The 484,105-nt window shown below is 36.5% G+C and overlaps 22 protein-coding genes and 3 long non-coding RNA genes across 40 annotated transcripts; 11 read left to right on the forward strand and 14 right to left on the reverse strand.

The window, feature by feature from the left end:
- The first annotated feature begins 3,357 nt into the window (after positions 1 to 3,357).
- On the forward strand, positions 3,358 to 19,465 carry LOC131428133 (enhancer of mRNA-decapping protein 4 homolog). Of its 3 annotated transcripts, none has more exons than XM_058591827.1 (10): positions 3,358 to 3,730; positions 3,789 to 3,948; positions 4,007 to 4,212; positions 4,315 to 4,957; positions 5,015 to 5,961; positions 16,399 to 16,638; positions 16,696 to 17,702; positions 17,776 to 17,941; positions 18,004 to 18,541; positions 18,626 to 19,465. In XM_058591827.1, the coding sequence occupies exons 2-10, from the start codon at positions 3,890 to 3,892 to the stop codon at positions 18,813 to 18,815; spliced, it is 3,996 nt and encodes a 1,331-aa protein (XP_058447810.1). In that variant the 5' UTR covers positions 3,358 to 3,730; positions 3,789 to 3,889; the 3' UTR covers positions 18,816 to 19,465. The 3 variants fall into 3 exon arrangements, with proteins under 3 accessions (XP_058447810.1, XP_058447811.1, XP_058447809.1); XM_058591828.1 differs by having other exon boundaries at positions 3,794 to 3,948; XM_058591826.1 differs by having other exon boundaries at positions 3,358 to 3,948.
- Positions 19,466 to 19,675: 210 nt separating this feature from the next.
- LOC131428134 (rRNA-processing protein UTP23 homolog) lies at positions 19,676 to 20,907 on the reverse strand. Its single transcript, XM_058591829.1, has 2 exons — positions 20,422 to 20,907; positions 19,676 to 20,362 (listed from the first exon to the last, which is right to left on the reverse strand). The coding sequence occupies exons 1-2, from the start codon at positions 20,539 to 20,541 to the stop codon at positions 19,727 to 19,729; spliced, it is 756 nt and encodes a 251-aa protein (XP_058447812.1). The 5' UTR covers positions 20,542 to 20,907; the 3' UTR covers positions 19,676 to 19,726.
- Positions 20,908 to 31,558: 10,651 nt separating this feature from the next.
- Positions 31,559 to 52,060, reverse strand: LOC131428135 (uncharacterized). The gene is made up of 3 exons (XM_058591830.1): positions 51,464 to 52,060; positions 33,110 to 33,912; positions 31,559 to 33,048 (listed from the first exon to the last, which is right to left on the reverse strand). The coding sequence occupies exons 1-3, from the start codon at positions 51,475 to 51,477 to the stop codon at positions 31,790 to 31,792; spliced, it is 2,076 nt and encodes a 691-aa protein (XP_058447813.1). The 5' UTR covers positions 51,478 to 52,060; the 3' UTR covers positions 31,559 to 31,789.
- An 18,861-nt stretch (positions 52,061 to 70,921) lies between these two features.
- On the reverse strand, positions 70,922 to 72,739 carry LOC131428137 (dnaJ homolog shv). Its single transcript, XM_058591836.1, has 4 exons — positions 72,389 to 72,739; positions 71,650 to 72,304; positions 71,384 to 71,594; positions 70,922 to 71,317 (listed from the first exon to the last, which is right to left on the reverse strand). The coding sequence occupies exons 1-4, from the start codon at positions 72,532 to 72,534 to the stop codon at positions 71,253 to 71,255; spliced, it is 1,077 nt and encodes a 358-aa protein (XP_058447819.1). The 5' UTR covers positions 72,535 to 72,739; the 3' UTR covers positions 70,922 to 71,252.
- Positions 72,740 to 74,905: 2,166 nt separating this feature from the next.
- On the forward strand, positions 74,906 to 105,044 carry LOC131428136 (uncharacterized). 5 transcript variants are annotated; one of them, XM_058591833.1, is made up of 6 exons: positions 74,906 to 75,185; positions 98,646 to 99,160; positions 99,220 to 99,377; positions 99,438 to 99,939; positions 100,127 to 100,543; positions 103,764 to 105,044. In XM_058591833.1, exons 1-6 carry the CDS (start codon positions 75,159 to 75,161, stop codon positions 103,795 to 103,797), a joined length of 1,653 nt encoding a protein of 550 aa, XP_058447816.1. In that variant the 5' UTR covers positions 74,906 to 75,158; the 3' UTR covers positions 103,798 to 105,044. The 5 variants fall into 5 exon arrangements, with proteins under 5 accessions (XP_058447816.1, XP_058447817.1, XP_058447818.1 ...); XM_058591834.1 differs by having other exon boundaries at positions 104,030 to 105,044; XM_058591835.1 differs by having other exon boundaries at positions 100,130 to 100,543; positions 104,030 to 105,044.
- A 7,752-nt stretch (positions 105,045 to 112,796) lies between these two features.
- On the reverse strand, positions 112,797 to 113,761 carry LOC131428139 (uncharacterized). Its single transcript, XR_009229343.1, has 3 exons — positions 113,502 to 113,761; positions 113,277 to 113,321; positions 112,797 to 113,095 (listed from the first exon to the last, which is right to left on the reverse strand). It is a non-coding gene; the product is annotated as an uncharacterized LOC131428139 (long non-coding RNA).
- Positions 113,762 to 137,508: 23,747 nt separating this feature from the next.
- LOC131428138 (small ribosomal subunit protein uS7) lies at positions 137,509 to 139,285 on the reverse strand. Of its 2 annotated transcripts, none has more exons than XM_058591837.1 (4): positions 139,193 to 139,285; positions 138,266 to 138,768; positions 137,880 to 137,978; positions 137,509 to 137,819 (listed from the first exon to the last, which is right to left on the reverse strand). In XM_058591837.1, the coding sequence occupies exons 2-4, from the start codon at positions 138,761 to 138,763 to the stop codon at positions 137,751 to 137,753; spliced, it is 666 nt and encodes a 221-aa protein (XP_058447820.1). In that variant the 5' UTR covers positions 138,764 to 138,768; positions 139,193 to 139,285; the 3' UTR covers positions 137,509 to 137,750. The 2 variants fall into 2 exon arrangements, with proteins under 2 accessions (XP_058447820.1, XP_058447821.1); XM_058591838.1 differs by having other exon boundaries at positions 139,201 to 139,273.
- Positions 139,286 to 145,046: 5,761 nt separating this feature from the next.
- LOC131429149 (uncharacterized) lies at positions 145,047 to 158,197 on the forward strand. Its single transcript, XM_058593196.1, has 7 exons — positions 145,047 to 145,448; positions 145,573 to 146,075; positions 146,137 to 147,844; positions 155,342 to 155,460; positions 155,543 to 155,798; positions 155,865 to 156,376; positions 156,436 to 158,197. The coding sequence occupies exons 1-7, from the start codon at positions 145,220 to 145,222 to the stop codon at positions 158,125 to 158,127; spliced, it is 5,019 nt and encodes a 1,672-aa protein (XP_058449179.1). The 5' UTR covers positions 145,047 to 145,219; the 3' UTR covers positions 158,128 to 158,197.
- On the forward strand, positions 151,545 to 152,140 carry LOC131428156 (uncharacterized). Its single transcript, XR_009229345.1, has 3 exons — positions 151,545 to 151,705; positions 151,831 to 151,936; positions 152,004 to 152,140. It is a non-coding gene; the product is annotated as an uncharacterized LOC131428156 (long non-coding RNA).
- Positions 158,198 to 161,612: 3,415 nt separating the features above from the next.
- On the reverse strand, positions 161,613 to 164,392 carry LOC131428141 (zinc finger protein ZFP2-like). 3 transcript variants are annotated; one of them, XM_058591842.1, is made up of 5 exons: positions 164,279 to 164,392; positions 163,971 to 164,199; positions 163,371 to 163,918; positions 162,489 to 163,314; positions 161,613 to 162,425 (listed from the first exon to the last, which is right to left on the reverse strand). In XM_058591842.1, exons 2-5 carry the CDS (start codon positions 164,197 to 164,199, stop codon positions 161,674 to 161,676), a joined length of 2,355 nt encoding a protein of 784 aa, XP_058447825.1. In that variant the 5' UTR covers positions 164,279 to 164,392; the 3' UTR covers positions 161,613 to 161,673. The 3 variants fall into 3 exon arrangements, with proteins under 3 accessions (XP_058447825.1, XP_058447826.1, XP_058447824.1); XM_058591843.1 differs by having other exon boundaries at positions 163,371 to 163,846; positions 163,971 to 164,334; XM_058591841.1 differs by having other exon boundaries at positions 163,971 to 164,334.
- A 2,763-nt stretch (positions 164,393 to 167,155) lies between these two features.
- Positions 167,156 to 169,629, forward strand: LOC131428146 (zinc finger protein 320-like). Of its 2 annotated transcripts, none has more exons than XM_058591850.1 (4): positions 167,156 to 167,297; positions 167,364 to 167,838; positions 167,895 to 168,617; positions 168,670 to 169,629. In XM_058591850.1, exons 2-4 carry the CDS (start codon positions 167,406 to 167,408, stop codon positions 169,443 to 169,445), a joined length of 1,932 nt encoding a protein of 643 aa, XP_058447833.1. In that variant the 5' UTR covers positions 167,156 to 167,297; positions 167,364 to 167,405; the 3' UTR covers positions 169,446 to 169,629. The 2 variants fall into 2 exon arrangements, with proteins under 2 accessions (XP_058447833.1, XP_058447832.1); XM_058591849.1 differs by having other exon boundaries at positions 167,364 to 167,828; positions 167,885 to 168,617.
- Positions 169,622 to 171,945, reverse strand: LOC131428148 (guanine nucleotide-binding protein-like 1). The gene is made up of 4 exons (XM_058591853.1): positions 171,739 to 171,945; positions 171,298 to 171,650; positions 171,089 to 171,235; positions 169,622 to 171,025 (listed from the first exon to the last, which is right to left on the reverse strand). Exons 1-4 carry the CDS (start codon positions 171,908 to 171,910, stop codon positions 169,832 to 169,834), a joined length of 1,866 nt encoding a protein of 621 aa, XP_058447836.1. The 5' UTR covers positions 171,911 to 171,945; the 3' UTR covers positions 169,622 to 169,831.
- Positions 171,946 to 176,049: 4,104 nt separating this feature from the next.
- Positions 176,050 to 178,181, forward strand: LOC131428147 (zinc finger protein 58-like). The gene is made up of 2 exons (XM_058591851.1): positions 176,050 to 176,266; positions 176,323 to 178,181. The coding sequence occupies exons 1-2, from the start codon at positions 176,147 to 176,149 to the stop codon at positions 178,120 to 178,122; spliced, it is 1,920 nt and encodes a 639-aa protein (XP_058447834.1). The 5' UTR covers positions 176,050 to 176,146; the 3' UTR covers positions 178,123 to 178,181.
- Positions 178,182 to 179,357: 1,176 nt separating this feature from the next.
- On the reverse strand, positions 179,358 to 183,265 carry LOC131428144 (gastrula zinc finger protein XlCGF26.1-like). 2 transcript variants are annotated; one of them, XM_058591848.1, is made up of 4 exons: positions 183,057 to 183,265; positions 182,756 to 182,986; positions 180,902 to 182,690; positions 179,358 to 180,106 (listed from the first exon to the last, which is right to left on the reverse strand). In XM_058591848.1, exons 2-4 carry the CDS (start codon positions 182,894 to 182,896, stop codon positions 180,087 to 180,089), a joined length of 1,950 nt encoding a protein of 649 aa, XP_058447831.1. In that variant the 5' UTR covers positions 182,897 to 182,986; positions 183,057 to 183,265; the 3' UTR covers positions 179,358 to 180,086. The 2 variants fall into 2 exon arrangements, with proteins under 2 accessions (XP_058447831.1, XP_058447830.1); XM_058591847.1 differs by lacking the exon at positions 179,358 to 180,106 and having other exon boundaries at positions 180,817 to 182,690.
- A 179-nt stretch (positions 183,266 to 183,444) lies between these two features.
- On the forward strand, positions 183,445 to 186,188 carry LOC131428149 (protein brambleberry-like). 2 transcript variants are annotated; one of them, XM_058591855.1, is made up of 4 exons: positions 183,445 to 183,716; positions 183,779 to 183,858; positions 183,924 to 184,889; positions 185,089 to 185,255. In XM_058591855.1, the coding sequence occupies exons 1-4, from the start codon at positions 183,679 to 183,681 to the stop codon at positions 185,106 to 185,108; spliced, it is 1,104 nt and encodes a 367-aa protein (XP_058447838.1). In that variant the 5' UTR covers positions 183,445 to 183,678; the 3' UTR covers positions 185,109 to 185,255. The 2 variants fall into 2 exon arrangements, with proteins under 2 accessions (XP_058447838.1, XP_058447837.1); XM_058591854.1 differs by having other exon boundaries at positions 183,924 to 186,188.
- Positions 186,189 to 197,384: 11,196 nt separating this feature from the next.
- Positions 197,385 to 448,736, forward strand: LOC131428140 (uncharacterized). Of its 2 annotated transcripts, XM_058591839.1 has the most exons (12): positions 197,385 to 198,353; positions 214,607 to 214,754; positions 223,203 to 223,943; positions 281,126 to 281,229; positions 315,050 to 315,558; positions 414,508 to 415,319; positions 427,222 to 427,379; positions 427,441 to 427,562; positions 427,734 to 427,797; positions 428,964 to 429,143; positions 446,869 to 446,973; positions 447,033 to 448,736. In XM_058591839.1, exons 1-12 carry the CDS (start codon positions 198,242 to 198,244, stop codon positions 447,164 to 447,166), a joined length of 3,189 nt encoding a protein of 1,062 aa, XP_058447822.1. In that variant the 5' UTR covers positions 197,385 to 198,241; the 3' UTR covers positions 447,167 to 448,736. The 2 variants fall into 2 exon arrangements, with proteins under 2 accessions (XP_058447822.1, XP_058447823.1); XM_058591840.1 differs by lacking the exon at positions 428,964 to 429,143.
- Positions 206,865 to 212,286, reverse strand: LOC131428157 (uncharacterized). Its single transcript, XR_009229346.1, has 2 exons — positions 207,806 to 212,286; positions 206,865 to 207,726 (listed from the first exon to the last, which is right to left on the reverse strand). It is a non-coding gene; the product is annotated as an uncharacterized LOC131428157 (long non-coding RNA).
- LOC131428153 (uncharacterized) lies at positions 344,565 to 346,099 on the reverse strand. The gene has a single exon (XM_058591859.1). It carries the CDS (start codon positions 345,557 to 345,559, stop codon positions 344,951 to 344,953), a length of 609 nt encoding a protein of 202 aa, XP_058447842.1. The 5' UTR covers positions 345,560 to 346,099; the 3' UTR covers positions 344,565 to 344,950.
- LOC131428142 (uncharacterized) lies at positions 368,808 to 372,396 on the reverse strand. Of its 2 annotated transcripts, XM_058591845.1 has the most exons (3): positions 369,621 to 372,396; positions 369,463 to 369,560; positions 368,808 to 369,405 (listed from the first exon to the last, which is right to left on the reverse strand). In XM_058591845.1, the coding sequence occupies exon 1, from the start codon at positions 372,050 to 372,052 to the stop codon at positions 369,773 to 369,775; it is 2,280 nt and encodes a 759-aa protein (XP_058447828.1). In that variant the 5' UTR covers positions 372,053 to 372,396; the 3' UTR covers positions 368,808 to 369,405; positions 369,463 to 369,560; positions 369,621 to 369,772. The 2 variants fall into 2 exon arrangements, with proteins under 2 accessions (XP_058447828.1, XP_058447827.1); XM_058591844.1 differs by having other exon boundaries at positions 369,463 to 372,396.
- LOC131428152 (uncharacterized) lies at positions 377,322 to 379,122 on the reverse strand. Its single transcript, XM_058591858.1, has 3 exons — positions 378,422 to 379,122; positions 378,264 to 378,361; positions 377,322 to 378,206 (listed from the first exon to the last, which is right to left on the reverse strand). The coding sequence occupies exon 3, from the start codon at positions 377,975 to 377,977 to the stop codon at positions 377,366 to 377,368; it is 612 nt and encodes a 203-aa protein (XP_058447841.1). The 5' UTR covers positions 377,978 to 378,206; positions 378,264 to 378,361; positions 378,422 to 379,122; the 3' UTR covers positions 377,322 to 377,365.
- LOC131428155 (uncharacterized) lies at positions 391,851 to 392,631 on the reverse strand. Its single transcript, XM_058591860.1, has 2 exons — positions 392,511 to 392,631; positions 391,851 to 392,456 (listed from the first exon to the last, which is right to left on the reverse strand). The coding sequence occupies exons 1-2, from the start codon at positions 392,553 to 392,555 to the stop codon at positions 391,953 to 391,955; spliced, it is 549 nt and encodes a 182-aa protein (XP_058447843.1). The 5' UTR covers positions 392,556 to 392,631; the 3' UTR covers positions 391,851 to 391,952.
- On the forward strand, positions 408,534 to 409,314 carry LOC131428151 (uncharacterized). The gene is made up of 2 exons (XM_058591857.1): positions 408,534 to 408,636; positions 408,694 to 409,314. The coding sequence occupies exons 1-2, from the start codon at positions 408,592 to 408,594 to the stop codon at positions 409,258 to 409,260; spliced, it is 612 nt and encodes a 203-aa protein (XP_058447840.1). The 5' UTR covers positions 408,534 to 408,591; the 3' UTR covers positions 409,261 to 409,314.
- LOC131428150 (protein CDV3 homolog) lies at positions 422,358 to 423,692 on the forward strand. The gene has a single exon (XM_058591856.1). The coding sequence runs from the start codon at positions 422,474 to 422,476 to the stop codon at positions 423,149 to 423,151; it is 678 nt and encodes a 225-aa protein (XP_058447839.1). The 5' UTR covers positions 422,358 to 422,473; the 3' UTR covers positions 423,152 to 423,692.
- Positions 448,737 to 458,942: 10,206 nt separating the features above from the next.
- On the reverse strand, positions 458,943 to 461,998 carry LOC131428143 (venom dipeptidyl peptidase 4). 2 transcript variants are annotated; one of them, XR_009229344.1, is made up of 9 exons: positions 461,639 to 461,998; positions 461,485 to 461,579; positions 461,292 to 461,422; positions 461,041 to 461,234; positions 460,594 to 460,985; positions 459,573 to 460,542; positions 459,299 to 459,510; positions 459,092 to 459,233; positions 458,943 to 459,034 (listed from the first exon to the last, which is right to left on the reverse strand). XR_009229344.1 is itself a non-coding variant. In XM_058591846.1 (8 exons), the coding sequence occupies exons 1-8, from the start codon at positions 461,790 to 461,792 to the stop codon at positions 459,144 to 459,146; spliced, it is 2,238 nt and encodes a 745-aa protein (XP_058447829.1). In that variant the 5' UTR covers positions 461,793 to 461,998; the 3' UTR covers positions 458,943 to 459,143. The 2 variants fall into 2 exon arrangements, 1 of the variants encoding a protein (XP_058447829.1); XM_058591846.1 differs by having other exon boundaries at positions 458,943 to 459,233.
- A 16,722-nt stretch (positions 461,999 to 478,720) lies between these two features.
- Positions 478,721 to 480,952, forward strand: LOC131428159 (prolactin regulatory element-binding protein). The gene is made up of 3 exons (XM_058591865.1): positions 478,721 to 479,418; positions 479,541 to 480,624; positions 480,683 to 480,952. The coding sequence occupies exons 1-3, from the start codon at positions 479,278 to 479,280 to the stop codon at positions 480,766 to 480,768; spliced, it is 1,311 nt and encodes a 436-aa protein (XP_058447848.1). The 5' UTR covers positions 478,721 to 479,277; the 3' UTR covers positions 480,769 to 480,952.
- The last annotated feature ends 3,153 nt before the right edge of the window (positions 480,953 to 484,105 follow it).

The following is a 484,105-nucleotide window of genomic DNA, read 5'->3' on the forward strand; positions in this document are numbered from 1 at the left end:
TATTATTATTATTATTATTATTATTATTATTATTATAACAATATTTGGCACAGTTAGATTAATACACTTCTTGCCTTTCTCATATAGAAAGGTTATGCAATCACTGTGAAAACCGACTCTTGAACCGAGGCCCGGAGGGCCGAGTGTCATATACCATTCGACTCAGTTCGTCGAGTACGCAAAATGTCTGTATGTGTGTGTATGTGCGTATGTATGTATGTAACGTTTTTTTGCACTAACTTTTCTCGGAGATGGCTGAATCGATTTTCACAAACTTAGAGTCTTGAGGTCCCATAAAAAAATCCTGAATATTATTTGGATCCGACTTCCGGTTCGGGAGAGTTTCACAAACTTAGGTTCAAATGAAAGGTCCTGTGGTCCCATGCGTAATTCCTGAATTTCATGCGGATCCAACTTCCGGATCCGGAAATATAGGGTAAAGTGGGTTAAAAATTGTATACCATCACTAAAAATAGGGAAAACCCTTAAAAAAATTTCTAAATCGACCTCAAATCTTTTCCAATTGATAGTTTTTATCAGTAGACGGTCAAACAAACCGATTTCGGTTATTCTTTTAAGATTCGAAGAAAATTATTTTGAAGAATACCACAGTATTATATATGATAGTATGATTGATATGAGAAAGGCATCATTACACCACTAGGTGGATTAAAACAGGTTTTATGTAATATTATAACGTCTAACGTCTCTTCTGGTAAATTATGTAAGTGAAATTTCATTCGTTATAAAGTAATAGCAATCATTATATTACTGAATCCTTCGGTGAGAATCATATCAGTCACATTGATCTATTTTCGGAAGTGGAAAGTGAAAAAAAACAGTCTGGCATCGAAAAACCTGAAAGTGAAACGCGATGTGAGGATGAAGTTCCTGTAATTTTCTGTTGGTAAAGTTTATAGTTTAGCTCTCTATCAAAATGGCTGAGGGGATGGGTACAATAGCGTGATAGGTAAGTCGATGCCTTTCACGCATCTCATCAGGGTTCGATTAACAACCCCGCACATAGGGTCAGAAAAATTTCCCGGCCCGAAGAGGTCTCTTAAATCTCGACAATTGAAACAAAAAAAATGTCTGGCGATAACATACTTCACGCTACCGTCAACAATGATATGAGTCGTAATTATAATATTAGTATAGATCATTATTGAATAGTAAGTACTTTATTCTTACACAATACAAGTAGGTTTACAATTTTCCCTATAAAAAAATCACAGAATTGCGAAAGCAAATGATGTTTTAATGATAATAAACAAATCATGTATATAATAGGGCTGAAACGTCGCTACTTGTGGCTGAATACCCAATTTAGATCTTAATAATTTAAAATAACTCATATTTCAATTAATATTTATTTTAAAAAAAGTACTTTATCTAATATTAATAAATACAAAAATATCATGATATTGATTTCACGCGTTTGAGTGTAATTTTCCGAAAACAATAATAATTCACGACGTTCATTTATTTACGGAATATTCATAAATTACACCGAACGTTGCACAAGTCAGCATAATTATCTTCACAAGCACAAGTCAGTACAATTATCTGCGAACCCGTAGATCTGACATCGCTGGTTATAACCTACACTGAAAATAATTTACACGCTAGCATCATGTGCAAAGCATTTCAACTAGCACTACTTGTAGAACACATAAAATTAATGAAAATATACTCTTAACTCATAAAATAAAAGTAAAACCTGGTGATATTTAGTGGACATCATGTTACATTTATCTGAAATGCATATCAAAATGATAAGATATATCGTTGTCTCTAGATTCTATATGAATTTCACATCACAATGTGTCAATTGAAACACGAATCAAGTGTTTTGCACATACATTTGTGCTGTATTTGTTTCCACTAAAAAATGAAGTGTTTAACACATATAAACGGATTCAATAGCAAAACATATCATATCCAAAGGAAAAACGCATCAAAGATGAGTGAAAAATAATCTAATCTTGCTTCTTAGTGTATTTGCACATGAAATTTTAAAACAAATCGCTTTGATTATGTATTGAAATGAAAATGCATATTAAATTAAAGTGCTGTTTACTTATGAATCGATCGTGCAAATTTTTATCAGTGTACGACAGGACCTGACAATTGTTTATCCACTTCGAGAACGTTTTTCGGACCAGCTCGTGATTGGTTAAAGACATAAGCAAGTACAAGTTGTTGAAATTAATATTACTGCAAGGTGGTAGAAAAAATGTTGTCAGTATCGTTGGTAACAATGAAGTTTGGTATTGCATATTTTGTTTTTCAGATCATCTTTTTAAATTTTTTAATTTCGATAGGATCTAAGTTCCATTTTATTTTTAAGTCCTGTCCATGTGTAAAGTATACGAGTACATTTATCAACTACTGGATGATACAAAGAGAAAGCCTGAAATCACGAAGTGTGGTATATGGTATTGATTATGTTAGTTGTACTTGAGAATAACACCAAATCTTTGAATAGTTCTATTTGTTAGTATTTCTCTCAAATTGAATATTTTTGATACTTTAGTAAATAAAGCTGCAAAAATTAATTACCCAAAAATGGGTTTCAGAAAATTTTTATTAAACTGTTTCAACTAAACGTTTTCTTGAAAACAAGCATCTGATCAAAATGATTTCAGAGCTATATTTTTGACTGATATAACATTTGTCTAAGTGTTTTCAAATGATAAAAAATCGCATATTATAAGGGGAGAAACTTTTCAGAATGAATTATTATCGCTACTGGCAACAGTGATCGCGAGGAATGTTTTATTTATAACAGAGAGCAACCGGAATAAGAAGCGACATATTTTTCTGGAAAAAGAAGCCAGTTGTCTGGTCCTGCCCAGGCTATAACCCGCATTGGCTTTGTTGCCAGACGGCTGGCTAATGACTGTCAGTATGCTAAATATGGCTGGCAGCCTTTCTGGTGTCCGACTGCCCTATCGCTGGCACACATACACCTCAAACGATACAACCGTATCCACCAGAATATCGCCACATCGGTTCCGAGAGATGCATGGCTCTCAGTCGTCTGCAATATTGCTAAACTGATTAGTACCGCGTGTGAAAATGTGCGTTCTTTCTCTTATTTATCGTAGAAATAATTTCTCAAAAAAAATGATTTACTATTCATCTGAACGCTTTGTTATCAAGCCATTCACCAGTTTTAGTTTAAAAAATGCTCCGTTACTTTCACCAACATGTGCAAGACATGACAGCCGTAATTGAATCGGTCCTGGCAGAAGTCTGCCCATGGCTGCAGGAATTTTTATAGGGTTACCTAAGAAATACGATGAAGGCTAAAAAGTCGATCATCATCTGTCAACTGAGCAAAGTGATGCTAAAAGCGCAAGAAGCCGAAGAAAAAAGTAGAAAAGATCCGCAAAAAGTGCAATTTTATGCTGAATCGCGTGTTTTTTTCGAAGAAATACATTAAAAGGGCATTTTTTTACCTCGCGATTAGTATTATCGATTAATCAAACTGCTAAATAATTAAACCAGGTGATTTTGCCTCGAAGTTTGCATTTTTCAGTCGATTTCACAACAGCGATTTTGCCGCACCATCGAAATTGTAGAACCGCGTACCGCTGCTGCGATAAAGGTGTAATCATCGGTTTGACTTGCATTTTAACACTTGATCTTATAAACAAAAACGGAGAAAATCGTACCGTCCTTAGTCATTGTAAATCGACCTCAAAGGGGTCTTCGAGGGTTTAACGTACGAAGCGATCCTTGACAGTGCTGTGATGCTATGCTAATTATTCTCATCGGAACAGTACAGGTTGGTCGTGTTTTCAAAAATCTGCTGCTAGGAAGATTCTTTTCGCCGGCTTTCATTGGATACCGAATCGTTCGTAAGTTTCGGATTTTACTTGGTATGGAAAAGATGGGTAAATCCACAACGACTACCACCGAATCAGCCACATCGTCGACTGTGTAAGATTTTGAGAATTTGCCATTTTATTTTTTTGCTTAACATTTCATTTGTTTTCAGTGTTTTCAACAAGGACGACAAACAGCATTGCTTTGATATTAATGGGCGCAGTGTGACCGTTATTGGAAATGTAGGAAAGCATGACCATGGTAGTTCGAAGGTGAAGTTGAAGAACATTGTCGACTACAAATGGGAGCAACGAAACTATCCTGGACGTCTAATCGCCTGTCATAACGAAGGCAAACTTATTGCTTATGCTATAACCGGTATATATCTAGTTGCTTGACTTCAACTTGAAATTAGCACATTATGTGACATCATCCCGTATCACACACAGTAAATAATAATATAACTATATTACTTTTCAGTAAACCATCGCGCCACTCCGGAAGGTATGGTTCGTATCGTACACCTTTTGCTTGGGCAACGTGCCCTTATCAAAGGTATGTCTGGAGAAGTTCTGGACTTGCAGTTCGCGCATTCCGCTTCCAAGATTTTGTTAGGCGTTATCGAACAAATTGCACTGCACGTAAGTCACGTTGAAATTGTCAACGATAAAATTATCTGTACAAAGTTGCTCAAAGTTAACGATCCGATCGATGGACACGTACCGCTGTGCGATAAAATATCCTGGTGCCCTTATTTACAAGACAATGACTACGAGGACCTGTACGCCAGTCAGCTGCTGGTATGGACTCGTGGCGACATCTTTCAGTGCTACAGTATTAGCACCGTTGTTCAGCACTACGGAAGTGGAGAAATTTCCGGAAAGGACATTTCGGAGGGTGGATTCAAATTTGGTGATACTTTGCCCATAATAACGGGAGCGATTTTTTCTGCGGATGGGACAACGTTGGCTATAAGTTGCGATGATGGTGTCATACGATTCTATCAAGTGTACCAGCACACGAACGACAGCAATCCACGGTGTCTGCACCAGTGGAAGCCGCATGGCGGTAAGACAATCAGTAGTTTCTTCTTTTTGGACAATTATACAGAACAGGCAGGAGAGTAAGTCTTTGCGATCTTAAATATTTTTGAATTTTAGAACGATCTCATCTATTACAGTCAATCGCTTTGGCAGCACGCTATCACGTGCTCGGATAACAATACCGAAATCAAAGTGTGGTCATGCGAGACCTGGGAGTGCACACAAATGATAAAATTCGCCCTACCGATTGAACAACCGCTTCATTTTAAGGCAGAAATAGATGCAACTTCGTCGTTTCTGGTCTTGTCGGATATGGCCACGCGTGAGCTGTATGTGTTGCAGGTGCGCAAAGAAACGTGCCCTGCCATAACCAATGGGAAATCATGTGAAGAAGGCTATTCAAGTTCTACACTGACAGATTCAAAGGCCAACGATCAAAACAACACAGCAGCATCAACCACAAGCTCTGTGACCACCAGCGCTGGTGCCATTACGAGGGCATTTATCTCATCGATCGCCGAGTTTCCACTTTCCTCACCGATTCTCAGTTTTGGCATTCTCGATGTAGCAGTTCGAATGTTCAAAACCAACGACGCATATTTAATCGACGAGTTGGATGACTATGACGAGGAAAATAGTGCTCTCTACTGCGTGGTAATCCGTATGTACCTTGTTCAACCCAAAAGTGTACAGGAGTGCCACCTCTTTTATCAACCGAATGTAACTTTCGGTACTGTAGTTCGCAGTACAATTTCGAGCATCAGCAGTGAATATCGCAACATTTCTCAATCATCCAATTCTACTAATAAAGACGAACGGGGTAATAGCGTGTCCTCGTTGATGGATATGATCAACAAAAATGCCAGCAACACGGCGATACTTGCCGAAGGGACTGACAGCTCGTTGAACACCAGCGATAAAGTGACGAATGCGCAATCGAAAGATACGGAAGAGATAAAAAAGATCATCTCACCCATCGCCAGTTCGACGGCTCTATCGACATCAACAGATAAAGTAATCCAACAGAAACAAGCCGTCAATCTTATGACCCCCGATTCCTTCAACTCGACGAGTGACAAAACAGGTAAGCTGATTATGTGGTTCGATGTTTTCTTTATGTCTAAAATAGTAGAAACCACAACTTTCATTTCGGTCACTAAAGTACGATATACTTTTGGGTCCCAAAGAGATAATGTCATAAGAACATGGAAATTCGTCCATGCTTCATAAATGAATTGACAAATGACCGATGCAGAATGATTCAGAACGTGTTCTTATCTACTACAAAGAATCACTTTAACCTTGACCAACATAGCCCAAGTCTCATGGTCTAAGAGAACAATCAGTCTAATGAACGTTTTGTAGGTGGTCGACTTCATGGGGTAGCATAGTTTATTCAAATCGGGTCCAACCACTTCGACATCGTGCCCGTCTGTTGATATTCGAGGTGGGATGCGTAGTACTTTTTTAGAGCCTCTATCTCTTATAAATTGTGTATTCGTTCGATCTATTTTCGACCTCGGTACGATATATGTTTTCATCATCATCGCAAAATTACTGTATCAACGTCATAAATCTATCCAGAAACAATTTCCTAGAGTAAATTCTACAGAAAACGCAACTACAGAATGCAACACCTCTCTGAAAATTACATTTACATGGTTTTAAGTTCTTCGGTTATCGTTTTTTCATTTAAAATAAACTCACTTCAATTTAGGATACATTTTCGTCTCAAGATTTACAGTTCGTCATGTTTCTGAATATCTACTAATCGATTCGTCTCAAAACATAATCACTATTTCGCAAAATTACACTACCATTGCATGCTGGATGGCTTCATAATTAGTAATGTTCACTTGCCACTTGTTTAATTAACGATTTAAAACTTCAAAAATTACCCGACAAACAATAAAAGTCTTTAAAAATATGAGATGAAAGTTTTTCACTTAGTTCACTTGATTGCGCTTTGTTTTCATCTCATTTGGTTTAATTATATTATTGATATTAATATTCAAATGAAACTGGTTTGGCTTCGAATATTACCAGAAAAAGCGTGTTAAATACTAATGAAATAACCATTGTGGCAAATCTAGTAGCACTGGTTTCATTCCGCTATACGTCAACATAACGCTGTGATGTGTATGTTTCATCGGCTGTGCACAGAGATGCCAGATATTTTCATAGAAAATATGTATTACGTTGCATAGAAAGTTTATATCTGCTCTATCTGTTTTCACTAATAAAATGATGTTAATCATAATCAATTATCTGCATAAAAGATTTCTACTCTAACAAGTGATTTGTCCGTTGATTAATAAACTTTTAAAGAATCACTGCAATCAAATACTAATAGATATTCAGAGAAAAAAGTCTAATTTTTTACTTCTCACTTTCTATGAATCTGTACAAATCTGTATTAAATTAAGGAAATCTGTATAAAATCTGTACTTTGATTTCAATCAGTATGCGAACGCAAAAATTTATACAATACAGATAAATCTGTATAAATGGCATCTCTGGCTCTACACTTTGTTTTAAGTAGGGCTAATGAATAAATAGTAACAATTACATTTTAGTTTTTATTTAAAGTTCACCAAATTAACTTTACAGTAAAATTTTAAATTTAAAGCGAAAAGTAACGGAAACGACCGAAAAATTTTTAAACGTTGAAATGATTTCAAACTGGTTCTAAAAATATCGTATGTTGTCTCATAGCTGGCATTAGGCCGTTTTTAAGAAGAATTCTGACATTTTGAACCTGAGAGTGTAATAGTGGAATATTTTGTTTTGATTGCTGTCACCATTGCTAATTTATAGGATGAATAAAGTATCAACGATAGGATGGATAAAAATCCATTGAGATGGAATAAGGAGCAGAGTAGTGAACACATCATAAGTGTTTTAGCTGTTTTATGAATATTTGTTAAATTTTCAAGAAATGTGAATCAATTCTCAATGTGGAACAAGGCGAATGAAGCAGTAATATGAAATAGTTATAGTGATTTTAGTGGCTAAATCGGGGTTTGAAGGCGTCCTTACAAATGAGATGAAATAGGGAGCCCTTACCCTACGACATTAATGATTTATGCTTTTAGCTTTCATGAAACATGTTTTGCAGGAAAAATGTTGAGCAATCTCAAAGTAAAAAACCTGTTTTAATCCACCTAGTGGTACAATGATGCCTTTCTCATGTAAATATTGTGGTATTCTATTCAAAAATTTTCTCTTCGATTTTTGAAAGAAACCAAGAGATTGTTTGTGCATAACATACAGAATAAAACAGTACTTTGATTGCGTAGGTCATCTTTAAGAAAACGAAGTGGGTTCACTATTATATGCACTTCCGGCACCGGAACCCGAGAACCGGTATAATCAAAGTCGGTTTGTACGAACACCAACTAACATGACATACAAACTCTACTAGTACGCACTCTAAATTACGATTTAAATGTTTGTTGCATCTGAAAATATGCAGTAAATTTTGGTAGGACCATGAGACCTTTCGGTTTTTGTTCCGCCAGTTTAAGTGATGGTGTACAATATTCAACACACTTTACCCTGTAACTCCGGAACCGGAAGTCGGATCCGGATGAAATTCAGGACTTCCGTATGGGACCGAGAGACCTTTAATTTGAATCTAAATTTGTGGAAATCGGTTAAAGCATCGCAGAGAAAAGTGAGAGATCCATTTTGGTACATATGACCACTATTTCCGGAACCGGATACCGGGAACCAGGATAACCGGAATCGGTTTGTTTGGTAGCCTACTGATAATGGCTATTGATTTGTGTAGTTTTTTGAGTTTAGAAATTTTTTCACGTTTTTTGTTTTGCCGGTTTAAGTGACGGTGTACAATATTGAACACACTTTACCCTATAACTTCGGAACCGAAAGTCAGATACGGATGAAATTCAGGAATTCCGTATGGGACCCCGATACCTTTCATTTGAATATAAGTTTGTCAAAATCGGTTCAGCCATCTCCGTGAAAATTAGTGAAATTATTTGTCACATACACACACAGACATTGCTCAGCTCGATGAACTGAGTCGAATGGTATGATACTTGGCCCTCCGGGCCAATTTTCACTAGTCGATTTTTCAAGCGATTGCATAACCTTTCTATATGAGAAAGGCAAAACTTCTTCCTAATCCACAGAATGACAAGTGACCGGGAAAAAGTCGGGAATTAGGTTTCACCGAAAAAAACGGGAAACAGCGTATGTCCCTATATCAGTTTGTTGTACCATGGCCGAAGCCCTGGAAATTACACTCAAAATAAACATCACTTAGTATTCAAATGCAAAAACATATGATTATTTTCCATAATACTTTGCACATAAAAGTTAATTTTCCCATATATGACAGTCATGTGTCCCACATAATGAAAATCAATGTTGGCAACACGTATGTTTTATGTGAATTTCACGTACCTATTATTAGTATATCACATGTGTCTTATATGAAATCCATATATTATTTATCGGTATTTCATTTAACTTCTATATATTTTTCCAATGGTAATCAAATGCTTTTCTATTGATTTATTGGCAGTATGACTGATGTTCATTGAATGAAAATGATTTTACGTTTCCTTCATATATTTAAAATGAATTTACTAATTTTTATAATAACGAATATGTAAGCTAAATTGATACTTATAATAACTGGCACATTGTAGCGTCCATATAAAAGTAGAATTCCGTTGCCTACATGAAACGAAAAAGTCGCTGTTGTCCGACAGTATTGTTCGCAGTTGAACTATATAGCATTCTAAAAAATGTTAAATTTAATTATTTTTAGAATTATTTTTTGATAGCTCGTATAAACTTACATAAAAGACCAAACAAACAATTTCGAATCCTAAATCTGCGAGCACTCTCTATTCGTTACTTACTGCCATTTTTATTTCAAACAATTTTCACAGCTTACAATCACGTAATTTATATTTGCTTTACACATGAAATCTACCTACGTGCTTCACACATAAGGTGTAAGTGCTGTACACTTAAAAGTTATCGAGATTTCAATTAAATATTATAAATTAACATATAAATGTTACACGATGCATATGAATATAATGTGGTGGGCTTTTTTCAATAAGTATGTGATTTTTCATGTAAATCCAATGGGAGATTTTGGCTCAGTGTACGATATTGTGTTAGGTTCGCTGTGCCATTATGCCGTTTATAAATTTACCGCCGTACTAAAATTTGCACTTGCGGAAGGAACGAAGAAAGTTCTGTATGCTTTGAAGTTTCTTATTGATGTATTTTCCTTGTTGGTTTATCATATTTAGTTATGATATGTACACCAAAAAATAATAAAAACAATCATATGCGCTCGGAAGGAATCGGTTATGTGTAACCAGAACCCCTAGATGAATAGAAAAAGGCTGTATGCTTTTCTCATATGTACTAGTAAAAATGAATATTACCTATTTAGGCATCGAGATATTCGCAAGTGTTGCAATCCTCAATTAGCGGGTCTATTATAATGTTCTTTATTGGACATGGGATATCTGTTTAAATCTTGAATTAATGGAATATTTGAAAAAAAAAACTAAAAAGAGACGATTTGATTCCAAAAACCGAGAATTTTTATCTCACAAACCGGGAAAAATCGTGAAATTGAAACCGGCCATTCACTTGCCACCCTGAATCCACCTTGTTAACCAAGTTAACATCATCACCAAGTTAGACACAAATTGAGATGGATTCATTCGGGTCCTTTCAGAATGATTCGAGTTATTAAAAAAACCGTACCTCAACCTATACTTTGTTTATTTATTGTAAAATCAGCTGTCACATTGTAGTCCTAATAATTATTTCCCATACTACTTAAAGTGAGTGAGATCCAATTTCAGGGTGGCAAGTGACCGGGAAAATCGGGAAAAAGTCGGGAATTTGGTTTTACCGGGAAAAAGTCGGGAATTTTAGTGCAAATCCGGGAAAAAATTTACTAGTCCTAATCACAGTAACGATTTTCCGCATCATGATTTTCCTGATACAATAAATGAAAAGATGAAGGCCATTTTGTATTTGAACTAGAAGTTCAGTACAAGTTTTGAAACTTCTTATTGTTCCTCACAGGTTCAATGGTGCACAATCCATTGAAAATGAAGCCAACACCTCAGCAATTTTAAATCAATAAGGGCTTTCTTGGTTGTCATCAATAACAGCATAATCAATGCTCATAATGAAAAATAAGGATAATTTGGATGCTTCTGTTGGATTTCTATTAAATCTCGACAAATATTAGAAAAGATTCCAAGTGCAAATCTCGGGTAATTTTTCAAAAGGGCGTATAAGCAAGTGACAGTTTCTCTTTAATCACTCTCTTTCGATTATTGTGCTGTGATTAAATAGATTTTCTTTGATATCACTATTCTGTTTGAAATTTGAAAGTTTCGGGTATCATTTCATGCAAAGAGTTGAGTGATTAACGTGGAAACCGCTTGGTAATTAATAGAAGAGAAAGTAAACAAAGAGAAACTGTCACTTGCGTATACGCCCTTTTGAAAAATTAACCGAGAAATGACAGTTTCTCTTTGTTTAGTTTCTCTTTAAATTATAATGTTTAACAGCAGATCGAAAGTGGATAGTTTAAGTCGTTATTCTATACAAAGTGTAAGATAGCAGGATTGCCTATAGGACCGTAATAATCGAAAGAAAGAGGAACAGTCATTTGCACTTAGGACCTTTCTAGTGTTTTTCTTCCAATTTCAGAATAATGTTATGCATAATGGTTAAAGTAACATCAGGTTACATGTTTGATAGTTTTTTTTTAAGAATTCTTAGGGGCCGTGTTTTTAGTTGCCAGCCAATGATTTCCCCTATTTCACGAAAATTTGTCTTAGTAATGTGAAATTGTGACAATACTTGTTTAGTAATCTTGGTATTGATTTCAATAGAATTCACAAAATCGACAAAGCTGTCATCTCAGTCACTAGAAGCATAGATTATTGTTGTTTTTCCAAAGTGACAAGCGCACATTTTAATAATTCTAGACGGATTTTGTTCTATCGCCAGAACCCAACTCTGAAAGAATATCGTATATGTGGTTATCAATGGCCTCTCGTTCTCATGTGCACCTCGTGCACTGCACAACTGGCCAATTAGGCTCTGTAAAAACTTGTATGCACACATTCAGGAGAGGCTTCAGTGGCTCATGCTTATGGCAGTTGAAAACAAATTGATGTCTCAGTTGCAACGTCGAAACGGTTCTGATATCATACCATATAAGCAGTGCATAACCCGTAAATTTTGTCACGAGACACCACTGGTTGTTAGACGTAATCGGGTTTGAGGGAGGAGTGTTGTGCTTTAGTTCATTCATTTTAAATTTTTAACCGTATACTATACCAGGCTAAAAAAGTATTGGAATATACTAGCGATGGACAGTCCGCGTACGGTTCAAAAGAACTAGTTTTCCTCGAAGATTGAGTGTACTGGAGTTCTTTATTGAAAAACGATAGCTCTCTATTCTTCTCAATAGAATAGTCTTTCGAAACGTTTGCTGGTTTGAGGAATCTGGTAGAAGTTTGCGAACTTTGAAAATGTTCGTTAGAGATTGATTATTGTTAGAACACTAGCAAAAATACTTTATTATTATTGAATCTGCTTACTACAAAATATAATTTATAGCTCTCATATTATTTTCGAAGAAACATACAAAGTTTCAGAAAAAACGAAAGAACGGTTCAATAGAACTAATTCTTTCGATGCAACTATCAAGTTTTCAACAGTTCTTTGAAATGAACGGTTTTGCCCATTTCTAGAATACACTCCTAGCTTGCCTAAGTTTTAAGAAGGACTGATTTTACAGATAGCCTTTAAAAGACTGATACAGTGGTAGTCTTGAAAAAAAATGAATAGTTCGAAAAATAATTATTTTATTTTAATTGTAAGACTTTAAATTTAATTTTCCATCAATAGGCTTTCAAATAACTGGTGATATTTCTAGAAAACTACAAAACACCACCAATAATCGTCGAATATGATGTGAAAGCTGCGCTTAAGAGCATTATTGGAAAAAGCAAGAAGTTTAAATAAATTGTGTTGATTTTTCAAGAAAATTGCAATAATTTTGATGCTTCATTCCTTCGTGAAATGCAAGACTGATCACTTTCATCACCGTTGGCCAGATATGTTTCTTGTTTTAATTCTATTGTTACATCGAAACTACTACCATTCGGCGATTTCGGTTGAAACGATAAAGTTTCCCGAACTGTTATTAATCGAGTTCATCTTATATAAATTAGAAATTAATCTTAAGCACTCAAAATTTACCTTGGAATAGCTTCAAATTTCTCCTGCAAAAACGACATAACTCGAAATTTCATCCAAACTCGCATGACACAAGATCAGAGCACATCAATTAGAGCTTCAAGTCGTTTTATAGCGTGTTTTGTCTTGCTGTCTAGCAACAACCTATCTCTGGCATGCTACACGTAGGACTGAAACGTTAGCTATAATTTCGCTTATATTTATAGATTCGCGTGCTTCCAACAGTTCCGCTTTTGCATCGATTGACCAATCAGAGCGATGCTTTACCATTGCTTTATCGCTTACTCCTTCAAAATCGTCGTCTACGTTAGGAAAATCCGGTATGCCGATGATTTTAAGCAGACAAAATAGGACACTGCTAGTTATTAATCAACATTTCAATGATCTATAAAAGAAAATACATGGCTATGAACATTCAAATCAATACGTAGAAATATTTTCAATCAATTGGTGAAGCTGTGTTCAAAAGCTGAGCACATGTCTACTTGTATTTACCCTTGAATTTCCAATTTGCACCCCTATATGGAAACCAAAGATGTGTTCCACATCAATATGATAACTGAAGGAAAAAAAACTCCTGCAATTGTCGCCTTTTACGACATGATAGCAGGAACCCAGTGGATCTATTCTTAGTTAGGTTTTTTTTGTCGTGAATACGACTTACTTTACTATGGGGTGCCTTTTCAAAATTAGCCATATGGAAGAATGGGCAGAACTTAATCGTGAATATCTCGACTTGTATTAACGGTAGCAACATAATTCTTTCACCATTTCATCAAAAATATGGTCAGGAATTTAAGATAATATTTTGAACAGTGTGAGATAACTACAAACAACTCAGAAATGAAGTTTTCTCAAACTTTGAATACAACGCGGAAAACTCTTTACTTTTACTTGGCTTTTTCACGCAAGGACGACGATTTTGAGGTAGTCAGGCACATATCTTCAATTGACTGCGTATAAAAGGGGAACCGTGGTCAAAATCGATCATTTCTTCTTGTGCGTTGGACGGAAGCAGACGTCGTGGGACCAGCAGCTTCGGAGAGTGCGCCTTCTGCGTGATTAAAAACCTCAAACGCTCAGGTTGCAATTCTCATTTGCACTTCAGTCGTCCGGTGGAGCAGTCGTCAATGAAAGCAGACCTTTTGCGTGGTATGAAGCCTCCAACGCTTAGGTCGTGCTCTCGATTGGTCTTCAATCGTCAGGTGGAGCAGTCGTCAATAATGAAAGCAGATCTTTTGCGTGGTATCAAACCTCAAACGCTCAGGTCGTGCTCTCATTTGGACTTCAGTCGTCAGGTGGAGCAGTCGGCGATGAAAGCAGACCTTTTGCGTGGTATAAAGCCTAAACGCTCAGGTCGTGATTTCATGTGGACTTCGATCGTCGAGAGCAGCAGTCACTAGTAATGAAAGCAGACCTTTAGCGTTGTACAAAACCTCAAACGCTCAGGTTGCAGTGCCAGTTTCCCTTCGAAGAAGATCGATTACATCATCCTGTTGGTGGTCGTTTGCATTGGAGCAAAATACAACGGGAAATGGACTACAATGTGGAACATTATGCAAAATCAGCCTTTCTAATGGCTCTAAATGTTACCTAAAGAACTATAAAGATTGCTTCTTCGTTAATCGAAAATTAAAATTAGCAGTGCAGTGCAAATCTAAGATAATATGAATAGTTTTTTTTGCAATTTTCACAGTTCTAAATTCGCAACAGTGTTCAAAATCATTTATATCAAATCAGTGTTTAATATCTTAGAAAATTATACAATTTGGCCCTTCACGCACGCCTTCATAGAAGGTTCTTTCCAAAACTACCAATATTTTATCAAAGAACTATACTGGTTGTTTTGTAATATTTGTGCGTCAGAAAGTTTGATGTAACTAATCTGTTCTGTAGTTTGGGTGTATCGTTTCAAATTCTAGTAGTGAAACATGGGAAAGCTTTCACAATTCACACAATCGATCAACTAATTGATATTCGGAAGTATAAAGAAAGAGTGTCAGTTTTATTCGTATTCACGACATCCAGTTATGTCTCTGACATTACACACCTGTACTTTTTTCGCCGGATTTCAAACGGCATCTATCTATCAATCTCCTAGTTGACCCCAGCCCCTGAAAGTATATTGATAGTATATTGTATTGAAAACACAAGCAAAAATCCATTCCACAATCGTTAGTTTTCATTTACAACGAACTGTTTCATTTGATTTCATACATTAGCAGTGCACACATGTCCGAAAAACTTGAAGACTACAATTTATATATTCAGCTATACTTTTACTTCGAATCTAACTAAAAATCAGCACGACAATGTGCAAAATCGGAGAAAAAGAAGAAAAAGAATTGACAATTCAGTTCGCCCTTTCTCACTCAATTCCGACAGTTTCCCAAACCAATCGGTTGGAAGCGAAATTCATTCGGAATCGCTTGTTGCATTGGAGTCCGCATTGAATCAGAATTCATACTGAATTCCAAATGGAATTTTGAATGGAAGTTTTTCGCTCGGATTTGATTCAGAATTCATTTCGAATTCTCGGGTAATTTTTCAAAAGGGCGTATAAGCAAGTGACAGTTTCTCTTTAATCACTCTCTCTTTCGATTATTGTGATGTGATTAAAATGATTTTCTTTGATATCACTATTCTGTTTGAAAGTCGAAAGTTTCGGGTATCATTTCATGCAAAGAGTTGAGTGATAAACGTGGAAACCGCTTTATTAATTAATAAAAGAGAAAGTAAACAAAGAGAAACTGTTACTTGCTTATACGCCCTTTTGAAAAATTAACCGAGTAATTCTAATGTTGAATACACGGGATCTGCACTGGACCAAAAATTGATAACTCTGAAACATATTTGATGGACTTTTTACAGGGAGCTTAACGAAACGGTTGTGTGGCAATGTTGCCAGTAGTTGAAGGAAAAATTAGTTAATTCGCAAGATTTAAGTTCAATTCTCGCGTAGTATATTTATAAATACCATTGTTATTTTGTTCGTAGAGCGAAAATATTCGTTTTTGCATTTCTGCGTCTGTACCCACAGAACTGCTACATTTTTAGACTACAGTTTTTCATTTTTGAAATGTTCTTCGTTCATCAGGTTAGCTTCCCAATTTTTGATCTGAATCCATAATAACTCTGGATGGGTAAAAATTGGACTACTCGTATCGAATTTCCGTTGCTCTCAAAATCCAATTTTATAATAATTAGATCCACTTTTCACTTATATTTGTTTCAGATACACACAAAACCGACGAAACCGTCAATCCGGACGTTTTGAATACCCTACTTATGTTGGCCAATGTCACGAAGCAGCAGCAGCAAATGAACAGCAGTAGCATAACGTCGCCCAACGAAAGCCTTAAGGAGAAACCATCTCCTTTGAATATGCTGAACATTGTCAACAGCACCATGATCGAAGAACAGGAGCAGGCCAAGGTTCGACAGTCAGTTGAACTACAGCAGAAAGTATTGCTGGGTATGTTGTACATCGGAACTAGGGTTTTACACGTTCTAACTTGCTTCTTTTCTCTAGAAACACCACCAGTCCCACCGATGCCTTCGACTGAAATGCTCGCCAGTGGAGGATCCAGTCCCAGTCGCGAAGTTCAGGAGATTCTCTCACTCAAAGACAATGACTGTCTGAACGAGTACTACGACTCGGACAACATTTTACTGGATGAAACGGATGGGATCGGGGCAGATGATGATGAATTGAATGATCTGGAAAATGAAATAATCGATGACGAAGAGGACGACGATGGGTACAACTTTAAAAACATAGACGACGACGATGATGATGACGAGTTACAGCGGAGAGTACAGCAAACCCAAGAGCCCGTACAAAAACGTTCAGAGGTAAAACCGATCAATCAAGATCAGCTGCCACATGGATTCGTCAAATCAGAACCGGTGCATGATAAAGTCAACAAAAATGAATCCTCAAGAAGCGGAGGGTGGCCCAAAGTCCCAGAGGTACCACATCCACCTCAAAATAACTCCACAACAACAGCACAGCAACCTCCACCGCAGCCACCGATGGTTGTGACCACACCACAAAACTCTAAGCAACTAGACGATTTAACCCAGAAAATGGATTTGCTCCTGGATATTGTGCAAACACAGTCCCGTCAAATTACTGATCTTCGCTCACAAGTACACGATTTGCATAAGACCCGTTCCGAAGAAGCACAACGGTTTTCGTCAGCAATCCACAAGTTAGAAATGTCAATTTTCAAGAAAATGGATGACTGTTTCGCCCGATATGACCGACAGCAATCAGGCAAAGTAGAAGCCTGTGTCGTCTACCAGAACCGACAACTGCGGGATGGTCTCATTCAAGCTCTACCCCAGATAATGAATACGCATATGATCGAGCGGTTCACCGCGACGATCATTGCGGAAATTCAACGGTTTGTGATACCACACATTAATGCAAAGGTGGACCAAATGACACACATCATAAAGATGGACATAACAACCAGGTTCAATAATTTCGATGCCCTGTTTCGAAGCAACCTGGAAAAGATGATCCGTAGCCAAGTAAGTAATTTGGAAGGGGCGAATATAAAAATATAAAATCCTTTTCATAACTATGTTTTTATGGGTTCAACAGCCATTCATCGATACATTATCGGCAACCATCCAAGCTGGAGTACGTAACGGATTGGAAAGAGTGTATCACGAGTCCGTTCGCAACGTCATTCTTCCGGGTTATGAGAAATCATCGCAAGAATTGTTTCGTCAACTGAATACTGCGTTTTCCGCAGGAACAAAAGAATGTATGGTTACTTTCTGAAAAAAATTCGATTTCATGTGCGTAACAACGTAATTTATTTTACAGATATTCAAAAAATGGACAAATACCTTGAACAAAACAAGCAGGTTACAGATCGAACAGCTGAACTTATTGAGCTCGTACGAAAGGTACCGGAACACGTCAACACCGACAGCGAACGGCAGTTCAAAACGAACACAGTTGTGCTGCGGGAAGATATTACTCGTGATTTTAAGCTACTGCAGACCAGTCTGCTTAAGGTTATTCGGGAAAACATCAGATACGAAATCGAAAAAGGACTGGAAGCGCAAGCCTCCTCGCTCGAAGATTCCGTACTCTCAGCTGTGCGATCTCAAGCTCAAACGCCTGCCCCTTCGAATGTAGACATTCAAGAGCAAATCCGGCAGTTACTTGCCAATGGACAGATAAACAAAGCCTTCCACAAAGCACTTCTTTCCAATGATTTGTCGCTGGTAGATTATACGTTGGAAAAAGCAGACTACAAACATGTATTCAGTCCTTGCCCGCTGGAGCAAACGGTGCTACTCTCGCTGATTCAGCAAATCTCCGCAGACATGGCCAATCACAACGAACTCAAGCACAGGTAATATAACCAATCCAAATTTCTTAAATTACGTGCTCATGTCAAACTCTTTTTCCGTTTGTTTTATGCTGATCTAACTAATAGGTATCTCTCGGATTCCATTGTGAGTTTGAACTTCATGGACCCGATCACAAAGGAACATGCACCAAAAGTGATGCGCGAGTTAAATCAAAACTGTCAAACCTATCTGACTGCAAATCCTGGCAATCCGCTAGCGACCAGCATGAAGATGCTGCTGATTGCTATTCAAGGATTGGGCTTCAAGCAATTCTGATGCCTGTGGAAATAGACTGCGGAATGCTGCTGAGAGTAAGACTTCCGACCGGTCAGATATCGAATCTGCATTTTTTTTAGTTCTATCGTTTTCGTTTCGGATCAATGAACTTTACAAATTGAAGTTTTTCGAAAAGAATCAAAATAATGATTTTGTTTTAGGATATTTTTTCTTGTTTTACCAATCGTTCTCACGCGATTGTTAAACAGGTTTTTATCCTATTTAATTCGTTTTTTGAACGGTTTAAAACTCGACCGCTATCATATATTTGACGCGTTTTGAAGCTTTCTCCAAAACTAAAAAAAACAATTTCACAAAGATATTAATCATATTCTTTTTCGACAACATTCAATCAAAAGCATCATTTCAATGAAATACACTACAAATGTAAAACCATGTTAAAATAAAATTTGTTGTATTGAGTAGTGAAATATCACGTGTTAAGCATAGTAAAGTCACTGCAGATTAGGGTCTATTTTCACGAGAATTCAACTAACAGACTCCATGAATTTTTTGACGTAAATACGTCTTCCTTTACTAGCTTTACGTAACAACATCAATCTTTTGTCATGTCATTGCAAATGTGAGCAGCATTTTATGACAAAATTTTCAATATATAACTCAAAAATGAGTCATTCAGCTGTTAGTCTAATTTAATGCTAAAGGCGTATAACCGAATTTGTTCGATATCCAACATTTTTCAATTGCTTCTTCTCATCACTGAAAAACGTGTAAACATCTATTTAAAAGGAAACTTTTTAAAAATACACCGAAGTGCATCGTCAACTAATGATAGTGATTATCGATTATGAAAAGTTCCCACCAAGCATTTTTTTCAAACATTCCACACTCGACCATACTTATAGTTTCATTTTATCATAACAATCTGTTTATTAGCTGAAAATTAATAACTAACACATTGTGGTGTTATTTTTCAATTGTTCCTTAACATGTTTCGGTAGCCTAACTCTTCTCCTTTTCGGCTTCTCGATTGCATGGTCCCGCACTGGATCTCGTTTGTCGGTTGGTTTCTTTTTCTTAGATTTCTTACAGGATAACGGATTAGGATTTTTGATTTTTCTTACTTTTTTCATCGGATGCTGCTCACTGGTATCCGAAATTCCTTGCTTCCTTTTCAAGACAGCTAACCTCTGCTCGTCAACCTCCCGAACTTGGACCTTGGCTTGGGTTTTGCTGGCAGCCGCCCTAACGCTTGCTTCAGACGGCTGTACCAATGTAGGAACCAAACTATTATGCAGATAAAATAATGGAATACCGGGCCGAGCACATATCCATTCCTGCAGATCTCTGTCCTGTGTAGCAACTATATATTTACATGTTTTGGTCATCGCCCGTATGCAAGCCGACCCGGAGATTGGTTGTTTCTCATGGCCGCATTTATGCACGAGATACTTTTTTAGTAACTGACATACGGCCACTAGTGGACCCCCAATGTTTTCCGTTTCCGTGATAATGCAAGCAGTGACAATCAGCTTCAAATCCGACAGAAAGTATTTTTTGAGTTGATCTTCAATTTGGATACGTGCCTACATGAGTTGTGGAGTCGATATTATTTCAGTTATTGTTTAAATTACTACACTATTACCTTGTAAGCTGCATGGCAAAACGTTCCGTCGATCAACACCAGTAGGGGTTCTCGAAAGCCGAAATTATTTATGTAAAAGCTAAGATATTTTCTTGCTTTCTTGTGCTTTGTCACTTTCATTGTTGTTTCTTAAATTGAATCATACAAAAATAAGATATTCGGTATACTGAAATTCTTACAAACAAAACTCAAATAGAAAATCAAACCGCGTTCGCAAAAACATTTGTCTGCATCCGTCATTCTAGAATGATTTCAGTAAACACCCCAGTGGATTTTGTCGAGAGGCATCGGTCCGATTATTGGATCGATTGAGTACGATATCGGCCTGATCGTTACGCTGCGATCGACCAGTCATCTGACAGTAACTGTTCTGCGTCATTTACATCAACCGTTTCAACATGAAAAAGCTTCAAAAAACCTTCACGTTTACATTATTGTCAATTACGCTTGATGCCACACCTAACCCAGTTTCCCCCGAACTGCTGCCAAACCGTTTGTTTGAAGCTACACTGAATATAATTTGCACGCTAGCATTATGTGCAAAGTATTAGAACCAAATACAAATTATAATACGGAATACTTCGACAAATTTTCAAGGACACATTTTGCATCGTGCGGTACACTGTCAGAGTGACAATGTACTTTAACGAGTTTTTTTATAAAACTAGCAACACTGAAGGGTAAGAACAAGTTCACCATAGTTACTGTTTATTATAGTGAAAAATAAATAAACAAACAGTTTTTATCTGATAATCAAGATCACAAGCCAAATTGAAGTTAAACAATAATCTAGAATGGTTAAGCCACCATGAATATACTACTAGCTGTATTGATATTTGTAGATTCGTGGGTGTTTGTGTTCATTTTTCATCTTTTGTGCTAGTGCCGGTGATATTTAGACTGATTATTGCAGTTTAATACAGTAACGATAAACATAAACAAACAAGTTTGTTTTGCACCGTAGCAACTAGCATAAAGCGTTGCCAGAAACGATCCCCTTCCACATTTTCAAACTATCGCAATGAAAGGGAGTAATTTGCTAGGCTTACTTGTTCAGGCTGTGAACCAAACATTAGCGGTTCGTTTGTATATGACTTAGGGGTATTATTATTTGTATTTGTTAGAACTATCACTACCCACATTATCAGATCCGAATGGATTCCGAATCAATTCCGAATCGGCGAGAAATTTTCATTCGGAATTTCATGTGGAAATCATAATGGATTCCGAATCAATTCCAACTCCAGTGCAACAACCGATGCCGAATGAACCGGTTCGCCGACAACCGGTTGATTCGGAAATCATTCGGAATTGAGTGAGAAGATGCGGACTGAATTGTCAATTTGTCTTCTTCTTCTTCTTTCCTGATTTTGCACGTTTTCGTGCTGATTTTTTAATTTTTAAACGAAAACATTATATAACTGTATATACATATTTAAATCTTCATGTTTTTCGGATATACAGAACTAGTAAATAACCAGTTCTTCTTAGAATCCCAACATAAACTATTGAAATTCGCTGGAAATTAACAAAACGGCCTACCTTAGTCAGCATCATCCATTCCTCTAGCTGGAGTGTAGTGAAATGGCTTAAGTCGCTTAAATGTCACACTAACACATTCATAAAATGAGCGAATATTCAATGACATTTTAAATGTCACTGTCAATCAGGTTGATCGAGCAGCCAACTCAGGCGAAAATTCTAGCACTGAACCGATCGAGCACTAAAAAATCATGCAGTCGAGTAAGAATTCATTGCTCATTCCGTCATTTCGATAATGTGGGTACTTGTAGAACACATGAAATTTATTAAAATATACTCTTAACTCATAAAATGAGTGTGAAACTGTTGATATTTAGCGGAAATCATGCTACATATATCTGAAATGCACTTCAAAACTATAAGATATATCGTTACCTCTAGATTCTATATGAATTTCAAACGAATGTCACATAGTTTTCCACATAGATTTCAAGTGAAACAGAGTTGACCGAACCAAGTGTTTTGCACATACATTTGTGATGTACTCATTTACACTAGAAAATGGAGTGTTTAACACATGTAATTCGATTCAATAGCAAAACACATCACATCCAAAGGAAAAACACATCGAAGCTAAGTGAAAAATAATCTAATCTAGCATCTTAGTGAATTTGCACATGAAATCTTAAAACAAATCGCTTTGGTAATGTATTGAAATGAAAAAGCATATTTAATTAAAGTGCTTTTTACATATGAATCGATCGTGCAAATTTTTGTCAGTGTAGTTTCGAACCTTGTTTCAACATTGTTGAACTGAAAATCGAATCAGTTTCGATCCTGGTTTTTATGTCAAGTTTGCTCAGATCCACGTTGCCAAATACGATACCAACACCGTTTCGTTAAAAGTGTTTGTTTGATGAAACTATCCTGGGTCAGTTTCAGTTTTCTCAAGTGAAAACGACATTATCACGCAGAGAAATTGAGCTTCTTTAAAATAACAAAACAGTCAGTAGATTTTAAAATATGATTTCAGTTGATTTCAAGCTAGAATATGATTATTTTGAACCAATTTCTTCCTTCTACATCAACAACTATATCTATTTGATTTGAAGACAAATTCTCATCCTGGCTAACGAAAAACTTGGTTTGTTTCGGCAGATTTTATCGTTGAAATAAATCAGCCATTTATTACATGTCAACAAAAGTTGAGTTGAAGTTATTGGCAACGTATTTGTTAATTCAATCGTGTTTTACATTTATATCAAGAAAAAAATTGGTTCATTTTATCTATGGTCTTATTTGTGTAATGACAAATAAGTTTATTGTTTGAATTAATCGTATCAGTTTTGTTTCTCATAAACCAGAGAATTTTTCTCCCGTGTATAATCGAAAAAGTTTGCACGTGTTTTAGAAGGAAAATTTCAGTGTTTCTTTCTTTTCTATTATTAAAAGACCTCAATTTTAATAGTTCAAGTGTATGTATGGATAATTGAAAAACTTCACTAAACTTGCATTACATTACATAACACGTTTTTTACAGATGCAGGAATTCTATCTTGACCAGACTAATGGAGCACCGAATCATTGATTGTGGCATTCGGTGGCATTTGAAAAACTTGATCGACAAAAGGGCCCAAATGCTGTTGGAAGAAATAGACAATTTCAAATGGATAAAAATCGAAAAAAAATTAGTTTAAAAAATTACCCTGAAAATTAGTTTGAAAGAAATCTCTATTCAAGAATAATGACAAACAAAAATGTATGATTTTAACAAACAAAAGCGTATGTTGAAATACTAATTATTTTAGGTTTGAATCTTATCATTCATTTCTACTGCCAAGTTTATAAATTCAAAGAACTAATAATATTATCTTTATCTAAAGCTAGTTCATTTTAAACTTATTTTGAAAGTTGAATTTACCATGGAATCGTTTGTCAAGAAATTGACAGGAACACGCAAGTAAAATATTTATTATTTTTAACAAAATATTTCTTGAAACAAACTAATGCACTGAGCAAAATCAAATATCTTGTTTTGTAGCTTCAAGCAACAATATTTGCAATTTCAAATCAGATTTTCTTTTGTCACTATTTCAACGAAATAAATCGTTGCGTGAAACCGAAATTTAGTTATTTTTACAATATTTTTCTCTGCGTGATAGAGCGATGCGCGATCTAACGTTGTGTTTCACAACTAGTGGCGTACGAGTGCGAGGATGATGATGATGATGTCAAATTGCAAAGGAAAACAAATTCCCACATGTGAAATCATTTATAAATTGTTTACATCATTTATTCATGCGCAAAATCAATTTTTGTATGATGAATATCATTTTCTAACTCTGTTATTTTTGCAACACTCAAGATTCTGTATCAAACATTGAAAATTTTCAATTCCAATTTCAACATGTGAAAAAATGTTATGTTAATCATATTCAAATGATTTTATCCGTCACGTACATTAAGAAATGTCACTTGAAGGATCGTATAGATGCACATACTTAACCGAATATGTGATGTTAAGATGAAAAATTGCTTTTTACCACCTATTGAATTTTTTTCTAGCGTTCAAAATAACCTCAACTAAACCGAAACAAACTCCGGATCTTGATATTGGTCAACATATCATCACAGAGAACAGATATCCAAATAGAGATTTCAATTTGTGTAAGAAATTTAACGGTTGGGTTAAAAAGCAATTTCCAAGTAGCAATTCCCCTGAAGAAGCGTTTCGAGCAGTCCCGTTTTCCCTTATGGGCTCTTCGGTTCGGGCTTTCATACAATGATAATTCACGCATGTGAAGTCGTGCGCAAGGGTTGTTTTGAACGGATTTTTACTTTTATGCTTTACACAGCTTTCTTGAAAAAGTTTGTACTAGCTTGGATGTCTGTTCTCTGTGACATCATCTCATAAAATCAAACATGATTACACGAAACAAAAGAAAATAAACATTTAGGGGTTTTTAGTTTGTACAAAAAGTACATATCAGCTTAAAAAATCTCAATCTTACGACATACTCCACGAAATATTCGTTCAGTTTGCTGGAACAGTTTGTTGATGTTTTTTCTCTTGCAAAAATAGTGTGAAAATTAGGTGTTACCTTCATATAGAAAGAAAATTTTTTGTTATTCTACGTGAAGTAGAAGTACTGTGCAGGCGACGACACGACCAGGCACTCCGAAGAAAAATCAGCATTAAAACTGTTCGCTAACGATTTACCACCAGTTACCACAAATCTAGCGACCCCTTGTAAATGATAAAAATAATCTTCTCGAGCAACACTGTTAAAGTTGCTATGGACTAGTTGCCAAGGAACCCCAAAACAAATAAACATGTTTTGAAAACGGTGGAATAGTTCTATTAGTGTTCGGTTGATTGCGCAGCAGGGGAAACAGTATTTCACCTTGTTGATTACTAGTGGAATTTCACAAAGAAATCATTTTACCGTACGTTATGTAGGTACCGCAGAGCACTAGCCTCGCTCAGCTCGTTGCCGGTCATTTCCATGTCTTCCTCGTTGGTTTGCGCTGAGCTGTTATCACACAACGGCAGCAGTCAGCAGTGAGTTATGCATCCCAATGTCCCTAAGACTTGAATTTTAAACTTGCCTTTATAAAAGACATAGCTCATACTCCTCAATTTTTACATTACGCTCGAGGCAGGTAAATCCATTTAAATGTTCCGTAATATAATAACCGATCTGAAATTCATTTTGTTTACATTCATCTTGCCTTCGATATGCAGTAACCAAGGTTATGGTGACTGTTATTCAAAATCAATAATATATGCACTTGTGCTGCCAGTTTAAAAAAATTCACTTGCGTTTTCGATTTGACATTTCCAGTTACTGAGGGGTAGTTAAATTTACGATACAGTTTTGATAGACGAGTGGCAGGTCGTGTCGTCGACCAGACACTCCGAAGAAAAATTAGCATTAAAATTGTCCGTTGACGATTTACCGCCAGTTACCATAAATTTAACGACCCCTTGATAATGTTAAAAATAATCTTATTGAGCAACACTGTTTAAGTTGCTACGAGCTAGTTACCAAGGGACCCTAGAATAAATAAACAAACAATTTGAAAAAGAGATCCCGGAATATCGAAAAGGGCTTGTATTAGGTACGTTAAGTCTGGTTGGACAGAGATTGTATAGAAAATTCAACTAATTTTTAATCGGTAGAATCCACGTAGCGGATCTGAAAGGTTCTTCATTTGCATATAGGCGAAAGATGTACATCAAACTACCACAAGCTCATGTTCACGAATGCTACATCAGTCGCACCAGCGCCTTGTACTTGGGACAGAATAGCTTTCAGGATATTAATACTACAGATCAGTACAACTAGTGCGATATTTTTTTCGTTACTACTGATTTTTAGCCGATGGAAGTGTAGTAATGCTGACCGGTCCAGAGTTCTGTTACTAAGCTGAAAGATCGATCACCCGCCTAAAATGAAATACTTAAAGATCACTACAGATACAAAGTAAAGTCTTCAGTACATTTCTCTATACAATTCAATTTTGTTTCTCAATCTGCACTCTGCACAACGACGATTAGTTTAATTAAAAAGATGTACCCAACTAATAGTTCTTTTTAAATTTTCGCTCAATAACAGCGAAGAAAATTGCTTTTGCGTTGTGCAAATTGTCCGTTTTCCTAAGATTGTGATTGCCCTTTACATGTAATAAAATGTATTCGTTTGTTTCAATATTTAACATGGAATAACTAGTTTTCTGTTGGTATCATTATACCAAAACAATTCAAAATTTTTGGAAAACCGCGAGTTTGGTGTAGCGTGTAGCTCTGAGCAATGGAATCGTTTATTGTAGTCAATGGTTACTGTTTATGTTTTCGTCAGTTTTGTTCGTTTATTCATCCCTCAGTGTAGCACAGCACCAGTGTAAATTAAAAACGAAAACGCCATTAGTTACAACATAAAGTTTATACCAATATTTACAGCCATGTTGAATAGTTTCATTTTTTACATGATCTTTGTTCCAATCAAGCACTGGGATATTTCTGCGTCAGTATCATATTCATATTCATATTTCATCATATCCGCTACCAGTTCCAGGAATGCCACCTTCGATGTGCATCCAAATTTAGTTTTGGCCTTGCAGGTGTCCCCAAATAGAAATCCAACTTCGGTCGGACGGAGTACTTCGGATTAATCCCTGTAACATTAACCACATCACTTCCACGTTTATTTACATTCTACATTTCTTTATAAATAGTAACCATGGTAGCTGTTATTGAAAAGTGATTTGATTTTGACATTACGAGTTACTGGGGGGTACTTAAATTTGCGATACAGTTTTGATATACGAGTGGCAGGTCGTGTCGTCGGTGCAGGTATGTAGTGTTGGTTTAAAAAAAATAAGTGGAATAAACTTCAGAAATTCTCCAGTAAAACTAGTCCAACGGGGCTTCAACTCCTCATATTAAAAAAGGTTCAACAATGGACCTCTGTCTGCCGGGGTTGTTGAACGAAAAAAATGGCATTCGGTTCAACGGTCTGTTTCAAGTCGGCAAACGAAAGTCGAAAGTGGACGTTAACTGGACCAATGATTTAACGTATTGGCACAACGAAGGACCACCGTTGAACGTTTTTTTTTTCCTAAGAGGGTAGTAATACAAAGAACTATAAAGAACGAAACTGTCATTCCATTTGTTTACGTTAATTTCGCCCTCCGTGTTTCATGCCGACAAACAGGGCGATACTTCAATTGGTAGTAAGAAAGGGCGAAACTATTTATTTTCTTTATTTTTTATTGGTTTACGAACCTTTTACTACTGGAAATAGTAAATGAGACGAAAGAAATAGTAAATGAGACGACTACTGGAAATAGAAAATGAGACGAAATTACCCGCAGCTTTATCTTAGTCGCAAAAACCAACCGATTTCACGAAAAATGCGCAAGGGAGTAACTACATAATTTATACAGGAAGCATAAAAGTTATTTTTTGTATGCCTTTTAAAGATAAACCAACAGTTTATCAATCAATCAAAAATTGATCTGAGAATATACGATAATTTCTAAATAGCATTTGAAACCAAAGTCGAAACTTTCATCGATGTTTTTCTCCATTTGCTGTCAATGTTAGTTTTGCCCTTCTTTGAAAAACAGCTGATATTTCGTTTCGATTTCTTCACGGAACCGCAAAACAACCTAATTTTAAGTTCATTCCACCAAATTTGGGGGTTCCGTTCAATAACCTATTTTTTGGTAAAGTGGCTCTAGATAGTTTCCGTAAAGCACGTGGAAAAAAATACTTAAAGATTAGTTATATCTACTCAATGGTAAGTTATATTTACTCTACAGTTGAATCGAATTGACTCAATTTCAAGTTGGTACGGTTTACTTAATTTTGGCTTATTGAACGAAACTCTCGCTGTTGGGTGGTTTTGCTCTTTGTATTTTGACAACAATGGAAGGAGCGAACGAAAGAAAAGATTCAAAAGTACTCAAAATTAAGTAAAAAGAACCAAAGACATCATATTAACAAGATATCCAGCTCTCATATTTCCCGAACAAATCATTGGCAACATCCTTTTTTGCGAACATGACGCCCTCAGGCGAGTCCGCATCGAATCTCGTACACAGAAGTAGGGGAGAGAAATGTCAAATTCGTGTGCGCCAAAATAGCAGCACTGCGCACCCATACAATTGACATGATATGTTGAATGTGACACCGTGCGATGGCGTTGCTGAACTGAAGATTGATTTCGCTCCAAGCTGACAGGGTCTGAAAGAACTCAAATAATAGATAGTTTTTATTTTCCGTGTTCGCATTTTATCTTCGGCTCATCAGGTCTTAAAATACCCTCTTAGAAAAAAACGTTCAACGGTGGTCCTTCATTGGTCCAATACGTTGAATCATTGGTCCAATGAACGTCCAATCAATCGTTCAACGGGAGGCCAACACGGGACCTTCGTTTGCCGATTTTGAAACAGACCGTTGAACCGAATGCCATTTTTTCATTCAACAATCCCGGCAGACAGAGGTCCACTGTTGAACCATTTTTAATATGAGGAGTTGAAGCCCCGTTGGACTAGTTTTACTTGAGAATTTCCAAAGATTTTTCCACTTATTTTTTTAAACTAATACTACATACCTGTACAATCTTCTTTCTATATGAAGGTAACACCTAGATTTCACACTATTTTTGCAAAAGAAAAAACAACAACAAACCGTTCCAGCAAACTGAACGAATATTTCGTGCAGTATGTCGTTCAACAAGCGCTCATCGACCAACAAAATAGAACCGCCTGCTGAGAGGGGAGTTCAATGTGAGAAAGAGAAGCGAGGTCAATTGTGAGAAAGAGAAGTGTCATATGTGAGAAAAAGAGGTGAGGTCAATTTTATCACATTTGATTACCATTGTCGGTACTTCCGGAACCGAAAGCAGAATATCGGTATAGTGATGGGACTATTTCTGTGACTATCAATGGTTCATTTGGTTACAGACTCTCATAGTTTGTCAAACTAGATAAAAAGTAGCTTATGAAAAAATGTTCTTGAAATTGACATTTTTACATCAAACACGCTACCTCCAGAGCCAGGGCGACGACACGACCAGGTACTCCGAAGAAAAATCGAAATAAAACCTGTCTGTTAGCGATTTACCACCAGTTACCACAAACATAGCGACCCATTGATAATGATAAAAATATTCTTCTCGCGCAACACTGTTTAAGTTGCTACGAACTAGTTACCTAGGATCCCCGAATAAATAAACAAACCCATTTGATAACGTTGAGGAACAGTTAAAATTATTTAACTTTTGGTCCCTCATTACCACTTTATAAGAGTAACTTAAGAAAGTAGAACGTGGAATGTTACAGCCATCATGAGTGCAAGCTGTAATAAAAGTGAGTGCATGAAATTTTATTTGTGAGCTTTCAATATAGGTATGTTGTGGTATATAAACATACCATGATTACGTTCCAAATATTATCTTGATATTACATCATTTTCATTCAGCTAACACAGTTTTTACTCTTTGCAGTCCACCGTATTCGGAAATGATCTTAGAGTTGGACATGTACAGCCTGCAAGAGCGATATACAATTCCCTATAGAAAAACATTTGCCAGATATTATTCGTCTGATAAAATTTTACCCAGAACAGATCTCCTACCAGAAAAACATCTGCCAGAATAAACCAATCCTCAGAAAATCATCTCTTAGAATGGACGTTTGATTCGTTTTCGAACGATAAATGGTGTTTTGTAACATTGTACATTTTAGAAAATTTCAAAAACTCACATATTTCAATACAATGAATAAATGAGAATTGAAGGAAACGCTTAGAAATCATTCACTAATTTTATTTCATACTATTACGTACATTAAACTATCTGAGGAAAATGACAAATACAGTGACGAATAAAAACTAAAGGATTTTCCCTAGTGAGTCCAAGCTTCTGCAGTACATTCGATCATTTCAATATCAGTGTAGTTTCTTGTATGTCCGTTTTCTTCGAGTAGATTTCATTTGAGGTATCAAGCTTTATCGTTAGTAGCATGGCGTAATTATTTTGAATGCCAAATCCGTGCCAAATGTGGCTAGAATTACTACACCAAGACCGACTAATTGATCCACTGCTCTAACAGCTATGAATGATACTGGAGAACTTGTAACTGCATAAAACGGATCTTCAACTTGAACCGTTGAATCCATTCTCATTTTTTCGTAATATTATACCCGTTTTGCAGCTTCATTTGTTTACATTTCTTAAGTCTTCAATATACAGTAACCAAGGTTATGGTAACTGTTATTCAAAATCAATAAAATATCAACTTGTGTTGCCAGTTTGAATATTTTTCTAAGCAATTTCGTTTTGACATTACGAGTTACTGAGGGGTAGTTAAATTTGCGATACAGTTTTAATACACGAGTGGCAGGTCGTGTCGTCGGCCAGGGGTTTGATCCGAATGGAAACTGGGATATTTTTATGGCTAAGATGGTTTTAATCTTAAGACCTTTCAGTTGAGCCAGACCCAGTCAGCTTGGAGCGAAATAAATCTTCACTTCAGCAACGCCATCGCACGATATCACATTCAACATATGTCAATTGCATAGGTGCACAGTGTAGCTATTTTGGCGCGCACGGATTTCACATTACTCTCTCTTACTTCTATGTACGAGATTCGATTCGGACTCGCCTGAGGGCGCCATGCTCGCAAATGTTGCCAATAATTTGTTCGGGACATGTGAGAGCTGGATATCTTGTTAATATGATGTTTTTGGTTGAGCCTAAGATGGTAAAAATCGGTTTAACCATCTCTGAGAAAAGTGAGTGATAATGACATTTTTATTGTATATCACCATGTAATTCCGGAACCAGAAGTCGGATCCAAATGAAAGTCGGGAACTTCGTAGGGGACCGACAATATTTCTTACGCACATACATACATTTGCTCAGTTTTGAATTTGATTTGAATCTAATATTGTCTTCGAAACTACTTTTTTCTGGTTTTCATGTTACATACAGTTTAACAGTTGAATTCCTAAACATACAGATTGAGCATTGTTGCACACTAAACATCATTGAAATACGAGTAACCTAAAGTAATTAACAGAACGAATCAAATTTTGTATATAATGTGATATTATTACATACCAAACTTGTTTACAAACCAAAAATTGAAATATTGCGATAAAACAAAACCGCTTATTTGTCGTTTATTTCAATCATGAATACCGCACTCCCTCTTAAATATTAGATAATTCTTAAAAATCGAGGTTATCTTCATCAGCTTACGTAAAATACAAATCATATCCCTTGTTTTCTAGTACCTAATCACAAAATAAATCACATTTATCAATTCTTCGATTTGAAGAACACGCAAACATATTCCAGTTACTGCTGTTAAACTATCTCGTACAAAAGCAATATAATTTCATACGATAATCATCCACACAGTAGCTCTGCTTCCCATACAGATTGGTCCGGCTTACACTACCAGTTAACGAACTTTGATTTCTTGAATCAATCCTAATCGTTGCCTCGAACTCAGCTCCGCCTGGCCTCGTCACGAAACGTACACTGATATCACTGAATTGATTGGTCGGTTTCTTGGATAATATTTCCTCCGATGAAACACCCAGACTGGCGTCCTCGATCGTATACAAATGGAGTACGCTGCACTGAGGATACTTCTTCAACATTTCATTCAAACTTTCGACAGTGAATCTTGTAGCAGTCACTACGCGATAGTCGTTGGTAGCGATCGGTTTGTGGTCATGGCATGTGCACCAGTGGGCAGCGATCCCTGCGTCTTCACAAGTTCGTGTGGGTGCGATGGGCATAAAAAGACTGATTCCACGAGGTACGGGTTTTGTTTCAAGCAATTCAGTGGAGCGCTTCTTTATTGCTGTATGTGTCAATGAAGATAAGTCAACCAAATCTTTTAACGTTTCGTATAAGTCGAAAGGCGACGTCAAACGTTGCCGGTTTTGGCGTAGATTACGGTAGGCGGTCGGATACTTTTGTTGAAACCATGAAGGGAGAATTAAGTACAGGAACGGTTGCCGTTCTTCCATCATTCCTTGATATGTGTTGCGATAATCCCCCCATCGTATTCCATGATCACTAATTAAAATAACGGCCGTCTTATCGAAAAAGTTTTTCGCGGCCATGTGCTCCAGTAGGTCACTGTAGTCTTTGTCCACCAAAGAGGGGTAATTCAGCAGATCGTGCGTCATTGTACAAGCCCATAGTAGTGAAAAGCTAAGTCGATTGGTCATAGTAGTAACAATTTTTTTAGCATACTCCACCAGTATCTGAGTGGGATTTCTTCCACCTAGACAGAGCTTGGCATTTGCTTTCTTATTATATCCGATAGAAGAATCCGCCTCGCTAAAAAAGCTTCTCAGATAATAGTCGGTCGGTTGGTCGTGGAAGCCCTTCTTGAGATAATTAAACGTCTCTAGCGTACTGCTGTCCTCCGAATAGATTGTACGGTAACCGGCCTCCGCAAACTTATGCCAAATAAAAGGACACAAATCGAATGTACTGTTAGAATTCGGAAGACATGCTGCTGCCAGCTCATCCACATCCAACCCGGTTAAAACTGGTACGAGATTCGGGTACGTATTGTCACCGACTTTGTTATATCCAAACATTTCGACAGCTACAATTGAAAAAAAAATGAATTAATTACAACTACTAGGAAACATTTTCCTTTCATTTACCCTTTAGTCGATCTATTACAAATTCGGCAGTTTTATGCATTTGCCTGTGAAAATTCAGTCTTGAAACACTATCAATGCCTAGAATCATCACTCCTAGTTTATCCCCGTCGACAACATGTTTTGTTTCTAAATCGTTCCGTGCTTTTTCACATCGATTCTCCACATCAAGCTTAAGTGGAACAAATGCAAAAAAGTCTCTGTAGAAAATAACATTATTTATGCTTGGATGAGAGCAGATAACGGCTATAAATTCGCTGTCGATCTCCATCCGTTCTCCGTAGTCGAAACAAATGTCCTGGCCGACCATTCGTACACCATTATTGGATCGCCGTTCAAATGATCTATAGCAACATTGGATCAAAGTAGCGTTCGTCAGTTCGTAGTACTTATCAATATCCTCCTCCGTTAACTGAAACCAGATCGTGTTGCTATCACTTTGGATCAATGCCGGAGTGCAGTTTAGCGGATCGACCTTTTGAACGTACTTCTGGATGTGTTCATCCATAATCGGTAAACTGGGCATTTTACAACCTACTGTGTTGACGAAGTAAGAGCTATTATAGTTGAAATGTTGCTCATCATCTTTGGTTATGAACGCCTCCTCCCAGTATGGATTGCCTGAACCCGGTCCATAAATCCACGAAGGTAGACTGATACTGTACAAGAAAACCAGCAGGATGCTCAGTAGTATTAAAGCCAACTTGAAGCGTGCCTTGCGTGAAGGAATTTTAAAGGTGTGCACTCTGTGGGAAGGGCTTCCACGTGCTATTAGCGTCCGATAGTCGATACCCCTTGGCATCGTTCTGGAACAAAGAAAAGAAAGTAATTTGAATATAAAGACTAATATTTATATCGTAATTAAACGAAAAACTTCATCATTCAGTAAAAACCTTTCAAGCGAAGAGGTTGTGTTTCGATTGTACTGGCTCGTGAGTTAACGGCTGCTACCGAGACAATTCTAAGCTTTAGGTAGTTAAACTGCTCCTAACAAAGGCAATATTCTGGGCGTTTCCCGACTGGAGCTAGCAACGAAGGCCATTCCGTTCATACGCACAGAGGTGCGAGAGCATAGAAGTGACGAGTCACAGAGGTGCCATCGCATAAAGGTGCGAAGACGAAGGGGTGCAAAGGCACAGAGGTGCTAAAGCAACCCAGTGTTGATCTACCAGGTACCAGAATTTCTACGCTGCGTAGGATCGAAAGAGACGACATATATCGCGAGGTGCTGCACTGCAAGCATCACATTTGATCGCCACCAAGAGCAAAAGCACTGTACCTGGGGTCAGGTACAGGCAGCACACCAAGTTCAGTGGTGTCCACAACGACGGCAGAGCAACCGAGATAGCAGAAAACGACAGAAGACTGCCAATTAGAAACAGCAGAAGACTGCCAATTGGAAATCGTTGGAAGAGCTTCACGTCGTTCTTTACGATAGAGGAACAGAGACATCAGCTACAAGGTAGATTTAATTTAATTTATTTTTTTATTTTTCTTATATCTGAAATTTACTAAACTTAAGTTTTCATTTTGGTATTATTAATTTACAAAAAAAAATTAATGTAATGGATGATCTCATGGAAGATCATCCGAATCCGATTCCGGATACTAGTGAGAGCATAAATACTCCGAGGGCTAAACATTATCCACAGCGTACCACTGGGCCATGGATAGTCTATCTTCGAAAAAAAGAAAAGATTTTAAATTTGATTGAAAAAAAACTACAAAGGATTTGACAATTTGCCGGATCTGGGCTGCCTAGCCATGTCTATATCGATAAATTTCGTCTTCCTGTTCGGCTTTTCGTACCGCATGTTATGAATTGCACGAACTGTAAAAAATTCGGGCATACAGCTACTTACTGTAGTAATAAGTCCAAATGCATAAAATGTCAAGGGCCTCATAAGGATAATCTTTGCGATAAAGATGTTGAAAAATGTGTTTATTGTGGGGAAAGTCCTCATGATGATCTTTCAGTATGCGCTGCATTTAAGTTGCGTAAAGACAAAATGAAGCTTTCTTTAAAAGCACGGTCTAAGCGCACATATGCAGAAATGCTTAAAACGGTCATACATGTCTCCCATTTGGAAACCGAAAACGGTTTTTCAAATCTTGCGGAGCCAGAGGAATCTGACTCTGACGGAAATAATGAAGATACCTCGTTTGTCACTCCTCAAGGGTCTGTTAAGAGGAGATTACCAAACCACAAAATACCAAAAAAGACTGTGCCTCCTGGTTTGTCAAATTCACAAAACAATCCAGGAACTAGCTCAAGAAAAGACAATAATCCAAAAGGCTCCGTTTCACATTCACCAACAGGATTACTGAAGTGTTCGGAAATTGTAGAATGGATTTTCGCAGCATTCAATATTTCTGAACCTCTAAAGACTATCATAACGACATTCCTTCCAATAGCTAGAACTTTTTTGAAACAGTTATCAGCTTAATGGCCAGCTCTCTCAGGTTTTGTATCATTTGATGGATAATTTATCATCCGCCGCAAATGATTCAATCACTGTTCTGCAATGGAATTGTCGAAGCATCATGCCAAAACTTGACTCATTTAAAGTTTTGTTGCATAGTCAAAAATGTGATGTATTTGCTTTGTGCGAAACATGGCTTACATCAAACATGGACTTAAATTTTAATGACTTTAACATTATACGTCTCGATAGAGACTCCCCGTATGGTTTTAGCATGACGGTACTAAATGTGAGTAGCATGACACGAATCCCAAGACCTCCTGCACGTCCAAGTTCATTAGATTTATCTCTTTGCTCGGCTTCAATTCGACTAAATTGCACCTGGAAAGTATTTCCTGATTTACACGGTAGTGATCATTTACCAATCATCATCTCAATTAGCAGTAACAAAGGCATTGCGAATTCAGTTAATATTCCTTATGATTTGACAAAAATTATTGACTGGATGAAATACCAAAGTAATATTTCAAGTGTCTTAAATTCAATCGAAGAGCTCCCCCCACTTGAAGAATATGACTTCCTCGTTTGTTCGATTCTGGAGGCCGCAGAACAAGCCCAAACCAAACGATTTCTTGGTCCATCGTCTAACAGAAGGCCTCCAAACCCTTGGTGGGACAAAGCGTGCTCAGATGCTAAACACGTAAAACAAAATGCTTTCAAGACGTTTTTGAAACGAGGAGGAGAAACTCTTCAGAATTTTGAAAAATTCTTGACTTTAGAAACCAAGTACAAGAGCATACTTCGGGCCAAGAAATGTAGCTATTGGAGACACTTTGTCGAAGGTTTGCAAAGAGAAACCTCAATGAGCACTCTTTGGAATACGGCCAGACGAATGAGGCATCGTAATGTAGGAAATGATAGTGAGGAGTACTCGAGCCGATGAATATTTGATTTTGCGAGGAAAGTTTGTCCAGATTCTGTTCCTACGCATAGCATTATTAGGGAATCTTTTCCAAATAATGGTTCCATTGATAGCCCCTTTTCAATGATGGAATTTTCCATAGCACTCATGTCTTGTAACAATAACGCTCCTAGGTTGGACATAATTAAATTCAACTTGGTGAAGAATCTGCCCGACCTCGCAAAAAGACGTTTGTTGGAATTATTCAACAAGTTTCTTGAGCAAAATATTGTTCCACCTGACTGGAGGCAAGTGAAAGTTATCGCCATTCAAAAGCCGGGGAAACCAGCTTCCAATCACAACTCATATAGACCCATTGCGATGTAGTCCTGCATCAGAAAATTGTTCGAAAAAATTATTCTACGACGTCTCGACACTTGGGTCGAGACGAACGGTTTGTTGTCAGATACTCAGTTTGGCTTCCGTAGAAATAAAGGGACGAATGATTGCCTTGCATTACTTTCGTCTGACATCCAAATTGCCTTTGCTCAAAAACAACAAATGGCCTCTGTTTTTTAGACATTAAAGGAGCATTTGATTCAGTTTCCATTGATGTTCTTTCAGACAAGCTCCACCAACATGGACTCCCAGCGGTTCATGACAGTATATTTTAACCATATGTCACAGGAAATCAACCCTTCAAGATATATTCCTATCCGTGTCAGCATCTTAAGTGCGTGGAATCCCGGATCATCTACGCTCGTTGGAAATCCCAAAAATATTTACAAGTGAGTTCAGGCATATTAACTCTGAGAAAATATTTTACACGGACGGTTCACGAATTGAAGAGGCTACTGGGTTTGGTATATTCAACAGTAATGTTTCGGCTTCATTTAGGCTTCAAGAACCTGCATCTGTTTATATAGCAGAGTTAGCAGGAGTTCATTATACTTTGAGTGTAATCGTCACATTATCTGCAAACCATTATTTTCTTTTCACAGATAGTCTGAGTGCAATTGAAGCAATTCGCTCAAACGCTGCTGGCAAAAATGAACCTTTTTTCTTGGGCAAAATAAAACAGTGCCTTGAATAATAATTATCAAATCACAATAGTTTGGGTCCCGGCTCATTGCTCCATTCCAGGCAATGAAAGAGCCGATATTCTAGCCAAACGTGGTGCTATTGAGGGTGAGATTTATGAGAGACCAATTGCTTTCAACGAATTCTATAGCGCGTCTCGCCAAAGAACACTTGTAGAGATTTCATTCCTGTGATGTCCAGACTCATGTCCAATCACTACACGTTAGATGCACATCTCCTTCGAATTGGACTTTCCGAGACTAATCATTGTGCTTGTGGCGAAGGTTACCGCGATATTGACCATGTCGTTTGGACATGCGTGGAGTATCGTGATGTCAGATCTCAACTAATAAATTCCTTGCGTACCCAAGGTAGACTATCCAATGTCCCAGTTCGCGACATTCTTGCTTGTCGTGACGTTCCTTACATGAAACTTCTTTATTATTTCATTAGGTCCATTGGAATTCCAATTTAAATTTCATTTTATGTTAGAAATAACTATTTTCTCTTCCATGAGTTCAACCAATAGCCAGCTATCTTATATTAAATAAAAGTGATGAACTGATACAAACAAACCTGAAATAGTTATAAGATCATGTGCAAAATAAATGTATTTTATTTAATGTAATTTATAATAGCAACTCGCTTGATAAAAACAGTATTTAGATTAACTAATGAATACCAAAATACTGATATGATATTCGAAATGTATTAGGTTTAAATTACTATGTATTATGGATCCCACGGCGAAGAAAAACTTATGTATATTGCCTATGAAATAAACGTATTTATGAAAAAAAACAAAAACTACTATTAACCAATTAATAATATTAATATAATAACTGCTAATATATAAATTATAATATATACTACATGATACTTATAATTGTTATAGGAATAAATTGAGCTGGTGGAGGTCATCAGTCTATGATGACATTTTGTCAATCGAATGGCGTCGTCTGGGTGCTATCGTCTTCTGCGTTAGTTGCAGAATGAGAGGATTCGAATTGGTTTTTTACGTAATCACTCATTTGAAACCCAAAAACCTGTTTCAATCCACCTAGTGGTGTAATGATGCCTTCTTTATGCGAATTGTATTCTCAGTAATATTATTGTGGCATTCTTGAATTTGTTCGGGTTTTAACTAGAATAGGTTAAAGATCGAAATAGTTTCGAGCCAATATTATAACTTTTTTGCAACATTGGTGTGAATAACGGTTTGAAATTTTAATCAGCGCTGTAGTTCCGGATTACCTATTGTTTGTGAAAATCGGTTTAGCCATCTCTGAGAAAAGTGAGTGAGCTCCATTTTGCAGGCCCAGCACTGACTAATATATTGGAACAGTTTTGGCCCAATTTAAAAGAATTTTTCCCTATTTTACATTGCCACTCTATACGACGACTAAGAATTTCAAACACTCATCACACTGTTATTCCGGAACCGGAAGGCAAATACGAACAAAATTCAGAAATGTTGTGAAAGACCGTAAGAGAAAAGTAAGTCAGTTCCGTTTTGGAGGTTTTTGACCCCAATTTCCGGTACTTCCGGAACCGTATCAACAAAAGTAGAGTTGATTTTATTGGCAATATCTATGTTGATTATATTCTGCTTTACCCTTATGTTAAGCAAAAATTGATTCATTTTATCTGTGGTCTTAATTGTGTAATGATACAACAAAGCTTATTGTTCAAATGAACCGTGTTTCTTATAAACATAATGAACAGAATAGTTTTTTGCTTTTTTCAAAAGTGAAATATTATCTGCATATTCTTTTTTCTTGGTTATACTTATACTTATATACCATAAAGAAAAATAGGTATTCTTATTTATATGTTTATGTGAAATGAAATCTTGAAACTTCAAATAGTACTCGAGACAAGTCTCCTAAACAAAATGATATAACATTTAAAAATAATAAATGATAATTCTGGCACGTAACCAGAAGGGGGAGCACATTATTCACTAGGCTACTTCCGGAACCTGAAACTAGGAATTGAAATGTGATTCACAAATTGGAGCCATCTCATTTTCATGCTATTCTATGAATGATCCTTGCAATGAATTCTAAGAATGTATCGCATCATCGCTAGCCTTGTGGATTTGGGTGGTTTACAAATATACATGTTTAAAATTATATATTATACATGTGAAACCGAAACGGCACCCAGATTGTTTTTGTTGCTGCAAAAGCTTACTCATTTTAAGTACACTCAGTAAAATAGATGAATATTTCTCGAGCGGCTCTTAGTTTTCGATCACTGACTGATAACAGTTAACATAAAGTATATAAATACGGTAATGCGCACAATAAACAAAAATTGAATAACCATTAATTATCCTGTCTTTTCCGGAACCAGAAGTCGGATTTAGCTGAAATTTATTAAACCATTCTTTCGAAAATCGTCCAAGTTCTCTCTGAGAAATCTTCTGTTTCGTAGTTTTTGATCGTTGCAAAGAAGATTGTTTGAAAAATCAATAAGAGGTATATATCGAAATTTTTGAACGCTCTTTTCCGTGCTTTCGGAATCGCTATATTCGAATCGAACCAGCAAAATTTTCAAACTAAGAAGTTCCTCTTTACATTTACACACTCAATACTCTGTAATTCCGTCAAAGTCAAATCCGTACTATGCACTCTCATTGAACATAACTCAAAATTGAGTGACACACCATTCAAATTCATAAAAAGTGCACGTACTCTAAACTTGAGTTACCACCTATCTTCTCTTTTTGGAGTTAATGGACGAAACTGTCAAATTTGAGTATTTTTTACTCAAAATAAAAAAAAATCTAAATTTAAGTGAGTTTAACTCAAAATTTGACTTCTTTACAATCAAAATAAAGAAATTCTTCTTCGTTTATGTTTATATACATGGATTCCCTAGATCTTTTTTCTTTTAAAAAAGAAGTGCAAACGAGTTACTTAAAACCGTTTAATTTGACCGGATTGGAGTCAAAATTGCACGATTTTGATATCCTCATGTTCTTACTTAGCATAATTGAAACCATAAAGTTACTATTGAACACATCTATGATTGATGATTCATGGTTTCAAAAACCGGATACGAAAATTCTTTTTGGTTGATTAATCACTTTTGAGTTTGTACTCACACTTTTAAAACACAAGAGGTAGTAAAGGCGCACCAAGAATTAGATACATGAACAAATTAGTTGTTTTATTGTTGATCTGGGTCCCTCCCGAAACGAAATCGCCTGACGACTGTAAACGAGACTATGACTTTTTAAAAACCAGCTCCGGGATTTGCTCAATGTTCGCATATTCGATTTCCGGTGTTGTAAAAAAGTCTTGCCTTCGAACTTAATTAACATACAAACATATAAATAAACGGAATTTTTCTAGTCTTGATCTGTTTTTGTTATTATCTATTTTAAGTCTCGCGTTTCAAAATGTGCTCCACTTAAAGTTTTTATTACTTCAATGCGTTTAAATGTCATTCGGGACTATAAAAATGTCAAATTGTCACCGTTGACTCAACTGACAAAATCAGCATTTTTTCTCTAAAAACCTAGAATTAGAACTTATTTTACAAAAATGACCCCACATAAATTATTAACTTCAAAACAACGTTATTCGATATAATAGTTTAAGGAGAACGATATATAGAAGAAAACAAAACTAACATTTCACTGATTCCACATACCGTTTGATGATTCGGTTATTCAATTTTTTGGTTATATGTGAGTAAATTGAAATAAGAGAGTGCTTAAGCTATATTAAATTAACTCAAACAATGTACTGAGTTCAATCAATAAATAAAATTTGGAGTGAAATGCAAATAACTTTGGTCCTTTGATAATGCTGCAGTCTGAATATGGTTTGAATTTGGGTGAATTCATGATTGCAAAGAATCCAGAAATTAATTTTGGGAGGGGCGAAGTTCTCCGGGACAGCTAGTAAATAATAAATTTCTGTGCTAGATGTAACCAATCCGCAATGCATTATCCACATCCTTAATTAGAAAATAATACAAACTTTTAATTTTATGCATTTTTTCTTCTACTCCAGATTTCCACAGTTTGTTTGGCACGACAAAGTGTGTTCTCGCCTATCCGTTTGTATGAAAGTATGAACTTCTAGTCTGGAAACCGATTTTCTGGTATGACTCCATACTGTCTGGCTGCATAAGTTTGCCAACTGCAGCGGCATTGTATCTGTGTCACAAGAGCTCATTATATTATCGTTCATACGTAAAACACAGCGGCTCTTGAGGAGAATGGAGGAGCATAAAAGATGTTTTCGTTTCTCTATACGAGACAGTTTCAAATTTTTTTTTTATATTTTAAATTTAAATCAACGAAAAGAGTATACGTAAAGTTCGCTGCTTGCGAAACACTTTTCTTAGCAGTTCAAATTGAACTGCTCTGCACTGACGAGTCTAAGACGAAACGTAAAGAAATGTTGAATATAATTTTGTTAATGTTTCAATCACTCCATTTTTATTGTCATCAAAATAGGTCGGTTCTTGTACACAACCAGGCCCTGTCAGCTTGGTGCGAAATCAATCTTCAGTTCAGCAACGCCATCGCACGGCATCACATTCAACATATCATGTCAATTGTATGGACGCGCAGTGCTGCTAGTTTCGCGCGCACTAATTTGACATTTTTCTCAACTACTTGTATATACTAGATTCGATGCGGACTCGCCTCAGGGTGCCCTACTCGCAAAAAAGAATGTTATCAATAATTTGTTCGGTAAATGTGAGTGCTGGATATCCTGATAATATGATGTCTTTGACACAACCCTGTAATAGTCTGAATAGTCTAATACGATTAAGATGATCACTTGCAGGATGTTGGCATCCATCAGAATCTCTCACATTAAAATTCGAAAAATGCAGCGTAGTTTCCAACTTTCGTCTAATATGTTAACAAAGATATTTCGTCAGGGTGCAATTATAGTGTTGCTTAAGTGAAATTAAATTTTACCTCTTTATTGGGCCCCAGGTTTCGTCAGTCCTAATTTTCTTTTTCATTTTCTAATATCTAATACACACATTTTTATTTGGCATCCCTGTCCAGGCTCCGTAAGATCGTTAATTCGAAACGACACCCATACTAGTATAAGGATGTGTTCCACATCAATACTTTCAATTTCGCATTGCGTGTGAACGTTACCCGACGTAATTGACTGTATTAGTGACGAATAAACTTTTTTCAACTTCCATCTTGACGCACTTACGCCTACGTAGTTGACTCGTTCAGTTTAGACCAAAATTAGGCCCAGAATCCAGTTCTGAAATTCAAGTTCAGAATTCAAGACCAGATTTTCTTTTTCATTTCCAGAACCCAGATCTAAATCTTAGTTTCTCGCCCAGAATCGAGTTCCAGAATTGTGGAACCGAATTTTAGAACTTGGATTTTTAAATCGAAATCTAAAACTGAGATCGGAACCTCGATTCAAGACTCGGACGCTCGGAATAAATTCCAGAAATGAATTGTGGACTTGCATTTGAATTTTGAAACTGAGTTCTGAAAGTTGAGGTTAAGACCAGAATTCAGTTTCAAAATTTCTGTTCGGAATTCAGAAGTCAACATCAGAATTCCGAAACTGAGTTCTGAGCCTAAAGTTCTGGAACTTCTGACCGAAATCCAGGTACATAATTCAGATCCCAAATTCAATTGTGTTTCCAGAATTCAGAACTAAATTGCTTTCCAGAATCCATGTACAGAATTCAGTTCAGCGCAGGACATGAATTTGGTTCAAAAACTCAGTTCTACAATTATAAAAATTCAGGAACTAGATTCTAAAATTTTTTAACTAAATTCCAGAGCTGGATTCTAAAAAACGCATTTCGGAGCTGAATTCTGGATTCGAATTTGAAAACTGAATCCTGAATCAGAATTCTGTAGCTGACACTCAGCGGAAGATTCCAGGTTCAGAGTTTTGTGCTAGGATTCAGGTTCAGAATACAATGCCGAGCCACAATCCTGGTCTCGAATTCAGTTCCATAGGACAGGTTCAGTAATCAGTTTCACAATCCAGAATTTAGTTCTAGAATTCAGTTCTCGAATTCAGGTTCAGAATTCAGTTCCCGAATCTAGCATCAACATTGAGAATTCAGATACCAAATTCAGTTCTGTGGGACTGAAAAGGGCCTTGAATTGCCATGACCTACAGGATCTGCATTTAGGCAGAACTTTCAGACGGAATCAGTAGGTGCATTTGAAACTCACAATGAATCCCGACTCAAAATCCGAACAACTTAACTTCTCATACATGAAGCTCTGACGACTTCCACTGCTACACACTGGAAACGCAAATCGCTGTTAGAAAGTGTTCTCCTCAGTCACGTACCCAGAAAGGGGGCCCGAGGTAAAGAAATGTAATACAATAACAGTTCCAGTGAAAAAGTTTAAAGTGTCTGTTTAAAACACCTGTAAAAGGCACACCGAGAATTAGGTACATACGCAATTTTCAGTAACAATATTTTTTATCTTTGGGCCCCTCCCGAAACGAAATCCTGGGTACGGGCCTGGTTCTCCCAATTAAGTTTCTTTACTCCATTTTGCTTTTTAGCAGGCCTTTGGTGTGGTTTTGTTGTGTGTTCGGCAGCGACAGTTTTTCGGTACAATTCTGTTGCTCGCTTTATTTCAAATGCGTGAGGTCTTCGGTGTTACTCTGCCGTTGCACAAAAAATAATGGGGAAAAGTTGAATGTTCATCTTTTATACCGATATCTTTTATACCGATACAGTTGTACGGCGATGACAACCCTCCCTCAACAAATCTACAGATGAATCACATAAAATCTACGGATTTCGCATTGTTTCTCTTGATAACAATTGAAAATGATTGAATGTTGTTACATCATCTCCATTTTTTTTTGTATATCCAATTAGAAAAAGTAATGCATCTATTCGCCACCGGTCACTGATTTTTGGAAGCCTGTCTGTTAGTGCTATGTAAATGTACGTGTATAAGTATACTTGAAACCAAATCTACGAATTTAGCCTCAGGAAAATGTAGCATCACGGTTTGTACAGCAGCAGATATTTTGTTCTCTTCATCAGAACGCGTTCCAATGGGCTGATGCTGACATGGGTCAAGTCAGACAGGTTTTTCAATAGTGAACTATACAATCACTTCAATGTTGTTAATATACATGTTTAAGTTGAAAATTTTAGAATTTATTGGTAATCAGATTATATAAATCCTTCAACAGATCACTGAGCTATGTGCATCAAAAATTATGGCTGAAAATCTAACACAATCATACGTCATAAGTTTTCCACTTTGATAATCGTTAATACTAAACATATTAGAAAACTTTAATTTTCAATTGTTTGTGATTATGTCATACAACTGAAAATGTTATTATACGATGTGTGATCATATTTCTGATGACATGAAGCAAAAATTATGTTGATACGTTAGATACGACAAGAGATATTCGCGATCAAAAACTTATCACATTCTCAGAGGTTGAATTTTGGGAAGGCGCACCATAGTAAAGTAAGTCACGACAAATAAGCATTTTATAAGATTCATAATAACTAATCGGGTTCGTCAACTCATGAAGTTGTAGTGTATTGTTATGAATAAAGACTGTCCCAGAAAGTATGGACGCAACCAAAAACCGCTGTCATTTCGCAATGGTTCAGAATCTGTCAATTTTTAAGGCTGCGTCCTGTTGTTCACACTTTTCTCTAACCACTTGTGCAGTTGTTTATTCGTTTTGATTAGTTTGTTTCGAAATGCGTGGACTTTCAGCAGAACAACGTCGAAAAATTGTGTACAAATGGTGTACAGAACGCGGACTATCACTGAGAAAGATAGCAAAAGTGGAAGGAGTAAGTGAAAAAGCCGTGCGAAATGCTCTTGCCGGGACCACAATATTATACGGTACGAGAAGAACAAGTGTTAAACCAGTCCGAGACATCGATTGAAGTCGAAAAATTTGGTAAGAAAGCTATGGTCTGTATAATTTGTAGCTGCGATAAGATTTTGAAACCCTTCATCACCACTGCTTCAATGAACAGCGAAATATACATCAAGGAATGTTTACAAAAACAACTTCTACCCATGACTCGAAGCCACAAGGATCCTGTTGTCTTCTGGCCAGATCTTGCTTCTTGCCACTACTCGAAATCAACGGTAGAATGGTATACTACCAAAAATGTCACTTTCGTTCCAAAAGACCTGAATCCACCACTTCGACCAATTGAGGAATTTCGGGCATTAACGAAGGCACATCGTAGGAAACATGTCTCGGTAGCCGAAATCATTCAACAGTTCGAAAAAGATTGGAAAAAGTGTCAAAACTTGTCGCCAAGAAGTCTGTACGGAATTTAATGAGGAACGTTTGCAAGAAGGTGCGCCAGCAGCTACAATGGCTAAGTAGCAAATGTTGAGAAAATTATTCTGTTGTTGTAGCCTAATATTATCAGTATATCGAATAAAATCTGAATATCTAACACTTGTGAATTATTTACAGCGAAATCAAAGTGCGTCCATACTTTCTAGACAGTCTATAACTAAATTTTTACTACTCGTATTGTCGACCACAACAAGTATCATACTCAGCATGCACACGTCTTGCTTATGAACCGAAGTACACAGCTCATGCCAAAGATTTTGATCTGTAACAAAAAATGAATAGTTTCACTATAAGCGAAAAAATCAATATTAAGAGCATTTTCGTTATGAAATGAATGTCTAAATTGATCGCCTTAAACCATATGCACAAATATGTCTCACTCGTATTAGTCAATAAAAACACTCATAGTTCATAACCATCCATTGTTAGTGTCTGTTTTACTAACAAAACGTATCGTACGGCAACAGCACTCAATCAGTGCAAATATTTCGTATATCCTATGTGTCGGTTTTACACGATACGTTTTGTGCGATGATTCGTTCAATTCATGCGGTTGAAATTTTTGCGCACCTTATTTTGGCACTGAATTTCACCTTAACGCTTGTTTATACTAAACATTTCATTAAACATTCAATTTTGAGTTATTTGCAGTTATTTCATACTACTGACAATTTTATCCTAAATTGCTGAAAACATTTCCGATGGTATGGAAAAGAAATTATGTTGCTGTCGTAAATACAACAATAGATATTCACGATTAAGTTCTACTCATTCTTGTGAAAAGGTGCCCCATAGTAAAGTAAGTTGTGTTCGACAAAAAATCAACGGTTGTAAATCGATTTTACATATTTACCTATGATATGACTTTAATCCAATGGCAACATACAAAGCTTCCAACCGTTTATTAAAAAAATAATTACAATATGAAGACGTATGTCTTTATAGTAATGAATACACTTGGCTGTACAAGTTCATCTACTGATCGAACCTGACGCTTTTAATTTTTTTATCAACAGCACTATTATGTTCGACTATTGCTGGTCTTATATTGCTACTTATCTTCACCATTGATCATCCAACTGTGAAGATATATCCATTGGCGCTAAATTGCTTTCCAAAACTATATATAGCAAAATGCTGTCACAAATATGGCGTTGACATAATTTCAAAGAACAACCAGCCGTCGCTTCTAGTCGCAGACATATAACTCGTGACTCTGCTGGCAGCAACACATCGAGTATGAGTTTGTTGGGAACTAAAACTGTTACTATTCGTTTTACTTGTCTTTCCGACACTATCATTCTAATTGATATTGAGTATTCGCATAAGATTATATCACGTCATGTCTGGACAAAATAGTACATTTGAAAAAATCTCCAACCTTTAGTTGAACAATTTGTCAATCACTGTAGACTATACAGCAATTACAATTACAATCTAACTGCTTGAAATGGAAAGTGAAGATGCTCGGCAGCCTACAGAATCATCGAAAATTATTACACGAGGAAAGCAACTCTTCTGCTATCATACCATCTACGGTTAATAAATTCCATCATTTAATATTAATCCGAGCCGATGATCCCATTCAGCCAGGCACACAGAAGCAAGCACGCTATTTCAATTTATGCTATACCTTGTAGCTACTGATATAAGTTTAGTGAAAAGCGAAAATCCTTCCTATTGATGATTTTCTCCCATATCCCGTATCCAACCCGTACTTTTCTCGCACATCCTTCCTTCGAGGATTGAAGAAGACGAGTACTTTTTTTGTGACCCCATCACACAGTTTCCGTTCCCCATCCGACTTCCTCTCATAATTACGTGGCAATGCGGTAGTGATATAGACATTGCCAAGTTTGCTTCGTCAACCATGTGGCATTTATAGGTGCCGAGAGACGAAGTTGTTGTAATCAGTGGAGTTGGCTGCTGTTTAGCTTCAATTACAATTAACCTATATCAATGCTGCTATTTGTTGCCATTCGTTTTCTCAAAACAATTATGAATATTCTTGAATTTTTACTGAGAGAAAATACGTAATTTACTTTTTGTGTGCATTTACTTCTGCAAAGGCAAGTCGAGTATTCTGCACGCCGAAAAATATATTGTTAAAATAAATAAATTTCGGGTAACTCTAACGAATCTGTTGCTGATATAGTGACAATAACAAATCTGGTTTGATTCAACAAACGCTTTTTGAAGCAATCAACATTTGTTTGGAATAACCATACTCTAGCGATATCTTGGTTAGAAACAACTATTGTTTTGGTTCGATGGGCAACTAATGGATTTGTTGTTTCAAACAACCGGAATTGTAATTGATGCGTAATTGCATTGGGTAGATTGAAGCTCACTAGAAAACATGCAGACTAAAGCTTATTAAAAAACATGCGGTTTCGATCAAAAGAAAAACAAACGTTTTGCTATTGCAATTATAACTAGAAATAAACAACATTTACATAATGTATTTTTCAAATTGTGCAAATATTTTATATTCATATTGTCACTTCAGCTGGTACGAGAGGGTAAAAATTCTACGTAAATAAAATGAGACCATCATCACTGACAAGAGAGTATGATAATTTTCCGTAATTTTTGTACTTAAAGTATTGGCGTTCTTCTATGAACAGACTTAGCCTAGTGTGCTTTAATTCTTCTTTCACTGAGAATCCTTCCGCGATACACGAAGGAACGTCAGGATAAACAATTGAAATATTGTCATTATTGTTTCTTGCCCTGGTCATATCAACTAAAATAATCTGTTGATTTTCTTATAATCTGCAACAATTTTTTTGTTTTCGAATCCTGTTAACTGGCAGAGAATAACGACTGCAGTATTTTACTAGTTGAATTAAATTCAATTTGCGAACAGCGCATTTTCGGCCAGTTCAAGACAATGTAAATAAAAATGCTAAAGGCGAAAATGGAATTGAAAATGCTCTTTCTGTGTACCATTTTGCAATTGAAGTAAAAGATGCCTGATAAGGAGTGTATCGAAAATAAGCTATCCACAAATTTTTCTTTCAAATTATGATAAAAACGATTTTTTATTCAAACTAAAAATCGATACTTTACTGTACGAGGTTAAACTTGAGCATAATGAAAACCGGATGAAATTTACGTTATTCCTTCACGAATTTTCGAACTTTTGATCGAACGCTCTTCATCAAATTCCGACCAAAACAGTGAAAATGTACTATTCTTCTTATATAAAGGCAGCAATCTCTTCTGGAGACACTCAGATCGATAGATTTCTGCATTTATAGTTCCGGTAATGTAAAAAATGGTTGACTTCAAACCACAGGAACATATTGCTAGACATGTTGAGTGCAAACCTGAACTCAGAAATTGTTTTAAATCACCTTTTTTTTGCAAAAATCGAGCGAAAAAGGTTTGAATGCAAAAACCGGATTTTTTCGAAACAAATGTTTTGTCCGATTCTTGCATTCAAAGTTTTTCTGGAGACTGTTGCGAAACAAAAATGTCAAAGTTCTGGCTGTAAGCGGGGGAAATCGGCAAAAAAAATATTGATATTGCAAGAACCATATAAAAACATGCATTTCGGAAGAAGCAGCTAAGTTTTGATCCGGTTTCTATAATCAATTTTTTTTATGTGGAACACATCTTGATTTTCTATATAGGGGTGCAAATCAGAAACTCAAGGAAAAATACACTTAGAAATGTGGTCAGGTTTTAAACACGTACAGCTCAGTCTATTTTGTATCAATTATTAATATTATTTCATAATTTGATTAGAAATATTTCTAAGTTTCGATTTGAATTAATGAAGTCACGTATTTTCAATTATATATGATTGAAATTTTGATTAGTAGCGAGCAGTGTCCAGTCTGCTAAAAATCTCCTGCATACCGGATTTCCCTGCCATAGACGACGGTTTTGAAGGAGTAAGCGATATATCAATGGGAAAGCATCGCTCTGATTGGTCAATCGATGAAAAAGCGAATCTGTTGAATGCACCCGGATCTATAAATATAAGCGAAATTATAGCTAACGTTTCAATCCTACGCGTAGCATGCTAGCGGTAGGTTGTTGCTAGACAGCGAGGCAAAAAGTGCAATAAAACGATTTGAAGCTTTAATTGGCATGCTCTGATCTGATGTCATGCAAGCTCAGATGAAATTCCATGTTATGTCGTGAGCAATTACCTCAGTGTAAATTTTGAGTGCTTAAGATTATTTCCTAATTTATATAAGATGAACTCGATTGATAATGAGAAAAAGTTTATCGCTTCAACCGAAATCGCAGAATGGCAGAGAAAATTAGGGCTATAAAAATAACTGCTTGCATGCAAAACTTGAAAACAAGCTTGGCGAAGAGAAGCTAAAATATCGAAATCCGTATCGCAAGTATGTACAAAGATATAATTGCATACATTTGGGATATTGGTGTAATTTTGTCGGATATTAAACAAATACAAATCAAGACAAACAATGTTCGATGTTGGTTACTAATAAAGATCAATCTAGACAGACTCTCTTGCAATGGCGGATTCAAAAGTGTGACGATTGATTGAACTTTTTGATTGTAGATCATTAGAAATTTTTTGTTGCCTTGTTCCACATTAATGGCTCGAACAATCCTGATCCTTGTAGTTTTTTGTCCGGTTCTTGCAAAAAAAATAAGTATTGTAAGTAAGAAATTTTTATCATTCAATACGAAGTTTGTAAAATTCATAACACACGTACATTTAAATTCGTTTAGTATTCATTAAAATCTAGATTGTACTTGATTATATATTATAATGATTAACAATTGGACAGGTTTCCCAGAAACAATTATACACATTATACACATTCTGGTTCGACGACTTTCAAATGATTGAAATGAAATTGAGAGATTACAAACTAAATCCTCTAGATAAAATTCTCAATGTTTGTTCTAAACAATAGTCGACTTAAGGGGATCCAAATGTGTGAGGGTGGGATTTCGACCGCTGATTTTTTGTTAAGAGAACTATTTCAAAGTTAAAAAAAATCTTTTCTCTGTTTTTCAGTAGCTACTGGTGTAGAATTTTGACGAAATTTTTAAAATTTAGGTAGAAGCAGTACGTTTTACAATAATTAATCTTTAGTTTTTTGATATATGCTAATAAACGAATCAGTAAAAATTTCAAATCAATCTCCCATAAGTAGATTTTTTTTAATTCCGTTCACAAATTTAAAAAACAAAACACTATTTCGGAAAAACTGCGTTCAAAGTTTGGAAAAACAACAGAACTTTCTATTGTATGCTCACATTTAATCTGCAATACATGAATTCATGGAAGTTATTGAATGACAAAAGGATGCCTGTACTTTTTTTCTATTCCAAAAACACGCATTTAAACTATAAAATGAATTATTTGTAAGTAACTTCAAAATACCGCCTATTACCGCTCGGTTGACTCACTCTAATACGCAATAGGATTGCATAAAAAGGATTTCCGTATTTTATTGAAGATTGTCAAATAATGATTTAGTATCAATAATATTTACACTAATTTTCTCTTGACTTAGTGAAAATAATTCGACTAACATGTATTCCTCACAATACCACTTCAAGTGTGCCTTTACACAGGTACGTGCCCTCAAGTGGATTATCATTTACCACTCACCTTGTTTTAATCATGTGTGTTTTGCTGCGAGAGTTTATCAGACGTATCCACCGAGGTGATGTCCTTGTTCCTTTTGAAGCTATGTTTCAATTGAACAACTCGAAAACTATACAAATGTTGACTCGAATCTAGTTCAATATTGTTTCATTTCGACAGGGAAACGATTGAGATATTGATATATACTTTTTTTTCCGGCCAAATATTTTCATACCGCCCTGAAGGCGTCTCATGAATTAGGTCTGATTATTTGTCGTCCTTCAGTGCGAAATGCTTTTTCCCGTTTGCACTACAGATCCGGCGAGAAATTTTCACATCCCTTCAGGACAGGGAGCTTCATTTGTTACTGCCCACGAGATAAATAGTTTGAAATCCCCAGAAATTAAACTTTAACTCAATCCACTCAATTGTATTTCACTGTATAGAGTTAGTATTTTTCGAACTTCGAAATGATTCTGCACTGGAAAGACTGCAGACAGTTTATTCAACATTTGTTCGAGATCCGACCATTCCCAACCAAAACGAGGAAAAGTCATTCATCTCAGCTTCGAAAAACACACCTTTTCGCGATGTTCTCCGGGCTCCAACTGAGCTGCAACATCGGTGCCTTGGTTGAAGTATTGAAAGGATGCACTTTATCACGCACGGAAAGTAAAAGTCGTCCTAGAACAGTATCCAACATCTCTTCATCTCTTTCGAGCCGGCCAACAGCTAAGTACGTATCTCGAATGAGACGATTTTCAGCATCTCCGGATGGATGGATTCTGCGCTCCATTTTGAGAAAAGCTCTCTGCATCTAACAGGTGAACGATGAGATTGCTATGGCAACCAGGCTCTCGTGCTCGTCTGCCGGAAAATATAATAAAACACAACCCCAGCCACCCCAATCATGGAGTCACAATGGCGTGGTGGACACTAAGGTGCTATTAGGCGTGTGATGTTTCCGTTGTCACCCCTTCCCAAGTAAGCGTTCTGTTGAGGACACGCTCGAGAAAAGTGCAGAGATTTGCTTTCATACAAATTAAGCTATTCTAGATTGTTATACACAAGTATCAAGTGCACGACATAGTTCCATTTATGATGCTTTTCTCTCGCAGCTTAGTGTTTACAATTTATCAGTACTGTTAACCGTACGAAAAGTAGGGCACGAAAAATGATTCAGATATACTCAAATGACACATTTTGATAAAAAAAAAACATTCGTTTGGATTCATTTCCGTTTATGTCCGACTTACAGTTTACTTATTTTACTATCAGTTTGACGAATTCCTGTCAGTTACTTCCCAAATCAGTAAAAGGTAATTCTAATTCTGGGTCCTAAGACATCGTTGAATGCAAGAAATAAACACAGGAAATGACATTTGTAACAATGTATACCTGTTCTTTTTAAGCCTCCAACCAGAAACTAATCACAAAGTAAAAAAAAAAACAGAAAAGTTTTCTCTTCCGTTCCATGCTAAAACTAGTTTGTCTGAAGTTTGTTTGTTTTCTACTCTTTTGTGAGATGCCCCTTGTAAGGTTTGTGTAATCTTCTTGTAACTACAATTCAGCTTGCTTAAGATACTTAATCAAAACAGACGTTTCGCTACGATTTGGTAATCGAAACCATGTACGATAATAAGTAGTGGATAACAAGACGATTGTGAGATGAGTGAACTTAAAGAATAAAACTTTTTAATGCACCTAGTGGTGTAATGATGCCTTTCTCATATTGTTTATATTTTCAAAAAACTTGAAAAGAATTAAAAACTTTCTTTGGGTATAAACTAACATAACCTTTTAAACTTGTGAACAGCTATGTCAAGTTAATAAGAATTTTTCTTTATTTTGCATCGTCGCACTAAATGACGGTTTGATATTTTAAACACACTTTCCCTTTCAGTTTCGGAACAAACATTCGGACCCGGACGAAATTCAACAGCAACCTTTGAGACTACACGGCCTTTTATTTGAGCCTAAGTTTGTGAAAATCGATCAAATCATCTCTGAGAAAATTGAGAGAGTTTCGTTTTAGAGTTTTTGACCACTATTTCCAGTACTTCCGGAACCGGGAACTGAGAAACGGTATAGAATTTAACTAAATTAAATCAGTTTTAAGCCAAATCTAGAAAAAAATTTACCCGTTTCTGTATCGTGGCTCTAAATGATAGTGTTTAATTTGACTCTATGGGACTATAAGGCTTTTTTTTTTTTTTTTTTTCAAATAAAATTTTTATTAGGCTCATTTGCTTTAGCTTAACGTGGCCGATTGTCTTGTTGTTAGGGGGAGAGAAAGGGATGCCGTATTACGGGGCGGCATACTCCCCAGTTAGTAAGGGGACATAGGGAGGGTGGGACCTACACAGTATTGAATTGAAATTTGAATACATCATTGGTTTGTGGCATACATCTTTTAGACACATTTTGCGTTCGATGAATCTTCATGTTTTTCAGCTTGTAGCAATGAAGAGATTATTCTGGATTGGGATGCTTCGTTGGTGTGTTCTGACGTTGATGTGACGTTTTTGGGTAGCTTCCAGCAACTCAGTCAGTTCAAGGCAGGTGCATGCTCCGAAGCATCGTTTACACAGGCCATACTTCCAGCAACGTAAAGAAGAGTGCGGTAGAGCTGTAGACGAGAAAGAGATAGGGAGAGCACTAAATTTGAGCATTGATAGTTTTCAAGAAGTTATAGATGAGAGTCATATAAGGAAGATTTCGAGTTGCCAAGACGTCGCGGACTGGTACGAAGGGTGGTATACCTCGGGCCCGAAGGGAACCTATGAGTTGGGACCTGGCATCACAATACTCGACACATGTCCAAACAACATGTTCGATGTCATGATAACCCTCACCGCAAACGCAGACACCACTCTCAGCGAGCCCCACACGACGGAGATGCGCGCTGAACATATAATGATTAGACATGAGCCTTGACATTACACGAATAAAGTCTCGGCTCACGTCTAACCCCCGGAACCAAGCTTTCGTCGATACCTGTGGGACTATTGAGTGTAACCATCGTCCCAGAGTTCCACTATTCCATGTATTCTGCCAGCTGGCTAGAGTTTTCTGACGACAGCAACTGAAAAATTCATTGAAGCAGATTGGTCTTTCATAGATATCACCTTCTAGTGCGCCCACCTTGGCTAACGAGTCCGCCCTCTCATTGCCCCGTATGGAACAATGTGAGGGGACCCAAACCAAGGTAATCTGGTATGATTTTGCAGATAAAGCACTCAATTGTTCCCGTATTTTCCCCAGGAAATACGGTGAGTGCTTTCCAGGCTTCACTGAACGGAGAGCCTCAATGGAACTGAGACTGTCCGATACAATGAAGTAGTGATCTGTGGGCAGAGTGTCAATGATCTCAAGGGTATACTGAATTGCAGCTAGTTCTGCGACGTAAACTGAAGCTGGATCACTGAGTTTATAGGAAGCGGTGAAATTTACATTGAATATACCGAAGCCAGTGGACCCGTCTAGATATGATCCGTCAGTGTAAAACATTTTATTACAGTCGACTTCTTTAAATTTATTATTAAAAATTTTTGGGATCTCTTGAGGGCGTACAGGATCCGGGATTCCACGAATTTCCTCTTTCATGGATGTGTCGAAAAACACAGTAGAATTAGAAGTATCCACAAAATGAACACGATTGGGAACAAACGAAGAAGGATTTATATTCTGAGCCATGTAGTCAAAATACAAGGACATAAAACGGGTTTGTGAATTAAGCTCGACGAGCTTTTCAAAGTTTTCTATCACCATCGGATTCAAAATGTCGCATCGGATTAGCAGTCGATATGAGAGATCCCAGAACCTGTTTTTCAACGGTAAGACGCCCGCCAGCACTTCAAGACTCATCGTATGGGTTGATTGCATGCAACCCAAGGCAATACGTAAACAACGATACTGAATTCTTTCCAGTTTAATGAAATGAATATTCGTAGCGGAGCGGAAACAGAAACATCCATATTCCATTACTGACAATATCGTCGTTTTGTACAACCTGATCAGGTCTCCTGGGTGAGAGCCCCACCAAGTTCCGGTTATTGTACGAAGGAAATTGATTCTCTGTAGGCATTTTCGTTTCAAATACCTAATGTGACATCCCCAGGTACCTTTGGAATCGAACCAGACCCCGAGATATTTAAATGTGAAAACCTGAGCTATGGTTTCACCCCCTAGTTGAAGCTGTAATTGCGCAGGTTCTCGCTTCCTTGAAAATACAACCAGCTCAGTTTTCTCCGTAGAGAACTCGATACCCATTTGAAAAGCCCATGTCGACAAGTTGTCGAGGGTATCTTGCAATGGTCCTTGGAGATCGGCAGCTTTGGGTCCTATAATAGACACAACACTGTCGTCGGCAAGTTGTCTTAGCGTGCAAGATGTGTTGATACATTCATCAATGTTATTTACGTAAAAGTTGTATAAAAGGGGGCTTAAGCATGAGCCCTGAGGAAGACCCATGTAACTGAATCGCTTTGTCGTCAAATCACCATGCTCAAAATGCATGTGTTTCTCGGACAATAGATTATATAAAAAGTTGTTCAAAACTGGTGAAAGACCATGCTGATGCAACTTCTCAGATAGAACGTTAATGGAAACTGAATCGAATGCCCCCTTGATGTCGAGGAAAACTGAAGCCATTTGTTCTTTACGAGCAAATGCCATTTGAATTTCTGTTGAGAGCAACGCTAGACAATCGTTCGTTCCTTTGCCCCTGCGGAACCCAAATTGTGTACCTGAAAGCAATCCATTTGTTTCGACCCAATTGTCTAGACGGAAGAGAATCATTTTCTCCAACAATTTCCGGATACAGGAAAGCATAGCAATCGGCCGATACGAATTGTGATCGGAGGCTGGTTTTCCAGGTTTTTGAATAGTAATAACTCTCACTTCTCTCCATTCGTGTGGGACAATATTACCCTCGAGGAACTTGTTGAATAAATTCAGCAAGCGCCTTTTGGCAGAGTCGGGCAGATTTTTCAACAAGTTGAATTTAATTCTGTCTAACCCCGGGGCTCTATTGTTACACGACAAGAGCGCAAGTGAGAACTCTACCATCGAAAACGGTGTTTCGTTTGTATTCAATGTCGCGACGCGGGATATCTTCTGTTCCGGAACAGAATCAGGACATACTTTCTTAGCGAAATCAAATATCCAGCGGTTAGAATATTCCTCGCTTTCGTTCGCGTGATTTCGATTGCGCATGCGACGGGCCGTATTCCAAAGAGTGCTCATTGCTGTTTCTCTCGTTAATCCGTCAACAAACCTTCGCCAGTAACCGCGTTTCTTAGCTTTAATAAGACTTTTCATTTGAAATTCTAACGCCGCGTATTTCCGATAATTATCTGGAGTTCCGTTCTTTCTAAACGAGATGAAGGCTGAAGCTTTTTTCGTTTTCAGCTCTGAGCACTCTTTGTCCCACCATGGGTTGGGAGAACGCATACTAGTTTGCGCGCTAGGTACTCGTTTCGTCTGAGCTTGAATTGCGGTGTCAAGAATCAAGCCAGCCAAAAATGTATACTCTTCCTCCGGAGGAAGCTCCTGTGATGTTTCTAGTTTCTCAGATATCGAGCTCGCGTAACGTTTCCAATCAATGTTTCGTGTGAAATCGTACGAAACATTGATTGTTTCCGATGGTCTTCCACGGTTGGTGATAGAAACTATGATCGGCAAGTGATCGCTACCGTGAGGATCACAGATTACCTTCCACTTGCAATCTAACTGTAGCGAAGTCGAGCAAAGGGATAAATCCAGCGCACTTGGTTGTGCTGGCGGTCTAGGGTTCCGTGTCATTTCTCCCGTGTTTAGAATTGTCAAATTGAAGTTGTCACACAGATCTTGGATTAACGAAGAACGATTATCATCATATAAGCAGCCCCATCCTGTACCATGCGAGTTAAAGTCCCCTAAAACCAGCCGCGGTGAAGGAAGAAGTTCTATGATGTCTGCAAGCCGACGATGCCCTATCGAGACTCTGGGAGGAATGTAGATAGAAGCTATACATAGATCTTTGCCTTTAATATTAATTTGGCAAGCAACAACTTCAATTCCCGGTGTCGAGGGGAGGTTAATACGATAAAATGAATAGCACTTTTTAATCCCTAAAAGTACCCCTCCATAAGAGTCTTCTCGGTCCAGGCGGATTATGTTAAAATTATGGAAGTCGAGGTTGATGTTAGAAGTAAGCCAAGTTTCACTCAAGGAGAATACATCGCAATTATGAGTATGTATTAAGTGTTTGAAGTTTTGAAGTTTCAAGTTTTGGGATGATACTTCTGCAATTCCACTGAAGCACAATGATCATATCTTCGATTCTCAGTGGTAAATTATCCATCAAAAGATACGATCGCTGCAAGGAGGGGCCATTGTTCAGTCAACTGTTTTAAAAATGTCCTTACTGTTGGCAGTAGAGCAGTTAGGAAGCTTTTCAGAGGATCAGTAATATTGAAGGCTGTTAATATCCAGTCCACGATATCAGAAAATTTCAATAATCCAGCGTTTGTTGGATTTTCTGGTTGTGCTTTGGGGTCATTCGGGTTTTTTGATGCCCCAGGAAGTGCTGGGTACTCCTTATCATCCCTAAGTTTTTTGAACCCAGGAGGTGTTTGCTTCGGTTTTGAGTCAGCACTTTTTGTTTCCGTTTGGTTCTTTTGTGACGAAGAGGACAGTCTGAGGCCTTTACGAGGAAGCTTGGGAGAAGCCAGATTTTGTCTTTTCCTGCTTCCTTCAACCTGTGTGTAGGAAGGTCCTTCGCCTGGGTCGTCAGAGGTATCCTCTTCAACTGGCAAGAATGCAAACGGGTTCTCAGGGGTCGATGGAGTGGTTCTTTTTAAGATTTCCGCATAAGAACGTTTGGAACGTTCTTTCACGGATCGCTTCAATTTCTCCGCACGCTGTATGTACGTAGGGCACACCGAAAGATCATGAGGATTCTCCCCGCAGTAGCAACACTTTTCCACTGCTCTTCTGCAGAGATCGTCCTCATGGGCCTCTCCGCATTTGCCGCATCGCAGTTTGTTGCAACAATAGGTTGCCGTATGACCTAACTGTTTGCAGCTTGTACAATGCATTACCCGCGGTACATACAGCCGAACAGGTAGACGAACTCCACTCACTACCAAGTAATTTGGAAGTGCAGATCCGGCAAAAGTCACGCGAAATGAGTCCGATTGGTAAAATTTACCATCTATCGATTTGGAGTGCAATTGCTTGCACTCCAAAATTTTCACTGGATGAAGGTCGGGGTTTTTGAAACGGCCTACCCCGTCCTTCATCAGATCTTCGATTGTCAGACTTTCGTCACGGACCACACCGTCGATCTCCACCACATGAGACGGGACGTACACGCGGTACTCCTTCGTGAACAACTCGCTGGTAGCAATCGCGTTTGCTTGCTTCAGGTCGGACACAACAACGCGTAACTTGTTTGGCGAAACCTTATCTATTGTTTTTATTGCCGAGTAATGTTTTTCCAGGTCCCGAGCAATATTTAAACTCTGAGAGACTTTAATTTGGGCCGGAAGTATACCACCCACGGACCCCCCGAGCCATCATCTTGGTAAACTTTTTGGCGGGCAGGCAATATCTTAGAGGGAGATGGAGGCATCGGAGAGGGAGATGGCATCGGAGAGGGAGATGGTATCGGACGGGGAGATGGTATAGGAGGGGTAGATGGCATCTCGGAAGCAAACTCAGCCTCTAAATGTTCTTCGTTCATTCGTTCAGCTTCGCCCTCCTCCGAAACACCCCCACTGTCATCAATATTCATATTTAAAGTGCGGGAGTAAAGAAGTCTCCCGCACTTGAAATGAGAAAGAAAGAAATAAAATGAAAAGAAAATATATGAATAGTAAAAGTTGAAAGAAAAAGTTTGAGAAAATACTTAACAGTATGTCACGGTAAGCTGTTAGGTGAGTTGCTCCTTCACTCCTTCGTTGTGCTTCAGCGTGACCTTGACTCAGGATTTGGCTGCTGCGATGCGGGTAGCAAACAATAGAAATAACTGCTGCCCGAGGATAGCACAATTTTTTTTTTTCCATAAATACGTTTATTTCTTAAGGCAGTTTACATAAGTTTTTCTTCGCCGTAGCATCACTTTTACATAATATTCTTATCCTAATTTAATTCTAACATAGTCACAACGTTTTGAATTTATTAAAACATATTCTCTTATAGCTTAAATATCAGCTTAGGTAACTCGTCATTAATTATGAAATCTACTCGGAAATATTATTTGAACCAAACGATTAACTTCTATAAATTATAAAATAAGCTGTTATTTTCAGACATTTTGTTGATAATTTCATAAACTGTTTCGAGTTTGTTTGTATCATTACATAATTTTTATTCTAATTTAGCTATTGGTTGAACTCATGGACGCAGCTGGGATCAGAACTAAGTCTTAAAAGGGGCCTTTATTAAATTGAAACTCCAATTTTCTTTATGAAATGATAAATAAGTTTCATGTATGAAAGGTCACGACAAGCAAGAATGTCTCGAACTGGGATATTGGATAGTCTACCTTGGGTACGCAAAGAATTTATTAGTTGAGATCTGACATCACGATACTCCACGCATGTCCAAACGACATGATCAATATCCCGATAACCTTCTCCGCAAGCACAATGATTAGTCTCGGAGAGCCCAATTCGAAGGAGATGTGCATCTAACGTGTAGTGATTGGACATGAGTCTGGACATCACACGAATGAAATCCCTACTCACATCCAGTCCCCTGAACCATGCCTTTGTCGATATTTTCGGAATAATTGAGTGCATCCACCGACCCAGATCATCTCTATCCCAAGATGCTTGCCAGCTGGCAAAGGTTCTTTGGCGAGACGAGCTATAGAATTCGTTGAAAGCAATCGGTCGCTCATAAATGTCACCCTCAATAGCACCACGTTTGGCTAAAATATCGGCTCTTTCATTGCCAGGAATGGAGCAATGAGCCGGGACCCAGACTATAGTGATTAGATAATTATTGTTCAATATGTCGTTCAGGCACTGTTTTATTTTGCCCAGGAAAAACGGTTCATTTTTGCCAGCAGCGTTTGAGCGAATGGCTTCAATTGCACTCAGACTATCTGTGAAGAGGAAATAATGGTTTGGAGATAATGTGACGATTACACTCAAACTATAATGAACTGCTGCTAGCTCTGCTATATAAACAGATGCAGGTTCTTGAAGCCTAAATGAGGCCGAAACATTATTGTTGAACATACCAAACCCTGTCGCTTCTTCAATTCGCGATCCGTCCGTATAAAACATTTTCTCAGAGTCAATATGCCTGAACTTACTTGAAAATATTTTTGGGATTTCCGTCGAGCGTAGATGATCCGGGATTCCACGCACTTCACGCTGCATGGATCTATCGAAAAATAAAGTTGAGTCAGGGGCACTTAGGATGCTGACACGGATAGGAATATATCTTGAAGGGTTGATTTCCTGTGACATATGGTTAAAATATACTGTCATAAATTTTGTTTGAGATCGAAGCTCGACTAGTCGTTCGAAATTATTAATTACCATGGGATTCAGCACCTCACATCTTATTAGCAGGCGTGATGAAAGCTCCCAAAATCGATCTTTTAATGGAAGAACTCCCGCCAGAACTTCAAGACTCATTGTATGTGTCGAATGCATGCAGCCTAAGGCAATTCGCAAACAACGGTACTGAATTCGCTCAAGTTTGATAATATGAGAGTTTGCAGCGGAACGAAAACAAACGCATCCATATTCCATCACTGAAAGTATCGTTGTTTGATACAATTTTATTAGATCTTGCGGATGAGAACCCCACCAAGATCCTGTTATTGTTCGAAGAAAATTTACTCTTTGTTGGCATTTCGTTATCAGATACCTAATGTGTCCTCCCCACGTGCATTTGGAATCGAACCACACCCCGAGGTATTTAAAAGTTAAAACCTGTTGGATCATTCTTCCCATCATATGGAGCTGAAGCTGCGCGGGATCATGCTTTCTTGAAAAGACGACTAACTCTGTTTTCTCTGCAGAGAATTCGATACCAAGATGAACAGCCCAAACGGACAAGTTATCTAAGGTATCTTGCAATGGTTTATGCAGATCAATAGCTTTGGGCCCAGTAACTGAAACCACGCCATCATCTGCCAATTGTCTTAGTGTACATGGGGTTACTAGACAGCTGTCAATGTCATTCACGTAAAAATTATAGAGGAGCGGACTGAGGCATGAGCCTTGCGGGAGACCCATGTAGCTAATTCTGAATGTTGCCAAATCGCCATGTGAAAAATACATGCACTTCTCTGACAAAAGGTTGTGCAAATAATTATTTATAACCGCTGGAAGTCCATGTTGGTGGAGCTTGTCTGAAAGAACATCAATGGAAACTGAATCAAATGCTCCTTTAATGTCTAAAAATACAGATGCCATTTGTTGCTTTTGAGCGAAGGCAATTTGGATGTCAGACGAAAGTAATGCAAGGCAATCATTCGTCCCTTTATTTCTACGGAAGCCAAACTGAGTATCTGACAACAAACCGAATAATTTTTAGAATAATTTTTTCGAACAATTTTCTGATGCAGGACAACATCGCAATGGGTCTATATGAGTTGTGATTGGAAGCTGGTTTCCCCGGCTTTTGAATGGCGATAACTTTCACTTGTCTCCAGTCAGGCGGAACAATATTTTGCTCAAGAAACTTGTTGAACAATTCCAACAAACGTCTTTTTGCGAGGTCGGGCAGATTCTTCACCAAGTTGAATTTAATTCTGTCCAACCCAGGGGCGTTATTGTTACAAGACAAGAGTGCTATAGAAAATTCCATCATTGAAAATGGGTTATTAATAAAACCATTATTTGGAGGAGATTCCCGTATAATGCTCTGCGTAGGAACAGAATCTGGGCAAACTTTCCTAGCAAAGTCAAATATCCATCGGTTCGAGTATTCATCACTCTCATTGCCCACGTTACGATTCCTCATTCGTCTGGCCGTATTCCAAAGAGTGCTCATTGAGGTTTCTCTTGACAAACCTTCGACAAAATGTCTCCAATAGCTACATTTTTTGGCTCGAAGTATGCTCTTGTACTTGGTTTCTAAAACCATAAGTTTTTCAAAATTCTGAGGAGTTCCTCCTCCCCGTTTTAGAAACGTCTTGCAAGCATTTTGTTTTGCGAGTTTAGCCTCTGAGCACTCTTTGTCCCACCAGGGGTTGGGAGGCCTTCTGTTAGTCGTTGGCCCAGGAAAGCGTTTAGTTTGGGATTGTTCTGCGGCCTCCAGAATCGAACAAACGAGGAAGTCATATTCTTCAAGTGGAGGGAGCTCTTCCATTGAATTCAAAATACTAGAGATTCTACTTTGGTATTTAATCCAGTCGATATTTTTTGTCAAATCATATGGAATACTAGCTGAATTAGCAATACATTTGTTACAGCTAATTGAGATGATGATTGGTAAATGATCGCTACCGTGTAAATCAGGCAATATTTTCCAGGTGCAATCTAGTCGAATTGATGTTGAGCAAAGAGATAGATCTAATGCACTTGGGCGTGCAGGAGGTCTTGGGATCCGTGTCATGCTACCCATATTTAATACCGTCATGCTAAAATTGTCACAAATGTTTTGTATTAAAGATGATCTGCTATCATTGTAAACGGAACCCCACATCATTCCGTGCGAATTTAAATCCCCCAGAATCAATCGTGGAGCAGGAAGGGCTTCAACCATTTCATTAAGCTGTCGCTGTCCAACTTGTGCTTTTGGAGGAATATAAACCGAAACTATGCAAATATCTTTGCCTTTAATGTTTATTTGGCAAGCAACAACTTCTATACTAGAAGTTGAAGGGATGTTTAATCTATAAAAGGAACAGCATTTCTTAATTCCCAAAAGCACTCCACCATACGGAGAGTCTCTATCGAGACGTATAATGTTAAAATCATTAAAATTTAAAGCTATGTTTGAAGTAAGCCATGTTTCGCATAAAGCAAATACATCACATTTTTGACTATGCAATAAAATTTTAAATGAATCAAGTTTTGGCATGATGCTTCGACAATTCCACTGCAGGACAGTGATTGTATCATTTGCGGCGGGTGATAAATTATCCATCAAAAGATACAAAACCTGAGACAATTGGCCATTGAGCTGATAACTGCTTCAAAAAATTTCTAGCTATTGGAAGGATTGCCATTATGAGGGTCTTTAAGGGTTCAGATATATTGAATGCTGAGAAAATCCATTCAACAATTTCCGAAAACTTCAGTAATCCTGTTGGTGGCTGTGAAATGGAGCCCACAGGATTATTACCTTTTTCTGTGCTAGATCCTGGATTGGTTTGTGAATTTGACAAACCAGGAGGCACAGTCTTTGGTTTTGACTTTTTTTGTTTAACACGGGGATCTTTTTTTGAAGATGAAACTTTAGGTGTCTTTTTTGGTAATTTGGAAGAAGACTTCTTTCTCTTAACTGACCCTTGGGTAGTGATAAACGAATTACCTTCACTATTTTCGTCAGAGTCAGAGTCCTCTGTTTCCTCTAGATTTGAAACCCCGTTTTCGGTTTCCAAAGGGGGGACATCAATGACCGTTTTAAGCATTTCTGCATATGTGCGCTTAGACCGTGCTTTTAAAGAAAGCTTAATTTTGTCTTTGTGCACTTTAAATGCAGTGCATACTGAAATATCCTCATGACGACTTTCCCCACAATAAATACATTTTTCAATTTCCTTGTTGCAATCATTATCTTTATGAGGTCCTTCACACTTAATACATTTTGGTTTATTGCTACAGTAAGTAGCTGTGTGTCCGAATTTTTTGCAGTTCGTACAATTCATTACATTTGGAACAAAAAGCCGAACAGGGAGGCGAATTTTATCGACATAGACATGGGACGGCAACGCAGATCCGGCAAATGTCACTCGAAACGAGTCTGATGGGCGATAAACTTTTTTTCCCTCTTCATAAACTACTGAGTACAGTTGTTTGCACTCCAGTATTTTCACACCCTCAAGCATAGAGTTCTTGAAACGACCAACACCATGCTTGAGTAAATCATCTACCGAAAGACTCGCTTCGGTAACAACACCGTCAATTTCGACATCTTTGGAGGGTATGTAAACTTTATACTCTTTATTGAAATGTTCCGAAGAGACAATATCATTCGCGTGTTTCAAATTATTTACCACAACACGAATTTTATCGTTATTTACTTTTATGATCTCTTTGATTGAAGAGAATCGTGATGTCAAACCTTTAGAAATTTGGTAAATGTTTAATGGCTTTGATATACGTCTAAAAAAGACTATCCAAGGCCCAGAAGAGCTCTCCTGATATTTTTTCGTTCGTGGGGGTATAGGGTTCATGCTAGGATTTACGTCCATGGATTCATCCATCACATTAAAATTTTTAATCAAACTTTAAAATAAAAAATGAAACCAACACTACACAGTACTCAATCAAAAGGAAAAGAAAAAACTTCTACCTTGAAATTGTTGTCTATCTCCGTTGCACTGCCGTGTAGATCCTCGTTGCTCTAGATGTTCTTGTTGGATGCTGATTGTTGGATGTGATGCTACTGCTACCTGACATCCAGCACCACTCGATTTCCGATTTACTTTTGTCTTCGCCAGCTGCAACCAGCGCAGGTCACCGGTGTATACCTGCGTGTTGTATGGCAGTGGAAAGACCGAGTTGTCTTGTCTCCTTCTTCCTTGTGCTCCGCACCGATATGCTTCTGCACCGAAGTGCCTTCGCACCGGTGTGCCTTTGCACTCTCCTGCTTCTGTGTGCCTTTGCACTCTTCTTCTTCAATGTGCCTTTGCACTCTCCTGCTCAGCACTTGTGGCTGTATATTGTGGCCTGGGTAGAGCTTGGGAAACGCCCTTTGTTGTTTCCTTCACCAGCTTGGCCCAGCACTAGGGCTCTCTTATGCAGCACGATTTTACGTTTTAACGGCTGCTGCCAACAGGTCTCTACCTGTAGTTCAACCGTTGTCGTATTTAACGCGTGTAAACTAACCAGCGTTATTAAACTGTACGCTTCTATACACAACCTTCTCGGTTGAACGGCTATTACTGAATGAGGATAGCACAATAGCGTCTACTGTTGATACCGATACAAAACCGGTGCACAGACAGAACTCACTTGCGGGGATGCTACTTTTTATCACTTTTATTTAATGCCTATACTACAGCCTCTGCTGTGATAGGCACCTTCGTCTTACCGATGTCGATTGTTAAAAAAACGCGTGTGCTCACTTCGAACATTCGGTTACGAATGTATAAGGCTTTTTATTTGTGCCCTAATATGTTAAATACACGATAGCCGAAATAACCATCTCTGAGAAAAATGAGTGTAATTATTTGACACATGCTCACACACGTATGCATACATACATTCCCACACAGACTTTGCTCAACTCGCTTAACTGTTTCGAATGATATAGGAATGGATGGTGGCCTTGTCTATAACGTAAGCTAGTGCAACGAAATCATTATAATAAACGCTACATCTAAACAAAAAGTAGCTGCCATTTTCGGATTCTTTTTCGTTTCATTGAGCTTTAATTTCTTATCATTATCATATACAAACTTTCAATACAGAATTTTGAGCCACCGATACAGATTTACAGATTTTTCTCCTGAATAAGTTAGATTTAACGAAATTGAATGAAACACGTTGTGTGCTTCGTTCAAAAGGTGGTGGTGTTTTTCCTCTTCCGTACCAGCACGTAGCGGTTTTGCATCGTCATTTTGTATGACAGTTTTGAAACTCATCGCCATATTATTTCGGAAAAGGAAGTCTGATCGGGATGAAATTGCACAGTATGATAGCTTTAATTTGAATCATGATTTGTGAAAATCGGCTTAACCGTTGCTGAGAAATCGAAGTGAGTACCGTTGTTGGAACTTTTTTCGGTACTTTTGGAACAGGATCCCGAGAACTAGTAGTCCCAAAGTAGGTTTATATATCCACTAACTAACAAGATCTGCCAAGAAAATAAATTTACCAGTATGTTTTATAACAATTTGCACCTCGTTTGGCCTCCATTTGTGAGAAAATACTCATGAAATTGAAAATTTTCCACTTATCGCGTGGTAATACCGGAACCGAAAGTCGGATCTAGATTGAGTTTTCGGGGACTTTTTAAAGTATCTCAAGACCTTTTACTTGCATCTTAGTTTACAAAAAAACGATTGAGAAATCGAGAAAATTAAGTGCGCATTTTATCAAAGATGTACATATTACCTTGTCGTTCCGGAACCGGAAGTTGGATAAAGATAAAATTCAATATCAAGCTATGGGACCATAAGACTTTTCATTTGAATCTAAGTTTGTGAAGATCGGTTCAGCCATGTTTGAGAAAAGTGAAGGATTTATCCCTGTCGTTCGGAATGGTATTTGATTCAGCTTAAAGACTGTCCCAGAAAGTATGGACGCACTTTGATTTCGCTGTGAATAATTCACAAGTGTTAGATATTCAGATTTTATTCGATATACTGATAATATTAGACTACAACAACAGAATATTATTCTCAACATTTGCTACTTAGCCATTGTAGACTAGCTGGCGCACCTTCTTGCGAACGTTCCTCATTAAATTCAGTACAGATTTCTTGGCGACCAGTTTTGACACTTTTTCCAATCTTTTTCGAACTGTTGAATGGTTTCGGCTGCCGAGACATGTTTCCTAACTTCATTAATGCCCAAAATTCCTCAATTGGTCGAAGTTGTGGGCTATTTGGTGGATTCATGTCTTTTGGGACGAAAGTGACATTTTTGGTAGTATACCATTCTACCGTTGATTTCTAGTAGTGGCAAGAAGCAAGATCTGGCCAGAAGACAACAGGATCCTTGTGGCTTCGAATCATGTGTAAATGTCGTTTTTGTAAACATTCCTTGGGGTATATTTCGCTGTTCATTTAAGCAGTGGTGATGAAGGGTTTCGAAATTTTACCGCAGCTAGAAATTGCTTGCCAGACCATAGCTTTCTTACCAAATTTTTCGACTTCAATCGATGACTCGAACTGGTTTAACACTTGCCCTTCTCGTACCGTGTAATATTCTGGTCCCGGCAAGGATTTGTAATCGAGTTTCACGTAGGTTTCGTCGTTCATGATTATGCAGCTCAAATTTTCAGCAAGAATCGTATTGTACAGCTTTCGAACCCTCGGCCTGATCGATGCTTCTTGTTTCGAACTACGTTTTGGTTGTTTCTGTTTCTTATAGGTTCGACGATTCAAATGTTCTTTAGCACGAAGAACATTTGACTTCGAAGTGCCCACTTTTTTGGCCACATCCCGAACTGAAAACTCCTTCTTTTACTAGAACGCCTTCAGTATACGTTTATCCAACTGAGGGTTAGCAGGACTTTTTTTTTCTACCCGTTTTCGGTTTATCCTCAAAGGTGTTATCATCACCGAACTTCCTGATTGCATTTCGCACGGCTTTTTCACTTACTCCTTCCATTTTTGCTATCTTTCTCAGTGACAATCCGAATTCTGTGCACCATTTGTACACAATTTTTGCGACGTTGTTCTGCTGAAAGTTCACTCATTTCGAAACAAACAAATGAAAACGAATAAACAACTGCACAAGTGGTAGTGGTTAGAAAAGAGTGTAAACAACAGGACGCAGCCTTAAAAATTGACAGATTCTGAACCATTGCGAAATGGCAGCGGTTTTTGGTTGCGTCCATACTTTCTGGAACAGTCTTTAATGCGAAAGTGAAAGAATCCAATTAAATTCTCTGGTCACATGCGAGGGTCAATGCAAGGACATTGAAAACATTTCTACACCAGCTCCAAGCAATCCGTGCACTTCTGAATTAAAGTTTGACAACAATAAAATACTAGAAACAAGATACATGTGCCACGACAAATTAAAACGATGCTTCCGACAATAACAAAAATAACGAAAGCAGTAACAGCGATGATGGAGTAATGAACGAAGACGTGATTAGCCAATAACCAATAGCCCCCAAGCTTCGTTGGATGGTAAAGAGACTGGCTCTTTCCCAAGGAAAAGGGCACAAAACAAACATTACAGTTTTTTTGTCGTGATGTCACAAATGAACAAGAATTCATCCTTGACAGTTCAGCGGTATTGTTTACAAACAAGCTTAAAAAAATCGAGGAGCACGTCTTAAACAATCATCTTTACACTTCACAACGAGCCACTTTTGTTTAAAAAATCTCTGAAACGAACCGTATCGAATCGTTAACAAATGTTCTGAAACTCTATTTTTGCGATATGCACCGTGAACGTTCTCATCCGTTTGTCAACAGACAAACAAAAAAAAGTAGTCTGCTTACTAACAGTACCGCTGAACTAGGTTTTGCACGAACGTAACATAACCTCACGAAAATTAACAAAATGAATCAATTTTGACAGCTATCAGTGGTTTGTTTATGTGTTCATTGCGTTCATTCTAATTTGAATTAGGTTTTGCACGAACGTGACATAACCTCACAAAAATGAACAGAATCAACTTTTTTTGACAGTCGAGGTGTACTTGTTTACAGTTTAAAAGTTCATCAGAAGTTCATCGTTGGAATGTAAAAATTGCAAGTCGCCTCACACTCAACAGATTCATACATAAATCGCTCCTTGATGCTGGAAACACATACAGCGCAATCTTTTTAGTTATTTTCACTGTGGAATACGATTTTAACAGGCACTTTTCCGTCATTTTTCAATTTTTAACTTGCAGTCGAAAAACAAAACAAATACACCTCAACTGTCAAAGATGAACTTGATTCATCGGCAGTTCATTTGTGTCGTCATCGTGCAAAACCTAATTAGGTTTTTTATCGTGACGACACAAATGAACAAGTATTCATCCTTGACAGTTCAGCGGTACTGTTTACAAACAAGCTTAAACAAAAATGGAAGAGCACATCTAAAACAATCATCTTTACACTTTGCAACTAGTCACTTTTATTTAATAAATATCAAAAACGAACCGTATTCAATCGTGAACAAATGTTTTAAAACTTTATTTAGGCGATACGGACCGTGAATGGTCTGATCCAATTTGTCAATAAACAAACAAAAGAAACTTCTGTTTACAAACAGTACTGCTGAACTGTCAAAATGTGTTCATCCGTTTGAGGTTAGCAGTGACGGTAAAAAACCTAATACATGTTAATTAGGTTTTGCACGAACATGACATAACCTCGCAAAAATGAACAGAATGAACTTTTTTTGACAGTCGACGTGTACTTGTTTACAGTTTAAAAGTTCATCAGAAGTTCATCGTTCGAACGTAAAAATTGTAAGTCGCCTCACACTTAACAGATTCATACATATATCGCTCCTTGATGCTGGAAACACATACAGGGCAATCTTTTTAGTTATTTTCACTATGGAATACGTTTTTAACAGGCACTTTTTCGTCATTTTTTCATTTTTTAACTTGCAGTCGCAAAACAAAACAAGTACACGGCAACTGTCAAAGATGAACTTGATTCAACGGCAGTTCATTTGTGTCGTCATCGTGCAAAACCTAATAGGTATGTAAACAAACCACTAATAGCTGTCAAAAGGTGAACTTGATTCATCGGCAGTTCATTGGTAGTTCATTCGAGTGGTCATCGTGCAAAACCTAACTGTCAAAATGTGTTCATCCTATTAAGGTTAGCAGTGACGGTAAAAAAACCTAATGAGATAAAGATTTCATTCTCGTTAGTACTGTACGAGAATGAAGAACTTTGCTTCACGGTGTGCTACAAGATGCGAAGCAAGGTCATACAGGCAATATTTAGTGTAGGTTTACAGAAATCATTTTTGAACATAGCGTTTGTACTTCAAAGCCCTATTTGATCACATTTCAAAAATATTTCAAACATTTCATTTCGTTTGCAATTTTGCATTTGAGCCTGTTTGAAAACGATCAATTTGTTTCTTGTAAGTATATACTGTGTATATATCCTAGAAACACAAAAAGCAATGTTTATTCAATTAATATTCATCTTATGAATCTAGTTTTCTGTTTTCTAGTTTTCTGATAGGCATCTTCAATATGAGAACCGTTCATCAAATGCTTATCTCATGAAGCATATTCATCAGCTGGTGCATATCTTCATGAACTAATGAACGAACGAAGCAGCTCTCCTTGTTTGGGTTGCGCTGTGAATTCTACCTAACATACGAATGTGTGTGAATAGCCCAGAGGGTGAAATTCTTTTGTTAATATTCGTTGGTTCAATTTGCAAGCCCTGGTCTCTACACAAACGTTGTCAGCAAAAACAAACTGCATGTGCGAAAAATTGTTACACGAGTTTTTTTATCTCTTCAATTTACATATTTTAAAACAATTGCTATGAAAAAATCCTAATTATTACAACGAAAATTAAAACAAACCTGATCGATCAGGTAGCCATTTCATGGGCGTCTGGGAAGCTCACACTTAATAGATCGGTAAAACACTACTAGTCCTGCTCAGAGTTCGCTACGTTGGTCGTGTCATTTCTATACAAAAATAATAGTATGCCGTTTTTCATATTCATGTATTTTCAACCCAATTGGTTTAGTCTACAATCACGTATTTACAATAAACTCATGCATCACAAATACACGTTTACTATAAGAAGTAATTCGAAACCCAAATGCTTTCTTGAATAAGTTATGTTGGAAATTACTATTTCTTAGCTAAGTTATTATTTGTGGCAGAAGCCTCAATCAGGAATTGCTGCTTACGTTCCCGTAAGCATTAGGCTATAGTAGGGAGCAATTTTTGCCAAAGATCATAATTCGAATTATTCTAGAGTACTAAACGGTGTTCTTAGTCTTATGAATTACCGACGGTCCAAATCACACATTTACGAGAATCGAAGTCCGTTGTACACACGATTGACCGAAGCTTGATTTAGGAGCTTTTTGATATCTATATAAAAAAATAGAAAATACGATTTGATTGATAATTGTTTAACCAATTAAAAGCAATTTTTACCTTCTTTCTCTGCATCGCCTAGTTGAGTTTTAGGGAATTCCACATCAAATGTTATGTAAAGAGTTCCTCGTAAATTATTATTTTCGTAGTTTGGCATGCCTTCGCCATTTTTACGAATTCTGGCACCAGGCCAAGTAATTTTTTCACGAGTAATAGTAACTTTGTGACCATCCAAGTGATCAATATCCACAGTAAAACCTACCAGAGCATCCTACAACGAAAAGGAAATCAGCATTGTTTATTACGTGAATTCGAAAAACACTCACCTGTAAACTGATTGTCACATTAGTGTACAGATCATCTCCTCGTCGTTCGAACCTTTGATGTGGGACCGTTCGTATTTTCAAAATTAAATCGCCCGGTTCGCCATCAATGTGCGGTTCTCCCTCGCCAGAGAATTTTGTCTCCTGGCCATCCTCCATTCCTTCTTCAATTTCAATTTCAATAGTGCGCTCCTCGTTCACCAGTTTTACGTTTGGACACTCATCGCAAACGGTTTGCTGCATCATCTGGAAGCGTCCGGGACCAAGATTACGCGTTACCATCTCCTGTCGGCAGTTACATTTTCGCGTTCCTTGCGCCGGTTTCATCACAGGCTTATTTCGTGTTATTTCAACAAAGTTCCCATTGTACAATTCTTCTAGTGTTACAAACAAATCCATAACAATGTTAGCCCCTCGGGGTGTTTCTCTCTGTTCCTGACCACCGAATCCAAAACCAAAATCACCGAAAAAGTGCGCAAACGGATCGCTATTATCCATCATACCTTCTTTTTTGACACACTCTTCGCCACACCGATCGTACAACTTCCGTTTTTCTTCATCTGACAGTACCTCATAAGCCGCACCTAAATCTTGAAATTTTTGCGATGCATCCGGATCATCTTGGTTCTTATCGGGATGCAGTTCTTTGGCAAGTTTCCTAGAAAAAAAATTTCATAATCTTTCTTCTTCAAGACTACAATACTACAGTTGAAACTATTTCAATAAAATTCCATTTACCTACCTATATGCCTTCTTAATTTCGTTCTTGTTCGCGGACTTCCGTAAGCCTAGTATTTTATAGAAATCTCTACCAGCTGAAACTTCCTGTATTAAGAGAAACAATGCTGCCTGGAGCAGAACGGAGCCCCACAATGCGAAAGATCTCATTCTTGTGCGTTCGTTCAATGACTAATTTTCACCTTACTACGAAAAAGTCGTAATATGACCCAGTCAACGCTAGCAATGCTTTGCAAGAATCATTTAAATTTAATAAATATTCTGGACGTGTTAAAATTTAAACACCCCGTTTTCGTAAAATTCTATAGCACAATGCTTCGTGTACCGTAATCACTTTCGTCTGTTGGGCAGTCAATCAATGACAAGGCAGTCGGCATTTGTTGGTGCGCTGTGATTGGTAGATAGCTGACATCACAAAATCGATCAATAGCCGGTGCTGTCGGTTCTTCATGCCACATACATGTGCAATCACAATGGGCTAGTTTTATCAATTAGGGCATATTCAGTAGTGTTCTAGTTTTAGATGCATATATTTCATGTCAGTTTTAAAATTCAAATCTGAATATTACAGCTGCTGAATTTGCTCTGAAACTTATAATTCCATAACACGATTAAAAGAATCTGAATTCAAGTGATAATGCTATATAACTTTACATGATATGCAAAGCTTCTTTTCTCAAAATTCCAGTATTTTCATTTCATTTACCTGGTCTCAAGTCTCGTTTTCATTTTTGGATGTACATGCAGGATTGACGAATATCAAATGAAATCGTACAGAAAAAAAAAGAAAGAAGAGCGATCTTGCAAGACGTGACTTGGCGAGAGAAAAACGCAATTTCGCCTGCAAAATTTTAACAGCTGCCGGAATCTTGCAGGCTTATGCCGGCTGCCAGAATTTCTCACGAGCGGGTAGGAGCTTGATTGTGGCATGTGAAAAATTCGATCGTCCCATGACGAAAAGGCCCGACTGCTGTTGAAAGCATTTAACAATTTGAAAATGAATAAAAATCGAAATAAAATGAATTTAAACGATGACATTTACAATTAGTTATTTTCTCAAACAAAAATGTATGATTTTAACAAATAAAAGCGTGTGTTGAAATATTAATCATTTTAGGTTTATTATTTCTTAAATCTTATTATTTATTTCAGCTGTCAAGTTTATAAATTCAAAGCAATATAAATATTACCTTTATGTAAAGTTAGTTAATTTTAAACTGATTTTGCAGGGTAAATTTACTATGAAAATGTTGGTCGAGAAATTGACAGGAACGCACAAATAAAATTCTTTTTATCAAAATATTTATTGAAACAAACCAATTCACTGAGAAAAATCAAATATTTAGTTTTCTAGTTTCAAGCAACAATATTTGCTATATTAAACCAAATTTTCTCTTGTCACTATTCTAACAAAATAAATCGTTGCGTGAAACCAAAATTTAATTACTTCTACAATACTTTCCTATACCTATGATAGAGATATCAAGATACAATCGGATTCTTGAAACGAAACGTTTTGTTCATTCTTCAACTAAAATCAACAAACTCTCTCTATGTAAGTGTGAATGAGTAAATGTATGTGTGGGTAGGTAGTTCTGGTGTGAGTGAGTGTGTGTGCGTATCTCGGAGACCAACAACCCAAACCAAACAAATTGTTACTTCAAACCGAGTTTATTTGTTTTTATAAAAAAAACTTTTTTGCTATTCAATTTCATTCATATTCGACGTCCGGTTTCGGATTTACATGATGATATATGTGAACTTATTTTTTTAAAGATGACTTCCTTGAATTATAGATACCAGGATTCTAATTACAGTTCTTATGGTATATCAGCTATTGGATTTTCTACGAATTCGATTTCACACTCGGTAATTCCGGTAATTGCAAAATGTTTGCAAAATGTTTACTTTCAATCTAGAAGACTTATTTTTAATAATAGAAAAACAAATCAAATTATTCAAAATAAAAATCATTTGTGCATGCAAGTTTTTTCTTATTGTTTTTATGAAAAATAAATTGTTTCAGATGAACTTTCTACGCTTTTTAAAGGTTCATGTACTTCTCTGCGTAACGTCCTACAAAATAACTATGGTTCAGTGGGTTTGTTTTTATGAATAGCTTGATACAAATAAATTGAAAGAATTATATCTCCCAAAACTTTCTCAGTTTGAACCAAAAATTACACGAACAATCAAAATAACAACCAATATTTGAAACAAAATGATGTATTAGTAAAGATGTAGGACCAAAGAGTCAAATCGCTGAAAATTAACAAAACAAATAATTAATAAAGAACATTTCATTCACATTAACGTATTAAATAACAAAAATATTTTAGCAAACTGTGAAATTCACAGCCGCAATCCCGCTGCATCTCAAACGGCGCATTCAAACTTCGTTTTTTCTTCAGTTATTAGGTTGGATGCCTTGGTCGACGTAAAAAGGATACCATTGCGCTTGTATGTGTATCAAATATACTTCCCTTCGCTTTAATAAGTCACTCTTACTTTGTATCTGTTAATTTCCATCATCAGTACTTTTCGTACCGATACAGTGTAAAACAAACTGGTTGCAAGCATCCAGGCGCAGTTCAGCATAGTGAATTCGTTTTTTCTTATTAGATTTTATATTTACTACAATTATCACACATTTTGTTTTTCTACATTAATACTGTAGTCGAAAAAGTCGCAGTGACAGTCGGAGGTGTATATAAAAGAAAGAAAAGTGGATTACAATACTTTCCTACTCCAGCATATATGAAAGAGGATTATGAATGTGGACTAAATCAATTAATATCGAGGTAAAATCTATCACTGATTGACACTGATATGACATTTAATATGGGACCAATGGGTACTATCGATTCTACAAGTGAAAGGAATAAAACAAGCATTTTCTTTTCACACTTGCGAAACATTGACAGCCATTCCGCTAATTCTCGACCCTCTTCGCTTTTCTAAACCATCAATTATTTACCGGATGACCTATTAAAATATTCTCTATAACTGTGCATTCAGTTCAAGTATTAATTTAACATCAATAGTTCACTCTTACAGGTAGTTTTGATGTAACAGATTACTATTGTTGATCTGTTGAATTTCGTTACTCAGCATATATACTTCGATGGAAAACTTTCCAATTTGTTGATTTATGCTGGGCCGTGCATGCACAGCGCTAACCCTGTAAAAATGGATTCGAGCCAAGAATAGCTTATTAGTGTCATGCAAAACCAAACGATAAAGCATGATTTATCTATCAAATTTAAAGTTTTAAATTATCACAATCGACCATTAGCCAAACTTTGAAAACTATGAACACTTGAAATTTATCGACCCAAATGTATACAGTTTTGCCGCAAAAAAAAATCCTACCGAATATCATGGAGTTGACCCCGTTGTTTTTTATTATTAAATTGAGCGTATGACTTTTGCGGCTGAACAAATTCATATCCCGGTCGCCTGTTATAACACGGAAAATAGTGAAGAGATGTAAAGTGCTTGTGTATGGAGGAAATCGATTTTACGTCATCATCCCGTTTCACTAACCCCACCATTCCATTTAAACTAGGGCTTTAACTATTAACGAAGGCTTTACATGCTCGTGTGCGGTTTGATAGTTTTTTGAAGTGGACCTAGGTAGGATACTTCAACTTCAGATTCAGGAATTTTGTTACCCAGCATCGATCGAGAGAAGCTTCAAATTACCAGATTATGGTAGCTAGAGACTAAAACATGTCCAGAAGAAGACGAACAAACGAAGTGCACATAAATTGTTTTCTGAAAAGAACCATTCTGATTTAGATTGAAGACTATAATCGGAAGCAATAGGCTAGAGTCAGAGAATAATATTTTGAATCTTCTTGATTATTTTCGATAGTGCAAGTTCAATACATGGCATGACATAGTGACCTAGTGAGATCATATTTGATAAAAGAATTATGTATGGCTGGTTAGCAATCTAGTATGTCCTACTGTTATGTAAATCGGCCATACCTTCATTTTATAACTGCAATGACCGCATGGTTTCATAATGAAAACCGTGCCCCTTAGTATTCGTTTTACAGATGCAATTATAGCTTGATCAAGTTTAAACTTGGCAGTTTACTTTTGTCTGGGTGGCTTATTTTTCCATTCATAAAAAAAGTTAACGTGAAATGATGAAAAGATTTCGTTAAAAAAAATATGATGTATTTGTGCGAAAATGTTCCTCTATATCAATATGCAGTTGTAAATCTAAATTATTTTATAGACACAATATAAAAATTCTAGAATTTTTTAAAACTTTTTGTCACAAATTAGATTTATTTGAACATTATTTTCTCTTAAAAAATACCTGATAAACTGAAATACATATCTGTGATATAACGTTAATTATACTTTTTCAATGTGTTGTTGTTTATAGTGACGTAAACATAGTAGAAATAAATGGTGTTAAAACATTATTTTAGTGAAATTATTCTACTAAACGCCCAAGTGACAGATTAGTCTTAAAAATAGTTTTGTTTAACAATAAAATTTGCTTTATTTACAAAGTACCTACAAGGTCCATGTAAATTATAATGACTACAAAAAAGAAAAAAATTATTACATTACTCGAGCCAATCAATCAAATCTGGTCGGATATATTGAAATTGTGTTAAATTTCTTGTGTTAAAAAAATTGTCGGTCTAACAATCAAACAAAGCTCCTCCAGCTGCTAATGTGTTAGACGCCCTATTATTATGCAAATACCACCCATTTACACGTCCCAGACGAACACGCAAATGCACACCGTTTGGTCACATTTCAACCGGAAATTGCGTGCAAGGCTGTTGAGCTATCAAAAAGCTAGCCGACACAAGAATTATTCAAATCGAGTTTCATTATGCTGAAATCCGACACTTCTCTGACACGTGATCCTATTTTTATCTAAAACTAGACCAAATTAAATTCCATTACTCAACAGTATCATCATCGGAAGGAATAAAGAATTAATTTACACTGTCTTCGACAAATCCACGCGGTAGAACCAAATGTTGCCACTAGTGTAATGGTGGTCGTTTATTTAAAGATACTAAAGGGTGTTACGATTGAAAATTGGTCAAACAAGGATATGTGTAAATCGGTCAAAGTTTTTTTTTACCTTTTTCATACAGAACTGTGAACATCGACTATTGAACGGAGGCCGAGAGACCGAGTGTCATACATCATTAGACTCAGTTCGACGAGATCTCGAAAGGTCTGTGTGCATATGTGAGTGTGACGATTTTCACTATCTCGAATCAAAGGTCCGCTATTTAGTTTTATCGGAATCTGATCATAAAACAGCATTGAATTTTATTCGTATCTGACATCTGGTCCCGGAATTCCTAGGTGATAAGTGAAAAACTTTCAGTTTCAAGATCGTGTTATTATACGTGCCATCGTAAAACAGAGCTTTATTGTTATGATTAATTCTTTTATTGTTATAGTCTTCAATGTTGCTCTTGCGGACCTTAATTTCCGCTTTCTGAAGTATCGGAAATAGTGATCTAAAGGCTTCAAAACCGAGTTTATTGCGGATCAACTTAAAAAATACTGTTAAATTTTCGTTGGATCTGACTTCTCAGTCTTGAATTAAAGGGTGATGAGTTATAAAAAATTGTAACCGCTATTCAACGTAACGATGGAATCTGTTTAATGTCTGTATTGACATAAGTCTCACCATCCTGTACCACGCAATGAATCAGGAATCAGAACAAATTGACTCAAATGGCGCGTTCCCCTTGATATTTGGAGATTTGTACCTTGCCCTACCGATATATAAGAAAGAAGGATTGAAAGGAAATGGTAAGGGTTGGACTAGGAGGATGGGGAAAATTGACGACACAAAAGCACATAAAAGCAGAAGCAAATTCTGCACCCCTAAGGGACGCTGAACAATCTGCTGGGGATCACATTTAGTGGAAGCAGAAGTAAATTCTGAACCTCTACGAGGTCCCGAATAGTCTGCTGTTAATAAAACCTCCAACCCCCGAGAGGATTTAGAGATCTTACAAAAGATCTTACGATTCGCAGTATGTACGAGCAGAAGTAAATTCGGTACCCCCTAAAGGATGCCAAACAATCTGCTAAACCCTATTTAAGGTGGATACAGAAAGGATTCATTCACTCCAGGAAGAACGATTAACCTTTCTGACTATAGTTCCTTACCACATTGGGTGAGAAACGAGAGAATATCCTTTAATTTTAGCTCCGCATACACAGACTCAACCATGTATGGAGAACCAAAAACCCAGATACGCAGTTGCGTCAATGCGGGACAGTTACATATCAGATGATATGAGTACCGTAATCGCATTCACACAAATCACACGAATAATACTTAGCACGTTGAAAAGTAGCCATGTGATAATTGAGTTTACAATGTCCAGTCAGAGCTCTGACAAGAATACTGCAATGATGCTTGGAGAAATACAGTAGACACTTTGACATTTTCAGATTTAAATTTGGTAGAAATGCTTTTGTCTGAGCGCATGTTTGCAAGCTGCGCCGATTGTACTCCACACAGAATCGCGTAGATTTCTGCTTGGAACACAGTGCAGTATCTACCAAGTGAATGAGACTGCTTCAGCCTCATTTCACGATAGTAGACACCAGCACCAGCACGACCATTCAACAGAGAACCGTCCGTATAACAAACTATGTGTTTATCAAGTTCCAGACAACCAGACAACCATTCCTCACGAAGAGGATAGCTCACATTGAATGTTTTGAAAGGAAAACTGCTTGTGAGAGTTAGGTCACTAGGAGCGAGTAAATACTCATCCCAGGTAACCATTTGAGACCACAAGCGAGTGTGGCTAGTAGCATAGTCTATAGGGTTACTGTTCCAAAGCCCTGTAACCTTAAGACGGTATGCATAAGATAATGCTTCTTGTTTTAGGAACACATGTAGTGGTTTAATGCACAGTAGCGCCTCTAGAGCAGCAGTAGGAATTGTCGTGAATGCTCCTGTCATCGCCATTAGGACCATCCTTTGGAGATGATTTAGCTTTGACTGAACTGTCCGACTTCTCCTTTCTGTCACCATACAAGACATCCATATGCTAAAATTGGTCTAACAATAGTTGTGTAGATCCAAAGAATGTATCTGGGTTTGAGTCCCCATAATTTTCCAAAAGCTCGTCTGCATTGGCCGAAAACCATGCAAGCTCTTTTAATCCTGAAGTCAATGTGAGCAGACCGATTCAGTTTTGAGTCAAGAATAACCCCGACGTATTTAACTTGATCGACCACAGTGACCTCTGAGCCGAAGAACTGTAACGGACGAGCTCCTGTGATTATCCTACGATGAGTGAAAAGCACCATTGATGTATTGCCCGGATTTACAGATAATCCAACCTGACAACACCATTGTTCAACAGATCGCAGGGCTTGCTGCATTAAATCAAAGAGACCGAGTTTATTGCGGATCAACTTAAGAAATGCAGTTAAATTTTCGTTGGATCTGACTTCTCAGTCTTGAATTAAAGGGTGATGAGTTATAAAAAATTGTAACCGCTATTCAACGTAACGATGGAATCTGTTTAATGTCTGTATTGACATAAGTCTCACCATCCTGTACCACGCAATGAAACTTCATCAGCTTCTTTACATACGGCTTTCGTGATTGTACTCTAACTGATTTACTCTGTCTATTGTTACGATTAGGCCAGCTACTTGGAAGTTAATCCGGTTTATAGTTGATCGCTAGATGTTCAGTGGTAGCTGACACTTCTAGCTTGCTTGCGATCACGGAATGTCAGGAACACTTACTTCTCGAACAGATAAGTAGGTGTTCCTGTTGAAACAGCTCGCCACTCGTTTCGACATTTTTTGTGGAATTCGTTGTCCCACCGGCTCAGTATTCCTGGCAGACAATAAATGTTCTACGAACACTTTGATTACATTAGTGATATAGTTGATGTAGCTAAATCCATCGTGCGAGTAGTTTGGATTTTCACGATACGTGAATAAAATTTTCACAACGCGTGAGTAAAATTGGCTTCGGTGACATTTTCACAACTGAAAAGTGAATATTAAAAGCCATATACAAGAATTTTTAAAATGGTGTGTAGGCTTTTTCGATGTACGATGAAAAAAATGTGCTTAGTTGAGGTTGATTAATTTTTAATCGAACACTCTTTACTAGGTGTGGTGAAAAGTTGTTTAAATCATTGTAATCCTCTTTTAGGTCGTTGCATTTATTAGAGCGATTTTTTTTTTCATTTTGATCAACCCAAAAAGTCTCGTCCCGCAAACTAAATTTTTAAAGATGAGCGATTTTTGAGGTTTGGGAACAGATAATAGTCTGAAGGATCACAATCGGATGAATAAGGTGGCTAAGAAATCAATTGGAGCCCTAAGTCATTAATTTTGCCTATAGTTGCGATGTTCCTTGGTGCCAACGCATTAACTGGAAAACAGCTTCTTTGCACTTAATGTGAGGCCGTTTCACAGGGATTCATTCAGTTCTTCGACATATAATATTGGAGTCAGATTTCATCAACAATTAGCAGTCGACGCCATTACTCTACCCGATTTAGCATCAAGCACGTCTCCGAAGTGCGCTCACGTTCATGTTTTGGTCCCAGAGCCTATATGCAGGGCACGTAGTGATAGTACAATTTTATCATCTTCCAAATCTTTCCAAAATATGGTGTATGTATGTATGCGTGTGTATGTGTTCAGTACTAATCATTCACCTTTCGGTTTGCCAAAACCATTGTTTGACATAGACTTGAGTAACAACATCGAAGAACCTGTCGCTGTGAATCTAGTAGGAAGAGAGTTTCAAATGTCTGTCTAAATATGAATGGTCTGGATGATTGCAAGTTTATCTGTCAAAATGCAAGTGCAAACAAATTTCCACTAGCAAAACCATTTATAAATTATTTGCAAAACATTTGCTTCTACGAAGAGTTTATTTTCGCGTGAGAGAAATTATTTTATTTTTGCAGCGCCCAAGATTCAAACAATGAAAATTTTCAGTTCCGATTTCAACATGTGAGAAAAAGTTACGTTGATCATTTTCAAATGATTTTATTCGTCGAGTACATTATGAAACGTCACTTGCAGGACCGTAGTAGAGAATTCAATATGTGTAAGAAATTTAACGGTTGTTTTGAAAAGCAATCACCAAGTAGAAATTATCCTGTAGAGGCGCTTCGAGCAGCCCAGTAATCCCTTATGGGCTCTTGAATTCGAGCTTTCATACAATGATAATACATGCGTGCAAAGTCGTGCGCAACGGTGATTCCTAACGGATTTTTGCTTGTATGTTTTATACAGTTTTTTTGAAAAGTGATGCGCAAATTTAATCAAATTATCTCAATTGAACCGAGCCAAATTCCGGACCTCGATATTGGTCAACAGATCATGTTATAAAATTGTTGAACTCAGTAACCTTTGATTATATATGAAGTAAATTAATTTCATTCCAATATATTATACCGTTCCAACCAGACGTATTTTCTATTCTATCAGGTTATGGGCCTGACGTGATGTCATAGAAACGGTTCAAACAGTTGAAGAAAAATTTTTTTTCCACCGAAGATTTTCAAATCATTGAAGATAAGTTTTCTCCAGGAGCTTTATGCCGATTGAGCGGTCTCCAGTGAGAAGAAGAGACGAAAGTATTTCAGAAGCGGTGCAAGGTTCGACTGTTTCCGGTATGGCGATTCCAAACGGAGAAGCGCAAGGAGCGACGAGTTCCCGGATGTCGTTGCCAGGCGGAAGTATGAATCTACCTTTGGCGGAGCGACTACGTGGTCAGGAAAACTATAGTTCCTGGGCTTTCGCGATCAAGATGATCATGATTCGGGAAGGTACGTGGACTGCTATTAAGGAAGAAAACCCGTCAGAAGAACTCTCGGAACGGGCGCTGGCTACCATATGTCTGAGCATTGATCCGATGAATTACAGTCTCGTCCAGAATGCGGCAACTGCCAGAGAAGCATGGGACAGTCTGAAGGCGGCATTTCAAGATAGTGGATACATCAGGGAGTTTGGTCTACTCAGACAGTTGACTGGAGTGAAACTAGTGGACTGTTCTTCAGTGGAGGAGTATGTGAACATGTTAATGTCTACGAGGCATAAACTGTCGCAAATTGGCTTTGAAGTGAACGATCGATGGATGTCAAGCATTTTGCTGATGGGACTACCAAAAATCTATGAGCCCATGATCATGGGTTTGGAAGCATCAGGAATCCAGTTGCGAGCCGATACCATCAGTGCAAAAATTCTTCAAGATGTCAAGTGGCCGGACGATTCAATGGGAAGCGATTCTAGTAGGGCATTTTATGGGCAGTCGAAAATAAAGAATAAATCGTCTAAGCCGGATAAGACACACATCAAGTGTTACAAGTGCAAACAAGCTGGTCATTACGCATCTGAATGTCAAAAACCGGGAATCCATGTTTCACAAGATCAGAAGCGAACAGATCATCGGCTTTCAAAGAAGCTCGATAGACACGCGGCGTTCATGGCACATCATAACAAGAGTTGTGCGGATGACTGGATTATTGATTCCGGAACGTCATCACATATGTGCAGAGAAGAACGGATCTTGAAAGATACACAGAAGGTGACTGACAGTGTCTTAGTTGCGAATAGCATGGAAACAGCGGTAGTTGCCAAAGGGAACGTAACAATCGAAGCAGCCGTTGGAAGTGTAACACAAATACTTGATGTTTCCGAAGTACTTTGCATTCCTGAGTTACCTATGAATCTCCTGTCGGTGCATAAAATTTGCAGTTTTGGTCATCGCGTAGTGTTCACCAAAAATAGATGTGAAGTTTTCAATCCACGTGGCGCCTTGGTAGCTGTTGGAAAGCAACAAGGTGGAATGTATCGACTTTGTCAGAAAAAGCAGAATATTACTTGTTTGACGAAACCAAAGGAAGATATCAAATTGTGGCATCGTCGGTTGGGGCATCTGAATGTGCAAAGTTTAAAGCAACTTAGGAGTATGGTAACCGGTATGCAATTCAGCGATGCAGAGATTCCGTCTTGTGTTTCTTGCTTGAAGGGCAAGCATCATCGTCAACCATTCAATAACAAAGGAACCAGAGCAACAGATGTGTTGGAGTTAGTACACAGTGATCTTTGCGGTCCAATGGAAACGAAATCTCTAGGCGGCAATACGTATTTTCTCACGTTCATCGATGATTATAGCAGAAAATGTTTCATCTACTTCATTCGGTCGAAGAGTGAGGTATTTGAGTGCTTCAAAGATTTTCAAGTCTTTTCTGAAACTCAGACTGGTAAGCGACTGAAGCGACTGAGGAGTGACAACGGTTTGGAGTATGTCAATGAATCCATGAAACGATACTTGCGACAGTGTGGAGTACGGCATGAAACAACCGTGCCACATAATCCAGAACAAAATGGTCTCGCGGAACGTATGAACCGGACCATAGTAGAACGTGCCCGATGCAGGATTGGAAAAATCGTTTTGGGCTGAGGCTGTTGGTACAACTTGCTACCTGATCAACCGATCACCAACGAAGGGCCATTGTATGACTCCAGAAGAGAGATTCAGCGGAATTAAACCAAACCTGTCCAACTTGCACGTGTTTGGAACTAGAGTAATGACCCATATTCCCAAAGTGAGAAGAAAGAAATGGGACATGAAATCCGAAGAAGGTATCTTTGTCGGCTATGTTCATTCGGAAGGATATCGTATTTATAATCCAACAACCAAAAGATTGTTTGTAAGTCGCGATGTCAAATTCCTGAATGAAGGCGATGACAAGGTGCAATCAGTTGCAGTGAAGTCTGAACCAGAAGTCTTACAGTTCGAGATGCAGACGAGTGAATATAATGAGGGGATATTCAAACCGAAACAATAGCAGTGATTGATCCACCTTCGCCAGCAGAAGTAGCGCTCCCACCGCAAATAGAATGCCCACCAAATGTGGTAAAGCGCAGCGGCCGGGAGCGCCAGATTCCAGGCAAGTACCACGATTTTAAGATGAGCTTTAGTACTGTCTCTCAGAGTATTTCCATGTCTCAGGGTAATCCTAACGAGGAACCGCTATCGTAAACGGAGGCGCTACAACGCGACGATAAAGGCCTGTGGCAACAGGCAATGGAGATAGAGATGAAGTCACTAGAGGATAACCATACGTGGGAAGTAACAGATTTACCACCGGGACGAACGGCGCTTAAATCAAAATGGGTCTATAAGATAAAGACCAATGCGGATGGCTCAGTTGAAAGATACAAAGCACGGCTCGTGATCAAAGGATTTTCGCAGATCAAAGGAATTGATTACGGCGAAACTTATTCACCCGTGGTCAGATATGCTACAGTTCGCTATCTTATGGCAGTAGCAGCAAAGCTTGGTTTGCAGATTCATCTACTTGACGCAGTCACAGCTTTTCTTCAAGGCGATTTGGATAATGAAGAAATTTACATGGAGCCACCAGAGGGGTTCAATACTGGTGTAGGCAAAGTGTGTCGTTTTAAGAAAGCTCTGTACGGACTGAAGCAAGCAAGTCGAGTTTGGAACACAAAACTTGATGCGGTGCTTAGAAATATTGGTCTACGTAGATCAAAGCTGGATACCTGCGTATATTTTCTAATTGAAGATAGCAAAATACTCATCGTAGCTGTATATGTGGATGATCTTCTAGTGTTTTCAAATGACTTTGAAATTGTACCAGCCCTGAAGCAGCAATTGATGGCCAAATTCCAGATGAAAGACTTAGGCTATGCGGAACAAATCCTTGGAATGCGTTTAACACAAACCAAAGGAATGGTTATGCTAGATCAAGAGCAATACATTGACAAGTTGCTGGAGCGGTTTAGAATGACTGACTGTAACCCTGTTTCCACACCGTTTGATGCTAGCCAGAAATTGTCAAAGGAAATGTGTCCGAAGTCTACCGATGAAATCGCAAAGATGGAAAAGGTACCATTTCGAGAACTTGTAGGTGGATTACAGTTCGTCTCACAATGTACCAGACCGGACATTGCGTTTGCGGTGAATGCAATCAGCAGTTTTTGCAGCAACCCGGCAGAAATACACTGGATCGCAGCTAAACGTGTACTCAGATATCTGAAAGGTACCAAAAAAAATAAACTTGTGTACAGCAACAGAGCTGGGACAGAGCAGTTTCTTGGGTATTCCGATGCAGACTGGGGAAATGACTCGGAGACACGACGATCTATCACCGGATACGTGTTCACGCATGCTGGTGGTGCTGTCGCCTGGTGTTCTAAAAGGCAACCAACAGTGGCTCTCTCAACAACAGAAGCAGAGTATATGGCTCTGGCAGCAGTGGGACAAGAAGCATTATGGTGGCGCGCATTTAGGGCAGAACTGAGCGGAGCTGAAACAACACTACCAATTTACTGTGACAACAGAGGCGCTATTTGTCTTTCGGAGAAGGAAATCGGTTATTCGGCACGAACAAAACACATAGATTTGCGGCATCATTTCATCAAAGAACAAGTGGAAAAGAAATCTGTGAAGATATGCTATGTTCCTTCGAATCAACAACTTGCCGATATCTTGACGAAACCAGTTCCTTTTTCAAAACTTCAGGACGCTAGAAAGTCGCTTGGAATACTCGAAAATCAAAGTTAAGGGGAGATGTTGAACTCAGTAACCTTTGATTATATATGAAGTAAATTAATTTCATTCCAATATATTATACCGTTCCAACCAGACGTATTTTCTATTCTATCAAAAATCAACCATGATTACACGAAACAAAAGAAAACAATATTTCTTGTATTTTCAAATGAACAGTTCTTGTAACAAATCCTAAAATTCTACAGAATAATTAAAATTATATGAGTACCCCATAGCAGCCTGATTCAATCGTCGTCCCAAGGAAGGTTCAAATAATTAAACTTAGATGGCTCAAAGACATCATATTAACATGATATCCAGCTCTCACATTTCCCGAACAAATCATTGGCAACATCCTTTTATGCGAGCACGGCACCGTAAGACGGGTCCGCATCGAATTTTGTATGTATACAAGTAGGTTAAAGAAATGCCAAATTCTTGCGAAAATAGCAGCGCATTTTGGTGGTCAGAAGGCTATTTTTCACCATTTCTAATATTATCGAAAAAATCGCAAAAAGTTATTAAATATCTTGGGATAGGTATTTTGCATTGGAGCAAAATGTACTTGATCAATTGTTAAAATCACAATCAGTCAATAGAAATGCCTCAAACTTAAGCTTGCTAAAACAGCGATTATTTCTATTTCTAAATAAAAAATAACCGGAAGTCATTAAACGGATAGCAAATTAGTTATTTCCTGAAGTAGTATAAAGAAATCAAATCTATCCGTAATTACGTTTCGTTCCTTTTGACCATGCTGACATGACATACCATGGTCCTCATTCACACTTAGTACTTAGAAGTTTAGCGTGCTTGAAACAATAAAATAATAACGGCTCTGAAGCTAATAGTGTGATCCCGTTCCAAGGAGTAATCTATTCAATAGGGTTCTACAAGACAAACCCCTGTTAAAATATAAGGAAATAGTTTTAGGATGGAAAATGATTGTTTCTTAGTTTATATCATTTCGTACACTAAGTATCAACTCACTAATTCTTTCATTTCATTATACATTATTAATTACCGTACAAGGACTCGTTGATGATGGTTAGCATTCATAGTTCAAATGAATTTTTACGTTTGTTTTTTTTTTTAATTGGATGTTTGGTGGATGCCCAATTGGAATAACGTAAAACTTATGTATCCTGGAAGAGGAGAAAAATAGTACACCACTAGCCAAGAGCTTAGATGTTGCAGAACTTTCATATACGCAGGACTTTCAAAGGCGACAGCTCTTCGCGTGCATGTGCTGACATTTTTTTGGTCTTCCTCATCACGCCTTCGATTGCCAAGAAAGTGTAAGAGAGAGAGAGAGAGAGAGAGAAGGAGTTCCTAGTACCACCTGAGCCGCCCCTTCAATGACCTGAAAGCATGGCACGGAATGTTGGGCGAACTTCGCGACATGCATGTTTACGATGCCTCTCTTGGTTTAGGAAATTTAGTGGTCTGGAATCAAACTTCGTGGACGGGTGCTAAATTAAATTGATTTAGTGTTGCAGCGACAACCATCAGGAAATCTATTCATCAAGTGGAATACTCACAAAAATATGCAAACGTTATGTGTTGCATTGTCATAAAATCACATTTCATCATTATTCTAACCAAGGTACTAACAACAGCTTGTGCGTTTGTTTCTTTAGCAAGTCAATTAATATTGCAATAACATCATAGTTAAACAACATACATGGTCAAATAGCAGTGAATCATGTGTTATCAATCCCTTTTGTTGAACGAACCTCTGAAGCAAAAAAAAATCGAGAAGTTATCTGTGTGAACTGCGAACCTACGCCAATCAGTTTATTACTGAAGTTCAGGTTGGTGAACCGCTTATTTCCATTGTGGAGAAAATATGGGAACATTTAAGCAGTTTATATACTTTGTACTTTATTGGGGTATAATGATGATTTATAGTGCATATTCCGTTGCAGTTTCACCTCCTAGGAAACCGCTGCCTGCATTGGAAATTGCTTGCAAGAAGTGTTTCAATGTACATTGCAAAGCATTTGAACAGTGTAATAAACCAACTAATCTAGAGATGAAAACATGAATGTTCTGTGTTTTATTCAGTTGCTGGTAGAAAGATAAGTAGGTTACTTGAGACGATTGTAACGCGGCAAATGCATTGTGCGTTTTTGAAAGTGATCCGGAAATTAATACTTTACTCAAAAAGTATTCACCTCAAAACATAATTATGTTTTCCTTTGGTACATTTTGTAGTTTAATATTAGTGAACAGCTATTTATGTTTTACTGTGGAAAGCGATCAAGATCGGACAAGCTAACAAGAATAATATACAGAAAGTACGAGATTGAATCAAGATAAATGCCGTGTGGAATCCAGCGGAAAAAATAACCAAGAACAGATCCACTGGATTCCTGCTTCCCTGTCGTAAAAGGCGACAATTGTAGGAGTGTATTTGTCCCTTCAGTTATCAGATTTTTCCAACGTTTCACATATGATAACACTATTTTGCTAAGTTATCTCTTCATTCAAATTCATTCAACTAATCAATTGCCGGCTAGCTTCTGAGAAAAGTCTTATCTGGTGTTTTTTCTTCCTACATGTTATTGTTTGTCTAACAAGATTATAAATTGAACAATAAAAATCAACTATTGCGAAGATCTCAATGTTAATAACAGAGGTAACATATATCGGTATATTGAATAAATAGTAGTAAAATACTTGTTTTTTGATAATCAATATTTCTGTGGTGATATAAAAAGATTTTTTTTTAATTTTAGAATATGTCACTACAATGAATCAACGGTTTTGTCTAATTCCTTTTCACTCGTTTATTTTTATTAGTTCAGTTTCAACGAATACGAACTGTGAATCAAGAATATCCTTCTCCCGTGACACTTGTGGAGTGCGCAGTAGTATACACGACCTCTAGTAACAACAAGTGTTAGACTAACATCCTTTCCATGCCTTAGACGATCTACGTTCGGGCCTGGCCGGCGTCGGTACTGATCAATGAATTCTGGGATTACCAGAAGATGTACATTGAAGGATGATTTACCAGTCTCAGGAACTAAAATCTAACAACTTCTAGCAAGTAATTATCAGCAATAAATTATCACGAAGGACAACATGACATTAAAACAGTTAGAGACAAGTTAAAATCAAAACACTCGTTGAAGAGCAGACACATAGATCTAAATGGATCGCAATCCAGAGTTACCCTACACCCTCATTAAACATAACTCAAAATTGAGTGACACATCACTCAAATTCATAAAAAGTGCGCGTACTCTTAACTTGAGTTACCACCTATCTACTCATTTTTGAGTTAAGGGACGAAATTGTCAAAACTTGAGTAATTTTTACTCAAATATAAAAAAAAATATTTTGTTCAAAATTTGAGTAAGTTCAACTCAAAATTTGAGTTCCTTGCTCTTAAAATGAAGAAACTTTTCTTCGATATTTTCATATACAAAGTTATTCTTCTTTCTTTTGAATGCGCAAAATAGTGATTCAAAACCGTTTCCTTTTGAACGGTTTGGAGTCAAAATTGAATTATTTTGATATTCTTATGTTGGGCTTTTGACTAAGCATAACTGAAACCACAAAACATCGATGATTGACGTTGATTCATGTTTTCAAAACCGGATCTAGAAACGGCAATGGAAAACGACGTTTTCTTGCATTCTTTATTTCGATAAGAATATTCCGAGAATGAAAACGCTCTGAACTGCAAGAAATATTTTTTTCACTCAAATGTTTAAAAACTCAGCGCTTACTCTAATGTATGAATAAATGCAAGAGAACTCATGGCAACGAGTTTATTTTACTCAAATCCATACTAAAATTTTGACATATTGTTCTAGTTTATAAATTTGAGTAATCGCAACTCAAACCATGAGTTATGTTGAAAGAGCGTGTAAGGTCTTTCATATGCTCAGTCCGAGCGAGAAGGCGTCCCGAGATTAGGTAATCAAAAACGATTGGGTTTTTCTTCCGGTGAAATGAAATAATACTGCACTTCTCGAGGCTCAAGTCCAAATGGTTGTTCGTGCACCAATTATGGAACAGATCCAGCATTTCTTGTAATTCAAAGCAATGCAAAAGGCTCTTAATAATTTTAATAACCGTTGTGTCGTCAGCGTAGAAAAACCGAAAATTTGGTGGCAGCAATACAGAAACGTCGTAAACCCTCCGTCTGACAGGTATTTTTATACCTTCGGTCTGACTGATGGGTCTGGCCAGACCCCTGTTCATTTACGTGTATTTTTTACGTATTTCGGTGTAAATTACAAGTGTATTCATGTATGTATTATAGCTATTTATTTATTTATGTATTATAAATATGTAAAATTGATGGTAAACAACGAAAAAGGTCTGGCTGGACCCATCGGTCAGACGGAGGGTTATTATAGTTTGAAAATAGTAACGGGTCAAGGGTGCTACCCTGTGGAACTCCAATTATAATTCATACTCAACGATTCGTTAAATATGATTAAACCCAGGCAACTACATCCGTTGAAACCACCCATCTGACACCGGTATGTGAGCACCAGCCATTTGAAAGTATACCGATTACGTTGAGCCCCTCGCGTTTCGAGCCCCAAACACTGCGATGTTTTGATACTCGTCGCGACTCGCAAATTGTGAAAATTATCTCCACTTGATGTCCCAAAACACTGTCTGCTGTATTTTAGGTAAACCGACAAGTTATTGTGAGAGAGTCGACCCAAAATTCACTATTTTTCGTGCACTAAACAAGGTAAACCCGTAAAACAAATGTATTACTGTTTGTTTGTTTACGTTGCAATCAGCTGATTTTGAAGTTCCGATTTTGATCTCATCAAGATGGCGTCGTGACAGGGGCCAGGTTGAAGCGCCTAGTAATTTCAATTTTGACAGGAGAATATCGTGCTCGACTCGGTCAAATGTAGCTTTAAGTAGTAAGCCGCATTAGTCTTTAATGTTGTTGGGTGTCGATATATTTTTTTAACATGAAAACAGTGATTTCGAATAGCTTGGAACAAGTGCATAACAATGCAATTCTTCGGTAGTTAGTGAAATTACGCGCAAAGTCAGAGTTGCGTCAATCAAATTTCTAGTAGATGAGATCAAACTTCACGATATTTAAAATTCGCACGGCATCACATTTACGCAAAAATAATTTATTCGATAACTATATTCTTAAAAGTATTTAGGACCATCCGCATTGCCGTCGAGAGAAAATTCGGGCGCAATCGGGGCAAAATTATGGTTATGGGAATACCATCGAATCAAGAGATTTTAAAACTCATTAGCCTACCAAAATAATTCGCATGTTTGATGAGTTTTTATTTTTAAAATTTTTTGTTATGATGAATAGAAAATTTTAAATCTTTGAATTTGCGGCCCCCCCTGAAAAAGTTCAGGCTTGGAGGAATTTCCCCTTTTCCCACCCCTCTCGAAGTCCCTGACCATCTAACCCATATAAGTTATCTGACCGATATATGTGCTGAGACCAGGCCCGTACCAAGGAGTGGCTCTCAGATAAAAAAAAACTAATGTTACTGAAGATTGCTTATGTATATGATTTTCGGTGCGCCTTTTACAGGCGGTTTAACAGACTCTAAACCACCTCTGGATACGTGCCCGTCTGAGACTATGGAAAACCCATATGAGATGTTCTAAAATCCAATAATTACATGGAATATCGTCCTTAGGGTAAACACTGCTCATCCAAAAGAACAACAAGAGTTTATTTAAATATTTAGTTTTGGAGCTCCATACTATTACTTGTCCATTTTTTTTTTATTTAAAAGATTTTTTTATTCAGGCCTATTTGCGTACAAGCTTTACGTGGCCGATTGAGCCGATTTTTTAAATAATTTTTTTTTCGAGTTGGATCTCGTTGTCACCCTTTTTCTAGGGGGAGAGGAGCTTCCATTTCCCTCCTGCGAGGATTGAGGGGCACTTCGTTCGTGGTTCGTCTCGTCATCCATTGCCGTATCGATGGTATTTTTGTCGATATCCGTCTTCTTTTCGTTGCTAGTTGCTGTAGATGCACCTTGTTGTACATTGTAGAGATGGGCAATTCGCTCCTGAGCTGTTCCAGCGAATCGAATCATTGAAGTGAGCTGACAGCTAACAGCTCTTTTCAAAAGAACCGCAGCTCACCAGCTCACTCAGTAGCTACCAGTTCACTGCATTATGACGAAGGGAACACGCTACGAGCTGATCGGATCTTCGGCTCTTTAAGAGATTCGATTTAGTCGACATCAATTAAAGATACATTAATTCGCATTGCATTCATTGCATCATTGCAAATCAATGATTCAATTTCGCATATGGAAGAAAACCGGTGCATAAGAAAAACGGCGCACGAAATGAATCTTAAGCTCAAACTAAAAGAGCTGATGAGCTGATACATCGAATCGATTCATTTTGGTGAGCTGATCGGTTCGGAGCTGTTCACCAAAATGAGCTGTTTTGCACGCCTCTAGTACATTGGTTGCAATTGTTGGTTGGTTGGAGGGTAAGTTGTTAACTGCAGCTGGTGTACTTTGTTCTATAGGGGATGATGATGGATTCGTTGAAGGGGATGCATCATTATTGTTGGTGGCTATCACAGGTGTACTGGGGTTGCTTGGGGTTGGTGTGAAGGAAGCACCGTTGTCCTTTGGTGTAGTTGTCTCCTTGTCCAGTTTATCACATGGCTTACCGTAGTGAACAGCTTTTTGACAATATTGACATGTGGCCATCTGATTGTCATAGGTAACAAGTGATTTGCACGGAATTCTTGTATCTTGACCGAAAATCACATAAGAAGGTATAGCCTTCTTCAAGTGTATGCGAAATAAACGTACGCCATTTAGAATACCGGGAAAAAATTCTTCCACTTTTCTTTTTCGATAGAGAGAATCTCACCGTATTGGGACATAGTTTTGCGAATATTTGAATCGGTGATGCTTGAGGGAAGATCATGAACACGCACTTCTATAGCACTATCTTCCATATATACTGGAATGTTGTACTGTTCTCGTGCTCCACATAGTGCACATTGTTATTGTCTTTGCGAATTGAATTGCATCCAACTCTTTATAAAACTGGATGTAAACAACATTATTTGTCTTATTGCATTGAGGTAAATGCACACGTTTAATGTCAAGATGCATTTGCTCCTTAAGCAAACCTTCAAGTTCTCGTATCGAAGGTCGAATTTTGCACTGCCTGAAGTCAACAAAAATTGTATTTTTTCGTGTCGGCGGTAGCTTTTGTTCGTTTAGTTCACACATTTCGAGGTCGTTCTATTGTTCACTACACAATACTGTACTTGGTTTCTTCTGTCCCGAACGTAAGCGGTTTTGTTTTATCGACTGACTCTAATGAGGTGTGAAAGCGAACTGTACTTGTCTATTTGATCTCCCCATTGTAAACGAACTTGCTTGAAAAGGCATAAAGACTAAAATAAAATGGCACACACAAAAAGATCAGTAATTCGTAGCGGAGGGTGGTCCTAAACTGCCATAGTATGGTTCATACCTCACAAAAAAAAAAAATGAGCAGTATTTTTTGGGATTTTTTGTGTTAAATCACGTTGGAAAACCCGTCTGAAAATGGTCGCTTTAGAAATCTTATAACAGTTTCGTATATGAATAACACATGTCATTCATTTGATCTTAAAATTACTGATTTTATCAAAGAAATGTCAGAAATGGAGAAAAAAATATGTGAAATAAAACGAAATTGTTTTTTTTTTTGGGTAAGACAAAAGTTTAAATGAATAAAAAAAATAACGTTTCACTCTTAATCTGATTCACTGTCTGACTTAGGGAAGCAATTCACGCATGTGAAAATGCTGTCGTTTAAGCACACAATCCGCGTGAGCACTGTGGTAGCATTCAATCAGACCCTGTCAGCTTGGAGCGAATTGAAATTTCAGTCCAGCAACGCCATCGCACGGAATCACATTCAACATTCAACATCACAAATTTTATTGCTGAATCTCGGCAAAAAATGCCGAGATTTGCACAGCCGAGAGATCGGTAATCATCTCGGCAAAATATTTATTACTGAGAATCTCGTCAATACCAAATTTGTTAACTGTCAATTATTGCCGAACTTGTCGGCAGCAATTTTGCTGTTAGCTCGGCAAAAGCGATTATGATCGAATAATGAATTGCCGAGTCATTATTTAAATAAATATCACAAAAGATAAAGTTGGGGGAAGGGGGTATTAATGTCCATTTTAATGTAGCGTACAAAAAAGCAAAACAAACCTCAAAAGTAAACATCACGGTTAAAGACAATTATTTCCAGTGCTCCTCAACGCATCTACCTGGAACTAAGAAGACTTTTGTAAGAACGGCAGAGTTATTTATTTCACTTATCTTTTCAAGAAATATAAAAATCTCTTACCTTCATTAAATATATATTATTTTCCCGCTCCACCAGCAAAGGCAACGTGGCGTTTTGCACATTCGACAAGAGACATTAAATGACATGTGTTTCACTGAGTTTCAGTAAAAGCTGACACACTGTTCGAAATCTCGGCAAACGGATTTGCTGATTTCGGTATACTTGTTGTTTACTTACAAGTTCGGCTTAATATTTTTCCAAACTTCGGCAAAAGAACACGCTTTACCCAGATATCAGAATATTACATTAACGAATTTCGGAAAATAGCATATGGATTACTGAACAATCAGAAAAGCGGTCGTGTTGCCGATCTAGTTTGGTATTTCATTATGCCGAGCTCAAGAATTTGTTTTAAGTGTGTAAGGAGGGTGGGAAATATAAATATATCATTCGTTTGTGGCAAATCTTTTAGATATACTTTGAGTTTCCTGGATCTTCACGTTCTTCAGATTAACGGCCCTTACACGAGTCATTAAAAATGTCATTACTAAAAAATATTATCATTTTAATGAACGTGTAATAATACACTAATGACGAAATTTCTAACAAATTTGAAATACATCATTACTTAGTCATCATTTAAAATGACATTTTTAATGCTCGTGTAAGGGCCGCTATTGTAACGAGAGAGATTATCGTTGGCTGGGATGCTTTGTTGGTGTGCTTTGACGTTGGTGTGGCATTTTTGGGTAGTTTCCAGCAACTCAATCAGTTTAAGGCAGGTGCATGCTCCGAAGCATCGTTTACACAGCCAAACTTCCAGAAATATAAAGAGCTGTAGACGAGAAAGAGATAGGGAGAGCACTAAATTTGAGAATTGATAGTTTTTAAGAAGTTGTAGATGAAAGTCATATAAGGAAGATTTCGAGTTGCCAAGACGTCGCGGACTGTTACGAAGGGTGATATACCTCGGTCCCGAAAGGAACCTATGAGTTGGGACCTGGCATCACAATACTCCCACTTGCCAATAATTTGTTCGGGAAATGTGAGAGCTGGATATGCTGTTAATATGATGTCTCTGATTCAATGCAAACTTCGTAGCGCTGATTATTGAGTGTTTTTCGATTTAGAGAAGTCATAGCACAAACAAATCATATTTTATCATAAAAGTCATTAGTATTATTCGATTCAGTGCATCTTAAATAGCTAAAAATATTCACCGAATATGATTTGTTCCTGCTAAAAAAAACCCTGGACCTAGAAAATTTTACTTTGACGACAACTGAAGCTCAACTGCGTAGTGACAAACGATTTTCGGTGCGACAAACAACGAAGCAGTACGTGCACAGTTTTTCATGCGATTAACGAGCGACCAAAGGTTTCCTAAGATATTTTTCGTTATGGCGAAAGAAGATAATTTTATTAATATCAAAGCACTAATCGGAGCAGTTTTAACGCAATGCGCAAGTATTGGAGATTTGAAAACATTAGAAATTACTGGCGTGTACAGTCAATAAAAGTGCATTAAATGAGTTTTGAGAATATTTCGAGTTATGTCGATGGAAAAAGTTCATACATTTTCCATAAATTTTTAGTTGAAAATGTTAAGAAGCTGGCTTCCAATCAGCACTACTTCTGGAAATAGAACTTCGAAAGTAGAAACTACTGCAGAAAAAAACATTGTCGCGTGAGAAAGATTTGCACTCTGCAAAAAAAGCTACAACTCTGGATAGAGCTGCAGGCGATTAACACTACAGAATGTAGATGGCTTAAATAAGAGTTGATTTCGATTCATTTTGATCAGATGATTTCGATTCATTTTGATCAGATTTTTCTTTTCAGTAAACAGGAATATAATTAAATTTCTAATGTTTTCAAATCTCCAATACTTGCGCATTCCGTTAAAAATGCTCCGATTAGTGCTTTGATATCAATAAAATTATCTTCTATTGTTTTATTACTACTATCACTTTGACACTCGCTATCATTGGAAAACTTTCGCGCTACGCATCGCGTCGCGTGTCGCGCCCACTCTGGCTTCACCCTAACACTTCGCTACGCAATTGACATTTCCTGTTTTTTCGTAGATCCACCGGTTCCTTTCCAGTAGGCATTCAATAAACAATTATTTTCGGCATCTTGGTTATCCTGGTAGATGTTAAGGTAGCGCTTCGCCGTGGTCACGGGAGTTCGCTGCCTATCCCGGGGTTTCATGCACTTTACCCAAAATTGTGAGAAAACGGGAAAGAAAACGGAAATTCCAAGAACATACGATTCTAGATAATTAATTTTTCTATCGATTCGTATATAAATTGTGCATGATAAACGTTTTTATCGAAAGATTTCGTGCGAGTTATAAAAATAAATGAGTTTTTCCTTATTCTTTCGCACGCACACAATGTCAACGCATGCATTGGGGTGTGCAAAATGCCACATGCGGTAGACGCTAACAACATTTCTTTTGTTTTCGTTTTCCGTTCTCTCTGCGTAAACGTTGAATATAGATGAGTAGAAAATGTAAGTAAGTGTTACTACTTTGTAAAATAATTACTATTCATGTTTCAATAGAACGAGAAATCAGTAATGATTTTCATCGTTACTAACTTTGACGCTTTGTTGAAAACGTAGCACATCCCTACATATGCGAGTTGTTTATAGCGAGAAAAGGAAAAAATAAAACAAAATGTTTAACAAAACTCGCACGAAATCTCGCGATAGAAAAGCTTTCTAACTGATATTTTTCGCCAAATGCATAGTAAAATAATTTACCTACAATTGTATGTTTTTGATTTTTCGTGAATCGGGTTAGTATTGGAGAAATTTGCAATTTAGGGTGAAATTTCGGCGACAAAGCAAGAGGAAGCAGTGAGTTGTCTCGCTTCGACCTGACCACGGCGAAGCGCTACCTTAAGGTGAAATGTAGCGTCATAAAATGCGCGCAAAATTTTATCCGATTCAGTTGAACGAACCGTCGCACAAAGCATACCAAGAAAAACGGATACATAGAAACAAGAACTTTTTTCAATGATTGAGCGCAGTGGGTTTACCTCTCGTTATATTGGCTTGTAAAAAAGACTGGACGTAATGGATTTTTGAATCCTTCACACTTTGAATATATGCTAATTCAATCGTTATTGTTAGTGATTACTCTTATCGTACCCATTATCGACTGCAACGCGCTTGATCCAATCCTCGAAACATTTTTTATATTCAGTATTCGGTATGGCCATCAGAGCCATCTGCAATTGTCATAATCTCATCTCGGGTGCTGAAACTCGTTCCACGCAACGTTTTCTAGAGTCGACCGAATAGGAAAAAGTCGCAGGGAGCCAAATTAGGTGAATTTCATTTTTAGTTAAATTTTCACGGATAACGATGGCATTGGGTGACGGTGCGTTATCGTGGTGCAAGATCCACGAGTTGTTTGCCACAAATCTGTTTTTTTTTCGGCAAATTGCTTCACGTAAACGTCTCATAACTCCTCTGCCATCTCTCTAATAGTCAATTTCCGGTCCACGGTCATCCATTTATTGGTTTCGTTGATGTTTTTGTCGATTTTAGATGTCGTTGGCCTACCGCTTCTCTTCATCATTCACAGACTCACGGCCACTACTGAAACGTTCATGCCACTGATAAACGACTGTTTTCTTCAGAGAATCATTGCCGAAACACTCTTCTAATATTTGCAATGTCCTCGCACAATTGAAGCAATTTTTAACGCAAAATTTAATGCAAGCTAGTTGTTGCATAATTCAATTCTATTTTGAAAATTGTACAAAATCGAGGACACGCACAATCGCAGATGTACTCAATACAGCGTAACTTTTACAAATGTCCAGGTATAAAGCTGAAAATTTGATAGATTATCAATGACAGATGTGGCAACCTAAAAAAATCTTATCGGGTGACTGAGAACGCCACATGATGGTGATTCCGGGAACTTTTAGATCAAGGTAGCATGTCATCGGTTACGTTGGTAGATATTAAGGCCTATATTCTAGGAAGTTTTTGGTTGAGCATGTTTCTATGAAACTAAATATTTCAGTAATATACTCATAATTTTTAAAATATTACATTTATGTTACACAGTTACTAAGTTAACTGGAGCATGTTGGAAACGCTTTCAAAGAAAATTAATTCCATTTAATTCTACTACATTAAAAACCATTGATACCTATTTTGCCTCAATGTCACGAAAAAATAACAGAAACAGATAATAGTATTTCCGTGTGCTAATTGCGACCTACATTACTGTATCAATAAAAAAAAGTAGCGTGAATTAAATTCGTGAAATGAAGGATATATTTATTGATTATATAGTAATATATTGATCTACATTTTATATGTGACAAACCTGTAACAAATTTCCTCTTCCAACTTTCAGGTGATAGTAATTTGCTTTCTATCGATCATACCATGGCCGGGTCCAAGTGTCTTCAAAATATCTTGCTCGCGAGACAGCTCCCGAGTGGTGCGCAAAATTGTCCAGTCCAAATGGCTGCCGATATTGGAAAAATACCAGGTCCAGCTTCCCTTGGAGTGTCCATTTCATCCCTTGCGCGATATCTTCAGCCCTCAGCAGACCGCCAAACAGCAAAACCGTCCAAGCCAGTGGACCTGTGGATTCTGTGGTAAAAGTTTCTTCGAAGAGAAACACCTGGACATGCACTTTGAGGCCCGTCACAAAAGCAAAATCAACGTGGCAGAGGATGCTATCTGTTTGGCGGATTACTGTGACATGATGCGCTGCGAAGTACTGATAGCGAAGGATGCTACGCTTTCGTTCGGTGTAGACCCTAATATGATGTCCACAGATGTAGAGGTTTGGAGTGAATCGACTGCCTATCGGACAGCATTAACCACATCGGGACCAAGAGATTTGGCCAAGGTGCCGGTGAAGTAAGTGTGCTGGCTACTTCTCCTTCCTACACAAATGCTGAAAACTCTTCTGATTTTAGGAAATCGTTTCTTCCAAAAATATTACAAACCATTAAAAATGATTTGTTGAGTAATCGGAAAACGCTGACATCTGCACTAAGTGCAAAGGAGCGCCTATCGAATTGTGACGTATCAGAACACCGAACACGTCGAGTGAGTAAGCATCCCAGCGGTGCAGGTAAGCCTGAATTAGCAAATGTAATTCATAAAACATTCCTCCATTTGCTTTTTCTTCAAGTTGAACACGAACGTAAAGCGTTGAATAAAGCTGAAGACGTTGACGAGGAAGATAACGAAGACGAGGATGACGACGATGATGAAGATGATGATGAAGATGATGATGAAGATAACGATAATGATAGCAACACCACGTCACAGTGTGAACAAAATCTCGTTGACTCCTCGTTACCACCAGTTGATCGAAAACAACAGAAATTATCCGAAATGCAACGAATGAAAGCTAACTGTAAATCAGAAGAGTTGGACCAGTTGAAGAATCGTTGCGAAATACTTGTGAGAGACTGTATTGTTGGATTGTTGGTGCAACTGTCCCTGGAGGATTTTAAAAACATGGAAGAGGAGATGAATCGAGCCGTCTGTTGGTACTTAACTTGTGAACGGTATTGGGAAGATGGGCCCTTGGATCAGCGACCTTTCCCATGGGGACTCGTATTTGTATTGGTGATGGTGCTGTCCTTAGGAGTGTGCCTATGTTACTACATCATCTGGATTCTATTTGAGTAAGTAGTAGGTTTGCAAACAGATTGTATAAACTTTTGCACTCTTTACCAAAACTATGATCTTTTGAATCGTTTCAACAGTATTTGAACGCTCTACCTCTCATACTTTTCCCCTTTCGTTCAATGCATTTCTTTACTTTGTGTTGTGAACTGTGTATGTCTCGATGTTAACTCGAACCGAATTCAGCAGTGAAGAACATAGTCCTATGGGTAGTAATCAAATTACGGCGCATCCTAGTCCAACCCACGGGCGACATTATCTACAGCCACAATCGTCAAGCATTTATCATCTCCAGGATGGTGGTCATTCGGCGACCAGCCTCAACAGCCTTGGGCAGGTATCGAATATGAATTTGGTAACGACGGGCGTTTCGAGCGGTACGGACCTACAGCACACACCTCAAATTCATGCCACACAAGTACCGTACGGTGATGAAGGCGGCTACGGATATAGCGCGGCGGGAGGATCGAATGCCGTGGTGAACGATGGATCGTCCATCGCTACCACCTCGATTGGTGCCGGTGAATTCAACGAATTGGGCCAGAGCGAACATTACATCTACGTAACCTACCCGCCAGAACTGAAACGAAGACTACTAGAAAGGTATGGAAGTGACATCTACATGCAACTTTTGCGGAAAGATGCGTACGAATACTATTAGCGGTTGCCTTCGGTGTCGTATTGTGTGCTGCCTCTTTTTCTCGTTTTCTATATTCTTGGTTTTAAACTTTTTTTTAACCAGTCGGTTTTATGTAAAATTTGTATTCACGAACAACCCAATTGTAGTACCTTTAGATAGGCTCTATAATTCATTGACCAGATGGTACTCAATACTTTTAGTATACGTTGGTATCTGGAATAGTTCTTTTTCAAAAGCGTATAGAAATTATTTTTAACATTTACCTTATGATCTAAAAAGAATCGGAATTTTCATTTTAAAATTCCCGCGCTTGTCCAATCGGTAAACTTTTATTCTCTCAATGTTGGCAACACTTTTATACACATTCTGTCAAATTTTGACGCATATCGTACGATTAGTTTTTGTTTGGCGTCTATACAAAGAAGTTGAAAAATTTTCGTGTGGCGATTTTTATAATGGTTGAAAATTTAAGAGATGCCCAACAACACAGCAATCTCTCCAATCGGTACAGAACGATTTTGCAATACGATTTGCTTCGCCGATTCAATGTTTTCCTCAGTAACAGATGTTGTTGGGCGGCCAGGGATCTCATCATGATCCAAGCTTGTACGACCACCTTTGAAGCGTTTATACCACTCGTATGCCTGTGTTTTTCCTAGACACGATTCACCAAAGGCCTTTTCTAACATTTTCAACGTTTCGGAACACTTAAATCCATTTTCAACACAAAATTTGATGCACGCACGTTGTTCTAAATTTTCATCCATTATAAAAATCGCCACACGAAAATTTTTCAACTTCTTTGTATAGACGCCAAACAAAAACTAATGGTACGATATGCGTCAAAATTTGACAGAATGTGTTGCCAACATTGAGAGAATAAAAGTTTACCGATTGGACAAGCGCGGGAATTTTAAAATGAAAATTCCGGTTCTTTTTTGATCATAAGGTACATGATTTTTAAGTTTATCATGACAAATACCGTAAACTTCGTGTTTTACACGTAGTTTGCAAAATTTAATTGAGAGCATAGGAATTGAAGCGAAGAAAATAAAAACTCGACTCTTCGTCATATCACCAATACATAAAACACATCATCGAACCAGCACAGATTTATTTAACCGTAAATTATTGCATCAGGAACCAGTCTATCAAAATCTTCTCGCTGTTAATGCACGTCCAAGAAGTGATATAAGTTCAACTTCAACCAGTCGTACAAAGTATCATGTGTTTGTTTAGCGATATTTCATTGAAATGCCTTCTGGATTGTGTTCAAAACATCCCAGAAAAGTTCAGTCGCTAGCAGCAATATTGAGAACATATTCATCCAAAACTGTCCATTTTTGCCTTTTAATTGCATTTATAATTTCCTTTTAATTTATTTCTCGTTGGAAAGAGATGAAAATAAAAAACTTAATTGATGACGATTTTTCCTCATAACATCAGATCCAAAAATAATTCGAAATTTTTGAGAAAATACTTAAAAATCAAAGTATCTTCTGATGAATCACTCACCCTTATTCAGTATTTCGATCGATTCGCAATATTTCGAAGGGAGTGTAAATTTTTATATTATATATTTCGATCGAATGATGGTTTTGTTTGGAAAACTTGAGCTTGATCGAGACACAGAATATAAAATTTCGCATGCGATCAAAATTCAGAATAAAAGTAGCTGGCTGTTTTTGCTTCGAAAACGCTGCGAAACACTCTAATTTCGTTTTCGCTTGATGCCAAACCTAAACCAGTTTCCACCCTAATTGCTGTCAAACCGTTTGTTTGAAGCTAGTTTCGAACGTAGCTTTAACGTTGTTGAACTGAAAATCGAGTCAGTTTCGAGCCTGGTTGTTATATGTTATTATATGGTGTTTGTTTGATGAAACTATCATGGGTCAGTTTCAGTTTTCTCAAGCGAAAACGACATAAACCTCAGAGTAGGCCCGATAACCATTTGCAGTACTAATTCAGTCTATTTGCGTTGTGGGGACATTTGGTTTAAAGCATGTAATTTTTCACTCAGTAACTTCATTATCTCAGGTGGATGACCTCTGGTTTGGTGATTTCAAACTGGTCTGAAAATTTTTATGAGCGAACTTTGGATTCAAAAAATAGAAATATAGGTTGTGGCACAGAATAACTCTAAACATGGTCGTGACAAGGTAGATAATGGGTCATAATATGAGGACAAACAGCACGATGTGAAAATTACGTGCGCTAATACGAGCATCCTAAAAAGTTAATAAAGTGCGATATTGCATAACTTGTACATTTTTGCGTTTGCCGAGAAAAAGAAAAAAAAACTAGATAGTGTTTGGTTTAGAAACCTACCAAGGGTTTTTAAATGATTTTTTTTAACCTTAGTTGTTGGTGGTGTGAACGAGCCCGACTGATCTGAATTTCAGTTCAATGGCTAGTTAATACTAGTTTCAAGTCTGACATCAAACTAACGTTTTGCCAGTAGTTAAAATAGAAACTGTGAGTTGGGTTTGGCATCAAGAGAAAACTGATTTGAAATCTCTTCAGACATGTAGAAACATATTATCGAAAATTTTAAAAACTACAGAAGCATAATTTCTAGTCAACTCAAAGGGACAGCTAGAAATAGCAGGACCAAACCCATTTAACACGACGCTGATGGAAGTCTAATAAAAGTTTGCTAAATTTCAGTTGATGAAATCAAAAATCATCAATTCGCTCAGTATTGTTAAATTTGTACATCGAGTTTTTCACCTAATTAACTGTCCAAGGATCGCAACAAACGTTATTCTGACAAATTGATTGTATATCAATCGTAAAAATCGATTCCAATGTTGCAATTGATTTAACCTCCATCGTCAGACTTTCAAGCAAGTGAAATAGCAACTATAGTTGCAGAATTAATGCAACCTCTTGTCTGACATTTTCATTGGAAAACAATGTGCAAAAATATAAAACTACCTGTTGACAAGTGATAAAATTTGTTAGTTATGTTAGAATTGCATGACCAGTAACATTTATAACTACCGTAGTGACATTTTCCTGATAAACTCATCTCAGACTGTTTTAGATAGTTATACCTTGCAATATCGGCTAACTCATCCCATAGTTGTATTTGTGTGGTAGTTACCTAGTTTGTACTTCTTGAACTACTTTTCATTATTTATTAACAACAGTGATTTCCCAATTTCCTCTGTCGATGTATAGGAACTCATCATCTTTTCTAAGAAACTCCAAATAGGTGGTATTTGAGGGATTTGAACGCCAATCCGCCGCATGCTACACCACTCTGCTATGCAACTATCTGTTCTCAAACTTTTGCATTCTGTCAAATTGTCCTGTACGTCACATGAGTGAAAAATCAGTGTCTTCTAGAATCCAACAAACCAGAAAAAAACAATTAATCTAGTTAGTAAATCAAACATTTCTTGTTCTTTTTTTCTTGTTTCATTGGCTTTCTTTTCATCCTTTAGCTGCTACAATAGAACGACCCGTCTATGAAATTAGATTGAGATTTACAGTAGGAATCAATCTGATTGATTAAGTAAATTTGAAATCACTTACATAGGATTACTACACAACCTGCTAGTAGTAGAACAGCTGTGAAATAAATACAAAAAAACACTTAATACTGACCCAGGACTGTAGGAATAGATGTAAAAACTTAAATACATACTCAACAAAACATAGCAGATTTGTAAAAAAAAACAAGACAGACAGTTTGACGGAATGTCACAAGACAGTGTAGAATGCTTTTAATGAAAGAAAGTTTCCATAACGCGAGGCTTTTGCGAATATCTTAAAGAAAACAAGAATCGAAGAACTGCAAAACGAGAGTGAATTAAACTGCACAAAAATAGTTTTCATAATTTTAGCACGTTTGAAATATTTTTATTTGTAGATGAATTAGAAATTCCTATGAATTCATAGTTTCTATTTTGTAATTTTCTAACGTTTGTTGAATGAAAGCTATAGTTCATTATGAAATAGAATTTTGTAGAACATAAACAATAAGACCAAGCTGAAAAGCCCACGTTGGTTTAGTTATTACGAACTGTCCAAAGTTCAGTTATTTTAAAACTATAAAGTACAAAGAAATTGCTAGTAATTCAGATAAGGACTCTCATTCTCGAAATTCGCTTCAAAATAGGAATAGCAAGTATCTTCGTATGACTTCATAAAGACAACAAAAAGAGTCATTGATCAGGCTAATTATATCGCCATGCCAGCCCAAAATAAAATGTACGATTCACGAGAAATGGATAATCACTCTATTCCCCTTTTTGTATAGGAAAACATGCAAACCAAGTGCATTTTTCTCATTAGAGGCTTTTCCTAACCCTTCACTTTGATGACATATTTGACGAAATAAAATGATGCGATAGTAAAATTATAGCGAAATTTAAATCTAACAAATTCTTGTACTACGAAAGTTACTAATCTATTGAGATACAAGTGGCAGAATTAATATAACAACAGAATAAACAGAATTTATAAAACAAACTCTTCAATGCGTTTCTCTTTGGATTTGTAGAATATCCGAAAACTCATAGAAAAAACCTGTAAATCCACCTAGTGCTGTGATGATGCCTTTCTCATATAATTCATACTGTTATAAATATCACTGTAGAATTTCTCTAGAAACTTCAAAGTTTCAAAAATTGATACGAACGGAAAAGCGATGATGGGTACAGTTACCTTCCGAACAACAAGTGCTACGATCCTGCAAACTAATCCGAGCATGCAACCAGCTTATCTCCATTAGCTGCCTATGCAGGCTTGAAGTAGCCTTTATTCAAATTAATTTATTCACCCTCTTTCTTGTTCACAACCCCATGCGGTACGTTAGAAAGTATGTCAGATGGGAATTAATTTTCTTCTCTGCATTTTTCGTCGTCACATAGGAGGGAGATATGAAAGGTAACATATGTAATCAATGGCGTATCTACGGCGTTGGGTGCGAAGGAGGCGGTCGTCCCGGGCGCAACGTGTTTGGGGGCGGCCAAACAACTTTCGGTGGGATGGTGAAATGAAGGAGCCATTTTTTTTGCTCGCTAAACCAATCTTACAATCATATTTTGCCCCGGGCGATAATTATCCATTATTTTATTAATTATCCATTAAATTAATAAAATTGGTATTCGAGAGGGCACCTAACGATAGCTAATTCCCTCTGATTAACATTTCCTATACATTATGTGGACTTGTATCCCCACTTATTGGACTGCTAAACGACAGTATACATTTACAACAGACGGAACTCGAATTCAAATGAAATTTTGATAGACACCTAGTGACTACATAGCCTTTCATTTGAGTCCTTACCTTACCTTACCTAACAGCTATAGGCCTGGGGTGTCCTTTGCTGTATCAAGCATACGTCTCCACATAACTCGGTCCATGGCTGCTCGTCGCCAGCCACTCAAGGCACGGATGCTTCTGAGATCACCCTCCACTTGATCGATCCACCTTGCTCGCTGCGCTCCTTTTCTTCTTGTACCAGTCGGATTAGATTCAAGAACCATTTTCACTGGGCTGTCGTCCGACATCCTTATGACATGCCCAGATGGTCCTCAGTACCTTTCTTTCGAAAACACTGAGGGCACGTTGGTCCTCTGCCAGCATAGTCCAGGTCTCGTGGCCATAGAGAACAACCGGTCTAATGAGCGTTTTGTAGATGGTCAATTTCGTGCGGTGGCGTACTTTTCTCGATCGGAGGGTTCTTCTGAGTCCAAAGTACGCACGATTCCCTGCCAAAATACGTCTCTGTATTTCTCTGCTGGTGTCATTATCGGCGGTCACCAGTGAGCCCAAATACACGAACTCGTCTACCACCTCGATATCGTCACCGTCTATCAATATTCGTGGTGGGAGGCATAGTGTTTCTTCTCTAGAGCCTCTTCCTCTTATGTATTTTGTTTTCGACGCATTTATGGCCAGTCCGATACGCCTAGCTTCAGCTTTCAGTCCGATGTAGGTTTCATCATCTTCTCAAGGTTACGTGTCACAATATCAATATCGTCAGCGAAGCCAAAAAGTTGTACGGACTTTCGGAAGATCCTGCCACTCGTGTCGATCCTCGCTCTTCGAATCACACCTTCCAGGGCAATATTGAACAAGATACAGGAAAGTCCATCACCTTGGCGTAGCCCTCTCCGAGATTCGACTCGAGAGCGTCCCAGATACTCGGACGTAGCACATCACTCTATCTATCGTTGCTTTGACCAATCGCGTTAGTTTATCCGGGAAACCGTATTCGTGCATTATCTGCCATAGCTGTTCTCGATCGATTGTGTCGTATGCCGCTTTGAAGTCAATGAATAGGTGATGCGTGGGTACGTTGTATTCACGACACTTCTGGAGTACTTGTCTTATCGCGAATATGTGATCCGTAGTGGCGCGAGCTCCAGTAAATCCCGCTTGGTACGGCCCTACGAATTCCTTAGCTATTGGCGATAGACGACGGCAAAGGATTTGGGAGAGTACCTTGTAGGCGGCGTTCAGCAATGTGATTGCGCGGTAATTGCAACAGTCGAGCTTATCGCCCTTTTTGTAGACGGGACAAACCACTCCATCCATCCATTCCTGCGGTAGAATCTCCTCCTCCCAAATCTTAGAAATCATCCAGTGCAACGCTCTAGCCAGTGCCTCACCTCCATTTTTGAGCAGCTCGCCTGGCAAACTGGTCATTGCCCGCGGCTTTGTTGTTCCTGAGGGGAAAAGTGGGACCCTAATGGTAATGGCCCAAAATTTTTCAATTTGGTGCGGTCAACTTCCTGCTATGGATGATGGTTTCTGAAACCTAGAGCGTTATGAAATCACTTTTTGAACTTAGGTATTGAAAAAATCAATTGAATCATCCGCAAAAAGCTTATTTCCCTTGCAATGAGAACATCTTCAATTTTCAGTAAGTTTTATGACAAAATTTTATATGAATAGGGTTTTTATACCAAAAGGCATCAAATTACTATTCGCAAAATTATTTGGAAAATTACTCGACCTTTAATAAGCGAATAAGGATAAATCGAACAGGGTTTGAAATCACTTTGGCTCTAAAGAAAATATTGTGGCAGAAAAAATAGATTGGGAATTTAAAGAAAAGTGTGTCATCTGCAATATTGACACTGTAAAACAAATTTTGAGAACGAAGTATGAATTGTCAAGTTATTTGCTTTAAGTACTTATTGTTCATGGAACTTTATGTTGAAAAATATCCCATGATGGAGGAGGGGGGGGGTTAACAACCCCAGTCATCCCCCCTCCCCCTGAAGAAAAATAAAATAATAAAATAGAGCCATAGTTCTCATAGAAGCGCAAGGATGTAAAAATAAAATGCGGAAAAGTGAGATGTGAAAAGGGTTAAAGGAAAAGGCGCAAATCTCCAAATAACTAGGGGAACGTGCTGTTTGTGCATGGTATGACGCATCCGGGAATATTTGGTTTATGGAATATTTTTTATTGTAAAGAATGAAAAACACTCAAATTTTGAAATTTCCGGGCCCCCCTGAAAAAGTTTGGGCCCGGGGAGAATCTGAACGCCTTTTTTCCAGAATATTATGTCACGATTTGAAACATACACAAATAAGTTGGAATGCCACACCGTCAATTAGAATACGTCGGTATTGCTTGTACATCGTTGCATATTACACAGCGGCGGCCTCTTGCAAGCAAACCTTTAATCCATCCGTTCGCTCGGTTTACCCCCGTATACCAAATGGTCGTAAGCAAAAAGACTTTTATGCTAAATGACCGTATGTCAAATAAACTTTATGGAAATGGTGTTAACTCGAAATGACATTTATGCCAATTGACCTTTTGCCTACTGACCGAGTCGTCAAATGGTGAGATAATTAAGTCCTCACAAGTTCCTATCTCATGCCTCCCCGAGCGTCTATGATGACAGACATTTGGTCAATAGAACGGCGTCGACTGGGTGCTATCGCCTTCTGCGTTAGTAGCAGAATGAGAGGGTGCAAAATGGCTTGGTAATACTGTTATAATCATTATTATTGTTACTATTTTAATTATTTTATCATTATTATTATTATTATTATTATTATTATTATTATTACTATTATTATAATTATTATTATTATTAAAAACGAAATATTATATTTCCTGCAGTACTGCGACGAAAAAAGAGAATAACTTACACTGCGACATCAACTGTTATACATTGTTTCATATCATATTCTTTCATATATTATACTATACCTTATGATCAAAAAAATCAAAAAACCGGAAAATTTCAATTTTTAATAAATTTCTTCATTATCGCCTTCAAAGTACTCTCCTCCTGCGGCAATACATGCATGCCAACGCTTGATCCAATTTTCCATACAAGTTTTATAGGCCGCCGAAGGTATGGCCTTTAGTTCACGCAGCGAATTCTCTTTTATGGTCTCTATGGTCTCAAAACACGTTCCCCGCAATGGCAATTTGAGTCTGGGGAAGAGGAAAAAGTCACACGGGGCCATATCTGGAGAGTACGGTGCTTGGTTGATGATATTGGTTGAGTTTTTGACCAAAAACTGCGACACAACCAACGCTGTGTGAGCCGGCGCATTATCGTGAAGTTCAGCTTTTTTGGCACCAGCCGAGAAGCGACGCGTTTCAAACCCAAAACATCAGTTAAAATGTGTTCGGCTGATCCATATGAGATGCCCAACAACACAGCAATCTCTTTAATCGGTACAGAACGATTTTACAACACGATTTGCTTCGCCGATTTAATGTTTTCTTCAGTAACAGAGGTTGTTGGGCGGCCATGGATCCCACTTAGAAAAAAACGTTCAACTGTGGTCCTTCATTGGTCCAATACGTTGGATCATTGGTCCAATGAAAGTCCAATCAATCGTTCAACGGGAGGCCAACACGGGACCTTCGTTTGCCGATTTTGAAACAGACCGTTAAACCGAATATTATTTTTTTCGTTCAACAAACCCGGCAGAGCGAGGTCCATTGTTGAGCCATTTATAACATGAGGAGTTGGAGCCCCGTTGGACTAGTTTTACTGCAGAATTTCTGAAGTTTTCTCCACCTATTTGTTTAAACTAACAATACATACCTGCACAATACTTCTACTTCACTTCTAATTTTCTTTCTATGTAAAGGTAACACTTAATTTTCACACTATTTTTGCAAGAGAAAAAACAACAACAAACCGTTCCAGCAAATTGAACGAATATTTCGTGCAATATGTCGTTCAACAAACCAACAAAATTGAACGGCCTTCTGAGAGGGATCTCATCATGATCCAAGCTTGTACGACCACCTTTGAAGCGTTTATACCACTCGTATGCCTGTGTTTTCCTACCCTCTCAGCAGGCCGTTCAATTTTGTTGATTTTTGAGCGCTTGTTGAACGATATATTGCACGAAAGATTCGTTCAATTTGCTGGAACGGTTTGTTGTTGTTTTTTCTCTTGCAAAAATAGTGTGAAAATTAAGTGTTACCTTAACATAGATAGGAAATTTGTTGTTATTCTACGTGAAGTAGAAGTATTGTGCAGGTATGTATTGTTTGTTTAAACAAATAAGTGAGAAAAACTTCAGAAATTCTGCAGTATAACTAGTCCAACGGGGCTCCAACTCCTCATTTTAAAAATGGCTCAACAATGGACCTCTGTCTGCCGGGTTTGTTGAACGAAAAAAATGGCATTCGGTTCAACGGTCTGTTTCAAAATCGGCAAACGAAGGTCCCGTGTTGGCCTCCCGTTGAACGATTGATTGGACTTTCATTGGACCAATGATTCAACGTATTGGACCAATGAAGGACCAGCGTTGAACGTTTTTTTCTAAGTGGGTAGACACGATTCACCAAAGGCCTTTTCTAACATTTTCAACGTTTCGGAACACTTAAATCCAGTTGCAACACAAAATTTGATGCACGCACGTTGTTCTAAATTTTCATCCATTATAAAAATCGCCACACGAAAATTTTTCAACTTCTTTGTATAGACGCCAAACAAAAACTAATCGTACGATATGCGTCAAAATTTGACAGAATGTGTATAAAAGATTTGCCAACATTGAGAGAATAAAAGTTTACCGATTGGACAAGCGCGGGAGTTTTAAAATGAAAATTCCGGTTCTTTTTGCCTTTCTCATATAGAAAGGTTATGCAATCACTTGAAAAACCGACTAGTGAAAATTAGCCCGGAGGGCCAAGTGTCATATACCATTCGACTCAGTTCATGGAGCTGAGCAATGTCTCTGTGTGTGTGTGTGTGTGTGTGTGTGTGTGTGTGTGTGTGTGTGTGTAGGTCTGTGTGTGTGTGTGTGTGTATGTATGTGTGTGTATGTGTCAAATAATCTCACTAGGTTTTCTCGGAGATGGCTGAACCGATTTTAACAAACTTGGATTCAAATGAAAGGTCTCGTGGTCCCATACGGAATTCCTGAAATTCATCCGGATCCCACTTCCGGTTCCGGAGTTATAGGGTAAAGTGTGCTCAATATTGTACACCGTCACTTAAACCGGCGAAACAAAAAACGTAAAAAAAATTCTAAACTGGTCTCAAAACCACACAAATCGAAAGTCATTATCAGTAGGCAACTAAACAAACCGATTCCGGCTATCCTGGTTCCCGGTATCCGGTTCCGGAAGTACCGGAAATAGTGGTCATATATACCAAAATAGATCTCACTCACTTTTCTCAGCGATGGTTTGATCGATTTCCACAAACTTAGATTCAAATGAAAGGTCTCGTGGTCCCATACGGAATTCCTGAATTTCATCCGGATCCGACTTCCGGTTCCGGAATTAGGGTAAAGTGTGTTCAATATTGTACACCGTCTCTTAAACCGGCGAAACAAAAAACGTAAAAAAAATTCTAAACTGGTCTCAAAACCACACAAATCGGAAGTCATTATCAGTAGGCAACTAAACAAACTGATTCCGGCTATCCTGGTTCCCGGTATCCGGTTTCGGAAGTACCGGAAATAGTGATCATATATACCAAAATAGATCTCACTCACTTTTCTCAGCGATGGTTTGACTGATTTCCACAAACTTAGATTCAAATGAAAGGTCTCGTAGTCCCATACGGAATTCCTGAATTTCATGCGGATCCGACTTCCGGTTCCGGAATTAGGGTAAAGTGTGTTCAATATTGTACACCGTCTCTTAAACCGGCGAAACAAAAAACGTAAAAAAAATTCTAAACTGGTCTCAAAACCACACAAATCGAAAGTCATTATCAGTAGGCAACTAAATGAACCGATTCCGGCTATCCTGGTTCCCGGTATCCGGTTCCGGAAGTACCGGAAATAGTGGTCATATATACCAAAATAGATCTCACTCACTTTTCTCAGCGATGGTTTGACCGATTTCCACAAACTTAGATTCAAATGAAAGGTCCCATACGGAATTCCTGAATTTCATCCGGATCCGACTTCCGGTTCCGGAATTATAGGGTAAAGTGTGTTCAATATTGTACACCGTCACTTAAACCGGCGAAACAAAAAACGTAAAAAATTTTCTAAACTGGTCTCAAAACTACACAAATAGATAGTCATTATCAGTAGGCAGCTAAACAAACCGATTCTGGCTATCCTGGTTCCCGGTATCCGGTACCGGAAGTACCGGAAATAGTGGTCATATATACCAAAATTGATCTCACTCACTTTTCTCAGCGATGGTTTGACCGATTTCCACAAACTTAGAGTTCGAATTTTGCATTCTTTATTCCGTTCGACTTGTATGATTCGATCGGGAATACTTGAAATTTCGAACACTAACTATCGAAGCTGTCAACACTACTTACACGTTTTATATTATTTATATTATTCATATCTTAGTAAACGAAACCGTCACACTTGTATAAACAAATTAGAACGGTTCTAAACCGAACAGAAGTAATACGTACGCAAGTCGATCGAGTAATGTTCGAAAATTTAACAACTCGAACGAATGATATTCGAGTTCATACCCTACTCGAACGGAATACAGAATGGAAATTGCATATTCGATCGGAATATTTCGAATCGATCGACGTACAGAATAGGGGTGAATGTTCATGATATGCTATGATAAAATTGCGTCGATCCTTTGAAGAAATGTATGATTGAAATGTATGCTACTTACCTTTACTTCCGACAAGCGTTCTTAGGCTTTCTTTCGAACAATAATAGAAAATTTTTAAAAGTAAACAACGCATTTTTCTTTATGAAATTATTAACAAAATGTCTGAAAATAACAGCTTATTTTATAATTTATAGAAGTTAATCGTTTGGTTCAAATAATATTTCCGAGTAGATTTCATAATTAATGACGAGTTACCTAAGATGATATTTAAGTAATAAGAGAATATGTTTTAATAAATGCAAAACGTTGTGACTATGTTAGAATTAAATTAGGATAAGAATATTATGCAAAAGTGATGCTACGGCGAAGAAAAACTTATGTAAACTGCCTTAAGAAATAAACGTATTTATGAAAAAAAAAAAACGCATTTTTCTTTTATTGTTGGTAATATTCAATTTATCACGACATAAGTTTTTGACACCATTTGAACGTCATATGGCATTGTAGATTGCCTGCGAAAAAAACAAAAAAATACCCGATTAATTCATCGAAAAACTACCTAATTCACATCGAATAATAATATGTAAATTCAGTAATTGGTTACTTTTCATTATACATCAACTAATGTAGGTAAGGTTTAAATATCTATCATCACAAATATTTTGAATTTACAGTAAAAAATGCACTACTCACCTACAATTTATTGAGGTAACAGCTCTATGGAGTTTTAACATGAAGCTGAAAAATATTGAACCATATTATACTCTCAGTAACCAAAACAAACATATTAAGTTGATAATTATTCAGTTGATTCGTCGTTTCATGAATTTTCAAGTAATGTAGGTAAGATTTTATGATCATCATAAGAGTTGTTGAACTTAAACATAAATTAAGATTATCGTAAGTGAAAATAAATACCGTTTAAAGTTGAATTTCCAGGACGTGACCAATTACTGTAAATAATATAAAATTTCAACGTCAATGAGTTGAATTATTTAGATGGGAGGTTGTGACAATTGCATCCAAGATGAAATAACCAGAAAGATAGTCAAGTTCATCCAACAGGAAAGTCAAAAGTCAGTGGTTTTCTTTAGTCCATCTTGAGACCACCCATTTTTGTAATTAAGCAGATGAGCGGCTCTAGTCAGGACATCTAATAAAACAAGAATAAAATAACAACTTACCAGACGTTCTCGATTGAAATCGGTGAAAATGGAATTATCCTCATCGACATCTGCAAATATAGAAACATCGTAAACCCAGTAGAAAAAAAATTCATGCGAAATGTGCTACAAAAATTGATGATGTGAACTAGGAACGCATGCACACCAGGATAGGCTTGTTAGCATGATAATGTTGTCCATAATGGAGATCACTAAACTCTAAGCAGAATAAATTTTTAGTGACAGACTAGAACAGGACCGTTAGGTAATACTAGGCTAATCGGCAACAAACGCGTAAGGCGTTTTACTTAAAATCAAAACCATGTAAGCCATTAATACACTATTGATCAACCATAATTGTCCCATGTTATAAGTGATCTACTACGCACATGAGACAACTATGCGAACAACTTGTTAATTGTCAATATATTTACCACTAACTAACCTATAATTAAATTCTCTTCATAGTAGTCTTACAGAGGGTACTGTCAAATATTCATCCTGAAATCAAATCGGAAGAAAAGTACAATTAGAAACATACCCGCAATCCTTTAAATTTAACTAAAAAGCTAAGATCCTCATTCAGTTCGAATTCACATCAGCATTGCGTCCTAAGACAGGGATAACTGAAAAATTCTAACTTCATCATTTCTAAACATATATTTAATGAAAGATTAAAAACAACAGAAACATCAAAGATTGTCAGATTCATAATATTAAAAGCCCGAATAGAAGAAAATACCGCAAAAAATATCGAAACATTGTTTGTTATAATGATGGTCAGACTTCTAAAACAATACACAACGAGAAAAAAACGCGTCCTACTAAAAAAATACTATGAAAATCCAAGCAAATATTTTCACGTCATGCCATGTTATGCCGATTTGCATCAATTTTTCATTTAACTGAGTTGTAAGATGAATTTTGATCTGCTTTCTTGAACACTCCAGTGATTTAGGTATCCATAGAAGGAATAGCCTTGGGATAATTTAATCCACTGCTTTATTTTAATTGGTAAATTTTAACTCAGCAGAATAAACTTGAATTTAATGTTCAATGTTGTTTAAGTTACAATAAATTTTTCTGCGTGTGGACATACGCTGTTCAAATTGTGGTAATTCGCTTGCAAACACATCTGTTCAATGATCGAAACCCTCAAAAAAGGATTTTCATGGTATGATTGTGATGGAAAACATAAATGCAATTATTGACAATGTCATGTCACACAAAAAATTTAAAATTCTCATCCAATAAAATCCAATTCAATATAATTAGATGTACATATTCCTAAAATTCAGCAAAACCATTCTGCTTCCAAACCTGGCTTTTCTAAAACACTTTTTTTCTGATGTATCTGTTAGTCAAGAAACCATAGGTACATCCGTCATGTCATGCGGCATGTTTACAATTTCAATGATTTGATAAGCAAATCAATCAAATGATAGTTGCAAAAACGCACAAGATTTTTTTTTTCTTGATAGGGTTCTAAATGCTAGAGTAATCAAAAAAATAATCTGAAAGCACGAGTTCTTCATAATGAACTTTTGCTGGTTTTTAGTCAGTTTTATTTCCAAACAACTCAACTAGTTTAGGTTAAATGAGAAATCCTTCTACAATCAATCTGAACCTAGCAGATCAATGTGACATTTGTTGTGAACTGATTTTGATTTAGATCATCTAACAATAGCATTCAGGATTTCAATGGATAAGCAATGGTTAATTCAATTAGTTATACATTATACCACGTTGGAACTTATCGGCTAGGGCACAGATCGTGTATCGAAAGTAATGTGAAGAGTCAAGAGCTCAGACTAAATTTAATTCTCCTGCCATCGACAATCTTCAACTGCTCCTTCGTCTACATCAAGATCAACAACATTCTTGTGAACCTACTATGGAATACAAGTCTTCAGAAAACGGTTTCAGCTCTCAAAGGACAAAAACAAATACTCCACTAAAATTACTGAGACAAAATATGATGAAATAAATGCAATAATTAGCAAACCTAAAAACATAAAGGCTCCTAAGAATTCCTAATAATTTTATTCAAAAAAATCCGATAAGATTTTGCTAACAATTTTGCATCTGTTCTGACTCCGAGTAAAACGAACACGTGATACGCGCGCCCTAAACAACTCGTACAAAAAAGAAAAAAATAAACAAGCTCGCATGGATGTCGAGAAAATATTCAGAGCGAAACTACGCTATTGGAGTCCGATCTAGAGCCAATGTGATATAAACAGGTAGGGCAGACCCTTGACTTACTTGCGTTAGAAATCAGAACTTTGTAAATAGTTCGGTATGACGACATACATGAAAAATAAACATGCTTTGATTCAATGCCAACTAGTCTGAACGGTGTGACGAAAGCAAGCACGTGGTTTTTAGTTTTACTTGGCTTGCTAAAGGAAACCTAGGCTGTGAAACATCTCGTGGTTAATTTTAACTTTTGGTTGAAATCTGACACTCGAGTAGTTGTTTTGATGTTGTCTAAAATAAAATGTCATGATTATCTTTGACAGATCGACGGTTATTTTCCGACACTGAAAAAAATCTTGCAAAGAAAATTCTAATATCAATTCTTTAGTCAAAATGATTTCCAGTGCAAAATAAACCCAAATAACTTTCCATCCGTCAAACTTTTAAATGGGCCACAGATTTAGTTAAATTTAACTACTCGACACAAAATAACCACTCAAGTGTCAGATAAACTAAAAGTTAAAATTACCCGCGAAAGTCCAGAGCGACCCCAGGTTGCTAAGACAAACATCTCAGAATTTGTTTAAGCGACTCTGGGTCAGCTTTCAGGTTGCTCTGATAAACGAAAACGGTATTATATTTCGGCTAAAATTTTTCCTGGTTTTGCACGAGAATTCCCGAATGTTTCCCGGTGGAACGAATTCCCGACTTTTTCCCGATCACTTGCCACCCAGTTAAAATGACCATCAATATTGAAACAAGATATTAAAAAAATATTAAGAAATTTTGCAACACTTACCCATCGGGACCAACTTCGAACTGTTCGATCAAATCGAAGCTAAGCGCTGTCGAGTAGAAAAGAAATGTGTCAGTTGCTGTATGATTGTTTCGAACATGTCCGCTCCAGTATTTCAAGTAAACTTTCAGCTTAGAACTAACAACATGTGAACATTCAGCCTGGAGCGGTACATCAATGTTCTAAATATACGTGTTTTCATCATAGGAAACAGTCTTGTGCTAATTGCAATGTTATTTATCAACAATGACTGTAACAAAGTTCATTGTCAGAAATATGAGTTAAGCGCGCAGAAAATAACATTGCAACTATTTCTCTGTGTTACTAGAAACTTGAAAAAATCGCTTACCTTCTTACTTTTTTAACACCTTCAAACATTCGTGGTCGTCATTGAGTTTATCTGAAAATTTAAGTGTCATAGCAAAACTTTTATTCTAAATGTTTCTCGTTATTTAAATTCTAGTATTTAATATTAGTGTACAGCCATTTCACCGACGGTATTTAGGTGTATGGTCATTTGGTATAATATACGGAATATGATGGTGGTGAGCTCACTTCGTCCGCGTCCCTAGTCGCAATTTTTTTTAATATTATATTATATTATATTATATTATATTATATTATATTATATTATATTATATTATATTATATTATATTATGTTATATTACATTATATCATATTACATTGTATTATAGGGAGCGGGTCATTTTGCCGAAAGTCGTTTGGCCGATGCCATTTCGCCGAACGAAGCCAAGTAACCACCGCGTTTGTTTGGTCTACTCGAAGCTAGGTTTCTTTACTTTAGTTAGGTCCGAACGAGAGGTAGCGGGGAGCACACGAATCAAATCGATGTGGCGAAGCTTAGCAAACAAAAATACCACATACATTTGCTTGGTAGATACACCTATGCAATTGCTTTGATGCTAAGTGGCTAATAGTCAACCAGCTTCCTTGGGAACTCCGTTCTAAGGTTTATGAATCAATCTTTATTCAAGAAGTACAAGTGTAGGTTAACAAAACGGGTGTTAACATTATTATCATTCATTTGTGTTTATTTTAAATCAATTCCAATCATAATATTAAGACAATTGCAGGAATCGGCGAAATGATCCTGTCGGTGAAATGGCTTTCGGCGAAATAACATGCGGCAAAGTGGCCCATTCGGCGATATGGCTTTCGGCGAAATGACCCTAATCCGTATTATATTACATTATATTGTGTTGTATTGTACCATACTGTGTTACATTGTATTATATTAATATAAAACATTTATCATGGGAGCATCCGGACATCGGACGAATTGATGACTGGACGAGGGATTGTGGATATCCAACCCAAGTCTTTTGAAAGGAACCTGTTTCCTTCTGGAGGTTTGAAATGAGACTAACGCGCCCTCCTCAAACAAACTATCAGGTAAATTGAAGCATGCGATATACTGAATCCATGCACTGGGTATTATGGTTGGAAGAGCATCTTTTATTCCCACGAAATACGAGTAAATAACTCTGCTTACATATCCGCCCAACCTTTTTTGTTAGCTTTTCGGCAACAACCATAGTAAGAAGGTGAAAGGATGAATCATATCAGGACCTTTCACGCACGCAACCCACTTGGGTTCGATTCCCATCCCCGCACATAGGGTCAGAAAATTTTTGTGACCCGAAGAGGCGAATGACCCTAGGGTTAAAACCTCTATAACCGAAACAAAAAAAATCATATAAAGACTGACAAGGCGGCTTCACTTCACATCACATCGCATTTGGCATAATATATGGAATATTATCCACAAAAATCGTATTTTAAATACCTATTGACCTGAATAACATGTTCCGAAAATCCATTTCAATTGACATAAACTGACTGTCGGTGAAACAGGATGTGACTTTCAATATTTATCTGAAACTCTGTACTCCGTGTTCCAACCAGTGGTATTACTACTAGCAGAGAGCATGCCAAACATTGCTCCAATTGGAACACTAAAGAACATGCTTTTCGTCCCATATATCGTCTTCAGTTGTAGTTATCAACAACAAAAGGGTAAAGCGAAGGACGGCATAGAGTAAATATCTTATCCAACATTAACTTACCTATACAATTTAATGCATCCTTTTAGAAGCAGAATAAACCCCAAATTTTATGGATAATTCTGAAAATGTAAACAAAAAAAATATATTGAATTATCGAAAGTCATATTAAAAAAATGTTGTATTTAAAAAAATATAAATTCATGTAGATGTACCGAGTAAAGAAATGCTCCTTGAAAAAATAGAACAGTTCTCTTTTTAGCACATCGTTTCTTTTGTCCACTTCGGAGATCATTTAACTAGACATTGTTATGTATACGTTAAATGACTGACTAGTTGAGGACTAACTAATGATAACTGAATGTTTGGTATGAGAACTAGAACCTACCTAAATCAGGCAACAGATGTGATTGTTGTAATTTTTTCCAACGAGGCGCACCTGTGAGAGAGAAAGCGATCCTTTATTTAACATGTTTTACAAACAAAAAATATCGACGGTTGTATGCAATATCAGTGAAGACAATGAAACAGAAATACTAGATCTCATACAGTGAAAGATATGGCAAAATGTTATTGTCTCTAGAAAGAACATATGTTTCATGTAGACATTATTCAAACATCTTTGAAACGTTGTTCGGTGAAGAGACTCTGTCACAGATTGACAAAAATTAACTTACTACGAAAATACAGAAATGCTTACATTAGTAATGTAGTGAATCTCCATATCTTTTTGCTAGAGTAGTTTCCAATGTAGTGGACCTGAAATAGCAAGACAAACAAATATAAGTACAATTGATTACACGGAAACTACAGTGATACTTGTTTTTTTTTATTTGTAACAGTACTTTCCACGATGAAAGGATTAGGTAAGCGATCCGATCACCAGAATAATAAAGTAATTTACTCTTGTCCAATAGCGAAGCAAAAACTGATAAATATTTGTCCGTATTTGCATTAGGATGGACGTTTGAAACGACAGCGAAATTAACAAAAAAAAATAGAAACTTACCGTGTGTATCCACCAGCGCATAAAGTTTACTAGATATCAACACCGAGTGCTGGAAGAATAAAACGAAACTTTAGTACAATGGCTTATCATTAGTGTTGAGAGAATTTTTAATCATTTCGATCAGATAGGGCAAGTCTGGGTAAACTGAAGTTTCAACAACATGAATTCTGACCCCGTTGCGTATATTGTGAAAAATCATCATTGGATTTTTGATTCGTACTAAGTTTGAACACGACACTTACCTTTGAATAAGGCATTGACAACATTTTTCTTCCTTCCGTTTAGCACAGACCAGTTTTCTGAAAGAAAAAAACAACAATGTTTGGATGAGTATAAGCTATTTGTGCGCTTGACCATACCACTTTGATGAACATCACATACTATTCAGTAAGACCAATCGAATATTTTGTTCAGCATTATTTTATAAGCAATATTCATAAATGTTCATCATAGAAGTATTATTTTTTAATTTCGTTTATAAAAATTCTGTTGATTAATAACTACCTTCGATCACTTTTCCAATGGTTGTTCGAGAAGAGGAAATGACCTAGAATAATAAGACATAATTCAAAAAATGTTTGGAATCAACGAATAATGAAGGAAAAACTATCATTTATATTTCACACAGAACAAAATGATCTTAAATATTGGTTAAAATTATAACTAAGGTTTGTTTATTTTATTAACAGACACAATTTCATCTTAATAATTTTAAAAAAATCGAACGCTTCCTGCAAACTAATAACAGAGAAACTGTTAAAGACAGTCTATCCTATCGTTGGAAACATTTACTATTATGGAAGCGCGCAACAATTCCCGTCGAATTTATAGTGTGGAGAGACTAACTAGTAACCCGAGACTTCTACATCTCGGTAGTTGATCATTACACGGAAGAAAACTATTCAACCGGTTCACTTGACGGCGGATTTTTCTTCCGTTTTTTTTTTATCAAATCAATCATGACATCACAATAGCAAAATCAGATCGACTCGGCTATGGTGCAAACATCATTCAATGGATGCAATCAAATCTCAACAATAAAAGCCTTGTTATGAAAATTTACGATTATTTTACCGAAGAATTTTCGGCAACAACCAGTCATCTTGGACAGCTTATTTGCTTAAATAAATTAACGATTATTACTTTCACAGAAAAGTACAATCCCAATTCGAATATAGTATTGGAGGGTTTATGATCGACATGCGTTTAGATCTTCGTTTCTTTCTCGACGAACAAGTTTTTGTATTTTTTGTATCCACATAGGGGGATATCAGCGACGATTGATGAGAGAGATTAGAGAGGAACTGAATGAAAGAAAAAAATGTCAGAGAAACGGTGCCGGCTGGGGGGCGAGTAACCATAGGAAAGATCGGGTAACCAACCCCGGTGGGACGTTGGTCGTATGCCGACAGGGAAGGGGTGGGGGGGGGGGGGGGGGCTTGCTTTCTCTTTACAGAGAGCAAGCCTACCCGGGCGTCTGTTCCCCATCTTGGGGCGGCTCGAAACAGCGTCTGTTCTCCATGTTAGGAGCGGCTGATTACCGTCCTTGTGTCCGTGTGGGACTCTAAACAGTGCTGACACGATGGCCCTCCGGCGAGACAGGAGGTTGGTGCAGGCCTAACAATCGCAACACTTGTTACGAATAATCAGGATATAAATACGACTCGGAATAATCGGCAAAGACCTACGCGACGAAATAAGGACTACGATTGGAAGCTTGTCACATGGAACTGCAAATCGCTTGGCTTCCCAGGATACGACCGAATGCTGCATGATGAGCTTCAAATCCGCGGCTTCGATGTCGTAGCACTGCAGAAACTATGTTGGACGGAACAGAAGGTGTGGAAAAGTGGGCATCGAGCGGCTATCTTCTACCAGAACTGTGGGACAACCAGCGTTCTAGGAACGGGATTTGTAGTGTTGGGCAAGATGCGCCAGCGCGTGATTGGGTGGCAGCCAATCAGTGATAGAATGTGCGTATTGAAGATCAAGGGCCGTTTCTTCAATTACAGCATCATCAACGTGCACTGCCCACATGAGACGAGACCCGATGACGAGAAGGAAGCATTTTACGCGCAGCTGGAACGAACCTACGACAGCTGTCCATGGCGGGATGTAAAACTTGTCATCGGCGACATGAATGCTCAGGTAGACCGGGAGGCAATGTACAGGCTTGTAATCGAGCTGGAATGCCTGCACGAGGTAACAAACGACAACGGCCAACGATGCGTGAACTTTGCAGCCTCCCGAGGAACGGTAGTACGAAGCACCTTCCTCCCCCGCAAAGATATCCACAAAGCCACCTGGAGATCATCTGATCAACATACGGAAAATCAAATCGACCACGTTCTCATCGACGGGCGATTCTTCTACGACGTCATCAATGTCCGCACCTACCGCAGTGCCAACATTGATTCTGACCACTACCTTGTTGCAGTTTGTATGCGCTCAAAACTATCGACGGTGCACAACACTCGTCGCACAGGAACACCGGGATTCAATCTCGAGCAGCTACGTAGCGTTCGTACTGCAGAGGAATACGCGCAACAACTGGAGCAAGTGCTACCAACGGAAGAGCAGCTAATATAAGGAATATAAGATCCGCCGTGAGTAGCACTGCTTCAACCGTACTAGGTACGAAGTTATCGAATCGAGGAAATGACTAGTTTGACGGCGAATGTCCGCAGTTGGTCGAAGAGAAGAATGCAGCAATGGCGAGGATGCTGCAACACCGCACTAGAGCGAACGAGGAACGATACAGACAGGCACGGAACAGACAGAACACGGTTTTCCGGAGGAAAAAGCGCCACCACCAAGATCGCGAAGCGATGGAACAGATGTACAGAGATAGGGTAACAGAGGTATTTTGGCCCACTTTAAGATTGATTTTATTTTGGCCCACTTTGTAAAAATATCCCCCAAATGTTATAATATCTTTGAAAACCCCTTCCGCAATAGGTAATTTAATGTGATTAGCTTCAAATTGATGCAACATGGGTTACTTAACATCGATAAAATCCGATGAAATTGATAAAGTTTGTTAGGTGGGCCAAAATATATGAAGTGGCCAAAATACCTCTGTTACCCTACCAGTGGTAAACTTCTCACGAACGAATGTGAGGTGATCGACAGATGGAAGCAGTACTATGACGAGCATCTGAATGGCGAAGCACAGGATACAGAGAACGACACAGGAATCAATCTGGGTGCACGCTCACGACGACAGATTCTCAGCACCTGATCTGACGGAGATAAGTGAGGAGATCGCGGGCAATGACCAGTTACCAGGCGAGCTGCTCAAACATGGAGGAGAGGCACTGGCTAGAGCACCGCACTGGACGATTTCTAAGATTTGGGAGGAGGAGATTCTACCGCATGAATGGATGGGGATGGGGTGGTATGACCCGTCTACAAAAAGGGCGATAAGTTAGATTGTTGCAATTACCGCGCAATCACATTGCTCAACGCCGCCTACAAGGTACTCTCCCAAATCCTTTGCCGTCGTCTATCACCAATAGCTAAGGAATTCGTAGGGCCGTACCAAGCGGGATTTACTGGAGCCCGCGCCACTACGGATCAGATAAGTTTTCCAGACATGTGTCGTGAATACAACGTACCCACGCATCACCTATTCATTAACTTCAAAGCGGCATACGACATAATCAATCGAGAACAGCTATGGCAAGATCATGCACGAATACGGTTTCCCGGATAAACTGACGCGATTGGTCAAAGCAACGATGAATAGAGTGATGTGCTACGTCCGAGTATCTGGGACACTCTCGAGTCCTTTCGAATCTCGGAGAGGGCTACGGCAAGGTGATGGACTCTATTGTATCTTGTTCAGTATTGCCTTGGAAGGTGTGATTCGAAGAGCGAGGATCGACACGAGCGGCACGATCTTCCGAAAGTCCGTACAACTTTTTGGCTTCGCTGACGATATTGATATTGTAACACGTAACCTTGAGAAGATGACGGAAACCTACATCGGACTGAAAGCTGAAACTAGGCGTATCGGACTGGCCATAAATACGTCGAAAACAAAATACATGAGAGGAAGAGGCTCTAGAGAAGAAACACTACGCCTCCCACCACGAATATTGATAGACGGTGACGATATCGAGGTGATTGACGAGTTTGTGTATTTGGGCTCACTGGTGACCGCCGAAAATGACACCAGCAGAGAAATACAGAGACGTATTTTGGCAGGGAATCGTGCGTACTTTGGACTCAGAAAAACCCTTCGATCGAGAAAAGTACGCCACCGCACGAAATTGACCATCTACAAAACGCTCATTAGACCGGTTGTTCTCTATGGCCACGAGACCTGGACTATGTTGGCAGAGGACCAACGCGCCCTCAGTGTTTTCGAAAGAAAGGTACTGAGGACCATCTATGGCGGAGTGCAGATGGTAGACGGAACGTGGAGACGGCGTATGAATCACGAATTGCAACAGCTGCTAGGAGAACCACCCATCGTACGGACAGCTAAAATCGATCGTCTACGATGGTCTGACCATGTCATAAGGATGTCGGACGACAGCCCAGTGAAAATGGTTCTTAAATCTAATCCGACTGGTACAAGAAGAAGAGGAGCGCAGCGAGCAAGGTGGATCGTTCAAGTGGAGGGTGATCTCAGAAGCGTCCGTGCCTTGAGTGGCTGGCGACGAGCAGCCAAGGACCGAGTTATGTGGAGACGTATTCTTGATACAGCAAAGGACACTCCAGGCCTATAGCTGTTAGGTAAGGTAAGTATACTGCCGTTCTACGCATAATTCTCCCATATTCTATGGGATTTCATATACATACGGGATAATTATGCGTAGAACGGCAGCATAGCACATATGTAGTGTTATGCCAAATAGCCTTTCTGCCAAATAACCTTTGCCAAATGATCGTGTACCAAATGACCGTCGACAAAACGGGGAGTAACCATATACGACGATAGTAAACATACAGAAGGGCTGAAAACATTCCTGATGGTAATAAATTTTGATCGTTAAATTTAGGAAGTACACATTTTCAATTACCTGTGTTTGAACAGAACAAAATAAGTGAAAGAAAAACGCAAATTCCTAACAATGCTATACTGCCGTTCTACGCAGAATTGTTCCATATTCTATGGAATTCTTTTTATATATGAGACAATTATACGTAAAACGGCAGTATAGTTGTACTTGTTACATTTTAGTTCTAATTTAAAGTCAATTCCCAAGTAGCCAAATGTCACTTGTTGAAATTTGTATGTTTCACAATTTTACATAATAGTTATATTTGTTAGGTAAGTTGCTTCACGCGTATTAGTAACGAACGTGAAACGAATTTGTTTAGAACTAGCTTTCCGCTTTTTTAATGAGTTCATATTACTGCTTGTGAAACATCCAAAAAATCTTGAATGAATGAGTTATGCTCCAAACCGGTTTGAGATTCGATTACACAATATGTTGATTCGAGTACGTAGTTTCACGTTTAGTTTTTACAGAACAAATATAGCTACTATGAAACAAGTCGAACTTTTAACAAACATCGAATGTTGCACAGTTGCTACTTGAAACATTTCCAGAAACAATTAGCTTGTTGCACATCATACAATCAAAGTGCGTTTTTTTTTCAATAACACGATAGTTATGAGAAGAGTATGAACGACAATACAATAACAAGTTGTGCTACTTGTGTAAAGGATAGATCGAGTGAATATTTCTTAAACAAGAAAAACGTATCTCACTTTGTTCTGTGTGTGATTATCAGATAGGGCAAGTCTGGGTAAACTGGAGTTTCAACAGAATAGTTCAGATCCCTTATGCGTATATGTAAAAAATCATCATTGTTATCTTTCCACGAAAGAAAGTTGAATTTTCGATTTTAATTCTAATTCGTTCTAACCTGAAGACTAATACTTACCTTTCAACATAACATGACAATATGAGAAATCGAACAGATCACAGTTCAATCTGGAAATATAACGAAAAAATCGAGTTAGAAAAATGCAACTGTTTTTATTATTTCTCTATATCATTAAACAACGTTCAGAATAAAAAGCATCAGCACTATTCCTAAGACAGGGATAACTGAAAATATGCTTCATCATCGAGGAAAATTACAACAGAAAGAAATCAACGAAACTTACCGTTTTAAAATTAGCAGAAATCTAATCCACTCTTCTTGCCGTAGTGTTCAGACGGACTTGGAAACCGTTGACCAGGGTTACGAGTCTTATTGATTCGAAGAATACTTCCAGTCCGGAGTTGAAACATACGTTGTAGACCAGAGCTTTAACTCCTGATGGAAATAGCTCCATCTCATTCTTCTGAAAAGAAAAAAAACAGTGAAATTTAATTACTGTTATCAAATTAGCCATTTCTCTCTTCTAAAGCGAATTTGTATTCAGATTAGAACTAACAACATATGCACATTCAGCCTGGAGCGGTACATCAATTGTTCTAATTAATATAAATTATCATCATTTAAAGTACAGAGAAAAGAAAAAAAATATTTTATACAAAAAAAAAACAAGTAAACCCGTTTTAATGATTGAGCAATTGTTAACTAGGAATTCTCAATGGTGTTATCAGATTCACTGTTACTGATTTGAGAAAAAAAACTTACCATTATATACATTTCCATCCAACACCGTTGTGATAAAGTCTGTAACAATATATTGTAATTTGTAATTGTAATTTATCAGCCCACAACCTGGCAGACCGTGTCCGCCCATCTGCTTGAGTGAGGTTCACTTCAAGCTGGCTGTGAGCCTACTAAAGCCTGACCGTTGATATGCACTAGACCGTATAGCACACCGGCTTCCTCCACCAGCAGGCGCTGCTCTGAGTCCCACTGGTTTCAGATACATTAGGTTAGGGATAGTGGAGATAAATAGGGAAATATAGCATTTAGAAGTTTACTAACTACTACTAACTACTGTCTTTGTGGCTGAAAATAAAACGTACGGAACAATAATAATAATTACAATAATAACAATAATAATAATAATGGTAATAATAATAAAGTGACATTAAAAACAATAGTGCACTTACCCCTCTCTCCCCACCTTACCTCAGCTTAACAAAGGTCAAGTTATCACTCAGTTACCATCTTTTCGTCGTTCTCTGGAGACGCCCCAGGGTTCTTCTTCCTAAAATTTCCTTGCTCTTAGGCCTTCGATGACAGTTCCTTATTTCAACATTCTCGTTTCATTGCGCCCCCACCATGAAATGAAATAAGATAAAATAAAGTCAGGTGTTAGTAAGTCTGTTGGATCATATGATGCAAGGTAAGGATGCGCATTCAACACCAGATTGTCCAGGGAAGCCACAGTATGTACACAATGGCACGATTGCTTAAAATGTCTTCACACCTGCCCTGATCAGTTTCGCCGTCAATGCAACCTGTATAACATCAGTACCGATATCGAACCGGATCGGAAGGTTTGAAACTTCCCCAACGGTTCATAAGATGTCAATCCGCTCCTATTCCTGATCAGAGATGCCAGAACCGCAGATATGTCTGTAAATCTGCAAATTTTACAGACTTTTGAAATTGTCGCGACCTTTTTTCTAAGTTCGTTTAGTAATACATCATAGAGAAATTTCTGCAATATTTGCTAACAGCAGATTTGTTTTCAGATATACAGACTTTTGCAACGCTGTCTGAAGATATTTGAAATTTTTTTCTGGCATCTCTGATAATAATAAGTCCACTTTTTGAATTTAATTCACCTGTTCCGGACGAATGTGATATATTAATCACCCCCATTCTGCATCCCGATCGAGTCGGACCCCGTCAAACGAATGTAAAAACCTGAACTCGATCGAGCTACAGAACGCAAAACTTCACACCCGATCGAAACAATCCGACTCGAACAGAACACAGAGCCGGGGTGAATAAGCATCCCAATTGCATCAGTAATGCCTGAAACAACCCAATGGCCCATTGTCAATTTCAAGCAGTATCAGTCATGTCAACTCTGTGATAAATACAGATGATATAATAAATTCGTTTTACCGTTTTAAGCGAACGATCGATCTCGGTATGATCCGACTTGGTCAACACGAAGTGTAAATTGACTCCCACCCTCATCCGCCAAGCAGGGTACGCGCCCTGTAGTTTATCATCCTAAGCTCAGGGCAATAGGATAGTTACTATTAATAATATAAAATTTATAATTTTGTTAATAAAAGTTTACATGTTGCACACTTCCCACGTTAAGAATATTAGCAACAGTCACAAAGTGGGTTGATAATCGAGACATCTATAGTAAGATGTTAGTTCCTTATCAACAGTTGCACTCTGTCCCACCGCTTGCTAATACTCCGCACCTCCTCATTCTGCTAAAAACAGGAGTCACCAGTCATCATTTGACACCGTGTAGGCATGAGGTCGGGGCTTGTGACGACCAGAGCTAAGTCAATCAAACTGCCGATACAAACAGTAAGATATGATATTTGTCGCTCCTTCCAGGATGTCGTGCACCTTTGACCCCCTATAAAGTCTGTAACAATATATAAATAAAAAATTACAACTTTTGCTTACTTAAATTGCACATACCAATTAACCAAGGGAATATCAGTGAATGGAAATCAACATATGTATATTCTGACTGGAGCGGTACAAATAATATCCAGTGGAATTCATCATTGATGTATTTCAGATGTTTTTCAAAGAAGAGCTCATCTTACAAAATTAATCGAGTTTATCTCGTTTTTTCATCTTCAAATTATCTTTTATTTTTGTTATTTTAGGTAGTTTTTGAACTTTTGAATATTGAAAATAATAAATAAAATTACCCGCGGTTTTGTCTTAAACACGAAAACTATTTCATTTCACCAAAAATCCGCGAGGGCGTAGCTTCATAACTCACACAGGGAGCATAGAAGTACACTGAGGTCTCTTTTTAAAACCGCGTGACGTCGGAAATTCGCATAAAAAAAAACTCAAAACTAAAGAAAAAAATTTGTTAATGCCAAATATTTTAGAAATTCATGAAACGTCCAGATATGGTGCAATCTCAAAATCTCTCTTTTTGTTAAAATCGACTTACATAATTTGAGACCGTCTAACTTCGGAAATCCGCATGAAAAAAAAAACGCAAAATGGACGGAAATGTTTTTTGATGCCAAATATCCTAGAAATGCATGAAACGTAAAGATTTGGTGTAATCTAAAAAAATGCGTTTGTAAAATTCGACTTTGGGACCCAGAAAAATTGAGCTGTCCTAAATCAAAAATTTTTTGTTTATGCCAAATGTCTTCGAAATGCATGAAACGTCGAGATCTGGTGTAGTCTGAACATTTGTTTTTTTTGGGTGTCACCAGATCCACTTGAAAACCCGCGTAAACTTCGGAAATCCGTATAAAAAAGCTGCGTGAAAAGAAACCGCATAAAAAAACGCGTAAAGAAATCGGAAAGGGGCTAAGCTTTTTTATGTTGATTTAATCAGCGGATATAATGAAAAATGAAAAAAAAATGGGGGAACGGGTATAGCGTGATGGATAAGTCGATGCCTTTCACGCAGCCCACTTGGGTTCGATTCCCAACCCCGCACATAGTGACCACATAGTTAAAACCTCTATAATGGAAACAAAAAAATGCATACCTTTTATAGATGAACCAACAGTTCATCGATTTATCAAAAAGTTATCTGAGAATATACGATAATTTCTAAATAGGAATGGAAATTAAAATCGAAACATTCATCAATGTTTTTTTTCCATTTGCTACCAATGTTAAATTCGCCCTTCTTTGAAAAACAGCTGACTTAAATGTTAAATTCAAACATACTCACTATATAAGAACTGACAATCCTCCAGGCACGTATTCAATTCTGCAATGAGAACAAAAAATACCAGTTCAGTGGAAAAATTCAATCCGAAACTACAGAATTAACCATCAAACAGCGATTGTTATTAGTGTTGTGATGGGCATTTCACATAGAAACGAAAAAGCCCTGCAAAGTAGCTAACTATTGCTTTAGCCCAGTGCACCGGTCAAGCCGAATCAGTGGAGATAGATGAGGCCGACAAATAATGTGGTAATCAACTGGACGTGTATTGTTTCAGATGTTTCAGATAACAAAACAGGTCTACTGTCGGTGAGGAAATCAGCCGTTTGTCTGATGGACAAATACAAACGATGAAGGATTACACCGATTTAACATCTACTCTAGTCCCAGGCGTCCTTTCAGGTCAGGTATAAGCGCGCTGCAGAACAGCATCCAACCCTGCCCCGAATGGTTTGCCCGGACGTAAGCGAGATTAAAGTAAATAATTCCAAGGGTTACCAACCTTTGTCGGCTTCCGACTCTTTTTGCTATATATCGCCAATCAATATGCTTCAGCAACCCTGTAAATAAGAGAAAGGAAAATGGCCTTAGAAAAACTGAAAGCAACCAAGTAAATAATTAAATTAATTTGTTGGTAATACTAATAAGAGTTCTAGTGTAAAGCTCTTTCGATTGAAAGAAAATGTAAGATGACTAGTTCACTAGAAGAATATACCACACTTTACTATTGTCCATTCGCGTCAGAATAGTCCAACAATAGAAGACTATTTCTGTGTCATGTCAGGACTGTTATTCCCTAATTTGTGCCATGATTAAACTTAAATCACAGAGAACAGACATTCAAGTAGAGATCGAAATGTTTGTGTAGAGGCGCCTATAGAGCCCAGCAATCGCTTATGGGCTCTTGCGTTCGAGCCTGCATACAACGGCAATTCATGCGTGCAAAATCGGACGCAACGGTGATTTTCAACGAATTAAAAAAAGTTGATATGAGCTTGAATGTCTGTTCTCTGCGCTTGGATGTAGTAGATCTTACCTTTTTCGTTCACAGCCAGACACATCATCCGAGAAGATGAAAACCAAATCCAACTCAAGCGCGTCTTAGTCAGTCAGGAATGCTGAAAACAAAACAAAGGATTAATGAATGTGTTATAATTGATAATGTGAACCAATTCTTCAATGAAGGATTTAGGCGGTGAATCATTTTGCGAATAATTTTTACTTTCAGATAAAATTTGACAACCCTTGACCCCGACGAAGATGACACGAACCGAAAAAACTGTTTTAATCCACCTAGTGGTGCACCTTTGTCATATTACTTATACCATCATAAATACTACGAATGTAATCTAGCAAAATCTACGAACAAAAACGTGCTTAATCCACCTAGCAGTGAGATGATACGTTTTTAATTTCCACTTTAGAGTTTAGGGTAATTTGAGGTACTTCCAGAGACGGTATTCAGGAACCAGCATATCCCAAACCGAATCGTATGGCCATATGACGAATAAATTGCAATATTTTTGAGTCCAACTTTAAAGCTTTTCGGAATTTTCATCTTCTATATCGCTTTGAATTTTAAAAATTCATCATCCTACAATTCCAGAATCGGAAGTCAGAATTGGATAAAATTGGATTTATTTTAATTGAACTTTTGTTTTTGAATCTCGATTTGGCTTTTTGCGAGAAAGCGGTTGAGCTTTGAGAAACGATTCGATACTGGAACCGGAATTCAAAATTCGGTGTAGCCGAAGTCAGACAAATTCACCTGAGTAGCTGTATAGTTTACATTTGTTTCAAAATGTTTGAAAATCAATGTAGACATCTTTGAGGAATCGTAGTGCGAATTAAATTTTTGGGTGCCTTCCGATACGAAAACTGAATACAACCAAGAATGAAATAAGTTTATTTGGTTATCGACTATCGAAATCTGCTAACCCGATAAATCTGATTAATTTATGTGAGATAGACATTTTTATACTAATCACCCTGTATCTCCGAAACCGGAAGTTGGATGATTCTTAGATTTCATTTGAATCTTAGATCGGTTTAGCCATCTACGAGAAAAATGAGTTTCACATTCATCCTGTATTTCACATATCATCCTGTATTTCCGCAACCAGAAGTCGGAACCAAACATAATTCAGGAACCTTGTTTGGGAGTATTCAACTTTTCATATGAATCTGAATTTGTAGAAAACGGTTGAGTCATCTCCAAAAAAATTGAGTGAAATTATTTGTCACACACGCATTTGCTGATCTCGACGAACTGATTCGAATGGTATATGGCTGTTATGTTCTTCCAGCATTTATTGATGTAAGTAGTTTAAATCAATATAATTATGGAATTACTTTCAACTCGAAAATTCTGCCATCATTTGGTTTACATATGTCATATTCGAACAATTATGTTGCCAAAAACGAACCGTGCTAAAATCGGTCCGAAGCAAAATGTCATGAAAAAATACTGTACACAGTCTTTTTGGTACCTAGAAACAATTGTATGTAACAGTATAAAAAATTGTGTTTTATGTTGCTCCCAAGCATTTCTTTGTCAGACAGCGCTCAAAACTTCTACTGCTCGAATAGGGGAAAAAATCCCTTACACAAAAAATTCGATATCTCCGTTAAAAATTGACGGATTTCAACAATCTATGGCATTGGATAGCATTGCCGTGCGAAATTTAAATCTGGAAACATATTATGTTTTTAAGGTCAAGTGTGACAGATAATGTCAAAAACTGAAAATTTTGACATAAAACATATTATAACTCAAAAAGTAAACACTCAAACCATTCAATAGCGTTCTGGGTGACGGGGAGACCTTTTATTTGCGACTAGTTTGATCAAAATCGGTCCAGCCATCTCTGAGATCTTGATCTCTTAGTTGACAACACACATACACACATACACATACACATTCACACACACGCACGCGGACATTTGCTCAGTTCGTCGAGCTGTACCGATTGGTATATGACATTCGGCCCTCCGGGTCTCGGAAAATTTTTCTAGTTTGAGCGAATTCTATACCTATTTTTTATATTTATAAAAAAAGGTAAAAAACCCTACAGTTCCGGAACTATAGGGATGCAATTCTAAAGCTTTGTATGGAATCATAAAACCTTTCATTTGAACCTAAGTTTGTGAAAATCGGTCGTGCTCTATCTGAGGAAAGTGAGTAAGTAATCAGCGTAGGTTTTGGTTTTCGTTTTTTTATAGCGTGTATGAAATTGAACAAAGTACGGTGTGTGCATTGTTTGTAAAGGCGAGTTGTGTTTTCTTATTCCGTGCCAGCTCGTACCAGTGCGTACTGGTTTTGTATCGACATTTTATATGGCGGTTTGAAAGCTTTTATACTCATCGCCCTGTAATTACGGAACCAAAAGTCAGTTCCTGATGAAATTTCACAGTAGCTTTTAAGACATGAGCTTCAATTTAAGTCAAGAAAATTGTGAAAATCGGTTTTAGCATCGCTGAGAAATCGAAATGAGATCTACTTTTGGAGTCTTTCTTCACTACCTTCGGTGGTACTTCCGGAACAGAAAATGGAAAGCTATTAGCGACGAATCAAGTTGATACTCACTTAAACTAATAATCAGGGTGTGAAGTGAAATGTCGATTTCAATTTCTCGGTTTGCGACATACAAATTCCCGCTTTTTGGAATAGGCTCAAATCGCCTCTGTTTAGTTTTTTTGTTAAATATTCCTTATATTCAAGCATTTAACAATTATCCCATATTCGAAAAAGAACATTATAATATAATAGGCCCGCTAATTCAGGATTGAGGACATTTTCGGGCATCTCGATGTATAAATAGGAAATATTCATTATTGCTAGTGCATATAGGAACAGCATAAAGCCTTTTTCTAGTTTTCTTGAGGATTTGGTTACACGTAACGTTTTTTTTTGGTTTTCATATGATTGGAAAAAAAATCAATAAGGAAAATAAATCAAGAACGAACAAAAATTTGTTCCTTTCGGAAGTGAAAGTGGGAATCTCAGTTCGGTGGGAAAATTATACCAATGAACGATACCCTCAGATGAATTGTCATGCTCTGATTGAGATGCCATAAAACTAATTATTACCAATGTCCTATCAGACATTTTTTTTAATTCTCATGTAATAAAACTGGATTCAAAATTATTAGATGTACATATACCTAAGATTTAGCACAACCGTTCGGCTGACACGATCTGCTCTCTTAAAACACAATTTTAGATACATTAAAGTCAATTAGCAATAGGTAAATCCGTCATGTGATCCCAGTTTTGAAATGCAGCATGTTTACGATTTCAATGCGTTGATGAGCAAATAAATCAAATGATAGCTGTAAAAACGCACAAGATATCGATTTATTTTTTCCTAATTAGATTCTAAATTCTGGGGATCTCTCAAAGAGTAATCAGAAAAATAATCAGAAAGTATGAGTTCTTCATGATGAACTATGGTTTTTAGCCATTTTTATTTCCCAGGGCACAACTAATTTATTTTCTATGGAAAATTCTTTTACAATTGATCTGATATTAGAAGAAAAATGTAACATTTGCAGTGAAGTGACTTTTATTCAGATCATCTACCAATAACATTCAGGGTTTCAAATTAAGCAGCAATACTCTTTACAAGCGTATGAGTAATGTCAACAATGTGTGCGTAAAAACAAATTTCGTTTTTAATCAATAAATCTTCCATATGGTTGAAAAAAACCAATCAATTTATTCTGCTTAAAATTGCATTTCAAGAAAAGCGAAAATCTTACTCTTCCGTTTTCCTTAAAACTGCTCGAAAAAAATTATTTCAGTTTCAGCTTACTTCTACTAACACATTTGATTAGCAGCAAACATTCCTATATGGATTTCCTCTTGCAGAAATTTTTGCGATATAAAGATTTACGTACCTTCCACGTAAGTAAACCCGCAAAATAGGAACCTATAATTTACAACCGCAAAAGGCAATGGATATGGAATGTTGTAAAACTATTTATTTTTCCGTAAAACTGCTTTTGTAACAGAAAATATCTAGTATTGTTTATTTTGTGTAGCGCAATGTAATACAAATGCATTGAAGCAGTGTAGCAAACCTTTTAGTACGGATTTAAAATCTACATTTATAAAAAAAAATGTAAGCAAAAATTGCTTACATCATCAAATGTTAGTGAAAAGTTGATCAAAACTGATATTTTATCCAGAAAGTCAGGCCTAACATTCATTTGAGAATAAATTATTGTAAAAAAAGATATATATGCACTGCATATATGAATACATAGATCTATGAAATACGTTCCAAATAAAATGTACGTAATAGACAAATTATTAACACAAGTTAACTTGGTTTACTCTTGATCTTTAAGCAATGATTAGTTGAGTTAGTTATATATTCTAAATCCAACAGAAGCATCCAAATTATCCTTATTTTTCAAAATGAGCTTTCATTGCGCTGTTATTGATAACTAAGGAAGCTCTGATGATTCCTGATTGATTTAAAACTGCTGTTAAACCCTTAAAAATCGTTGGACGAGTCATGGGGCGTTGGCCCCAATTTCCGGACAATAAGTTGTTTCAACAGTATTTTCCCGGTCACTTGGCATCCTGTAATAAGTTCTAAAAACTAGAAGGGATTATCAGTCTATTTTATGAGATTTGTATTTGTTTTTGTCATCGTTTATGAAAAAATACTCATAAATTTGAAAATTTTCCACTTATCGCACTTTAGCTCCGAAACCTGAAGTCGAATCCAAAAAAAATATTCTAGAGAATTTTAATCCCATCGACCAAGAACCATGCGCGTGGGTGGTTTTAGGAAATTTTCGATGGAAATTTGGAACAATTTGCCAAAACCAAAAACATACAGACCTTTAAAAAATTTTTATCTATCTGCAGGACAAAAATGGCTAAAAAATTCGGAGGATTTTCCGAGTCATCAAAAATAGATCCGAAAAATGAGTGTTTTGGAGATCTTTTACAATTATTCACACAATTCAGTTCATTGAAAAATTTATCTTACAAAAACTTTACAAAACTAACATTATTCCGTTTATAATTTAAATTAGCATCGTTGCAAAATAATTTGTATATCATTTAGTACTCCCAAATCGTCATAATACGACACCAATTATATGAAATTCATTGATTTTCCATGAAAAGCGTGAAAAGCTTTTCCAAAAATGTGTCGGAATGTAATCCTTGTAACCAGCGTGAGGTTTACTTGAAAAAAATCATGCCATCGCATTATTTTTTCCAAATAATTGTGAAAGATCACAAAAACACTCATTTTTCAGAGCTATTTTTGTTACCACTTGGAAAATCTTCTCAATTTTCCAGCCATTTTTACCCTTCTGTATGTTTTTGGTTTTGGCAAATTTTCCAAATTTTCCATCGAAAATTTCTTAACACTACCCGCGCGCCTGGTACTTGGACGATGGCCTTAAATAATGTCAAGACTTTTCGTTTAAATCTTAATTTGTGAAAATCGGTCGAGCCATTTCCGAGAAAATTGAGCGCATATTTTATACATATACTGTAACTCTAGAACCGGAAGTCGAATCCAAATAAAATTCAATAGTTGGCTATGGGACAATAAGACCTTTCATTTGAATCCAGGTGTGTGGAAATCGGTTCACAGTTCGTCGAGATATATTTAATATCAAATATCTGAACCATGTTGAAAACATTGAATTACCAAACTTTCATCTCGCCACTTCTACCAAATCTTGTAAGACAGCTTAGACGAATAAGTTAGATTTTATCTTGCCTACTTTCAATAAAATCTGTATAAATTTAAGGTAATCTATAAAAAAAAATCTGTATTCTGCATTGAATCTGTATGCGCGTGTAAAAATCTGTATAATACAAATAAATCGGTACAAATAAATACGCATTCAAACGTGTGAAAAAATATGTGCCCGTGCACGGAACTGTGCCGGCACTGAACCCGATTGGACAGGTGTTAATAGTCCATAAATTTTGAGTTCCGGTAAAATATGTTTCAAAACAATTTTTGCATTGAAAATCCATGAATGAAAATTTTTGTAGTTAGCTCGATTCTTACTACCAATAATGTTCGCTCTATCGAGAATCCAAACCGCATTTGTAATTCAGTTTCGCAGAAATGTTCGACAAGAGCATAAATTCTGTTTGTCTCACATTGGGTTTCTGATTCGATATAAGAATTAGAAACTTTCAGCAGAGACATCAATTTAAGGAAAATTTTCACACTGTCATAAAAGCTGCAATGATTAGAAAATCAAAAATGTTCTTACTCACCCCGTTCGGTTCACCAGTTTCCGAATTAATTCATTTCAATCCGCAATATCTACAAATAAAAAGAGTCAAGTTAGTCAAACTAGTAATTTAACGGAGGAACATTTTTCTGCAAATGGATTTTTAAATGTCGTTACACGTCGCGATGTAGAGTCACAAACGATCTCGAGACTCCAAGATACCAGTGAACGTTGATTTAGCCCAAATGCTTCATGCTTAGTCGAATTAAATGTGGAAAAAGCATTCTAGCAAACAATTTGGACCTACGAGTAATTAAACTTCATAGATTCTCACCTGATTCTGATTCCATTTTCAGCACCTAAGCAAGAACCCTGCAAAAAAAAGAACTAGCTGTAAATTTTATTTGCGACAAACAAAGCAAATTACTGCAAAATAAATGTCGTTGAGTTTGCGAGAAAGAAATCTGAATGTGGTCAAATATCTTTGCAGATCATCATCTTTGCTCTAGTCCAGTAGAAACAAACACTAATCGAAAGCATGTAAAGGTCAGTGTTTACAAGGGAACTGGACAGATAAAATAACCTTAGATGCTCACCTTCAGATATTCCGGAAAATATGAATCTATACTGGAAATCCTTAAAGTCAATACTGAAAGTGAGAAAAAAAAACGTTGGAATTAAAAGCATTGTATATAACTTTTACCTGTTTTCTGATAAGTAACAAAACTTCGATGTCAATTTTCCCGTTTTTTCACTTCTTTTATTCACATTCTAAAGCGCAACAGAATCATAGTGGTGAATATTATGTTTTTGATGGAATCGCAATTGCGCCCAAGATAACACACGTTGTGGAACGTGCCGAATTATGGGGGAGATAGAAACCAGTCCCAATACGAGCGATACTTTGACAAAATGCTGTCGTTGGATGGATGAAACGGTATCGCCCGGTTGTCTCCCACCACCATGACGAAACTGATTATCGATTCGATTTGGCAACACGCTCCAATTCATCCTTCTTCTTGATAGCATACGAATTAGAGGAACCCTAGATACAAAAAAGCATGATCAGAACCTTCAAAATTGTCTTTTTTATTTGTTCTCGTACCTTTGCAGCGTTGATCAATTCATCCGCCAAACATTCGGCGATGGTTTTGATGTTACGGAATGCAGCCTCCCGAGCACCTGTGCATAATAGCCAGATAGCCTAAAAAATGATATAAGGTTATTTCTTCGCAAGTTTATTTTTCATACGACTAATAGAACGTTTTAGAATGTAACTAAGCACCGGAACACTAAACTCATATTTTAGAATTCAGCAATTTCCGATGTTTAATTTAAAGGTTAGTTTTCGATTCTAATGGAATTGGAAGCGCCCACGTGGTGAAAGAAACACTCAATATGCCTGTATAGAATCGAGACTAGCAGCTTTTTCATACACCAGCTTGGTACGAATAAAAAACGGAATCGCATTTACTTGTCTGTAATCCTTACCTGATTAACGCGACGCAAAGGCGAAACATCAACGGCCTGCCGACGCACGGTACCGGCACGACCAATACGAGTAGAGTCCTCGCGTGGTCCCGAATTGATAATGGCCTGGACCACAATCTGTAGCGGGTTCTCCCCAGTTAGCAGATGCATAATTTCGAACGCATGGCGAACGATTCGAACAGCTTTCAATTTTTTTCCGTTATTACGTCCCTTCATCATCAGCGAATTGGTTAAACGCTCAACGATGGGACACTGGGCCTTGCGGAAACGTTTCGCTGCGTATCGACCGGCCGAATGGGGAAGATATTTAGCGTGCTTCTCCTTAACTGCAATATAATCCGAAACGGAAATGTCCGAAATATGGATGTCATCGCTACTCCAGCGACCGAACAGCTTTATGTCCGGAAGCTCTGCTGGCTGTACGATTGGAGCCTGATCGAAAACTTGAGGCTGGACATTGTCGCCCTCAAAACTTTCAAATGCTTCGACCTCCGACATGAGTGCTATACATTAGAAAGAAAAATAAAAACGAATAAAATTTAAATTTTACCAGCATCAGTAATAAATCGTACAGTTATCGTTTCAACCAAGTTCTTGCGATCGTCTTCACTTTATAACACTATTGAATTCTATTTTTTCAACAACTTTAGTCAGCACCATTCGAAGAGATCTCAATATACAACACGTGCTTGTGACGAGCGACAGGCAAATGAGCGAATTTACCACATAACCCATGGAATAAGCTGCCTTCGTGACACTGTCAGTAGTAGGTTTCGATAAATTTCACATTCAATTTGTGAGACCTGTAACAAAGGTGGATAGATACGAAACGCAGCCAAACTTGGTTGAAACAAATTGTACATTTTTAACCGTTTCTTAAAACATTTTATAAACTATTTCAATAGATATAAGTAAAATGATATTCACTTATTTACGTTTCACACAACCGTGTTTGACAATGGCGTTAGCCGGAAAGAGGAAATGTCATTTATTCAACACAGCATGTTCAAGTTGGCAGCATTGCACAAATCAGCTAGCATCTTCTCGCCGCAAGACAGAAGTTTTTACACTCAACGAATAGTAGTCAAACTTTGGTCAATTACGAAGCAACCTTCACATATTAAAAACTTGATTTTGATTTTGGCAAAAACTGAAGCCGTAAAAGCCCTAAAAATCGATATTATGCTATCTAACAGCTCATTTACAACTACGAATGCTAAGTTGACGGCACGACCTAGCACTCCGAAGAAAAAAACTAGCATACAAATTATCCTGTAACGATTTACCACTAATGACCACCTACATTCCCATCTCAGAATGAATTCCGAATCAATTTCGAGTGTGCGAAAAATGTTCTAAATTCCATGTTGAATTCAGTATTCATTAAGTCTTCGTCTATGATTTGCACGTTTGTATGGTGTTTTTAGTTTAATTGAAACTACAAATTTGAATATATAACTGGAAAATAAAAATTACATATTATATAATATATATAAATCCCAAAGTTTTTCGGATATATTGAACTAGTTGAAATTTCCAGCTTAAACAACAAAGAACTGACATCCAAGTAGTGGCATCCAGAATAAAAAACAATTTAGAAAAACAATACGATTTGTTGATACAAAACGTTCAACAATTTTGCTTTGATAATTGAAAAATATTTTAATGTATTGTTATATACTATTCAATTAATTATGAACATGCTTTTCACAACAGAATGTATAGGTTGCTAAGTATCGTAACAATTCAGATCGTAAAATTTTCTCATTCTATTTTTCTTGGAAAACAATCACATGTACAGTTTGCATAATGTTTGAAACACCACGTGTACAATAAATTCAATTGAGAATCGTAGAAACAATATATTAAATCGTTAGAAATGAAAAACATCTTGTCAAGATACAATAAAATGTATTGTAACCCATAGATCTGATTGTGAATCAACTGTTTATGCTGTAAAATCAATGGTTTTTGTTACGGGATTGTTCATTACTCTAGCTGTACTGCAGAAATTGCATGAGGCGCCGGACGTTCACATTAACGAATTTATAGAGAACGAAAACCTAATGACGTTCATAATGTCACTCAATGTTATCGAATGAAAGTTGAAAATAAAGTTCTAAAGCAGCACTGTTTAAGAAGCTACGAACTAGCTACCAAGAAGTCCCAGTATGAATAAACAATAAATTTGAAAAAAATTGTGAGACATTTCCATTAGTTTTGAATTAAGTTTCCTCTGCGCCGCTTCAGTGAATTAATGTGAATTAATGAGCTCATGAATGTGGATCAACTAAATGCTCCAGCCTTCATCAATACAAGCTGGGTAACGAATTCTTAATCGAATGTTCTTTTCTGAGTGCCTAATCAACCAGATTGACAGTGACATTATAAATGTCGTGGAATTTTCGCACATTTTGCGAATGTGTTAGTGTAAAATCTCAGACTACTTACACCATTTCATGACACTCCAGCTAGAGGAACGAACGATATATTGACAAACTAATACCTTTTTTATGCATCAACTATTTTTGACAGAGAAAACGTATCATGTAATGATATTTAGTCTTGAATAATATTATTATCAATATTCACGCTTGAATTGTTTGAATGTCACAAGAAACAGAAGTAATCAGTTAAAATTAAAGTTGAATGCGTTAAATAAACTTTTGATTACTCAGAGTGAAAATATGCGTTGGTTTAATATTTATACGGTTCATTTTGACATTTAACTCTGTTGTATCATTACACAAGAAAAATCATAGATAAAATTATTCTTGGTATGAAGATAAAGCGGAATTGAATCAATATAGATATAAATCTTCAAAATGATAATGTTTAAACAATGTTGTTTCCTAGAAGGATAAAAACACCATTTTTTTACTCGGAGAACATTTGTTTTTTGCGACTTCGAATGACAATTACACCAAAGATAAACTCAAGACTACAATGTCCCATACCATCCATATAGAACCAGCAATCGTGCACCAGCGAACTTAACAATACAAGTTTGGAAGGAAGTAAACATATGTTAATATATCGAACAAAATATTTAGTTACTTCTATGCACTTTAATGCCTCGTAAGATAAGAATATAACAAATTAAATAGACTCTTAGTGATAATTCTTATTGATTTTTGTTTTCCACTCGATATGCAGCAAAAAAACCGCGATTTTTTTCATATTGCAACTTAAAATTAATTCTTCATAAACAAACTTTGTCATAGTTACGACGATATAGCGATTCGACGCTTGTTGTTTTGTTTCAAATAATAATTGAATTACAATTGACGGTGAACCGAGATCATCGAGGAATCCTTTTTGAATGGTACATGAAAAATCATAGAGCATTCCATCTTGAGTTTATCTTTGGTAACATTACAGAGAACAAACATCCAAGCTAGTACAAACTTTTTCAAAAAAAAACTGTAAAGCATACAAAAATCCGTTAAAAATCACCGTTGAGCACGACTTCACCCGTATGAATTACCATTGTATGAACATAAAGGATTACTGGGGTGCTCGAAGCGCCTCTACAGGAGAATTGCTACTTGGTGATTGCGTTATTTAACAACCGTTAAATTTCTTACACAAATTTAAATCTCTACTTGGATGTCTGTTCTCTGTGGTTACACTTCAGATTAGGCAAAACTAGGTCGGATTATTTTAAAATTACTCAAACTTATCTAGACTAACTGAGATTACACGCTTAGAAAAAGTTACTCAGAATTTGAGTACTAGTTACTCATTTTCAAATGATAAATGGAAACGTCAAAAATTGGGTGGTTATAATCAATGATTTTGAGTAACTCCTACTCTAAATTTGAGTTTAATGCAAGAACTCGTTTTTTTGTTACTATTTGCAAGATCAGTCTAAAAGTTGTAATAACCATTTGTAGCAGCAGGTTGTATTTTTTGTTAGTGAGATCGCGTGTTTCGAGGGTGAGTCGCTCAACACAAACGGTGTTGTGTCTGCAAAAACCGGAATGATAAACTTCGTGTTGTGCTTTAGAATGGAAAGGAATATGCTCAAATGTCATTTATGAGGAATAAGTGTATGATTGGTGCCTGAGTATAACTGACAAGTATGTTAATTTGCGATTGACACACTACTCCAAGTGACCACCACTTGATATAGTATTGAGTTCAATTACTAAATACTTTAATACAATACTCTCAGAAAAGGAGCAATTTTTTTGCAAATTTGGTATATGCGAAATAAAATTTCACTCAAAATTTGAGTGATAGTTACTCTAAGTTTAGTACATGTACAAATAAAGTATTAAATAAATAATGAGTAGATTTTACCCAAATATCGTTTCCAGTGGAAGAACTCAAATTTGAGTAACTTCGGGGTACTCTAAATTAGAGTTGTTCCACTTTTTCTGTAGATGAGTGAGATCTTACTCATTTTTGAGTAACTATTTTTAATCGTGTAGGAACATTATCTCGGAATGAAATCAGCTGTTTTTCAAAGATGGGCGAATCTTACAAAAGTAAACAAATCGAGTTTCTCTCACCTACCAATAAATCGACGACACGACCAGGCACTCCGAAGAAAAATCAGCATTAAAACTGTTCGCTAACGATTTACCGCCAGTTACCACAAATCTAGCGACCCCTTGTAAATGATAAAAATAATCTGCCCGAGCAACACTGTTTAAGTTGCTATGGACAAGTTACCAAGGAACCCCAAAACAAATAAACATGTTTTGAAAGCGGTGGAATAGTTCTATTAGTGTTAAACTTTTTCCAAATTAAGCAGAAATGCATTTAAATGAACTCGATTTTCGGAATTTAATCGAAACTATGGATAAAACATCATAAATATGCATTTATTGATTAAACTATATGTATAAATACTCAGAATCCGAAGTCATCGGATAGGGAGATACAGAATTGCTGTCGTGATGTTAGGATTCATAACAAATGGTCACTAAATTGCCTGCACCCAATATCATCTGTAGATCTTCCGTAGTTTTATCATACTGTCACTTTCGAGAGCCGCGAAAGAAAGAGCCGAAAAAAAATCACTATTTGATCTTACCTTTCCTCCAGTAACGGAAAACTTGCTAAGATGACGTTTTTCTCGCTCTTGTGGCCGGTATATATATGTTTTGAAACAATTACCATTACAGTAGTATCGGTGTAATATGCCGGTATCAAAATTGTTTTGTGTCGGTTGATTGCGCAGCAGTGGAAACAGTATTTCACCTTGTTGGCCACTATTCAAGGATTACTAGTGGAATTCCACAAAGAAATCATTTTACCGTACGTTATGTAGGTACCGCAGAGCACTAGCCTCGCTCGGCTCGTTGTCGGTCATTTCCATGTCTTCTTCGTTGGTTTGCGCTGAGCTGTTATCACACAACGGTTTCAAGTCAGCAGTGAGTTATTCATCCCAATGTCCCTAAGACTGAACTTTGAGCTTGGCATTATAAAAGACATAACTCATACTCCTCAATTTTTACATTCCGCTCGAGGTAGGTAAATCCATTAAAATGTTCCGTAATATAATAACCGATCGGAAACTTATTTTGTTTACATTCATCTTGCCTTCGATATGCAGTAACCAAGGTTATGGTGACTGCTATTCAAAATCAATAATATATCAACTTGTACTGCCAGTTTAAAAAAATTCACTAGCGTTTTCGATTTGACATTTCCAGTTACTGAGGGGTAGTTAAATTTACGATACAGTTTTGATAGACGAGTGGCAGGTCGTGTCGTCGAATAAATGCTTCCAAATGTTACAATTTTCCCTAAAATTCGGATTCTACAAAAGTCTCAATATTTGTAATAAAAAGAACTATACAGGGCGAAACTGTCATTCCATTTGTTTACGTAAGTTTCGCCCTCCGTGTTCCATGTCAACAAACAGGGCGATATTTCAATCGCTAGTAAGGAAGGGCGAAACTATTTATTTTTTTTTTATTTCAGATGGTTTCCGAACACTTTACTACTGGAAATAGTAAAGAAGACGATAAAATTACTCGCAAATTTATCTTAGTCGCGAAAATCAACCAATTTAACGAAAAATACACAAGGGCGTAACTTCATAATTCACACAGGAAGCATAAAAGTAAACAAATCGAAAAAGGTCTTTTTATGTTGATTTATTCAGTAGATATATAAGGAAATTGGTAAAATTTGCATGCCTTTTAAAGATGAACCAACAGTTCATTGTCTAATCAAAAATTGATCTAAGAATATTCGAAAATTTCTAAATAGGATTTGAAACCAAAGTCGAAACATTCATCGACGTTTTTTTCCATTTTCTGTCAATGGTTTTTAGACACAAGAATATCGTATGCGAATCGTGAGTTTGCCTTATGAAGTCACGAAAATTAGAATTCCAATAAAAAGCTTTGTGGAATTCATATGAATTTTTTAAGAACATTGTGCGAAATTTCTAGGACAAACATAACTTCTCTCATATATTGTGGAATTATAAGTTGTTCATATGAAAACTATAATAGTGATAGATGAGATGTATATTGCAGAGGTATAATTTTCATATTAATCTTATGAAATGATGATACTCAATTTGCCTGAGTCTATAATACTGTCTAGGGTATAGAGTGATTTACCTCTTGGATATTATGTACAAATTATTTGTATTTGATGAAACTGTTCCAAAAAAGTCACTGTTGGTTGACTGTAAACGATAAGTAAACAAGCAGAAACTGTCGCTTGCCAGTGCGACCTTTTGAAATTTTTACCCAGAAATATAAACCTATCGCTAGAACCATTCGTATTGTTCGTCTAGAAATACTGTCAAAGTCGAGTTATTTACTTTACCATATTCCGTCAAAATATCTAAATTTTTCAATTATGCTTTCTATTCAGTGAAGAATTTTGAAACTTGCAACAAAACTTAATAAACAAAATCACAAACGGCACTGGACTTAATAGTTCGATTGATACAATCATAATTTCTTACTACAAAACTGGACAATGGATCTTATGTGTTGTATTCCCATCTGCCGGAACGCAAAAACAGATGCAGACCAAAGTGTAGGTTTCCACCCATTTCCACCTAATCCAGAGTTGCGAAAAACTTGGATAGAGTTCGTTGGAGTTGATAGCTCAAAATTTCGTTGGCGAGGAAAATATATTTGCTCAGAACACTTTTTGCACTCCGAAATAATTGAGGAAAATTGCGTGAAAAAGTTGTTAGAAGGAGGTAAGCTCAACAATGCATTCCTAAAACGAATTACCCGCAGTAAATGCGATTTACTACCAATGTTCTCTAATACAACCAAATAAACTAAAGTAAATTTTTATATGCTCTAAAATTTATATTTTAGCCGTTCCAATGGTATTCTGCCCGGAAGAAGATAATTATGAGGATGAATACTTTGTACGTGAGGATGTTATGACCTCTAATGATTCGACGAATTTCCATCACTCCCAAAGGGACACATGCTGTCTTGCCAAACCTGAGGAGGAACTAAGAAACTTATTTTGTCGTATATGCCTCAGAAAACAGTCGGAACTGTTGCCATTCAGTTCCAAACTGCATAATGCTACGATAACTGATATTATTTACGTTATCACTGGTCTGGATATCCAAACAGATATACTGGTTCCCACAAAAATCTGCAGCAGCTGTGTAGCAAAGTTGGATCTTGCATTCAGCGTGAGAATAGAGGTAATACATAACGACAAGAAGTTAAAAAATTTACTCAGAAGTCAACAATTAACAAATCACTATCAATTCTACGACAAAAAAATTCTCGAAAAGAAAAGTTCAAATGAGGAGTATCTGGATAATTTAGTAACTATTGTAAAAAATGAAATATCAGCTCCGGTATATATTTGATAAATATATTGCCCATTGTCATTTTCCTACAATTTTGTAACTTTTGCAGCCTTTAGACATTGAAATGATAGATTTCGTTGAAGCAGAGAGTGAAATTAAAATAGAAAGCGCAGTAGAGCAAGACAAACATACTATTCTTCCAAATCCATTGGATACGGAACATGGTTCATCCTTCGAACAGGAACGTTTTTATGATAGGCCTATTCTAATTAATAATGAATCTGACACAGTGTTAGTAACAGAAGCAGTTAGACAACCTATTCCTGCATTTCAGTTCAAAACAGAGCCTTCATCAGGAAACGAAGATTCAGCTAAACTTGTAAAGCCACATGTCGAAAAAGAGACTGAACGTGTATCTGAAAAGGAGCGTGATAATTTTGCCAATATTTCAAATCAGCTTGTTTCTGAGATTAAGGATAAGAAAGAACCAAGTAAAAAGCAGTTTGTGTTTTCGTGGAAAGAGTTGTATAAACCAAAAGCACCAACGAAGCCAAAACGTAATTTTGAACAAAAGCCAAAACCAGTACTTGTACCTCATACATGTTACATCTGCAAAACTTCCTTCAAAGATGCTGACGAACTAGAGTCTCACATGGAACAGCATGTTGGACTTCTACCATTCACATGCGAGGAATGTCACACGGTGAAATATCCACAGGTGTTCAAATCGCTGTTCGGTCTCAACAAACATCTTCGTACACATCTCTATCCATACAAGTGCGGTTATTGTCCTTCTCGGTTTGCACGCGGAGAGTCTTATACAAAACACGTTGACTCTCACGAAGGTAACCAAGGACTAGGATTCACGTGTGATGTTTGCGGAAGACAATTTGCACGGAAAAAGACTCTAGCGATGCATTTGTCCAAACATCGCGCCATGGAGGAAGGAACATTTACTTGCGAATATTGCGGCAAAATGTTCAACTGTAATTCACTGCTCAAACGTCACCTTCGTATTCATACGGGCGAGAAACCATTTGAATGTAAAAAATGTGGCAGAAGATTCAACCATGAAGCGAATTTCCAGAGCCATAAGCGCCGTCACATAGGGGAACGAGCTCATCATTGTACCGAGTGTGATAAAAGTTTTATTTGCGGAACAACCTTACGTTATCATATGGCTACCCATTTTCCGGGCGATCCACGATACCGTATTCCGACAAACTATAAACGATCTCAACTGACCGATCAGTCGAATAATGAAGTTAGCTTTATTAAAGAGTATGCATGTGACGTTCCGAAATGTGACTTCGTGAGTAACGTATATCGTGAATATTTCTATCATAAAAACGTTCATCGGAAGCGGTTCCAGTGCGAAACTTGTCAAAAACGGTTTCCATTCAAATCGAGTCTTACAAGGCATATTATGTTAGCACACGAGCATAAATCATTTCCGAAAACATTGTCGTGTTCATATTGCCCGAAAATGTTTAACTGTCGACAGAAACTCAAAGTGCATATCGACGGACACGAGGATAACCGGAGATACAAGTGCAGTTTTTGTGAGAAAAGCTTTGTGCAGAAGAATAACTGCACTACTCATGAGAAAATTCATACCGGTGAACGACCGCATGTTTGTCGATTCTGTCCCGCTGCGTTTATTTCGTCCTCGGGAAGAAAAAAACACGAAAAAACCCACCCGGAAGCTAATGTGAACGAAGACATTCAAAACGAGTCGAAAAAAGAAGTTTCAAAAAACCAGACTATGGACTTTAGCGCTGATGAAACAGGTGGTCTTGTAGACTTCACTCCCCTATAAATATGTTATTCGTGCTTACCCTAATGTAATATTTCCATCAAATGGATATAATCATAGCAGCAAAATGATCGATTTATAACGAAATTGACACACTCAATTTAATTAATATGGTTAGTTGAATAAATGTATAAAAATTATATTTATAATAAAATAAATCGTAAAAAAAATGAAATCAAATATTTTACTTTTTGATTTATGACTTCTGGTAAGTCAGTGAAGTATTAGTACTATGGCTCTATAATTATCATATTCTTTTTCTTTCTACAATCTAGTAATTTTGATATCGTTAAAAACCCACAAAAATAAAATCAAATGCATGGAAAAAGTGTGCACGATACACTACAAATATGAAACTTTTTCAAAAATGCACACGTTTCCAACACATGTCTTTAACTGTTACGATTGTAGATTGTTCAAGCAGTCAAGTCAAGTAGATGTATACATGATTTAGCTTTCCATTGACCAACAAAATGTATGTTTAATAATGCAATTTTTAATAATGTACAAAACAATTTTCAGTATTACATTATTTCAGTATTATCAGATATTTTATATAAATCTGGATCACTCGATTCACGAGGGATATTACACCTTAGCAAAGAACGTTCAACGGTGCGATTATCACCCCTATTCTGTACTTCGATCGATTCGAGATATTTCGATCGAATGTAAAAATTTGCATTCTGCAATTCGATCGAGTGATGCTTTTGTATGGAAAACTCGAAATCGATCGAGATACAGAATGCAAAGTTGTGTTCGATCGAAATAATCCGATTCGAACGAAATACAGAATCGGGGTGAATATTTTGTTGGTCGTTGAGCGTTTGTTGAACGGCATACTGCACGAAATAATCGTTGTTTGCAGGAACAGTTTGCTGTCATTTCATTCAGCAATAGTTAGAATCGAAAAGGAATCAGATTCAGTTCTAACTGATATATTATTTCATACTATGTACTCTACTATCTTATGGTAAAAATCAATAGTATATTTAAACCAGTTATAAATATTGAATACAACTGCGTGTAGAGTAAATTGAACCCTTAGTTATAACAGAGACGGCATAGTAGAATATACAACCATTGTACTTTGAAATTATGAAACTTACCATGTGCATATGTATGAATGGACATGGTAGAAGTAACAGGAATCATTCTCTATATAAACATGATATATTTTCTGCCGAAAATTCATTGGTGCACTCAATATGGTAGCGAATACCATGATCATTGTTTCAGTGTAATATTAATTTCAACAACTTGCATACTTATGCCTATTTCGACCAATCACGAGCTGGTCCGAAACTGGCCCTCGAAGTGGATTAACAATTCGACCGACCCACGACAAAAGGGCCTAACTGCATATGACAGTTTCTCTTTGTTTACTTTTTCTTTCACGATTTACCGAACTGATTTTATATTTGACGCTTTACTCTTCGCAAAACTTTCAAGGTAAACCCGACGACACGACCAGATACTCCGAACAAAAATCGGAATAATATGTGTTCGTGAGCGATTTACCACCAGTTACCACAGATATAGCGACCCCTTGTTATTTATTGACAATACTATTTCCAGCAACACTTTTCTGGTTAACAAACGTTACCAAGGAACCTGTTTTTCAACACGAATAAACAAAAACAAACTATTCTTCCATTAGAAACTTTTTCGCTTGCCATCGCTAGCAATTCGTGGTAATATTGTAAAATAAGTAAGTGATAAACTGTGTTGCATTATCTAGATCGACGGAATCATATATTTCGTTGCCTATAGGTAGTGATTAACATTATTTTCAAACATGTAGAAATAGTAAAATACATTTTTTCTCAGTATGTAGTGCTCTGTACTCATATCACAAATTTCCAAACAATTAAAAAACCAAAGAAAAAAGCCTTTCCTGTAGGATACGTTTATCTGAATGCACATACAACAAATAGTACAAAGTGCAGGCGGCGACCATGGCAAAACAAGCGTTAGAAATTAAAGATTCCAAACTTATTCTGCATTAGACACCATGGACTCAGGACGATTAAGAATGTTGGAATGTTGGAATTCATGCAGCAGCTCACAGGCTAGTTCAAGATCACGATCGACATCACATGTATATCGCTTCTGAACCAAACGATCTCCGTTCTTTAACTCGTTTACGACGGTTTGGATTGAATTCTCGGATATTTTTAGGTGACCCTGCTTCCTGACCTCAAGCACAGACGTTCCCATTCTCGTTCAGTAGAACGGCGCACTATTAGTAAATGCTCTGCTTCACCAAAGACGTGAGCGAATAATTCTTGATCGATACGATGGTTCACGATTCTAAACCTGTCAAACTTTCTACCTTACAATTCTTTGTGATGTTTTTTCATTAAATACCCTGATAACAAGTGTTTTTTATGTTTATTATCTTCTGCATTTTTTTGTTTCGATCATAGCGGTTTGAGTCTCAAGGTTATTCGCTTCTTTGGATCAGAACAACTTTCTGACCCTATTTGCAAGGTTGGGAATCGCACCCAGGTGGGCTGCATGGAAGGCATCGCCTAACTCATCACACTACCGCCCTTATTCTGAATAACGACGTATTGATTTTTCGATCGAATGTGGTTCGATCGAATAATAGCTACCTTTGATTTTGCTAGCGTTATGGGGAATACAAATGAAATACGAGGGAAAAAACGATACGACGTTATTCAGAATAAGGGCGTACATCCATCCCCCAGTCTTCTGTATTGATTACCAAGCCGTTTCCACGTTTACGCTTGATGATATCTTAATGATACATTTAACCGAAAAGTTTGATAAAAATCATATTTTTCCACACTAATCGGAAGTGAAAGTAAACAGCGGAACAGTCATTTGATGTTAAGATCTATTGAAAAATTGATTGCGAAGTACGTCCAAGTCCGGTAGTAACCAACCGGTTCGCAGGAATCACATTTTGTTGCCGTTTCGAAATTATTTATATGTTGCAATTAAACAACATACGTAGCCATGGATGACTGTTATTTAAAATCAACAGCTTTCGACCTGTGTTGCCAGTTTTAATATCTTTTCAAGCAATTTCGTTTTGACATTACCAGTTACTGAGGGGTAGTTATATTTGCGATACAGTTTTGATAGACGAGTGGCAGGTCGTGTCGTCGGTAAAACTACAAGCTTTCGATTTATAATGGAAACTTTAGAGAATTTGCAATAATGGCTCCGTAATAATCAAAAGAGAAAGTAAACAAAGAGAGGCTCTCATTTACGGTTAGGCCCTTTTGTCGTACACTGAGCAAAATACCATAGTAACCGTAGCCTGTTTTCCTTTGTCATTTCAACTATACGCTTAAATAGTAGCAACAATCATGATATATGACTATTCACCATCTGTATTGTATAAATTACTAGACAACAAAGACTACGACTTGACTAAACTATTTGTATTTATGACTTTTCTGGCATGGTCATCCTGACAATGGTAGTCATCTCAAATATAAGAACAAATAGTTAAAATCACAATTTCTAGTAAGGTGAAATTGCTCTCAAGCCTTGATATATATGAGGAGCTAAATAGTTATTGCTACCATGTAAATATGTCCACAGTATAATAATGTTACCATAAATAGATACATGGTTTAAAAGAAATTATGAAGTTTGAAAACACTATTCATGTAGTCCATATCAAAAGAATTTATGTAGTAAGCACATTATCGTATAGTGTTTTTTAACCGACTATGTTTTTCATTTCTGCTGACTATACAAATTGTCAATAAACGGGTGTACTTTGTTATTGTCACATAAAGTTACAATACAGCAGACAATTTCGTAACACATCAGTGATTGATTTGAAAAAAATGTATATTGTGCAATTTGGAAGGTCTTGCAGGTGAGTAAATTTTGTAGCTTTACTAGTTTCCGTCGTTGAAATTAAATTTTTCAACAATTTTGCCGGTAACGTTTCTGTTTTCTAGTGAAATCGACGTCCTGTATAATTTTTATTATTCGTTATAGGTCGTTGTAGAAACAACATCAAGCGATTGATGAAAACGACGAACGTCATCCGATTCCCGGATTCAAATCGCTCGAATCCGACGGAAAAAATAACAATATATGGCAGGTGGGTATTGAGGTTTGCATCTGGATTTGGCTATTAATTTCTTCCATGCTGCCCATTCCTGCTTCAGGAAAAATTTCACCGAACAGAGCCTGGGATCAACAGTTGCAACCAAGCAATGCTGCTCCGTGTCTATGTTGATAATGAATATTTCACCAGGCACATCATCATTTGATTTGATGCAAAAATAAAAAGAATTCAATGAAACGATTTTGTTGTTCTTGTTCTAGAATTCAAATTCATAAACCTTTTTAACATTAGCTCATGTTTTGCTGATCTTCAGCATTGTTGAATCAACCACTTCCTTTAGTTTCGAAATAACTAGAAGTGAAATGTCAAAAATACCATGGGTCTGGTTATAGCGAAAACTACAATGTAAATAAAGTTTCGGTCATGGTTAGCCTAACCAACGACACGACCAGGCACTCCGAAGGAAAATCAGCATTAATATTGTCCGTTAAAGATTTACCGCCAGTTACCAAAAATATGGAGACCCCTTGTTAATGATAAAAATAATCTTCTCGAGCAACACTGTTGCTACGAACTAGTTACCAAGGAGCCCCAACATAAATAAACAAACATTTTGAGGAAGCAGTGGAATCCTTGTTCCATTAGTGTTAAATTTTATGCAAACGACGGATTTTTTTGATAACGAAGCAGAACTGCATTGGATTGAACTCGATTGAAATGAAACAACCTTTGAACATCATAAATATGCATTTATTTCTAATATAACAAAAGTAATCAGATAGAGATATACATAATTGTTCGCGTGATGTTTAGATTCATGGCCAATGCTCACCCAACTTTCTGCGCCCAATATTATTTGCCACTCTTCCGTAGTTTTATCTATATCGAAGTAACCCTGCACACAAGACTTTTTCTGTAGATTCCTCTATCGAAGATAATTCACTAGGTCACTAACCAAAAACAAAAATTTCCTCCGATAACGGAAAACTGACTAAGATGCAGTATTTCTCGCTCTCGTTGATGTATTGAAACAATTACCATAAGAGTAGTCTCGCTGGCGGTATTCCGAATACAATTCAATTCATCGTAGCGGGAGGACTCATTCAGCGATCCGTTCCAATTGAAATGGATGATAGACACTTCCTATGGTCAATGAACCAGACCGGTCGTTTTATCGTTTCCCGACGAATTAACTACTTCCAGCTATTCATCAATACACTTGAACTGTTAGCCCAGTACAAGAAACCCCATCTTCTGGGTTGTTGATTTTTGGCGTGAGGTACCGGTGTTAGAATCGCCTCGTGTCGGCTGAGTGCGTAGTATTTCACCATGTCGATCACCACTCGAGGGTTACTGGAGAAATCTGGAGAAAAATGTGGGAACCGCAGCGCACTCCGCTGTCGCCTGGCCACGCTCAGCTCGTTGTAGGTCATATCCATGTCTTTCTCATCGGTTTGCGCCGAGCTGCCATAACACAACTGTTCCAACTCAGCAGTGGGTTATGCGTCATAATGTCCACTACGGTCGAAATGTTAGACCTGGCCGCAACGAATTTCAGTTATTGTAAAAGGAAAATTGAGATATGAAATACTAGAGTGCCTATAACCAGAGTGACGACATCTCATCCGTAATGCTGGCAACAATTAAAAACATTCCATTAGCTTTACATTGAATTGACAGGTCGTTTGCTCGTTTGGAACTGGTAGCTGTCATTCCAAACGAACAGCTGTCGCCACTCTGATTATAGTCACTCTATGAAATACTTACTTCTCTTTGGCAAACAGTAGAAACCGCTTTATAAAAGACTTCAATAACTGATATAGTAACAATCTAAAACAACTGATTTCGTTCGCATTTCAACTCCTGGCTGTATCCCTCTCAGTTTTTACTTATCGTGAGAAGAGGATCTTCTACTCGTTACAGTCGGTAAATCCATTAAAATTTTCCGTAATTAAATAACCGATCCGCAGTTTATTTTGTTTATCATCTAACCTTCATCATGCAGTAACCAAAGCCATGATAATTGTTATTCAAAATCAATAATATATTAACTTGTGCTGCCAGTTTAAATATTTTTACTAGCGTTTTCGATTTGACTTTACCAGTTACCGGGGGGTAGTTAAATTTGCGATACAGTTTTTATAGACGAGTGGCAGGTCGTGTCGTCGGCCTAACCATCTCAATCGTATTAGTTATTCATACAATATACTGTTCAATATTACTATTCTAGAGCCGATACCATTTATAGTAAACATGAACTTGACTATTGTTGAAATCATCTGATTTAATAGTCGGCTGAAAACCACTATACTCGCATGGTCAGGTTGGCCCTCTATATAGTAACTGTTACCATAATATTTTTCTGAGTGTAGGACTATCGAATTGTCAGGTTCTATCCTAGGTTTCGCCCTCCTTCGAAAAATAGCTGAAATAGTTCTTACATGGGTTAGTGAAATCTCCCATTGGAAAGCCATTATTGTCCATTGAGCAATTTGACGTCTCTGTTACTCACACCGATGCAGAGTGCGCAGATTTATTCATATACGAAATTACAATGTGTGCGAGCCGAAGTCAAAGTTTGTTGTGGGCAGTGCTGTCAACTGTTTTTTTTCCAAAAATCTGTATTTGGCGAAAAAAATTATCTGTACAATATCTTTCTCGAAAAATCAAACATCAATTTAGTACGAAAACTGATTTTGCGACCAAAAAAAAAAAAAAAAAGGTCGCTCGACCTGGTTTACCCCTATGGAATCCAACACAAAAACTGAAAATCGGTATTTATCTGTATGAAAATTGAAATATCGGTATTTTGAGAGAGCATATCTGTATTCCTGTATCGAGTCCAAAAATCGGTATAAATACCGAGAAATCGGTATAGTTGGCAGCGCTGGTTGTGGGTTCAATTTTACACTGAGGTAAAATATTTTTGACTCATAATCATACACTGCGAAAAATGCATATAGAATTTCGTAAGCTATGAACTAATGAACCAAGTCGAAGACAGTTGCATTACGTGATGTAGAGTTTCATGAACGATTTTATGTCGTTCTCAACTGTTCTCTTGGCATTGCAGTGTTTTTATTGCATATATGTCTTCAATAATTGGCATGATGCGGCTCGACAAAATTCATTGGGTTATTTCGACATACTCACACTAGCATTAACCTTTCAACTGCTGAGAATAGCCACACCAACACATTCGCACGTGGATTGGACTATAGATGCCAGCTTTGCAGGTTTGTATACAAATCTACAGATTTCTTATAAAGTGTTGCAGACATTTTTAAAGGCTTTTGAGAATAAAATTGTTCGTAAATTCTTTTTAAAATTTACAGTCTTTTAAAAATGGCCGCGCTGTGTTTTGCTCGCTTAACCAGTTTTATGTATTATACTGTATAGAGAATTCAAAGCACGTAGACTTTTTTTTCGGATTTACAGACTTTTACAACCTAGTCTGGAGATATTTGATTTTTTTACCTGGCATCTCTGTTAATGTCAAAATAGAAATGTCGCTTTCGTTCGGTTACAACGATCATTTATATTCTCGTTCGTTCCGGGTTTGTTTTCAATGTTTTTTAATGAATATTTAATTATTTTCGAAGCCAATTTGCCAAGTTAAACTTTGTCAAAATATTTCAGCCATCATTTCTCGAGGAACAGGACTCTATGGATCTTATGTGTTGCATTCCCATCTGCCATAACGCGAAAGCAGGTGCGGACCAAAACGTAGGTTTTCATCCGTTTCCACCGGATCCACAGCTGCGAAAAGTTTGGATGGAATTTGTTGGCGTTGATGCTTCCAAATTTCGCTGGCGAGGAAAATATATCTGCTCTGAACACTTTTTGCTTTCGGAATTGATCGAGGAGAAAAATGAGAAAAAATTGCTTGAAGGAGGTTGCCTATCAACAATTCATATAATACTATCTACTGAAAATAAACACGTTTGTGTTTTTTTTATAGCTGTTCCAATGATATTTGCTCAAGATGAAGATGACGAAGACGAGTATGTTGAACGTGAAGATGTTATGATTTCCAACAACTCGACAAGGCCATCCAATGCTGTTTCAAGCGACGCATACCCTAATTGCGATGCGATTGAATCGGAAATAGAGTTACGAACGCAGTTTTGTCGAATTTGTCTCAGGAAACGATTCGACTTGTTACCTTTCAGCTCTAAACTGCATAATGCTACGCTCACTGATATCATTTACACCATATCTGGTCTAAAGATCCAAATGGATGCAATATTTCCCACAAAAATTTGCAACAGTTGTGTTGCGAAGCTAGATCTCGCTTTCAATGTGAGAATAGAGCTGATACAAAATGACATAAAATTAAAAAATTTGCTCAGAGGGAAACAGTTAATACATCATTACACGTCTTACGATAAACATCGTTACGAAACAAAAAGCGTCAATGAAGACTATTTGGATAACTTGATAACGACAGTCAAAAATGAAATATCGGACCCGGTAAAAACTATGTCAATCAATTTGCTATATATCCTTTATAAAGAATTGTTTTACTGCAGTTAAATATTGATCTCGGAAATCATATGTCAGAAAATGGAAACCCAAAGGCTAATTGTATAGGCCAAATAAAAAAAGAAGCCGAAAGTCTGACAATAATGAGACCATCAGTTCCAGTGGTAAAGCTCATCGATGAAGAACATTTACATGTTGGAAATATTCCAGCTGAAAGTGTTTCTGCACCGAAGTCCGTAGTGACAAGAGACGTGTCTAATGAAAATCTTCCAGGAAAAATACCTGAATCACCTTCTGAGCTTGAAAGCTCGCCTCCCTACGCAAACGAACAATTTTCGGAGTCTGAAGATGAAAATGTTTCCAATAAGAAGCAGTTTGTGTACTCCTGGAAAGAATTGTATACACCGAAAACGACATCTAAGCCGAAACGTTTTATTGAATATAAGCCAAAACCAGTATTCGTTCCTCATACGTGTTATGCATGTAAAACTTCCTACAAGGACGCTGATGAGCTAGATTCCCATATGGAGGAACACGTTAATCTTCTGCCTTTCACATGCGAAGAATGTAATACAGAGGAATATCCCCAGGTGTTTAAATCACTATACAGCCTCAATAAACACCTTCAGTCACACCTTTATCCATACAAGTGCGACTACTGTCCGGCTAGTTTCGTAAATAGTTACTCTTTTTCGAAGCACATCGACATTCATGAAGGTACTGTTGGCGATGGCTTTACTTGCGACTCCTGTGGAAAGCATTTTACTCAGAAACGATCATTTGCAAGCCACTTAGCAAAGCATCGTGCTTTGGCAGAAGGAACGTTCACCTGCGAGTATTGCGGGAAAATATTCAACAGTAAACCGTTGTTAAAGAGGCATCTTCGCATTCATACTGGTGAAAGGCCATATGAATGTAAAAAGTGTGGTAAGAAGTTCAATCACGAGGCCAATTTCCAAAACCACAAACGTACACATACCGGAGAGCGAGCTCATCGTTGCACTGAGTGTGATAAAAGTTTTCTCTGTGGGTCATCACTTCGCTATCATATGGCTGTGCATTTCCCAGGCGATCCCCGCTTTAGGATGCAACCAACAGGCCAACGTCCACGTTACTCCGAAAGTACATCCAGGGACGTTAGTTCCAGAAATGTTACCGATCTCAAGGAATATACATGCGATGTCCCTGGTTGTGGATTCGTGAGCAATTTGTATCGGTCGTACTTCTACCACAAGAGTAAGCATCAAAAAAGGTTTCAATGTGAAATGTGTGACAAACGGTTCGCAATCAGATCATGTCTCGCTAAGCACATCCTTATAGCTCATGAAAACAAACAAATGCCGAAGACTAAACCATGTCCCTTATGTCCAAAAATGTTCAGTTCTCGACAGAAACTTAATATTCATATCGATGTGCATCAAAATAATCGGAAATACAAGTGCAGATTTTGCGAGAAAAGCTTTGTTCAGAAATCAAACTGCATTTCACATGAAAAAATTCATACCGGCGAACGACCTCATGCATGTCGATACTGCGCGGCAACGTTTATTTCATCTTCTGGTAAGAAAAAGCACGAAAAAACACATCCGGAGGCCAATATGAAGGAAGAAATTGTTAGTACCTCTCAAGACTATTCCCAAGAGGGTAACTGCGAGTTAGAAGATCAAATGGTTGATTTCTATGTGGATGTGCGTGAGGATGCGGAAGCGGAAGATCTGGTTGAGTATTCGCCGCTGTAAGAGAAAGTGTTCTAGTATTAATTTACAATAAAAATTGTGCTTTAATATAAGTCATTATTATAACTGAAAACCAGAGAAATTATGTCGGAGAATTTTAATATTTTATATATGCAGTTTGATCAGCTGCATGGGTGGTGGAGACATGACAATTTGTACTAGATTATCACATGATTTTTACTATCTTATTATGCGTGTCGACACGAGTGATGAGAGAAGTTCGTTCCCCAGTGGTAATAAGTTCCCCAGTGGTAATAGTGTTTGAATGATGCCTTTCTTATTAACGTCCATTTCGTAATTTTCTCGGTACTATTGCCGGTGCATAAATAGTAAACAGAACCAACTTGTCAGTGCAGAGCAGTGATTTTTTTCACAGAGGCATTTCACGATTTCACCAGAGTGATACACGCTGGTGTTAGATTCTTGTCTACACAGGGGATGCAATAAGCGAAACATCGCACAAAAAGGAAAGCGCACTTCTTCTCAGTGTCGAATAGACAGAATTTGAGTGTGTGTTTGTAATTAAAGCAGCTGGCGCGAGTGAAACACATTCTCTTCGCATGAATCGCTCTCACACGCTCTCGCCTAAATACACCCATAAATACTGGTACGTGCTAGTGAGCCAACACTTCTGTGATTTAATTTTTAAATTTATAGAAGGTAACGATGGCCTTGCTATGACAATCTTTTTCGCCGCAAGCAAAAACTAAACTCTAACGGTAAATTGCGCTTTTGCTGAATATGCGTGCCCCACGCTTCTCTTATGCGAACCGTTCACTAGAGTCCTCACCGGCGGGCACACTTCGGAGAAAATATCTACATCTACCCCAGAGAATTTCAGAGCTCTGCTCTAGCAATTTTGTGTGATCCAGTGGTTTTATTTCTGTTCCAATTATAGAGATTTTAATCTTAAGGTCATTCGTCTCTTCGGGCCAGAAAAACTTTCTGACCCTAAGGAGTGTATCGATAAGTAGTCAGCAACATTCAAACAGTTATTACTCTGAAATGGCTTAATATTTTGCAGCGTGTTTTGCGGTGACATGTTTGTTTACATGTCGTTTCAATGATGAGTCGAATTGATCCGGAAACGCGAAAGAAAATTCTGCACACTTGGTGCTCAGAAAGTGGTGTCACGTACAACGAAATTGCAAAACGGGTGAAAGTGCACCACACCAGTGTCAAAAATATTATCGAGAAGTTCGGTAAGACCCTTTCCATGAAAGATTTGCCCCGATCCGGTAGGAAAACGGGTCCCAGCCAGCCCGGCCGGGACTTAAAAGTGGTTGAGTACATCAGGAAAAACCCATCGGCGTCGACGCGGGATTTGGCTAAGCAGTTCAACACCAGCATTGGAATGATTCAACGGATCAAAGTTCGGAACTCCCTGAAAACGTACAAGAAACAGAAGGTGCCGAAAAAGTCCCTGCTACAGCAAGCTCAGGTCAAAACAAGAGCGCGAAAACTGTATAACCGGATTCTACAGAATAAAGACGGATGCATCCTGATCGACGACGAACCTACGCCAAGGAGACTCTCGAGCGCTGCCCGGATCGAAATATTATACGAAATCGGTGTACCAGGACCTGGATGACGCTGACACCACGGTGGCGATGGAAAAGTTTGGGCAGTAGGTGTTGGTCTGGCAAGCAATTTGTACCTGTGGTTTGCGATCGTCGATTTTCTTCACGAAGAGAAGAGAATGCTGCCACTGTACAGAAAGCATAAGGGTCCTCCTCTCTTCTGGCCGGTTTGGCTTCAGCCCACTACGCCAACTCCGTTCTACAGTGGTTGTCATAAAATAATGTACAATTCGTGGAAAAGGACATCAACCGACCGAACTGCCTGGATCTTCGGCCAATTGAAAGGTATTGGGCAATTGTCAAGCGGCACTTTCGGAAGGAAGGTACGGTGGCCCAAAACATGCAGGAGTTAAAAAAAAAACTGGACAGCTGCCACCAGGAAAGTCACAAAAGTAACTGTGCAGAATTGAATGAAGAATGTCAAATCCAAAGTGCGAGCGTTTTACAGAAACTAGAATTTTCTTCAATATAATCAGTGAAATGCATAAAAATGTAATTTTTCTACAATATATCGAAAACTGATGTCAAAATATTTATTTTTTTTTCGCCTTTTTATTCAATAATCAATGTTGCTAACTACTTCTCGATACACTCCTTATGTGCGGGGTTGGAAATCAAACCCAGGTGGGCTGCGTGAAAGGCATCGACTATCCCATCACGCTATACCCGCCCCAGATCCAGTGGTAGAGTTAAAATAGAACAAACACTCGCTCTCATGATGCGTGCACACTTTATATAACAGTGGTGTATATGTGTGAAAGAGAAGAGCTCTCGATGATGTTGTCAGTGCGAGGGGAGAAATTATACTTGATCTTCGTCACACAGAAGAGATTGACATCTCTGGTGCAGACCAGTTCTGCTTAGTGCAAATATGAACAGTTCAACATGAACTGTGAAGCAGACGTTATTTGCAAAACACTTCTGAATTAGTATGATGTTTTGAGATTTCGTACAATCTTCGCGTTGCCGTTCAGATGACGGTTTGAAATGGTTGACACTCATCACTATGTAATTCCGGCGCACAAGGTAAGATTCTAAAAAAAAATCAACCTATTGTCGACCACAAGACCCTTATTTTGAGTTTAACTTTTTAAAATTCGCGCCAGTAATCTTTAGGAAATCGATTTAAATTCCCGTTTCTGAGTGCAGGGTCTTCTCGATACCCTTTTTCTAAAGAGAGAAAATGTTTCTTTATTATATAAGTTATAAGTTTTTTTTGTGTCGTTTTCGTCTATAATAACTGTGCTACACAATTCTACTGACACTACGAATCCTTCTAGGTCGGGGCTCGAGCATACGACAATTGGTTTGTTGGACAAGTGCCCTATGCATTGAACTGCCAACCCGGGACTGAATATTTGCAGTTATGTCTATGTGCACTTAGGACAAATCCGGTACCAAACCCCTAAATAATTACTATCTGTTGGCGGCCAGAACGTTCTTTCGGCACGTCAGTAAAGACATAGCACTACGGTGTGATAAGTGTATATGTAAATAGCATTAACTTTACGTCTGCTCAGCGGTTTATGTTGAACCGTTAGGTGGCGTTAGCAGTTCAACATAAACTGCTGACGCACTGATGAGCTGAAAGTGAAACGTACAAAATGAAAAATTTATTTGTACGATGGTTAAAATATGATCATGCAAATGGTACAACGCAGAACATAGCGAAATCACGATCTTAATGTTATTAGTCGTTTCAAAAATAATAATTGTCATGCATATTTATGCTGAATTATGACAGTACTGTAGTCTGTAACATATCTGACGATGTTCGCATTACCGTCATGTCCAATAACCATGGAAGGGAACATTACTTGAAGCTATTACTTTTCCTTGAAAAAGCCGAGATTTGTATTAAATAATGTCTAAACTGAAGTACTAAAATCAAACAAGTAAACAAGTAAACACGGTGAGAAGGTTTAACATAACCCAAATAAAATTTATTTGCTATTTTACAGTTTGCTCTCTAGCTTTCAATGTCTATTTCACATCTAAAACTTCCACTGTCGCCAATCTGCTCAACGTTGCATGTGATTTCGCTTTCCTCGTTTTCATTCTTGAAGTGACAAAGCTTTTCGTGCTTATTCCTAGATGCGGAAGTCATGAATCTGTCTGGACATATCCGGCACATAGAACGCCTCTCACCAGTGTGTATTCTTTCGTGAACCATACAATTCACCTTTTGAATAAAGGTCTTTTCACAAAATCTACACTGGTGTCGGCGATTATTTTCGTGCGTGTCAATGTGCAACTGTAGATAATGTTTGTTACTAAAGTGTTTTGTACAGTAAGGACAAGGTAGTTTTTTCTCTAGCAGAGCACCTTCGTGCATCGCTGTAATATGCTTTGCAAGCACACTCTTGAAGGCAAAATTCTTTTGGCAAATCGTGCACTGGTGCTTACCCGAGTGTTTGTTGCGATGGTCATTGAAAGTGCTGTAAACGTTAGTGACAAAGTCGCATCCTTCAACATGACATACGTACTGCTTCGGTATATTGGACTTGCCTTCATTTGTGTTTTGCTGTTTGATCCTATATTGTGGATTGTTCGGAAAATGTTCAGACAAATGATATCGCAAAACTGTGGCATTAACAAATTTTTTACCACACTCATTGCAGATGTAGGCTTTTTCTCCTATGTGGAGACGTTTGTGGTTCTGAAAATTCGCCTCGTGATTGAATTTTCTTCCACATTTCTTGCACTCAAAAGGCTGTTCTCCTAAAATATATATAAAATCAATCGAAGTGTAAATTATTGCTAACTTGAAACATTTGTACTAACCGGTGTGAACTCTTACGTGCCGTCTAAGTAACCCGCCGTCCCGAAATACTTTTCCACAATGTTCACATTTGTATTTTGCACTTTCAACTACCCTGTGTGCTGCCATGTGTTTAAGAAACGGTCGCTTGAGCGCAAAGTATCGCCCACAAATACTGCAAGTGTTGCCTTCCCTTCCAGTTTCATGTTTTTCTTCTAAATGTACCGTATAGCTTGCTTTAGTACAAAATCGTAATGGGCAGTGTTCACATAAGAATGGGTAATGGTGAGATCTTAGATGCTTGTTTAGCGAGAGAAGCGTTTTGAACACTTGTGGGTTAGCATCTGTATTACACTGTTTGCAAGTATATGGTAACATACTAACGTGTTGCTCCAAATGCGATTCCAACATTTCTGCATCCTCATAGGAACTATTACATATGTAACAGGTGTTCGGTATTAGATTCGGTTTGGGTAATTCCGGAATAAATCGTTTCTTTTTAGGAACGGCCTTTGGCTTATATAACTCTTTCCAGGAAAAAACATATCGTTTCGGGACTAAGTTGTTCTCATTTTCTGAGTCGGAAAAGCCTTTATTGTTCGGACTATTTAACGACTCGCATTGCACTGTTGTTACAATGTGATCGTTAGTTTCATTGCATATTAGTTTTCGTGAATCAGCTACTACTATTTCTTCTTGTAGTATTTCCAAATGTTCCTCGTCCATAATACCATGGTAAACATCGAGCTGATCTGACCCGTTTCCTATTTCAACTGTTTGTGACTCTGTAAGAGCATCATCCTTGCTGATCAATTCAAATTGTGCTTGTAAAAATTTGTCTTCGTTCTCCTAACAAGAGATATTATCTATATGCACTTATAATATTTAATTTTCCAAATACTAACCTTATGAACTGCATGACCTTCAAACGTACTAATTGTGACTGGTACTGTTAATGGAATGTCAAACGTACTCAATAACTCATTCGTGTATACTTCATTTGGACCCTGTATATCAAATGGGCTCTGGCTATCATATTTGTCGTAATAGCTATCTAATTGACCATTGCTAACCAAGTTTCTTAAAATTGTGTCATAATGAATGACCTCAATCCTAACGTTGAAGGCCAAGTCTAATTTGTTCACACAACTTTTACATATTTTTATTGGCAAATTCGCACCATTATCTAGTTTCAAGCCGGTGACTGTGTAGACAATATCTATCAGAGTTTGATTGTGAAGTTGAGAGTTGAGTGATAGCATATCGGGCCTCTTTTTCAAACAGGTTCTGCAAAATAGTGTTTTCTGCTCAACTTTATTCAAATGCATCCAAGATAGATCTTCTAAAGTTGAATTAAAGTTTTCAGTTGGCCGACTGGAGTCTATTAAATAATCATAGTCAAGATATTCAATATCCTCATCACATGCATCATTAGAGTATATAGAAGGAATTGCTGAAGAAGTTTAACTTTTTATTTGTCTTCATAGTTAAATGACTTATCTCACCCCCGTCTCGAATAAATTTCTGTTCGTTGTTCTCAATCAATTCGGAAAGCCGGAAGTGCTCAGAACAGATATATTTCTGCCTCCAACGGAATTTCTTGCAATCCATTCCAAGGAACTTAATCCATTTCTCTCGTAGTTCACAATCCGTAGGAAATGGGTGAAATCCAACGCATTGATTAGCGCCAATTTTTGCATTCGGGCAAATTGGAATACAACATGATCGAGTCATCTCATTGAATAAATATGATAAAAATACCAAATATTAAAGAAATTCTGCAAACCTTTACGTCTTACAACTAAATATTTACAGATTTTTTTTTCAAAATGCCAGCAAGAGACAGTTCCTCTTCGTTTACTTTCTCGATTTGGCTCACGATGTTGAATGTACAGGTGCAGACCTTGTCAGCTTGGAGCGATATCAATCTTCAGTTCAGCAACGCCATCGCACGAAATGTCCGAGACTCTTTAGAACCATATAAGGGAGACGTCAGCTCGAAAATGTCTTGTTCTGTATCTCATCGCTCTTTTACTCTAGCGATACATAATACAAAGCTTAAAGCTTTTTCAGGTTGACATGATTGCTGCAAATGGTGCAGAATTATCCGATGACAGCCCAATTGAAGAGCTACGATCGGGCCGATATCGTGCTCAATCGTCGACAAAATCCACCGGGTGTATGGGTGCGCAGTGCCTCCCACATTATCAGATCCGAATGAATTCCGAATCGGCGAGAAATTTTCATTCGGAATTCCATGCGGAAATCATGTGGAATTCCGAATAAATTCAACTTCCAGTGCAATAACCGATTCCGAATGAATTTTGCCTACAACCGGTTGATTCGGAAATCTGTCGGAATCGAGCGAGAAGATGCGGATTGAATTTTCAATTTGTTTTCTTCTTATTCTTTTCCGTTTTTTTGTTTTCGCGCTGATTTTCAGTTTATTTCTGAATAAAATATTTGTATAACTGATACTTATAAAAAATTTATATAAATATATATTTAAATTTAGTGACAGTTAGTGATTGAAAGATCAATTACAAAACTTCTATAAATTACAATCATACCCATAATCCTCTTAGAAAAAAACGTTCAACGGTGGTCTTTCATTAGCGGCCCTTACACGAGTCATTAAAAATGTCATCACTAAAATATAATATCATTTCAAAGAACGTGTAATGGTGCAGTAATGACGAGATTTCTATCAAATTTGAAATACATCATTACTTAGTCATCATTAAAAATGACAAAAATAATGCTCGTGTTAGGGCCGCTATTGGTCCAATACGTTGGATCATTGGTCCAATGAACGTCCAATCAATCTTTCAACGAGAGGCCACACAGGACCTTCGTTTGCCGATTTCGGAACAAACCGTTGAACCGAATGCCATTTTTTTCGTTGAACAAACCCGGCAGACAGAGATCCATTGTTGAGCCATTTTTAATATGAGGAGTTGGAGTCTTGTTGGACTAGTTTTACTGTACAATTTCCGAAGTTTTTTCCATTTATTTTTTTAAATTAATTCTACTTCACGTGGAATAACAACAAATCTTCTTTCTATATGAAGATAACACCTAATATTAACAATATTTTTGCAAGAGAAAAAACAACAACAAATCGTTCCAGCAAACTGAACGAATATTTCGTGCAGTATGTCGTTCAACAAACGCTAACGACCAACAAAATAGAGCCGCCTTCTGAGAGGGAAGGCATTCGAATTGTTAGGGCATATTCAGGAGTGTTCTAGTTCTAGATACATAATTTATGTCAGTTTTAAAATTTAAATCCAGAAATTATAACAAAATAAACTGGCAGCCCCAGCATCGTTTTATCTGTGTTTCAAATATAGAAAAAATAGAACGACAATGTAAACCAGTTTGAAATTTGACAGTAGAACTGGTCGAATCCCTCTCAGCAGGCCGTTCAATTTTGTTGATTTTTGATCGCTTGTTGAACGATATATTGCACGAAATATTCGTTCAATTTGCTGGAACGGTTTGGTGTTGTTTTTTCTCTTGCAAAAGTAGTGTGAAAACTAAGTGTTACCTTTACATAGAAAGAAAATTTGTTGTTATTCTACGTGAAGTAGAAGTATTGTGCAGGTATGTATTGTTAGTTTAAACAAATGAGTGGAGAAAACTTCAGAAATTCTGCAGTAAAACTAGTCCAACGGGGCTCCAACTCCTCATGTTAAAAATGGCTCAACAATGGACCTCTGTCTGCCGGGTTTGTTGAACGAAAAAAATGGCATTCGGTTCAACGGTCTGTTTCAAAATCGGCAAACGAAGGACCCGTGTTGGCCTCCCGTTGAACGATTGATTGGACTTTCATTGGACCAATGATACAACGTATTGGACCAATGAAGGACCACCGTTGAACGTTTTTTTCTATGTGGGATAAATAAAACTAAAATGGATTGATGGGGATACGTTTGTTTCAGTTTCATTTACATTATAGACCACCCATATGAATCTTGCAGCTGCTGAATTTGCTCATACTCTTGGAAAACTCTCTTCCGAAAACGGCCGAATCTCTGGCAGAGTGTCGTAATAATATTCTGGCAGACATGGCTAGTGGCCTAGTGGGAAATCTAACCTCCGCATCCGAGCGGGTAATTGTAAATAATAAATCTCAGTTAATTTTTCATTAGGGCGTATAAGCAAGTGGCAGTTTCTCTTTAATCACTCTCTCTTTCGATTATTGTGATGTGATTAAAAAGATTTTCTTTGATATCAATATTCTGTTTGAAAGTCGAAAGTTTCGGGTATCATTTCATTCAAAGAGTTGAGTGATAAACGTGGAAACCGCTTGGTAATTAATAGAAGAGAAAATAAACAAAGAGAAACTGCCACTTGCTTATAGGCCCTAATGAAAAATGAACCGAGAAATCTTCGGCAGATGACAGTGTAGATCAGGGATGTCAGGTTCACAGATTAATCTGTGTATCACAGATTTTGAGTTTTGTGCACAGACCAAAAAGTACAGAGCGTGTTGGCAGTGAGACCTTTTTTTTTTTTTTGCTCACTAAATTGAATTCGTTCACCTGAAATGGTACGGAAAACGGGTGGTGAGACCTTTTTTTTTTTTTTGCTCACTATATTTCATTTTGAACTGCTATTGGAGTACGGAAAACGATCACAGATTTTCACAGACAGGTTTTAGGATCGATCACAGATTTTTGAAAAAATGACCTGGCATCTCTGGTGTAGATTTTTACCCTTTTCTGATTCCGAGTTTTTAGGAAAACTGGGTAGTATATTAAATTCTCTGATGCAGATCAATTATCAGAAAAAACAAATTCAGATCAACAGATTCAATTCAAATAACAGTGAGCCAAAAACAAAATTTGTTTATATGGAATTTTGGTTACCTCCGTTTTTAAATTTATTTTCAGCTGTTTTAATCATCGCATTTAAAAATTGATGATACCTGAACAATGTTTAAAACAGATCGTGCTGTGATCTATCCTAGACAAACTTCCGAGGTTGTGGAGATAATTGAATTACGAACACTTTTCTGTAGAATTTGTCTCCAAAAACGAACTGATCTTGTTACTTTCAGTTCTATGTTGCACAATACTACGTTGTTCGATATTGTTCACATTGTTGCTGGCTTGCATATTGATATTGATGGCATCGTCCCTACCAAAATATGCTCTAGTTGTGTGTCGCAGTTAGATGTGGCATTCAATGTACGTTTACATTTTCAGCGACAGGAAACATACCTCATGAAACTGATGCAAAATAAACAGCTAATGAATCATTATGAGGTGTATGATAATCGTAGATTGAGCAGAGGTGGGAGGGAAGACGATGATCATAGTTCTTTTAAACAAGAGAAATCTATTTCGCCCTCGATGGTAACCAGAGGTAATTCATTTTATTAAAAATTTCCTGAAGATTTTACTATTTTCAGACAATTGTAGAGGAAGTGAAATCGTCGGCAAGAGAACATGGACATGAAGTAATTTGTGATATTGGTGAAGGATCAGCTGCTGGTAGCGTAGAAAACATGTTAGAAGAACATTTGGACAATAACGAGGAAATAGAGTATGCGGATACGACAAAATTAAAAATTCTCAGAGAGTCGCCCTATTCCAATATCGAAGAATATTTTGTAGAGGATTATGAGCTGCAATTGAGTCAACCCGAATCTGAAGAAGTCAAGAGAATATCACCTCATAAGAACGAAGGAAATGATGTCGAAGCGTTAACACCAAACACTTGTTACATTTGTAACACACAGTGTGAGAATGCCAATACACTAGAATTACATATTGAATGTCACGTTGAAATTCTCCCTTACACATGTACAAAGTGTAATACAGAAGCATATCCTCAGGTTTTCAAAACTCTGGTATTACTCAATAAACACCTTCGGATGCATCATTATCCGATACAGTGCGCACATTGTCCGCAACGCTTTTTGACTGAAAAATCGTACGCAGGTCATAAGAACAATTTGCATAATACTAGTCAAGAATGTTACACCTGTAATTACTGCAGACGTGTGTTTCTTTTGAAAAGGCCATTCCAGAAGCATATAGCCGAGCATCGTGCAGTGGAAAAGGGTAAATACAAGTGCGAACACTGTAATAAACCTTTTCGAGACAATGGATTACTCAAGAGGCACGTAAGAATACATACAGGTGAGTTGGGAGTTTTCCCGTTGCGAAATAATAAGTTGATGTTTATTTTTAGGTGAAAAACCATTCGAATGTAGAAAGTGTGGGAAATGCTTTAATCACGAAACCAATTTTCAAAACCACAAACGCAAACACATTGGTGAAAACTGTCGATTGTTGAAAAGCAAACACGAATCTGTTCCAAAAGAGTATGTATGTAAATTCGAAGGATGTGAGTTCGTTACAGAAACCTACAGTAAATTCCATTGCCATCGAAACCGACACCTAAACAAATATCAATGTGAGGTGTGTGAGAAACGTTTTCCTTACAAGAGTTCTCTTACCAAACACATCGCAATGGTACACGAAGGCAAAATACCGGAGAGAAACTTACTTTGTCCGTACTGTCCGAAGCTGTTCAATAGCAAACAAAATCTACAACTACACGTTGACATCCACGAGGGAAACCTAAATTATAAATGTCGATACTGTGATAAGCAGTTCGTCCAGAAAGTGAATTGCTTGGTACACGAAAGAACGCACACTGGAGATCGACCGTACGTCTGTCATGTTTGTCCAGCGTCTTTTTCGACTTCAACTAGCAGAAAGAAACATGAGAAAAATCACTCGGAACTAGTGCTGGAGAGGAACAATGAATCATGCTCCATAAAAGTACTAATGGAAGTAAACATAGAAAGAGAGAGTGAAAGTGAATCGATTGATGAACCCAATGCAAATAGTAACGATGTGTCTCGGGAAGGTGTTGAAGGTTCGGACAATTGTTTGGATCTGGAAGTTGAGCCACAAGAAAATGGAAAATATGTGGCGGAGTATGAATCGGTTGACGAGTAGGAAAGTTTGGTTCTGAATAAAATACTTGTTTGTATAATTTAAGCAATTGGGTCGTTACATTCATTCGTCTTTGACTCATAAACTGTTAATTTCCCACAAACTAAACTGATTTAATTTCCCACAAAGACGTTATGTTGCTAACAAAAATGTCGAAATAGAGATGAATAGAATGCATATTTTAAGAGCTGTTGTTGTGTTTTATTGCAAAGACATATAAACCGTGACATAACAATAAATATATAACAAACATTTACCATCTGATCAATAGTCGGTATTCTACTCTCGCTAGTTCATCTCACATCAAAACGTTGATAAAGTTTGAAAATGTGCATAGTTAAAACATTAAATCCACTATATTCACATAACGAGTATCACTATCTTGGATATCACTCTGGACTACCAAGTAGTGCAAACGGATTCAACGCACTAGAACCGACCGGCGATATGGTTGAATTACCTTCCTCGTCTTCTTCGTTGTCCGCATCATTGCTGGCCGCTTCAGCCAAATCTTCTGTGTCCGTATCCGACAACAAATCGTCATCGTCCTCTTTCTCCCGGTCGTTTCTGTCAGCTAACGATTGAATTTCCTTAATCAAAACGAGCTCCGGATCTACTTGAAGACGATTTTGCATTTGATAAAACCCGACCGGTTTGAGGGACAAAGTTATCTTCCCATCCAAAGCCATTCGTAAAATGCTATTGGCGGCACGGTATGTGTCCGGTCGAGCTGTTTTTGCTGTTAGAAAACCTCGCTTGATTGCCCAAGCATCGCACACGTTTATGGCAGACCAACCATCGACGGCATCATTTTCCGGGTGTTTTAAACCGAGAAGCGTCGGTAAATCTAACCTTTCCGCAAGATACCTTACTGATGCGTACGGTTCACGCAATTGAGCGATCGGATAGCTACCTATGAGCACTTGCAGCTTTCTGGGAACTGCCGACGGAAACACAAGTCCAGGACAGTCGCAGAGGCGGACAGTGTTTGTGAGAAATATAGTTTGAAAATGCTTCGTGTGCCCTGGAGTTCTGCTCACAGACACAACTTTTTTACCCATTACTGCGTTGAGCAGAGAAGATTTTCCTACATTGGGAAATCCTACGCAACCAATGGTTAGCACACCATCCTTAAATTTGACGAGCTCCTCGAAAGAAAAATCTTTTTCTTCTTCGTGAGTCCTCTCAGATTCCACTTTTTCATCATCGTCATCTACGTCCATAGAAGAGGCACTTCGCTCTTCCAAAATTTTCTGCTGCCAAGAGTTCAGATCTACCTCATCTCCGACATACTCCCGACAAATGTTGAAAATCTGCTGCGCTCCTTCAGCGGCCATTCGCATGCGACCTTTACGACGACGTATTTTCAGTCCGTGTTTGTTCTCTTGTTTGCCACGAAGGTTATACGATGGGTAGGATGTAAAGAGCACAATTTTGATATCTTTGTACTTCTCTTCAAAATATCGTTTCCACGCCAAAACTACTTCGGATTCCACAAGATCTATCTTATTCATTACTAGAATCATCCCTTTTCCGATGTCTTCCGTAACATACTGATATAGTGCAGGAGGGAACATTAGTGTCTGTAACGAAACATCGATATTCGATCAATTTGATTGTTATAAAATTAGCCAAATTATTATTACCGGAAAACGGGCGTCAACAATAACCAATACTATGTCAGATAATTCCAATACTCTCCACAACTGTCGCCATGTTTCCAGATTTAGTTCACAGAAACTCAAAGATTTCATGTCATCATAATGAATCTTTTCCAAATAAGTGATGTATTTCTGCAATTGGTCAAATGATCAGTGTTACGGTATCTTTTGTTAGGTGATTAAAAATGGCTCACAAAAAAGTATCGATTCTCATTTGCATCCAGCTGCTCTTTCGACATTTCGAAATTCCATTCTGGTCGCTTAGGAAAGTCGTATCCAACATAATAGTTATCGCCCAACTCAACATCTTCCGGCTGACACGGTTTAAGTGCCTTGAGGGCTTCTTCTTTTAATTCACGTAACTCCTTTGCTGTTTCACGATGAAACTGTAACACGTACCGGTTTGCTTTGCTTTGAGGATCTCGCAGAGGCTGCAGATTGATCTTTTCGACAGCAGCGCCGAACGATTTGGGAAAATCACTGTCCTCACTAATGTCGCTTGACTCCTCATCCCGTAATTTACGAATTATATTGTGAGATGTACCCGCTGAAAACGCAATTAATTGGACAGGTATAATTTTATGCAGTAAGTTGCATCTTCGAAAAAAAAAAAAACAATAGAAAAGTTTGCTTACATTTTGCCTGCTTTTTAGCTACCAATTGAAGTTTCTTTTGTTTTCCGCTAAAGGGAACCTTTCTACGTCCTTGCGGCATGATATCGTATAGAATCAAACTTGAACCTGAATGTTTCCACTCCTCAGGGCATCTAACAAAATCGGAAAGATTTAAAAAAAATGAACTACGCATAACAACAATGCAAACAGCTGTCGAATTTACGCCGAGTTGCCTGCCGATTTTGCTAAAAATTGGTTCGCGCCTGTTTCAAAGAAGGGCGAAACTGCAAACATCCCGCATTTCCCGTTCGAAATATAATATGTAATCCAGTGTGGAGTTCTGCATGAATTTCGAATCAATGCAGACTCCCATATTATCAGATCCAAATCAATTCAGAATCGGCGAAAAATTTTTATTCGGAATTCCATGTGGAAATCATAATGAATTCCGAATAAATACCAACTCCTGTGCAACAACCGATTCCGAATGAATTTTGTCTCCAACCGGTTGGTTCGGAAATCTATCGAAATAAATTGAGAAGATCTGGAATGAATTGTCAATTCGTTTTCTTCTCATTCTTTCCCGATTTATTTTTAATGTCGCGTTGATTTTCAGTTTATTTCCAAATAAAAAAATATATAACTTAGAGTGACTATAATCAGAGTGGCGACAGCTGTTCGTTTGAAATGACAGCTACCAGTTCCAAACGAGCAAATGACCTGTCAATTGAATGTAAAGCTAATGGAATGTTTTGAATTGTTGCCAAAATTACAATTGACATTTATAATGTTACTGTCAATCGTGTTGATCGAGCACCCAACTCAGGCGAAAGTTCTAGCACTGAACTGATCGAGCACTGAATAATCGTGCAGTAGAATAAATTCATTGCTTATTCCATCATTTCAATAATGCGGGCTCCTGTGCAACAACTTATTCCGAATGAAATTCCAACCGATTTCCGGAACAATCTGTCGGAATCAAACCAGAAAAAAAGAAATTTCTTATATGATTTTTGTAGTTTGTGTTATTTTTTTTTCATTAAGAAAGATAAATTATTGTAAACTTTTCGAAAAATCTATTTTTTGATCATTTAGTGTTTTTTTTTTGTTTGTACAATAAGTACATATTTTGTTTCGATTTCTTCGCGTTTCGCCTTCGATTCATCAGTGCTTAAAACAGTTAAAATTGAACTGCCATTTCCGCCTAACAGTTTAATTTGAACCGCTATACAGTGGCTAAGTTCACATAATTTATGTGAAACTTTGAGAATATTTCACGATGTGTAATATCCTACCTGACGTCTCGGGCGGAAACGAGTGGCGACCGACTACTGTTTTTTTGGTTTGTACTATAAGCACAGACTAACAGACATGACAGTATGAGTAAATTCTAATAAAAATTATTTTTCGTGATGCACTAGTTCCACCTATATTGTACTGCGCGAACTATTTACTATCTGTACACCCCTTGTGTTATGTAAAAGTTTTTTTACTAGTTGGTTTCCCCTCGTTTGTCAACACCGATCAGCTGCTTGCAGGGATGCCTGATTTCATCAAAATATTTGAAAATGAATCGTCACAATGATTTATTGGATTATGTTGATAATATATTTAACTTTTTCTTGATGTTGGAGGGTAACTATTTATTCGACTCAAATTTGTTCATCTAGACTATTTTTTATTGTGTTGGTAGTTTTCACCCGAAATTAAGTGGCGGCAGACCAGAAGCAAGTAAATATTGTAACAAAACGGGTTCGATTTTTTATTGAGTTGGAGGATGAGAAGTAGGCGCAATTATGTATATAGTTTAGGCAATATCAAAGATAAACTCAAGATAGAGTAGTCTGCGATTTCTTAGGTATCATTTGAATAGGACCCCTCGATGAGCTCGGTTCACTGTCAATTTGAGTATTTTGAAGCAAAACAACAAGTGTCTGATCACTAGATGCGTCGTAACTATGACAATGATTGTTTATGTTTGGAAAAATATCAAGTTACAGTATGAACGATATTGAGAAATTTCGCTTTATATCAGTGATTCTTAGAATAAGAAAGTGAAAACTACTTAGAACCATCGTCTAGAATTTATTTAGTTTGTTATAGCCTCATCCCATGAAGCATCAGTTGTGGCAAGAAATCATTATATGCTGAATGTAAACATATGTGTGCTTCCTTTCTAACTTGTATTGTTTCCATGGCATTTTGTCGGAACTAGTCGACGCTTGTTAACGGAGGGTCAATGAAATTACATTATTACTGAACCAACTGGTTCACGATTACTGACCCAACATTTTTCAATGAAACGTATGGAACATTGTAATCTTCAGTTTATCTTTGGCAATATGTATTAAATCTGTATCCTGCATGAAATTCGCATGGACGTATACAAATCAATACATTACAGGTAATTCTGTATGAATGGCAACTCTGTTGGTAAATGAAAAAAATAAAGACAGTCTAGATGACAGACATCATGTTTTTGATAGGGTAACGTGGCGCCATCATGACACATGTGAGTACTGTCCCAAATAATGGAATATTCGAAATGACCGTTAAAATGATTGAAAAATCAAATTTGAGTGTCCTGTCTGTTAGTCTGTGCTATAAGCAAATACAAATAATAATACCCCTAAGTCCCATACAAACGAACCGCCAATGTTTGGTTCACAGCCTGAACAAGTAAGCCTAGCAAATTACTCCCTTTCATTACGACAGCTTGAAAATGTGGAAGGAGATCGTTTCTGGCAACGCTTTATGCTAGTTGCTATGGTGCAAAACAAACTTGTTTGTTTATGTTTATCGTTGCTGTATTAAACTGCAACAATCAGTCTAAATATCACCGGCACTAGCACAAAAGATGAAAAATGAACACAAACACCCACGAATCTACAAATATCAATACAGCTAGTAGTATATTCATGGTGGCTTAACCATTCTAGATTATTGTTTAACTTACATTTCGCTTGTGATCTTCATTATCAGATAAAAACTGTTTGTTTATTTATTTTGCACTATAATAAACAGTAACTATGGTGAACTTGTTCTTACCCTTCAGTGTTGCTAGTTTTATAGAAAACTCGTTAAAGTACATTGTCACTCTGACAGTGTATCATGACAGTGTACCGCACGATGCAAAATGTGTCCTTGAAAATTTGTCGAAGTATTCCGTATTATAATTTGTATTTGCTATAAGTACATATTTTGTTTCGATTTCTTTGCTTGTGAATTGCTTATTACGATTGAATAATGTGAAATAAACAGGCTATCGCCATGGATACAAACAACACATTATCATGGATACAATTTCGTGTTACTTCCAGGGCTATATGGTTCTTACTAATTCGCATCTAACGAATGCCCATATAGATTAAGGATAGTATTCACAACCTCACAGAACCCATCCTGTTTCGGACTTTACTTAACTTCAATTTAGACAACCGAATCCTCCTGGACTTCGCCTCATCGGTTTTTCTGTTACACAAAGTGATTACTTCGTGCAACAGGCATCAAAAAGGAAAGGCAGTGTTGAATACGAATCAGACGATTCATCAACCTCGGGCAACGTCAAGATTAATTTAATATTTTTCTAGTCGGCTATTACTTACGTACCGGACATCAAAATACTCCGTGATGTTGACGTTGTGTGTGTTCATAAGGATTGTTTACATTTACTGTTGTCATTTCGTCACCGTCCCATGCCCGTGATACCCGCCTGTCACGTGTGAATCGCTCTCACATATTGTTTTGTTTTCATCACGAAATATATCGGTCAACAATTTTTCACAGTGGTCGTTCACCGTGCATAGAAACCTCAATAACTAAATTTTCAATCCGAATTTAAAGAACATTCAGCACAAAATCTGCAAGTCATGGAAGAAGAAGAAGATCATTTTATTCGCTTGACATTACTCAATTCCGACAGATCGCTTGGCGGCGAAATATATTTGGAATAGTTTGTTGAATTGCAGTCCACCCCACATTATCGAAATGACGGAATGAGCAATGAATTTTTACTCGACTGCATGATTTTTCAGTGCTCGATCGGTTCAGTTAGAATTTTCGTCTGAGTTGGGTACTCGATCAACCCGATTGACAGTGACATCCCAAGTAACTGCGACACATTATAACTTTACATTAATTCAGCTATAAAAATTTGCGTAAAGAAATTGATTAAATTAACCCGTTGGCAGGTTTAGTCAGTCATCTAGCAGCCATGCTCATGCGGGGTATTGGTAATATTAATGGGGTGATTGTGTCGAGGCAGCTTGATGAAATTCACTGGGTATCCGGAGGTTTAACATCTGGCCCCACTGTTATTAACTGCATGAAGTCTGTCACTAATGAAGTAAACATTTTATTCTTGAATTCGAATATTTGTCTCAGAGTTTACATATATTCCTGCCGCTATTTTTTCAAATTTATCGGAACTATGACCAGTAGAATCTGTCGCCTGTGTCTACGACGGACAAAAGATGCTTTACCTCTTTTCAAAGCTCGCATTGGAGAAAAACTGTTGACCGAAATGGTTTGGTCCACGTTTCAAATTGAAGCAAGTTTCGAATATAATCTGCTAATAATATAAAATAAAACTTGATGTTTTTGCAGTTTGATAAAAACGGACTTTACCCGAGATATGTTTGCGGAAATTGTATAAAAAAGGTCGATTATCTCTATAGTTTTCAACAGGAATTGATTAAGTGTCAATCGGTGCTCCTAGAATGCAGAAGAAAAATATCAGCCAAGATCTTGAAAAAAGCCGATTTACCTTCGTATTACAGTGATGGAATTCTGAAAGAGACTGACTTTCTGGAAGAATATGTAGTTGAAGAGTATTCGATGGAAGTTGAACGGTTGGATCAGATCGATGAAAATGTAGCTGCCGAAGAGCATCCAGCTGTCACTGTGGAAGCTGCAGCGGAGGTTGATGAACAGTTGGTCGATATTAAAATCGAAACTCTTGAAACCGAGCATATCGAACAGATTATTCCAGATCCAGAAAAACATAAATATTATAGTGATCTTGAAGAGGATTTCAAAGGATTCGAAGATCCAATTCCTGTAAAATTAGAATCAGCTGAAACTTCAGTAAGTGAGCTGACACATAGAAAGTTTAGACAACCCGTTCCAAAGTTGACCATTGCTGAAACAATTCCTAATAAGTGTTACATTTGCAACACTGTTTACGAAAGCAAAGATCTTTTCGACATTCATCTGATCAGTCATAAAGTAATACTGCCATACAAATGTGTGAAATGTAGCACCATTGAAAATGTCATAGAAATCAAGACATTGGTATTACTAAACAAACACTTTGAATCGCATGGGTTTAGTTATGTATGTTCACATTGTCCTCTGCGGTTCCGTTCGTACCCACCGCTCTATGACCACACTCGGAACGCTCATGCAGAAAATAATCAAGGATTCACGTGTGATATCTGTGGACAGATGTTTAATGAAATTCGTAAATTTCAAAAACACAGGCGAGCACATAAAGCTCAACAAATGGAATTGTATAAATGTGAAACTTGTAACAAGGCCTTTCAAACGGGTACTCAGTTACGGCGTCATCAGCGTATACATTCCGACAAGCGTCCATTTGTGTGTCCATACTGCAATCGTGGCTTCAATCACGAATCTAACTATCAGCAGCATAAGATGCGACACATTCAACAGCAGTGCGAAGATGACACTGGACATCCTTGCACAGTGTGCAAAACGCACTATACTAATCCTACCGATTTACGCGTTCATATGCGAGAACATTTCCCTAATGATCCGTTGTATATCACAAAAACTGATATATTACCGAAAGAGCTAAGAGATTCGTCTAGTTATCCAAGACCATGCGAGGAAGGGAACTGCAAATATGTGGCTCCTTCATACCAACTAATGTGGTCACATTATCGAAATCACTATAAAATGTATCAATGCCAAGAGTGCGGTCATAAATTCGCCACAGCTACAATTCTCAAGAGGCACATTGAGGTGATACATCAGAAGATTCGTAAATACAAGTGTGAATATTGCGAAAAAGCTTTTGGTTATCAGCATAAATATAAGGAGCATATGCACATGCATCGCGGGATTAAGGCATATAAATGTCGCTATTGTAATAAAACTTTCACTCACTCTTCCAATGTGTTGGTACATGAACGCATTCACACCAATACCAAACCGTACAAATGTCCGATTTGTGGATCATGCTACGTTACGACATCGGCACTCAAAAAGCACCAGAAAACGCATCGATCGAATGTGTTGGTTGAGGAAATAAGTACAAAGAAAATTGATAATGCTGATCGGTATGAGGACTCTGAAATTTACTTCGAAATCGAATGTGAAGAACAGGATATCGCTGGCGAAGAGGAAGTAGTAGTATTTGATGTTTCAGAGTCGACGATATAGCATGTCTAATGATTTTTTTTTTGCATTTGAGAGAAGAATAAAACATTGATATGAAACGATTTTTAGTTTATTTTTCATTAAAAGCATATTTGAGTGGAAGGATTCGTAGTGTCAGTAAAATCGTAGCACCAGCCATGCAATGGTTCTGTACACTCTGAATCGGCTGCGAAGTCTGTTTGAAACTGAAGGTCAAATTCCACTACAGGAATGTAATACCAAGGCTTTGCTTTGCTTATACAGGGTGATTTTTTAAGAGCTTGAGAACTTTTTTAAACAATAAAACGCATAAAATTTGCAAAATCTCATCGGTTCTTTATTTTAAACGTTAGATTGGTACATGACATTTACTTTTTGAAGATAATTTCATTTAAATGTTGACCGTGGCTGCGTCTTAGGTGGTCCATTCGGAAAGTCCAATTTTGGGCAACTTTTTCGAGCATTTCGGCCGGAATAGCCCGAATTTCTTCGGAAATGTTGTCTTCCAAAGCTGGAATAGTTACTGGCTTATTTCTGTAGACTTTAGACTTGACGTAGCCCCACAAAAAATAGTCTAAAGGCGTCAAATCGCATGATCTTGGTGGCCAACTTACCGGTCCATTTCTTGAGATGAATTGTTCTCCGAAGTTTTCCAACTTTTCTAGGGCCCATTCACTGAAAATTCGACGTTGTGGCAGATCGTTCGGCTTCAGTTCTTGCAGGAGCTGTATTTTATACGGTTTTACACCAAGATCTTTGCGTAAAATCTTCCATGTGGTCGAATAACACAAGCCCAATTGCTGCGAACGGCGACGAATAGACATTTCACGGTCTTCAGCAACACTCTCAGAAACAGACGCAATATTCTCTTCTGTACGCACTGTACGCATTCGTGTGGTTGGTTTAATGTCCAATAAAGTAAACTGAGTGCGAAACTTGGTCACAATCGCATTAATTGTTTGCTCACTTGGTCGATTATGTAGACCATAAATCGGGCGTAAAGCGCGAAACACATTTCGAACCGAACACTGATTTTGGTAATAAAATTCAATGATTTGCAAGCGTTGCTCGTTAGTAAGTCTATTCATGATGAAATGTCAGAGCATACTGAGCAAATAATAATGCATGAAAATCATAACCTCAAAAAATCTGAGCAAATACTAATGCATGAAAATCCTAACCTCAAAAAAATCACCTTTTATTTGAGTGTTTATGTCGAGTTTTGGATTAAGACGAATCTAAATCTAAATCTCACCTATGAACGGTTCAATCATCTAGCTTTAACCTTTTTGTCCTTTCTGTAAAAAGGTAGTTGAATTGCTGGAAAAAAGACATCATTACTGACCTTACACGTTCATTAAAAAATGGCATTACTTTTTAATAATGACACTTAATAATCGTGTAAGAGAAACGAGAAAGTAAACATTCATTGATTAGTTGATATTTGCTATTGAAGCTCCTGGATCCTGGGAAATCTGGACGATTTGGTATCTGACCCACCAATCATCTTAGGTAAGATATTTATGAAACTTTTCGTAGCATATCGGACAGCCGAAGGTTATGCAATCACTGTGAAAACCGACTTTTGAACCGAGGCCCGGAGGGCCGAGTGTCATATACCATTCGGCTCAGTTCGTCGAGTACGCAAAATGTCTGTGTGTGTATGTGCGTATGTGTGTATGTAACGTTTTTTTGCACTAACTTTTCTCGGAGATAGCTGAACCGATTTTCACAAACTTAGATTCAAATGAAATGTCTTGTGGTCCCATACAAATAATCCTGAATATTATTTGGATCCGACTTCCGGTTCGGGAGTTATGGGGTAAAATGGGCAAAAAAATGAAAACATGTTTTCTAACCTTTCTCATAGATGGCGCGACCGATTTTCACAAACTTAGGTTCAAATGAAAGGTCCTGTGGTCCCATACGTAAGTCCTGAATTCCATGCGGATCCGACTTCCGGATCCGGAAATATAGGGTAAAGTGTGTTAAAAGTTGTATACCATCACTGAAAATGGGGAAAAACCTTAAAAAATTTTCTAAATCGACCTCAAATGTTTCCAATTGATAGTTTTTATCAGTAGACGGTCAAACAAACCGATTTCGGTTATTCTTTTAAGAATCGAAGAAAATTATTTTGAAGAATACCACAGTATTATATACGATAGTTTGATTAATATGAGAAAGGCTTCATTACACCACTAGGTGGATTAAATCAGGTTTTTTCTAAAAAATTTCTATTGTTGGCAATGGATTTTTGTTTACAATTTTCTGGATCGACTCATCATGACCATCAACATGATTTTATTTTGAAAAAAAAAATCGTTTGGGAATCGTTCGATTTCAGGAAAGAATTTAGCTCTTTGCTTCCAAAACTTTTACAACAGGTTGGTTCTTTGAACGCAAATTTTGATTTTTGATTAATTAGGAAGCAGCAAAATTAGTGTGAAAATGTATGCGCCAAATTTCATCTTATCCTTTGGGCCAATGCATCGAACTAACCCCGGCGAACTACTCAAAAATTATAAAGAGTGAAATTATAACAAATAAGATAGATCTTTCTTTATCTAATAGTTTTAATATATAAGATGAATGGTACAATGAAACGTGATACGTTGATTCTTCGATTTTTACTTATTCGGTCAATTACGAGATATAACCAAGGCATAACATGCGAAATTAGTCAAATAACAAAGAAAAAAGAACAATACGTTAGGGTTTACTTAGATTCGGTCTCGGGTTTCATATATTTGGGCTAAATAATACAATGAATGGTTTCATCAAATCAGTAAAAAGTCATTACCATCACTATCTCCGCGGAACTCGAGAGCTATATCCTCGATCAGGATTGCATCGACCTTCTCTAGATGCTGTTTTCGGATATGCACCTTTAGATAATCTTTACGGGGGTAGCGCTTTAAACAGTATTCGCATTGAAAGGGTTTTCCGCTCTCACCTGGATTGTGGGTTAACATGTGACGCTTCAAATCGGACGATTGAACGTATCTTTTTGAGCAAATGTTGCAAGCGAACGCTTTTTCTCGTGTATGTACTTTGATGTGAATTTTCAAGCACTGCGCTCGTTTGAACGTTGCCGAGCAGTACTGGCAAGCGTACTTTCGTTCCTCGCTATGACTGATGGCATGAGTTTTGAGAAGATCCTTCGTTCGGAAGCACTTACCACATTCGTGACAGGAAAAGTTACGAGAGTTACTAGTGGCATGAAGCTTGAAATGATTTTTGAGGTATAGTTTATTCTTGAACCTGCGAGAGCAAATGTGGCATGAAAACGGCATTTCATTGGAATGAGTTGTCTCGTGGGTTGCTTTATCGTGAGCACGATTGAACGATCGTCCACAAATGTCACAAGTGTAGCGTTTTTCTTGGCTAATCTTTTTCTGATGCTGCCGTAGCGTGAGCTTAGAAGGGAAACGTTTTGAGCAAATTTTGCATTCAAAGGGTTTCGAATCGTCGACCGGTATGGGTTCACCGATGCGATGGACAGCGATTGCGTGTTCGATCAATGCATTCTGATTCGGAAATTCCAAACGGCATCCGCAACAACGCTTTTTTTGATCGTCCTCAGATTCCACGGGATGACAAGATTTTTCGTGTAACGCTAGAAAAAGTTTTTTCATGAAAAACTCTCCGCAATGGGAACATTGATGTTGTTGAATCATCCGTTTGTGGCTAACGAGTGATTTACGGGTTGGATATCGTCGATAACAGATATTGCATTCGAACGGCTTGGTTGGATCAAATGTTTGTTCTGGTTTATGCACGTCATTGGAATGTAGGACAAGTTCCACATCATTGTTAAAATCCTTACGACAACCACAACATCGTCTAGTTTCTCGCGAGGACACGTGACTTTTAATATGATTCTCTAGATTTGTCTGTGTCATGAACCCTTTACCACACTGACGACAGAAGTACTTGCGAATTACGTTTCGCTGATGTTCTTTCAAAAGTTGCTGGTTGGAAAATGGTTTGTAGCATACTTGACATTTGAATGGTTTAGCAAGATCACTAGCATTGCTTGGATCACCAAGGTGAATTGTATCACAGTGATTTTTTAGATCAACTTCAGTTTCGAATAACTTTTTGCATCCACAACACTTTTTTGTGGCTGAAATTTCGTGTTGGTTTGGCTCAGGTGGTCTATTTTCCTCTGTCTCAGTGTAATCTGCGTGTTGTGTCTCAACTGGTGAGGAATTTTCCAAACTAGAAACTGCGTGCGCAATGTGTTCGCTGTTTAATATATTTGGATAACGTTCTTCACAAGGAAATTCATCTACCAGATCTCCATTTGTGTCTGCGGTAATCAAACCTTTGACTTCCTCAAGCATAATTTTATCATAGGTGTCTGAAAGAAGAAATGCATACTCCGCAGGGTTGATATCCGTCTCGTGAATATCAGTCGCTCCAAAAATTGACTCATCCTTTCTACTTCTCAGATCGATTTCATGTTTGAATATTGATCTCAAAGTTTGATCGGAATCTCGACACTTTTGTATAATGTGGTAAGCTATAATCATGTACTCCGCACAATTTCGGCACGCATTTCGTGGTAACGCATCATCTTTTCTTATCTGCAAAAAACAGATTAAAACATTTTTCAATTATAGAAACAATTACTCAAACACAACGTACATACCTCAACTCTAGCACATTCAGTTATTACGTCCATCAAGATGTTATCCTCAAATTCATCGTAGACGCAGACAAAATCTTCTTCGCAGCTTTCCATGCAAATTCGGCAAACTTTATAGCAATCTGGCTCAATTAGAATGTCCATTTTTGTCTATCTATGATACGGAAATATCAGGTATTCAATTCCAACCCGTGAACATAATAATTTTAATGCCTTGTTACGCTTTCTGGCGATCTAAATATGTAAACATTTCAATAAAGAGAACTTTTTTTATCAAAAATTAAATGGAACACAATGTATATACCTATAATTATGATTTATTAATGTACAGTTGGTTGTGCGCTTCAATATATAAAATAATTAAACATAGTATTATAATATGTTATGCTTAAAACTCGATTGTTTTGTTTTAGTTCGAATTTAGAATTGTATGGAGATAAGTGACGTTTATCAAACGCACACATCAATTTTTATGAAGTTTCGTTTTATATGATGCACTAGTGTGAGTCCGCCTTACTATTTGACAGTTCTCGCTCTCTCTCTGTTCGTTAGATTGCGGTACTCACCAACAGCTGATTCAATACAATTTCAAAATCAGAGAGATTTCTAGCATAAACAGAAATATTGCTCTTGACTAATGTATATATAGATAGATACAGAAGTAGACTGTCAATTAACTATTATCTCAGTTTTCCGCGCAAAAGTTACTTATATTTTGTTTTTATTTTGTATATTTTGTGTTTGGTTGAAAAATTGAATGTGTACATCTAAATTTTGTTTGAACTGTAATCTAAAGTTCCAAAAATAGTGATTTGGAAATCCTTACCATTTTTTTCCAATGTCGACGTCGCGACGGTGCTATTTTTAACCTCAAGTAATGTTGCACACTAAACCCGCTTGAAAACTTGATCCTGACACATTTTAAGATGGCAAAGGACACATGCGTTGTGGCTCCTATTCTTCGGTAGGCTGCAGAGTTTTAAGAAGAGACCGATACTAATTTCTTGTATCTACACAATTTTACAGGATTCTTCTTATCGTATTATTGTTTCTTACATCATTTGGAACATACGCTTCGTTTCTAGATTACATCTGGCCCCCACAAGGTAAAGTTGATACACGAATATGCTTAATATGAGACGTGACATTTTAGCATATCGTATTTTTTCAGATATCCACAATACTGCACTAGACGTTTTTCCGACCATCCCTTATGAGCTGTCCGAAGGTGACGAGGCCTTTGTACGTGAAGCTTCCAAATGGATTGGAGCAAATCTGTCGAAATTAGACATGTGTCATCATCGGGTGATTCTAAAACTGAAAAAGTCTTGCCAGCAGTTGGACGCAGAACAGCTGGGAAAGCTGGCAGTAATGTTGCTTAATTGTCAGTCTGATTCGGAGGGCCGGAGGATCTATCAATGTGACGAACGTATGTCGTTGAAAGAGTGCACTACTGCTATGGATCCGGATACCTGGAACGCTTATCATCTTATAACAAACCGAGCGAAAGCAGTATGTGCAAGCGTAAGGCACGATCAATTTCGTGGTTTAACGGAAATGACGGTCAACAAGCTAATGAATACCGCTCATGAACAGATACAAATGATGGGACAATTAGCCGAGAATCAGAATGAGTTAAGAAGCGTTACCCAAGAAGCAATTGATGAAATGTCTTCAAACAATGATAAGATAATTAGTCAGCAGGGCAATATTATGAAGTTATCCGAGGCTCATCGAGCGAAGGTAGAATCAAATTTCAGGGAACTTGTTCGCGAGAAAAGTTTAATTCGCGCCGGACAGCAGGAAGTTGCTGTATTACTTACTGATTTGCGAAATAGGATCGATGATAGCGTTAAACAACTCGAAGTACAGTCAAAGAGAAGTAAATTAAACCATGCCTCCTTATTATCGGATATGGAAAATTTGCAGAAAAATGCAATGGCAGTAGCATCTAAGATAGATGAAACTAATTCCCATTTCATTGTACATCATCGAGCTGCAGAACAGCAGTTTCAGTACACTCTGGATCAATTAGAGAAATTTAATAGCACTATAACTAACATGTTGACAGCAATTAGTTCACTTCAGAAGGATTTTGATCAGAAACTATCATGGATTACTGATAAAATCGGTGGTAGTGAGTATGTTCTTCAGAAAATCAATTCTATTGTGATTCATTTTTGCTACCTTCTTTTTGGAATGATTTGCTTGTCTTTCGTTGGAGCAGATAAGTTTGTACGATTTTTTTTCATTTTGATTGTACCAGGCAATCTACTTGGATTTCTTTTGGATTTGTTTGACTCTAATGTCCTACGACTAACGATTATTCTCTCTAGTTTCATTGTGGCTGATTTAATATGTCGTGTAGCACTCCGATTTTACCCGGGAGATGTGCTTCAAATGAGTGAAGGCCAGTCGAATCCGCAACGACGACAGCAAAGGGAAGCTTCATTAGCACCAGAAACTAATCCCACACGTCGCTCGAACATAGCAGCTTCCTCAGCCGAACAAAATAATCGGGAAGAGGACGGCGAGGAAACGGATACAAATGATACTGTGTCATACTTGAATTCTTTTCGGTCTAGATTTTCTAGAGAGCGTTCTGTTACTCCACTCGCTAATAGATTAAGTCGCAGTACAACTCCCTTCGACCATGTAACTAATGAAGATCGACCTCAATGCAACGCAAGAACGCTTCGCGGTGAACAGTGTAGAAGTGTGGCTCTAATGGGGAGAGACTTTTGTAGGATCCACGATCAAAGAGGATTGTGAAATCAATTTTCTTCGTAACTTAGGACTAAGTGCTGCTTTGGATAGATTTTTATATTATGATCGACAAAATATTCTTTTATTTATTAAAAGTAAATAACAAAATATAAATCGACAAATGCAACTAGTTATTATATGTAAAGATCGGTATTAAGTTAAACTAGGCAATGCCACAATTTAATAGGATTTATTTCAAATTGTTTGATATAAAAAATAGTTTGAAAAGGATTAATGAAATAACAAGTCTAGCTTATAACGTAATAATTCTAGTGTTTGAGAGCAATCAATTCTAGCTGACTTAATGCCGATCTCGTTATAGATTGATTTGAACTTACCAGTCTATTGCTTTTAAACAGTAATGTTTTCTTTTTAGGTTAAATAAGATTTCCAATGTACAATAACAGGGATAGTTGTAGTTGTTAATCCATTTACGTTTCGTTAAAAGTAATTTAGAATAATTTAGATCCAACATCATCTTGTATCCTCGCACATAGCTAAATAATGCAGAGCCAATACATAACATGTTTCGTTCGCTAATAGGGTAGGGTATGGTTTCTGTGTAGGCTTAGGTTTGATTTTTTTTCTACAGTAAATAAGTTGTTATACATTGTTTTGTTTCTAAAACATGTTAATTGGGAACTCAATAAATGCATATTGCAGAAGTTAATTATCTTGTACTTATTGAATCTATTTTCAAATCATATTCATTTGTTTTTTCAAAAAGGTTTTATGGTATTCTTTGACTATAACAATATTTCATAATAACATAATAGAAATTTTATTAAAATAGACTTGTATATACGCTTCCTATTGGTATTGTTAAGATACTTTCTATTATCATAACAATAGCAGTACATAAAAATTCGATAAAAGGTAATAATCGAACCGTGTAATTTAAATATCACAGTTTCACAATTTCTAGATTGGAATTTTGTTTTCTTGCATTTTTAGATAGATTGTTTTAGCTATAACTCCTATATGCTTATTTGGAGATTTGTACACACTTAAATTGGATTACCGATCTAAGCTGTTGAAGTCGCGGTAGGTGATTATTTCAGTAGAAATAACGTTTAATTACAGCGGTACCTTGAGGTACTGCTGTCCACAAATGTTTATTTTTGGTGACTGTCCCGGGTTGGCGGTTTAATGCATAGGACGCTGGTCTTACAAGCCAGTTGTCGTATGTTCGACCCCCGACATGAAAGGATTCTTAGTGTCAGTAGGATCCATAGTACTAGCCATGCAATAGTTCTGTACGCTAAGAATCAGCTGCGAAGTCTGTTGAAACACAAAAGCAAAATTCTACAAAAAGAATGTAATGCCAAGACTTTGCTTTGACAGCAGTACCGCTTTGACAGCGCTGAAACGTTTTTTTTGTAAAAAAAATCACCTACCAAAAATTTAACAGCTGAGATCGGTAAACCAATTTAAACACACTTACATAGGATTACCGATCTCAGCTGTTCAAGCCTCGATAGCAAAAATTTGCATAATTTTTGTAAATCAAAATTCATGTACCGAAAAATCGATTATTTGTATTGATTACAGAAAGTTTTTGTCAAAAAAGTTACCGAACAACGCAATCAAATCTTTATAATACTCAGCACGCTAAATAGTCGCCATGCGATAGTTATGTTTGAAATTTTCTGTCAGAGCTATGTATGTAACATGACCTTTTGACGCTCTCAGATTCAAATCTGGTAAAAATACTTCAAGACCAACTGTAGTAGTTGTCGTAGACCCTCCCGTTACCGCTATTAGGTTCATTGGAGATTTTCTAGCTTTGATTGAATTGTCACAGTGGCGGACTTTGGATTATGAGCGCTAGGGCGAAAAAATCTGTTTTATCTCCTGTTCGGATGAAAACGAACTCAATTTGAAGCAACCTTTTCGTGCAGCTCAAACTGCAAATGTAATTTATAATTACTTGATAATCAATTCAATACATATTTGTTTGCTTAACTTACAAGAAACAGTTATTCTTATCTTCTTGCACACTTTGCTAACTTTCACGTTGGATACGAATTCTCTCCGACTAGATTCTATAACGTAACATATTATCAATTCCAAACTTTGTTTTAATTACTTACGACCTACAATTTTCCAATATTTTATTTCACCGACACCTTTAGCAAATTAATCATTTAAAAATTCAGTGGTATAACCTTTTCACTCGCTTGCACAACTTTTTAATCCACGCTAACTTGTTTTGTTTTTATTCCTTCTTCTCCTAAATTTCATCAACGTTCCTTTCATTTCCTTTGTCAGTATTGGGGGGAATGAAACCGACATGTTTGGATTGCTCAGCGGTGATAACATCCCCCATTTCATGTTGTTTTGACTCTGTTCTGCTTCGTAGGACCTGCCGCTGCGTGCTTTATCGGTAGTGGAGTTTTGACCATCACGTAAAGCTTGCTTCAGATAGAATTGGAACAAAGACAATTGCCTGTATTTCAGATATTTATTATTGAATTCAAGATCTTTTTTATACAAATGTAGCGTTTTCTTCATACTTTTAAGAAAAAATACGGATAAAATTATTCGTCACGGTTTCGAAGGAATTCTCGAATTTTTCCTGTAACACGCCTCATTAGGCGGCGCACACCTTCTTCGTCCATCGTTTTAGCTATATTATTCCACCAGGTCGTCATCTGACTGATGTCTTTGACAACCTTTCCCGTTGCCTTGAGTCTCCTCTTCATGATTGCCCAGTATTTCTCAATACACACTTAAATTGGGTTACCGACCTCAGCTGTTCAAATCTCGGTAGGAGATCTTTTCGGTAAAAATAACGTTTCATCACAGCGGTACCTTAAGGTACTGCTGTCAACAAATGTTCATTTGTGCTGATATATCAGTAGAATGAGAATGTTCGGTAGTTCGGCTGTTCAAAACTCGTCAAAATGTGGAAGAATTACCGAACGAAATTAAGTGTGTACACACTTAAATTGGATTACCGACCTCAGCTGTTCAAATCTCGGTAGGTGATTTTTTCGGTAAAATGCACGTTTTATCACTGCGGTACCTTGAGGTACTGCTGTCAATAAATGTTCATTTGTGCTGATATATCAGTAGAATGGAAATATACGGTAGTTCGGCTGTTCAAAACTCGTCAAAAGAAGAATTACCGAACGAGATTAAGTGTGTAGGGCGGAACTGGGGGCAGTTAGGTGGGTTAAGGTTTTTCGGAACAAACTGGAACCCTTTCTCTGCATACCATTCTTGAACGACTTTGCCGTAATGACAGCTTGCCAAATCATTACGGGATGGTCGTGGGATCGTATGAACGGCAAAATTCGTTTTAGGAGACACTCTTTTTGATATAGTTCCGATGTCATTGTCTTATTTGTAACGAAAACTTTCGATTTTTGCCACAGCTGCAAAGGCCCTGCCAAATCATAAATTTTCTTGCAAATTTGTCGCCAAAAACAAATTTAAATTTGGCTGGAACATCCCCCAGAGCCGTTGCCAAGCAAAATTTTTGACCTGGGATTTGCCCGAAATCAGTCTTGACATAGGTTTCATCGTCAATCAGAAGACCCCGTCGAACTTGGTCAGCACCTGATCATAGAGTTTCCGAGCACGAATTTTGACCACACTATTTTGTTTTATGGCCCGATTTGGATGTTTGCTAGCTCGATACGACTTTATTCCTTCCCGGAGTCGTTTTCTCCTCACGGTACTATGGGCAGCACCGATTTTTCTGGCCAAATCACGATCTGACAGATTAGGATTCCTCTTAATCGTCTTCAAAATCTTACCACGCAGTTTCCGGTCGACAGTTCCACTCCGACGATTGGCTTGAGGCTTCCGAATCGTCGTCAATGTTTCCTTATACCGTTTGATAACGCGCCATATGGTATTTCTGGACAATATCAGTTGTTTAGGAAGCCTAGATGCAGACCACAATGGATTTTCCAAATAACTGTGCACAATTTTTTCCCTTTTTTCGGCTTCTATGTTCATTGTTTACAAAGTACAGTCGATTTGCGAAATATCAGAAATCATACGTGAAGCTGACAAAATTCCCGACACGTGGGCTACAAGAACTTCCAAATCCGTCCACCAGGAGCGCCACAATATGAGCAAAATTTGTTCCAATTCTAAATGAAGCAAGCATTACAAACTCTCAAAATTTCTATCTCGCGGTGTAACGTTTTGTGACACCTAAAACTCACAAAAAGAGTTACGCATGTAACGATTTGTTACGCTTATAACTTACAAAATAGTAACGCAATGTAACACTCCGTAACGCCTGTTATTCACAAAAGAATAACACACGTAACGCCTACAAATCACAAAAAAAGCTAACGCATGTCACGTTTCGTGACGCCAGTAACTTACAAAAAGTAACGCTTGAAAACGCTTTGTAATGTCATAACATGTAACACATGTAATCCTTCGTAAAATCTATAACTTTCAAAAAAGTAACGCTTCGTAACGCTCCGTAACGCCTATAACTTACCAAAAATACCGCAACGCCTATGATTCACAAAAAAGTAACGCATGTAACGATTCGTAACGCCAATAACTCACAAAAATGTAGCACGTAGACGCTTCATAAGGCCTATAACTTACAAAAATATTACGAATGTAACGCTTCGTAACGTCTTTAACTTTCAAGATCAGTAACGCATGCAACGCTTCGTAACGCCTATACATTACACAAAGGTAACGCTTCGTAACGCTTATAATTTACACAAAAGTAACACATGTAACGCCTATAACTTACAAAAATGTAGCGCATCGTAACGCCTATAGCTTACAAAAAAGTAACGATGTAACGCTTTATAACGCCTTCAACTTTAAAAATATCGTTTCGTAACACCTATGACTTACTAAAAAGTAACGCATGTAACGCTTCGTAACGCCTATGATTAACAAAAAAGTAACGCATGTAACGCTTCGTAACGTATATAACTTTCAAAACAGACTTGTGACGTATATAGCACTTTGTAACATCTATAACTTCCTTGAAAGTAACTCATCGTAACTCGTTTATCCCCTCTAACCCTTATAACGGTTTTTAACTTTCATAATTTCCACAAAATAACATCATATGATTTGTAATCCTCAATTCAAGAAAATTCACGTAACATTCAAAACCTCTATCTCACAGTGTAATCTACAGGATCAACAGCCCCATAATATATCTCAAACCTTTTTTCGTTTCTGTTTCTGATTATTTCGGGAGGATAGCCGAAATCATTTGTTTTTGAATATCAACTAACCAGGTTTGCTCGAAATCATACGGCTAGCTCGAAGGATTTTGTTCGTTTCTTTAGTGTCATGTAATTCCGAAACCGAATAAAATTCAATAGCTCTCAATGCTATTACCACAAGACCATTCATAAGAATCTAAGTTTGTGAAAATCGGTCCAGCCATTTCCGAGAAAATCAAGTGCATAGTTGTGCACAAACACACAGAGATATTTCGTAATCCCAACGAACTGATTTGTTATATACCACTCGGATCTCCGAGCCTCGGTTTGAGAAACGATTTTCACAGTGATTTCCTTTATATTTAAAAAAGACAAAACATAAAAAACGAATAGAGTGAATTTGGCGGTGGAGAGTTTTTATGCAGGACGACTTCCTGCAAGAAGTCAGTATTTCCGCATTCCATAGCCAAATCATTTCTAAAGGGAGTTCCGTACTCTCGGTTCTTTTTATTACTGTGGTTATATGATTGAATAAAAGTATTAAGATTATTCAAATCATAATATACTATCACAGAGAGCAGACATCCAAGCTAGTACAACTTATTTTGAAAAAGTTTTGTAAAGCATAAGATTCTGCACGCATGAATTACCGTATACAAAAATAAAGATGATAATGATGATGATACACTGAACTAAAAACATAAATTGACTAATTACAAACTTGCTCTAGTTTAAGCGCATAGATTGTTAGCGAATGATAAAATTGACAATTAGATTCTTTCTTGATAATGGATTATATTCAATTTTGATCCTTTTCCACAAATTTTGAAATTGTTAAGTTTTTGAATAACGTCCTTTAACTAGAAGTCAATTATGATGAATTCAAAGTTGCTTGAAAGCTCAATTTTAGATACAAACAACCTAAAGATTTAAGCCTGAACAAATGAAACTATTTTATTTTACGATAATAATTTTCGAGAAACGTACAAACTTATTAATTTTATAAACAGTTAATCGATCCAAGAGAATATTTTATTTATTTTAACGAAAAATGTAAGTAATAGTGTAATTTCATTAATCCTTCTTCAAAATCGACGATAGTCTTCGGAAGGTGTCGGTAAATAATATGGCAACAATACGAGGAAGAAAACATGTGAAACAGTCCGCATAAAATATTTAGTTACTTACATTGATTTTCGCTTTGGCATATTAGGAATATACGGTATGGATACGCAACAATATTCCGAAATTTTGTTCATATTGTAACTTGATGTTATTAACACCTGAATGAACATGGTCATAGTTACAACGCGTGTAGCCATCAGACGCTTATTGTTTTGAAGCAAATAATATTTAAACTGAAACTGGCGGGTTACCAAATTCTACGAGGGTTCCTATTTAAACGATACATGTAAAATCGCAGGTAAAGTTACCTTGAGTTTATCTTTGATACTATATGATATTGCATCTAATTGTACTGTATATGTGAGCCTGTGGAACTCATTTATACTACTAAACCGAGGAGGCCACTTTTAGATAAGTTTCAGAATTAATTTTTTGAATCTTTTGAAGCGTTTAATTCCTGGTGGGACAACAACTTGTTCAGTCACATTGTCACGTTTTGTTCGTATGGGAATGAAGATTTAAGTATGCAAACCGATCCGTTGACAAATTAAAACATTTTTAAGCCTACAATATTAAAGCTTTGGAATCATTTAAATTAGAAAAATCCATTAACAAATTATCGAGGAACAAGCGCTGCAAATTAGATCAGAAAAAATCTATCGCCGATAATTCTAAATTGGCCAGATAGTTACCAGAGAACCAAAATGAAATACTCAATTCAAACCAATTTTTCAATGGTTTGTAATTGAAATATTCAAATGACGTTATCTCATAAGTTTAAGTTAAATATTTCCGAATCGGTTGGTTGTTGAATTATATAAATCCATCAACAAATGACTGAGTTATAAGCGTTCAAAATTATGACAGAAAAATGTTACGCGATTAGTTTTGCATGTTTTAAATTGACACCCAGCCTCGGGAAGCGAAGTGTAAGGCAATTTTAATGGCAAAATCGACCAAAAATTTGCTAAATACAAGGAATATTTCAAAAGAATCAGTAACCACGCTAATTCCGTTCTTCAATAGCTAGATGATATACGAGGTCTGTTCAAAAAGTACCCGGAATTCTCATTTTTCTAAAAAAATATTTATTTATTCGTCTACATCTATATGGTCCCCTTCAAAGTAATCCCCCCTAGATATAATACACTTATGCCAGCGTTTTTTCCAGTCTTCGAAACACCCCTGATAGTCACTTTTTGTAATGCTCTGTAGCACTCTCAGCGATTCTGCCTTTATCTCTTCAATCGATGAAAAACGCTGTCCTTTCATGGGAACTACTTTGGGAACAGGAAAAAATCACACAGAGCGATATCTGGTGAATAAGGAGGTTGGGCATGATTAAAGTCTTGTTTTTAGCCAAAAAATCACGAATAAGCAACGATGAATGAGCAGGTGCGTTATCGTGGTGCAAAACCCATGAATTGTTTTTACATAAATCGGGGCGTTTTTTTCGATTTGCTTCACGCAAACGTCGCATTACTTCAAGGTAATACTCCTTATTGACGGTTTGACCTTTTGGCAAGAATTCCTTATGCACTATGCCATTATAATCGAAAAAAACAGTAAGCAAAACCTTGACATTTGATCGAACTTGACGTGCTTTTTTCACTCTTGGTGACGTTGGGTGCTTCCACGTGGACGATTGTGCTTTTGTTTCGACATCATAACCGTACACCCATGTTTCATCACCAGTTATGACACTTTCAAGTAAATTTAGATCGTCGTTGACGTCGTTTAACAGCTCCTGAGCGATGGTAATGCGTTTGTTTTTTTGATCAAAATTCAGCAGTTTTGGAACGAATTTTGTTGCCACTCGTTTCATGCCCAAAACATTTGAAAAAATATGATGGCATGAGCCAACTGATATGCCAACTTCATCAGCAACTTCTCTAATAGTGATTCGGCGATCATCCATAATCATTTTTTCCACTTTTCCCACATTTTCATCGATTATTGACGTGCTGGGTCGACCGGAGCGTTCGTCGTCTTCAACGTCTTCGCGGCCATCTTGGAAACGCTTATACCACTCGTAAACACTTGTTTTTTTTTCATACCAGACTCACCGTAGGCTCTCTGTAACATTTCGCACACTTGGTTACACTTTATTTCATTTTTCACGCAAAATTTAATACAAACTCTTCAATTCTTCCATTGTTTAAACTAACAAAAGTCATCAGCTCACTGGACGAGCTACTTGTTTCATTCACAGTCAAACATCAACTAGGCAAAGAAATATTGTGCAGCCTATATTTATAGATTTATCTTCATACTACGCATAACGATGCGGTGTTTTTCATGCATGACGCAAAGCCTCCTATGCCGAACAAGAAGTTGACGTCATTTTGTACAACTGGGATTGGTGGATGAAAACATAGGTCGATTCTAACCATTTTTCAATATTATGCTATTGAAATACGGAAACGACGTTGTCATATATGTTTAAGTTAAAAGTTTCCGAATCGATTGGTTGTTAAATTATGTTAATCCATCAACAAATGACTGAGTTATAAACGTTCAAAATTATGACACAAAAAGGTTACGCGGCTATTTTTGAAACTTTTAATTGACACCCGGCCCCGTATAGTGAAGAGTAAGGCATTTTTAATGCCAAAATGATCAGTTTTTTGACAGTCTACTGATAATGACTATCAAATGGAGTAGTTTTGAGGCCAGTTTGAAATTTCTTTTAAATATTTTGTTTTACCCTATAATTCCGAAACCGGAAGTCGGATCCTGATGAAATGCAAAAGTTTTATATAGAACCATAAGTTTTATATAAAACCATTAATTTAAATCTAAGCTTGTAAAAATCGATCGGTGTTTGAGAAAAGTGATTAAGTTATTTGAAATTGGAATTTTTACACTAATTTGGAGGAATTTGAAATGGAACCGCAAGACCTTACATTTGGATTTAAGTTTGAGAAAATCAATTCAGCCATCTCCGAAAAAAGTTGGTGCAAAAGAACGTTATATGCACACACAGAAATTTTACGTGCTCGACGAACTGAGTTGAATGGTATTGGTCTAACGGACCTCGGTTCAAAAGTCAGTTTTCACAGTGATTGCATAAGTTTTCTATATGAGAAAGGCAAAAATGATATTTATACGTTATTTACAACAAGAGATATTCACGTTCAAATACTTTACACTCTCTGAGAGAACAAATCTTGCCCCATGGTAATTCACGGTTGACCGGTCGCCGAGAAAATCGAGTGCACTTTTTTCAGCTTTTTGCACATTTTGCCTTGCTACTCCCGAGCAGAAAGTTCGATCTGTATAAAATTCAATAACAGGCTAATGGACAAAGATACTTTACATTCATTTTACATTTACACTTATTTAGTTCATTTTGCACATGAGTAATTCCAGAAATGCTTAGCAGATCATCAGACTCGACCTGCTCCGATTTGGATGAAACTTTGCACATGGCTTCAGTTTGCAAACCATAAGTTTTGAACCGATGGAGAGGTCAATCCGACTCACGACTGATTTTTAAAAAGGGCGTATGTATTTTTGAATTTCACAAAAGTTGCCTTTTTCGAATCGTTGTAACTCGGAAACCGTTAATTGTACAAAAATGGCGTTCAGGAAGAAGTTGTAGGGAATCGATGGAAACTTATGGTTTGTCATACTGAAGCCATGTGCAAAGTTTCATCCAAATCGGAGAAGGTCGGAATTCCTGGAATTGCTCAAATTTTACCCCGTAACTCCCGAACCGGAAGTCGGATACAGATGAAATTCAATAGCAACCTATGAGAACAAGAGATCTTTCATTTGAATTCAAATCGGTCCAGCCATCTCCGAGAAAATCGAGTGCACATTTTTGTTACCTACACACACAAATTGCAAATGGATTTAAGTGTTCCGAAACGTTGAAAATGTTAGAAAAGGCCTTTGGTGAATCGTGTCTAGGGAAACACAGGCATACGAGTGGTATAAACGCTTCAAAGGTGGTCGTACAAGCTTGGATCATGATGAGATCCATGGCCGCCCAACAACATCTGTTACTGAAGAAAACATTGAATCGGCGAAGCAAATCGTGTTGCAAAATCGTTCTGTACCGATTAGAGAGATTGCTGTGTTGTTGGGCATCTCTTATGGATCAACCGAACACATTTTAACTGATGTTTTGGGTTTGAAACGCGTCGCTTCTCGGCTGGTGCCAAAAAAGCTGAATTTCATTCAAAAGCAGTGTCGTGTTGATGTGGCCAAAGAGATGATTTCCAACGCAGATAGTGACGCAGTTTTTCAACTTCTTTGTATAGACGCCAAACAAAAACTAATCGTACGATATGCGTCAAAATTTGAAAGAATGTATATAAAAGTGTTGCCAACGTTGAGAGAATAAAAGTTTACCGATTGGACAAGCGCGGGAAATTTAAAATTAAAATTCCGGTTCTTTTTTGATCATAAGGTATGACATTCGGCCTCGGTTTCGAAGTACCTTAAGATTATTTTTTATTCGCAATCCGGTTCTATTGTATAAACACAGAAGTATTTTGTTGATTAAACCGTATAAAACCCATCAGAAGTTTGAAAATATGTATTAAAAAGCCTCTGCATATAGGGTACGTACACCTGTTACCAATAGGAGAAATTATAGGTATGGCGTGCCGGTATAAGGGATTCCTATTATATGCAATCTATGTAATAAATGTGCGATATTGAATATCTCTCTTTCACTTATGTTAGAACAACATAACAAAATTCTCCGCTCTTTGGTGTCCTGAAAAAGAGAGAACAACGTCTTCGTTATAATGCCCATAATGCGCGCAACATTATGTTGTAAATAAAAATGCTCTCTATCTCTCTTCGTGAGTACTTTTCTCTCTTTTGAGACATTTTAGCAGCATGATATGTATCGTAGTAAAAAATGCAGAATAGAGTAAAGTGGGTTTCAAATAATAAGCCACTGTTTTCGTTGTTCCTTTGTTTATGTTTTCACTTCCATGTATTATGCAATACCGGCGCATCATAAAAAGAAGCTGTTTAAAACGGAAAAAGTATCTCATCGCGAGAGAGCGCCCTTTTTTGATGAATGAGATCGGAAAAGTGTGAGAAAGAAAAATATAAATATGTCGTTTCATAAGGGGGAATTACCGAGTGTTGGTTCCGGATGTTATGAAAAAATACTGTGCTGCAGGTAGCAGTTAAGAATTTAACTATTCTGCCACCTACAATCCAGCTATATTAAATTATTGAAAGCCAGAATTTCAGACTGTTAGCTAATGCGAATGTCTTTTATCAGTTGCTGTTTGTATGAATCGTACGATTTTCTGGTGTTCGATATATTTTTCTATTTCGCAGCCTGATTGCTGCAATTTTGCTTTCATTTCAATCGCTATAATACTCTTCTCTCCGTTTTTTTTTTCAGTGTGTGGCTTCTAATGTTTTTCTTCGTTTTGATGTAGCTGTACAACAACATTACCGTAGCTAGCGGGAGCATAGAATGTTACGGGAGAACAGCGTACGGACAAAGAGAGCTTATTCGGTTCGCGTTTGCGTGAATTTTGGTGGTATGAATTCTGCTTTGTGTTACACTTGCTGCTTCTAGTTGGACACGTTCTGCTAGCGTCAGTCAGTTGTCCTCGAACAGTGAAATGTATTAGACCGCTGGTCGACAAGCAATCTGTGCTTTAGTGTGCGACCTGTCACGGAATTGGCTTTTCTTTTGGGGGGGAGGGCGAAGGGTTTCTGAGCAGTATTGGATTCTGTAAGGATAGCCGCATATTTTCTACACCGTACGCAAGCTATCGTTCAGTGCGGGGGTGGAAGCTGGTCCGTTCTACTGTCAAAAGGAAAATATTCCCGTGTCAGTCAAAAAATATAGATAAAGAGGAAAGCGCGCGCTCGAGGGTATCCTGCTGTGGGAGTAAAATCAACCAGAAGCTATCAGTGAAGCAATGAAAGGAAACACAATATTCCATTTAGAGATGAAAATGTAATAGATTACTGAAGTGATGCAGAGAAGAATAATATTGTGGTGTGAAAATTGTAATATTTAGAAGCAAAATGTTATGTGATGCTGTGGACTGCACCATAGTTTGATAACGCACGATGTTATTTAAATAAAAAAAAACCTAAAGAAAAGGGTCCTGTGAGAGTATAAAAGTTTGTAAGGAAAATAAACACCAAATTACTCGGTCAACTCGGTGAAACATGTGTTATTTCACTGTATCTACTATAGCCGATCCCGATTGGGTGCAACGAATATGTTGCGCAGAAATTCATTACAAAAGAGCAGTGGTGTGAATTTAGGTTAATTTGATAGCAGTGTCACCTGATAATCAAAAGGAGAAGATATCCACGGCTGATAACAAGAATCAGCCCAAGTTTCTGTTCTATCTACTTTAAGCAATTCGTTGGTGTTTTTTGTTGCAATTATTTATTTGCTTATTTATTTATTTATTCATATCGCAAATATTACACCATGGCTACTATGATACTAGCTGAAAAAATCACAGTATTGGTGTTACTTCTGGGATCTTATCTTCTGATGGTTGCTGACTGTGTGTCACTCGAAGGTCTAGTGGCTCCCATAGGTTCGTATATATAATACATAAGGTTCTTTCACTTGTTTAACAGTTCGGCTGAAAAGTTCGTATCGTTTAATAGAAACACACATTTTTTTGCCAAAATTCGTTTTTATTATTCAACATAATTGCCATCAGAGGCGATACAGCGATTATAGCGATCTTCCAACTTTTCGATACCATTTTTGTAGTACGATTTGTCCTTTGCCTCAAAATAGGCCTCGGTTTCAGCGATTACCTTTTCATTGCTTCTAAATTTTTTACCAGCGAGCATTCTCTTGAGGTCTGAGAACAGGAAAAAGTCACTGGGGGGCCAAATCTGGAGAATACGGTGGATGAGGGAGCAATTCGAAGCCCAATTCGTTTAATTTCAGCATGGTTTTTCATCGACTTGTGACACGGTGCATTGTCTTGATGAAACAAAACTTTTTTCTTCTTCAAATGAGGCCGTTTTTTTTTAAATTTCGTCCTTCAAACGCTCTAATAACGCTATATAATAGTCACTGTTGATGGTTTTTCCCTTTTCAAGGTAGTCGATGAAAATTATACCATGCGAATCCCAAAATACAAACGCCATAACGCTTTGGGTTCGGTTCATCGCGTGCAGTCCACTCAGCTGACTGTCGATTGGATTCCGGAGTGAATGATGGAGCCATGTTTCGTCCATTGTTATATATCGACGAAAAAAATCGGTTTTATTTCGAAATAACAGCTCCAAACACTGCTCAGAATCATCAATTCGTTGTTGTTTTTGATCGATTGTGAGCTCACGCGGCACCCATTTTGCACAAAGCTTTCTCATATCCAAATATTCTTGAATAATATGTCCAACACGTTCCTTTGATATCTTTAGGGTGTCAGCTATCTCGATCAACTTCACTTTATGGTCATTGAAAATCATTTTGTGGATTTTCTTCACGTTTTCATCGGTAACAGCCTCTTTTGGACGTCCACTGCGTTCATCGTCTTCGGTGCTCATATGACCAGTACGAAATTTTGCAAACCACTTGCGAATTGTTGCTTCGCCCGGTGCAGAGTCTGGATAACACTCATCAAGCCATTTTTTGGTATCGGCGGCACTTTTTTTCATCAAAAAGTAGTGTTTTATCAACACACGAAATTCCTTTTTTTCCATTTTTTTTTCACAATAACAAAAGTAGCTTCACTCAAAATGCAATATCTCACAAACTAATAATCAGACAGCTGTCAAATTTATACACGTATCTTTTGAAGGTTGGTACTAACTGAAAATGGTATGGATTTAATTCTAGTGGCGCCCTCTCATAGAAACGATACGAACTTTTCAGCCGATCTGTTAGCTGAGTATGATGAACAAATTCTGAATTTGAGCTAATATTTTCCGTAAAGATAAAATAAAACATAAAAAGAGTGATATAATTAAAATAATGAGGTTTTCGTAGCTACATTGTTGAACCAAGTTGTCTTCTATTTCACAACTCAATTTTTTTCTCTAAAAAGCTTCCCTCCAGGATGTCTAAACCATTGAAGGCTAGAGATTCCTTTTCCAAAATAAACTGTTTCCTCAGAGCCTCTTAGTCACTGTATTTAAAAGTTTCAATTAGGAACATATGTTAATTATTAGGAGACGATTTTTAGACCCCTGGGAAACTTATTCAGATCACTAGTTTTTACTTTACATCTTCTTCGTAACACAAAAAAATCAAAACATATACTGTAGGGTAATTGTTCCAATAATCGTCTCATTGGTCAAGCCATTCCTGATTGTGCTGATCTCTCGGTCAATATTGATAATGCTTTTTGAACCTTCGCTTCGAACTTAAAAGTAATATCACACAAAAATATTATGCGGGAAATTGTTCATTTTTTTCAAGTTTTCATGGTAACAATCGAATTAGTATCGACATTATGCGTAATTGACCATTTTTTAAAATTTGTTTTAACTGCAGCTAAAGAATGTGTAATAAGAAATTCTAGAACTGAGCAACAGAAAAAAATGGCAAAATGGTTCCGATTTGGATGCCCTATAGAAAATCGATCGGACACTTCCAAAATATGTACACTGAGAGAAGGTTGAAATTTTCGAAATTAAAGCATCTCTATTTTTCGAAAATAATTTTCTTTCAATTTTGTTATTGAAATCAACATTCAACGTTACTGCAATCAACGCCTTTTCTTGAAGAGGGAAATCGTTGTTGAAGTAAATTATATGCTATTTGCATAACTTCAAGCTCTTGACGATAAATAGTCATTGAAACACTGGAATATGATTCTACAAATCAAAAGTCACAAATTGGCTCATAACAAGCATTCTCCTAGAAGCAGTTGTTTAAAGATATTTAGACATGAAATTCGTTAAACTCAGGCTTTTTGCAAAATTGTGCAGCATGTGTAGAATCGTTTGATGGTTGACTTTTTGAAATGGCACATCTCAACAAAAACCAGATTTATTTTGAGTTTCATGTCTGAAATTTCGCTAGACTATTTCACAAGAACGAAACGAATCGTACATCAACAAGTGGTGTTAAACATTGTCATAATTGGAGAAATTGGGTTGTAATAATTTGTAATGTGATGACTAGATTGGTAAATTGCTAACGGGTTTAAATAGCTTCCGATTTTCAATCTCTAGACAACCGACTACCGAGAGAGGAACATACGGTTAATTTTAAATGACGATAATTCAAATTCAAACAACCGACCGTTATCCGTTTGTTCGTTTATGATTTTCGAATGAACCGATCGTTTCGATCAACTATATGTTTTCGGAATGGATTTCGGAAAAGATGAAATTTCTCGCATGTTTGCTTTTGAGCAAAATTATACTTACTATAACAACTCTCATCCTAACAGTTTCAAACTAAACTTCGCATTGCATTTGTATCTTGTTAACACAATATCGTCCGAAGATTATGTCTGAAACTAGTACAGTCTTACAAACAGGATTGGGCAGTCTGTTGAAATAGAAGGTCAAGTTTCAGGGGAATCAGAACAAATTGGTGGGATAAAATGAATATTTAAAGGACTTTTGTGGTGATTGAGATGGAAAGAAGCCACAACGCAAAATCAACACGAAACAAACCACTTCATATCCTCAAGTAAGAATAAAGAAGCTCTCTGACAATGGCTTCATACCACACTTGGAAACGATAGAATGTTCTGCAATTTTGGCTCTCTATATACCGATTTTACTATGTTTCGAGAATTGAAATCCCACATACGTAGTTGTGTCAATACAGGGCAACATGAATTGATATTTGCATGCTCTGATCAGAATACCATAGTTTTGCTTGAAAAAAAAATTCAGCATAGTTTTTACCTCTCCAGATTCGGATTCAAATGTTTTTATTTGAGCAGAAATTTGCAAGCTTCGCCAATTGAACAATCCAATCAGCGTGGTCACCACGAGATAGCGTTATGGTGATTGTTTTGACATATCCCATGTATTTAGAAAAATTTTTGATGATTTTTTCAATTTACTTGAGTTTGAAAGAATGCAGATTGCAAAACCTTACAAATATGGGTAAGAAAAACGATTATTCACGTGTTGTCATCAAACATATGATTTCAAAATGTCCTATACTCTTGACAATCTAGGATGAAATTTGAAATTTTCAGTTCACATACAGATTTGATTTAGATGATAAAACATGAGTAAATAGACTAGTCATAAAACTTTTGATCATAATTTATCAATTAATCTCAAAATCCAACCCAAAAAACAAAGAATATCCCAGATATGAAAACAGTACCCAACCTCACTTCTTCGAATTTGGTATTTCATGTTACGATTTCTCCATAAATATCAATCAAACATACCACGGAAAGTTACTGAATCATTAATGATCGATTTTTTTACCAAATTTTCACACGTTTTTGTATGTTTGTATTCGATTTATAAGAAAAAATAATAAAAACCCTGCATTTTGTTCGAATCTTCAAGCAAAATCTGAAAATTATCACCATCGCTTAGTTCAAAGCTCGCCACTCGGGCAGCGCTGCGATCGCAAAAGAGTTGGTTGGATTCTTCAATAGCTGGCATATTTAGACACAGCCCAAAATCCAATCTTGTACTTTATCTAATCAAATTTATCAGGCCCGGACTTTTAAAGGGGCCTGTAATTATTGTATTTTATTGTTGTTGCTCACTGTGGAACATACCTTAGGATCTTTTTCTTCTCGTTCAATCCTCCAAGATAGAGGTGTTTTCGAAGGGTCGAAGGGGGTCCGTTTTGAAATCATCCCGGGCCCGGTTTTTCTTCTTCTTCTTCTTCTTCCTTTCTGGTTGGCGTCACCTCACTTGAGATGACGCCGAATTGATGGCACAGCAACTAAGGCTATATTGCCAGTTAATTTTCGTTTATAGTCCAGTGGACTTTCTTTTCACTTGACTACAAGCGAAAATCTCGCTGTGTGGCTGCGTCGAATCGTCAAAGTACGGCTGAAAATCCTTTCTTTCTTGCGAAATACTCGAATTTTCCCCGGACTAACACGATGCAACGTGCTCACCCGTTGAGAGTTTCACCGGAAGTCGGCCCGGTTTTTCCTCTCGGCGGCCCTGAAGAAGATATTACCAATGTTATGATTTTTTAGACACTAGCGCCAAACATTTTGACAGGTACTTCTTGCGCACACACTAATATTAGTACAAATGCCATATCCCGTTCACATCAGGGATGCCAGGTTAAAATTTTATGCTGGTTTGAAAAAGTTTGTTCAATCAAACTGTTGCAGTGACAGTATTTAAAATATCGCTTTTTAGCGAGCAGAAATAAAAGTTTGTGCTCTAAAGATATAAATTTCAAAAATGTCCATTTAACATTTGATAATAAGTAAAATCCTTGAACATCTGTTGCGGCAATTAGAAATATTAAAATTCAGAAATGAATCTGCATATGTATCATCACTAGTTTTCATAAATAACAGATAAACATATGTACATCTATGCACATATTTGTAGTAAGAATTTGAATATAAAGTTACTCCTCAGGTCTTTACTTTTCAATATATTTTGAAAGCAAAACTAAGCGTAAATTCTAATATGTTGTATAGTTCATTGAAAAATCAAGGCATTCTAATTTACTTTTACATCGATGATGGTTTCAATCAAATTTTTGATTCAATTGATATCTATTTTAATTGTATGGTTTTTACGAAACAGTGGTTTTTACGGCCATTGAACTTCTGTGCCACCTCCGGTGGAACCCTCAACGAGTGAAAAATCACGCATTGAGATTTTCACTTGTAGTCCAGTGAAAAGAAACGAAAATTAACTGGAAATATAGCCCAACTTGCTGTGCCATCAATCGTTGTCATTTCAAGTGAGGTGACAGCATACAGAAGCGAAGAATAAGAAGAACTTCTATGCAGATTTTCTGAAATAAATGTTTATGTTTCCATGATTAGAATCCTAATGATTTATAAATAAAATTTTGAAAATCTCCAACCAATATTTAAAATAACAGTTTTCGGGTATCTGAATGTGATATGAGTACTACACTACATTTTATATATGAATCAAATAATTTTTACTGGATTGTGCATTAAACAGCTTTAAAATGGCAGTCCATTAAAACCTACGTGAAAAGTAGGGTCTGACCGCCCAAACAACGTTTGATATGTTTGTTTTAGCAACCTGCGGTCGCTTTAGATCGGACTCCAATCGCGTAGTTTTGCTCTGAAAAATTTTCTCGGGTCGCACCACGCATCCATGCAAGTTTCTTTATTTTTTCTTTTTTTCATGAGTTGTTTAGGGCGCGTACCACGTGTTCGTTTTACTAGGAGTCAGAGTCGCCCGCGTCTAGGTTCAAAAACGAAAACGGTATTAGAGCTAAGGCAGTGTGTCTTATTGAATATGTTATAAAAAGTAGGGTGGAAAATATTCACATAACTTTTCAAGTAACTATGATTGATCGTTTTTTTTAAATGAAGAAAAGAAATGTTTTTTTCTGGAAATATATGCCAGTTGTCAGGTCTGGTCCTAGGCGCGAATGTAACAACCCCTTGAATCAAATTGTTTATTTTTCGGAAGAACTGTTTTGCAATAAAAAATTCTCGTCAACGTGTTAACATATTTATGTGAAGACAAAAATTCAACACAACAATCAAGATTCAGTTGAACAAAAAATTTTTCATAATAAAACTAATTTCATATCTTTCAAAACTTTGAATTTTTCACAAATTTCAATTCTACCCCCACGTCGTCCTTATAAATTGTAAAAAACGGGGCGATATTAATCGTGGCCATATGCACTTCCACTTCACAACAAATGTTCCAATGATACGTGGTATGTTGCAACAGTCTAATAGAAACGCATCGAAGGGCTGCCATAGGGGGAGCTGGTCTCGACTGAATGCATTCGCAATTGACCCAAACGAGCATGTACCTACAAACTTTTTTTTCCACAACATGTTGCGAATCTGCATATCCTTCTGGTTTTTGGCACAATGTAAAGTAGGGAGAGATTCGGCCACTTCCAATGACCACACAAGTTTTGTCAACATCGATAGGAGAACAGAACGATTCCGAAAACATAGCGCCCAACGCTGAACCTTCAGAGGCAGAAAAAAAACTTGATCGTTCGCTTCGAGAACGGAAACGTAACGAAAGATTAATTGCGCTCCGCATCCTTCTAAAAAAACGAGGATTCGTTTTGGGTTCTCTTGTTGACCCGAATGTATAAGCGGAGATTTATCAGAAGCATGTTGGTCATTTATTCGAAACGCGAAGGAAACTCGGGATTAAAATTGTGTTCGCATGGCTTTGCTCGGGTCAACCGTCCCGGAAAGGAAATCATCCAAGCGATTCGTTCCACCGTGCCCTCGCCATAGTGAAGCGGTAACCGATTGTATCGAGGAATTTATGTTTCGGATTGTGGATAAAAGTCAATGCTGTTTAGGAACGGTAGCTGCTATTTGGTAGTTGTGATTCAAATCTGAGTATTAAGCTGAAGTATTGAGCATACAAACTCAAATCATGAATTCCATTTTCAATATATTTTTGCTGTCACAAAACGAATTTTTATTGCATGTTCTGATCCTTTCTTATCTAAAATCGGAAACGATTGAAATCCGATAACACATATTTTTTTCTATACAGGGATTAATATTAAATATTCTGAAATATTGAAAGGTACTCTTGAGATGTGACCACTCTCTTGACATCCGCGCTGGATAAAACTATGAATGTTCAACAATACATAATTAAATTTTACGGTAAATTTTACGCGTTAGCTGCTATAAGCTATAAGTCTAAATTCGCTTGCTATGAGGGGAATCCAGAGTAAACGAATGCGAATCTTGACTCTGCTCTGCTCTTTTGATTCCAGCAACAAATTAACATTTTTGTCTTACTCATATAGAAAGAATATGACATCACTGTGGAAACCTGTTTCAATCCACCTAGTGGTGTAATGATTCCTTTCTCATATTTCTCATGTTCGCATACATAAAATAATTTCGCGAAAAGTGACTCGGATCCATTTTTGAGTCTATTGTCACAATATCCGGTCGTTAATCGGAAACTGGGAATCAGAAAAGCCGACATCAATTTGTATGGCCGTCTAGTGACAATGACAATTGGTGAGGGTATCAAATTTTCAACACACTTTACCCTATAATTTCGGAGCCGGAAGTCGCATCCGGATGAAACTTTGGAGTTTGTATAGGACTAGTCATGCCATCTCTGAGCTAAGTGAGTGAAACAAATTTAAATTGTAATTTTCACACTAATCACCCTGTAATTCCGGAATTTGTACTTGAACTTTGTATAAGACAGTGCAAAAAATTTTTACATATATACATACACATACATACAACACACATTTACACACACATGCACACTCGCCCCCTCGGACCTTGGTTCAAAAGTCGGTTTTTACAGTAATTGAATAACCTTTCTATATGAGAAAGGCATAAACGGCTTTTTAACCGAAGTCCGCAAAACCGAGTTTCATATACCATTTAAATCAGTTTGTCGAGATCGCAAAATACACACAATGGAAACTGTTAATTTATGTGTATTATGTAATTGATAACTCAGCTACCTGGTTTGTCTTTCATTTATTATCTTGAACCAATTCGAACGGTTACATAAACCTCATTCAAAGGCCGCTCATTGAAAGAGATATTTTGTTGCTTCAAGAGATCAACTGACGGTGGTTAAACTGAGCTTTGATTAGAAGAGAACCGATTGAAGAACTGAATGCTACCGGTTCGGTACATCAGCGAACGTTGTGTGTGTCAGAGTGTGAAGTGTACTGCAGTAGAGAGATCGTTAGTGTGTTTCACATTAGGTTTCAAATGAATTGAATGAAGTTTTACCAAATACAAATAATAATACCCCTAAGTCCCATACAAACGAACCGCCAATGTTTGGTTCACAGCCTGAACAAGTAAGCCTAGCAAATTACTCCCTATCATTGCGATAGTTTGAAAATGTGGAAGAAGATCGTTTCTGGCAACGCTTTATGCTAGTTGCTATGGTGCAAAACAAACTTGTTTGTTTATGTTTATCGTTGCTGTAATAAACTGCAACAATCATTCGTTAATGAATAAAATTATGAAACCGACTGAATTATGGAATTACTGGAAGTAAACAATCGGAGACGTTTGTTAGGATTTAAATTAGTGATCCTGAAAATCTGAATTCAGATGATCATAAATGTGAGGACTGAAATCCAAGCAAATTAGTATATGCAGAATCGGTTAATATAAAAGAATTGGAAAATCAGAGTTTGCACAAATTTATCGTTTTTATTTGAGGTTTTGGTACTTAGCATTATGTGTATTATGTAAGTACCGAAAAGTTTCCGGTCCCAATTCTAGATGGGATGCTAAATGCACTTTTTCTGTGTGTCGAAATATATTCATAACATTTAATATAACTAAAGAGATGCTTATTTATTCCGCAATTGTTTTTGTCCAATATTTCTCAATCCTTGGGCCAACGATCTACAATCACGCTTAACAACATAGTTATCAGATACATTAAATATTCGGTGCGATTATTACAGTATTCCAATTTCAAAGAACCATTAGCCAGCACATTCCACTGGAATTTCTTCAGCTCATCCCACGGGGATTTGAACCTGAATCTAGACTTGATTGCTTGCTGTGGCTTTTCACAACGCCGACGAGATGGTCACATCCTATAGTCCATCGTAGAGATGATGTGTAATATTCGTTGATGACCGGTGCATCATAGTTGATAATACTGAATCCTTTCGGATGCAGTACGTTGCGATACGATTTTTCGTGCGAACTGAAAAAACAGATTTTCTTAAGAAACATTTAGCCAGTTTGAATCCAACCGTAATCAGAAATCCATGGACCAAATCTTTGGTTCAATAAGAAGTGTAAAATTGTTGCATGTAACATGAACTCCACTCCATTCAATTTGTCTCTGTAATGATGTGTTTTGATAAACCAATACACGAAAATTAAATTATTCTTTTAAGTAAAACTAACACAATACCACTTACCAGTCCAGACACTTTATAATATTGAAAATAGTATCAATATGCTGTCTAGGGTAAGGAACGTTACTTTTTTGCATTTTGCATAATAAACAGTAACTATGGTGAACTTGTTCATACCCTTCAGTGTTGCTAGTTTTATAGAAAACTCGTTAAAGTACATTGTCACTCTGACAGTGTATCATGACAGTGTACCGCACGATGCAAAATGTGTCCTTGAAAATTTGTCGAAGTATTCCGTATTATAATTTGTATTTGGTTTTACTGCATTGGTCATCGCACAGTAAGAAATCTAGGGTTACTTGATTTATAGTCTTAGTAAATGGGTAAAATCGAAAATCATACTGACAGCGTCATGCCTACAAATATTAAACTACAAAAATAACTTAACTCCTGTCTGAGTTTATTCGAAAATAGAAACATTTTATTTAGTTTTGCAATGACTGAGCGGAAACATATATTGGAGAAACCAAATGAATGAAAAACTGACAGAAAAGATTATTTTTTTGGAAAAAGATACGCTCAGAGACAGGACTTGAATTTTCGTTCTTCTTATGCATTCACAGAAAGAAATAATGAAATTTACACGAGATGTAAATCAATAGTAACATGGAATAGACATGGGTTGAATCGAAATTTTGATTGAAAACCTTCATCGATGCAAAACTAAATTGAATTGCATTGAATTTTCAATGAATATAACTGTATCTTTCAATTAACGCTTATTTTGCGAATAAATTGTATTGAAATGTACAGAATTGTAAAGTAATTTTATGTTTAATTACCTGCTCCAAATATGTGCATGAAAATAAATGTAATTTCACAAAATATTTTTATCTGTGTTCCGTGCATACGCGCTACCATTTCGCTACTCTGAACCTTGTTATAGACACTCTAAAACGCAGTCAGACATGATAGAACGTACATCGAACATGGTCTACATCCTGGCCGTCACCCGACCGATACCATATATCCAAACATCTTCTCTGTCCATCAAACACTAGTCTTCTCGTTCTATAATCTACCTATTTTTTTGGTCAAACACTGAGTAGGAGAGTGTATTTAGTTGCTGTCTATTCGCTGGCTGGACATCGCTCTCGACAGTCATCGGTCTAGAAGTAAATACTCAAAAACTGATATTGCATGCTTTTCTTCGAATATCCGTGTACTCTAAATTTAAAGAAACAGCTGACCGCATCGCTTGCTGCGCATTTTGTATCCTGCCAATTCTTTAACTCCACGGAAGAGTCCTACGAGTCGTCGTCCTTCCGTAAAGTGTGAGACACATCTATTCCGTATCATTTATCCTTTCCTGTGAACGAAGGAGATGGGGTGACTGGAATGGTGCTTATCATGATTTTAGGATAAATTCCATTTCCTGAAATACTCGTTTTTAGTTAGTCATCAACAAAATGATGTCAGTGTGCAGACCAACGAAATAATGTTACTTGTTCATCCCATCGCTATGTATCGCGAAATCAGTAGGGGAGAGTGTTCGGTTACCGGCACCCTTTTATTTTAAGCTTATAACTTCTGACTAAGTGGACATTATGCGGACATATATACATCAATGTAAAGCTAAAGTCCCTAGTCAACAACTGATTGAGAAACTAAGTTTTTTTTATTCAATAATGTAATATAATTTTAGACACACTGCTTAAGCTCTAAGATGCCAAGGGTATTTTCTAATCTTAATTAACGACTAACTTAAAAGTAGAATAGTATCATTAGACTATGTCATCTCGGGTTCTCGCAAGTCCAGCTTTCAGCTGGCGATCAGCAGTGGTCGATGGAGAAACTAAGTTGATTAATTTGATTGAAAAATTTTTATTGTCAATTTAGTAAAGGGATAAATTTTGGCCATTTCAAAAAAGGTGTTCGGTTACTGGCACCCCAAGAAAATTCGCTAAAAATGAAAAAATACAACTAAAGACTGCAATTATTCAAAGAAAAAATGGAATTCATTCTTTTCGGAGGCGTTTTGGGTAAAAGTCTTCATTGTCTGATGGTGACTTCGCATTGGCTCTCTTGGCCGATGATTTGGATGGTGGCACCTTTGGTGTTGATTTGGCCGGTCGTGGAAATGTTTTTTTTTTAGTCGGAGCATCTGCTTTATGAGCAGCTAGATGTTTGGTATTAAATCACAAAATAGATCGATTTCACGCTAATTATTCCTAATTTTCGTATGAAGTCACATTTTGAACGGTATTCATTAGAAAGAATGTACTCTATGATAATATAAACCTATCAGCTAATACTGTGCATATACTGCATTCATCAAATATACTATATATCAATATGGATCACTTTAACGAATCCAATACAAATCGAAAAAGACATCACAGTAACACCATCTCGTGACGAAAAAGGCTATTAGTTCCGTCATGCTTAAAAGTTTGCGTTTAGCGTGCACCCAGAAGTTAAATTTCAAAAATAGTTGAGCATGATGCCCATATCGAGGTGTTAACATTTTTATATTTAAGTGTGTTTTTTCAGACGAAAGTAAATATCGCTTATAAATAATGTTGAATTACGCTTTTTTAGACCTATCGTCTTCACTTGCAAGAGTTATAAAGTAGTATTCAACTTTGCTCATGAATGTTATGAATGAAAAGACGAAGCTTATAGCCTGTGAGGGCAATGTTTGGCAGATCACTTCTAATATACAGAATATATCAACAAAATTAAAATTAAATGAACGATGTATTACAAGTTACTTTGATTGAGATATTATTTTCATTGTGTACATGACATTGAATTTAAATTAACTGCACATTATCTTTTCTCTCAGGGAAAGGTAGAAAGTAATAGAAAATTGTCATTTTTATAGTCTATGAATTAAAAGTTCATATACTATCCCTTGCTGTGAACTGTTTTGTGAATAGTTTAAACTTTTAGTCAAAATTTGAAATTTCGAAATTTATTTTCTAAAAAGTAGTCGAAGGGGCTGGGGTCCACTAGGAAATTGATAACATAGTACCTATTAGCTCTCTCCGGATGAAAAAATGAACCAAGAATAGATCCACTGGGTTTCTGCTTCCATGTCGTAAAAGGCGACAATTGCAGGAGTTTCTTTTTCCTTTCAGTTATCAGATATTTTCAATGTTCCACTTCTGATTACTCAATTTTACTATTACCTACTATTACTTTACTTACTATTACCTCTTCATTCAACCTATCAATTTCCGTCTAACTTCGGAGAAAAGGTTTATTTGGAATGTTTTCTTCTTCCATGTTACTGATTGTCTTTCAGTATTATAAATTGAATGATAAAAATCAACTATTGCGCAAATCCGTTGATATTACAAAGTTAATGACAGAGATAACATATATCGGTATATTGAATACATAGTAAAAAACACTGGATATTAATATTTAAACAATAAATTAATATTTTTCTCGGTAGCCGGCTGCCCAGATCAACCAATTAATAATTTTAATAAATAATTAAAATAATAAAGCGGAAATAATAAAGAAACAAGACGCGCGCGAAACATGTTGACCTTTATTTGGTGATTTAAAATGATTTTATAATAACTGTTTAGAATTAACTATTCACTCGTTTATTTTGTATCACGTAATTTATAATTTAAAAAAATAGGAAAGTTTTTATTCTTTACGCGATAGTATTGCAAATTTTTCTTCAGTTTACTCCAATAAGAGCTGTGAATCGGGACTTCCCTGACTTTAATTTAGGTTATTGTGGAAACGTTCACTCGGGAAGTCAGTGAGTTTAGTGGTGCATCCGAGCATCTTGAAATTGGAACATACTGAGTCGCGTGCGAAACCAATACTGAAATTTCTACTAACAAATATCCTTCTCCCGTGACACTTGTGGAGTGCGCAGTAGTATATACGGCCTCTAGTAACAACAAGTGTTGGACTAACATTCCTTCCCATGCCTTACAAGATCTACGTTCGGGCCTGACCGGCGCCGGTACTGATCAATAAATTCTGGGGTTACAAGAAGATGTACATTGAAAGATGATTTACCAGTCCCAGGTTGGATCATCCACAAATTCCCTGTACAATTTCAGCTAATCCCGATCAGTAACGGATTAGCAACCAGGGGTGGTCGCTCAAGCTCAACCTCAATTTATTTTCTAAAAAGTAGTCGAATTTCACTCAACAGACGAACCGAATTATCATAGTAAACATGAATACATATGGATTAATTTTTCAAATAAAAAAATTGCAGTACAAAATTCGGAAATGTTGGTAAAATTCTGGAACTAGCAATAAGATTAATTTGTTTAGTTTTGCGTGCACATTTCACACACATTTATGTAAATAGGGATTTTTATAAAACAATGTGTTCTCTTCTGAGTAGCGGCCCTTACACGAGTCATTAAAAATGTCATTACTAAAAAATAATATCATTTTAATGAACGTGTAATGGTGCAGTAATGACGAGATTTCTATCAAATTTGAAATACATCATTACTTAGTCATCATTAAAAATGACAAAAATAATGCTCGTGTAAGGGCCGCTAGTTAGTATCAGATTGCGATTCTAAACTGAAATTACAGCTTATTTTTTCGTGCAGTGCACGGAAAGACCGAAATCAGCATTTTGGCGAAAAAATTAGTTGATTTTCTGATTTTAGTTAGTTATTTTTTGAGACAACTAAAAAAATCTTACTTTCGCTAATTTAGATTTTTTAATTCTAATTCCCTTAATAATAATAAAATATTTGTTGAAATGGCTATTTTTTTTAGTTGAATTCACCAATTAAACGGGCTGTCATTTCTCAGCTAAGGCACGCTTCATATCCATTCAACTAATTTTTTAGTTGAATTAGAGAAATAAAACGTTGTTTTCAACCAACATAAATGGTTGACTTGGTTTCTGCCATTTGCAGCTATATGGCGCTCTGTCACCGAAAAAACGTTAACATCGTTATGACTACTAGCCACTAGATGGCACACGACTACCGAAAAAAATTTCAGTCACGATTATCTTTTCTATATTGGCAGGTATACGATGTTGTATTGGAGAGAATGACATAAGCGAAACATAAACTTCTTTTTGAAAATTTTTCTTCTCAATTGCTGTTTTCTTCATTCGACTTCGCGAAATTGACTATGTCACTGAAAACTTTGAGCACTCGGTACAAGTAATACACCGCACAGCGTAGCTCAGAAGGTTGGAAGATACAGAAAACATCATTTGACATACACAATTAGAGTGCAATATTCGAAACTCACTTCACTGTTCCCCGTAAAAACATTATTACGCACAATCGCTTTAAATGCGCACAAATTCTGAATAAATACACTTTCCACTAACAGTTTACGTCATTTTTACATATCGGTTTAGAAATTTATATATGGATATATCGTAACACATGCGAAAAACATCTAAACAATTTGCAAGCAGTTTCAACAAGACTGTCCCTTTTAGGATTTTAATGGATTGTTTTGCTTCGACACTTCTCATGAGTTTTTAGCTAATAAACTTGTTAATAAAACCAATTTCATTTTTGTTTTCTTTGTCCTGTCCTTCAGTAATGATGGTGATAGATAAATAGAAACAAATTTTCTGATTTTAATAACAAAATTTGTTGTCAATGAGAATTTCGTACTGGATTGAAATATTGCTGGTTTGTGTCCAGAATATTCGCCAACTAAACACATTCTCTGAAAATAAGAATTTTTTTCAGCAAAGTAAATTCTCAATTTTAACTAATTTTATAGTTATTTTGGAAATTTTGTTGTTAAAATCAACTAATTCAAAAACAGTAACACGAATTAGGCGCAGAGCTAATTTCGGTCGTTCCGTGTGTATATCGAGAAATATTCCATATAACTTGAAGTTGTTTGGTTCAGTGTACTGATTGGAAAAGCTGTCATATGTGCATTAAAAAAATAGTAGTGTATAAGTAACCTTTTTTGCCACCGCACTTTACTGAGATGTCCCTCGTAAATTTCAAGAGTTATCCATATTGATATATAGTATATTTGTTTTCATTCACTTAGTCTTCATAGCTATTGAAGTATGAATATATTCTATGGACTTTTGTATCGGTTGTATCTAAGCAGTTCAGACTTGTTTTTGAAGACTTGAGCATGTATACTTTCTTTCAAACACTCGACATATAAAAAAAATTCTTTTAAACATTTTGTTATAAAATTTTCCAACCTCATTACATTATATTTCGATGTTAAAAGGTCTATATTATATGAATACTTTCAAAATAAATGTTGAATTGGAGATATCTTCTTGCACATTTGCTCAGTAGTTCTTCGTATGTATTTGCTTTTTAATTGTTAGTGCAAACATTTCTCAACATAAAGTTAAGAAGTGTATTAAATTATTGACATAATTAAGTGCAAATAGAATTCTTTTCTATAGCTAGTTTTGTTTCCCAAATGTATACCACATTCTTCAAAGTCTTAATTTCATCCATTTTGCTTCCGTCTTGCTCTGTTCGACGACATAAATTTACGTGCAAACTAGTTAACTGGGTCAAAAAAGCCGCCATTATAAAATTGCAGGAACAGGAAAACTTTCTATTTGCCATTTTCGGTGAGCTCCGCTTTCGCAGTAGAGTAGAATTGCTGGTAAGAACCGACACGAAAGAAGAACCAGAAGAATGCTGCTGTATCGATCGCTCACCGCAAAAGTTTAATCCTTTATCATATCTTATCACGTTTTACTTGCTGCTAAAGTTGATTCCTTCTTTTCTGACAACTTTTTTTTTATTTTCATGTGCTACCGTATGGCATCGTGGAAAAACGTTTTCCGGCGGTTCGCGCACGATTGACACCGTGGTGCTGGCTTGGGATGATGGATCCGGAGAGCAGAAGTCATCGAAGAATGGGGCTGCTTTGATTCCGAAATTCGGTTAACGTGTGGAAATCTCGATTCGACGATGGCGGTGCTAGAGGCCAAATTTACGCCCCACTGTAATGAGGAGCGAGCCGAGGACTGTGTGTACGTGGACGAAAACAGGTAAGTAGGTTATATAACTAGAAGAAACCGGAAGAACTTTGATTGTGTGATTGAATGTAGTTTTATTATATATTTCTGTTATAATATTACCAAACCAGCGAGCTTCAAGAATAACACATTTTTACAATTGATATTGCAGAAGTCTCACGCATTCTAATATAGTTTCAAGCGTTATCAAATCTACTTGGATATCCATGCATAATTAGCTGGACATATTTACCACTGATTTAAGTCTTGTAATGTCGTTTTCGCTTGATGCCAAACCTAACCCAGTTTCCTTCCTAACTGCTGTCAAACCGTTTGTTTGAAACTAGTTTCGAACCTAGTTTTAACGTTGTTGAACTGAAAAACTTCTTTCGAAAAACAGCCTTTGCTTGGGATACCAAGTTCATTATAAATGATCACACGAAGTCCTGCCAATCGTTATCAAATTATAGTATTGGATGAAAGGGTAAGCATGATAGCAAAGGATGACATTGAGCTTAATAATGTTTATTCAATTTTTCATTTATACGTCGCGTCCACCTTTCTTGTTTTCAGCAGCACTGGAGACTTGTTTTGGGAAAATTCGTTGACCATATTTCGAACATAATTTTTTGGCAGCAATTTCTAAAAATCTGAAAGAAATGCATGAGATGTTTCTAATGTGTATGTGAGATGGCTGAATGGATGAAACAAATTTCCTGTGTTTTATTCGGATTCAACTTCCGGTTGTGAAATTACAAATTGAAAAACTCTGCCCTCAATTTTCTGGCTGAATCGATTCTAACAAGCTTAGGCTCCAATGAAAGATCTTCGGATCTCGTAGACAGTTCCTGATCTTTATTCAGATCCGACTTACGATTTCGGAGTTATAGGGTAATAAATGTGAATACTTACTGTTTCCTTTCTCATGTAAAATGGTTATGCAGTCCCTTGAAAAATCAACTGGTAAGACCAATCGCCTCAGTTCGTTGAATTGAATTATGTCAGCGTGTGTATGTGTCAAATTATCTTACTCTTTTTTTTCTGGCTTCAACGACTTCACAAACTTAGATTCGAGTGAAAAGTTTCATGATCTCATACGGAATTCATGGCTTTATCCAGATCGGATTTCCGGTTTCGAAATTACGGGGTGAAGAGTGTTCAATACTACATGGAATGAAAAGTCCCGGATTTCTCACAAAAAATACGTCAATAGTTTCTAACCGTGTATATTTTTATTGAGAACCAGCCTCTAGTTAGACCAATACCAAATTTCATAACAATCTATCCACTAGTGTTTCAATAACGGCTGATCGTGTCAGACGAGTTCTAGTTTTCCTCAAGCTATGGAAAAATATGAGTTTTGCATTCATGCATAGAAGCAACGGTGAAATTGAATGATTTTCGGTACGGATTGGTCCATCATCCCCCGTATTCTTTAGACCTGGCCCCCAGCGACTATTATCTATTTCCAAATCTGAAAATGTTTCTCCAGGGAAAGAACTTTTCGTCGAATGCTGAAATCATTGCAGAAACGGAAGCATGTTTTGAACGCCTTGACAAATCTTTTTTTTTTAAAGGACATCAAAATGTTGGAGGACCGATGTGTCAAGTGTATCGCTCTAGACATAGATTATACTGAAGAATAAAAAAGTTACTCGGTAAAAAATCTACTTTTTCTTTGTTATGCACGGGACTTCTTATCCCATGTAGTATACTGTACAAACTGTAAAAAGTGACTACACAAAAACCGTAGAAATTTTCTGAAGCTGTTTCAATCTGTTGGTTGAATATGATAGTTGTTGACCATACGAACCAGCTTCTGTTCAACCAGTTTCCGGAAATAGCGGGCCAAAACTCTAAAATGATACTTTTCAACTTTTCTCCGAGATAGCGTGACCGATTTTTACAAACTTTGATTAGAATTAAAGGTCTTATGTGTTTACAATTTCGAACTGTCGCTTAGAGCAATTAATTCATTTTCCATATGTATTCTTCCGATGATAACTTTTATGAATAAATGTAAATAATTTGGAACGTATTTAAAAAAGAAATCATGCGTTGATGCCATCAATATCTTTGCGTTGCCATATTTATTACGCTTGGAAATTCATGTCATAAAAAGCGTTAATCGCCTTTCTTGAACAATGTACAAGTTTTTTGTTTTGGTGCTGTTTATCAACAAAACATGATAATAATATCTTTATGGGAACGGGTATAGTGTGATGGGTTAGTCGATGCCTTTTACGCAGCCGCCCTGGGTTCGATCCCTAACCCTGCATATAGGGTTAGAAAGCTTCTCTGGCCCGAAGAGGTGAATGACCTTGAGGTTAAAACCTCGTTAATTAAAATAATTAAGGTTTCCATTGAAAAAATAAATAAAAAAATTAGAAATGGAACAGGATGTCTGTAAGAAAACGATTTTGAGCGCTAATTTAATAAAAAGTTCGAAGGGTAACAAAAAAACATTCATTCAACAGTTCACGGGAGTATTTATTGTTGTTTTAAAAAAATAATGATTCAGTCTTCAATCTCTGTCGTTATTTACACGAAGACGTCGTTCACTAAGTTATGGCGTATGATATATTGTCAGTATCGTCATAAACATCATCGGGAATTTTGTAGATTTGGAGAACTAGCCTCTGGAGCAGTCGGATTGACTAGTCCCTCCAACTTTTCATCATATCGAGCAGTACAGTATTTTATCTAATTTGATCCATATTCATCCTTTTCTAATTGATCCATATTCTTCTCCGTGGATTCTTCCTCTTCGATTCTGTCTCTAACGCTGTTGTATAGATCTTTATCCAATACATATGTCTTCCCACTCTGTTAAGTTAAAAGTGACTATTAAGAACATTACCGTTTATTATACATCGTACCTTCGGAATTTATTTTAAATTTACTAACAGTGTTACCACTACTTTACTACTCGAACGTTCTAATCTGTACCAGCGTACTCCCGTTCTTTTGAAAATTCGGAATGCATTATACAGAAGGCACTTGTCATCTAATATGTTTTATCAAGAATGATTAGACTCTTTTCGTAACTTCACGCTGGTTTTAAAATTCCAGTTTTTATTGTGAAATAACAGTTACATTTTGACAAAAACAAAACAAACAAATAATCGAATCCACGGTTTTTAAAATTATTACGTCAATTTTTTTCCACACGTTTTTTTTGCACGGCTTTCGCAAATAACACTGTTTTATTTTTACACGGATTTTTATAACACCCCGTGTAAAAAGAAACCTAAGTGCAATGCACTATGGTCCAAAACGGAAAATTAGCGTGACAAAAATATTTTCACTATTAAATATTAGTTTTTTTGTCCATGAGTTTAACCAATAGCCAACTATAGGATATTGAATATAAGTGAACTGATACAAACAAACCTGAAATAGTTATAAGATCATGTACAAAATAAATGTATTTTATTTAATGTAATTTAAAATAGCAACTCGCTTGATAAAAACAGTGTTTAGATTAACTAATGAGTACCAACATACAAATATGATATTCGAAATGTATTAGGTTTAAACTACTATGTATTGTGGATGCCACGGCGAAGAAAAACTTATGTATATTGCCTATGAAATAAACGTATTTATGAAAAAAAAAATTAGTTTTTTTGTAGTTGGCGCTGTGACAAAAGTTGTTTGTAATCAAATGACGCTCCTTTTAATGAAAAAAAGTTACTAGGGTGGTCCTTATTTAGATTGAAATCTGAAATCTAACTTCCTTAATTGAACTGTAAAATGACTTCGTTGTACAATAAAGTTGTAGGAAATTTTATTTTGAGCAACTTTGCTGAAAAAAGCACCTCTCTAGCTTTTCATTTTTATTTTCCCGAGTAAAAGTAGGGTGGATCCTAAAAAATCACTTTTTTTATTCTAACTTTTTTGTGAAACGTTATATGGAAAAGTTGTCTTCAGAAGAGTTGTTGAATTAATTATTGCGCACAATTTTGCTGAACCAAGCTTTTTCATATGAGCTACCAGTAGAAAGTTATGATTGTTTTTTCATCAAAAAATAGTCAAGCTTTAAATATCAATATTCATTAACACATGGATCAATAAGTCCCGAGACTAAAGCAGAGATGGTGCTCGTAGTAAACCAGTAACCACGTCTTTCTACAGTACTAACATTTGCTTGAAACGGGTCAAAATTTTAAGTCGATCCGACCATAAACAGCTGAGTTATCGAGGTTGGAGTAAAGTCGTTTTTGGAAAAAAAAAAAAACGAGTTTCGTGTTTTGATAAAACATTGTTTTTTAATGGGTAAAAACACCGTGCAAGCGAAACAATGGATTGAAAAAGGTTATCCGGACTCTTGTCCATCAAAAGCAACGATTTGTCGATGGTTCGCCGAGTTTAAACGTGGTCGTACCGACACAAATGACGCGGAACGCTCGGGTAGACCTGTGGAAGCCGTTACACCGAAAAATGTGAGTGAAGTGACAAAAATTATAATGAAAGATCGTAAAGTGATTTCCGTGAGATTGCTGAGATGACACAGATATCATATGGAAGTATATTTACTATCCTTCATGAAAAATTGAGCATGAAAAAGGTTTTTTCGAAGTGGGTGCCACGATTGCTTTCGATGGAACAAATACAGCAACGAGTCGATGATACAGAAAGCAGTTTATCGCTATTTACTCGCAACAAAAAAGATTTCTTGCGTCGTTACGTGACCATGGACGAAACATGGATACATCACTACACTCCAGAGTCGAAGCGGCAGTCATCTGAGTGGCGCACAGCTGGCGAAAGCCGTCCGAAGCGTCCGAAAACGCAGCAGTCAGCTGGAAAAGTCATGGCGTCAGTTTTTTGGGATACGCATGGCATGATTTTCATTGACTACCTCGCAAAAGGTAAATCGATTAACAGTGATTATTATATTGACTTACTGGTGCGTTTGAAGGAGGAAATCGCAAAAAAACGACCGCACATGCAGAGAAAAAAAAATCCTTTTTCATCAAGACAATGCACCCTGCCACAAGTCGATGAAAACAATGGCGAAATTGAACGAATTGGGCTTTGATCTTCTTCCCCACACCCCATACTCGCCAGATTTAGCCCCCAGTGACTACTGGCTCTTTGCTGATCTTAAAAAAATGCTCCAGGGAAAAAGATTTGGCTCAAATGAGCAGGTCATCGCTGAAACCGAAGCTTATTTTGAAGCGAAAGATAATTTTTTTTATAAACATGGTATTGAAAAATTGGAAAAAACGTTGGAACCATTGTATCACCCTAAAAGGTGATAATGTTGATGAATAAAAAAAAAATTTTGCAAAAAAAATGTTGTTTCCATTGTTAGTCTCGGGACTTATTGATCCATGTGTTAGATGCCAGATCGATAAAAATATATCCTATGCGGTTTCTGAAAGGTCATAATATAAGTAAAAGTTGAGGAGAAAATTAGAAGGGTGTTATTTTTTTTATACTTATTTAAATTAGTCTTCTAATCTAAAAAAACCCTTCTTAGTCCACTTAGTGGACTTTTCATAGCTCTTGAAAAATCGCCATAGGAGAGAGTACATGAAATTTCCGAAATCGAAAAAAAAATTTGATGCCAGAAGTCTTAGAAGTGCATGAAACGTCGAGATTTAGTGTCATCTCGAAAAAAATTTTTTTTTTTAAATCAACCTTCTGGGACTTAATAAAAAAAAATTTTTCAGTCCCAGAAAGTCGATTTGTTAGAAAAAAATTTTTTTTTGAGATAACACTAAATCTCGACGTTTCATGCAATTTCAAGATTTTTGGTATCGAAAAAAAATTTTGATTTCGGAAATGGTGCTTTTTCAAGATCGAAAATTTTCAAACTTTAACCGCCGGGGAACACCCCTTACCCATGTCCTATTCAACTCAAATTTTGCATGATGACTTTTTTCAAAGAGCTTAAATTTGAAACAATAGCGTTTTACGAAATTAGAGGTGATCCCAAATTATTGGCACCTTTAAATACATTAGAGCGGTAAAAAACATGTTTTGTCGGTTACGTCACTTATACAATCATATCTCCGGAACCAAAAGTCACAGCCATTTGATCTTTGAACTTAATCAATGGCCCGACAGTAGCTTTCAAACGAGCATAGGTTTGTTAAAATCGGTTCAGCTCGTCTCTGAGAAAATTGAGCGCGTATAAATATCTCCGAAAAGTGCAAACACACCAGCAATTCTAATACCTTTCTATAGAGAAAGGCAAAAATATCTAATGCGGCTTCGCCTCATCGTTGTGGTTCGTATGCTGTCCGACCTCGCCACCGCTCGTTCGGAACCTAACTAAAGCAAAGAAACCTAGCTTTGAGTAGACCGGGCAAACGAGACGGTTACAAGTTTGTATGCAAGAGGCCGCCGCTTCCTACGGCGGGTGACATGGCATCTGGTGAACCGACTTTCGGCGAAATGGCTTTCGGCGAGATGACCCGCTCCCGGTTTCAAGAAAACGCACTTCAATGTTCAGGAGCTTCAAAGGAATGGCTAGGTGCGAGTAAATTCAAAGAACTATATCTCCAAAAATATTCGAGGTTTCATTTTAGAACTTTGCAATTATGCTCTCCAATAACATATCTATCAATTAAAATAATATTCGATTTTTCATAGAGTGCTCCCCTTAAAGAAATAGTCAGTACCTGCTTTTGACATAATCTTACAAAAAGGTGTAGATGGTGTTACGGTCAAAAATTGGTCTACTCCAACTTGAAGATTTCTTGTTGCATAAGAAAAACTGCAAAGCAAAGCCTTGGTATTACTTTTCTGTAGAAGAATTTATCAGGAATCAGAACAAATTGGCTCAAATGGCACGTTCCCCTTGATCCAATTTGTTCTGATTGTGAGAGATTAAGAGTGTATAGAACCATTGCATGACTGGTGCTACGATCCTACTGACACTACGAATCCTTCCAGGTCGAGGCTCGAACATACCGCAACTGGCTTGTAAAACCAGTGCCCTATGCATTGAACCGCCAACCCGGGAAACTGCACAATCCTCATTTTGAATATGTGCCTATTGTTTGATTTTGACTTTTGTTTTGCCTTCAGTTGGGAAAATGGCTTCGAAGCAAGAAGAACAGCGCGTCAAACAATTGCTTACGCTTCGCAATAATTTAAACTACAGGCACGCTTCAGCTGACGAAATCAACTGTGACGTAATGAAAGTGTTCGGAGAATGTTTTTCCGTTTTTTTGTGGGATTTGGCACCTTGCCATAACGGAAAAAGGCCATAGAGTGGTATGCCGCGGACAACGTCCAGGTGGCGCCAAACGATATGCATCCTCCCAATACGCCAGCGCTCCTCCTAACAGAAAAATATTGGGTCAGTCATCAGCGAGATACAGTTCAAGTGTTCTTTCACTAAAAAAAAACTTGAGTGGATATTTTTTATTCATTCGTTCAGTTTTGTTCGTTTTAGAGTATACCAAACTTTAACGGCCTCGACGCTTGTTATCTCACAGGTAAAAAGAACTCCGGATAAATCAGTAACACTCCCACTTGCATTGTATGAATTTGTTTTTTGTCTGAAAAAACAACGAGATACAATAAAATAGCGTGGATGTAAACGCGATAACAATTCCCAAAGCGTACAGTAAAAAATATGATTATATAGCTAAATATGCTCAAGACCGAAAAACGGAGCAATCATTTTTTGTCATCACTGGGAGCTGTCTCAGTACCATAAAATGAATTTCGCTAAGGATTTCTTTCCACTACGATGAGCGATACAGATTTAAAAATAATTCCTCCATTGGAATCCACAGACATTCTCGTCGGATATTTATTGCTCGGATGCCACCCACCACACGGTCATCAATTAAAGTGATGGTAATTGGGTGGCATTATTGCTCAAGCGGTGAACCGTTAATCGATAAAGCTCACATTTATGGTATTGCTTAAATGAGCCAGCATTAGATGTAACAATTGAAGGTGCCGCTACACCGCTGGATGGCGAGAATTTAAATTCGGCGTTTTATACGTGTTTAGGGATGGGTAGACTTCTGTTCAAACAAACTATTCAGTATGTGGAAGTGTAAATTTGATGTTCGATCAACGGAAGGTGTAATGGGAGAAACGGAATTCTAAAATCATGGCTTCCTTATATCCCAGCCCAAACACGGTTGACTTAGTAACTGATGTTTTCTATGATGGAAAAAAAATCTATATTTTATTCAAATCACGTGCGTGCGTGAGTGGAATATTTTGGCTTTGGATTCCCAGGAAACCAAACCATTTTCAACACTAGCACTTGGAATTCACCTTTACATAAGCTTCGCAGCTAGACACTATCTTTTACATTTCTACGATATTGACTTATGATATAAAACATTTTGTTAATATATTATGGTCTCATAATTTTCAAAATTGCTTTCTCTTTTAGATATATATGGTCATCGTCAATTACAGTTCGAAAATACAATTTGCTTCATGATTTTGTGATTGTGATATTTTCTAATTTTAATTCTTATTTTCAATTATTCACAGCATCGCCCGTTCGTTCTCCGCTCAGAAATTGGATAAATTTACATTGGAAGAAAAAGAAGCTGGTCAGCGATTTCTTCAGACATTGAGGCGAAATCATGAAAACAAACGACTACTCGAGGAAACTAGTCCGTCCGTCGGTGCCGTGCAGGTGGCCAATGGTGCTGTGAACGCTAGAACCACGAAGGACAAGCGAAGTTCTTTGAGGAATACGTTGGAACATCTGATTGTTCGATACTTGCGTCGAATAACGAGCAGTGGTGAAGATGAAGAGGGTGATGAGAGTGGTGGGTTTGAATCTTCTTCGGCTCGGTACCGTCGCCAGGTGGCAATGGTTGATGGCAATGAAACATCGAACGGAGCCAGAAACGAAGCGCTACACAGTTCCGTCGAAATCACATTGCTCACCAATGATACAGATGGTGAAAATGGTAGTGTTTTAAGCGATATAAGTGGATCAATCGGATCACCATCAACGGATGGTATCATAAAAGGTGTCGTGGAAAGTGTAAATGTGCCATCCAGCACGTTTGTGTCAAGTGTCGATGAAAGAAATTCTCAAATCGTCGAAGCCAGTGATGTTGGTGAAGAACAGTCCGGGAAAGAACGGAATCGCAAAACAAAATCGCGTGAATGTACAAGCATTCGCAAACGTGTTTCCCAGTTGGATAAAATCGAGTTTGAGAAATCGCTGCGAAATGATTCCTTCCGGGAGTACAACATCCGCAATGCTCTGAATTACCGGTAAGTCGTCAATCTGTCCGTTTTTAGTTATATATACGCCGTTTACCGTTTTTCACTTTGATTGGTTGGCGATGTTGCTATCATGAGCAGTCAGTTGAAAAACGAGTTCAGAACTAAGAATCTTATTTTTTGTTACAATCGTAATATTAGTATAAATGAGCATGATCAAATCAATTTAGGGGAATAAAATAAAGCAAAAATAAGAGCCTAATATCGAATTCAACTTGGTCAAACTAAACAGCTGTTTCTAATAATTTTAACCAAATTGGGATACAATCAAATGCAATTAACAATACATATAATATTTGCATTGGAATTGTGTATACTAAATACTTTTATTCATCAACATAATCACTTTCAAGTACAATACAATCGTTTCAGCACTTTTCGAACTTTTCGCTTATAGAATGATTTGTCTTTGGCCTCAAAATAGGCTTCGGTTGCAGCGATAACTTTTCCATTCGAGATAAATCTGCTTCCCGGCAGCATCTTTCTGAAATCAACAAAGAGCCAGTAGTCACTGAGGGCTAAATCTAAAGAATATAGTGAGTGAGGAAGCAGATCGAGCCTCAATTCGCTCAATTTGGCCATTGTTTTTCGTTTACTTATGGTACGGTGTACTGTATTGGTGAAAGATGATTTTTTTTCCTCATTTGAGTCATATTTTCCGGATTGATTACTTTATTTAACAGTTCGGCTGAAAAGTTCGTATCGTTTAATAGAAACACACATTTTTTTGCCAAAATTCGTTTTTATTATTCAACATAATTGCCATCAGAGGCGATACAGCGATTATAGCGATCTTCCAACTTTTCGATACCATTTTTGTAGTACGATTTGTCCTTTGCCTCAAAATAGGCCTCGGTTTCAGCGATTACCTTTTCATTGCTTCTAAATTTTTTACCAGCGAGCATTCTCTTGAGGTCTGAGAACAGGAAAAAGTCACTGGGGGGCCAAATCTGGAGAATACGGTGGATGAGGGAGCAATTCGAAGCCCAATTCGTTCAATTTCAGCATGGTTTTTCATCGACTTGTGACACGGTGCATTGTCTTGATGAAACAAAACTTTTTTCTTCTTCAAATGAGGCCGGTTTTTTTAAATTTCGTCCTTCAATCGCTCTAATAACGCTATATAATAGTCAATGTTGATGGTTTTTTCCCTTTTCAAGGTAGTCGATGAAAATTATACCATGCGAATCCCAAAATACAGACGCCATAACCTTACCGATCGATTGTTGAGTCTTTCCACGCTTTGGGTTCGGTTCATCGCGTGCAGTCCACTCAGCTGACTGTCGATTGGACTCCGGAGTGAATGATGGAGCCATGTTTCGTCCATTGTTATATATCGACGAAAAAAATCGGTTTTATTTCGAAATAACAGCTCCAAACACTGCTCAGAATCATCAATTCGTTGTTGTTTTTGATCGATTGTGAGCTCACGCGGCACCCATTTTGCACAAAGCTTTCTCATATCCAAATATTCGTGAATATTATGTCCAACACGTTGCTTTGATATCTTTAGGGTATCAGCTATCTCGATCAACTTCACTTTACGGTCATTGAAAATCATTTTGTGGATTTTTTTCACGTTTTCATCGGTAACAGCCTCTTTTGGACGTCCACTGCGTTCATCGTCTTCGGTGCTCATATGACCAGTACGAAATTTTGCAAACCACTTACGAATTGTTGCTTCGCCCGGTGTAGAGTCTGGATAACACTCATCAAGCCGTTTTTTGATATCGGCGGCACTTTTTTTCATCAAAAAGTAGTGTTTCGTCAACACACGAAATTCCTTTTTTTCACAATAACAAAAGTAGCTTCACTCAAAATGCAATATCTCACAAACTAATAATCAGACAGCTGTCAAATTTATACACATATCTTTTGAAGGTTGGTACTAACTGAAAATGGTATGGATTTAATTCTAGTGGCGCCCTCTCATAGAAACGATATGAACTTTTCAGCCGATCTGTTACCCTACCTGAGCGTTTCGCATCAGTTGTATCAGTACGATTACGTTTAAAATCAAAATAGTTTGAGTAACACTTTTCAAGTCATTGCCGGGCTTGCGCGGTTTTTTAGTCATAGGACTACCTTTTTGCTTTTCTATACTCACCTTGGTATATTCTCATAATTTTGCCCCTTGTATTATTTTTTTTTATTTAAAAGATATTTTTATTCAGGCCTATTTGCGTACAAGCTTTACGTGGCCGAATTAACCGATTTTTGAAGTGGATCTCGTTGTCACTCTTTTTCTAGGACGAGAAGAGCTTCCATTTCCCTCCTTTTGTATACGTACTACTTGCACGCCATTCCTGATGCCGGGGAAAAAATTCCGCCATACTTCTCTTTCGATGGAAAGAACTTCACCGTACTGCGACATGATTTCCCGAACGCACTGATCGCTGGTCTGCGGCGGAAGGTCATGCACGCGTACTTGTATGGCATTGTCCACCATGTACACAGGAATTTTGTATTTAATGTTGTCACACTCAACGCTGTGCACCTCGTTGTTAACCGAAGCTAATGCAATTGCATCGCTTTCACGTTTAAACATAATGTACACACAGTGTTGGTTATATGCCGAAAATTTGATAGAAGCTGTTATATTGCTATCTATATTGTATACAACATTTTCAATCCGGTAGAAGATGCTACAAGAACTTGCGTCTCTCAATTCATAAACCGTGAGAGAATTTTGCTACATTTCTTCGCTCTACTTCATACTGTGAGTATTTCACGCCCTTAAAAAAAATTTACAGTCTGATAATGATCGTTGCTGTGTGGAATTTCCCAAGAGAGAATCGCAAGTTGACAATTATCGCAGAAAATCGAGTCGATGATTCAACTTGATGATTCTCATACTAGGTTGCAATATTTCAAAACCCTTGTGTGGAACATTCACAGACATTTTCATAGACACAACTTATACAAAGGTTATATGTACATAGTTAGAATAAGCGGCAATAGTAAAATGATTCTATCGCAATTGTCAACTGCCTGTATAGAATCGGATCGCGAAACGAGAATAGGCGACCGTTTGTTGCTTCAGAGAAGATCCCCACAGCAGCGTGCTAACCTTTGATTTTCAGAAATGTCATCGAGAGAAATTCGCTCTCGCACTGGTGTCGATTCTATGTTAAATGAGCCATACCGGGTTTTTGTTGTTGCGATGATTTCCAATTTTCTTTGATGGCACTGATTCAATCGTTGAAGAGTTGCCAGTGAACGTTCTTTGATACGATAAAAGCCATCCTTGTGTACACACAGTTAGACGCCTTGTTGAATTGAATCTCAGTTACATTATTAGTGCCTAGATGCATTCGTTCTTTAAGTAAGATTTCAATATCATTTGCCGCTGGTCTAACTTTGCAACGCTTGAAATCTATACAAACTGAATTTGGTCTTGTTGGCCAAGTTTCAGGCTTTGTTAAATCGTATTTGACCATTCCGTACACTCTATTGTTCACTGCACTGTATTGTCTTTGTTTCTTTTGCTTCGACCGCAAACGATTTTCGACTGTGTTGGGTGAGATGCGAGCACGAACTAATTTTGCCCTTTTGATTAGAATTTTATCAATACACGGAACTCGTTTTTTTGTTCATTTTTTCACAAATGTAAAGCTAACATCATATATATGTCCGGTAGTTTTTATGGTTTGCGGTCCGATTAACTTGAAATTCGACACCTATCATCTGAAAGTTACTTTACAAAAGACTTTACAAACGTCATCTTTGGGTCAGTTTTGCGACTTTTTGAAGGATGTGTACTTGATTCGTCGTTACTGCTTATACCTACTTATAAGACTATTTTTTCGACACGGATGTTTAACACTTAATTCAATATGCACGAACGAATTTAATTTGTGTCTGAATTAGCTATTATGCCCAATTTCAAGGCATTCAAAGTTGTTCAAAACCAAAATCTTTTCGTTCCATTTCCAGAAAATAAACAAATGGCTGAATGCAAAAATCTTAGCTTGAAAAAACTCGTTCGAGTATGTTAGAATGCAAAAACCGGATAAAAACGTTGAGTTCAAAAACGAACACGAATTTTGCAATGGAAAATTCAATTTAAAACATCTTTCTTGCAAGAACCGGACAAAATAGCTTAAAAACGACAAAAATTTTAGAACGATTGATCAATCAGAGAAAGCATAATCAGAAGGAAAACTGAGGATAGGGACAACATTTTTGAGATGTAGGGCTAGCAAAAAGTGACACTAAAAATACGGAAAATAAACCGAAAATAAAGCACACGTTCGTGAGCCGTTTGTCATACACGAGAGTCAATAATTTCCATCGGTTTCATTCGTGCTATGTCGCGGCTCAATGCAAATCACCACACTTTCAACGCACATTTCCGGCGTGTTGGGCTTGCGGAGAGCGGTCTCTGTACCTGTGGCGACGGTTATCAGGACATCGAGCTTGTCGTGTGGTTGTGCGTAGAGTATCGCGACGCCAGGTCGAAGCTACTGGAATCCCTTAGGGCCCGAGGTAGACCGCCTGAGGATCGTTAGCAGCAGCGCGACTTGATCCGAAGAACATTTGATTGCAAGTACAACGGTTACTCGACTGAACCACAGAGTTCATTGAATAATTGATACATATAAATCCATACAGTGGCATTTGGTAGCCAAGTGCAAATTACACTCGGAGCGTGTAAAATTCTGTGCGAGTGGAATATTGCGTCATTTGAAAAATTAAGTAGTTTTGAGTTGTATCGTTTGTAGAACTCTGTCACCAGTAAAATTCATAATTTTTTTCTGTGTATATGCTTCTCATATACCCAGGCCCGTACCCAGGATTTCGCTTCGGGAGGGGCCCTAAGATAAAATAATAATGTTACTGAAGATTTCTTATGTACTTAATTAAATATTTATTCAACAGACACTTTAAACTTTTCACTGGAACTGTTATTGTATTACATTTCTTTACGTTTACTGTCTTGTTATTTCTACAACACATGTCAAGACCTTCTAAATAATTATGCACTGAAGTCTTTTTTATGCGAGTTTACGTACCGCATAAAAAAACCGCATAACTCTGAAACTTCGCATAAAAAAACGCATAAAGGCTGTACCAGAAAGTATGGACGCATTTTGATTTCGCTGTAAATAATTCACAAGTGTTAGATATTCAAATTTTATTCGTTATACTGATAATATTAGACTACAACAACAGAATATTATTCTCAACATTTGCTACTTAGCCATTGTAGACTAGCTGGCGACCCTTCTTGCGAACGTTCCTTATTAAATTCCGTCCAGACTTCTTGGCGACAAGTTTTGACACTTTTTTCCAATATTTTTCGAACTGTTGAATGGTTTCGGCTGCCGAGACATGTTTCCTAAGAAGTGCCTTCGTTAATACCCAAAATTCCTTAATGGGTCGAAGTTCTGGGCAATTTGGTGGATTCAGGTCTTTTGGGACGAAAGTATCATTTTTGGTGACATACCATTTTACCGTTGATTTCGAGTAATGGCAAGAAGCAGGATCTAGCCAGAACACAACAGGATCCTTGTGGCTTCGAATCATGGGTAGAAGTTGTTTTAGTAAACATTCCTTGATCTATATTTCACTGTTCATTGAAGCAGTGGCTTGCCAGACCGTAGCTTTCTTACCAAATTTTTCGACTTCAATCGATGTCTCGGACTGGTTTAACACTTGCCCTTCTCGCACCGTATAATATTGTGGTCACGTAGGTTTCGTCGTCCATAATTATGCAGTTCAAATTTCCAGCAAGAATCGTATTGTACAGCTTTCGAACCCTCGGCCTGATCGATGCTTCTTGTTTCGGACTACGTTTTGGTTGTTTCTGCTTCTTATAGGTTCGAAGATTCAAACGTTCTTTAGCACGAAGAACATTTGACTTCAAAGTGCCCACTTTTTTGGCCACATACCGAACTGAAACCTCCTTCTTTTGCTCGAACGCCATCAGTTTACGTTTATCCAACTGAGGGTTAGCAGGACCGTTTTCGGTTTATCCTCAAAGGTGTTATCCTCACCGAACTTCCTGATTGCATTTCGCACGGCTTTTTCACTTACTCTTTCCATTTTTGCTATCGTTCTCAGTGACAGTTCGCGTTCTGTGCACCATTTGTACACAATTTTACGAAGTTGTTCTGCTGAAAGTCCATGCATTTCGAAACAAACTAATAAAAACGAATAAACAACTGCACAAGTGGTTAGAGAAGAGTGTAAACAACAGGACGCAGTCATAAAAATTTACAGATTCGGACCCATTGCGAAATGGCAGCGGTTTTGGGTTGCGTCCATACTTTCTGGGACAGTCTTCAACTCTGAAAAATCGCATAAAAAAGTCGCATAAAAAACCGCATAAATAGACCTTAGTGTATATCTGGTTTTGATTTCGGGAGGGGCCCGGGCCCCTCAGGCCCCCCCTCTGGGTACGTGACTGCATATACCATTACCTCGAACACATTAATTAGTAATCTTTTATACCTCGCTCAGAAAGTATAATATCCACCTACATGTTCGACACTAACATCCGCCCGATTCTCTCGATCCGTCCCTGTCCACCATCTTCATCGGAACTAACAAGATCTTTTTTTGTCACTAACTGTTTCGTTCTCCTTTCCCCCGTCTCTTCACCATCTCGATGGCAACTAATTAGATCTCTGTCGTATTTAGACATTTTGTTTCCACACCCCTTTTTTACCCCGTTTTCCGCAATATTTACTTCTCTTTCATTCTCATCCGTAACATCACCATCACCGACAATCGAAGACCGCTCCAGTCGATCACTAGCATGCGAGTCACCCGCCGGGTCTTCGTAGCCTGGGGGTGTTTCCCGCGGACCCATACGAGCCGAAGGATGCGGCCAACATAGATATTTACCAACGCCATCTGGAAGAACCCAGCTGAAAGCTGTATTTTCTAGAATCCGCGACCCCGATACGACATTACCTAATGATACTATTCTAGTTTTAAGTTAGTCGTAAATTAAGATTAGATAATACCCTTGGCATCTTAGATCTTAAGCAGTGTGCCTTAAAATTATATTATATTATTGAATAAAAAAATAATTTCCATCAAAATGTTCTTCGCGCTCTACACCATGATTGTATTGAAATTCAATTAATTAATTTCATTTTTATTTAACGGCTATGTCCCTAATCTTCAAATTTAACTAATGAGGAAGGAGTGAGACAGTGAGGAAATATGAATGTTTTTTAAGATGTATCATTCGTATTTAATTTGCTTGTCATCTTTATTAAATAATAAAAGAAACAGTCCGTTTTAGTTCCATGTTTGCGTTGTAAAATCTTCGCTCTGCATGAGAGGCAATGATTTTCATAGAAATAATGTTTTTTTTTTTATTTTTTTTTTATTTTTTTTTTTTTTTAAATAACTATTTATTGGAATATGAGTTAAAATTAAATTGTTAAGATTTAAATTGGGTGTTCAGCCACAAGTGGTGACTTTTCAGCCCTATTATATATATGATTTGGTTATTACCATGAGGACATTATTTGCTTCCGCAATTCTGAGATTTTTGTGTAGGGAAAATTCTAAACCTACTTGTATTGTGTAATGGGGAAAAGGAACTTATATACTAACTTACTAACTAATACAGAGAGCGAATCGATTCAATTGAAGATTGCATCGATTTTTGTCGGAATTTGCTTATAATATTATGTGACATTACATCTAATGGTTCTATATTTGTGAGTCTGTGTAACTCATTTGTACTAAACCAGGGAGGACGCTTCAAAATCATTTTCAGAATTTTATTCTGAATCCTTTGAAGCGTTTTCTTCCTGGTGGAACAACAGCTTGACCAAATTGGTACCGCATAAAGCATGGCTGGTCTGAAAATTTGTTTATAAATTAACAATTTGTTTTTTAGACAGAGCTTAGAATTTCTGTTTATAAGAGGATATAAACATTTAATATATTTATTACACTTTGCCTGGATTCCTTCAATGTGATCCTTGAAAGTGAGTTTTTTGTCATACGTTAAACCTAAGTATTTAGCTTGATCAGACCATGTCAGTTCCAAGCCATTCAATTTTAGAATGTGATTATTGTTTGGTTTAAGAAAAGAAGCTCTTGGCTTATGAGGAAAGATAATTAATTGCGTTTTTGCTGCATTTGGTTTAATTTTCCATTTTGACAGATAATCACTGAAAATATTTAAACTTCTTTGTAGGCGACTGCAGATCACTCGTGGCTAACAGACTTGTGTCGTCACAGAATAGCGATTTCTGACAACCAACGGGTAGATTTGGAAGATCAGAAGTGAAAATATTATACAAGATTGGAGCTACACTCGAACCCTGCGGAACACCGGCTCGTACGGGTAGCAATTCAGATTTACAATTCTGATAGCTAACCTGAAGAGTACGATCAGTTAAATAATTTTGAATCATTTTGATCAAATAAATAGGAAACTGGAAATCAGACATTTTTGCTATTAAACCTTTGTGCCAAACACTGTCGAATGCTTTTTCTATGTCTAGAAGAGCAACTCCAGTGGATAACCCAGAAGATTTATTTGATTTTATCATGTTCGTTACTCTGACAAGTTGATGAGTAGTTGAATGTTCATGACGAAATCCAAACTGCTCTGGTAAAAAAATTGAATTCTCATTTATATGAGTCATCATTCTCAACAAGATAATTTTTTCAAAAAGTTTACTGATAGAAGAAAGTAAGCTAATTGGTCGATAACTTGATGTTTCTGCTGGGTTTTTATCAGGTTTGAGGATAGGAATTACTTTAGCGTTTTTCCATCTTTTTGGGAAGTAAGCTAATGAAAAACACTTGTTGAAAATTTTAACCAGGAGTCTCAAGGCAACATCGGGAAGATTTTTAATAAGAATATTAAAAATTCCATCATTACCAGGAGCCTTCATGTTTTTAAGTTTTCTAATAATTGATTTAATTTCATCAAAATTCGTCTCAATAATGTCATCGTGTGATAACACTTGGGTTGAAATATGATCATATTTCAGTGAGACTTCATTTTCAATAGGACTCACAACGTTCAAATTAAAATTGTGGACACTCTCGAACTGCTGAGCAAGTTTTTGAGCTTTTTCGCCATTTGTAAGAAGTATTTGATTTCCTTCCTTGAGAGCAGGAATTGGTTTCTGAGGTTTCTTAAGAACCTTAGAAAGTTTCCAGAAAGGTTTAGAATATGGTTTAATTTGTTCAACTTCTTTAGCGAAATTTTCATTTCGCCAAAGAGTAAATCTATGTTTAATTTCTTTTTGTAAATCCTTAACTATATTTTTCATAGCAGGATTACGAGAACGTTGATATTGTCGTCGACGAACATTTTTCAACCGAATGAGCAGTTGAAGATTGTCATCGATGATAGGAGAATTTAATTTAGTTTGAGCTTTGGGAACTGAAAGATTTCTAGCTTCGATAATATAATGATTCAAATTATCAATTGCTGTGTCGATGTCCGCAGAATTTTCTAAAATAGTTTCATGATCCACATGATTTTCAATGTGAGATCTGTAATCCAACCAATTAGCTCTATGATAGTTGAAAATAGAACTAATTGGATTAATTATAGCTTCGTTGGAAAGTCTGAATGTTACTGGAAGATGATCTGAGTCAAAGTCAGCATGTGTAATCGGTTCACTACAAATGTGACTTTGATCTGTTAGAACCAGATCAATTGTAGACGGGTTTTTCACTGAAGAGAAACAAGTCGGATTACTGGGATAAAGAACTGTGAAGTAACCAGCTGAGAGTTGATTATGAAGTATTTTACCATTACTGTTATTTTGCCTACAATTCCACTGGACATGCTTAGCATTTAAGTCCCCTATTACGAAAAATTTCGATCGATATCTTGTAAGTTTTTGCAAATCGCCTTTAAAGAAATTTAATTGTTCGCCGGTGCATTGGAATGGCAAATATGCTCCAGCGATGAAATAAATTCCATGAATGGTTTCAACTTCGATTCCCAAGCTTTCAATAACTTTAGTATTGAAAGAAGGTAAAATTCGATGTTTAATTTGCCGTTGGACAAAAATGGCAACTCCACCACCCATTCCAGTAAACCTGTCAAATCGATGAACCACATAATGTGGATTACTTTTCAATTTGACATTTGGTTTAAGAAAAGTTTCTGTCACAATGGCAATATGGATTTTGTGAACTTCGAGAAAATTATAAAATTCATCTTCACTCGATTTCAAAGATCGAGCATTCCAATTTAAAATATTCAAATATTTATTTAACATCACTATTAAATTTTAAATTCATTATAATATTATTTGCAAATTGCCATCCGATTTGAAATGCTTCAAAAAGAGATGAAGTCGAATTCATTTGGATGATCATTTGAAAAAGTTGATCTTGTAGGTAGATCATTTTATTTTCAGTTATATCGCCTAAATCAACTTCATTTAAAGAAGCGAATGGCATTGAAGGAATATTTGTAGGTAGACCGCCATTAGTAGAAGGTGATTTGGCCGGTCTACCTATTAATAAATTGTTTTCGTTAGAATTATTTACATTAGAAGAAATAGGAGGTAGTTTTCTACCTAATATACCAGCATAACTGACATTAGAAGAAGATGATGACGAGGTCGATCTACCTGTCAATAAATTGTTTTCGTTAGAAGACGAATTGGCAGGCGTACCTGTTTTTTGTTTCAAATTCGAAGAAATCAGTGCCTTAGAAGAATTAGGCGTGGCATTTGTAACGGTTTTTTGATTTTCAGGTATGTTCTGTAAATTTAAGGTAGTTGATTTGACTTGTTGTCTAAGCGAACGAGCGTTTAAAATTTTTTCCCTGACAGGACATTTCAAATAGTTGGATTTATGATTTCCATTGCAATTTGAACATGAAAATTTATCAGTGGTTTCATTCATTGGACAAACGTCTTTCGAATGTGATTTACCACAATTCAAACACCGTATATCCATATGACAATTTTTGGTTCCATGACCGAAGCCTTGGCAACGACGACATTGCGTTAAGTTTGCAATACGATTATGCCGTTTATAATGTTCCCAATGAATTTTAATGTGGGAAATGAAACGTACTTTTTCTAAAGTTTTCAAATTGTTTACATCACTTCGATTGAAGTGTATTAGGTAAAGTTCATGGGAAATTCCAGAGCGTGGTTTAGAAGTACCATTCGCTCTTTTTTTCATAAGTATTACTTGGGAAGGGGCAAAACCAAGCAATTCTTTTAGTTCATTTTTAATTTCATCAATACTTTGATCATTTGATAATCCTTTCAAGACAGCCTTGAAGGGTCTGTCTGATTTTATATCATATGAATAAAATTTATGAAGTTTCTCGGACAAATATCGGATAAGACGTTCGTAATCTTAATTAGTTCTTTGAATAGTTAGCCTTAAAAAAGGCTGATTAATTTCTTAGTCACTCTAATATCACTCTTTGTATCACTTAGTCACTCTAATATCACTCTTTGTATCACTTAGTTAGTGATTCAGGTAGTCTTGAAAAAGACTGAAGCCTTGAATCAATGAAACTCTAGGTAGCCAGAAAAAAATTCCAGGAGCCAAGAGCTATACGCGTGCGGTGCGAACGACTGTTCAACACCGACTGATAGAAATAATGTTGATTCTTTGCATACGAGGACATCTAATCGTATTAGCGATATAACCGATAAACCGCACTCTCTTCTATTCGCTCAATTTTTTTCTGAGATAACTTAACTGATTCAGAGAACTGAAGATTTGTTTGAAAGCTACCATTGGGTCGTCGATTAAGTTCAACGAACGAACAGAAGACTATTCGGATACCGAACATATAATCGTAGAAGTGACGTAACCGACAAATCTGACATTTTATTTACGCACAATGTCTGAACCGAATTGGACATACTTGGGCTCAGCATAATGTTACAATAAGGTCACATATCAAGTTCAAATGGTTTATGGCGAACTCATCTGGCTCTGAAGACATAATCATTTCAGCGACGTCGTCGAAAAACTGCTTTTTGTTTCAAGAGATAACTCAACCAGTTTTAACGAACTTGACCACGTTCAAATTGCTCGCTTCGGAGAAATAATCGTGTAATTGAATGAGTGTAAATCGATCATGATGTACACCTTCAGTCCAGCGATAGAATCGAATAATGACCACATCAGAAAACTCACACTCTTTTCTATCTGAAGCAGCGCCATTTTTACGTATTAAGGGACTAGGGGGCAAGATATATTTGGGTGCCCCTAACTAACTGAATGATCTTTTTTATTTGGTCGGTCGGTCTTCTCAAGGGCCCCCTAACACCGTGGGCCCAGGGCACGTGCTCCCATTCCCTCTGTAAAAGCGGCCCTAATCCGGAGACATTTTTTTGATGACAGCTCAAACGATTTCGACATGCTTAAACTCGATTGAAATCGCCAAAGGGGTTATTAATGATGTTCAATGTATTATGGCTGATACAATCGTTTTCGCAAATGTCAACGAATAAGAGGCTTGTAGTTAAACCATCGTTAAATAACTTGATTCAGATCTGAAAATTTTTTGATCTTTCTAAATTCGAATGCCACTAGAAAAGCAGTATCACAACACCGGGTAGGGAAAGTGGGGATAAGAAGCTATTCTAAAAGATCATAGTTGAAAGCGAATCCTCGAATTTGGCAAATCTCTCAGAAATTTCCCATAGAAATGCTTGCGGGGCAAAATCACCTTCAGCATTCAAACAGTGGGGCAAAACGCACTCCCAAAATGGCGCTCTTTGAAAAACAAGAAAGCTTCAATCGTTTCCGGAAAAAAAAACTCAGCAAGCAGCAAAAAGTTAATAACAGAAAGGTATTTTCATTGTTAATACTGATATAAGTTTTATGTCGTTAGTAGTTAAAATTTTTCTTATCACGTATCTATAAAAGAAACAGTTTAGCTAGAACTATATTATTATATGTTGGTCGGATATACACAAGTTTCGTAAGCGAATTTCGAAGCATTGTGACTCACATAATTTGAGTTATTTTGCCCCTAAAAACAAGAAACAGTAAATTCAAAGATATTCAATAGAGTTGCAAATAACTTATCTGTATTAAAACAGAATTATAAAAATCGGATGATTGGCACAGAAGTTTAGTGGTTACGTAAGGAAAATCGTTTTCAAAACTCGAAAAAAATACTATGGAACAAACACCGGAAATTACACACAACAACGATTCATATTCACCAAAGTTTATAATTATATCTCGTGCTTAAGAACTTTCAGTTTCATTGAAATGTCTGCCAAAAGTGAGTGGCTACTGAGAAAAGCATGAAATCCTCCCTTATGTCAAATTTGCAATGTACTGAGTAGAAGCAGAGCACCTGAACATCGTTCAACCTGCAATTGTTTTTGCTTCTATCACACAACCTGCATCCCAAAATTACGCTGAAGATGTTACTCACAGTGAAATATCAAATAACAAACTCGAGTGAAAAAATTGCCGTAACACGAAAGCGGCGGGATCCTCAATCCGGTAAAAGCTGATATCGCTTAGTTTGCCTGAGAGTACTTGAATTAATCTGTTGTTGGTGCAATTGCGGTTTGGATTTTGTTTCTAAGGATAGATGCTTGTTCATGTTTTGTTTTCGTTGTATATATTTTTTTTCGTTCCGAACGAACGCTCTAACAGAAATACTGTTCGTTTTTGAGCATGGAACCGTTTTGTTTGCAAAAAAGAGTATCATATCAAATGATGCTACCGCATGAAAATAAACAAACAAGAACAAAAGCGCAGATGATGACTGCAAAGAACATTATGTTTCGTTGTGGTTTAGTTTTTGATTTATGCTTCTAGATATCGAGATACATTTATCTGGGTGAACACTGCAGTAAATATCATTATGTGATTGTTTCTTTTTTGTGGTTTAGTGGTTGTTGTCTAGCGGTCTCGAAAATAGAAACTGCTTTTAGACTGCTCGACGCTTCGAATGCTAACTTTGTTTTGTTTTATGATTTTCGAACGTAAAGTGTTAAAGTTTTTTTTTAATAGTAATACAAACTAGTGACCAAACCGTCGGACATAAAACAACTGTTCTTATTTGAGTGAGCGCTACTTCGCATTATTAAAAAAATTTCTTTTTAATCCACCAAGTGGTGTGATAATTCCTTTCTATAGTCATTTAAGCAGTCTTATAAAAACATATTTTTTACGTTTGGATAAATTTCGACACGCATTTTGTCTGATTCGTAACTGAAAATCGTTAAGATTGTTTCGGTTAATTCAGAAAAACGTGACTCAATGCTTACGTCGTATATTTGACAACATTCTTGATCATTAGTTACTTTCTGAAAAAAATGCAGATAGAAAAAAACATGTATCTTCGGAACCAGAAGTGACAGCCATTTGATCTTCGAATTTGATCTATGTTATGGTCCAACAGTTGTTTGTAGTCTGAAATTGTTGAAATCGGTTAGGGTATCACCGAGAAAATTAATGTTATATCACTTATACCATTATATCTCCGAAACTAGAAGCTATAGTCATTTGATCTTCGAACTCGATGAATTACTGAATAGCAGCTTTCAACCATTTTCGATCCAGGCCTTTTTGCAAACTTTTGAAAATCCCATCCCGTGTTTTTCGCAAACATTAGTCAAAATTTGCAGATTTTCAAAATCGCCGTGGCATTTCCTTGTTTCGCTCGCTGAACTGATTCCGTGCATCAGACATTATAGAGAACTTGAAGTCCGCAAACTTTTTCTCGAGTAAACAGACTCTCTAAAGATATTTGAAATTTTTACTTTTCTCTGATCTTGAAACAAAATTTCATCCAAACTTAAATTGCCGTTTTTGTTTGCAAATCGTTTTTTTTTGTAAATTTTTGAAATCATTTTTTTTTCAGTGTTGAACTCAGTTTGGGTTTTGTTCCAATATTATTATTTGAAAAATTGACTAAATCTGCAATCGTCACTCGTCAAACATTTTTCGATAGGATTAGTCTTTCTCCAATGAAGTTCAAAATTCGATGCTTTTCAAAAGACAGTCTAGATCAATTAAAAATAAGTGTGTAAAGTGGTTTTCTGTGACAAAGTTTCATTGAAATCTGCGAAGGTTTTGCAAACCCCGAGTATGTTTTGGCATGAAATACGTCAATTGTATGACGATAATTTTTCGTTTAATGCTATAGGTATTTCGTGCACTTTGTTGTGTTCTTTCAAGATTTAACAAAGTTTAAATTGCATTCACTGTTGTATGAATATAACAACGTTAACGACCAAGACCATAAATAAAATAGATCTAGATTTCCCAGTGTAATATTAGGTGTACAACTTTGCTTCCGCCGTTTTTTTTCCAAAATTTAAAGCTTTATTGCGAAAAAGTGCTTACAGATGTATTATTCAAAGTATTGTCCGTCGCTAGCGACAACGTTCTCCCATCTTTCCGGAAATTTTTGGATCCTGGTTCGAAAAAAGGAGTCCTATTTTGACGCTATCCATGAAGCAATCCATTTTTCCAACTCTTCGAAGGATTGAAAATGTTGATCTGCCAGGCCGTGTGCCATCGAACGGAATAGGTGGAAGTCAGAAGGGGCGACATCTGGGGAATACGGCGGGTGGGGCATCTCCTGTGATGGTTTCACCCGGTTTTAAGAGCTCGTAGTAAATTATTATTCATCTTTGAAGGTTTTTTCTCTTCCACCATCATGTTTGTCTTCGACATCGAAAGCACCATATTTAAAACGTTGAAACCCCTCCCGATACATTCTTTTACTCAGAGCTGCATCACCGTAAGTTTCTGAAAGCATTCGATGCGCTTCAGTTGCATTTTTTTTCGAATTGTTACAGAAAAATAAAACTTCCCGCAAATGGCGAGAATTGGGCACATGAACAGACATTTTCGAGCGTGAATAATACGAAAACAAGGACAACTGTCACTGAAACGGCGATGACAATTTATTAGGCACTGTACACACTCACTTTAAAGGCATTATCATCTATGTATTTTAACCAGCCTCAGTCGGTACAGCCACCTATCGGAAAACGGCGGAAGCAAAGTTGTACACCTGATAGTAATGTAATTAAGCAACCTGTAACACCAAAAGCGCCGTTTGGTGAAAAATGAGTGCGCAATTGCTCCTAAAATGTATGTATAAAATTATTTTAACGCATTTAACGCAACCATAGCAGCTAATGGAAAAAAGTACAATTGTTTTTCACTAGAGGTGCTGGTAGTGTCTCCGTACAGTGAGAAATCTAGGCTTACTTGATGTATGCCAGGACCTAGATCACGGAAATTGTTATTCCTTATACTCTCTTATCGTTCACAAAACTATCTTATTATTCGTTATCGTCGATTTAACTGGAAGTGGTTTTTGACTGTATCGAACAAGATTCGAAAGCAAATTGAGTTCACTCTACTTTAGTAAAACTTCCGAGCACATGCACCGAAACGCAATCTCTTTTCTAATGAGTCATGACGAAAATGGAAATAAAATGTTTCAAAATCACATCAGTTTTAATAAATTTGATTTCTGAAGCCTCGTAAGCAGTGGTTCTAAAGAATAGTTGAATTAGAGCACACATCAATTTTTCAAAGATAGTTCAGCCGATTTTCACAAATTCATGTAAAATAAATGATTTAGAAAAAAAAATTGTGGTTCGAGAGCCTATCGGGTTTACTGAAATGAAAGAATTTTATGTATTGAAAAATATACATGTTTATGGGGAGAACGTTTTAACTTCAGTTACTGGATTGAAAAAGTTTTTTTTTTGTGTTGTTTTCCATTTATTTAAACACAAAGAACATCGCCCGATTTCAAAATTCTACTATCGAATAAACAATTTCCTTTCGATGCAATCAACCAGGTGCTGTACGTATGCACCAATGTGTTTTTGAAAAAGGCGTTTTTTCACATTTTCTCATTTCCTATTATTATTGAACCAGGGGTGTGGGTCCAGTATTGAAACTCAGTACGTAACGAATTATCGCCAGCTACCAAGCTATGCAGCTATAGTGGAATCCTCCCATCGTTGAAAAATTATCTACCACAATCTGGTTCCGAGATGAGTAGCGATGACTGACGCCCGGATAGAGTTAGATAACAAACAGCCATTGTCTCATCTTTGCATACAAGTTTTGCATTTTTTAATGAGCTAAATAAAGCAACATTCTACTACTTGAATATTTTCGGTTTATTTTTTCATGATTTGAAAAAAAGTCTACGTCAAGTTTGTCCCTGATTTAACAGATAACAGATCGGCTGAAAAGTTCGTATCGTTTCTATGAGAGGGCGCCACTAGAATTAAATCCATACCATTTTCAGTTAGTACCAACCTTCAAAAGATACGTGTATAAATTTGACAGCTTTCTGATTATTAGTTTGTGTTGATGAAACACTACTTTTTGATGAAAAATTAGAGGGTTGTATTCAAGACACGACCGAGCACAATAACATTAAAAATGAAACGTTTCTAGGGTCTTCATAATAAATACAAAAATAAAGATGATAATGATGATGATACACTAAACTTCACTACACTTCAAAGTTACTTGAAAGCTTAATTTTAGATACAAACAACCTAAAGATTAAAACCTGAACAAATGAAACTATTTTATTTTATGATGATAATTTTTGAGAAACGTACAAACTTATCAATTTGATTTGATTTACATCGTTTATTTACACCCAGTTTTAACCTAATAATGGTCGTTCACTGGGTGGACTTATTAATTTTATAAACAGTTAATCGATCCAAGAGAATGTTGTACCAGTAATCTCAGTAATGGTGTAATTTTATTAATCCTTCAAAATCGTCGATAATCTTCGGAAAGTGTCGGTAAATAATATGGCAACAATACGAGGAAGGAAACATGTGCAATAGTCCGCATAAAATATTTAGTTACTTACATTGATTTTCGCTTTGGCATATTAGGAATATACGAAATGGATACGCAACAAAATTCCGAAATTTTGTTCATATTGTAACTTGATGTTATTAACACATGTATGAACATTGTCATAGTTACAACGTGTGTAGCCATCAGCCAGCTTATTGTTTTGAAGCAAATAATAATTGAACTGAAACTGGCGGTTAACCAAATTCTACGAGGGTTCCTATTCATACGATACATGTAAAATCGCAGGTAAACTTACCTTGAGTTTATCTTTGATACTATATGATATTGCATTTAATTGTACTGTATATATGAGCCTGTGGAACTCATTTATACTACTAAACCGAGGAGGCCGCTTTTAGATAAGTTTCAGAATTTAATTTTGAATCTTTTGAAGCGTTTAATTCCTGGTGAGACAACAACTTGTTCAGTCACATTGTCAGGTTTTGTTCGAATGCGAATGGAGATTTAAGTATGCAAACCAATCCGTTGACAAATTAAAACATTTTTAAACTTACAATATTGAAGCTTTGGAATCATTTAAATTAGGAAAATCCATTAACAAATCATCGAGGAACAAGCGCTGCAACTTAGATCCGAAAAATCTATCGTCGATAATTCTAAATTGGCCTGATAATTACCAGAGAAGCAAAATAAAATACTCAATTCAAACCAATTTTTCAATGGTATGTAATTGAAATATTCAAATGACGTTATCTCATAAGTTTAGGTTAACAGTTTCCGAATCGATTGGTTGTTGAATTATATAAATCCATCAACAAATTACTGAGTTATAAGCGTTCAAAATTATGACAGAAAAATGTTACGCGATTAGTTTTGCATGTTTAAAATTTACACCCAGCCTCGGGAAGCGAAGTGTAAGGCATTTTTATTGGCAAAATCGACCAAAAATTTGAGATATTTCAAAAGAATCGGTAACCACGCTGATTCGGTTCTTCAATAGCTAGATGATATATAAGATACTCAAGCGAACACGGTGTTGCGCAGACAACAGGAAATTTCACCAACACATAATGCAAAAGCGACAATCCAGCAAGTGAACGCATATACAATCCCGTCATCAGCTCACTGGACAAGCTAGTACTTGTTTCATTCACAGTCAAATATCAACTAGGCAAAGAAATATTGTGCAGCCTATATTTATAGATTTCTCTTCATATTACGCATAACGATATAGTGTTTTTTATGCATGACCCAAAGCCTCCTATGCCGAACAAGAAGTTGACGTCATTTTGTACAACAGGGATTGGTGGATGAAAACATAGGTCGATTCCAACCATTTTTTCAATAGTATGCTATTGAAATACTGAAACGACGTCGTCATACAGGTTTAAGTTAAAAGTTTCCGAATCGATTGGTTGTTAAATTATAACAATCCATCAACAAATGACCGAGTTATTAACGTTCAAAATTATGACACAAAAAGGTTACGCGACAATTTTGAAACTTTTAATTGACACCCGGCCCCATATAGTGAAGAGTAAGGCATTTTTAATGCCAAAAAATCACTAAAATGCCAGAGTGCGGAATTTTTAAATACCTTTCGTTTACAGTTATAAAAAATGTCAAGTGAAAAATAGCCCAAGGCTGCCAACGCTCTCCTGTTCCCTCAGTTTTGCGTAATGAAATTTGGAGGATTCATCTGTTCATAATGAAGTTTTTGTTGAATCTTGTTATAGCGCTTACATCCCCGAGGTGGAAGAATAACCTCCGCATTCTCGGGCTGAATTGAAATGCTCGTTTCGACAAGTACGTAATGGCAACGAGCAACTCGTCGTAGAATGCGTTTCTTTCGAGGGGAAAATTAGATCGGCATGATAAATTAATTTGGTAGCGCTCTTTGTGGTTGATGTTAGAACTGCCGGATAAAGTCAGTCTAAAAGCTTATTAGCATTTGTAGCTACACGCTAGAAAAAGACAATGTTAGGTGAGGTATAGGTTCCGAGTGTAAAATGAAATGATTTTTTTTAGTTTGTATTTAAATTGTGGCATTGACCGTCCGTAGAGCTATCAAAAAGCCCATTTTAAATTTGTTACATGACATTAAAACAGAATAGTCATGTTCCACAGAAGAAATGTTATATCAGGACTTGAAATATATTTTAATTAACCTAGTGGAGTAATAATTCCTTTCTCATTGTCATGTACAATGAGAAATCTATGCATTTTTGTGTTTTATATCACTACTGCCAGTAAGATAATGTCCAGGGTTGGCGGTTCAATGCATAGGACTCTGGTCTTACAAGCCAGTTGTCGTATGATCGAGCCCCGACCTGGAAGGATTCTTAGTGCAAGTAGGATCCATAGTACTAGCCACGCAAAGATTCTGTACGGTAAGAATCGGCTGCGAATTCTGATGAAACAGAAAGGCCAAATTCCACACCCAAAGGAATGTAATGCCAAGACTTTGCTTTGCTTGCCAGTAATGCCCCGTTTACACTTCTGCTGGCTGCCAGCATGCTAGTGTCAGTGTACTGCCCTCTTAGGAAAAAAACGTTCAACTGTGGTCCAATGATCCAAAGTATTAGACCAACGAAGGACCACCGTTGAACGTTTTTTTCCTAAGAGGGCAGTACACTGACACCAGCATGCTGGCAGCCAGCAGAAGTGTAAACGGGGCATAAGAAATGACAGAAATTAACAACAGGAAAGGTAGTACAATTATGATCGACTTTCTCCGGTTTGAATGAAACTTAGTATACATGATTTATTAATTTTAGTTGTTTAACGTAAAGCCGCCATAACTAAGTTCAGTTTTGCAATGACTGAGCGGAAACATATATTGGAGAAGCCAAACGAATGAAAAACTAACAGAAAAGATGAATTTTTGGAAAAAGATACGCTCAGAGACAGGACTCGAACCTGCGTTCTTATGCATTCCGTGCATACGCGCTACCATTTCGCCACTCTGAATCTTGTTTTAGTCACTCTAAAACGCCAAACAGACACAATAGCGCGTACATCGAACATGGTCTACATCCTGGCCGTCACCCGACCGATATCTTATATCCAAACATCTTCTCTGTCCGAAGGTATGGCCTTTAGTTTACGCAGCGAATTCTCTTTTATGGTCTCTATGGTCTCTATGTTCTCAAAACGCGTTCCCCGCAATGGCAATTTTAGTCTGGGGAAGAGGAAAAAGTCACACGGGGCTATATCTGGAGAGTACGGTGCTTGGTTGATGATATTGGTTGAGTTTTTGGCCAAAAACTGCGACATAACCAACGACATAAAATGTGTTCGGCTGACCCATAAGAGATGGCCAACAACACAGCAATCTCTCTTACAAACGATTTTGCAACACGATTTGCTTCGCCAATTCAATGTTTTCTTCAGTAACAAATGTTGTTGGGCGGCCAGGGATCTCATCATGATCCAAGCTTGTACGACCACCTTTGAAGCGTTTATACCACTCACTCGTATGCCTGTGTTTTTCCTAGGCCCGATTCACCAAAGGCTTTTTCTAACATTTTCAACGTTTCGAAACACTTAAATCCATTTGCAACACAAAATTTGATGCACGCACGTTGTTCTAAATGTTCATCCATTATAAAAATCGCCACACGAAAATTTTTCAATTTCTTTGTATAGACGCCAAACAAAAACTAATCGTACGATATGCGTCAAAATTTGACAGAATGTGTATAAAAGTGTTGCCAACGTTGAGAGAATAAAAGTTTACCGATTGGACAAGCGCGGGAATTTTAAAATGAAAATTCCGGTTCGTTTTTGATCATAAGGTATGTTTGTCGATTTTGAAACAGACGCTCGAACCGCGCCACGAAGTTGGAGTCCCATTGGACTAGTTTTATTGGAAGTTTTTTTTTTAAGTTTTTTAACTACCTATTTTTTTAAAATAATCACCTGTAGAATACTTTTACTTCGCGTGCAATGACAACACATTTTCTTTAAAAATTAAAAAAACACCCGATTATCGCGCTATTTTTGTAAGAAAGAAAACAACATCAAACCGTTCCAGCAAACTTAACAAGTATTTTGTTCAGTATGTCGTTCAACAAACGCTAAACGCTCAACAAGATCTAACCACTTTCTCAATAGGTAAATACAAAAAAGGAGATCTAAACTAAACTCAAAAAGAGAAACAATAGTTCTATGCGCACAAATAAGATAACAGTTGCATAAGAATAAGGACAACTAATTTTGACGAAACTTTGTACGACCCTTCAGTATGCCATATCTTTAAGTTTTTAAGGAAAGAGAGACCGAGACAACTCAAGAACAATTATTACTAAAAAGGATGAATGCATTTTCTTTAAATCGTGGAAGCTATCAATATCATGAAAATGGTGTCCAAGAAGACATTATAGGAAATCAAGTGAACAGACTAAAAAATTAACACTGAAAATAAAAGTTGAAATATTTTTTCAAGAATTAGAAAATTAACCGAAAAATAAAATGCACGCTTCTTCAATATTTTTTTCAATATTTTTATGTTAAGTTTGTTACTAAAACCAACATTTCTCGTTAAATTAATTAGTGCCTTTTTAAAATTGAAATAGCTAAGGCTAAAACAATTTAAAGGCATTTGGGAAACTTTAGGTTTGTGATAAAAAATAATCATTCGATTTGTTTAAATTACTTTCTAGAACTTGAAGTTTTGTGAATGCATTTAATTGTTTTAACTGTACTTTCATCATTTTTATAGAAAAAATACACTGTTCAAATTAACGTCAAATGTTAATTTTTACAACAAATTTGATATTCAAATATTGCGGAGATGACTCAAGATGCGTGATCTTAAAATATAATCACAAACATAACGTATTTATAGCAAACATTTATGCGTATGAAATTTGCGTGTGTCAATTTTTGGAATTTTTACCCAAACTAGCCGCCTAACCATTTTTATCATAATTTTGAACACTTTTCAATTTAATTCTCTTGGTTAGTTTATAATTCTCTAAAATGAGTTCAACTTATTATTTTTACGTTTCGTCTTTGACTCATCAGTGCAGAGCAGTTCAAATTGAACTGCTTAGTGCTAAACTCGGCAGTTCAATTTGAACCGCTAAGCAGACGTAAAGTTTCTGCTACTTACAGAACTCTTTTTGTTTTGCAACGAAGTGCAATGTCTTTTCTGACGTGCCGAACGAAAACGTGTTTTCGACTATTTCTGGCCGATGCAGGTATGGTCATTTAGGGGTTAGCCAAATTTTGTGCTAGGGCACATAACCGTTTTCATTATTTTTACGTTCCGTCTTTGACTCATCAGTGCAGAGCAGTTCAAATTGAACTGCTTAGTGCTAAACTCGGCAGTTCAATTTGAACCGCTAAGCAGACGTAAAGTTACTGCACTGATGAGTCAAAGACGAAACGTAAAAATAATGAAAACGGTTATGTGCCCTAGCACAAAATTTGGCTAACCCCTAAAAGACCATACCTGCATCGGCCAGAAATAGTCGAAAACACGTTTTCGTTCGGCACGTCAGAAAAGACATTGCACTTCGTTGCAAAACAAAAATAGTTCTGTAAGTAGGAGAAACTTTACGTCTGCTTAGCGGTTCAAATTGAACTGCCGAGTTTAGCACTAAGCAGTTCAATTTGAACTGCTCTGCACTGATAAGTCAAAGACGAAACGTAAAAATAATGAAAACGGTTATGTGCCCTAGCACAAGATTTGGCTAACCCCAAAATGAGTTCAACTTAGTTTTCATTGTACATATTTTTTAAATTACTTAGTTAGTTTCCTGCGAGATCTTTTTGGACACCAGTTGGGTACAATTTACAGATTTTGATTTACAACGTTGCAGCAATACTTTTCTAAAGTCAGTCTTGAATCGAGTTGGTTTCTACATTCGTACAAACTGAATGGTTTATCATACTGAAAACGTGTACAAAGGTTCATCTAGATCACAGCACGTGAAGTTTGACGTCTTGCTACTCATTTTTGTCATTTCTCTATAGTTGCGTTGTCATTTCAGTCAGTGTAGTTGTGTACTTTCCCTTTTTATGTTCGATAGATTTTAAGAACTGCGTAGTCTTGAACCTTTAGATGACAAACCAGGATACCTCCCTGTGGATTAAAATATCGTAAAATCAAAACTAGTTTCTGTAGCACGAAATGCGGTTCTTAAGAGAGGACAATGATTTGAACTTAATTTCATCAGATCACAGCACAATTACCTTTAACAATTTTCATAGATGACGATCAATTCGGGATCTCATATTGAGTGATAAACAGTGTGACATCAGTTACATTCTTTCGAAGATCATTTTTAGTAATCTGAATCATTGCTGATTTTTGAGGTCAAAAGATTATAGATTTTGTGAGTGGAAATGAATAGGAATGCAGAAGATAATACAAAATTGAAACAATTGTTGTAATATGAACGTTGTTCGAGGTATTTATTCCAACATATCAGAGAAGAAAGCTTATCCAAGCAGACCTCCCAGTAGACCACCAACTAGACCAAAAACAGAATTGAGTAATGAACCAACGATTCCGGTCACCGAGGAAGCCAGATTATTTACAACAGCCGTTGCCGCACTCAATTGGTTCAACAGATCCTGTGGAGCAATGGCCCCAGCTGCAATTACTTGATTCGTGATGTTGCTCAGATTAGATACGGCTCCCAATAGCTGGGTAGTTCCACTGTTCAGAGTGTTGGTAGCAGCTGAGGAAGCAGTGTTCAAACCGCTGGTGGCCACTTTGTTCAAAACTGATTGGGCATTCTGAAGGGCACCTTGGGCTCCGGATAGTACGGATGACAATAACGAGTTGACGGTGCCACCAGCAGCCGAAGTCAAATTTGATAAAGTGGATGTGATTTGACCGATTATACCATTCAGTTGCGCGTTGATGGCGGATATCTGCGATGTCACAGTTCACAGGTTTTAGCTATTGAACAGTTCCTAGTAAATTCTGTACAATGTCAAGTTGCGGAGCTGCATGCCCAACCTGAGAAAGTAATGCAATTGTTCTAAGAGAGTTGGAATAACAATAGTTTCCTTCATACTTACAGCAAGCAAGCATAAACAAAAGCCAACAATAAAAAATGATTTCATTTTCACAGGTTTTAGCTATTGAACAACTTTCAATTCACGATTGGAACTGATGGTTGGATGAATCTGTGCTGGTATTTATATGAAAAATCCTTCCGAGTTTATCAATAGTTTCATTACTATCGATTGCATGCAACCAATTTCATGTTGACACAATTGGAACCGATATCCGAAAATGATATCTACTAAGTTTGCATTACTAAAATATTTGTTCATTACATAAATTGTACAGTGATGTGAATTAATAGTTACGCCAGATTTTACATTTTTCAAGGGCAAGCAATTCTGTTTTCGTTTAGGTTAGCAGAATCTGTTTTTGTTTGTGACCTTCATTTCCATACGGTTAGCTCCATATAGGAGGCTTGACATTATTGTTGTTATTGTTATTATTGACATTGCAATAGGGAAATTTCCACCTTGGAGATTTTACACCACATTTTACAGAATATTTGTTTGCAATATGAAGGAGAAGTCGTTTATGAAATCGATAGCAAAAGAATTTTTTACTAATGGCAGTTTAGAATTTTTTGTGTTTTGCCTTTCTCTATAGAAAGGTATTAGAATTGCAGGAAAAACCGACTTTCGAACGGGGCCTCGGAGACCCATAGTGTTATATACCATTCGACTCAGTTCGACGAGATCGGAAAATGTGTGTGTGTGTGTGTGTGTGTGTGTGTGTGTGTGTGTGTGTGTGTGTGTGTGTGTGTGTGTGTGTGTGTGTGTGTGTGTGTGTGTGTGTGTGTGTGTGTGTGTGTGTGTGTGTGTGTGTGTGTGTGTGTGTGTGTGTGTGTGTGTGTGTGTGTGTGTGTTTGTGTGTATGTGTGTGCACTTTTCGAAGATATTTGAACGCGCTCAATTTTCTCAGAGATGGCTGAACCGATTTTAACAAACTTGGGCTCGTTTGAAAGCTACTGTCGGACCATTGATCAAGTTCGAAGATCAAATGGCTGTGACTTTTGGTTCCGGAGATATGATTGTATAAGTGTCGTAACCGACAAAAAGCGTTGTATTTTTACGCGCTCAATTTTCTCAGAGATGGCTGAACCGATTTTAACAAACTTGGGCTCGTTTGAAAGCTACTGTCGGACCATTGATCAAGTTCGAAGATCAAATGGCTGTGACTTTTGGTTCCGGAGATATGATTGTATAAGTGTCGTAACCGACAAAAAGCGTTGTATTTTTACGCGCTCAATTTTCTCAGAGATGGCTGAACCGATTTTAACAAACTTGAGCCCGTTTGAAAGCTACTTTCAGGCCATTGATCAAGTTCGAAGATCAAATGGTTGTGACTTTTGGTTCCAGATATATGATGGTATATGTGACGTAACCGACAAAACACGTTGATATTTACCGCTCTTATATATACAAGGGTGCCAAAATTTTGGGATCACCTCTATTTTTGTTAAGTTCTAGTGCTCAAAAGTTTAAGCACCTCGAAAAAAAAGGGTTTTTTTTAGATTAGCATCACTGTTCTCATACAAATAAGCAACGCAAATGTCAAGCACTAGTTTGGAAAAATGATGCTGACTGTGTGACATAAAAACTGAAGCATCCTTTTGTGAACTACTCGAATCAATCGGAATCAATTGGTGTCAAAATTAGTATCCGAAATTATTCAATAAAAGTATGAAATATATTTTCATGAGACTGTTATGAAAGAAGAGAAAGGCATTATCACACCACTAGGTGGATTAAGAAGGGTTTTTTTCATTAAAACTGATTCAATGCCGGATGAAAGCATAAAATAGCGCGGGCTCATGAAATCATTCGTTGATTCCCATTCTCGGATCTTGTTTTTACAGTTTTATTGGGATTCCATCTATTTTTTCAAATCTAGAAAGTCCAATCAGTTTTATCGCTAACAAATCGTTTTCCGATTCTGTGTAGAATTACTCAGGTGGTAAAAAACAGTCGTTAATTTACCTGCTACAGGCATTTCGGGTAACATTCAATCTTCTAGTGTTGTAGGAAATCATCGTGATTGACAGCTAGACGAATTGATTGGTGTTGAGTCTAGTCTAGACGATGTTCACAAGTTTTAGCTTGTCTGAAAGTTGGGTTGGGCTTTTATCGTACCAATTTGGTGTTTTGAAAACTATGCGGAGTACTGCGGGTGTTTGGTAGAACTGTTTTGAATCAAGTTCATATGCATAACATACAATACTACACTCGCTTCTTTCTGTATCTATGGATGTACTGTCAATTCAAATAACTCAGATTGTTGCGCGAATTTCTAAATTCGTGTCAACTGCTTTCGTGAAATAATTAGAGGAAGTTCTTAATCATCACTTGATAGAAACGACAATAGTAATGAAACGATGTTTTAAAATCTGAGTCGGTTCTTTTCTGCACATTCGAAAAGTTTCATCGTCTGTATTTCAACCGGAGCGAGCGCTAAAATGGCGTTTGGTAAATTGACGCAAATTAATTGCATTTATCACAGCGTATCTACCACGCCATAACAAATGGCATTCGGTAAGTAATGTGCTTGACCGTGCGTATATTGTTTTAATGGAGTACATGCTTATCATGGCGATTGCTGACCACCGGCCGGGCCGTGTCTGGTGCAGTGTAGGGTAGAAAAATGTTCACAATTGTTTCTGGACTTGAGTTCCGGTAAAAACCCGTCCTGGATGACTGGAACAGGAAAATGTCGTTCCATATGGTGTTCTTCATGTATCGTATCGGTGTAGCGTTTTGTGCAAATTTGCTTTCCTGTTTGGGGTTTTTGCCCCTTTGCGTGATGTGGGAATATGAAATCGAAAGTGAGCGTGCGATACATAATTTTCAAGATCGTTCTTCCATTCGTTTAGAAATGGAGTCACACTATCAATTATTTGTTTGATGTTTGAATTCCAGTCGGTTGGTATTATGTCATGCGTTCCAAAATTTTCGGAACTTTATTTTTCCGTTTGACATCAACTATCGGAAACCGCTGGTCTAATGTTCGTATAAATGTATAGTGTCATTTACTGAAAAATCAACTTCGATGAACTGAGCCTTCCTTTTGTCTCTGCGTAGCGTCACATGTTTCAGCAGAAGCATGGTCAATTTCGGGTTTCCAAGTCGTTTCGCTCAGAATCAATTATGGGATGAACCAAAAACAAACATCCCACTGTGTCATAGTGAGAGTGATTGATGTGTCGTGTTTCATGAAAAAGTGGCGTGCGAATTTCAGTTGTTGGCTATCCCATGATGGAGCCCTGGATAAAAATGGCACTTTAAAAAAGTGAAAAAAAGAAAGGAATTGTTGGACAGTATCGACTCACTGCAAAGCGTCCATTTTTCCGCTTCCCATTGCTCTGAGAAGAGAATCTATCATTTCTGTTTTGAACCTGATAGTTGTACTCGTATGTCTCTTTGTTTTGATGTATGTGATCTGATTTACATGTTTCTGTATTTTTAGACTAGGAATTTCAATTTTACAGATAAGTACAGTTTTCAACTGCTCTTCCGGTTCAGGAACTTTTCCTGAAATATGGAAGAAATCCTATGTGCTTCCAGTTTATAAAAAAGAAAACAAGTGTAGAGTATCGAACTACCGCGGAATAGCAGCTTCGTGCGCCGTATCTAAGCTGTTTGAAATTATAGCTCTGGATTTTATTGCACATAATTGCTCCAACTATATATCTGAGACTCAAAATGATTTCATGTCCCACTGTTCGACGTCTATAAATTTAGTATCATATACTTCCTTCATCATACGTTCGTTACAATCACGACTACAAGTAGAATCTATCTACACCGATTTCTCCGCTACGTTCGACGAGATTAATCAACACATAACATTCTCAAAGTTAAATAGACTAGGATTTAACTAGGTCATTTCTGAATTGGCTTCACTCATATCTTACTAGTCGCGAAATGATAATGAAAATAGGAGACAGTGCAACCTTATTATTCGCTCAAGGAAGCCAACTTGAACCGTTTATATTTTCACTTTATCTCAACAATCTAAATGTTTCCATCAAGTGCATGATAGTATCAAATTTACAGCTGACGCAAAGTTCCTTCAAAATCCGTTTAATAATTTGACTTATTGGTGTAATATCAACACAATGGTTTCGAACGCATCCAGATGCTCTGTCATCTCTTTCAGTCGCAAACAGTCTGTAGTGAGTTTCGACTATAATATTTCACAAATTGCTCTGGAACGTACATCATCTGTGAAGGGCCTTGGTGTCCTCCTGGACTCTAAAATAAATTTTAAGGAGCACATTGAGTTTACTATCACCAAAATCTCTAAACTGCTAGGATTCATTTTCCGCGTTACTAAAGAATTCGATGATAAACATTGCTTGAAGGCATTATATTGTGCCTTAGTTCCATATGCCTCGAATATGCCTCGGTTGTCTGGTCACCGGACTACCAAAAAGATATACAACGCATTGAAGCAGTCCAACGAAAATTTCTTTGGAGATACCCTTAGTACCTTCCAAGTTACTATGATGCAGATGCAAACTGATTGATCTCGATTTGTTATTTGTGCGTCGCGATGTCAGCAGGGCTACTTTTGTGGCAGATCTCCTTCAATCAAGGATAGACTGACCCGAGCTCTTACAGCTTCTACAAATAGATATCCATCACCGTAATCTTCGATGATCTAATTGACTCAAAAGAAGAGGAGGTTTTATGCCTGTTGGAGAGCTTTTCCCTACTCGAAATAAACAAATAAACAAATCTAATACTGATCGTATTCAACTGAATCAACTTATAACATGCTGTGTAAGGCATGTACGACAAAATACGGACAAATTAGATTTGGAATACACTGGACCTTCAATTTATGCACAGTCGAAGGTGCGAAAATTAAATTTTGGTAAAATAAATAAAACATCCTGTTATTTCGTAAAAAATTTTTTTTTCAATTTCCATGTTATTTACATGGAAATTGAAAAAAAACTTTTTTTACGAAATCACACAGAAAATCTACGCAGAAACATCTAGGATCATCAGAGTATATCCTGAGACAACGGCAATCCGTAAGAGATATTCCAAGATTTAACAACTACTTGGAATATTGTCCTGTAGTCCCTGTGCCACAGCAAGAACTATATCTGCTAATATCTATTTTTTGTTTACTGTTAATATTTTTAGAGCAACACATTGCTTACTTGTCTATTTATAGCTGTTCCTGGTATGTTATCAGTAGTCCAAGAACTTCATGTGAAAACAGTTCTTATGATCTACAAGAGCAATCAGCAACTTATGTATAATTTTCCAAGGCTGTTCATAGTCGTGGAGCTTCATATTGCCTACTTGTTTATTTTGATCTGTTTAAGAAATATTTTCAGTCATCCAAGAACTTCAGTGAATCGCGAGTATGGAGCGGGAAGATTAAGTGTTAATATGCACTTCGTTATTCTGGTAGATCTTACGGTCTGAACTGCAGGTTGAGTTTGGATGGCGTAGTTAATTTACAATAGGATTATTAATTGAATGCCTAAAAGCTCATTACCGCAGTTTTTGGAGCTGGTGGATCTCAAAGCCTGAACTCCAGGTAGTTTTTGGATGACCTAGAATATTCACAATAAGGAAATTTTCATGTGGAATCACGAACATGAACCGTTTACAAGGATCTTGATAGTTCACTTGGTTACGCTGGTAGATCTTAAAGCCTATACTCCAAGTAGTTTTTGGATGAACAAGGACTACCTCATAACTCATCACGATGATCCAATTAATTGAATGTGATACCACGAGTGTGTACCACAAAAAAGAAACTCACTAATGTCATCGGTTTCGTTGGTAGACCTTAAGGCCTATGTTCCAAAGAGGTTTTGAATGGACTAGAACCTCCACAGACATTACCACAGTGTGTCAATTTTCTACGAGAACATACAGCACTCAAAAGTTATGAAAAAGTCACCAGTCACAAGTCTAAATACTGTTTTTTTTTGTTTCGATTAGAGGTTTTAACCTTAACGTCATTCGCCTCTTCGGGCCAGAAAAACTTTCCGACCCTATGTGCGGGGTTTGGAATCGAACCCATTGGCTGAACTTGATGTCATTATGAACATCAAGCCATCAACATTTCGTTGAAAAAAATGAGTTTTTTCCACTACAGTGATCACTTGACTATGCGTGATACTGGTAATAGGGAAAATCAAGTGAAGTGACATGTAAGTGAAATGAATGTGAAAGTGGAAGTGAGAACGGTAATAAGGGCCACTGATTTCTTTTTTCCAGAGCATTCTTAAATGCCCTCGACCTTAATTAGATTTTTTGAAACCAAACCATTCCTTAATGTAAATTTCATAAAATTCAATTCACTGAAGCATGCTCATTCGTCATGCAAAATAAAGAAATTTATGCGGTCAACGCGTAGTTTAGAATTAAATTCACCAAGTTCAGGACGAATATGATATATTGATATTCATCCCAACTGGATCAAAATAATTCAAATTGGTGACCAATTCCAGGCATAAGAATGCTCGAAACCACCTAATGACCTATTGTCAGTTTCAAGCATTATTAGTCCTGTCCACTCCGTGATCGATCCAGACAACATAATAATTTTCATCTTTTACATTTATAAGCGAACGATCGATCTCGGTATGGTCCGACTTTGTCAATACGAAGTGTAAATTGACTCCCACCCCCATCCGCAAAGGGGGATATGCGCCCTGTAGCTCATCATCCAAAGCCCAGGGTATTCAATTGTACAGTTTTAGTCATCCTAAAAATATTTAAGTTCATTAGTTAAGCTGCACGAAGAAACTACGAACTTTTCAGTTTACTCCAGCCATTAGGGTCATTTCTCTGCAATAGACTTAACTGCTTTTGTACAACATTTTCCGAAATTTCCTTATAAATGTAACTATATTGAGAAAATTCTCTCTTCAGGAGAGTCCTATACCGCTTGATAAGTAGCAACTCCGGATATTAAGTCGGATTAGCCTCTTTCGGTACAAAATCGACTTCATTCGCTTTATACCATTCCAAAAAAAAATCTTCGGCGTAGTGACAAGATGCCAATTCAGACAAGAATAGCGATGGAGCGACATAAATGCATAGGAATGGTAGCATTCGCTTATTCAGGCATTATTCTCTGTATATTTTCTAGTTTATCGGTCTGGTAGTGATGAAGCGTTGGTTTACTCGACCACAGCTGCATACTGCTTGCCTGTATATTTGTTGAGAAACTTGACCTTTTTCTTTGTCCCGAAATGCTTCTCTACGCCGTTTCGTATAAAAAGACATTCCGGGAAACTGCTTTAAGTCTTTCGGCACATATGTTGCATCGTCCATTATCACGCAGCAAAACTTCGTCGAATATTTGCGATTCAATTTGCTAGCTCGGGTTTTAGCCGTCACCGTTGGAGACATTTCTAGCCCCTAGTACGTACCGAAACATCTGTTCTCTTTTGCAATATTTGCTTTACCTCCACGTCCTTCTGGTGGTTCTTGAGATCCGTTTTTTTTTGTTCCGCTCCCAGCCTTCCTGGCTGTTTTCAAATGTGTATCGAATGATTTGAGAACGTCATGGACAGTGCTTATAAGAAAACCAAGCTTTTTTGAAAGTTTTTACTGACAGATCCGGACCGCACACGACTGCTTTACGCACTCGCTCTCTTTTCGACGCCATCTTCGATCTAAGAGCTTGTAGTATCACCAACAATTGAATTTACACTATGAACGAACATACGTTCATTAGTTTGCGAAATACTTCACGCGTTGATGAAGTACTTCCAAAGATTTTCAAACTCGTTTGTTCGATGTTGTAGCACTGCAGGAACGGTATTGGACGAGATAGAAGTTGTTGAAAAGTGAGTATCGAGCGGCTACCTTTTAGCAGAATTGTGTTATGTATATTCAGTATATCAGGAACTGTCTTTACAGTACTGGACAAGATTCGCCAGAGCATAATCGGGTGGCCATCCATCAGCGACAGCATGTGTGTATTGAAGATTGAAGGCCGTTTCTTTAATTACAGCATCATCACGGCGAGAGGTGAAACTTGTCATCAGCGATATGGACGCTTAGGTAGACTGGAAGGTAATGTACAGACCTGTGATCGAACTGGATTGCCTACACACGGATTCCAATGACAATGATGATGATAATGGCCAACGATGCTCCTCCCGAGAAATGGTAGTTCGTAGCATAGCTATTTACAAGGTCACCTGAAGATCTAACTGCAAATCAAATCGACGGGGAATTCTTTCCCGACGTTATTTATTTCCGCACCTACCGCAACGTAAACATTTGGAGTGTTACAATCTTTCGAATATATTCAACTGTTGGCTTCGCTTGTGTCGTTGATATTGTTACACGTTAATTTGACATCATGAAGGAAACATACATCTGACTGAAAACCGAAGCTAAGCGGATCGAACTGGCTATAAATGAACCGAAAACTAAATATATGCTAGCAAGAGGCTCTAGGGAAGAAATATAACTTGGAATATTGATAGTGACGATATCGAGGTGGTTGACGAGTTCGTGTATTTTGGCTCTCTTGCGACCGCCGACAATCATGAAATTTGTCTAAAGCGTATTTTAACAGGAACTGTTGACTCAGAATACTATCGTGAAAAGTATGCTGCCGCACAGAACTGACTATCAACGAAAAACTCATTAGGCTGGTTATCTCTATGACCAGGATTTCAGAAAAATGCAACAGGGTAGAAGTTCAATGCGCTCTTAGTGTTTTTTTTAAGGGGGCTGCGAATCATTTATGGCGGAATTCAGATGGAAAATGGAACGTGAAGACGCCGTAACAATCACGTATTGGAGGACTGCGATGTGCTGGACATGTCATCAGAATACCAAACGACAACCTAGTGACAAAAGTTCTTGAGTTTGATCCGTTAGCATCCGAACAACACAGTGAGCAAGGTGGATCGATTAAGACTGATTTAAACAGTATCTGTGGCTTGAGTGGGTAGCTAAGAGCGACCATGGACCGAGCTACATGAAAATGATTATTTAAAATGTGGGTTGAAATCTACGGTTTTCGTAATAACAGGTTTGTTATTCGTGACGCAAAATTAAAAAAAAAACGCTATGATGAGTTTTATGTGTTAGTCATACTCAGTTCTCTTTTGAATACATTTCACTTTAAATGCAATTAGTCGATTTTCGACGACTTTCATTTAGAAAAAGTCATAAAGGTTATGGAGAAGAGTATTGAAATTATTTTTTGTTCATTTAATTTTTTGTATACTAAAGGTTGAAATTGTATAACGTCTCAATTGTTGCAATTCAAATTATGGCATTACGAGGTAAAACTAAGATATCGAATGATTTTGCTTAATTTATTCCGAATCTCTCCTTCAGAAATTTATTCAGTGATATCCGATGAAATGGAAGTTGTTGAAAAGTGAGTATCGAGCGGCTACCTTTTAGCAGAATTGTGTTATGTATATTCAGTATATCAGGAACTGTCTTTACAGTACTGGACAAGATTCGCCAGAGCATAATCGGGTGGCCATCCATCAGCGACAGCATGTGTGTATTGAAGATTGAAGGCCGTTTCTTTAATTACAGCATCATCACGGCGAGAGGTGAAACTTGTCATCAGCGATATGGACGCTTAGGTAGACTGGAAGGTAATGTACAGACCTGTGATCGAACTGGATTGCCTACACACGGATTCCAATGACAATGATGATGATAATGGCCAACGATGCTCCTCCCGAGAAATGGTAGTTCGTAGCATAGCTATTTACAAGGTCACCTGAAGATCTAACTGCAAATCAAATCGACGGGGAATTCTTTGCCGACGTTATTTATTTCCGCACCTACCGCAACGTAAACATTTGGAGTGTTACAATCTTTCGAATATATTCAACTGTTGGCTTCGCTTGTGTCGTTGATATTGTTACACGTTAATTTGACATCATGAAGGAAACATACATCTGACTGAAAACCGAAGCTAAGCGGATCGAACTGGCTATAAATGAACCGAAAACTAAATATATGCTAGCAAGAGGCTCTAGGGAAGAAATATAACTTGGAATATTGATAGTGACGATATCGAGGTGGTTGACGAGTTCGTGTATTTTGGCTCTCTTGCGACCGCCGACAATCATGAAATTTGTCTAAAGCGTATTTTAACAGGAACTGTTGACTCAGAATACTATCGTGAAAAGTATGCTGCCGCACAGAACTGACTATCAACGAAAAACTCATTAGGCTGGTTATCTCTATGACCAGGATTTCAGAAAAATGCAACAGGGTCGAAGTTCAATGCGCTCTTAGTGTTTTTTTTTTAAGGGGGCTGCGAATCATTTATGGCGGAATTCAGATGGAAAATGGAACGTGAAGACGCCGTAACAATCACGTATTGGAGGACTGCGATGTGCTGGACATGTCATCAGAATACCAAACGACAACCTAGTGACAAAAGTTCTTGAGTTTGATCCGTTAGCATCCGAACAACACAGTGAGCAAGGTGGATCGATTAAGACTGATTTAAACAGTATCTGTGGCTTGAGTGGGTAGCTAAGAGCGACCATGGACCGAGCTACATGAAAATGATTATTTAAAATGTGGGTTGAAATCTACGGTTTTCGTAATAACAGGTTTGTTATTCGTGACGCAAAATTAAAAAAAAAACGCTATGATGAGTTTTATGTGTTAGTCATACTCAGTTCTCTTTTGAATACATTTCACTTTAAATGCAATTAGTCGATTTTCGACGACTTTCATTTAGAAAACGTCATAAAGGTTATGGAGAAGAGTATTGAAATTATTTTTTGTTCATTTAATTTTTTGTATACTAAAGGTTGAAATTGTATAACGTCTCAATTGTTGCAATTCAAATTATGGCATTACGAGGTAAAACTAAGATATCGAATGATTTTGCTTAATTTATTCCGAATCTCTCCTTCAGAAATTTATTCAGTGATATCCGATGAAATGGAAACGAAATTCGTTACCTGTTTGTTCGGCCCAAAACTGCTGTGTGGGTGGAATTTTCGTGCCGGCACTGGAAAAGGATCAAGTCGGACGTCCGGTTTCGCAACCTGTCTCGCCAGCTCACGCAACCCCCAACCTCAAATTATGTTGTTGTAATCGGGCAGAATACTAACTGTGAGTGTGAGTGTGAGTGTATATGCGGCAGCACGATGTTTGGCTGAAAAGTATTTCAGATTCAGTATTAGCACGACAGCATTATTTATACATGGTGTTGAGTTTTTCCCTTCCGTACCATTCAATTTTCCCCTCCTCGGTCGGTGAGGGATGAACATTCACCGTCGACATCGTTAGCCAAACGGTATAGAATACTTGATAAATAGGAGTGAAAGGAAAGCAGAAAACAGGGGAAATCTTAGGCATTGCGTAGAGCCAACACTTGAGAAGTGATTATCCTTCGCCGTTCTCGTTAGGAATAACCTCTGGAATAAGAGATGGTTTATTTTTGGAACAATACATTGTAGTCTAGTAGCTTTAATGTTAAGAAAATGAAGTTGCATGGTGACTGTTGTAAAAAAGTTAGTACTATAAAATAGCTTCGTACATCTTTTATCTTTAAAAATCAAAATCAGTAGATTCAGCAGAGTAGATACGCGAAGCATACTTAGCGTCCTCCGTTAACATTTTAATCGGTTACTAAATAATTAAGAAAGTCTAAAATTATTGCTGCGGAGCGGCTGCAGGGAATCAAGGTGCACAAAAGGGCGATGACTACAAAAGATGGGGCTAGACGCGCACAACTTATAAACAATAGATCTAAATCATAGTCAATCCTTCTCTCCGACTGTGAAGATCAATTACTTAGAATCATACGCGCTTTGTCGAGATATCGGAAAATTCGGAAAAGAGCATGTGGATTATTGAATAATCAGCAAAATGTCGTGATGCCGATCTAATTCGTCATTTCATTATGCCGAGCTCGAGAATCGGTTTTAAGTGTGCAGGAAAATTTTCAACCAGGTATTGATATAACCTCCGAAAACACTTCTAAATGGTGTCACTATAAAACATAAGAGTAAATTCAGCACACGGAACGACCGAAATTAGCTCTGCGCCTAATTCGTATTACTGTTTTTGAATTAGTTGATTTTAACAACAAAATTTCCAAAATAACTATAAAATTAGTTAAAATTTAGAATTTACTGTGCTGAAAAAAACTCATATTTTTAGAGAATTTTTAGTTGGCGAATATTCTGGACACAAACCAGCAATATTTTAATCCAACACGAAATTGTCATTGGCAACTAATTTAGTGATTAAAATCAGAAACTTTGATTCTATTTATCTATCACCGTCATTACTGAAGGACAGCAGTGTCAAAGCAAAACAATCCATTGAAAAGCTAAAAGGGACAGTCTTGTTGAAACTGCTCGCAAATTGTTTAGATGTTTTTCGCATGTGTCACGATGTATCCCTATATAAATTTCTAAACCGATATGATTGTGGGTAATAATGTTTTTACGCGAAACAGTGAAGTGAGTTTCGAATGTTGCACTCTAATTGTACACGTCAAATGATGTTTTTTTGTATCTTCTCATTCCGGGCTACGCCGTCCGGTGTACTACTTGTATTCGGTTTTTGTTTTCCGAGTGCTCAAAGTTTTCAGTGAGAGAGTCGATTTCGCGAAGTCGAATGAAGAAAGCAGCGATTTAGAAGTAAAATTTTCAAAAAGAAGTTTATGTTTCGCTTATGTCTTTTTCTCCAATACAACATCGTATTTATACCTGCAAATATAAAAGGATAACCGCGACTGAATTTTTTTTCGGTAGTAGTGTGCCATCTAGTGGCTAGTAGTCATTACGGTGTTAACGAGCGCCATATAGCTGCAAATTGCAGAAACCAATTCAACCATTTATGTTGGTTGAAAACAACGTTTTATTTCTCTAATTCAACTAAAAAATTAGTTGAATGGATATGAAGCGTGCCTTAGCTAAGAAATGACAGCACGTTTAATTGGTGAATTCAACTAAAAAAAATAGCCATTTCAACAAATATTTTATTATTATTAAGAGAATTAAAATTAAAAAATCTAAATTAGCAAAAGTAAGATTTTTTTAGTTGTCTCAAAAAATAACTAACTAAAATCAGAAAATCAACTAATTTTTTCGCCAAAATGCTAATTTCGGTCTTTCCGTGCAGCTGGAATTTCTATATGGGTGGATCTATAATAGAACTAAAATTGAAACAAACGTATCCCTAGCCAGCCGTTCTTGTTTAATTTATTCGAACAGTTCTACTGTCAAGTTTAAAACTGGTATACACTTCTATTTTTCGTATTTTTGAAACACTAGTAAAACGCTGCTGTGGCTGCTAGTTTTTCTTGTTATAATTTCCAGATTAAAATTTTAAAACTGGCATAAATTATGCCATAAAGCGAACGAAAAAGGGACAATTTGTGTTGGTAATTTTGACAAAACGACAATTTTACCAGGAGATTTTTCCATTCTTTTGAGAATTCAGAGATGGTTATTTAATACATTGACTCAAGTCATATAATGCTACCATTATTATTCCGCGGTCAAGTATTATGATAGAAAAAAAGTTTTTGTTATCGTTAAGGAGTTTCAAAATAATCGTGTATTATTTTAAAGATCTATCTGGAAATGTTGCCATAAATTCTCATATTTTCAAAATACACAAGCCTAAAATAGATATTAAATTTCTCAAACGTTATTACTGGACGATAGGAAACAAAATATGTTTTTTTGAAGTGTGATTCAAATGAATAAGCAAAGAGTCTGCATGTTCAAGTTTAGCCTCAATGATTTTTTTCTAGCAAATTTTTATTTTCGAAATTTCAATTACCTTTCCCGAATTCGTTTTGCGTTAAGTAAAGCTATGCTGATGATGGTTTTACGTCATAAAAAAAAATAATAATCTCACTGCATTGGCTCAATTAAATAAATAAAATTATTAGACTACGTGGACTTCGAATGTCCCGGGTTGGCGGTTCAATGCATATGGCTGGCCTTACAAACCAGTTGTCGTATGTTCGAGTTCCGACCTGGAAGGATTCGTAGTGTCAGTAGAATCGTAGCATTAGCCATGGAATGGTTCTGTACACTTTGAATCGGCTGTGAAGTCTGTTGAAACAGAAGGTCAAATTCCCCTACAGGAATGTAATACCAAGGCTTTGTTTTGGACTTCGAATAATTTCAAGAGTTTAAGAACAACCATTTAAATTGCATGTTTCAAGAGGGCAATGACCCCAACCACCGGAGATATCTGACGATGACATGGCTAGAGGAAAATAAGGTCACGGCAATAGACTGGCGCTCGCATTGTCAGATGCCAAGATTATGAAGGCCCAACTCATCTACAATTCAGTCCCCGATTTGAAGCAGCTGTCACACAGCGTTTTGGAGAAATCTATATTTCGAATAAACGAGAAAATTGTTTACAAGTGAGGTTATTATTAAGAATTGTGGCGCGGCATACTAAGATAAATTTATTTTTGGACCGTAGCCCTCTGCAGGTATCAGACAGAAATATCCCTAAAACTTAATGCCCCGTTTATACTTCTGCTGGCTGCCAGCATGCTGGTGTCAGTGTGCTGCCCTCTTAGGAAAAAACGTTCAACTGTGGTCCAATGATCCGAAGTATTAGACCAACGAAGGACCACCGTTGAATGTTTTTTTCCTAAGAGGGCAGTACTCTGACACCAGCATGCTGGCAGCCAGCAGAAGTGTAAACGGGGCATAAAGAATCAAGTACGTTTTCTAATGTCAAAGACTGTATTTGGTAAACAGTTTATAGTTTGACACAGTTATCAAGATATTTCGACTAATCCAATATCAACAATGCTGGATTTGTGAATAGGTGCATCACAATACCTTTTTGAATGTTATAATGAATTGACATTCATTCAAAATCGATAGGATAAGTAAAATGCATACATAATTGAGAAAGATTGTAAAATTAGAAAAGACTCTACCAATTGTTTTGGCAAGTATAACATTTGAGGGTTTGTTCTTCCTGTGGTAAGATTCCTTAACTTAATCGGTTTTATTAATTTTTTTCGTAATGACGTATCTACGCAACTCGTCAAATACATTCTTGTTTTTCCGAACAATTCCAACCAAATACACCTAAAGTTCATTTCCGCTACACATCGATTTAATAAATGGTTTAGTTTGACGGAATACAGCAATTAAAGAAGAAACTTGAAAATACCCAAGATATTACAGGAGGGTGACATTGGAATGGGCCACCAAAAATCACATGTTGACATAATTCATTCAACGATGCAGCAACAGATTTGGAAGTGACAAAATGACTACTTTAGCATGGGGAAAGGTTGTTCATGGCAGTGCATTAATGCAGAGCGGCAGAGCCGAGAGGATACAATGTTTTTCAAATCGTCAAATTAGAGATAGCTCAGTGCATCTACAAATAGGGATCTGTACAAATGTAACAGCGGCTAACGAATGGTTGATCGCTGCACGAAATATATGGTAATTACTCGAATCCCACCACTATGGGAATGAATGTGAAACATATGCAATGAGCTGTGTAATTTACAACTTTATACAGTGAATAATGATGCGTGGTTTTCAGAGGAATCGGCGTGCGTGAGGCAGCATAAAGTTGTTTTAAAATGTGTCCGTTTAGTTGAATGATGCTTCATTACACGGAACGACCGAAATTAGCTCTGCGCCTAATTCGTGTTACTGTTTTTGAATTAGTTGATTTTAACAACAAAATTTCCAAAATAACTATAAAATTAGTTAAAATTGAGAATTTACTTTGCTGAAAAAAATTCTTATTTTCAGAGAATGTGTTTAGTTGGCGAATATTCTGGACACAAACCAGCAATATTTCAATCCAGTACGAAATTCTCATTGACAACAAATTTTGTTATTAAAATCAGAAAATTTGTTTCTATTTATCTATCACCATCATTACTGAAGGACAGGACAAAGAAAACAAAAATGAAATTGGTTTTATTAACAAGTTTATTAGCTAAAAACTCATGAGAAGTGTCGAAGCAAAACAATCCATTAAAATCCTAAAAGGGACAGTCTTGTTGAAACTGCTTGCAAATTGTTTAGATGTTTTTCGCATGTGTTACGATATATCCATATATAAATTTCTAAACCGATATGTAAAAATGACGTAAACTGTTAGTGGAAAGTGTATTTATTCAGAATTTGTGCGCATTTAAAGCGATTGTGCGTAATAATGTTTTTACGGGGAACAGTGAAGTGAGTTTCGAATATTGCACTCTAATTGTGTATGTCAAATGATGTTTTCTGTATCTTCCAACCTTCTGAGCTACGCTGTGCGGTGTATTACTTGTACCGAGTGCTCAAAGTTTTCAGTGACATAGTCAATTTCGCGAAGTCGAATGAAGAAAACAGCAATTGAGAAGAAAAATTTTCAAAAAGAAGTTTATGTTTCGCTTATGTCATTCTCTCCAATACAACATCGTATACCTGCCAATATAGAAAAGATAATCGTGACTGAAATTTTTTTCGGTAGTCGTGTGCCATCTAGTGGCTAGTAGTCATAACGATGTTAACGTTTTTTCGGTGACAGAGCGCCATATAGCTGCAAATGGCAGAAACCAAGTCAACCATTTATGTTGGTTGAAAACAACGTTTTATTTCTCTAATTCAACTAAAAAATTAGTTGAATGGATATGAAGCGTGCCTTAGCTGAGAAATGACAGCCCGTTTAATTGGTGAATTCAACTAAAAAAAATAGCCATTTCAACAAATATTTTATTATTATTAAGGGAATTAGAATTAAAAAATCTAAATTAGCGAAAGTAAGATTTTTTTAGTTGTCTCAAAAAATAACTAACTAAAATCAGAAAATCAACTAATTTTTTCGCCAAAATGCTGATTTCGGTCTTTCCGTGTAGGAATTCTTGTTTTCATCACCGCTGTTGAATGATGGTTTCATTCGTAAATAGGCAATGTTTGAAAATATAAATGCTCGGCTTGATAATGAAATGAAATGATAAACGCAATCAATTATATTAATTAGAGCAAAATCATTTCAAAACGAGATTTTTAATTTGTTCCATTGCTGAATAAGAATTTAATTACATCGTAATTTGACCCCTTAAATCTTTTATTCGTAAAATTGTTTGCCACTTTTAGCTAACGGCTATTTTTTTTACACCAAAACTTCAAAACCCATGCAAAATGACGTCTTCATTACCGTTTATTTCAAAACTTGCTCCTGTAACAGCACAGACGGATGGTGATGTTCACTGTACAAAAACGTGCGGACGCGTTGCAATGCATTCCACCAGAAGGTGCCGATTTACAACCATAACTCATTTGTCAATTTGTGATTCCACGTTTGGAACGATGTACGCCGGAAAACATTCAGCTCGTTCACTCCGGACGGCAGTAACTTTCAGCACTTTCAAATGGTTTACCCTTTTCTAGATGGGCGGGAAACCTTTTCGTGTAGAGTTCCTGGTGTGCTGTAAAAATCGAAAACGTTGGTTGTTGTTAGAACTTTTGAGTGGCTAAATCCCAACCCGAAACTTTTTACTTTCCTTACCGACTTTTAGTCAAGCTGAATAATGTAAGAAAAGAGACTGTACGGCCTGAAGCCACCACAGTCGCACTTCACGTTCAAGGAAAATATATCTTCTTGGTGCAAGTGAATGATGTCGTACTGGAATAGAATGAGTTTTATATTTTCCCGGAGGGTTTCTACAGTCTTCACAGATGGAAATTGAACTTTTTCAGTTTTATGCGGTTTTCACCTCGTACAATAAGGCATTTTATTGAATCAACCGACATACTGTCCTGGTGTTCGATTCTTTTGAGGGCAAAAGCCATGACAGGTTAATCCTTCCCAGCCAACGCAATGCATAGACAGGAAAGAGTAGTCGGTCGGAAGTGTGACAGGAAACTTCCAGTTATGAAAATACTTTCAAAATAATTTTCATCGTTCGTTGCCGTAGAGATGAAAAACTGAGGGGATTTTCGTTTTTCATTACAGAGGATCGTTCGACTAGCCCATATCGACTAGGGGGCGTTAGTGCCAGAGTAGCTCGGATATTTTGAATCGATGCGCATTCACCACCATCCATTTAGAACGAATGAACGCACAAGTCAAGAACAAAAGCGAATTTTCATGAATTTATTGCTACATGGTCCCATAATCCGGTACCTTTTGTGTTTTTGTCATTTTCCGCCTTTTTGTGTAGAGTTAATAAATTGTACTCATCCCTACAAATGAACGGAAATAATATTCGAGTGAAAGGTAATTTACGGGATTCTATGAAGCTAATGAAATGAGATTTTAACCAAAAACGCGATGTGGTATGGTGCAAGTTGAATAGAATACATTCCTGTTTAAATTCCTATACTGTAGTTTCTGGATAATAAACCGTTAGTTACATCATTTGAGCAAATGAGATTTGCTTACTGATTTTGGAACGAAGAGTGTTAAATTTGCCTGTTCTTACGTGAAGACATCGATTGAATCTTTTTTTTTTTGAGTGCTATCAAGATGTTCAATTTTCAATTGAATTGAGTCTGTTTCCATTTGCAAACTCAAAACTTGTTTGTGGACTTTGTAACCAAATAAAAGTTATAAGGGTCTGGTGCAGAGCTGCAAGTTATCAGTCATATCAAATGACAGACTGACTAAAATCATCGTCAACTCTAATCGGTACGGTCAAAGTGTCTGTCAAATGAGATACTCGATAGTTCTATGACCAAGTAGAAGTATACTCAGTCAAAGACAGGCGACTTTTTTGTTTTCTCTCTCATAGGAGACTATTCCCTGTTGAAGTAAAAAAATTCCATGAGAGTACTAACATAAACATAAATTGATAAAGTTCATTGTTCTTTGCAAAAAGTCATCGGACTTCGGAGTTTATTGGTGTAAATGAATTTAATTAAATGTTTATGCTGCTTGATTAACATTTAGTCACATCGTAATCAAGCAGTGACACGAGAAATGAAGATCAATCGCGTCGACAATCAATGAGCGTCCTGGTCGGTGTAATATCAAGAGAATTTAAGTTATGACAGATCGGCTCTCAGACACTCAATATATGATGATTTCCAATCTTCGTCGTGCGAAGTTGCTAGTTGATAGTGACATTTAGCAGCTCTGGTCTGGTGTATTGAAATTTGAACCGTTAAGTTCACGTGATTTGTATGATTACTTAGTAGGTAATAAATGTGGGTCACCGGTCACTCAATTAAGAAAAAATAATCTTACACGTTTGCAGAATTTTTAAAATTCGTAAAAAAATAATAACATATAGTTATTATAGGATACAGAACAAATGTTTGTCTTAGAATTGAAACATGAATAGTTTTTCTGAATTTTAACAACAATGATGTTAAGTGCATTTATTTTAGTTGAGCCAATTGAACTTGATAAATACAAAAAAAATTGTAACCCTTTGTAACAGTTATTACATTATTTCATATAGTGAAATATTGGGAAACATCTAGTATCGCTAGGACAGCAAAACTTTTGCTTGGACTCGATCAAAGGAAAATAAATGAAAAAATTTGTTTCTTTTATAGCGAACCAAAAATTCGAACCCGAAAGCTAGCACATCACTCAATAATTCTTGTGACTAACAAAAAAAACATTTTGATCAATGTAATCTCCTTCAAGAGCAATACATTCATTTCAACACTTCGGATGCATTCGGTGAGCATCATACCAAAAAGAAAGTGCGCTTCTTCTCATTGTCAATTGGACAGACTTTGAGTGTGCGCTTGTGTTGAAAGAAGCTGGTGCGAGAGAACCACATTCTCTTCGCATGAATCGCTCTCACTTGCTATCGCCTAAATACACCCAAGTGATCACTGGCGCGTGATGGTGAGCGAACACTTCTGTGATTATTAGAGAGTATATTTAGCCTTGCTATGAAAATCTTGCATGGAAAAACGAAAATTGGATGATAAATTGTTTTTTTTTGTTGATATTACGTGCCCCACGCTTATTCCACGCAAACCATACACCAGAGTGTTTACCGGCGTGTACACCTCTGTGAACATATCTGCGTCCACCTCAGAGAATTTGAGAGCTCTGTTCTAGCACTTTGGTGCGATTCAGTGCTAGAGGTAAAGGACAATAAACACGCGCACTCATGATGCGTGCAGACTATATTCAACAGTGGTGTATTTATGTAAAAGAGAAGAGCTCTCGTTTCTTTTTAAGTTCAGTTAATAACCAGTAGTCACTTGGGGCTAGATCTGGATTATACGGTGGATCAGAATCAATTCGAAGTGTATTTTTCCTATTTAACCATTGTTGCCATGTTGTGCGTAAATCGGTGCATTGTCTTGGTGAAAAAGTGGGTTTTTCGATTTTCCTTAATTTTTGCATTCAAGCGATCTAATAACGCAATTTAGTCTTCACTGTGTAGTATTTTTCTTTTCACAAGATAATCGGTGACGATTATACCATGTGCATCCCAAAATACTGCAGTCATATTCTTCCCACTGTTGTGCTTTTGGACGTGGTTCAGATTCAGATGATCGTTTTGGCTTCGGAGTGAAGTGATGGATCCTTGATCCATCCATTGTTATTTGTTGATCCAAAGAAATCTGATTTATTGCTTTTAAACATAGCCAAACACTGTTCTGTTTCATCAACACATTATTGTTTTTGATTGACTGAGAATAAAAGTGGCACTCACTTTGAAAAGAGCACTCTCATAGTTAAATATTCATGCATAACTGTAAACACACTGTCTTCTGATATGACTATATGACTTCAGCTAACTCAAGCAATTTAAATTTAAGATTTAATATAAGCATTTTATGAACTTTTTGGTTGTTTGCTGTAGTAATTACATCAATTATACGGCCAGAACTTTCACTATCGTCGATTGGCAAAATTTTCCCAATAATAGAAATTCTCTGTATTTGTACCAAATTTCTTGAGATTCTTTGAAGGGATATATAATTTTGATCATCAATACATTGTGTCTGGTAATGATTCCAATATTTTGAATCAAAAAATGTACATGTCATCGCTTATTTTTTGAGTTATACACAAACATGTCAAAAAAAATTTTAATGTTTTCTTTTGATTGTGCAGGAATGGTAGTTGAGCGAAAATTGTAGCTGGTATCACTAGCAATCGAATGATGTGTAAAAATATATAGGTAATCGCTTTGTTTTTCGGATATTTATGATCATTATAACAAGTCTCACCTTTTCTTAGGTCATCTATCTACAGTTTTCATTATAACTTTGGGTAGACAACCCTATTTTTCGTTTCTTTTAGTGCATTTTATTTCTGGAAGTAGTACCTTTCCAATGGTTAACAATTTTTGAAGATCGGTTGACTAACAACAAAGTTATGACTCGGTAAAGTTGAAGTTCCCAATATCCTATTCGCTATGTAGGTGCCGCATTAATGCATGTAGGGCACATTTTAAGCTTAAAAAATTGGAACGGGAAAAATCAGATTTCGAGGGTGTAAAATTTATCGAAATTGGTCAAGTAACAACTGAGCTATGGTAGCTCAAAGTTACCGTTCCAACTTTTTTTGAGGCTTTGTGCTTCGCGTAACTTTTTTAGGCTTGGTATTAGGAGTGTTAAACACACATTAAACAAACAGCCACCTATGAGACTAAAGGAACTTTTATTTGAGCCTAAGTTTGTGGAAATCGATCAAATCATCTCTGAGAAAATTGAGTGAATCTCGTTTGAGAGTTTTCGACCACTATTTCCGGTACTTCTGGAACCGGAAACTTGTAACCAGTATAACCGAAGTCGGTTTGTTTAGCAAGTAACTAATATAGCCTACAAATTGAATCAAATCTAGGAATCTAGAAAAATTTTATCCTTTTTTGCATCGTTGCTATATGAAAAAGAAAATAAGTGTACTTATATAGAAAAGAATCATTATCATGATTTTGTAATAACATTAACAAGTAGGTATAAATTGAATAAAAGATTTGCAAATTTACATATTTTTCACCTGAAAAATATAGATTTAAATGTGGAAACCCTGGATGCTATACGAAATTGAACAAAGGACGCTGCGAACCGACGCGTATCAGTTTTGCATCGTCATTTTGAATGATGATTTCAATGTTTTGACACTCATCGCGCTATAGGAACCGAGAGTCGGATCTTGATGAAATTGCACCGTATCTTTTAAGACAATAAGAGCTTTAATTTGAATCATGTTTTGTGAAGATCGGTTTAACCGTTACTGAGACATCGAAGTGAGTTCTGTTTTTGGAGCTTTTTTCGGTATTATCGGTGCTTTCGGAAGCGGGGACTAGTAGTCCCAAAGTAGTTTTATATATTCACTAACTAACAAGATCTGCTAACTAGATTAATTTAGCAGTAAGTTTTCTAAAAATGTACACCTCGTTTCGCCATCGCTTGTGAAAAAATACTCATGAAATTGAAAATTTTCACTAATCTCACTGTAATTCCGGAACGGGAAGTACGATCTGGATCAACTTTTCGGGGACTTTTACAAGAATTTCAAGACCTTTCATTTGCTACTTAGTTTGTGAAAATCGGTTAAGAAATTTCCGAGAAAATTGCGTGCGATTTTTTTCATAAATTTGCACATAATTAATTCCGGAACCGGCAGTAGGATCCAAATTAAATTTAGGAAAATATCTATGAGGCCACGAGCCATATCTAAGAAACGTGTGTGACTTGTCACATACATATATACATACACACATAGACATTTTGTGATCACGTCGAACTAAGTCTGATGGTATATGACACTCGGCCCTCTGGGTATCGGTTGTTAAGTCGGTTTTGACAGCGATTGCATATTCTTTCCATATGAGAAAGGTAAAAAGACAACAAGAATCTCACAATATTAATGATTTCGAGAGCCAGATTAACAATAACAGTTTTAATCTCCAGGACACTATACAAAGCTTCAATACGCTTATTTAGTGCAAAAAAGAGTAGATTCGCTTAGATATGGTGGATACATATTCCCTTATAAAGTAAACATTCTGTAGTTCCTGATCTTCAATCCTTTGAATGTACTTATTATTTTAATAGAACATTTTTCATAATAACATTTCTGAGGTATCGTCAAGTTTAGAATGCCGATTAAAGACTCGAACAAATTGTGCTTGAAATCAGTTTTTAGGATATATAAACTATTGGCCATGCCTGGTAGATGATATAGTGTCTGAAATTCATTATTTGAATGAAAAAAGTTTTACACAAAATTATAACTGTATAGATGTTATTTTCACATAGTGCATTTGTTTATTTAGTTATCGAAGCAACACTTTGCCGTTGCCTCAATCAGTGCATAAATGGTCAATATTTGTCATTCTATGAAGCAAAAATACGACTCGAGCGCAGGGTTTATAAATCGTACCAATTGAGTCAATGCAACGAGCAGAGAGACTCGAATGATGAGTTTAATGAAATAGCACAAATAAATACAGACACAGTTATTTGTACGGTACCGAGCGTTAGAACATTTACTTGTCGTCTTCCGTATATAATTCCTAGAGTGATTGGGCAGATATTTCGACTAGCGGCTCAAACTTCCACTTGTTATTCAGAATGATTTCACAACTTCTGAAACGTGACATCCGATGGTATGTAACTCAATTTGGTTTCAAACGGTGATCCTGTCGCCAATACTAAACAGGTCCCGATTTCGAGCGCATTTGTGCGCATGTTCTGTGGCGCGAATTTTACGATCAGTTTTACCTTGAAACAGGGGACCTTTGCTATACGGAGTTTCGTACGGTACGGTAAAGCAATGACATATCTAGGAAAAATCGAAAGTGGAAGAAATAATGTTTTGGTATATCGATTGAGATGTGATTGAACTAGGCAGCGGATTACAGAGAGGAATGAACTTTGATTGGGGCAACGAAATTTCAAGATCTGAGCGGAAATTTTCGGAGGTAAAATGTTAAACAGACTTTTATAAATATATCAAAATAAGGATTTTTATGTATTTGTCGGATGAACCTTGCTTCACATTGACCGATACGTGTGTTACGATTTTGAAACTGGTATTCCACGGCAAGAGCCCAGGATTTATCTACTCATGTCATATATGCTCGTTTCGTGCCGTTACATATTTTGAATTTATTCATATCATCTACTCTTTCCATTTGGTCTACTAAGCCTTGGGACGCTTGCCAGCGGTTCGTTCGTTTGGTATGCTTACGAACATATATAGTTTCACAACTGCAATGCAAACTCTGACTGCTGGTACCACCTATCTGCTGTCCTAATCGAAAGTTTCAACTTTGTTGGTAGGGGAATTAAACTAAACAACGTTTTTGGCGAGATATAAATTATCCCTACAGAGATCTTTGATGGGCAATAAGTTAAACGTTGGAAGGTTTTGCTTTTGTTTCTTTGAGTAGGTACTGCATTACAGTGACATGAAGGGTGATGCTTGTTGAAACAAGCAAGTGTGTAAATCGGTCAAACTTTTTGTTAAAAAAATCAAATCATCTGTCTTTTTCAACTTCAATACATGTTTACTCACGCTTCTTTTCAAGCAAACGCGAGTTTTTGCACTTTTTGGTTGATACTTTTATCCAGTTTCGCACAGTTTGTTTCGTTAGTTTTATCACCGCAGAATGCCGTTTTCCCATGGGCTGTATCTTGCTGACAGCTTTCTTTCGCTTCTGAGCAATTCCTGAAATAGACTACAAGTCATCAGATTTCTCATACTTCCATTTGGATTAAGCTTTGCATACGTTCTCATCATATAAAAACACATTGGTTCTGCACAGATGGAGAGACTGATTCGACTGAAGACTAATTTTTAAAAAGGGCTTATATATTTTGTACTTTATTTTAAACTAACATTACTCAAAAGCTATCAATTTCATCAAAAAAGTGTCAAAGAAAAAGTTATAGGAAACCAAGTCGGCACTCGAAAATAGAAATATACACTGTAAAAAATAATAAAAATATACACTGTAAAAAGTTATTGATTTTTTAAAAATAACTATAATAATAAAAAAAATCGTTCCTCTACATATTTTATTTTAAACCTGATAATAAAACATACGTTTCACATTAATTTCATTAGTGCCATTTTCAAATTAAAGATGTTACAGATAAAATATTTTAAAACATTTTCTAAGCTTCAAATTCTTAATCTGATATATTCATTCAAACACTAGAATAACACAAGGACAATAAATTATCCTAGAACAATATTTTTCTAGAAGTAGCGGTTCTCGAGATATTTCGACATGAAATTCGAGTTACCATTCGAATGAAATGCAAAAAAAAAAACGTACTCGCATTGCATTTATGACACATATTTTTTTTAATACTGACGGCGTGAGCTGAGTTCCATCCAAATCGGAGAAAATCGATCATGATTTTCCACATTGCCTATCGTTTTCTGGAACTGCGCATCTACCGGATGCTGTGCTAGACGATGGAACAATATTTGTACTTATATTAGATGGAGCTCTGACGTGTTGAGTGTCCATCGGTATCACCCCGACGTTGTTCGCGGTAAACCACTCCATAGTCTGTTTTACGAAATGACAAAATGCCGAATCCTACCAAAACAGAACTAAACTATTGAGTTGCTTGAAAAAAAAACAATAGATGAAGCCAAATGCATTCCTGCATAAAAAGCTGCTTAAGGTGTATCTTGACGGGTCAGGGTCATTTCACCGAAAGGATCATTTCGCCGAAAGTGTCATTTTGCCGAATATCGTTTCGCCGAATGTCATTTCCCTATGTTTAATACAGAAAGTTGTAATTATATATTTTTTAGATTGGTTCATTGCCCTCAGAACGGAATTCCCAAGGAAACTCAGCTGACGGCTTTGTGCCACTGAACTATCTTGGCTTCGGTTGTGTGGATGCGCCACATCAAATATCCTGGAGATATAAAAACAAATAAATATTTTGGATGATAAGCTAGAATTTGTAGTATTCTAATTAGTAATTTGTTGTCTTCGAAATTACCCTTTCGGTGAAATGTGCCTTTCGATGAAATGACGCTTTCGGCGAAACGGCCTTCGGTGAAATGGCAAGTGAATGGTGAAACGACTTTCGGCGAAAAGTCCCGCTCACGTCTTGACTCATCACTTTGTACCACGCTATCAAATTTCGTCAGCATCTTGTTCTGATCGATTTGTTTTTATTATCATCTTGATTTGGAGTCACCACCTTCTCTTAAGTCGACATTCCGGCTCGTTTATTCGCTCAATGCACGGTTTGTAGACAACATTCTCTGCTTCCATTATTCAAAATATACTTTATTCCTCTAAGTTGCATCTTCTATTCACCATTCCGAACATTTTTATGTACGATTTTTATAAGTAATCTTTTATCTAGCGTCCGTGTAAGTGCAGAAATGGGTATCAAGCAGGACCGCTTTTACAGGGGGGCACGTGGCCCCGGGCTCACGGTCTTAAGGGGGTCTTGATGGAATCCACCGAGCAAAAAAAAGATCATTCAGTTAGTTAGAGGTGCGCAAATAAATATTACTCCCGGGGCCATTAATACGTAAAAGCTGGTATCAAGTCATCTGTTTTCACAAACTCTAATTTTAATGAAACTTTGCACATGAGTCAGACCGTTTGTTTTGCACATGAGTCAAACCGTTTTGTTTTTTTAAATGGCAGTATATCAAACCGTTTTGTTTTTTTAAATGGCAGTATGTATTTTTGCCCGAACTTTTTTTTAACCGTTATAACTTAGAAACTGTAAAATGTGTGCAAGAAAACTGATGGAAAATCGAACGGACTAAAGCTGCTCTAACACATGGGCCGAAAAGTCCCAGACCTAACACATAGATGGCGTTATAACGTTTTTGGAGGGTTTGAAGGCTGAAATTGCAAAAAAACGACCGCATATGACAAAGAAAAACCTGTTTTAATCCACCTAGTGGTGTAATGATGCCTTTCTCATGTACATACAATATTGTGGTATTCTATTCAAAAATTTTCTCTTCAATTTTTGAAAGAAACCAAGAGATTGTTTATGCATAACATACAGAATAAAACAGTGCTTTGATTGCGTAGGTCATCCTTAAGAAAACGAAGTGGGTTCACTATTATATGCAATGTTGCTCGAATATCAAAAATACAACGAATGTCAATGATCATCGCTCGCTTTCTTTCGCCTTTGTTCGATAATCGTTCTGATATTCGGACTTGTCCGTATATTCGGGCGCGAACGAAGCCGACGCTGCTTCGTTACTTGCACGAATATCTATTCCTTGCAGTTGTTATTCGCATTGGACATACCCCCGAATGACTTAAAGCGAATATCGAACGAATATTCATACAGCGACCATCGCCAAACCTAATTCGCGATGATCGTTCGTGCTGTCTTTGAAACATGCAAATTAAGATGTTTCCCCCCGCACTCTTACCATAGTCTTATGTGTATGTGATGAACCATATTCCAGCATTCTCCCATTGCTGCTACCCAACGAGATAAGATGAATTTATTAAATGAAGAATGCTTCGCGAAGAAAGAAAACCAACGATCTTCGCCGTGACGCTATTCGATCCTACTCGAAGAATAAAATAAATGAACGAATGACAAACGAATGTATAAAACGAACATGCACGATGTATACCAGCAGCGAAGAATGTATTAGTATATTCGGGTTCTCTACGATTATTGCTTATTCCTTTTGCACCCTTCTCTCTTTCGAGCAGTGAATAGTTCAACGTTGTTCGAGACTGGCATATTCGAAGGCAGTATAATCACAGCGAGGATGCGTGAATGAATTAGTTACACGAAGAATATTTGCAACATTGATTATATGCACTTCCGGCACCGGAACCCGCGAACCGGTATAATTAAAGTCGGTTCGTACGGCCACCAACTAACTTGACGTACAAACTCTACTAGTTTTTATTCAAATTTTGAAGATTTTATGCAATGTTGCCATCACACTCTAAATTACGATTTAAATGTTTGTTGCATACGAAAATATTTTATGTGACGGTGCACAATATTGAACACACTTTACCCTATAGTTCCGGAACCGGAAGTCCGATCCGGATGAAATTCAGGAATTCCGTATGGGACCACGAGACCTTTCATTTGAATCTAAGTTTGTGGAAATCGGTCAAACTATCGCTGAGAAAAGTGAGTGAGGTCTATTTTGGTATATATGAACACTATTTCCGTTACTTCCCGAACCGGATCCCGGGACCCAGGATAGCCGGAATCGGTTTGTTTAGTTCCCTACTGTAATGACTATCGATTTGTGTAGTTTTGAGACCGGTTTAGAATTTTATTTTACGTTTTTTGTTTCGCCGGTTTAAGTGACGGTGTACAATATTGAACACAATTTACCCTATAATTCCGGAACCGGAAGTCGGATCCATATGAAATTCAGGGATTCCGTATGGGACAGCGAGACCTTTCATTTGAATCTAAGTTTGTCAAAATCGGTTCAGCCATCTCCGAGAAAACCTAGTGAGATTATTAGACACATACACTCACACACACACACACACATACACACACACACACACACACACACACACACACACACACACACACACACACACACACACAGAGAGAGAGAGAGACATTGCTCAGCTCGATGAACTAAGTCGAATGGTATATGACACTTGGCCCTCCGGGTCAATTTTCACTAGTCGGTTTTTCAAGTGATTGCATAACCTTTCTATATGAGAAAGGCAAAAATATTGTTTTATCACCGTATCACAAGTCAGTCAAAACAATAGCAAAACTACATGAATCGAACTTCGAATTGCTTCCACATCCACCGTATTCGCCAGATTTGGCTCCCAGCGACTACTATTCGCTATTCGCAGACCTGAAAAAAATAAAGAAATTTCGCACGACTGGTTATCGCTGAAGCTAAGGCCTGTTTTGCGGCTAAAGATAAATCGTTCTACAAAAGTGGTATTGAAATGTTAGAGCGGCGTTTGAATGATTGCGTTGCTTTTGATTGAGGTCACGCTGATGAATAAAGTCAATTTTGAACCAAAAAATCGTGTTCTCTTTGTTAGGCCCGGAACTTTTCAGTCCATGTGTTACACACAAAAAAAAAATAGATCTGTAACTTATTGAGTCTTCATAACAGGCCGTCATTATAATTTCTCCTGTTTTACAATTACATTTCGATGAACACCAGGAACGGTTTCATGTTCGTTTATCGTGTCTGGCGTTGTGTTCCTTCAATGTATTACTCCTTCGAAACTGTCTGGGACGTGTCCAATATCGGTTACATGAGATGACAACTGGATTGAAGTCGGAACCGATTGCCCATCGGAAGGTCGATGAAAATAAAAAGATAATTGGTTTATACAATTCCCTCTTCCGCATTGCTCCCATGAGAGTATAATTTAAGAACCGAAATGGTTGCTAATTAAGTGTTAGCTGGAAATGGGTTTCTCGCTGGAGTGATAGTTTTGTAGCCGCGTGCCGCTTCACCGCATTTCACCGCGACGTGTCTAGTGTTTTAAATACGACTGGAACGACGAGCGTGACGCGATCCCTCCAGGGGCTTATTATTCCAGATCCGTTGTGCACACCAGTCCGCGAGGCATTCAATTCAACGGGATGCATTTGAACAGCCCTCACAGTGTTAGTGCATTTCCCAGTACCAAGGCATTATATGCGATGCGACCGACTTGAGCGAGTTGCGATACGATGATTACTGAAGGCAGTAACAGTGGAGAGGATATTGACATAAAATCGAAGGCAGATGAGATCGTACTGTTTGTCATTTTGTGGCACATATGACCGAATTGATTTCGTCGCACTCAATAGCAATACCTATAGTACACTGCGGCAGCCTAGGACAAAAGGGTAGATATAATCAGATAACAATATTTTATAGAAGCCTGTTCCGGGCCAGCGCCTGCATTTTGTGGTTTCGAACGGCTAGTGGGTCATCTTTTTCACATAACTTATGGCGGATAATTTCAGGTTGTCAATCTAATGGTTATCAATGGGTGTTATAAATATAAGCTGGAAGTAAACGTATATAAATGGTATGGTCAAAAATAGCAGTAGGTTTAATTTATAATTCTACTATTCCCGTCATACGAACCTTTCTATATCTTGTGGCATCAGCTGACTTTTACCATGTGTTCTATTGCTGTCCGTAATAAAAACACTCACGAATACGCGAAAAAGAAAATGAAGGCGTAGAAACGAAATGTTTTATTTCAACTGGGAAGTACCTACAGATTGAATGCTCATAGGTGTTTCGTTGTATATTGAACTTAAATTTAAATGGTAGGGCTATTTGCAAATTTTGCTTGAATAAGCTAAAGACAATTTGTTGATAGTATCACCGTAGTTGGTTTATAATAAAAATATTAAATATTTCAAGCCCCTCTTCCGAAGCGTGTTAATCTGAGAAAGCCCTATAAAAAATTAGAAAACATTTCGGTCTGAAAACTGTTCAAAATATTGATAACAATTCAGATATGAATCTATAATTAGTATTTTGAAGTCATCTACCCCAAATTCGTTTAAATAGCAGATGTGTAAACAAGTTTATTAAATTTGTGTTTTCCAGCAAACTAAAACTTTTGATTTGTCACGAGCCATTTTAAATCCAAAGAAGACGGATACAGGGTGATGGTTTAGTGAATGCCTTGCACGCAGCCCACCTGGGTTCGATTCTCAACCTCGCACATAGAGCCAGAAAGTTTTTCTGGTCCGAAAAGGTGAATGACCTTAAGGTCAAAACTTCCATAATCGAAAAAAAAAGTTTCAATGCAAAAGATCAGATTGAATGTGACGAATATAAATGTGTAACCAATTTTGTTTAAATCAATGGAGTAATTTATGGAAAAATGTTTGCCCTTCTATGCAATCACTGTGAAAATCGATATTTTAATCGACGCCCGAAGGGCCAAATGTCATATACTATTCGACTCAACTCGACGAACTGAGCAAATGTCTGTGTGTATGTATGTGTGTATGTGACAAAAAATGCTAAACGATTTTCTCAGAGACTGCTGAACCGATTCCCACAAACTCGGGTTTAAATGAAAGGTCTTATGGTCCCATAGGTCACTATGGAATTTTATCCCGATCCGACTTCCGGTTACAGAATTATAGGGTGAAATGCAACAAAAAATGTCACTCGCTTTTCTCAGAAATGGTGAGATTGTTTTTCACAAACTTAGAATCAAACAAAAGGTCTTATCGTCCCATATATCGCTATTGAATTTTATCTCGATCCGACTTCCCGTCGTTCCGGAATTACAAGGCAATATGTGTAAATCTATGAGAAAATGCGCATTAAATTTTCTCGAAAATTTCCTAACCGATTTTTACAAACTAAGATGCAAATGAAAGGTCTTGAAAACTTTGAAGTCTCCGAAAAGTTGATCCAGATCCGACTTCCGGTTCCGGTATTACAGTGCGATTAAAAAAAATTTCAATTTAGTGAGTATTTTTTCACAAGAGATGGCGATACAAGCTGCACATTTTTGAAAATTTACTGGTAAATTCATCTAGTTGGCAGATCTTGTTAGTTGGTGGATATATAAATCTACTTTGGGACTACTAGTGACCGGTTTCCGCATTCGAACGCACCGTTCATAGTAAAGAAAAGCTCCAAAAACGGACCTCACTTCGATTTCTCAGCAACGGTTAAAGGACTATTCACACATATCCGGTCCGGTTCAGTGCCGGCACGACACCGTGCACGGATACTGATATTATTTCATTCGTTTTCTATGCGCGCATTTACACCTATCCGGCACCGTGCCGTTTCAGCGCAGCTCGCCGTCAGTGTAGCGTCCGTCCGGCAAACTCAAATTCGTCGTCACCGATATTTTTTATTTTCACTGAAGTCGGTATGTCATTCCATTGGCTGTGCCGGAACGGAAACTGCACGGAAACGGAACGGAAGGGTTCCGATAAAAAAAGAACACTGACGGCGCACTGAAGGCACTTTCACTGAACCGTCACAGAACTGAAATGTCTGAATAGTCCTTAAACCGAATTTCACACATCATGATTCAAATTAAATCTCTCAGTATATTTAAAGACACTGCAATTTCATCTAGATCCGACTTCCGGTTCCGAAATTATAGGGCAATGAGTATCAAAACATTCAAAATGTCATACAAAATGATGCAAAATCAGTGCGCATCGGTACGTGCTGGTACGGAAGAAGAAGAAAACGCACCCACCGTGCAGGGTTGCCACATTTGAATCTATACTAACTTGACATAACGGTTTACAAATTGAAAATTGATGGTAGTTTACATAAAATATTTTTTTTAATTTTATTCAAGTATGAAAAAGAAAATCTTGACAGAATATTCTAGTGATGAAAACATAAGTAATATGAGAAAGGCATCATTACACCACTAGGTGGATATAAACATGTTTTTTCTTATAGTTGATAGGCTTTATAGATATTTTAGTTTTCATATTGTCTATGTGTTATGAACAGAATAAGTGTGTACAATTTAATATTCTATTTATTTTTCTTTTCAGATGTTCCGGACAGAATCATTGCAGCTTTGTATTTGCTCAGGATCACCCTTATGCCGTAGTTTGGCGCGAGGGTATTGTGCGTGTGAAATACATTTGCATGGACGGTAAGTTTAACGTGCAATTATTTTACAACACATTGGGTATTATGTGGTGAAGCGTTCCTCTGGATAGTGCACATCTTGCTTTTCGCTAAAATTAATAACAACTTTCGAAAAATACTTAGAAAATAATCAGAAATCCATTCCGTTGTAATTGAATGTTATTTTTGGTGCTCGTTGATTAAGAATTTTTTCGGGACATTGAAGAGATTTTTTGTATCTAACTAATGAAAATTTGTGCCATTCCTTCGTTTTGCCTCTATCTATGAAAGAGTTAAAGAATTGCTGGAAAAAACTTACTTTCGAACTAAGCCCTCAGAGAACCTAGTGTTGTATACCATTCGACTCAGCTCGACGAGATCGGAAAATGTTTGTGTGTCCACCCTCCATTGAAATTTTTTTTCGTGCTCGATTTTCTCAAAGATGGCTTAACAGATTTCAACAGGCTCGTTTGAAAGTTACTATCAGGCCATTTATCAAGTTCAAAGATCAAATGGCAGTCATTTTTGGCACCGGAGATGTAATGGTATAAATGTCGTAACCGACAAAACGCGTTGTTTTTTCCGCTCGATTTTATCTGAAGTAACTGCACCGATTTTAACCAACTTAAGCTCTTTCTGGAGCTATTATTGAGCCATTGATCAAGTTTGAAGATAAAATAGCTATAACTTCCGTTTCCGGAGATATAATGGTATAAGTGTCGTAACCAACAAAAAGCGTTTTTTTTTCTCTCCGCTCAATTTTCTCGTAGATGGCTGAACCGATATCAATACAGTTTGGTTTGTTTGAAAACATACACTTTCGGGTTCCGGTGATATAATGGTATAAGTGACAAAGTCGAGTCCTGGCATTACATTCCTTTTGTGGAATTTGGGCTTTCTTTTTCAACAGACTTTGCAGTCGATTCTTAGTGTACAGAATCATTGCATGGCTAGTACTATGGATCCTACTGACACTAAGAATCCTTCCAGGTCGGGGCTCAAACATACGACAACTGGCTTGTAAGACCAGCGCTCTATGCATTGAACCACCAACCCGGGCCAAATGGTATAAGTGGCCACATTGACCACGTTCAAACGTATTATTGATGATACGCTTGGTTTGAGAAAAGTTTCCGAATATGTGACATAAACGCCGATGAATGTCCGCAATTAGTTTGTTAAAATAATGTATTTAAAATTCTCTTGATTCGATGATATTCCCATGGTCGCAATATTTTTTAAATTTTCTGAATAAAATTTTGTTAAAAATGAGCTCAAATTAGTGTCAGAATTTATCTTAATAAAAAGGCAAAAATATTTTAATTTGACTGTGTCGATGAGAGAAAGGCATTATCACATCACCATTTGGATGGATTTAGAATAGGTTTTTTAAATTGATTTTATTATACAGGTGACTTATCTGCAATTAAACTGATTACTTCAAAGAACTGTTCTTATCACATGGGCAAAATGTTTCAAGAACTTTATCTAGATATTTACTTTTAAATTGCAATTGCAAGTTAGTTATTTAATTAAACTGAGTGCTTTGAAAATGTTGCAAGAAGTTTTTTTTGTAATGTTTAGCATACATTCTTAGCTAATTAGTTTGTAATTGTATATAACAATAAAGTTCAGAATAATTAGATGACAACGTTTAAAATTCCACAAAACTATTATTTCAGACGTTTTTTTTCGTTTTCAACATCAAAAAAACAAGTTTTTATCTATCATTTTCTATTATGACTTACTCTCAGCATGTACCGAGTCTTATGGAATTCCTCTTAAAAATGAATGTTGCTAGGTAGCTTATTGGTGTTATAACAATACCTTTTTAATCCACCTACTGGTGTAATGATGCCTTTCTCATATTACTTATATTTCTAAAAATATCACTAGAAGATTCTGTGAAGAATTTTTTTTTCAATTTTGACTAAAATGAGAAGCTTTTTTTGGGTATAAACTAACATAACCTTTTCAATTTGTAAACAGTTATGTCAAGTTAAAAATAATTTTTCTTCATTTTGCATCGTCGCACTAAATTATTAAACTTTACCCTATAGTCATGGAACCGGAAGTCTGACCCGGATGAAATTAAACAGCAACCTATGAGATTATAGAAATTTTTATATGAACCTGTTTGTGGAAATCGATCAAATCATCTCTGAGAAAAATGATCAAATCATCTCGTTTTAAACTTCTTGACCACTTTTTCGGTACTTCTGGAACCGGGAACTTGGAACCAGTATAGCCGAATTCGGTTTGTTTTGTAAGTAATTAGTATAGCCTATAAATTGAATCAGTTTTAAGCCAAATTTAGAAGAATTTTACACATTTTTGCATCTTCGCTCTAAATGACGGTGTAGAATTCAATAGAAACCTATGGGACTATGAGATTTCCTATTTTATGAGTGACATTATATGACACATACTCACACACATACACGCACAGACACATACATTGTTCAGCTCGATTAACTGTGCCGAATGATATAGAACACTTAGCTCTCTGGGCCAATTTTCACTAGTCAGTTTTTCAAGTGATTGCTTGAACTTTCTATATGAGGAAGGCAATAAGTGTACTTTTATAGAAAAGCATTGTTATCATAATTTTGTAATAACTCTAACAAGTAGGTACAAATTGAATAAAAGATTTGCAAATGTACATATTTTTCACCTGAAAAATATAGATTTAAATGTGGCAACCATGGATGCTATACGAAATTAAACAAAGCACGCTGCGAACGGAGCAAAACTGCATGTACCGTCGCGTATTAGTTTTGCATCGTCATTTGGAATGACGATTTGAATGTTTTTCCACTCATCACCCTATAATTTCGAAACCGAAAGTCGTATTAGGATGAAATTGCACAGTATATTTGAAGACAATGAGAGCTTTAATCAAATGAAAGGTCTCTAAAGTTTATAGCCCGCTAATGAATTGTGTTTAATTTTGGTTTCCGGGTTCTGAATTACAGGGTGAAATATCACAAAAATGTTCATTTACTGTTTTCAGATGTAGCTGGACCGATTTCCTCTAACCAAGAAACCGATAAAGAGTGCTATTTAATTTTGTCCAGATTCATCTTTCGGTTCTGGAATTACAGGGTGATTAGCATAAAATATGAAAATAATGTTCATTTAATTTGCTTAGCAACAACACAGAGACATGATCCGATGCTTAATTTAGGAATTAGAAAGCGATTAGAGTGGAACATTTCAATTTCTAGGGTGTGTTTTTAGACGTGACGTTTTAAAAAGGGCGAATTTCTCTTCGGATTCCCGTAGTTATGAGGGTTTTCATGCGGCATGTATCCGCCGCATTGAGAAGACTCCAGTATATAAACTTATATTCACAATTTTATGCACCAGACTTTTAGTTGAAACCGTGTTGTTTGTCAAGACATATCCGGAATTTCGTGGAGATATTGTGGTTCTCGCGATCTTTAGAAACAACAAGTATCGACTTAACATTCCTTCTCTTCATCAGTAGCACAGCTTTCCGACATAAGCGTCGTCGTTATTGAAAATGTTATAAAAAATATAAAGAGTGTGTGTATGCACAAGGGAAATGAGTTGCCTTTCCTCAGTATCATTTTGTTATTTCATTCTGCATTTTCACTCGTTCGGTCAACTACGGGCGGTCTACTTCAGCTCAGCTTAGCTCTAAAACTTGAATGTTTCAGAGCTGGAGGTTACCAATGAAAATCGTTTTTTGCTTTAAATCATGAAAAGACTAGTGTGTAAGGCAAATGACGTGAATAAACTTTGACTGCAAATATTGGAACTGTCCATTGATTGGTAATTGAGAACTAAAATAAACAATTCAAATCTGACACTACGAACGCAGTTTCAGTGCCTTTTCACAGATGATGCCAACAAATGAATAGAACGACGTCGGCTGATATCAAGATGAAAATTCGAAACCTTTTCTATGTGTTCATCTCTTTTCATAACAAAACATTTTCGCCTGCAAGGACGAATGCCACAGAGAGTTGTCATAATGGCTCAATAAAATCACAAACTTATTTTGCGTACAGCGGGTGTGTTGTTTGGAATTATCATTTCACTCTACAAACTTGGCGCTGAAAGCGAAACCCTGCATCAACCCTCGCATATCATTTTTCCTACGACACCGCATTAGAGGGTGCGGTTAGTCCTAGTCTCGTGCAAACTAAATTGCAAATTCTCTCGGAGGCACCGTAAGCAATAACTTTCACCAGGGAATGCACACAACTGCATAAGCTATGTGTGTCTTGTTGGAATTAGGGATTGAACTTGGTACCGAAGTATGGACATGGGAAACTACGTTTTCATTCGAAGTGTTTAACTGCTTATATTGAAAGTGAATTTTTAGTACTACGAACAGGGAGGCGCTTTCTAGTCATATGTTTTGGTTGTGCAATGGCCATTGCCTTCGTGATGAAGCAGGGAAACGACTAATCCGATTAGGAGCACAACCAGCGAAATGCATTCCAATATACTGGTAAGCGGAATTGTTTAGGGTAGTAGTTTGTGAAATAGTAATTTTTCTCTGCAGCACTTGTTTCGTTGAAAAAAACTTGTTTTAGCTCAGTGAATTGATTTTTATTTTTGTCTAAAGAAATAAAGCGCCCTTCACACGATTTTCTTTTGTAAAACTTTTTAATTTGAAGGTTTCGAACAACATTGTAACTATTGATTCGATATTTAATATTTTTATTTTGAGCATTTTTAGAACTGTTGATAGTTTTATGTCCAAAAGATAGACCAATTTTGATATGCTAAAATTTGAAACCATCCGTCTAGGAATGTAACTTATTTTTTTATTTAACAATATATTTAATAAGGCACACTGCTTTACCTTTAAGATGCCGAAGGCACTCTAAGACTATTCACTTGTTCCGGATTTCTTTGTAGATGGAATAAATATATATAGTATAGTTATTCAAACATGTAAATAGCCGCGATTGGTCAACTATACTAAAACAGAAGACCTTCTACACTCAAGTGAAAAGCAAATATATTCAATGTAAGCTTTTTGCACCACGCCATAAATTAACCAGGTTTATTGCATTGCGACGCCGTCGTTTCCGATTATTCTGTCGCTTTTCATTTCCAAGGCGAAACTCAAGGTCGTAGTTAGACAGGACATTGTGAACGACTGTCTCACGCACATTTTTTTCGGTTTCCGTGCGTCACGTGGTGCTGTGCGGTTGGATCCATTATTCTTTCTTCCCATGAGACGTTATTCTTTCTTCCCATGAGACTGAAATTAGACGATACCATTAATTGGCTTGAGCACGAAAAGCCTATCAGTCATGTCCTTATTTTTCCAAGCAGTAGGAAAACAGGTTCACATCACACCGCTTACGGACTATAGTTTTTCAATAAAAAGCTGCTTTGTTCACAGATGCGTTATGTTGAAAGCTAGAAGCTGGCAAAACTGCGATGGTAAATACTTGATTGTCATAGTTCTATTTAGTCTTTTAGCTGACTCACTGAATCAAAGCTCTTGAAATATGTCTGTCTCACACCATTTGCCTCAAATGTCTAGACGAAAAGCGATAACATACACAACATTTAGTGCTAGACAGCGAGACGTCACTCAAGACTATCACGAACTGTTAGTGGTTTGGGGTACAGCTTATAGGGAATTGTGTATTGGAGTATTATCTTTCTATTACACTTATTTGAAAGGGGTTTTTGTAGGGGAAGCCTTCTAAATTCTAAGCTTATTGATTCAGATTCAACTTCTCATTATCTCTTGTATTGCAGCACTAATTATATGGGCTTCAAACCATCAGAATGGAATATACACACCATAACACTCATCAGAAAATATTTGTAGACTCGAGTGAAAATGTTTTAATTAATCCTTATCTTTGCTGCGTTTTACTGCAGTGATTTGAAAACCAATAACAAACTTTATTATTAAAACCAAACATCTCAATGGCAGAAATTAACATGATTTAGTTTGAAATAAAAGGTAAAATATGAAAAATTCTTAACAAAGTCTGCATGAGAAAATAGTAACAAAATATCAAATTCTGTCATTGTAATATCGGAGCAAGAACAAAATATTTATAGAAAACGAATTTTTCGGATATTTGGTATTCTAGCAATCAGAATAGAATAATATCATAATTATTTATCATATCTGATTCTAATGCAGTTTATTCAATAGTATTTCTTTTGAAGATAGAACTACTGGATCAAATGAATGTAATAAAATTGGAATAACTCATCAATAACGAAAAAAGATATAATAACTACACGGAGAACCCGCATATCAAAAAAATACAATATTGCAATTGTTGTTTCACGCCCTGGATGTTTCAACTAAAATGTTGTATACTATATCTGTAGATTTTGTCATAACCATTCAAGAACTTGCTGTATTCAAATGCTGTCACTTGGCGGAGAACGAAGACAGCAAAACGCATAACAGAAACCCTCTTCATTTCACCAGAAACGTTACATATTGAAAATTTTCAATGGAAAATGAACGTCATTTATGTCAGTTATGTAGTGGCCGTTTCATGCAAGTGAAAGTATGCAGAATAATTAGAAGTTGATTGTAGAATAAGTTTTCCATGTATTAAATAGATATTCCTACAGTATAAATGTTTTAATTTCGTAATTTTATCTGCGAGTAATGTATTTTCGGACAGTTCATGTCAATGTAATTAAAAACGCCTAACGCTTAAAAATTTGCTGCTCAAGTGAAGTGGTACTATTTGTATTTTCTTGAAAGTGCATCTGTAGCATTAAGCTTATCAGCAACATTCTTGAAAACGGAATCAAAATGCCCTGTGAATATTTTGATGGTAAATTTCCTCTTTGGAATTCGATTTCGAAAATCGCGACTGAAATATTTCAGAAATTATTTTCAGACGAAAAATCATCGATCAGAAAAGTTCAGTAGTGAATCATGTGAAATCAGTTGCAGTGAGAATCGCGTTTGGAAAAAATCAGTTGCGAAAAGTGCACTAGCGAACATTCTGCTCGAGGATATTCAACAAAAAAAGTTCGCACATTGAAAAGATCTGATATGATTCTCGAACAGATGAATTATCATAGCCGTTGTATCGCAACCCTTTGCAAAGTATATGATGAATGAATTCCCCGATGAACACAAACTGAACCTTTCTGAAAATGTTCAGTGCGCATATGGTGGTTGATAAGTAGATCAGTATCGAAATTTATTCACAATACCGTGGTGGTAGAGTATCAGGAGCGAGGTCTTTCGCTACACCAATTCAAACGCCTCACTCAAACGCTGCGCCTGCTGTGTGTTATAGACATGTTGACAATGCTGCGCTCCTGTTACTTCTATAAATCAAATTCATGCTAAATAGCGTTTTATTGGATTTAATCTTAATATGTAGTGCAGTGTAATCAACCAGCTGAAATTAAAACATCCTTTCGTCGCTACCCAAGTAACAATTTTTGTTACGCTAGCTTGTTTGTGACTAGTTTGCAACCAGATATTTGAGTGATTGTTCTAACATCTAACCACTTGCATGACTCAAAAAGCGCAGTTTCTACTAGTTGTTAATTCAGCTAAAAATAAGTTGTCGTTACGTTGTAATGCCATACTAGAATAACTTATCTTTTCATAACTTGAAAATAACTTGTTTCCAAGTAAACTAGTTGAAACTTAGTCACCATCGACATTATAAACATTGAATGAATCCAGAATACTTTTCTATCTTCAATAAAAAAGCAGGAGAGTGCTTTAAATCACAAACTTGATACAAGGTACAAATTTCACAACGATTTTAAAACTGTCGAGCGGAATTCAATTTTACTTAACTGTTTTTCATGCGCCTTCAATCAGAATCTGTTTATAAAGATATGAAAAATAAACAACAAAATAACGCTATGTTCAGAATGCTCAAATTAGAGTGATTTCTTATCATTTTAAATTCATATATCATGAGAGTTATAATATTATCACAATCGATGCTCAATCCCTATATTATTTTCTTCGTATTTATGACAGTGCATAGAACAAAAATGATTATTCTGCCTTTCACTATTTTCGGCAAAAAGTAGTTTGGAAAAAAGTAATCTCCTGGTTTTATTTACGTTTCATACACTTCTTGAGACTCCATATTGTATTCGCCATATTCAAGCCAACAAAGGTTGTTTTGTTTGCATTTTCGTTATCATAACGTTGGGAAAACCTACCGATAACTATCTGAATCAATGAAGAATTTTATTTTATAATCTCATAATATCTAAGTTATTACTACATCAATTCACATAGTAACAATTTACATATACGCTTACGTATTTATAATGGTTTCGCAACCTTTTTTCAACTTGTAGCTAAAACTAAAACTGTGATTAAAGATATGTTAGAATCAAGTAACGATAACTTACTAATGATAGCTAGTTCAATGTTTATGTTATAAAGAAACACTGCCGTCACCTTGTTTTAACCATAACATAAAAAAACATGTTCGTGTTCTTGTTGCAACATAGTTGGGCTAAGTGGTATCAGAACTAGTTACGGGTTGCCAATATTGGAGTCTAATAAACTTATTTTCAACTAGTAGCTAGTAATAAAGTTGCGATTAAAGATATGTTTGGATTAAGTTACGATAGCTTATAATTTATTATTAATTCAATATGACAAAAAGATGTGGTGATTTGAAACCTAAATAACTATTTCGTAACTGGTTAGGTTATGAGGAAACATTGCTGTCACCTTGTTTTAGCCAGTATAACATAAAAAACATATTCGTGCTCTTGTTGCAACATAGTTTGGACTTAGTCGCATCAGAACTAGTTGCGGATTGCTACTTGGGTACAATTACTATCGCTTCGAAAATATCGCTGTCATTATTTCTCGGTTGCAATTCAGTTTTTTATTGGTGAAAATATAATAATTAAATCTTAAACGAATCACTTTATTGATGAAAATATAATAATTAAATCTTGCTCGAACTGAAACGTAGTGGAAATTTAGCATAGACATATCATCTGTGACTTCTTTTCCTTTAGATAATCTCTTTGGTGATATTTCTGTGGGTGAAAATTCGTCATAAAGTTTCGCTGACACAAAAAAAATCACTTGGTTCAGAGTTTTATGGATGCTTGTTTCATGAATGAAAATATCGGTGATTTATCTAGTTCTAATCTAATCTAATTCTTTTTTTTTATTCCACCAGTAGCAGTTTTGAACGCTGTATGATACAATTTTGAATACTGTTAAGTGCAAATATTTCTTTGCACCAAATAGACTGTGCAAAGCCATGTCCACAACGGCAACATAAACGTTCGAATATGTCACAATAAAAAGATGGCAGTATTTTCGAATTCGAAACAGTTTCGAAATTATATTAATTGAAACTGCTTACCGCAATATTTTCTGGAAGAACATAGCTTCTTGTACCCATATACCACTTGAAGCAGTTAGTCGAGATCAGCGAATATGTGTGACGAATGATTTCACTCCATTTTCTCGGAGATGGCCTAACTAATTTCTACAGACTTAGATTCATATGTAAGGTCCTATGCTCCCATACAAGGTTTCTGAATTTCATGTGGATCCGACTTCTGGTTCCAGAACTAAAGGATGATATGTGTAACGAAATTTAAAAAAAATGTTATTCACTTTTCACTTTTCACTTTTCACGGCTTAATCGATTTCTCCTATATAAGATTCGAATGAAAACTCTTAAGATCCCATTAAAACTTTTTGGTTTTCAATCAGATTCGACTTCCGGTTCAGGAGACATGGGGTGAGATTAGTGTGACAATGTAAATTTTACTTAATTTAATCGGGTTTTTCGGGTTTGCAGATTAAATTAATTAAAAAAATACAAGCCGAAATGATTACCAACTTGTCTCCTAGGTCGGTAAAGTGCGGCTCCAGAGCTGCACGTGGCTCTTTGGCTCCTTAAATGCGACTCTGCCACAAATATCTACGGAAGGCGTTATCATATTTTCATTAAATAAAACTTGGTAAGAAATGAATTATATCTTCATTTAGGGGTTAGCCAAATTTTGTGCTAGGGCACATAACCGTTTTTCTTTATTTTTACGTTTCGTCTTTGACTCATCAGTGCAGAGCAGTTCAAATTGAACTGCTTAGTGCTAAACTCGGCAGTTCAATTTGAATCGCTAAGCAGACGTAAAGTTCCTGCTACTTACAGAACACTTTTTGTTTTGCAACGAAGTGCAATGTCTTTTCTGACGTGCCGAACGAAAACGTGTTTTCGACTATTTCTGGCCGATGCAGGTATGGTCATTTAGGGGTTAGCCAAATTTTGTGCTAGGGCACATAACCGTTTTTCTTTATTTTTACGTTTCGTCTTTGACTCATCAGTGCAGAGCAGTTCAAATTGAACTGCTTAGTGCTAAACTCGGCAGTTCAATTTGAACCGCTAAGCAGACGTAAAGTTCCTGCTACTTACAGAACATGTAAAAATAAAGAAATTATATCTTACTTTGTTGAATAAAAATTCGCCTATAAATCTAGAGCATGTTTAATTTTTTAGTTAAAAGAATTGTAAAAATACGTAACGAGTAGCGAGTTTAATTTGATTTGTCCTCGTGAACGTGAACACGAACAATGTACAACTGACCTGCTGAAATCGTTCATACGTTTTCGGCGTACTCTGGTGTGATACAGAGGTACCACAAGTATGCGCGCATACTCCCAGCACTCTTATCTGAAAAGCGAATTGTGCTCGAAACCTTGACGTTCTCCAACAATGGCTGTTTTTTATTGTTTGGCATTTCTTTTGATTTTGCACTCAAACTTTTTACGTCGACTTTACTGCTATAATCAAGAATCCAGTAAAGTTTGAGATCAAATTGAATTAACCTTGTAGTTTCAATAAAAAATATTAAAAAATCAATAAAAAATAAAAACAAAGAAACACGGCGCTTGTCATTGCCAATAACCTCAAGAATCGGCTACTTCTCGGAACAATCTTCCAGCAGATTTAGCTCCCAAATTTTCGAAAGTTTTTCAACATTTGGCTCCCAATTTTTATTAATTATTTTAATGCTCATATTTGGCTCTTTGGTTAATAAGTAACGCATAATCGCAGTAGCCTGGATCGGCAATTCGAAGAATTAGGCGCTGATCTCGCAAACCATTTGTCGTATGTTGGAGTTTCGATTTGAAAGGGATCTTAGTAGAAGTAGGATCGTAGCACTAACCATACGATTGTCCTGCACACAGCAAAAAAATTTAAAATTTACTGGTGACGTAAATCCGCATATGACTCAAATTATAAGAACGTAATTTGCAAAATGACTGAATTTTACAAGAATAATATGTGTCAAACATACACTACTATTAAGGGGCATGTAGGGTCTAACACTTTTGAAAAATCATTTATTATTTTCCTTCTATTTTCTGATAATAAAACATTTCGAGAATATTCTGTAAAATTTTGAAGCCTATCGGAACAAAACTCAGCAAGTTATGGGCCTTTTTCTTTGACGATCTCATACTACGAAGAAATAAGAGCTGCGCACACAGGCCCAAGATTTCTGATTCGATTGACTTAAAAACTTGACAAAACATTCTCGAAATGTTTCATTATAACAAAATACAAAACAAAAAATATGGCTTTTTGAGAATGTTAGAGCCTACGTGCTTCCTTGAATAATAAATTGTTTCGTTCGATTTTATAGACAATAAACTTCAAACGCGTTTTTCTCGAAAGCAGGTTTTGAAAGTCGGTGTCCATCGTCATTTAAAAACTACTGCACCATTTTTTTCAAATTTTGCACACGCTTTTTACATATACAAAACCAGACCCCAACGTTTTCCTTTTCGTTGTTTGTTACTATGGGGAGGTTTTACAGCTACAAAATGGTCGATTTTTTCGTGAAAAATCGTACTTTTGGATTTATACAACCACCAAAAATAAAAAAATAAAAAAAAATCAAATAGAAACGTTGGGATCTAGAAAAATTTCTGCTCTAACTATGCTGCTTTGATTTGTTCACTTCTGATTAGTCTGCGCTGAGATACAGTGGACACCGCAAATCATGATTTTTAAGAAGCGTCCTCAAAAATACCTCTTCGCCGACTTATTTCTCAATATTTTTCCACGGAAAAATTACAAAATGTTGTTCGAATAATGCTTTTTATTATACAAAATATTTGAATTTATTTTGTTGAACGATAGTTCTGAAAAAAATTCGCAAAAACGATGAAAATTCGCAAAAACGATTAAAAATATGTCAGAATGCATGAAATATAAATACATAAAAGAAGCGCCGGATTTCGGTTAAATTTACAATTCAAAGCATGCTACGATAAGTCACATAATTAAATTACAGGTAATTTAGCTGAAGTTTACATTGCAAAAGACACAAAAATTATTTTTACATGTTAGTAGATATAACGTTGTGCCATCGCCGAAGAAATTGCGGCATGCTTGAGTTTACATCAAGCGTAAACTTCATTTTTTCTAAGAGTGTACGAGGTCTGTTCAAAAAGTTCCCGGAATTTTTTAATTGCGCGCGACTGGTCAAATTTTTTTTTATTGTGTTGGTACATTTGTCCCTAATGTATGGTGAAATTTTCAGCTGTATTCATTGTTTACATTCTGTCTTGTAGCGGCTGGTGTAGACGTGTTTTTTTGAGCTCGGCGATTTTTGTCTTGGTGACGTTGGGTGCTTCCACGTGGACGATTGTGCTTTTGTTTCGACATCATAACCGTACACCCATGTTTCATCACCAGTTATGACCCTTTCAAGTAAATTTGGATCGTCGTTGACGTCGTTTAACAGCTCCTGAGCGATGGTAATGCGTTTGTTTTTTTGATCAAAATTCAGCAGTTTTGGAACGAATTTTGCTGCCACTCGTTTCATGCCCAAAACATTTTAAAAAATATGATGGCATGAGCCAACTGATATGCCAACTTCATCAGCAACTTCTCTAATAGTGATTCGGCGATCATCCATAATCATTTTTTCCACTTTTCCGACATTTTCATGGATTATTGACGTGCTGGGTCGACCGGAGCGTTCGTCGTCTTCAACGTCTTCGCGGCCATATTGGAAACGCTTATACCACTCGTAAACACTTGTTTTTTTCATAGCAGACTCACCGCAGGCTCTCTGTAACATTTCGCACATTTGGTTACACTTTATTTCATTTTCACGCAAAATTTAATACAAATTCTTTGACTCTTCAATTCTTCCATTGTTTAAACTAACAAAAATCGCCGAGCTCAAAAAACACGTCTACACCAGCCGCTACAAGACAGAATGTAAACAATGAATACAGCTGAAAATTTCACCATACATTAGGGACATATGTACCAACACAATAAAAAAAATTTTGACCACCGGACTCTCCAGACGCGCGCAATTAAAAAATTCAGGGAACTTTTCGAACAGACCTCGTATACTTACACTTGTGTTAAACAGAAGGTCGAATTCCCCTTCGGAATTTAGTATCCTGACTTTACTTGAATCGCAGCTTATTTTTTTTAACAACTACCACCTTGGATTATGTATTATACCTTTGGGTAGTATAAGTAAATCAGGCATAATATTCAAATTGAATTTTCAATGTTGAAACGGTTAACCGATTGAAACTATCGAGTCGGACCTATTCCCCGAATAATTTGCAGTCATTATTCTGAATCCAATTGCACCCCATTGCGGCGTAGAGGTTCAACAGGGTTTTACTAGAAAATAGATTTGTCAGTGCTGAATTTCAAAGATTCAATTTCCTAAAATAAGTTAAATCATCAATCAATCCCAGAAAATAAACCGTGAACGCGCTGTTAGTACTTAATATACCAGCGTTCGAGAGCGTGTGTCTAAAATTACCTTGGCAAACGTGAAACTTGTGAAAGTTTGTTTATTTTATCATGTCAGTGAAGTTGACCACTGTGATGACCACTTAGTATATGTATATGCATAGTCGCTTCCGCTCCAGAGACGGGATTTGACAAACGAAAAACACCAACTGTTTACTGTGTTGTTTTATGTATTCATGTTTCTGTTAATAAGCGTTGCGTAGATGGATAGAAAAATATATTTATCCGCTCTACTCCTCCCATTAGACGGATAAAGGTCTAACGCTAGCAGCCATTTAGGCGATGGAACGCGAAGATAGCACCGGTTCTTTTCTTTCTTGTAGGTTTATTTTTCCAAATCTTGAAACATTTTCATATCCACTTTAAATGCTTTGATCTTGATCATTGAATGCATTCAATGCGGTATAATGATAACATCATTAAACTTGTCTTTATTGTTTATAGAATATGCGCTACATTGCGAATCGAATCAATATCAATATTACCATAATAACACAGTAGGATCCATATGTAGATTTCGATATGAGAGTAAATAGTTTATTTTATCGACTGTTGTTGCAATTAAAATTCTCAACACAGACACAGGATATTATAGCGTTCAGTCAGCACTGAGAATTTTCACCGGCTTACAAATACCAGAGATTGAAAGAAGCTTGAAAAAACCCAATATCACAACTAATTGGGAATTTTATGGCACAAATGCGCTCAGACAGCTGGAGAATAAAAGCTAACATGAAACATTTTGTTTCTAGCCATCGAAATTTGCAACACGTGAGTTGCGATTTTTAATAAGGTGAAATTGCAAATGAATGTTTGCATGCTAGAAAATTCATTAAATGTGAAGGGCAAATCCCTAATTAAGCGATTATCGTGAATAAACATTTTCTTTTCAGAATCCTCTCGCCTTCATTGTGTATATGTGGCGAACTAAATTCAAAATAAAAATGTTTCATTATAAAATCCAAAACAGTTAGTTGGCTTCATTCTTTTAGTTCTTCACACTTCCATTTTTATGTAAAAGCGTCATTGCAGATGTGGAGGACCATTAGATCTTTTTCCACTCCTTTATGCTTTTGGGTTGGATATTCAGCACGGTCGTTTGAATTTGACAGCAGGATTTTATCCTGCTGAGGCCTAAAGAGATGTTTTTTTGCTATCTTTGTGTTTTACGATTTGGCGTCATTGCATTACGGTGGACAACATTTGTGACAGATGAACCTGATGAATCATTGCGACTAGGTGATGATGAAGTGTTGAAGTTTTGTTAGGGTGTTGTCGCATTACACTGTGAAGTTTAAAAAAAAATGCTTGGATAAGATACATTACACGCTCTTTGAACATAGCTCATGGTTTGAGTTGCGATTACTCAAATTCATAAACTGGAGCAATATGTCAAAATTTGAGTATGGATTTAAGTAAAATAAACTCGTTGCAATGAGTTCTCTCGCATTTATTCATACATTAGAGTAAGCGTTGAGTTTTTAAACATTTGAGTGAAAAAAATACTTCTTGCAGTTCAGTGCGTTTTCATTCTCGGAATATTCTTATCGAAATAAAGAATGCAATAATACGTCGTTTCCCATTTCCGTTTCTAGATCCGGTTTCGAAAACATGAATCAACGTCATTGATGTTTTGTGGTTTCAATTATGCTTACATTGCATTGCTTAGTGAAAAGCGCAACATAAGGATATCGAAATAATTCAATTTTGCGCATTCAAAAGCAAGAAGAATAACTTTGTATATGAAAATTAACGAAGAAAAATTTCTTCATTTTGAGAGCAAGGAACTCAAATTTTGAGTTGAACTTACTCAAATTTTGAACAAAATATTTTTTCTTATTTTGAGTAAAAATTACTCAAGTTTTGACAATTTCGTCCTTTAAAGCAAAAAAGAGTAGATAGGTGGTAACTCAAGTTTAGAGTACGTGCACTTTTTATGATTTTGAGTGATGTGTCACTCAGTTTTGAGTTATGTTCAATGAGAGTGTATACAACTTTCCAGATCGCGATGATTGAATATTCATGGGTTTCGTACAAAAGGAGGCCGTGGAATCTTGAAATAATGACGGGGAAATACGACAACCAAATGAGTTTACTGTTGAATTTGTTATAGAAATATCTACTCAATTTATGGTAATGAAAAAACAGGTTTTACAAAATTTTAACTAAAGTGAACATAATTAGATTTTGACTCTTCATGCATCATGTCGATTCTTTGATCCAAAGCAGTTTTACTTGAGCCGATATTGGCAACTCAAATAAAACAATTTCTATCATAGCACATGGATCAATAAGTCCCGAGACTAACAATGGAAACAACATTTTTTTGCAAATTTTTTTTTATTCATCAACATAATCCCCTTTTAGGGTGATACAATGGTTCCAACGTTTTTCCAATTTTTCAATACCATGTTTATAAAAAAATTTATCTTTCGCTTCAAAATAAACTTCAGTTTCAGCGATGACCTCCTCATTTGAGCCAAATCTTTTTCCCTGGAGCATTTTTTTAAGATCAGCAAAGAGCCAGTAGTCACTGGGGGCTTAATCTGGCGAGTATGAGGGGTGGGGAAGCAGATCAAAGCCCAATTAGTTCAATTTCGCCATTGTTTTCATCGACTTGTGGCAGGGTGCATTTTGTTCCATCGAAAGCAATCGCGGCACCCACTTGGAAAAAACCTGTTTCATGCTCAATTTTTCATGAAGGATAGTAAATACACTTCCATATGATATCTGTGTCATCTCACCAATCTCACGGAGCTTCACTTTACTATCTTTCATTATAATTTTTGTCACTTCACTCACATTTTCCGGTGTAACGGCTTCCACAGGTCTACCCGAGCGTTCCGCGTCATTTGTGTCGGTACGACCACGTTTAAACTCGGCGAACCACCGACAAATCGTTGCTTTTGATGGACAAGAGTCCGGATTACATTTTACAATCTATTGTTTCGCTTGCACGGTGTTTTTACCCATTGAAAACAATGTTTTATCGGAACACGAAACTCGTTTTTTCCATTTTTTAAACAAACTACAAAACGACTTTACTCCAACCTCGATAACTCAGCTGTTTCTGGTTGGATCGACTTAAAATTTTGACCCGTTTCAATCAAAGGTTAGTACTCTAGAAAGACGTGGTTACTGGTTTACTACGAGCGCCATCTCTGCTTTAGTCTCGGGACTTATTGATCCATGTGTTAAAGTTTGACACTTTCAACGATTACCATCTGCAGCACATTCTGTCATTTGAGCGCTATTTGTTTTGTTTACAGTGAGTTGAAAATTTTACCATAGAAAAAAAATGGAATTGATTCGTGAATTTTCGTATAATGACTTATTACGATTTTCGTCGTGGATTATCAAGACAAGAGAGTGTAGCACCATCCTTTGCGACTGGAATAACAAGTTCAATCGTGGGCTTAGTTCGTTTGCCGATGAACTAGAAAAAGGTTCAGTTGTTTTACCAGAAAACATCGATGCTGTGTCCAAATCTGATAATGAAAAATCGCCATGTGACGTACCGTGAAATGGAGGCAGCCTTGGGCATTAGTGTGAGAAGCTTATATGTTATTTTGAATGAACATTTGATCGTAAAAAAACTTGTCTCTGTTGGTTCCCACATAATTTGACAATCTCTTAAAAAAGATACGTGTGGATTGCTGCAAAGGAATACTGAAAAAAGAAATCAATCTTGATGCTTCAAATTTGGTGTATAACATCTACACAGGTGACGAAATATGGATTTTCTCATATGGGCTCGAATCTAAACAGCAGTCGATTGTATGGGTGTTCCAAAAAGAACTAAATCCAACAAAAGTTGTTCGCGTTCGAAGCACTTCAAGGAAAATGGTATCTTGGTTTTTCGGTGTGAACGGACATATCGCTACCGTTGCTTTAGACAATTGTAAGATCGTCAATTCTGATTGGTATACAACCATTTGTTTGCCAGAAGTTTTTCATGAAATAAGGAAAACAAGAGCAAGACGCAAAATCATACTTAATCACGATAATGCAAGCACACATCGGCTTAAACAACCGAATATTTGAGCATCCAAATTCTCGAATTTATGGACCACCCGCCGTATAATCCTGACTTGGCACCTAACGACCTCTATTTGTTCCTTTCCGTTAAAAATGAATTGCATGGAGAGCCATTCAAACCATGTTTAAGGGGTACCTCAAGAAGAGTGTTATGAAAATTGGTTTAAGCGTATGCAAAAGTGTATAGATCATCTAGAAGAAAAAACATTAAAACCATTTCCGATCAAATATAATACTGTTTTTATTTTTAGGCGAAATACACAAGTAACAACCCTCATACAAATGAAAGTTGTTATAGGCCACAAAAATGATTTTACAAAAAGTACGAAATCGTCCGAAATATTCTTTAAACAATTCCAATTTAATTTCAATAAGAGAAGGCTGAAACTATTTCAAATCTTTCATTTGATTTAGGCCTCAAAATATCTAAATCGATTGATCCATCATCACGATAATTGGCTGGATGGAGAAATGCGCTACGGCGGTTACGTCACTTATACGATTAATTCTGCGGAATGGAAAGCGACAATCACGAAAGATTCGAACATGATCTGTGACCTGGCTTTCAAACGAGTGAAGGTATGTTGAAATCGTTTCAGCCATTTTCAACAAAATTGATCGGATGGAAGATTGGGCACTTCTACGATTATGTCTCCGGAACAAGAAGTATCTGCCGTTTGGCCGTTGCCCTTCAAATCGATTCAGCCATCTTCGGGGAAATTGGTGGATATAATAAACTTAGAAACACACACAGACTCACAGACATCTTCAGGGTCTGCGGGGTTCGTCGAATTCCTTTTTTTTCTGTAATTCTATGTCGTTTGTAGGGAGAAAGCCAAGAAGTGGCTCTTCGGTTACGTCACTTTTACGTTTGTGTCTCCGAAATCAGAACTTCAGTTGCTTTTTGAAGTAGATCAATAACCTAGTTGTAACTTATTTGATGAAATCTGTTCACCCATTTTCGAGAGAATTGTGCGCAATTCCGGATTTGAAAATGTTCACCATTTGCTCTTAAAATTTGATCCACGACGTAATAGTAGTCAACAAACTGGCTTAAGGTTCGAAAAATTGAGCAGATTTAAAAAAAGTCTAAATGAAAAAAAAAAAAAAAACGAGTCGAATAGTATTTAAAGCTGAGTCGAATGGTATTTAAATAACACTAGGGCTATCCGGGGCTCAAAAGTAAACAGTTGATTTTCACAGCAGTTGTATATCCTTTTATAGTGATAGGCCAAAAAGACATTGAACTTGTAGACATTCACATCTATATATTTCGTCGTCGACTCATCAGCGCATAAGTAGTTTATGTTTAACTTTTAGTGCAACCTTGTGGTTCAACATAAATCACCGAGCAGATGTGAGGTAATGAAACTTGCAAAATACTCATTTTTATCTTCCCTGACGTGCCAAACGAATGTAGTTATTGCTAGTTGATGGTCAAACAATTTGACTTCCATTTGTCAATCTTCAGTTTTCCGTTTTGAAAGCAGTAGTGGCCAAAATATCGGTAGAATAAAATGAAAATGACAGAAGTGACAAGTATACATAATATAATTTCATACCACACTATTGGTAAATCTACTCACAAAATGACAAATCCCATCACATTAACACGGATATATTATTAATCTGTCGCACTGAATCAAATGGTATATGATTTTTCCGAATTTGAATGAATTCTATTTCTTTTCTCTAGAATCAAACAGAGACCAAAATCCACCTTGTTGATACTCCCTCGTTTATTTGTCCGACAATTCTTTTCTGTCAAACACACGAATTCTATTTTTTACCTCGTGTTTCCCACCTTCTCCTGAAACTAGCAATCCGTTCTCGAAAGGAAAGCAGTTGAAACTTTCTGTTTTTTTGTAATTCATGTTATTTGAATGTATTCGGTTTCACTAACGTAGCAAGCTCTATGTTCTACTTCCTCCATTCATCTGACATCAGATTGACACTGACTAACAGTTGACATGCTTTTGCGATGAAAATATTTCAATGGTCCAAATGAAAATCCCAGTGGCGACAAGACCAGAACACATGTTTAAACTCAACGATGAATTTTCCAATTTTCCTTCCTTCTTGTTGGTGACAAAATCCATTGTCGTGAAGCTATATACAGGCAAACCGATACCTCAATTGTGATGTGCATCGTTTTAATGTTGATAGCAATCTATAATTTGGTTCCAATCCATCACCAACTTTACGACCTTTGCTCAATTTAACGCATGAGAGGGTTCTGCTTGGATGAAGTTTCGCTGTCTTTCCAAGATCACTAGACGTCCCATGTGTTCGTCGTTCGTTTTCAAATAGCGGACACGGACACAAAGCCGAAATCCACCCATGAGCATGACCTTGGGAAATGTCTGATTTCCCATGTTTATTGACACTGCATCAACCAATGTGCCTAGGGACATGTTTGTTTGGATTGTTCTGTCTTCTCGTGTTACTTTGGAATATGTATAGGCTTAGTTTGACATCGATCATCATTTGAAAGCAAACTTGTACATCTTCAAAGCAGATAGAGAATGCTTGAATGTCGACATGGATTGAGGTCTTGGATGATTTGTGGTCGACGTCCAGTCAGTAAGATTTGTAATATGTAATTGATTTAGGGTTAAATGCTAAATTCACTAATAGAATTACTTACTCCCCAGAATGAAGTTGAGACGAATAGTAAACGAAAGGCTCGTCCTTTGTCATTATACATTAAATGTCTTTTTTTAGTCATTCATTGTTGTTATTTTCATCGGACATTACAGTTCAAATATTCAAAATTTGAGACTCGAAGAAACCACTCTATTTTCTAATACACTAATAATTAATAGATAACTGTCATTGATCAAAATATAAAATACACAACAAAAATTTATGAAATATACAGTTGCCGCAAATCAACATATGACACAATCCTGAAGACCGTAATTCGCAAAATGACTGAATTTTACAAAAATAATTTAAATATGAGTCAAATATACGTCGCTTTGCAAGCAGGCATGTAAACTTACATGTTCCAGCACTTAAAAATATCTCAGAATGCCTTAAACATGTGTTAAATCAAGTGCAAAAATGTGTCATTTTTTATGCCTCCCTGAGCTCCAAAGCGCTATCTGCTTGGTAAAATTGTACGTATCAGTAACTGGCTCGTGATACAAAATGCTTGCCCGGCAGTGCTTCTCGTGGTTCGAACAACCAAACGGGATAGCAGTTCAGGTGAATACATCGACGACATTTCTATGATTCTAAACTGACAACGCAGCTGACAACAATATTGAATTGATGGTTTTCGAATTACAGAGTGTTATGTACCAAAAACATAGAAAAAAATTGTCACTCACTTTTCTCAGAGATGGCTGAATCGATTTTTACAAACTTATACCGTTTTCGTTTTTGAACCTACACGCGGGCGACTCGAACACGTGAAATGCGACCTAAACAACTCGTAAAAAAAGAAAAAAATAAACAAACTGGCATGGATGTCGTGGTTCGACCTGAGAAAATTTTCAGAGCGAAACTACGCGATTGGAGTCCGATCTAGAGCGATCTCGGGTTGCTAAAAACGAACGTCTCAAAGGTGGTTGGGCGACCCTGGACCATCTCACGGGCTGCTCTAATCAATAAACGAAAACGGTATTAGATTCAAATGAATGGTCTTGTGATCTCATAGCTTTCTATTGAATTTCATCTTTATCCAACTTCCGGTTCCGAAATTACAAGGTAATATATGCAAATTTATGAAATTTTTTCCTTGAAATTCCTTAACCGATTTTCACAAACTGAGAGGCAAATAAAAGATCTCCAAATTTTTTGAAAAGTCCTCGAAAAGTCAATCCGGATCCGACTTCCGGCGCTATTACAGATAAGTGAAGAGTTTTCAATTTCATGAGCATTTTTTCGCAAGTGATGACGAAACGAGGGGCAAATTTTTATAAAACTTACTGGAAAAAATATGTACGGGGTGTTCCACGGAAAATTAAAAATGCAATAATAATAAAAAAACAGTTTGATACATTTCAATGATTATACATTTATTTAAAAGGTTGATTCATGAAATTTATATGAAAAATAATTTCGTTCAAATGACCTCCACGGCTGGCAAGGCGATCCACCCACATTTTCAATTGTTTCTGGCTTTATGTCATTAATAGAAACATGAATTTCGTGCTAATTTTCGACCTCAATTTAATTGTTTCTGGATGGTTGGTGTAACATTTCTTTAACCACTCTCCGAAAAAAATAATCCAACTGCGTAAAAATCGCAGCTTTTCTGAGACCAATGCACATCACCATTTCCATCAATTTCTCGTTGTCTGAATGCCGTCCTGTTGAAACCAAACATTGTTCATAAATAAATTTCATGAATCAACCTTTCAAACCAATGTATAATCATTGAAACCTATCAAACCGTTTTCTATTATTGTATCGAAATTTCTCGTGGGATACCCTTTAGTTGGCAGATCTTATCAGTTAGTGGATATATAAATCTACTTTAGGACTACTAGTTTCCGGCTTCCGGTTCCGAAAGCAACGATAATAGTTAAGAAAAGCTCCAAGACGGAACTCACTTCGATTTCTCAGCAAAGGGTAAAACGATTTTCACAAATCTTGATTCAAATTAAAGCTTTCATTGTTCTAAAACATACTGTGCAGTTTCATCAAGATCAGACTTCTGCTTCCGAAATTATAGAGTGATGAGCGATCCGAAATTATAGGACCAAATTCAAACCGTCATACAAAATGACGATGCACGCATCGGTACGTGTACGGTACATGTTGATATGGAATAAGAAAGAAGCCTTTGCGAACGAAGCACACAGCATGCTGATTGGAAGCACATGAGCATGTGTTTCCAATCGTGTTGAAGAAAACAGAACGCCAAATGTCTATTACCGGTGTTTGATCACGGCTCTGCGTCATCGGTATTGCGGTTGAATAAAACATTATTATTAAGTTTTCGAATCAGGTTAAAGTTTGGTTTACCGCCGTATTACACAAGTGTATTTTATACCGCTTAAATGTTATTTATTATTTCATTTCAAAGTAATTCAACAGCTGAAGATAGTAAAGTATATTTCTTATGAGAAAGACTACTTGTTTAATTATAAATAATATCACTATTCATATTATTATTTTTTTAAATAGGTAGACGGTACTATGAATGATATTCCGATGAGTGATATGAACTGAGTTTCACAAACTTAGATTCAAATTAGAGGTCTAATGGTTCCAAACAATGTTCCGGAATTTCATATGTATCCAACTTGATAGGGTGACATGCACCAAAAATATGGAAATAGTGCATTAAAAATGTGAAAATAATGTCACTCACTTTTCACGGAGATGGCAGAACCGATTTTCACAAACTTATATTCATATAAAAGGTCTTATGGTTCCATACAAAGTTCCGGAATTTCATTTGGATCCAACTTCCGGTTCCAAAGTTATAGGGTGATATGCATAAAAATGTGAAAATAATGCACCAAAAATGTAAAAATAATGTCACTCACTTTTCTCGGAGATGGAAAGTCTTAAGATGCCAGCTTTCGGTTCCGGAAGTACCGGCAATAATAATCAAATATGATAAAACAGAGATCGCTTACCTTTCTCACATATGATTCAACAGATTTTCACTAACTTAAATTCAAATGTAGTGTATCAATGTAGTAGTATTATGCAACAGGAATCGTTTTTTTTTGTTTCGATTATAGAGGTTTCAACCTGGAAGTCATTCGCCTCTTCGGGCCAGAAAAATTTTCTAACCCTATTTGCGGGGTTGGGAGGCGAACCCAGGCGGGCTGCATGAAAGGCATCGACTTACCCATCACGCTATACCCGTTCACACAGAAATCTTCAAAACTATTTTTTGAACTTTTTTAAATTGTAGTATTTCGGGGAATTTCTGCTGTAATATACAAGAAAAAACTACAAGGATCAGCCACATGGGGTTTTTCGAGCCATTGATGTGGAACAAGGCAACCAAAATTTCTAATGATCTACAATCAAAAAGTTCAATCAATCCGAACCAACACCGAACATCATTTGTCTTGATTTTCATTTGTTTTATAGCCAACGAAATTACACTAATATCCCAAGTGTATGCAATTATCTTTGTACATACTTGCGATTTCGATAATTAAGCTTCTCTTCGCCAAGCTTGTGTTCAAGTTTTTTATGCAAGCAGTTTTTTTAGCGTTAAGATTTTCTACGATTCTGCGATTTCGGTTGAAGCGATAAACTATTTCTCATTATCAATCGAGATCATCTAATATAAATTGGAAATTAATCTTAAGCATTCAAAACTTATCCAGGGGTAGTTGTCAATTTCTCATGGGGAAGCGACATAACATGGAATTCCGAGATTGCATGACACAAGATCAGAGCATACCAATTAAGGGCTGAGGCCAGTGTGTTTTAGAGCGTTTCCAACAGCTTCGCTTATGCATCGATTGACCAATCAGAGCGATGCTCTCTCTTTGATTCATCGCTTACTCCTTCAAAACCGTCGTCTATGGCAGGGAAATCCGGTATGCCGGAAATTTTTAGCAGACAAAATGAACACTGCTCGCTACTAATCAAAATTTCAATCATATATAAATGAAAATACGTGGGTTGATACATTCAAATCGAAACGTAGAAATATTTCCTATCAAATGATGAAATAATATTAATAATCGATACAAAATAGACTGAGCTGTAAGTGTTCAAAACCTGACCACATTTCTACGTGTAGTTTTTCTTGAGTTTCTGATTTGCACCACTATATAGAAAATAAAGATGTGTTCCACATCAAAATGAAAATGAGAAAGGCATCTTTATACCACTAGGTGGATTAAAGCAGGTTTTTGCAGCATCGGCCTCAAGTGACGGTCTGAAATTTTTAACACACTTCTCCCTGTAGTTCTGGATTATCTTTTATTTGGGTCTTTTTTTGTGAAAATCGGTTGAGCCGCTGCAGAGAAAAGTGAGTGTGGGGAGAAAAGTGAGTGTGTTCTGTTTTGTAGTTGTTGGCCACAATTTCAAGGGACCATGTATTTCCTAAGCCGGTTTGTTTGACCAACAACTAATATGACCTGCAATTTGAATTATTAGGGCCCAAGTTAGAAGTTTGCACTATACGGCGGCTTGAAATTCCAAGCAATCACACTGTAATTCCGGAACCGGAAGTCAGATCCATATCAAATTTAGCAATTCTATAAAGGACACCACGCCCTTTCATTTCTAAGTTTGAAAAAATCGTTCGAGCGGTCACATAGAAAAGTGAGTTAGTTTCATTTTGAAAATTTTGACCGCTGTTTCTGGTACTTTCGCACCGGATTCCGGGAACCGGTATATCCGATGTGAGTTTGTGTGGTCTTCAACTTATAAGACCTGTAAAGTATTTAAAGTTAATTTAGTAGTTGTTTGTGAAAAATGAGATCATTTTTACATTTTTTATACGAAGGAAAACTTTTGAATTTGCGGTATATGTTCGTGAAAGTCGGTTCAGCCATCTCGGGGAAAAGTGAGTGAATATATTTCTCACACACACACACACATAAATACACACAGAGACAGCTACGTACTCGACGATCTGAGTTGAATGGTATATGACACTCGACCCACCGGGCCTCGGTTCGAAAGTCAGTTTCCACAATGATTGCATAGCATTTCTATAATAAAGGGTGATTTTTTAAGAGCTTGAGAACTTTTTTAAACAATAAAACGCATAAAATTTGCAAAATCTCATCGGTTCTTTATTTTAAACGTTAGATTGGTACATGACATTTACTTTTTGAAGATAATTTCATTTAAATGTTGACCGCGGCTGCGTCTTAGGTGGTCCATTCGGAAAGTCCAATTTTGGGCAACTTTTTCGAGCATTTCGGCCGGAATAGCCCGAATTTCTTCGGAAATGTTGTCTTCCAAAGCTGGAATAGTTACTGGCTTATTTCTGTAGACTTTAGACTTGACGTAGCCCCACAAAAAATAGTCTAAAGGCGTCAAATCGCATGATCTTGGTGGCCAACTTACCGGTCCATTTCTTGAGATGAATTGTTCTCCGAAGTTTTCCCTCAAAATGGCCATAGAATCGCGAGCTGTGTGGCATGTAGCGCCATCTTGTTGAAACCACATGTCAACCAAGTTCAGTTCTTCCATTTTTGGCAACAAAAAGTTTGTTAGCATCGAACGATAGCGATCGCCATTCACTGTAACGTTGCGTCCAACAGCATCTTTGAAAAAATACGGTCCAATGATTCCACCAGCGTACAAACCACACCAAACAGTGCATTTTTCGGGATGCATGGGCCGTTCTTGAACGGCTTCTGGTTGCTCTTCACTCCAAATGCGGCAATTTTGCTTATTTACGTAGCCATTCAACCAGAAATGAGCCGCATCGCTGAACAAAATTTGTCGATAAAAAAGCGGATTTTCCGAATGGACCACCTAAGACGCAGCCGCGGTCAACATTTAAATGAAATTATCTTCAAAAAGTAAATGTCATGTACCAATCTAACGTTTAAAATAAAGAACCGATGAGATTTTGCAAATTTTATGCGTTTTATTGTTTAAAAAAGTTCTCAAGCTCTTAAAAAATCACCCTGTAGTAATTATAATATCAAATACTACAAATGAAAATCATATTAGACGTGACTGACTCATAATTTGACCTCTTTGGCTTGTTCACAAGATCGATATATAAAAAATGATCATTCTGTCCATTGAGTTAGACCAAACAGGTGATGAGTATTTTGAGACGGTTCCGATCAACAAAGTAGAAAAAAAAACACCTTGTCTGATTCTGTGAAAATATCTGTTCACTTAGCATACATCCAGAATGGCTGCCTTATATTTCACCGAAAATTTCGTTCATATTTCGATTAATTTCCTGGTACGCCTTGGACCATCTGCTCTTACACTGGGCAATACGATTTACTATCGGCGAAATAGCAACAATGGGGTGACATTCGTTTGCACTTCCGTAGCAGAGCGTGTCGTGTCAATCGATTATTTCTCAATAAGGATAATTGAATAACTGACAGAATGGGGTGGTCGAAATTTAATAATTCGATATAAATTTTTTCAACACTTTTGTACTCGGCAGATCCTGCAGGAAATGTGAAACAGGAGTTATCTTTACTACCCGGGAACATAAAGTTCCGCTAAATCGACTAGAATTGAGTATTTTAGATAGCTAATTCGTAATGAGCTGTATTTCCATTACAAACAATTCATGTGGGTACACTTAGAGTAAGAGTTATTGAACTGATAATCAACTAATGGCACAGCCAATTATTCGCGGCATGATGCACATTTATGTGAGGGTGTTGTGGCGCATGCAAATCATACGCTCGTATTTTTTTTCCTTTCTCCTAAGTCCATTGGCCGCAACCCCTGTATGTTTTTTTTTCCACATTTTCCCTCGCACGCAGGACGATGCTACATCGACCGTGGCTTTCGCGCAATTAGAACGTACTGTAAAGACGAAGGATCTGCGTGCAGTGCGTCCGCAGCAACGCCCATGCATCGAAACTGGGTAGCCGTTGATTGTGTTGTGTTCGAATTGGAACCGATGCGATTAAACATATAGCGTCCTTGCTCCTGTTCCAATATTCAATCGATAGGTTTTATTTCGCACTGCTGTCGTTGGTTGACAGTTGGGTCGGCTTGACACAACAACAACAAGCAGAACTACGCGGTGCGATTCCGTTAGGCTACTGGAAACAAATGGTAGGCTTGTGTCAAGATTTCACTGTATGTTTTCGGTGACGCTTGAGTTATTTCTGCCTTTTAGTCAGGGGTCGAAGTGAAAATAAGATTTCGGGTTGATAACTCTTCGTTTCACTGCAAACAGCAAAACTGCTCCCATGTGTTTTCATTCTGAATCAGTATGGATCTTTGTGTATATAACCGACTCATTTCAATTTTGGGTATTAGTAAACAATTTTTAATTTCATTTACCACAAATGAAAAATTAAGTTCATAAAATGATCTAAAAATCTTTTAAACGCAAGTGATTTTATCAAGATCTATATACAAACAGTTTTTGTCAATCAAAAATATGAAGAATGAGCCGTCATTCATTTTTAAACATAATTTTACAGCCTACATCATCACATCTTAGAACAGATAATTGAATTGTACTAAATTTATTCCCAATTCAATGTGCAATCAAATTTCAGTCACAATTTTTTCTTAAGATTTCAGAAACAATTCACAATAAAAACTATCTGCGATCTACACATGAGTAAGCTAAGCTTCCTGTTTGTTAATCCTTCGACCAGAAGAAATGTATTTACGTTACGGCTCGTGAATGCTTTGTTTACATCGTCAATATTTTTTCAAACCAGTAGAGGGGTTTATTCAACAATTCATTTCGCATGGTAAGGCCGTTGTGTGTTTACAATGGAAGTGGTTCGAAATAAGCATTCATTTCGGGGTCCCCCTTTGTGTTTGAATTGAGATGGGTCAGTATCGTTAAAAAAGTTTGCTTCACGAGGAGCTGTAAATTGAAGTGTGTCTTAAAAATTATACAGTTTCTAGCACCATAAAAGGTGCCGTTATATTTTAAGATATTTGATTAGATAATTTTAAAGCGTGTTTTCGTGTAAGTTGAAAAGCCATGGCTTGCAACGCGATAGAATTTAGATCGTAGTTGGACTTCGTGATTGAATGAAAGTGTAAAAGTGCACAATGAACCAACATAACATGAAGCTAAAAAACAGCAAATCATTAACATTCATTTTCATAAAATGTTATAAATTCAATAATTTCATATTAGCTATATTATCACATCCAAAGGCTATTTATTCTACGTAGATAAAAATAATTTGTAATTTATATCATTTTTAAGCACATATTTGAAGCAGCAAAATTAATACAAAGATTCTTTATAGTTCATTATCTTCATCAATATAATTTCAATGCTGAATTATTCGTTAATTTAAGAATACAATCTTATTCATTTGAAAATCTAATTTGTTTAATAAACGGGGGAACGGGTACAGCGTGATGGGTAAGTCGATGCCTTTCACGCTGCCCACCTGGGTTCGATTCCCAACAGGGTCAGAAAACTTTTCTAGCCCGAAGAGATGAATGACCACAATGTTAATCTCTATAATCAAAACAAAAAAAAATTATTGAATATGAAATGCTCTGCTGTTTATTAGATTTTTAAAGATTGTTCGCAGGGCACCGATTGTTCCGTTGGCTGTGTGGCACGTAGTGCCGTCCTGTTGACACCAAGTATTTTTCATAAATATCATAAATTTCACGAATCATCCTTTCAAATAAATTTAATCATTGACATATATCAAACTGCTTTTTTTTATTATTGCATTTTTAAATTCGAAATTTTTCGTGAGACACCCTGTAGTTATATCAAGCAGTGAATTGTTCACATTGTGACAGTAGTAGTTTTGCAAATCGTTGCAAAGATGTAGTCGGAAGAACAGCAGCAGCGTAAAATAATTTTGCGTACGAACTTTGGAAATTTAGATCTCTCATTGTGCCATCGGCCGGAAGCTGGGAATTGTACAATTTAAGGTATCTCGTGTTTGAAATCTGTACGACGAACGTTTAACTGTTGATCAGAGGGAAAAGTGGCCAAACCGGGCGTTCTGTTCAAGCTTTCAAGCGGTATCAAAACAATTTCGTAAGAGATGTGACGAAAAATTGCATTTGAGTAAAATTTTCGTGCAAGGCGCGTAAAAAGTTCAAAAGACACCGAATTGCAATGAGCGGCAGAATACGGCGGGATGCATGGTTTCAGCACGGTCATAATGAAAATGAGTCCCACGAATAGTACTCAGGATATTCTTATTATAAAATAAATTGGATTAGGAATATAATTTCCTAAAAGTATTGTAATAGTTTGCTGCATTAAGTTGCATATTTCGCTTCGGTACAAGGTATCCTAGGTAAAAATAGATAAAATAATGTATAACTTTTTCAGAAAAGAATAACCCTATGCCTTACCTTCTACAAAATCATGGTATTTTATATTTTCTACAATTATTCCAAACAAAATATGTAAAAAAATAACTTGAAACAAGTTATGATTAGAAAACTAGTTTTAAGGTGATTGTCATAATTCAATAACTAAAACTAACTTTGGAATGGCAAAAAAAATGTTCCATCGAGTTCCACTTAGAATCTTTTTTATAGTATTGGGCATATCTTTACCTATAAATTTTGTAAAAATATATTTTTAGTAAACGACTCTAAAATATTTCAAAACCCTATACCAAGTGTTTTGGAAAGATAATAAATGTCTGAAAAAACTCGAAAATCCTGAAATTTGATATAAACGGTCCTTTCAAGGCCCATTTTTTCTTAAAGTAGCTGAAGACAGAAATTGATAGCAGTAAAGGTGATGAAATTATTTGTATACAAATAGTGCCAAACATGGAATGGCAGCATATCGATTCGCAACTTCGCAACTTAAATGTTAAAATTAAAATTCGCAACCAGCATGTACCGATGCGTACCGATTTTGCATGATTTTGTATGAAAGTTTGAAAGTTTTGATACTCATCGCCCTATAATTTCGGAAAGTCGAATCTGGATAAAATTGCACAGTATTTTTCAAAACACTGATAACTTTAATTTGAATTGATTCGTGAAAATTGGTTTAACCGTTACTGAGAAATCGAAGTGACTTCCGTTTTTAGAGCTTTTCTTCACTATTACCGATGCGTTCGGAAGCGGAAACCGGGGACTACTAGTTTTAAAGCAGATTTATATATCCATTAACTAACAAGGTTAGCTGTATTTATCAGTATATTTTATAAAAATTTGCACCTCGTCTCGCCATCACTTTTGAAAAAATTCTCATGAAATGGAAGATTTATCACTTATTGCGCTGTAAAAGCGGAACCGGAAGTAGGAACGGGAGAAATTGACAAATAAACGAAGAAAGAATTCGAAAACATGCCTACACATGATGTTTACGTATGCCAATGTTCCGATTTACTGCCGAAAGGCCGCTCGCTATAGCGTAGAGTTTTTTTTGCAAGTAAGCTTAAATAATTATCTTCCATGAGAAATTTATCAAAAGCAATTAGGCCGATACAAATATTTATTTTTTTAATTTTGTCCATCTGATGATTTCATGGTGAAGAGGGGGAACAAAAAAAAAGATAAATGCAAATTAAAAATTAGTTTCAATGGTATAACAAGTGTATTGAACATTCATGGTAACAGCATTTTATTGCTCATTCTTAGGTCGGCCCTTTTGAAGACGATCCACAGTTTTTTTTAATTTACGGTAGCAACAGTTGATTTGTTCAAACACTCGAGCACAATTCATGGAAATCAGGAAGCGAGGGGCCAGCGTGATAATAATGCAGCGAAACAGAGTCAAAGCAATTCAGTTTATAATTTTGAAAAACATCTGAAAATTCTTCCAGCTGTGCCCCACAAATGAATAACTTTTCCGCCAGATATCTGTTTAAGGCCGCAGCATCATCCTTACTCAACGCATATTTAACATGTTTGTTATGTCGTTTTCGCTTGAGAAAACTGAAACTGACCCAGGGTAGTTTCATCAAACAAACACTTTTCACGAAACTGTGTTGATTTCGCACTTAGCAACGAGGGTTTGAGCAAATCTGACATTAGAATACAAAAGGCGAGGAAAATTGTATTCAGTGCAGATAGCAATCATTCGTGCAATCAGCTGCATCCCGCTAGTGGAAATGAAGGTTTTGGTAAAGCTGACTCAATAAACGCAGATTTAAAATCCTTGAATTTGTCATCAGTTGGTTCTGGTTATAACATCCACAGTATTTTATCGAAACCGACCGTATCCATCCGCTTTTTCATGTGAAACTTGCATCAGTAATCAGTATACTTTTTGATTTGAAGAGCGTACGTTATCGATCTTACATGTGTAACTAAAATAAAATGTTTGTATACACCTTATTTGTGTTAGCTTTTTTATCACCATCCGAAAATGTTCCGTTTGTTGAATATTTTCAAGAGGAATTCGCGCATTTTAATGTGGCAAATTGTATAAATCGAACATGGCAAAAATTATAATAGATTAATTAATAGCTATTAATATCTTTGATTTGATTTCCTGAAAGTTTGGAGATGATCGATTTAGTGATTGGCCCTTTAACGTATATTTCGAAAGTATGCTTTTTATTGCTCTTTCTAAGCGATGGCACAGCTAAACTAGTGTAAGAAAAAACATTCATATTTTAATTAACAAATATGTTAACTCTACTAGTTTTTTTTCTAAACACCAAAGTTCTGCTAATTCATAGTAATTAATGAAACTAGATAAAATGTCCTGCCTGAAAATACACATTAAAGATTTAACAGAAAAGTGTGAGTTCTAAAAGTTTGGCCAACCCCTGTACGTTGTAAGATCATAGAGATGACATACAATGACATCTCTAATCAGCACAATCAAGCGACGTGATCATAAAATGTTTTCTTTGAGCGTTTTCTTTTTTTGCCATAGACGGCCGTTACAATAATCGCTGACGGCGGTGTAATGATTTAGGGGACATTTCAAATGTCTGCTATTGTATACTTTTATTATATGTTGATAAATTTCTCAATTTTTTCTATTAGGAAAACCAATAATATTGTTTCAAAATATTAAATTTATCAGAGAACGGTGTGTAAAACAATATAAAACTTAGGGCGTTACGGAACACTGCTTGCTCGAAGCAACAGCTCGGTACCGAAATTCTATGGTATCACAGTGCCAAGTTGCTGTTCCGGTCGAGGGAAACATTCATTTACCTGTTGGCCATATTTGGTAGATATTCATTATTCAGTTTTCGGTAGTTGTACAAATGAATATAAAAGTTTAAAATTAATCATATAATTAAATTACGCTTTCTTTCAAACCTGGTCTCGCCATCTATTTTGCTGGATTCAGAGTTCGGTTCGTGTCATTATCTCAACTGTAATCAAACCGCTGCTCGATGATTCTCTATTCTACCATTCGCAGGAAACACCCTTGCTAGACGCGGAAATCCGCTTTCATCTTGAACGTGACCTCGGACGCGTTGAAATGTGGGACAATAAAGCGAGAATAATAAATCAATATTATCCGGAGAATACAATAGAGTACACAAAGAACAGGCACGCTTTGTGTTTTTTTTTTTCGAGCATAGAATGTGGGACACAGAAAGGACCTTATCCCATAGCAACCAGTGATGGTCGTCTCGTGATAGTGATGACGATGTTAAATCTAGAAGGATATTTTCATACAGTCTACAGATTGATGTGTTGAATGGTGAATGGGGTAAATTGATTTTTAGGTTTGGAATATTTCCGAACTCTTTCCAGTGTTTTTTTTAGTTAACATTTTATGAATGTTGCAAATGCATTGCAATTAGTAGCATACCTTTCCTACAATACACAGTTCTTGATTTATTTTGCCCCAAACTACCCTAAACCGGCATCAAAATGTATTCCGTTATGAAGAGAAGCAAAAAGAGCAATACGTGCAGTATTTTATGACACACTTCCTCTAGCAGAGCTGCAGTGTGCAGTCAGGAGTTCCTTGGGAAACTTATCATATGGGTGTATTCGAAGATTGAAAAAGCAATGAATGTTTGTGTATGTAGTGCTTGGCATTGGCACTTGAATCAACTCTCTTGGTTTCGATCGCGGTCTTATGGCACATTGACGATACTTGACCTTTATCTCTACGCAATATTGTTTACCGCAATCCTATTCATGTACGTATTATAAGTGGAAAAATAGTATTTGTTGCCTCTGAAATTTTATTATTTTTCAATTGAATAAGCATTTATATTCAACACAGATCGAAGAAGAAATTATAACCAAGTATTCCTAATTAACCTTCTAATATTAAACTATTACGCATACACTTTGGTACACCTTCATAGAATATTGCAAAGTATTTTGTACAGAAACAAATCAACTATCAATTGGGATAATATCCCAATTTACCGAGATGGTTTTCGTTATCCCTAATTGATACCTATGGAGAATCGCGATCAGATTTTTCCTCTGACTTTACTGCCAAGTAAAACAATATTTTCTTTATTTTTCCAGACTTTCGCATCAGTAAGTATTGCGACGAGCACTTAATACTTGGCAACGAGAATCGGTGGGAACGACGACGGAAGAACCAACAGACCAACCGAGAACGCGACGTTTCCGGCTCAGTAACGATGGCAACGAGCACCATACGTGACGAAATCCCGCAGGACTATGCTGTCGACGGTAACAACGACCCGGTCGGGTTCGCCGAGGATAGAAAGCATTGGAGTTACGACGATAAGGACTACGGCATTGACGCCGGCGACGACGATGACGACGATAATGACGAACCCGAAGAGTACGGCTACGATGACAATGGCCCTCGGGGTGAACCTCGGGCCGAAGCGCTGCAACAGGGTCAACAACAAATCCAGCAGAGCCATTCATTCCATAATCTGAAAATTCTGAAAACATTACCTGGCGCGGAAGTGCTGGTTAATGAGACGGAAAATCAGCGGAAACTAGACGCGGATGCAGCTAACCGACAGCACCAACGGCAACGACAGAAAGTCTTTTCTCAGGTGGGTGGTAATATTGTGTCTCAGCGGGTAGAATGTAATTGAAGTTTGATTGACTGATTTGAATGTATGGTTCACGTAAGTGAGTGCCTTGGTGCTTGAAATATTACGTTGGTTGCTTTTAACTTCAATATGTATCCAGGAGAGCATGTATCATACTAAAATTTACCTTATGTGACGATGATTGGTTTTATATGATTTAATCTAAGATTTCAAATTATATTTTATTCTACCATTATTAAAACGTTCATAGCATAATTTCTAAGGCAAGATATAAACTGAACCAATTTTGGAAAGAACTACAATGTATAAACATTTCGTAAATTTGTTATTAAATTTCAATATAAACAATGATTTTTTACAGTTTACAGCATTTTATTTTCCTATAATAATTATTCGATAGTTGCTTCAAAACAATATTGAAATTATCCCATCTCTTCATAATTCGAAGAATATTACTTAATACAGCCATAACGTGTTTGTAATTACGTTTTAGTTAATTTCTTTCAATTTTAGTTGAAATTGTTGAAATTGTTTCTCCAGAAAACCAAAAACTGAAAATATATAAAAATGATTCCAAAAGTCTCATTTTTTATAGGCTTTTTCAAAAACCTAGTTTGTTATTGAGTTTATGTCAAAATCATCTAACGTTTTTTTGATAAAATACAGTACGGAAAATGCAATGGTTTTCAATTTTTCTCATTTTGTTCCAGTCAATTTTTACTATCAATTATAATAAACGTTAAATCCTTCATAATCAAAACAAATAAACTGTTCATAGCATCGCGCCTACAAGTAAGTTTTGAGGTTTTTTTTCGATATCATAATATCTCATCCTGCTTTCCGGCGATTACTTGGTGATTTTGAGTCAATGCACGGGATGAATTCGTATGAAGTGAAACCGTTGTACTGCAAGATCATGCGCGAGTTGTCGGAGCAGATAGAAATGTGAAAGGGCAATATCTGGGCTCTATCGCGTGTGATAGAGTCATTGCATTGAATTGGAATCGCGGATAGTGAGCTTTGATGTTAACTTGATCGGGATCACCCCATGATTTTCGGTATTTGAGATTTTTCACCCCTAGTTGATAAGTGCGCTTACTATTCTATCTAAACCACTCATTATTACTTTACCCATTGCCATGACTTAAGGGGAAAAGAAAAAAAATTGTTTAGTCACTCCTGATGCTTGCGTGAGCTTCAGTTGCAGGATATAGAGATCGACGGCGGGTTGGCAAATCAAGCAATTTGCATCTATCTAACTTTACAAAACATTTCTGGACGACCTCCAATCTATACTACAACGAGTATACTAATAATTAGAACGCAGTAAAGAGCCTTCAGCAGTAGAAATCCAATTCCACATTCTCCTATCTAAATAATACGATGTCTAGTGTACCAAACGTATATACATTTGCAGTGTAGCCAACTATTTATTTCTCACAAATGGAGATTTCGACTCAAGATTGATTTTTAACCCCGGTGGATGGTTTATCACTTGCACGTTCTTTGAATCATTGTAACTCAGAAACTGTAAACGGCACAAAATGGTGTCAAAGAAAAAGTTGTAGAGTTAGAAAATTACCCGAGAGAATAAAATTTTAAAAACGTGCTTAATCCACCTAGGAGTGAGATGCCACCTTTTTTATCAATCCGCATGTGTTTTTGCATGAATATTCTTCGCTGTTTTAGTTCTCATGACATTATTTTAATGGCCGTCGTTTTAAGCGGCAATTTGAGATTTTAATCACTCATTACTCTGTAATGTGTAAACCGCAAATTGGACCGAATTCGAATCTAAACGTGTGATAATCGTTTGAACATTCCATGATATGTCGAAGTAAGTTCCACTTTAGAGTTTATGGTAATTTAAGGTACTTCCAGAGCCGGTATTCAGAAACCCGCATAACCCAAAAAAAGCACTCGATTATCGCGCTATTTTTGTAAGAAAGAAAACAACATCAAACCGTTCCAGCAAACTGAACAAGTATTTTGTTCAGTATGTCGTTCAACAAACGCTCAACAAGATCTAATCACTTTCTCAATGGGTAAATACAAAAAAAGTAGATCTTCTCGCAAAAAACTTCACTAAACTAAACTAAAAAAAAACAATATTTCTATGCAAACAAATAAGATAACAGTCGCATAAGAATAAGGACAACTAATTTTGACGAAACTTTGTACGATCCTTCAGTATGCCATATCTTTAAGTTTTTAACTCAAGAACAATTATTACTAAAAAGGATGAATGCATTTTGTTTAAATCGTGGAAGCTATCAATATCATGAAAATGGTGTCCAAGAAGACATTATAGGAAATCAAGTGAACACACTAAAAAATCAACACTGAAAATCAAAGTTGAAATATTTTTTCAAGAATTAGAAAATTAACCGAAAAATAAAATGCACACTTCTTCAATATTTTTTTCAATATTTTTATGTTAAGTTTGTTATTGAAACCAACATTTGTCGTTAAATTAATTAGGGGCTGTCCATAAAAGACGTCACGCTTTTTTTGACAATTTTTGACTCCCCATCCCCCCTCTGTCACAAATTGTCACAGAAGCAAAGACCCCCCATCCCCTCTATGTCACATGTCACGAATTCAAAATAAATAAAACTCTTCTCAATACATTCTCAATATATATGACAAACCATACAAATATGAGGTATAAATCGATCTATTACATGTTGTCATTAGATTAAAAAATATCCCTTAAACTACAAAATCATCGGAATTATTTTATTAATATCAATTATATAAATTAACAAAAGTATTTGGTTGGAATTGATGAAACATTTGAATCATCTGTTTTATTCCTCCTAGGTTTACACAGATATATTATTGTTTTAGGAAAAGAATAATATTTCCTTAGTGTAGCATACAGGGCTGAAAAAATAAAGACCAAAATCTCATCAAAACGAGATCACTGCCGAAGAATTTTTTCAAGATCAGTTGATCAGTGAATTTTAAATCACATCGATCAATATCGGTACTGATCTTCCGTCACACATAATCGGTAGTGATTTTGAGCTAAAATGATTATTGATTTATGTAAGTTCAATCATTGGATGATTCGATAAGCTTTGATGTTGGTGGAGGAAAATCACATATGATCAAGATAAGACATGACATGATCTACGTCTGAAATCGTTGATCTCCCGCCCTTTTTCAAATGGAGTACAATTGATTAAACTGCATCAGAATCAGATAAGAGAAATTTTTATGATATACTATTATCAATGCTAGAAAATCAAATTACTGAAAAAATTGTTATTGCATAACTTAAGTTAAACCGTTTGAAGGTATCTTTTTCTTTTTTACTCATATTGGGGAAAATTTATTTATTTCGCTAATTTACTCGCTCCTCCGTGCACTTTTGCTGATCACAACAGAAATGGTTTCCTGCATCATTCATTTCAGAATTTACAAGAAGAAGCTTTTACATCAACATATACACGTTTTCCTATAGAATGTAAACGTTTACTGTGGAGATTTTTTCAGGAAATAGGGAAAATAATTAGGTATTTCAAAAATGCGCTCATTGAAAACATTGGACGTCACATTCCAAAAACCTCCCCCCCTTCCCCCTGTCACAAAAGGTCACGTTTTATTAAACACCCCCCTCCCCCATGCGGCGTGACGTCTTTTATGGACCGCCCCTTAGTGCCTTTTTAAAATTGAAATAGCTAAGGCTAAAACAATTTAAAGGCATTTGGGAAACTTTAGGTTTGTGATAAAAATTAACCATTTGATTTGTTTAAATTACTTTCTAGAACTTGAAGTTTTGTGAATGCATTTAATTGTTTTAACTGTACTTTCATCATTTTTATAGAAAAATACACTGTTCAAATGAACGTCAAATGTTAATTTTTATAACAAATTTGATATTCAAATATTGCGGAGATGCGTGATCTTAAAATATAATCACAAACATAACGTATTTATAGCAAATATTTAGGCGTATGAAATTTTCGTGTGTCAATTTTTGGAATTTTTACCCAAACTAGCCGCCTAACCATTTTTATCATAATTTTGAACACTTTTCAATTTAATTCTCTTGATTAGTTTATAATTTTCTAAAATGAGTTCAACTTAGTTTTCATTGTACATATTTTTTTAATGACTTTGTTGGTTTCCTGCGACATCTTTTTGGACACCAGTTGGGTACAATCAGACCCTGTCAGCTTGAAGCGAAATCAATCTTCAGTTCAGCAACGCCATCGCGCGGCATCACATTCAACCTATCATGTCAATTGTATGGATGCGCAGTGTTGCTATTTTGGCGCGCACGAATTTGACATTTCTCTCCCTTACTTATATGTACGAGATTCGATACGGACTCGCCTGAGGGTGACATGCTCGCAAAAAAGGATGTTGCCAATGATTTGTTCGGGAAATGTGAGAGCTGGATATCTTGTTAATATGATGTTTTTGGTACAATTTACAGATTTTGATTTACAACGTTGCAACAATACTTTTCTAAAGTCAGTCTTGAATCGAGTTGGTTTCTACATTCGTACAAACTGAATGGTTTATCATACTGAAAACGTGTACAAAGGTTCATCTAGATCCCAGCACGTGAAGTTTGACGTCTTGCTACTCGTTTTTTGTAATTTCTCTATAGTTGCGTAGTCATTTGAGTCAGTGTAGTTGTGTACTTTTCCTTTTTATGTTCGATAGATTTTAAGGACTGCGTAGTCTTGAACCTTTAGATGACAAACCAGGAATATACCTCCCTGTGGATTAAAATATCGTAAAATCAAAACTAGTTCCTGTAGCACGAAATCCGGTTCTCAAGAGAGGACAATGAATTGAACTTAATTTCATCAGATCACAGCATAGTTACCTTTAACAATTTTCATAGATGACAATCAATTCGAGAACTCATATTGAGTGATAAACAGTGTGACATCAGTTACATTCTTTCGACGATCATTTTTAGTAATCTGAATCATTGCTGATTTTTTGAGGTCAAAAGATTATAGATTTTGTGAGTGGAAATGAATAGGAATACAGAAGATAATACAAAATTAAAACAATTGTTGTAATATGAACGTTGTTCTAGGTATTTATTTCAACATATCATAAAAGAAAGCTTATCCAAGTAGACCACCCAGTAGACCACCAACTAGACCAACAACAGAATTGAGTAATGAACCAACGATTCCGGTCACCGAGGAAGCCAGATTATTTACAACAGCCGTTGCCGCACTCAATTGGTTCAACAGATCCTGTGGAGCATTGGCCCCAGCTGCAAGTACTTGATTCGTGATGTTGCTCAGATTTGAAACGGCTCCCAATAGTTGGGAAGTTCCACTGTTCAGAGTGTTGGTAGCAGCTGAGGAAGCAGTGTTCAAACCGCTGGTGGCCACTTTGTTCAAAACTGATTGGGCATTCTGAAGGGCACCTTGGGCTCCAGACAATACGGATGACAATAATGAGTTGACGGTGCCACCAGCAGCCGAAGTCAAATTTGATAAAGTGGATGTGATTTGACCGATTATACCATTCAGTTGCGCGTTGATGGCGGATATCTGCGATGTCACAGCTCCCAACACGTTTCCTACGGTTGAGGTGACAGTTCCTAGTAAATTTTGTACAATGTCAAGTTGCGGAGCTGCATGCCCAACCTGAGAAAGTAATACAATTGTACTAAGAGAATTGGAATGACAATAGTTAGCTTCATACTTACAGCAAGCAAGCATAAACAAAAGCCAACAATAAAAAATGAATTCATTTTCACAGGTTTTAGCTATTGAACAGCTTTCAATTCACGATTGGAACTGATGGTTGGATGAATCTGTGCTGGTATTTATATGAATAATCCTTCCGAGATTATCAATAGTTTCATTACTATCGATGGCATGCAACCAATTTCATGTTGACACAATTGGAACCGATATCCGAAAATGATATATATTAAGTTTGTATTACTAAAATATTTGTTCATTACATAAACTGTACAGTGATGTGAATTAATAGTTACGCCAGATTTCACATTTTTCAAGGGCAAGCAATTTTGTTTTCGTTTAGGTTAGCAGAATCTGTTTTTGTTTGTGACCTTCATTTCCAAACGGTTAGCTCCATATGGGAGGCTTGACATTATTGTTGTTATTATTATTATTGATATTGCAATAGGGAAATTTCCACATTGGAGATTATCGCCCTTATTCTGAATAACGGCGTATTGATTTTTCGATCGAATGTGGTTCGATCGAATCATAGCTACCTTTGATTTTGCTAGCGTTATGGGGAATACAAATGAAATACGAGCGAAAAAATGATACGACGTTATTCAGAATAAGGGCGTATACACCACATTTTACAGAATATTTGTTTGCAATATGAAGGAGAAGTCGTTTATGAATATTTCTTTAATTTATGGCGATATTCTTGTATTTAAGGTATTTTTACATCGTATATTATTTTATGCCTAACTTCGTATTGCAATAATTCTATCTTCAAATCACCTAGTGAGAAGCGTTTAAAATTACGGTAATTCTAAGCTTAAACTATAAGTGAAGCGTTTTCTGTCGGGCCGCACGAATATTTTTAAAACATTAGTTTGTCTAGTGACAATCCAAAAAATATTATGTAATTCTATTCGAATTTCTGTGTTATCATTATGAGGGGTGAGGGGTTGGGTGAGGGGGGGGGGTTGTTGGTTGCGATTTTATTCAGAACTATAGTTCAACAAAATAAATTCAAATGTTTCGTATGATAAAATGCATCATTCGAACAACATTTTGTAATTTTTTCGTGGAAAAATATTGCGAAATAAGTCGGTGAAAGGTATTTTTGAAGACGCTTCTTAAAAATCATGATTTGCGGTTTCCACTGTATTTCAGCGCAGGCTAATCAGAAGTGAACAAATCAAAGCAGCATAGTTAGAGTAGAAGTTTTTCTAAACTCCAGCGTTTCTGTTTGATTTTTTTTTTGTGGTTGTTCAAAGTGAAAACTACGATTTTTACGAAAAAAGCCGCCATTTTGTAGCTGTAAAACCTCCCCAAAGTAACAAACAACGAAAAGAAAAACGTTGGGGTTAGTTTTTTTATACGTAGAAATTGTGTGCAAAATTTGAAAAAAATGGTGCAGAAGTTTTTCAATGACGATGGACACGGACTTTCAATACCTGCTTTCGAGATAAACGCGTTTAAAGTTTTGTATCTATAAAATCAATGGAAACAATTTATTACTCAAGGGAGCCCGTAGGGTCAAACATTCTCAAAAAATCAATTTTTTCTTTCATAATTTGTTATAATGAAACATTTTAAGGATGTTTTGTCAAGTTTTAAGTCAATCGAAGCAGAAATCTTAGGCCTGAGTGCCAAGCTCTCGTTTCTTCGCAGTATAAGATAAGCAAAGATAAAGGCCCATAACTTGCTGATTTTTGTTCCGATAGGCTTGAAAATTTCACAGATTATTCTTGAAATATTTTACTATCATAAAATAGAAAGAAAATAATAAATGATTTTTCAAAAGTGTTAGACCCTACCCGCTCCTTAAGACGTTTCTAATCATCAACAGTTTCATTGGTGTTCAGTTTCAGTTTTCCTCAACTTATCCAAATAGTTTTTTGCTTGCCGGGCGAGAGAAGTTAACATGGTGATAACCCTAGCAACCCAATCGCTGACCGGTATATCAAACGCAGTAAACGACCACACAAACGAACACATATTTGGCATACAACGCCGCACTGTACACATCTTAAATGTGACAAATCTATCAACAAATTTCCGAGATACAAGCGCTTCAAATTAGGTTCAAAAAATTTATCGCCGAAAGTTTGGAATTGGCCTGCTAGTTCCCGTAGAATCAACAGATTCAATAAGCGAACACGGTGTGCAACAGATGGAAGAAAATTGTACGATGTACAGAAGGGAACGATACTTTTTCTAGCATGACGTAAATAGTTTTTATACCAAGCGAAGTACATCTGCTACTATGTGAAATTCTTAGTGCAGACCAACGATTGAAACCGTCGACCGTACACGAAAAATCAATAGGATGACATCATTTGCCCTGCTGTGATTGGTTAGTGAAAATATAGGTCGATTCTAACCAGTTTTTCAAATAATATGCCATTGAAATGCTGAAACGACATGTTCAAATTAAATGTTACCGAATCGATTGGTAGTTAGTTTATATAAATCCATCCACAGATCACTGAGTTATGAGCGTTCTTAATTATAACAAAAAATCTAACTTGGCTAGTTTTCTAATTTTCAATTAACACTCAGCCACGTATAGCGAAGAGTAAGGCATTTTTAATGCCAAAATACATCTCACTATGTACTCTGTATTCATGATTATCCCAATTGTCTTATCTATTCGCACAAAAGCTACAAAAACTTCTTCCACATCTCTACGATCATCACCAGTAATATCAATGGCGTCCGCAAAACCAAGAAGCATTTGAGATTTATTTATTATGGTTCTGTTTCTCTGAAATTCTGATGTACGTATCTCTCCTTTGACCGCTATAATAAACAACAAAATAGAGATTGCATCGGTGAGCTTTATTTCATCTAACATCACGAACACATCGGATGTTATATCAACTATTCTAACCAGTGGTGCACTTAAAAAATGGGCGCCTGAAGAAAAATAAGATTTGCCTCCCTATTGTTGGTTTAGTGAGCAAAGAAAAAAGCCTCAAATTCATTCTGGGAGGGATCGCTTAAGCAAGCAGCAAAAAACAAAACAGGTCCCAAGGATTGGATTAACTCCCCTTGAAAACGTTGCACCCGGGGCAGCTGTGCTCTTTTCCGCCTCTAGATACACCATAGTTTTTAGCGCTTGATTTTTATCCATCGAACATTGCAGTCTAATCAGCTTCTTTGGAAAGCCATATTCTAGCAAGATCATTCTAATAAGTTTCGTTGAACTGAATCATACGCTACTTTGAAATCTACGAGAAGATGATGAGTCCGCAAGTTCTAGTTAGTATTTGTAGTTAATTGTCCTTCTGAATAACCGCGATAAAAAGTGCGGGTGGGTAATATAAGAAGCATAACTGGATGACGTGAATACTATTAAAACTAACGTGCCTTTTCAACACTTCCGAATTGTAGAATTTTTGCTAACTTTCACTACTTCATTTGCAGATTTCTAACGGTGTAAGGCAGTGTAGGGGACAAGACCAATTAAAATGACGATAGAAATCAAATGTTCAAATTCAAACATAAATTCATTTAAATAAGAATAATCCACCACAAATCGTAGTAGCCATATAGGATTTCTAGATTTAAGTTCGGAATCGAAATGATAATAACTTACTTGTCGAACCGTCTGAAAAATGCGAAAATTTTATAGCGATTTGAAAAAATATATACAAACAAAAAGCCGCAATCTTGGATGTAAAGAATTCTAAAACTATAAATAATTGATATCCACTCGTCAACGTGAACAAACAGTATCTAAAATTCCATCAACAGCGTGAACAAACAGTATCTAAAATTCCATCAACAATCATGAGAAATGGTAAAACATAATTCACCTATAACCAAGGATTATATACTGATTTATCTGCAAGGTGGCATTAGAAATCCAATATAATCTGTTAATGCACTGATGAATAGAAGGCAAAACGCAAAACAAATAATGAATATATTCTTACGGATTCGTGCGAAGAACATCGCAAAGATTTTCTAGTATAACTGAAAAAACATCAAAAAGGATTTCGTATACAAACATTGAAAAATTTAATATGTTTTAGAGAATTTTATTTAAGATTTGAGTTGACATACAATTTATCCAAGTAAACCTCCCAGTAGACCACCCACTAGACCAACAACAGAATTGAGTAATGAACCAACGATTCCGGTCACCGAGGAAGCCAGATTATTTACAACAGCCGTTGCCACACTCAATTGGTTCAACAGATCCTGTGGAGCATTGGCCCCAGCTGCAAGTACTTGATTCGTGATGTTGCTCAGATTCGAAACGGCTCCCAATAGCTGGGTAGTTCCACTGTTCAGAGTGTTGGTAGCAGTTGAGGAAGCAGTGTTCAAACCGCTGGTAGCCACTTTGTTCAAAACTGATTGGGCATTCTGAAGGGCACCTTGGGCTCCAGACAGTACGGATGACAATAATGAGTTGACGGTACCACCAGCAGCCGAAGTCAAATTTGATAAAGTGGATGTGATTTGACCGATTATACCATTCAGTTGCGCATTGATGGCTGATATCTGCGATGTCACAGTTCCCAACACGTTGCCTACAGTTGAGGTGACAGTTCCTAGTAAATTCTGTACAATGTCAAGTTGCGGAGCTGCATGTGCAACCTAAGAACATAATAAAATTGTACTGGAAATGTTGAATTGAGAACAATTTTCATCATACTTACAGCAAGCAAGCATAAACCAAATCCAACAATCAAAAATGATTTCATTTTTAGTTACAAGTTTTTCAAGTTTTAGTTACTGAACAACTTTCAATTAACGATTGGAACTGATGACTGGATGTTACTGCGCTGATATTTATATTGGAAATCTTTCTGATTTCATCAATAGTTTCATTACTGTTATTAATTTGTCGATCTGTTTCATATTGACACAATTGTTGAAACGAACATCCGAAAATTATATGTGCTACGGTACTACTGACTTGTACTGAAAGTACATTTACATGAAATCACTATAAACCCATTTTTCCATTCTCCAAGGGCAATGAGGAGCCCTGTTTTTATTTGGATTAGCAAAGTCTGTTTACGCTTATGAACGGTATATTCCATAAACCGGATTTATGGAGCTTTAGTAATGAAAATTGCCACATTGAAAAGTGTATGCCTTTTTAAAAAAAAAATGTTTCTATGTAGAAAGAGCTGTAATCATGACATTGCCCAAGTAACACATGAAATTTCAAGATATTATACAATTGTTTTCACATCATCATGTTAAAAGGCAGTAACTATAACAATTGTGCAACTTGGTGTCGGTCTATTCACAAAGAGTTTCGATTCTCTATACGCTCATATAACTTTAAACGTGACTTGACTTTTGTTATTATTATAGAATGTTTCACAATTTATATTATGATACAAGTTCATAAGATCGTTCGTAAAACATATACATGTGAACGTAACTCGTGTAGTTTCTATCTATAACATATCACTGCTTGTCGAACATACAAGATTTGTCATAATATAAGACGACTTACTCAGTTGTTATTCGAAACAGAATAGTAAAATAACCTAACTTGATAAGTTTTACGATCAGTATAAATATACAGTACAGCAACTTCACATTATTTTTACCTTAAGTGAGATGTATGATAGCCTGAAGATTGCATTCGAAAAACAAGAGCTGGTCGCTTAAATTTCTGTTTCGATTATCTACAAATTTTCCGGTAATGTAGTGTAATATTGTAGTTATGATTCGAGACATTTCATAGAACCAAGAAACCAAAAATTCGGCTACAAGGGAATTATTTGGCTTAAGTAGCTTACAAAGTTCTGGAAACCCAATTTTTAAAGTGGCTTCGAGACGCAACTGAGCGAATCCTGGAACACATTGTTAACACACAAAAGTTCGCACAGAGATTGTCTAAAGTTTTTCGTGTGCTTGAAGAATTGAGGGAATTTCGGTCTTTTTTCATTGCTGAACTGTAAATTTTCAATCGATTTGAATGTTGCTAGGTTTATTTTGTAAATACAGGGTGATTTTTTAAGAGCTTGAGAACTTTTTTAAACAATAAAACGCATAAAATTTGCAAAATCTCATCGGTTCTTTATTTTAAACGTTAGATTGGTACATGACATTTACTTTTTGAAGATAATTTCATTTAAATGTTGACCGCGGCTGCGTCTTAGGTGGTCCATTCGGAAAATCCGCTTTTTTATCGACAAATTTTGTTCAGCGATGAGGCTCATTTCTGGTTGAATGGCTACGTAAATAAGCAAAATTGCCGCATTTGGAGTGAAGAGCAACCAGAAGCCGTTCAAGAACTGCCCATGCATCCCGAAAAATGCACTGTTTGGTGTGGTTTGTACGCTGGTGGAATCATTGGACCGTATTTTTTCAAAGATGCTGTTGGACGCAACGTTACAGTGAATGGCGATCGCTATCGTTCGATGCTAACAAACTTTTTGTTGCCAAAAATGGAAGAACTGAACTTGGTTGACATGTGGTTTCAACAAGATGGCGCTACATGCCACACAGCTCGCGATTCTATGGCCATTTTGAGGGAAAACTTCGGAGAACAATTCATCTCAAGAAATGGACCGGTAAGTTGGCCACCAAGATCATGCGATTTGACGCCTTTAGACTATTTTTTGTGGGGCTACGTCAAGTCTAAAGTCTACAGAAATAAGCCAGTAACTATTCCAGCTTTGGAAGACAACATTTCCGAAGAAATTCGGGCTATTCCGGCCGAAATGCTCGAAAAAGTTGCCCAAAATTGGACTTTCCGAATGGACCACCTAAGACGCAGCCGCGGTCAACATTTAAATGAAATTATCTTCAAAAAGTAAATGTCATGTACCAATCTAACGTTTAAAATAAAGAACCGATGAGATTTTGCAAATTTTATGCGTTTTATTGTTTAAAAAAGTTCTCAAGCTCTTAAAAAATCACCCTATATGTTTCATGTACTTATGTTACTTAGTCACATTTCTCATGTATTTACTTAGTCACATTTCTCACATTTATCTATACTAAAAGAATTCCATTGTAACTTAAATTCTAAAAGTCGAAATATTCTAGAATACTGCATACACGCATTAATTCGAACATGACTTACAAATACGAGTTCGATCAGCTTTAGGAGTTACAAACACACTCAATCACTATTTCAATAGATGAGCATAGTGGAAACTATAAACAATACCGATACCACAAAGGAAGAGAATAGGTAGAATGTTAAGAGAGCTTATTTTATTCTGTATTTAACAAATGAAGCAAAAACTCTTGTGATTCTAAAGGAAAATAGTTTAGATATATTTGAAAGGATTCTATAATACTAATTGGAATTGAAAGGATTCTGTAATACAAATATAATACTAAATAATGAATTTTCTTCGGTTCGGTTTTCTAGGTATTGTTTTAAACAATACAATTTATGATGTATCATTTGATTGATTTGATCTTTTTACGAACTTGTTAAATACCCAAAAACAATTCGCACATAAGATAGTACTCATATTCTATGAATTTTTTATCTTTTTCTTTTTTCCCGCTATTCTAATATATTTTATCCCGGCGCACATATTTATCACGATTTTTCAAATCGAATGTTTTTCATATGAATACGTCGCATATAACTTTCTACTTGAGAAAGAAGTGTTAAACACATGCAGCACATGTTTTACATACAGTCAATTGGAAAACAAGTTAAAACCAATAGAAAAATGTACCTTAGTTTAGTGTAGAAGCAATGAAACTAGTATTCAAGTGAATTTACACATGAGCTTCAAATTGAAATTGCTAGGAATATGTTTATATGAAAAAGAACATCAAAATGAAGTCTTTATCTTTGGTGATCGCATGGTTTCAACAATATTAAATACTCTTCTTTCATAAGAAGTAGGTGTTTTAGGGGTTCAAACCTCCTCCGAAACTCAATAAATTATTATATTATAAAAACTCTTCTCTTTTAATATTAGTCAATTATACAATAAGTAATGCTCGGACTTTATGACAATCTGCTTACTTACGCAGGCGCATACCTTATGATCAAAAAAGAACCGGAATTTTCATTTAAAAATTCCCGCGCTTGTCTAATCGGTAAACTTTTATTCTCTCAACATTGGCAACACTTTTATACACATTCTGTCAAATTTTGACGCATATCGTACGATTAGTTTTTGTTTGGCGTCTATACAAAGAAGTTGAAAAATTTTCGTGTGGCGATTTTTATAATGGATGAAAACTTTGAACAACGTGCTGTACCGATTAGAGAGATTGCTGTGTTGTTGGGCATCTCTTATGGATCAGCCGAACACATTTTAACTGATGTTTTGGGTTCGAAACGCGTCGCTTCTCGGCTGGTGCCAAAAAAGCTGAATTTCATTCAAAAACAGCGTCGTTTTGATGTGGCCAAAGAGATGATTTCCAACGCAGATAATGACCAATATCATCAATCAAGCACCGTACTCTCCAGATATGGCCCCGTGTGACTTTTTCCTCTTCCCCAGACTCAAATTGCCATTGCGGGGAATGCGTTTTGAGACCATAGATACCATAAAAGAGAATTCGCTGCGTGAACTAAAGGCCACACCTTCGGCGGCCTATAAAACTTGTATTAAAAATTGGATCAAGCGTTGGCATGCATGCATTGCCGCAGGAGGAGAGTACTTTGAAGGCGATAATAAAGAAATTTATTTAATTGAAATTTTGCCGTTTTTTAATAAAATTCCGGTTCTTTTTTGATCATAAGGTATTACAAGTCGACGGGCTGACGGTATCCTTCCAAATTCAAATTTGATTTTTGAGGTTAAATTTGTGAACGAAAAAATATTTATGATCTGGTAGGGAACTTGTAGCTGTGGTTCAAATATAAAAGCTCTCGTTATTGACACAACGACGAGCTAGGAACAAAGCCAAAAGCGAATTTTGCTGTTGGTCAAGTCACATAACGGTCCACTGACATTTTGGTCAGATCTTACTAGTTTTTTTTTTTCATAAATACATTTATTTCTTAAGGCAGTTTACATAAGTTTTTCTTCGCCGTAGCATCACTTTTACATAATATTCTTATCCTAATTTAATTCTAACATAGTCACAACGTTTTGCATTTATTAAAACATATTCTCTTATTACTTAAATATCATCTTAGGTAACTCGTCATTAATTATGAAATCTACTCGGAAATATTATTTGAACCAAACGATTAACTTCTATAAATTATAAAATAAGCTGTTATTTTCAGACATTTCGTTAATAATTTCATAAACTGTTTCGAGTTTGTTTGTATCATTACATTATTTTTATTCTAATTTAGCTATTGGTTGAACTCATGGACGCAGCTGGGATCAGAACTAAGTCTTGAAAGGGGCCTTTATTAAATTGAAACTCCAGTTTTCTTTATGAAATGATAAATAAGTTTCATGTATGAAAGGTCACGACAAGCAAGAATGTCTCGAACTGGGATATTGGATAGTCTACCTTGGGTACGCAAAGAATTTATTAGTTGAGATCTGACATCACGATACTCCACGCATGTCCAAACGACATGATCAATATCTCGATAACCTTCGCCACAAGCACAATGATTAGTCTCGGAGAGCCCAATTCGAAGGAGATGTGCATCTAACGTGTAGTGATTGGACATGAGTCTGGACATCACACGAATGAAATCTCTACTCACATCCAGTCCCTTGAACCATGCCTTTGTCGATATTTTCGGAATAATTGAGTGCATCCATCGACCCAGATCATCTTTATCCCAAGAAGCTTGCCAGCTGGCAAGTGTTCTTTGGCGAGACGAGCTATAGAATTCGTTGAAAGCAATTGGTCTCTCATAAATTTCACCCTCAATAGCACCACGTTTGGCTAAAATATCGGCTCTTTCATTGCCAGGAATGGAGCAATGAGCCGGGACCCAGACTATAGTGATTAGATAATTATTGTTCAATATGTCGTTCAGGCACTGTTTTATTTTGCCCAGGAAAAACGGTTCAGTCTTGCCAGTCATGTTTGAGCGAATGGCTTCAATTGCACTCAGACTATCTGTGAAGAGGAAATAATGGTTTGGAATTAATGTGACGATTACACTCAAACTATAATGAACTGCTGCTAGCTCTGCTATATAAACAGATGCAGGTTCTTGAAGCCTAAATGAGGCCGAAACATTATTGTTGAACATACCAAACCCTGTCGCTTCTTCAATTCGCGATCCGTCCGTGTAAAACATTTTCTCAGAGTCAATATGCCTGAACTTACTTGAAAATATTTTTGGGATTTCCGTCGAACGTAGATGATCCGGGATTCCACGCACTTCGCGCTGCATGGATGTATCGAAAAATAAAGTTGAGTCAAGGACATTTAGGAGGCTGACACGGATAGGAATATATCTTGAAGGGTTGATTTCCTGTGACATATGGTTAAAATATACTGTCATGAATTTTGTTTGAGATCGAAGCTCGACTAGTCGTTCGAAATTATTAATTACCATGGGATTCAGCACCTCACATCTTATTAGCAGGCGTGATGAAAGCTCCCAAAATCGATCTTTTAATGGAAGAACTCCCGCCAGAACTTCAAGACTCATTGTATGTGTCGAATGCATGCACCCTAAAGCAATTCGCAAACAACGATACTGAATTCGCTCCAGTTTGATAATATGAGAGTTTGCAGCGGAACGAAAGCAAACGCATCCATATTCCATCACTGAAAGTATCGTTGTCTGATACAATTTTATTAGATCTTCCGGATGAGCACCCCACCAAGATCCTGTTATTGTTCGAAGAAAATTTACTCTTTGTTGGCATTTTGTTATCAGAAACCTAATGTGTCCTCCCCACGTGCATTTGGAATCGAACCACACCCCGAGGTATTTAAAAGTTAAAACCTGTTGGATCATTCTTCCCATCATATGGAGCTGAAGCTGCGCGGGATCATGCTTTCTTGAAAAGACGACTAACTCTGTTTTCTCCGCAGAGAATTCGATACCAAGATGAACAGCCCAATCGGACAAGTTATCTAAGGTATCTTGCAATAGTTTATGCAGATCAATAGCTTTGGGTCCAGTAACTGAAACCACGCCATCATCTGCCAATTGTCTTAGTGTACATGGGGTTACTAGACAGCTGTCAATGTCATTCACGTAAAAATTATAGAGGAGCGGACTGAGGCATGAGCCTTGCGGGAGACCCATGTAACTATTTCTGAGTGTTGCCAAATCGCCATGTGAAAAATGCATGCGTTTCTCTGACAAAAGGTTGTGCAAATAATTATTTATAACCGCTGGGAGTCCATTTTGGTGAAGCTTGTCTGAAAGAACATCAATGGAAACTGAATCAAATGCTCCTTTAATGTCTAAAAATACAGATGCCATTTGTTGCTTTTGAGCGAAGGCAATTTGGATGTCAGACGAAAGTAATGCAAGGCAATCATTCATCCCTTTATTTCTACGGAAGCCAAACTGAGTATCTGACAACAAACCGTTCGTCTCGACCCAAGTGTCGAGACGTCGTAGAATAATTTTTTCGAACAATTTTCTGATGCAGGACAACATCGCAATGGGTCTATATGAGTTGTGATTGGAAGCTGGTTTCCCCGGTTTTTGAATGGCGATAACTTTCACTTGTCTCCAGTCAGGTGGAACAATATTTTGCTCAAGTTGAATTTAATTCTGTCCAACCCTGGAGCGTTATTGTTACAAGACAAGAGTGCTATAGAAAATTCCATCATTGAAAATGGGTTATTAATAAAACCATTGTTTGGAGGAGATTCCCGTATAATGCTCTGCGTAGGAACAGAATCTGGGCAAACTTTCCTAGCAAAGTCAAATATCCATCGGTTCGAGTATTCATCACTCTCATTGCCCACGTTACGATTCCTCATTCGTCTGGCCGTGTTCCAAAGAGTGCTCATTGAGGTATCTCTTGACAAACCTTCGACAAAATGTCTCCAATAGCTACATTTTTTGGCTCGAAGTATGCTCTTGTACTTGGTTTCTAAAATCATAAGTTTTTCAAAATTCTGAGGAGTTCCTCCTCCCCGTTTTAGAAACGTCTTGCAAGCATTTTGTTTTGCGAGTTTAGCCTCTGAGCACTCTTTGTCCCACCAGGGGTTGGGAGGCCTTCTGTTAGTCGTTGGCCCAGGAAATCGTTTAGTTTGGGATTGTTCTGCTGCCTCCAGAATCGAACAAATGAGGAAGTCATATTCTTCAAGTGGAGGGAGCTCTTCCATTGAATTCAAAATACTAGAGATCCTACTTTGGTATTTAATCCAGTCGATATTTTTTGTCAAATCATATGGAATACTAGCTGAAGTAGCAATGCAATTGCTACTGCTAATTGAGATGATGATTGGTAAATGATCGCTACCGTGTAAATCAGGCAGTATTTTCCAGGTGCAATCTAGTCGAATTGATGTTGAGCAAAGAGATAGATCTAATGCACTTGGGCGTGCCGGAGGTCTTGGGATCCGTGTCATGCTACCCATATTTAATACCGTCATGCTAAAATTGTCACAAATGTTTTGTATTAAAGATGATCTGCTATCATTGTAAACGGAACCCCACATAATACCGTGCGAATTTAAATCCCCCAGAATCAATCGTGGTGCAGGAAGGGCTTCAACCATTTCATTAAGCTGTTGCTGTCCAACTTGTGCTTTTGGAGGAATATAAACCGAAGCTATGCAAATATCTTTGCCTTTAATGTTTATTTGGCAAGCAACAACTTCTATACTAGAAGTTGAAGGGATGTTTAATCTATAAAAGGAATAGCATTTCTTAATTACCGAAAGCACTCCACCATACGGAGAGTCTCTATCGAGACGTATAATGTTAAAATCATTAAAATTTAAAGCTATGTTTGAAGTAAGCCATGTTTCGCATAAAGCAAATACATCACATTTTTGACTATGCAATAATATTTTAAATGAATCAAGTTTTGGCATGATGCTTCGACAATTCCACTGCAGGACAGTGATTGTATCATTTGCGACGGGTGATAAATTATCCATCAAAAGATACAAAACCTGAGACAATTGTCCATTGAGCAGATAACTGCTTCAAAAAGGTTCTAGCTATTGGAAGGAATGCCATTATGAGGGTCTTTAAGGGTTCAGATATATTGAATGCTGAGAAAATCCATTCAACAATTTCCGAAAACTTCAGTAATCCTGTTGGTGGCTGTGAAATGGAGCCCACTGGATTATTATCTTTTTCTGTACTAGATCCTGGATTGGTTTGTGAATTTGACAAACCAGGAGGCACAGTCTTTGGTTTTGACTTTTTTTGTTTAACACGGGGATCTTTTTTTGAAGATGAAATTTTAGGTGTCTTTTTTGGTAATTTGGAGGAAGACTTCTTTCTCTTAACTGACCCTTGGGTAGTGATAAACGAATTACCTTCACTATTTTCGTCAGAGTCAGAGTCCTCTGGTTCTTCTAGATTTGAAAACCCGTTTTCGGTTTCCAAAGGGGGGACATCAATGACCGTTTTAAGCATTTCTGCATATGTGCGCTTAGACCGTGCTTTTAAAGAAAGCTTAATTTTGTCTTTGTGCACTTTAAATGCAGTGCATACTGAAATATCATCATGAGGACTATTCCCACAATAAATACATTTTTCAATTTCCTTGTTGCAATCATTATCTTTATGAGGCCCTTCACACTTAATACATTTTGGTTTATTACTACAGTAAGTAGCTGTGTGGCCGAATTTTTTGCAGTTCGTACAATTCATTACATTTGGAACAAAAAGCCGAACAGGGAGGCGAATTTTATCGACATAGACATGGGACGGCAACGCAGACCCGGCAAATGTCACTCGAAACGAGTCTGATGGGCGATAAACTTTTTTTTCCTCTTCATGAACTACTGAGTACAGTTGTTTGCACTCCAGTATTTTCACACCCTCAAGCATAGAGTTCTTGAAACGACCAACACCATGCTTGAGTAAATCATCTACCGAAAGACTCGCTTCGGTGACAACACCGTCAATTTCGACATCTTTGGAGGGTATGTAAACTTTATACTCTTTATTGAAATGTTCCGAAGAGACAATATCATTCGCGTGTTTCAAATTATTTACCACAACACGAATTTTATCGTTATTTACTTTTATGATCTCTTTGATTGAAGAGTATCGTGATGTCAAACCTTTATTAATTTGTACAATGTTTAATGGCTTTGATATACGTCTAAAAAAGACTATCCAATGCCCAGAAGAGCTCTCCTGATATTTTTTCGTTCGTGGGGGTATCGGATTCATGCTAGGATTTACGTCCATGGATTCATCCATTACATTAAAATTTTTAACCAAACTTTAAAATAAAATTTGAAACCAACACTACACAGTACTCAATCAAAAGGAAAAGAAAAAACTTCTACCTTGAAATTGTTGTCTATCTCCGTTGCACTGCCGTGTAGATCTTCGTTGCTCTAGATGTTCTTGTTGGCTGCTGATTGTTGGATGTGATGCTACTGCTACCTGACATCCAGCACCACTCGAATTCCGATTTACTTTCGTCTTCGCCAGCTGTAACCAGCGCAGGTCACCGGTGTATACCTGCGTGTTGTATGGCAGTGGAAAGACCGAGTTGTCTTGTCTCCTTCTTCCTAGTGCTCCGCACCGATATGCTTCTGCACCGAAGTGCCTTCGCACCGGTGTGCCTTTGCACTCTCCTGCTTCTATGTGCCTTTGCACTCTTCCTCTTCGATGTGCCTTTGCACTCTCCTGCTCAGCACTTGTGGCTGTATATTGTGGCCTGGGTAGAGCTTGGGAAACGCCTTTATTCCTTCACCAGCTTGGCCCAGCACTAGGGCTCTCTTATGCAGCACGACTATACGTTTTAACGGCTGCTGCCAACAGGTCTCTACCTGTAGTTCAACCGTTGTTGTATTTAACGCGTGTAAACCAACCAGCGTTATTAAACTGTACGCTTCTATACACAACCTTCTCGGTTGAACGGCTATTACTGATTGAGATCTTACTAGTTGGCGACAATGACAAAGAAGATTAATTTGGTCCGAGAACCCTTAATCTGTTCATTCTCCTCTGTTTAGGTCCAAAGAAAATTAGCTGAGTGTCGGCGAGACCGTTATGCGTCGATTGAGGGAAAAACTCGAGTATTTCTTAGATACTCAGGCAAACAATTCAAATCTGTTAATTCATTTTCATTACTAAGGAAGTCATGCTCGAAAGCTTAATACTCTCAGAGAAATCAATGTAAGATACATCAAAGCAAAGCAAAGTCCTGGCATTACATTCCTTTAGGGGAATTTGGCCTTTCTGTTTAATTGCATGGTTAGTACTACGATTCTACTGACACTAATCATTCTTCCAGGTCGGGACTCAAACATACGAAAACTTGCTACCTCGCTACAAGACAGGTAGCATATTGGATACCGGTGGGATAGATTTATTATGTTGTATTTTTATAATTGTCTCAAAAAAATAGAAAGTTTGTCTCTGTACATGGCATTTGCTCCTAAATTCTCAAAATAATTCACTCTCTTTCGTGAAAATGTTATTATGTGTTATTAACTTGATTATAGTTACAAACTTGCATAGAGCGAATTAACCTATTCCGCGAACTTACTTCCTTTCTCTTTATCCTTCCCTCTGAACGATGGAGATGAGAGCGGCCTATAATTTAGTAGTGAAAACTTCCTCGTTAAAATGTGCTCATCATGCCAAATAACTAAGGGAACGTGCCACTTCAGCCAATTAGTTCTGATTCTTCCAAAATGAATCCATATCTTAATCAGAATTCTCTCCTGTTTTAAATTCTCATGATTAACATGATTCACTGTATTTTTCTGTTTAAAATTAATTTAATTGCTTTTTCCTGCGTTCTATCGGATAAACTGGGAATGAAAAAGGGTTTCTAATAATACAAACAATGTAATTTTTTAAGATGTTCCGGAGAATTTTATTTGAGGTTTTCGTACACTGTTGACTTACAATTTATCCAAGCAGACCACCCAGTAGACCACCAACTAGACCAACAACAGAATTAAGTAATGAACCAACGATTCCGGTCACCGAGGAAGCCAGATTATTTACAACAGTCGTTGCCGCACTCAACTGGTTCAACAGATCCTGTGGAGCATTGGCCCCAGCTGCAAGTACTTGATTCGTAATGTTGCTCAGATTAGATACGGCTCCCAATAGTTGGGAAGTTCCACTGTTCAGAGTGTTGGTAGCTGCTGAGGAAGCAGTGTTCAAACCGCTGATAGCCACTTTGTTCAAAACTGATTGGGCATTCTGAAGGGCACCTTGGGCTCCGGATAGTACCGATGACAATAACGAGTTGACGGTACCACCAGCAGCCGAAGTCAAATTTGATAAAGTAGATGTGATTTGACCGATTATACCATTCAGTTGCGCGTTGATGGCTGATATCTGCGATGTTACAGCTCCCAACACGTTTCCTACGGTTGAGGTGACAGTTCCTAGTAAATTCTGTACAATGTCAAGTTGCGGAGCTGCATGTGCAACCTGAGAACATAATAAAGTTGTACTGAAAATGTTGAAGTGATAACAATTTGTTTCACACTTACAGCAAGCAAGCATAAGCCAAATCCAATAATCAAATATGATTTCATTTTTACAGGTTTTAGTTACTGAGCAACTCTCGATTAAAACTGATAGTTAGATAAAACTGTACTGATATTTATATGATGATTCTCAATCAATTCCATGTTGACACAATTGCTGGAGCTGATATCCGAAAATAAAATCCACTGAGTTTGCTTTACTCAAACATTTGTTCATTGCGTAGAATGTTTGGCGTTTTGAAATAACTGTTACACTCGATTTTACATTTACCAAGGTTAAGCAGTGCTGTTGATGTTGTGATGAGGGAGGTCTGTTTTCGTTAATAAACTCTTTTTTCATGCGGTTTATTGGCATGATGTTTTTATAAACAGATGTGAGCGGTTATTATTGATAGTATACTGGTGGGAACTGCCTCAATGGAAACGTACACATCATGTAACAATTTTTTTCTGTTCTGTTCTATTCTATTGTCTGGAAGTTTGATATGAAATATATAATTATTTCAAAATGAATCCTTATTTTAATCAGAATTCTCTCTTATTTCAAACTTTGATAATTGAATTATTCTGTTTAAATAAATGTATTTTCTGTTCCCTACACATTGATGCATCGTGAAATGCTCTGACCACCTCTGAGAGATATCGAAATCTGATGAAATTGGACAGAGAAAGAGATTTAAAGGTGGGACTAGTTTCGAATGGCGATGGAAGTGAAAAGTCAAACCAATTTTGTTTAATGGATCCGATTTACTTATGCAATGTTTGTAATTTTTTCTAAGAAATCTCGATAAACATTAGAAAAGGTCCTAAGTGCAAATGAAAATTTCTCTTTGTTCACTTTCTCTTTCAAATATTACGGCATACTCAAACAAATTCTTCAGTGCAGATCGAAAGTTGATGGTTTTAGTCATTGTTCTATGTAAAGTGTTAGAGAGAGAAAGTAAACAAAGAAAAAGTGTCATTTGCATTTGGGACTTTTTATACGGATCGTTTTCAAATATTTAAAACTGGTCTACGATGCCGTTCTATTTTTTGTATATTTGAAACACGAGTGAAACACTGATGGGGCTGCCAGTTTTTCTTGTTATAAAATCCAGATTTTAATTTTGTAACTGGCATAAATTATGCATCTAGAACTAGAACACTGCTGAATATGCCCTTAGGCTATATCCAATAGTGCATAATTTATGTCAGTTTTAAAATTTAAATCTAGAAATTATAACAATATAAACTGGCAGCCCCAGCAGCGTTTTATCTGCGTTTCAAATATAGAAAAAATAGAACGGCAGCGTATACCAGTTTCAAATTAGACAGTAGAACTGTTCGAATAAATAAAACTAAAACGGCTTGCTGGAGATACGTTTGTTTCAGTTTCAGTTATATTTTAGACCACCCATATGAATCTTGCAGCTGCTCTTAGAGCAAATTCAGCAGCTGCACGATCCATAGCAAGCCGCCTTTTTAGTTATTTATTCGAACAGTTCTACTGTCAAATAAACTGGTATACGCTGCCATTATATAACGCTGCTGTGACAGCTAGTTTATTTTGTTTTAATTTCTAGACTTAAATTTTAAAACTGACATAAATCCTGCATCTAGAACTAGAACGCTCCTGAACATGCCTTTAGGAAACTCATATAATATTGGGTTTGTTTAGTATAAATTATTATAACTACTAACTGTAAGCTACTGGTTGGTCAAATTGATGCTCCTGATATTTTTGCGTAAACCCAAATATGCTTTCACGGAAGCTATAATCGTGGAGCTTCCTGCGAGTGAATTTTCAACATTCCGAGTATGGTCAAAACGAACCGTTAAGGGTGATCTGCAATGTGTTTGATAGCGTGTATGATCATTTTGACTTCTCCATCTCTAGAGATACATTTAAAAGTGGGCTTGAGAGACTGACTTAGTTTATAAGTATTTTAAAGTGTGAATGAATTGTTTTCATATATGTGAATTTGTAAAGGTTTTAAAAGGTGTGAAAGTTTCACGTGCGCTTGGAACTTATTTTCAACCTGGATTTTCCTCACCTTCCTACCATTTTTATGCCAACAAAGATAATTTGATGGCATTTTCATAAAAATTTTGCCCACAACACTCATCAAAACGTTTCTCAGGAATCGGACTTCAAATTAAGGCAAAAATTTATGTCTAAGATGAAAGATGAGGTGATTTTTAAAAACAATGAAATTATTCGTGAATACAAATACGGTTTTAACTAGTTCCGATGAATGGAATTTGATTATCAGTACACACCCATAAAATAGAAATACTTGGTCTATAGGAGAGATAGAAAAGGTATATAATTCCTTAGGTATTTGAGATGAATGGTGGAGCTGAGTTAAATAGGGTTACCCCAATTGTTTATTTTATTTAGAATATCTGTTGTGTGTTGACCAATTAAACAGGCGCAATTTTAACGAAAACCTCGAATTGAATGTTTATATATCTCGAAAACGATTACTTCTAGAAAGGTCACTCAGAACAAACGTATTGCGCTTGAGCTGTAAATTCATATTCGGATACTAAATTAACTTGACTTTTTATTAAAAAAAAATTGATGTTTTGCAATTACCTTTAAAATATTTTAGGTGAACTTCTTCACTTTTTAAAATACACTAATCGAATTTATATAAAACATAGGTTTTCGTAACTAGTTTTAAACAAACCCTTTTCATCCACCTAGTGGTGTGATGATGCCTTTCTCGTGTGACTTGTATTCTCAGCAATATTACTGTGGTATTCTTGCAAAACTCTTCTCATTAAATAGAAAAAGGGAGGTTTGTTCGGGATGGTATAGTCTAAAAATCAAGATAGTTTCGAGCCTAAATTGGAAGACTATCTTTTCAGGTTTTTCGCCGCATCGGTCTAAATAACGGTTTGGAAATTTAAACACACTTCTCTCTGTAGTTCCGGAATACCTCCGATTTTGACCTTTCGTTTGTAAAATTCGGTTTTTATCACTATTTCCGGTTCGTAATGTCAGCAACTTACCTGACTTATACATTGGAACAGATTTGAGTCAATTTAGAAGAATTGTTGCCTATTTCACATTGTCGCTCTATACGACAAAACCGGGATCCAAATTCAGGATCTTTGTAAAGTACCGTAAGACCTTTCATTTGAATTTTTTTTAGTGAATTGATTCAGCAAAGTGAGTGAGATCCGTTTTAGAGGTTTCATAATATCACTATATCTATACATTGGAATAGTTTGGAGTGCAATTTAGAAGAATTTTTCCCCTTGTTTACATCGTCACTCTATACGATGACTTGACATTTTAAACAATTATAAAATTGTAATTCCGGAATCGTTGATCAGATCCAAACAAAATCCAGAAATTTTGTAAAGAACCGTAAGATCTTTCATTTGAATTTAAGTAAAAAAAATCACCTCAGCAATCTCGGAGAAAAGTGAGAGTGTCCCGTTTTTAAAGTCTTTGATCACTATTTTCGGTACTTCTAGAACCGGATTCCGGGGACCGTTATATCCGATGTGATCTTGTGTGGTTGTCAATTTGTCAGACCTGTGAAATAGATGAATTTATTATTTTTGAGAAATCATCTCATCGTAACACATTCTTGTTTAAAAGTAACCTATTGAATATACAGTGTTTTTCACTCGTCACCCTGTAATTCCAGTAATTATTTCTGTCTTCGAGAGTGACAGTTGCTAGAGTGGCTTTTATTTGATCCTAAGTTGATGAAAATCGATTCAGATATCTAGGAGAAAAGTGAGTGCATATTTTTGTCCCATACACACAGTTTGTCGTGCTGAAACGAAAGGTATATGATACTCGAGCCTCTGGGTCTCAGTTAAAAAAATCGGGTTTCACGGTGCCTTTCTTCATGACAAAGGCGAAAAAGGCAAAAATTGAAGGTGCGGTTTTTTAAATTTTAATTTTTCGAATGATTGTCTAATTTTTGTAAAAACCTTAATTTTTCTTCGGTGTATTACTTTTTAGAGTGCTTAATTGTTTTTATACAACTTCCTTTTACACCCTGTCTTTGTTCTAGTAAAAAATTTCGAGCTACAACGATTTGAAGAAAGTGTATCTGCCCTTTAGAGAATCGAAGGCGAAGTATCATCACTTTGCTATCTATTTCAGGAATTGTTGAAAACAACAAAAAATATCGTAGTGCCGGCTGAATTCATTTATTTTTATTATATCCAAGTTATCCATTCCGTGTTTCCAAACCATCGTTGTTCGCTAAAATCATGTATCAAGAGCACGTTTTTTCAGCAAATACTAGGTAAATTTATTATTGACTTAATCACTGCGCCAAACAAATAGGGCTTTTTTACCAACAGTCATTAGTATAGTCGCTGTGTTATTTTGATGACTTTCAATCACCAAATTGTGATAAAATCGAATACAGTATGTTAGCCTCGACTCTAAGAAGAGATGTCGCAGAGAAAATAGTTGGAAAATTTTGCAATACTGCTGTTATAGTGACGCGAAAACTCAAAGCGATCGCAACTATTTTCATCTTATCCTTAAAATCAATCTATTAAAAAGAGACAGCATATCTCACTCTAACTAACGGGTTTCGTATATGAGATGTATACTTTTTTATTCGTGAACTTTTTTTTATTCATTAAAATTTTTTGTCGTGAATACGACTTACTTTACTATGGGGCGCCTTTTCAAAATTAGCCATATGGAAGAATGGGCAGAACTTAATCGCGAATATCTCGACTTGTATTAATGGTAGCAACATAATTCTTTCACCATTTCATCAAAAATATGATCAGGAATTCAGGATAATATTTTGAACAGTGTGCGATAACCACAAACAACTCAAAAATTAAGTTTTCTTAAAATTTGAAAACAACGCGGAAAACTTTTTACTTTCGCTTGGGTTTTTCGCGCAAGGACGACGATTTTGAGATAGTCAGGCACATATCTTCAACTGAATGCGTATAAAAGGGGAACCGTGGTCGAAAATCGATCATTTCTTTTCGTGCGTTCGATGGAAGCAGACGTCGTGGGAGTGGAATCATCAACCAGCAGCGACAGAGAATGCACCTTCTGCGTGGTTAATAAAAACCTCAAACGCTCAGGTCGCATCTCTCATTCGCTTGCTGGCCATCGAGGCGCGAGGACCAGCCAGCAGCAGCAGCGGGAGTTCAACTTTCCACCAGCAGCGAGAAGCACCCTCAAGCATAGAGTTCTTGAAACGACCAACACCATGCTTGAGTAAATCATCTACCGAAAGACTCGCTTCGGTGACAACACCGTCAATTTCGACATCTTTGGAGGGTATGTAAACTTTATACTCTTTATTGAAATGTTCCGAAGAGACAATATCATTCGCGTGTTTCAAATTATTTACCACAACACGAATTTTATCGTTATTTACTTTTATGATCTCTTTGATTGAAGAGTATCGTGATGTCAAACCTTTATTAATTTGTACAATGTTTAATGGCTTTGATATACGTCTAAAAAAGACTATCCAATGCCCAGAAGAGCTCTCCTGATATTTTTTCGTTCGTGGGGGTATCGGATTCATGCTAGGATTTACGTCCATGGATTCATCCATTACATTAAAATTTTTAACCAAACTTTAAAATAAAATTTGAAACCAACACTACACAGTACTCAATCAAAAGGAAAAGAAAAAACTTCTACCTTGAAATTGTTGTCTATCTCCGTTGCACTGCCGTGTAGATCTTCGTTGCTCTAGATGTTCTTGTTGGCTGCTGATTGTTGGATGTGATGCTACTGCTACCTGACATCCAGCACCACTCGAATTCCGATTTACTTTCGTCTTCGCCAGCTGTAACCAGCGCAGGTCACCGGTGTATACCTGCGTGTTGTATGGCAGTGGAAAGACCGAGTTGTCTTGTCTCCTTCTTCCTAGTGCTCCGCACCGATATGCTTCTGCACCGAAGTGCCTTCGCACCGGTGTGCCTTTGCACTCTCCTGCTTCTATGTGCCTTTGCACTCTTCCTCTTCGATGTGCCTTTGCACTCTCCTGCTCAGCACTTGTGGCTGTATATTGTGGCCTGGGTAGAGCTTGGGAAACGCCTTTATTCCTTCACCAGCTTGGCCCAGCACTAGGGCTCTCTTATGCAGCACGACTATACGTTTTAACGGCTGCTGCCAACAGGTCTCTACCTGTAGTTCAACCGTTGTTGTATTTAACGCGTGTAAACCAACCAGCGTTATTAAACTGTACGCTTCTATACACAACCTTCTCGGTTGAACGGCTATTACTGATTGAGATCTTACTAGTTGGCGACAATGACAAAGAAGATTAATTTGGTCCGAGAACCCTTAATCTGTTCATTCTCCTCTGTTTAGGTCCAAAGAAAATTAGCTGAGTGTCGGCGAGACCGTTATGCGTCGATTGAGGGAAAAACTCGAGTATTTCTTAGATACTCAGGCAAACAATTCAAATCTGTTAATTCATTTTCATTACTAAGGAAGTCATGCTCGAAAGCTTAATACTCTCAGAGAAATCAATGTAAGATACATCAAAGCAAAGCAAAGTCCTGGCATTACATTCCTTTAGGGGAATTTGGCCTTTCTGTTTAATTGCATGGTTAGTACTACGATTCTACTGACACTAATCATTCTTCCAGGTCGGGACTCAAACATACGAAAACTTGCTACCTCGCTACAAGACAGGTAGCATATTGGATACCGGTGGGATAGATTTATTATGTTGTATTTTTATAATTGTCTCAAAAAAATAGAAAGTTTGTCTCTGTACATGGCATTTGCTCCTAAATTCTCAAAATAATTCACTCTCTTTCGTGAAAATGTTATTATGTGTTATTAACTTGATTATAGTTACAAACTTGCATAGAGCGAATTAACCTATTCCGCGAACTTACTTCCTTTCTCTTTATCCTTCCCTCTGAACGATGGAGATGAGAGCGGCCTATAATTTAGTAGTGAAAACTTCCTCGTTAAAATGTGCTCATCATGCCAAATAACTAAGGGAACGTGCCACTTCAGCCAATTAGTTCTGATTCTTCCAAAATGAATCCATATCTTAATCAGAATTCTCTCCTGTTTTAAATTCTCATGATTAACATGATTCACTGTATTTTTCTGTTTAAAATTAATTTAATTGCTTTTTCCTGCGTTCTATCGGATAAACTGGGAATGAAAAAGGGTTTCTAATAATACAAACAATGTAATTTTTTAAGATGTTCCGGAGAATTTTATTTGAGGTTTTCGTACACTGTTGACTTACAATTTATCCAAGCAGACCACCCAGTAGACCACCAACTAGACCAACAACAGAATTAAGTAATGAACCAACGATTCCGGTCACCGAGGAAGCCAGATTATTTACAACAGTCGTTGCCGCACTCAACTGGTTCAACAGATCCTGTGGAGCATTGGCCCCAGCTGCAAGTACTTGATTCGTAATGTTGCTCAGATTAGATACGGCTCCCAATAGTTGGGAAGTTCCACTGTTCAGAGTGTTGGTAGCTGCTGAGGAAGCAGTGTTCAAACCGCTGATAGCCACTTTGTTCAAAACTGATTGGGCATTCTGAAGGGCACCTTGGGCTCCGGATAGTACCGATGACAATAACGAGTTGACGGTACCACCAGCAGCCGAAGTCAAATTTGATAAAGTAGATGTGATTTGACCGATTATACCATTCAGTTGCGCGTTGATGGCTGATATCTGCGATGTTACAGCTCCCAACACGTTTCCTACGGTTGAGGTGACAGTTCCTAGTAAATTCTGTACAATGTCAAGTTGCGGAGCTGCATGTGCAACCTGAGAACATAATAAAGTTGTACTGAAAATGTTGAAGTGATAACAATTTGTTTCACACTTACAGCAAGCAAGCATAAGCCAAATCCAATAATCAAATATGATTTCATTTTTACAGGTTTTAGTTACTGAGCAACTCTCGATTAAAACTGATAGTTAGATAAAACTGTACTGATATTTATATGATGATTCTCAATCAATTCCATGTTGACACAATTGCTGGAGCTGATATCCGAAAATAAAATCCACTGAGTTTGCTTTACTCAAACATTTGTTCATTGCGTAGAATGTTTGGCGTTTTGAAATAACTGTTACACTCGATTTTACATTTACCAAGGTTAAGCAGTGCTGTTGATGTTGTGATGAGGGAGGTCTGTTTTCGTTAATAAACTCTTTTTTCATGCGGTTTATTGGCATGATGTTTTTATAAACAGATGTGAGCGGTTATTATTGATAGTATACTGGTGGGAACTGCCTCAATGGAAACGTACACATCATGTAACAATTTTTTTCTGTTCTGTTCTATTCTATTGTCTGGAAGTTTGATATGAAATATATAATTATTTCAAAATGAATCCTTATTTTAATCAGAATTCTCTCTTATTTCAAACTTTGATAATTGAATTATTCTGTTTAAATAAATGTATTTTCTGTTCCCTACACATTGATGCATCGTGAAATGCTCTGACCACCTCTGAGAGATATCGAAATCTGATGAAATTGGACAGAGAAAGAGATTTAAAGGTGGGACTAGTTTCGAATGGCGATGGAAGTGAAAAGTCAAACCAATTTTGTTTAATGGATCCGATTTACTTATGCAATGTTTGTAATTTTTTCTAAGAAATCTCGATAAACATTAGAAAAGGTCCTAAGTGCAAATGAAAATTTCTCTTTGTTCACTTTCTCTTTCAAATATTACGGCATACTCAAACAAATTCTTCAGTGCAGATCGAAAGTTGATGGTTTTAGTCATTGTTCTATGTAAAGTGTTAGAGAGAGAAAGTAAACAAAGAAAAAGTGTCATTTGCATTTGGGACTTTTTATACGGATCGTTTTCAAATATTTAAAACTGGTCTACGATGCCGTTCTATTTTTTGTATATTTGAAACACGAGTGAAACACTGATGGGGCTGCCAGTTTTTCTTGTTATAAAATCCAGATTTTAATTTTGTAACTGGCATAAATTATGCATCTAGAACTAGAACACTGCTGAATATGCCCTTAGGCTATATCCAATAGTGCATAATTTATGTCAGTTTTAAAATTTAAATCTAGAAATTATAACAATATAAACTGGCAGCCCCAGCAGCGTTTTATCTGCGTTTCAAATATAGAAAAAATAGAACGGCAGCGTATACCAGTTTCAAATTAGACAGTAGAACTGTTCGAATAAATAAAACTAAAACGGCTTGCTGGAGATACGTTTGTTTCAGTTTCAGTTATATTTTAGACCACCCATATGAATCTTGCAGCTGCTCTTAGAGCAAATTCAGCAGCTGCACGATCCATAGCAAGCCGCCTTTTTAGTTATTTATTCGAACAGTTCTACTGTCAAATAAACTGGTATACGCTGCCATTATATAACGCTGCTGTGACAGCTAGTTTATTTTGTTTTAATTTCTAGACTTAAATTTTAAAACTGACATAAATCCTGCATCTAGAACTAGAACGCTCCTGAACATGCCTTTAGGAAACTCATATAATATTGGGTTTGTTTAGTATAAATTATTATAACTACTAACTGTAAGCTACTGGTTGGTCAAATTGATGCTCCTGATATTTTTGCGTAAACCCAAATATGCTTTCACGGAAGCTATAATCGTGGAGCTTCCTGCGAGTGAATTTTCAACATTCCGAGTATGGTCAAAACGAACCGTTAAGGGTGATCTGCAATGTGTTTGATAGCGTGTATGATCATTTTGACTTCTCCATCTCTAGAGATACATTTAAAAGTGGGCTTGAGAGACTGACTTAGTTTATAAGTATTTTAAAGTGTGAATGAATTGTTTTCATATATGTGAATTTGTAAAGGTTTTAAAAGGTGTGAAAGTTTCACGTGCGCTTGGAACTTATTTTCAACCTGGATTTTCCTCACCTTCCTACCATTTTTATGCCAACAAAGATAATTTGATGGCATTTTCATAAAAATTTTGCCCACAACACTCATCAAAACGTTTCTCAGGAATCGGACTTCAAATTAAGGCAAAAATTTATGTCTAAGATGAAAGATGAGGTGATTTTTAAAAACAATGAAATTATTCGTGAATACAAATACGGTTTTAACTAGTTCCGATGAATGGAATTTGATTATCAGTACACACCCATAAAATAGAAATACTTGGTCTATAGGAGAGATAGAAAAGGTATATAATTCCTTAGGTATTTGAGATGAATGGTGGAGCTGAGTTAAATAGGGTTACCCCAATTGTTTATTTTATTTAGAATATCTGTTGTGTGTTGACCAATTAAACAGGCGCAATTTTAACGAAAACCTCGAATTGAATGTTTATATATCTCGAAAACGATTACTTCTAGAAAGGTCACTCAGAACAAACGTATTGCGCTTGAGCTGTAAATTCATATTCGGATACTAAATTAACTTGACTTTTTATTAAAAAAAAATTGATGTTTTGCAATTACCTTTAAAATATTTTAGGTGAACTTCTTCACTTTTTAAAATACACTAATCGAATTTATATAAAACATAGGTTTTCGTAACTAGTTTTAAACAAACCCTTTTCATCCACCTAGTGGTGTGATGATGCCTTTCTCGTGTGACTTGTATTCTCAGCAATATTACTGTGGTATTCTTGCAAAACTCTTCTCATTAAATAGAAAAAGGGAGGTTTGTTCGGGATGGTATAGTCTAAAAATCAAGATAGTTTCGAGCCTAAATTGGAAGACTATCTTTTCAGGTTTTTCGCCGCATCGGTCTAAATAACGGTTTGGAAATTTAAACACACTTCTCTCTGTAGTTCCGGAATGCCTTCTATTTTGATTTTTCGTTTGTGAAATTCGGTTTTTATCACTATTTCCTGTTCGTAATGTCAGCAACTTACCTGACTTATACATTGGAACAGATTTGAGTCAATTTAGAAGAATTGTTGCCTATTTCACATTGTCGCTCTATACGACAAAACCGGGATCCAAATTCAGGATCTTTGTAAAGTACCGTAAGACCTTTCATTTGAATTTTTTTAGTGAATTGATTCAGCAAAGTGAGTGAGATCCGTTTTAGAGGTTTCATAATATCACTATATGTATACATTGGAATAGTTTGGAGTGCAATTTAGAAGAATTTTTCCCCTTGTTTACATCGTCACTCTATACGATGACTTGACATTTCAAACAATTATAAAATTGTAATTCCGGAATCGTTGATCAGATCCAAACAAAATCCAGAAATTTTGTAAAGAACCGTAAGATCTTTCATTTGAATTTAAGTAAAAAAAATCACCTCAGCAATCTCGGAGAAAAGTGAGAGTGTCCCGTTTTTAAAGTCTTTGATCACTATTTTCGGTACTTCTAGAACCGGATTCCGGGGACCGTTATATCCGATGTGATCTTGTGTGGTTGTCAATTTGTCAGACCTGTGAAATAGATGAATTTATTATTTTTGAGAAATCATCTCATCGTAACACATTCTTGTTTAAAAGTAACCTATTAAATATACAGTGTTTTTCATTCGTTACCCTGTAATTCCAGTAATTATTTCTGTCTTCTAGAGTGACAGTTGCTAGAGTGGCTTTTATTTGATCCTAAGTTGATGAAAATCGATTCAGATATCAGATAAAAATCCGGTTTCACGGTGCCTTTCTTCATGACAAAGGCGAAAAAGGCAAAAATTGAAGGTGCGGTTTTTTAAATTTTAATTTTTCGAAAGATTGTCTAATTTTTGTAAAAACCTTAATTTTTCTTCGGTGTATTACTTTTTAGAGTGCTCAATTGTTTTTATACAACTTCCTTTTACACCCTGTCTTTGTTATAGTAAAAAATTTCGAGCTACAACGATTTGAAGAAAGTGTATTTGCCCTTTAGAGAATCGAAGACGAAGTATCATCACTTTGCTATCTATTTCAGGAATTGTTGAAAACAACAAAAAATATCGTAGTGCCGGCTGAATTCATTTATTTTTATTATATCCAAGTTATCCATTCCGTGTTTCCAAACCATCGTTGTTCGCTAAAATCATGTATCAAGAGCACGTTTACAGCAAATACTAGGTAAATATATTATTAACTTAATCACTGCGCCAAACAAATAGGGCTTTTTTAACAACAGTCATTAGTATAGCCGCCGTGTTATTTTGATGACTTTCAATCACCAAATTGTGATAAAATCGAACACAGTATGTTAGCCTCGACTCTAAGAAAAGATGTCGCAGAGAAAATAGTTGGAAAATTTTGAAATACTGCTGCTATAGCGACGCGAAAACTCAAAGCGAACGCAACTATTTTCATCTTATCCTTAAAATCAATCTATTAAAAAGAGACAGCATATCTCACTCTAACTAACGGGTTTCGTATATGAGATGTATACTTTTTTATTCGTGAACTTTTTTTTATTCATTAAAATTTTTTTAAAGGCACACTGCTTAAGTTCTAAGATGCATTTTTTAATTTGAATTAACGACTAACATAAAACTAGAATAGTATCATAAGGAAATGTCGTATTCCGGTCGCAATGGTCGATTCTGGAAGATTCAGTCTGCAGCTGGCGATTGGTAGTGGCCGGTAGATTTAATATAACACGAGAGTCCACAAGACAACGTTGATACATATCTATGGGTCCACGGAAAATGGAGGTACCATAATTCTTTCACATGCTGCTAAATTTTATTAATTTAACGGATTCTTCGAATTATAAACAAATATGTAGCAAAATGAAATGTATATGTTTCATTGGGGCAATTTCCATTACTCCAAAACTGCTTATTTACGGAATAAACCGCCGAAAAATATGATTCATAGATGCAAACAGATCTAGTTAATCAAAACAACAACAAAGCTGCTTGCCCTTGGCGAATGTAAACTCTGGAGTAACAGTTATTTCACATCTTAGTACATTCGGCACAACGGGCTAACATTAAGTGACTAACAAACATATAGTGCATATTATGATTGGATATCGATTTCAACGATTGTGTCAATATAAAACAGATCCCCGAGTCATAGATAGTCACAAAACAATTAAAAAAATCGACAGGATTTCTCATATAAATATCAGAACAGTTGTATCCAACCATCAGTTTCAATCGTGAATTGAGAGTTGCTCAGTAACTAAAACTTGTAAAAATGAAATCTTTTTTGATTGTTGGATTTGCTTTATGCTTGCTTGCTGTAAGTACGAAGGAAACTATTGTTATTCCAAGTCTCTTAGAACAATTGTATTACTTTCTCAGGTTGGGCATGCAGCTCCACAACTTGACATTGTACAGAATTTACTAGGAACTGTCACCTCAACTGTAGGAAACGTGTTGGGAGCTGTGACATCGCAGATATCCGCCATCAACGCGCAACTGAATGGTATAATCGGTCAAATCACATCCACTCTATCAAATTTGACTTCGGCTGCTGGTGGTACCGTCAACTCATTATTGTCATCGGTACTGTCTGGAGCCCAAGGTGCCCTTCAGAATGCCCAATCAGTTTTGAACAAAGTGGCCACCAGCGGTTTGAACACTGCTTCCTCAGCAGCTACCAACACTCTGAACAGTGGAACTACCCAGCTATTGGGAGCCGTATCTAATCTGAGCAACATCACGAATCAAGTACTTGCAGCTGGGGCCAATGCTCCACAGGATCTGTTGAACCAATTGAGTGCGGCAACGGCTGTTGTAAATAATCTGGCTTCCTCGGTGACCGGAATCGTTGGTTCATTACTTAATTCTGTTCTTGGTCTAGTTGGTGGTCTACTGGGAGGTCTTCTTGGATAAATTGTATGTTCGAATGTATACGAAATAAAACAAAATGCTCTGGATCATTAACTCCTCCAGTTTTTTTTTCAATATTCTAACAACTCAAAACCCTTCGAAACAATTCTGAGAGCTCATTACTAATTAGTACAACGGCGTTCCAATTGAAGTCAACTGTTCGAAACAATTAACAATTAATCTTGAAACGGATAAAACACATAGAACTATCAGTTTGCTCTCGTGTTGCGTTCAATACAGTTGATACGGCTGAAAACGAAAACGCTATTAGTGAATGAATAGCAGCTGCATTGTAGTTTCGCACTCGAGATGAACTAAGAAAAATATGAATTTTGCAGGCGTCCCAATTCTACATATGATGCAATAAATAAATAGCCTAACTTGTCGAATTACGGAATATTCAATTCGTAATGATTTTATGTGATCTTTGAATGAATTTTACAGGTTCAGGAGGTTTTTCACTCGGTTAGCAAGTGCAACTGTATGAACTTTCATGAACCAAATTATTTGTGAAGCGTTTCTGTGACTCAGTCGATTAACGGACGTCTTTGTGAACTAATTTTTCTCGTTTCAAATCGCGGCGAGATCCGATTTACGTTTTTTATTTCACTTTATTTCAAGTCGTATAATGTGCAAATCACTAAATTTGGCGTGTTCTTGAATGAACATTTACGAGAAATGCATCGCTCCTTTTATGTGCGTCTCAAAAGATGTTGTTATGTGAAGATGGAAATTCACCTCGATCTTCGGAAGGCGGCTGCAGCGGCATCGAAAATGCTAAGAAGTTAATTGCGATTATGTTCAAAAGAGAAGTAAATTTGTATGAAACCTAATATGCTAATAAAACCTTTTAATAAGGTAATAACTTATAACAAAACGCTCATTATTTTTCTAATATGGCTCGTATATTCAAATCCTCTCTGAGCGTGAAACACTGGATAATAATGCGAGTTTCTTACATCGAAGAAAATGGTTAAGAAGTTAATTAGTTCTATTGGAATTAACTGTATAAAGATATGGCCCGGGTTGGTGGTTCAATGCATAGGGCACTGGTCTCACAAGCTAGTTGTCGTATTTTCGAGCCACGACCTGGAAGGATTCGTAGTGCCAGTAGAATCGTAGTACTAGCGATGCAATGATTCTGTACACTATGAATCGGCTGCGAAGTCTGTTGGAACAGAAAGACCAAATTCCACAAAAGGAATGTAATGCCAAGACTTTGCTTTGTATAAAGATAAGTCGGTTTCGGTTTACTTTTTTCAAAATTGAACTTGTAGAATGAACGAATTTATGAAAGGAATTGTAGTGTTCAAATATCAGCTTATATTCATTAAGAGTTCACCATACATTAAGAACGAACTAGGATTTAATACAATGTTATCATGAAACTTTATCATGCTTATACTTATGTTGCCGTCCATAAAATAGAAATACTTTGTCTATATGAGAGATAGAACAAAATATTTTTATTTGATGGACGGCAACAAAGTATAAGCATGATAAAGTTTCATGATAACAATGTATTAAATCCTAATGATAAAAAATAATTTGGTTCATGAAAGTTCATACAGTTGCACTTGCTAACCGAGTGCAAATTATAGTTGGAGCCTGTAAAATTCATTCAAAGATCACATAAAATCATTACGAATTGAATTTTCCGTAATTCGACATATTAGGCTATTTATGTATTGCATCATATGTAGAATTAGAACGCCTTCAAAATTTATATTTTTCTTAGTTCATCTCGTATGCGAAACTACAATGTAGCTGCTATTCATTCATTAATAGGGTTTTCGTTTTCAGCTGTATCAACCGTATTGAACGCAACACGAGAGCAAACTGATAGTTCTATGTGTTTTATCCGTTTCAAAATTAATTGTTACTTGTTTCGAACAGTTGACTTCAATTGAAACGCCGTTGTACTAATCAGTGAGGAGCGCTCTGAATTGTTTCGAAGGGTTTTGAGTTGTTAGAAAATTGAAAAGAAAAACCTGGAGGAGTTAATGATCCAGAGCATTTTGTTTTATTTCGTATACAATTTATCCAAGCAGACCTCCCAGTAGACCACCAACTAGACCAAGAACAGAATTAAGTAATGAACCAACGATTCCGGTCACCGAGGAAGCCAGATTATTTACAACAGCCGTTGCCGCACTCAATTGGTTCAACAGATCCTGTGGAGCATTGGCCCCAGCTGCAAGTACTTGATTCGTGATGTTGCTCAGATTCGAAACGGCTCCCAATAGTTGGGAAGTTCCACTGTTCAGAGTGTTGGTAGCTGCTGAGGAAGCAGTGTTCAAACCGCTGGTAGCCACTTTGTTCAAAACTGATTGGGCATTCTGAAGGGCACCTTGGGCCCCAGACAGTACGGATGACAATAATGAGTTGACGGTACCACCAGCAGCCGAAGTCAAATTTGATAGAGTGGATGTGATTTGACCGATTATACCATTCAGTTGCGCGTTGATGGCGGATATCTGCGATGTTACAGCTCCCAACACGTTTCCTACAGTTGAGGTGACAGTTCCTAGTAAATTCTGTACAATTTCAAGTTGCGGAGCTGCATGCCCAACCTGAGAAAGTAATACAATTGTTCTAAGAGAATTGGAATGACAATAGTTAGCTTCATACTTACAGCAAGCAAGCATAAAGCAAATCCAACAATCAAAAATGATTTCATTTTTCCAAGTTTTAGTTACTGAGCAACTCTCAATTCACGATTGAAACTGATGGTTGGATACAACTGTTCTGATATTTATATGAGAAATCCTGCCGATTTTTTCAATTATTATATGACTATCTATGACTCGGGGATCTGTTTTATATTGACACAATCGTTGAAATCGATATCCAATCATAATATGCACTATATGTTTGTTAGTCACTTAATGTTAGCCCGTTGTGCCGAATGTACTAAGATGTGAAATAACTGTTACTCCAGAGTTTACATTCGCCAAGGGCAAGCAGCTTTGTTGTTGTTTTGATTAACTAGATCTGTTTGCATCTATGAATCTTATTTTTCGGCGGTTTATTCCGTAAATAAGAAGTTTTGGAGTAATGGAAATTACCCCAAAGAAACATATACATTTCATTTTGCTACATATTTGTTTTTAATTCGAAGAAGCCGTTAAATTAATTAAATTAATTTTAATATTTTGAAATCAGAAATCAAATTTAGCAGCATATGGAAGAGTTATGGTACCTTCATGTACCTCAACATCAGTATTCATATGCGGGCCACCCGGCGGGTCTTCGTAGCCTGGGGGTGTTTCCCACGGACCCATAGATATGTATCAACGTTGCCTGGAGGACTCTCATGTTATATTAAATCCACCGGCCACTACCAATCGCTAGCTGCAGACTGAATCTTCCAGAATCGACCATCGCGACCAGAATACGACATTTCCTAATGATACTATCCTAGTTTTAAGTTAGTCGTTAATTAAAATTAAAAAATGCTCTTCGCATCTTAGAGCTTAAGCAGTGTGCCTTTAAAAATTTTTTGATGAATAAAAAAAAATTCACGAATAAAAAAAAGTATTCATCTCATATACGAAAACCGTTAGTTAGAGTGAGATATGCTATATGGATAAGATGAACGTAGTTGCGTTCGCTTCGATTTTTCGCATCACTATAACAGTAGTATTGCAACATTTTCTAACTATTTTTTTTGCGATATTTCTTCTTAGAGTCGAAGCTAACATACTGTATTCGATTTTATCACAATTTGGTGATTAAAAGTCGTCAAAATATCATATAATATATAAATACTAATGACTGTTGGTAAAAAAGCCCTATTTGTTTGGTGCAGTGATCTATAGATTATATATATACATATATATATATATATATATATATATATATATATATATATATATATATATATATATATATATATATATATATATATATATATATATATATATATATATATCTTATATATCTATCTATATATAAAATAATAGCGAAAACAGTGTGTGTTGCTAATGTTCTCTGGTATACGTGGGCCGATCTTCAAATGATTTTTTTTGTTAGAAAGGTGACGTTTATGCGGAGGTTTTAGGCTATAGTACACAAGAAAAATTCTTCGGGAAATTAGGGAAAAACTAGAAAATTGGTTCTTTTAGAATTGGAAATTTTCCATTCAATGCATGCTAGATCTCCAATGACTGTTTGGCGCGTATCGAGTTATGCAATGCTGCTGCCCGCTGGAGAGCAAAATATGAATACTAGATTATTAATATCTTCTTGATAGATATAATTATTGTTTTCACAATGCACTGAGACAACAGGATTAGCACACCTCAGCTGCCACTTCAAATTAATACCGTTAACTCAAACACCAAAACTGTTCGGCTCTCTACTTTTTGGAACGATTCCATTCGAACTGTTTGTTTCGGCTTCAATTTTTCATAAACATTTCCCGTGCTATACCTTTGAAGGATTTTTTGGACGGGATTTCGTGTAAATTTTTTCTCGAAACGACCTCCAAATTTCGTCAATTGCTCCGAATTTCAAGTTCGGTTATTTATTCGAGTCCAAACGTCTTCAATTGGCCCAAACGCGATTCGAAATATATCTACCCAGAGTATTGCGAAATTTCGAATTATTTGTATTTGAGTAGCTATGAACAGTTTCGTCCAATGTACTCAAACCATCCCGTTAGCTCCTGTTTTCAAATTACATCGATTTAACCGAGACTTGGGAACTCATTGACATGTTTTACCTATTCGAATGATTCGCTCTCTTGCTCATAAACCGTCAAACTGATTTTGGTTGTATTTTTCTTTAATTTTTTGGGACTTTTAAGAGCAGGAAAAAACTGCTTTAAAGTGCGAAGTGTACGTGTGTACCTGAATTGGGGAAAAATGTTGAGATCGAATCAAAAACAATTGTCAGATGATTCATTTTTACAGAACACTCTACCATTCTACTTCACCAATCTCGAGCAATCATGAGGGTCGTTCGAGTATTCTAATTCAAGAGTATTCGAAATAATTTCCATCCTACGAAAATTTTTGAGCTGTGAGAAATTCACAGGGACAGCTACAGGTACAGAAATAAAAGGAACAAGTACAGAAGCTAAATTCAGGAAAAAATAAAGAAGGTACAGGAACAAGTGCACGAAATACAAAACCAAGTACAGAAATGAAGGAAACAAGTATAGGAAATACTGGTACAATTGAGCGCAGAAAAAGGTACAGAATGTGCAGATGGTACAGATACAAGTACAGAAGTTACAGGACCAAATACAGAAAATACAGGAGCAGGTACAGAAAGTACAGGAACAAATTTTGAAATAAGCACAGAAAGTACAGGAACAATCACACAAATTACAGAAACAAGCACACAAAGTACAAAATAAAGTGCAGTTAAAAGTTCAAAAGATAATCGCAAATGTTGTCGAGACAACAATTTTGAATGGCAAATTAGAAGAAGAAAAAGTTTTCATTTCACGCATTCCAATGATGTCCACTGCTATGCCATTTCAATTTGAACATCATTTTCTCATCCGTTTAACTTTTCTATTACCGTCAATAATCGTTATGAGTCTGTAGAGTGAATTTAGAGTTTTTTTCGGATGGTAAATTGTACGCTGTCTGTTTGCGTTTCGGTAGACCATCGGTTTTATATATTTTGTCCTGTTATCCGCGATATAAAAAGGTTGGGGCCACTATCATTATAATGCATTATAATGATATTTTTCTTCAATAATCATTAAAATTGATAAGAAGTTTTGATTTTCTACATCTTGCGCTACGAAGTGTGCAGGGGTCCGCTAGTTAAGTTAATAATATATTTACCTAGTATTTGTTGTAAACGTGCTCTTGATACATGATTTTAGCGAACAACGATGGTTTGCAAACACGAAACGGATAACTTGGATAGAATAAACATAAATGAATTCAACCGGCACTACGATATTTTTTGTTGTTTTCAACAATTCCTGAAATAGATAGCAAAGTGATGATACTTCGCCTTCGATTCTCGAAAGGGCAGATACACTTTCTTCAAATCGTTGTAGCTCTAAAACTTTGACAGGGACAAATATAGGCTGTAAAAAAGAAGTTGTACAAAAACAATTGGGCACTCTAAAATGTTGTACACCGAAAAAAATTAAAGGTTTTCTCAAGAATTAGACAATAGTTCAAAATATTAAAATTTATAAAACCACATCTTCAATTTTTGACTTTTTCGCAATGATTTTGTCTTCCTCGTGAAGAAAGGCACTGTGGAAACCGATTCGATTCAGCACGACGAACTGTGTGTATGTGACAAAAATATGCCCTCACTTTTCTCCCAGATGTCTGAATCGATTTTAATCAACTTAGAATCAAATAAAAGCCTTGCAGAACCAAAAAGACAGAATTAATTACAGGAATTATAGGGTGACGAATGAAAACACTGCAAATTCAATAGTTTACTTTGATAGAAGAATGTGTTACGATGAGATGATTTCTCAAAAATAATAAATTCATCTATTTCACAGTTCTGGAAAGTTGACAATTACACAAGATCACATCGGATATAACGGTTCCCGGAATCCGGTTCTGGAAGTACCGAAAATAGTGATCAGAAACTTAAAAAACGGGACTCACGCACTTTTCTCCGAGATGGCTTAACCGATTTTTTAAACCTTGATTCAAATGAAAGATCTTACCGTTCTTTACAAAATTCCTGAATTTTGTCTGGATCTGATCAACGATTCCGTAATTACAGTGTTATAAGTGTTTGAAATGATATGTCGTCGTAAAGAGTGACGATGTAAACAAGGAAAAAAAATCTTCTAAATTGGACTCAAAACTATTCCAATGCATAGATATAGTAATTAAATGAAACCTCCAAAACGGATCTCACTCACTTTGCTGAATCAATTTACTAAAAAATATTCGAATGAAAGGTCTTACGGTCCTTTACAATGATCCTGAATTTGGATCTCGGTATTGTCGTATAGAGCGACAATGTGAAATAGACAACAATTATTTTAAATTGACTCAAATCTGTTCTAATGTATAAGTCATGTAAGTTGCTGACCATACGATCCGGAAGTACCGGAAATAGCGATAAAAATCTCCAAAACGAAACTCACTCACTTTTCTTTGAGATGCCTCAACCGATTTTCACAAACAAAAGGTCAAAATAGAAGGTATTCCGGAACTACAGAGAGAAGTGTCTTTAAAATTTCAAACCGTCATTTAGTCCGATGCGACGAAAACCTGAATAGAAAATCTTCTAATTTAAGATCGAAACTATCTCGATTTTAAGACTATGCCATCCCGAACAAACCTTCCTGTTTCTATTTGATGAGCACACACGAGAAAGGCATCATCACACCACCAGGTGGATTAAAATAGGTGTATGTAAAATTTGTTACGAAAACCTATATTTTCATAAATTCGATTCAGTGTCATTTGAAAAATGAAGCAGTTAAACCTAAAATTTAATTTAATTTTACCAGTTTCATTTTCTCTATTTATTTATTTATTATCATTCATCATTTTCAATTGAATTTGGTTGAAATTTGATTATATAACGATTGTTTGCAATGCTCAAATGATTCCAACTGATGTTCCTAGTAACTTTTTAACTAACTAAAAATCTTTCAACAAAGTAGGAAAACAATTACAATCATTTGAACGGCTGTTTTTATACATCGAATAAATGCAACCTAGTTTTCGAAATCTGTTTTAATATTTGTAAATACAAAATCGGATTTTGATGCTGCACTCAACGTTTTTATCCAGTTTTTGGATTCAAAAATACTTGAGCAGATTTTGCACTTATCCGATTTTTGCATTTAGTCGTTCATTCGTCAATGTCCTTTTTGTGCATTAAAAATATCGACTAGGTAGTTCCTAAAATAAAATTGGTTGAATAGCACTCATTTGAATCCATCGATACATTTCAGAATTAAAAATTATGAAAATTTAAATTTGGAGAAACTAAAACAGTACATTTTCAGATTTTTTCAGAAGCGTTTATTTTAACCATTGGAACATTTAGTAAATTTATCCAAGCAAACCACCAACCAATCCACCAACCAGGCCAAGTACAGAATTGAGCAAGGAACCGACGATTCCGGTTACCGATGAAGCCAGATTGTTAACAACGGCCGTTGCTGCATTCAGTTGGTTCAGCAAATCCTGGGGAACGTTGGATCCAGCTGCAATAACCTGGCTCGTAATGTTGCTCAGGTTAGAAACGGCACCCAAGAGTTGAGAGGTTCCTGAGTTCAAGGTGTTGGTGGCGGCCGAAGAAGCGGTGCTCAGACCGCTACTGGCAACCTTGTTCAAAACTGACTGAGCATTTTGCAAGGCAGTCTGAGCATTAGACAGGACTGATGCCAGGAGCGAGTTGACGGCTCCACCAGCAGTTGCAGTCAAATTAGAGACAACGGATGTGATTTGGCTGATTATTCCATTCAATTGGGCGTTGATGCCAGATATTTGAGAAGTCACAGCTCCAACCACACTACCTACAGTGGAGGTTACAGTTCCAAGCAAATTTTGTACAATATCTAGCTGCGGCGCGGCAAACGTGGTCTGAAAACATAACAATCTCGGATTAATCTCTGGTTCTTAGTGCCATAGTGTAATGAATTCAAATTTGCATTATCGTAAATCCTTATTTGTATTGCCTTCGATAAAGAGAAAGGTTATAGAATTGCTGAAAAAACGAATTTTGATCGGAGCGCCGGAGACCCCTAGCGTTTTTGTACTTATACTATTCGAAAATGGTCTTGACGATCTTTCTCTTATTTGTATTTTTTAGTATCGTTTCCATAAAACATTATGTGATACTCACTGCCATGAGGCACAGGCCAAATCCAATGATAAATACTGCTTTCATTTTAACAATTCGCTGCTGCTGCTATCGAATCGCGATTGAAACTGATTGTCGAGTAAAATGTTTCGGAGATTTATAGGAAAACTATTTTCTCAACTCAATCTATGGAATCATACTAGTTGTTGCTTATTTACACAACTGATTCAGTTGCCGAAATTATTATTTCCTCAGCGTGTAGTACCAATAAACGCCCAATGTCATCAGAAGGGACTTGTTTATTGCCTTGTGTGTAGTATTTCAACGGAATGCACATTCCGTTTTGTGACCTTGTATGTACTAGGGTATTGAACAAATATAAAAAGAAAATATTTATTGTATTGCTGTAACGATCATGTTAATAATATTTTTACAATACGTGATGGCCTTTGATAGATAAAACCCGCATCTCCGAAATCGAAGTGTTGGGTAATTCTGACGATTTTTTTTTGTTCATATATGGTAAATAACAATTTTGTTTTGAATCAACTAATGTTTTTTTAAACAACCAACATTTGTATAGAAGAACCATATTCTAGTTAAAATTAAGCATATGTTGTTTGAATCTGCGATATCTCGATTTGAAACAACTATTTTTTTAGTTTGATGAGCTACTTAGGATTCGTCAAGAAGTTCTCACCAGTATCTAATGAGATAGAATGAATTTTCAAAGTCTCCAATTTTTGTATAATTTTATTCGTATTAATAATTACAATCATTGTATGGTTAAACATTAAATATAAAAGTAATCAACTATCAAGTAAGACTCACTAGGTTATTCAAAATTTTCATCTGCACAAAGGTCGTCAGTCTTTTGTTATTCCGTTATTGATTAAGGATGGTAGACCAATATGTTTTGAAGTAATATGCCGGGTCACGTTATGCAATCTGTTTTGTGCAGACTAATACCACTGACAGACATGTGATTCCCGTACAATGATTTCTGTACAACGTTGTACGCGTACAACGATGAGGTGACAGACATGTTTTGCGCACAGAATGAATGTACTGTGAAACGAAAAAACTCCAAATTTAGCTTAATTTCCCAGCTCAGATGATCGATAATATAGAAACCAAACATTTTTGTGGTTTGAAGATTATTACTAGCAACTAATTAATGACATATATAATCTTGTCTCTCTGTCTTAGCTATTAAACTATTTGTGTGTGAGTATTCACATATCACTCATATCATTGTTTAAATGTAATTAGCATTAGAGAAAATTAGATGTTCATAGTTTTGATGTTCTACCGTAACATTCACTGATAAAAATAAATAAAAATAAAAAATAAATATAAATATAGAATGGAGGAAATATGAAAGGTTTTTAGAACTAATTTTCGGAACACGAGCACTATTTTTTCGCAGCGACGCTGATTTCTACCAAAATGGTGATGAATCACTAAATTCTGTTTGTAAATCTTACCGACTTTTGCCAAATCCGCATAAATTTCAAGATGTTCAGTCATAATTCCTTTTTCACCCGCATATTCACGATAAAAATAAGAGCGCATAAACTATTAAGATTGAGTCTCAAAATAGTAAATAAATCTAAGATATTATTAGTATGTAACCATCAGTAACGGCATGGCACACACATATTTCAGAAAAAATCTGTCAACGTAACAGTTTATTCATCACTAAATTTTCATAAAAAGGATTATGTTCTTCATAAAACTGAATTTAAAACCTTCTTGAATTTTAAATCATTCCGAAATAGATTTGACATAGGTTTGATGCTATTGTATAATAGCAAAGTGCTTCAGAAATCTTATGAAAAACGGTCTACTACACTGGAATATAATCTGATAATGGTTTTATTAGGATTTTGAGAAGTTTAAAGTTGTTATGCTATATTTATGAAGTAACACTGAAAACTATTACAAGTATTACAAATTGAATATGTAACTTGGTACGTGTTCTGCTTCAATTTACTCACACTGAAAGACATGATTCGCTGTTCTCTCTGTTCATACCCAAAATAAGACTCTTTCTAAATAATTTAAAAACAAGTTTTCTTTCCATCGAACGGCATTCAACCCGATGACATAAGACGAAGTAATAAGAAGATTAAGAGTTTCCAGAAGTGAATATAGGGGACCAATGTTATAAATGGAATTTCGATAGGTCATCAATAAACAGGATGATTACACAATTGGTTTATTCATGTATTGGATATTTATCGCTTATTATTACCACACATGCATTCAAAATATGAATCATTATGTTTTAAATCCATTTCAACAATAATCTTACTTGTTATTGAATAGAAAACAATTACTCAATAGTGCTGATTTTTTGTACAAATATGAATAAATTGTTTTTCTTATTTGTATTTCAAATTTCACCAAATAATGAATATTTCTTGGTTTGACTGCTTTTTGAAAATATGTATATAAGTTTTATGCTGCTTGTTAGCATTTTACCGAGATATTTTTCAAAATATGACGATGGTTGTTTATTATTTGATGCTCAGAAGAAGGAAATATTGTTTCATGAGTTCACCATCGCTCGCCAATGGCGCTGGTAGCAGTAAACAGTGATGTGATTTTGCGCAGTACAACGATGAACGACCGTAGTACGGAAATCACCGTTGTATCATGATGCTCGCGTGATACCACCGTGATTCAGGGTGACAGACATGTGATTTCATGGTGTACAGTGATACCGATATCACATGTCTGTCATAAGCATAATCAACACTGCGGTAAACATATTCGTATTCAGGTCTTGGGGATAGAGCAGAAATGGTAATGAAATCTATTCTTGCTTGAAAAGCAGTACCATTTCCACATGCATTACGGATGAAGAAAATGTTCCAATTAAGTATGTCGCATGTTATTTGATCCAAGTAGCCTTTTTCCGAAAATTTTGAATTTTAAAGGACGTGTAAATCGATGATGCTGTGATTATAGATTTAATGAATCCACGGATTTTGATTACAAGTACTGTAATAAAAGTATTACTCATTCTGTTTCTAATAAACCACAATGCAAAAACTATCAGGTGATAACATTCGAAATTCGTTAGCGGTATTAGCGAAATTTCAGAAGATATATTGTTGTAACCGTTATTGGACGAGTATTGGCAACATAGCAATAACGGTTCTTTTGAAATTTCAGAGAAATAATCAATGGTTCAGCTAAATTCAAAATTATTGAAAGTTGGTAATTTTTTCTATATGAGAATAAGAGAGATATGAGAAAGGCATCATTACACAACTAGGTGGATAAAAACAAGTTTACTTAATTTCGTGTGATTTTTTGTGCTAAATTAAGAATTCTACTTTTTCTGAATTGTTTACTAATAAAAAATTCAAGATTTTCGAATTCTATACATTAAGAAAAAATTTTAAGTTTGTGATATTTAAATTTTAATATTCTATCGATGTTATTCTTGTTGTTGTTGTTATTTAGGATAGCGGAAAATTTAAGATATATGTTTTTGTTCTTAATTGCTTGTAACATAAAAATCAAGCAATATTTTTTTTCAAATTGTAGTTGGTTTCTTTTGCCATGGGTTAGTATATGAAATTCATATAATTTTACGTTCTATTTCTTATTGTACAAAGCCATTGAAATAATTTAAAAATTTCGTGCAAAAATTGGATTTGCAGAAACGTTGGAACGCAATATATATAAGAAATTTTGAAATTACCGATCTTCTACCGATTTTTTGAGATTTTACGGAAAACCTAAAACAAAAAAACCTAATTTTAGTAGTTATTAATTCCGTTTGTGTTGTGCACAAAAATTGTTTAGATCTTTTGTCCAATACGAAAACATAATTATTTTTTTTATTTTTTAAGATTTTCAGTGAAATCCAAGTTTTATTTTTTTTGTAAATTTTATTTGTAATAAATTTCCAACTAAAATAATAAAAAATATATGTCATAAAATTTCAAAGTTTTGATTTGTTTTTTTTTGCAAAATTTTTCCAATAATAGAAATTCTCTGTATTTGGCGGTTCAATGCATAAGACGCTGGTCTTACCAGCCAGTTGTCGTATGTTCGAGCCCCGACCTGGAAGGGTTCTTAGTGTCAGTAGAATCCATAGTACTAGCCATGTAATGCAATGATTCTGTACGCTAAGAATCGGCAGCGAAGTCTGTTGAAACAGAAAGGCCAAATTCCACAAAAGGAATGTAATGCCAAGACTAAGACTGTATTTGTACCAAATATCTTGAGATTCTTTTAACGGATATATAATTTTGATCATCAATACATTGTTTCTGGTAATGATTCCAATATTTTGAATAAAAAAAATGTACATGTCATCGCTTTAATTTTTGAGTTATATACAAACATGTGAAAAAAAATGAAAAATTCATATATATTTATAAATTCATCGATTGTTAAATGTTTTGATTATAGCTTTCTTGAATTCACGTATTTTTATTACAAGGACTATGATAAAAGTATTACTCATTCTGTTTCTAATACACCACAATTAAAAAACTATCAGGTGATAACATTCGAGATTCGTTAGCGGTATTAGCGAAATTTCAGAAGATATATTGTTGTAACCGTTATTGTACGAGTATTGGCAACATAGCAACAACGGTTCTTTTGAAATTTCAGAGAAATAATCAATGGTTCAGCTAAATTCAAAATTATTGAAAGTTGGTAATTTCACCGAATGGAATTTCGCCGAATTTCGCTTCCTCATTTTAAGTTTGTTACCCGTCAATCCATCGTAAATCTACTGTGTGAAGTTGAGGTCTTTTGCATACAAACCTATGACAACATTGTTTGGCTCTAAGCAAGGTTTCTAAATTTTTGTTAACGCGAAATGACATGACATACATATTGTATTTTAATAATGAGTTCCATTATTCGACGAAATTTTAACTTAAGTGCATCGGCCGAAACACAACGTGTACAAAACGTAGGTGAAATGTTTTTTAGATTTGAAGTGGTTGAAAAGTTACACGCGAAATGATACTTGCAGGTATATGGAGAAATGTTTAGCCTGCTCAACGTTTGAACGCGTTTTTCTCAAAAATGATTTTCTTAAACTGCTCCCATGATGTCTCGAAAACTGTTTGATTTTTTTATGCTCAATCTCTATAGAATCTTCAGCACATTTGAAACTTGAAGCTACACTAAAAGAATTAATTGTTTTGGGACTCCCAAAAATGGGAGCGGGTCATTTCACCGAAAGCCATTTTGCCGGAAGCCATTTCACCGAAAGTCGTTTCTTCGAAAGCGTCATTTCACCGAAAAGGGCGTTCCGCCGAAAAGGTAATTTCGAATAACCACATAAATAATTACAAATAATCGAATAATTGATGTAGCGCAGCCACATAACCGAAGCCAAAGGCACAGAGCCGCCAAGGCGACGCCAGGTGAGTTGCCCGCCGACTCGCCATCGGAAGTGGCGGCCTCTCGCATACAAATCTGTAATCTCCTCGTTTGTCCGCTCTACTCAAAGTTAGGTTTCTTTGCTTTTGTTAGGTCGGACATCACATGAACAAAACGAAGTGGCAAAGCCACATTAGATATTTTTCATTTGCACTCAGCTAACGGAAAATACCGAAAGCAGGCAAAATCCTGGCATTATATTGCTTCTGTGGAATTTGGCCTCTCTGTTTCAATAGACTTCACAGCCGATTCTTAGTGTACAGAATCATTGCATGCCTAGTACTGCGAGCCTACTGACACTAAGAATACTTCCAGGTCGAAACTCGAACAAACGACAACTGGTTTGTAAGACCAGCACCCTATGCATTGATCCGTCAATTCGGTGCTTTGGTGTAGCTGATAAAGTCAAGTAGATTAGTAGCTGATAAAGTCAACAAGTTTTGTTGGGAATTCCGATCTAAGGATCATGAATCAATCAAAAAACCTGTTTTAGTCCACCTAGTGGTGTAATGATGCCTTTCTCATGTATATAATACTGTGTTATTCTTTTCAAAATTTTTCTCTTCGATTTTTGAAAGAAACCAAGCGATCGTTTGTGCATTAACTAACCTACAGAAAGTACGAAATGGGCCCACTATTATATGTAATAACAGCACCGGAACCCGAGAACCGGTATAATCTAAGTCGATTCGTAGCCACCAACGTCATGTTAGTTGGTACAAACTCTACTAGTTTTTATTCAAATTTTGAATTTTTTATACGATTTTGCCATTGCACTCTAAATGACGATTTAAACTTTTGTTGTATCCGAAAATATGCAGTAATTTTTGGTAGGACCGTAAGACCTACCATTTGAACCTAAGATAGGAAATAACGGTTTTGAGTGAAGTTGAGATTTTTTTATTCGTGTTTTTTTTCGCCGGTTTAAGTGGCGGTGTACAATATTCAACACACTTTACCGTATAACTCCGGAACCGCAAGTCGGATCCGGATGATATTCACGAATTCCTTCATTTGAATCTAAGTTTGTCAAAGTCGGTTCCGTCATCTCCGAGAAAACCTAATAAGATTATTTGACACATACACAGAGAGAGAGAGAGAGAGAGAGAGAGAGAGAGACTGAAAGTTTATTAACAAGTTAAAAACATATTTCGGAATCACTCCATCAGATAGAATTAGTGTGTTTGCTATGGTACAACTTTCAATGTGAAAATTATGCTCTAGTTCGAAAACTACAAGATTTAGAGGAACTTTGTCTTCTACAAAAATGTTCGGAATGTAGCGGTCTATTATTTAGTTATCCAGCCAGTGGCGCTAGTGGGATCACAATTTCGTCAAAGAAAATTGATTCTATTATATCTTTAAAATTTTATCGTGTTTTCGGAAAGAATGTTCCGGAATTCAAAACAGATCAAATAATGTAAACAGTAGTTAAAATTTCTCTCGTTGGGAACCCTAGTGTGCAATTAAGGGTTGGTAACTACTGCAGCTCAAGATCATGTTGACTTATTAAAATGATTTCTTCGAGAGGGTGTTTAGGGTTTCGTTAACCATTAAATGAATGAGTTTTTATTATATCTATAAGTTGGTCTCCTGTAACTAAAAACCAGAGCTGTTTACGAAAGTGATGTTATCAAGCAGCTTTTCAATAAGTTGGTGAAGGATAGACGAATTGAAAACTGTTTTACTATAAGGCGCTAGTAAGCTACTGGAGTATTAAGGTGAATATCGGCATCTAAAATCTGAGGTTTTGACAATTTACATAGTTAGATATAATGTTAAGTACATAAATCGTGACATGTATTGCTTATTTAATTTAAATTTTTATTTTTTATTGAACTGGGAAAAGCCCAGTGAAGCGAAAATTTCATGATCTCGCTCATCATCAGGCACCAATGGATGGAATGGATGAAATTGAATATAACGAGAGTGAACGTCTACATTCAGTTTTTTTTAACAAGTCAGGATAATAAGCTCAAGATTGTAACAAAATTGGTTATGCAAACGGCCTAAGGGACATTTGGACGAATGGGTAAAAATTGCAAATCGATAAGTTTATAACGCTTCTGATGGCTGGAAAAATTGTAGGGATCCCTCCAAAGGAGACTACAAAGAGTGAACCGGAGCATTCAGTTCTTCAATCGATTCTTTTCTAATCAAAGCTCAGTTTAACCACCGTCAGTTGATTTCTTGAAGAAACAGAACATCAATAGTGTGAGAGCGGCCTCCAAATGAGGTTCATGTGAACATTCGAATTGGTGCAAGATAATAGATGAAAGACAAACCAGGTAGCTGAAATATCAATTTCAGAATACACATAAATTAATAGTTTCCTCCTTCAGTTTTCATTTTTAATACTTTACTCAATTTATAATTCTATTCATTCGAACTTGCTCACTACCAACAGCGAAGACAATGAAGCAGCTAGACTACTTGGCACTTGAAACTGAGCAAGCAAAACTTCAAACGACTAGGCACGATTATTTAACTTACGATGAATTCTGGGAGCTTTACTTAGAAATGGTAGCAAAAGTCATATCAATTTGTATCGATATGCTGACGGTCAGTGGCCATAAATTTTTATTTTCAACTAATATTATTCGAAAAATGAAAATGAAAATTGACCGCACTGATTCTGATAGATACTGTAAACATTACGGTACACAAGCTCCACCTAGTAGAGTGATTACTTTTAAATACATTAATGTTTTGCGCATAATTTATGTTTTGCACAGAAACTAGTTCGGGACCATCACTTTTCCAAATAATCGTAATCCAACTTTATGGTATTAAATGCAATAGAATTTTTTTTGCGGTTATGGTGAGACAGTTCTCAACTAATTTTAATTAAAATATCACTTTTAGTCTCCACAAACACAACAAACTCTCCGAAGACAGTACGGTTCTATACTGTAATCAATTCAAGAAATTTTGATGAATTAACGGTCGCTATAAATAAAAATAAAAAAAAACCTACATAGCAGGTTTTATGTACTTATCATTATATCTAGCAATACAAATAATCAAAACTTCAATATAAAGTTCGAGTTTCACTCTCAAGTTCCTCAGATTTCCGATTTCGATAGCTTATTCATGTTAATACTCTAGTAACTTACTAGCGCCTTCTAGGAAAACAGTTTTCGATTTGTCTATCCTTTACCAATTTATTGAAAGACTGATTGATAACATAACTCTTGTAAACATTTTTAGTTACTGAAGACTACCTATATAGATACAATACGAACTGTTTAGTCAATCATTTAATAGGTATTGACACTCTAGAACAACTTATCGAAGAAACCATCTGAATGAATCAACATAAATTTTCAACTTTGAATTGCACATTAGCACCATCAATTGGAGAATTTTCAGATACTGTTTACACTATTTGATCTGTTTTTAACTCCGGGACATTTTTTTCCGAAAACACCAACATTCTATATCATCAGGGTTTAGAGATATCACATTATAAATTTTCTATCGTCAAATTGTCAACTAGCACCATTCATTGGACAAGTTCTCAATCAACATGGTTTTCATAATGTATACTCTGACATTCCTAACAGCTTTCCAAAAAAAAACGGCTCTATATCTTTAAATTTTTTGATAAGAGCTTGTTCGGAGTGGAATGAAAACACTCTTCGTATCAGCTTTCTATATAGCAGATCAAAGCTAAAAATTGGTTTATTATGAATTTTCATTGATTGCATTCAGTTCACAAAGGAATAAAATTACTCACAATTATTGGTGTTCTACATTTCTTCCAACTTTCCTCCTGCAGATTCACCCGCAAATTATACTGAACCTGATGACGTTTTGTAATTAATCATAAGCTTTCTAGAGTTCATTTGATTTCACTTACTGTATGTTACTTCTCAGTAGTTGTTAATTTCGCACGTTTTATTCTAAGTTAACCACATGTGATAACTGTCTGTGATAATAGGTTAAGGTTTCTGTAATCTGTGATAATAGGTTAAGGTTTAGGTATCATTTTTTATAACAAAATTTCTATTTTTATACCCTTTCACGTATCCAAACTATCACTCTTTTCTCCTTCTAGAATTTCTATCCTCACCACAACTTGTACTACTAAATTAACTTTTATTCGATAAATTTCACCTTGCTTCTATCTTCAGAGTTTTAACACATTGATTATTCAACCTTACGTTTCCTTACTTCTCTTTCTTTCCGCTTTCTTCCTGTTGACGTTTACCATCCTTCTTCGGCGTCGTGTTGCACAAAGCATCATTCGGTCTCCGTGGTGTTGCCCTCAACATTTCCCCAGCCCGTAATTCTGACACGATAGCGTTATCCGGATCAGTGTTACCATTTCCAATCTCTAATACTGCAAGGTTGGCTGTCGCCCTTTTGAATACTCCGCTGTTAGTTCTAATCCAAGCTTGGCGAACACGTCCATCACTAGATATTATGGGAGCTTCGACCATTCCTCGCACCCAGAGTTTACGTTTAGCTCCTTCTACTACGTAGACTAAATCGCCGGTTTTCAAACCCTTCGTTTCACTGAACCACTTGGCACGACCGTTTAAAGTGGGGACATATTCTTTAATCCACCGGTTCCACATTTCCGAGGCTAGTTGCTGTGATCTTTTATAGGCATCTCTGAGAGCCTCTGCTGAGTACGGTGGAGGAGGTGTTGACTGAGCTTCATTGGGCGATACTCCACGAAGAAAGTGATTCGGACTTAGTGTTTCGATCTCATCTGCTGACTGCGGCACGTAGGTCAAAGGACGTGAGTTAATCATATCCTCAGCTTCAGCTATTGCTGTCAGTAAAATCTCATCCGTAAGACGCCTTCCATCATCAATAACTTCCAGCGCATCTTTCACTGACCGAACTAGCCTTTCCCAAACACCTCCCATATGCGGGGTGGCTGGCGGATTAAAGTTCCATTTCATTCGAGCGTTGGTTAACTCATTTGCGCAGTCTTCATCAATATGGTGAATCACCTTTATTAGTTCCTTACTGGCTCCTTTAAGGTTAGTACCGTTGTCTGAGAAAATCTCGAGGGGAGGCCCTCGTTTGCAGATAAATCTCCGAATAGCCATCAAACAAGATTGCGAGTTCAGGCTGTGAGCAACCTCTAAGTGAATGGCCCTCACGACTAAGCACGTGAATAATACTATCCATCGTTTCTCTATACGACGGCCAACTGACACACCGAACGGGCCTAAATAATCAACTCCCACGTAGCTAAAAGGACGTTGGAATGGTATTAAACGCTGAACGGGCAATGAGGCCATTCTGGGAGTTTGTGGACGACTTCGGTGGATTCGACACCAGACACAGTTCCTCATAACTCTGTGTACTACTCTATCTAGAGTTGGAATGTAATATCGCTGTTTTAGTTCGTTTTTTACCGTTTCCCTGTAACCGTGACCAAACTTCTCATGGTAATGTTGTACTAATTTATCAGTTAGAAGATGGTCTTTTGGTAAGATAATCGGAAATCGCATGTCGAAAGGAAGAAAATCTGCATTCTTCGTCCTCCCTTCCATGCGTATTAGTCCATATTGATCTATCAATGGAGTGAGCTTATATAATGGACTTGATGTTTCAACATTCAGCCACTGGGATGCAGGTCTATTTCGGTTATGAAGAAGTATCTTCGTTTCGCTTCGATATTCTTCCGCTTGAACTGCTTTGTATAAGTACTGTTCTGCTAACATGAATTCTTCCTGCTTTAACGGAACTCGTTCTACTAATCGACAATTTGCTCTCAGTAATCTTGTTTGCCGTTTTGTGGCTTTCAGAGTTTCCAAGGAGCGACCTTCCAGTAGTCTTTTACAATTGGAGATAAATCTATAAACACAAGTAATCGTACGAACCAAGACCGTCCATTTCGAAATTCGATTTATGTCAACCAAGAACTTTGTTAAAAATACGTCGTGAACTAAGAGATGTGCTTTAATTTCTTCGTTTGTATTTGCAGAAATCGATGGTTGCTTGGGCCATTCTGATGTATCTCGACTTAAAAACAACTGGCCTTTGAACCACGAACTATCTGAATTGAAACTTGTATCGCCTTTCCATTTAGTTACACGATCGGCTTCGTTGTACTTCGTCGGTACCCAGTACCAATCTGTAACGTTAGTAAGAGTCAGAATTTCTCCTATGCGAAATCCAACATATTGTCGGTATCGCCGATGGTCTGATTTAATCCAGGAAAGAACATTTCGAGAATCTGTCCACAAAAAAATTTGATGTATATTAAAACTGTGATTTCGTTGAACGGATTCAACCAGTCTCGCGCCTAGTACGGCCGCCTGTAGCTCTAAACGAGGTATCGTCAACGGTTTCAACGGTGCGACCTTACTTTTGCTCATCACCAACGCACAATAAATTTTACCATCAATCTCGGCTCGAAAATATGCCACGCAACCATAGGCATTCTCGCTCGCATCGGTAAATACATGCAACTGAATGTTTTTCATTTGGCTTGAATATGCTTTTCCAAAGTAACTAGGTCGTCAAATGGTGAGATAACTAAGTCCTCACAAGTCCCTATCTCATGCCTCCCCGAGCGTCTATGATGACATTTGATCAATAGAACGGCGTCGACTGGGTGCTATCGCCTTCTGCGTTAGTAGCAGAATGAGAGGGTGCGAAATGGCTTGTAGGTTGAAGCCCATCCTAAAGTGCAGTGTTTATCATAGTATATTACAACATATAATTCTGTTGTTTATTACATCATGTATTATTATTATTATTATTATTATTATTGTTATTATTATTATTATTATTATTATTATTATTATTATTAGAAGAGCGTAACTTACACTGCGACATTAACTGTTATATTGTATCATAGCATATAATTTCACATATTATCGGCTTACACTATTTTATGTTATTATATACTATGTTGTATGGTATTATACTGCATTGCATTATATCATATTATATGGTATTATATTATAATATATTATATTATATTGTATTCTATTATATTATGTTATATTGTATTGCATTATGTTGTATTATATTATATTATATTATATTATATTATATTATATTATAGGGTTTATTATGAGTAGTACTACGTACCTCTGCGCAAAATATAAATTTGTTTTCCTTATAAGTTATCATTTTTAAAGTAAATTTTAACTAAAGATCAAGGTCATCACAAGGTGAGCTTGGTCCTCACTGGTTCCTGTTGTGTTTTATTCATTCTATTATTTATTATATAATTCATTGTACTATATTATGTTGTTTTTTTTTATTATTTTCATTATTATATTTATTGTTAGTATTATTAATTTGTCATCAATAATAATAACATATATTATTTTTATAGATGTGGATATTATTATTCTTATTAGAAGAGAAATATTCTACTTCCTGCAGTACTGCGAAGATAGAAGAGCATAACTGACACTCTACAGTAACTGTTATTTTATATATTGATTTATAATATATTATATTGTATGACATTGTATTATATTATATTAAATTAAAATATATTTTACTATATTATGTTATATTATATTATTTTGTAGTATATAAGTATTATTATTATTATTATTATTATTATTATTATTATTATTATTATTATTATTATTATTATTATTATTATTATTATTACTATTATTATTATTATTATTATTATTATTATTATTATTACTATTATTATTATTATTACTATTGTTACCATTATTATAATCTTTATCATTATCAGCTACATTTTCATTTCCATACTAAACATTTCACTTTACACATATATTATTAAATTGTATCATATTATATTACGTCATATTTTGTGGTATTATATTATATTACATTGTACTATATTATACTATATTATGGTACAATGTTTGGTATTGTTTTATATAGTATTGTAATGCATTTTTTAATACACAATTATAAGTGTATTATATTGCATTGTGATGTATTACATTTTTATATTTTATGCATAATAATATTTTATTATATTCAGTGTCGTATAGTGACCAAACTATATTATAATATATTATGGTATATTTTACTATATTATGTCACATAACATTATGATACTATTATATTCATCATAAAATATTATAGTAGACTATAATACACTGTACCATACGATTTTGCACCGTTTTATACTATATTGTGTTTTATTGTATTATACTGCCGGAAATTATATTAAAGTGTATTATGTTACATTATATAATACTATGCTCAAGTACATTGTAAGGGAAGAGGGATGGGAGTGCATCAGGGTATCTTACAAGTGAATGACTGGATGAAGGAGTGAAATGTCAACCCGATTCACAGGGGAAAGCTGTGTGTTTTCCCCAGAAGGTCTGAAATGAGTAAGACGCACCCTTCTAACAAACAAACCATCAGGCAGGTTTAAGCTGGTACAGCGAATTCTTTTATTATATGGCCGGATGTTATTGCTGGAAGGCGCCGGGTCCTCAAAGTCCATTTTGGCCTTCTTAACAGCAGTAATATGAAAGTTATCTGATAATCAAATTCGGATCTACTGTAAGTCTACCTGCATCCACTGGTAATGCCTTGAACTGATGGTGGCTTCACACATACATACATACATACATACAATATGCTTTTCCAAAGTAACTTCGAGGTACTCGGATTTTTCCAATCTCCGGCAAAAGTTTCGTCCATTTACTCCATTTTTCAAAGGATTCGTCATCGATGAGATCATCCCACTCGCATCCTGTTCGCCACAAGTTTTGTACCAGTATCCTGCCAAGTATCGTGAAGGGTGATAAGAGCCCTAACGGATCGAACATTGACATCACGCAGCTGAGTACTGTTCTTTTCGAAGGGCGTTCTGTACCAGAAAGAACGGCCTGGAAACCTATTCGCGTGTTAGTGCAAAAAGAAAATTCATCATCATCATCAGGATTCCAAACAATCCCGAGCACACGTTCATTCTCAGAGTGTTTATCTTGATTGAAATGTACAGAATGAGAGGCAGATTGTTCTCCTAACGCTTGCATAAACTCTTTGGAGTTGGACACCCAATTTCTTATTTGAAAGCCTCCTCGCGCATGAATCAATCGTACTTCTTTTGCTAACTTTACTGCATGCTCTACCGTATCCACACTGTCAAAATAATCGTCAACGTAATGTTTGCTAACGATCGCATCCGCCGCTTCTGGATAGTTTTCAGCGTGCTCCTCAGCATTTATATTTTTAATGAATTGAGCTGAACAAGGTGAACATGTTGAACCGAATGTAGCAACATTCATAACATAAATCTGAGGTGGTTTCGATGAATCAAAGCGATACAGAAATCGCTGAGACTGTCTATCTGCCTGTCTTATCAGGATCTGATGGAACATCTCCTTTATATCACCTCCGAATCCGATGCTTTTCTCTCGGAAACGTTGAATAACTGCAGGAAGGCTAGTTAGCATATCCGGCCCTTTCAGCAACTCTGAATTTAAGGAAATTCCGTTTACAGCGGCAGCAGCGTCCCACACGAGACGAACCTTTCCGGGTTTTCGGGGATTGATGACTACGTTCAATGGAAGATACCACACGGCTGATGGGTTCGATACAACGAGCTCTTCTGTAGTTATTTGATGTGCATAACCCTTTTGAACATACTCCTCTATTAGTTTATGAACGTTTTCGTGGAGGACTGGGTCCCGTGCTAGCTTCCTTTCTAACGCCTGCAGTCTTCTCATAGCCATCGGGTAGCTATCTGGAAACCGACGTATTTCATCGCGCCATAGAAGTCCCGTTTCAAAGCGATCACCTACACGAACTGTAGTTGTTTTCAAAATATTCCGAGCTCTCATATCTTCTCTGGATTCTGGTATGTATCCTGTAATTCCTGTTTCTTCTAACGAGAACTGGTGACGAAGCATATCATGTAGATCTTGATTTGTGATTGGGGATACTGTATGTAAATTGACGTATGTTTGGTGAATAATCCTTTGCTGATGCGGTCCGTATACCGACCATCCTAATTTTGAACGCACTGCAATTGGCTCGCCTTGACGACCAATGCGTGATTCTATAGGCGCGAAGACATGCAAATTGTCTAAACCGATCATAATCTTCGGCTCATCTTCCGTTTGATTAACCAACGGCAAGTTCATCAAATGATGGTAACGTTTCGTAATTTCTTCTATTCTTACACATTGCTTCGGTAACATTAGTCCTTTGACCGAACGTACATTTAGCAACGGATACTTTTCGCAAGCTCCCCTAGCCGATAGCATCAAATCGACTTTACGTGAATGATCCTCGTATCTTTTCATGTTTCCCGTCCAAGTCACTATTAATGGTTCTATTTTTCCGCTAACAGGAAGCTTTTTTAAGACATCCTCATCCACAAGGGTTACCGAGGAACCCTCATCCAAAAAGGCTAAAATATTCAAATAACAACTACCCGCATAAATTGTTATGGGAACAATCCGAAATATCACGGAACGAAATGGATTATCATGGGTATTAGACTCAGTTTGCAATACTTGAACGGTTTCGACAGTGCGATGCAATAGAGGGTGATGACTTCCTTGGCATCTTCCTACATTACAGCGGATCTTGAAGTTACAAGGGCTTTTTCCGTGATTATTTAGACAAACAATACAAAGTTTAAATCTGTCAACTATTTTCAACCTGTCCGAAACACACATTCTTTTGAATTGATCGCAAAGTCTGATTTTATGATCAGCCCTTTTGCATAACCAGCACGGTTTGTTAGTGTCGCCTTCTATTTTGTTCAGTGTATTTGAATGCATATGTACAAATTCCCTTCTCTTAGGTGTTCCTTTGCTACAGCGTGGTACGTCGTTTGGCTCAAAGTAGCTAAGCTCGCTAACTTCCGATACATCCGATACAATATTGTTGATGAAGTCCGTAAATACTCTAAGAGGTGTACCTTCGTTACTACGCTTAAACCGTACCCAGTCTAGTTTGTAGCTATGTGGAAGCTTATCCACTAGCTCTTGAACCAACATTGGGTTACTGAGATGATCGGTTAGTTTGGCCGCTTCTAAATGGTCACATAGTTGCTTCACTGTTATACCGAAGTGAATGAATGTCTCCAATCGGTCCACTCTAGGAGGTCTAGCTTTGCGGACCTTTGCTAGCAGACTGCTTAGAAGCTTTTCTGGTTTCCCAAATAGGTCTCGCAGGTCTTTGATCACGTCTGGTACCGACTCCGGTAGTACAAGTCGGCTCCTTACAGCCTCGAGAGCTTCTCCTCGCAAACTGTCCTGCAAGCGCTTCAAATTGTCTAGATTTGAAAATCCGCACGCTTGGGTGGTATATTCAAAACTACTAATAAATATCGGCCAAATCTCTGGTTCTCCTTTAAACAGTGGCAAATGTTTTGATACTGCTTGTCGAGCAGCTAACTGGTCCTTTGAGGGCCCAACTGGCTTCTGCCCCAGCCCGTTTCGCTCACGGGTTTTCAACAGTCTAGCGACAAGCTTTAATTGGTCGCTGTTGAGGCTGTCTACACTTTCATCATCTTCGCACTTCTCATCTTCGTACATTTCCGTTAACTTTTCTAGTATCGAATCAATTTCCTTATTTGCTGCTTGCGATTTATTTTCAGTTTTGGGTACTGCTCCTTTTAAATCGTCAGCCGTTGTAGAGGTTTGTTTTTTATCTTGAACCTTATTTGAATGCAGCCATTGTGGAACCTTTTCACTCCAAGATTCCATCTCATCTTCCTTTCCTTCATTTACCTCCTTTCTAGTATCATCAACATATTAATATTAGATTCCTTTACGATATTCAGCTTCTCCACGAATTTTTGTTGTAAAGCTTGTCTCCTTTCAACATATTTCGCTTCTTCTGCTAATCGCATTAATATTAGATTCCTTTACGATATTCAGCTTCTCCACGAATTTTTGTTGTAAAGCTTGTCTCCTTTCAACATATTTCGCTTCTTCTGCTAATCGCATTTGTAGATGCTTTCGCTCTTGGGTTAGCCGATATTCCCTTATTTCCCGTTCCTGCTGCAATTCTCGTTCGCGTAGTTCCTTTTCTTGTATCAATTTCTTTTCCTCTATTGCTCGTTTCATTTCTAACCTCCTCTCATGTAAAATGCGTTGATTTTCTAGTTCCTGTTCTTTCTCTTGCTGTTCTTCTTCTAGCAGCTTCAAGGCAGTGTCTAGTGCCGATATGTTACTGTGTATCGAACTGCAGTCGCTCTTGCTTGCGGTTCCTTTTTTCTCTCCAGCTTTCTTAGATCCTTTTTTTACAGATTTGGGCAAACGCAATTGGTTGCAACACTTAACGCAACTCCAAGGTTGATCTTCTATTTCAGCTGTGACCCCAGCGCATCGGTAGTGAGCCCACATACTGCAAGCATCACATTGCACCATGTCGTCTGCACTATCCGGCTCTTGACAAAGCATACAGTTTTTTTCCGTCGAGGTGTCCATAATCCTTTGAGGTTATCCGAACAATAATTCTTTGATTTGTGTTCGGAGTGGAATGAAAACACTCTTCGTATCAGCTTTCTATATAGCAGATCAAAGCTAAAAATTGGTTTATTATGAATTTTCATTGATTGCATTCAGTTCACAAAGGAATAAAATTACTCACAATTATTGGTGTTCTACATTTCTTCCAACTTTCCTCCTGCAGATTCACCCGCAAATTATACTGAACCTGATGACGTTTTGTAATTAATCATAAGCTTTCTAGAGTTCATTTGATTTCACTTACTGTATGTTACTTCTCAGTAGTTGTTAATTTCGCACGTTTTATTCTAAGTTAACCACATGTGATAACTGTCTGTGATAATAGGTTAAGGTTTCTGTAATCTGTGATAATAGGTTAAGGTTTAGGTATCATTTTTTATAACAAAATTTCTATTTTTATACCCTTTCACGTATCCAAACTATCACTCTTTTCTCCTTCTAGAATTTCTATCCTCACCACAACTTGTACTACTAAATTAACTTTTATTCGATAAATTTCACCTTGCTTCTATCTTCAGAGTTTTAACACATTGATTATTCAACCTTACGTTTCCTTACTTCTCTTTCTTTCCGCTTTCTTCCTGTTGACGTTTACCATCCTTCTTCGGCGTCGTGTTGCACAAAGCATCATTCGGTCTCCGTGGTGTTGCCCTCAACAGAGCTTAATTCTGATAATTAAAATGTGAATTCAAGCACACTAACTACATCTGATGGAGAGATTCCGAGATAAAATATTTACTCCCGCATTCTTCAAAATGCTATAATTTGCGAAATTTGCGTCTGAGTTAAGCGAATGATTTATATCATGCATTTCTCAAAGCGCCCCTGGCGAAACAGTTCTCAACTAATTGTCTGTCAAACTACACTAAACTGTTGGTCTAAGCAAGAAGTTTTCCGAAGATTGTGTGGCTCTATCTGTCGACCGAAGCGAGATAACCGTTCACAGCCCAATCAGTCGAAATCTCATATGCTCTGTGTCTCGTTTATTGCGGTTTTCCAGCAAGAACGAATCCGGCAACAACGTATATCGGCAAAACCAAATCCGCGTTGTGCGATCCCCACTGTAATTGAAACTAAAAAAAACTTGTTTTAATTAATATCAATCATACTATCATATATAATACTGTGGTATTCTTCAAAATAATTTTCATCGATTCTTAAAAGAATAACCGAAATCGGTTTGTTTGACCGTCTACTGATAAAAACTATCAATTGGAAAAGATTTGAGGTCGATTTAAATTTTTTTTAAAGATTTTTCCCCATTTTAAGTGATGGTATACAACTTTTAACCCACTTTACCCTATATTTCCGGATCCGGAAGTCGGATCCGCATAAAATTCAGGAATTACGCATGAAACCACAGGACCTTTCATTTGAACCTAAGTTTGTGAAAATCTGTCGCGCCATCTATGAGAAAAATTAGAACACATATTTTCTTTTTTTTACACATTTTACCCCATAACTCCCGAACCGAAAGTCGGATCCAAGTAATATTCAGGAATTTTGTATGGGACCACAAGACCTTTCATTTGAATCTAAGTTTGTTAAAATCGGTTCAGCCATCTCCGAGAAAAGTTAGTGCAAAAAACGTTACATACACACATACGCACATACACACACATACACACACAGACATTTTGTGTACTCGACGAACTGAGTCGAATGGTATATGCCTCGGTTCAAAAGTCGGTTTTTACAGTGATTGCATAACCTTTCTATATGCGAAAGGCAAAACCAGTTTTAATCCACCAAGTGGTGTAATGACGCCTTTCTCATATCAATCATACCATCATATATAATACTGTGGTATTCTTCAAAACAATTTTCTTCGATTCCTAAAAAGAATAACAGAAATCGGTTTGTTTGACCGTCTAGTGATAAAAACTATTAATTGGAGAAGATTTGAGGTCGATTTACAAAACTTTTTACGGTTTTTCGCCCTTTTCAGTGATGGTATACAATTTTTAACAAATTTAGGAATTACGTATGGGACCACAGGACCTTTCATTTGAACCTGAGTTTATGAAAATCGGTCGCGCCATCTATGAGAAAAGCTAGAAAACATATTTTCATTTTTTGCACATTTTACCCCATAACTCCGGAACCGGAAGTCGGATCCAAACAATATTCAGGAATTTTGTATGGGATGACAAGACCTTTCATTTGAATCTAAGTTTGTGAAAATCGGTTCAGCCATCTCTGAGAAAAATTAGTGCAAAAAAAACGTTACATGCACACATACGCACATACACACACACAGACATTTTGCGTACTCGACGAACTGAGTCGAATGGTATATGACATTCGGCCCTCCGGGCCTCGGTTCAAAAGTCGGTTTTCACAGTGATTGCATAACCTTTCTATATGAGAAATGTAAAACAGGGAGCAACCAGAATCAGAAGAGAATTTTTTTTCAGGAACAAGAAGCCAGTTGTCAGGTCCTGTCGTAGGGTTTTACCAGGTCTTGACTAACGGTTATGTATACCAGCACAAGTCTTCGATCTCAGGCAGACGAAATTAGACACAGCTTGCTGCTAAAATTTCCTGTAATTAAAAATCCTTAGTTTTATCTATTCAAAGTTATGCGCAGAAAGATTACCAGTAGGACCAACATTGTTACTAATCGATATCAAATTGACAGAGCTGTTGGATTCTATACCTGACCACTTTTCTAAACGATTTATTTTTTAAATTTTTATTTTGTACTTTCCAATAGAAAACGAAGAAGTGTTTCACATTAAAACGTGGATCCGTAAATGTTGAAATAAATCCCAATATATTCAGAAGAACTGCAAATGCGTTTATTTCAATCGTTTACCATATAATTGAAAGTTATCCAACCAAACCATGATTATTCCATTCAACTGGTTATTGATGCCAGATATTTGCGAAGTCACAGCTTTAATCACATTACCTACGGTTGAGGTGACAGTTCCAAGCAAATTTTGCAGAATATCTAGCTGCGGCGCGGCGAACGTAACCTGAAATTTGAAATTTTTCAATGGATTGTTAGAAACATTTGAACAGGTCAGATGGATCTCATTTAAAAAAATGCAAAAAAAACAAAAATGTTAATAAATAATAATTTCGTGAAGTTATATTTCCCAGAAAAGTCAATAATCAAAGCAAAAGGCTATTGGTTGTTACTTACAGCCAGAAAACACAGGCCGAATCCAATAACTAACAATGATTTCATTTTTACAATCTGTTGTTACTTTTTGAAGCCCTTCAAAATCACGGTTGAAACTGATATCCGAATGAAATGTTTTGAATATTTATAGTCCCACTGTTCGCCATTTCTATAGTAGTAAATGTTAACATCAATCCATTTGTTCAGTTATCATCCCAAGTAGCACGTTAAGTTGTTGTCCTGTATATTTCTACTGACTGTGCAATTTATCAAGTTAGTTTATATCACTATTCTAGTAACTGTTGTGTTATGGAAAAAGCGCAATTTTTCTGTGTTGTGCAACAGTTCATCCGTTATTACGAAAAATTATTCACAACGATTGTGCAACTGATACAAAAACTCATGCGTTGATCCCATCGAAAAGGTAGAAATAAAATCGGTGAAGAAACAATTGTGAAACTCGTGCAATCTACTACGTAATGTAAACAAGAAATGGAATGTTGTTTACAAAAACATAACAAACATAATTTCTTATAAATAAGTTTCACATTTGATTTTCAATACAATTGCTTTCAACACAAACGTGGGTCTTGTAAAATAATCTGCACATGAAAAATGATAATGCACTATTGTAGAATTAATCTTTTGTGTTTTTGTAAATGAAAAATCGACAACGAACTGCATTTTTGTGGTGAAACATGTATTCGTACGCCCGAAATTTTCAAGCGCCTTCAAATTAACGTGTTTTGATGATTGTACACAAATTTCTGTGAAAATAACAGTCTATTATTTTTAATGAGATTCATCGGAATGGTGTTTAAAATACGTGTATTCAAGCATTCTTTAAAATTCTCAGAAGATTTTGAACAAACTAATGTGTAATTAAACCTGAAAAATCTCGAAATGATTTTTCTTGAATTTTTTCTAATATGGCATCGATTGTAACAGTGAGTTGAATAGAAAATGGTTCACCCAACGTAATGACATATATTATCTAAATATTAACATGTTAATATTTCGGAAAGAAATTCTCTACGCTTTGGTTTTTTTATTAGTTTAAATCTTCTAGTTGAATTAAACAACAATACAGTATAGTCATTTATCTTAGAGGGCCCGACTTTTGTGATACGCACTGTAGGTATTATTTTGGCAAGTCTGTGTGCTGGAGTTGCAAAAACAAGTTGCACAAGCGGTAATATATAACTATGGGAGTAACTATGATGAAATTATCTTTTCGTTCAATATCTTTTAAAAGTGATGTCAGTTCAGCTTATTTTTTTTAGCGAGATGAAAACCGAATACAAATTATCTTATTGATTTTTGTTTTCATTGCGTATATAACGCTGTATTCCAGCAACTTTTATGATAATAATCTCATGTCTGCAAGTTTTACGTTCAATTCAAACATCTTACACAACTTTTTTTGCAAGTTTTGAATTTTATATCAATGTTTTTCTAAAACTGAAGAAAACTGCGCACACTGATCTAAAAATTCATGAGGCAGCCAAAACAATGCGGACTCTGCGGAAATATATTTTTTACAGCACGGTTATCAATTCGGCTCAGCTTTTTTTGCCTTGCGGAAAGCATCAATCTCTTCACTAATTTTTTGTTCCACATGAGATTTATAGCAATTTCGAAGTTATTACAATTATGACAGCCGTTTGGAAAGTTTTTGATAAGTTGCACAATTGTTATAGTTACTCCCGTTTTACATGACGATGTGAAATTTTTTGTAGAGCTTCTAGTGAAACTTTAGCAAGTTGATGATTTACTGCACAATTGTTTTAGATGTACTTAAAGTTATTCTACAGTGATTTTTTCGGTAGTATTGTAAAACTTAGCAGTGATTAGTTGCACAACCGATTTTAATATATTTAAAAATCTTCCTGAACTTATATAACATAAAAAACAATTCTAAAACAATCGTAGAACCTCTTGAAATTTCAATAAGTTACATTTGCTACTTGGGATATATTGACACAACTGCTTATATTCCCGAACATAATATTTGATGTTTTTTTTGTTTTTTTTTAACGCTGATACGACACGCGTAGCTCAATAAATTCAAAACGAACCAGAGCTTTACCTACACTGAAAATAATTTGCACGCTGGCATCATGTGCAAAGCATTTGAACTATCACTACTCGTAAAACACATGAAATTCATGAAAACATACACTTAACTCATAAAATGAGTGTAAAAACTGTTGATACTAAGTGGAAATCATGTTATATTTATCTGAAATGCACATCAAAACGATGAGGTGTATCGTTACCTCTAGATTCTATATGAATTCCATTCGAATGTCACATTGTTTTCCACATAGATTTCAATTGAAACACAGTTGACCGACATACATTTGTGCTGTACTCATTTCCACTATAAAATGAAACACATCAAAGCTAAGTGAAAAATAATCTAATCTTGCATCTTAGTGAATTTGCACATGAATTTGCACATGAATTTGCACAACAAATCGCTTTCGTTATGTATTGAAATGAAAAAGCATATTAAATTGAAGTGCTATTTACATATGAATCGATCGCACAAATTGTTGTTGTTGTTGTCGTCGTTTATTAGCGGCTTTAACCACGATTGGGTCGTTCACCGCACTCTCGCACAAATTTTTATCAGTGTAGTTTCCGCCCTATACGCTGTCAAAACATTCCAGTGTCATTCCATGACAACAGATTTGTTTATTATGATACTTTGTCGTGGAAGATTAAGAAAGATTTTGGGAGCTAAATAGTACTAAACAGAGATTACTATGTATTATGAATAACAGACTGTGATCAACATCAAAATCTCTGGATAAATCAAAATTGTAATGTTTCATGAATAATTATAGAACGTTGACATTTTCGTAGGGAAAATTTCTCATCACGCATCTCTTTTATTTGAAAAGAAGTAGGATTCTATATTAAAATCAGTAGTAATTAATTTCAATAATGATATGAACCTAAGACGACATGACTGATTGAAATGTTGTATATAGTAATATTTCACTGCCAAAGAAGAAAACAACACGGTACAACTTTCATATCGCAAGGAGCTCATCCTTCGACGGAAAGGGCGCGCGTTAGAATGCATCATCTTCTGATAATACCATATGCGCCAGACCATAATGCGGATTATTTTCAAAATACGTCTCGGCAAACAGGGATTAGTTCAACATCGAAACTATTGCGTCATATTTTTTTACTGTAACATCACGTCCCCAGGTGGGCAAATGGGTTCCTCATGAGCTGAATGATAGCAGGAAAAGCGAAATACGGTGAGCAAAATTTTTCTTGACATGACAAAATGGTTTTCTACACCGGATTGTGAAAGGAGATGAGAAAAGGATTTTTTTTGAGAATTTTATGCACAAAAAATCGATTTTATGCATTTGGTGGGATCGAGAAGGTGTCTATTACTACGAGCTTCTTAAACCAAGGTAACTATAAACACTAGTCGCTACCGACCAGAATGCGCCATAAGTCATGAGAATGTCATTTTATAGCACGACAACGCCCCACACACTCAGTCAATGCGACCAAAACATTATTTCAGAACTCATATGGATACTCTTCTTAAACCGCCTTATTCCCCAGGCTAGGCCCCTTCCGACTATCATTTGTTGTCTCTCGCACTTGCTGAGTAACGCTGTACTGTTTCTGAGGATGTGGAAAGCTAAAGATTCACAGTTTTTTCGAAGTGGTACTCGCGGGTTGGTGGAAAAAAATGCATTGCTTTCGAAGGCAAATATCTTTAGTATCTTACCTATTACTTATTATCCATATGTTTTTCCATTATTAACGCATTATAAACTGGCCGGGCCGGTGAAACATGTTAAGCCCAGGTGGGTAATTTTTCGTACCGGGGTGAACGACCGACCATTTACAAGTCTACCTTAATTCTAATGGAAATGTTATTCATCCCTTAAAAAAGCAAGATCGATTTTTTTAATATTTTATTCGATATAATATTGCATGAAACGCGTAAAGTTTGAAACGTTTTGGATTTTTTGTTTCAAAACAAAAATGCCTATTTAAGCGTTAAATACAACATAAAACTACTATGGGGTAGTTCGAATTGTTGACGTAGGACTACTCAACTAGTATCAAAACTACTGCCAACATTTGTGTTGAATATTGAGACAGCAGTCTATTTTGTGTTCCGTGTAAACTTAATTATGTCTGTGAATTTTCGCAATTAACTTTTTGATAATTTTGGTTACCTTGACCGTTTAGTTTGTTGGGGTTGATGATGTAAGGTGCTGAACTCGTTTATCTAGTAGTCCATGATTGAGGTCATCCTACAATAATATCCTCGAATTTCGATCAAAATGTGTCTCGTGCGAATCGAACGGTGCACAAAATGAATACACAAAAGGTCAAGCCTCTGATGTGCACACCACTTTAGTCAAAAGGTCCCGGGATTGATCCAAAGATGACGTTTGAACCTCATTTTTCGAAAGTCCCAAACTTAAGATGACAGGTGTCAAGCTTTCACGTCAACCGGACTACAAACACTAATCCTACTGACATATAAAAGACGTTACTTATTCACTGAAATGAAATGAAATTTCGTTTATAGATAAAACATTGCTTTTTAAAGGGATAACACCGCGCAAGCCTAACAAGTTTGAGATGTGTTATCTGTACTAGGATTAAAAACAAAGATTTGTGGTATTCTGATTTTAAACGTGGTCAAAAAAATGAGCAAGTTTTGACAGCCGTGATGGATGAACGCAAGATCATAGTTCGTGATATAAGATTGCTGAGATGGTTAGCATGTCAACTGGAAGTGCTGTTACGATCTTAGGTAAAAATCTGGGCATGAAAAACGGTCTTTTCCAAATGGGTGCCTCGTTCGCTCACAATCGAACAAAAGCAACAACGCATCAACGATCCAAAGAGCGGCACTGTTTAGTCGCAATAAAATGGATTTCTTGCGTTGGTATGAAACAGTGGACGAAACATGGATCTACCTTTTTTCTCCGGAGTCATATCAATGATATATATCAATCGAATGAGAATGAAAAAAAAAATCTTCAACCAAGACAATGCACCGTGCCACAAATCAATGAAAACAATTGCCAAATTTACCGAATTGGGCTCCGATCTGTTTCCTTACCCACCATATATTCTCAAGAACCTAGCCCCCAGCGCACCTATGCTGATATCAAAAAGATACCCCAGGGGACTTTTTGAACGATTGTGTTAGCAATCTTCTCTACGGCAGTATCGAACCGCACAGAATGCAAGTCGATTCGATACTGTATCTTGATTTATATGTGCGATTTTCTTAAATGCGAACGCGCTTATTCAAGAGCATAAATATTTTAGAAACCGCGAACGTATGTATACGAAACTGTCGTATCTGTTAGAGGAAATTATGATAATGGTTCGAGAAACTGGGAAAATTAGAAATAGTTCGTTACTAATTAATGATTCGATCATCAATTATCTAAAATATGTGATATGATATCGAATATCAGTTAAAGATGTAGACGTTCAAAGCCTGACCGCTGTCTTATTTTCTGTATTTTGAATTTGACCCCCAGTATAAAAAACAAAAATGCAATTCTACGACAAACATTTTTTTTATTTAGGTGAAGATATCGAACGGAAAGGTGAGATGTGCAGGTTCTTTTGAGCAAACAGAAATCTTCAAGTAACATAGCTTTTACTTTCTTTCAGGAGAATAGAAAGTGCCAACTTCTGGTAACTTTACCGGTTCGAATAGTAAATGGTAAAATACCTTTATCGATACTTTCCGGCATACCAGAGACTCGAGTAATTTGTATTGATGAGTTGCTTAAGTTCGACACCTATGGCGGAAGGTAAAAGTTAGGTTACTAAAAGATTTCTGCTTGCTCGAGTGACCCTTATCACGTCTCACCTCTCTGTTGTATACCTTCACATTCTTCCTTTATTATTCTGAGTTACGAATATTGTAATTATGAATTCACTAATATTAACATTGTTTATCGATCGAAATTTCAGGTGGGTAATTACCCACCTTTGGAATATTCGGGTGGGTAGTACTACCCACCGTAACCACCTCTTTCACCGGCCCTGTAAACTGGAACACCTGGTACTAGGAACACAGTAAATCACGAGGGTCGCTTATGGCCTTGAACTAATCTAGGGTAGTTTAATTAAATAATGCCGACTTATTGGGCCAAATTGAAGAAAATATCTGGGAATAAACAAATGCTGTTTTACCCCGATAAAGCGAAAAACTAAACTGTCGCCGTGGTCAAATTAGCGAATGCGCTATGATTTTTTGAACCGCCCACCATTTTCATCAGATTTACCAGTCAGAGTATTTCTCTGTTTCCAACGCTGAAAACAACACTCATCGAAAAAAGGCTTGGTTTGAGGAAAAAGACCATCTACGCTGAGGAGACTTATTTTGCAGACCTAGAGCTAAAAAATAATTATGTGAAATAAAAACCGCCACTTTACCAAAACTGTCATTCAAGTTTTGACATTTGAGCCCCAAATACGTGCTTATTATGCGGTAAATATATTTATAGAGTTTACTTTTTTGAGCAGTTAGCAATAAATTCCATTTCATTTAGCCATTTAAAAAAATCTTTAAAATTTCGCCACTAATGTCACGAAATAGTAACAGACAGAGATACTAGTATTTCGGTGCACTATTTGTAACCATTATCAAACTGATAAACTTAAGAAAGTTGCATTATTGTTATATCTTCATTTAATCCCGGTTTTGACATTGCAATGGTCGTTCACCGGGGAATTAAGGTTACAAATAGCACACGGCAATACTGGTATCTGTTTCTATTTCGTGATATTAGTGGCGGAATTGTAGAGAATTCTCAAAACTAATCAAATAAGAGTGTTTTGCGTAATTTAAAGTTCTATGAACGATACGCAATAAAATCTATGAATTGATCTCACCCGGTGTAACCTTCTTACATATTATTGTTCCATCGGTTTTCAAAACAAACAATTTTTTACTGGGAAGCAAATCCTGGAGGACTCTTTTTATGTAAGCCTCAAAATACGAGAATTTACTGCTTTCATCAGAATTTAGAATAGTCCATTCGAAAAAAAACGAAGCTAATTTTACTGTTCGATGTAATATTTTTAAACCGAAATCGAAACAAGGGAAAAACGACTCAAAAATAGAATTTTGGAAACGATTTGAATAATCTATTGCCCATTTCTGTAATGGTTTAGCAATGATCAAATTGTTGCGAGGTTTTACAGATTTGGTTATCTATAGTACTGTATAGTAGAAAATGTCAGCATGATACGCAGATGTCGATAAAATGTATATCAAATCGAATTTCAATGCCAACAAACAAATCTGTTGTCATTGAGCGCTTGTTTGAGACTTAGCACATAATATTTTCTGATATTCCATCAGTTGTGTCAATATATGACTATTCGAAAAATAGTTTCCATTGATCGAATGTCGAACTGAACCGCTATAAATATCCGGTCCATTTCATTGGAAAAATCAGTTTCAATCGCGATTTCGAAGATATTCTAATTTTCAAGCTATTACAGTAATCAGAGAAAATGAAGTCATCATTGATTATTGGATTTGGATTATGTTTCCTTGCTGTGAGTATGAACCAAAACATTTTATTTATCGAAAGACTAACCAAAATCAGATTTGGCTTTACTTGAAATTTTAAAAGATTAAGTTCAGCTTGATGATTTGAGAACAATGTTGATTCATTTTCAGGTCACATTAGCTACGCCACAGCTAGATATTGTACAAAATTTGCTTGGAACTGTAACCTCCACTGTAGGTAGTGTGGTTGGAGCTGTGACTTCTCAAATATCTGGCATAAATGCCCAATTGAATGGAATAATCAGCCAAATCACATCCGTTGTCTCTAATTTGACTGCAACTGCTGGTGGAGCCGTCAACTCGCTATTGGCATCGGTCCTGTCTAATGCTCAAGCAGCCCTGCAAAATGCTCAGTCAGTTTTGAACAAGGTTGCCAGTAGCGGACTGAGTACTGCTTCTTCGGCCGCCACCAACACCCTGAACTCTGGAACCTCTCAACTTTTGGGTGCCGTTTCGAACCTGAGCAACATTACGAGCCAAGTTATTGCAGCTGGATCCAACGTTCCACAGGATCTACTGAACCAACTGAACGCAGCAACGGCTGTTGTTAACAATCTGGCTTCATCGGTAACCGGAATCGTCGGCTCCTTGCTCAACTCCGTACTTGGTCTAGTTGGTGGTCTGCTTGGATAAATTTTAATTTTTGTTTCTAACAATTCACCGATTAAAATAAACGCTTCTACATTCCTCTAATTATTCAATGTTTTAGTTTTTTCTCAATATTCATTGCCCTAGTTTAAAATTGTTAATCGAAAATGTATGTGAATGTGCCAAACGAATGTCACATATACTGACTACTGTTTCCGCAGTGGAAATTTTACAAACCGAAGAATTGGACCTTCATGTTCCTAGCGATTGAGACATATGGTAAGGGCTCCAGTAGTCGTCTCATATACGAAAATCATTAGAATGAAACCTGCTATCTTTGTTTAGATTGATCTTAACGGTGAGATGAAAATAGGTGCCTTTGCTATGAGTTTTCGCGACGTTTTAACAGCAGTACTGAACAATTTTCGATCTACCAGACATTGTATCCAATTTAATCACAATTCGTTGATGGAAAGTCGAGTAATCAGCTAAATAACCTTATATATCAAAGATTTTTTGCAATAATATGTCGTATAACACATACACTACGGTTGAAATGATGCGTAAGATTTCACTTTTTCAACTTCAAATGAAAATGACGAACTGTTGTATGACATAATATTTAAAAACACAGGATTCATTCACATATCTATTGTGGTACGAAAAATGACATCGAAACTTGCACTTAATTTTCTCGAAAATTTCACAACCGAATTTTTGCAGTTTTTCATATGAAAGGCAATACTTTTGTGTATAACGCCTTCAAATTTTATCCGGATACGACTTCCGGTTCCAGAGTTACAGAGTGATACAGATGTGCCTAAATAAGCAAAAAAAATAAGCACTCCATGTTCTTCTAGATGGCTGAACCTACTTTTACTAGCTCGGACTCAAATGAAAGGCCTCACACACTTTTACTTGGATAATACTTCCGGTTCTGAGTTTACATGGTGATGAGTAGAAAAATATTCATTTCAAGAGCGTGTTTCTATACATAGCAAGATAAATACGAAAAAATCCTCTGAACTAACCATATGAAACTTATGTTGTGTACGTCTTGTTAGTTATTGGTAATAAAATTGATTGAATTAGGAGATATCAATTATTAGCTGCCTGTTCCGGAAGTACCGGATATAGTAGTCAAAAATCTCCATCATTCAGAGCGACGAAGTATAGAGGAGAAAATTTCTTCTGAATTCGTCTCAAAACTGTTGCCGCCCAAACAACCCCAGTTTTGAAGCACCAGTTCAAAAACTTCAAAATGGAGCTCATTTCATCTTTACAATGATGACCAAAAGGAATTTCAAAGTTTTCGACTATATATTACGCTGTTGAATTTCATCCGGATCCTACTTCCGGTTCCGGAACAACAGGGTGAAGTGTGTTTGCAATTTCAAACCATCATTTTGAGCGATGGGGAGACATTCTTCTAAATTTGGTTATTCACAACTGTTTTGAGCCCAAACTCGAACTGGAAGTCATATCCAAATAATATTCAGAAAGTACTGTAAGACCTTTTATTTGAATTTATGGTTGTGAAAATCGACTCAACCTCTCTGATAAATAGAAGTAAGTTCCATTGTAACAGGATCTTCAAACTAGAGAAATGTATGAACAATTTTCAACAACATGGCTACTCTTCACATGTACATCTATGAAAAGCCACCCTTGAAAACGAAATGTTTAACACTAATCACTATGTAATTCCTGGACCGGAAATCGGATCGAAATAGAATTCAGAAATCTTGAATGAAATATTGAAACCTTTCTTTTAAAGTTTGTGTTAGTGAACTGAACATTTGATCATTTCTTTTATTGCAGAACCGTAAGTCATATTCAAGTAAAATTCAAGAGTTTTGTGCATTCCTGTGGAATTCTTCAAAACACTTTCCTTCTACAAATTAAAACAGTTTAGAAAGTTTTAAACACTCAATCGGAAGTCGGATTTAGATAAAAATCAAAAGTCACCTCATATTTGTATATAGGTACTCGAGAACATCGTTTATGACATCTCTTAGAAAACGAAATGAGTTGTATCTTGGAGATTTTGTTCACTATTTCCGGTTTTTCCGGAACCGATATAGCCAAAGTCGGTTCGTATTCGGATTTAGAAGATATTTTACGTTTTTCTACTATTACTATAAATTGCGGTAGAAATATTCAACATTCATTACTCCGGAGCCAGATGTCGGATCCGTATACAATTCAATAGCAAGCGTTGGGATCATAAGAACCTAAGTTTACGAATATCGATTTAGTTATCTCTGAGAAAGTGTGACACATCATTCGACAAATACACTGAGTTGAAATTGCTCAACTCGACGCTCAATCGAATGACATTTTCGGATCGGACATTTTCACTAACTAAATTTTCAAATGATTGTATAACCTTTCTACACGAGAAAGCCAGAATCGATTACACTGTACAAGCAGCGCGATATAGATGGATTGGATTGCATTCCATTGGTAGTGATTGTATTGAGGAACCAAAAATTAACTAAACCGATGAATGAAGTATGCTTATCAAAATTTATTGGTCTTTGTAATACACCTGTACCCGGACTCCCAGAACGTGTTTTGAGATTGCATGTATTTTAGTGATTTTCAAATCCTTATCCAAGAATTCCAGTAATTTGGCTCAGCAATTTTCCGAGTAAAGAATTAACATTGGACGCCACAGAGGCCGTTGCCGCGTTAAGATTAGCAGTTGCGTTTCCAAGCTTGTAGATCAGATCTAAAGAAGCGGTATTTCCTGCAACAAGAATTTCAGTAATATTTCCGTTCACATAGGATAAAGCAGTCAACAGCTTTGTGGTCTGAGTGTTGAGCGTCGTAGTTAGTCCGGAAGAAGCTTGAGTCAGACCATTGGTTACGATGCTGCTCAGAGCCGCCAAAGCGTTTTGCAGAGCGGTACGAGCATTGGTCAACGCTGTTGTTAATGCGCTGTTGGTGTTTGATGTTCCGTTTGTTAAAGCAGTGGCAATTTGTTTGACCAAACTATTAATCGTGCTGCTCAGATTAGTTAGTTCCCCTTGTAGCGTGCTCAGGACATTACTGACACCGGTGGTGACATCCGAGATTATGGTCTGTAGTAAGGAAGGAGCTGCAAACGCAACCTAGAAAATAAACACTTTAGTATTATTGTGAACCAATGCACATGCGAAACTAACGCTCATTAGACATAGACCAAGTCCTAGAATCAACAACGACTTCATTTTTTCTGAACTGTACTACTGTCTTCGATGCAACAATAAATGTACATCATGCTCCGCGGAACTGTGCTTTTATATTAAACACATTTCATAATTTTTAATGGTGCGCGTTTTTGTCATTTGCATGGCAATTTCCATCGAGACAGTATTTGCACAGATGATGCTTCAACAACGATGTCATTGAAAATTGCAAAAGAGTTGTACAACAATTGATTATTTTAGAAACAACACTCGAAGATGAATTACGCAATTCTCAAAGTGCTATTGGCGTCAATTTTGAATCGCGTTGTTCCAAACTAGTTAATCATTACGTAAAACAGCTCAGCTCCTACGGTTTTTTAAACATTTGGAAACAATATTGAATAGCCATTATATGGAAATAAATTAAATGAAAGATTGCAGACGCCACGAACGTCTATGAAATGCAAATTCAAGTAAATGAATAAAAAAATAACAATGAATCTGATCCGGTGGCAAGAAAGACTAATCTTAAATATTTGGACCTGGTTGTAACTGTTGAACTGGCACAAATCTCCAAATATCAAGGGGAACGTGCCATTTGAGCCAATTTGTTCTGATTCTGAACTGTTGAACTGTTCTGAAGCATTGAGAGGCACTATTGAAATATGAAAAACGTTACCCATCGTGCACAGTTCACCTTTTCTTCGGCTTACTTGTGAGCTGTAGGTTTTCAACTTCTCCAAGGCAGCTCATGTGTAGAGCAGTGCAGATTCGTTACGTTCCTCCGGTGAATACTTTTCACATGTTCCACTATCGTTATTTCATTCATTTAACGTTTTTCAACTGTTTGTCGCTATTGTTACCAAAGTGAAACTGCTTGAAAACCCCTATTTCAATCCACCTAGTGGTATAAATATGCCTTTCTCAAATAATTCATGTTTTCATCTATATTACTAAGAGAATCCTCAAAACATTTTTCTGTAAAATTGTTAAATAAGCACAAAAAAGTTAATTTGGACATAAACTAATATAGACTTTTCAATTGATAAACAGTTTTGAGCCAAGTTTAGAGGAGTTCTTTTGATAACTATTTCCTGAAGTTCCGGAACCAGTATAGCTGAAAATCGGTTCCTGTGGTCAGCAACTTACACAACCAACAAAATTAAAACAGTTTAAAGCGCAATTTAAAAAAAATGTTTCCTTGCATTATCGCTCCAAATGATTTGCAATTTCATACTCACTTCATCCTGTATTTCCCGAACCGGAAGCCGGATCCGGACAAAATTCTACACCTACTTATTGGGAAACAATCCTTTTCGTTGGAATATAAGTTTGTGAAAATCAGTCGGATTGGAGTACACAATCACTTTTTCCAACACTTTCGGAACCATGAACGATAATCCGATGTACCCGAAATCAATGTATTTGATGCATGTTCGTTTATTCTAGTCAATTAAGCTGTCCCTTCCAGGCCCGTACCCAGGATTTCGTTTCGAGAGGGCCCTCAGAAAAAAAAGGTTACTGATAATTTCTTATGTACATAATTTTTGGTGCGCCTTTTACCGTATTTAAATAAAATTTGTGACTCTGACCGAGAGGAGGTTATTGCATTACATTTTTTTACGTTTAACTTAACGATTCTGTCACACATGTCTAAGACCTTCTAAACGTTCCATCTAAACGTTTTAAAGGTTTATGGCTTCAAAAGGCCATTTTTGAGAAATAAATATTTTTGTGCAGCAAATAACCAAAAAAGTCATTTTTTAATTCAAAAACAAAATTGTTGTAGCAGTCTGGGTTGCCAGGTCATTTTTCCAAAAATCTGTATTCGCTCAAAAATCTATTTGTACCATATCGGTATCAGAATCTCTTCTACATACGTAGTAGAGGTGAGCAAAACAAAAATGGTCCCATGACAACCTTTTCTCATGTCTATTCAAGCTAAAAACCAAAATCGCTTACTTATCTGTATGATCCGTGAATTATCGGTATTTTGGGAGTACATCTGTATTGCGGTATAGAGGTCAAAAATCTGTATAAATACCGATAAATCGGTATAGCTGGCAACGTTGGTACCAGTTTCCAGTTTTGTTTTATTATGATTACATGACTACTTTGATGGAAAACTGCTGTGGTTGAACAGCTTGTCAATTGACATAGTCGTAAAGTGACGGAAAATGCTAGCAGAGTTGTGCTTTACTGACAATTATATCATGTTATTTCGGGAAAACATGTTTTAACATATTGTGACGTTTCTTAATATGATATAACGCAAAATTAAAACATGTTATTTCGCTTAAAACATGAAACCAGAGTTAAAACTTGTTTTAACTCATAGTTTGAACATAGTATTAATGTGACGTTTCTGAATATGAAATAACGCAAATATAAAACATGTTATTTCGCTTAAAACGTAAAATCAGAGTTAGAACTTGTTTTAACTCATAGTGTGAACATAGTATAATACTGGTAGTCCAAAAATATACTATGGCAATCGCAGAAAACTGGCATCATGATTCAGCCAAACATGTACTCGAAGTGCGCTTGAGTTTGTCTTTCTAGTTCTAAATAAGTATGTGCGGGATCCAGTGGCATCATATCTTTCTCATCTGCAGAATCTTGGGCAACTTGCTATAGGCAAAACTTTAACTTTTATGCTCAAGTCTTCAAAATGTCTATTCACAGTTGGATCATAGAATGTTCGTTGAAAACTTTACTCCAAAATAATTACATAACCAAATTCAAAATATTACATGATGCTAGCTCATCGTGTTTTTATTGACACAATTGCACTTGTATTACGCTTCGATCATTTGAAAAGTACGATTCTATTTGTTCTTGTTTCGAACTAGACAAGAATAGTTTCTATTGTCAGAATTCATCAGATATTCGGTTTAATGAAATACTGCTATTCTAAAGACGGAATAATTCGACACGAATGCACCAATTTTCATCTCATCCTTTGAGCCAAAACATTGAACAGAGATAGCAGATCTCACTCCAACTAATGGTTTTAGTATAACAGATTAATTATGGAGCTGGGATGAATGAAAGTACCGTTACCTTATTTTTTTATTTTCAGTGAAGTTTGGCATTGACAGACGGTTTCGTGATTTTCGTTGAGCTTCTATCGTATCCTATCCAGAGTAATCTAGAAAATGGTACACCGTTTGTACAACTTGATTTCAGGTGTCATTCATGAGCTTTTCATACAATAGATTTCATTGTGATTCTATTTGAAATTTTCTTATTACAAAGAATGCCGATCATGTTTAGCAGTATGACGAAGTTCAGAGACCTTTCGATTGACGCGAAATCGAAACTGATAAAAAAAAACATTTGTATCAATAGATGTGTTTATGTATGTAATTCAAAACGTCATTAGGAATGACGATGCAAAAAGCAGAAAATTTTCCTTCAGTTGTCTCAAAACTGTTTCAATTCCTGGCCCTTGTTAGGTGATGGCCTTACAAACTCTTCTTGGCTATACTGGTTACCGGTTTTTGGTTTTCCAAAACCCGCAAGTAGCGGTGAACTCATACGGAACTCGTCTAGATTTTTTAGAGAAGTTAAGACCGGTTCCGATTTAATTTCATTCGAATTCGGTTCCGGCAAAACTGATTGATTTATTTTTGAAATTTCAAACCGTCATTATAAGTGTCGAAACAAAAAACGAAATAAATTTCTAAACTCGGCTCCAAACTATTACAACTTTTAGGTTTTATTGCTTAATGGACATACAAACTTATTCTGCCTATACCAGATCCTGGTTTCAGGTTCTAGAGGTAGCGGTCGTACACTCTTAAACGAAATTCTCATCGATTTCGCATTCTAAAATTCGAATAAAAAGCCTTATGGTGCCATACTATGTGCAATGAAAAAATACCTCCTGGGAATGAATTATTGTTTTTCTTCAAATAATTTTTTGTTCCCTTTTGTCTTTATAGAAAGGTAATAGAATTGTTGGAGAAACCGACTTCTGATCGAAGCTCCGGAGACCCATAGTTATATACCATTCAACGCAGCTCGACGAAATCGAAAGAATGTCCGTGTGTGTTGGAAACAATATTGAATAGCCATTATATGGAAATAAATTAAATGAAAGATTGCAGACGCCACGAACGTCTATGAAATGCAAATTCAAGTAAATGAATAAAAAAATAACAATGAATCTGATCCGGTGGCAAGAAAGACTAATCTTAAATATTTGGACCTGGTTGTAACTGTTGAACTGGCACAAATCTCCAAATATCAAGGGGAACGTGCCATTTGAGCCAATTTGTTCTGATTCTGAACTGTTGAACTGTTCTGAAGCATTGAGAGGCACTATTGAAATATGAAAAACGTTACCCATCGTGCACAGTTCACCTTTTCTTCGGCTTACTTGTGAGCTGTAGGTTTTCAACTTCTCCAAGGCAGCTCATGTGTAGAGCAGTGCAGATTCGTTACGTTCCTCCGGTGAAATCGAACTTTTCACATGTTCCACTATCGTTATTTCATTCATTTAACGTTTTTCAACTGTTTGTCGCTATTGTTACCAAAGTGAAACTGCTTGAAAACCCCTATTTCAATCCACCTAGTGGTATAAATATGCCTTTCTCAAATAATTCATGTTTTCATCTATATTACTAAGAGAATCCTCAAAACATTTTTCTGTAAAATTGTTAAATAAGCACAAAAAAGTTATTTTGGACATAAACTAATATAGACTTTTCAATTGATAAACAGTTTTGAGCCAAGTTTAGAGGAGTTCTTTTGATAACTATTTCCTGAAGTTCCAAGTTTAAAGCCAAATTTAAAAAAAATGTTTCCTTGCATTATCGCTCCAAATGATTTGCAATTTCATACTCACTTCATCCTGTATTTCCCGAACCGGAAGCCGGATCCGGACAAAATTCTACACCTACTTATTGGGAAACAATCCTTTTCGTTGGAATATAAGTTTGTGAAAATCAGTCCTACCGTTTTTGAAGAATTTGGGTAATTTTCGGATTGGAGTACACAATCACTTTTTCCAACACTTTCGGAACCATGAACGATAATCCGATGTACCCGAAATCAATGTATTTGATGCATGTTCGTTTATTCTAGTCAATTAAGCTGTCCCTTCCAGGCCCGTACCCAGGATTTCGTTTCGAGAGGGCCCTCAGAAAAAAAAGGTTACTGATAATTTCTTATGTACATAATTTTTGGTGCGCCTTTTACCGTATTTAAATAAAATTTGTGACTCTGACCGAGAGGAGGTTATTGCATTACATTTTTTTACGTTTAACTTAACGATTCTGTCACACATGTCTAAGACCTTCTAAACGTTCCATCTAAACGTTTTAAAGGTTTATGGCTTCAAAAGGCCATTTTTGAGAAATAAATATTTTTGTGCAGCAAATAACCAAAAAAGTCATTTTTTAATTCAAAAACAAAATTGTTGTAGCAGTCTGGGTTGCCAGGTCATTTTTCCAAAAATCTGTATTCGCTCAAAAATCTATTTGTACCATATCGGTATCAGAATCTCTTCTACATACGTAGTAGAGGTGAGCAAAACAAAAATGGTCCCATGACAACCTTTTCTCATGTCTATTCAAGCTAAAAACCAAAATCGCTTACTTATCTGTATGATCCGTGAATTATCGGTATTTTGGGAGTACATCTGTATTGCGGTATAGAGGTCAAAAATCTGTATAAATACCGATAAATCGGTATAGCTGGCAACGTTGGTACCAGTTTCCAGTTTTGTTTTATTATGATTACATGACTACTTTGATGGAAAACTGCTGTGGTTGAACAGCTTGTCAATTGACATAGTCGTAAAGTGACGGAAAATGCTAGCAGAGTTGTGCTTTACTGACAATTATATCATGTTATTTCGGGAAAACATGTTTTAACATATTGTGACGTTTCTTAATATGATATAACGCAAAATTAAAACATGTTATTTCGCTTAAAACATGAAACCAGAGTTAAAACTTGTTTTAACTCATAGTTTGAACATAGTATTAATGTGACGTTTCTGAATATGAAATAACGCAAATATAAAACATGTTATTTCGCTTAAAACGTAAAATCAGAGTTAGAACTTGTTTTAACTCATAGTGTGAACATAGTATAATACTGGTAGTCCAAAAATATACTATGGCAATCGCAGAAAACTGGCATCATGATTCAGCCAAACATGTACTCGAAGTGCGCTTGAGTTTGTCTTTCTAGTTCTAAATAAGTATGTGCGGGATCCAGCGGCAGCATATCTTTCTCATCTGCAGAATCTTGGGCAACTTGCTATAGGCAAAACTTTAACTTTTATGCTCAAGTCTTCAAAATGTCTATTCACAGTTGGATCATAGAATGTTCGTTGAAAACTTTACTCCAAAATAATTACATAACCAAATTCAAAATATTACATGATGCTAGCTCATCGTGTTTTTATTGACACAATTGCACTTGTATTACGCTTCGATCATTTGAAAAGTACGATTCTATTTGTTCTTGTTTCGAACTAGACAAGAATAGTTTCTATTGTCAGAATTCATCAGATATTCGGTTTAATGAAATACTGCTATTCTAAAGACGGAATAATTCGACACGAATGCACCAATTTTCATCTCATCCTTTGAGCCAAAACATTGAACAGAGATAGCAGATCTCACTCCAACTAATGGTTTTAGTATAACAGATTAATTATGGAGCTGGGATGAATGAAAGTACCGTTACCTTATTTTTTTATTTTCAGTGAAGTTTGGCATTGACAGACGGTTTCGTGATTTTCGTTGAGCTTCTATCGTATCCTATCCAGAGTAATCTAGAAAATGGTACACCGTTTGTACAACTTGATTTCAGGTGTCATTCATGAGCTTTTCATACAATAGATTTCATTGTGATTCTATTTGAAATTTTCTTATTACAAAGAATGCCGATCATGTTTAGCAGTATGACGAAGTTCAGAGACCTTTCGATTGACGCGAAATCGAAACTGATAAAAAAAACATTTGTATCAATAGATGTGTTTATGTATGTAATTCAAAACGTCATTAGGAATGACGATGCAAAAAGCAGAAAATTTTCCTTCAGTTGTCTCAAAACTGTTTCAATTCCTGGCCCTTGTTAGGTGATGGCCTTACAAACTCTTCTTGGCTATACTGGTTACCGGTTTTTGGTTTTCCAAAACCCGCAAGTAGCGGTGAACTCATACGGAACTCGTCTAGATTTTTTAGAGAAGTTAAGACCGGTTCCGATTTAATTTCATTCGAATTCGGTTCCGGTAAAACTGATTGATTTATTTTTGAAATTTCAAACCGTCATTATAAGTGTCGAAACAAAAAACGAAATAAATTTCTAAACTCGGCTCCAAACTATTACAACTTTTAGGTTTTATTGCTTAATGGACATACAAACTTATTCTGCCTATACCAGATCCTGGTTTCAGGTTCTAGAGGTAGCGGTCGTACACTCTTAAACGAAATTCTCATCGATTTCGCATTCTAAAATTCGAATAAAAAGCCTTATGGTGCCATACTATGTGCAATGAAAAAATACCTCCTGGGAATGAATTATTGTTTTTCTTCAAATAATTTTTTGTTCCCTTTTGTCTTTATAGAAAGGTAATAGAATTGTTGGAGAAACCGACTTCTGATCGAAGCTCCGGAGACCCATAGTTATATACCATTCAACGCAGCTCGACGAAATCGAAAGAATGTCCGTGTGTGTATGTGTCTGCGTGTGCGTATGAGCACCTTTTCGCGTTTTTCTGTACGCTCACTTTTCCCGGGATGGCCGAATCAATTTCAACAAGACTAACACGTCGGGCTCTGGAAGTACCGTAGAAGTGGAGTAACCGACAAACCACAATTTTTTCTACACGCTCACTCAGGGCCAGTGAAATAGGTGGGTACGATGGGTAGTACTACCTATCCGAAACAAACCTAGGGTGGTAAATAAACCCACCTGAAATTTTGATCCAAAAATAGTGGCAATATTAGTTTTATTTATAAAAATAAGAATATTTGCATTGTAACTCGAAATAAGAAATAAAATCAAAATTTTAGAATGCTATTACTCAAGGTAAAGCAAGGATGTGAATATATACAACAGAGAGGTGAGACGTGACAATGTTCATTTGAGCAAATAAAAATCTTTTAGTAACTTAACTTTTACCTTCTATCGAAGGAGTCGAGCTTAAGCAACTCATCAATGGAAATCACTCGAGTCTCTGGTCGATGTTTATTATACCTAGAGCATATAGAAACTTAAACCATGATTTTTCCAGCTACCTGTTGCATTTTCGGATCTCAAAGCTTATATGACTCCGGATAAAAAATAGTAGATCCATGTTTCGTCCACTGTTTCATACCACCGCACAGTGGTTCAAAAGCGCAATTCCACGCTCTTAATTGATAACTCATAGGAACGTGGTTTTTGAGGTACAGTATCTTCAGCAAAGTTGCTCAGAATGATAAACGCCATCTTTTAGAAAGTTATTTCAAACAAATTTGCTTAAGGTTTTATTCCCGTAACTTAAGTGTAATTCATGATATAATCTATTTTCTGAAAAGGGTGTTCTAAAACCAGTTTTTGTAAGAAAACACATATATTTTCAATTTATATGAGTTTTTTATGTTATACAAATTTTTTCATCATTAAAAACTACACAACTTTCTCAAACATACTATGCTGCTATCATTTGAGTTTAATGAAATAGAGCCATTTTTCATGTTTTTTTTACAAAATTCCAACTTGTCTATCATCAAAAGGCGCAGAAAGGTGCAGATGAGACTACTTATATATTAAACTACTTCAAAAGAGCTTTTACACCGTGGTTGAATTACTCGTATGCGATCGTCTGCAGGCGAGATATGTTCTTTTCAAATATCCTTGTCCTTGACATTTGGAATGATTAGGTTCACTTCATGTCAGATCAGATTTTAGTATATATTCATTACTATGGTACTTGCCACAAAATATGATTTTTTTTGCACATTGAAGTCTAATAATTGAATAGTTTAGTAACTGTTTTGTCACGACTTTCAAAAAAAGCAATCATCAAATCGAATTAAGTTATGTCATCTTCTGGTAGAGAAAAGTATGATTAAAACTCATTTTTTAGTTATTTGTATTTATTTTATGATAGCTGACAATGTTCTTAACCAGCTAAAAGACTCCGACATATTCTTCTTGGACTGTTTTGGCCATTCACGAATATTTGTAATCAAAGGATCCGATAAAACTAATAACCAATTCATGGGATCCCGATTTATATTTATCCGCAGAGCTTTTCTATATAAAAAAAATACCAAAAAATGACATAACGTAATTCGACATGATGATTGCCCTTTTTCAAAGTCGTGGCTTCTTATCTCACTTTCAAAAAACGTCTGTAATGATTACGAAACTTTACTATTTGTAGACTTCGATGTCCATAAAAGTCTTTTAGTGTGAGAGTTACCATGGTAACGAATATATACTGAAGTCTGATCTGATATACAATGAACCTTATCATTGCAAATGTCAAGGACAAGGATATTTGAAAAGAACATATCTCGCCTTCAGACAATCGCAGACGACTAATTCAACCACGGTACGAAAGCTCTTTTGAAGTAGTTTAATATGTAAGTAGTCTCATCTGCACGTTTCTGCGCCTTTTGATGATAGACAAGTTGAAATTTTGTAATAAAAAACATGAAAAATGGCTCTATTTCATTAAACTGAAATGATAGCAGCATAGTATGTTTGAGAAAGTTGTGTAGTTTTTAATGATGAAAAACTTTGTATAACATGAAAAACTCATATAAATTGAAAATATATGTGTTTTCTTATAAAAACTGGTTTTGGGACACCCTTTTCAGAAAATACATATTTTTATCTCACTTTACGGGGGATTAATCACATAAAAAAATTGACAAAAGATGGCGACTATCATTCTGAGTAACTTTGCTATAGGTACTGTACCTCAAAAACCACATTCCTATGAGTTATCAATTAAGAGCGTGGAATTGCGCTTTTGAACCACTGTGCAACGCAAGAAAACCTTTTTGGAGCGACAAATCAGTGCCAAACAGCTATCTGGATCGTTGATCCATTGTTGGTTTTGTTCGATTCGAACGCGGCATCCATTTGGAAATGATCTTTTTCATACCCAGATGTTTGCGTATGATCGTAAAGACTGTCCCAGAAAGTATGGACGCACTTTGATTTCGCTGTAAATAATTCACAAGTGTTAGATATTCAAATTTTATTCGATATACTGATAATATTAGACTACAACAACAGAATATTATTCTTACATTTGCTACTTAGCCATTGTAGACTATCTGACGCACCATCTTGCGAACGTTCCTCATTAAATTCCGTACAGACTTCTTGGCGACAAGTTTTGACACTTTTTTCAAATCTTTTTCGAACTGTTGAATGGTTTCGGCTGCCGAGACATGTTTCCTAAGATGTGCCTTCGCTAATGCCCAAAATTCCTCAATTGGTCGAAGTTGTGGGCAATTTGGTGGATTCATGTCTTTTGGGACGAAAGTGACATTTTTGGTAGTATATCATTCTACCGTTGATGTCGAGTAGTGTCAAGAAGCAAGATCTGGCCAGAAGATAACAGGATCCTTGTAGCTTCGAATCATGGGTAGAAGTCGTTTTTGTAAACATTCCTTGATGTATATTTCGCTGTTCATTGAAGCAGTGGTGATGAAGGGTTTCGAAATTTTACCGCAGCTACAAATTGCTTGCCAGACCATAGCTTTCTTACCAAATTTTTCGGCTTCAATCGATGTCTCGGACTGGTTTAACACTTGCCCTTCTCGCACCGTATAATATGGTGGTCCCGGCAAGGATTTGTAATCGAGTTTCACGTAGATTTCGTCGTCCATGATTATGCAGTTCAAATTTCCAGCAAGAATCGTATTGTACAGCTTTCGAACCCTCGGCCTGATCGATGCTTCTTGTTTCGGATTACGTTTTGGTTGTTTCTGCTTCTTATAGGTTCGACGATTCAAACGTTTTTTAGCACGAAGAACATTTGACTTCGAAGTGTCCACTTTTTTGGCCACATCCCGAGCTGAAACCTCCTTCTTTTGCTCGAGCGCCTTCAGTATACGTTTATCCAACTGAGGGTTAGCAGGACCTTTTTTTCGACCCGTTTTTGGTTTATCCTCACCGAACTTCCTGATTGCATTTCGCACGGCTTTTTCACTTACTCTTTCCATTTTTGCTATCTTTCTCAGTGACAATCCGCGTTCTGTGCACCATCTGTACACAATTTTTCGACGTTGTTCTGCTGAAAGTCCACGCATTTCGAAACAAACTAATGAAAACGAATAAACAACTGCACCAGTGGTTAGAGAAGAGTGTAAACTACAGGACGTAGCCATAAAAATTGACAGATTCTGAACCATTGCGAAATTGCAGCGGCTTTTTGTTGCGTCCATACTTTCTGGGACAGTCTTTAGAAGCACTTCCAGTTGATTTGCTAACCATGCTAATATCTAATCTCACACTTTTGAGTTTGCGTTCACGATTATCAAAACTGACTTATTTTTTTCTCGATGGCTGCTTCATTTAAACTCGCTTTAAATCAGAATACCATTAATTTTTGTTTTTAATGGATCGTTTATTTATTTGTTTTGTGCGCCGCTCGATGCACGAGACACATTGCTATTGAAAATCGGCTGTATCTTTCTATTCGAGAAAGTGTGGGATGATCTCGATCATCGAGTACTGAATGAACGGATTCAGCACCTTCCATCATCAACCCCAGCAAACTAAACAAAAGCAAAAGCGACAAAAACAAAATCTTCAATCATTGTCTGGCGGCAAAGCAGAGAATGTAGATAGTTTTGCGAAACGACTATAATTGAATGCCGTGGCGCCCGAGCACAGCGAAATATGCTCGGTTCTTCTAGTCATTTGGGCTGTTTCTTCATGTGGTTTCACATGCAGGCTAGTTTAGTTGGTAAAATAATATCCCCGGATAGGAGCTAGCTACGGGTTCGAATCCCGTCTCTTCGGTAGCTTTTTTGCGGTTTTTATTACATGTATTCATATTTGCTTGTAATTTTTCCAATCTGTTTCCCTCGTATGATACTTATCAAATTTAAAACTATCTCAAGTAAAACCAACATCTTAACAAGACTAAAACAGATCATTGACGAACTCATTGAGACTAAAACAAATCATTTACGAATCATCAAGACTAAACCGAAATATTTCAAACTTCGAATTTAAGAGTTTCATGCAAAGTTATTTCGAAACAACGTGTTATAAAAATCGACCTTGCGAAAACAATGTTTTTTCTATCCATACTTTTTTTTCAAAAAATAATCAATGATCAAGTTCAAATGTATTATTGCTGATATTTTTGGTTTCGAGGATGTTATCGAATATGCGACATAAGCGTTAAGTCATGTTTTTCCGACTAACTAAATGAGTTTTTGTTAAAAATAAACCAAAATTCAAGTCAGAAATTATCGTAACGAAAAAAAATGTATTTCAATGAAACTGTTTAAACTGTTTGCACGGAGAACCCTTCGATCATAAAATTGCGATATCGCAGTTTTTGATTTTTGCAATAGTTGATTTAACTAATTTCTTTTTGATTCAACCAATATGGTTTTTGATTTGCATATATTCAAGTAGTTGAAAAATATGTTGTTTTGATGCTGTCAAATGCCGGAGACAGTTGAAAGCAAAACAATAATCGCAATGCAAAATCAACAACCTTTTTAGTTGAAATCTGTTCGCGTCGCTTCAAAATGTCAATGAAAATAACATCGATGGTTAAAGCGTTTGGTGAAATTGTGTTCATTCGATTTAAGAAATTTATGATAACAAGTGTTTATCTAACAGCGGTGTTGTGGTAAAGTTAACCTTGTTTAGGATGAAAAAGATTTGGTGACCAATTAGAAAGTGTTAATGAATGATCATATCGTAATCTTTCAGGTATGCGCAAAAATTTTATGCTTCAAATTCGATCATTGATTTACTTCCAGCAGACTGTTTTACTTCCAGCTGTTTGATACCGATGATGATGTTCATGCATTAGCAATAAAACGCTTTTTGACATGAATTTAATTTTTAAAAGTAACAGGAGCGAAGGGTTTCAAACACACAGAACGCGCTGCGATTGAATGGCGCATTTGAATTGCCGTCGCAAAATTCCAATTCCCAGCGGTTGATGCACCCAAGCTCATATAAATGGACTAAAATTATCAGTGCATAACTTTAGTTCAACCGTTTGAAGGCATCATCTTTCAATACTCATTTTAGGTAAATTTAATAATTTCGCTAATTTACTCGCCCCTCCTGGCACTTTTGCTGATTAAAAACGTTTTTCTACATCAATTATTTCCGATCGAATCAGAAGTATTTTTTTTTAAATTTAGATCTTTACTGTTCTCGATTTGACATGATCATGATCATAAAAATATCAAAATCACTTAGAGATCAGATCAGTTCTGATTTCGTAATAATAATTTATTCCTTGGTTAAGATCACTTGAAATCAGCAGTGATCGGTGGTTTTCCCAGCCCTAATGATATTACATGTCAATATAAAATACTGTTTATATTTTAACAACGATATTTATGTATCAGTAAGTATATTTTGAATATTTTCGCCAATCAATAACATTGTTCGAGTTGACTCAATTATTTGCAATGTCTAAAACAAATAAAACCGATTTATTTTCAACTGACAGAATTTTGTTTCAATAACAACACCAGTTATTTCAACTAAAATATTTGTTGAAATTGAAAGGTATGTGTCCTCACTAATTGACATTGATTTTTTTTTCAAACAGTTGAATTAACCATCATTTCTGCTAATCGAAAATTAAAAATGACAGTTTAGTTAAAACAACAATCGATTAGTTGTACCAAATTTTAACCAATCGAATTCAGAAAATCAACTAATATTCTGGTTGAAATGGGATCGCGGGTGGTTCCGTGTGAAAGACAAAAGAAAAGCATTATCACACCACTGGATGGATAAAGAAAAGGTCTTTCAATGTAGTCTACTTTTAGGTCGAATAGGGTGGATGGGGAAGTAATTGAAGTCGGATGGTGAATAGAAAAGTGACTGAAGTAATTAGTTGTGATGATCTTGTGTACTTCAAAACACCGGCCCTTATTACCGTTCTCACTTCCACTTCCACTTTCACTTCACTCACATATCACTTCACTTGATTTTACATAATACCAGTGATCACTGTAGTGGAAAAAAACTCATTTTTTCAACAAAATGTTGGTGGCGTGATGTTCATAATGACATCAAGTTTATTACTTTTGTCTCTGAAGCGACTTCCGTAATAAGGACCTAAATTCACTTCACTCGATTTTCACCGTGAAGTGACACCCATAATAAGGGTCACAGTCACTTCACTTGGTTTTCACCGTGTAGTGACACCGGTAATAAGGGCCACCATCTCATGTATTTCCTGACACTGTGCTGTGAAATCGCATTGAAAGATGCCTCAATGCCTCATGGGCAGTGGAGTTTCGGCACTAATGTTGCGTTTATACTATTGCTGGTTGCCAGCATGCTGGTGCCAGTGTACTGCCCTCTTAGGACAAAAACATTCAACGGTGGTCCTTTGTTAGTCTAATACTTTGGATCATTGGACCACAGTTGAACGTTTTTTCCTAAGAGGCCAGTACAGTGGCATCAACACGCTGGCAGCCAGCAGAAGTGTAAACGGGGCATAACTCCCTAATGCTTATGTCGTTTTCGTTTTTAAATTGCACTACACCGGTGTAGCAAAAGCTGCACTAAAACCGTTCGTTTTTACCAATTGCACTACACCAGTGCTACACTTTTTCTGCACCGATACCACTGGTGTAGCCAGTGCTGTCAACTGTTTTTTCCAAAAATCTGTATTTGGCGAAAAAAACTATCTGTACAATATCTTTCTCGAAAAATCAAACATCAATTTAGTGCGAAAACTGATTTTGCGACCAAAAAAAAAAAAAAAGGTCGCTCGACCTGGTTTACCCCTATGGAATCCAACACAAAAACTGAAAATCGGTATTTATCTGTATGAAAATTGAAATATCGGTATTTTGAGAGAGCATATCTGTATTCCTGTATCGAGTCCAAAAATCGGTATAAATACCGAGAAATCGGTATAGTTGGCAGCGCTGGGTGTAGCACTCATCAAACGTTTGGCGTAGCTCTGTGCAATGGAATTGTTTATGGTAGTCAATGGTTACTGTTTATGTTTTCGTCATTTTTGTTCGTTTATTCATGCCTCCGTGTAGCACTGCACCGGTGTAGTGCAAATTAAAAACGAAAACGCCATTAGATAGCTTTTCTTTGGTTTCCTATGCCGACTTCGACTGAAAAAATAAAACAAATGGCTGCATTGCGCTGAAATTTGACGTATCTGCCTGAATAAGAATGAACTATAACAGCTATTCTCATCAATTGTCATTGACGTTGGAGTTGGCTGCTTAGAATTGGGAGTTTTAATCAACAGAAGAAAGACTTTTTACTGATTCAATAATATTTCAACATGGTAATGTAAAACTAGAAATACAGCCTCAATTTTAAACTTTGTAAAAATCGTGTAATAAACGTTTAAATATTTTGCGTAGCGGCGTGAAAACACATTTCGAGCAATGGAAACGCATGGTACTTTACTCAAAACTTTACATTATAGTTATGCAGCAAGCTGTCACAAAGCGTAATGTTTTCTCAATTCAATAGAAGTTGATTTTTTATTAGAGTAACATGATTTACTATTTCATTACTCTGCTTAAATGATACAGCTTACGAGTACTAATTGCGCTGTGGCAATGACAAAGTATTTCCTGACAGCTCATTTGAAAATTTCAATGGTACCTTTGACTGTTTCCAGCTTGGAAAAAAATGCAATAACAAGTAAGTTCATTGTTTAAAACATTGGCGAACAAATGGCAATATGTGTTCATATTTTGAATTTTGTCTCACCTGATCAAACATGTAGGCTTACAGTACGTGTTGGCCCTGTTCAGACATGAAAAAATAGTAATGAACTTTCGGTATAATAAGTACTTGATCGATTCCTTGCGCTTCAGAATCAGTTTGATCGGATACCGAGTAGGAAACATTATTCGTAATGAAGGTGACACTGTTCTTTGTACTGTTCTGCGGATTGCTAGCGGTAAGTCAAGCTTCAAGATCTATAGTTTTGTGACTCCATATGTTGTGATTTTTTTAGGTGTCCGTAGCTGCACCTCAGCCACAAATTCTGTCTGGAATAATTTCTGCTTTCGGCAATTTACTTGGAACATTCATTTCGACTTTTAACACCATCCTCAGTGGCGTGCAGACGCAAGTTAACAACACTTTAACAACTCTCACCGGTCTTATTGTAAACGTAACTACAAAGGCCGAAACTACTCTCCTGACTGCTCTGAAGAATGCCAACACCACGCTGACCAACGCTCAAACAACATTAACCAATGTGGCCAATACTGCATTGACAAATATTTCAACGGCATTACAAACTCAGATCCAAACAGCGGTTACAAACTTGCAAACGCTAGTACAGAAGCTCAATGCCACGCTATCGGCTGCTGCCAACAATGCGTCCGCGGCAAACAGCACCTTCGTGGCTAATGTGAATAACCTGACCACAGCCGTCAATACTGCTATTCAGAACGTTACGACTACTTTGGCTACGATCGTCGGAACTACGGTGGCGACTACTGGTAGCACGGTAGGCACCATCATCTCGGGAGTTGGCAGTTTCTTCGGAAATTTGTTCAGTTCCATATTCGGATAGAATGGCGTTAATGAAACCAAATGCAGAATTGACAATAAATAGATGAGAATAGAATCGTGCTTTTTTGCTTGAACTCTAAACTAACCCAAGAATACTCGTAATAATCTATATATTCTACTATTAACTTATCTGGTTGCTTGATGAGGACGTAGCATAACAGTTGGGATTAAAGAGTGTGTTTTGATTGAACGAGTTTAATTGAAGGGATTTTAATGAAGTTCAAGAGTAGCATTCTCATATTGTTTTTGCTTGAAACCCCTGAAACTAATCCAGGTTAGTACTTAAACAAACAATTTAGCCAAACTCTCAATACACACTCAGTACAGTCCGTGGACCATCTCGCGAACTTTTTTAACTTTTAATTAAAATTTGATAGTAGAACGCTTGTTTTTTATCGAGTAATTATATTTAACTAAAATTAAGTGATATCAAGAGGTACTACAAGAAACCACCCACGATTCCATTTCAACCAGAATATTATTTGATTTTCTAAATTCGATTGGTTAAATTTTGGTACAACTAATCGATTGTTGTTTTAACTAAACTGTCATTTTTGTTTTTCTATTAGCAGAAATGGTGATTGAAACAACTAATTTAATTAGTTGAAAGAAAAATGCTGTCAATTAGTGAGAACACATACCTTTCAGTTTCAAAAAATATTTTAGTTGAAATAACTGGGGTTGTTATTGAAACAAAATTATGTTAGATGAAAACAATTAGGTTTTAGTTGTTTTATACATTGCAATTAGTTGAATCAACTCGATCAATGTTATTGATTTGCGATAATAATTCAAATATACTTACTGATATACGTCAAGATCTATTTGAAAAAAGGTCACAAAGTATTGACATGTAATATCATTAATTATTAACAGGGCTGAAAAAACCACCACTGCTGATCTTAACATCACTGATCCCGTACATAAAAAATTACTTCTGCGATTTCATCACAAAGGATCGTAGCCAAAGAATAAATCATCGTCACGAAATCAGAACTGATCTGATCTCTAAGTGATTTTGATTTTTGTATGATCATGATCATGTCAAGTCGAGATCAGTAAAGATCTAAATTCTAAAAAAAAAACATTACTGAATCGATCGGAAATGATTTATGTAGAAAAACGTTTTAAATCAGCAAAAGTGCACGGAAAGGCGAGTAAATTAGCGAATATTGAATTTGTCTAATGAGTATAGATGATGCCTTCAAATGGATGAACTAAAGTTATACACTAATAATTTTAGTCAATTTATATGAGCTTAGGTGTATTAAGCTCTGGGAATTGCAATTTTCTAATTTTGGGAAATCAAATGATAGGTGGTAAGCAGAGATGGATTATAATTCACACCGGTACGTAAATTTGTTGATAAAGATAAGGTATTCGATTTCGTACACGCGGTAATGAAAACGATAACCTACATCGAAGCTTGATTTCGAAAACACGAGTTTTCAACCGTATTGAAAAAAAAAGATACAAAATTGACATTTTTCCATGATTTTGAAAGATGCAAAATTGAGATTATCCGTGATTTTGAATGTCTCATTGACACGCGTTACCCTTAGTTATTAATTCCTGTATTTTCACACATCTCAGCAGGGGATCAACGATTTTAGACGTATGTCAATCGGCACTCATGTCTGAACTTGATCATATGTGATACTCTTCCACAAAGATCAAGCTGATCAAATCATCCAATGATTGATCTTTCATGAATCAATATAAAATGATCATTGAAATCACTACCGATTTTGTGTGACGAAAGAACTTACCTTACCTAACAGCTATAGTCCTGGGGTGTCCTTTGATGTATCAAGCATACGTCTCCACATAACTTGGTCCATGGCTGCTCGTCGCCAGCCACTCAAGGCTTCTGAGATCACCCTCTACTTGATCGATACACCTTGCTCGCTGCGCTCCTATTCTTCTTGTACCAGTCGGATTAGATTCAAGAACCATTTTCAATGGGCTGTCGTCCGACATCCTTATGAAATGCCCAGCCCATCGTAGACGTGTGACGGAAGATCAGTACCGATTTTGATCGATGTGATTTGAAAATCACTGATCAACTGATCTTAAAAAGATCAGATCAGTAGTGATATTTATTGGGAGAAATCACCAGTGATCTTCTTTGGCAGTGATCTCGATTAGACGATTTTTTAATCTTGCTTTTCCAGCCCAGGTTATTAATGAATGTATTCTTAATTGTTATCAACTATATGTTAATGTGCGCTTATGTCTAATTCTGCGCGTAGAGCTTCTACGCATTGGAATCTTTGTTTTCATTTTTTGGGCCAATGCAAATGTTTTTTTTTATAGATCATGAAAGAAGAAAAACATTTTTCTTTTAACATTGAACCAATCGCTTGAAACATAAAATTTTTGCGCATACCTATAAGATTAAGAGTTGATCATTCATTAACATGTATTTAACGAAAACGATTAAGTATAGACGAACGCATATACATTTGATTGAGGACCTTTCAATATTAGCAATCTTTTTAATTTCAATATCTCTGTACAAATACAAATGTGTGTGAATTGTTTGATTTTTGTAACACCAAATGAGTAAGCGTTTTCTAATTTGTCGCCAAATCTTTTAATTTTAAACAAGGTTAACTTTATCACAACACCGCTGTTCGATAAACACTTGTTAAGGAATCATAAATTTCTTCAAATCGAATGAACACAATTTTCCCAAACGCTTCAACCGTCAATGTTGTATTCTTTGACATTTCGAAGCGACACGGACAGATGTCAACTTAAAAATTGTTGATTTTTCATTGCTAATATGGTTTTGTTTTCAGCTCTCTCCGGCATTTGACAGCATTCAAAACAATACATTTTTCAACTACTTGAATATATGCAAATCAAAAACCATATTGGATAAATCAAAAAGAAACTAGATGAATTAACTATCGCAAAAATCAAAAACTGCGATATCGCAATTTTATGATCGGAGGGTTCTCCGTATATAACTGCAATATAGAGAACGTAAGAAGAACTTCGAGGAAAACTTACTGCGTTTGACAATGTATTGAAACTTTTTCTTGGGGTATTTGCTATGACTGAGCGTTAAAACAAAATATACAAAAGTTAATTTGACTATATATATTTTGGTAAATTTGACAATTAATGAAAATTACTTGTCATACGACGAGAATTTTTAAAATCCAATCATATTTCATAATAGTCGTTTGGCATATCAGATCAACAATAAGAATTCGTTCTAATTCACTGTGATTTTGAAAGGTCTAATGCGGCCTCATCGTTTTTAATGATCTGCTGTCCGACCTCGCTGCGGCTCGTTTGGATTTAACTGAGGGATAGCCCCTAGCTTTGGGTAATCCGAGCAAACGCCTGCAGAGGTGATTTCTGACACCCACTTCGCAGTGGCCAACACTTCCGACGGCGGGTCGCCGCTGCACTCGCGGTCTTCGACCTGAACCATCTATGACGAACAGAATATTGTACTAGCACTAAGTTAGTTGCTCCTGAGAGCGCCATGCTCACAAAAAGTAAGTTGCTTATGATTTGTTCATAAAATGTGAGAGCTGAATATCTTAATAATATGATGTCTTTGGCGATTCTTCACTATTATTCGACGATTTTTCTATAAAACTGCAAATACATCGTCTGTATTAGAACTGATTTTAGAAACCCGAATGATTGGCAAAGAAGTTCACTGGTTACATAATTAAAATCGTCTTCCTCACCCTAGAAAAATACTATGGAATGAACATCAAAAATTACTTATAACAGAGACATAATTGTTTTTTTATAATTTTTTCAGATATGATTGAACCATCACTACCAAAGTTTTATAGTAATTTGTTGTTTTGGCGGTTTCATTAAAATTTCAGTGAAAAAAATTGGTAACTTCTGAGAAAACAAAAAGTGCATTTTGCCTCAGGGGGTGCGTTTTACCCAATCTTCCCCCAAATCGAATGAAATGTTCTTATTGAGCATTCTATACCCTTATGGCTACTCATTGACACTAAGAGAGCCTAAAACTAAAAAACCGTTTGAATATTCCGTGATGAAAACAAACATTAAATGTATTTCAGGTAAAGTACGATCCACACGTTACATCAGGTGAATGTTACCGGCAAGGAATGGAAATGTTTGTAACACTCCTAACCACACTATGTCAACTTTATGGAACGGTTTTACTTCCGAAACGTATGTACGTTTCGATAATGAAAGTCTTAATTTAATCTAAACTTCCGGCGAAGTCTCGGTTAACGTTGACGGAAGCTAACTGATAGCATAAATCAAATAAACATAGATTTCCCAGTGTAATAGTAATGTAGTTGAGCAACCCGTGACAGCAAAAGCATCGTCTGGTGGAGAATGGGTGCGTAAATGCTTCTAAAATGCATGCATAAAGTGGCCTGCGCATTTAAATCAACCACAGTAGCTAATGGAAAAAAGTACACCCGTTTCTCACTAGAGGTGCTGTTAGTGTCACCGTACAGTGAGAAATCTATGTTTATTTGATTTATGCTGATAGCATAAATCAAATAAACATAGATTTCCCAATGTACGGTGACACTAACAGCACCTCTAGTGAGAAACGGGTGTACTTTTTTTTCCATTAGCTACTGTGGTTGTGTTAAATGCGCAGGCAACATAAGGCATGCATTTTAAAAGCATTTACGCACCCATTCTCCACCAGACGGCGCTTTTAGTGTCACGGGTTGCTCACTTACATTACTATTACACTGGGGAATCTATGTTTATTTGATTTATGCTGATAGTTTGAATCATACTTAAAACTGTTTGATGGTAGGTGTTTCAAGTATGTAGGTGATGAAAACAAAATAAAACTCCAAAATGGCAAATGTGCATTTGTGGCTGAGAATGATCTGTCAGAAAAGTTCATACTAGAAAGCTATACCGTATAGTATAGCAAAAAATCTCTTGTACACTGTGCTATCATTACCAAGAACTTTGTAATTTTAAACGCTGTCTGTTCGATTTCGCTTATGTTGTTCAAGAAATGCTTTAATTTCACTGCTCTAGTTCCCTTTGAAGCTCTCCAACAATTATGTATTTTGATATTCTGTTTAAGTGAACATGTTTATGGGTATCTTTACCATGATTTATAAAACGCAATTATACATTTTCTTCTTACCTACCAACAGATTTGGCGTAAGGATTTACCTGTAGCCATATCAAAAGATTATTTTGTAAGATCCTCATTCATCAGATTTAAAACTTTTCTTTTTCCTCTCTTTCCATTCGCCAGGACTTTCGAGTGTTGAAAATTCTCCCTAGTGACCTGGACGAAGTGGAAGACATCAAACAGGTCGGAAACGAGTACTATTTCAAAAAAGACGTAGAAGTGATTGATGACTCCGAGAATGAAATTGTGCCGGTTGCGGAAATCGCACCCAGAAATGACTCCACCACACAGTTTACGGAAACACTTGACATTGTGGTTCTTCCGCCGCCCACCAGAGATGTCGATGTTTATGATAGTAGCTTAGACAAGATAGTGGGAGTAAATGATAGTGTCGAAAGCGATGAAAAAACTACCATTACCTTGGTAGATTTGATAGTCCCAACGATGGGCTCCAGTTTAGAAAACAGTACTAGTCAAAAGCAATTTTTGGATGGAAGCGTTTCAACATACGAGAGCAGCTTCTCTACACAAGGGACATTCTCCACGAAAGGAACGTTTGTCAATACTCCACAAAGTGGCTATCCAGTGTTGGTGACGACCTCAGCGTCATCCGAACCGCCGACTAAGGCTAGTGATGAATTGGATGATCAGAAAAATTTAGAAAAAGCTCCTGATGTAGAGTCAAATGAAATCGAAGAAAATGCTAAAACGTCGACGAACCTTAACAACGAAACCGATGATGATTTCAGTTTCAACAATAGGACTTTCAGGAAAATGCAGGAAACTGTATTAGAGGAAATGAGTGGTAAAAAATTCGATGACAGAGAGGGGTATCCAGTTTCTTATGATTACAGTGACGAGGATGATTTTGAGCAGGATGATAACAATGATGACTATGAAGAAACAGAGAAAAGAAGCCACAAGAAATATATCAGGTAAGTACGTGTTCAAGGAACGTGAGAATGCTCGACCATCCAGTGCATCTTTTTGTTTATTCCATAGAAGTTTAAAAAGTGTCGGGACAAAAACAATACTGAAATCTTGATAAATGTTCATGGACAGTAATTGTGCTGAATTTCGCTCTTCACTATTTAACCCAAAAATGAAAGAATTAAAATAATAAATTATATACGTATGATTTTGGTTCGATAAAAATCAACGCCTCAATGAACCAAGCATCGTGAGAGCTTCATTGCAAACTTGGGATGTATAATGACAATTTATAGCATTTCGAAATTCAGTCTAGTCATAGAAAATCTATTTATGCTCTAAAATGTTTAGAGATTTAGAATTTCTACCGACGATCATTGGGGCTATCAAACGAATTCATGTTTTAAACATTGGTTTCAAACATTTAGACATTAATCTATTACTTTTTTGTAGAGTAACCAGCAGTTTTATTAAGGTCTATATTTCCACCTTCCCGATCAATACCGACACGCAGAGGTACAAATTTCCAATATCTCCAGACCGGCTTTCAAAAGTCAGTGAATCCGAAAAAAATTCTCTAAATAGTATGATACGCTAAACTGACCTAACGAACGAAAAAAAACGTCACGGTAATTTCAAAGGTCTGCAAATTTTGACGAAAGTATGCGAAAAACTCGATTTTCAAAAGTCTACAAAAACGAACGTAGGAAATATTTTGTAATTCATATAAAATAGAGTAAACAAAAAGAAACAGTCACTCGTTGATGTTTGTTTTAATCACCGGGAATTTATATGAACATGCTTTTTTAATTCAATAATAACATATTTAAAAGCACACTGCTCAAGCTCTAAGATGCCAAGGGTATATGAATACGCTTAAAAATAGTTACTCAAAAATGAGTAAGATCTCACTCATCTACAGAAAAAGTGGAACAACTCTAATTTAGAGTAACTCCGAAGTTACTCAAATTTGAGTTCTTCCACTGGAAACGATATTTGGGTAAAATCTACTCATTTACTGAGTAATACTTAATTTGTACATGTACCAAAAATAGAGTAACTATCACTTACTATCACTATCAATTTTGAGTGAAATTTTATTTCACATATACCAAATTTGAAGAAAAATTGCTCCTTTTCTGAGTTTATTGTATTAAAATATTAAGTAATTGAACTCAATACTATATCAAGTGGTGGTCGCTTGGAGTAATGTGTCAATCGCAAATTAACATACATGTCAGTTATGCTCAGGCACCAATCATACACTTATTCCTCATAAATGACATTTGAGCATATTCGTTTCCATTCTGAAGAACAACACGGAGTTTATCATTCCGGTTTTTGCAGACACAACACCGTTTGTGTTAAGCGACTCACTCTCGAAATACGCAATCTCACTAACAAAAAATACAACCTGTTGCTACAAATGGTTATTACAACTTTTAGACTGATCTTGCGAATAGTAACAAAAAAACGAGTTCTTGCGTTAAACTCAAATTTAGAGTAGGAGTTACTCAATATCATCGATGATAACTACTCAATTTTTGACGTTTCCATGTATCATTTGAAAATGAGTAACTAGTACTCAAACTCTGAGTAACTTTTTCTAAGCGTGAACATGCTTGCTTGTGTCAAATACGTGGTTCAACATTGGCAACTCTGAGTATGAAATGAATAACCATGTTAAAAAAAACGTTGAGAGGTCAATTCGGAATTTACGGTTTTCCGTTTTTGAAACAGACAGTCCCATTTTTTTCATTAAACGAATTCAGCAGAGAAAGGCCCATTATGGAACAATTTCCAATATGAGTCATCATACCACTGTTAGACTTTTTTGTGGGAGGATTTAGGAAGTTTCTCATTACTTATTACTCTGAATATAGACTACTTCACTGAAGAATGCTTGTTTTTGTACTTAATGGAACAGTTTATTATTGTTTTAAGCACACAAATTTAAAGTGTGAGTTTTTTCAACAAATTAAAAGAAAATTTGTTGTTATTCTACCTGAAGTACGAGTATGTAGTATACACATTTAAAACTTAAATCTCGATGGAAAAAGATCCCAACCGACAATTCGGTGATTCATCAAAGTTGCCATTTTTTTAGTGCAAAACTAAGCGATGTGAATAAGTGCCTCTCCTCATATTAGAGATGGTCGGGTATAGAAATTCTTATACCCGAACCCGACCCGTACCCGAGTGATCAGCAAAAAAATTACCCGTACCCGATCAATAATAAAAAAAATTACCCATACCAGACCCGTACCAGATAAAAAATAAAAAATTTTACCCGTACCCGACCCGTACCCGATTAAAAATTACCTGTACCCGTACCCGACAGGATGAGTAGTAAAAATTTTACCAAAATTCAGGATGGAAAACATAAAGTGTTTTAGATAGCGAGCCGTATCAGGCTCTAGTTGGTAAGTAAAATACATTAAAATGCTTGTTTACATTTAAACATATAAATACACTGTGAAGCAGGAATAGATTTCAAATGTCTTTGGTACTTTATACTCATTTACAAATGTCAACGAAAGGGAGTAATATCTACTCAAATTTTTCGAGAAGCATATTTACCCAAAATGTCGTAATACCCGTTGTATTCAATTTTGGGTAGGTATGGTTTTTACGAAACAGTGCTACTTTTGATTCTATTCTTTAGAACTACAAGTAAACGTGCTCATTATCTTGACACACAAATAAAAATTCACATTCGAATCACTTGAAAAATTACGTAAAATGGTTCCAAATGTCAAATTGAATATTATACGTGACGAAAATGAATGTTATGCGAACATCCCCTAAAATGAATAGAATATCATCAGTTTGTTTACGTGAATTGACCAAACATCAAATAATGTACGTGTATTCCCGGTGTGAAAAATTCAACTTTGAAAATGGTGAACAGTGAGTCCTTCAAGTGTAAGTAGTTTGAATATGCGAGGGATTTTATTTTATTTACAAAGCAAAATGGATTATGAATTTGATTCAAATTAATCTGTCAAATATGCCTGTTTTGTAAGCCTCACAAACCCACACCCACGATGTTAACGGTAGCTGGTTGTTTTTACAGCTATTGAACTTCTGTGCCACCTCCGGTGGAACCCTCAACGAGTGAACACGGTGAAAATTTGAGTATTTCGTGAGAAAAGATTTTCTCCCGTACTTTTGCGACTCCACGTTATCACACATCGAGATTTTCACTTGTAGTCCAGTGAAAAGAATCGAAAATTAACTGGCAATTTCAAATTGTTTATTTTTCGGAAGAACTGTTTTGCAACAAAAAATTCTCGTCAACTTGTAAACATATTCATGTGAAGTACAAATGGTCGGGTATTCGATCAGAAAAAAAATTACCCGTACCCGAGTGAGCAGTAAATTTTTTTACAAGTACCCGACCCGTACCCGATTGAAAATAAAAATTTTTACCCGTACCCGACCAAAAACCCGTCGGGTACGGGTACGGGTCGGGTTTCGGTTAAAATACCCGAGACCCGACCATCTCTACCTCATATACGAGGTCTGTTCAAAAAATTCCCGGAATTTTTTAATTGCGCGCGTCTGGAGAGTCCGGTGGTCAAATTTTTTTTTATTGTTTTGGTACATATGTCCCTAATGTATGGTGAAATTTTCAGCTGTATTCATTGTTTACATTCTGTCTTGTAGCGGCTGGTGTAGACGTGTTTTTTTGAGCTCGGCGATTTTTGTTAGTTTAAACAATGGAAGAATTGAAGAGTCAAAGAATTTGTATTAAATTTTGCGTGAAAAATGAAATAAAGTGTAACCAAGTGTGCGAAATGTTACAGAGAGCCTACGGTGAGTCTGCTATGAAAAAAACAAGTATTTACGAGTGGTATAAGCGTTTCCAAGATGGCCGCGAAGACGTTGAAGACGACGAACGCTCCGGTCGACCCAGCACGTCAATAATCCATGAAAATGTCGGAAAAGTGGAAAAAATGATTATGGATGATCGCCGAATCACTATTAGAGAAGTTGCTGATGAAGTTGGCATATCAGTTGGCATGAAACGAGTGGCAGCAAAATTCGTTCCAAAACTGCTTTTTTTCGTGATTTTTTGGCTAAAAACAAGACTTTAATCATTTGGCTAAAAACAAGACTTTTTCATCGTCTTAAAAAGTCGAAAAAATCTGGCTTGCGAATTTTTTTGTTAAATTGATGCATTTAAAAATCTCCTCATTCGATGATATTCTAATGCTCATAATGATTTTTAATTCTCATATTTAGGGGCCCACAATATTGCAGTCCCTTCGGGCCCGAACTTTCTCTCGGCGGCCCTGAATCCAAATATAGCGATATGCTTCGTAATAAATATAGCGATATGCTTCGTAATAGAACAAATTCGATTATTCGTGACAAGAGATCCCTCAGAGAATCCTTAAATACACGGGAGAAACGCTTGTCTACTACATGAAATTGATTGGATTCCGGTATGATTTATTTTTTTAAATATTCAATGTTTTATTGAGCCATTACTTTCGTTATTGCCGAAATCTGATTTTCTGCGGAAAATCGAATTGTGTTCCCTACTGTGAATGACATGGAAGTGCATCCATTCAACGGTGTATGTGTTTAACAGTTATTCATGTGACATATTGTTTCTTATTTTTGATTTCCGACCCTATTAGTTTAACAGACAACATAAGGTTAATCAATAAATCTATGAAAACGAATTTTTACTGGAATGTTTATTTTATATTTAAAAATGTCATTTTAATTAATTGCCTAAAATCTCGGCATTAACTCACATGTATGAACACCGATAATTTTGGTAATTTGTTTCAAAAAGCGACGAAGATCTCGGTAATGTATAGTCTTCTCGAAACCAAAAATCTCGGTAAATACAAATTATCTGTCAACTGAAAAATACTGAGAATTTTAATTGTTTTATTGTTTGCCGAGAACTCGCTGTTCAAATCTCGGCAAAGTTTTTCTGAGATTCGGGAAAAAATCAAAGTGTTCATAAAAAAAGAAATGAGAAACTTAAAAAAATCTGGTCTCACACACAAAATTTCGCTTTTGATGTTCAGTAATTATTATTTTTTTACGGGTCGGCAAAGCTGTATAACGTGCAACTTGAGACCCCACTATGCGGTCATTCACTTATTATAAAGAACTCCTATACCTTCCTCCCCGCGGCGCCAGCTGGGGTGCGAGCAACCTTAGTGAAGATCGGGTAACCAACCCCGGTATGGCCATATGCTGACTAGGAAGGGGAAATCGAGCGTCTGTTTCCCCATGTTAGGGGCGGCTCAAACAGCGTCTGACCCGGAGCGGACGGCTGAAGATGAAACGCGATGGCTCGTCAGCTATAACTAAGGTGGCAGCCCCATCACGAGACTAGGTATCACAGCCCTGGTAAGGTGGCACACCAAAATAAAACAAACACCAAGAAAAACGAAAACGAATTATTTTTACGGTTATGAATTGTAAAATATTTTCACCAAAAGATCAGTGAAATTTTAACTGTCAATCACCTAAAATCACCAAAATATAATATCACGGAACATTTGCTTTTATTTTACTGACAGGGTCTGTGAACATTGAAACGTCATAACTTTTTCCCAGTTGAGTAAAAATTTTGCAAGTTTTCAGTAAATCAGTTGGTGATAATGAAGAACTTCAGTGAACATTACGGACTTCTCTGGTAAGAATCATATCTATGAAATTCATTTATTTTCAAAGGTACTGTATGTGAAACGTTCCATTCGTTCTAATTACTGTAATTTTCTGTTGGTAAGCATTAATCGGGCCTAGAGTTTATGTTTCAGCTCTCCAACAAAATGGATGTTGATTACTGATTTTACTAGACCCGGATCGCCGATTGTACTCGTGTTGTACACATTGAGAAAAGATTGTGAGAAACACCAAATTTGGATAAAACTCGATGATTTTTTATGTTGATATAATGGCGAAGGAAATTCAGGTGTGATATAACATTAACAAACATTTCGATTAAAACGAACGGCTAGTAATTTATGGGCCATCAATTTTATTGTACACTCAATTTGATGGATCTATTTATTTAAAAAAAATCCGGATAAAGTCAATATGTTAGTTCTTTGTATTTAAAAATCTTTGGTAGAATTTTCAATAAATATTTTTTTTTAGTTATTCCTGCTTTTATTTGCGTTGGTCAAAATCATTAATCTTTAAAAATAATAATTTTTCTTACTCGAAATAAATTTTAATTTTTTTAATTAGTTTGCTTGCCTTTCATCAAATTTCAAAATAAAAATAACCATAATGGTTTTTAATTATGTGGTAGAATTGTAACGCTAGTAACACAAGCCAGTTGTCGTATGTTCGAGTCCCGACCTGAAAGGATTCTTAGTGTCAATAGGATCGTAGTACTAGCCTTGCAATGATTCTGTGCGCTAAGAATAGGGTGCGAAGTCTGTTGAAATAGAAAGGCCAAATTCCACAAGAGGAATGTAATGTCAGGACTTTGCTTTGAATACACAATAAATAGTCGCATATAACTAAGTCATTACAAAATGTTACAATTTCATCTTGCTTTCAGTATCAAAATAAATAGTTTTTTGTTTCTCTGTAAATAGATAATATCACATACATTTCATGAAATATCATGTGTATTTGCTTGCAATGTTATATGGTTCCTTTGAATCGTATGACGTTACAACATATTGAATCTGTTACAATCACTATAACGCCTTGAAACTCTTAAGGCTGCCCTTTTTATCCATCATTGTACAATCGAGTTCTGATTGCACCATGAAACGCAAACTCTATTTTTTCCCTTTCTTTCTCTCGGTGGGATTAAATTCATACGTACTTTCGCTATTTATTTTCATGAATTTCGTTATTCATTGTGCTGTTCATTTTTTTCATTTGACAATTTAGTACAAGTTGATAAATTTTCATGTTTATTATATTTCGGAAAAATCTCAAACGCTTTTCACTTATTCTAATAGAAAAAACTGGCATCGCTGAACGTAACGCTTCTGTAACAGAAATTTACTCTAATTTTGTGCTGTCGCCGGGCGAGTGTTTTATGCTAGTGTCAGTGCTGATAGCAATCGAAAAGAAGAAAACGTGAAATGTCAAAATTGTGCATATAAATTTTGTTCTGCAGAATTTCCATTGAGACTTGTAATTCACCACGTTGTTCGCTACAATGGCCGATTTGGATGATTTTTTCGCGAAAAAAGATCGTAAAAAATCAAAAACAAAAAAGTTTGCAACAGCAGAAGAGCTAGCTAAAAGTATTGAGGATACATCGAAGAAAACTACTGAGGCAAAGCCACGGAAGGTGACCCCGATCGTCGAAGGAAGTGAACCGAAAGCTCCCGAGCCAGTCGAGGAAGAATGGAAAGAGTTCGAGGAAGAAAGAAAAGATTACAGTGGTCTCAAGTTGGCTCAACTGAACATCTCGGAAGAGGATCACATCCAGACAAACTATACAGGCGACGAAAATGTATCTACGCCGGGAGAAAATGAGGGTGAAAAAAGTGCAGAAACTGCTGATCGAAAAGCCTCTGGAGCATGGAAGTTGGTGGATTCATCGGATACCAATGAAAAACAGCAGCAGCCGCCGCAACCGCAACCTCCACAACAATACATAGCACCAGCATTAAAAAGTCGTTTGAAAAGTAAGAAAGGAGCACCCGATTTGAAAAACGAAGAATTCTTTCCAACGCTTGGTTCCGAAGTGCCGGATCCAGCTCGAAGCAAAAAAGATTCCACATTCGAAGAAGTGAAACATGGTGGTCGCGTCAGGCCGTCGGATATGCCATCAGCGGCTCCCTTGTCCGTAGGAAATAGATTTACTTCACTAAGTAATGATGCAAGCTAGAGCTCCGGTTCGAAGATTGCCACTTGTTCTTCTCCCGCTAAGGAACCAGAGCCTCTATCATGTCTGGGTTCGATCATTTTCCTCTGGCACCGGTCAGTTAGTATGTTAGGTTTTGAGTCCATTTTTTATCTTTCCAATGCAAAGTGGCGAAATATCCCTAGAATGTGCTGTTTAGACTGCTGCTTAATACAAATTAGAGAAAGAGTATATTGAACAGCGTTCGTTCTTATTGGGTGTTTCATTTTATTCAGTGCTGGAACACAAGAATTTTGAATTCGGTGTATGCGTTCAGAACAAAATTTGCTGTAGTTTCAACAAATCGAACTATCCATGCATTAATAAAGGCTAAAATAGTGATGTTATTGATTCTCTATTGTTTAACATGCTTCCCTATTGAACAACACTCTGTTATTCAAAATTATAAGCCCAATGATTCATGCGACCTGTTGCAACTTACTCATACTCTACAAGAAAACTTATTTTCGCAAATTGCTATCGCTGCATTGGTTTTGTATTCAATAAAAATATGAAAACAAGAAAACACGTTTTATTCATGTAACATATCACACATCATATCGAATTACTTTGCGAACTTGAAAGAAGGAGTGTGCTTGTTTAGGTAACAATGTAGTTAAATCATATAGTACGGTATCTGAACCCTTAATCATCTTAGGTTCCACCATTCGTCTCATTTAATGTCTCGTTTAAGTTGATGTTTATATATATATATATATATATATATATATATATATATATATATATATATATATATATATATATATATATATATATATATATATATATATATATATATATATATATATATATATATATATATATATATTAACACGTAATCAAATTAGAATGAACCCATAATCAAACCACCGATTATTGTCGAAATTAGTTCATTTTTGTGAGGTTATATCATGTTCGTGCAATACTTATTAGGATTTACACGAACATGACGTAACCTCACAAAATTCACTGAATGAACATCATTTGACAGCTAACGGTAGTTTGTCTATAAGTTCATTCTAATTTGAAGTAGTTATTTTGGCCTCATTCATAAATGTCGATAAAGTTGCGAGCGACTAGTATGAATTTTCACGGTGCACAAGCAAAATTTTGCGAGGACTGGCAATTTTTTCTAACAAACATAGAGCCAAATACTAACAACCGTGGATCCAAATAAATATTAACTGCTCTCAAATAAATTGTTTGATCTCAAATGTTTTTGTTTCTGTCTCTCACACAAGAAATAAAACCAAAACCAGAACTGATTCAAAAAGTTGTTTTTGGGCGAGCATCTGAGAAAAATTCACAGTGTAGTCCACATACATCACAAGGAAGCACACCTAATGCAGAACTTTTCTCCATTACCCAACGAAAAGACAGACTGATAAAATGAAAATAACTCAATATAAAAACTGGCGACACAAGTTCTCAGAGATAGATATAAAGCCGCAACCTTCTCCAATCCGGGGAAATCACTTTGTCAACTGAACTACTAAGGATGTGATGAAACACAACTTAGAAGACTTCTCGAAAGATAAGAACTTGGTATTTGATCTGACTGTGCACGGCAGATGTAGTTAAAATTTTCGATCCAATGCCGCATGCAAAAACTTATCGACCCTTTCCCGACCAATCCAATCTCTCTCTAATTCTCCACTGGAAAATGATAGGTGAGATTTTGTTGTGTCTATTGACTTCAGTTTTGCTTCCCCAAGTTTTGTTCGATAGGATTTTGAATTAACATTAAATTTCTACAGTATAGGATTAAGAAGAAAATTTTTGTATCATTCCTATCAATTTTATACTTATTATCTCAAGTTAACTGCGAAAATGATAAAACGATTTTCAGGGCATTTTTCTACTTGGCGGGTAGTGGAATAAATAATACATCCAAAATAGACATTCGACCAAAAACTTTAGGAACTACTACTCTACATTCACTCTAGATTTTTCCATACTTAGAAACTTGCCGAGATTTGAACAGCCGAGTACTCGGCAAAAATTTGCATTTACCGTGATTTTCGGTTTCGAGAAGACTATACTTTACTGAGATCTTCGTCGATTTTGGAAACAAATTACCGAAATCATCGGTGTTCATGCATGTGAGTTAATGCCGAGATTTTAAGCAATTAATTGAAATAAAATTTTAAGTATAAAATAAACATTCCAGTTAAAATTCGTTATTAAAGATTTCTCACGGTTGTGTAAGGATTTTCTGGGGAATCGCCAAACATTGAACAAATTTGTTCTTAATATCACGAAACATATCGCTATATTTAGATTCAATTTTTAGTTGAGACTGACTTCATATAAGAGCACATGCACATTCACATAGCTTAGTTTTGCACTGAAGAAAAATGACTTCTTTGATGAATCACCAAATTTCGGTAGTCTAAAAGCTGTTTGCTGATTTCGGCTAAACGACAATTGCTGGTAAAAACGGTAATTTACAAAACCAATATCAATATGACATTTTGAATTGCCGAGAAATCGGAATGTTTGCCCTATCAGTTTCAATGATCGCTTTTGAATGTTCTGATTCTAAATATTAATCAATGCAAGAATTATTTCGGCTTTGCCGAAAATGTTTAGTGTTACGAAAAGGTTCTTTGAAGGAAATTTTGTTTTCTGTGAATAATTTATTCTGACAAATGCTGATGCTTAGCGTGCATAAATCTTCATCTACTATGAGTTGTATGTAGAGAAATATGTGTCTTTATTTTAGGAAAATTGACCAAGTATAAGAGCAATATAGTAATTGAAGAATCCAGCCAACTCTCCTGCGATTGCTACTCTGTTCAACTGGCTAGCTTTGACCTGAGCTCTTTTATATTTTTTTCATGAATCGAATGCTAACATACAACTAACATACGTAAAAATTTGTTATCAAACTCAAAGAAGTGAGGTTGGGTGCTGTTTTCAAATCACATCCCATTTCTTAGTTTTCATGGTTAGATTTAGAGGTTAAATGATAAACTATGATCGAAATAATTTTATTCGTCTATTCGCTAAAATCTGTATGTGAACTGATAATTTCAAATTTCATACGAGACTTTCAAGTATGTATATAAAACAGTTTTAAGTCATACGTATGATGATGACAAAAATTCGCTAAATACATGGGTTATATCCAGTCCAGTAAAATTTCATTCAATTCAATTGAAACTGAATGTGAAACACATTGACGATCTCTCCACTGCAGTAAACTTCAATCTCTGACACACACAATGTTTGCTGACGGCCCGAACGAGCAGCATTCAGTTCATCACTCGTTTCTCTTCAATCGAGGCTCAGTTTAACCACCGTCAGTTGATCTCTTGAAGTAACAAAATATTTCTTTCAATAGTGTGAAAGCGGCCTTCAAATGAGGTTCATGTAAACATTCGAATTGGTTCAAGATAATGAATGAAAGACTAATCAGATAGATGAATATCAATCACAGAATACACATAAATTAATTGTTTCCTCCTTCAGTTTTCATTTTTAATACTTTACTCCATTTATAATTCTATTCGTTCGAATCTGCTTACTACCAAGAGCGAAGACAATGAAGCAGCTATACTACTTGGCACTTGAAACTGAGCAAGCAAAACTTCAAATGACTAGGTACGACTATTCAACTGACGATGAATTCTGGGAGCTTTGCTTGAAAATAACAGCAAAAGTCAAATGAATTAGTAGGGATGTGCTGACGGTCAGCGGTCATAAACTTCATTTTCATCTTATATTATTCGATTGAAAATGAAATTTTACCGCACTGGTTATGTCAAAAGAATTACCATCACGCTAGCTCGTGATGACCACGCTGATTGGATTCTCCAATAGAGATTAGCTCGTTTGGAACTGGAAGCTATCATTCCAAACGAACAGTTGTCGTCACACTGGTTATAGGCACTCTAGCTGGATAAGCTATATTTAAACTTGAATATCAGCTTGGTTCACACCGGCTTGCGATACACTGGTAATACTGTTCACTATTCCTGCTGACATTTTTGTTATTTATTGAAATAATGAATCCGATGTTAACTCATTACTTTCTCTTTTCAAACTTTCAGTATTCAACGAACGCTTTTAAAGCACCCATTGCGCCAAGGTTTTCTTATGACCCCTGGTTATCCCAAGTACTACATCGGGGACAGCGTCTGCCGGTGGACACTGTACACACAGCGACTGCAGAAAATTAAGTTAACTATTTTAGATTTAGCTTTGCGGTGTAAGTTTTCTTTCGATCTGATTTTCGATAAATTCTAAGTATTCTTTTTTGCATTACGCAGTTGATGAACCGTGTAGAGATTACGTTGAGATTAGGGATCTAGCGACTAATCAAACCCTATTCAGCAGCTGCACCGAAAGCACACGTCCGATCGAAGTGATCAGTTTACAAGAACGTATCGAGGTAGGATTTTTTTTCGGAAATATCATAATCACAATTTTTTACTAAGCCGAATCTGTATTTGGTATGAATGTTTGTACCATACCGTATCGCGGTAATTATCGCAATTGATTCTTATGTAACTCGATCTTTTTTTGTTTTGCTTTTATCGTCATGTGACATACCTACACTAAGGTGAACGTTCGGACGACGACAAAAGTCGCCTATCCCAAACGGGGCGTACTAATACATTACTCAGGTAAGCATTTTTCTGTTTTTTGCAATGCACTTATTGCGAGTGATAAGTGGTACATGTGACATGAAATATTTCCTATAAGCTATTTTGAATCTGATCGTCTTCTACAAATTGAAGCGTTTCATTGAAATGTTTCTTCGAGCTTTCAAGCTTACCGTCGGTGATTGGTCTCAATAGGACTAATTCAACTTAGAATTGGGTATATCGCATTATTCGGAATGAGAATGAAATTTTTTGAACATGGAAAAGAATCCACATTTCTATTTTATTTCAGGGTAGGAAAATTTAGGCAACTGACAAATTCATTTTTAAGAAGCGACTTTGGACGCTCTTATCACCAACTCAAGATTTCTTCTAGACCAGTTTCGAAATCTAAGATTGATTCGTAAAAATTGGCATAGTACCGAACAAAATCTAAATTAGGCTTTTAACAAACATCTAAAAATATACCAATGTGTGTCAAGAACACCAGGCTTTTTAACATGCACATCGACAACATGCATTTGTTGATGCATCATTCTAGAGAGTTAAACGCATTTATTTGGTAAATGCTCAAATAACAATCAAAAACTTTACTAAAATATCCAGAATGTTCCACTTTCTGCAATATGTAAAGTTTTACATGTGCAATCGCGTTCTATTTGGCACCAACCATACTCAAATCGAATCATTTAAACAGGAAAATTTCGAACCTCAGAACCTAAGTTAGACATGGATTTGTCTCCAAAATCTTTTTTGACCATAAATAACAAGTTATTACCGTGAATTAACAAGATTACCCAACTTTTATACTGATTCGGGAATTAGGAGTACACTGACACCAAAGCTCCTTCCTATCATCAAAAATGTGATGGCTGACATTTAAGACAGTAACATCACCCGAATAATGATCATATTGGTAACCAAGCACATGGTTGGATTTTGTTTTCATTGTGACGTAGAGATTCATTATCGGTACAATTGCAAGAAGGAGACAGCACTGTTCCTTTTCGAATTTCACGTTTACTGCTCGCACATGATTGATTTGTCCCATTCTTGCACAAGCGCATACCAATCCCCGGCACCGTTGATAGCACAGAAATCCATGTCACACCCGAAGCGTACCGTTTTTAGCTTGCTTACATGCTTGTTTTTCTCTTTCTTTATTTCCCACAACTTTCCTACTCTAGCACTCGGCTGCGAAGTGCCGTCGCCAACACCGCCGCATATGACGCTGGTTCGTCGAAGCGAGCGCCGCGTAAAGTACATCTGTGATCCTTTGTACGTTTTTCCCGACACTGCTGAACCCAGTCGCGAGTTGGTCTGCACTAGCAAGCACACGTGGAATCGACCGTTGCCAGACTGCGTAGGTGAGTAACCGTTGGTTCGTTATCTGCTAAGATGTCTCCTAGTGTGTGATGCCACATTTATTGCACACGCGAGTAAACGTAGTGTTTTTATCAGGATGTATTCAGGATCATCCTGATTTCGTGAGTCGTTTGGTCACGCTTGATGGTGCTAAAAAGTGTCATAAACTGATTGTAGTGAATATTTTGTTGTTATTTTGCTTTTACACGAGTTTACATCGTATATCCTTTTCCAAGTAATATTTGTGTGTGTGCGAGATTACGGAAACGATCCATTAAATTTATATCGGATCGCATGCAGTAGTGACGTTAAAACAGAGGATGAAATTCTGTATGCAATCTGGTTTCCATTTCATCGGTGAAGTGACGACGATGTATTTGTGCAATGTTTGCGCCTAAAAGCATATCAATAAATAATGCAAAAACGTACAGCTCGTTGAGGGTAACGTTTGCAGTTATGTTGTGAACGACAGAGAGGCGACAAAAAAATTAGCTTGAGTGTGTTTATGTTTGGTGAGGTCGGTGGAGTCATGAATCAGTGAAGTACATTACCCATTAGTCAACAGACATAGAAGCATGTTTCTTTTCTTATATTATTAACGAATTAGATAAAAATAGAACTTCGACGGTAACTTTTGAGGGGTTTGAGTTGAAAACGTCAATAAAAAAGTTTTATATTCAATTTAAAAATGGCGTTTCGAAAATTTGAAATTTGCCTTTTTATTTACAATCAAAACCGCTTGAATAAGTGGTTCAGATTACAAATGGTAGGCTTCCCGTTGTTGAAAGCATGATCAGATACGATTAATTAGAGTCAAAACTCAATTCTACAACTTTTGTTTCTACAACTAACTCAAATACTACTACTTTTGAATCTAGTTTTTGATGATTATTTAAATTTTGAATGGAAAAAGTCTATTCAAGGTTAGCCGCTCCTTTTTCTATCTGCACAATTTTCTCGGAGATGACAGCTGATTTTAACAATCGTTTTAAATCTACTATTAAATCATTAATTGACAGTTTAATTGACGAGTGGCATATTCTGACAAACACTTTCTGCTCCGGAGATATAATCTTTCTAAATCATAATCACTTTCCTAAAGACCCCAAAACACATTTTGTTTTACAGACAGTTTTTCGTCAATCAGAATCGAAAAGGAATTGTTCCCAATTGAATCGTACGAAATTTGAAGGAAACGAACTGAATTTCGTCTCAAATTTCGGACAATTTAAGTGGCTTCAATACCATATCGACTCAGATTAACGAAAAATTGTCCTTAAAACTGAATGTGAATGAGGGACTTAAGATACCGATTTTGACATTCTTGGGCTCATTTGAAAACATGCTTGAGCTGATTTGCAGGGGTTAACGTTTGTCTTCCAAATAAACTATGAAGTAAATTCTAATTTTTTCCCTTAATTACATAGAATGGTTATGCAGTCACTGTAAAAACCGACTTTTGATGCGATGGCCGGATATCCGAGTGTCATAAAACTTCAGTTCATCGGAAAATGACTGTGTGACAAAATGTGACAAAAATATGCACTCACTTTTCGCCGAAATGGCTCGTTCACAGCTATGGAACTATGTTTTGCATTTCAAGAGTGTTTTTTTAGATAAATAAAAATGGAAAGAACATTTCCTAAAATTAGTCAGAAAATTTTTTAGTTCACAGGTCTCTTTAGTTAATGACCACACAAACTTATTATGTTTACGTTTCGTCTTTGACTCATCAGTGCAGAGCAGTTCAAATTGAACTGCTTAGTGCTAAACTCGGCAGTTCAATTTGAACCGCTAAGCAGACGTAAAGTTTCTGCTACTTACAGAACACTTTTTGTTTTGCAACGGAGTGCAATGTCTTTTCTGACGTGCCGAACGAAAACGTGTTTTCGACTATTTCTGGCCGATGCAGGTATGGTCATTTAGGGGTTATTCAAATTTTGTACTAGGGCACATAACCGTTTTTATTATTTTTACGTTTCATCTTTGACTCATCAGTGCAGAGCAGTTCAAATTGAACTGCTTAGTGCTAAACTCGGCAGTTCAATTTGAACCGCTAAGCAGACGTAAATTTTCTGCTACTTACAGAACACTTTTTGTTTTGCAACGGAGTGCAATGTCTTTTCTGACGTGCCGAACGAAAACGTGTTTTCGACTATTTCTGGCCGATGCAGGTATGGTCATTAAGGGGTTAGCCAAATTTTGTGCTAGGGCACATAACCGTTTTTATTATTTTTACGTTTCGTCTTTGACTCATCAGTGCAGAGCAGTTTAAATTGAACTGCTTAGTGCTAAACTCGGCAGTTCAATTTGAACCGCTAAGCAGACGTGAAGTTTCTGCTACTTACAGAACACTTTTTGTTTTGCAACGGAGTGCAATGTCTTTTCTGACGTGCCGAACGAAAACGTGTTTTCGACTATTTCTGGCCGATGCAGGTATGGTCATTAAGGGGTTAGCCAAATTTTGTGCTAGAGCACATAACCGTTTTTATTATATTTACGTTTCGTCCCTAAATGACCATACCTGCATCGGCCAGAAATAGTCGAAAACACGTTTTCGTTCGGCACGTCAGAAAAGACATTGCACTCCGTTGCAAAACAAAAAGTGTTCTGTAAGTAGCAGAAACTTTACGTCTGCTTAGCGGTTCAAATTGAACTGCCGAGTTTAGCACTAAGCAGTTCAATTTGAACTGCTCTGCACTGATGAGTCAAAGACGAAACGTAAAAATAATAAAAACGGTTATGTGCCCTAGCACAAAATTTGGCTAACCCCTAAATGACACAACAAACTTATTTTAGCATTAAAGAACCCCCAGTGCCTCGACTCGAAAGTAGTGGAAGTAGAGATCGAAAAGTCTAAAACGGTATTCACATCTATTTCTTAGAGAAGGTTGAGCCGATTTTCAAAAACTTTGATTCAAATGAAAGGTCTTACATTCATATAACTTCGTAATGAATTTTATCTGGGTTCAACTTCCGGTTCTGGAAATATGGGGAGATGAGTGTTGTAATTTTCAAATCGTCATATTAAGTAATGACGCAAAAACATACAAAGGTTTCAAAACTGGTCCCTAATCTATTCCAATGTATAGGTCTTGTTAGACTATGGCCATTCAAATTCACTTCGGTTATACCGGCTCCAAAAGAACCGGGAGTAGAGATCAAAAACTTCAAGATGTAACCCACGGCGATTCTGAAGAGATGGCAGAATCGATTTTTATAAATCTTAACAAAGAAAATATACCAACGGAAGGTCTTATGATTTCATGAGTTTCGAGTGAAATTAGACAAGGTCCGACTAGCGGTTCCGGTAATACAGCGTAAGGTGTATTGTTTTTTTTTCATATAAAGTAACGACGTATAAAACGTACGAAAGTTTTAAAACTATTTCAGGAAGTGTGTAGGAAAAATAATTTGAAGAGTGCAAGCAGTATATAAGCTTACGACAAAATTTCACCATTATAAGCGATTTTCATTAAATTCATTACACGATTTGTATTACTATGTGTATATGTGTCATATACAAGACGAAAAACGACATTTGTAGTCATTTCTAAATCCAGATGCGACCGATCTAGTGATATTCATCAAAACGGGTATTTTGGAACAGAGATTCCGGTGAAGTCATTCAAAAATTTAAGCTGGGACTTATAATGCATCTCAAGGAAAAATGCACGTAGAAATGTGGTCAGGTTTCAAACACTCTGATCTTGTGTCATGCAAGCTCGGATGAAATTCCATGCAATGTCATTTCGCCTGAGAAATTGACAACTACCCGAGTAAATTTCGAATGCTTAAGATTAATTTCTAATTTATATAAGATAAATTCGATTGATAATCAGATAAAGTTTATCGCTTTAAATCGCAGAATGGTAGAGAAACAATATCAGTATTATGGGAATGAATTTGACAAGTAAGCTATGGAAAACGGTGTTTGAAGTTGGCAACTTTCGAATTATCATTTTTTTAACTTCTTGCTACTTCGGAAGGTTTTTAAATAACAAGGAAGCTCTACGAAACGGTAGAAAAATTATCATTTTCGTTATTTGTTCAATAAACAAACAAAAAAAACGCGGGAACATTGGTAGAATAGCTGAAAGTTAGAAAATAAAAATAAAAATGTCTTATCTAAAAAAATAAAAACGTCGAACCTATTGAGCTTCTCTCGAGGCTTCCACGTGTCATTTTTAAATATGCTATACGTTGGAAACAAGGAGCTCACTACCGCCACCTACTCAACAATTTAACTTTATTTCCTTGTCCTTTAACTCACGCGAGAATTCTTTCGGAATAAAACGAAAATAAACTTGTGATTTTATACGCAAAAGTAAAACAAAAATTTAGCGTAAAGTGAAGGTAGCGATCAGAATAATTTCGATTGCGGTGACATCTGTATATCTTTTTTCTGTGTGTGTATAAAATATATCTAGAAGACTAGTTTCAATTGCGTGTGCTTAAAATACTATATAAATTTCCAAAATTGAGCAACATATATTCAAAGAAGTCTATTTTTTGTAATCATTTAAAATTAAACAGCTGATCTCTTTTTTTGATTATTCCTACAAAATAAGAAAAGATTCGCTTAGATTGGTTCTGCAGTTTTTCATCGTGTGAACAGGATCCAAAGAACGCGCCTCAAAGTTCAGACGCTTTAGGAAATGACTCATCGGGAGCAAAATCAAATAACTATAACTCTGAAAGAATTTGAAGTACAATTTCGTTACTTTGCAATTTAAGATAATATATGTATCGACTAATACAGAAGAATAATTTTCGTTGAGTGCTCTTTTTAACTGATACTGTATGCATATATGTATCACACATTATTTTGCGATAGCTACATATCAGATCAACTGTAAAATATTCGAATACCTTAGATGAAACTAAAAACTAGGATTTTCAAACGGTACCAGACATCGTTTTCCAGCCAATACTCTTCGAATCAATGAACCGGAAGCCACCATCTTGGATTTCGGAACGTTTTCAAAAAAAGGTTTCTGGCATCATAAAAGCCATTCGGGACTATCCGGGACGTTTTTTTCCTCATCGGCGATGACTGAGATGCCGCCCGTCCCGGTCGTCCCGGAATAGTGCGAATAGCGTTTAAACCATTTTCCACGAAGCTCATTCCGAATAACGTAAACTTTCATTTACGAGCCCGCTATACCGATATTTTTCATCAAACTCAACACTAGTTTCCAGGGTTCCAAGCAGAACAAATCCAAACAAGCGTGCTGATAATGAAAAAAACACCGACTAATGTTTGGTTTTGTAGTCAACGGTATATGCGAAACAAAATAATGTGAGACTAGTGTTTACTTTTATTGTTGACGTGTCCAATCGTTTGTTTTCATTTAGCAAGTGATAATATGTCTTGCGATTTCCAGAACGAAATTGTATATCCATTTTATTGTGTTATATTCAATTTCACAGCGCGTTTATATGAAAAGTTAACCAATTGAATAACTCGAGATATTCAAACGGCTATCATTTTACACAATTTCTGCTCTCATACTGGACACATGTTTTATATGAGTAAACATTAGAGGAAAACTGCTGATCAAAAAAGTCTTAATCCGTTGGTTGAACCATCGAGACCCGAACGTATGACTGCTAGATATAGATCTAGAGCAAACTTCAGAAATTAACAGCGGAATGACAAAATCAGTAACGGATTGTTTCTCTTTGAATCGAACTTTCTACACGTCTTCTGTATGGGAATCTAGTTGTTTCGAATGGATGGAGAAACCAGTTCCACTCAAGACTTATTTATTTATTTATTGATTTATAATCAATTAAAGGTACTTTATCACACATTCAAGACTGATATTAAAAACCGATATTTAAAATTAGAAAATTAACAGCAAAAGAAAAGTTAAAATAGAAAAGATTCTCATTTTTTTTAATTTTTTGAACATCAACTTATAACCAACACTTGGCATTAATGTTATTAGTGTCTATTTAAAATTGAACAAGTTACGCTTAGAACATTTTAGGGTATTCAGGGGTTTGGTTGAAAGCCGTTTTTGTGCTAAGAGCACATAACCGTTTTCACTATTCTTTACGTTTCGTCTTCGACTCGTCAGTGCAGAGAAACTCAAGCATACCTTAGCGGTTCAAATTGAATTGTTCCAGTTTGCACTATGCAATTCAGTTTGAACTGCTCTACACTGAAAAAAGACGAAACGTAAAGAATTATGGAAACAGTTATGTGTCTTTAACAAAAAACGGCTTTTAGTCAAATACTAAATAACAAAAATCTGTAGTCGCTTATGCTGCCTATTCGTTTCTTTCGGGATGTCAGGAAAGCCAGTGCGCTTTACGTCTCCTTAGCGGTTCAAATTGAACTAAGCAGTTCAATTTGATCAGTGCAGAGCAGTGAGACTCGAAGACTAAAAGTAAAGAATAGTGCATTTTTAGACTTTTATTAAAAACTGAGCTCCTGGTGCAAACTAGTTATTTAAACACTACAATATAATTGTACAGATGAAAAGCATTAATTTTACTTATAGTAATCTTATTCTTTCTTTCTTGAGATATTTAGATCTGAAATTCACGAAACTCAAACTTTGCAGTTTTCCTTCAGCTCGGAAATTAAAAATTATGCAAAAATAATAAAAAACGTAATAAAACTGTAAAATGCGTCCCTTCAATGTTTTTTTTCTCAGTGATGTTGTTTGAAATTTAAAATCTACACTTGATGTTATTAGTATTTTAAAAATGAAGAAGTTACACCTAAAACAAATTACAGGCATTTACACAATTTACGTTTATAATGAAAGGATAACATTCTAATACTAGAATATATCTAAATCTATCAATTTCAAGAGTCACAAATTTGGTGGTCTTTCTCGTATCGTTCTTTGTCTGGTTTCGCGGTTCAATGCCTAGTGTTGTATGTTCGAACCCCGACCTAGAAGGACTCCTAGTGTCAGTAGGATCGTATCACCAAGCTGTAAATCAATCGGCGGCGAAGTTTGTTGAAACAGAAGGTCAAATTCCACAAAATGAATGTTATACCCCAAGGCTTTGCTTTTGATCTTTCTCGTAGAGAATTTTTTCATTTGCGTACACGGAGAAAAATCCATTGTCGTTACCACGATTAAGAAATCATGGAAATCATGAAACATTAGACATGATCTCATGAGATCATATCTATTACTCATGATTTTAATAGCAAAATGTTTCTTACTCATCTGCCATAAAAATTTCATGATATAAATAATTTTACTTATAAAATCAATAATAATAGGCATGGTCTCACTAGAAGACATGTTTCATGATTTTCATGATTTCTCTTAATCATGGTATGTACGTTGCTGTTTTATCCGTGTAGAAATTCACCGCTTTTCGTATTTAAATGTATACCCGAGAATGAAAATAAAAGTGCATCTTTCAATAATAGATATCCAAGCACTACACAACTTTCACTCAAAGGGGATATTCCATACTTCCCGAATTATATAAACAAATGAAAGTAAAAGTGTTTTCGAGCTCGATTTGAAAATGTTCTATCAGATCAAATTTTATTAAAAATAACAATTGATGTGTTATTTTCTTCTCTAAACTTTCACTTTCGACTGAATAGTTTCGTATCGGTTTATTTTGAACTACCCGCAAACGTGAAAATCAACTGCACTAGAACAACGCAATTTCATAATTGCGTCATAGCCATGTTTTTTTTTTCAATGTCCCGGACGATAACAAGAGGCGGCTTACTAGCCATCTACAGATTGGTTAAAAATAATCATTTCAACTAAGTGCTCATACTAATTTTTCTTTCCTTTGCGTTTTATCTTCGACTGATCAGTGCGTAACAGTTCAACATAAACCGTTAGCAGACAGAATTGACCAATATTTAATTTTACAAACCCACTTTAAAAGTAGTGGTTGATTTTGAGCATCGCAATGGTACTGAAGTATTCGACAGTTCCAGTAAACACTTACTACCGAAACTCTGACGACAACAAATAAAGTACACTCATCGGTTGCAGAAACTTTATTTTTATACGTAACGACATCAAAACAAAAACTACGCAAAATGTATGCCACCTAGCCAAAAAGATGTACATGAAAAACGAATGTTGAATTGCGATAACATTGCCTTTTATTTACTAACAAACGATTTGTTCATTTGTGGATACCGCTCCGATCGTAGAATTTCTGTTCTGTTGCAAGTTTTGTAGATACATGCCTCAAATTACATGTTCAACCATCGACGAATATAGAATCCTATTCGTACGAGTAGTGCATACCTCTACCGCTCGAGGTGGAGTCTTTCGAACATGGTAACGCTTGCAAGTTAAACAGATGAGTTGCATGTCGTCTTCGCGTAAACAAGAACCTTATTTTATTTTAAGCCACCAGTGTAGCATCGTGAAGACAAGTCAACAGAGAAAAGGTATAAAATACTTGATTCGCCTTTCTACTGAATGACAGTTAGTTTATACAAGGAGAGACCGAAATCACCTTTTTGGCGAGATAATTATTTGATTTTATGAATTCAGTTAGTTAGTTATTATTAAGAACAACAAATTTTCACAGTTGTTGATTTAGACTTGTTATTCGCAATCCTCTAAAGAATGCAAACTTTTAAACAATATGTCATTTTTTACCAGAGACTCAATCAATTTGTTTCTTTCCGTGCATAGTTGTTTTCTTCAATATGTATAGAAATTTCAATGTTTTATTAGTGCGTTGTTGTATTTGTAGCTTCCTGTTGAATTTGTGTAGCTTTTTATGAATATTACTTATCGTTTCACGATACAAACAATAGTTAACCCGTTTCCGAGTACTGCGTTAAATTTTATAAAAGTTGTATGAATGCAAAACATTCATATTTGCAGAATATTGACTTCAAAATACGACCCAAGAGTCCCTGGAAAACGGCGATTATCATTAGAGTCATGACAGAAAAAATTCTATTCTAGATTATTGCGTTTAGGTACTAATACCCTAGGACAGGACCTGACAACTGTTAATCCACTTTCCGAGCCAGTTTCGGTCCAGTTCCAGAAAAATTTTCTGACCCTATGTGCGGGGTTGAGAATCGAACCCAGGTGGGCTGCGTGAAATGCATCGACTTACTTACTACGCTCCCCTCTTTATTAGTATATTTTCAATTTGTATGAGTTGGATACTTAGGTGAAAGAGGGGTAAAAATTAATTGTCCAAAAATAAACTATATAGTGAGTAAAGTTAGATTTATTCACTTTCGAGTAAAGACGGTATTTGTCAAATTCTGAGTAACATTTACTCAGTACTAGAAAAGGAAAAATTTGCTTCAATGATCAACTTATTTACTTATCAACATACACAATATGGTCCTAATGATAATTCATAATAGTTTTTAGAACCGACTTTTGAACCGACGATTGGAGGGCCGAATGTCATATACCATTCGACTCAGCTCGACGAACTGAGCAAATGTCTTTGTGTGCGTATGTGTGTATGTGACAAATAATGTCACTCGATTTTCTCAGAGATGACTGAGCCGATTTTCACAAACTCAGATTCAAATGAAAGGTTTTATGGTCCCATAATACGCTATTGAATTTTATTCCGATCCGACTTCCGGTTCGGGAATTACAAGGTGATATTCACTAAAAATGAAAAAAAATTGTCATTCACTTTTCTCAGAGATGGCGTGACCGACTTTCACCAACTTAGATTTAAACGAAAGTTCCCATAGATTGCTATTGAATTATCTTTATCCGACTTCCGGAATTACAAGGCAATATGTCCAAATCTATGAGAAAATGCGCTTTACTCAATTTCCTCGGAAATTTCTTAACCGATTTTCACGAACGTCCCAAACAAAAGTTTTTAAAATTCTTTAAAAAGTCCCCGAAAAGTTGTTCCAGATCCGACTTTTGGTTCCGGTATTACAGCGCAATAAGTAAAAAAAAAATCGATTTGAAGACGATTTTTTCAAAAGTGATGTCGAAATAAGGTAAAAATTCTTATAAAATTTACTGGTACATTCATATAAATCTACTTTAGGACAACTAGTCCCCGCTTCCGAATGCGCCGGTAATAGTGAAGAAAAACTCTAAAACCGAAACTCACTTCGATTTCTCAGCAACGGTTAAACCGATATTCACAAATCATAATTTAAATTAAAGCTCTCAGTGTTTTAAATGATACCGTGCAATCTGACTTCCGGCTCCGAAATTATAGGACGATGAGTATTAAAACTTTTAAACTGTCATACAAAATGATGCAAAACCCAACATTTTTGAAATAATTAATAAAAATCGATATAAGCAACGATTTTGATGTAATAATATCACACAAATTTTGTTATCAATAATTTTAAAAATGTCAATAGTCATAAATATCTCGGTAACGATAACACGACATTAAGGTCAATTATTTTAAGTAAATTCATTGCTCGGTGATAATTGATCCAATAATTATGTTCTGTTTAGAGTATCTAACTCAATCATCCTGGTACGTTTAATGGTTTCTACTTGATCTAAACAGCCGCATAAGGCAATTAAATAATTGGAACCAATGCGATCAATCATACCGCATCAATCTGCTGGTATCCCGCTGATACTGAATCGTCGTCTGTGTACTAGCTTGCTACAAGTCGCTTACAGAATATAATTTTCCACTGTTAATTGCTGTGTACATTGCTAAATGCAATAGGCAACCTTGCCGTAAGGAATGTGATAATCGGCTCTAATACTTCATCAAGTGATGGGATGTTTGTGATACCTCTAGCGAATAGGGGAGCGCTGATTCGGTCACCGATTACAAGCATGTATTTTTTATATTTTCGATAAATTTCCAAAAAAATCGTTCTTCAATTCATATATTTTTAATAGTCAGAATTTGATTTTTCCAAATATCGCTTTTATAGGAACAATTGTTTTGGCCCGAAATTCCGATCAATAGATTTGATCTTTATCAAAACAAATTATTTAATGTTTGTCGTCTGAAAATCATCAGCTCTTCTTACTCAAGAGACATGACAGTTTAAAAGTTTGAATATTACAGTGCATTCGCGGTCGTTTTATCATATTTTGAAATTAAGTGGCATTTGTGCTCTGGACAACGTTTTCAGTTGAAAAATCGTTTCGGTAAAACAACTTTTTCGGCGAAACTACTATCGGTGAAATATTGACTTTCTGCGCTCTCTAAGATACAGTCTATGTTTCCATACATGCTATAGTGCTAATAACTAGATCAGAGTCATCACTATCACGGTAATTTGGTGAAAGTACTATACCATTATCTCTTCAAAGAATTCCCTGTATTCCGATAACCTTCTTCACAATAAAGTGAGATGTTTTTTTTTAAAGTTCGGTGATGTAATGTTTTGCCTTGTGTTTGAATGAGATAAATAGTTTTCTCCATGAAAAAAGGCATCGATCATCCTGAATTAGAGAACGACAAAAACTTTATCCTCTTGTGAATTTTAACAGGGTTCGGTACTTTTTTACTGAATTCTCAATACCTTACCGTTCGACCTTCTCTTCGGTAGTTTATCACAAAGCATTCGGTAATCAAATGTTTGTCGATTTGTCGAAAAGTACCTTACCGTGCCTAACGAAAGTTTTCGTCAAATTACCGAACAGCGAAATTGAATCGAAGTGTGCACTGCAAAACTGCCAGGAAAGGGAAACTCAACCGACGACACGACCTGCCACTCGCCTGTAATAATTGTATCGCAAATTTAATTACCCCTCAGTAACTGATAATGTCAAAACGAAATTGCCTGTATATCTATTGAAACTGGCAACAAAGGCCGAAATCTGTTGATTTTGAATAACAGTTACCATAACCTTGGTTAATTATAAAACTATAAATAAATCAAACGTGATTAGTGCGAACCAGAAGAACGATGGTCAGTTGGTCTATACAAATGTCGAAAGGACCGTTGTTTCATGGACCAGAAGACTCTTGAAATCGCCCAGTAAACCCTGAAATTGCATAAAGAATGCACATAAAAAAATGGCAGTTGCGCTTTGAATCATAGTATTGCTGAGACACTACTTCTATCTTCCCTTCCATTGTAGATACTTCGATATGAACCGATGATTAAGGTCGTAAAATCTATTCCGTATATTTCGGAAACAGTTTTAAGAAAGCATTTAGTTTTAGTTGTTTGTAATCGATTCTTCGGAAATATTTTATTTAAAGAAATATATTCCTGTCGTTAGATATTCATTCAACAGCGATGTTACGCTCAATGAATACAATTTATCACTAGCGTAAAACTAAAAAAAAAACACTTTAATCTCTTAATTCACCCTAAAAACATATTTTCACGATACTGAGAATCCAGTCGACTGATGCGTCGATTTCTTTCGTAGCTTTGGACATGCATGTACCATTCGTAGTGCTCATTCCGTGACAGATAACAATCGTACACGCTTAAAAATAGTTACTCAAAAATGAGTAAGATCTCACTCATCTACAGAAAAAGTGGAACAACTCTAATTTAGAGTAACTCCGAAGTTACTCAAATTTGAGTTCTTCCACTGGAAACGATTTGGGTATTTGGGTAAAATCTACTCATTTACTAAGTAATACTTAATTTGTACATGTACCAAAAATAGAGTAACTATCACTCAAATTTTGAGTGAAATTTTATTTCACATATACCAAATTTGCAGAAAAATTGCTCCTTTTCTGAGTGTATTGTATTAAAATATTAAGTAATTGAACTCAATACTATATCAAGTGGTGGTCGCTTGGAGTAGTGTGTCAATCGCAAATTAACATACATGTCAGTTATGCTCAGGCACCAATCATTCACTTATTCCTCATAAATGACATTTGAGCATATTGGTTTCCATTCTAAAGAACAACACGGAGTTTATCATTCCGGTTTTTGCAGACACAACACCATTTGTGTTGAGCGACTCACCCTCGAAATACGCGATCTCACTAACAAAAAATACAACCTGTTGCTACAAATGGTCATTACAACTTTTAGACTGATCTTGCGAATAGTAACAAAAAAATGAGTTCTTGCGATAAACTCAAATTCAGAATAGGAGTTACTCAATATCATTGATGATAACTACTCAATTTTTGACGTTTCCATGTATCATTTGAAAATGAGTAACTAGTACTCAAATTCTGAGTAACTTTTTCTAAGCGTGTATACAATAAGATGAAGGGGCCCACTTAGAAAAAAACGTTCAACTGTGGTCCTTCATTGGTCCAATACGTTGGATCATTGGTCCAATGAAAGTCCAATCAATCGTTCAACGGAAGGCCAACACGGAACCTTCGTTTGCCGATTTTGAAACAGACCGTTAAACCGAATATTATTTTTTTCGTTCAACAAACCCGGCAGAGCGAGGTCCATTGTTGAGCCATTTATAACATGAGGAGTTGGAGCCCCGTTGGACTAGTTTTACTGCAGAATTTCTGAAGTTTTCTCCACTTATTTGTTTAAACTAACAATACATACCTGCACAATACTCCTACTTCACTTCTAATTTTCTTTCTATGTAAAGGTAACACTTAATTTTCACACTATTTTTGCAAGAGAAAAAACAACAACAAACCGTTCCAGCAAATTGAACGAATATTTCGTGCAATATGTCGTTCAACAAACCAACAAAATTGAACGGCCTTCTGAGAGGGGGAGCGTCTAGCGCAGAGATGCCAGGTCTGCAGATTTGTCTGTAAATCTGCAGATTTGGGGTATAGTGCTGCAGACATTTTTTGTTGTGCAGACTTTTGAAATTCTCGCAGACTTTTGCAGACTTCTGAAATTCTCGCAGACTTTCGTCTATATTTACAGACTTTTGAAATTTCTGCGACCTTTTTTTTTTTGCTCGCCAAGTCAGTTTTGCGTGTCATACTTTATAGAGAAATTGCTGTCAGCAAGATATACTTGCTGACTGCAGATTTTTTTTTTCAGATTTACAGACCCTTTCTGCAGATATTTGAAATTTTTACCTGGCATCTCTGGTCTAGCGTTCTACCAAACGAGTACAGGATCACTACATCATGTAGGAACGGGAATGCCTACGTTTGCCAGTTTCAGCCTGCACTATGTGTGACTTGTTGTATGACAGGTGATCGAATTCTATGTAATAAGTGAGCCAAAAAACCAAAACAATTTAGAATTCTTGATTATTCAACGAAGGTTTTTATTAACCTAATTTTCGATATTGGCACGAAATGCGAAGCGGTTTGTTTTTGTTTATTTATGTTAGAATAAAGGTTCCTTGGTAATGAGTTTGTAGCAACCAGTAAAGTGTTGCTGGAAATATTTTTTCTGTAATTAACAAGGGGTTTTTCAACATTGTGGTAACTGAAGGGGAATCACTTTTCATTGAGTTATTTGTCCGGAGTGTCTGGTCGACGACACGTCCTGCCACTCGTCTACCAAAACTGTATCGTAAATTTAACTATCCCTCAGTAACTGGTAATGTCAAAACCAAACAGCTTGGAAATTTGTTGAAACTGGCATCAAATACCGAAAATTATTTATTCCGAATAACAGTTACCTTAGTTACCAATGTTGTCAAATTGAAAAATATAAATAATTAAAAAGGAATCAAAATGTGAATTGTGTGAATCGGAAAAAATGCTAGTATTCTCTTTGTAAAATCAGAATGTTCCAACGAAAGAATTCGAAGGGTTATAAATTGAAGATTTATCCAGATAGCAGAATTTTCACAAGAAGAAAATATACCCGGCTTGTTTCGGGAAACATTACCATCTAACATCACACTGCATGAATCACACGTGGGTTGCACAAAAATTAACACCAGCTTCTACAAAATTTTCGACCGTCTCTGATTAAGTTTTTGTGCACAATTTCTAAATAAAAATGTGAAAGGAACAAATAATTAAACCAAATTTCATTTTTATTTCCTTTTTTTTCATTTTGTGCCTTATAATCACCAAAATCTTAATTTTAAGTATATATTTTTCTGTATTTGGTAGTTCTAACCTTTTCGAGTCTTATAACTTTGCTATTTCCCAGTGAAACATAAAATGAATATGTCGTGAAATATGAGGGTATGATCATGCTGACTGAATTATTTTCGCGCATTCAACAGTTTGCACACAATTCCTGAAACACCGTGCTTTTGTCCAGTGCCCAATAAAAACCTTCGTTAGAATACCATCCAAACCAACTGGACGGAATAAAGTTGTAGCCATACTACTCCCTTACAAAATCTTCGTGCTTGTCACGGAACTGGAACTGGAGAAGTTGATATTTTAATCCATGATTCTCGATATATTAATAATTTTTAACAACCTAATTCAAGTCGTTTGGACAAACGGTTCCTGTTTTCGGAAAAAAGCACTTACGCTTTTTGCGCTCCCGCTGCTCGGTAATGTTTTGTTTGTTCATATTATAGAGGTTCCTTGGTAACCTGTACATAGAAACCAGAACAGTGTTGCTCGAAAAGATTATTTTTGTCATGAGCAAGGGGTCTTTCGATATTCGATAACTGATGGTAATTCATTAACAGACAGTTTTAATACCGATTTTTCTTCGGAGTGTCTGGTCGTGTCGTCGACCCAACTTTGATAGAAGAATTAGTGTGCTTCGAAGATTCGAATTGATTGTACTCAGATCCAGAGCTCTAAAATACTCCATTTTCGATTTCTTGGGCAATGTATTGACATTAATTTTGACACGATAGTAAAACTTATAAGCTGAGGTACAATTTTAGACAAAATCGAAGACTAGTTTGCAAACAGATTTTAACAACTCAAAGCCAACAAAAAGACTTTAGCATTTGAAGTAAACCCTGTCAATAAAAAAAGTAACGGCATCGCAGTGGAGCCATTTGGAGTTGGTTAGTTTTTCTTTACAAAAACTTTATTTATTATTGGTAAAGATTATACTTGAAAAAAATGCAACAATTTGTTTTGTATATATACTTGTATATATTCTAGTACTCATTTTTTCATGCGGTTTTTTACACGGATTTCCGAAGTTACACGAATTTCCGAAGATGCGCGGTTTTCATGTATCCGAGGTTTTAACCTTAACGTCATTCACCTCTTCGGGCCAGCAAAGCTTTCTGTCCCTATAAGCGGGGTTAGGTATCGAGCCCAGGTGAGCTGCGTAAAAGGCATTGACTAACCTATACCGATACCTATCGATTTTCGATCGATTTCGAGATTAAACCAGATCTTAACGTTTCATACATTTCTAAGACATTTGGATATAAACATTTCAAAAGGGCCCAAAAGTAATTGCGTTATTATTCGTTACATATCTGGTAACGTTAAAAGCATGGAAACATGGTCTTTCATTCTACAGGAATATTTTGTAATTAAACGTTAAAATCAACAGTTATTAACAGAAGAGAATGTAAGCAAAGAGAAAATCTCATTGGTTTATATGACCCTCTGAGATGTTCACGTCGATTTTGCATCAAAAAACAATTTTTGATTCCGGAGGATCTGAAAGTCCCAAAGTCGATGTTTTTCAAACAAATTTTTGTCGAGATAACACCAGATCTCGATGTTTCATGAATTTTTGAAGACATTCGGAAACAACGAAATTTGTCTATAGTTTTGGGTTTTTTTTATTCGGATTTCCGAAGTTACGCGTTTTTTACACAGATTTCCGAAGTAACACAACTTTTTACGCGTTTTTTGTATGGTACGTATACCCCGCGAAATAAAAAACTTCGATGAACCTTCTTAATGGATGAGTAAAAAGTGATACAATTTTGGGGAAACCTAGTTTAGAGTTCATATTTTCATGCGGAAAATTTCGTTACAATCTGATACCTTTTAAGCAAAAAGTGATTCAACCAAAAAAAGTTGTTCGCGCATGTGAAAAATCCAGACCAGTCTTAATTCAATTTCGTGTTCAATTCGTCCGTCTGGTTTATCCAACAGGTAATGAAGCGGACCCGAATTCGCATCTTCAAGATATCGTACCAATAAACATACGATTACCAAAATCCGCGCCAGGAAGCTGTACCGCGAGTGGTTGGTGAAATCGAAATGCATCTTAATGTACGACGAGACGTATATTGAAGCGTACACCGACCGTTCCCGGCCTGGAGTTTTTCATCGGCAATTCCCGCCTGGACGTTCGAATAATTTACCAATAAGTACTTGGTTTGACAGGCGATCTGTGCTTGGAGTAAATTCAGCTAGCCGTTCATAACAACCGATACATTTTCAACGCTTAAATATATAAAGAAGAATGCTTCCAGAAGCGTCTGTTGCTCTTCCTCTGGTTCCACGAAGATGACACTCGGTATTATCGGATCTGGCATTATGCCGTTACGCAAAACCGATGATATAGTAGTACAATGTGTTTATTTAGTTTCTGAGTGTTTATTTTCTACTTAAAATCAATTTTTAGTAATCATTTTTATCTATCGCATTTTTTCGAGTATAGTCCTTAAGAAAATGTTTTGTTCCTTTGAAAATTTCTAAAATGAAATTTTTAACTCTCCCGGCTCAAAAGGTTGTCTTTCCCGAGCTAGATTCATGTTCCTGACTTTGTTCATCATTGAAAAAACTCTGTATATACTGCGTTTGTTCAATTTAAGCGATAAGTTGAAGTACCGTTTTCAATCTGCGTTCAACAGCCCCGCATGCTACAGATAGGGGTTTTGAATCTCATTGTATGCCAATCTTCAAGAATGAATACATTTATTATCATTTACTGGTGTTGATGAAACATTGCATTTTGTATCTGATTCCTGGTGCGCTTGCTTTCAAAAACGCTAAAATACTTATTTTTTATATATTTTTTGCCATTCACAGAAAAGCGCTCCACCGAAGGCAGTGGTTTAGTATCTCACTACGAACAGAAGCGAAAGTTTAGTGATTCCGAAAACATGTCTGATAAGCAGGCAGATACAGTTTATGGTGAGTAGACTGCGAATAGTCAGTTGCTTGGAATCTCACGGTAATTTGTCCCTTTTCAGACATTCTGATTCCGTCGTTAGTAATCGCTGCCCTATTTATTGTTAACGGCATCGTATTCGCAGTCATTATGCGCTACAGGAACAAAAGAAAACAACGCCTTGAACTAGACAGTAAGGAATTAGCTGAACTGTAAAATCCCATTCTCCTGGAACCGAAATACAAAGAGTAAAAAGAAAAGTAAATGCATGACGAAATACTCAACAATGGTAATGCATGTACAAGAACAATGAAGTCATTAGCAAACAAGAAAAGATATCATCATCGTTGCTCATTAGACAGCTTGACCTTGACAATGAAACATATTTCCGTTGTCCTTAGCAGTGCAGTATTGTGCCTGGAAATGTTTATGATGCAGTAGTTTATGGGCATGCTTATCTCTTTATTTTTATGTACATTTCCTGTGCATCCATATAGATACTGCTACTGCCAGCCAAACGTAACCAAAAAGACATGCCTATTTTCAAGGACTTCATGCCCTTTTTCGTGGATGGATTCGCACACAAGCAAATTACCATATCATCAACTTATCACCACTGTCATCGCCGTCAAATAGATCCATAAAGAAACCCAAACATTATCAACGCTTAGGTAAGTCTTTAAACAGTTCAATTATTGCATCTAGATGAATAAAAAAAATGTGCTCAGTTCAACTGTGCAAGCCTGATATTTTGTCGCTCTAAAAAAATGTAATTGAATAGCTTAGATCCAAGAATAAAGATTAGTATCTCTATTCACACGCATACCAAATTGATAACTATTTTGCACGCTAGAAAATTACTATATATGTACAAATCACACGACATGCAAACCAAACAAAAAAAATGAAATTATATTTATATCAGTGAAACCGCTAATCAATTTTGATAATCTGTATTTTCTTTGAGTCTTAATAATGCACATGCTTTTCGTACTGAATCCAAAAATTGAAGTGGAAAACGTTTAGGTCAAAGATAAATATTTTCTAAATTTTTACAAACCAGTAATATGAGCATTTATGAGATTTCAAGACAACAAGCCAACGGCCAACAAATCACTTTCATTTACACCAATGTAGCTGATTTAATGTTGTAGTGTTAACATGTTTTCGAATATATTTTGTACTGAAAGCGGTCCAGAGTTGAAATGATAAACAGATAAACAGAGCAAATGCGCCGAAATAGTACATATGAAATCCAATAACAAGCAAGCCAAAGATTAGATGTTATCGTATATATGCCTACCGACAGCTTTGGGATGATACGCAATTTGCCATTGGAAAATATTAAAAATTAAATTCAACATGTGCTTTATTCAATACTAAAGTGACACTTTTGAACTGAGAACACCGAAAACTGATTAAATTGAAGAAGGGATTGATAACAGGATAGGACGTGGTCATACGATATGTGATTTGTCTAAAATATACTATGAATGAGTGTGATGAGTTGACGAAGCTTAGTAGACCGATGCGTGCCAGGGCAAATACACAAATTACAATTATATAGGAAACCCTGAGAGTTGAAACATTCGCGTCTAATTTCACTTGGAACCACAGGCTAGGAACCTAGCTCCTCTAGGAACCACAGGATAACTATTGATTTCAGTCTGTCGTATAAGTTCGAATTAAATCTAAAGCCCGAAAAAATATCACAAGAAAGGTTGTTTTCTTAATTTGTATAAAAATAATATTGTACTTCCAAGCCGAAATAAAAGCGATAAAAATATGTTCTCTATTTGTGAATGGGATAAAGAAAACCATCCGAAGTCCCGTGAATTTTTCTATAATAAATACGTTTTTTTTTTCATAGGCAATATACAGTTTTTCTTCTCCGTGGGATCCACAACACTTAGTACTTTAAACTTAATACATTTCGAATATCATATTAGTATGTTGGTATTCATTAGTTAATCTAAACACTGTTTTTATTAAGCGATTTGCTATTATAAATTACATTAAATAAAATACATTTTTTTGTACATAACTATTTCAGGTTTGTTTGTATCAGTTCATCACTTTTATTCAGTATAATCACAGATAACAGATATACAGGCTCACATATGAACTGTGTGTAAAATTTGCTCAATCAGCATGGCGAACACTTGCAGATGTCACCACGATCGACACGAGGTGCCACCACTATTTGGGTGCCGCTTTCACATGAGACACAACTTTGGGTGCAACATTCACTTCTCGCTAGATTTTTGTTTTGCTGTTGGTTAAAATGACAAGTTTATTTTTGTTTTATTCCGATCGAATTATCGTGTGATTTATGCGACATGGAAATAAAATTGTCTTCAACACTTAGGGAAATCGTGTGATAAGTGTTAAAATTGTTGTAGTTGGAATAATTCTACAACAGACACAGAAAGAAAAGATGAAACTTACACGACATGTAAACCGATAGTACCATGAAATAGACATCAGTTGAAACGAAAATCTGATTTAAAACCATGATTGATGTAAAATTACATTAAAATTAATTTAGTTTTTGATTGAACAAGAATGTATATTTACAAACTGCTTCGTTGAGTAATGTAAATTTCCATTTAATTGCCTGCTCCAAATATGTGCATGAAAATAAATGTAAAATCACAAAATATTTTTATCTGTGGACAGGAGGATTTTGTTATCGTTCCGGAACGTAGTGGAACGTTTTGAAAGATCGCGGCGAACAGTCGAGTAGGTGGCAATAGTGTTTCCAACGTATAGCAAATTTGAAATTTACACAGGATTTTGAAAAATGTTGTTCGAGCCTGTATATCTGTTATCTGTGGTATAATACAGCTGGCTATTGGTTGAACTCATGGAAAAGGAAGTATTCTAACATAAATAAAAAAACCAAATTGGAACTCCAATGGTCTTAATGAAATGATAAAGAAGTTTCATGTAAGGAAAGTCACGGCAAACAAGAATGTCGCGAACTGGGGCATTGGAGTGTCTACCTTGAGTACGCAAGTGAAGTCCCGCGATGTTGTCTTATAAAGGTTGACTAAAATTGGTTGGTCTCTAGTATTGGGAATCGAAAATTTAAATTTGAATCCGGAATCGACAGTAGTTTGATTACATTTGTTTAGGCAGCAACTGGTGCAAGTTTCATCAAAGTAGTCGATCGCGTTCAGAAATAACGTCAAATTGAACTCGAAAAAGTAAAATTATTGTACACAACCACCCTAAAAACCACACCGGCACATGAAACAGAATTCCGTTGTCAAAACCCGCATAGCGTTTTGGCTACCTGGGCAGCCATGGCCAGCCACCAGACGGCTACCAAAATTGATTCAGTGACGGTTGTCAAATCCAATTTGACAAAACAAAGTCGCCTGTATCTAAGTTAGCCGAGCGTTTTCATCTTCTCACCTTCGCTGAAAATGTCAAAGATTTCAATGTGGAAAAATCCTGGTGGATACGGTTGTATCGACGACACAACCAGGCACTCTGAAGGAAATTAGGCTTGAAACATGTTCGTTAATGATTTACCGACGACACGACCAGGCACTCCGAAGAAAAACTGACAAGGAAATTGTCCGTTAACGATTCACCGCCAGTTACCGCAAATATAGCGACCCCTTGATAATGATGAAAATAACCTTTTCGAGCAACACTGTTTAAGTTTTCCAGGATCTAGTTACCAAGGATCCCCAGAGTAAATAAACAAACAATTTTAAACGCAAAAGATACGAGAAAGCATTTTTCACAGATTTTGTTAAAATATAGTATAAAATATCTGCGTGCATTTCAAGAATAGAATCAGTGACTTCTGCATGAAAATTTAATGAAGGGTGGTAACTTTCCATTGTATGCAATTCAAATGCTAACCAGTCAACATGTTCTAGTTTCAGGCGTCTCAAAGACGGGAGTTGCAAATGGGTTTGTAAGAAACACAATTCATTGTCAAGCAATAAAAATAATGCATTTATCGTGAGTTTTTCAATGTTCTGACGATTACGATGTAGGATACGGCTACAAAAACCAAACAAGAGAATGAAAAAGTAGGTACTAGCTCAATTTGTTTGAAGTTGTCAAACAATCTACATTATAATTCTTGTTGATTTTTTCATTAAATGACCTTAACAATAAGTAAAAATTTCTTTTGTTTGCTGTCTTTTATTTCAATTACTTAACCATTTCCATGTTTTGTATCATCGTACGTAGGATGCCCGATCATTTAGACTACTAAGTACTTGCCGTACTTAAGAGTTTTCTTCACGAGCAAAGCCTCAGCTAATGTTCCCAGTTTGACTACGTTAACGCACAAAATTTGCTTCTTTTGCCCGTTCTACTCGATAATCAGCTGGCATGACTCGTGATCGATCACGGCATTTCGAGTGAGGCATTTCCGCATAGTTTTTTTTGCTTTTCTCGGCAAACGAGATTCATACCGAAGAATTTGATCTACAATGAAGTGTAAAATTGAGTTGAGTAAAATGTTCATTCAAAGCTAGTACTTGCGAACATGCCATTTTCTACCGCCCGTTCTTGCACTATGTACATCTTGTCGAACAGCTGCTCTATGCTCTATATACAGTGTCTGCTTTTCAGGGGGTGCTAAACGAAACCAAGTGCCAAGCAGATCCTAGGGATAATGTAACCAACCGTCCGTATTTCTTTCGGCTCGCAGAAAACTCAAAATTCGTTTTTGTTTTGAGATTATTTATATAGCATGTTTCAAATAAACAACATATGTAACCATGGTTCTGGTAATTGTTATTTAAAATCAACAGTTTTCGTTTTTTGTTGCCAGTTTCAATATTTTTTCAATCAATTTCGTTTTGACATTACCAGTTACTGAGGGGTAGTTGAATTTACGATACAGTTTAGATAGACGAGTGGCAGGTTGTGTCGTCGGATTTACCATCAGTTACCATAAATTGAGCGGTCCCTCACTATTGACAAAAACAATCTTATCGAGCAACACTGTTTAGTTGCTACGAACAAGTTTCCAAGGAGTCCCAATATAAATAAACAAAAAGTTTGTCTCCAGATTTTTGCTACGGGTGAAACAAACTAGAGGGTCCAGTTCAGGTTTTCCGTATCTAGTGCAGTGAACAATCTCCAAAAATTCAAATTGACTCTGTCGGTTAAGGGACGATACGGTTAGATTTCATTTTGTTTGAACCACCCATCCATTCTGGTTCCGGGAACAAAAATCGATCACTTATGAGGCACGTTGCGCTGCTGATATCGAGGGAACCAGAACGTGAACAATTATTACGAGCAATTGTTACAATTACCACAGATAACAGATATACAGGCTCACATATGAACTGTGTGTAAAATTTGCTAAATCAGCATGGCGAACACTTGCAGATGTCATCACGATCGACACGAGGTGCCACCACTATTTGGGTGCCGCTTTCACATGAGACACAACTTTGGGTGCAATATTCACTTCTCGCTAGATTTTTGTTTTGCTGTTGGTTAAAATGACAAGTTTATTTTTGTTTTATTCCGATCGAATTCTCGTGTGATTTATGCGACATAGAAATAAAATTGTCTTTAACACTTAGGGAAATCGTGTGATAAGTGTTAAAATTGTTATAGTTGGAATAATTCTACAACAGACAGGAGGATTTTGTTATCGTTCCGGAACGTAGTGGAACGTTTTGAAAGATCGTGGCGAACAGTCGAGTAGGTGGCAATAGTGTTTCCAACGTATAGCAAATTTGAAATTTACACAGGATTTTGAAAAATGTTGTTCGAGCCTGTATATCTGTTATCTGTGAATAGACTGTCGTTGTCCGACTTGAGCTCGTATGTGCGATTCAGACGATCCGTCTCCTTCCGTCACCGTCACCGGAACGTCAGCTTCCCTCAAAATTAGTTGAATACTTTCTTCACACGCTCCGTCCGTCAAGACGTTCTGTGACTGTGATGTTACGTGCGAATGTCTCCATAAGAATGCATGTAATTAATGTTGACGGTGACAGAGGTTGACTGTGACGGAAGGAGACGGACCGTCTGAATCGTACATTAGTGGAATATATACCGGAGCTAACGTCTATGACTTTAATGCTTTATTAACAAGAAGCAACTTCAATGCAAGAAGTTGAAAGAATGTCTTACTAAACTATGAGGGGCATTTTCAAAAATAAGCTATACGATTTTTATCGTGAATATCTCTTGTTGTATCTAACGTATCAACATAATTTTTGCTACATATCATCGGGAATATGATTAGTAATTTACGATAAAATCTTCTGTTGTATAACATAACCACAGGTAATTCAAAATTAAAGCTTCCTGAAATACAGGGTCCGGCACTCGAAGTGTAACCAATTAAAAAGGCCATAAATTCAGTTTGGAAAATTACTTTTACTTAATTCAAAGTACAAAATGTGTAAAAATAATACAAAATTCAGAATCAATTCACTTTTGCTCGATATGACCACCTTTTGCCTTGACTTGATGACTTGAGAGAGCGAAGGAGTTGCTTCGTTTGGCCGAATGTGACTTGCAGGTATTTTGGCCCACTCGCGGACAATAACTTTTTTCAGCACCTCGAGACTGGTGTTCTTTTAGTTCGGACTTTGCTCTCCAAAATGGCCCAAAGAGAATAATTCATTGGATTCGCATCTGGTGAATTCGAGAGCCATTGTGTGGACGTGATGAAGTTCGGAACGTTGTTTTTCAGCCATTCTTTGTTCACTCGAGCTTTGTGAGACGGTGCCGAGTCCTGCTAAAACGTCCATGGTCTGCCACCGAAATGTTTGTCTGCCCACGGCTTCAAAGCAACCTCCAGAATACTTTCCCGATAATATGTCGCATTTACCTTGACGCCAGGCTCGATGAAAACGATTGGAGAGCACCCATCTGTGGTTACAGCGGCCCAAACCATTATCTGTTGCTTGTGCTGCCTCCTGGTGGCCAATCGATGACTCAAATTCTCGTATGAACGGTCGGTCAAGTAAACCCTATTGTTTTGAGAGTTTACGAATTGCTCAATTGGAAAAATTTTCTCGTCAGAAAATACAATGTTCGGAAATTGACCACTTTCGGCCAAACGAAGCAACTCCTTCGCTCTCTCAAGTCATCAAGTCAAGGCAAAAGGTGGTCATATCGAGCAAAAGTGAATTGATTCTGAATTTTGTATTATTTTTACACATTTTGTACTTTGAATTAAGTAAAAGTAATTTTCCAAAATGAATTTATGGCCTTTTTAATTGGTTACACTTCGAGTGCCGGACCCTGTATATGGTGTCAACCAGTATAAAAGAGGAAAACTAAAGACGGACGTTTGCCTTTCTCGTAACCGCGACGTCGGTTTTGAGGTAGTAAGCGACATTTAACGCAGAAATGAAATGTCGTTTCAGTTTCCAATGGAAGAGGAACATTGTACCACAGACTAACAGACATGACAGTATGAGTAAATTCTTATAAAAATAATTTTTCGTGATGCACTAGTTCCACCTATATTGTACTGCGCGAAATATTTACTATCTGTACGCCCCTTGTGTTATGTTAAAGTTTTTTTACTAGTTGGTTTCCCCTCGTTTTTCAACACCGATCAGCTGCTTGCAGGGATGCCTGATTTCATCAAAATATTTGAAAATGAATCGTCACAATAAATTATTGGATTACGTTGATAATATATTTAACTTTTTCGCGATGTTGGAAGGTAACCATTTATTTGACTCAACGTTGTTCATCTAGACTATTTTTTATTGTGTTGGTAGTTTTCACCCGAAATTAAGTGGCGGCAGACCAGAAGCAAGTAAATATTGTAACAAAACGGGTTCGATTTTGTATTGCCTTGGAGGATGAGAAGTAGGCATAATTCTGTATATAGTTTTGGCAATATGTATTAAATCTGTATCCTGCATGATATTCGCATGGACGTATACAAATCAATACATTACAGGTAATTCTGCATGAATGGCAACTCTGATGGTAAATGAAAAAAACAAACACAGTATAGATGACAGACAGGATGTTTTTGATAGGGTAACGTGGCGCCATCATGACACATGTGAGTACTGTCCCAAATAAAGGAATATTCGAAATGACCGTTAAAATGATTGAAGAATCTAATTTGAGTGTCCTGTCTGTTAGTCTGTGATTGTACTGTTCACCCCGGTGGTGCGATTGTCATCTGCATACAATTGGCTTGAAGCCGAAATTTTTAGTTCTTTTGGTTCTAGTTCGCTGTCAAATGCTGTGTTTAAGCAGTGTTCACATCTTTCTTCATGTGGTTGCACCAACATATGGAATGATTTCGATGGAATATAATCAAATTATAACAAACCACTTTTTTGCTAATTCAAAAAGAGGTCAAATTACTTGTTTTGCAGAGAATACTAGACAATAGTTATATTTATATTAAGTTTGAAGAAATTAACTTTTGACACCATTGTGGTTTGATTGTATGGTATGAACGTAGCTTAACATATTGTTGACAACAACGCCACCAAAACAAAATGCGTCGGTTTCAGGAACCAGCTTCCATAGCAGGGGGATGGTACTGTTCCTGCCTCGTGCATTTGAGGAACATCAGCATTCAGCTGCTGGTCGTTTGTATTGGAGCAAAAGACTCCGAAAAGTAAGCACCAACGAAGGAAATTCCTCATATCAGCTATAACTAAGGGCTATAAAAGTATACAAAAGAGGTATAATAGTTTTCCAACTGTTGAAATATGCAAATCGGCAATGAAAGTAAGCAGTTTAGTGAACCGTTCGTGGTGTGAAATTTGCATCAAACGACGGCAAATAAACCCAACATTCAGCTTCGTGTTTACGTCAATGCGGTTATGTCTCTGACATTACCCACCCGTTTTTTTATTTCTAATAGCACTCCATCATAAGATGAGTCTCGATCAAGGCGTAAAAACGTAGAGTTATGTTGGATGTAAAAATGATTGCATTTTTTGCGGCTGATAATAAATTACCAATAAAATGACTCAAATCCTGTTAAACTGTTAACTGATTCAAAAAATGATCTATAGCTATTGGAAGAAATATTGTCTGCAAGGGTTCAGGAATATTGTAAAAATACTATAAATACTGCAAAACTCTATTCAACAATTTCGGAAAACTACAACAATTCTGTTTTAAATGAGAAATGGAACCCGTTGGATTCTGTACTTGCAAAACCGGAAGACGCTGTCTTTGATTAATAAGCCTTCACGTTTTTTTTAAAATACTCAGAGTCTAATGTCTTTCTCGTTTTTAAAATGCACTACACCGGTGTAGGTAAGGTTGCACCTAAACCGTTCGTTTTTGCCAATTGCACTACACCAGTGCTACACTTTTTTTGGGCCGATACCACTGGTGTAGCACTCATCTTTGGTGTAGCTCTGTGCAATGGAATCGTTTATGGTAGTCAATGGTTACTGTTTATGTTTTCGTAATGTTTGTTCGTTTATTCATGCCTCCGTGTAGCACTGCACCGGTGTAGTGCAAACTAAAAACGAAAACGCCATAAAATACAATAATAAACTGCAATGACATATTTAAGCATTTCAACAAATGTGCTCTTAGGCCGTTCTTTCAAAAAACGCTTTATGTTGTCATTATAAAGAAATTTCGAATGATTTTACTTACATTTCTAAGCTTGAAATATGTTCATAAATATAGATGCAAGTTACAAAATATTTATTGCTGTGTAGGTAAATTCCAAAAATAATTAAAGGAATGATGAAAGTATTATTTAATATAAAAAAAAACTCCGGTAATTTTCCTTCCTAAAACTGACGGAAATCTAGACAATTTATAATAGGCAAAAAATCAAAGCACCTATAGCTGTCAGATTTAAAATACCAAAAAGTTTTCAAAAACTTGCGGTATTCGTTACCGAATACCTGTTCTAATCTTGACAAAGCTATGGCAAGATCTATTGTCATTTTCGACAATCTCGAATTTAGCTACGCAGGTGTGAACAAATCGGGCTTAAAACTGACTCGAATTTTACTGTGGGTTGACAGCAGTTAGAGTGGAAACTGGGTTAGGTTTGACATCAAGCGAAAACAATATATGCGTTTTTGAATAATAAACTTACCAAGAAGCAATTCGAATACCTTCAGAATTTAATTAAAATTTATAAGAGTTTTGTTATTCATTTAGCAGTTATTACATGTTTTATGATAACAGCTGTAAATGCCTCTTTGGACAAGTAATAAAATAGTTTTTAAATTGTTCATAACGCTTTTATAAACCGTTAGCTTAGTAAGATTTTTATCTTATCATTGCTTTTCATTGCATTGCCACTCACCAGAAATAAAACAACTAGTTCTGGAATAAAACAATGCATATACTCTCAAATCTTTCATAAATCCAGTTTTGTGTATGTGTTCATTGGATGACAGTTTCACTCATAGACAATTTTATGGTTGAAATTGACTTCAAACCTTATAAACCATATGAAGCACATTATACACGCAGAGAAATTGAGCATGTTTAAAATAACAAAACAGTTAGTAGTTTTTAAAATTTGATTTATATTAATTTCAAGCTAGAATATGATTGTTACAAATCAATTTCTCCCTTCAACAAAAACAATGATCTCTGTTTGATTTGAATCAAAATTTTGGTCCAACCAAACCAAAACTATATTTGTTCTCGCTGAGTTTATTGTTGAAATAAACTAACAATTTTTTACATGTCAACCAAAGTTGAGTTAATGTTATCGGCAATGTCCTCGTTGACTCAATCCAGCTATACCTTCATATCAAGAAAAAACTTGGTTCAATTTATCTATGATATAATTTGTGTAATAATACAACTAAGTTTACTGTTTAAATGAACCGCGTTAGTTTTATATCATATAAACCAGAACATGTTTTTTCTCGCGCGTATAAACTACTGCGTTTATGTCTCCCGCGTAAGAAGTTGCAACAGTTTCAAGTGTATGTATTGATGATTAAGTATATTTTAAAAATTTGCATCATATTACATGACATATTTTCTTTACAAAAATATTTGATGCAGGTTCTCGTTTTGGCCGGACTGATGGAGCACCAAATCGTTTGGATGCTATAAAAATAAAAAAAAAAACAGGCCTTCACTGCGGCAACGGAATGACGAAACGATCAAATGTCTTATTTGAAAATTTATTATTTTATTCTATATTAAAAATAATTGTTTTCTAGAAATTATTGAACCAAGATATATCGAAATAAAAGTAGTATAAAATATAACCCTGTAAATTGGTTTGAAAGAAATCATTTTATTTTTAAAAACAAACAAAAATGTTTAATTTCAACAAAGAAAAGCGTTAGTTGAAATAGCTAAATTTAAGGTAATTTATTTCAACTAAAAATTTTGTGAATTCAAAGCGCAACAATTCCTAACTTTATCTAAAGTTCGTTCATTCATAACAAATTTTTCAAATTGAATTCACTGTGAAATTGTTTGTCAAGGAATTGACAGGAACGCACAAGTGAAATATTCGTTGCTTTTATCAAAATGTTGTTTGAAACAAGCTAACACATTGAGTAAAATTGATTATCATGTTTTGTAGTTTCAAGCAGCAATATTTTCTATATCAAACCAGATTTTCTTTTGTCACTATTTTAACAAAATAAATCGTTGCGTGAAACCTAAATTTGGTTATATTTAAAAAAAAATTTCTCTGCGTGTAGTGATTCTCAGTAGTCTATTGTGGAGTTTAAAGTTTTAATGCTAGATTCGTGTTATAACACTAAACATGGCCACATCGACCGCAACTAGGTTAAAGCCGGGTATAAATAAACGGTATAAATCAAATCAGAAGACGGCCACAAGTATTTATTAAAATTATAAATGTTACTTGGGTTAGAGGGCTATGAACCATATCGCGAATGGATCAACCAAATGGAAATGATTTGCTTCAATGTTTGGCTAAAATTTTGTATTTCAAACACGTAATTATATAGAACTAAAAGTACGACCTATTTCAAAACAGGCAGGCGAAATATTACTTAGGTTAGTGATTTGTTCGGTACAGAAAATAAAATGATTGACTTTATGATAAACTTTATAGCAAACATTATCAGTTTTATTATAATGTAAACAAAGTTATCATTTTCCGACCTTTAATAACCTGGTTCCCTGGAAGGTTAATTATCTCAGTCTTTTATATTGTCTGGTGATTGGACAAGGTTTTACCGATGTTTTATTGTAGAATACTGGGCTAAGTTAATTAACTTATTTGATCGTATTAGGCAAAACATTGATTCCAGAAATTGTCCATGGTATGGTAAAGATGATGCTGAACGCCGCTTAGTCCATGAGCCTCGTCAGGATAGCTCTTAAAACACATAAATTCAATAAGTAAGAACGCCAATTCAAATCTCAGAATCTTCGAATACATACCATTTGGTCGAATTCTATATTTTCTTTCACCAGAGCACGCACAAACACCATAGCGTTTTGGTAGTGCACATTATCATCGGCATTTCCATGGATCAACAAGAATAGGTGGTTCTTCATTCCATTCACATACTGACTGACGTCACTTTTGTTGTATCCAACTAGATTGTCGTCCACTCGTGGAAGCCCCATGTATCGCTCCGTATAAATAGAATCTAGAATGATAGAATAGCAGTACGGTAAGCAAGTTCAAAACGTATATTACTACTATTCGTACCATAAAACATCCACGATGTAACAGGAGCAACGGATATTCCACATTTAAATGTCTGCTCTGTATCTTTTTCCAGTGTCATTGAAGTCACATATCCTCCGTAACTCCAACCCCATATACCAGTCCGATTTCGATCAATGAAATTGTAGTTGGCTTGAAGATATTGCGTCACATGAATTTGATCTTCGACCTCATACGACCCCAACTGGTTATTGATCGTGAACAGAAAGTTATAACCTTGATTGCCAGTTCCGCGTCCATCAATTTGACAGTAAATAGTATTTTTCGTTGTAGTCAAATAGCTACCGAATCCAATGCTGAAACTGTCGGAAACTCGAACAGAGTTGGGTCCACCGTATACCTGAACAATCATCGGATACTGCTCTTTATTATTCTGAAGATTCTCAAAATCTATTTGTGGAGGAAGATAGAGTCGGACGGATGCGTAATAACCATCGTTTCCCACTGGGACTTTAAGATACCGAATCTTCGTTTTTTTGTAACTACTTAATTTCTCGCGAAGTTCCTCATTTAACTGCCAATCCTTGATTAGTTGTAAACCTTTCGTTTGGAAAATCTGTGTGTATGAAGGGGTCGGACCAGAGCATGTCGCAGCGAAATATGAGAATCCGGGACTTAGCAAAATGCTGGCATAGTTGCAGGCAGCATCATTCTCAAGTTTGTCCTTGAGTAATGAACACGTGATACATTCTCCATTTCGATAAACATGTTGATGATGTGGTGTATCGGATGCAACAGCTGTGTAGTATAAATCATCATTTGTCTCGTCGAATCCATTGATACCGATAACAGTGAATTTATCGGGTGATGCATAACTCTGCAACCCACCAGCAAGCTTCCAAACTTTTCGCCAACCATTATTATTTCCCAGAAAAAAACATAGATCACCAGACGAAGTACATTTGGGAGTAGCAAGATCATACCATCCCGTTGGTTCATTTATACCAGCAAGCTATGGGAAAAATGTTAAACAGTGAACGACTATTGATACTTCAGTTCATACTTCGGAACATTTCAAGGGCTGTATACTACATCGCTGATAGGTTGCCACATTTTGTCTACGGTTAGTCCATATCACTCCCAAATCTCGATTTATCCAGTTGACTGTTCCTAAGATATGGTCATCTCCAACAATTTCAGTTGGTGCTGGTATATCAATCCAGATACGTTGATTTGCCTTTAAATCCATGACCTTGAGATGGACTCTTGGATTAGTATTGTTGGCCTTGGGGTACCTAATGGTGTACTCTTCGGGATATTGACGCTCCGAATCCTCGGGATCGCCGTATACATGATATGTAAACTCTTCAACCTCAGTATCATCAAAACTAGCCATTGCAATATGGGTGCCATCATTCGAAAACCACAGAGTTGCATCCGTTCCAAAAACTTCCTCTAATAATTGAAAAATCGGAATGCAAACCATTTCTGTTTATTTTCAATAACCTACCTTCATATACCCAATCAGGAACACCATTGTAGATAACTCCGGACACACCATCCTGTGTAAGTGCAATTTCGTCAGTGCTTAGTAGGTCCGACCGGTAGTAAACATTGTTATTTTTCACATAGATCAAAGATTGTCCATTCGGATCCAACACGCAGATAGACACCTCATCTGCGTTAGCGACATCGTATGAAGTTCTGAAAAGAAATTTGAACAATAAATCCATTGTTTTGCAAAAGAAGTTATTTGCGTACCCAGTCTTAGTATCCAGCACTGTATATCGAGACAGAGTCGAATGACGGAAAACTGTTCTAACTGCATAGCGAATCAATACCTTTTCAAAATCCGGTTTTATAAATTGAACTGATGCCCCTGGCCATTTGGACTAAAATTAAGAATACACACTCAATTTATCATTCAATACCATCAAATGTGATCAGATATTACCAAGTCTTGGGATTCTAGAAGAACACTTTCTGTTTCGCTTTCCACGTCATGTTTGATATAGTTTCCATCAGAATTACGGTACATTAACTCATTATCTGTGAAAACGAACGCATGTAATCATTGTTCTTTGCAATGGCAAGATTTGATGATGAACCTGTTATCCAACTGGCCCCAAACCATTTCTGAGTAAACTGATACGCAAGAATTTCCTTAAGAGAGAAGTCTTTCAATGAACCTTGCTTAGAATCTGTTGGAGCAGCTCCTACAGAAGTCAGTACTATTCCGATTATGAATACAGAGATCTTCATTTTTTTGCAAAAACATAAAAATACAGACACGTGATTTGCTATTATTCTACCAAACTACTAACTCTGCCAGAATACAGCAAACTGACGATACGACGACGTTGATCTTTAGCTTACCATATAATGTGCTTGTTATCTAAGAGCAGATACGAATAAGACATATTGTTTCTAAGGTTTCCACAGATAATGCCAATCGAAAACAACAATAGATAAAGGCAATTGGAAACGATTAAAAACTAAATGAGTTTAGTTACTAGAACATTATGGGGTATGCGAACCCATGTTTGTCCCAGTACCTTTAATCGTTATATCTATTGAAACCATTCGTGAACAACTGCTGAAGGGCGAATTGTATTTTCTGTTGAATACGTTAGTCGAAGAGATAGGATGAAAATAAATGCTTTTTGATCCGAAGTCCTAATAGCTAAATACATGTGAACCGTAATCAGTAAAATAAAGAACGATTAATTTAATATCTGGACGTATGAAATCAATTCTATCTTGGAATTTGTTTTAGGAAAATAAACGTTGTGCTGGCAAATTAACACAATTTTCAGAATAGGGGGAGCAGGTGTACGGATTGTTAGTGTCTGTAGAATCATAAAACAAGACTTTTACACATATGAATCGGCAGGGAAGTATGTTCAAACAGAAGATAAAGCTTTGCATAGAAATACTGTAACCTGAATTCGTTTTGCTTGTAAAGTGGAGCATTGTTGAGTGAGTTTAGATCCTTTTTGATCAATGGAGTCAATGGAATTTAATGTGTGTACGACATTTAACGGTTATGTACGATTCAGACGATCCGTCTCCTTCCGTCACAGTCAACCTCCGTCACTGTCACCATCAACATTAATTACATACATTCTTATGGAGACATTCATACGTAACTGTCGTGATTGTAAATATTTAATTTGATAATTTATAAGAATGAATTTATTTTCAGTGTACAAATTTACACTTTCCTAAATCTTGACGAAGGTCAAGATTACTCAGTGTGCAAATGTACACTTTCCTTAATCTTGACGAAGGTCAAGATTACTTCGCTTTAACTAATACAGATAAGAGAAGTGTCAGACGAATGAAAATACACTAAAGTACGAGAAGGGTTTATTCTTACTTGTACCTTTGAACTTTAAACAAGTGCTTCTGCTTACTGGAAAGAAATCCCTTTTGCTGAATATCAGATTGTTTCTAGGTGAGTTGGGAAATATATATACACTGACGGAAATCTTCTTCAGTTTCCCGGACTATAAGGAAGATTTGAAATACGACGGTAAAGTAAATATATCACAACTGGCGACGAGGAAAACTAACTTTTCTCACTAATTGTGGGGTAATTTATTTCTAAAATAATCACGTGGAATCATTCGGAAGTGTTTGGAGATGGCTTCGTGGACGCCATTGTGAATTTTAATTATTCAATAAGGGATAAAGCCATCCGATTTTTTCAACAATACCATTTTGTTTGGTGGCATTGATTGTTTGAAACAAAAGATACCTTTGTTTGACACATGTAATAAGAGTGTTTTTTTTCTTTTAACATAGGTGTAAATTTTGGTGGGACAACGATCGCCAAAGGGTGATAGCTGCGTGAGTTTATTGACTTAATACGAATATAAGATTGATTTCAAGGAAAGCAATAAAAGGATTCTAATAGTAGGCAGCTAATTGGCTAGAGACGTTTTTTTGCGGGTTTTGTTGGCAAGCAAGGTAAGCCATTTTAATATTTTTATTAAATAGTTTTTTTTGGCATGGCTCAAATGAGCATTACAATTGAACCCTATAGAGAGGGTAGTTCGTTTACCGATTGGTCGGAGAGACTGGATTACTTTTTTGTAGTCAATCATGTTCCGGAGGACTCCAGAAAAGCCCATTTTATTGCTTTGTCTGGACCTGCCGTGTACACGGAGTTAAAATTACTTTTTCCGAATGGAAAATTAACGACCGCAACATATGCGGAGATAATAGAAAAACTGAAGGCAAGGTTTGATAAAGCCGAGTCTGATTTGATTCAGCGATTGAAATTTAACAACAGAGTGCAATTGCCAAACGAGACAATTGAAGATTTTGTTTTGGCTCTAAAATTACAGGCAGAATTCTGCTCATTCGGAAATTTTAAAGATTCGGCAATTATAGATAGAATTATCTCTGGTGTGCGCGATCCTGTGTTAAGAAAACATTTGATAAATGAAGGAAATATTACTTTAGAGGCAACTGAAAAATTTCTAACTACATGGGAAATGGCCGATACGAACGCTAAAAGTTTTGGTAGTAATACGAAAAATGAATCGCTCCATGTACAGTTTGGTCAAGCCCATGATCAAGTAGCATCCGTGCTGTCTTCCACAAAAAGGGGTGGTTATCAAATGAATAAATTGGTCAAAGCATATGAATTGGCACAAAAAAACAATTCACCCATTCAAAAAGGCAGTGTAAAAGATAGACTTGGTTACGAGTTTAAAAATAAATTTCCCTATTTTTCGGATAGCCGGGGTGATTCTGGTGATTGGCGTAGGAATCGGTTTCGCAGGCGCCCGGATTATTCTTCTCTCATATGTGACTTCTGCGGTGTCAAAGGACACATCAAGAAAAAATGTTTCAAATTGCGAAACATGCAACGTGGTTCCGTTAAATTCGTAGATGACGAACAGCAACTTGGACCAAGCAGTGTTCACGAATTATATAACGCATTTAGTCAGATGCAGACCGAGGATTGCGGCAGCGACGAGGAGGAAGATCGTGATAAAGGTAATTTACATTGCATGCAAATTTCTTCAATTAATAATATTAGTGACCCGTGTTTGATAAATGTAAATTTGGAGAATGTTCCTTTACAAATGGAAATAGATAGTGGCTCATCGGTATCAATTATGTGTAAATCTCAATATTTTTCTGTTTTTTCAAACCCCCTTTCAAGGTGTCAAAAAAAATTGTTTGTTGTTAATGGGGCCAATTTAAAAATTGAAGGTGAAGCAAGTATTTCAGTACGAATTAATGATAAGGAGACAAAGTTAAAATTACTAATACTAGATTACGATAATAATTTTATTCCTTTATTAGGACGAGACTGGTTGGACGTTTTTTACCCCGACTGGAGGAAAAATTTTACAAATATGGGACGAATAAATAACGTGAATGTTTTGAATAAAAATGAAATTATTAGTGATATAAAAAAAATTTAATAATGTGTTTATAAAGGATTTTTCTTCGCCCATTGTGGGATTTGAGGCGGATTTAGTTATGAGAGAAGAGTGGCCAATTTTCAGAAAAGCTTATGACGTGCCATATCGTTTGCGAGAAAAAGTTTTAGAATATTTGAATAAGTTAGAATCTGAAAAAGTCATTACTCCTATCAAGACCAGCGAATGGGCATCTCCTGTTGTCGTGGTCATGAAAAGGAATAATGACATCAGGCTAGTTATCGATTGTAAGGTTTCTATAAACAAATCACTTATTGCGAATACTTACCCTTTACCAGTAGCCCAGGATTTATTCGCCGGATTGGCAGGCTGCAAAATTTTCTGTGCCCTTGATCTAGAAGGAGCCTATACACAATTGTCTTTGTCAAAGAGGTCTAGAAGATTTATGGTTATAAATACGATAAAAGGTTTATATACCTATAACCGGCTCCTGTGCATTTTATAACTATTAATCGGAAACGGAATCACCCAGAGCGGTACACTTCTTACCTGTAAGGTTGTTCGTGGTGAAATGTGCAAAGCAATTCTGTTACAGCTCGCTTGACCTGGTGCAATGATGTCTACCGCAATTTGTCATGGCATACTATACATTAGTTATTATAAACTCGTTTGCACCCACACATCCACCCTCTTCTCAAAAAAAAAATGAAATACTAGTTCTCTTAGCTTTACTTCTAATAAATCAAAATAAAAACAAATAAAATAATCTTATAGGTCGATATACGAGAACTTATGTCAGAGAAGGAATAACGTTTCTGTGTAATCATACAGTTTCACTCAAGTTTTCAGATTTTTCGCAATGCACAGATTTTTTTTTAACCTTTGGCATCCCTGGGTGTATCGAGTGGTATATCGCTCGGATCCACGATGTAGAATTAACACTGCACACTTCGGAAAAATCCTGTGATTTTATATCTTATCAAATGCACATAAATGGAGCAATTTTACGTGCAAGAACATTCAATATTATACCTAAAATTCCATGACATGAAATTCATTGAAATAAAAAGAAGGTTATGATTGCGACCGCTGTGACTTGAACTGAGAATAATCGGATTACAAAGTACGTCCATTGATCGACTGAGCAACAGAAGAACACATCTGTATTCATACAGTCTAACCCGCTAGCCGAATGCACACTACAATCAAACTAGTAAAATTCATGCACTACAATCAAACTAGTAAAATATTAAGCCATTATTTGGAGGCCGCAGAACAAGCCCAAACCAAACGATTTCTTGGTCCATCGTCTAACAGAAGGCCTCCAAGCCCTTGGTGGGACAAAGAGTGCTCAGGTGCTAAACACGCGAAAAAAAAATGCTTTCAAAACGTTTTTAAAACGAGGATGAGGAACTCTTCAGAACTTTGAAAAATTCTTGTTTTAGAAACCAAGTACAAGAACATACTTCGAGCCAAGAAATGCAGCTATTGGAGACATTTTGTCGAAGGTTTGTCAATACGACCAGTCGAATGAGGAATCGTTACGTAGGACATGAGAGTGAGGAATACTCGAACAGATGGATATTTGATTTTGCTTCTGTCCGCTCCTCTATAATTGTTACGTAAATGACATTGACAGCTAACCCCATGTACACTAAGACAACTGCAAAAACCATTGCAAGATACCTTAGATCACTTGTCCGTTTGGGCTGTTCATCTGGGTATCGAATTCTCTGCGGAAAAAAAAGGAGCTGGTCGTATTTTCAAGAAAGCATGATCCCGCGCAGCTTCAGCTTCATATGATGGGAAGAATTATCCAACAGGTTTTGACTTTCAAATACCTCGGAGTGTGGTTTGATTCCAAATGCACGTGGGGAGGACACATTAAGTATCTGATAACAAAATGCCAACAAAAAGTAAATTTTCTTCGAAAAAAAAACAGGATTTTGGTGGGGTGCTCATCCGCAAGATCTAATAAAATTGTATGAAACATCGATACTTTCAGTGATGGAATATGGATGCGTTTGTTTTCGTTCCCCTGCAAACTCTCATATTATCAAACTTGAGCGAATTCAGTACCGTTGTTTGCGAATTGCCTTAGGCTGGATGCATTCGACACATACAATGAGTCTTGAAGTTCTGGCGGGAGTTCGTCCATTGAAAGATCGTTTTTAGGAGCTTTCATCGCGACTGCTAATAGCATGTGAGGTACTGAATCCCTTAGTTATTAATAACTTCGAAAGGCTAGTTGAGTTTCAATCTCAAACAAGATTCATGACAGTATATTTTATCCATATGTTACAGGAAATCGACACTTCAAGATATATTCCTATCCGTCACAGCCTCCTAAATGTCCCTGACTCAACTTAATTTTTCGACACATCCATGCAGCGTGGAATTCCGGAACACATACGCTCGATGGAAATCCCAAAAATATTTTCAAGTAAGTTCAGTCCTATTGACTCTGAGAAAATGTTTTACACGGACGGATCGCGAATTGAAAAAGCGACAGGGTTTGGTATGTTCAACAATAATGTTTCGGCCTCATTTAGGCTTCAAGAACCTGCATCTGTTTATATAGCAGAGTTAGCAGCAGTTCATTATAGTTTGAGTGTAATCGTCACATTATCTCCAAACCATTATTTTCTTTTCACAGATAGTCTGAGTGCAATTGAAGCCATTCGCTCAAACGCTGCTGGCAAAAATGAATCATTTTTCTTGGGCAAAATAAAACAGTGTCTGAACGACATATTGAATAATAATTATCAAATCACTTTAGTTTTGGCTCCCGGTTCATTGTTCCATTCTAGGCAATGAAAGAGTTTGTCCAAACGTGGTGCTTTTGAGGGTGAAACTCATGAGAGACCAATTGCTTTCAACGAATTATATAGCGCGTCCCGCCAAAGAACACTTGCCAGCAAGCTTCTTGGGATATAGATTATCTGGGTCGGTGGATGCACTCAATTATTCCTAAAATATCGACATGGTTCAGGGGACTGAACTTGAGTAGGGACTTCATTCGTGTGATATCCAGACTCATGTCCAATCACTACACATCTCCTTCGAATTGGACTTTCCTAGACTAATCATTGTGCTTATGGCGAAGGTTATCGCGATATTGATCATGTCGTTTGGACGTGCGTGGAGTATCGTGATGTCAGATCTCAACTAATAAATTTCTTGCGTACCCAAGGTAGACTATCCAATGTCCCAGTAATAGTAAATCGCTTGATAAAAACATACTAATATGATATTCGAAATGTATTACGTTTAAAGTACTATGTATTGTGGATGCCACGGCGAAGAAAAACTTAAGCATATTGCCTATTAAATAAACGTACTTATGGAAAAAAAATTAAGCCATTACAAATGAAATTTCCCAGGTCTTTATGAGTACACCTGTAAAATACAATTTTTTTTTTGTGTGTGGTGTATCATGATGGCGAAGCGAAACTCCTACATTAATTGTTTGTACATTTTCTAAATCATTGTCAACATGTTTTCGAGTTCGATTTCACTACCTGAAGCATAACATGCTCAAATTGCACGGCGTTACTGAAATCGTTGACTCCTCGTCAGTCTGATCAACAGATGCGTCAAATGTCGTCTGATTCTCTGCATTGCTCGTACCGCTGACCCATCGGACATATTTTCCGTTATTCTCCATATATCTTGCTTTTAACACTTTTTTTTGTGGTCTGGAATTGCACGCAAAAATATGCGCGTAAGATTACTTACGAAGCAAATGTGCGCGATCTCAAAATCCGCTTTGCAATGCACGATTATTCAAATCCGCTTTTTTTTTTATTTGCACGGCCACGTTGCCTGCTTCCTTTTGTGCGCGACGTTTCCGGTCCGCTTATTTAAATTTAAATATTTGCGCGACCTTCCTGGTCCGCTCTGTGATGCGCGATTTCGAGAATCCGCCATTTTTATTAAAATTGCGCGACCTTCCTGGTCCGCTTATAATGCGCGACCATAGTGATCCGCTTTTTCATTCATTTCATTTTCTCTTCGGCCATTTTCGTTTCACAATTGAACGAGAAAATCTGCGTACCAGATAGTACGATTGTAGCCGAATATTGGTATATATTTTGAGTTGCCCAATCGGACATATTTTCCGTCGTTTGCCATATTACTTTAGTTTAACGCCTTTTTGTGGTCTGGAATTATACACAAAAATATATGCGTGAGATAACTTATAACTGAAATGTACGCGATCTAACGATCCGCTTTACGATGCGCGATTATTGAAAATCCGCTCATTAATTTTCTTATTTTTTTTCATTTGCACGGCCACGTTGCCTGCTCCCTTTATGCGCGACGTTTTCGGTTCGCTCTTTATATTTAAATATTTGCGCGACCTTCCAGATCCGCTATTTGATGCGCGATTTTATGAATCCGCCTTTTTCAATTAAAAAAAATCGTCAACATTTTTTTTAATGTATTTTAATGCGCGACCTTCTTGGTCCGCTTTGATGCGCGACCTTCCTGGTCCGCTTTGATGCGCGACCTTCCTGGTCCGCTTATAATGCGCGACCTTCTTGGTCCGCTTATGATGCGCGACCTTCCTGGTCCGCTTATGATGCGCGACCATAATGATCCGCTTGTTCCAGTTATTTTCAACGTTACGTAATCTCCACCGACGCTTCTTTTTTTTTCATTTGAAAATGAAAATCTTTGTGCCAAATATTTGAATAATTTTCTGTTGCTTTAGGTGATTCCGTTTCCGTTTTGAATAACTATGCTATTTGAATTGCAACTCCTGGCAGGATCGCCATTGTGCATTTTATAACTATTAATCGGAAACGGAATCACCCAGAGCGGTACACTTCTTACCTGTAAGGTTGTTCGTGGTGAAATGTGCAAAGCAATTCTGTTACAGCTCGCTTGACCTGGTGCAATGATGTCTACCGCAATTTGTCATGGCATACTATACATTAGTTATTATAAACTCGTTTGCACCCACACAGCTCCCTCAAGGAGCATCTTCTAGTGCCTCAATTTTTCAGCAGGTTATGGATCAGATCCTAAAAGGTATTGATAATGTGTTTTGTTATTTGGATGACGTTTTAGTGGCTGGAAAAGATATGGATGATTGTTTGAATAAATTGGAGTTGGTATTGACAAGATTGTCAGCCAGCAATATTAAAGTAAATTGGGAAAAATGCAAGTTTTTTGTATCAGAGTTGCCATATTTAGGCCATTTGATTAGTGACAAAGGTTTATTGCCGTGTCAAGACAAGATTGCAACTATAAAAGAGGCCAAGGCGCCAAGGAATGTGACTGAATTGAAATCGTTTTTAGGGTTGATTAATTATTACAATAAATTTATACCGCATTTGTCATCTAAACTATTTTATTTATACAACCTTCTGAAAAATGGTGCTAGTTATATTTGGGATAAAAATTGTGAAAAGGCTTTTGTGGAGAGCAAGAATTCTCTAACTCAAACTACATTTTTGGAATATTACGATATAAATAAACCGATAGTAGTTGTTTCGGATGCGTCGGGCACTGGCCTTGGAGGAGTAATTGCTCATATAATAGAAGGAGTGGAAAAACCAATATGGTTTACTTCCTTTTCTTTGAATTCCGCACAAAAAAAATACCCCATCCTGCATTTAGAAGCTTTGGCATTGGTTGCCACCATAAAAAAATTTCACAAATTCCTTTATGGGAATAAGTTTGTAGTTTTCACAGATCACAAGCCTTTAGTAGGCATTTTTGGGAAAGAGGGTAAACATTCTATATACGTCACAAGGCTACAACGATATATTTTAGAACTCGCCATCTATGATTTCGATATCCATTACAGACCGTCATCAAAAATGGGAAATGCGGACTTTTGTTCTAGATTTCCTTTGGAACATGTGGTCCCAAAAGATTGGGATAAAAGTTGGGTAAATAGTATAAACTTTGGTAAAGAAATCCCTATAGATTCAATGGAAATTGCAAAATGCACAAAAGAGGATGAATTTCTACAGAGAATAATTTATTTTATGACGAATGGTTGGCCGAAAAATCTTGACAGACGTTTTGTCAACGTTTTCTCTAACCAACAAGAGTTAGATTTAGTGGATGGCTGTTTATTATATCAAGATAGGGTGGTGATACCACAGAAATTGCAGGGTGGCACCCTAAAACTTTTACATGCAAACCATTCTGGTATTGTTAGGATGAAACAGCTGGCTAGACGTTTATTGTATTGGTTCGGGATAAATTCAGATATTGAAAAATATGTGGCAGGTTGCGATATTTGTAACAGTATGGCCATAGTACATAAGCCTCAAATAACATCAGGTTGGACACCAACAACGAAACCGTTTAGCAGGATACATATAGACTTCTTTCATTTTGCACATCACACCTTTTTGCTAATAGTTGATAGTTACTCTAAGTGGGTAGAAGTGGAGATGATGAGAAAAGGTACTGACTGTGCTAAAGTATTGAAGAAACTTGTAGCATTCTTTGCTCGTTTCGGTCTTCCAGATATTTTGGTATCGGACGGGGGCCCTCCGTTTAATTCCTTTTCATTTGTTGATTTTCTGCAAGGGCAAGGCATAAAAGTTCTCAAAAGCCCACCTTATCACCCTCCTAGTAATGGGCAGGCAGAAAGGTTGGTAAGGACAGTGAAAGAGGTGTTAAAAAAGTTCTTAATGGAACCTGACTTTGCAAATATGGACTTGGAAGACCTTATAAGTTTATTTCTAATAAATTATAGGAACAACTGTTTAGCGAAAGATGGCAAGTTTCCATCGGAAAAGATTTTTTCATTTTCGCCAAAGACTTTAATGGATCTTATGCATCCGAAGCGACATTATAAGTATAGTTTGATGACGTCAACAAATCCTGCCAATGATGTTAAATCCCAAGGGATTCAAAATAAAATTGAAAATGATCCTTTAGATAGTCTGACGGCAGGTGATATACTTTGGTATAAGAATCATAACCCTCAAAATCAGTTTAGATGGATGAAAGCTATTTTTTTAAAAAAGTTCTCTCAAAATACTTTTCAGGTTGCTATTGGAAACGTAACAACCATGGCACATCGGACGCAACTGCGCCGGGATCATGTAATTGAATCGGCACGACCAAATGTTGCAGTGTCGCTGCCGATATCAGGCGGGACTACCCGCGGTAGTGAAGATGAAGAACCATTTGAAGGATATCCGGACACCGAACTGAGAAAACGGATACGAAGAAAACGCAAACACGTCGGGGACGAGTCGATCAATGTCGAGACAAGACGTTCAAAAAGAGTTCGTTTGGCCAAAGCCAAGGAGGATTTTATATATTGGTGAAGCTTATTGAGCTATCGAATATATAGTGAATAATGTATGAATTAAAAGAGGTATGAATAATTTTGATTATATATATATATAGAAAAAAAACAAGCTTTTGTAAAAGGGAAGAGCTGTCGTGATTGTAAATATTTAATTTGATAATTTATAAGAATGAATTTATTTTCAGTGTACAAATTTACACTTTCCTAAATCTTGACGAAGGTCAAGATTACTCAGTGTGCAAATGTACACTTTCCTTAATCTTGGCGAAGGTCAAGATTACTTCGCTTTAACTAATACAGATAAGAGAAGTATCAGACGAATGAAAATACACTAAAGTACGAGAAGGGTTTATTCGTACTTGTACCTTTGAACTTTAAACAAGTGCTTCTGCTTACTGGAAAGAAATCCCTTTTGCTGAATATCAGATTGTTTCTAGGTGAGTTGGGAAATATATATACACTGACGGAAATCTTCTTCAGTTTCCCGGACTATAAGGAAGATTGGAAATACGACGGTAAAGTAAATATATCACAGTAACGTCATCGTCACGGAACGTCTTGACGGACGGAGCGTGTGAACGTTCCGGTAAAGAAAGTGTTAAACTTATTTTGATGGAAGATGACGTTCCGGTGACGGAAGGAGACGGATCGTCTGAATCGTACATTATTCAGCAGTAATCACTAAGTAGCAACTCGCCTTCAGAGGCGCTTCGAGGAGCCCAGCATTTATGAGTTCTTGTATTCCAGCTTGCAAAAAATGGTAATTCATGCATGCGAAATCGTACGCAACAGCTGATTTTTAACGAACTTTCATTCGTATGCTTTGCACGTTTTTTTTTTTTTTAATTTTTTATAAGCTTAAACGTCTGTTCTCTGTGGTGATAGTCCCTGGCTGGCGGCTCAATGCAAACGACTCTGTTCATACAAGCCAGTTCTATTGAAACAAAATGGTCGAATTCCGCAATAGGAATGTACGTACCCACTGAGAAACCGAAAAGATTTTGTTGTGCGTTTGTTGAGCGGCATACTGAACGGAACACTTATTCAATTTATTGAAACGGTTTGTCGTTTTTCTTTATACAAAAATAAAGTGAAAATTGTGTGTCTTCACCATTTAAAAAGAAAATGTGTTGTTATTCTTTCCATAGTAGAAATATTCTACAGGTATGGAGTGATTCTGCCGAATCCGATGAACGGAAAAAATGGTGCGCGATTCAATGGATTCAATTTCAAAATCGGCAAACGAAAGTCTCGAAACGGCCTTCCGTTGGTCGATTCATTGGACATTGGTAAAAACAATTAAATTTCAATAAAACTGATTATGATGAAATGTGTATTCAAAATCGTATTTCATTGAAGCAATATGACATCGATATTATGCATAAATTCTTTAAAAGATTATTTTCGTTAGATTGGTTAAAACAAAACACTTAACTATCAATAAATGGTTTAATTTTTTAAGAAGAGCTGTAAATACGAGATGTTTAGAAATAAAAACAAGTTTTTATTTAATCGTTTGAAATGTCAGTTTAGACGTTGCATTCTGATGCAATGGTGCGAAGTGTTTTGCAAATAGCATTAACTTGACGTCTGCAAAGCGGTTTATGTTGAACAGGTGGGTGACATTTGCAGCTCAACATAAACTGCTATTGTACTTATAAGTCGAAGACGAAACATAAATAAAAGTAATTAAGTTTGTTAAATTTGAGTAAACTTTCTCGCTGAACAGCAAAAGCTTATGCCTACAGCCACTTACACTTTCTTTAGAAACATTCAAATCTGTTTCCCGTAAAAACGCAATAATTTTGCTATGATTGAATTTATTAATGTATAATACTTATTAATCCTGCTCCACGATTGATTCTGGGGGATTTAAATTCGCACGGAATGATGTGGGGTTCCGTTTACAATGATAGCAGATCATCTTTAATACAAAACATTTGTGACAATTTTAGCATGACGGTATTAAATATGGGTAGCATGACACGGACCCCAAGACCTCCTGCACGCCCAAGTGCATTAGATCTATCTCTTTGCTCAACATCAATTCGACTAGATTGCACCTGGAAAATATTGCCTGATTTACACGGTAGCGATCATTTACCAATCATCATCTCAATTAGCTGTAACAAATGTATTGCTAATTCAGCTAGTATTCCATATGATTTGACAAAAAATATCGACTGGATTAAATACCAAAGTAGAATCTCTAGTATTTTGAATTCAATTGAAGAGCTCCCTCCACTTGAAGAATATGACTTCCTCATTTGTTCGATTCTGGAGGCAGCAGAACAATCCCAAACTAAACGCTTTCCTGGGCCAACGACTAACAGAAGGCCTCCCAACCCCTGGTGGGACAAAGAGTGCTCAGAGGCTAAACTCGCAAAACAAAATGCTTGCAAGACGTTTCTAAAACGGGGAGGAGGAACTCCTCAGAATTTTGAAAAACTTATGGTTTTAGAAACCAAGTACAAGAGCATACTTCGAGCCAAAAAATGTAGCTATTGGAGACATTTTGTCGAAGGTTTGTCAAGAGAAACCTCAATGAGCACTCTTTGGAATACGGCCAGACGAATGAGGAATCGTAACGTGGGCAATGAGAGTGATGAATACTCGAACCGATGGATATTTGACTTTGCTAGGAAAGTTTGCCCAGATTCTGTTCCTACACAAAGCATTATACGGGAATCTCCTCCAAATAATGGTTTTATTAATAACCCATTTTCAATGATGGAATTTTCTATAGCACTCTTGTCTTGTAACAATAACGCCCCTGGGTTGGACAGAATTAAATTCAACTTGGTGAAGAATCTGCCCGACCTCGCAAAAAGACGTTTGTTGGAATTGTTCAACAAGTTTCTTGAGCAAAATATTGTTCCGCCTGACTGGAGACAAGTGAAAGTTATCGCCATTCAAAAGCCGGGGAAACCAGCTTCCAATCACAACTCATATAGACCCATTGCGATGTTGTCCTGCATCAGAAAATTGTTCGAAAAAATTATTCTACGACGTCTCGACACTTGGGTCGAGACGAACGGTTTGTTGTCAGATACTCAGTTTGGCTTCCGTAGAAATAAAGGGACGAATGATTGCCTTGCATTACTTTCGTCTGACATCCAAATTGCCTTCGCTCAAAAGCAACAAATGGCATCTGTATTTTTAGACATTAAAGGAGCATTTGATTCAGTTTCCATTGATGTTCTTTCAGATAAGCTCCACCAACATGGACTTCCAGCGGTTATAAATAATTATTTGCACAACCTTTTGTCAGAGAAGTGCATGTATTTTTCACATGGCGATTTGGCAATATTCAGAATTAGCTACATGGGTCTCCCGCAAGGCTCATGCCTCAGTCCGCTCCTCTATAATTTTTACGTGAATGACATTGACAGCTGTCTAGTAACCCCATGTACACTAAGGCAATTGGCAGATGATGGCGTGGTTTCAGTTACTGGGCCCAAAGCTATTGATCTGCATAAACCATTGCAAGATACCTTAGATAACTTGTCCGTTTGGGCTGTTCATCTTGGTATCGAATTCTCTGCGGAGAAAACAGAGTTAGTCGTCTTTTCAAGAAAGCATGATCCCGCGCAGCTTCAGCTCCATATGATGGGAAGAATGATCCAACAGGTTTTAACTTTTAAATACCTCGGGGTGTGGTTCGATTCCAAATGCACGTGGGGAGGACACATTAGGTATCTGATAACGAAATGCCAACAAAGAGTAAATTTTCTTCGAACAATAACAGGATCTTGGTGGGGTTCTCATCCGCAAGATCTAATAAAATTGTATCAAACAACGATACTTTCAGTGATGGAATATGGATGCGTTTGTTTTCGTTCCGCTGCAAACTCTCATATTATCAAACTTGAGCGAATTCAGTACCGTTGTTTGCGAATTGCCTTAGGCTGCATGCACTCGACACATACAATGAGTCTTGAAGTTCTGGCGGGAGTTCTTCCATTAAAAGATCGATTTTGGGAGCTTTCATCACGCCTGCTAATAAGATGTGAGGTGCTGAATCCCATGGTAATTAATAATTTCGAACGACTAGTCGAGCTTCGATCTCAAACAAAATTTATGACAGTATATTTTAACCATATGTCACAGGAAATCAACCCTTCAAGATATATTCCTATCCGTGTCAGCATCCTAAGTGCCCCTGACTCAACTTTATTTTTCGATACATCCATGCAGCGTGAAGTGCGTGGAATCCCGGATCATCTACGCTCGACGGAAATCCCAAAAATATTTTCAAGTAAGTTCAGGCATATTGACTCTGAGAAAATGTTTTACACGGACGGATCGCGAATTGAAGAAGCGACAGGGTTTGGTATGTTCAACAATAATGTTTCGGCCTCATTTAGGCTTCAAGAACCTGCATCTGTTTATATAGCAGAGCTAGCAGCAGTTCATTATAGTTTGAGCGTAATCGTCACATTATCTCCAAACCATTATTTCCTCTTCACAGATAGTCTGAGTGCAATTGAAGCCATTCGCTCAATCGCTGCTGGCAAAAATGAACCGTTTTTCTTGGGTAAAATAAAACAGTGTCTGAACCACATATTGAATAATAATTATCTAATCACTATAGTTTGGGTCCCGGCTCATTGCTCCATTCCAGGCAATGAAAGAGCCGATAATTTAGCCAAACGTGGTGCTATTGAGGGTGAAATTTATGAGCGACCGATTGCTTTCAACGAATTCTATAGTTCGACTCGCCAAAGAACACTTGCCAGCTGGCAAGCATCTTGGGATAGAGATGATCTGGGTCGGTGGATGCACTCAATTATTCCGAAAATATCGACAAAGGCATGGTTCAGGGGACTGGATGTGAGTAGGGATTTCATTCGTGTGATGTCCAGACTCATGTCCAATCACTACACGTTAGATGCACATCTCCTTCGAATTGGGCTCTCCGAGACTAATCATTGTGCTTGCGGAGAAGGTTATCGGGATATTGATCATGTCGTTTGGACATGCGTGGAGTATCGTGATGTCAGATCTCAACTAATAAATTCTCTGCGTACCCAAGGTAAACTATCCAATATCCCAGTTCGAGACATTCTTGCTTGTCGTGACCTTTCATACATGAAACTTATTTATCATTTCATAAAGAAAATTGGAGTTTCAATTTAATAAAGGCCCCTTTTAAGACTTAGTTCTGATCCCAGCTGCGTCCATGAGTTCAACCAATAGCTAAATTAGAATAAAAATTATGTAATGATACAAACAAACTCGAAACAGTTTATGAAATTATCAACAAAATGTCTGAAAATAACAGCTTATTTTATAATTTATAGAAGTTAATCGTTTGGTTCAAATAATATTTCCGAGTAGATTTCATAATTAATGACGAGTTACCTAAGATGATATTTAAGCTATAAGAGAATATGTTTTAATAAATTCAAAATGTTGTGACTATGTTAGAATTAAATTAGGATAAGAATATTATGTAAAAGTGATGCTACGGCGAAGAAAAACTTATGTAAACTGCCTTAAGAAATAAACGTATTTATGGGAAAAAAAACATACTTATTAAAAATTTGTCATCGAAACAGTAAATTTCAAAATAATTTTTTCAGCATATAAACTCGAAAGGATTTCGCATTTTTGCGATGATTCTGTCGCATCGCAGTCTTTGCTAATTATTAGTGATAAATACATTAGCGCTAATGTGAACATATGAAAGTGCGAGTAAAGCAAAAATGTGTAAAAATAGTTTTTTTCTGGAACCACTGGTAACGTAACGCTTTGAAATATTTCATCGACGAATCTGTTATCAATTCCTTCAACTTGACAAAATTTGTCTTATTTTAGTGTATTAGAAACAGAGATGCCAGGTTTACAGATTTGTATGTATTCTGCAGATTTCTTATGAGAGTTGCATATATATCAAGCGTTTTTTATAACGGCCAATAAGCCACCTGTCAACTTCCACTTTCGGCGATTTATGAGAAATAGAGTATTAAATCTAACACCAGACGAAACTGAAAACTTTTCTCTGCCGTTTACTATTATGACTTACTCTCAGCAAGTGCCGCGTCATTCGAAATTACTTTTCAAAGTGAATGTTGATGGATGGCTTATTGGCCGTTATAAAAGAAACGCGTGAAATAGAAGAGCTAAGGTTGGCATTTGTTCCTGGCATCCCTGACTGGTAATCAAACCAGCCAAACATTAAGCAAAGAGCAATGACAGACATGGTTGCCACATATACAGATTAATCTGCATTTTACAGATTTTTCAGATAAATTTGTGACCAAGATTCTGTATATGCAGATTTGCAGATTTTTGGCAAAAAATACAGATTTGTACAGATTTTTGATAGCGTGGATTAAAAATTGAATAAAGATCAAGTTAAAATATATTAAATAATGGTATTGATTATTTTTTCAAAGTGAAAACATTATCCTGATTGTGTGTTAATTCTAAGAAGAGGATAAAACTAAATATAAAAGAGTAAAGACAGTAAACACAGATGTTCTATCTGCTAATAAAAATTTGTTATTGCTTACTTTTATTTACAACTAGTGTAGCGTAATTGCTTATGCTTTCAAAAATTGCTTCCGATAAGATGAAAAGATGATGGCCTCGGCCATAACGTAAAGATTGCCAATTGATCAATCAGATTAAGTTTCACTTTCAGATTGGATTTCGAAAGTTTTTCGTCAAATCATTATTTCGAGAGGCTCCAACGCAAAAAAACAATTTCCAGCGTTTTTTCAATTACAAAATCATAAAATTCAGATTAAGAAAAGTTTTGGTTTCTTCAAATTTGGGTTCTAAAGACTTTTTCATTCCGTTGTGTTTCGATTTCTTATCACTTCTATATACAGATTTTCAATGCAGGTTTTTGAGCTCCCGATACAGATTTACAGATTTTTCTTCTGAAAAATGCAGATTTAAATGTGGCAACCCTGATGACAGAACCCTAAAGATACGTGGAAGCATAACAGTGTAAAAGTGTTGTGAAGAAGTTTTTCTTAAAATTAAGTATAATAACGATATCGATTAGTTTTTGTTTCAACACTAGATAAAAAACAGCATATTAACAATGGCTCCAACAAGAAAACCTAATGAAGGTTTACTAGCGCGAGTAAACTTTCCATTGTATGCGATTGAAATGCTAACCAGTCGACATGTCCTAGTTGCTGGCGGTGGTGGAGCCTCAAAGACGGGAGTTGCAAATGGATTTGTAAGTAATTTAATTATTTTAAAAACTTCCATATATATATTTGCTCGATGCAATGTCGTGCGCATCACGTGTCCAAATATATCGATCGTGCGTTTCCTAATGTTTAATTTTTTATGATGTAGGAAATATATGAGATATACCACAACGGTGAGAAATATGTGGCTGATGAGATAGTTCGTCACGAAACAGGCCCCACGGTTGTTATGAACTGCGCTATTCGGAATGACGAAAAACGTACTCTTCTGCTTGCCGGCCAAGAAAGCCACTGCCAGATGTATTTGGTGAATCCAATCATTAGTTCATCTGATGGAGAAATTGTTGGAGGAAAATCCGATTCCGCCGATGGTTTGCGAAAACGTAAAAATGTTTCCTATCAGTCTCAATCAAATGGACAGGTTGGTTCGCAAACAAATAACAAAAATCAGAATAATGAGAAAGATCGACTGCGAAAACAAATTAGATTCGAAATTAAAACGGGTGACTCAGTTCAGACAGATTTCACAGAATCAGAACCGTTACAAAGGGTAGTACGAATCAGTCCAAATGGACGAATTATGGCTACAGGGGGAATGGACGGTCATTTGAGATTATGGAATTTTCCTAAGATGACACTGCTGTCCGATATCTCAGCTCATACCAAGGAAATAGATGATTTGGATTTTAGTCCGGATAGCAAGTACATTGTGTCAATAGCGAAGGATGGTCTCGGAGTCATATGGTCTATCAATCCCGACAAGGAGTCTCGAAAGTTGACTTGGAATCCGCCAGAAGGAAGCCGTTACCTTTTCAAGCGCTGTCGATACGGACTCATCGAAGGTCAAAAAGATAAGCACAGATTGTTCACTTTAGCGAATCCATTTTCAAAGTCAGGGAAATCTAAAGGACTTCTTCAGCAATGGAATCCGGATTTGGGAAGGTTAACACGTGCAGTGGAAATTGACGAGTCACTTGCAGCTCTTGCCGTTCGCGATGATGGACGATTTGTCGCTGTCGGTACAATGTTCAGTGGTTCTGTTTCGATTTACATAGCATTTAGTCTGCAACGGGTACTGCACATTCCAAATGCGCATGCTATGTTTGTAACTGGCTTGGAGTTTCTACCGGTGACAAATTTTGATGGTCCTGCTGTGACGGGGGACACCGAAGCGGCGGTACTTTCTATCTCGGTGGATAATAGGGTTTGTGTGCACAGTTTGCAATATAGGCGTAAGTAAATAGTGTTAAGGTTACTAAACCATTGAGATTAATTTATTTTCTGTTGCAGATTCATTTCCGGCTTGGGTTGCAATTTTTGCAATTGTACTGATACTGTTTGTAACGTTCTGCTTCTGTTCATATATTGGGCTGTGAGAGAAGTTCATTGGTGTAAAAATACTGGTATTTGTTGTTATTGCATAGTTTCAAAAACTTCGGAGAATATAAAAGTAATTTTCAGGAACATATAATTATTCAACATATTAGACAACACGTATTATACGAAAAAAGCTTTTTGAAGTATGAAATTTTATTTATTAAACTATGTTAGTAAATTAAATGTAGCATTTATTTATTGTAAAATCAACAGACTAATATAAATAAGGTAGTCCGTGATCCTATCTATTGTTTATTATGTATTATGATTTTGAATGAATATCAGTACGTTTTGATGATAAACCGTACGAGTTAATGTGTAATTATAGCACCATGCATCTTAGCTGTTTCATTCGTTCCTAACAGAATGATTCAAGCGCTCTAATAAGCAAGGTCTTGGCATTACATTCCTTTTGTGGAATTTGGCCTTTCTGTTTCAACAGACTTCGCAGCCGATTCTTTAGTGTACAGAATCATTGCATGGCTAGTACTATGGATCCTACTGACACAAAGAATCCTTCCAGGTCGGGGCTCGAACATACGACAACTGGCTTGTAAGACCAGTGCCCTATGCATTGAACTGCCAACCCGGGAAGCGCTCTAAGGGTCTCGAATTCATCTTTCATACAGAGATTGAATTAGCTCGAACTTTTCGAACGCTTCATGCGATGCGGTTGATAAAAATCTTTCACCTGGTGGTCCGATTGAATGGAACTATAATAATAATAGCATTACTATTGTTTTCTGCTTAAATTTTATATGGGTAATTACACACCTTCGAAAATTTCATAATACCACCGAGGTGCAATATTCTTTCTGACGCCTAATATTGTTTAAGTCGATTTAGCCATCTCCGGAAAATTGAGTGGATAGAACAAAGTGCGAACCGGAAGCGTCAGTCATCTGATCTTCGAATTTTATTAACCCATTATAACCCAGGTGTTCTCCAATTGGAGTCAAATGAGGTGATACCTTAAATTCCATCATAGTTTGTGCCAAAGAGCTTGGGAAACGTGAAATTGCTATTTAAAATGTTTTATTATTGAAATTATCCTACGTATGATATTTCATACGCTGGGTCAATGCAGTATCAAATGAAAATATCAAAGGTTTTTTTGCGCCATATTTTTTAAACTGTTTTATTCTCGAAGAAATATTACTGAGATAATAAAATTTAATTCAATGTAATTTATGGTACCGGTAGAAACACTCTGAGGGATGAAGACCTACATCACATTTCAAACAAATAAACGTGGCACATTTGTTACAGAATGCACACCGTCGTTGTGTTTTTTTCGTTTTAGCATTGATCAAATGGTTCATTCCGCCGAATCTACCTTCTGAAGACTTTGAATGCCTGGGTTTAATCTGCATAAGCTCAACAACACATGTGCCACCACGCAAAACAATGGTGTCATCTTTTACGTTGGTAGCCATATTTACAATATTATTGTCATTCCATCGAATAATGGTGATATTTGTCTGGCCTTCTCAATTCGGTTATTTCGAATGGTTCCAATAATATCACCCTCATTCTTGTTTACGTCCGTATCCGCTATACGACGAACGGGTACTTTCGAACGAATACGAATAAGCCATTTTTTTTTTTTTGAATAAGCCATTCTTGTTTTCACTCGAATGAATTTGAACGCGGCTCGTTTGCCACGAAAAATTGAAATATCAGTAAACTTCTTCAAATAAATGCTAAGCCTTGATGAAATCAGTCCAATTCTTGTGATTAACCATATGCGAAACGCTAAAATGTATGGCAGTTTAACTTCAAACGATACGTGTATTCGAACATCATTCGTACGAACGGAAAGTCCCATTCTCGTTTACGGACGAATAGACGAAATGCCGTGGTTTCGATTCGTCAGTTTAATGTTGCGAATCAACCGTTCGTACACATTGAAAAAAGTTTAACCGATTTCTAACAAAATTATTTTCGAATCTAAAGGTGATTTGTAATCAAATCATAAATTTGTGTTTTGCATAAAACATTTAGAAAGCATAGCAGTATAGTAAAATGCTGTTTTTTTCTGGGAAGCCCTTTGAATATATGCGAGGATCAAAGTTTTTACGCATCAATTTTACATCTATTAAGTACTTCATAAAAAAAACGCCATGGGTAAACATGCTTTATTTTATATTAAATGCATGATTTTACCAATGTAATAAATATGGAGACTATCGACATGACGAAATTGCAAGAAAAATGCAACATATTTTTCGCCGATACTACTGATCGGACTGCTATTTTAAAAACTTTTTTTATTTTACATGAAGTTTAGTTTGAAAATTTCATTTACCGACATGAATGAAATTGGTCCTGAGTACGATATTTATTTCTTATGTAGCATTCATCACTTCATTGATGCTTGGAATCTTCCTAAAAAAAACTACCTGCGCTGCCGATCGTTCTTTTGCACAGGAGTCGCGTTCGTACACGTTCGAGTGAAAACAAGAATGGCTTGTTCGCATTCATTCGAAAGCATGTGTTCGTCGTATGGTCGATACGGACGTAAGCAAGCATGAAGATACAAAGTCAGCGAAAAAACAAGTTAAATAACAAATGTTAGCAAAAATTTTTAATTACAACTAAAATCTGTACCAGAACTGATAGTTTAAAGTTGGATGGGCGTTGTTTTTATGCATGTGCCATGTTTAAAATAGTGATTGATTCGAACGTAAACGGGAATACGAATTTGATATACTTTCGAACGTATCGCATACGGCCGTAAACAAGAATGAGGGTGAATATTTATGTTTTTTCTTGCAAAATCGTCCTTTGTATTCGTCATCTAAATCTATTAGAAAATTGTACAGCTCCTCCGGTTTATCTGGCAAAAGATATTTCCTGTAAAAAAAATAATTCGTATCATCCCACCGTATGAAATTTCATACATTCAAATGTTAACCCAAAAATTTATAATGTTTCACATATTTCTTCGGATTATGTTATAGATATAACTATTTTTGTATTTCTGGCAACGTTTTGTCACAAGATGTAAACAATAAAAGTAAATTCAAACAACAAATTCAATGAAATACATGGCTTACTTTTCTGTTGTCATTTTCACCAACTTCTTCGAATTTCATTAATTTGTCAAGCTTTCAAATAAGCATAAGGCTTTTGAAATAGTTTTAGTTATTCCTGAGAAAATTGAGTGGATAAAAAAACAGTTGAACGATACACACCGACATTTTCCAATCTCGTCGAGCTGAATCGAATGGTATATAGGAGTATGGGGGTTCCGATCAAAAGCCGGCTTTTCCTGTAATTTTATATCATTTCTATAGAGAAAGGAAGAAACGTCAGGATCGAACTTTAGTTCAA

Source organism: Malaya genurostris, chromosome 2 (genome assembly GCF_030247185.1).
Source record: "Malaya genurostris strain Urasoe2022 chromosome 2, Malgen_1.1, whole genome shotgun sequence".
NCBI classification, from domain to species: domain Eukaryota; kingdom Metazoa; phylum Arthropoda; class Insecta; order Diptera; family Culicidae; genus Malaya; species Malaya genurostris.

Bases quoted from the DNA above. Each gene is read 5' to 3' on its own strand.
- LOC131428138 (XM_058591837.1), bottom strand. From the start codon at position 138,763: ATGTCGGAGGTCGAAGCATTTGAAAGTTTTGAGGGCGACAATGTCCAG. The intron at 137,979-138,265 runs GTAAGGATTACA...ATCATTTTTTAG, and splicing joins CTTTGCGTCGCGTTAATCAG to GCTATCTGGCTATTATGCAC. The intron at 137,820-137,879 runs GTACGAGAACAA...TTTTGTATCTAG, and splicing joins AATTGATCAACGCTGCAAAG to GGTTCCTCTAATTCGTATGC.
- LOC131428141 (XM_058591842.1), bottom strand. From the start codon at position 164,199: ATGACTCGATCATGTTGTATTCCAATTTGCCCGAATGCAAAAATTGGC. The intron at 163,919-163,970 runs GTGAGATAAGTC...AAACTTCTTCAG, and splicing joins GAAATTTATTCGAGACGGGG to CAATTCCTTCTATATACTCT. The intron at 162,426-162,488 runs GTTAGTACAAAT...TATATATTTTAG, and splicing joins GCACGTAAGAGTTCACACCG to GAGAACAGCCTTTTGAGTGC.
- LOC131428140 (XM_058591839.1), top strand. From the start codon at position 198,242: ATGGCTACTATGATACTAGCTGAAAAAATCACAGTATTGGTGTTACTT. The intron at 214,755-223,202 runs GTAAGTAGGTTA...AATTATTCACAG, and splicing joins GTGTACGTGGACGAAAACAG to CATCGCCCGTTCGTTCTCCG. The intron at 427,380-427,440 runs GTAAGTTTTCTT...TGCATTACGCAG, and splicing joins TTTAGATTTAGCTTTGCGGT to TTGATGAACCGTGTAGAGAT.
- LOC131428135 (XM_058591830.1), bottom strand. The intron at 33,049-33,109 runs GTAAATGAAAGG...TTTCAATTGTAG, and splicing joins TGTAATAGATCGACTAAAGG to CTGTCGAAATGTTTGGATAT.
- LOC131428159 (XM_058591865.1), top strand. From the start codon at position 479,278: ATGGCTCCAACAAGAAAACCTAATGAAGGTTTACTAGCGCGAGTAAAC. The intron at 479,419-479,540 runs GTAAGTAATTTA...TTTATGATGTAG, and splicing joins CGGGAGTTGCAAATGGATTT to GAAATATATGAGATATACCA. The intron at 480,625-480,682 runs GTAAGTAAATAG...TTTCTGTTGCAG, and splicing joins GCACAGTTTGCAATATAGGC to ATTCATTTCCGGCTTGGGTT.
- LOC131428150 (XM_058591856.1), top strand. From the start codon at position 422,474: ATGGCCGATTTGGATGATTTTTTCGCGAAAAAAGATCGTAAAAAATCA.
- LOC131428151 (XM_058591857.1), top strand. From the start codon at position 408,592: ATGAAGGTGACACTGTTCTTTGTACTGTTCTGCGGATTGCTAGCG. The intron at 408,637-408,693 runs GTAAGTCAAGCT...TGATTTTTTTAG, and splicing joins TGTTCTGCGGATTGCTAGCG to GTGTCCGTAGCTGCACCTCA.
- LOC131428147 (XM_058591851.1), top strand. From the start codon at position 176,147: ATGACCAGTAGAATCTGTCGCCTGTGTCTACGACGGACAAAAGATGCT. The intron at 176,267-176,322 runs GCAAGTTTCGAA...ATGTTTTTGCAG, and splicing joins GGTCCACGTTTCAAATTGAA to TTTGATAAAAACGGACTTTA.
- LOC131428148 (XM_058591853.1), bottom strand. From the start codon at position 171,910: ATGCGTAGTTCATTTTTTTTAAATCTTTCCGATTTTGTTAGATGCCCT. The intron at 171,651-171,738 runs GTAAGCAAACTT...TTGCGTTTTCAG, and splicing joins AGCTAAAAAGCAGGCAAAAT to CGGGTACATCTCACAATATA. The intron at 171,236-171,297 runs GTGAGCCATTTT...GACCAATTGCAG, and splicing joins ATGAGAATCGATACTTTTTT to AAATACATCACTTATTTGGA.
- LOC131428137 (XM_058591836.1), bottom strand. From the start codon at position 72,534: ATGAGATCTTTCGCATTGTGGGGCTCCGTTCTGCTCCAGGCAGCATTG. The intron at 72,305-72,388 runs GTAGGTAAATGG...TTTTTTTTCTAG, and splicing joins GAAATTAAGAAGGCATATAG to GAAACTTGCCAAAGAACTGC. The intron at 71,318-71,383 runs GTAAAAATTGCT...TTTTTTATATAG, and splicing joins AGGCGATGCAGAGAAAGAAG to ATATCAAAAAGCTCCTAAAT.
- LOC131428146 (XM_058591850.1), top strand. From the start codon at position 167,406: ATGTTTAAAACAGATCGTGCTGTGATCTATCCTAGACAAACTTCCGAG. The intron at 167,839-167,894 runs GTAATTCATTTT...AGACAATTGTAG, and splicing joins GCCCTCGATGGTAACCAGAG to AGGAAGTGAAATCGTCGGCA. The intron at 168,618-168,669 runs GTGAGTTGGGAG...GTTTATTTTTAG, and splicing joins GCACGTAAGAATACATACAG to GTGAAAAACCATTCGAATGT.
- LOC131428149 (XM_058591854.1), top strand. From the start codon at position 183,679: ATGGCAAAGGACACATGCGTTGTGGCTCCTATTCTTCG. The intron at 183,717-183,778 runs GTAGGCTGCAGA...ACAATTTTACAG, and splicing joins GTTGTGGCTCCTATTCTTCG to GATTCTTCTTATCGTATTAT. The intron at 183,859-183,923 runs GTAAAGTTGATA...GTATTTTTTCAG, and splicing joins TTACATCTGGCCCCCACAAG to ATATCCACAATACTGCACTA.
- LOC131428136 (XM_058591831.1), top strand. From the start codon at position 75,159: ATGTGGACTAAATCAATTAATATCGAG. The intron at 99,378-99,437 runs GTAAGCCTGAAT...TTTTTCTTCAAG, and splicing joins TAAGCATCCCAGCGGTGCAG to TTGAACACGAACGTAAAGCG. The intron at 99,940-100,126 runs GTAAGTAGTAGG...AACCGAATTCAG, and splicing joins ATCATCTGGATTCTATTTGA to CAGTGAAGAACATAGTCCTA.
- LOC131428133 (XM_058591826.1), top strand. From the start codon at position 3,764: ATGCTAATTATTCTCATCGGAACAGTACAGGTTGGTCGTGTTTTCAAA. The intron at 4,213-4,314 runs GTATATATCTAG...ATTACTTTTCAG, and splicing joins TATTGCTTATGCTATAACCG to TAAACCATCGCGCCACTCCG. The intron at 17,942-18,003 runs GTATGGTTACTT...TTTATTTTACAG, and splicing joins TTCCGCAGGAACAAAAGAAT to ATATTCAAAAAATGGACAAA.
- LOC131428144 (XM_058591847.1), bottom strand. From the start codon at position 182,896: ATGGACATTCTAATTGAGCCAGATTGCTATAAAGTTTGCCGAATTTGC. The intron at 182,691-182,755 runs GTATGTACGTTG...TGTTTTTTGCAG, and splicing joins CTGAATGTGCTAGAGTTGAG to ATAAGAAAAGATGATGCGTT.
- LOC131428143 (XM_058591846.1), bottom strand. From the start codon at position 461,792: ATGAAGATCTCTGTATTCATAATCGGAATAGTACTGACTTCTGTAGGA. The intron at 461,580-461,638 runs GTTCATCATCAA...TCGTTTTCACAG, and splicing joins TGGGGCCAGTTGGATAACAG to ATAATGAGTTAATGTACCGT. The intron at 461,423-461,484 runs GTAATATCTGAT...TCTTAATTTTAG, and splicing joins TTCTAGAATCCCAAGACTTG to TCCAAATGGCCAGGGGCATC.
- LOC131428153 (XM_058591859.1), bottom strand. From the start codon at position 345,559: ATGCTTGCTTGCTGTAAGTGTGAAACAAATTGTTATCACTTCAACATT.
- LOC131429149 (XM_058593196.1), top strand. From the start codon at position 145,220: ATGGATCTTATGTGTTGTATTCCCATCTGCCGGAACGCAAAAACAGAT. The intron at 147,845-155,341 runs AAATATGTTATT...TCGGATTTACAG, and splicing joins TGTAGACTTCACTCCCCTAT to ACTTTTACAACCTAGTCTGG. The intron at 155,461-155,542 runs GTTTGTTTTCAA...AAAATATTTCAG, and splicing joins TATATTCTCGTTCGTTCCGG to CCATCATTTCTCGAGGAACA.
- LOC131428155 (XM_058591860.1), bottom strand. From the start codon at position 392,555: ATGAAGTCGTTGTTGATTCTAGGACTTGGTCTATGTCTAATGAGC. The intron at 392,457-392,510 runs GTTAGTTTCGCA...TTTATTTTCTAG, and splicing joins TTGGTCTATGTCTAATGAGC to GTTGCGTTTGCAGCTCCTTC.
- LOC131428152 (XM_058591858.1), bottom strand. From the start codon at position 377,977: ATGGACACCTCGACGGAAAAAAACTGTATGCTTTGTCAAGAGCCGGAT.
- LOC131428142 (XM_058591845.1), bottom strand. From the start codon at position 372,052: ATGAAAAACATTCAGTTGCATGTATTTACCGATGCGAGCGAGAATGCC.
- LOC131428134 (XM_058591829.1), bottom strand. From the start codon at position 20,541: ATGAAAGTGACAAAGCACAAGAAAGCAAGAAAATATCTTAGCTTTTAC. The intron at 20,363-20,421 runs GTAATAGTGTAG...CAACTCATGTAG, and splicing joins TTTGCCATGCAGCTTACAAG to GCACGTATCCAAATTGAAGA.